We start from the raw sequence: 576,716 nt of genomic DNA on the forward strand, positions 1-576,716 counted from the left end.
TTGTTACATTGACCTAGGACACGGTTACAGTGACTCTGAGAAATGTTCAAATTTTATTAATACAGCCATTCAAGAAGATATTCCTTGTAGATCTGTCCAAGGCCACACAGCCACCAGCTGTTACCTCCTCTACCATCCTCAAGCAATTTTGTGCCTAGAATCCTTACTTATCAAATAAGCAATTGTTTATCTTTACTCTCCTTGCTTTCCTTTTGCTTTAGAGGTAATCATACACATTCTTCCTCTTCATTTATCTCTCAGCATTTTTCTTCCTTATCTGCCATTATCATTATCATCTTCATCATGACAAGACTTGAGTCCTATCTTTGTCAAACCCTATCTTAGATTGATAACTCCAAAATCATGTGGTCATCGAGAGATTAAATAAGATTCATAGCAGATAGTAGGATGTTAATTTCCCACTCTTGCCACCAGAGTATTTGTAGATGAATCCATAAGCATGCAAATTATGGAAATGTGATCATTTCATTTTTGAGATTTAAAGCTCATCTTAAGTTACATTCAAATCAATGACGTTTTTCCATTTGGTAGGAAAAAAAAATCTTTATTCTCTTTTCTTAAGTGTCTGCCACCAAAAGTTTAATGTAAATAGCTGCTCCAAACAGTTCTGCGCTCACTGACCTCCTTTGTCTGATGAAGAGAATAAGGTCTTTTTGAGATAATTGGTGTGGTTTCAGGGGTTAAACAATCTTGCCTATTGAGAAATGCATTAGATAGTGTGAAGACTAAGCTGTTAAACAAAGCAGCCCCAATATCCAGGATTTGAAGGAAACATAAGTTTATTGCTCACTCACTGTTTACTTCAGCAGTAAACAATGTAGATTGGAAGAAGGCTCTGGTCCATGCAGTCTCTTAGTGTCCACGGTTTTCTCATTTTTTTGGTTTTCTCCCTCCTAGTGCATCGTCCTCATCTGAATGTTCAAAGCTATGTTTCTTACAAGGGGCAAAAGAAGGGATATGGAGGAACATATTCCTGATTATCTAACATTCAGATCTAGAATTAGAACTCATCACATCTGCTCATATTTCACTGACAAAAACTTAATTACATGACCCATATGACTACATTAGCTTCAAGAGGACTATGAAATATAGATTTTCCCTGGGCAGGCATGTTTCTAGTTAAGACTTTCATACAGAGGAAGGTGAGAAAGAATTTCAGTGAACAGTAGCAGTCTCTTCCAAAGAGATGTTATCAATATAAACTGAAATATTTGTTTTCTATCAGGAACTTAAATGACTTAACAGTATATGGAGAACCTACAAAAGACATTGAAACAATTTCTAGTTATAGTAATACTGGCATTAAAGATGTCATGTTATCCCTTATCAATATTAGTACCATTTAAGCATTTTTCAAAACAAAATTTGATACACAATTTTAAGATTAAATTAGCTTCCATTTGAAAGGATCCTGAAAAATAATATGGCAAGTAAATTGGGTATCATTTAATAAATTTGTTGAAAGAACAAATCAGGAAAGCAAAGTCTATGGATTTTCCTAGAACATCTCTTCTGAGATCATTAGAGAATATTTAGGATTGCAGGAGAGATTGCAGTGTGTGTCTTCTTGCCCCACACTGGTTAAGTGAGAAAGAGAGAAATGAGAGAGAGAGAGAACCTCACGTAACAAAATAAATTTATTAAGAAGTGGAGAGGTACAAGAGCAACAATGAATCTGGTTTGCTAGAGAAATAAATTTGGAGGTCACAGAAAAATCCTGTTCTTGCATGTGATAATTCTTCTACTCCCTCCCTTCACTCAGTGAATTCCTTTTTTTGTTCCAAAAACTACCACCTTTGATTAGTACATTAATTCTCATCATGAAGTTTCTAGTGTCCATGTTTTTATTCTCTCTTGACTCAATAAAGCAGTTGCTAGCAAGCTTTGCAAATTATATCACGTATTATTTTGGTTTTATTCATTAGACAAACTGCTTCCTAAAAAGTGTTTCATGCTATATCTACATTTTGAAAATCAAATTAAATTTGTATTGATTCAGGTTTTTGTTAGCTGTTGTTTTTATGTGTTGTTTTTCTCCTGAGTAATTTATGGTGTTCCTAAGGGTGCTCTGGAATATCACAAAAATAAGGTTGGAAATCATCACTCTCAAAGGATTAAAATTGCAGTTATGATCAGTGCATTCCTCCAAGCCCTGGCAGAAAAAAGGTAACAGCCATCATTTGGGCTTCTAAATTCTTCCATTGTATTTGCAGAGATCTCATCATGAAATATTTCTCTGAGACATCACACTGTGAAACCATTTTCTCAGGTAGGATGAAAACACTAACTTTCATCATAATAATGGCCATGAGTGATGACAAGAAACTTAATCATCAAAGAGATTCAGTTGTGTCATTTACACTCTATTTACTAAAATAAGAAAGAAGATTGTACTGTTCCAGAAAATAAAATTAATTCTACCAGGAAGGCCAAACTAAAAAACAAATATTTCAGGGTTACTCTTAATCTAAAAACTAAGTTTGTCAGCATACCCTTGTGGAAAATATTCCAGGTATATCCACTTGCTCTTCTCCTTCATTGTGAGCAGGTCTGACTTTGAATAGCCAATGCACCTATGCTTCTTTGCCTGTGTGTTCCCTCTGGTCTCCTGAGCCTATTCTATCTACAGGCAAAACTAAACCAGCCTGGGTAAGTGCTAAGCAAGCCCCTGGGGACAAAAATAAGTGTCCCAGCAGCAACCCTCTTGGTAATAGAACTCCCTAGTTGTATTCTATGCTTTTCTCAGAGTTCCTCTGAAAGACTAAGCAACTTGCTTCCTAATATACCATATGGCCAGTCCACTTCTCCTTTTTACCAGTCCACTTTCCTACTAGTAGGACCTGGGATCACCTCCCAAACTTCTTACATTCTAATCCTTTACCCAAGGTAAGGTTCTGTGGGAATGGAAAACAAGACCAAGCCCAACCACCGAGCATTCTGGTAAATCTATGTTTATTATTCTTTTCCATTCAGAGATCTATTTTCCTTAGCCCTGTGTTAGCCTAGCATAACTGCCACGTGTGATGACTAAACTACAAAGATGACAAAGTCCTAAAAGACCATTTAACTCCTCCTGCTCTCTATTTCATAGATGAGGAAACTGAAGTAGAGAGATAAATTTTTTTTCTTGGGTCATGGACCACCTAGTGGTGAAGAACACAGGGTCAAGTAATTTCTCCACTTGGTTTGAATCTTAGCTCTACCTACTTGTTAGCATTTATTAGCATATCTATTAGGTTTAGACAAATGTGGAAGTGGGAGATGTAATTAAAGTATACAAAATAAGAAAAGAAATGGTCCTTGATCTCAAGTAAAATAAAACTGGATAAGCATGAGATGAACAATTATAGGCAGAGAAGTGTTTTATAGAGAAAGAGACAATATAGAGGTCAATAATAGTATACAAACATAAATCTACACTATAGAACATTACATTCTGAAGAGTACAGGCTCGTGAGTTATACTACTTCACTTGAATCCTGGCTCCTCATTTTATTGGCTAAGTGATTTTGGGGAGATTGCTTAACTTTTTCTTGCTGCCAAATCCTCATCTGAAAAATGTGGATAATAATAAAATGATAGGACCTAGCTCAGAGGATCCAAAGGGGTATAAAGTAACCAGTGCATACTAAACTCCATAAGCATTAATTTCCATTATTATTATTGGCAAGGTAGCCACGGTGGAGAAATCCCAGGTTCAAAACTCTCCCCATCATGCTTCATACACCATCAGTAGTGGTGGAAACTAACATCTAAATCCATATCTAAGGTGTAATTACTACAACAAATTAAAGACTCCCTTCCTTCCATTGGTATAATAACAAATTCATTCTCCTCAAGCATGTTTTTTCTCATTTAATATGTCATAAAGTACAGTTTATTTTGCAGCATTTTTTTTCCTTTCTGACACAGAGTAGAAAAACTATTTTATGTGTTTCCTCTGCTTAATAAACTGAGCTCTTTAATCTTAAGATTATGCTTGATTAGGAGAATCAAAGCTGTAAAACCTGACATATAATATCAAGGTGCAACTTAAAATCTAAATACACCATGTAAGTTCAGGATATGCTCATGGTAAACATTTTTTGATAATTAAAAACATGTCGGGCTTCCCTGGTGGCGCAGTGGTTGAGAGTCCGCCTGCTGATGCAGGGGACACGGGTTCGTGCCCCGGTCTGGGAAGATCCCACATGCCGCGGAGCGGCTGGGCCCGTGAGCCATGGCCGCTGAGCCTGCGCATCCGGAGCCTGTGCTCCGCAACGGGAGAGGCCACAGCAGTGAGAGGCCCGCGTACCGCAAAAAAAAAAAAAAAAAAAAAACATGTCAATAAGTGGACAAGCAGCAGTGAATATAGAGTGAGTTGGCGCAGATATATCTTTCATTCTCTAATGAATGAATTCCTTATTCCTGGAATCTCTATTGCTTATTCAATATTCTTTGTTCCCCATATTCATATATTTTTTAAAGTATCATTTTTTGAAATTTACCTTAATGTTGTAAACACACTTCACATGCAAAAGACTGCAGTTGAGACTAGGTAAGTGTAGAATGCTTCCTCAAATTTATCTTCCATACTCTTTTAATAAGAAGAGGCTCAGGAGAGACATAAAAATAAAATTATTGACTCATCTGAAATTAAAAGATCCTCACTGTGTTTTCTTCAAGAAATGTAGCATGACTCTTATTAAATAATGATTTTCCAATTTTAATTACATTAAATTCTGTCATCCTAAATTCCTGCTGTCATTTTAATTAAAAGGAAATCTCTCATTTTCTGTTCAGAAGGCCTGTTTTGGTGCAGTTAAACTATTTCCATATAATCTGCCAGAGGTGTTTTGCATTTTAAAGTCAGTGAAGTTTTTTTTTTTTAACTGAAAAATTAAAATGCTTAAAATTCCTTGCAGGTGGTATGTAAGATAAGACACATATACTTGCTAGAGCACTTAATCCAATGGAGGGAAAAAAATACCCTCAGATGTACATATTGCTAAAACATAACACAGGCTAGTGCAACCAAGTATTGATATTTTAAAAAAAAATTCTTGTGAACAGATACAAAATCTTAAACATGCTTTTAAGAATATGTAACATCCTGTGTAGGGAGACACTATCAGTGGTGTCCTCATTAATTAAGTGGTGTCCTTAATGAGGAAGTGCCTTCTTCCTCATTAAGACATTACAAACTCTGTTCAACTACTTAGGGTGCTTATTTTTCAAATTTGATGATGACATTCTGTGATGGCAGATTGGACGTTCCATAGGACTGTGACTGCATGGTTCCATTCAATAGATATATTTTAAACAATTAGCATTAACAAAATATGTAAGCAGGAAATAGAATAAAAGGATACAAACTAGGAAAAGAAATGTTCCCTTTTTCTCAGTCAAAATAAAACTGAGTGAACACAGTATAAGATGAATGATCAGAATCAGATGTGTTTTATAGAGAAAGAGAAAATATAGAGATAATGGACAGTACACAGACATACACCTAAACCCCAGATTATGCATTTGTTCATTTATCCCTTCTCAAGTGTACTTAAAAAATACTTTTTGAACACCTGATATAGTTAAATCATAGTGTGCGTGTTGGTAATACAAAGACTAATAAACTTTGATTAGCATAATAGAGATACAGTATGTTTGAAATTACCTTAATATGGTGTAGCACATGATAAGTGGAACTCAAAAACCAGAGGTAAAATTAATTTGTTTTGGGAGCCTGTATGGGAGAGATTATTTCAACCTGGGAAGTCCAGGGATGTTTCATAAAAAATGTATGGTTTGAAAATAATATAATTATTTTCACTAAATAATTATGTTTTTCCTGCCTAATATAAGTCCAACCTAAGTTCCAGCATTAAATAAAAAATATTAACCATGCCCTTCAGGGACTCAACATCAAATAGAGGAAAAGAGGAGGCTGATATATAATTAATAAGAATATGGTGTGTTTAGTAATAAAATTGAGAAGTGTGACCAGATGCACTGAAACTCACCAAGACCATGACTGGCTCCCCAGCTTCATGCCTAAGTGAACAAAGAATGCCCAATTTTGGCATTTCATAGGATCATAGAGGAAAAAGGCAAGTTGTTTTTAAAGAGAGGAAAAGAATATGATTAGAAATTGTTATGGGGAGCTGATATTCAGATAAAGAAGTATACGTAAGGATGACTTTTAAGAAATTTAAATATGTGAAATGCAATGTAACTCCATTCCCCTCTCTTTCCAATGAAACCTCCATTACATCTAAATTGCTTTTTTAAAATTGTTTTTGGATTTGAATCTTTTTCTAGGTTCTGTGAAGTGTGGTGAGAAAGGCCTCGGATATGTGTTAGGTGAAGTTCATAGCCCTCTATTGTACAGTAACAGTTAAGTGACTATGTCCCAAAGAGATTTCAAATCAACATGTCCAAAATCAAACTTTTATCTCTGTTCCCCAAAGCAGATGCTCTTGCAGTGTTCCCCATCTCAGTGAAGTGGGCAGATGCCAACCTGATTACCTAAACCAGAAGCCTGAGTATTACCTTGACATCTCTTCTCTTCTCACTCACCGAATCCAAATCAGTAAAGGTGCATCCAGACAGCTTAACAGCCCATATATCCTCTAACTCCATTCACCTCTGTCTACCCCACATGAAATCATACCCCCATCAATTTACTCAAGTACTACTACCTTCGCCTCTTACCTGTATCTCCCCCAACCTCATACCCTCCAAGCTGTTTCCCACATTGCAACCATAGTGACCTTGGAAACACAAATCTGATCATGTCAGATTTGGAGTAGCTGATGAGGAGAATGAGTGAACTGGCCAAAGATAGAAGAACCTGGAGACTCTGGATAGAAAATTGGGAACACAAGGATCTTAAAGAACATTGATCCCAGATCCTTCATTTAACAGGAGGAGTCTGAGGTCCAGTCAGCCAACAAATGCAATTTGCCCAACAGATACACAGGCACAGAACAAAGGTTTTTCAATCTGTAATCAGTTTTCTTCCTTGTATCCCACATGTCTTGGTGTCTAGAACTGTGCTGTCACCCTTTTCACTGACTCTTGAAAAAAAATTTTTCGCTTATTTTATTATTATTTTTCAAATTAACAAAGCACATATAAGATTGGCTTGAGAAAAACAGGAGGCATAAAAATGACTCAGATATTGTCCAATAAATGGGCAGTTGGTACCCATGGAGGAGAACCACCTTATACATTCTGGAAATAATGTCAGCGCAAAACAATCTTCTAAGTTTTCTGATTACATGCGGCCATGAACCAGTTGATGGACTTCAACCATAGTATAATAAAAGAGGCAGCAATGAAGAATACTTTATATTAATTCCATACAAACTTTCTCTTTCTTAGAGAATGGGCTGATAGACACTAAGGTTGTATTTTTATATGCTACCTTCTGGATATATTATTAGAAAAATTATAGTCACTGAGACAGTAAACCCCATGAAACACAGAATTCACTTGTGCCCCACACTAATGTCACCCATGTCCTTCTTTAGGGAAGGTGGGCTACAAAGTATATGTTCAGTCAATAGTCAGAGCATGAAATAGAATTTTAGTCACTTTGTAATAAAAAAAATCACGTTTCATGTCAGATGGAGAAATGGTACAAGAGAATTCTCCCAATAATAAAGAAATCCAGCAAAAGAGTCAAGGTGTAGAGAGGAATGCAATTCCCAAAAGACAAAATGAGATTTTTGTACACTTTGTTTTCAAAAATCTTTTCTCAGAGGACTTGAGTCAATGTCTTACTTTATCCAAATTGGCTTTCACTTCTGTAACTATTATTAGAGTTGTTGAACTTTGCTTGTACATGTTGTAGATCCTGTGGTTCCCACGTTTTGTCAAAAACAGTCACCTGAAATATTTTTGTGGTTGAGATATGCAATGAATTAGCTGGCTACTTGAAGACTTCCATGATTCCGTGAGCAGTTTTCTCTGTCTTCTTGCTGGTTCTCATCACTCTTCTCTAATTTTGAATGTGGTTAAGGGAAAAAAGGCAAAATAAAAGTCTATTTTGAGCTACATGACACCACCATGACTAAATATATACTGTACTTGTGACTTTGGACAGTTTTATCATTGCCACACTCCAGGGCCCACAAATTGCTGCTACTAAATAAGAAATGTCCATTGTATATTTTTATGGCCTAAATTCACACATTGATGTATATAATATTTGTATTTTACTGAATGTTTGGATCTCTCTCTCTCTCTCTCTCTTTTCTTTTGATGAAGAAAAATGGAGCATAATGGTAATAGAATAACAACAATCTATTTTTAGGGATTTTCATGCTATATCTTCCTAAAGTCAACCATGACCATTTATATAAGTAGAATAAATATGACTAGGAAATCAAACATGAATGAGACAGGCAGGAACATCTGAATTGATAGGGCCATATATGGGTTCAGAAGTGAGAGAGAGAAAAGGGAAACCATGACTGTACTCCCATGAACAAATACAAAGAATAACTTAATTGTTATTTTTGATCCAACTTTGAAGTAAGGCATGTAGTTGATTTAACAAAGCAGCTTATGACCTTAAAATGTTGAGTTCATTTTTGAATTGTATACATCTTCTCAATTCCCCAGAAAAGTCATCATATCTTTTTAAGAATAGAACAAACATTGGTAAATTAATGGATTAATGAATAAAACTGTATGTTTAGAAGTGGCACAATGTAGTTGGTGACATCATGTATAGGAAGACTAAATCTGCTTTGTGATTTAGAACAAAAATACTGGAGCTGCTTAGTGACTCAATTTCCCCTCGTACCAACTAGCAAGAACATAATCCATTTGAAAAATTGTTTTCAATGATGGTTGACGGTTGTCGTGGTACTGTATAGATTTTATATCACTTGTGTAGGGCTGGGTAGAAGAGTAAAGGCACAAATATCTGGTTCTTGTCAATCATTTGTTTTTTACCACTGAAGTGGTGATGTAAGGCTATAAAGAGGAACTGCCCTGATTCCATAGACACGAGCAGAGTTGGACGTAGCATCATCATGGTGACTCCAAAAGAGAAAAGTGAGGCTACAGTGTGCTCTTTCCCCAACATCCTGGATAAATTTCCAACTCTGCTGCTGTCTGAGGTGCAGCAACACGTCATGGAGGATTTTCTGTAAGCCATATTTTGACATTCTGCTCTTGTTCATGGTGTGCACCAGACAGGAACATATGGTTCCAAATGTCTGTGGCAGTTGTGTAGAGGACACAACAGAAATAGTTGTTTTATGTTGAAAATATAAAAAAGAGGAATATGGAATGCAATGAATTGGCCACTGAAGAGCAAAGACCTTCAATATTTCAAGTTGCCTATTATGGTTGTGAGAGGGAAAAAATGTAGAGAGAGTTAAAACATTGATAATGTCTACTGCTGTGAGAAAAAAATGTTCTCACTGATTACTGTAGAACTATTCAATGACAAAAATCAATATTACTCAAAGAAAGTTGGTTCCTTGTCTAAGTAATTTTATAAGAATACAGGTATTTTGTAATAGTACTTTAAAAAGGAGTTTCTCTTTGAGGATTTCAAAAAAATAAACAAAATCAGTTGATAAACTGGTATGGTTCTCCATGTGAATTTTCAGGTCAATAACTTGCACTGTGGTGGGAAGAAATTTGTTTACCTTGCCCTGGGATAAATATCCAGCTAACCAGGCTTTTATCTGTTCTTTCTTCGTTATGCAGTGAGCTTTTAGAGATCACTTCATATGCCCCAAATATCTGAGTTGCACAGAGTAATGCATTTTCTGTTTTCACTCATTTAGGATCTAGTGGCTTTTTTATGACTGTGGTCACCCTGCTCTCTCCTTGCTATTATGCTACAGATGATTCAAAGGCAATTAGTACACAGGCTTGGGGATGCTTTTAAAATTGACTGGTCATGGACAAACTCAGGACACTTTAATCAAGTAATGTCTTACAACATGCCTGCTTCCTACATAAGGAGGTATGTTACCTTCCTGAAGTAGGAAATTGCTTGCCATAAAGAAACAGGCTATCAAATGTGATTCTTGTGACTGTGGTCTACTTTGCTGTGACCAGAACACTAAGGATAAGATTAATCACCCAACTATCAAAAGTAATAAATATCTAGTAATTACAAGCTAACTAAAAAATAACAGGGTAGGTAAAATACACTACAAAGATTGAGAAATAGCTAGGGAGATATACTTCCAGGTCCCCTCAGAAGCAGGCAGAGGCAAGAATTCAATTATTGTAAGTTAACTGGGGAGTTAATTCAAGGAAAAACCAAGGTATGAGGCAGGAAAAGAGAAGAAGCTGATGAAAGATGCATTACCCGCCCATCAAGTGATCACTGCAGGCAACTGGAACAGAATTCCCTTGGTGAACTTTGAGAGAAACTATAGAACACATTTCAGAGTTCTCCCAGTTGAGGGGCTGGTTCCAAGATACTGAACATAGACTTAACTTTCAAACCGTCAAAAAAAAAAAAAAAAAGAAAGAAAGAAAGAAAAGAAAAAGAAAAGGGGGAAAAAAAGCCCTCATGAAGAATCCCAGCTGTTTTCAGGAATCCAGGTTCACAGGCAGAGGTAAATGCTGAGAACATATGGGTGGGGCATTGAAAGCATCTGCTACTGCAATTTATACTAAAATTTATAAAATAAGTGTTTCTGGATAAAGGTGAAGGATTTAATACATTTCCTCCAGAAAACTCACTAAAACTACAGTGCAGGGATTGGGAGAAAATACAATCATTGAGGAGTGGAAACTTACCTGGCCAACTAAAGAACACTAAATATGGAACTATCACTGCTAAAAGGCAAGAGTCAACCTGCTCTTCAGGGTAGAAAAGTCTCATGGCTAGAAGCTAGCAGCCTGGAGTGCTTCCAGGATCTCAGGGACATGGAGAGCTAATGTAGGAAGGATTGCTGGAAAGCTCTTTAAGAAGTGGTTACATCCACACCACGGGATAACTTCCTCTCCCCATGACTTTCACATAAAACTGGGGGCATTTCTCTAGAGATGGTAAAACTCAGGCTCTCTAGATAGGAGGATGCCAGACTTAAAAAGAAGCATAATTAACAGTCTGAACTGGGGATTAAGTAAACACAGATGCAAACGGAAGTTGGAGTTGGTGGCTTTCTTCATTTGCAAGCCTCCCAGTTCACAGACAGTTAGAGCTTGACTCTTAAGGAAGGGCACCATGAGAGTCTTCTCTTGGAAATGTAATCAGCCCAAAAGAAAACTTTTTTTCGTTTCCTTCAAATTTATTTATTAAAGAGAAATACATGTATAGTTGAATTCCCATTCTGCCTGCCCCAAAGGCAACCAACATTGTGATATTTCTTTGCCATGATTTTATATTACCTACATAGTGTCCTTTTGTTTTGTTTTGTTTTTGTATTTGTTTTCTCGTTTGTTTTTTATTGAAGTACAACTGCAGTACAAATGTAAGTTAAAGGTGTATAATACAATGATTCACAATTTTTAAAGGTTATACACCATTTATAGTTATATTATAAAATATTGGCAATATTCCCCATGTTGTAAACTATATCTTATAGCTTATTTTATATCTAATAGTTTGTATCTCTTACCCCCCCATCCCTATATTATCCCTCCCCCTTCCCTCTCCTCACTGGTAACCACTAGTTTGCTCTCTATATCTGTAAGTCTGCTTCTTTTTTGTTATATTCTTTAGTTTGTTGTAGAAATCTCTTAAATATACTCTTAAAAATGCTGACATTAGAGGTTCCCTGATGTCACTCCACATTATTCTCTAGCAAGGTTTAGAACCCACATGCCCTGCCTAATTTGACTCTGTACTTGCAATCAGCTTTCTAGTCCTCCTTCCTTAATGATGAACAGACAACAAAGGGTTGTAGGACATTTGAGAAACTTCCCACTGTGATAACTGGAGATCAAAAACACAGGAAAAAAAAGCATCTTGAAAGCAACAGAAAGTATTTAGGGTAGAAAAGTCCCCCAATAATACCCTCAGAGGGTTAAGGATAGATATTACATCTGTGAAACAAAAACAAGATATTTAACATTGAGAGGGAAAAAATAACTCATAAAATAAAAACATAATAGCATAAATGAAAAAAATCATAAAAGGAAGACTTCCCTGGTGGCGCAGTGGTTGAGAGTCTGCCTGCCGATGCAGGGGATACGGATTCGTGCCCCGGTCCAGGAAGATCCCACATGCCGCGGAGCGGCTGGGCCCATGAGCCATGGCCACTGAGCCTACGCATCTGGAGCCTGTGCTCCACAACGGGAGAGGCCACAACAGTGAGAGGTCTGCGTACCGAAAAAAAAAAAAAAAAAAAGAAAAGAAAAATCATAAAAGGATTAAAAAATAAACTTGAGAAAATGTCTCAAAAAGTTATACAAGTTGACAAAGAGATGGACTCATGCAACAGGTACAATATCTGAGTAAACTGAATTAAAGAAAGATAATTTTTAAAGCACTTTTGCTCAGAAAATTCTCAAGTATGTGTTGAGAGAAATGAAAAGAGAAAGAATGAGCTAGATGGAGATACAGAGACAGAGAGACTTAGAGAAAGAAATAAGAAGGAAGAAGAGGAAGAGGAGCAGAAAAGATAGGATTCAAAACTAAAACAAAACCAAAAAGCACCAGACATTAAATACAGGGAAAAGGAGGAGAATCCCCAAAGTGACAGTGAAAGCAGTATTCCAGGAGGGAAACTGACCTTCGTCTAGAGAGCCACCTGTCCTGATTAAAGGAGCATTAATCCGCGAGATAGACATGTAAAAGCCTATCACTAGCATCACTTCCAATATTCTGTTGTTCTTTTTCTTTTTTTAAAAAATGTGAAAGAGCTTCTGGATTCCTTGTTATAGCAAAACAAGGAGGTAAATCAAGGACCACATGTAAGTAGTAAAGAATTTGGTCTTGTCTAAAGAGACATCTGGGGACTTCCCTGGGGGGTCCAGTGGTTTAGACTCTAAGCTCCCAGTGCAGGGAGTCCGGGTCGATCCCTGGTCGGGGAACTAGATCCTGCATACTGCAGCTAAAAAAAAAAAGATCCTGCATACTGCAAGGAAGACCTTGCACACAGCAACGAAAATCCCACATGCTGTAACTAAGACCCGGCACAGCCAAATAAATAAATATTTTTAAAAAGAGAGATCTGACCTTTACCCTGGGTTTGGGGGAGGTAGTATATGTTATACCTGATAAAAAAAAGTCTTTATTTAGGGCAGGGACTAGCCACACTTGATAGTCTTAGTGTAGAAGATGACCATGGCACAACGACCAGCCATATGATTGGGAGGGAAGTATCACTTGCCCTGGACAGCGAGTCAAATCATTTGGAAACCAATCAATCAATCAATCATGCCTATGGAATGAAGCCCCAATAACAACTCTGGACATTTGGGCTCAGGTGACTTTTCCTGGTTGGCAATATTTCATGATATTGACATATCACAGGTTAAAGCTAGGAGGGTAACATGTCCTAAATGCAGGAGGAGAGAACAACAGAAGCTCTGCACTTGGAACTCTCCCAGATTCTGCCCTATATGTCTCTTGTTTGGCTGATTCTCATCTGTATCCTTTCCTTATAATAAACCATAACCATGAGTATAATAGCTTTTAGTGATAATAATTGAGCTTGAGGGTGATTTTGGAAATTCCCCAAACTTGCAGCTCGTGTCAGAAGTGAGAGAAGTCATGGGGACTGTGCCCTCAAAACTGAGACTTTGGCTAGCTCTGGGCACATGAGATCCAGAAAACAGGAAATGTCTCTGAGGGGAAAGACAGGAATAGCCTAGATAAACAAGGAAGGAAAGTACCAAAATGACAGCTGCTTTGAAGGCCAAGAGTTCCCAGCACAGGGAGTAGGAAAATGAAGGTGTCCATGGAGGATGTCTCCAAGGGGAAATAAATTGATGCAAGCAAATTTGTGAAAATTGTGTAGAGAAGTTATTGGAATCTGTGAAAAGTGGGCAATAAAGAGAAATCAAGCCAATGAAAAAATAAGACAAAAAACAGAAACAAAACAAAAAATCTTCAGGAAAAATGAGTAAGAGAAAAATGTAATCACAGTGCATCCCAGTGCTCAATTGTGCTTCAGAGTCAAATAAAACCCTGAATAATGATTGAATCTGAAGCCTTAGTTTATTAAGAAGAGGAGAAAGGGAAGCCAATGGAATGAAGGTGTTAAAGAGTGAAAATCTCATATACCATGACAGAATGATGGATAATACCTCCAACTCATGAAGCCTACAAGAACTATTTATATATATTATGTAGAAACATGGGATGTGTAAATGCTGGACAAAATAGCTGTAATAGTTGAAGAAACACTGGGCAGCAGAGAGAAGTGGTATTGTTATGTTACATTTTTACTTAGTGCTAACTTCTAAAACTATATGTGTGTATTTCTTTGATAAATAAAAGCAATAGTTTAAAAAATACAGGATACTTCCAGGAAGAGATTATGAAGAAAGAAATTAAACCAAGATGTAATGATTAGAAACTTGGATTAATTTATATGATTTAAATATGAAGAAGCTTAGTGTGTTTTGTTGTCAAGAAACTTAAATTGAAAATCCATAAGGAAGGGTGGGATGAATAAAAATTAGAATGTTGTAATGGTTGTGAGCTTCAGTTTTGGATTTTTAAAGGCAATTACCAGCTCTCTAACACAGGTTCTTTAAGGTTTCTGCTCACTTATTTAATCATTCCAAAACTGAATTAATTTGAGATTATAAGATTGCTGAAAATAATGATTATTAAAATATGTGCAAAAGCAAACTTTGACTACATTACATATGTGTACAAGATATGCCATTTTACACCTCCCTTTCTGAAATGAGATTTCTTGGTTATGTCTTACAGATATCTTGGCATTCCAAGCATTCAAATCCGATCAGTCTACAAAGATACATTGAGTTCCGGCCATGTGTCAGGAGTTGGGAAAGGCTCTGAATGTATCCACAACCTCGACCCCATATAAAAAGACCCTGTCTTCCTGATGCTTGCAGTCTAGAAGGAGAGAGAAACACTAAACTAGTGAACAAATAGTTAAAATTGGTAATAAATGCCAAGAAAGAAAAGTGCAGGGTGCTATGGAAGGGTAAAATTGGGTGGACATATTTTTCATTGTGGATTCAAAGAAAGCCTCTCTGAGTAATGAGGTATGAGGCACAAATAATGCTTCATTAGGAACAGTGTGAGGAAAGGAATATTCAAGATGCTGAGAGCAGCTTGGGGAAATGTCCTGACACACAGAGTTGGACATGATTGAGGACCGGAAGATAACTAGTTCGACAAGATCCAAGTGAGAAGGAGAGTTCCCCGCCATGTGGCTGAAATGTGGAGGAACAAGAGAAGCAAACATGAGGTGAAGATGCTGATATTCTTGTGGCCTTGGTGGTGAGGACTCTGCCTTACGAAGCACATAGCTGAGTGGGTGAATGACTATGAGTTTGAAAGATAGAGCCAGGCTCAAAGGTTTCACATCAGCTTTAGAATCAATTCTCAGATCTTCAGGAAGGCTGGTAAGGACATTCATTGGAGGATCTGGTCTTCTGAGATGCAGATGAGACTCCTCAGGTGCTACTCTCTCTCCAGCTCACATCAACCACTCAGGGGTTACTGCAAATATTTACATAGTTGGAGCCCTCCCTTGCCTGGAATGTTCTTCTTCTTCCCCCTTCAGTAACTCCCAGCTAACCCTTAAGGCAAGGTTTAAAGGCTTCTTCCTCAGAGCACTCTTTCCTAAGCTCCTACCCCAAAGCACGTTCCACTTTTCAAATCTATCACATCCTTCTGCTTCCTTTCATGGAACCTGCATTCTGTCTCTGTGCCTCAATGTGCTCTTCTGAAAAATGAGTGGAGTAATATTAGTGACCACCTCAGGGGGTCATGGTGACTCAAATATAAACCACAAAATATAGTGCCGGGCCTATGGTAAAGGCTCAGTAATGTTAGCTATCATTTGATAGAAGGAAGGCACAAAAGAATATATATTGTATTTATATTGTCTCAAAGCATGCAAAACTAATCCTTGCTGTTGAAAGTCAAGATAATTGTGACATTGGGGCAGGGGGTGTAGCCGAGAGGGACCACAGAGGTTCTGATGGAGTTCTGTTTCTTATCTGGGTGGTTGATTACATGACAGTGTTCATTTTGTGATAATTCATCTTTGAGCTCAAAACTTAGGATTTGTACTTTTGCACTTTAATAAGAGTAGTACTGGGCTTCCCTGGTGGTGCAGTGGTTGAGAGTCTGCCTGCCAATTCAGGGGACACGGGTTCGAGCCCTGATCTGGGAAGATCCCACATGCCGCGGAGCAACTGGGCCCGTGAGCCACAACTACTGAGCCTGCGCGTCTGGAGCCTGTGCTCCGCAACAAGAGAGGCCGCGACAGTGAGAGGCCCGCTTACCGTGATGAAGAGTGGCTCCCGCTTGCCGCAACTAGAGAAAGACCTCGCACAGAAACGAAGACCCAACACAGCCAAATATAAAAATAAATAAATTAGGGCTGCCCTGGTGGCACAGTGGTTGAGAGTCCGCCTGCCGATGCAGGGGACACGGGTTCTTGCCCCGGTACAGGAAGATCCCACATGCCCGCAGAGCGGCTGGGCCCGTGAGCCATGGCCGCTGAGCCTGCGCGTCCGGAGCCTGTGCTCCGTAACAGGAGAAGCCACAGAAGTGAGAGGCCCGTACACCGCAAAAAATAAATAAATAAATAAATAAATTAATTAATTAATTAATTAAAAAAAGAGTAGTACTTACCTCCCAAGGTGGCTATCAGTATTGACTCCATTAATACATGTAACAGCACTAAGAAGAGTGTCTTAGAAGGAATATATAATGAAACACAAAACAAGTACTCATTATTTTAAGGAAAAGCTTATTTATAACCAAAAGAGAACAGAGATGAGTTGTGAGCCCTTCCTTTATGAAAATGACTTTTGGAGCTGGAAGGAGAAATGGAGAACATCAGTCCCCATTGGCTTTTAGACAGCAGTCCAACCATTCATGTCATGGTTGGGCCTCAGGAGGTGATGGGACTTGGCTATGAGCAGTGAGCCACGGTTAGTGATCAGATCAGGGTTGGGACCCAGGTCTCCTGATATCCTGACTGCCCAGCCTGTATCTTTTCTTCTTTACTCTCCTTACTTATACAGTAAGTCCCCTACATATAAAACCTTCACATTGCGAACTTTCAAAGATGTGAACGTGCATCTGGTAACAGCAAGGAACCAGAACCTGTGCCATCAACGTCAGGTGTGAGTGAAACTGCAGCTTGCCCTCCGTCTGCTATTGCTGACGATCCTTCAGCTCTACCATCTCCCACCGCCTCTCCCTCCTCCAGTCAGTAACTCTTCTTGCCTGTGCACTTGATGCCAGCCCCTGTATGCCAGTTGTTGTGCTGTACTGCTGTACTTTTCAAGGTACTGTACTGTAAGATTAAAAATGTTTTCTTTATTTTTTGTTTGCTTTTTATGTATTATTTGTGTGAAAAGTATTATAAACCTATTACAGTACAGTACTATATAGCCGATTGTGTCAGTTGGGTACTTAGGCTAACTTTGTTGGACTTATGAACAAATTGGACTTCTGAACGTGCTCTCAGAATGGAACTCATTCATATGTGGGGGACTTAATGTATATGGAGGTAGCTAAATACCAACTTGGTTCAGACCTTCCACATGATGGATTATTTTTTACACTCTCAGGTTGTAATAATAGGATATAAAGAGTTGAATAAATAAGACATTTTTTCTTTCAAAGATTTTACTACAGTTGTTTTCCATAGTGCTTTCACAAATGGACCAGTGTTAGTATGAAAATTACAGTAAAATTGTTAAGGTGTGTGTGATGGTAGCCATGGTGCTGAAAATTCAAATGTTAGGAGAAACCCCTACTGCATATAGTATTTTGCTCACATTTGACATGTAAGATTATACTCGAGATTTTCTAGATACAGGGCACTATATTAATGTCCTGAGTATGACACTAAATATAAACTGATCTATGTAGGAGCTCTGAAAGAAATCCGGTTCATTATTCAGTTCCGTCCTACAAATGTGCACTTATGAATTGTAGGTTGTATAGATTATGACTTCATTCATAGATTCATTCATTCGATGAGCATTTATGAAGTTTCCCCTAATTGCCAGGCATACTGCTAAAGGCTGAGGTTTCCTGTAAACAGAGCAGTCTGCTATCATTGAGTTTCTAATAAAGTGAACAGACATTTAGAGAGTTGATAATGACAATGAGGGAACTGAGCAGGGCACTATGAGAGAAATTAATGTAACAAATTTAGATCAGACAGACAGAATGGATTGAAAGAGGCAATGGGAGAGTGGAACAATTAAGAATCTATTGTAATAGACTAGATGGAAGATCACGGTGATTTGGGCAAGTGTAGTGGTTCTCATCTAGGGGTGATTTCTACTTCAGAGGACATTTGGCAATGTCTGCAGACATTTTTTGGTTGTTACAGCTTGGGAGGAGGGTACCACTGACATCTAGTGGATAGAGTCCAGGGAAGTTGCTGAACATCCTATAAGGCACACGACAGCCTCTGCAACAAATAATTTTCTGGCCCCAAATGTCAAAAGTTTTGAGGCTGAGAAACCCCAGGCTAGTATGACAGCAGCGGAGCTGCAGAGAAACAAATTAAAGAAATGTCTGGGGCATAAAACCAATAGTGTATGAAAACAGACTGGATGTAGTAGGAAAAGTAAGGATGACGTCCTGAGTTATTCATTTTAATAACTGGATGGAAGGTGGTACATGTACTGAAATGAGGAACTTTGGAAGGGGACTGGGGAGGGAGCAATAATATGGCACAGAATTAAGTGACTGACATGCTTAGTCAGTAGGAAACAGTAACTACAATTGGTTATGTGAATCTGGAGTTCAGAGGCCAGTCTGAATAAAAGAGAAAATTTGGGATCCTTGCTTAAAGATATTCAGTGTCTTAGAAGAAACACGTGACATCACCTAAGGAAAAAAGTATAGATAAAGAAGTTGTCAAGAAGTGAGGATTTTGATCCCAAATCAGCTGCACATTCTTAGGAAGCTCTAAAAGCCACTTGATCTTTTGTTTTCAGTACCCTGGGTAACATCATAAGTAAACTCTAGTATACTCACCACTTGGAAAACACGTTTATAACATTTGGGTTCCTTAGTCTATTCTAAGCCATTTTTCTTTATGTCTAGTTATATTATTAAAATTAAGTAATTTTAAATGGATTGCTATCTAAGTAATGTCACCAGCTCTCACAAGATGCACAATGCTGCACGCTACCGTATTGCTTCATTATTAACCACGGTGTATCAATTTAAGCTTAAGATTTGGGAAATGGGGAAAAGACCGAATGCATTCAATTGGAAACTTTTATTCTTAAGAGGGCACTATGAAAATGTGAATCAAGAGTGACGAACAGTCATTTGGGGCAAAAATATAACTAGATGCATATATACACAAGATACAGTGCTTCTAAAAAGCACAAAACAAATTAACAGCAGCTGCTGATCTCTCATGAGTAACTTACACCATGAGCCTGTGTACATGAGCAGTGGAGGAAAGCATTTTAACAAGGAGATAAATTTCAGTTTTAAGCTTTACAGATTTTACAGATGATACAGAAAAGTAACTTAAGTGTGCATGTGTTCTTTAAGAAGCCTACTTTAGGAAATGCAATCTTTCTCATATTTCTACCAACCAAAAAGAACTTAAGACCAAGGGTCATGCAGGTAAAAGTAATAAAATTTCCTTCAATAGTATTGGACCAAATTACTATTACTACACTATTAACTGAGTCATTTTCTAACAGACAAAATATTTTAGGCTTTGCCATCTGAGTCATATTTAAACTAGAAATGTATGTGTAGATTAATTTAACCAAAAAAGTAAATTATCACAAATGAACTAATATATACTGAGTAATGAAAACCTTGGAAAATACTTTGTATGCAGTAGCTCATATAATCCTCCAATGGTGCTACTGCGTTATTATCATTCTCATTTTACAGATGAAGATATCAAATCCTAGAGAGAGTGTGACAGTCAGTATAGAGTTTCACTGTAATAACAAACAGATCTCAAAATCTTAATGGATTACAACATAAAATTTGTTTTCACTGATTTGTCAATAGTTTGCTGCTGATCTGACAACTATTGAAGGAACTCCTTCCCAAAAGGTGACTCAGGTGTCCAGGCTGCTTCCATCTTGACCGCTAGAACTTGCAGCTTTCAGAATTACTCTGGCAGGAGAAGATAGTGCTGGAGGGAAATGGGAGATCCTTTCACTTCTTTCCTTCTCACCCAGAAATGGCACATACTACTTCTACTCACATTTCATTGGTTAAATATATATTTTTACGCCTAACTGAAAAGATACAGGTTTTAATATGCCCGGAAGAAGAGAAATGGCTTTAGGTAAGCATCAGCAATCTCTCCTATAGGGAGATAAAGTAATTTAACCAAGGCTACAAATCTAGAATTGGATAAAACCAGGATTCAAACAGTTTGTTCAAAAGCTGACCTAATTCTGGAGTTTGGGATCTCAAGATCTAGACGTGCAATATCTATTATCTATTAACCCCATATGTATCAAGAAAAATAGGCCACTGATTATGCTTTACACAAATCTTTAGGTTTAAAAAAATATCCTCTAACAAGCTTTATATTTATTCTTACTTTAAATAATACTTACTAAGGATTTATAAAGTACCCATTATTTGAATTTTGAAGCATCACTTCCTCATCAAGTTCTTCCCAAATTCCTAAAGAGGTTAAATTTCTCCTTTTCATCATGCCCTAAGTACCATTTTGTAAAACTCATCACATTTCTTTACTACCTATGAGTTTCATTATGGCAGCAACCATATTCCCACTGTGTATCCAGGGTTTGGCCCAATGTCTCCCACAAAGTAGGCACTCAAATATGCATTGAATGAGCCAATGAATGAATGAATGACAGGAAAGTTTGTCTCTTTTCTGAAGCAAGTCATATCATATCATATCATACCATCAGACACTTTCCGGACTTAGAAATGTTCCTCGGCCAAATAAATGAAATTTACTCATTTACAACTTCCAGTCAACATTCTATTTTTCTTATTTCTTCTCACTTGCCTAATACTATGACTACATTCTTTTAACACAGAACTCTTCAAATTTCTGAAGATAACCTGCATATGCTCCTAATTTTTCTTGGTTTCATCAATCTATGCATGAGATGCATTCTTAAATCCAAATCAACCCTTCTTCTTATCTGTGGATATGTTCTGTTTTATCAACTATCATACAGAAGTATCCAGAACCAGGCCCAGTATTTGAAGTATGAACTGACTAGCTGCCAACAGTGAGGCTATAACCTCTCTTGGAGGATGCATGGTGCATGTTTCCCACTATAGGGTCTTCGGTAAAAAAATATATATATATATATATGGCGTCTGGCACCACATATAAGGGTGAATGAATGAATGCATCTGAAGTTATATTACATTTCTTTTTGTAATTCTTTCCTATTATAGGTCTATATACCTGTGGACATGTTTTTCAGATGAATTAACTCAGTTTAGGTCAGTTCTCCAAAATCCATACTCAGAGGGGAAAAAAACAAAACAAAACAAAACAAAAACAAAAACTCTATGAGTGTTAACGCAGACCTAGCAAACATTTATACAGAACATTCCTCCACAAGGCTCAGAGGAAATTAAGCCAAAATGATCAAATGATGATGATTTCCCCAGGGAAGTGTCCTTGTCCTTCTACAGAGAAATAGTCTCCAAACTTACAGTGCTAAAATAGCCTCTCTTCCAGCGTTCAAACGTGACAGTCAAAAGAAATCAAGAAAAGGAGCGGCGCTGGAAGCTGCCTCTTTCCCAGTTCTGCACGTGTAAATGGAAGCAATTTACAAGAGATTATCTTGGGTCTGAATAGGAAAGAAGGCACTTTAATCTTAGAGGGCTGAAAGTATCTCATTTTTCTCCTCTTCCTCCTCCTTTTCTTCATCTTTGCCAGAGTTGAAATAAGAGCTCCTCTATTCTCTGAATACTGGCGTCCGAGATGGCGATTTTCCATCAAGTGATGGGAAGAGTCGTAGTTGGCCATCTCTACGACCCCCCCTAACAGGCGCACGGGGACATTACCAAGGAAGTTCCTCTGCCACTCACAGCCCACAACAGAGGCTGCCTTTGCTCTGACCAGCAGGTTAAATTTTCTGTCTTCAGGATGCAATACTCAATAGACTTTCCAGCATCACAGCGCAAAGTTGAGGGAGACGGAGAATGTGCGTGCGTGTGTGCGTGTATGAGTGCCTGGATCAGTGTATTGGAGCGGGCAGTAAATAAAGGCTGGGGCCAGCGAGGGGAAGAGGAAAGCAAGAATTGAGAAGCAAAAGCGTGGCTCGGATCCTAGTGAACCTGCTGGAGCTCCTCCGGCTTTTGCTCAGAGCCCCTGCACCAACTCACCCAGTACCCCCTCTCCTTCCTCCTTCGCCTTCTCTCCCCCTTTCCCCTCCTTGTCTCGTTGCACCCTCCACCTACCCTCCCCCGCCCCCTCCACTTTCTCATCTGACCAGAGGACGAATGAGTGAGGCGTTCCAGCAAATTGGGGCAGCAACTTTCCTCAGCTGGTCTCCCGGCTCCGGGAGCAGTTGCGCCCTGCTTCCCCGCGGTCTGCGGCCCATGGAGGAGGAGGGGGAGCCGCAGCCGTGATGGGCTAGCGGCAAAAACGAGAAGCCAGCCCCGAGCGAGCCCAACGTCGCCAGCCAGCTCCGCGTTCCCACGCCGGTTCCCTCAATCTCTTTCCGGGGGGCTGACGCGGGCGGAGGGGGGGTAGGGTGAGGCGCGCAGGGTGCAAACGGGGAGCATCCCAGGGAGGATGAGGCGGGGACCCGACCTGAGCGGGCTGCCTCTCGAGGGCGTGCGACAGCGGCTGGGTCTGGGCAGGAATTAAGAAGCTGGGAAGATGGAGCGCCGCACACTCCTCGCGCAGCCCGGGCTCTGGACCAGGGACACCAGCTGGGCGCTTCTCTATTTCCTCTGCTACGTCCTCCCCCAGACGGCTCCTCAAGTACTCAGGATCGGTGAGTGAAACCCGGGGAACGCTCCAGGCTGCCGAGAGGCTCGGGGGATGTGCTTTCTCACCACGGCCAGCGCGGGCTCCGCGGATCCCGGGCGAGGCAGTGCGCGTAGGCGCGGGGGCAGGAGCTGGGGGGAGTGGAAGTCAGCTCACCCGGGAGGCTCCAGGAGAGAAGTCTCGTCACAGCTTCTCTCCTGGCGAGTGCCGGGCTTCCCCGCGAGGTACGGTTGGCGGGTTTTTTTAATCTGGGCTCCAGACACGCGGGCAAGAGAACAAGGGTTCGAGACTCTCCTGCACAGGTATCCTACTCTGGGTGTGGGGTCGCGCGTGGCTACAGCCAGTCGGTTGGGGAGCGGAGATGCGCTCTCCCCTTCACCTCGGTGGGCGTCGCGCTGTCCAGATCCGCCGCCCGGGTCCCCGGCAACCGGGTCTCTGGGTACTCGCGGGCATGCCCAGATCTCAGGAGTAGAATTTGGGGACCACGAGGGACGCGAGGACTTCCCTGAGCCTGCTAGCCCCGATCCTCCAAGTTTTTATCCTTAAGTTGGGTTCTTCCACAAGGAGTCTCCAAAGTCTGGAGGATTCCATTAGAGTTGGGCAGAGTCGGGATCTTACTTCTGACTGAGGGTTCCAGGAGTAGGGAGGACCGTCAAGTCAGTGCCGTAAGCCGGCACCTAAGTTTTCCACTTGCTCCCCAATCTGTCCCGCCAGCCTGCCACTGAGCATGATCCAGACCCGTCAAGGTAACTCCCTGGAAGACTCTGGACTTCCGTCTCGAGGGGGGCGGTGGTGGGAATAAAAAGAGACTGGAAAACTAAATGTAGGAATCCCGGGGCAGCCTAAAGCGGGTGAAAGGCAAGCTCAGTAACAAGGGAGAGGGTGGGAATTTTGCTACTCTGTGGATTCAGATACCTAAATGCACCCACCACCAGGGTTTGGTCTCTGGAGGCACCGAGCGATTTCTGAGCAGCATTTTGGGTTGAAAAGCTCTTTGACTACTTTAGTGTTCTCCCTTGCAAACTAAACCCAATTTCTATTCCTTTAGTCTCAGTTTGTCCTTTTCCCCCAACCCACTGTGCTTCTTAAAGACCCAGTGAGCGAGGAGAGCCACAGATGAAGTCTTGACACCACACCACACGGAGCTCCCAGCTTCGCCAGTTTCTCACGTTAGGCACAAGGAGTGAAGTCCTCACGTCTGAGGGCTTCTAACTCATAACATTTCCAGGAACTGACAGAAAGTGCACTCTTTACTGACTCCTCTAAGTGGCTGAAATTTCTCAGTAACTTTGTTAGTTCCGACCTGCAATTGAAGAACCTCTTTCCAAAGATTCAGAACGTAGTTCCTGTCACTGAATATGCCGATTTAAAAAAACAAAAAGAAAAAAACATAGAAGTTTACTACGCTGAAGTGCATTTTCTCTAGGCACGTGGGATCTGATTTTCAAGGAAAGAAAGGTTCTCAAATACTAACTTTTACTGCAGACATCTTTTTCTAGACTAATGATAATGTACATTTTGGTGGTTAATTTAGACTGTTCATTTAAAAGGTCCCAAAGTATTCCTTTTACAAAAAACATACCACTCATAATTAAAATATCCTTCACCTTAGATATGTTCTAACCTTAAAATCCTTTTTTCTTTCTTTTTCTTTTCTTTTTTTTTTTTTTTTTTTTTGGATGCGATCAACCCTACACACTCTGGTAACAAAATTCCTATGGACAACATGAAGTAAACAATCAGTGTGTTAGAGTTTACAATGTTCATTAACTTAATTGGTGCTTTGCATATATTTTATTTTATTTATTATTTTAACCTCTTTATAGGAGTATAACTGCTTTACAATGGTGTGTTACTTTCTGCTTTATAACAGAGTGAATCAGCTATGTGTATACATTTATCCCCATTTCCCCTCCCTCTTACATCTCCCTCCCACCCTCCCTATCCCACCCCTCTAGGTGGTCACAAAGAACTGTGCTATGTGGCTGCTTCCTACTAGCTATCTATTATACATTTGGTAGTGTATATACGTCCATCCTACTCTCTCACTTCGTCCCAGCTTACCCTTCCCTCTCCCTGTGTCCTCAAGTTCATTCTCTAGGTCTGACTCTTTATTCCTGTCCTTCTCCTAGGTTTTTCAGAACCATTTTTCTTTCTTTCCTTTTTTTTTTTTTTAGATACCATATATATGTGTTAGCTTACAGTATTTGTTTTTCTCTTTCTGACTTACTTCACTCTGTATGACAGACTCTAGGTCGATCCAACTCACTACAAATGACCCAGTTTCGTTCCTTTTTATGGCTGAGTAATATTCCATTGTATATATGTGCCACATCATCTTTATCCATGCAACTGTTGATGGACACTTAGGTTGCTTCGATGTCCTGGCTATTGTACATACAGCTGTAATGAACATTTTGGTACATGACTCTTTTTGAATTATGGTTTTCTCAGGGTATATGCCCAGTAGTGGGATTTCTGGGTCATATGGTAGTTCTATTTTTTAGATTTTTAAGGAACCTCCATACTGTTCTCCATAGTGGCTGTACCAATTTAAATTCCCACCAACAGGGCAAGAGGGTTCCCTTTTCTCCACACACTTTCCAGCATTTATTGTGTGTCGATTTTTTGATGACGGCCATTTTGGCTGGTGTGGAGTGATACCTCATTGTAGTTTTGATTTGTATTTCTCTAATGATTAGTGACATTGAGCATCCTTTCATGTGCTTCTTTGCCATCTGTATATCTTCTTTGGAGAAATGTCTATTTAGGTCTTCTGCCCATTTTTTGATTGCATTGTTTGTTTTTTGATATTGAGCTGCATGAGCTGCTTGTAAATTTTGGAGATTAATCATTTGTCTGTTGCTTCATTTGCAAAATTTTCTCCCATTCTGAGGCATGCCTTTTCGTCTTTTTTATAATTTCCTTTGCGGTGTAAAAGCTTTTAATTTTCATTAGGTCCCATTTGTTTATTTTTGTTTTTATTTCCATTTCTCTAAGAGGTGGGTCAAAAAGGATCTTGCTGTGATTCATGTCATAGAGTGCTCTGTCTATGTTTTCCTCTAAGAGATTTCTAGTGTCTGGCCTTACATTTACGTCTTTAATCCATTTTGAGTTTATTTTTGTGCATCGTGTTAGGGAGTGTCCTAATTTCATTCTTTTACATGTAGCCGTCCAGTTTTCCCAGCACGACTTATTGAAGAAGCTGTCTTTTCTCCACTGTATATTCTTGCCTCCTTTAACAAAATAAGTTGACCATATATGCATGGGTTTATCTCTGGGCTTTCTATCCTGTTTCATTGATCTATATTTCTGTTTTTGTGCCAGTACCGTACTGTCTTGATTACTGTAGCTTTGTAATATAGTCTGAAGTCCAGGAGACTTATTCCTCCAGCTCTGTATTTCTTTCTCAAGATTCCTTTGGTTATTTGGGGTCTTTTCCATTTCCATACAAATTGTAAAGTTTTTGGTTCTAGTTCTGTGAAAAATGCCATTGGTGGTTTGTTATCGATTGCAATGGATCTGTAGATTGCTTTGGGTAGTAGAGTCATTTTCCCAATGTTGAGTCTTCAAATCCAAGAACATGGTATATCTCTCCATCTGTTTGGATCATCTTTAATTTCTTTCATCAATGTCTTATAGTTTTCTGCATACAGGTCTTTTGTCTCCTTAGGTAGGGTTATTCCTAGGTATTTTATTCTTTTTGTTGCAATGGCAAATGGGAGTGTTTCCATAATTTCTCTTTCAGATTTTTCATCATTAGTGTATAGGAATGCAAGAGATTTCTGTGCATCAATTTTGTATCCTGCTACTTTACCAAATTCTTGATTAGCTCTAGTAGTTTTCTAGTAGCATCTTTAGGATTCTCTAAGTATAGTATCATGTCAGCTGCAAAGAGTGACAGCTTTACTTCTTCCTTTCCTATTTGGATTCCTTTACCTCTTTCTCTTCTCTGACTGCTGTAGCTAAAACTTCCAATACTAGGTTGAATAATAGTGGTGAGAGTGGACAACCTTGTCTTGTTCCTGATCTTAGAGGAAATGGTTTCAGTTTTTCATTGAACCATTGAGAATGATGTTTGCTGTGGGTTTGCCATATATGGCCTTTATCTGTTGAGGTAAGTTCCCTCTATGCCTACTTTCTGGAGGGCTTTTATCCTAAATGTGTGTTGAATTTTGTCTAAAGCTTTTTCTGCATCTATTGAGATGATCATATGGTTTTTCTCCTTCAGTTTGTTAATATGGTTTATCACATTGATTTGGGTATATTCAAGATTCCTTGCATTCCTGGGAAAAATGATATTTGATCATTGTGTATGATCCTTTTAATGTGCTGTTGGATTCTCTTTGCTCATATTTTGTTGAGGATTTTTGCATCTATATTCATCAGTGATATTGACCTGTAATTTTCTTTCTTTGTGACATCTTTGTCTGGTTTTGATATCAGAGTGATGGTGGCCTCATAGAATGAGTTTGGGAGTGTTTCTACCTCTGCTATATTTTGGAAGAGTTTGAGAAGGATAGGTGTTACTTCTCTAAATTTTTGAAGGAATTTGCCTGTGAAGCCATCTGGTCCTGGGCTTTTGTCTGTTGGAAGGTTTTTAATCACAGTCTCAATTCCATTGCTTGTGATTGGTGTATTTATATTTTCTATTTCTTCCTGGTTCAGTCTCAGAAGTTTGTGCTTTTCTAAGAATTTGTCCATTCCGTCCAGGTTGTCAATTTTTTGGCATATAGTTGCCTGTAGTAATCTCTCATGATCCTTTGTATTTCTCCAGTGTCAGTTGTTACTTCTCCTTTTTCATTTCTAATTCTGTTGATTTGAATCTTCCTACTTTTTTCTTGATGTGTCTGTCTAGTGGTTTATCAATTTTGTTTTTCTTCTCAAAGAACCAGCTTTTAGTTTAATTGATCTTTGCTCTTTTTCCTTCATTTCTTTTTTATTTATTTCTGATCTGATCTTTATGATTACTTTCCTTCTGCTAACTTTGGGGTTTTTTGTTCTTCTTTCTCTAATTGCTTTAGGTGTAAGTTTAGGTTATTTATTTCAGATGTTTCTTGTTTCTTAAGGTAGGACTGTATTGCTATAAACTTCCTTCATTGAACTGCTTATGCTGCATCCCATAAGTTTTGGGTCATCGTGTTTTCATTGTCCTTTGTTTCTAGGTATTTTTTGATTTCCTCTTTGATTTCTTCAGTGATCTCTTTGTTATTAAGGAGTGTATTTTTAGCCTCCATGTGTTTTTATTTTTTACAGATTTTTTTCTGTAATTGCTATCTAGTCTCATAGCATGTGGTCAGAAAAGATACTTGATACAATTTCAATTTTCTTACATGTACCAAGGCTTGATTTGTGACCCAAGATATGACCCCTCCTGGGGAATATTCCATGAGCACTTAAAAAGAATGTGTATTCTGTTGTTTTCGGATGGAATGTCTTATAAAAATCAATTAAATCTATCTTGTTTAACGTATCATTTAAAGCTTGTGTTTCCTTATTTATTTTCATTTTGGATGATCTGTCCATTGGTGAAAGTGGGGTGTTAAAGTCCTGTACTATGATTATGTTAATATTGATTTGCCCTTTTATGGCTGTTAGCATTTGCCTTAAGTATTGAGGTGCTCCTATGTTGGGTACATAAATATTTACAGTTGTTATATTTTCTTCCCGGATTGATCCCTTGATCATTATGTAGTGTCCTTCTTCTTGTCTTGTAATAGTCTTCATTTTAAAGTCTATTTTGTCTGATATGAGAATTGCTACTCCAGCTTTCTTCTGATTTCCATTTGTAATGAATATCTTTTTCCATCCCCTCATTTTCAGTCTGTATGTGTCCCTAGGAAGTGGGTCTCTTGTAGACAGCATATATATGGGTCTGTTTTTGTATCCATTTAACCAGTCTATGTCTTTTGGTTAGAGAATTTAATACATTTATATTTAAGGTACTTATCAATATGTAGGTTCCTATTACCATTTTCTTCTTTGATTTGGGTTTGTTATTGTAATTTTTTGTTATTTGTAATATTTTGTTATTTGTAATTTTTTGTTATTGTAATTTTTTATTTGTATTGTTATTTTCCTTCTCTTGTGTTTCCTACCTAGAGAAGTCCCTTCAGCATTTGTTGTAAAGCTGGTTTTGTGGTGCTGAATTCTCCTACCTTTTGCTTGTCTGTAAAGGTTTTAATTTCTCTGTTAAATCTGAATGAGATCCTTGCTGGGTAGAGTAATCTTGACTGTAGGTTTTTCCCTCTCATCACTTTAAATATGTCCTGCCACTCCAGTCTAGCTTGTACAGTTTCTGCTGAACGATCAGCTGCTAACCTTATGGATATTCCCTTGTATGTCATTTGTTGTTTTTCCCTTGCTGCTTTTAATATTTTTTCTTCGTATTTAATTTTTGATAGTTTGATTAATATGTGTCTTGGCATGTTTCTCCCTGGATTTATCCTGTATGGGACTCTCTGTGCTTCCTGTGCTTGATTGACTGTTTCTTTTCTCATGTTAGGGGAGTTTTCACCTATAATCTCTTCAAATATTTTCTCAGTCCCTTTCTTTTTCTCTTCCTCTTTTGTGACCCCTATAATTCGAATGTTGGTGTGTATAATGTTGTCCTAGATGTCTCTGAGACCATCCTCCATTCTTTTCATTCTTTTTTCTTTATTCTGCTCTGTTTCCCACTATTCCACTATTTCTGCTCAATATTTCCACTATTTTATCTTCCAGTTTACCTATCCGTTCATCTCCCTCAATTATTCTGCTTTTGATTTCTTCTAGAGAATTTTTAATTTCATTTATTGTGTTGTTCATCTTTGTTTATTTGCTCTTTCATTCTTCTAAGTCCTTGTTAAACGTTTCTTGTATTTTCTCCATTCTATTTCCAAGATTTTGGATCATCTTTACTATCATTACTCTGAATTCTTTTTCAGGTAGACTGCCTATTTCCTCTTCATTTGTTTGGTCTGGTGGGTTTTTACCTTGCTCCTTCATCTGCTGTGTGTTTCTCTGTCTTCTCATTTTGCTTAACTTACTGTGTTTGGTGTCTCCTCCTCACAGGCTGCAGCTTCCCAGTTACTGCTATTTTTGGTGTCTGCCTCTAGTGGGTAAGGTTGATTCAGTGGGTTGTGTAGGCTTCCTGGTGGAGGGGACTGGTACCTGTGTTTTGGTGGATGAGGCTGGATCTTGTCTTTCTGGTGGGCAGGAATGCATCTGGTGGTGTGTTTTGGGGTGTCTGTGACCTTATTATGATTTTAGGCAGCCTCTCTGCTAATGGGTGGGGTTTTGTTCCTGTCTTGCTAGTTGTTTGGCATAGGGTGTCCAGCACTGTAGCTTACTGGTCTTTGAGTGGAGCTGGGTCTTAGCATTGATATGGAGATCTCTGGGAGAGCTTTTGCTATTTGATGTTACATGGAGCCGGGAGGTCTCTGGTGAACCAATGTCCTGAACTCGGCTCCCCCACCTCAGAGGCATAGGCCTGACACCGGCCAGGGCACCAAGACCTGTCAGCCACATGGCTCAGAAGAAAAGGGAGGGAAAAAAGAGAAAGGAAGAAAAAAATAATGAAATAAAATGAAGCTATTAAAATAAAAAAGTTATTAAAAATAAAAAAAAAATAAAGTCCTTAGAGAAAGAAAGAAAGAGCAAACAAACCAAAAAACAAATCCACCAATGGTAACAAGTGCTAAAAACTATACTAAAAAAAAAAAAAAAAAACCCAGACAGACAGAACCCAAAGACAAATGGTAAAAGCAAAGCTATACAGACAAAAACACCCAACGAAGCATACACATACACACTCACAAAGAGAGAAAAAGGGAAAAAAAATATATATATATACATATATATATATATATATAAAGGAAGAGAGCAACCAAATCAGTAAACAAATCTACCAATGGTAATAAACTCTAAATACTAAACTAAGATAAACATAAAACCAGAAACAAATTAGATGCAGAAAGCAAACCCCAAGTCTACATTTGCTCCCAAAGTCCACTGCCTCCATTTTGGGGTGATTTGTTGTCTATTCAGGTATTCCACAGATGCATGATACATCAAATTGATTGTGGAGATTTAATCCGCTGCTCCTGAGGCTGCTGAGAGAAATTTCCCTTTCTCTTCTTTGTTCACACAGCTCCCGGGGTTCAGCTTTGGACGTGGCCCTGCTTCTGCATGTAGGTCTCCTGAGGGCATCTGTTCTTTGCTCAGACAGGACAGGGTTAAAGTAGCAGCTGATTAGGGGACTCTGGTTCACTCAGGCCTGGGGGAGGGAGGGGTACGGATGCGGGGCGAGCCTGCAGCGACAGAGGCCAGAGTGACGTTGCACCAGCCTGTGATGCACCATACGTTCTCCTGGGGAAGTTGTTCCTGGATCCCGGGACCCTGGCAGTGGCAGGCTGCACAGGCTCCCGGGAGGGGCGGTGTAGATAGTGACCTGTGTTGGCACACAAGCTTCTTTGTGGTGGCAGCAGCAGCCTTAGCGTCTCATGCCCGTCTCTGGGGTCCGCGCTGATAGCCGCGGCTCACGCCCGTCTCTGGAGCTCGTTTAGGCGTTGCTCTGAATCCTCTCTCCTTGCGCACCAGGAAACAATGGTCTCTTACCTCTTTGGCAGTTGCAGACTTTTTCCTGTACTCCCTACTGGCTAGCCCTGGCACACTAGCCCCGTTTAGGCTGTGTTCACGCCGCCAACCCCAGTCATCTCCCTGCACTCCGACTGAAGCCCGAGCCTCACCTTCCAGCCGCTCGCCCCCGCGGGTGAGCAGACAAGCCTCTCGGGCTGGTGAGTGCTGATCGGCACTGATCCTCTGTGTGGGAATCTTACCGCTTTGCCCTCTGCACCCCTGTTGCTGCGCTCTCCTCCATGGCTCCGAAGCTTCCACCCTCCACCACCCGCAGTCTCCACCCACGAAGGGCCTTCCTAGTGTGTGGAAACCTCACAGCTCCCTCCCACTGGTGCAGGTCCCATCCCTATTCTTTTGTCTCTGTTTTTCCTTTTTTCTTTTGCCCTACCCAGGTACGTGGGGAGTTTCTTTCCTTTTGGGAAGTCTGAGGTCTTCTGCCAGCGTTCAGTAGGTGTTCTGTAGGAGTTGTTCCACGAGTAGATGTATTTCTGATGTATTTGTGGGGAGGAAGGTGATCTCCACGTCTAACTCCTCCACCATCTTGGAGTCCTCTCTATATTTTATATATTAAAAAAAAGACAAATCTATACATACTCGAACAAGGTATGTCAGCCAACAGCCCTCCTTTTTGTACAATAAACTTTAGATAGAATTTTCCTCCCCTACATTACCCAAATCTAAAGGAGTTCCAGGAAAGGGTGAGAAATGATGTTTTAAGACATATCTACGCACAGATCTGAGTACATATCTCCATTGCATGGAGCTCATCCATTTAAAAGTAGTTTTCAAAGTGAAAACAACCCAGCATGATTCACTGACCTTAAAATATATGCTACACTATAATGAGATTTCCTTTTTCTAAATGGGAGCCAAACTGCATAAAGTAAAATTGCAAGGCCTGGTGCTGTTTTTGTGCAGCACAAACATCTTACTCCTTCTGGCTCTTAGTGACCTGTGCTTGGCATGAACACCACCCTGTATATACCTAAGGATTATGCTTACTTTTATTTTATTTTATTTTATTTTTTAAACATTTATTGGAGTATAATTGCTTTACAATGGTGTGTTAGTTTCTGCTATATAACAAAGTGAATCAGTTATACATATACATATGTTCCCATATCTCTTCCCTCTTGCATCTCCCTCCCAACCTCCCTATCCCACCCCTCTAGGTGGTCACAAAGCACCGAGCTGATCTCCCTGTGCTATGTGGCTGCTTCCCACTAGCTATCTATTTTACCTTAGGTAGTGTATATATGTCCGTGTCACTCTCTCATTTTGTCTCAGCTTACCCTTCCCCCTCCCCATGTCCTCATGTCCGTTCTCTTTCAGCACCATGGAAACCAGCTTTAGTTCAGAGGAAACATGCCTCTCTACAGTGAGTTTCTTATGTCAGTCAAGTCTAATATTGAATACGAAATATCAAAGCAGTTGGGGACTGAGCAAGTGTGTGTGTGTGTGTGTGTGTGTGTGTGTGTGTGTGTGTGTGTGTGTGTGTTGAGGGAAGGAAAGAGAATAATTGAAATCCTTTATTTTTCATCTCTTTCTCTTTCTAACAAACCATTAACCAACCAACCAACAAAAAGGGGCTCTTGATTACTAATGTGCATTAATATTACAAGTGTTCCAGTAACTTAAAATAACCCAAGGTAAAGTACAACATAAATCTCTGGCACTTTGCACAGTGCTTACATAGAGAAGGCACTTGAATCTTGAATGAATTAATTACAGGTCTACTTCTCTTGCAAAAGTGGCTGCTTAAACTTCAGCCATTGAGAAAAAAGTGAATCTCTTGCAAAAATGTCTGCTTAAACTTCAACCATTGAGAAAAAAGTGAATGAAAGGTATAAAATTTAAGGTAAAATTAATGCATCCTAAGCATTAGAGAGGTATTTGAACATATGCATGGTTCTCTCACATATTGTGGATGTCTGTTGAAAAGTTTAGAATCTTACACCACAGCTTATAGTCATGAAGGGAGTTCTATAGGATAGAGGGGCCCTAAGCATTATTACTAACTACACTCCAAAGGTCTCCCAGCAGCCAGCATGGAAGAGAAATATGGCTGGCTTCTGGAAAATATCTACAAGATGCTGGGGTTATTCCTGTCTTTCCGTCTCATAGCCTAATATTTGTCAACAACAAATTAATCACACACACTCACACACACACACACACACACACACACACACACACACACACTCTCTTCAGTCACAGACCTCTCTCTCACACAGCCAGACCCACCTAGCTAGGTCTAGGTGACCTGAGTAGATGGCAGTGTATCACCATTAGTGGATTAAAAAAAAAAAAAAGAAACAATTCCATATGCATATACAATTTCTGTGACAGATGTATCATATTTCTAATAATAATAGTAACAGAAAGAGACATTTATATAGTATATTTTTATGCATCATTTTAGCATACACAATCACTGAGATGGTGGTTAAAGCATAGGATTTAAGAGTTAAGTGATGGGTAGCCAGGCTTTCTGACACATGATTTGTTGTCAGAAAGCACAGGCTTGAGTCCCACCTCCAAGACTTACTAGATATATGTCTCAGGGAGACATTCAATCTCACCAGGCTTTTGTTTTGCATCTGAAAAATCAAATTAAAGCAATTGCAACATCACAACGTCATTGGTAAGAGTACAGAAAATACACTATGCAAGGGATTTAAGCAGTCTATGGATTCACGAGCTGCATTATAATTGTTTTGTTGTTCTGTTTTTACTTTTTAAAATTATTATCATTGAAATTTTCTTCCTCAACAGGGACTTAATAGTTAATGTGGTATATTTTATGACCCTTAATATTTCTGAGCCCAGATCTCTTCATCTGTGAATTAGCAGTAATGATATCTGCCTTCCCTATTTCACAGGGGAGGATCAAATAAACTAATTTTTGTTATTTGCAAACAAACCACTAAATAAATACAATGTATTACTATTATGTAAGTAAATATAGTGTGCAAAGAGAAATACTGTGGAAATTTATATGAATAGCATGGAAGTTTAAATGGCAATATAACTGTTCAAATGTTTTTATCTCCTTAAGAGAGATCCGGATGTATTTTATTTCAATCATCAAGTTGGCTGTAGTATCATTTTTTAAATATTTAATCCTAATCACCTCCAAAGTTCCAAGTAACATTTACTACATATTTGTTCATATTTTTGCTTAAGTGTACAAAAGCTCACAGCTTTATTCTTTAATCATTGAATTCTTTTGTCATTTTAATATTCATTCTTCATTCAACAGACAAATATTTATTAAGTGCTTACTCCCCTACCGTGAACCAGACACATGCAGGACATGGCACAGTGAACAAAATGGGCAAACACATCTGCCCCCTTGATTCTTGTATTCTAGGGGTTTACAATCTATGTTACCACTGAAATTTTTCACTAGGCCTTCAATGCAGATACTTTTTATATTTTAATTTCAAATATTATTTGAAGAGAGTTTTCTGTTCATCTTGGAGCGTTTTCCATTCATCTTCTGCCCTCAGTTGATTCTATCAATGGCATGCCAACATGGAATAAGTTCAAGCCTTCAAATGCACAGAGGACAGACAGAGTGGGTTCATGCTGTCAAACCTAGAGCAGGTTTGCCTCTGTTTAGGAAGATCTGTTTGGCATGAGGTAGATTTCACCCTGAGACAGCACGTTGGTCTCAACATTAACTTGAAAACTCCACTGACCCTGGGAGAAAAATCTGGGAGAGAAGCTATCTGATAGATGATGAAAAGAGAGTCTCTGGCTAATGTGAACATATTTCTGCAATGAGCAGATCTTTTGCCTTATTATTTTATATGCATAATTCACCTTTCTCTTTAGTATTGATTTTACACGTCTAATATTTACATTGTGTAGACCTGACCTGTAGCACTTTTCTTATATAGTTTCTAATCTACAGTTTTCATTAAGAAGACCATAACTTGGTGGCTTTGCCTAAATTCAAGTGCTAGTTAGTAGAAATGCTGGGACTTGCAGCTAGACATTCTGATCTCAAGTTTCAAGCTCCTTGCATTAAATTATGCTGTATTGTGTATGGACTTGTGTATGTAGTTATGTAACTGTTTAAACTAAGCTGAAGTCAAATATCAGAGAAATGAACTGTTGCTCTTAGTTATTCAGAGGTAACTACATAAAGCAAAGTTAATGTGATTTATAATTTGAGTATATTTTAGACAATTAGCAAAGAGGAAAGTTGGTATTATCTTTGGACTCTCCAGAATTTCTCTTTAAGAAGGGGTTAAGGAAGATCTAATCTAATCTAGTTGGAGGGGAAACTTTGTTACCTAATACCTAACCAACACACTGTTTGTAATTAGATTGTACACTTAATTCAAATGGTTTTGAAAGAATATTGATAGAGATAGTAGTGGTGGTGAGTTTCTATAGCCTCTTAATCCTCTTTTGTTAACAGACAATTATCCATGTAATATATAAAATATTATCTATGTCCTAAAATTTTCCAGAAGTCATTTCAGTTCAGAGAAAGAATAATTGAGAACTCCAGGTAGAAAGGGATTCACATCTTTTTTTTTTAAGAAGTTTTTTTATTTTTTAATTTATTCTGGCTGGGTTGGGTCTTCATTGCTGGGAGACGGCTTTCTCTAGTTGTGGCGAGCAGGGGCTACTCTTCCTTGCAGTGTGCAGGCTTCTCATTGCAGTGGCTTCTCTTGTTGTGGAGCATGGGCTCTAGGCACACGGGCTTCAGTAGTTGTGGAACGCAGGCTCAGTAGTTGTGGTGCATGGGCTTAGTTGCTCCGCGGCAAGTGGGATCATCCAGGACCAGGGCTGGAACCCGTGTGCCCTGCATTGACAGGCAGATTCTTAACCACTGTGCCACCAGGGAAGTCCAGATTCACATGTTTAACTTCCTTTTTCTAATTGACTGACCTCGAGAAAATTACTAAGTGTGTGTGTTGTTGTTGTTAGGTATAGAAGGAGAAATAATAATAACAAACTCATGGGTTTATTGCAAAGAAGAAATGTGATATCATATGCAAAATGCATGGTCTGTGTTAGGGTTAATGAAGTTACTTCCCAATCTTTTTTTGGTTAATGAACAGGGTAGGAGTTTTGTGCTAAAAAATAATTTATTTGTCTGGTCAAGTAAGTGTGGGAAAATGCTCTCCCTTAGAGACTCATGAGGCAGGTTTGTATATTAAAAGCTCTTTGTAATTCTGAACAAAGAAATCTGTTTTGTTGTTGTTTAATCTGGTATATCTTACATTTTAATTATCAGAGGACCCTTACTTAAATCACAGCTATTAATGTCCCACTGAACTCATGCTGCCCAGTACATATTTAAGGAAACACTGGACAATAAAACCATTGAAATGTCAATACATACACCAAAACTTACATGACCACACATCCTACTGCTTCTTCAGTCTCACCCAAATTCTGCCCACTCCCTATTTCAGAACTTTTTCACAAAGCTTTGAGTAGATTTAAAATGTTTAGTTACCTATTGTTCTCTATTATAAAGAAAACATTCTTAAAACCACATTACCTATTCTGAAGGAATATCATTTTTATTAGTTTAAAATGTGATATGGGCCCATTTTCTTGTTTTTGTTTTTACTAGACTTACTCTTTAACATTGTTTTAAATGGAAAAATATTATATATATAATAATATATATTATAGTATATATTATATTAAAAATAATATAATATTATATTATATTATAGCAGCGAAGACCCAATGCAGCCATAAATTAATTAATATATATGTTATATATATTTTATATATATAAAATATCTATATTATCTAAATATAGATAATATATTTTCCAAGAATATAATTTGTAGTAAGTTAAAGTTCCATTTCTATTTAAAGTTCAAACTACTTATCTTTAAAATGTGTATCTGATTTTTTCAATTATAGATTTTCAAAGAGAAATGGAAACATTTAAATTAAAAGGAATGTACACCTGCTACATGAACTAAATAAATTTCTCATCTTTCTTTTCTACTGAGATCAAGTTGTGATATTAAATTGGAAAAACCTAAACTCTTATTACATCAGCACTCCAATATTAGTAATTGTAAGTCAATTGGAAAAAATGGTTTATCGTGGAGCAGAAAAAAAAAAAAAGTAAAGAGGTAAAAATATTCTATTTTTTATTCATGCCACTTGTAAACTACTAAAAAATAAAAACCTTTCCTATATGACTTGGGCAATATTTTACTCTCTTTTTGTTCTTATTCAAAATTTAGAGGTTTTTAATACATGTAATTTTGTGTAATGTTATGTTAACACATTTATTAAATACAAGGTAAGATTAGTTACAAAGTGGATTTAAGAAACAATGACATTGACTAAATTAAGAGTAAACTCCTAGTAACCAAAAATCAATCTCACAGAAATACCATACAACAGTAAAAACACTTTCTTTTAACTCTTTAAATCCTTTTGATATGTTATTAGGTGCATTAGTTGACTAAATACTTTTGAAAGACTGGCCTATTTTACAGCTTTTGATGAATTACTAGTTTACTGCTATCCTGACTGGGGGAAGCAAAACACAAAATAAAATAAAATACAAAAGTCTATCAACACTAAAATTTCAACTGAATAACGTTTCAAAAGGGCCTCTCCAATGCATATGTTATACTAGAACTTGTTTTTATTTAGAAATCCAATGATTAATTGTCACTATTATCATCAGTTATCAATTTGGAGACTGGAATTTCACTACCACTTATTATTTTTCTTAAAACATGCAAAAAGGAATGTATTAAAATGCATTATTTGTTACACTGAGCAAGTCCAAGATTATAGACTACATTAGGGTAAAACATGTATTTGATTGATTAAGACTCAACCTGTAAATGGGTTGGTACTCACATACTATATTTCCTAGCTCTGTCAGCTGAGAAGACCTAAAAACAATGACACCCCAGTAGCAGTGAACACAGCTAGCACCCAGGCATCCTTGTAGAAATGGACAATGGGGGGGCTAAAGAAAAAATATACAAGATGATTCTAGAGCATCTTGTAATGCCAGAAAACTAAGTGGTCCAAAAAATCTCATTGATGGGGAGTATGTTAAAGGCACACAGGCACCAAGTACTGGCTCCCAGTGGCCAAAGCTGAAATGATGTGAGCAACAAAATTTTTAAAAGTTGTACTGGATTATAACCAAAGTATAAAATAAATACTCATGAGTTCATACTGATATAAATAAATGATTAAATAAATAAATGGGGGAGGAGAGACATATCTCCCAAACAGAAGAGCCAAGTGATGAAGATCAGCATCACCTCGGGTAAATCATATTGATAGTATTTACCTTTGATGTGATGGGATGCAAATGGCACTTTTCTTATCTCGTTTCCATCTCTCAAATCCAGATCCCCACTGTCTAATCATGAGAAACACATCAGATCAATATCAATAGAAAGGCATTCTACAAAATATGTGGCCAATACTTGCTAACATGTTCAAGGTCATAAAAAACAAAGTCTGAGAAACTGTCACCACCAAGAAGAGTTTAAGCAGATATGATAACTAAATGTAATGTGATGTTCTGAATGGGATCCTGGAAGAGAAAAAGAACATTATGTAAAAACTAGGGACATTTGAATAAAGATGGATACTACCTAATAATAGTGTATCAACACTGTCTCATTAATGTTAAATGCACCACACTCCTATAAAGGTGTGAATAACAGGAGAAACTGGATGTAGAGTATATGAGAACTCTCTACACTACCTTCTCAAATTGAATGTAAATCTAAAACTGTTCTAAAAAATAAATACATAGGGCTTCCCTGGTGGCACAGTGGTTGAGAGTCCCTGCCGATGCAGAGGACATGGGTTCGTGCCCCGGTACAGGAAGATCCCACATGCCGCAGAGCGGCTGGGCCCGTGAGCCATGGCCACTGAGCCTGCGCGTCCGGAGCCTGTGCTCTGCAATGGAAGAGGCCACAACAGTGAGAGGCCCGCGTACCGCAAAAAAAAATTAAAAATAATAAATAAATAAATACATAAAGTCTATTTAAAATAAAACAACCCTCAACCCATATCAAGATCTCTTCTGGGGACTTCCCTGGTGGCGCGGTGGTTGGGAATCCGCCTGCCAATTCGAGGAGCACGGGTTTGGGCCCTGGTCCGGGAGGGTCCCACATGCCGCAGAGCGACTGAGCCCGTGCGCCACAGCTGCTGAGCCTGCGCTCTGGAGCCCGTGAGCCACAACTGCTGAAGCCCGCGTGCCTAGAGCCCGTGCTCCACAACAAAAGAGGCCACAACAGTGAGGAACCTGCGCACCGCAACGAGGAGCAGCCCCCGCTTGCTGAGGCCGGAGGGAGCTCGTGCGCAGCAGCGAAGACCCAATGCAGCCATAAATTAATTAATTAATTAATAATAATAAAAAAAGATCTCTTCTGCTGTTACAGTTCCTACCTACTCTGTATTACATAAAAGTCTATAACTAATTGCATCAAGGAAAATAGAAAAAACTATTCCATAAAATATGCTACATAAATAGTTTTCTAGAGTATCATTAAAATAAAGACAACAGCATATAATGTCAGAAAAAATCATTAAAAAATAAACTTTATATAAAAATTGCTATTGATAAAATGCAATGGTTGTATGTCTGCTTTAGAATTCTGCAATGAGTTTGTAGAAAATCAGACATTAACTGTTTCTATCCATTAGTATCTAGGTTTTCAACTACTATATGCTTTTTGTACTTACTTAAACATAATTTAACTTTGAATATTGATTCAAGCATTGTAATATACTCTGCTAGAGGCAGTAAGTGCTGATGTCTTTGAACGAATACTCACAGTAAACTATTTGCACGATTCCTTTTCTTAGCAAAATTGTCTAAATATGCCTTTAAAAAATCAATATTTAATTCCCAGAGCCAATAGAGTACTATATAATTCAAATTGGGGAAAGGATGGTAATAATCAAGTGTTTTTCTCTTTTCATTGTGAAGACTCAATTACAACTTTTGAGGGTTTTCTTTTCTTTTTTTAAAATTTAAACTTCCAAAGTGTTGGATTGCATACTTTGGCAAAACATAAACACAAGTTGCATTCTGATGACCTGTCTATGTTTATATTGTATAAGTTGTTATCATACTTCATCTCCTAAAAATGGATTGTTAGATAGAGCCATCTTTCCAGTCTAAAGGCAATATTTATTTGCCTAAGGCTGTTTCTGTACATGCCCACTGAACTGGCAAAAGCCTTTATAAATGATTGTGGATCATCTAAATGATCAACAGGAGGGAATGGTTAAGAAAATAATAGTTTTAACTCAAGAAAGATCTATTAAATATAAACCTTATGATGAAATGTATGTATTAAAATGAAAAATGTTTAGAAAGTAATATATGGTTTTACATACCTTGAATTGGGAATGTATACAATTCATCCTTGCTTGTAGATAAGACCTAAAAGAATTAATGGGGAAAGAGGAAGCCCATTTGTTTTGTTAATACGGTGGAATTACAGGTGAATTTTCCTTTCATTTAGATTCCTATTACTCTTCTTTGCCCAATTTAAAAATGATTGGTTAAAGTCACCATTCTGTACTTTCTAGATTATTCTAGCAGTCATTTGCATGCAGTTTGGCAGAGTGAGAAGTGCACAGAAATGAGAATACTTCCAGCTCTGGTGATTCTTAGCTTGGCCATGTCACATAACCTTTTAGTAAATCCATTTCCTTGTTTGTCTGAGGCAGCTGGTGGTGAACAGGTATGTGGGTGCAACAGCTAACCCCTTCCTGGTCCTCAATTCCCTCTGCAGTGTTGGTTCTGCTTTATTGTCATTGGTTTGAACTGAGAAACTACATGAAGATGTGCAACACCATTATACTTTGTATTTATAGCCTCAGCATAATGTGTGTGGAAATGGAACTTTGTTCGCTTCCCTGAAATTAAACTTGACTAGGCACATATTCCCCTATTTCCACCAGGACCATATCAAGGTCCTCGCTTTTGATTTAAAATGTAAATGTTTAGAAATTTCCATTCTTCCTTCTCGCTACAGAGATCAAAGACCCCTGTCTTTCAGGGAGAGACCTTTGCTGTCATTCCTCCAAGACATCCACTGTGGTGCAGCTCTCCTGTCTGACCCTGGGTATTGACTCTGTGTCATCTGCTGCCCACGACCCTGACGGGAGAGCCCACCTTGGTTCACTTTCACCCTTTGAAACCCAGCACATTCTCTGTCTGGTTTCTCAAGTGGGCTGTTTACCCAGTACCTCATCAAGGAGGAATCCATGATTCACACAGAAGCAATCAGCATCAGGTTACCTTCAAGCCCCGATTATTATCTCAGGCCCTTTCTGTTCAAGCACATGATGTCTCCATCTCCATTTTCCCTCATGCACCTTGAGCAGCAGTGTGCAGATTGTACTCCCAGAGTACACAACTGTACATTGGTGCAGGACATCTCCAAATCCTAGGGGGTTTACTGACTTTCTATCTCACCTCCAGGTTTCCAAACTGCAAGGAGGGGAAACAGAGCTGGATTCTTACAGTGTCACACATTTATCTGAACTCTGAGGTTCAGGCTTTAAGCACTATGGTGGTATTTAAAGCAAAGCTTTTTAAATTAAGACAACAGAAGCAACAATAAAAACAAACTTCATTCCATTTTCTGAATTTCGCAACAGAAAGTCTAGATTTTTAAGATCTCTCTCTCTCTCTAATTATTGGATGGTACACATTATATCATAATTATATAATTCTTATATATCATATGTATTACATACACATATTATTATATATATTATTATACACATTACTATATGTAATATTACTTATATAAGATACATATATTCATAGATAAATGCCTACATATATATATATATATATATATAAATTCCAATTTATGTTTCTCTCTGTGCCTTATTTATTGTACCTGGAGAAAAATCACATGTCAAACTATTATTGTATTTCACAATAACGAGGAAATGGTAATGGGTATAAACAACCCTTCTGTGACTGGTGATGATAGGAGGCAGACAGAAAGGTAGAGAGGAGGGCATAGGAATCACGTAGACCATGACAAATGTTCTCAGGCTACAAGGGCTTTTAAAACATCTGTTCAGTGACCTATGAGAATATCCCTGTGGTCAGATTGAACAGCAAGGTTCACATGACATCACCTAGGGCCCAAGTAACATGACAGGGTTGATAATATTTTTGCTAGATCTGTGGATCATTTATCAGAAAATAGTATTAAACTACAAAATAAATATCTTAAGGAATAATAGTGGTCAACTAGAAAAATACCCCAAAACTTTATAAATAACTAACTAGTTTAATACATGCAGCATACTCTTCCAGGACTTCTATATAGCCAAAAGGTAAAGAGAGAAGTCAGACCCAGAAGTTCCTTTGAACAAGCTATAGAAAGCATATAAATATAAAAATATTTTTCATGTGACATACATACAAATAAAAATATCATATAAATTTTATATATATATATATATATATATATATATATAAATTTAAAATAATAGTACTTAAGACCAGGCAGGGACTTCAAAGATCTTAACTTCCAACTTAATAGATGAGAACACTGAGACCCCAAAATGAAACCAATGTAGATACTAGGTAGCTGAGCCACAATTCTTAAACTGCATCTCAATGTTATTTTCTTGCAACTTTGTTTTCTCCCACAACTCGTTCAACATTTATTAAAAATCTATATTTGAATGAATAAGATATTGTAATTAACCAGTAAAATACATAAAAGTTCCAAAATAGAGAGATCACAGAACTATCAGTGTGGTTTCTTTAAATCCGGATGCTCTGTAAAGAGGTTATGTTTTGAGGTGTGTCTCAAAGGAGAGGGTTGACATAAGAAATGGAGGTGAAGTACAGTCCAGGTGGTGATAACTACTGAAAGATTAAAATCTAGAGAAATTCTGACATGTAGGAAAAATATCAATAGAGAAATCTTAACAAAAAGGTGTTAAACTGTATATACAGTTTTTATTTTTCAACTTTGTGTGACCTGGGCATTTCTGGTCATCTTGTCTTACAATCACTTGAGTTACAGAACTGTCTTCATATCCGCTAAGACTCTTACAAAAAAACTAAAAAGAACAACTACAAGTGAGTGGGCTCTAGCATAAAAATTTAGAGTAATTAGTATGTACTAACATTATTTTTTATTACCTTAGTTTAATTCAAGTGAGTATTAGCCGCCAGTTAGGTTAAATGCGCAGGCATACAAGGGAAGACTGTTAAAGGTAATATCTATTGCTCACTTTTTGAGAATGTCATCAAAAATCAGAAAGGCAGGCTAAAGTGTGGATCTTTGAGATTCATCTTCCCACCTCTATATCAGATATAGAAGTGAAGTGGAATGAGTAATTAATGTGATGCTTATAAAAAACAAAATCAGTAAACAATTCCTGGAGAGAATACTAAAATAAATTTGTCCTACTATTCCTGAAGTCTAGACTGCCTTTTGTTTCATTTGAAGTATCTTTCAAATTGACTTCTGGCTTCCAAGAGTAACATTTGACCCTTTCTTTTCCCTTCAGAGGATGAAGTTTTAATTTATGTTTTTCCACACTCCCCATCGTTTGCTTATTCATTTATTCATTCTTATATTTATAGCTTGTCTTATAAAATTATTTCAAAGGCTTACAGAAATACATATATTATAACCTGATACAAATACAAAAATGATGGAGATAAAGGTGAAATAAGATAAAGCAGGGACAAAGTCCTTGAGAAGATGTCAAAAGTGGACTGGAACATTTTATCTGAGCTTTCTTGCAGCAGAAGTAAGAAAGGAAACAGGGCAAATCACAAAGTTCAGAGAGTGTAGTAGCTTAGACAAATTATAGGGTTTTACATTAAAAAACATGAAAGAAATGTATCCTATGATCTCAATGAAGGGAAATGATGTGATGTTGTAGATACCATTCTTATGATGAAATATTGTGTTCCATTCATTTGTTTCTTATAAAGTGCTCAATATAACTCTATGATCAGAAAACAAATAATAATAAAAACAATTCTGCAAAACATCTTGGAATGGAAATTTCAAGTAGTTTGGTTTGATCGAAGACTAAAATTTATAATATCTAGGGGAATGGATGGACAGTGTATCACTTCACGATTATTCATCATTATTTATCCTTGAATCTGAGGTTTATTGGAAGGTGAGCAACAGAAAGTTAAATGGGTAAGAGATTGTGATGAAGTATGTATTTCTGGTGAAAGGTGAATCATAAACATCAGAAGGTTTATTTAAATATTTATTAAACCACTTTTTTAAAATTAAGAGAATGCTTAGTAAAATATAAGATTTGAGATCAACATACAAAAATTAGGAGGTTCCTATACACCAGTAATACCTAATCATAATATGTAATGGAAAAAGTGATTTATACATATAGCAGCAGAAGTCATAAAATGCATAAGGATAAATCTAATAAACACTAGGCTTATATGAAGAAAACTACACAATAAATTTTCTTTGTAAGACATAGAAACTTTTTGAAGAAACAGATTTTATTTCAACCAAAACATTATTCAATATTATGTATTTAGTTTCCAAACATATGTGATTTTTAAAGTTATCCATTTGCAATCACTATTATTTTGTTATTGTTGCATTATGGTTGAAGGAACACAGTCTTTTGATATTGATCCTTAATCATCTAATATATTTTTGGGGGGTAAATATTCCATTTGTATTCAGAAACATTGTATTCAAAACATTATTTGTTGTGTATACATATCTCATTGATTAAGCTTATTAATTTTATTTAGATCTTCCATAAAAAAAACAGGAGGTAAAGATGAAGCCCTTCTATGAAATTAAGAAATCTAAAAAGATACATCCTTGAATAGAAGATCACCTCACTTCTGGTAGAGGAAACACCTGGAAGCAGGGCCACAGTTTTGTTCAGAAAACCCTTCTGAGTTTATCACATTGAATGTACAAATGGCTCAGAAGCATTTGTCTGCACTAGAGGACAAGGCTGCAAATATCATCAAATATTGATCAGAGCCATGAAAAAATAATAGACATGCAGAGGAAAAATAAATCTCATTGAGATATCAAATTTAAATATTATGTTTTTCAGGTAAATTCTAATATAGATAAAATGGGAATCATACACACACTGACCTCCTATAAGGTCATCTATAAGCCAATAATATATTCAGTATAATCTGTCCACCATGATGATTTGGGTTTCAGAGCAGTTGATCTTAAGCCCTTTTCTTTTCCTCACAGCAAACGTAAAATAAAACTTGCTGTCTCATGAGGTCAATGCTTCATGACTATATATATGCCGACCGTTCAGAAAATAATTTGCTATTTTTGTACTACCTTGTTTTCTTAGGTTTTGTGTTTTATATTTGTTTATCTGTGCTATTTGTTGTTTTTGTTTTTAATTAGAATCTGCTTGGCATATCCTGGGTAAATCCTCGTCAGGAATAAAGCTTACATCTTGCCTTTCCTCTCCGAAGTTTTCAACTACTCCTTTGTTTTTCAGTGTCCTGAAAGTCAAATTTGTCCAAACTCTTTTTTTTAGTTTCTAATTTCTTTTTTTTAAAATATCTTTATTGGAGTATAATTGCTTTACAATGGTGTGTTAGTTTCTGCTTTATAACAAAGTGAATCAGTTATACATATACATATGTTTCCATATCTATTCCTTCTTGTGTCTCCCTCCCTCCCGCCCTCCCTATCCCACCACTCCAGGCGGTCACAAACCACCTAGCTGATCTCCCTGTGCTATGCGGCTGCTTCCCACTAGCTATCTATTTTACATTTGGTAGTGTATATATGTCCATGCCACTCTCTCACTTTGTCACAGCTTACCCTTCCCCCTCCCCATATCTTCAAGTCCATGCTCTAGTAGGTCTGTGTCTATTCCTGTCTTAACCCTAGGTTCATCATGACCTTTTTTTTTTTTTTTTTTTTTTAGATTCCATATATATGTGTTAGCATATGGTACTTGTCTTTCTCTTTCTGACTTACTTCACTCTGTATGACAGACTCTAGGTCCATCCACCTCACTACAAATAACTCAATTTCATATCTTTTTATGGCTGAGTAATATTCCATTGTATATATGTGCCACATCTTCTTTATCCATTCATCTGTTGATGGACACTTAGGTTGCTTCGATGTCCTGGCTATTGTACCTACAGCTGTAATGAACATTTTGGTACATGACTCTTTTTGAATTATGGTTTTCTCAGGGTATATGCCCAGTAGTGGGATTGCTGGGTCGTATGGTAGTTCTATTTGTAGTTTTTTAAGGAACCTCCATACTGTTCTCCATAGTGGCTGTACCAATTCACATTCTCACCAGCAGTGCAAGAGTATTCCCTGTTCTCCACACCCTCTCCAGCATTTATTCTTTCTAGATTTATTGATGATGGCCATTCTGACCGGAGTGAGGTGATATCATATCTCATTGTAGTTTTGATTTGCATTTCACTAACAATCAGTGATGTTGAGCATCCTTTCATGTGTTGGTTGACAATCTGTATATCTTCTTTGAAGAAATGTCTGTTTAGGTCTTCTGCCCATTTTTGGATTGGGTTGTTTGTTTTTTTGTTATTGAGCTGCATGAGCTGCTTGTAAATTTTGGATACTAATCCTTTGTCAGTTTCTTCATTTGAAAATATTTTCTCTCATTCTGAGGGTTGTCTTTTGGTCTTGTTTATGGCTTCCTTTGCTGTGCAAAAGCTTTTAAGTTTCATTAGTTCCCATTTTTTTATTTTTGTTTTTATTTCCAATTCTCTAAGAGGTGGGTCAAAAAGAATCTTGTGATTTATGTCATAGAGTGTTCTCTTTAGAGTCCCTATTCTGAAGCACTACAATGTTTTTCAGATTTGAAAACAAGCAAACAAAACCTGAAACATTGTGTGTTTTTGGTTTCAGGTTTTCATCTTTCTCTGTGGATCCTGAAGAACAACTTTAAATTTTGTAGAATTTCTCTTTTTTTTTTTCAGGGAGAAAGGAAACTCTCATTAAAACCTCATGATATACTTTATTTCTAAACCCATACCGCTAACTTTGAGCTGAAAAATAATTTGATAAAACTAAAGATTCCTGTCACGTCTGTAAAATGACAAGGTGAGCTACAAATTGAGTTAATGATAATTTCCTTCTATTTCACGTGTTTATTATGGCAAAAGTTTTATTTTTCAAAATCATTATCTAGTTTCCTCTCCATCAAACATTAATGTGAATGCAGTACATACAAAGTTATACAGCACTAGAATCTCCCCATTATAGGTGTCTGAGAAAAGCTAGAAACGGCATTTCCATTAAAAAGTAATATACAGAATGGAGGGGGAGAAAAAGTCTTCAGGGCCTTAGAAAGAGAAAAATTGTTACATTGTAAATCAATGCATGACCACCCAAATCAGCATTATATTTCATAAATCTGTAGACAGCATTAGTTATAGTCAAAAGGAACTGTTGTAAAATTACTTGTGGAACACCCATTCACACACACAAATAAACACACCCAAATGGCACAGAATCATGTAAATTAAAAACACGAAAGTCCAGTGAAGCTGCCAAAATGCGGTCACTTTCTAGTCTGGTCTTATGTACCAAACCCTAAAATTTAAGATTCTTCTTGTTAAAAAAAAAAAATCTGCAATCTTCTCTATGTATTATCCTCAAAAGCTGCTCAAAAAAGTGATTTGTTTAGGAGCATGAAAATGCAGGAGCCAATAATTACAATTAAGTAAAAAAGGAGTGAGGAATACAGCAGCAAAGGCAATGGAGTTGCACTTTAGGGTTTTTTTTTAAACAAAAAGCTGTTTCCACCTATTTTTTAAGGGATAATTTAAGTAAATATAATTTTTAACATTGAGGCATGAAGAAAATTGGTTTAAAAGGGAAGAAAATTAAAACAAGGGTATTTAGGTTGCTCTTAATATATATTGTGGGTGTTTTCTCTAAGATTGCTTTCCCTGAGATTCACAGGATCCATGCAACATTGTTAAAGCAGAACCATTTCTGTATAATGAAAACCAAAGTGTATATTCAAGGATATGAAGAACAATAGAAAGATATGCATTTGTAAGATAATAATTGTGAAATCAGTTTTATTCAGTCATAGATATTATTTTTACACAATGTTTGGCATGTGTTGAAGAAATAAATATATAAGAAACTCACTTCAAAATTAAAATATGTTAGTGGTTTTGTCTATTTATCCTAAAATTTAAATATTTATTGGACACAAATCATATGATGTACATGTTTTTACACCATATCTTTACTGTTACTCCAAAGTAGAAGGTATATTCCTAATATAATCATTTTGTTGACATGGAAATTGAGGCCAGATTTCATGCACAAAGTCAAGTCAATGGAGAAACAGTTTTATATTTAACTCAGCAAGGGAAAATAACTTTTGTGAATACGTTGTCCAATTTATTGCTGGCATAGTCTATATTTGTATAACTGCCAACACTTCCTTCATCTGCTTTTATGTACAGAATAAAAGTATCACCCAGCAGGACTATTTTAGTGTGTCATCGAAAGAAAAGGTAAATCCACTTATTTTCAAAAATCAATCCTAGCCTGCCTTAGGGTAATAGCGTCTGGTACCTGAAGGAATACAAGAACTATGTTGTGAGTAGTAGTTTTTAATTTAAAATCTCAATTTACTACAACTAGGTTTCTCTTAGAACTTTGCCTAATTCTATTTTGCAGGCTTTTCGTGTACATTAATTTGCATAACTGTATTGAAGTGAGCTTTTGTGCTGAGAAACCAAACCAAATTCAAAAGTCTTAATTAAAAGCATAGGGAACCTGAGTGAAATTTTAGATATTAGGAGTCTGACCTATGCTGGTCTATTATTTCCTGATTTATTTGATTTATAAAGACTCAATTTTTGCTTGAAAACCCCTAGGGAGTGATTAAGATATTTTTGAATCTGTAAAATATAACCATTAAGAATGGCAGCAATCTGAATTCATGATGCTCTTAGTGGGCCGTGCCATGAAGACTAACATGCCAACCATTCCTTTTGATTGTGAAGCATATTGGAAAAACTTTATGCTAGTATTCTAATAGCACTTTTCCATTACATGGATATATTCATTTGAATCTGCCAGGTTTTTCTCTATGACAGTGATATTCAACTGAGTACAATTTTTGTTCCCCAGGGGACATTTGTCAATGTCTGGAGATGTTTTTGTTTGTTTCAACTTGGGGGTAGGGGAGCTGCTACTGGCACCTAGTGGGAAGAGGTCAGGAACGTCGCTAAACATCCTACAATGCACAGGACAGCTCCCTGCAACAAACACTAACCAGCCCAGAATATCAACAGTACTAGTTGGGTGGCTCTAATATGGAGATTATGAACACAAATCTAATATAGGTTTACTGTAGATGTTTTGGAAATCTTATTCCAGAAAAAAAATAAAATAAAATAACAGTAAATCACATATTCTCAGTTGGGATAAACAGAGGCAACATACCACAGTAATGTTTTGCCATGAATCAGGGACATAGCTTTTGATAAAACTTCCCTTGCCCAGCATCTATGGTGCTTCTTCTGAGAACATGCCCATCTGAAACACAAGCAGACACTGCAGTAAGTTATCAAATTGTGTATAAGAATTCCACTTCATTCAATGACTCTCCAAGGCAGACCACTGGTTATAGACATTACTAACCAAAGTAGGCAATCAGTCTTCTGGAGCTTACAGTGTAGAAAAGGCATATGGACATGAATGAAATGATTGCACGAATAAATATTTAGCTGTAAATTGAAAAAAAATATGAAGGAGAGGGTCATGGTTTATGAGCTCATTAAATGGGAGAGACTGACAAGGTTTAAGAAGGTCCAGGAAACCTTTATATGAAGGTTTTATATGAATCATTTATATGTAAAAGTAGTCAAAAATCCCAGAAATGATCACATTTCATGATGCAAACTTATTGTAAGTAGATTGCTGGGACATGCATGCTGTGTGCTTTGCAGAAATTCAGGATACTATTTGCTTTGCTTTTAGTTTTTCATCTTTTTTTTTTTTTTTTTTTTTTTTTTTTTTTGCGGTACGCGGGCCTCTCACTGTTGTGGCCTCTCCCGTTGTGGAGCACAGGCTCCGGACGCGCAGGCTCAGAAGCCATGGTTCACGGGCCCAGCCGCTCCGCGGCATGTGGGATCTTCCCGGACTGGGACACAAACCCGTGTCCTCTGCATTGGCAGGTGGACTCTCAACCACTGTGCCACCAAGAAGCCCTATTTTTTCATTCTTAAATCTTCTTTAAAGAAGAAGCAAAGGATTCTCAGGTCTATAATAAATTATTCTTCAGGAATACATCAAATCTTATTCTCTGCTCTATTTTAACTGTAGCAAGCACCATATCATATTGAATATGTTGCAGTCACTTCATGAGGTTAGCCGGTCCTAAAGAAGTTTTTCATCAGAAGTAACAGCTACTCAAATGGAGTACCTGGGAGAAAACAGACGGCACATCCTCCAGATAATTCAGGAGTCTAAGCCTATCCAACATGACACCCAGAGATAAATTAATCTGTAAAGCATAATTTCCTCTAAATATTATTTTAACCCTTTTGCCTGAACCAGTTAAACCACTTTGTCTCTTTATTTTCCCTCTTAAATCATCTTTGTCTTCATCTCTGTCTATTACCTATAAACATTTTTAAACCTTGCAAGCCCATAGCCTGGAGACTATGTGAATAGGTGTAAAATTTAAAACCAAAATGAAATAAAATAAATGTAAGTGAGGAATTGAATATAACTTAGTCCACAGAAAAATTAGCAAGTGTCAATCTACTAAAAACAAAAACAAGTAAATACTGCCCATAGTGGAAAACAAAACAACTTACAAAACATGTTTTTGAAGTAAAGTATTTTATTTCTTAAGTTGTATTATTTTTCTGGAACATTCAGTTACATATACCATAATATATAATAATTTGTGAAGTGTTTTTTAACATTTAATTGGATTTGTACATGTATTCAGTGGAAAATATATAGCTTTCTTAGATTTCTCATAGCCATCTGAGGATTGTATTTCATTAGAACAAAGTCTGATGGCGTAGCACTCAGCAATAAATTGTAGCATTCAAAGAACAAAAATATATAGGATCAGCTAAAATTATTTTCCCTTTCTTACATCTTTGCAATGATATTCCATACATTGATGAAAAATAATTTGCTTTATTTGCTATCTAGTTTTTTTTTCAGTTGATATTCCTCAGATGCACTTTTTCTTAGAGAATCTGATTTTTTTAATCCCCTCCCAAAAAAAAATGAACACAAGAAAAGATATATATATATATATATATATATATATATATATATATATATATTTTAAGATGTTGGGGGTAAGGAGTTTATTAATTAATTAATTAATTTTTGCTGTGTTGGGTCTTCGTTTCTGTGCGAGGGCTTTCTCTAGTTGTGGCAAGCGGGGGCCACTCTTCATCACGGTGTGCGGGCCTCTGACTATCGTGGCCTCTCTTGTTGCGGAGCACAGGCTCCAGACGCGCAGGCTCAGTAGTTGTGGCTCACGGGCCTAGTTGCTCCGCGGCATGTGGGATCCTCCCAGACCAGGACTCGAACACATGTCCCCTGCATTAGCAGGCAGATTCTCAACCACTGCACCACCAGGGAAGCCCAAGAAAAGATATATTTCTTAAAAATTAGTTTCGAAAAGCCCTTTGCATCTGCCATTTTGGCATCTGTTCATTTTCCAGCCCTAGGAGGACCCAGTCCTTCTCATCCTTAGTGAATCTGGGAGAGGACACTGTAATCCAATTTAACTTGCTTTTTAATCCATGAATGGAAACTCTGTGATAATGGATGATTTCAGGTTTGAATTTCCAAATACTTTGTCCTAATCAAGTAAGGAAAGAGCCACAATTTAGTGCCGTTCAGTAAGCAAATCATCCTATTCTAAATTGCCTGGTCCCCTGTCATTGATCTAGGTTTAAAATGAGTTGGTTTAAACCATGGCACTCTGACCCTCTGCTTCTGAATTTCCAACACGTCTCGTACCACCCGGGATGGGGAAGCTGCTGGAAAGCTGAGAGAGGGCCTTGGGCAGCTGCAGCGGCAGTGGCTCCAGTGTGACCCTCTGGAACGCTGCGGCCATCGCGTGTCAGTTAACCCATGGTGTAACTAAGTGAATGATATGGGCGGTGGAGGAATCTTTAGACGCTCTCCCAAGAGAAGTGCCTTGAGGAACAGGAGTCCTGACAGAGCCCTGAAGTGAGAAGGGTTAGTCTGTTAGAACAAAGCTCAGGAATCAGTATACTGGATCAAGCCAACTTTTTCTGGTTCAGACACTCAAAAAGTGTGTCTCGTAGCTATGCCACGTACATCGTGCTTCCAGGAGTTAAGAGGGCCCTTCCAGGTCCCTGTACTAGACGTGTACGATCCAATCGGTGAGACTAATCAATGAAAGGAGAATAGCACGTGTAAAATAATGCCAACCCCATGTAAGTGGACTGTCGTAGTTCTGAGAAGTGTGGATCAGTGAGAACGGATCAATCAGGCAGCACGTGGATCAATCAATCAATTCTTTCCATGAACACTGAGCTGCGCAATGCTCTGTGCTGGATTGTGTTAAACTAGGAACAGAAAAGTCAGCAATAGATTCTCAGTATCTGCTCTTGCCGATTCTGCAAACAGTATTCACTCACCTGCTTATATGCTCAAAGTAGTTCCAATTTCAATTAAAAAAACAAACATACAAACTGAGATTTGTACTTGGGTACCCCCCTTGCTTTTTAGCAAAGAAATGTCCACAATGCTATGAGCTCTCTTAGATAGGGAATGTGTCCTATTAATCTTTGTGTTCCCAGCAACCAGCAGAATGCCTAATATGTAGTAGGTAGTTAAGGAATATTTGCTAAGTAAATGAATCCTATATTCTTGTACTGAGCACATGATAACCATTTAATTAGACATGTGATTTGCACATGAGGGAAGGTAATTCTCCCTTAAAATTGTCCTGCCAATTCCTCTCTAGCCTCAGTCCACCTGAACAAATTTGGCCGTGTCACTTCGTTTTACTTCAGACTGGGGCAGCTTTGCACAAGGAGCATGTAGTATATGCCACCCAGATGTCCCCAAATATTCCCCTTGATTATACCTGAGTATGACACATCTGTAATCAACCCCCTGAGGTTGTTCTCCTTTATCCTAAGAGATTAAAAACTGCCTTAGGCTTACCTGCTCAGGGTATGGTATGTAAATATGTTAACTACAAGTAAAAGCAAAACATACCCCCCCAAAACAAACAAACAAAAACGATAAAGCAATGTGTCTTTTTACTCTGATAGATATTATTCTTCCTTAAATGACAGATACACACTACTGTGTGTCAGGATGGCAGGGCAGGAATGACAAGATGCATGTAAAAGTTTGAGGACTTGATTAAAAACGTAAATTAGGCCAGTCAGACAAACCTGCATAAGCACAGAAAGCTGCTGTAATAGCCAGGCTTGGAAAGGATTACCATACAGAAATGTATCAGGAAATCCTAGGACTCTAGGACTATATACTTAATCAAAGATAAACTTTAGTAGGTCTTAAAAAAAAAAAATCAAGACCTTTATTTTGAGGTAACACAAAGCCATGATTTTCCCCAGACTTAATCATAAATTTAGGTATTGTTAATGCTTAGCCCTTCAGAGTAATTTTAGGACATTTTAAGCAATATTACATGTATTCAGCTGGTTTCAAAATTTAATTCTTATTTCCATTTTTCAAATCATTTCAAAGTGGACCAGCTAGAAATTGCCTTAGAGAGGGCCTAAGTGTGTTTTATCATGGTAAGAATGTGCAAAACCCATTAGATTCTATGAATAAGTAGTTTTCACAATTTATGAAAATAATTTTTCTCATTGATATTATGTTAGTCTCAATATATAAAATCCACTTTTGAATTCCTCTTTGTGTCCCTATCACCTTTGCCTGCTAATGTGTAATTTCATGTGCATTTTTTTGCCCTCACAGGATCCCATAAGATAAGTATGTCATATTTCTTAGTATGCTCAGGCTGCTACTTTTTTTTTTTTTTCATCGTTTTGGAGGCTGGGAAATCCACAGTGAAGGTGCTAGCAGATTTAATTCCTGGCTTGTAGACAGCTTCTTTCTTGCTATGTATTCCCATGAGCTATCCTTGGTGCATGCTCCAGGAGAGAGATCACTCTGTCTTCCTCTTCTTATAAAGGCAATAATCCCAGGATCCCACACTATTCTAAAGCTAATTACCTCTCAAAGACCCCACTTCCAAGTACCATCACACTGGAGGTTAAGCCTTCCATAGATGCATTTTGGGGAGACACAAACATCCAGCCCATAACAGTAATGCATAACTCTACCAATATGATTTCTGAATACACAAAAAATAACATTATGTAAAAGTACAATGAATTTCTCTTTCATTAAGAAACCCAATTATTTCAGAAAACTCATGTGGTTTAATAACCCAGTGAGTATGCCATTTCCTAGGTATTAAACCAAACATACTACTTTTCACAGCAAGAGGGAGGCCCTTCTCCAGGTGGTAGCTTCTACAGTGGTTTCTGGTAACTGGATTATTTTCTTATGCTCCAAGACCAAGCTCATTGGTCTGCATCTTGGAAAGACTTTCTAGACAAATCTGGGTTGAGCCAACCCCCTAGCCCTTCACCATGCCTAAGCCTGCAGAATTCTCCACCTGTTATATCTTCATTCACCTTTTTCTGGTATATGTCGTCACCCACAACATCAAGACAAGAACTTATGTATCTTTAGTTTCTAGACTATATCTGGGATGTAACAGCACTCAAGTATGTTGACTGAATGAATCAAGTCTACCACAATATAAGCTTCATGGGGTAGAGAATTTTGTTCTACTGTTTGCTGCTGGCAGAATACTGCCTAGCACATAGGAGTTACTCCTAAATTATATGATGAATAAGGAGGTTATTAAGTGTGTAGTTAGGCTTTTGGGGGAAAAAAAAGGGCAAAAAAAATTCTATTAGAATACTTATGATCTTCACTCAAGAATAGCCTATTGAAATACAAAGGAGTGGTTGAATGAAGATGAAACAGTAGGCCAGGAATCGGAAGACATGAGTTTTAACCCCGGTTTGGTGTCTAGGGAAAGTTACTTAACCCGTCTGAGCATGTTTCCTCATCTATAAAATCTAACTTCAAACATTTCTCCTCCTGGCTTTACACAGCTGTTTCATCTCATAAGCTAAGATCTGTGACAGTTTTATTCAAACATATGTCAAAATGAATTTTATCCATCTTTTTATATGCCTGACCCAAACACGTATCTTTTTTTATTCTTCAGAACAACTACAGTGAAGTAGAAATCATCATGCTCATGCTTTACAGCTAAAGAACTTAAGGGCAGAAATTAAATAATTTGCCCATAGTTCATGGTTCTCTGTTGTAGAACCTGAATTCTCACCCAGAGCTTTTAGTGTCATATTAATTCACCTCAAGTCCTGGACTGAAGTTCTTTTTTGCAAACTACTTCTGCAACTTTTTTGATTTGTTTTGACTTTAACATGAATTCAGAACTTTCTAATTGTTAAGCTAAATCATTATTGAAACTGATTAAGTGAAGAAGTGAGAAACCAGGGTAACTGATTATGTGCAATATGAGCTTGACCTATACAGAAAAATACACACTTGAAGGAAAGATCACTACCAATTTATTCATTTTCTCCAATGCCCTTTTTTTATATAATTGAATTTTTTATCACGCTTTTCAAGATTTTAAGATAATATTTCAATGTCAGATTTGTTCCATGTCAATTTCATTTTCAGGCATGCTTTACTGTCAGGATCAATAGTTCTTTGTAATTTAAACTTGGAGTTCACTATGCCTCTTGGTACCACCTGCCACCAGACTAGCTAAGCTTGGTTTCGACAGACACACTTCCCACTTTTTAAGTCATTAATAACACTTTGGAAATACCTACAGACTTCTCACAAATCACTGAGACAAAGGCAGGAAAAAAAATTTAATTATCAAGTCAAAATCGTGTGTGTGTGTGTGTGTGTGTGTGTGTGTGTGTATGTGTCTATGTGAAAGAAGTGTTGTGCAATCAGATTGAAATCCATTTCTCATTTTCTGTGAAGACGATTCAATTTAAAAGAAAGTTAAAGAAGTAAAATATTTTACCACTTACCTCAATTTTTGGCCCCCACACACTGAGAGGCTGTGAGAGTTGCAAATAGCCCTTGATAATAACCCAGTCATTAGAAATGAGGGAACTTTTGGGTTGGGGTAAGGTAGGGAGTTACTCAGGGTTACAGAGCCACTCTGCTCCAGCCTATCTCCAGCTCTGAATGTTGCTTCGGAAGCAACACCATATTACCAATAGTGACCCAAGTAACTAACCTTTACATCTGATTGGTTGGTTCTTTCATTCATTCATCCACAAAGTATCTGCGGTAGTAGAATAACTTACTGAACACAGTGTGTTTTATGACTTGTGAAGGTCTTGCCAAATGTTAGCAAAATTTACAATAGCTGCCACTTCATGAGCACTTGGTACATGCTAGATACTATACAAAACAATTACATATATAAATTCATTCATTCCAAATATATATTTTTTGAGTGCTTACTATGTGCCAGGCACTATTCTAGGCACTGGAGATACAGCAGTGAACAAGACAGACCAAAATTTCCATCCTCAAGAAGCTTACTTTCCTGTTTGGTATACAAGCATAAGTAAAATATATAGCATATTAGATTGCAATAAATGCTAAGGAGGCAAAAATAAAGCAGAGAAGGGAGATATGAAGTCTTGCAATGTGAAAGTGAAATTTTACATAAGGGACCTAGGGAAGATCTTGCTGAGGGAATTGAACTTTTAATTGCATTTCAAATGTCAAAATTACATCAAAGGTGATAAGGTACAAGAAGAACATTTTACACAAAATTCTCCCCTCTGCTATAATTTCCTTGGAGGGAATTTTCTTGCCGCTTTTTGGGTATGCATGAATGTGTTCCATAGTAGACTGAGCAGTGGTTTTCTCTCTATTATAGCCATGTGATGGATGATAACTTTTGTGAAAATGTTTGACAAAGTGGGGGAGCTAGCCTGCAGCTAGTTGGGAAATGGCTTGCCTGGGTTATTCCCTGAACAGTGAGGAGGTTGGTGTGGCTGGAATAGAGTGAATGAGGTGAGAATGTCACACTGAGTGTGATGAAAAAGCCAGAGGAGGATTTCAAACCTTCATGGTAAGTGCTGCCCTTTGAATTTTACACATGAGAAAAACTGAGGCTAAGCTAAGGCAAGCTGCTTCCCCCAGATCACTCAGCTAGGTGACAAAGTTGAGATTTTAAAACCTTACCTATCTGTTTCAAAAATCCATGATATTAATCATGACACTCTTGCACGTATTAAAGGAAGCTGAACACAAATGGTTGAATACACTGGTACAAGTGCTAGAGTCAAAGTTAAATGAAATGCGATGTGTGTGTCCATTGTATCTGGAAGGGTGTGACGAGGTTTCTTGAAGGAGTCATTGTTCAACTTGGGCACTCATGACTGAGTATCATTTCCAGAAACAAAGAAGGATTTATGGAATTCCAGACAGATGGTCAAGAAAAATATCCTCTTTGACTTTATAACCACTAAAAAGTCATTATGTATAAATTGTTTTAACATTCTAATAGCTAGTAGTTGACATTCTAGTTAGTAGTTGGTTTGTTTGGCTTTTTTAAAAAAAGCATTTCATAGGAAAGTTACAGTGGGCTCTGAGTTAAAAACACCAATATCTCTCCATCCACCTGCCTCCTAGAGATTACTTCATTTGGTCCTTAAATTAGACCCATAAACTCATTATCTTCCCCTAAGAACCTACTCTTGGATATTCACTTTTAGTGAATGTTACCGTCATCCACTGAGTTAACCAAACACTAAATCTAAAGGTCATTCTAGATAAGTTCTTCTTGCTTCCAATTAAGTCTCTAGCTCCAATACTTGTCAATGTTCTTACTCAAATATCTCTTGAACCTGTCCCCTTTCTGTGTCTCCTGGCACTGACAATATTACATCCTTATCAAGTCACATGAATTAGAGAGAAAAGAGCCTCAGCTGAATTTCTACTTTGTCTTCTTCATTTATTTATTCTTTCATCTATATTTATTAAGTACCTACTTCTTCCAGGCATCATGAGAGATACTGGGAATTGAAAGACAGGTGACTTCCCTCAAGGAACTTACCACCTTGTAGGAGAAAGGAAAGCAGCCAGGTCAACAGGTAATGGTGTTGCAGTACCCACATACTCAGACAGAAGTGAGCCCAGGGGACATCCATCAATATTTGATTAGAACCCTCTGCTTAATATCATCTCATTGTACTTCAATGCCTTCAAGAAAAAGTGCACACCACTTAGCAGTGCACTTAACAATGCCCTTCTTCATCAAGCTTCTGTGTAACATTTTAGCCTCACCTCTCACTGTTCCTCATGTTCAATCTACTATTGACAGTACAGAACGACCACTTGGATTTTCTCTAACCTTAAACTCATGCTTTCTTTCTATCTAACCTATTCACTAGTCCCCAGGCTCTCAATACATACAAACGTGGCTCCAAGATCGCCTGAAAATGACTTGTTTGTCAAGTCTCAACTCAACTAACTCACCTACAGCCACTTGTCCCCCATTCACCTAGGCTGTTCTGAGCTCTAGGAAAGATAGAGTGGGAAACCTACATGGTAGCACTTATCATACTAGATTGTAGTTTTGGTTACTTTATGTCACCTTCCTAGCCTCTTGAGCTCCTTGAGAGAAGAAACTGTGTCTCTCCTTTCTGTATATTCTTCATCTGATGCACTGCCCAAAATATAGTGGATATTAACCAAAAAAAATGAGAATGAGAACAATAACAATCATAGCTATAGCTAACATTTATCCAATGCCATTGGCTGGAGGGGAAGTCTGGTGATACATGTATATATATATATATATATATATATATATATATATATAGAGAGAGAGAGAGAGAGAGAGAGAGAAAGACAGAGAGAGTGAGAGAGAGAGAAACTATGTATATATACATTTTTTTTTCTCATTTAATACTATATAGATATTAATAGACATATTCCATTTCACAGAGGAGGGAACTGGGGAGATTAGGCAGCTGGTCTGAGTTCTCACTGTGTGTGAATGGTTGATTTGGGTGTTAAATCCAAGCAGTTTAGCTCCAGAGCATGTACCATTAACCATCACTCTATAGTGCCTTGAAAAATAATGTGTTATAATGATTATAATGATGATTGCACTGTATCTATCTTTATCTTGTACATGAAGAAACAGGGAAAGTCAAATGCCTTTTCTAAAGTTACCCAGATAATAAATGGAAAGCTTGAAATCAAATTTAAGATGAATCTGACTCCAGAGCTTATGATAAATGAATCAACAAATAAAATCACTTCATCACTGCAAGTCCCAATTTCCTTGTTTGAAAAAAAAAAACAAAAACAGTCAGACAAGATAATCTTTACATTTCCATCCAAATCTAACACATATATTATTTTAGTTTTAGTTTTTAAATCAGTTTTTGTTTGATTTGGAGGAACTTCAATGACAGAACAAAATGTTTTTTAATTTATGTGCAAATTTGATATCCTAAGATAACACTAAACAGACTATGTTTTAAGGAAAAGACAAAATGAGGAGCTTCATCATTCATCAGGGCTTTTTGAAGGGCATAGAGGAGCCTGGAGACATGGCTCAAACTCATGACTTCTGTCTCAATAGCATCTTGGTCTTGGCTCAATCGAGTGCCATCGGCAACTGATCTGGGCTACGTCCTGCTGTGTCAGCCTTCCAGGCAGTCAGGCACCCCAGGCCTGCCAGTCCATTCTTCACCCAGCAGCAGTACTCACCCACCACTGATGTTTTAATCACATCAAGCACTTTCTTAATTCTGCTTTGTACCAAATCCAAGCTCTTAATTGTAGGTTTCAAATCTCTCTACCAATTATTCTTCCCTCCATATAAATAGAAACATCCCTTCTCACTGCCTGCTTGTGACACTTCTCTCATAAACATACTTGTTCCAAGAATTTATGTTATCTCCTTCCCTTCCCTCCTGGCTTCTCAAACATGTTGCTTCTGCTTTCAAAACTCATCAAAAATCATTTCCTCTGGCTAGCTTTTCCAAAGAGATATCCCCTGGCTTTGGTACTTCAAGGCTTTCTAGTATCTATTGAGAAGTTACTAATAGAGAAAACACATTTGAGACCAAGTTTCCCACACTGTCTAAAGGAAAACTATGTGAATAAGAGTCAGAAGGAATTGCTCTGAGTTACAACTTTGCATATTATTTTAGCCTCAGGCTTACCCATCTGTATAATGAAAAATTAATTCATCTGTATAATGAAAATATAACTGCCTTATGAGAATTAAACACACTTTTATTTACTAAGCACATGTATAGTAAGTACCCCACTGTGTGCTGACACTGCTCTGGGAATAAGGTATTTCTTCAGGAAATGATAACAACAGTCCCTTCATGTGTAGGTGATCACAGATATATTTGTGTATTTTCCCCATTTCTACATTTAACTATAGATGTTTCAGTATTAATCAGAGTTTTCAACATTAGTACAGTAACTTTTTCTAACAATAGAGGATGAATAATCAACTGAGAAAATTAATTCATTTATTTGATATTTCCCAATTCAAAGAAAATTGTGAAACCTTCCTTTCCCTATGCCCAGCCTCCCACCCACACTCAGCCATCTGAAAGGTAAAGATCAAACAAGTGTTCCAATGTTTGGACAAGCTCAATGCTTGAAAATTCTGCCAAAATCTACTGTTTTATAATAAGAACAGATGGTCACAGATGAGCATCACTTCAGCTATTGATGATGTTGAGAAAATCTTTATCACAGAAAGGGGAAGGGATGGAATTTTTAAACATAACCATTTTCTAGATGTAGAAGGCATTGTGAAGACCACACAGGCTATCACTGTGATTATAATAGAATGAAATTCAGATTTTAATGAATATTGATAAAATGCTTGGCTACCTTCCTATACCGAGTATAGACCCATTCCCTTCTCCATGTTTGACTCATAAAATGACAATATTTTATGTATATTTGTATGAAACTGAATGATTGGATTCATACTAGAGATATTTCATTTAGAGTGAGTAATTTAAATGCTTGCATTTTCTTTTCTTTTTTAACAAAAGTGATGATCGAAGAGAATGGTGGAAGGACCATTCTTATCAAAATGATCTAAAAATGATTAGTTTCATTCTGGCAGAACTTATTAATGTATTACACAGTCCATTGAGGCATGAACTTTTAGTTAATTTTAGAATTAAATGTCAAAAGAAATGTTATATCTGAAACTTTGTGTGGATCAGTTTAAGATATTCAAGTCACCAGATATTAATGAATAGCTTCTTGATATAGATAAGCACTTTACAGGTAATGGTATCGTGTAAGCTATAGATTGGAAGAAGAGTAGATCAACTGGTCCCTTTTGTGTTATTTTTTTCTGACACGATTATATAAATGAGCTCTCTTTATCTCCACCCTTTTCTTGCCAGTCTGTATAGCAAAGGCATCTTCTTATAGTTTTATGTGTTTATAAGTGATTGTGTGTGTGTGTGTGTGTGTGTGTGTGTGTGAGATCCACCAATATATTATTATACATGATATTGTGTGCCTACTAATTATAGTCTTGGTTGTAGATTTCTGGAGAACCTGATAACTAATACCAGATTGGCACAACTAAGGCTACTTCCTGCTAGAACACTGACATCTTAACTCTGAAGCATTTCAGAAACAACTCACTTTGTACTTCAATTATACTAGTAACACACAATTTGTATGATCATATTTTCTGGATGAAACACAGACCTACAGCTGTGTACTTACACAGAAATCAAGAAATGTGAGCCTGATTTCCTCTGGTTGGGGTAGTAGTTATTGGCTGGCTCCTTGATTCCTTGAGACTGAGTATTGATGAAGAGAATGCACGGTAAGCCTGAGCAGAAAATTAAAAAACTTGAAATCTCAGCAGAAACTCAAGCTCAAGAGCTGAAAGGAAATTTATGGTGAAAATCCTTTAGGACATGAGTCAAAGAATGATTTACTTTACATGTTGATTTCCCGGATTAGGTAATTTCCAAATGCACTGAACAAGATTATGATTTTTAAAGGAGAAATCTACCTTTTAATTTTGGGAACACCAATTTGTAATCAATTGAGAACATACTATGTGGAGGGCACTGAGGAAAATAAAAATATTTTGTGAATTCTTCAGTCTGAATGGACAGATAAAGGAATACAGTAAAATGTTTATGACGTTAGAAATTAAAATATAATTTAGACAAGAGGAGTCACGTGGCTAGTTGTCAAATAAAAGGCAAATATTGAATTTAAACCTGGACACAATTACTCTGGCCCAAGAGGTCCAGATGAGACAGGACTTGTGTTGGTTTAAAAAAAGAAAAAACTCTAAGAAGGCCATAGTTATTCAAAACACACACTATTATTTTCTATAACTATGACTTACATGTATTATGTACTTACATTGAGCTTTTTTTTTTCTTTCTGCGGTGATAATTCTATATATATGCATTTAGACATTTCCTAAAAACAGGGCATCAAAATATAAAGTAAATCAGTCTATAAGTCACTTCTTCTATTTGTTCTTTGATGAAAGAAACTTAATTAAATTAGGGAAAGGGAAACAGCACAAGCCATGGAAAATTAGAGAAGGTTTCTAAAATAGAGGATGATTTTCCCTATTTAGTAGTAATTTAGATCATGTATGTTACAAAATTTTGTGGAATGAGCACAAGATTTATAGAGTGCAATGTCATCTGATAGCCCACAGGGAAATATCTAATATATAGCAGGACATTTGCTGGAATAGGAGAAAAAGGAAGAGGAGGGGAAGAAGGAGAAACAGGAACAAAAGGAAAAGCCCGAGGTTCAGGAACCAGGAAATTTCTATAGAAGAAGGAAGATTTTGCTTACGATTTTGGATTTATCCTGATCAGAGTGTGCCACATTTGATTTAGATATAAAGGTTTCCTCTATACTTTAAGAGAATTTTTTTAATGAGTAAAAAGAGTAAATATCTCTTCTACCCTTTGCAAAGTGAAAATGCATATAAGCCCATCCTAAAAAATATTTCAAAGAAAAAACTCACTCTCATTGCTACCATAACATTTCCACTTTTTATTACCTTGTCCACACATATTTATTCAGTTCAATCATTATCTAAAGTTTATTTTCCTTTACGTGTTCCAAAAGTTCTAATATGTTTTTAAAGAGTTGGTCTACTTCTGATTCACATAAGGAGATTTTAGAAGTCTAGTTGCCTCATGCTAAGAGATCCATGCAAAATTTTCTGTCCTTAAGAAGTCAAACTTCTTCAGAGCTATTTTGAGAAGCAGAAATTTTAACAGATTTGGGACATTTTGGTGAAGACTTCAGGAGAGAATTACAAAAAAATATGATAGGATCATTTGAGTTACCATATATAAAAAAGGAAACCTCTCTATGATGGAAGGTCAGACAATCACCTGTTCTTCAAAGGATAATGGAAAATAAACTCTTTTCATCTAAAACACCACCTCAGTGGTGACCAGATGGTGGTTGTCTTTGGTGAGTACAAATTCCCAGCCTTTGTGACCTGCTTCACTGTGCTTACAAGTGTATGTAAAAGGACTCCAGGCTCTTCAGTGCTACACATCAGTTGTCAATTATTGAATAGTCCTGTTAGTGGATTTAAGAATACTTTTGGTGTTTCTTAGCTGTTGGACAATAGTTTCTCAGAAATAAAGGAGTAGTCTATAATGAAAGCTTAAAAAGGGAGGGGATATTAAATGAAGTCAAGGACGGAAGGTTCCTCATTGGTGTGCCCCTGATTCTTTGAGGCATCTCACTTCTAGTACTTAAAGGGTTGGGTTTCACCTTAGCTCACCTGACACTCCTAGTTTCCAATCCAACCCTATTCTCTTCTTCTTCCCTGCCGACAGAACTCTGATTTTGTTCAGGAAAGCCCTGTACCTACCCCTAGGTATAGTGAGATGCTCATGTCCCCAGTCTTCCTTGGATTGGTCATATTGTACAGTTCTGGACAATGAAACATAAGCAGATATTCTCTGGGAATTTCTTCCACTCCCCCTTCCTCCTCCTGCCACAAACATGGATGTGATATCTGGAGTATAATAGAAAATGTGAACATGCTGAGGAAGTAAGAGAGAATGATGGTAAGAACTTGGGTCCAGGCTGGCATTAGTGAGCAGCTGAGCCCATGCAAGCAACCCCTTCCCTCTGACATTTTTGTTATATGAGAAAAATTGCTCCAAATTTGTTTTTAAACTACTGTTGGTTATGTATTTTGCTATTGACAGCCTAGCACAGCCCTAAATTATACCTCTGGTTTAGTAGAAAAAGCTCTGCTAATATGATTGCTTAATGTCTTGACCTACCAATGTCTAAAGTCCCCAGGTGACTACTTAATGAAAGTGAAGACTTGGATGAGGTCCTTCGGGAAAGTTCAATGTCTGTTCTAGATAACTAAAACTAAATGAAATATGGGTGCCATAGGTATGTGAATAACTTAGATTAACAAATTAGAATTTCCAAATGCCCAAACTCTTCCCAACAAGTAAATTAGTGAAGTTCATTTCCTGGGAAATAAATTGAAAAATACCTAAAGTTTTCTGGAAGAAACAGAGTAAATGTGTGTGAAAGCAATGGCTCCGTGGTCTGAAAACTCATAATTTTCTGACTCTTTCAGTTTCATGAAAGAGTTAATGTAAACTTCAAAGTTGTCCAATTTAGAATCAAAGTACTTTTGACTATTTGGCCAGAAAATCTTGCTCAATATTTATAAAACCACCATACAATTAGCATAAGTTCACATGCCTATGGTGAAAAAAATAAATGAGAGGAAAGACTCAAGGAATTTTAATGAGCTCTGCCTTAATCATAGCCTGAAATAAATCTAATAAAGTATTTCTCTTTAACTTTCACTTACTGTTTTTCCTTCCCCTAACTGCTCCAGCTACACCTGTGTTCTGATACACATACTTATCTTTGAAATAGGATTTGTTATCATTTATCTCATAACTCCCAGTTCTTTCTCTTTGTTTCTGAGTATACATGCACATATAAAGATTTATGTTTATGCAAACACTCCTATATTTGGCTGTCAACCTTGCCTAGACATCTGTTAACGTGGTGATAAGGGAGGGTGTGATAATACGGGAAAAAGTGTAGAAAGGACTCACTGTAAGTAGAAAAGGGAAGCAAAAAGAGGAGAATTTTTAGGTCTTTTGAATTTACGCTTGAAGTTGTTGCATACGAAAAAGGACGTATTTTTAGGACAAACCTGTAGTCCTCTGCAGTGTCTTGGATTCAACAGAAAACAATTGCCTGCCCCCACGCCTCTGTCTTTACAATCCGAACGTTGGAATGCTTCTCTTCCTTACTGGACTGTGACTGTCAGCCTATGCAGTGAAGATACTGAGTTATTAGGCTGATTCTATATCCCCCAAACAGTCCCAGTATTGGTTTCCATGGCAAATATGTACAAACACACAGAACAAAGTCAACCTGAGAAAGTGTTGAAGGGGGTGAGGAAAAAAGAGAATGGACCTTATATTTTTATCTCCAGATAAAAGCAAAATACATTTATATTAAATATGACCCCTTGAAACTTGCAAGCATTTCTTATTTGAATTCAAGTTCCTTTCAGCTAATCTCATGTTGTAACGAACGTTTCAAAACCAAATTTTGTCCATCATGCATATGACCCCTGTCATTAGGGAAGAAACTGCATTGTTTACTGAGTGTTTTGCAGCTCATTCTGAAAACGTGGCAATAACACATTCTATGTCTATAGAAAGAGTGTTTCATAAAAGGAACATTTTAACATCAATAGGCCATGGGGGATTCACACATTGACCTTCTATTGACATTTCCTCCAAATTAGTTAAGACTGCTAGACTAACAATGGTTCTAATGGGAAAAATAAAGAAGACCAAACGGTGGAGAGAGGTAGCAATTTAAAGTTTTAATTTAGGTTTTCCTGTTTATATCACTTAAAAATCTAGATAATTGGTGGTGTTCAAACTGGCAATGGCTTTGAATGCTCTGGATGGATTATGGCCTTTCATTTATCTCCTAAAGTTTAGTGCTTAATATGAGATAGCACAGTGGTCCTCCCTGTCAAAGAGAGGTTGCTGACATGATGGCATATACAGCAGGTCAGCATCAGTACATTAGTTCATGTATTCACTGATGTCAAGTCGAAATTTTGGCAGTATATATCCTTAGCCCTACCTTTTCATTAATATCTTCTTTGAAGCCAGTTTCATAAGGCAAAGAATTTATTCCCTAAAATTCAAAATGGAAAATAGGTATTGCATTTCATCCAGGACTAAATTCTCTCTCTCTGCACCCTCAACTTCAATTCTATATCACAAGATGTTTCAAATCTCTAGGAAGTCATTTATTTTTCTTATGTAAGAAAAAGAAAATAACCCCAACCATCAGAGTCCTACCTAGAATAATCATAGCTTGATCGGTGTTGTGATATGGGGAAATAACATGTAATATGCCTGTGTTTAGTTGGAATACATGTAGCAAAAACTCAGAACAAAAAGTTGAAGTCTCTGTTTAAACCACACAATGCCCATTTCCCTGACAGGGATTTCTTGCATACATGTAGGATTCCATGAAAGCAAATCTATGGTTAAATGCAGTTTATTCTTACTTACTCAATGTAACCCAGAAGAAAGAGATTTTTCCAATAATGTAAATGATAATGAAACTCTTCAGTCAATATTACTCTCTTTTATGGAACAGTTTTGAGAAATATTGAAGCCAAGTGAACTGGGGTCTTCCTGTGATTAGGGGATTTTTCTGGATAGCTCTGTGAATGAAACCTAGGTGTTCAGTTAAGTTTCCCTTCCAGCAATCAATAATCATAACTTTATGGATGTAGCAGTGGGTAGTGGTTAAAAGCAAGGGGGTTAGTGTCAGTTTTAACCAACCAAGTTACTTAATTTCTAAATCTTAGTAGTCTCATCTTTAAGACGGGCATAATTACTATTCTCCTTCTCTTAACTAACTGCTCCAGCTACATTTACACTGGATAACACACTTGTCTTTGAAGTAAGCTTTGTTATCTTTGATCTTATAACTTGCACGCTACCTGGCATTTCATACGCTATGTTTACAGTTATTTCTACTAATGCCACATGACTCAGAACTCCCTAATGATTGGTTCAGGAGTGTGCAAACTTTATCTGGTAAGTTAAAAAAAAATTGACCCCTCCTCTCATGTTTTCTCATCTATTATGTCATCAAATGACAGACAGAGATCAGAATGGCCATCAGGTAATTCTCACCCTGACTCTATCATCAATTTCCCTTCTGCTTCTCTAGCTACAAAAATAAGAATTTGGCGGGGGATGTGGGGGGGTTGCAGGAATCAAAATTAACCTCTCATATGGAAAAAAAATGCCCAAGATACTCTACCTCTCTATCATACTAAGAGAAATGCTAAATGGTTTAAGTAGAAACTGCTTGATCCAAAAACATTTTACAATGGGATAGTAATATAGCATTTGTTTTAAAAGGTGTCCTGGAAATAAATGGACAAACTTATTGTTTAGAAGATGACATCACATGTTGGAATATGGCTTTGTTTGAAAGCATCCGTGTTTGAAAATTCATCCCATCTGTTCAACTTTTATTATAAATAACGTGTTTTATTCATAACAGCTTATAGAGCAGTGATATGGACAGATAATAGAACCATATTATTTACAAAGAAAAATTCCTTTTTAATAGTAGACAATGTGCTTCTCTGTCTGAAATGGAGCAGCATGTGGGAGTCAATAGGATTTTTGTCTGTCTCATTTCTTATCAATAGATTGCAAATGCATTCCCCCTTTTAGGAAGAGTCATGCCTGAAGGAATCTTGTTGAAGCCTGTAGGGGTTGTTTTGATTCGTTTTGGCTTAAATATTTCCTTTTGTAATTATTCTGTGGTCTGCTTGGCATTCACTGCAGAACACAGCTAGGCTAATTTGAGAGCCTTCAAAATGTGTCTGTTCTAACTTTCTTGTAATGAGGCGGGGGAAAAGTGTGCTTTAGGAAGAAATACACAAATATTTAAAAAAATGTCTAAATTATTGTGAACCAACCTTTCTAGTTCCATTCAGTATGTCACAGGATTATACTCTGATTTCTTTATAACTCTAAACCTACTAATGCTAATACCTTCCTGGGTGTCACCCGTGTATCTAAATAAGATCCAGATTTGGACTTTCAAAGAAGTTTTCATGTTTTATTTTTATTTTTTTTTCCATTTGGAGGAAGATGTGCACAGCTTGCCTTTGTGGTAAATCTGGGGCCTTGGAGGCAAGTGTTAAGGACCCTGGTTTTTTAGTTATGACTTTCTTTCCTGAAACAACCATTAGTCAATGCATCACTAAGTAACCTAATGAAGTAGAACCATTGCAAATTTATCTACTTGAGAATTCTTTACTTGCTAAAGATCGGATGTGAAGCTATTATTTTTATTTGACTCACCAGGCTTCTATTTCACTTATTAAGTGTTACACTGTTACATGGAACCTCAGGGGTTATATGAGGTAAATTTAAATGGTTGCTGGAAGTTAGGTAAGTGGAACCACATCCAAAATATACAAACATATTCTTTTACCATCCTCCGTATTTGAAAATAAATCAAGCTACCTCTCATATATATTAAATATTGCTTCTGTGTGGGCATAACATTGCTGAATTAGTATTGAATTGAGTCCCTTAGGTATTAACAACAGACAAGCAGTGATCTAATGAGCCCGGCACCATGTTAGACATAAGGAGATAATTACTGAGGATAAGAAGAGACTTCTGCCTTGAAGGACCCTGTGAGCTGGTTGAGAAGAAAAAAAAAAAAAAAGTAACACACACGAAGTAATTAGACACAAGAAAGTGCAGCAACTTATGTCATTGGTTATTAGTATACAGTTAGGTAAGAAAAAGAAAGAGAATTGTATATAAGTTGCAGTAGATAGAAAAGAACTTCAGGAAGAGGCCAACTTTTAGTTAAATTATAAAGAATAAATAAGAAAGGTGGAGAAATGGGAAGAAACTTTCCAGGTTCATTCAATTACTCATGCATATTAATCTGTACCTATAACTGGCTGGGGAATATGCAGGTAAAATAGTTCTCTGTCCTCAAGGAGCTTCATTTTTGTTCTATGAATCTGACAAGCTCTTTCCCTTCAAAGGATTTTTACACATGCTTCCTTAACTACACATTTCAGGTGTCAGTGCTTAGCAATGCACCCCACTACTCAGTAGCTTAAACAACAACAACAAAAATCATGTGTTCTCTCTCTGATTCTGTACGTTTATGAGTTCAGCTGGGTGCTTCTGCTTCATGTGGTACTGTTGAGACTGCAGTCATCTGACAGCATAGATGGGCTGGAACCCCCAAGATGGCATATTCACATGGCTGGCAGCTGGTGTTGGCTGTCATCTGGGAGCTTACTTGAGGCTGTCCTCCTCACTGTAATCACTCTTTGTGGCTTGGACTTCTCAAAGAATAAGTGTTGGGTCTGAGAGGGACTGTCCCAACTCATGAAAAAGGAAGCTGCCGATCTCTATGGACCAGTCTCAGAAGTTACATGGGGTCATCCACCACATTCTACTGATCAAAGCAAATCACAGGCCAAGCAAAAAGCTTAAGAGAGGAGAAGCAAACAATCTGTGGCCATCTTTAATCCATCATACTGCCTAAAGTGCTTCTCAGGCAGGTCTTTACATAGCTGGCCCCTTCATCATATAAATGTCATCTCTTTTGAAAACTCTTACCCCTCCATTCTCTATATTCTCTCCCCACCTTCACCAAATGTATACTCTCTATATCACTCTGCTTATTTTCTTCATTGCTCATTACACATTGTGATGTGTTATGATCATGTTTACATTTTCTTAAGTTATGCATAGTGAGAATCTTGCCTATATCATTGCTCTGTCTTTAGAGCTAAGAATAACACTTGGCACACAGTAGGTACTTACAGAATATATGTTGGATAAATATGTTGAGAGATACAGATAAGAGCATGGCCAACCCTTATACTCTTGAATAAAACTTTAAGGTTTATTCCAATTTGCAAAATATCATTATAAATACTAAGTATAGATCTTTGTCATGTTCTGTGGATAGGAGTGGAAGGTCATTTGATTCAGATTAGACTATAAGAGGAAGCTTTTCTAGAGGAAGTGACATTTCACCTGGGCCCTTCAAGGCTTGAGCAATGCTTTGATGGACATAAGGACACTTCAGGTGTGCAAACAACTTGAGTAAGGGATGGGGAGGCCTGTAGTAAACTCATTCTTGTGGTGGAGAAACAAGTTGCCGAGGCAGTAATTTTTTTTTCCATTTCTTTTTCTTTTAACTTTGTATTTTATATTGGAGTTGATTAACAATGTTGTGATAGTTTCAGGTGTACAGCAAAGTGATTCAGTTATACATATACATGTATCTATTCCTTTTCAAATTATTTTCCCATTTAGGTTGTTATAAAATATTGAGCAGAGTTCCCTGTGCTGTATATTAGGTCCTTTTTGGTTACCCATTTTAAGTATAGCAGTGTATACATGTCAATCCCAAACTCCCTAACTATCCCTTAATTTATGGAGACAGTTTATAGATGGGATGATGGGATGATAGAGACCTATCATTCCTTTGGAGTCTTCCTCATCATGGGCCTCTCCTCTCAGGAGCCAAACCAAAAATTAGAGTGTCACTGTGAGAGCCTAGAATTGAGAAGGAGATATCATAATACTTACCCAGTATCCGTCTTCTATTTCAACATCCTTCTCAATTAAGAAATATTTCTAACACTAAATTATTTCCTCAATGACAGAGGGGAAGGGCAATGAACAAAGAAGGAAATAGCCAATGAAGGCTTTGATGTTAGTGAATGTTGGGGAAAAACATTAAGAGTGGGCTAGCCCTTCTCAAAAGCCAAAAAATGTACCTATGAATAATATGGTGGTTACCAGGAAAACATGGAATTAATTGAGTGTGGAGAACAGGAATAAAACCAAGAGTGAAATTCATACCAAGTTTGTATGGCAGTCAACCTAGCCTCTTAAATATATTTTACAATAGATCCTCCAAAGTTTTGTCATACATAAGTTCATCCTTTTCCAAACAGTAAAACCACCCAAATATCCCATCTCTTCCTAAACGACCTAGAAGTGGCTGTTAGAGCCTCTTTCTTATTTCACTATTTATCGTTACTATTGTTTATCTTTTTTTTTTTTTTTTTTTTTTTTTTTTTGCGGTACGCGGGCCTCTCACTGCTGTGGCCTCTCCTGTTGCGGAGCACAGGCTCCGGACACGCAGGCTCAGTGACCATGGCTCACGGGCCCAGCTGCTCCGCGGCATGTGGGATCTTCCCGGACTGGGGCACGAACCCGTGTTCCCTGCATCGGCAGGCGGACTCAGCCACTGCGCCACCAGGGAAGCCCTGTTTATCTATTTTTATCCCTAAAGGCTTTCCCCCAAACATCCTCACTCCAACCTTTTTTTCCCCTTTCTGTTCTATAAATCCCATGACACCAAGAGCTAAGTTTTATTAATTTTTGAATTTCCATCATCTCCACTGGTATGTGTGGCTTATCACGGGGGCTCAACAATGAATGGAAGAACTAAATGAATGGATAGTAGTGCAAAGAATATGGAAGATGTACCACCAATAGAGGAGTACAGGTTTTTAGTTTTTCTGAATGAAAAATTACATAGTATTTTGATACCATGTTGGGAAACACCAGATTACCAAAGCTAATTAATATCTGTAGTCCTTTGTATCAATAAATGAGTTCAACTCATGTAACCACTCAAATTCCTGCTCTAGCCAAAGGAGTCATGGTAGAATAGAAAGAGAAATGTATAGGAAATCAGGTGATCCTGATTCAAATTCCAATTTCACCTTCTATTTACGGGGAAATCTACTTGTGCCTTAACCTCTCTGGACATTGGCTTCCTAGTCTATAAAATGAGGAAACTGGTAATTATTAAACACAATTTTGCATGTAAATATTTCCAACAGAGTACCAGACACATACCTTAGATGAAGCTAACCCTCATGTGGAACAAGAAACTCGTCTACTGTGTGGTCCAGAGCAAGCCTCTCAGCCTCTCTGATCCTTAATTCTTCTTTGAAAATTGAGAATCTTCAGACTCTGGTTCTCACTTTCTTTTAACAACTCTGCCTTGTGGTTGAATTCTAGAAAAATAAAATACCACTTTTAATCCAATTTACTTAATCCTCTTAATAAGCACAAATAAATATACACCCCATAGCATTTTAGGATCAGCAAGAAGGTATCTAGCACTCAGATAAGGCAAATAGATTGGCCATTAATTAGAAGAGAAACACAGCAAAGCCATCATAAAGGGGAGAACACCAGCAAAAGGTACAGAAGGTTCAGAGTATTTTAAATCATTTTAATTCACTTCCATTCTTTAAACACATTGATCTTTACAGTGCATCAGAATCTATGCTGGGTTATAAAACAAATCAGGCTTAGATTTGTCTATAGAAATTCAGTCTTGAGATTGTTGTCGACCTGGATGCTTCTCAGAACAAATCACATTGGTATTGCCCAGTGACCCCTGACCCAGGGCACTACCAGACCCCAAAGCCTTGACTCTATATCACCTAACTTTCCTGGACTTCCATCTGCTCATTTATAAGAATGGTGGTCTCCTTTAGCTTCAATGTTTTAAGATTCAGAGCAGGTGACATTTGCTATGTTGCATTACAAGCTCACACATGGGCCTGAGCCCACCTGCTCCCCCTAGATCTACTATCTAGACACTCCTGAGCCCTAGAAGCCTGCAGCATTGCCCTGATTGCCACACATCAGCATTAAATTAGGCATTTATCATATTTGAAAAGACACACCATCTGCAGATCTCCACCATTGTGCAAAGTTGTCATGAACAATATGCTACTTTGCAATCTGCACTTTTAACAACAAATGGGGAAATTCAACAGCAACCGGAAATAAACTCGGGCTTTGGAATTACATTTCTTAGATGTAGTTAGTGCTCGGCCAGTCCCCAGAACATCACCTTCCACTTAGAAGAATGTAGAGCTAAGCAAAATCAAACTGAAAAACATCTTTTAACTTCCTATGTGAACAGGAAGCCAGTGAGAAGATAAAGGTAATAAAGTTCTCTGATCATAAGAAATTGGAATTTGCTATCTTGCTAGACCATTATTCTTAATGCACAGCTGAAGTTGGCTACATTTCCTTGGCAGAGAAATAAAACCATTCTGATTCAAAGTAATAAGAAATGACTTGGTAAAGATTTTTCTAATAATGGCTTTAAAAAAAAATTGCTGACAAAAAATGGTAAATATTTTCTTCTTGTCAGTGCTTAAGGGATATAAATGATATATTCAATAATAAATATGTAAAGTTTATAATTGTATTTAACACAATATTGATTACATTAGAGGTGATGTAGTAAGTAGTGTTATGTTTAAAATACAGTGAAGCATGAGTAATTTTGCTTCCTGATTTGGGTTATTATAAAAATTGTATTGTGAAAATCTAGCCCCACTGCAATATGGAGGCCCCCGAGAGCTTCAGGGAATCATTATTGTAACAATTGCACATGTAAACTCTTTTCACCACTAAATATTAAGAGGTTAAATGTTAATAAGTTTTCAGATTGTTTGCTTGAGGTTTCCTTCATCTCCTATTTAATTTCAAGCATTTATTTTCAAAAAAAATCAAAGAAGTAGAGCTATGTGAAGAGGTTGTTATTACCTCGAATCTAAAGGAAATGAAGACAGTTGCAAGATTGCCTGGCCTTATTATCCTGTTTCTTTTGAATAAAATAACTCTTTAATGAGCTACTGGTTTTTCCTAAAATACCTCTAGATGGAATACTGGGACTGCTCATTCTTCTACTAGTTTTAACTTTTGAGAAAACAAAAAAATCATCACTAGCTCAGGAAGCATGAATCAACATTACAATCATCAGTTTTTAAGAAGATGAATAAAAGTCTGGAGCCAACCCTAAACACACATAATTAAAAGAAAAATAGAGAAAAAAACACTTTCTCTTAAAGCCGTCGGATATGCTTAGGCACATCCAAACACACACGAGGCCATCTGGTAGCTTTCCATGGTGTGTCTTGTATAACTACATGGCTGGTGTAACATAGCGCCTTCTTAATTGCTTTCACTAGCTCTTCTTCCTCTTTGGCAGCTTGCTTTACCCTTAAGCTTCTCCTGGGTACCATATTTTCAGCCTTTGTCTATGTTGATGACTCCGACGTAGATGCCTCCATATCTGTCTTCCCCTGTGAACTCCAGACCACCAATTCCTAGTGTGTTTTGAAAACTTCCAGATAGGGTTTCCTCAAATGTTTCAAACTGATATGTCCCATAGCTGAACGCTCTGTCTTCTATTCAAAGTTGTTCCTTCTATGTTTCCTAATTCTGTTCACAGCATTAGCAGTCTTAGACCCTCCTGTCTCAAATCAAGAACTTCAAGTTCATCATTTTTTAACATGTTTATTGGAGTATAATTGCTTTACAGTTGTGTGTTAGTTTCTGCTTTATAACAAAGTGAATCAGCTATACATATACATATATCCCCATATCTCTTCCCTCTTGTGTCTCCCTCCCATCTTCTCTATCCCACCCCTCTAGGTGGTCACAAAGCACCGAACTGATCTCCCTGTGCTAGCGAATTTTTTTCTGATCTTCCTTCAACTATTCAGTGGCTGAATTCTGTTGCTTCATCTTTGAAGTCTCATCTTTCTCTGACATCCTCCATTTCACTTTGACTGCTTTTTCTATCCCCTTTCCAGGAGAAGAACTCCTCCTAAATGTTTCTGTGGTACCCTATGCTTACATCCATCATAGCCCCATTCACACTAGAGTGTAATTTCCTTTATCTTCCTGTCCCCATCTCCCAGCACTCATGACAGGCTCAATAAGTGCTTGTTGAGCAAACCTTCCCAGTCACTTCTCAAGTTCACTTCCTTCTGGGTTCTTGTTGAGGCTATAGCTCCTCTCTTGCCTGCTGTCTCTTACGACAATCCAAGCAAACATGGACATTTATGTAATCATTAGTCAAGTTGACTTCCCATTCTCCTACTACTTCTACCCTCTAAGTTTTACTTTCCTACCTCTCTGCTTTCACCTGTTCTAAGGATAAAAACCATACTTCCACATATTCTTATGGAAGTGCCCTCTTTGCTTAATACCTTTCTAATGTTTTCTCCAAAAAGCCTTCCCAGAGCATATCTTAGACAGAATTAATCTCACTACATCTCACCTGTATTCAAAAGCATTTTCCTACTGTTTTGATTGTATCTTTAATTGTTCTTTTGTTCAAGATATCTTGCCAGGCTTGATTTTCTTACTTGATCATGGAAGGTACAAAAGGTGACATTCTCATCTCTGTCTCCCATATACTTACTAGGTACAAAGTGCTTTGTGTTCAGTTAAACTGCTCTTGAGTTTGATTTAGTGATTCTCCACTAACTTAGACATAAGTACAAAATAACAAGCTTTAGGTTGAATTGTATAGTGTGTATTCCAATAAACATATTATGGATAAAATCTTGATGTACAAAACAACACTGACCACATAAAATAATAACAGGAAATACACCTGCCACCAAATATTTCTAATATAATTCATTTGAAGCTGTGAAAAGATCTAATTCACAGTCTGCAATGTAGCATGAGATATCACTTGTGGACTGGGTATCATTTAGATTTAATAATTCAACTCTTAGTGATTTATATATTTCATCCTGTAAAATTTAGCTAAGGAACTACTTGATACTGTAACTTTCTTACTGTGAATAATAGTAATATAATCCTTCTCATTTTATCTAGAGCTTATCCAAGATTTTGAGAATTAGTGAGAAAATGCTTTGAAATATTTTCTCATTAATCCTCAAAAGACCCCTCTGCAATAAATTTGTAAAAATGATTAATTAAGAATTAAAATTTCCTTCACAAAGAAGACTACATCTTTGTACTATCTTTAAGCTAACTTCAATGAAAATTTAAAGTTATAAAATGTAAAGGAACTGTAAAACATTTTATTTCTGTAGGCTTCAGAGGAGAAAGTCAATACCGCTTTTATTGTAAATGCATAAACAAATATTGATGCTTGTCATGACACATGGAGATATGTATTTCTAAAAGATACAGTTTAGGAATATTTTAGCAAGTTTTTACTCTAAATATAGTTGAAAGTGTACCTTTTACCATGTATCTTTAGATAAGGTCTCATTTTGTGTTAAAGAAAGCTTTATGTTCAGAGCCTGTTTATTTATATTCCTTTGAGCTAGCTCTTCTTAATTTTCAGCTTATTAAATAGATTGTAATTTATCATGTGGAGTGTATTCTTGGTTCAGTGATTCCTCTAGGAAGCATAGTTGATGAACCATAATTATTTTCCAAAAGCTAAAGAAGTGATTAAACTTTAGTTATTCAATTTATGTATGTGGTAAAAGTGAAGAATTTTCCAAAATGTCATAGATTCTTTAAAAAATAAAGCATGCTTACATGAGTTTCTAATTCTGATTCCAAAATGAACTGCAAAGAAGATATTAGATAAAATGGCAGAGAAGCACATCTATATGATTTAATAGCACTGGGATAATGTTCGTGTAATTCCAAAAGATAACCCTTCCCAGGGCAATGCAAGCATAATAAGATGTGAATTCCAGAAGATATAGAAAAGGCAGCATAAAAAGCACGCATGCTGAATATAATTTTCAAAGAACAAATTGATGAAAAATTCACACTGGTAGGGGGTAGATTCTGATATCGTCAGAGCATCTGTGGAATCAAGATAATTACAGCATTCAAAACTTTGGACAATGAGATGCAAATAAATTGCTGTAGTTTTGGGGGAAATAATGTATTTGATGTAAGGAAAAAGAGAATGGAAGGAGAGATTATTACCAGCTACTGATTACTCAGTGAATGCCAGGTATCACTGAGCACTTTCAATAAGCTATTTTATGAAATGGCTCAATGGTCCTGTAAAGTAGGTATTATTAGCCATGTTTTTATATGTAAAAAACTAAATTCAAATGACTGTGCAAAGCGTCCAAGTACCTAGTAGCAACAGCTGCCAGGAGATATAGATAGATTAGATAGATAGATAGAAAAAAACACAAATATGAAATCATATATATAAAATCATATGTATATCCTATATATATATCATTTTGTCTCATATGTAGCTCATATATATTTGATGATTATTTTGACTAGGATAAAAGATGCCCAGATAGCTGGTAAAACACTTGTTTCTTGGTGTGTCTGTGAGGGCGTTTCTGGAAGAGATTAGCATTTGATGTATTATAATAGGCTGAGAAAAGAAGACCCACCCTCCCCAGTGTGGCATCATCCAATCCATTGGGGGTCTGATTAGGGCAAAAAGGCAAAGGAAGGGTGAATTCTCCCACTTTCTTCTTGAGCTGGGATGTTGGACCTTTCCTGCCCTTGGACATTGGCGCTTCTGGTTCTCAGGCCTTTGTACCCAGAGACTTACACCTGTGACTCCCTGGTTCTCGGCCTTGTGCCTCAGGCTGAATTACACCATCAGCTTTCATGGTTCTTCAGCTTGCAGAGGTCAGATTATGGAACTTCTCAGCCTCCATAATCATGTGAGTCAATTCCTATAATCTCCTCTTATATATATCTGTATACATCCTATTGGTTCTGTTTTTCTGGAGAACCCTGACTAATACTATATATATACCTCCACCTTTCCACCCCTCCCTTTGGGACTGTGTAATAGGAAAAAAGAAAAGGAAAAGATAAAAACCCTCAAGGGTGACCCTGTACCTAATTGACCTTAGGTGACCCTGACCTAATTGACCTACCTAATTAACCTTGAAGGAACCGCTCACCATTTCATGGAGCAGTGGCAGCTCAGGTGGGAGTCTGCACTGAGTGGCTGTCCAGGAGAGCTGCATGCTCTTTAAATGACTGAGAGATCAGACATGTGTCCCAGCTTTTTCCAGCAGGGACCCTCACAACACCTCATGAGGAGGCTATCATGTGCTACAAGGAGCCTCCCATATGAGAAGTTGACCCCACTGTCTTCAGGAGTCAGATATGAGCTTTAGAGTCACCCAGGCTCCAAAATCCAAGTGGATATTTCTGAGATTTTGTTTTCTCATATCCAAAATGGACATAGTAATTCCTGCCTCAAAACATTGTAATTGAATTAAACTGAGATAAATACATACAAGGGCTCAGTATGGTATCTGACTCTAAGTATATGGTGGCTTAAAATAATGAAGAAGAGAAAGAAAAAGAACAGACAAGGAAAAGGAGGACAGAGAAGATGGCGGGGGGGGGCGGGGAGATGAAGGAAAGGGGGAAGGGAAAAAGGAGGAGCAGGGGATGGAGGAGGAAGGGAGAATTAACAGAAGAGGAACTGCTGGGAGTTGCTGTTTCCAGAAGCTACCATAAGTTTCCGCTAATGAGACATGATGGAAATCATGGCAGTTGCTGCAACCCATAGAATGCCACTGCAGTTGAGGGCGAAGGTATTTGGGATCTACCAACATGAGTGACAACTAACAGAAAATGGTGCCATTGAGAGCAGCAGAAAATGATTCAAATCAACGCTATGTTGGAGTCAAATCCGGCTCTCACTTCTATCCTAAAATGAGACTCTCTTGACATTTGGGAAATGTGTAGTGATTATTGATTTCAATGCATCACTGAATGAGGATTGACAGTAATAATCTCTACCATAAAACCTGGTGAAAATGATAGCTCAGAAACTCAAAGTGTTTTCTTGAGCCAATTACAGAGGCACTAAACAGTAATCTGGTCCTCAGATGTCCAGGGAACACAGGCTATAATTAGAAAGGAGTATTGATAAAGCAGTGCTAAGGTAAAAATAAATCTATCATTTGAAAGTTTAATTAATTTGAAGGAAACAAGAATGAATTGACTAATACATACACGCGTGCGTGCACACACACACACTTTGCTTTTATTTTTTAAAAAAAATTTCACATTTTATTTTTTTTTGAATTTTATTTTATTTATTTTTTTATACAGCAGGTTCTTATAAGTTATCCATTTTATACATATTAGTGTATATATGTCAATCCCAATCTCCCAATTCATCACACCACCACCCACCCACCACTGCTTTCCCCCCTTGGTGTCCATACGTTTGCTCTCTACATCTGTGTCTCTATTTCTGTCCTGCAAACTGGTTCATCTGCACCATTTTTCTAGGTTCCACATATATGCATTAATATGCGATATTTGTTTTTCCCTTTCTGACTTACTTCACTCTGTATGACAGTCTCTAGATCCATCCACATCTCTACAAATGACCCAATTTCATTCCTTTTTATGGCTGAGTAATATTCCATTATATCTATGTACCACATCTTCTCTATCCACACTTTTCTCTTAAAAACTGATACTATTATATATGAACTGTACAGGAAAAATACCAAATCAATATCATGACTGTTCAAAATAAACAGTAGTTGTGAAAGTCTTATCTGAAAATTTGAAATAGCAGGCTTTTACAATGTAATCATGAATCAGCATATCTGTTGTGGTTTACAAAGCATGGAAAGCAGACAACCCATGTATAATCAACTGCCAGGTTCTCTGTATCTGTAGCTCTGTGGTGTCTATCACGTTCAACCTCATCACCACTTTCTACCACCCCAGTTCTGACTCTTATCTCTGTATAAGGAACTAGTGCACTTACCTGTTAATTGGTTGCCCATATTCCATTTTCTCCCACCCAGGTTATGCTATACACTTTCTTAAAACTCTGTTTCAGTATACATTCCTCCAGTCAGTTGGAAACTTTCCCTTTTTTTATAAGATAAAGTCTAAACTCCTTGTCCTGACATTTAAGCCTTTTCAAAACTGTCCCCACAATTTCTCACAGGCAATATTTAACTACAGCAATGTCTCCCAAAGATAGTCTGGAATCTTTGAACTGCTAGATGTTTCACAGTTAAAATTTTTTAAAAAAATTTAAAAAAGGCTTCCTGATCAACTAAGAATATGCTGAATTAATGATCACCAAATAGCTCATATCCATTGGGGATTTCCTTTGTGCCAGACACTAAGACTATATATGCTCTGTATTACTTAATCCTCAAAACTCTACATAGTTGATTAATAGAAGAAAAGAACAACCAAGGCCTAGAACGAGGCAAGGGATCTATCCAAGGTTATATACCTGGCAAGTATCAGAGTCAAAATTTGAACCCTGGTATGTCGGGCTCTGGGACCCGCACTCTTAAACACAGGGTTGTAGTATCCTTTTCTTGCAGGGTCTCAGGGGATTTTAGCATATTGAAATCCCTGAAAGTCCTGACAGGCAAAACTCTGTAGAGTTTTGTTTTAACCAGTTAGATCTACTTTGCCATAGGAAGTGCATTTCATGAAATGCCTCTTAACATTTCCATAAACCTGGGTTTCCAAATAGACCTTTTTAGGAAATGCTGATATAGGTGATTTCCAGTCCTCTCTCATCCAAACATGTTTTTTTTCCAGGAGTTGCCTACCAATCTCCATCCAATGACTTTCAGTTCATTTAAACAGTTTAGTTTCAAGTCCCTGTATATGCTGTTTTGTCTAACCTCATCCCTTCTCCTTAGAACTCCCTCTACTCTACTCTTATCTAAATCTTTGGTACCCTCAGTACCCCTGAAATCCCATCTTTTCTCTGAAGCCTTTTCCTAACTTCCCACAGATATATCGAGTTTAGTCTTTCTCAGTTTTTCTGTAACACTGGGCTGAGGGGATCTTGAGTTACACTCGAGTACAAAAGAGCTGTTCTACAATTGTTATGCCAATAATCGGCCTTTGCTAGCAGTCACCTCCCCTCATTTCTTCCCGTGAGCAGATCTTGAGTAAACCCCGAGAGGGATCTTTCAAAATTCTAAGCCTGTGGTCTTTTTCTTTCCTCACAGCAGCATACATTGCCTTGGACCACCAGCAGTACCACCATATGTATGTCTCTCTCCTGATGTACACTGAAAGCTCCTTCATGATGGAGATCAGATGGTTTTTCTGTCCCTGATCCACTTATACGGTGAAAACTTTAGCTCAAAACTCAGTTGCTAACTGGCTATTCCAGTTATAAGCTATATACTTAAACAAGTTGCTTAGTCTCTCTAAGACTCAGTTTCATCACCTGTAAAGTGAGTGGACATAATATCACCTAATTCACTGGATTTGTATGAAATGAAAGGACTTAAAACAGATAAAGGGGGCTTCCCTGGTGGTGCAGCAGTTGAGAGTCTGCCTGCCGATGCAGGGAACACGGGTTCGTGCCCCGGTCCAGGAAGATCCCACATGCCGTGGAGCAGCTGGGCCCATGAGCCATGGCCGCTGAGCCTGCACGTCTGGAGCCCGTGCTCTGCAATGGGAGAGGCCACAACAGTGAGAGGCCCACGTACAGGAAAAAAAAAAAAAAAAAAAAAAAAAAACAGATAAAGGGGGCGTTGCAGAGTACCTCACCATTTTTAAGTGCTCTAAGAATTATGGATTTATTGTCGCTGTTATTGTAAATTGGTTATCTGCCATGTTCCAGGCATTTCACTATATCACAAAACCAACTGAAGATGGTATAGTCCCTACCCTCAGGCAATTTGTGTCTGGGAAGAAAAAGAGTGTAAGCGAGGTAGATGAGTTGGGGCAGCTGTATCCAAGAAGAGCAGGAGAAGGGTCATAAAGAAGGCCAAACCCTGAAGGACAGACTGAAGATAGAGGGCATTGCTGGCAGAGGGAGAAGTATTTGCAGGGGTCCTGGATATGTAGCATGGCTCGGGTACTTGGGGAACTGCAAGTTAGTCCAAGTGTCTAAAATATGGTACGTGATGGCTAGAAAGTGAGCTGGAAAACTACATGAGCAGCTGTTGAAAATCTCACGTCTTAAGGCACTTAAACATAATTCCATTGCTAATGGGGTGAGCGGGAATAGGTCAATGATGCGTTTAAAGCATAGAGAAATACAATCAGATTTATATTATAAATGTAATTTTGGTTATGTTATAGAGATTGGTAGAAGATAAGACTGGACTTAGGGAAGAGATAAGGGAAATATAAGGAGGATCTGAATAGGGATACAGCAGTCTGTTAAATACACATATATTGGAAAAGAAGCACAGGTATGAGTAGCTAAAAAGGAATTACTTTTAATAAAATAGATAACTAATAAGAACCTGCTGTATAGCACAGGGAACTCTACTCAATACTCTGTAATGACTTATATGGGAAAAGAATCTAAAAAAAAAGGAGTGGAGATATATATATATGTATAACCGATTCACTTTGCTGTACATCTGAAAATAACACAACATTGTAAATCAACTCTACTCCAATAAAATTTTTTTAAATGTGAATAAACAGTTTCTTTGAACATAAAATTGTTACATTAAATATATTTTATTTAGTGTAAAATAAGTGTGCTATTGTTTACCTTCTAAATTGGCTAGGATTGTTAAAAATAATTATAATGTTGGCAAAAGAAAGATGAAAGCAAGTATAAGTTGATAATTGCTAGCATGAATTGAAAAGCTTGTTTTTGCCTTTGAGCCCAATAATTTCATTTCTAGGCATCTCTCTTGGGAAATATTGTAAAATTCAGCAACCCTTAGCAGAATAAAGAATTGGAAATACATATTTCCAGCAAAGAGGGAATGGTGAAGTCCTCAGTTATGATATATCAATGTAATCTAATCTTCTGAAGACTTTTAAAATTACAGTCATGATGTGTTTTAAATGAGGTTGCTAGATAAAACAGGATATTCAGTTGCATCTGAATTTCAAATGAACAATTGAATAGTTTGTTTAGTATAAGTATGCCCCAAATATTGCATGGAAGATACTTAACCTAAAAAGTTACTTGTTGTTTATCTGAAATTTAAATGGATCTGGGGGTTTTGTATTTCTATTTGCTAAATCTGGCGACCCTAGTTTTACAGGACCTGCAAAAGTGCAGTTTACACTATTTAGAAATGTAAGATAAAATATATTAATTGTACTCAGTTATGGGGGGGCAACGTGGAGAGGTATGACTTGAGACTGTAAGGAAATACGAAAAAATTAACTCAGTGCTCATTAGCTGTGGTGGGATTTGATTACAATTTTTTTTCAGTTTTTGGTGGTTTTGTTTGCCTTTATATTTTTCTACAGTGAGTTATTTTTATAAGCAGGAAAATGTATATATGCGCTTTTATATGTTTATGTATAATTATATCCCACTTTTAACATTGGCAGTGCTCCACATTTATGAGTGATGCAAGTTAGGATACATACTGATTCCCAAATTACTATCAGGCACAAAGCTTTCTCAAGTAACCCCCAGATCTTATGGCATAAAACCAGGACTACGATTCAGTTTTCAGTGTAAGTGTTATCCCACTGGTAAATTCTTCTCTATGCACCCTCTCTCAAATCTCCTCCAACCCCGCCATCAATCACCTTCCCATTAGTCCAGACCAGACTGCTTGTCTTCCTCCAAACCACTTAGCAGAACTTCAGTATGTACTTGTTGAAAAGTAGAGTAAACGAATAAAAGAGAGAAATAAGAGCGGGAACATTAGCTGGCATTTCTCATTAGGCTTACCCTGGTATATATGTTGGTCCCAGTTTCATAACTTAATGGCTTCGCAGGATTGCTTTGACAAATACTAGAGTAGAAATTACATGCTTCATAAAAATAGAAATAAAGAAAAATAAAGATCAGTAAAAAGATATGTTTGTAGAGAAACTTTAGTGCACTCGGGAGTCTGGAAAGATCTCTGAAAACAACAAAGCTGGATGAAAAGATTGCAAAACATCTTACAGTTTCCAGATTTGTTTCCCAAGTGGACTTCAGTGTTTTTTCTGTAAAGGAGATTTTTGTAGCATCTTATCGCCCACTCAGAGGATGATAGCTATATACTAGACTATCTTGCTTAAAACAGATTTACTTTTTGTGCCACGGTATTTTTAGTTTTTTTAGACACTTACCATAGAATAAGCATTACACAAACCAACAGCAAACAAACAACCCACTGTCTTTTCAGGTTTGATTTTGAGTAGAACTCTGTGAGAAGCCTATTGAAAAGCAGATGTTTCATGAAGGGGTCCCTCAGGCATTCGATTTCCCCACACCTGCTTTTCTTTAAGCCCCTCTCTCTCCCCTTCGTTATTTACTCTAGCTTTTTTTCGAAGTCCTGATAATTGATGATGCTGCTGCAGGAGCACTTTTAAAGGGACAAAATTATGTACATGCCAAGAGCGTCTGTCCTTTCTTCTCTCCAGTCCCCTGCCCACCCCTTCTTATCTTCCCTCTCCTTTCTTTATTTTTCCTCACTTTGTCCTATTTTCTTAAGCTTAGTTTATGTTTCACTTCTTCATCTTTAGTGCATTGCCTCTTTTTCTCTGGTAAGAAACAGCTTTATAGCTTTTGTCCCCAAGGATCTTTTATTCTAACTCACCAAGGCAGCTCCACACAAAGAAGCAAGCAAGGGATCTCGATGTTTCCAAATTCTAACAGATTTAAAAGTCACTCCTTGCCCCAGAAACAAGAAATTGGGAGTATTTTATAAAAGGTTATTGAACATATGTTAACAATGTCATTACACTTTTTGTTCTCAAATGCTTTGTTTGTCATTTATTAATGATGTAAAAGCAAAATACAAATCTATTTACCGTTCGCTGGGTTCACACAGCTGTGTGAAGCTCATGTATGGAATGAATTGGGCAGTTGAAAGAGCCAAAGCGAGCACAGGATTTGAAAGAACGTGTAGATACTCAAGTGCACTTTGAAGAAATTTATTTTTTTACACTCTAGACACACCTCGACTTCTTGTGATAAGACACGTCAGAACTGATTTCAAATACTGACCTCAAACTTTTCTTTTTCAAGATTAATACTTTGAACATCATTTCAATTATATGTGCCATACTCATGCTTGAATTCTTCCTAATGGCATGCCATAATGTTTCATGTCTTCATTCCTTTGTATATATTCTGTCCTTATAAAGTGTGTTCCCCACTGGTTTTGTTTCCACTCCCAAATTTTAGATCCGTAAATCCCCCATGCTTTCTGCACCACCATCATCGCCAAGTTTCCAGACTGTGATTGTCCTTGTTAATAATAAAAAAGAATATTCATTGTGAAAACTGCAAACAGTACCTAAGGGACAAAACTGAAAAGTAAAAATTTTGGCTCCTCCTAACTCGCATTCTCACACCTCAGAGAGAAAAACAGGTAAAATTTCATGAGCTTCCTTTCAAAAAAAAAAAATCTATGCAGTTAAAAGTAATTAAAAATGCAAAAAAAAAAAGTCTCTTCTGGCACTTATGACAACATAGAATGTGCTCCCCTATCAGCACATGTTAATCTTCCTTCTTCTTCTAGATGATTGCAGTGTATGGCATTGCATGCAAGTACCACGATTTGTAAGCTTTATGTAACCAGTTGCCCACTAATGCATATTTTGACTGTTTCTTTCCAGCTTTTGCCATCCATCACAATGGTGAATCTTTATACACATATATTTGCATATGGGGGGGGTCATGCCTATACTACAGATTTGTAAGAGTGGAATAGCTGGATCAAAGAATATGTGCATACTTTATTTTGAAAATCATTATCAAAATATGTTTCAAAATTATGTTGTATTTCTCACCTAATATTATGACACATACTTCCTATATCATTAATTAAAAACTCCATTGTTAATAGCTGAATAACATTTTTTTTGCACATGTGCCCCATAATTTATGCAACAATACCTTCATTTATGTGATTTTTGAGGTTCTCAATGTTTGTAAAATAAGTGTCCTTGCTGGAATCTGTTTCTCTTCATTGTGCTGACATATTTCACTGTGTTTATTGTGATAGAATTAATAAGGCTGATTATTACTTCTCAAGTTTAAGCTAGAATTTTACATATTTATTTTGGAAAATAACATGAAAGTATTTTCAGAAAAAAAGGTTGAATTTAAAGAATTTATGAATATTTTTAGGTAATGTAGAATGGTAGATGAATAGAGGTACAGAGTGTAGTTGTTTTTATTTGGGGGTGGGAAGGGAGAGAAGGGTGGAGAAGAGAAGTCTACAATAAACAATTATATTTGAAATGAATTATAGTATACAGAATTTTAAATGGAAACTTAATATGCTTTATGAATGTTGTACTACTCTCATGGCATTTCTAAAGTATCATTTGACTCAGCTAAGGTAGGCAGGAGTCTGGAGAATTCTTCTTCATAAAAACTGACATGAAGAAAATAAAGTCCTTTGCACACTAATATGTCAGAGTACTCGGCAGAATGCCTGGGACCGTGCCTCCTCAACACTCTACATTAGGGTTTATCAACAGTGACACTGTTGACACTTGGAGGTGGATAATTCTTTGTTGTGGGTTCTGTCCTGTGCACTGTAGGATGTTTAGCAGCATCCCTGGCTTCTGCACACAGATGCCAGTAGCACCCCCTACACAGCCAAGACAATCAAAACTGTCTTCAGATATTGGTAGATGTCCACTTTGGGAAAAAATAAATAAAAATAAAAAAACCTTGAGCTGAGAAGCACTGCCCTGCAAGAAAGTCCACCAAACCTCAGGCTCACAGAGCTGAAGAATAATGGACACAAAGATTAATAGACACTTATGGAAAATTCTACATTAAAGACAAAGAGCAAAATGAACAAAATTGGGAAAACAAATGCAATATAAGGAGCAGGAGAAGGGTTCAAACTATATTGTTATTACTATCTTCAGAGAGACTAGGTTATATATAGCATCTATGAACTAAATGCAGCCTTTTATTTAAAAATACAAGAATAAGAGATAACTTTTGGTTATCAAAATTATGATGTTTGAAATAATAGAATGACTGAAAGGTAATGTTAATAATTCTTTCAGAAAGTCAACAAAAGGGTAAATAAATAGAAAATGGAGCAAAAGGGTAAGATTTGGGGATCAATTTAGAGATAAAACTTCAGAGAAAATAGGATGGAGGAAATTATCAGAAAAAATAATAATACAAGAGAGGTTTTCTGCATGCAATGCTTGACAGTCAAAATAGCATCAGACTTCTTGTGGCAAAGAAAAATTTAAAGAATAATGGAATTCTAGCCTTAAAAATTTGGCAAAAGATGATATTTATCCAGATATTTGTAATAAGCCTAGTTGTCAGTCTAGTGTGATGGCAAAATAAAGACATTATCACAAATACGTGGTCTCAAAAATGTATCTTAAATGCACCCTATCTCAGAAAACTTCTGTTGAATAAACTTTACAAAAATGAGAGAAGATCCAAATAAAAGAGAGTGACAAAGAGAATCTTTAAAATAATGTTGAAGGGAGACTTTATGACATAGCAGACCTAGAGAACAACTCATTCATGTTGGAACAGGAGGATGAACGTGGTATATATATAAATGTGGTATCTCCAAGGGGAAAAAAAAACAGAACCAATAGATTATTTCATGTGCTTGATCTTATTGAAAAAGATTGTGCAATTCTGTGAGAAAGATGGGGAAGAATGTGTGATCACTGTCTATACAAAACTAAACAAATGAAAAAAATTATGACCTGCAGACAAAACAAGGCTGCGAGAGAAATGAAATAGTTTGTTACATGTCTCAGCCATGAGCAGTATTTAAACAAGTATAATAGTGAAAACACTGACTCCTCATTTCTTAAAAATTGTGATAAAACAACCTTAGAAGAATAACAGGGTATAAGAAAAAGTATGTCAGTGGTTTCTAAGTGAGCTACAGCCTCCTTTTTTCACGAGGCAATGTTGATGAAAAAACCAAAACATAGTAGTGTAAATGTATTTAGTAATGTGTGTAACTGCCAAATGAAATAGCTAAGAGTTAAAAGCACTTGATCTGGGGATCAGAATCTAGGAGTCTGGAGAGTGGTTAAGAAACTTCTCTTTTGTACAATAAGTTTATATTTTTTGTTTGTTTAACTCATAAAGCACAACTTGATTTTAGAAAATTCTGAGCGAGCACACAGAAAAAGTCTTTAAGGTACAGTGAAACACAATGTGTGATTTTGGACCTTTATCTCAGACTTACTGAATCAGAATTTCTAGCAATTAAACCCAAGAATCAACATTTTTATAAAGCTCCCCAATTGATGCTTATGGAAATCATTATATATGATGTTCAGGTATTAAAGTTTCAAGATATGATTTATAAAAACAATATCAAAATACTTTTATGGTCCAATATGTGTGGAACATTTCAATACATAGATCCATATATATATTTAGAGAGAGAGAGAGAGGAAAAGAGAGGGAGAAAGACAATGTCTATCATCACTGGCATATATATCTTTATATAGCTGTCCATCATCATTGGAATACTGCCAGCAGACCAAATGTTAAGGTCTATGCTGTCATAAAAAATTTACCTGCTGCGTACTCAGCTTTACTCTGTGCTTAATATAGCACATAAATCTTCAATTCCAGACCCTGGATAGTTGTATCATAAATAAAAACATTCTGCCTAGGGAGCATTTGGCTTATCTGTCTTTAAAAACAAGGGATTTATTAAAACTATATGGCATTCCCTGAATATTCGCTTATTGCTGCCTCTCCATCAGTCAGTTCTTTGTTTCTTACAGTAAACAAAAGAACATAAGCACCTGTACAAAGCAGGTGATTTGGAGTCCAGCTGGTGTCATAGTAAGGAAGGTTGTAGAAGGATGAGCAGTGCTACCCACCCTCCATGACTGATGACTTTGGAGAGCCGGGGCAATCCCTAGATACCTTGGATTTTGATCTTCAAACTTTTTTAGGTCATGGGAAGCTAATAAATTGTATTTTATTGTTCAGTGATGAACAATATATTAGATAATAAATGAAACACTGCTAGAATGCTTTTTAAATTTAAACTTCATAAAAGCCTAGAATTAAAAAGAAAAGATTTTATTATAAAATGTGGGTTACAAAATAGCCTAAAACCAAGATTTTGGAGGGAAAAAAAGCTGAAGAAAATTTTTTCATATAAAAATAAATAATAATTATGAGGCCAGTATTAACCAGACAGCAAAACCAAAGACAGCATAAAATACAAAATAACAATAACAAAAACTACAGAACAATATCTCTCAAAGACTTTGATATGAAAATTCTCAACATAATACCAACAAACTAAATCCAACAATACGCAAAACAAAGTATGTAACATGACCGAGTGAGAATTATTCCAGGTGTGCAAGGCTGGTTCAATACTCAAAGAAATCAAAGTAATCCACCATATCAACAGGTTAAATAAGAAAAGACATACAATCAAATCAATTGATGCAGAAAAAGCATTTGACAAAAACCAACAGTCATTCATGATAACAACTCTCAGCAAGTTAGAAAAAGAGGGGAATGACCTTAACTTGATACAGAACAAGTACAGAAAACCTACAGTTGACATCTTACTTGATGAAGGATTGAAGGCCTTCCCTCTAATATTGAAAACAAGGGAAGAATGGTCTACTCTCATTATTATTATTCAATATATTGCTGGAAGTACTTGCCACTGTAATATGGCAAAGAAAAGAAAGAGGAGGCACACAGATTAGAAAGGAAGAAATAGAACTCTTATCACTGTAGAAAATTCCAAAAAGAAATCTACCCTCTCCCCTCAACCCATCCCCCAAAAGAGCCTTCCTAGAACTAATGAGTGAGTTCAGCAAGGCTACAGGAGAAAGTATCAATAGGTAAATATCTACCACATTTCACTATGCTAACAAGAGACATACAGAACTAAAATTTAAAACAATACCATTTACAATTGCTCCAAAGAAGTAAACTACTTAGGTGTACACTTTAGCAACACATGTACAGGGTATGCTTGCTGACAATGACAAAATGATGATAAAAGAAACCAAAGAGAACCTAACAAATGGGGGAAGATAATGGGTTCATGGATTGGAAGACTCAAAATCATAGTAAATTGGTCAATTCTTCCTAAATTGATCTATAGGTTTAATGCAATTCTTAAGAAAATTTCCTCAAGGTTTTTATTTTTAGACATAGACAAGCTTGTTCTAAATTTCTGTGGGAATGAACAAGCCCTAGAGTAGTTAAAACAATTTGACCGAGAAAAATAGGATGGGGGGGGGAATTACTGTAATTAGTGTTTGGGAAAGACATGGAAGGGCTAGGAGGAGGTTGGTGTGGTTATAAAAGGGCAGCAGGAAGGGTCCTTGTGGTGTTGGAACTGTTCAGTATCTTGACTGTCACAGTGGATACACAACCTACACAGGTAATAAAATGGTAAAAAAAAAATTAACACACACATACACACAAACACATGAAATTAAATACAAGCATAACTGAGGAAACCTGAGTAAGATTGGTATAATGTATCACTGTCAATATCCTGGTTGTGATATTATACTGTAGTTTTGTAAAATGTTACAAAACATTGTAACATTGTAGAGAATTGCATAAAACATACAAGAGAACTCCATATTATTTCCTACAACTTAAGGTAAAACTATAGTGATCTCAATAAAATTTTCAATTAAAAATCAATTACAAGAGTTCAAATTTATGAATAAAAGTTAAAGCAAAAATATAAATTTTCATACTAGTGTCTGAACTTGTAACTTATTAGATGGGAGTGAATGGCATTTTACACACTTCTCAACAATCTTAAGCACAACAGAACACAGATATACACAAAATAAAATAATTACAAAAATATGCAATAACTTAACTAGTTCATAATATACTTGGAGTGGTCATCTAGCCTGGCAGAAAATTTGTAAAACACCATATGATTCCAGATATCACTTCTCTGGGCCTCAGTTTTCTCATCTCTAAAATATGGGCTTGAGTCTAGAACAGCATTTTTCAATATTGTAAGAACCATAAAGCAAGTCACATATGTAATTTTAGATTTTCTAGTAGCCGCCTTGAAAGGAGTAAAAAGGAACAGGTGAAATAAATTTTATAACAAGTTTTATTAACCCATTATATCCAACATACTATCATTTTCAACATATAATTATGTTAAAAATCAACATTTTCCTATTCTTGTACTAAGTCTTCAAAATTCCTATCTTCCACTTATACTGCACTCAATCTGAACTAGCTGCATTTCAACTGCTCAAGAGCCACGTGAGGCTAAGTGGCTACCACATTGAACAGTGCATGTCTAGGTGATCTCTGAGACTCTCTCTCATTCTAAATTTTTTAAATTCTAAAGTATATAAATATTTAATGGTCTGAGGTGCAATTCCTCTCCTCCGGATCACACTCATGTTTCAGCTACACGCTTTACATTAAAAGCAATCCAAAGCTTCAAGTGTTTTGTCAAGGAGTAATTTGAATACCAAAAGTCACACATATTACCTCGTGTTGGACACCGTATCTTTGACACATTTGTGGACATAATTTGTCCCTTGTGGTTTCAGTCATTCAAGAGGGGAGCTCAGGTGAAAGGGCAGGAGCAGGGCTGGTGAGAGGGGCATATGAATTTCTTATGAGCCAGACTCTTTGTCTCCTTGACTCTCTGTCCTCCCTGCAGGTGGGCATCCTCCATCTCTCTTGCCTTGAGCCAAAAGACAGCAAGAGACAGATCCAATTGTGCTGTTGCTTCCCCAGGTTGGCAGTGACGACAGCAGCCTTTAATTGTGCCCAAGGCTCTCAAGCTGCATCTGGGAGGTTTCCAGCAGTCAAAGAACTTGAGTAAACAGCCTATTATTTTCTCTGGGATCCCTGTGCTAACTGGAAGGATTGGTCAGACACCAGTACATCTCACTGGTATTCAACTGGTCTCTTAACAAACCTTCACCTGAAGCAAATATTAGAAGTCCTTGATTCTTATTCTTTGATTTACAACATGTCTTCATGAGACATCAAGTGACTTTCCTTTATGTACCACACTTTTTCCCTTTGTGAATGAAGAAAAATATATGATAATCACTGCTATCTATTGAATAGCCACAGTGCACCATTATGAACAATGGGAGCTTTCTAAATGGTGTCTCATTTACTTCTCACAACAACCCTATGGGTTATGTGTACTTATTTTCAGAGTACATAAAACAGTTGAGATATTCGGAAGTTACTATACCTGGCTGAGCTTTCCCCGTTAGAAAAGAGCAGAGGCAGAATTCAAACTCTGATCTGTATGGTGACAAATTTCAAAATATCATGGAAATTCCATAACTCTAAGGCATGATGAGATAATAGTGTAGTGTCATCAGAGAACTGGGGTCTCAGATGATTCTCCCACAGTGCTGACAAATCTAAGCCATCCTTTTCAGTCTAAGGCCCTGTCTTTGAGGTCAGCTAGCCAAGAGCATCAACATTGAATTTGAAAGAATCCTTCCATTCCACCTTCACAGTGTGAGGGGACAGAAGTGACTTCTACGTTCAAATACTTCCAAGGCAATCTCCTACGTTCTTTTTTATTGAAGTATAATTGATTTACAATGTTGTGTTAGTTTCAGGTGTATAGCATAGTGATTCATTTTTTTCATATTATATATTCCATTGTAGGTTATTACAAGATATGGGGTATAAGTCCCTGTACTATACAGTAAATCCTTGTTGCTTATTTATTTTATATATAATAGCTTGTATCTGTTAGTCCCATACTCCTAATTTGTCCCTCCCCACTCCCTGTCCCATTTGGTAACCACAAGTTTATTTTCTATGTATGTCTGTGAGTCTGTTTCTGTTTTGTATTATTTTTTAGGTTCCACATATAAGTGCTGTCATATAGTATTTGTCTTTCTCTGTTTGACTTATTTCACTAAGCATAATATTCTCTAGGTCCATCTATGTTGCTGCAAGTGGCAATATTTCATTCTTTTATGGCCAAGTAATATTCCACTGTGTGTGTGTGTGTGTGTGTGTGTGTGTGTGTGTGTGTGTGTGTGTACACATATCTATATTTACTATTATCCCTTGAGCCTATAAGAGGGCAGGAGGGCGGTGGGACTGCCAGTGATTTGAAATAAATTCCTCCAACTAATATGATTCTTGGACCCTTTTAGGGTTAACTTTGTATTACTCTTTTGAGCAAGTTTTGGGTAGCCAAAGCTGTGGCTAGCACCTCTTGGTCCCAGGGGAAGTATGCGAAGAAGAAGTTGTGGGTTTGGCCCCCCGATTGCATGAGTTCTGATACTGCTAGGATGGAATAAAGGGCTTTTCCATAGCAGTAAATCTCCCTTAAGGAGAATAAGGTTTTGTACCAACCAAAGGCCAGACTCTGCCTCTGAGAGGAGCTACAGGTACGACTTGGCAGGATGTGGTGTCTCATGAAGCTGGCTGCTTCCCTCCTGCAGCTCTGACTCCTTAAACAAGGTCCTCAAAAGACCTTCATGAAAACTGTTCTGAAGGGCAGTGCTGTGAACTGCACTGATAGTTTAGAACTAAACAGCCTGACTACCACCGGGAGACCTGGGTATTTTTCTAGCAACGAGAGGAAATAACAAATACCTGAGGCCCCATGGGAGCAACCTCTGGGAAGTCACTTTTTACAGGAACCAGAGCTGACAAGGACAATTTCTAAGTGCTACTATTAAAAGGCTCCAGGAGACACTGGGTGCCCCTGATATGGGAGATGCTGCTGTAAAAGACATGTTGCAGAGGAGGAACATGTGCAGAGTATCATGGCCAAAATGTGCCTTGAAGAATATTGCCTTTTCAGGTTGGAATGTGGTCATTCTCCATTATCTGCCTTTTAGGGGTTGCTGAAAGATGGTTATTCTGTTGCCTTTATTTTCTCTAAGAATTGAAAAATTAGTACTTTTACAGGACACAAACAATGATGTACATTTAACAATTTGGTTTTGTGGTTAGGGTCTTGCCAAGATAACTCAAATCTTAAATCTTAGATCCATAAGTGGCCAGGTTAGATCCAAAGAAAAGAAATATGTTACAGTATATAATTGTAGGATTATTATTTATTGGTCAATTTATAATTGAAATACCTTATTTATCATTTTACTATGAACATTAATTCTTTAAGTTTTCAATATAAAATGTACCCTTTTATTAACAAAAAGATAATTTATTGATGGATAGTGTTTTCTAGCAATGGAAGACTTTGTTATGTTTCTTCTAGAAATCTAACAAAAAAATTCATAAATGCCCACCTAAGTCTTTAAGTTGTTCCTACTTGTGTTTTAAGCCACCATTTCTATTGTTGTTTCCCAGATAGATTTGATGTAAGCTCCTTATACAAATGTCAAGCTTGTCACATTTATGTATTGTTGTAAGAGAAATTTCTTGGTGATTTGGCATGCATCTACAGAACGGACTACTGAATTATTGCCAAATTGTGATGGATCACTGGGCTTAAAAGGCAGTGTGAAACAATGGAAAAGAACACAGTTTTGAAGTCAGGTCCACTGTGGAAGTCCCCACTCTGCCATTTACCACTTTCTTCATTTCTATCACCCATTTCAAGCCACCATATTTTTTTGCCTGGACCACTACAGTAGCATCCTAATCCATCTTTCTGCTTCCACACTGCTCACCCTTTATGATCCATTACCTACAGCGGCACTCGTATTTTCTGAAACTGAAACCAGGTTGTATACATATAATCCCCCGGCTTAAACCCCTCCGATGACTTCCAGTTATACTTTGAATGATAAAATTCAAAGTCCTTCCCATGGTTCTGTACCGTCTTCCCCCTGCTGAGCTCTCTGACTTCATCTCATAATACTCTCCCCTTTGTCTCTCTATCGATTACTTTGGCATGGCCAAAATTTTTTTAAAAAAACTACAGTAGCCAAGGGGCATTGCATACCTCTGAGAGGCTATGTAGCTGTCATGTAGTCATATCAAATGTCACTTTTCCATTCTTATTTCCCTTGACTCCTCATAGACTTCAACATAATTGGCTACTCCATTATCTTGAATTCTCTGATGCTATATGCTAATAATTTCCTCTTAAATCACTACCTGCCCTTGTCAGTCCCTTTTGCTGGCTCACCTTCCTCTGTGAAATCTTTGGATGTAGACCATGCATGGGCATAAGGACTTCTTATCTCCAGCAGTATAGTCTCTCTGGGTGACTTTCCCTGTCCCATGATATTAAATACCAGTCACTGCTGCTGACTTTTAATCTGTAACTTAGACACGACCTCTCCCAAGAAAATCCAGACTTGTGTATCATGGCCAACTTGGCATCTCTATTCAACGTCCACACAGGAATCAGAAACTTAACATTTCCAAAATTGAACTCTTCCTTTTCTCCCCAAATGTGTTTCCTCATCTCCAGTCTTCCCCACTTCACTAAATGTGTACCACATCATCTAGTTGCTCAAGCCAAAACTTTAGGAGCTGCTCTTGATTATTTTCTGTTCTTTATCCCTCACATCTAATTCATCAGAAAAGCCTACTGACTCTGTCTCCAAAAATTACCCCCAGTCAATCCACTTCTCGTTACCTTCACTACCACCATTGTCTCTTACTGGTCTCAGTCTCTTTCCTATGCTTGTTCCCCCAGGTGAAACTTTAACCATGATCTTTTTAGAGCACAAACTAGAACATTTAATTTCCCTTCTTAAAAACCCTCCTTCAAGTACCCATTACAGAGAGAGAGAAAAAAAAAACCTTGTCATATACTACCAAGGCCTTCTGGCCTCAGCCTACTTTTCTGACTACATTTTTCTACTGGCTACATAATTTACCATAATTTACTTGGCCTGAGGCACTGGGTTCCTTTTTTTTTTTTTTTCTCATGTCAAGCTTATTTTTACCTTTGGTCTAGTTATTTCCTCTGCTGGGAAGTTTTTTCTCCTGTTCCTTCTCTTCATTCAGATCTCAGCTTAAATATCATTTCTTGGTAGAAGCTTTTCTTAACTGCCCTTCTAAAGTTGTAGGCAGATGGGCTAGTATATCCCTGTATTTTAATTCTCTCAATAGTGCTTACCAGTAACGAATAGTATTCTCTTTTAATTTACCACTTTATTTTGTGTCTCTTTCGTTCTATAAAAAATAGCTTGGTGAAAGTCTGGACTTAACTTTCTCACCAATGCCTCTCCAGCCCTAAAGACAATGACACATCACAGGATTTCAATTAATATTTATTTAGTTGATAATACAAGATGACTCTCAGTGACCTTAGATCCAGAACTAAAGTTCAAGTCTTGAAAAGATCCAGGTACCTTAAGTACTGGGTTGGCCAGAAAGTTTGTTCAGGTTTTTATGTAACATCTTAGTTCATTCCCTGGCCTGTTAAAATGACTTCAGTTCTCAAGCTAGTAATTTACTTTTTTAATTCAAAAATCAATTTAAAGAGTCAATTCTCCAACGAGGCTTTCCTCTAAGATGCAAATATCCCTGAGTGAAGCATTATTAAACCATTAACACCTTCATATGCATTTTTACATCAGTTAAATAAGCAAGTTTCTTATCAAGATCTTTTTAAAGTGTTGACCCCCTAGACTGTTTAATTTGGATCAAAGAAGAGGGAAAGGAATGATCAGGAGTGTGGACATTTCTGGGGAAGGTTGTCTAGATTGATATCTTTCCTGGGGTACTTGAACCATCCTGAACAGTATTCTCAATGCAATTGAAAATGATTATAAAACATTTTTCCACTATTTTATATATGATTTTCCATGACAGTTACTTTTCCACCCTTGATAGTGACCTCCAAGGCCTTATGTGATGGCCATGCATGCTACTATTCTCCAGGAATACACCCCACTTCTCTCCCCATCTCTCAGACCCCTCCAAGAACCCCAAATTTTCTGTTATCCTTCATCACTTCTGGCATGTTCTCTTTTCTGGGCCTCTGCAATTGTTCCCTCCACCTGGAAAGCCATACTGCCAAGTGTTCTAAGGCTCATTCCCTTACCTCCTCCAGGTCTTTTGTTCATCTTCCCAGTGAGGCTGGCCCTGACCATCCTATTTAAAATTATAACCCCAACCTCACCCCCAGGTACTCACTGCTCCAGCAGGGCTGCTTATTCCTTGACTCCTTTTATTACTTCTTTAATTTTCACCTTATTATCATCTACCCCTGATATGCCATATATTTTATGTATTTGTTTATTGTCTTGCTTCATCCACTAGAGTGTGAGTTTCAGGGATTTTTGCCTGATTTTATTACATTTCTTTCTGCAATGCCTAGAAGAATGCATAGAACCCAGTAGAGATTCACTCAATGGACACTCACTGAATACTTACCCCTGGTACTCTAACAGATGAGAAGAATCAGGCATTTCCATGAATGCTATATAGTTGACTAAGGAAAAAGCATAGTGAGGTTATTTTTTTTTCTCTGAAAAAATGGAATGGACAGATTAATTAATAAAAACACAACAAGTAGAAGTACTAAATACTTCTACTACTGCAGTGGTACTCAAGTAGGGGCAATTTTCCCCCAAGGAATATTTGGTGCTGTCTAGAGGCATTTGTGGTTTTCATAGTAGGGGTTCCTACTAAAATCTAGTAAGTAGCTGCTGCTAAACATCCTACAATGCACAGGAGAGCTCCCACAACAAAATATTATTGACTGAAATGTCATTTGTTCTGAGGTTGAGAAACTGTGTATTGCTGTATGAATGTTAAATGTTAAGTCTTTTCTTGTTTTAAGTATTGAGCTTTTACTTACTTGAAAGAAAGATTCATTATGGCACAAATTTCATAGTCACTTCCTTTGAATTGATAGGGTTTTTAAAGATAATGTAAAATATTTGCCAGTGGAGGGATGAGAAAAAGTAGTTTACTTAAACTGTTCAATAAGGCTAGAATTCCTTTAATATTAAAAAAATATATATTTTTACTACTTTTAGAGTGGCACAGAACAGTACTTTAAGAGTGAGAAGATATGTTGATTTTATGCAAATCTTGAAGCTTTAAGATATATGATCAGCATGAATTGTGTTTCCAAAAGGTTTTTATCTAGACACTCAAAATAGTTTATTGATAAATATGGTATATTTATCAGGGAGGCTATATAAATTAAGAAGCACTAAAATAAAAATATAGTCCTACTGCAGTCTCAGATCTACAGCTGAAATATAGTAATTTGACACAAGTGCTAAAATTTAAAAAATATAGTTCTCAAGATGACAAAAGAAAATATTCTTCTATATCATAAGGTGGCTCACACTTTACTTTGTATAAAGCATTCATCAGCTGAGAAATATTTGGCATATGTAAAATTCCCTAAATGACTTGCATAGTTATGTGGTTGTTCCTTCATTCACTTCAACTTCCAGGCCATGTTTATTTAGAGCCTTCTCTGTGCCTACTATGAAGAAGATATGAACTGTGCTCTCAAGTATCCTACAATCTAGTAAGACAGATAAGGTGTATGTACAGAGAACTAAAGTGGACGTGATAAAGGGCAAAAGAGGTTGAGCAAGGGGAGGCAGGATGAGGGAAGTCTGAGGAGGTGGTTTTTAATCCACACTTTGGGGAACGAGTAGAGTTTCCACAGGTAGAAGACCTTCCTTGTAGAAGTAACAGAATGATCAAAGTCTTAATGGATGGAGGTGTCCAAGGTATGGGAACCGTTCAGAAACTGACTATTTGCATTTTTTTTTAGTGCATCAGATATTTTGAAAGTGCTCTTAGGGAGAGAATTGGTTATTTAAGTTGGGTCAGATTCCTGAAGACTTTGAATGTCAAGGTGTTGGCATGCAGAGCAAGATAGATGAGAGAAAAGCACTGACCTGATAAGAGGTGTTAAAGAAAGTCCTTCAAAAGGAAAGGTATAGATGAGATGATGTGAGCAGAGGCTGAAGTCAGTCAGAGCAGTTGGTAGTCCATCAAAAGAGCTCAGAAAAGAAGTAGCCTATCTGAACTGGGATGCTGACAATGGGAATGGACGGATGGGAATAGATCTAAGAAACTTTGTGGAAGGAGAAACAGTAGGACTTGACAACTCTTCCACGTAGGTAGGGAGTTAGGGAGAGGAGTCAAAGATGGCTCTGATAGCTAAGTAAGTAAGGGGGATGGCACTACCTTTAAGAGAAACCAGGATATTAGGAAACAGTGCAAACTTAGGACAACAGAAAATATGTTTGATTTTTTAACATGTTGAATTTGAACATGGGACATTTTATCCAAATGAAGATATCAAAATTGATGCTACAATGGGGGACCAAAGTTCAGGAGAGAGGCTGGCCAGTGCTATAGATGCTGTTTTGGGAAATGTCCTAGTTGCTAAGTTTGCTGAAGCCTCAGGATAGGGTTAGTAAGCCTAACTTAGATTGGGTTCTGTACATATGGTTTCTTTAGTTAAGTTCAAAGCTCAGTAAGTTAGTCATTAGATACCTGTTTTGCAGAAGAGGAAATGTGTCCCAGGAACTTTAATTAATGTGCTTGGTCACAAATGCTTAATCACACATCTGGTAAGAAGCAGAATAAGACTCAAGCTAATGTCAGTCCAACTCTGTGTTATTTGGTTAACGGAGGGAGCAAAAGCAAAGGACAGGTTGAAAGTAGAATCTTAGAGGATGCCAATTATGCAAAGAGGATCCTGTTCACATTTGTTAATTTGTTTACCTTTTGTCTCTTACTGTGTTCACAACCAAGCTGCTTGGCACAAGGAATGCTACTCTCTTGTCTCAGAAAATCATTTGTAGTTGAGCCCTTATGATAGAGTCATCTTTTCATTGATATTAAAATAAGCTAAAGGTTTGTACAAACTGACAGTTATACAAAGTACGATTGTATTATTACCATCTTCTAAATTAGCTTGTGTTGATATCATAAGTCGAAATTTGCTTTCAGGTATGCTGTATTAAAATAATAAATTTCATTTGGGGATACTCTCTGGCTTTTATACAAACATTATTACTTGTTAGTTACCATGTAATATGTATCACTTTTCCTCTTATACTGGTGATTTCCAACTTGGAATGAGCTGGAATATGCTATCCTCAGGATGTGACTGATGAGTTTACACAAAATGAGAACAGTGGTTCAAGTTCTTAATGAAGAGAATTTATGTGCCCGGTACATGGTAAGATCGAAGGACTGTCAGAGTCTGGATGCAGAAAAAAAATACAAGATGTTATAAGAACAAAATGCTGACTCAAAAAATTACATTCATCAATAACCTCCTAGTGCCTGTGACCACATTATCTATTCCTAGGTTTAATTTCTTTTTGTGTTGTGGTTGTCATTGTTGTGTCTGTTAATGTTGCTTTGAACAGTAGTGGTCACAAAAGAGGATGTCAGAGATTGGGTCCAGGGTGTGTGTGTGTGATTAGAATATTAAACTAGTAGAACACCTTAAAATGAGTAACACGCATTGCCACATATCTAAAAAATAGAGATTTAAAAATGTACAACCTGCTTAATTTGTATCCCTAAAGGAAAGTTACATCCATTGAATTATGTTTATATCTGTAGGAATTAAGAAATCTTACTTAAGATCCACATGAATATTCATCCTTATGACAAGTAGTAATTTTGATTATGAAAGAAAGATTATTTAAATATTTGAGATAGTTTTTGAGCATTTCCTATTGGCTAAAGTTAATGAAGAGAGAAAAATATTGTGATCTTTCTGAAGATCGGTGATTGAAAAAGAACCAAAAAGAGCAAACTTAAACTTCATGAGAATACACTCTTTTAGGATTAACACAGATTTTTGCACACTAAAACAATGTTTCTGTTGGGGCCCCTGTTTTCTCATTTCACCCAAGGTAAGAGCTTCTCCAATAGTCGGACAACCTGTTTGGTTCAGTAGTTCTCCCTTCCAGGCACTAGAGGGCACTAGAAGGCATGGAGACCAGAGGCGCATGCCCCTCCGTACTCTCCACCTTTAGAATAGCTTCTACCATAATTAACACCTGCAGAAAACTGGAGTAGCTTTCTCAACATGCACTTGAAATGCACAAGATTTAAAAAATCCTCGTTGGTACTCACCTTGAATTTAATGTGCATTCTCTCATTAGAGGTAGGTTGAGAAACTGAAGTCAAGGAGGTAAGAAAGGAGAAGGAAGCAAAACCACACTGATGAGTCATTTTTGGTCAAGAACATTGCCAAAAACAAACAGCCTATTTTTAATAACCTTTTATCCTTCCTTCCATCACCCCATACCTATATTCTCCACATTGATACATAAGAACTGTGCTTGATGCTCTAAGGATGGGCACACGAGACACGATTTTAATATGACAATGAGGCAACAGTACGACTTTTAAAAAGAGGATTTCGTATTCAGGAGCTTTTCCCATATTGATGCATGCTTGACTGATTTTATCTCATCATCAACCTTGGAAGTTATTAGCAAAGGAGACTGCCTTTTACCATCTGTGATATCCTGGCAGTAACTTAATATTGTTCTGAAGGTTTAATTCAAATCCATTTAACTCAGCAAACATTTATTAATCTCATGGATGCTTGGCATCATGCAAGGGACTAGGGGATACCAAGATGAACAATAAAAAGTTTCTTACTTTAGTGGACCTAAAACCTTATAAAAATAGTAAGGCAAGTATATTAGAAAGTATAATATGGAGTAGAACATGATAAGAAAATTTATGAACAAAGTGCTTAATCATTCAGTCATTCATTTATTTAGGAAATGATGTGTCATTTACATATGTTGTATATACATTGGTTAACAAAACAGATTTGCGTTCTTTTCTGTCTTCATGGACTTGTCAGTCAATTGGGGAACAGATGATAGAGTGATATGACAAAGAATCCTTTGACTTGTGAAGAAGTTCTGAAATTTTTATTTAAAGAAGGTGGGAAAAGAACTCTCTTAAGAGCTGGCACTTAAGAAGGAGCAACACATTCTAAGGAGAAGGGAAAGAGAATTCTAGGTGTACTAAAGAGCTAATGTGAAGACCCTGAAAGAGGAAAGAGCTTGGCAGATTAAAGGAACCCAAAGAAGGCCAAGCAAGCTGGAGTATAATAAATGGTATGCAAAGGACTAGGTCATATAGAGCCTTGCAGATGATGGTAGGGGCTGAAAGAAAGGGCACATCTAGCCACAGGGAAACAAAGGCTCCAGGAAGAAGGTTCCCATTTGAGAAAAAAATGAAGGAGAGTTTGAAAAGCATGATAGTGGAAAGCAGGCCTTCTGGATAAAACAACTATATGAGCTTAGACACAGAAATGACAGTTTGTGTCTGGTTTGTACCCTAACAAGTGGAGGATAGTGCTCTGGAAGTTGAGTGGTACATGTGGAGGCTAGAAGCACAGGTTGGAATACATTATGGAGAATGCAGAGAAATTAACAGTTCATTCCAGGAATGAGGGCAAGTCACAGGCAATATACTACTGCTGAGGAATGATATAGTTATAGTTCCAGTTCAAGAAGTCTAATTTGGCAGCAGCATGTGTTATGCGTTGGAAGAGAAGGGAAGGGAATTTAGAGTGAGTCCCAAGAAATCTACAGTGATAGCCAGTAAACAGGGCATTAGTGTCTTAGGGTGGTGGCAGTGGAATGAGAAACAGGGGACAGATATGATGGTCATTGGCAAGGCAAAGTCTACAAATTTTAGAATCTAATTGGTTGTGAGGATCAAGATAGAAGGAAAAGTTTAAGAAAACTTAAGTTTAACACTGAGTAACTGTGAAAATGTTAATGTTACTGCTAGTTAATTATGTCTAAGTAGGGTGATGGTGAATTCTGTGTCTGAGAGAGAGAGAGAGAGAGAGAGAGAAAGGAAGAAAGAATATTGAGAACTGAATAAACAAAAAACCAAGTAATTAGGCAGACCATAGAATCATGGCAATACTGTTAGGGAAGGTCATATATGCTCTTGAAACCATTATCTAATATCTAGATGGAACTGATGGAAAAATGAAAGTCCAGCTAAAGAGCAAATATAGAAGATAAGATGATAAGTTGTTTTTGAAGATGTTTGATTGGAGGCTAGAAAGACAACCAGCCATTGTAGTGCAGGCATCGAGCTTCGGAGAGATCAAGCTAAAAAATATAAATTTGGGAGTATTCTGCATAGAGCAGTAGCTGGAGTGCTGAGGGAGAGTGTAGAGAAGAAATAGGAGGTGACAGGAGAGAGGAAGACCCCAGAAGACAGAACTGTTGGAAAGAATAATGAAAGGACAATAATAGTGAAAAAGGGAGCAGAGGACTGAGAATTATGCTCTTAGAAATCCCTAACATTACAAAGAAGAGGAAAATGATTAACTAAAGGAGATGGAAATGGGAAGGACAAAGAGTCAGAAAAGCAGAAGGAAGAAGAGCCAGTAAAACCAAAAAGGAGGAGTGTTAAGAAGAGAGTAGGGCTTTGATTAAATGAAATCACACTTTTATGCCACATTTTTATTCAAAAAATCAAAAAAAAAGTAAACACACACACACATACATATAAATGGAAACTGGATGGAGAAAACATGTCATTATGAAAGAAACAAGAAAATACAAGGAAATAATTATAACTCAAATCTAGAAACTGTAAAGAATATTTGCCAAGCACCATCAAATCTGAACTAAAATGAAGGAGGATAACAAGAAGAAAATCGTATCTTCTTGATCTTTAAGCAGGACAAAAATTTGCCCCTAAAAAATATGTCACTGTCCTGAAAAGTCGTGTTCTGATGTTTTGAGTAAAGCAGAGTATACAAGATAGGTCACAGAAAAACAAAAAAAAAAAGAATATTCTCAGTAAATCTGGGTACAACTCTGCAGAATGGGAGAGGACACATATGTGAGGAGGAGGTCTGTCTTCCATGTGGTATTTCAGCCAAGAGGGAAGAGGGGCCCCAGGGGCAAAGGAGATTAAAGAAGGGAAAGAAAAGCAAAGACCATCAAAATTACAACAAAAGGGCCTGTGAATCAAGGGACTTTATTCTAACCAATACCTTTTTGAAAGGCAAAGCCAGAGATGTTCCCCTAAGGCAAAGCACATAACAAGGTTAGAGAGAGGGTTTTCAAAGTTTCAACGTGTCTGCCCACTCACTTCCTATCTTGCTGCCCCTTCCCATACAGTTTTTCAACAAACTACTAACCCTTTAGAAAAAGAAAAAATAATCTAAAAGATCCAACATGGAACATAGGTGTACATAATGTGGAGAAACAAAAAGGGAAGAATGAAAATCAGCAAAAGGCAAATGAGTACAAATACTTCAAGAGGAAACTAAAACAGATATTAGACAACTCTTTGTTTTCTCGAATAAATTGTAGACAAGATGATCTCCTGAGGGAAAGGCAGGGAAGATGTAAAGAGGAGATAAAAGCATGCAAATCAGAGATAGAAGGGAAGGCAGCTAACTTAACTAACAAAGGAATGAAAGAGTAAATAAAACAGGATTAACAAGAATGAGAACAGTACAAATGTAATGAATAGGATTGAGAAATCTCACAAAACAAAATGGAAAAGAACAGGGATTTTTTTTAATGAATACAAAAATGGTGACAGACACAGAAGAGAGAAAAAGATATACCACATATCTTTTGCTTAATTAGTATTCCTGAAAAAGAAATTTTAACAAACAAAGGAGGGTAAACATCCAAGAATACAAAGAAAAAATTTCCTGAAGTAAAGCAAAAATCATTCTAGTCAGTCACCCCAATTCCCTGAAAAAAATTAAAACAATCAATTTTAAAATATTCTAGTGACGTTACTTAATTTTAAAGATAAAAAATATTTACATGAACATAAAGAAGGAATAACATGAGTGTCCTTTGAGTTTTTCTTACTATCACTCTATGTCTGAAGACAGTGTACAGCCTTGAAAGTTTTGAAAGTAAGAGAAAGACTATTATTCACATCTTTGTCCATCAAGTATCAGCAAGTATTCTGGAGCATGCAAGAACTCAGAACCTTCCAGAAAATTTAGAGTTACCATATGATCCAGGGATCCTGTTCCTGGTCATATGTCTGGAGAAAACTCTAATTCAAAAAGATACAGAACCCCAATGGTCATTGCAGCACTATTTACAATAGCCAAGACATAGAAGCAACCTAAATGTCCATCTACAGAAGAATGGATAAAGAAGGTGTGGTTTATGTATAAAATGGAATATTACTTAGCCATAGAAAAGAATGAAATAATACCATTTGCAGCAACATGGATGCACCTAGAGATTATCATACTAAGTAAAGTAAGTCAGACAGAGAAAGACAAATATCATGTGATATCACTTATATGTGGAATGTAAAAAATGATAGAAATGAACATATGTATAAAATGGAAATAGACCCACAGACCTAGAAAACAAACTTGTGTTTACTGAAGAGGAAAGCAGGGGGCAGGGAGGGGAATAAATTGCAAATTCGGTATTAACATGCACACATTACTATATATAAATCAGATTACCAACAAGGACCTACTGTATAGCACAGGGAACTATACTCGAGATTTTGTAATAACCTATAAGGGAAAAGAATCTGAAAAAGAATATATATTTTATATATATATATATATATATATATATATATATATATATATAAAACTTAATTACTTTGCTGTATACCTGAAATTAACACAATACTGTAAATCAACTATACTTCAATTAAAAATGAATATCCAGCTAAAGAATAGGTATATCAAAATAAAGACATAGGGAATAGAAAATCTGTAGTAACAAAACTAGTTATCAGCATTGAATCTTTTAAGAGTAGCAGAGATCTATCAACCTGTCAAAATAATTTGACAGAATACTATGTAAATGTTATGAACTTCAACAACGTAAGCGTGATATAATTCACCAAAATGGACAGGTGGCAAAATACAGGAGGGAGGAATATGTGTAAATACACTTAATATTTCTTCTGGATAGTGACAAGTGATGTTGTTGTTAACGATACTTCTGTAAAGCAGCGAGAGATACTGTCTGAAGTTGAAATCCGTAGTTAAAAATCCATAATGATTCCAAACTTTCTGCTTTTCATTACATTTTTCTTAAATCTAGAGGGATTTTTAGTAATTAACTTGTTTTGAAAAAGCATGTACCTAAAATAAACTAAAGTCATTCTTTTAGTTTCAATTCAGCATCTTTTTCCTTAAATGCATCTAAACTTAATTTAAATCTAAATGATTTATTAAAGTGAATGGCCAAATCATGAGTCAAAAGTTGAGGCCTCAGGTATATCCTTACCACTCTATGCAGACCCCAGCTGAGGGTGTAATTTTGACCTTCAGGTTTTAGTGCTACTAGGTATTAGGTGATGTCAGATATTTGGTAGCATTGACTAAATCGTCTGAGAACTGCAAGATTGTATTACTTTCAGAGGTAAACAAATTAAAGCTTGAGATCCTTCAAGTTAAAAAAAATCATATTTATAGGAAATAAAACAAAATTAAGCAAAAGGAGAAAATGGAATGACAGAGGTATCTATTAGAGCAAACATCAAATTAAGACCCATAAACTGCTAAGTGTTTACTGCTGAGACATTATGCCTTTCAAAACAGCATAATGAGGGTGAGTCCAACTCTCACGGTCACTCTCCTGTCAGAAAACGACAGTTGCCTGTATCCTCTCTACTCCCAGTACACTATCACAGATTGAAAACTTGGACGTGACAGAACCAACTTCCTGCCCTACAACTAGGAGTCTGTGGGGACTGAATCAGTCAAAAGGAAGATTCATCAGTCTAGAAAGAGTGAGCCTATAAATTTAAATCAGCAGAAAAGCAGAGCTTCCTCTAAAGGAAGGGGAGCTGGTTCCAAACCCTCTCCCTTAGCTAGTCACCCTTCCTAACCCCAACAAATGAATTAATTTGTAGGTCTATTCCTGATAAATTAAAATCCATCTATCTTCTCTCTGGATTTTCTCCTCCTATAGACATGGAGGTTCCTCTTGCCCAGCTGTCCTCTAAAGCTTTCAGCAGGAACCAGAATTCTAAAATAAGAAATACTTTAAAATATAAAAATAAAAAAATAAAATGCACATTGGCATTTTGAGAATCTCAAATGGCATGTGTTTATCAATCTCTAACATAAGCCATTCTATTAAATGTTTCAAGATAATAAAGAATAAAAAAATAAACATTAAAAAAAAGAAATCCTTTAAAAAGTCAGGGCCACATCTCTTACACATAAGAAAAATATCTAACGCTTTTCATGTAAAAAAATCTCACTTTCAACAAATTTCAAAATATTGGCACAAATAGTTATGTAAGTATCAAACATCAGTAAAATATCTGTACGACATTTCATATTTTTCAAAGCATCCATTTGATATTCACTATAGATAAGATTTAAGGTTTTATTTTCCAATTGTTACTAGTATGTAAAAACAATTGCTTTTTTTTTATATATTCATTGTGTATCATGCATTCTCATTAAATTCAACTGTTGGTTCTATAAAAAAAATAAAAAAACAAAAATAAGATACTATTGATCTACATTTTTGAGAAAATTGAATTTAAACCCAAAACAAAACCCAAATAATTAAGTCCTTCAAAGGTCAAGTTAAAATGAGAGCAGAATTAGACTGGACTCAGGGGTCCCGATTCAGATTCTGAGTGTCTGCCACTATTTTGAGCTGTAACAGTCTTTACCTTGGGTCCCTCGAGAGCTTCAGTGTCCCCTCCCATGAACCAATACAACAAATCCTTTAAGAGTGATATCTTGACAGCATGAGTGTACTCAGAAGAAACTGTTCAGTGATTTATTTTTATGTTCTGTGGATATTTATTGAGCCTAACTACACATATGCCATCCATGAAGCTAAGGGTTTCAAGAAATAGGGATACAGATGAGAAAAGAGGGAAGTAAACAAGGAATTGGAATGTAGGTCAGAAATATATGAGACATTCTCTTAAATCTCCCTTGCTATACCTTATCCTTGTTCTATTTTTCTAAAATTAGCCATTAAATAAAATATATGATCTCTAGCAAAAGTGCCATCCAAGAAGTCTATGTAGATCTTAAGTTGTGAGTGAAACTGGGAGAGAGCTCTTCATAGAAAGTGAAAAATTATTAGCATCCTGGCTGTATGCAATGTCAAAATATTAAGATGCCTGCAAGGTACATTGCAAAGATAAAGTCTTTAATATAATAATGTTATAAAAACTTGAGGTTGACTTGTCCATCAGATAATTTTCAGATATCACTGCCTAATCTTTGCCCTTTTCTTCTTGATTATAATGATGGGAAGGAATGAACTTTAATTTGGATAGACTCTCCTATCATAATCAGATATATATATGAGTATATACATATATTTTAAAATCTAGGGGCTTCCCTGGTGGCGCAGTGGTTGAGAGTCCGCCTGCCAATGCAGGGGACACAGGTTCGGGAAGACCCCACATGCCGCAGAGTGGCTGGGCCCGTGAGCCATGGCCCCTGAGCCTGCGCGTCCGGAGCCTGTGCTCCGCAACGGGAGAAGCCACAACAGTGAGAGGCCTGCGTACCGCAAAAAAAAAAAAAAAAAAAAAAAAATCTAAGTCCTTCTCTGCTACACACTGAATACAAGATCTTTCTTCTGAAATTAATAGTCTTAAATTGAGCCCCCAAAAATGTGGACAAAACTTTAAAAAATTTCTAGTAAGCAATCAGAATTTGAAATATATTGACCCATATGTAGCAAAGCAATCCTTTCTTTCTTTTGCTTTATATTACCAGTTCTAACTTCACTCTATGTTCCTAAGAAAAAGGAACATAAGTACCCTTTGCAGTAAATATTCTATTTCTCATTCTCAACACACTTTCAAATCATCCTGACAATAAACAGAAATAGGGAGGTAAACTATATTACATTTCTGGTTATGTCCTCTCTGGACCATCAACTGAAACCAAAAGATGTGTAATCTCTTGAATGGTCACTTTGGGAAGCAAACAATGGCCTGGGTGGTTCAAAACGATGGATGAGTCAAGGTTATTTGTAATTGGCTTTGTAATGCGCTACGTGTTTTTGGCAGATCAGACTGTTACGTTTGCTAAGGCAAAGCACATAGAAAATAAAGGGATCCACTAGAGGTTTAGAACATCCTATAATACTTCACCCAGAAATAATAAAATGTTGAGCCTGAGGATGAGTCAAATGTATTTATACAGAGTTGAGTGTTGGTCATCTGTAGCAGAAGTAAAAGTGGACATTTGGCATGAGGCAACAGATCCAAGAAACCATCGGCCTTTATTTCCAGGAAAAGTCTCCAAAAGAAAAGGTCCATAAAAGAAAATAATTGTAGAAGATATAGGAAGTTTGTTGAAACTATAAGTATAAATCAGTGTAGACCTCGTTAATCTTCTTGTGATAATGGAAGCATGATCCTAGTATAGAGAGCCACATGGAGAGGGACCTGCCTTGTCAGAGGTAAGAGATATCAAATCATAGCTTATCTTGGCTTTATCTGTGAATAATTTCAACCCATTTGTGAGTCCTGGCCATATGTGGACCTGTTAACTCTATTATGGCCGTAGACGGAATCGTTCTATTTCAAAGGAGATGGAGCAAAAGAGTGAATACGACAGCTCACGTTTATTATCATTATTGGAAGAATAACTACTTCAGTCATTAGAAGGTGTCAGAAATGTTGTCCTCAAATCAGAAGCAGCTTGCTGGCCTCAGACAGAAATTAAAGTAATTATGAAGCGTTAAAAAAATCTCTGCCACAGAATCTAAATTTGCATCGTTTGTCACAGAAAGAGCAATGGACAAGCTTATATAATTTTGATGAACACTTTACACATTTGGAAGTATTCCATCAGCTAACATGTTCGTTTGGGTTTTTTTTGCTGAATTCAATAAAGGCATTGATTTTCAATTGACAGTGGAAAGTTATTATCACCATCAGAGTCCAGTTAAATATAACTCACTGTCCAATTCATGGTAGTTATGTTATTTCATAAAAATTAAAATGCACTTGCCATAACTTTCTTATTTGCTTATGCAAGTAACTAAAAAAATAAGAGAAGCCAAATATTGTATGTTTTTGCTAGCTAGCTGAACTATGCCAAACCATCCAGATGTAAAGTTAAATTCAGCCAAACAATATAATCAGCCACTTGTTAAGCCATATCCTTTTCCTATTTATTCACCACGTCAAATCTCCCATTATGTTTTTTCCAGCTGGTGTTTGTATTTTATAAAATTGTGGCTATCAGGGTGGTTGTATTTGAGATGTTTTCCATAATTCATTACTGTTGGATTCAGGCTTAAGCTTTCTTGTTCTACATTGAGAATCATCTTGATATTTCAGCAAGACAATACTAGAAAATGTCATTAATACACAGTGTAAAACAAATTATTTTGAGCCAAAACTATCACTGAAGTGATTTCGCATGAAATCATTGTCTCACCGCTCTTAGTCCCTTGTCAAGCCTGATCCATCCTCTGAGTAACTCTTTTGAAATAATGGTTTCTGCTGGGTGGGTAGTGATTCCTCAAATCAACTGTGGAGATCTCCCTAGAAAGTGAATTTCAGGAATTCCAGTTGGTTAAATAGCTGTGGTTATGCCTTATCATTGCTCTATTTCAAAGATGTTCAGAGATGATGTAATATGAAAAAAGTCATACATGAAAGAATGGCTATTTATAGACATGAAACTCAAACAGTCCCTTCTGATGTCTTTCTGGAAGTGACATGGCAAGGGATGGTTTCTTTTAGAAGGATCCGGCTGACAAAAGTATTAATATTTCTGAACACTTTGAGACTTCAATTCCCCTCTCCTAAAAGTCCTGTCTGCATTGCTGGTATGTCTTCTAATCTCTCTTTTTTTTTTTCTTTTCTTCTTTTAAGATGTGACTTAGAGTAAGAAATAGGACAGGAATGAAAATGTGTTTCCTCAAATCATAGAATCATCTAATCTCAAAGCTGAAAAAGGACATTGGTTCATGAAGTTCAACATTCCTGTCTTCAGTTCCCACTCTACAACATTTGGAAGGCTGCCTTGTACTTCCAAGAAAAGCAAACACATCATTTAAGAACTTCTTGATAATGTCAAGAAACTTCTTTAAGTTTCCACCTTTTGTCTTAATTTAAGGCTTTGAGACTATAAAGAAGAGTCTAACATCTCTTTCATGTGAAAAGTTTTCACATAAGTGAGACCAAATATAACCTGCCCTGCCACCAGAGAGATGAATTTTCTACATGCCAGATATTCCCAGTTTCATCAACTGTTCCTTATAAGATACGGTGTTGAGGTCTATCCTTGTTGCCTGTCCTACAAATTTAAATTCTTCCTGAAATGCAAAACCCACAGAGTATTACCTTATTCCAGATATGGTCTGAGCAAATAAAGTTGCTGTGGGACTGTCCCTTCCCACGTACTGGACTGTGTGTCTCCGTAACATCTCACTGGTGATTCATACTAAATTTACTGTCGACTCAGATCCCTAAGGCTTACAACGCTGCCAACAAATCTCATGTTTCCCCTTCTGTAGCTGTCTTCTTGCTTTTTTAATCCAAGAATAGGATCTCACAATTATCACTGAAATTACATTCAGATATAGATCATCTATATAGTCTACCAAAACTTAGGAGATTCAGATCCTTTCACTTCATGTTATCTGCAAGTTGTACAACTATTTTCCATAAATTCACAGAGTCTTGAAGGAAACCACAACCAGAAAATTACCTAGAGTATGATATTGATCCACTAATTTGTGCTCTTCAAGTACAGTGGTTTAACTAGTCTAATGATTTGCCTCAACACATCTTGTCCACGTAATTGTGTCAGATTCCTTTATGCAATCTAAATACTGTCAGCTAAATTTCTATGATCTATGGGCCTCATATTTCTGACAGAAAAGGAGATGAGTCTTATTTTCATATTTTTTTCTCAGGCAAACCATGCTAGATATTTGTAATAATTATTTCATCTCAGGAGATCACAGGGCATTCCTTTAATAATCCATTTTAGAATATTTACTGTAAGCAGCATCAAACTCAATGCTTTGTTTTGTAAAATCCACATTTTGCTGAAAACCAGATAGCAGTTTGCCCTTCACCAGCCTTCTGATACCTCTATTATTTGCTGTGATTTCTCTAAGATTCTAGCAGTTCTGCAATTTCTAATTTAACACAGTTAAGCTAGGAGCCGGAACCCCTTGAGAGCAGTGGAGGGGTGTCTAGGTGTCTCCTGGGAGAGGGTCCACTTGTAATATCTGAACCCATCTTGGATTTCAGTTCCCACTTACTAACAACTGTTCTACCTTTGATTTTTTTTTTTTTTTTTTTTTTTGCGGTACGCGGGCCTCTCACTGATGCGGCCTCTCCTGTTGCGGAGCACAGGCTCCGGACGCGCAGGCTCAGCGGCCATGGCTCATAGGCCCAGCCGCTCCGCGGCATGCGGGATCCTCCCAGACCGGGGCACGAACCCGTGTCCCTTGCATCGGCAGGCGGACTCTCAACCACTGCGCCACCAGGGAAGCCCTGATTTTGTTTTTTAACATAAACCAAAGAGAAGCTAAATGACTATTGAGGAATCCATCTTTATTTCACCATCACCAAATTCTTCAGAGAGCATTGACACTCCTCACACTCTGAAACACAAAACTATCCTTTTGGTTATCTGACTCAGTTTCCACTGCCTCCAGTGGTTGGACGTTCTCTTTGACTTTCTGGCACCCATCCTACAGGCTTATATAAATCTGTGTTCACCCTTGAATCATGTACCTCCTCTTTTCCTAATATGCCTGGGATGAGCTCTTAACATCCGAGTTCTTTGAATGGGTCTTTTGCAAACATGCTTGCTACTTTAAGCAGTTTCCCCTTTTCTCCTTGATTGAGATAATTTAGGAGCATAGAGACAAATTTTCACTTTTTAACTTTCGACTCATCTTCCTTTCCAGAATCTAATAGTATATAATCAAACCTATTCCCTTTCTTAAATGTTTAAATTTGCATTCTTAGTTAGAATACTGGAAGTTAAATTTTGTTGGTCAGAAATATGAGGTTCCTTGGGGTAAAGTATAGAATATTGGGTTTTTTCCATACTCAGGCCATTGGAGGCCATGTTGTATAGAGCTGTTGTATTTTTATTCCAGTTACTACTGATGTGAAGCAGTTAACTTTTCTCTAAACCATAACTTTTGATAGACCCCCATAATGGGTCTGCTTTTAATTTGACTTAATTATAAGCAAGTTGATTTACTTTTTGCTTATTCTTCATGGATTTTGAAATACTTAGATTTAAATGTGAAATACATGTACAGGAGTAAGGCTGACTCAGAAGAAAGTAACAATACATAGGAGGGTTGTCTCTGTCTTCTCAGACCGTCTTATGCTGCAGCCTTCCCCATCTCAGTGGCGGCCTGGCTGCCCTGTTCTTCAGTTTCTCAGTCCTCCCTCCTGTGACTCAAGTAAATACAGTCACAAATTTATTTCTTTATTCATAATGAGGTATAAATAGCCAGATGTTACTTTTCCTTGGATATACCTATGTTAACAAGCATCAGATGTTGTTGAAAGCACTACTAACTAGCAGGAGGGAAGATGGATTGGAAGTTCAGTGTCAATTACTCATTTATTCCTTCACTCCACAAACACTTACTGAGCCTTTTCAGTGGGCCAGGCCTGGGCCAGGCACAGAAACATGAGGTAATTGCAGAACAAGCCCAGGAACTCCAGAAACTCTCCTTCTAGTAAGGGAGAAAGATATCAGAAAATATGAGATGTGCACATGAGGAATATTAAAATCAGAAGGTTAATTTTGAATAATAGTTCCAAGTCAGCTATTTTTAAAAAATGGAGAAAAAAAGCAGTCCATGAATAAAAACATGTGGGAAGAGTATGAAGTAAAATTTCAGGTTTCAAAGATTACAGGTTGTGCTTAGAGCAAACAGTCCCATTTGCTAGAATGGCTAGAGAGAAAACAGGTGCTGGATCATGAAGACCCTTTTGTCCCAGCTATGAGTTTGAACTTTATCTCTAAAACCATGGGCAGTTTTGAAAGTAAAATTTTCTGTGCTCCTTGCAACAAAAATATATAAAGGTCATTTTCATTTCTATTTCCCCCATCTCTCACACACTCCCAATGATCATTCGGCCCCAGGTGAGTCTTAGAAAAAGACAATTAAGCTTCATGTCTACTGCATTACCAATAAAATTATTGCTTTTTTAGCATAAGAAAAATGTATGAACACACGACTAGGAGTTTAGCCTAACATTTGTCTGATTGCTCATAATATGAGATTTGTGAGTTCCTGCTAGTATCAGAGGAAAGATCTCTACATAGATATAGATATAGATACAGATATAGATATAGATGCAGATACAGACACAGATACAGATATAGATACATTTACAGATACAGATATAGATACAGATATAGATATAGGTATGTATGTATTATTTAGCTATTTACATATACTTATCAATTTTCATGTTTATAAACGTGTGATTCATGTGTAATCATGGCAAATCAGAGCAGATCTTATTTTTAATCTGAATCTAGCAGAGACTTTATTGTTTAATATGTATCTTACTACAGTTATCACAATAACTGTTCCACTGTACCTGGAGATTTTTCATAAAGCAGATTAAATTGGTTAGAAAAAAAGAAGTTGGACTGCATAAAAACAGCCCAAAATTAACATCTGCAAATAAACCAGGGGACACCATATGTCATCATCATTTCTGGAGATTGATAATCTGGCTTAGTACTTTTACATAGCTATCCCTTTCCTGGTTGGCCCCAAAAGAATGTTATTTCTCATGATTGGTTCTTTCATTGTATTAAAAATGAAGAAATAATGCAATTCTCTCAAATTTTCCAGTGTTTCAGTTCAATTTTCTGCTGGTTGATATCCACTTCCTACTTTTATTTCTAAGAAATTATACTCTCTACTCTGTAAAGAACAATGTGTTGACTGCATGAAATGAATGTGCATGATAATAGAAGAGAGGGCAGCAGCCTACTGGGGTTGTGAAGGGTGCAACATGCTACTGTCTTCAAGGGGATCAGCTTTTCCTATAGCATTCTTTGACCAAGTGCGCCTGCTCCCATGAAGTGTGTCGGGAACAAACATTCACATAGTTTGGGGAAAACACATCTGCTGTTGAGGAACAGGTTATTTACCCACAATTATAGAACCAAACAGGACTCAAATCATCAGGTAATCACTAGCTCTTGATTGAGCTTTTTAGAAATGATGACAAAACAGCAAGTTAAGAAGTAAAAAGAAAGGAAATAATCATTCTTCTACTTCAAGCTATTTAGAAATATGGCTTATTAAGGGTTAATGTCTTATCCCTAGGGCTAAGGAATATTACCTGTGTTTAAGGGTCCAGGACCATAAGTATTTATGAAATAGAAAATGTAGTTTCAAAATTCTTAAGAGGCCCTGACTCCCAAAATTCCTCTCTGCCCTGGTTGTTTTTTTGTACACCAAAATATCCTCATCAAATGATCAATTTTTTGGAGATGTGCATTGTCCTCATCTAGTTTCTGATTATGGGATTCTGAGTCTCTAGAGAACTCTCAAGAGATAATTGCATTCTCAACAAGGTTTTGATGAATTAGATGCTTGGATTTGATGGACAGTTTCAGAACAGTATGAAAATATGTAGGAAACAAAGAGAAAAGACCAAAAACAAAGACAGAAGCCCTGGTAAGGCATGATTTTACCCACAGCCAGCATCTCCTAAAAGAAGTCCAGTATTTCTCTCCTCTCTCACTTGTCCTGGATAAGGGACCCCAGCAATCAACAGGTGTGTTAAAAAATGAGCATCTGGGTGCTGTAGGTTAGTAGTTTGAGCAAGTACCCACCCTATTTCAGAAAGGCTGCAAGGCAGCTTACAAAGATATACAAAATACAACTACAGTAGCATAAGCTAAAAGCAAGACAACTAAAGAAGAAATATTACATTGAGTTAAGTGAAGATCAAAGTAAGCCTAAGCAGAACATACCAGCATGCATGTCATGTTACCTGAAGCATTTGTGATCAAAAACTGCATAGAAACACGATTGTCACAGGAAGACTGAAAATCAGAAAAGCTAAACCTATAATCAAGACAAGAGGAAATGAAATTAAGACAAGTGTAATAATAATAATATAAAACAAAAAAAACCTCCACTACTATTTATTGAATTCTAACTGGTGCCAAAAACTCACTGGGTGGCACAGTGCTGTGGGCTGTCTTTGCTGGATATGGGAGGGCAGAGTGCAGCAGGGCTCAACTCCGACCTCCGTGCATGTGCCTTCTGCAGCTGCGTGGGCCAGTGGGACTCCGGTCTGGTGCATCTCAGTGGGACAGTGTGTCTGGCACTCTCTGTCACCGCCCAGCCAGAGCCCGAGACCCAAGCATCCTCAATGGTGCAGGAAGCCAGAGGAGAAAACTGAGCTTCTGTTTGGCTTTCACTGGAAAAGAATTTAGCCTATATGTACTGCTTTAACCACTGGAAAAATGACAGATGACAAAGATGTGCTTCGAGATGTGTGGTTTGGTTGCTTCACCCTCTATCAGGATGAGATAACTGAACGGGAGGCAGAAACTTATTATGCATAATCCAACTGGTTTGCTCTTTGATTTTCTTGCATCAAGTTCAGCTCTTCCTTGGAACATCACAGTACATTTTAAGATTCCACATTAATGTTATAATAAACTATACTTAAAGACAAGATGCAGCCTCATCTACCAGGACACAGGCACTAGTCCCCTCCACCAGGAAGCCTACAAAATGCACTGAACCAACCTTACCACAGAGGACAGACACCAAAAACAATGGGAACTACAAACATGCAACCGGTGAAAAGTAGGCCCCAAACACAGTAAGGAAAGCAAAATGACAAGACAGAGAAATACACAGCAGATGAAGGAGCAAGGCAAAACCCCACCAGATCTAACAAATGAAGAGGAAATAGGCAGTCTACCTGAAAAAGAATTCAGAATAACAACAGTAAAGATGATCTTGGAAATAGAAAGAAAAAGAAAATCTTGGAAATAGAGTGGAGAAAATAAAATAAACATTTAACAAGAATCAAGAAGAACTAAAGAGCAAACAAACAGTGATGAACAACACAATAAATGAAATTAAAAATTCTCTAGAAGGGATCAATAGCAGAATAACTGAGGCAGAAGAAAGGAAAAATGGCCTGGAAGATAAATAGTGGAAATAAATACTGCAGAGCAGAATAAAGAAAAAAGAATGAAAAGAATTCAGGACAGTCTCAGAGACCTTTGAGACAATACTAAACGCACCAACATTCGAATTATAGGGGTACCAGAAGAAGAAGAGAAAAAGAAAGGGACTGAGAAAATATTTAAAGAGATTATAGTTGAAAACTTCCCTAATATGGGAAAGGAAATAGTTAATCAAGTCCAGGAAGCACAGAGAATCCCATACAGGATAAATCCAAGGAGAAACATGCCAAGACACATATTAATCAAACTATCAAAAATTAAATACAAAGAAAAAATATTAAAAGCATCAAGGGAAAAACAACAAATAAGACACAAGGGAATCCCCATAAGGTTAACAGCTAATCTTTCAGCAGAAACTCTGCAAGGAGGAAGGGAGTGGCAACATATTCAAAGTGATGAAGGAGAAAAAACTACAAGCAAGATTACTCTACCCAGCAAGGATCTCATTCAGATTTGACAGAGAAATTAAAACCTTTACAGACAAGCAAAAGCTAAGAGAATTCAACACCATCAAACCAGCTTTACAACAAATGCTGAAGGAACTTCTCTTGGTAGGGAACACAAGAGAAGGAAAAGACCTACAATAACAAACCCAAAACAGTTAAGAAAATAGTAATAGGAGCTTACATATTGATAAGTACCTTAAATGTAAATTGATTAAATGCTCCAAACAAAAGACATAGACTGGCTGAATGGATACCAAAACAAGAACCATGTATATGCTGCTACAAGAGACACACTTCAGACTTAGGGACACATACAGACTGAAAGTGAGGGGATGGAAAAATATATTCCATGCAAATGGAAATCAAAAGAAAGCTGGAGGGCTTCCCTGGTGGCACAGTGGTTGAGAATCTGCCTGTCAATGCAGGGGACACGGGTTCGAGCCTTGGTCTGGGAAGATTCCACATGCCATGGAGCAACTAGGTCTGTGAGCCACAACTACTGACCCTGCACGTCTGGAGCCTGTGCTCCGCAACAAGAGAGGCCACAATAGTGAGAGACCTGCGCACCGTGATGAAGAGTGGCCCCCGCTTGCCACAACTTGAGAAAGCCCTCGCACAGAAACGAAGACCCAACACAGCCAAAAATAAATTAATTAATTAATTAATAAAAAAATAGAAAGCTGGAGTAGCAATACTCATATCAGACAAAATAGACTTTAAAACAAAGACTTTTAAAAGAGACAAAGAAGGGTACTACATAATGATCAAGGGACCAATCAAAGAAGAAGATATAACAATTGTAAATATTTATGCACCCAACATAGGAGCAACTCAATACATAAGGCAAATACTAACAACAATAAAAGGGGAAATTGACAGTAACACAATCATAGTAGGGGACTTTAACAGCCCACTTTCACCAATGGACAGATCATCCAAAATGAAAATAAATAAGGAAACACAAGCTTTAAATGATACATCAAACAAGATGGACTTATTTGATATTTATAGGACATTCCATCCAAAAACAACAGAATACACAATCTTCTCAAGTGCTCATGGAACATTCTCCAGGATAGATCATAACTTGGGTCACAGACCAAGCCTTGGAAAATTTACAAAAATTGAAATCGTATCAAGTATCTTTTCAGACAACAACGCTATAAGACTAGATATCAATTAAAGGAAAAAATCTGTAAAAAATACAAACACATGTGTGCTAAACAATACACTACTTAATTACCAAGAGATCACTGAAGAAATCAAAAAATACCTAGAAACAAATGACAATGAAAACACAACAACTCAAAAACTATAGGATACAACAAAAGCAGTTCTAAGAGAGAAGTTTATAGCAATACAATCCTACCTTAAGAAACAAGAAACACCTCAAATAAACAATCTAAACTTACACCTAAAGCAATTACAGAAAGAAGAACAAATAAACCCCAAAGTTAGCAGAAGGAAAGAAATCATAAAGATCAGATGAGAAATAAATGGGAAAAAAATGAAGGAACCATAGCAAAGATCAATAAAACTAAAAGCTAGCTCTTTGAGAGGATAAACAAAATTGATAAACCATTAGCCAGACTCATCAAGAAAAAAAGAGAGAAGACTCAAATCAATAGAATTAGAAATGAAAAAAGAGAAGTAACAACTGACACTGAAGAAATACAAAGGATCATGAGATATTACTACAAGCAACTATATGCTAATATAATGGACAACCTGGAAAAAATGGACACATTCTTAGAAATACACAAACTTCTGAGACTGAACCAGGAAGAAATAGAAAATATGAGCAGACCAGTCACAAGCAATGAAATTGAAACTATTATTAAAAATCTTCCAACAAAAAAAGCCCAGGACCAGATGGCTTCACAGAGGATGTCTATCAAAAATTTAGAGAAGAACTAACACCTATCCTTCTCAAACTCTTCCAAAATATAGCAGAGGGAGGAACACTCCCAAACTCATTCTACGAGGCCACCATCACCCTGATACCAAAACCAGACAAAGATGTCACAAAGAAACAAAACTACAGGCCAATATCACTGATGAACAGAGATGCAAAAATCCTCAACAAAATACTAGCAAACAGAATCCAACAGCACATTAAAAGGATCATACACCATGATCAACTGGGGTTTATCCAGGGAATGCAAGGATGCTTGAATATACCTAAATCAATCAATGTGATACACCATATTAACAAATTGAAGGAGGAAAAATGTATGATCATCTCAGTAGATGCAGAGAAAGCTTTCAACAAAATTCAACACCCATTTATGATAAAAACCCTCCAGAAAGTAGGCATAGAGGTAACTTTCCTCAACATAATAAAGGCCATATATGACAAACCCACAGCCAAAATCGTCCTCAATGGTGAAAAACTGAAACCATTTCCTCCAATATCAGGAACAAGACAAGGTTGCCCACTCTCATCACTATTATTCAACATAGTTTTGGAAGTTTTAGCCACAGCAATCAGAGAAGAAAAAGAAATAAAAGGAATCCAAATTGGTAAAGAAGAGGTGAAGCTGTCACTGTTTGCAGATGACATGATACTATACATAGAGAATATTAAAAATGCTACCAGAAAACTACTAGAGCTAATCAATGAATTTGGTAAAGTAGCAGGATACAAAATTAATGCACAGAATTCTCTTGCATTCCTATACACTAATGGTGAAAAATCTGAAAGTGAAATTAAGAAACCACTCCCATTTACCATTGCAACAAAAAGAATAAGATATCTAGGAATAAACCTACCTAAGGAGACAAAAGACCTGTATGCAGAAAATTATAAGACACTGATGAAAGTAATTAGAATGATACAAATAGATGGAGAGATAAACTACCTTCCTGGATTGAAAAAAATCCACATTGTGAAAATGACTATACTACCCAAAGCAATCTACAGATTCAATACAATCCCTACCAAACTAACACTGGCATTTTTCACAGAATTAGAACAAAAAATTTCAAAATTTGTATGGAAACACAAAAGACCCCAAACAGCCAAAGCAATCTTGAGACAGAAAAACGGAGCTGGAGGAATCAGGCTCTGTGACTTCAGACTATACTACAAAGCTACAAAATCAAGACAGAATGGTACTGGCACAAAAACAGATACATAGCTCGAAGGAACAGGATAGAAAGCCCAGAGATAAACCCATGTACATATGGTCACCTTATCTTTGATAAAGCAGGCAAGAATATACAGTGGAGAAAAGACAGCCTCTTCAATAAGTGGTGCTGGGAAAACTGTACAGCTACATGTAAAAGAATGAAATTAGAACACTCCCTAACACCATACACAAAAGTAAACTCAAAATGGATTATAACCTAAATGTAAGGCCAGACCCTATAAAACTCTTACAGGGAAACTTCAGCAGAACACTCTGTGACATACATCACAGCAAGATCCTTTTTGACCCACCTCCTAGAGAAATGGAAATAAAAACAAAAATAAACAAATGGGACCTAACGAAACTCAAAAGCTTTTGCACAGCAAAGGAAACCATAAACAAGACCAAAAGACAACCCTCAGAATGGGAGAAAATATTTGCAAACGAAGCAACTGACAAAAGATTAATCTCCAAAATTTACAAGCAGCTCATGCAGCTCAATAACAAAAAAACAAACAACCCAATCCAAAAATGGGCAGAAGACATAAATAGACATTTCTTCAAAGAAGATATACAGATTTCCAACAAACACATGGAAGAATACTCAACATCATTATTCATTAGAATAATGCAAATCAAAACTACAATGAGGTATCATCTCACACCGGTCAGAATGGCCATCATGAAAAAATCTAGAAAGAATAAATGCTGGAGAGGGTGTGGAGAAAAGGTAACCCTCTTGCACTATTGGTGGGAATATAAATTGAAACAGCCACTATGGAGAACAGTATGGATGTACCTTAAAAATGAAAAATAGAACTACCATATGAGCCAGCAATCCCACTACTGGGCATATACCATGAGAAATTCATAATTCAGAAAGAATCATGTACCAAAATTTTCATTGCAGCTCTATTTACAATAGCCAGAACATCGAAGCAACCTAAGTGTCCATCAACAGATGAATGGATAAAAAAGATGTGGTACATATATACAATGGAATATTACTCAGCCACAAAAAGAAACAAAATTGAGTTATTTGTATTGAGGTGGATGGACTTAGAGTCTGTCATACAGAGTGAAGTAAGTCAGAAAGAGAAAAACAAATACCGTATGCTAACACATAGATATGGAATCTAAGAAAAAAAAAAAGGTCATGAAGAACGTAGGGGTAAGATAGGAATAAAGACACAGACCTACTAGAGCATGGACTTGATGATAGAGGGAGGGGGAAGGGTAAGCTGTGACAAAGTGAAAGAGTGGCATGTACGTATGTACAATACCAAATGTAAATCTGATAGCTCGTGGGAAGCAGCTGCATAGCACAGGGAAATCAGCTCCATGCTTTGTGACCACCTATTGGGGTGGAATAGGGAGGGTTGGAGGGAGGGAGACGCAAGAGGAAAGAGATATGGGAACATATGTATATGTATAACTGATTCACTTTGTTATAAAGCAGAAACTAACACACCATTGTAAAGCAATTATACTCCAATAAAGATATTAAACAATAATTAATTAATTAATTAATTAAACAAAATGAAGAAAATGGTGATGAAGAACCTAGGGGCAAGACAGGAATAAAGACACAGACCTACTAGAGAATGGACTTGAGGATACGGGGAGGGGGAGGGGCAAGCTGGGACAAAGTGAGGGACTGGCATATACATATATACACTATCAAATGTAAAATAGATAGCTAGTGGGAAGCAGCCGCATAGCACAGGGAGATCAGCTCGGTTCTTTGTGACCACCTAGAGGGGTGGTATAGGGAGGGTGGGAGGGAGGGAGATGCAAGAGGGAAGACATATGGGGATATATGTATAACTGATTCACACTTATAAAGCAGAAACTGACACACCATTGTAAAGCAATTATACTCCAATAAAGATGTTAAAAAAAAAACAACTCTCTAAGCAATTTACGTACATTACCTCATTAAATACAAGAACCTTGAAGCAGGATATTTATTCCTATTTTATATATTAGGATGCTGAGAGGGAGAGAAATTATAGGGTAGACTCTACTGGTAGAACCATCATTCAAACCCAGGTCTGTTACAGTCCCAAGCTCACTATCTTAAGCACTCTTATAAGGTCAAGTGGAAGGTGAAGGGCCGAGTAAACACATGAATTAACCAAGGATTGAAGAACAAAATGAGGGTGAAAAAAGAAAATCTATCACAATTCCTCCAATTGTTATTTATATTGATTGTCAGTAGTGGTAATGGATTGTGCAGAAATTTTTTTTAGAATACTGTCACTTCTATTAAGTAATTTCAAAAAATGTAAATTTTCTTCTGAATACTTCTTTAGACTTTGGTAGAAATTAATATAGTTGTGTAACTTAGGGTTACAAAAATTATCAAATCATTGTTCTAAAAAATATTAAAACTGCAAAATTATTTGGTCTTCAAACTTTATGATAAGGCAATTCTACTTTCCTAATGCTTCATCCTTCCCACTCATTTATTTATTCAATAGACATGTATTAAGAACCTACTATGTGACAAAGCTGCAGTAAATCCTGTATAGTGGGAGAAGCCTATATTATATGTAGATAAAATTATATATAAAATTTTACATAAAATTGTACATCAAATTAATTTTATACAGAACATTGTATTTATGTATATAAAGTTAGGGCTGCCATAAATGCCATGGAGAAGTTCATAGTGTTTTGAGAGTGTATGATGGAGATTCTCCACAATCAACACAGTTGAGGAATGGGTACCAGTGGAAGTAGTGTGTGATATGAGATCTGAAGGGTGGTTGGGAGTTAGCTGGTTGAAGGAGAGTGGGAGAATAGAATGAACATCTCTGCAAGATGGCATAGCATTTGCAAGGGTCCTTTGGTGGGTGGGAGCATAAAGCATTCAGGGGACTGAAAGAAGGCCAATTGGGCTGAAGGGGTGAGATGGTGGGAGGTAAAGCTGGAGAAGCAGAGGAGCCAGAGCAGGTGGCACCAGGTGGTCAGTCAGCATTTCTGCTTTTATCTCACTCCTCATTTACATAGCTTAGGCATAAAATATCTGCCTCTGGCAAATACTGTGTGTTTCCATGAAATCTATAACCACTTCGGTATCCATTACCTTTATCTTTTGTGATAAATTGTGGTACTAGAATATTATAGTACACACATTAAAGGAGCAGATTTTCACCATAAGCACATAATGAGTTTTTTTTTTTAATGCCCGTATAGACAGACCTGTGGCAGCTCCCTTTTCTGTCTGTGTTATAACACATCCCCTCCCAACCAAATGGATATGATTTTCTCTGTGATTTAGCTTCAAATTAATGTCATAAATATCTTTGCACCTCTGTTGCATTATTTATTGACCTTGAATTCTTACATTTGTATCCTTATTGAAATTTCTGTGATCACTGTGCACATCACACAATAACATAAATAATTATCTTCCTAACAGCACTTACAAACTTATTAACATCTAAATTTTAAAAACTGAAATTTTTACTACAGCTTTAAGTTTTCCGAGTTCTTCAGATTCATTCAATGTGTATTTGCTTTGCAATTATTATGTAAAGGATTGTAGCATTTTCTAGAACTGTATGAAAATAAATTGTAAGGAGATATATCAGGTTAACTACAGGCTGTGATCAGGGAGACACTAATCTTCATGGAGCAAGCGTTGTATCTATCTTGTTCACTCCTCTGTTCCCAGTACCTCAAGATGTGTACAGCACATATTAGTTTTTCAATAAATAGTTATTTATTCATATAAACAGAAAGGAAATTAAAATAAGAGGTTGAATGGGTCTACATTTTCTCATCTCTGATTTGATTTGCTTTACTTTGTGTAAGCATGTACGTTTGTGTGTGCGTGGGTGTTTCTAATTCAACAGTCCTGGTTTATTTCCCATGGGAAAGACTAAACAAAACACACACACACACAAATGCACACACACTGTAATTAATTCAGAACAGTGTTCTTAATTTATACATTTCCATGGTTGGAATGATTCTATGTGTAAATTTTCCAAGCCAGTGCTTTCCAACATTGCCAGCAAACTACCCTATTTTGGAACATGTGGTATAAGATTTCACAATTGATTCATAGTTCTTAAGCTTTTTGAAGATAGGTGTTTCTCTTTTGCAATTACTTATTAAACAATGAATATTTTGACAAAAAGCAACACACTGTTTCTTTCTTCCACCACTTCTCTTGCTTAGATGGGAACTGGAGAACCAATTACCAGTGTGGTTACCCTAAGTGTATACTTATGTGTTTTTCTTTTCTGTGAAATGTTTCCAGTCTTTCTGATTATAAATGTTACAGGGTATGATGCGTGAATTAATCCTATCTGTGCAGGCACAGCAGAATGAAAGGTATAATTATATAGGAGTGAAGAGCCAGTGAATAATTCATATCTGACAGCATGCAGTATTGAATTCTATCAGGCAACATTCCACGGCAGAGAGGTCCTCAAAGGCTTCTTAAATTCATCTGCATTAGCTCATTGTGTTTCTGCTTGAGTGGCAGAATCAATCATTTAGAATGAGTGAAATGACATTCAGTGGCACTGCTTGCTAACATACATAGAAAAATATGTAGGTATTCGTCACCACCAAACATTCATTCAACAAATGTTGATTGAGTTCCTTCTTGGCTCCTGCAGTATGTTCAATGTTGAAGGTTCAAAACATAATAGAAAAAAAAAAAGAGAGTATAATACAGTGAGTGTCTGACTCTGTTGGTCGAGATATATGAAATAAGTTAATTACATCTCACTATGATCTATGTTATAAAGAGGCCACAAGTTGGCCGAAATACTCTTGCCTACACTTCAAGAAGGATTTGAGTAAGAGAGTGTATGGAGGATATACCACCACGTAATGGTCCAGAAACAGGTTCTTTTTAAAATTAGTGATTAGAGCAGTCAGGCATACCTCTTACCAGAGTCTCAGTGAGTTCATTGCAACCTGTGGTGAGATGTTTACCAACTTGTACCTTTTTTTCACCCAGGAAACCACTTTCTATGAAACTTACACAGCTATGGAGTTTACTTTAGGTGTCTCTTCTTTATTACAACAAGCCACATTGGAAATGGGGTCAATCTAGGCCTAGAAGAGAGAATCCATCAACCAACTTCATGGTGACAGACCCTGGAATTTTGGAAACCAGACTTCTTACACTAAATTACAGCAAGGGGAACTCGTTTAAATGTTTGCTCTGGAGTAAGACTGTTTAAGTTTGAATACTGGCTCTGCTGTGTGACCTCAGACAAGTTTTTAATATTATTAAGCCCATTCTTCATCTTTAGAATGGGGCTAATAATAAAAATTTATCTTATGAGGTGGTCTAAGAATAAAGAAATTATATAAAGTACTTTGCACAATCCCTGCCTTTTATAAAGTGTCAAATAATGTCAGGGATTCTAGCAACATATCGACTTATTTATAATACTAAATTTAATTTAGCAATATTTAAATCTATCTAAAGCACAGGCTTGCCTATACCCAAATCACTTACTAAGGTTTTCAGGCATAAAAGGCTTTGGGCTTGTGGTGGTCTGTTATGTTGGTGACCTCCAATGAACAAAACCTGCTGGTAATCATGCCCATGTATAGTGAATCTGGGCTGGCTCCTTGACTCACTTTAATCAGTAGAAGTTAGCAGAAAAGACAGTGTGCAATTCCAAAGCTAAGGTTTAAGAAAGCTTGACAGTGTCTGTTTTTACTCTTTTAAAAAGCCCCAAGCCACCAGGTAAGAAATCCTGTTATTTTGCTTGAGGCAAAGTGCAGAGAGAAAGAGGTCCTGATACTATATTATATATAGCAAGAGACAGGTTCAATAATCTCAGTGTCCCAACTGATTCAAGCCCCCAACTTACCCACCAGCTAAACACAACCACACAAGTAACCACTGGCCAGACCAGCAGAAAAAACATCCAACTGAGCCCAGCTCAAATTAGGAATAGTGAGCAAATGAACCAGTTTTTATTTTTAACACTAAGATTTGGGGTGTTTATTTGAACAGCAATAAACTGAAACAGGGTTATTTCCCTTCCTTTCACTCCCTGTCCCATGACATGCACTGTTTAGGTTTCTTCCTGCATGTCCCCCTTTCCCTGATTGCCAGTTGGTCCATCCATAGAAGCCCTTGTAAGCTAATCAAAACTACCATTCTCGAGTCATTTATAGCATTTATGATACATGTTAATTAAAAGACAATAAGATTCAGGAAAACCTGAGAGTTCAACCTACTTGACTGTAGTGGCTGAACATTGCATTGAATACAGGTTTATGAGAGCTTTTCTGTTAAGTCCAGTTTCATGAACATTCAATCACCCCAAACTTTTCATTCTTTTGCAACTTGCTGTAACTCATTATTGATTCATCATGATTTAGGCATTGTAAAATATGATATATATTTGTATTCATAAAATCCCCATTCCCTATTAATCTCTATTTCTGTTGGGTTCTGATATTCTTTAAAGCTGCAAAAAATAACTTTCACCTAGAGCTTGGGTCCAAAGTAAAATCTGCTTTAAAATGTGTGGTGTTTTCAGAATTAGCAACTTCAAACCCTAAATGTAAGAATTTCAAATGTTGAATTTTAGTACATCACTTCAGATTGATTCTCACTGCATTTCTTTGTCAGGCTGTTCTGATTATACTTAACCAGTTAAGCAACCCTAAAGTATTGTCAATTTTTTTCATTTTAATACTTTTTATTTTTTAAATTTTTATTTTATATTGGAGTAGAGTTGATTAACAATATTGTGTTAGTTTCAGGTGTACAAGATGAATTTGAACAATGCAAACGTTTATCAAAGGGGTAATTTTTTAGCCCCATGATCTAGCTGAATCACTTTAGAACAACAAAATGGTTTGGGGCAAAGGCTACTTAATTTGCCCTTGAAATGAAGGCATGAGTTCCCATAAGAATAACTCTAATGTCAAATTTGTTGGTACCATGTAGAAAACTTCAGAAATTGCTTAAGTTAAAATATAAGCAATTAATTATCTCATTGATACTTTGAAAACAATATCTGTTGGGATATGAAGAGTTAAAATTATTCAAGTCCTTCTATTATACTATATTAGTCAGGGTTCTCCAGAGAAACAAAACCAATAGGAGATATCTATGTCTATAGCTATATTTATATTTATATCTACCTATCTAATACACATACATATATATAATGTTAAGGAATTGGCTCAACAACTCTAGAGGCTAACAAATCCAAAATCTGCAGTGTGGACCAGCAGGTTGATGCTACAGTTCAAGTCCATAGGCCATCAGGTTAGCGACCCAGGGAAGAGCCAGTGTTTCAGTTCAAGTATGAAAGACTTCTGCTACAGAATTCTCTCTTGCTTGGGAGAGGTCAGTCTTTTGTTCTATTCAGGCCTTCAACTGATTGGATGAAGCCCACCCACATTAAAGAGGGCCATCTGCTTTACTCAAAGTCCACCAATTTAAATGTTAATCACATCCAAAAACACTCTCACAGAAACATCAGCATCATGTTTGACCACATAGCTGGACACCATGACCCAACCAACTTGACGCATAATATTAACCACTACACTCACCTTGAGATCTGAGCCCATTGAGAGAAAGTCAGGTATCATGGCTTAGGCAAATGGCCAGATGGGCCTCCGACTACTCAAACCTTTCCACATTTGTGACCAATGTACAGACCCATAAGGAAGAGAGAAGATGGTGGGCAGAGTGTGAGAAGGAGATTCAAGCCATGTGCATCACACTTTTCTCAGTCTATCTGAGGCCACTGCCTTCCCGTGGAGAGGAATGATTGAGAAGGCAGAGAGGAGGCTGCAAGTCTCTTATTAAAATTATTCTGAATGAGTGGAATTTCCTATTATATAAGATCATGCAGGTTTGAGTGGGGAAGGAGACGATCATTCCCCCAAATAGTGTACAAATAAAATGTTTCAGAACAATTCTGGTTTCAAATTTAAAGAATCTTGATCCAGGATATGACTGTATGTGCATTCCAAACTTTAAAATGATGTAAAGGATGCTATTGGAAGTAATTTAGAAAACCCAAGCACATTTCTTAAAGTTCTTTTTCTTTAGGCCAACATTTTTTTCTCCAAGAATAATGTGAGATTCTGATCATCTTACAACTTTTATATTTTTCTTTTATGTGATTTCTCAAAATGATTCATGGAAATTTAAAGCCCCACTAGCAAAATATCCCATCACAATTAAGCTTAGCTGCATCATCCTTTTTAGCCAGAAAGCCAATAAACATCATTTGTCATCATTTTGCATATTATTAATATATCCACATAATATCCAAAGATATACTATATCATCTAAAAATTATGCAAATACCAGAATATGTTTTTCTCTCCAAAACCACAGATATCAGAGATTTTGTAAGCACTTTTTTTATAATTTCTTTTTAATTTAAGCTATGTTTTGGGTTGTATGAAGTAAAAAGGTTTTTGCTTTCTTAACATCACTGACTTTCTAATCATCCTAGTGGTACTCTCAATATCATAATTTACTATTGTTTTAACATTTAGAAATATAGCATAAAGTCTTCCCTGGTTTTTAAAGACTTTCTTTTTGCAACTGCAAGCTTAGGAGTTTTACAGAAAATCTGGAACTTTTTAACAAGAACCCAAGAAACACATAGCATTATTTTTGCTTTTTTTTGATGACTCTCCATTTAGGAACTGAAACCGAATTATCTCTTTATAATCATTTAAATAATAAGACTCTCTAGCTTTAACCTTGAATCACTTACTTCAATGATTCCTTCTTCCCACAAATTCATATTAAATATTTGTTCTGTAATTAGAGGTACTAATTTCCAGTTAACTTCAAAATATATCCAGTATCAAACCACTTCTCACCATTTCCACCATCCTCACCCCTCACCTGAGCTACTCCCTGGCTCTATGCTTCTGACCCACTTGATCTATTTTCCACAAAGAAGGCAGTGGGATCCTGTTAAGTAGATTGTTTGTCACTTGCCTTCTCACAACCCTAAACAGTCTTCCCATTAAACTAAAAATAAAGGTCAAACCCTTACCATGCCCTATGAGAACCTTCATGACCTTTCCCCTTTTCATCTGAATTGATGTGCAGTTACTTCTCTCCACATTCACTTTGCTCCATCCCCACTGGCTTACTTGCAGTCTTTTTTAGCATGACTAGTATGCTTCTGTCTCAAGGTCTGTGCTCACACGTAAAGCTCACCCCTTTCTTTATTGAGTTCTTTGTGCATGTGACTAGGGACATTGGGTGAGAGACGCCTTTTCTGAACATTCTACCTGAAAAGCACCTCCTTGCTCACTTCCCATCCACTAACCATGCCTTTCATCCTTATCACCATCTGACATTTTATATATTTAACTTTTGGGGTTTTTTTTTGTCTCCCCCAGTGAAATGTAAGTTTCATGAGGAAAGAGTGTTTGTCTATTTGTACATTACAGTAACCCTTGAATGTAAACAGTGCCTGATGTATGAGAAACACTCAAAAAATATTTTCAGTGAATGAATGATAAATAGAAGAGGTCTTAAAGGTTTTATTCTACTTGGAACAAAAGCATATAAATAAATGGTTATGAAATTCTAAGACAAACATATATATAGCATGTGGAAGAATTACAAGAAGAAATATATTCTGCTTGGGAGAGCTGCCAAAGACCTTAGAAAGGGAAACAAGATATTTGAGTTTAAAGATGAGCAAAAGTTTATTAAGCAGGGAATGTCATACATGTTAGAAAAAACAACACAGGTCAATGTACAGAGAGATAAAAGATGTCTAGCATATTCAGGAAATGGTGAGTCATACAACAAGGTTGGCATATATTCAGGTCAGCCTTGTTTGAAAGAATATTTCTTGGTCAAATTCCCTAACACCTCCCTCCTTCTACTTCCTTTCTTCTACTTTATAAATAATAATAATAGTAATAATAATAATAAATTTGCACAACTGATGGATTTTACACTTTGTCATATTCAGTTTCAACAAAGATGAACCCCATATTTGTCTGGTGTTCTAATGGGCTGTATTTATATATTATGTTTATTATATGTATATGCTATATATATCGATATATACATTATGTATATGTATTCTTTTTGCTTCCATTTATTATTTTAATTTCTAAATAAATATACTTATTGTAATAAATACATAGATGTATAAAGATGAAGCTTAAAATTTCCCTCACAATAGCTTTAATCTCACTGCTAAAGTAACATGTTAATTATATTAGTGTTTGTCCTTGCTCTTCTTAGTATATTATTTCCATGGTAATACAAATTATACACATACACATTTATTATTTCTACAAATATTGGATAAATATTACCCTGTCACTTTCACACAATTTATTTCGTGTTAGCCTCACAACACCCATGTGAATTAGGTGTAGCCAACTCTTCTTTTACAAATGAGGAAGCTGGCAGTGATATTAAAGCAACTTGCCCAGAATCACACAGTAACTTGCAAAGCTAGGTTTCATGACTTCTGGTTCAGATCTCTTTTCTTATGTCACATCACATTCCCATCCTGTCATTTCCCTAGTATCGTGGAATAAGTTCATCTTCTTGATATATATAAGAAAGATACATGACCATTGCACCAGTAGGATTAGATTAGGCTGAATGTGACTGAAATAAGAAGTTAATTAATATAGAGGTTTATTTCTCTTTCATATAAAAGAAGTCTGGATATAGGATGCCTTGGTGTTCCGTGGCTTAAAGAACTTGTTTCTTCTATCTTTCTGCTCCATCAGGCACAGTTTCATTCCAAAGGTGACCTCCTGGTCCAAAATAGCTGCTGGAGCTCCAGATATTTGATCCAAATACCAGCCCACAAGAAAGAGGAGAGTCTCTCCTTTTGCTAGTATTTCCTGGATGATGTACATACCATGTTTGCTTATTTTCCATTGGCCAGAACTTGTCACATGGTCACAGCTTGTTTCAGGTAGTTGGGAATGGGGGTAACTTCTATGCTGGACAGCCATATGCCCAGCTAAAAAAAATACTGATTCTATTTTCAAAAAAGAACATAAGAATGGGTATATTGGCGGCTTCCCTGGTGGCGCAGTGGTTGAGAGTTCGCCTGCCAATGCGGGGGATGCGGGTTCGTGCCCCGGTCCGGGAGGATCCCACATGCTGTGAAACAGCTGGGCCTCTGAGCCATGGCCGCTGGGCCTGTGTGTCCAGAGCCTGTGCTCCGCAACAGGAGAGGCCACAACGGTGAGAGGCCCACGTACAGCAAAAAAAAAAAAAAAAAAAAAGGATATATTGGAATCAAGTAATGATCTCTGCCATGGTCATGAAAGAACTTCGGATTATTTTCATTAAACAGAATATTCAGAATTCAGGAAATTACATGGGCCAAATTCAGTTAACCACCATTTTTTTGTAAATAAAGTTTTATTGAAACACAGCCATGCCTAATTGTTTACATATTGTCTATGGCTGCCTTAGCAGAGCTGTAGTCAGAATAGAACCTGTATGGCCCACAAACCCTACAACATTTACCATTTGACCATTTATAGAAAAAGTTTCCTGATTCTTGCTCTAAATCAGTAGGCTCAAGTTTTTTAAATAGACTCAAAAATTTTTAAATTATCCAACTCTATTAACATAATAAGAGAGCCCCATAATGTAAATTATGTACATGAACAGCAGTAATATAATAGGATATACCTGGGTTTACATCTAGCTCTACACTAGCTAGCTATAAGAACTAGAGCAAATTACTTATGTCTCAATCTCCTCATTTGTAAAATGGGGAGTATAATAGTATATAAGCCTTATACTGTTATTATGTGGATTAAGTTAGCACATTTGAAGTGCTTAGAAAATATAGCACGCTGTCTGGTACAGCAGAAGAACCATATTTTTCAACATCTTCGTGGATCTCAACTTTACAAGATGTTTATCAGAGTGTCCCAGGTAAATGGCCAAGTTGGATGTTCCAAATGCTATGAGCTTAAGAACTATGATTATCCTTCTCTCAATGTCCAAATCCTGGCATATTTAGTCACTAAGTGGATGATCTTGGGTAAGATTTTTGAACTCTCTGTTCCTTGGTTTGTCATTTGTAAAATTGGGATGAGAATCCTTATTGCTTAGGAATAAATCAATTAATGCACGTTAATTAACTTAAAACAGTGCTTGGCACATAAAAACATTCAATAATCTTACCTAGTCCCCCCTACTCAAAAATGTTAATAGCTTTAACTTAATCACCATTAGAGAGAGAACTAAGGCCCTCAGAGTCTATATAACTTTCCAACAAGTGAATGGGATACGTGAATATTACAACAATGCTCATTGCTGTCTTGCGGTGATTGCCTGTAGCCCTCACTCAGCCACATAGCACCTCAAGCCCATGGTTTCTGTACCTCCTTTCTACCATCTAAATAGAATTTCTAAATAGAATTTCTATTCTAAATTCTAAATAGAATTTCTAAATAGAATTTCTCAGGAAACCTCTAAATAGAATTTCTCAGGAAACCTCTCTTCTCTGGCTTTCATACCATTCTTCATCATCATTATGAAAAATAGTACATCAAGTGCTGCTGACTGTTCAATAAAGATACATGCTGAGAAATGACCACTGGAATTGCTAAGACAGATGTTTCTGATGGACTTGATAAAGGAATTAGAGTGAAATGATAGGGTTAAAAATCTTAGTGGATTACAAGTGAGAATAAGAGGAAAAAAATGGAAACAGTGAGTTTAGACAGCTTTTTCAAGAATTAACTGCATAATAAATATTGTGTCCCACAGTGCCCTGCACATGTGTGCCATTGGTTACTATGTAGCCACTGTTCTTCTTTATATCTGGGATGATGTGTTAAAGCACCACAAACAACGTCTATCATGTGGTGAGCACTCTGCATGGCAGCTTGCAGTTGTTTTTAACTTTAAAGAAAGCTCCAGAAAACAAAAAAAAGAAAAAAACAACTTTCTTTTGTCACATCATGTTTCAAAGTCTTGTATATCTAATATTTAAAAAAAAAGATCGGACTCTGTTGCAGGCTCATCCGAGCCTCAATGTGTAAGCTACTATTTGAACACAGATGAGCAGTTAACTACTTGATGGAGTGAAAGTGCAGTGGGGCAGGGGGATGCTGTTGGAGGGTGACCTTGTCATTGGTGTCAGGGTCTCACGAGGAAACTTGAGCCCCTGACCTTGCTTACTCTATTAAAGAATTTCAATTCTTCTCCGAACTTTTATTTCAAGTACTATTGGCTGCTCCCTTCAAGCCTCTATCCTCAAAATTACTGTCAGATTTTCTCTGGGGGAGGAGGGATAATGTTGACCTTACAGACGTTAGTTCTACATCTTCCATTTAAACCTAGAGAACTGTGGCCCATAACCCATATCATCCGTGCTGACAATCTATCCATTGTTCCAGGGTTGAATGCAGTTTGATTGGAAATAACCTCAACAGCGAGCTCCAAATATCATGCTATAAAATAAAAGCAGAAAGAAGAAAATAACCCTCTCACACACACACACATATATATATACAAACACACAAACCATGCTGGACGCCCTAGAATTTGTCCTTTCTTATTTTTAATTTCACTCTATTTTTGAAGTAAGCAAGTATCTACCATAAATACTGTGAACTTTATGGAGCATTTTTCTCCCCTGTGGCTCAAGCCACAAGTGCTTCTAAGCAGCCAATCTTCATGCATAAACTGCTCATTCGAAATGGAAGTGGTGCTTTGTGAGATGAGAAGAAGGGATGCGTTTTAAACTAATAAATAATCATCATCCATGCTTACTTGGAAAACAGCTTTCTTGTGGAATAATATTTCAATATATAATATCTTGAAACGAGCCTGCCATTACTAATTTAAATGTAGTTTGCCATATAAATCCTGCAAGTATGTACATACATGAGGCCTAAATTATTCTCTGGGACCACCTTTTCCTGCTTAAATTACCTTAAGGAGAAACCCATTTAGGAGATATTAGGGCCAGTTAAGGGGAGGAATAATGACCACGGCAGAGCATGAAGCTTTTCCACGTGGTAACATCTCCCTTATGCCAGGTCAGTGAGCAAAAGCTTCCAGTCATAGTCCACATTCATAGGTCAGTTTTCTGAGGACTGGTGAAGATCTAAAATTAAGGTGAAGTCAGGACGTCCCTGGTGGCTGGCACAGTGGTTAAGAATCTGCCTGCCAATAGAAGGGACACAGCTTTGATCCCTGGTCTGGGAAGATCCCACATGCCGCAGAGCAACTAAGCCCATGTGCCACAACTACTGAGCCTGCGTGCTGCAACTCCTGAAGCCCACATGCCTAGAGGCTGTGCTCCACAACAAGAGAAGCCACTGCAATGAGAAGCCCGCACACTGCAACGAAGAGTAGGGCCCACTCACCGCAACTAGAGAAAGCCCGCGCACAGCAATGAAGACCCAACACAGCCAAAAAATAAATAAAATTAAAAAAAAAAGATGAGGTCAGATTCATCCTAACTGTGACCCACACCACATAAGAGGCTCCTAGAGTAATCTACTGTGCCACGGTATCTGAATTTCAAGCAGGAAGAACAAATCTCTCAGAATCCTTGTGTATGCCAGTGGTATTATGCTGACCTTTGAATTACAAATAGATACTGAGAAAGAAATCCCAGGATCAAGCAACATCCATTAAATAACAATTATGAAAATATGTTTGCCTTTTGGAGTGGCTTTTCCCATAATGAGGATATGACCAAGTTGGGAGGCTAAGAACGCTAAGACCATGTGGGGTTCATGTTGTAGACTTTCTAATTATGAATTATTCATTTCTTAAATGGAGAGAAATCTTCAAAGCTCAACTGGGAGAGAAAGTCAAGGAGGCCCAGGGGCCTTTCTTAAGGCCAGGGTTATATAGAAAGGGCCATGGAGACTATGTTAAGAATTTAGAAGAATTAGAATAAAAACCTAGCTTCTTTTCTGCAGGAGAGTTTAAGGCATTTTAGTATAATTCAGTGCGGTTTGGGTTGTGTTGGAGTCACCTAAGTAAATCAAGTGTCATAAAAGTTTTGGTCCTAGAAAATTTTGGTTGTTTCTCAACATTTATTATTTACTTTTGAATCTGTTCAGAAAATACTGTGTGTATTGTTTCTCCTTTTTTTTTTTTTTTAATGTATCAAGAATTCCTAGGTTGAACCCTATGGAAAGGCTGGGATTTGGACAAGTTTTCCTTTTAAAACCAACAATTTTATAGGGTTTTCCCTAATAGTTTCTGTCCCTAGAATACAGCATACCATGTTGCCTATAACTCCAGTCTTTGCAGTTAAACAGCCCTGAGCTGAATCTCACCTTGGTCCCTAGTAAACTACATAGAAAATTATTCAACATTTTTGGACTCTATTCTTTATCTGCTAAACAGGAATAATAATGCCCAGCTCATAGGAATAGGGAGAGGATAAAATAAAAGAATATGTTTAATGCTTACCCAAGCACTGGGCACATAGCAAGTCCTCTATAAATGGTTCTACGTTTAGTATTCAGCTTTTGCTGCAGCAACAAACAACTCTCAAATCCCAGTGAGTTACAAAAACAAATATTTAATTTATTGTTCATATTTCACAATGGCTGCGATCTGCTGTGATTTTGCCAGGTTCTTCTGGGCTTAATTGGGCTGCATATGACTTCTTTGAATGAGCAGCCATTCTCTGGAGTCTGCTGCTGACATAATGGAGGGCAGAAACTCAAGGGAGCAGCAAGAAGCTGAGATGCCACTTAATGTGTCTGTTCAAACCAGTATATCATCACTTTCACCTACTTTTTTGATCCATTTTTGATCAAAAATGACCTATGGACAAACCCAAAATTATCAAGACAGGAAAGTGTGCTCTACCTCTTGGGAGGCAGTGAATAGTTGAGAACAATAGCACAGTATGCATACAATAATTTACTACTATTATGTGATAACAGTGGAGTCATAAAATTTCAGTTTCTTTTCAATTTGGGTGGTAATTAAGACTTAAGAGGTATTTCCCTTTAGTACATTTTAATATCTGTTATTCTTATTCTATAAATATTTGCCAGTGATGGTTGGGTATTTTTAATTGTGCTCACAGCAGTAAGCATCACAATCATTCAACATTACCTCTGATCAAGAGATAAGGACATTCTTTTTATACATACACAATTCTTATATGTAGTCTTTTCATGATAGTATTTAAGCATTGTTGGAGGAGGTAGTCAACAGAACACGACCCACGGTTGACCCTTGAATTGAACATGGGCAATCAGAGGCTCCTCCCCTTCTCCCTGTCCTTGGAATGTATGTACTACCCACTCTTCCCACAGTGAGAGCCATTACAAGGACATAGACTTGAGACAGCAATGTGTCGTTGAGACCATCTGGGCAGTATATGTGACTGAATCCAGTTAAATCCTCTATATAAACCTTTAAGATTCTGGTAGGTGGGTGCAGAGATCTACTGGCCTTGTGGCTGCCCAAGACAAGCCACCTGTGTAAGTTCCCTTGTTTATTAAACTTGCTACCTACCAATCCGGAGTGACCTGCCTCTTTCTTCTGCCTCTCTCTGTCCTCCTGGTAGGGGGCCAGTTTCAGATTCTACCCAGGAAGCTCTGGAGGTTGTAAACCAACAAGAATGGAGAAGGGAAAATTTGTGGATTTAATTTCTTTAGTCAGTGGAAACTCTTATTCTGGTACTGCAAGAAGAACCCTGAATTGTATTATACCACAGTGCTATGGCTGGTACAACTATCCCACCCCACTCCTGGTGTCTTGTCACCTCACTAGTCATAGCTTCCTTAAATAATGATGACAGCTTATATCAATTGAGCATTTATAATCCAATGGGCACTGTTACTTTACAGGGGTTTTCCCATTTATTCTAAAAGTACCTTATGAAATATCTACTACAAGCACCTCCATTTTACAGATGAGAAAGTTGAGGCTTAGAGAGGTTAAGTGATTTGCTCAAAGTCATACAGCAAGCAAGGGATTGAACAAGAACTGAAATCCAGGCAGTTGACTCCACAGCCTTCAGGTTACACATATACTATATAGCCATCCCCTATATAGGGTTTGGTTCCAGGATCCAGCATGGACAACAAAATCCCCAGATGCTCAGTCCCATAACTGACCCTCCTAATGCACAGATTCCATACTGACAGATTCAACAAACCATGGATCATGTACTAAGTTTGCCATCTGTGGTTGGTTGAATCCGGAAATGCTGAAACCCCAACATTAAGGGGGATGAATTTATTGAAACAAATCCATGTATAAGTGAACCTGCACAGTTCAGATTGGTGTTGTGCAGCTCCACAACCACCTGTGAAAATTTGGAATAATTATGACAGTCACACATATTGATCATTTACTATGAGTAAGACATTGTTTTCATGCTTAAGTCATTAATCCTCAAAACACACTTATAAAATGGATGTTATCATCATCCCCACTTTACAGATCCAGAGAGTTAAAGTAACTAAGACAAAGATTGCAGAAGTGGTTACGTAGTGAAGACTAGTTTTGAAACAAGGCTTTCTAATCTCAGAGTTTACTTTCTTAGGCTCCATGCACCATTGCCTTTAGAAAAAACGATGGAAAGCTTCATTAATCTAAAAATGTCCACACACATTCTACATTCTACAGCCCAACTATACTTCCTACAGGCTATCCAATATTTTAAACCTATCTCAGGGGCAAACATTTTAGAGATGAGTTCCTGGCTAAATTATTTTCTTTCTTTGCATCCCAATTTATACCCACTTCCTGTCACCATAACAACCCACAACCTGCAGTATATAGTTGGAATCGTTATTGAGAGAGGCAGAAGGGAGAAGCTTTTGATGTATTTCTTCAAGGGTCCTCTCTGACATCTTTATCTCCTCTTGGTGAACTTTGGGCATCCTGTGATCTATGACACTGCCAAGTAGGTTGTAAATGGTCCATCTGTCTCTGTGCACCCCTGGCTTGTGGGAGCCCAGTAAGACATCTCACATCCATATGTGTGTTCTCCCTCACCCAGAATCCCAAAATCAGAACAGGAGGAGCATCTAAGTTACCTAAAATATTATACAGAGTAAGTAAGGAAAAAACAAAGATGACATCTGCCTATCTCTCCTTTATCACAAAGGCACCACAAACTACCATAGCAAATGGGAGAAATGACCCTTCTCCTTAGTTAAGAAAATGAAGAAACCAGAAATCAGTGCACTGCCCAGAGTGAAAAACAAGGAAGAGAATAATAACATTTAGCAAAGGCAATCTGGCCCTAGGAAGTGTTGCCCCTTAATCAGAGGACCAAAAGTAGCTTTTCCCCCATTTGTATTGAGCACCTTCTTTCATGCTAATTTATGAATTTTCTCCATGACAAAGGGATATGCGTTAACCACTTTTTTTCCTGTGAATAGCTCTGTTTATCAAAAAAGCACATCATAGGCACCAGGTGGAAACACACCAGCATCATTTCCTGAGATGTCACCCATTTATATATCAGATGTTAGGTCTAACCTGTGGCCTCAATGCTCACTATGGGATGGATAGGCAGCCACTTCACTTCTCTGGGTCTCCCTTGATTCATCTGGAATCAGGATTGATCATGAATCTGGTTTGCATTACAGTATCATGTGAGGAGATCAAATCAAATAAGGAAAGCCTATATTAAATCATGAGCCTTGCACTCTGGGAGGGAATTATCGCCTTTCAATATATGGGATATATTGATTTACAGGTTACATTGCTTGTCCCATTCTTTAGACGTAGCTGTTTAAGACACATTCCATATTTGTTTAATGCCACACACCCTTGTTTATCTCAATGTCCATCGTACTTAGCTCTACTGGATTCAGAAGTTTAATTTTGTATATTGATACAAAAAATATGTATGAAACCGGGTTCTTCAACAAAACACACAAGTGTATTGTCACTGTCCATCATAATAACTGGATTTTCTCAGAGATTCTGAACCTCCATAGTCTCTGATGCTCCTCAGCTAAGGGTCCCCACCTATTTAGGCAGTAATTTAACTTACATTCTAACGGTAGAAAGATAAGACTGAACCAACACATTGTTTGGATAAAGTGCAAAGTGCCCTCTTATGGCAAGAATTAATTTTGGGGGTCTGTACTTCAAACTGTTTATTAGCACCACAATCCAAATCATTCTTAGGTTAATACTTATCATGCTTCAAGTATGTGGTATCAGCAATTCCACGATGCTTACTGTCACCAAAGCTTGGCAATACATCATTGAATAATGCTAGGTTTTACATGGATGTGACAAGCATGTAAGAAGAGAAATTACTCTCCTATGCTTCTGAAAGAGCTGACTAGAGAAACTGCAGACCAGGCGGCCACAGATGATCAGAGCACTGTATTAACTTTACTGACACAAAGGCACAGAAAAGACTAGCCTATCTCCTCCACCCAGAATACCTTCCTTTCCTAGGTATAAATTTTTTCTCTGAGAATTTAAAAACCCTTTCCATTATGTCCATGTACTTAGTCACTAAGAATGAAATGCTTAAAGGAGATGTCAAATGCATCAACCAAACATACTGCTAATTTCTTGCCTTTGGAAATGTTAGCACACTGATCTGGGCAGAACCTTCAATGAGACATGAGGGAACAGACTGACAGCATCCCTTCCACGCTGACTTAGCCTGGCCAAGCATGTTTCAAAATCAGCATATTCACTCATCTGTGTGCTTCCTAGTGGCTTCACAAATGAGCTGGTGGTGGATGCTAGATGTTGAATATTTTATTTGTGAGAATCCAAAGGTAAAGTGTTCACAGAGGAAGAGAATACAAATTTGTCACTCTGATCTAGTTACAATTGCATTCATACCATGGGGCTCTTAAGACAGATGTTAGAACATGCTGCTATCACTACTAGAAGAAAATCATTACCAGTGAAACTTAAAAAATAAAGTTTGAAATCAAGGTTGTTTTTAAAAAATTGCAGAGGGTTCAAGGATATTCTTCTATTGCTATCACTTTAATTCGCTTATGTTCTGCTTTGCTTTCTTGAGTGAAAGGATAAAAGTTATTTGGTTAGGAATTTGATAAGCACCACTTTAAATTTCCAGCTGCTGTACCATGCCTCTCTTTCCCTTATCCATTCCTTGAGCTGCTGAATAAATGAAGAACCCTACTATGCATCAGGTGCTATTCCAGAAGCTGGGGTTGTAGCAGTTAATAAGACAGGCAACATCTCATAAAACTCATCTTTTGTTGGGAGAAGTAGAAAATTAAAAAATAATTAAATATTGGGATGCATGTATCTTTTCAAATTCGTTTTTGTCTTTTCCGGATATATGCCCAAGAGTTGGCTTGCTGGATCATATGGTAACTCTATTTCTAGTTTGTTTTTTTTTCTCGGTTTCCTCATCTGTAAAATTATGTAAATAAAAAGTAGCTACATCATTAAGATGTAAAGATTAAATGAGTTCATTGTTGTTAAGCACATAGAATACTACCTGGCATCTAGTAAGTTCTTGGTAGCTGTTAGTTCCTACCATCTTCATCATCATCATTATCAACATTTTAAAGATGAAAACAACAATGTCCAGGTAGGGAAAGTGATTTTTCCAAATCATACAACTAATATTAAGCACACAGAAGAACCTGAGTCTCTTGGCAAGTAGCCTGTGTTCTTACCACCCTGCCATGCTGCCTGTGCTGTTCTATGCTCCACCATTCTATGCTATACTTTCTTCTTCATGAAGTCCTTATCATGAACATAACAAGAAGAAAAGAAGGAGGAAGCCTAGAGGTGCCAGTTCTAGAGGTCTCAAGGCAAAACCACATAGGCCAAAGTAGCTGCTGAAACCAGTCAGGTCAGTGTCATTGTTAAAGGTCCCTTCACCCAAGTATCTATCTGCTGCTATCCCTAAAATTCCTTTTTATTTTATCTTATTTTTTATTTTTTCAGGTACATATATGTTCTTTAATTAATTTATTTTTTAAAATGAAGTATAGTTTTTTTTAACATCTTTATTGGAGTATAATTGCTTTACAATGGTGGGTTAGTTTCTGCTTTATAACAAAGTGAATCAGCTATACATATACATATGTTCCCATATCTCTTTCCTCTTGCATCTCCCTCCCACCCTCCCTATCCCACCCCTCTAGGTAGTCACAAAGCACGGAGCTGATCTCCCTGTGCTATGTGGCTGCTTCCTACTAGCTATGTATTTTACGTTTGGTAGTGTATATGTCCATGCCACTCTCTTACTTTGTCCCAGCTTACTCTTCCCTCTCCCCGTGTCCTCAAGTCCATTCTCTACGTCTGCATTTTTATTCCCATCTTGCCTCTAGGTTCTCTATGACTTTTTTTTTTTTTTTTAGATTCCATATATATGTGTTAGCATATGGTATTTGTTTTTCTTTTTCTGACTTACTTGACTCTGTACGATAGGCTCTGGGTCCATCCACCTCACTACAAATAATTCAATTTCATTTCTTTTTATGGTTGAGTAATATTCCATTGTATATTTTTAGTTTTTTGAGGAACCTCCATAATGTTCTCCATAGTGGCTCCACTAGTTTACATTCCCACCAACAGTGTAGGAGGATTCCCTTTTCTCCACACTCTCTTTAGCATTTATTATTTGTAGACTTTTTTTTTTATTTTGGCTCATTTTTTTTTTATTTTGGATCTTTTTTTATATATATACAGCAGGTTCATATTAGTCATTCATTTTATACACATCAGTGTACACATGTCAATCCCATTCTCCCAATTCATCACCACCACCACCACCCCCTGCTGCTTTCCAGGTTGTCCATTTTATTGTCATATAGCTGTTTGTAGTACTCTCTTATAATCCTTTGTATTTCTGCAGTATCAGTTGTGATTTCTCCTTTTTCGTTTCTAACTTTATTGATTTGAGTCCTCTCCCTCTTTTTTGTGATGAGTCTGGCTAATGGTTTATCAATTTTGTTTAACTTCTCAAAGAACCAGCTTTTAGTTTTATTGATCTTTGCTATTGTTTACTTTGTTTCTATTTCATTTATTTCTGCTCTGATCTTTATGATTTATTTCCTTTTGCTAACTTTGGGTTTTGTTTGTTCTTCTTTCTCTAGTTCATTTAGGTGTAACGTTAGATTGTTTATTTGAGATTTTTCTTGTTTCTTGAGGTAGGCTTGTAAAGCTATAAACTTCCCTCTTGGAACTGCTTTTGCTTAAGCCCATAGGTTTTGGATCATCATGTTTTCATTGTCATTTGTCTCTAGGTATTTTTTTATTTCCTCTTTGATTTCTTCAGTGACCTCTTGGTTATTCAGTAACGTATTGTTTAGTCTCCGTGTGTTTGTACTTTTTACATTTTTTTCCCTGTAATTGATTTCAAATGTCATAGTGTTGTGTTCAGAAAAGATGCTTGATATGATTTCAATTTTCTTAAATTTACTGAGGCTTGATTTGTGACCCAAGATGTGATCTATCCTGGAGAGTGTTCCGTGCACACTTGAGAAGAAAGTGTGATCTGTGGTTTTTGGATGGAATGTCCTATAAATATCAATTAAATCTATCTCTTCTATTGTGTCACTTAAAACTTGTGTTTCCTTATTAATTTTCTGTTTGGATGATCTGACCATTGGTGAAAGTGAGGTGTTAAAGTCCCCCACTATTATTGTGTTACTGTTGATTTCCTCTTTTAGAGCTGTTGGCAGTTGCCTTATGTATTGCGGTGCTTCTATATTGGGTGCATATATATTTATAATTGTTATATCTTCTTCTTGGATTATCCCTTTATCATTATGTAGTTTCCTTCTTTGTCTCTTGTAACATCTTTATTTTAAAGTCTATTTTATCTGATATGAGTATTGCTACTCCAGCTTTCTTTTGATTTCCATTTTTATGGTATATCTTTTTCCATCCCCTCACTTTCAGTCTGAATGTGTCCCTAGGTCTGAAGTGGGTCTCTTGTAGACAGCATATATATGGATCTTGTTTTTGTATCTATTCAGCAAGCCTGTGTCTTTTGGTTGGAGCATTTAATCCATTCACGTTTAAGGTAATTATCGATATGTATGTTCCTATGACCATTTTCTTAATTGTTTTGGGTTTGTTTTTGTAGGTCCTCTTCTTCTCTTGTGTTTCCCACTTAGAGAGGTTCCTTTAGCATTTGTTGTAGAGCTGGTTTGGTGGTGCTGAATTCTCTTAGCTTTTGCTTGTCTGTAAAGCTTTTAATTTCTCCATTGAATCTGAATGAGATCCTTGCCGGATAGAGTAATCTTGGTTGTACGTTCTTCCCTTTCATCACTTTAAGTATATCATGTCACTCCCTTCTGGCTTGTAGAGTTTCTGCTGAGAAATGAGCTTTTAGCCTTATGGGAGTTCCATTGTGTGTTATTCGTCATTTTTCCCTTGCTGCTTTCAATATTTTTTCTTTGTCTTTAATTTTTGCCAGTTTGATTACTATGTGTCTCGGTGTGTTTCTCTTTGGGTTTATCCTGTATGGGACTCTCTGCACTTTCTGAAACTTGGTTGGTATTTCCTTTCCCATGTTAAGGAAGTTTTTGACTATAATCTCTAAAATATTTTCTTGGGTTCTTTCTCTCTCTCTTCTCCTTCTGGGACCCCTCTAATGCAAATATTGTTGCATTTAATGTTGTCCCAGAGGTCTCTTAGGCTGTCTTCATTACTTTTCATTCTTTTTTCTTTAATCTGTTCTGCAGCAGTGAATTCCACCATTCTGTCTTCCAGGTCACTTATCCGTTCTTCTGCTTCAGTTATTCTGCTATTGATTCCTTCTAGTGTATTTTTCATTTCAGTTATTGTGTTGTTCATCTCTGTTGTTTGTTCTCTAATTCTTCTAGATCTTTGTTAAACATTTCTTGCATCTTCTTTGTCTTTGCCTCCATTCTTTTTCTGAGCTCCTGGATCATCTTCACTATCATTATTCTGAATTCTTTTTCTGGAAGGTTGCCTATCTCCGTTTCATTTAGTTGTTTTTCTGGGGTTTTGTCTTGCTCCTTCATCTGGCACATAGCCCACTGCTTTTTTCATCTTGTCTATCTTTCTGTGAATGTGGTTTTTGTTCCACAGGCTGCAGGATTGTAGTTCTTCTTGCTTCTGCTGTCTGTCCTCTGGTGGATGAGGCTATCTAAGAGGCTTGTGCAAGTTTCCTGATGGGAGGGACTGTTATTTGTAGACTTTTTGATGATGGTCATTCTGACTGGTGAGAGGTGGTACCTCACTGTAGTTTTGATTTGTATTTATCTAATAGTTAGCAATGTTGAACATCTTTTCATGTGCCTATTGGCCATCTGTATGTCTTCTTTGGAGAAACGTGTATTTAGGTCTTCCACTCATATTTTGATTGGTTTGTTTGTTTGTTTGTTTTAAATGTTGAGCTGTATAAACTGTTTGCATATTTTGGAATAGCCATGATGTGGAAGCGACCTAAATGTCCATCAACAGAAGAATGGATAAAGAAGAAAGATGTGGCAACAGGGATGGGCCTAGAGATTATCATACTAAGTGAAGTAAGTCAGACAGAGAAAGACAATATCATATGATATCACTTATATGTGGAATCTAAGAAAATGATACAATTGAACTTATTTACAAAACAGAAATAGACTCACAGACATAGAAGACAAACATGGTTACCAAAGGGGAAGGAGAGGAGGGATAAACTGGGAATTTGGGATTAACAGATACACACTATTGTATATAAAAGAGATAAACAACAAGGACCTATTATATAGCACAGGGAACTATATTCAATGTCTTGTAATAACCTATAATGGAAAAGAATCTGGAAAAGAATAGATAGATAAATAGATAGCTAGATAAATAGATAGATATGTGTATAACTGAATCACTTTTCTGTACTCCTGAAACACTGTAAATCAACTATACTTCAAAATAAAAAAAAGTAATTGAAATTAAATATATTATTGTTTCACAAGGAAATAACTGAAACATATAAAATGAATTAGGTGAGCATAAAAAATGACTTGAGTCTGATGAACCATTTTAAATGGGACAGTTTGGGAAGGCATTTCTGCTGAGGTAACATTTCAACCGAGACCTAGTATATGAAGAAAGCAAGCCATCTAGGCTATGGGAAAAGAGTTTTCCTGGTAGGAGGGATGCAAATAGAATGCAAATAGAAAAGTTTATGAAACCTCAATAAAAATAATCAAAATAGAGAGGAGGATCTGGTAAATAGAAAGCAATGTTTTCTTTGGCTCCAGTTAGTATTTGCTAAGCTGTACTTAAAATCTGCTCATATTAATTGGTACAGTCACTAAGAAGAACAGTATAGAGTTTCCTTAAGAAATTAAAAATAGAGCTACCATATTATCCAGCAATCCCACTCCTGGGCATATATCTAGAGAAAACCATATTTGAAAAGATACATGTACCCCAATGTTCATTGCAGCACTATTTACAATAGCTAGGACATGCAAGCAACCTAAATGTCCATCAGCAGAGGAATGGATAGAAGATGTGGTTCATCAACAGAGGAATGGATAAAGAAGATGTATATTCCAATATACAATGGAATATTACTCAGCTGTAAAAAAAGAACATAATAATGCCATTTGTAGCAACATGGATAGGACTAGGGATTGTCATACTGAGTGAAGTAAGTCAGACAGAGAAAGATGAATATATGATATCACTTGTATGTGGAATATAAAAAAAGATTACAAATGAACTTATCTACAAAATAGAAATAGAGTTACAGATGTAGAAAACAAACTTATGGTTACCAGGGGTTAAGGGGGGCAGGGACAAATTGGGAGATTGGAATTGACATAGACACACTACTATATATGAAATAGATACCTAATAAGGACATACTGTATAGCACAGGGAATTCTACCAATACTCTGCAATGGCCTATATGGGAAAATTATCTAAAAAAGAGTGGATATTTGTATATGTATAGCTGATTCACTTTGTTGTACACCTGAAACAAACACAACATTGTAAGTCAACTGTACTCCAATAAAAATTTGAAAAATAAAATAAAATATATTTCAAGTAAAAAGAATAAAGCAATTCATCAACTAGCACTATATTTGTGTACCCACAATTGCACAATTTAATGAAAATGTGCTTTCTAAAAGTAAACAGACATGGTGTAAGTAACAGTATACTCATTAACTAGTTATTATGGACAGAGTGCACACATGAGTGAAAACAGAATATAAACTTTGGTTTTCTAACCTTGTCTAATGCCTTGAAAGCTAAGGATAATTCAGCCAATTTCACATTACTCTCCTCTTGTCCAGCTTCCCCTCCTTGAAAGGCTTGATTTAGTTTCCAAAGAATCTAATTTCACCAAGATTGCTCTGGAATGTCTCTAATAACGCCCTTCACTTACACTTACATTCAGTGCCAGCAAGCAGCATGCCCCACCAAATCATTGTGAAGCTGAATGAAATAGAGTCATTCATCGGAGCTAAGTAAAAATAAACAGTCGAAATTGCCTGTCAGTCTCACGGGGGGAATGAAGGGTCAGCTAAAGATATCTTCCCTTTTAATAAGAAATGTTATTACTTTGGGAGCATGTTGTGTTCCCATTCCCAGAATAAGGCAGCTGCCATATCACCTTTGCTATTGTCAAAGCCTGTAACTCTGGCAATTGGAGTATCCTCATGTGCAGGAATGATAACGGATGCTTAATGAAGACTTCAAGTGGGTGGGGCTGAAACCAAGCATCACAGCAGAATTTTGACTCAGCTGTTGCCACTTCTTTACCTTTTTTCACTCACTCTCTATGCTTTCCTGCTATGACACCAATACTGTGTTAAATTCCTGAGATTTCTAACTTCATGTGTTTCTCTCTCTTGGATTCAATAACTGGAAGAAGAAAGCATGAATTAAGAAGGAATAGGATACTTGTGTTCCCAAAGACTGACATGACTAGCAAAACAAGATCAACTGAATTTAAGAAGGAAAATGGGAACTATATTATCTAATTATGTCTGATTACATTGTCTTATCTGTAACAAAATTGTAGCTTTCAAATATTAGATAAAATTACAATGCTTTTCATAGTGTTTCTTTCCACTTTCCACTATGTTGCTGTAAAGTGCATTGAAAGGGAAGTACTTAAGAAAAAAGTACATTTGATAAATTAGGATAACTAAGAAAAATTGGGGCTGAGGAAAATGATGGTCTGAGAGAGAGGGAAAAAATGGGAACACAATGGAGAGAGCAATCTTTAGCCACTCCTGTGAGATCCAAAGGGTGCATTAGGCTCATTGAACTGGAAGGAGCCTTGAATTTCTCTGTGTGTTTCAAGTATGTACATTGCTTTCCCACATTTTTGTACTAACTCATACAGCACATTGCAGAGGAAGGAGAATGGAGCGTTGAGGAAAATTACGAACTGCACCTTGAATGGCAGAGACCGTTGGAGGTGCTGGCTAACTCTGAAAGCTGAAAATCAGAAAGACACATATTCAAAAGAAACTATGGATAAACACCATGCATTTCAAGCATATAATTCCCTTTAGTGCTTCTGGAAGGAGCCAAAGCATGAATGAGGTACACTGGCATTGAATGTTACTAGAACTTCATAAAGAAATTGGCCTTGCTTATGTGACTCCTATTCATCTGCTACTACAAAAACAACACACCTTCTGTTAACAGGTCCTTTCTTTGCATGTCCTGGTAATTGCTCTTATATATATATATATATATATATATATATATATATATATATATATATATAGCATATCAGATTGGTGGGAGAATAATCTCCCTCAAAGGCTGGCCCACAGTGACAAGTTCCACTCTCAAGACTGCCAATCTGTATGTATTCAGAAACTGTATATTATGCATGTGAGCCAGAGGCATGCCCACTCACTTTTCAGCTCTTGCCAGCTTTTGATTCATTTCCAGCCATTCAGTGTGGGAGGAGATCACTGGAACTCACCAATAGGCTCTGCTCTTACGTCTAAGAGCCAAAACCACAAGGGTTGGGGAGAGAAACCAATCCATCTCTGGCTTCCTCCAGGGCATCATGAATTCTTGTCAGTCACTTCAGCTCTGACTTGAAAACAAAAATTCCCTCCTTTATTCTGGAAATTTCTGTGACAGTGGGAATCCATGCTCTACTTCTTTCCTTTTTTTGAAATTTGTCACTCCCAGTAGGGCAGCATCAAATCCAGTGTGGAAAAGGCCAATTCTGAGTGCCCAGTGACCCTTTTTTCCCCTCATCCTAGGACTTTAATATATTCCCTTTGTAAGGTCACCCTGCCCCTTACCAAGCCCCCAGATGATGAGACCTCAGGTGTACCCAGTGCTTATCACCATGGAAACTGGCTAAGCCTTCTGATGAGGAAACCCACAGACAAAGACAAAGCCATCAGGAATCCATAACTCAACCTAGACACTCACTGCTGTGCCAATACTCCAGCCCTGGCTTGAGAAAGTAATAACAATGACTGTTAGTGCTCTCATCAATTCTAAATGATGAGAGAAAAACAGTGGATGGATCTGGTCCTAGGAAGGATCTGAAGATCTTATGTAATAACAAACTACTTGTTTTGTTGTATATAAATATGTAATGACACATTGGTTCTGGAATTCTCTGCTTCATTGCTATGTTTTGTTGTCACTATAGATTTTTTAAACCTATTTTAAAAAGATAATTTAAAAAGTAAACATCTCCACTTGAAAGTCAATCTATTGCTTCTACTTTTAATCTTTAGATTTTGATCATAATTATAGGTACTAACTCTGTTGGTTAAGATTACACTAGCTGTTGTAACAAACAAATTCCAAAATATTTAAAGACCAAATACAGTCTTTTCTTTCCCAGCTCCCAGAGGTTCAAAGCAGGTGATACTAACTGACATCTACCTCTCCTTCAAATGTGATTTCCAAATCCTGGTCCCTTCTACTGTGTGTCTCCCACCATTGCCATGCTTCATTAAGCTGGTGGATCATGAGTGGAAAGACTTTAATAAGCCAAGGATGGAAGTCATGTACATCACTTCTGAACACAATACATTCTTCCAGAACTCAACCAAATGGTCACACCTAACTAGAAAGGAAACAGGGAAAGTAAGCATAGAGCCTAAATGTCCTGAGATTGTTGACATGAGAAAGGAAATGAGATTGGTGAACAGCTAGCCAGAGTCTGACACAAACTATTAATAATAATTCCACTTTTACATATATTATGCATTTTTCTCAATTCCTTAAACAAAAGTACAATCTCTATCAACCGTTTGAGTACAATAAAGGTCTGGATGAATCTAAATGTCATGGGCAGAAAGGTGAGAATAGCTAATTCATGAATTCATTTGGAGGGAGGGAGGGAGAGAGAGAGAGAGACAGAGAGAGAACAAAGGGAAGTAAGGAGGAATTAATTAATTAATTATTGGATACTTTCCTCATAGAATACTCAAAGTTTGAGCTCAATTTATTAAAAAGAAAAACCTGAGGTTAAGAAAATGTCACCATAGAATAGGTCCTCTACCTTAGAATAAGAACATCACCAGGATCAACTATGCAGGTCACTTGTCTAGCCAAGTGAAGGAACTATTACTATGCAAGCAAGAGAGAGATACTAGCAGCTTGACTCAACAGAAACATCTGCAAGGAGAAGAACGTAGCCTCAGATGTCAGGGCTCCTTCTGGGATAATTTCCTCTCTGGTCTCCACAGTTCCATCACAACAAAAGATACCGCTGCTTAGAAGGATCTGAGAATCAGCTCATAGTTGTGCTGCCATTGGAAAATTGTACACACAGTTACAAATCTTTCTCCCACCCCACGGCTGCCACTGGGAAGTGACACTCTGCTGGCAGTCTATCAGATTACTTCATACATCACTGGATCTCCATAAATACAGTTAATTGCCAGGTCATGAGCAAGAGCTTTTAAAAGAAGCTTGAATTCATCTCTTAAAGAACTGTTGAGACTGTGGACATGTGTTACTCTGCTGTGTTAAAACCCTGCTGAAATGTCCTCCAGAGCAGGAAGGCTGTGAGGACTGGGCTGTGTATCTTAATCTAATGACATGGAAAAGGAGATGAGGAAGCTGCTCAATGAGAAAAGGCGAGAGCTGCTTAAACTATGGTTTGGGATAGTAAAATACATCTCAGTATATCCTTGGTCATGTCCAACAGTAACAGCAAATATTTTTTTCTGAAATCTTCAGAAACTCCAAATGGAGTATGGATAGACATCAGTTATGAAGCTTTGTTGTTATTAACTTTTGTTCCATTGAACAAATATTAGGCTAACTCCCATACTGGAAGGGAGTATGTGTACTTTGTTTATTGTTACATGTCCCCAGTGCCTAAAATAGCACCCAGCCCAAGGTAGGTATGCACATATGAATTAATGCTGGACTGCTATACTGACTTAATGAAGGACTATGGTGTGCTTCCCCAGAAAAATTGTTTAAAAGACATTTAAACAGTGATTTGTCAACATATATGATACTCCTTAGGATTGGTATTTGAATTATGTGGAATAGCTACTTCTATAGTTGATGAGACGAGAGGGTTAAAAGAAATTATGTTTCAAAATTATTTTCAGTGGAAAATATGCCATGACCATTAGCATAAACCTACTAATCTAAGTATTGCTGTAATACCAGGGGAATGATTCTGGATTTGTTTACCTTCTATGGGGTCTTTTTATTGAAAGCTCTGAAATTTAATTGGATAATTACCTTGTTATGGGCTGATTAGTTAGTTGTTGAATGGCCACCCAATCAAACCAAAAAGCCCTATCTAAATGAAAATATCAATGTCAATTAAAAATTCAATTAATATTTATATCATCTTACAGATTCATTTTGTGTAAAATTTATGATGCAACAGAATTATAATTTTATAATCTGAAAGTATTATTCATAGTATATTGAGATGCCTCATAAAATAAATGTATACAGTAAATGTAGGCCCTTTTTAAAGGCTTCAGAACACAATTTTATTATTTATTTTAAATTATTGTAAAGGTTTATAGTTGAGTTGCGTTTTCATGTCACATTTCCCATTATTCTGATTTATAGCATGTTTGCTTCCCTAGGTGAAAATGCAACTCCCAATTATAGTAGTGTTCTTATGGAGTAACGCTGATTTACAGTGAAATGCTTTCACAAAATTGCAAAGTTTATGTTGTAGTAAAAATCAGTGATTACCTAGATCAGTGACCACGAGTTTCCTTTACAAACTCTGATCTCCTGATTGTGGTTAGCTGAAGCACAATGCTGAGAGGAATGCTGGCTCAGTAGAAACACTATGGTGGCTGGTCAGCAATGTCTGCTATAGGTGTCAGGAGGGGAAGGGCTGGCACCCTATGCATTTGCCATCTCAAACCTACATTAACAAACATTTAAAAAGCAAAAATGTATGTTACTGACCATGCTACTGACCTGAATTAACGTGGTTTTATAAAGTATCTAATTCTTACTCCACTCACTTCAGTGGAGTTGTTCATCATCTAGAAGAACACTACTAATTTCTTCTTAATAATCACAAGGAAAAAATCGAATTCACCTGAATTAGACTACATTTGTTCTGCTCAGACTAGCTTTAACTCTTCAAGGTAATTTAATTTCTCACACAAAACTAGAAGCTCTTGGGAGGTCAGACTTCACTGTCAGTTTGATCAGTGGCTCAATGATGTCATGAAGGACATGGTGACTTCTGTCACTTTTCTCTGCCTTCCACGCCATCAGCTTCATGCTAGACCAGTTTCCTCATGATGGCAAAGTGGCTGCAGCAGTGCCAGGCTTCATAGACATATACCACACCATGGCTTTTGACTGGGAGAGTGAGGGTCTGCTCCAGTATTCTGACAACAAGGCTGGGATTTGCCCCTGTGTCTCTTTTAGGTCCCAAGACCACTCCAGAACTAATGGCTGTGGCTGGGAGGATGTTGTGTGCTAACTGGATTTCACCATCCAGTTTTCACTCCTGTAGCATGAAGTAAGCTGAGCTTCCCATAAAGTTCGTGTACTGCATACCCTCAGAAAATCTAGGAACTTGTGAGAAAAACAAAGGGTTTGGGGGGAAATGGAACTCTGGATAAGTAGCCAAAACTGTCTATTCCATGACCTAAGAGCTGCCTTTGAGAGGTAAAATCAGTTAGAAGCACAGGCTCTATAGACTCCCTACATCTGAACATTGCCTCTTGCTCTGACTAGAAGCATACTCTTGGCCAACTTAAACTCCCTCTACCTCAGTTCCTTAGTTGTTTAATCTGTAAAATGGGGATAATAATAGTTTACAAGACAGTTATGAGAATAAAATGAAATTATAATGTGGAAAACTTAGAATACTACCTGGTATGTAGTAAATACTATAAAATTCTTGGCTATTATTATTTTTGATGGCCTCAATGTATAATTAACTTCTCTCAGATGCCTTTATTTTTACACATACAAAATGGAATTTGCATGCTAGGATGATAACATGGGGAAGTTCCCAAACTAGTAGCGATTCATATTCTTAGAACTTATTAGTAGGAATCAGTAATGTAGAATGTGTCATTTCTTTTGTAGAGAAAGACTAACAATTAAACTAAAAGTAATTTGCCTTACTATCATACAGTACTAAACACATTAACCCCATTATCCTGATATTATCATTTGGTGACTCTGTAATTAGATTCAGATTCTATATTCATTCCATTCAAATAATATTACACTTACTGAAGAAAGCTTTGTGTTCTGTTTTTATTATTATTTTTTTAATCAGAGTTGAAAATGGGCCATACTCTCTTGTCTAATTAAAGTTGTCTCCTTGAAGCCCAAATTTTTTTCTCATGAAGCACTTTGGGGCAAGCATTTTTAAGGTAGGTATGGAAACTCAACATGCTGATGGAAAAAGATAAGTAGCAAATCTTTGGAATCTCCTTTTCTCAGGCGGAAATTTAGCTTAAAAAATTTCCCACTGGCTTTTGCTAATGTTTTAGACAATTTCTTTTTTTATTATGAGTGAGATTTAACTAGGGGGAAATTGGATGTTTGAGGGAGTTATTTTCAAGATAAAAGGGGTAGATCCCACATTCAAAAGAAGAGCTGAGTGGCCAGACTTTGGAAAGACTGAAAGTTTTGAGCATCAGGGGCTCTAATGCTATCATAACCTTCTGTGTATCTCCCAATCCTTTGCCTTCATGTATCAGCTTTGTTCTCCCAGACAAGCTTTAGCCACATGATGCTGGACACATGATAGCAATCAGTTCTTTTCCCTCTCCTCACATTCCATGATGGAAGCAGAAAGTATATCTTTCTTGACAAGAAAAAATTCCATGAGAATTAGTCCCTAGGGCCAGCCTCAATCACGTGCACATCCTTGTGGCTGGGAGTGGGGCCTACTGCTTGAATAAAGGGGTGGGGAAGGATGCTGAGTTTAGGAAAATTATAGCCATCGTAGATGGGAAGATAGAAGAGATTTTCCCTTAATTTACCAGTTGTCTGAGACAGTGAGCCAATTGTGGATTTGGAAAGAGCTGAACAACATCTTCATAGAGGTAGGAAGGTAGCTAACACAACCTCCACAGCTCTGCAGAGTACTCATATAACCCAGTGCAGCCAGATATGTACTGCCCCAAGGTCTGTCCCAAAGAAGAGCCACCAAGATCCCTCTGGCCAACCTACAACCAGCACTACCTTCAGGGCTCACAGAACAGCCCAGTCTCAGAAATATCTCTCAACTCAACACAGAGCATTGCCCTGCAGTTTGTTGATACTTTCCTGAATTGTGCCCTGAGGACGGGAACCTGGAAATGGAAAGACTGTAGTTGTGAGATGATCATTTGCTTATGAGGTGCACATAATTGCTAATTAGTTTGGTACTTAGATGTACTCCTTAACATTTACCTTGTGAAAGATGAATATGTTAGCCTTTCAGGAACCATAACTATGGTATTTTCTGACTTGTGAAAATATCGTATATGCATTTCATAAAATCATTTTTTTAAATCAATCAATAAATAAAGGTGGAGTTGTGGACCAACCTCACCTAGAAGACCATGGAACGGCTGGAGGATGGAGTTGTGGTTACTTTACAAGAGGCCCTAGATTCCTGTGCTAGCCTTATCTTACATCTGACAGCAACACTGTCTATTAAGGGGTGGTTTCCATGCATCTATTGGCCTCTTTCCCAAACATCCACATCTCATCCAGTCTTAGGGTCTGAATAAAACTACAGCATTATGTAATAAAATTGTACTGTTTGCTTGAGGTCTTTGATAATCAATTAATAAGCAACCTTCTTATCTTTAAAACTATGCTAAACACTCTGAATGATTTAGTTCCCCCCTTAAGGAGCATTCAACTTATTAGGAGTCACATAAAAATATTAAAGAAAGATAAGGGACTGAATTCTAAGTTGTAACTGAGAAAATAAGTCAGTATGTACTTTAGGTTGGCTAGATTGGTCAAGATCCATTTCTTGGAAGACCCAGAGCTTGAAATGGGTCTCAGATGATGGATAGGCAAACAGGGATGCTTTAGAGTCTCTATTTCCTTTGTTGGTATAGACATGGAGGGTTGAAATTGTATTTCAGACAGTGTGAATAGCTGGAACCAAACCACAAAGATGATCTTAGAAGCCTAGGTGGAGTACAGAGAGCATGACGCACAGTAACTCATGTTGGATAGTGAGTGGAGGATGATGAAATCCTGAGAAAATGATTTTCACTTGATACAATAGTTTGCTGAGCAGGAAAGTAATGAGAGCAATATTATTTGAAGAATGTCATTCCACTGTGTGTGTGTGTGTGAGAGAGAGAGAGAGAGAGAGAGAGAGAGAGAGACATGGGGTAGGGGAATCAAGTCAATTGTCAGGAGACAAAAGGAACCAGCCTGGTGCTTATTGAAGGCATGTAATAATAAAGCCTTAAGTTAAAATGATGACAGAGACATAGTCAGGAAGGAAGGTCATAAAAATATTTTCTAAAAAGACAATGGCAAGGCTTAATGGCACTGAGAAAAAGAGGGAGAGAGCTCTGACTCCACAGTTTTTGGATTGGGAGACAACTGAAAATTCAGATTTTGCTGTTCATGTTAGAGTACCTCTTGGTTCGTTCTAAGTGTCTAACAGTTGAAAGGAGCTGTTTCTGCTCATTATGAATGTGACTGGGAAAAAAAAATCTCAATTTCTGAAACGGCTCCATCCATTGTTCCATCAGAGAGAAACAAATGCCAAGATATATGTGAAGAATCCCTTGCACCTTTGAGTTGCCATGTCCAGTTTCTAACATGATTTATATTTTCTCACAAAGAATGATAATGTGGGACTTGAGGGAATGCTACTTCTAGGGAAAAAAAGGACAAATGAAAAAAAATTTGGTGAAAAATAATGTCTGATAGAATCCTAGGTTGTAATTATTGTTGGGTTATAATTAGTGGAAAAACAACAATTGTTTTCTTTAACTAATAATTTCTGAGTTCAGATTTTTTTCTGAAAAAACAGTGTACCTCTGTCTATATATGAGTAGTTGTAAATATCTCTACGTATATAAGAAAATCAATTGAAAATAGATCCAAACATTTGAAGAACTTTATATCCCCATATATTCATGCAGTCTTATAAAAAGTGGTTAATCTTAATTGTATTGAAAATACAGCCAATTAGTATACATCAGTAGTCAAGCAAAATGACAATCAGATCCAGGTACCATTAACCATGAGTTTGTTCCATTTCAGGCTTCAGCAAATTAGTGAAGTCTGAATTCAATTTGGGTACTTGACCAAGCCCTTGATCAATAGACTAACTAAAAAGTATTGACTGTGACTTTTCCACTCTTTAGACCGGGTCAGCTAAGTTTATAAAAAGATAAGTATCACTTAGAAGAGAGTAAGTAAAAGAACAAGTGTTTGAATTGGAGTGCATTGTGAAGGAAATGGTACACTTAAAAGCAAGAAAGAGTCACTCTGCATGGGTTTCTAAGTCCATTTCTGTCACTAATCAGCTGTGTGATCTTGAATGGGGCACTTCATGCCAGGCTGCTTCAGTTCCCTCACTTGTTAAAGTGGGAGAATTCAAAGTGATGACCGTCACAGTTAATCCCCCATAATATTCATTTTTATTGAGATTATGGGTCTCCTTTTGCAAACCAGCTGTTGGCCTGAGGGTTGTGGTGTGAGGAAACCAAAGCCATCACTGTCCTTTGCCCTGTCACATCAGTAGTTTGACTCTCCAGCATGCTCTCCGAGTAGCCCATTGTTCTTCTCTCCCTCCTTCCTGCATGGAATCCACTTTTCCAGAAGCTCCAGCCATTACTCAGAGCTCCTTCTCCAAACTCCACCAGCCTCTCTACCCTCCTTTGTCTGCATATGGCATGTTATATATTTTTTTGTTTACTACTTTTTTGATAGCCTTTTATCTCCCAATGTATTATAAGATCTCCATGGTATAGACCTTGTCTTATATTTGCCATGTTCTCCACACTATCTGATGTAGTGTTAGGCATACAGCAGGTGTTTAGTAAAAGCTGGGTGGGCAGATTTTTTTGTTTAATTAACAGATACTTTATTTTCACTCAAAGAACTTTTGGTCTGATGGGCTAACAGAAATTCCAACAAGAATCCATCAAATAGAATATATAAGCCATTATTGACTGGGAACATGGTCCCTTTTTTAAGTTGCAACACCTGAGTACATAGTTTCAAGACAGCTCATTCTGTCATATGTATGAGAATACAATGGCACTGACTTGTAATGTTTACCTGATAAAGGTGACTTCTTTTTAAAATCTTTTAAGCTGGAGTGGGGAAGTAGCTGGGTGGACAGGTCTGTATGCACACTCACATATTGGAGAGAGGTTGTCTTCCTTTCTATTTGTACAATCCCTCTCTGCAATTCTCAGAGATCAACTCTGACACATAGGAAAGGAAACAACTGCTAGTATTGAATTATTGCTTGTCTAGAGGGAGCAGCAAAAGAGTCAATGCCTTTGGCTATGTAGGCTTTAAGGAAGCCAGGTCGTGTATTTCACTTTTGTGACCCAGATAACTTATAAGGGATTTGCTTTGACATCCACATAAAAAGGAATTGTTTAAATTCTCATGCCATGACATTAAGAGAGTGATGCACTCTTTTAGCTGGTAGGGAGCTATGAGACTGTCTAGTACAACAACCTTATCTGCAGAAGAAGTTCTACAAGCGCTCTTGTGATTAAACTTATCATTTTCCACTTAACGAAACTGTTTCATACTTCAGTGTAGAACAACCAATGGTTTAACTTTAAAATAACCAGCTTATTATTCCCATAACAGGGATTTCTATTCAAATATAAATATTCAGTATGTTTCCAATAAAAAAGGAGCCCTAAATCTTGAGCTCTGTAATCACATACATCTGGGTTCAAATCCCAAGTCACCTAATGTCTTTAAACACTTGTCCAATTTACCCATTAAATATAAGACACTCTAGTCTCTACCTTAAATGAAATACTGTACATACAGTATAAAATGTGCCTTACTTGTGGTCAGTGCCCATTTCAGCTTCAATATCTTAAGACAGTTGCAGGGTTTATTTTTTCCCTTTTTTTTTAACTGATAATAAAAACAAGACAGAATCTAAAATCTAGTAGTTTGATAGCACATCCCCTGTCCAAAACAGGACAGGGAAAAAATGTAACTATTTCTGTGTAATATAATTGATGTGGGGAAAAGGTTGATAACTTTTATTGTAGATTATGGGGTATACCCTATGGATGGTGTTCTTGGAATACAGCAATGTCTGGCAATGTTCGTAACACTCAAGAATTCTCTGAGTCAGTATTCTCTAGAGATTACCTCCATTTGCTGATTGTCAGAAAGGGACAAATGACATTGACTGATCTTTCTCAACTTCTCTCCAACTCTCATCTCATCTCATCTCCACCAAACACAGGATTGAACTAAACCAGTCAAATAAAGCAAACCAGTCTTATGATGGCCTCAGAATGGATGATGACATTTTTAGCTAATGAATGCTTAAAACAAATGACTACATAGTCTCTAGAACTTGTGAGGAGATCAATATCATTCCAAATGCCAAAAAGACTTTGGAAATGCTGAGTTGTATTAGGGAATTGTAACTGAGAGGAACATGGACTTTAGAAATTGTTTCTGTGGATTGTTTCACTCTAAAATTCTTCCAGAGATTCAAGTAGTGAGTGAAGAATTTCTTTTAATTTATTATAGTTATTGTCCTGCTTTTCCTTCTTCAATTTAATGTATACAACAGTAAGACTGGGTCTCTTGCAGTTTTCATATTTATGTAAATTACAGAACTTTAGGGAAGAAAAAAATCTAAATATCCAAATCATCTTATGGTGCTAATCTATAGAGTTGTAAGAAAAAAAAAACTAGCATAATTAAAATTACACTAAACTACTTAGGTATCACTTACACTGAAGGAATGAAAGATAATCTTGGTATTTTAATAGGGTTAAATATTATCAATGCTATTATTAGCTTTTTCTATGCAGTCATCAGGAAAATCTAAATTGAGAATCTAGTTAAGTCATTTCTTTCTGTTTTTCTCAAATCTTTTAGCAATAGTATCCTTGGATATTCTAAGGGGAAACCTAATAAAGCTTATTATGTGGTTGGATCAATACAAGACAAAGAGCCAAGTATATTATAAAAGACAGTAGATAGAAAGGATATTCAGTAATTGTAGTCAATTTCTTACAGTCTGTGTTCAAGGCTTACCATGGTGTATAGATGCAATCTACCCTCTACAATTTGTTTAAAAAATCATTTGGAAACTCATGAGTACAGAAGCAAAAGAAAACAATGTTTTAGTCATTGGGACTAAAAAGCAACAAACTTAAACACAGATTTTGTTTGAATCACACTGAAGAAAGACCTGGATTTCATGAAGATTACAGGAGACTATATCTTCTCAGAGGAGACAATATTTAAGGGATGGGTGAACATTAAAGATGAAACTTCATCCAATGAGAGAAAACCTTGTACTATTTTGCTAAAAGAGGTCTAGGCAAGACATTGTTAAAGAAAAAGAGAACAAGTTCAAGCAGAGTGTTGCCTTTCATTTAGCATTGCACAGCTTTTAAATGGAACTGTCTTTCCAAACTGATCAAAAAATCGGTGATTAATTTAGCACCCTAGCCTTGAAAATTCAACCATCTACTTTATTAGAGTATTGACAAATGTAACTAATTGCATAGCTGTCATAGGTTAACTAAAAAGAGTTCTGGGACTACATGAAGGAATTACTTTGCCCATGCAGAAATTTATCAATGAGTGAAAAATGAAGGTGTGCATATATAATGCACAGCTTTTTCTGTATAGGGCTTCAATGTCACTCCACCTCTACACTCCAGAAATAGATTTATAATATAATCAATGGAAGGCAGAAGCCAAGTAACACTGCTGGTGGCAGACTGTCAAATCAGAAATTCATTTATAAGTGTGACAAGTCCTCCATCTCAGAACTCCTGGGGGGAAATGTATGATTGACAGCAATTACTCTATGGCCATCAATGCCTTCTGTGTGGCTCCCTCAAGCCCTCCTCCCTTGGACAAAGACATAAAGTCTACTGGAAACATTTTTCACACAGACTTAAGAAAATGATTTCTGCTTTTCCCACACAACACAAAGGGTCAGTATATTCTGGGCTTTATTCCATATTCCTTCTTCATAGGTAACAACACTCACTGCCTTGCTGGCAGCTTGATGATAGGCTACCTGACTTCCTGATATTAGGAAAATTTCCTCTTCTACCCTGGCTATTTGGCATGTTTACCTTTACACTAGTACATTAAGAACAAACTAAATTCTGTTTTAATACTAGTTCAGATGCAGTTTTGTTAACTATGTAATAAACAAAATCAGATAAACTGAATTGATTACAATAGAAATCAGATCAATTGCTGAGTGCCTAAAGTTATAAAATAACTTACAATATATGATATGTATTAGAACATATATCTACAGTATATAGTATTTAATTTTCTCAAGGATGAAAATTAGTGAGTTAAAGTATAAGAATAAAGCTGATCTGTACCCATTATCACCAAGTTGATTGGGGAGATTGAATCTTCCTCCAAATTTTACTTGGTTCTCCGTCATTAAAATAGACATTAATTGGGACCTGCAATCATCTAACCACACTAGATCTTGGAAGTATAGTGAAGAGTAGGAGGTGGTGATTACCTTCAAAGTTAAATTCTTCTAGAGTCTTAAGAATAAATCTGATATTTATTTCCAAATTTCTGAAATTTCTAGATGTGTGGGTATGTGCTTGCATAAAATTTCTTAATAACTAAGACCACAATTACAAAATGCACATATTTATGCCCGAATTTATGTCTGTTGAGCACTTAAAAATGTTCTGGTTGGGATGATAAATTAACTATGTTGTCACCCTTCCAGGAAAGCGAATGCAGAGGAAGTCTTCTTTCAGTAGTTTTCTCTGAGTAGGATACTCGAATGGCATAATTAGCAGTAAACAAGTTAATTAGTTGCATTAGACACAGATTTCTTTTTGTGCAACCTCTTTACTTTCCATGAAAAACATTAAAGAAGAGCCAAAAAGCCCAGTAAATCTACCATATTTCCATGTCTCTGGAAGAATCATGACATTAAAAAAGAAAATGAGTTCCTGATACATAATTATTTTATCCAACTTCCCAGTGGTTCCACTTTCTTTGTTTTTAACATCTTTATTGGAGTATAACTGTTTATAATGGTGTGTTTTAGTTTCTGCTGTATAACAAGGTGAATCAGCTATACATATACATATATCCCCACATATCCTCCCTCTTGTGTCTCCCTCCCCACCTCCCTATCCCACCACTCTAGGTGGTCACAAAGCACCAAGCTGATCTCCCTGTGCTATGCAGCTGCTTCCCACTACCTATTTTACATTTGGTAGTGTATATATGTCCATGCTACTCTCTCACTTCATCCCAGCTTACCCTTCCTCCTCCCCATGTCCTTAAGTCCATTCTCTATGTCTGCATCTTTATCCTGTCCTGCCCCTAGATGTTTCAGAACCTCTCTTTTTTTTAGGTTCCATACATATGTGTTAGCATACGGTATTTGTTTTTCTCTTTCTGACTTACTTCACTCTGTATGGCAGACTCTAGGTACATCCACCTCACTACAAATAACTCAATTTCATTCCTTTTTATGGCTGAGTAATATTACATTGTATATATGTGCCACATCTTCTTTATCCATTCAGCTGTCAATGGACACTTAGGTTGCTTCCATGTCCTGGCTATTGTAAATAGAGCTGCAGTGAACATTGTGGTACCTGACTATTTTTGAATTATTATTTTCTCAGGGTATATGCCCAGTAGTGGGATTGCTGGCTCGTATGGTAGTTCTATTTTCAGTTTTTTAAGGATCCTCCATACTTTTCTCCATAGTGGCTGTATCAGTTTACATGCCCACCAACAGTGCAAGAGGACTCCCTTTTCTCCTCACCCTCTCCAGCATTTATTGTTTGTAGATTTCTTGATGATGACCATTCTGACTGGTGTGAGGTGATACCTCATTGGAGTTTTGATTTGGATTTCTCTAACAATTAGTGATGTTGAGAAGCCTTTCATGTGCTTCTTGGCCATCTGTATATCTTCTTTGAAGAAATGTCTGTTTAGGTCTTCTGCCCATTTTTGGATTGGGTTGTTTGCTTTTTGTTATTGAGCTGCATGAGCTGCTTGTAAATTTTGGAGATTAATCTTTTGTCAGTTGATTCATTTGCAAATATTTTCTCCCATTCTGAGAGTTGTTGTTTCATCTTGTTTATGGTATCCTTTGCTGTGCAAAAGTTTTTAAGTTTCATTAGGTCCCATTTGTTTATGTTTGTTTTTATTGCCATTTCTCTAGGAGGTGGGTCAAAAAGGATCTTGCTATGATTTATGTGTTGCTATGGTAGAGTGTTCTGCCTATGTTTTCCTCTAAGAGTTTTACATAGTCTGGCCTTATGTTTAGGTCTTTAATCCATTTTGAGTTTATTTTTGTGTGTGGTGTTAGGGAGTGTTCTAATTTCATTCTTTTACATGTAGCTGTCCAGTTTTCCCAGCACCACTTATTGAAGAGGCTGTCTTTTCTCCATTGTATATGCTTGCCTCCTTTATCAAAAATAAAGTGACCATATGTGCATGTGTTTATCTCTAGGATTTCTATACTGTTCCATTGATCTATATTTCTGTTTTTGTGTCAGTACCATACTCTCTTCATTATTGTAGCTTTGTAGTAGAGTCCAAAGTCCGGGAGCCTGATTCTTCCAGTTCCGTTTTTCTTTCTCAAGATTGCTTTGGCTCTTCAGGGTCTTTTGTGTTTCCATATGAATTGTGAATTTTTTTGTTCTAGTTCTGTGAAAAATGCCATGGGTAGCTTGATAGGGATTGCATGGAATCTGTAGATTGCTTTGGGTAGTAGAGTCATTTTCACAATGTTGATTCTTCCAATCCAAGAACATGGTATATCTCTCCATCTCTTTGTATAGTCTTTAATTTCTTTCATCAGTGTCTTATAGTTTTCTGTATACAGGTCTTTTGTCTCCTTAGGTAGGTTTATTCCTAGGTATTTTATTCTTTTTGTTGCAATGGTAAATGGGAGTGTTTCCTTAATTGCTCTTTCAGATTTTTCATCATTAGTGTACAGGAATGCAAGAGATTTCTGTGCATTAATTTTGTATCCTGCTACTTTACCTAATTCATTGATTAGCTCTAGTAGTTTTCTGGTAACATCTTTAGGATTCTCTCTGTATAGTATCATGTCAGCTGCGTACAGTGACAGCTTTACTTCTTCATTTTTGATTTGGATTCCTTTTATTTCTTTTTCACCTCTGATTGCTGTGGCTAAACTTCCAAAACTATGTTGAATAATAGTGGTGAGAGTGGAGAACCTTGTCTTGCTCCTGATCTTAGTGGAAATGGTTTCAGTTTTTCACCATTGAGAATGATGTTGGCTGTCAATTTTTCCTCTTTGGCCTTTATTATGTTGAGGTAAATTCCCTTTATGTCTACTTTCTGGAGGGTTTTTATCATAAATGGCTGTTGAATTTTGTCGAAGGTGTTTCTGCATGTATTGAGAAGATCATATGGTTTTTCTCCTTCAATTTGTTAATATGGTGTATCACATTGATTGATTTGCGTATGTTGAAGAATCCTTGCATTCCTGGGATAAACCCCACTTGGTCATGGTGTATAATCCTTTTAATGTGCTGTTGGATTCTGTTTGCTAGTATTTTGTTGAGGATTTTTGCATCTATGTTCAGCAGTGATATTGACTTGTAGTTTTGTTTCTTTGTGACGTCTTTGTCTGGTTTTGGTATCAGGGTGATGGTGGCCTTGTAGAATGAGTTTGGTAGTGTTCCTCCCTCTGCTATATTTTGGAAGAGTTTGAGAAGGATAGGTATTAGCTCTTCTCTAAATGTTTGATAGAATTCACCTGTGAAGCCATCTGGTCCTGGGCTTTTGTTTGTCTAAAGATTTTTAATCACAATCTCAATTTCAGTGCTTGTGATTGGTCTGTTTATATTTTCTATTTCTTCCTGGTTCAGTCTCGGAAGGTTGTGCTTTTCTAAGAATTTGTCCATTTCTTCCAGGTTGTCCATTTGATTGGCATAGAGTTGCTTATAGTAATCTCTCATGATCCTTTGTATTTCTGCAGTGCCAGTTGTTACTTCTCCTTTTAATTTTCTAGCTCTATTGATTTGAGTCTTCACCCTTTTTTTCTTCATGAGTCTGGGGAATGATTTATCAATTTTGTTTATCTTCTCAAAGAACCAGCTTTTAGTTTTATTGATCTTTACTATTCTTTTCTTCATTTCTTTTTCATTTATTTCTGATCTGATCTTTATGACTTCTTTCCTTCTGGTAATTTTGGGTGTTTTTTGTTCTTTCTTTAATTGCTTTAGGTGTAAGGTTAGGTTGTTTATTTGAGACTTTTCTTGTTTCTTGCAGTAGGATAGTATTGCTATAAACTTTCCTCTTAGAACTGCTTTTGCTGAATCCCATAGGTTTTGGGTCATTGTATTTTCACTGTCATTTGTTTCTAGGTATTTTTTGATTTCTTCAGTGATCTCTTGGTTATTAAGTAGTGTATTGTTTAGCCTCCATGTGTTTGTATTTTTTACAGAGTTTTTCCTGTAATTGATATCTAGTCTCATAGCATTGTCGTCAGAAAAGATATTTGATGTGATTTCAATTTTCTTGAATTTACCAAGGCTTGACTTGTGTCCCAAGGTATGATCTATGCTTGAGAATGTTCCATGAGCACTTGACAAGAAAGTGTATTCTGTTGTAAAACTTATTTTTTAATTCAGCTAATTCACTGATGTTAGCTTAGCCCTTTCTGGTTAACCTGAATTATTTATCTAACCACCAAGTGACTAAATTATTAGGATATCTCCCTTCCAGTAGAAGGCTTCTTTCCCTTCTCAATTTGTTTTCCTCTACTACCTTCTGTGTCTAATAGAGAGGGGAAATCAAACAAATAAGAAAAAGGAGGAGGAAGAGAACCCGGAGGAAACATTAGAAGAAATAGAAAGGAAAGAGAGAGAAGAGTCATCACCAATCACTGGTGCATTATCTATATCAGGGCTATCATATACGGCTCCAGGAGATGCACTGTAGAACTCCAGAGGTAACCATTCACATGGATTACACTTTGAGTGGTTGCCCCCTGGGGTTGTCCAAGGCTGTGGCCCTAAGAGTAGTATAATTGTAATTCACATTACACACATGCAAAGATGTGCCTCTCAAGGATATCCATAATCAATAGTCTTGTGCTCATGTCATCTGGCTCAACTTCCTTGATCCCTTATGTTGTATTGCATGCTAGGTCCGAGTACAATGATGTGGTATGTATATATATGAAGGATAGCTGCCCTCTAACATGCTTCTGTGTGTTGCTTTTCTGGGCCATTTACATAGACCAGCTTTCATTTACAACCTGAGTATAAGGGGGAGAATTGGATGTGCTAATAAGCAAAGGAGGTGCATTAATTGATGTAGAATAATAAGACATAGTGACATTAAATAGGTTTGATTACACTAAGTGCTACTGAGACAAAAGTAGAAAGTATTCGACCCATATCCTAAAGAAACATTAAAAATTAAAAAGCACATATTATTTTCTCCACAGTAAAACAATTACTCTTTATGCTACATATTTAAGTTTTGTAACTGCTGCTAATGCAGTTGTTTGCACCTTTACTGTCACTTTCATACCAAGACACACCATGAATAGGAATAGATTTGCTTTGCAATATGCGCAAGAACCTTAGCAGTGAGTCTGCACAATGCCTTGGAAGTCTGTGCATTGTGTTGCATTGAGCCAAGTGAAGGGAACATTTCAGAGTAGGCATATTTAATTAACCATAATGGACATTTTGGTTACAGTTAAATCATAATCATCAGCACCAGCTGCTCAAATTGTAGCCATTCAGAATACATTTGTGGAGTTCCTACTGTGTACCTAGGACAAAACTTGCTTTAGGTGATGCTCTAGGATTTCACATGTTGAGAGGGCTGTGCCTTTTAGAAAATTACTCCATAATGTTGGGGAATGACAAACCAGTGCCCTTAAAGAGTAAATGCACCTTCAGAAAGTATTTCTCTCACCTTTCTCCATAAGAAATTTCAAATAATGGTGGTCATGAGCACTTACCTAACACTGACTTCATAATTCCACTATTTTTCATATAATCATTGCAACCACAAGGATCCTTTCATTCTCTTTCAGATGCAACAAAGGGAAAATGCATCTTATTCCAATAAACTCAAAAGTTGTAGCTACCCAAACCTAAAACTTATACATGTATGTATATATATAAATTTTAGAATTTATAATCAATTTATATTATGTATATATAACGTACATTAAGTTGGTTTCCAATTTACAAATTAATCAAATTCTAAAAAGTATATTAAATTATTTTATTAAAACTTGAAACTTATTTTTCCCTATCAACAATGTTATAAATTAGCAGTTCTAATTTAGGAAGATTATGTTCTTAAATCTGAATATAAAGCAAAAATTGTATATAATCAGTTGAAAAAAATCCCATGAATGACCCAAATATATGGTTTTGCAATATATAATCCAGTCCATTAACATGTGTAAATATTATATTTATAGTATTGTGAGTATGTAGTTCTATGGAGAGAGCTCATAATCAGAAATTAATTTATTTAAGAGTTTTCTGATTAAAACATTTCAACAACACGGGGAGGGGGAGGGGGAAGGGTAAGCTGGGACAAAGTGAGAGAGTGGCATGGACATATATACACTACCAAATGTAAAATAGATAGCTCATGGGAAGCAGCCACATAGCACAGGTAGATCAGCTCCCATGCTTTGTGTCCACCTAGAGAGGTGGGATAGGGAGTGTGGGAGGGAGATGCAAGAGGGAGGAGATATGGGGATGTATGTATATGTAGCTGATTCACCTTGTTATACAGCAGAAGCTAACACAACATTGTAAAGCAATTATACTCCAATAAAGATGTTAAAAAATAATGTTAGAAGACAAACATGAAAGAAATCTGCTATAAAGTAGAAAAAAAATATTTCGACAAATATATCAAAATTTCAACCTGTCAGTTCTTCCTATTTATGGTTATTTTCATCCTCTCCTGTATAGTGTTTTATCAGGCCTCCAACTCTTCATTACTTAATCTTTCTCCAGGGTTTTCAACTGCTTTTACTAGACTAATACAAAACTATCACTAATCAGTTACCTACTCACCTGAAGAATGAATTTCCCTTCTTCACCAAGGCTGAAAACTCATTAACATCCTTGATGCTTCCTTTTCAAAGGGTCAACATCATTCATTTATCCTTTCAACCTTATTGATTTACCTGAACCATGCTATTTAAATTGTTCCCTCTCCCTTCTCTAATTTTCTCTCCCCCAACCTTTCCCTTTCCTTCTCCACCTCTCCCCCATATTTGTGTAGAACTGAATCTGATAGGCCTAGGCTAGAATTCAACAGGAGTTATAACACTCACTGAAGTAACTATTCCATTTGTGTAAGGCAGTGTTCTTTTCCCAGTTGTTGGTACCAAGAAATAACCCCCCAACCCTTTTTTTTTACCATCTCTGCTTCTGGGAGCAGATATAGGCAGGGAAAATTCTAGTAGGAAGAAGAGTCTCCAGCATCAGTGTCTCACAGATTTTTCTGGCTTTCCATCTCACTTAGAATAAAATTTCACCTCCTTACCATGTCTCACAAGGTCCCACAGGATCTGGACCCAGTTCCTCTCTTTGACCGGAGCTCACATCACACTTTCTTCCAGATCCCCACAATGACCTACATCTTATTCCTGGACTGTATTCAATTGTTGGCCTCTCAAGACTTTCACACTAACTATTCCAGCTGCTTCTCAGCTCCAGGGTCCCCTACTCTGAAAGATCTCCTCAGACCAACCAATTTAAATTTGGTCCCCATCCTCCTCAGCTATTATTCTATAACTCTGTTTACTTCCTTCCTACCACGATCTGCACCTCTTTTAAACTGACTAGTTATTTAGAATCCATATCCCCCAACTAGAATACATATCTCCCTAAAGTGTGGGTCTTTTTTGACTGCAGTTTCCTAGAACCTGGGATCTGTAAAAGAGGTATCTACTAAACATTGGTTGAGTAAAAACATATGGTGAATAAGATGACTCTTCTAACTTGGACGTTCATCATGTTGTACATCTTAACTTACATCATTCCCTGGGCCCTCCCACTGAAAACATCAATCTCAAATATGGCAAAAGGAGACTTATGTGAGCATGTCACTCAGCTTGCCTGTTCCACCTAGCAATCTTCATTTATCTATGAGCTCCACAAAAATTTAACTTTTGAGGACCAAACGTAGCCTGTAGGCAGGACAAATTCTTAGCAAACACTGGAGGTTTTATAATTAACCTCGCAAAATTCCTTGGCATGCAAATAAATTGTAATCTCCCCACTAGTTCCCTTGTGCCTCTATACATTTCTACATACTTTCCTCTACTCAGCACCCATGGTGAGCCTTTATTCATAAACCTCCACTGTCCATGTCCCTCCTCTGCTCAAAACCTCTATCAAATAAAAAACAAATCTGGACTTAAGAAAAAACAGTTTTCAAAAAGACGATTGCACTAAAGGAAGGGAGATACTGCTATAGAGGGAGGGGGCTGCTATTGCAACAGGGAGAAAGCCCAGACCATGAGGTATGCAAAGAAATCAAAGTCAAGCAGAAAAGGGCTTTTCTTTTATGAAGAGGAATAAATCAGGCAAGAAAGAGGCAGGCCTGAGAGAGTGGGATGAGCAGATAGTTTGATGGGACAGCTGAGCGGAAGATGTCTTTCCTTGTGAGCAATTTTCAGGAGAGATCATTAAGAAGAGATTGTTCTGAATTCCTATGTTTGTTTCGCCTTAGGGTGAGTCCATGTGATGAAGAGAGAAACTTTAAAGTTTGGTCAACAGACATTTTGTTCCAATTGGTCAGAGGGGACAAATAGTTCAGCAAATCATTTATGAGACAAGGAATGAGAATGGGGAGGGTCAGTATCTGGCCTTTCCCTAAGTAAACAAAGACATCATCCCTGAGTCTTACCTTAGTCATGAGGGGAAGTAAGCCATTCTTTGCAGTAAGCCATTTCCCAGGATACAAAAGAAGAGGGATTTCTTGAACCGTTGCTGATTTCCACGAACACAGGGCTCAGGTTAAGTTTAACATGGTCACTTCCAGTGGCTTTCTAATTCACCCAAAGTAAAACCTAGTATATTTCAGTGGTCTACAAGGCCCTATGTGATCTGACTTGCACCAACTATCTGAGTTATCTCTATCCCATCCCACTTGTGCTCACTGGCCTCCTCAAGCTCCATGCTAGGCATGTTCCCCCTCCAAGACTTCTGGGCTTGCTCACACTCTGCCTGGACCGCTCTTCTCCAAGATATCTACACAGCTTTCTCCCTCATTGCTTTCAGATGTCTACTCAAATGCCATCATTTCACAAAGCCTATCTTGACCACCTTTACATAATAAAACAATTACTCTTCCTCATAACAACTCATCCCTCCAAGCTCCTCATCCTGCTACATTTCACTCCATGACACTTATCACAATTATAGGCCTTGGCTTGAGTTGGCTTCTGCTCCCTTCACTACAATGTAAGCTCAAGTAGGCAGGGACTTTGTCTCTTTTATTCCCTACTGTACTATTATTACCTTTAAATATTTGTTAGATGACTGAATGACCTAACAAAAGACTGAATGAATGAATGAATAAGACTATACAGTATTATCGCAGACTGGGAAACTTTGCTGAAAAAAACAGTAGTGTTTAAGAAGTGGTTTCTCTTAGGAGCCTATGGAAAATTAGAACCAAAGTGAGGAACCCTAAAGTGAAGAGAGTCATCAAGCCCTGCACTCAATTCCTAGCACTAGAAATCACCAAAGAAATCCAATTAAAATTTAAATGAAACTGGTAACAAAATTGATTCAAGTTTCTGATGTTCTACCCATCTGTGGTATCTCATAGGCAGGACCCATGGAATGGACCTGACCTACTGAAAAGGTATAATGCGCATATAGGCTAAAGATGGAAATGTTAAATATATTGAAAACAAAAAGAGGGAATAGTAATTAATTATGTTGTTAGAATAAACACATGGTTTGTGTTCCAAGTCTAAGTAGACTAGATTAATCAAATGTCACACTGACATTTCTAATAATGGTGGCACTGGGCAAATTCCATTAGTGAGCTATACCTGTCAAGAGAAAAGTAACAGAGGATCAATTAAATACACAGGAAATTATCTTCCCCCCAGATAGTCCATGGATCTTCTCATTTGTGGTGGTGCTTGGATCCTTTGAAAATTAGCTAGGTGTTTGCATAAGATTAATAACTACTGTTCTTCCTTGCACCCCTAAATAACTTTATGTTGCTTAACACCCTAGAGTTATCTAATATCTTTGAGAAAGAGAGGCTTTCAATGATAAGAGCAAATTAAAAATTGCTTAATATGTCAGAAAGGATCATGGCATTCTAACACAAAGTCCTCTGTATTAATAAACACACTTGCAATGTTCCCAAGATTAATGAGAAATATCTTGGCAGAATTCACTTGAGCAATGGATTTGCATGGTTATACTTATAGATCATCTTAAAATCGCCTGCTTGAATGCAGACAATGATATCATAAATATGTATTTGAAACAAAATTTAAATTTTAAGGAATCAATATCCATCCATTAAAGAGGAGGAAACAAATGCATTACAATGAATCTCAGGTAAATGAAAAGGGCTGAATCTAGAGCTATGAGTCTCTTTATATTTGTGACTTTGAGGATATTATTATTCAAAGCAAGGCTATACCTCAATTGATTCCTTCGGAGGCACTCTTATATGACAGTTTAGTGGGAGTGAGTTCAATTCCTATATACCAATTCTCCTAGAACTGAGAAATCTCAGGTTAAAATCCCTAGAGCAAATGTAGGATTTTGCTCTAAGATGTGCTAGATAGGAAGGCTGGACTGGCAAGTGCTCTGTAGAAGTTGCCAGATTTTATCATCCACGGACAAACGGAGTCATCACTGCTCTGTTCAGGTCCTTCTGGTCTCACAGGGAACCAGATTAATTGTAGAGATGTTCCAGAAGCATCTTCTGTGAAGATTTCTTTTCTAAAAAGAAAACAGTGAAAGAAGCCAGACACAGAGATGGGTATAAGTATTATTCCATTTTTATAAAGTTCTAGAACATCAAAATAGGAGTGCAGTTGGGTTGAAGGTGTCCTCCCCCCAAAATATGTTCACATTCTAAGCCCCAGAATCTTTAAATGTGACTTTTTAATTTTTTTGGAAAAAGGGTCTTTACAGATATAATTAAAGGTCTTGAAATGAGATTTATCTTGGATTTTCCAAACAGGCTCTAAATCCAATGACAAATGTCCATATAAGAGGCACACAGGGGAGAGACAGAAAGAATAGGCCATGTGACGATGGAGGCAGAGATGGGAGTGATACAGCCATAAGCCAAGGGAAGCCTGGAGCCACCAGAGACAAGACGAGGCCAGGGAGGATCCTCCCCTAATGCCTTCAGAGGGAGTACAGTACTGACAATGCCTTAATTTTGGACTTCACTCTTTGCAGGAGTATGATATGTCTGGAAACCAAAGTAAAATAATACAAAATGAAGTAATTTTCTAAAAGTGAAAATAAATCCTCAAAGTGAATTCTAATCTATTGAACAGGCTGAGTATATTCTGATAGAAGGATTTAGGCCAAGTCTCTCTTTAGAAAATGGTATGCTACCAATGTTTTGTTAAGTAGAATTTTTAAAAATATAATTACACATCTTAAAATGGACTAGAAAAATTTCATGTCAGAGGGAATCATTTCTGAACTGGTTGTGACTTGACCATACATTCCACATTTTTCTTATTGCAATTCGATGATAATTACTAAAACCATAAGCCAAATTATTATTTGTCCTGAGTAGGATTTATTTGAAGACTTGTTTGTTTACTTTTTTCTTACATGACACTTCTCATATTCTGCTCATGAGATAAAAGTACCTTTTGAGATAAAAATCAGACAACTTGGGAAGATCTTTGATTTATAACCTTTTTTCTTCATTTTCTCCTTGGCATTACACTCTAATTTGCTAAAACATATCTAAATTTTAAAGTTGAAACTCACAAAATTTCAAACATTTAAGGCATTGTCAAAAATAATGTATTAGATGTGTGAAAAATAGATGTGTATTAGATAGTATTAATTAAGCAATGGACAGTCCATATTTAATCTTTATATCTGTAAATCATACTAGAAGTAGACAAGATAAACAACTACAGATACTAAAATGAGTGCATACTTAAATTAAAATTAAAATTCAAAAGATTTCCTATGTCTGAAATGTTTCATTAAATAGAAATGTCTCATAGCCCATAAATCTCTGAATTTTCAAAAAAAAATCTGCTATTTAATTATGTAATGGTATTTAAAAGTAACCTAGGTAAAAATACAATGCTACCAAATAACAGACACAGCACATGTATGAGAAGATGGAGGTAGACATTTTTATCCATTATTGATAGAATAAACAACTACAAAACAAAACTACTACTAAACAATTACTACAAAATATAGCAACTACTACATAAGTTAGGGCAACCTTTATGGAGGGCCACTTGTCAATGTCTGCTAGAAATACAAATGCACTGACATAGTAGGATTTATTGTTAAGCTTTAGAAAAGGTAAGATGCATAACAATCCCTATAATATACTATTTTTTCAAAAAGAATGGTCAGGGCCCCAGTTGTTTGCTTATAAGACTTGATTGGTAAGGTAATGGGTAACAGGATAGGAAAAACATTTTCCTGTATACCCTTTGGTGTCTTCTGAATTTTGAACCATATGACTGTGTTATGTATTCAAAGTAAAGAAAATCAAAATTATAAGAAAGATAGCCTAAGTAACAGATTAGTGGAAGTTATTATAGAATTATTAAATAGATCCAGTATGCATAGGAATTTAGTATAATATAACTGTGACCTTATATATAAAAGACAGACTAATCAATAAAAGTGGTTGGAAAAATGTAAACCAAGATCCTATTTCACTAATTTCACCAAGTTCATTCTTCATGAATTGGAAAACTTAATGTTAAAAAATAAAACCACAAAAGTACTAGAATAAAATAGGCCTCAAATATGCTTATACCTTTGGGAATAAAGAAGACTAAAAATACATGACAATGAAATATCATAGGGAAAAAGACAGATTATGTCAAAATATATGTAGTTAGAGATAAGGATATGTAGCAAAAATCAACAAAATAAAATTTAAAAGCAAACAATAAAAACTGCAAAAATATATGACAAACATTAATGTTTATTCAATAAATTGTTTATCAAGCAGCTACTAAGTACTAAAAAATGAGAAACTGAGGTCAGTGATATTCGCTCAGCCTTTGCCCACATGGAGATCTTTCAAATAATAATAATACAAGTACCGACATGTACACACTGCTGTATTTAAAATAGATAACCAAAAAGGACCTACTGTAAAAAAATAAAAAATATAAAAATATTTACACCATGTAGCCTATCGTTGAAATCAGATTGCCCCAAATATATAATGTCATCTAAATTTGGTGAAGATCTATCTAGCTGTTTTTGTGTGATAGAATAATGGAAACTGCATTTTACTATATAAATTTAGATTGTTGCAGTTGATACATTTCTGTTTTTTAATGGTAGTTTAGCCTTAGTTCTGTACCTAAGTGGATTCAGTGGGAACTAAGAATTTCTCTCCTTAGATACCCTATTATTGAGTTCTTTATTTTGAATCTTGTCTTACTTGGTTGGATTTTGTAAAGTCACATTTTTGCCTAAATTTTTAAGTGAGATTATGACATATGTACAGAACAGTGCACAAATAAGGGTGGAATTTGAACTTTAGAAACTGAACATATGCATTTAAGTGTCACCCAAATCAAGATGTGGATCATTGTAAGAACCCCAGAAAACTCTCTCATGCTCCCATCCCAGCCATCACCCTTTCATTAGGAGTAACCAATATTATGACTTCAAACCCCATAGATGAGTTTGGTATTAAAAAAATAATAATAATCGTAGAACCATACGTTTTGTACACTTTTGTGTCTGCCTTTCATTCATTTGTATTTCTTTTCTTTTCTTTTTTTACTTTTTATTTTATTTTGGAGTATAGTTGATTAACAATGTTGTGATATTTTCAGGTGTACAGCAAAGTTACTCAGTTATACATATACATGTATCTATTCTTTTTCTGTTTTTTTAATTTTTATTTTAGTTAAGTATAGTTAAATATTATATTAGTTTCAGGTGTACAGCATAGTGATTTGATATTTTTATAAATTATACTCCACATAAGGTGATTATACAATACTGACTATTTTCTCTGTGCTGTACATTACATCCTTATATCTTACTTGTTTTTTTTTTGTTTTGTTTTTATTCTTATTTTTTCAACATCTTTACTGGAGTATAATTGCTTTACAATGGTGTGTTAGTTTCTGCTTTGTAACAAGGGGAATCAGCTATGCATATACATATATCCCCATATAGCCTCCCTCTTGTGTCTGCCTCCCACCCTCCCTATCGCACCCTTCTATGTGGTCACAAACCACCGAGCTGATCTCCTTGAGTTACGTGGCAGCTTCCCACTAGCTATCTATTTTACATTTGGTAGTGTATATATGTCAATGTCATTCTCTCACTTCGTCCCAGCTTATCCTTCCTCCTCCCCATGTCCTCAAGTCCATTCTCTATGTCTGTGTCTTTATTCCTGTCCTGCCTCTAGGTTCTTCAGAACCATTTTCTTTTTCTTAGATTACATTTATATGTGTTAGCATATGGTATTTGTTTTTTTCTTTCTAGCTCACTTCACTCTGTATGACAGACTCTATGTCTAGTCACCTCACTACAAATAACTCAGTTTTTTCCCTTTTTATGTCTGAGTAATATTCCATTGTGTATATGAGCCACATCTTCTTTATCCATTCATCTGTCAATGGACTCTTCAGTTGCTTCCATGTCCTGGCTATTGCAAATAGCCCTACAATAAACATTGTGATACATCACTGTTTTTGAATTATGGTTTTCTCAGCGAATAAGCCCAGTAGTGGTATTGCTAGGTCGTATGGTAGTTCCATTTTTAGTTTTTTAAGGAACCTCCATAATGTTCTCCATAAAGGTTGTATCAATTTAAATATCCACCAACAGGGCAAGAGGGTACCTTTTTCTCCACACCCTCTCCAGCATTTATTGTTTGTAGACTTTTTGATGCTGGACATTCTGACTGGTGTGAGGTGATACCTCATTGCAGTTTTGGTTTTCATTTCTCTAATGATTAGTGATGTTGAGCATCCTTTCATGTGTTTGTTGGCAATCTGTGTATCTTCTTTGGAGAAATGTCTATTTAGCTCTTCTGCCCATTTTTGGATTGGGGTGTTTGTTTGATATTGAGCTGCATGAGCTGCTTGTAAATTTTGGAGACTAATCCACTGTCAGTTGCTTCATTTGCAAATAATTTCTCCCATTCTGAGAGTTGTTGTTTCGTCTTGTTTATGGTTTCCTTTGCTGTGCAAAAGCTTTTAAGTTTCATTAGGTCCCATTTGTTTATTTTTGTTTTTGTTGCTATTTCTCTAGGAGGTAGGTCAAAAAGGATCTTGCTGTAATTTATGTCATAGAGTGTTCTGCCTAAGTTTCCCTGTAAGAGTTTTATAGTGTCTTGCCTTCCATTTAGGTTTTAATCCATTTTGAGTTTATTATTGTGTATGATGTTAGCGAGTGTCCTAATTTCATTCTTTTACATGTAGCTGTCCAGTTTTCCCAGCACCACTTATTGAAGAGGCTTCCTTTTCTTCATTTTATATTCTTGCCTCCTTTGTCAAAGATAAGGTGACCATATGTGCATGTGTTTATCTCTGGGCTTTCTATACTTTTCCATTGATCTATATTTCTGTTTTTATGTCAGTACAATACTCTTTTCATTACTGTAGCTTTGTAGTAGAGTCCGAAGTCTGGGAGCCTGATTCTTCTAGTTCCGTTTTTCTTTCTCAAGATTGATTTGCCTATTCGGGGTCTTTTGTGTTTCAATATAAATTGAGAAATTTTTTGCTCTAGCTCTGTGAAAAATACCATGGGTAGTTTGATAGGGATTGCATGGAATCTGTAGATTGCTTTGGGTAGTAGAGTCATTTTCATAATGTTGATTCTTCCAATCCAAGAACATGGTATATCTCTCCATCTGTTTGTATCATATTTAATTTCTTTCATCAGTGTCTTATAGTTTTCTGCATACAGGTCTTTTGTCTCCTCAGGTAGGCTTATTTCTAGGTATTTTATTCTTCTTGTTGCAGTGGTAAATGGGAATGTTTCCTTAATTGCTCTTTCAGATTTTTCATTATTAGTGTATAGGAATGCAAGAGATTTCTGTGCATTAACTTTGTATCCTGCTACTTTACCAAATTCATTGATTAGCTCTAGCAGTTTTCTGGTAGCATCTCTAGGATTCTCTATGTATAGTAACATGTCATCTGCAAAGAGTGACAGTTTTACTGCTTCTTTTACAATTTGGATTCCTTTTGTTTCTTTTCCTTCTCTGATTGCTGTGGTTAAGACTTCCAAAACTATGTTGAATAATAGTGGTGAGAGTGGGCAACCTTGTCTCGCTCCTGATCTTAGTGGAAATGCTTTCAGTTTTCACAATTGAGAATTAAGCTGGCTGTGGGTTTGTCATATATGCCCTTTATTATGTTGAGGTAATGTCCTCTGTGCCTACTTTTTGGGGAGTTTTTATCATAAATTGGTATTGAATTTCGTCAATACATTTTTCTGCATCAATTAAGAGGATCATATGGCTTTTCTCCTTCAATTTGTGAATATTGTGTACCGCATTGATTGATCTTCACATATTGAAGGATCCTTGCATTCCTGAGATAAACTCCACTTGATCATGGTGTATGATATTTTTAATGTGCTGTTGGATTCTGTTTGCTTGTATTTTGTTGAGGATTTTTGCATGTATGTTCATCTGTGATATTGGCCTGTACTTTTCTTTTTTTGTGACATCTTTGTCTGGTTTTGATATCAGGGTAATGGTAGCCTTGTAGAATGAGTTTGGAAGTGTTCCTCCCTCTGATATATTTTGGAAGAGTTTGAGAAGGGTAGGTGTTAGCTCTTCTCTAAATGTTTGATAGAATTTGTCTGTGAAGCCATGTGGTCCTGGGCTTTTGTTTGTTGGAAGATTTTTTTTTTTTTTTTTTTTTACGGTACGCGGGCCTCTCACTGTTGTGGCCTCTCCCGTTGTGGAGCACAGGCTCTGGACGCACAGGCTCAGTGGCCATGGCTCATGGGCCCAGCCGCTCCACGGCATGTGGGATCTTCCCGGACTGGGGCATGAACCCACGTCCCCTGCATCAGCAGGCAGACTCTCAACCACTGTGCCACCAGGGAAGCCCTGTTGGAAGATTTTTAATCACAGTTTCAATTTCAGTGCTTGTGATTTGCCTGTTTATATATTCTATTTCTTCCTGATTCAGTCTAAGAAGGTTGTGCATTTCTAAGAATTTGTCCATTTCTTCCAGGTGGTCCATTTTATTGGCATAGAGTTGCCTGTAGTCATCTCTCATGATCCTTTGTATTTCTGCAGTGTCAGTTGTTACTTCTCCTTTTTCATTTCTAATTCTATTGATTTGAGTCTTCTCTCTTTTTTTCTTGCTGAATCTGGCTAATCATTTATCAATTTTGTTTATCTTGTCAAAGAACCAGCTTTTAGTTTTATTGATCTTTGCTATGGTTGCCTTCATTTCTTTTTCATTTATTTCTGATCTGATATTTATGATTTCTTTCCTTCTACTAACTTTGGGGTTTTTTTTTGTTCTTCTTTCTCTTATTGCTTTAGGTGTAAGGTTAGGTTATTTATTTGAGGTGTTTCTTGTTTCTTGAGGTAGAATTGTATTGCTATAAACTTCCCTCTTAGAACTGCTTTTGCTGTGTCCCATTGGTTTTGATTTGTGTTTTCACTGTCATTTGTTTCTAGGTGTTTTTTGATTTCCTCTTTGATTTCTTCAGTGATCTCTTGGTCATAGAGTAGTGTAATGTTGAGCCTCCATGTGTTTATATTTTTTACAGTGTTTTTCCTCTAATTGATACTAGTCTAATAGCATTGTGGTCAGAAAAGATACTTGATAACATTTCAATTTTCCTAAATATACCAAGGCTTGATTTGTAAACAAAGATATGATCTATCCTGGAGAATGTTCCACGAGCACTTAAGAAGAAAGTGTATTCTGTTGTTTTTGGATGGAATGTCCTATAAATATCAATTAAGTCCATCTTCTTTAATGTGTTATTTAAAGCTTCAGTTTCTTATTTATTTTCATTTTGGATGATCTGTCCATTGGTGAAAGTGGCATGTTAAAATCCCCTTCTATTATTGTGTTACTGCCGATTTCCTATTTTACAGCTGTTAGCATTTGCCTTTTGTGGGTGCTTCTATTTTGAGTGCATAAATATTTACAATTGTTATATCTTCTTCTTGGATTGATCCTTGGATCATTATGGAGTGTCCTTCCTTGTCTTTTATAATAGTCTTTATTTTAAAGTCTATTTTGTCTGATATGAGAATTGCTACTCCAGCTTTCTTTTGATTTCCATTTGCTTGGAATATCTTTTTCCATACCCTTGCTTTCAGTCTGTATGTGTCCCTAGGTCTGAAGTGCGTCTCCTGTAGACAGCATATATATGGGTCTTATTTTTTCTCCATTCCGCCAGTCTATGTCTTTTGTTTGAGCATTTAATCCATTTACATTTAAGGTAATTATCACTATGTACTTTCCTATTTTCATTTTCTTAACTGTTTTGGGTTTGATATTGTAGGTCTTTTCCTTCTCCTGTGTTTCCTGCCTAGAGAAGTTCTTTAGCATTTGTTGTAAAGGTGGTTTGGTGGTGCTGAATTCTGTTAGCTTTTGCTTGTCTGTAAAGGTTTTAATTTCTCCGTTGAATCTGAATGAGATCCTTCCTGGGTAGAGTAATCTTGGTTGTAGGATTTTCTCCTTCATCACTTTAAATATGTCCTACCACTCCCTTCTGGCTTGCAGAGTTTCTCCTGAAAGATCAGCTGTTAACCTTTTGGGAATTCCCTTCTATGTTATTTATTACTTTACCCTTGTTGATATTAATATTTTTTCTCTGTATAATTTTTTTGTAGGTTGATTAACATGTGTCTTGATGTGTTTCTCCTTGGATTTATGCTGTATGGGACTCTCTGCACTTCCTGGACCTGATTGACTATTTCTTTTCCCATATTAAGGAAGTTTTCAACTATAATCTCTTCAAATATTTTCTCAGTCCCTTTATCTTTCTTTTCTTCTTCTGGGACCCCTATAATTCGAATGTTTGTGCATTTAATGTTGTCCCAATCATCTTTGATACTGTCCTCAATTCTTTTCATTCTTTTTTCTTTATTCTGCTCTGTGGAGGTTATTTCCACTATCTTATCTTCCAGGTCACTTATCTGTTTTTCTGCCTCAGTTATTCTGCTATTGATTCCTTCTAAAGAATTTTTAATTTCATTTATCATGTTGTTCTTCATTTGTTTTTGCTCTTTAGTTCTTCTAGGTCCTTGTTAAAGGTGTCTTGTATTTTTTCCATTCTATTTCAAAGATTTTGGATCATCTTTACTATCATTACTCTGAATCCTTTTTCAGGTAGACTGCCTATTTCCCCTTCATTTGTTTGGTCTGTTGTGTTTTTAAGTTGCTCCTTCATCTGCTGTGTATTTATCTGTCTTCTCATTTTGCTTAACTTACTGTGTTTGGGGTCTCCTTTTCACAGGCTGCAGGTTCATAGTTCCTGTTGTTTTTCATGTCTCCCCCCAGTGCTTAAGGTTGGTTCAGTGGGTTGTGTAGGCTTCCTGATGGAGGGGACTGGTGCCTGTGTTCTGGTGGATAAGGCTGGATCATGTCTTTCTGGTGGGCAGGGTCACATCCGGTGTTGTGTTCTGGCATGTCTGTGACCTTATTATGACTTTAGGCAGCCTCTCTGCTAACAGGTGAGGTGGTGTTCCTGTCTTACTAGTTGTTTGGCATGGGATGTCCAGCACTGGAGCTTGCTGGTCATTGAATGGTATTGGGTTTTAGCATTGAGATAGATAAGTCTGGGAGAGCCCTCACCAATTGATATTACGTGGTGTCAGGAGGTCTCTGGTGGAGCAATGTTTTGAACTCTGCTCTCCCACCTCAGAGGTTCAGGCCTGACACCCGGCCAGAGCTCCAAGACCTTGTCAGAAACTCAGCTAGGTACATGGGGAGCTTCTTGCCTTTTGAGAAGTCTGAGGTCTTCTTCCAGTGTTCAGTAGGTGTTCTGTAGTTGTTCCAAATGTATATGTATTTTTGATCTATTTGTTGGGAGGCAGGTCATCTCCACATCTTTCTTCTGTGCCTTCTTGAAGGTCCTCTATTCTTTTTCAAATTCTTTTCCCATTTAGGTTGTTACATAATATTAAGCAGAGTTCTCTGTGCTATATAGTAGGTCCTTGTTGGTTATCCATTTTAAATATAGCAGTGTGCACTTGTCAATCCCAAACTCCCTAACCATCTGTATTCTGAATTTCCATGCTGTCCCAAGTAACAAAAGTTTTCTGTTTTTTTCCTATATAGTACTCTATTATATGACTATACCATGGTTCATTTATCCCTTCTGCTGTTGGTGGATATTTGCATTATTTCCAGTTTTTGGTAATTGCAATAATGCTGTTAAAAACACTCTTATAAATTCTTTTAAGAAATGTATATAACTATTTCAAGTTGGGTGTATATATAGTAGAATTATTGGGGTTTAAGGTTTATGTATGCTGAGCTTTAGTAGATACTGTCAAGCACTGTGCCTGGTCTACTCTCCCACCAGCAGCTTATGAGAATTCCACTTGCTTACTGACACTAGCTATTGTGTTATGGTTCATTTTATCTATTTTGTTAGATGTTTACTGGTATTTCTTTATGGTTTTCATTTTATGTCCTTGAGAATATTGATTTTTTTTTAATTGGGGTATATTTGCTTTACAATCTTGTGCTAGTTTCTGCTGTACAATGAAGTGAATCAGCTATACATATACATATATCCCCTCTTTTTTGGATATCCTTCCCATTTAGGTCACCACAGAGCACTCAGTAGAGTTCCCTGTGCTATACAGCAGGTTCTCATTAGTTTATCTATTTTATACATCACATTGTATATATGTCGATCCCAGTCTCCCAATTCCTCCCACCACCCACCCCTGTCCCCACTCGGTGTCCATACATCTGTTCTTTACTTTTGTGTCTCTATTTCTGCTTTGAAAATAGGTTCATCTGTTTGGTGGGAATGTAAATTGATACATCCACTATGGAGAATATTTATTTTGAATAGATTTTCATATGCCCATCAGCTTTGATTATACTCTTTTACTGAGGTGCATCCAAGTCTTTTGTCCATTAAAAAAAAATTTGCATTGTCTGCTTTCCTTTGATTTGCACAGTTATGTACTTTGTATTTATACAATATATGTATGCACATAAAAAATAAAATAATACAAATGGTCTAATAAAAACTATTTGCAAAAGACAAAAATTTATACAAATGTCAGTAAATATATTTATAATATTCATCTTCACTAAAAGAATAACTGTAAAAACAATATCGGATTACCAAGGATAGATAAATCCAGCATTGTCAAGAATGGAGGAAATTGATATTTCCATACATTGTGTGTGAGGCTGTAGAAAAATGTACAGCATTTTTATAGAGAAATTTGATAATGAAAATCAAAAAGTAAAATGTGTATGACTTTTACTGGAGCAATTTCACATCTGGTATCTTTCACTAAGGAGGAAAAAGATCAAGTGCATAAGAATTTATATGGGTGAGGATATTCACTGCAGCTTTGTTTATAAGAGTACAAAACTAAAACTAATCTTCACTGTGTATCACTAAAGAGTTGAGAAAATGAAACAAAGTAAAAGTAAATGCAAAGTAATTCTCTGGAGCCATCAAAAAAGGAGACAATTTAGTTATATTCATTAACTGAAAAGATATCCATTCACTTTTGAAGAAAAAATAGTTTCAAGTCTATGACCTTACCCATGGGGAAGTCTTTGCCCATTTTGTGAGAAATAACTCATTCAAGTCTTCAAATGTATTGAATGGATGACCCAGGTTCTGTCTTCTAGCCTAGAACAAGTATACACTGAACCAGTTAGAGTAACTTGACCACAGTCCCAAGGGGATCACAGAGGGTTGGTGCTCATCTCAGGTGGCTGACCACCTCTTGTCCTTCTGAGAACTCTAGATTCTGTGTAGCAAGGCCAGAGTCTCCATCAACATTAGAATCCCTAGTGTTGACCAAGTGAAACTTGGCACATTTAGTCAGATTAAGCATAAACAACCTCTCCATGACTCAGCAGTTCTGTTCCTTATATACACTCCAAAGAAATTTTCTCACAAACCCATAAGGGAGCATCTAAGAAAACATTTGAAATTGGTGTAGGCACTATGAAGAACAGTATGGAGGTTCCTCAAAAAACTAAAAATAGAGTTATCATATGATCCAGCAATCCCACTTCTGGGCACATGTCAGGACAAAACTATAATTTGAAAACATACATCCACCCCTATGTTCATAGCAGCACTATTTACAATAGCCAAGGCATGGAAGTAACCTAAATGTCCATCGACAGGTGAATGGATAAAGAAGATGTGGTATATATATACAATGGAATATTACTCAGCCATAAAAAAATGAAATAATACCATTTGCAGCAACATGGATAAACCTAGGGATTATCATACTAAGCGAAGTAATTCAGAAAGAGAAAGACAAATAGTATACGATATCACTTATATGTGGAAACTAATATATGACACAAACTTATCTACAAAACAGAAACAGGCTCACAGACACAGAGAATAGACTTGTGGTTGCCAAAAGGCAGGGGAGATGGGGGAGGGATGGACTGGGAGTTTGGGTCTAGCAGATGCAAACTATTATATATAGAATGGATAAACAATGAGGTCCTATTATATAGCACAGGGAACTATATTCAATATCCTGTAATAAACCATAATGGAAAAGAAAAAAAATAAGAAAACTTTTATTGCAGCATTGTGCAAGGGGTAGTGAGTTGGCAATAACCAAATGCCCATCATGGAGGAATGAATAGAGGATGCAATCCATGGCCCAACAGGCAGCTGTTAGAAACAATGGATTAGGCACACAGATAATAGCAAGGATAGTTCTGAGCAAAAAAAGAAACAAGAACATCTGAAAAACAAAGCAACAACATTCATGTAAGTGAAAAATGCATGCAAACATACAACTATACACAACTTTCAGATAGGAACAAAAAGATGTGCATTAAACCTGTAGAACATCAGCTTTGGATGAGGAAGACAGTAACGAGAGTGAGAAGTAGGAATAACAAGGACATAATCAAATATACATACAACTTATGAAGAGGGATATAACATGGACTATAATGATAATTATTAATGATTATAATATGCCATGGATGTATGTATATAATTAACTCAACTTTCTGTTCCTGAACAGAGAAATAAAAGATAGAAAGAGAGGGAGGGTAGGATGGAAGAGAGGACAGAATTTACAGAGGGTGAGAGGAAGGAAGGAAGGAAAGGAGGAAGGAAGGCAAAAAGAAAGGAGCATGTTGCAAAGAAGCATATGTAATATGATCCCATTTATACATAAATTTGCATATATATCAGTGTCCATGTATGTGCATATAGATGCGTGTGTGCATATGTGTACAAAGAGATGTCTGAAACAATGGTCAATAGAAATGTTCATCAGTGTCATGCCCGGGAGTGAGATTGTAGTTTTATTTTTCTTTAATACTTCTTTTGTGTTGCTTGACTATTCCAGATGATGATGTGTTATATCTGTAATTTGATGTGAGGAAGTGGCATAATTTCAAGTGTGGGAAGAAATAATGCATCCAGGCATAGCAGATCCCCTGACATTACTTTCATATAAACATTGTCTCTAATCATTTCTCCCTCACCCTCCAGTGTGTCAAATATAAGACAGATGTGACAGAAGCAATAGTGATTTAGTTATAAAATATTGAAATGCACTATTAAGATGGACAGGAAATCCATAAGATGCCTCTTCTGTAATTAAAAACAATATCAGAAACAAGTTTCCTGGCTTGAAACCAAGCAACAGAATGATGCTAAGTCCACAAGGGATGCTTGCCCAAATGCTTGCCCTGAAGCTACTTGTTCTCCTGCCTGCTTCAATTGAGCAGCTTCTCTTCCTACTCTCTTTTTTAAATTTTTATTTTTTTTTATTTTATATTGGAGCATAGTTGATTAACAATGTTGTATTAGTTTCAGGTGTACAGCAAAATGATTCAGTTATACATATACTCTTGCAGGCCGGGCATCCTAGCAAAGGCTCCACTCTTTCAGGCAGGTGTATCCCTAACAAAGTGAAATGAAGGCTTAGGCAACCTCTGGGACATCTGATCACTGAACAATTGAAGTGAAAGAACCTACTTTCTTTTCTTGAAATGTCTAATGCCCTGAAATTGTCTATTTCACCATGTTTGTAAATATTCCAATAATGTTATTAGAAAATAATGGATAAGCATGCGCAAGATGGGTACATTTAGCTTAAATCCAAAATATATCAATCTTGGAGATTAGAATCTCATGGACATGGTTGAAAAGAGTGGTGTTGCTAAAAAATGGTATTCCCCACAGCTAAGTTTCAGGAAATTCCAAGTAACATTTAATAATTTCAAAGATACTAGCTAGTCCCTAATAAACGTTTTGCATATTCTATCTCATTGCTTCTTCCTAATTAAAGGAAATATCTACTTATGATATAGGTATAATTAGCCTAGTTTTACCAGAGTAAATGAGGTCATAGAAGTTAGATAACAAAGACTACAAAACTAATGAGTTCCAAAGCTGAACTTCAAATTCAATTATTTCTCAGCATTGAGCTCTCTAAGAAGCAAATCCAGGCATGGGGTTTCTTTCTCTTTGCACTTGCCTTGTGCAGGTCACAACCATAGAAGTAATAAATCTTTACCAATTATAGTACCTTTACTTTGTCAGCTGGATATCTGCAGCAAAAGTTATTCCTACACAGATGTAGCTTTTTATGAAATTATATCCTTAAAAAGATATCCAATGAATGGCAAATTAGTGGAACCTCTTCTAAACTTCAGGTTCATCTATTTTTATCAACAGGAAGTCAAAAGGTTTAAAATAGCCTCCTCTTTGTCACTATTTATAAAACATCATCCACTTGTTCCACACTAAGAAATATTATGGTTCCTATCCTTCCAGTTTTTTCTCTTGTTTTAATTGGGTGATACATAGCTGTATAGTTTTAAATTTCAACCCCTTAATCAAATTTTGAGAAATATTCCCTCTCTTGGACATGTTTCCCTAGTAATTTCTTCATTGCATATTTTTTTGTTTTGTTTTGTTTTTGCGGTACGCGGGGCTCTCACTGTTGTGGCCTCTCCCGTTGCGGAGCACAGGTTCCGGATGTGCAGGCCCAGAGGCCATGGCTCACGGGTCTAGCCGCTCTGCGGCATGTGGGATCTTCCCGGACCGGGGCACGAACCCATGTCCCCTGCAGGCAGGCGAACTCTCACCCACTGTGCCACCAGGGAAGCCCTTCATTGCATATATTAACTTTATAGTAAGTCAAATTATATGCCAAGTACAAGTACATAAGCAATGTTTTGATATAAACTATGTTAATACTCATCTTACACAACCCAAATATTTGATCACTCTGTGTTGAGATTTGAGGTAAAATTTCTTGTTAAGTTATGTGATGGGGTAAAGAGAAAAAGTTAAATCATGTACAAATTAATTGTAAAACTATTAAAAAGAACCTTAGTTTCTTTAAATCTAAAAAGCAAGTCTGTTCATCCAGTGAAAGAAGTGAAGCTGGGTTGCCAAGAAGAGCAGTCTTCAAGGAAAAGTTATAAAATGCAAATTTCCTGTTGAAGAAAGGGAAGGTAAAAAATGACTTTGTAGAGAGCAACTCATCACCATGGTAACAGGAGTAAACATGGGACCTATCTGGGAGTAAAATATCACACAACTGGACAGGGCTCACTGCAGAGCAGAGAAGCAGGAGACCTGGTCTTCTCTCTTCTCCTTTTATATGTATATTTTTTTTTTGCCTCCATTCTGGTTTGAAAGAAGGAAAGTTCAAAAGATGAGGCGTGGCAGAGAAATATCACCAAAAGGTGAGAGTCTCCTTGGGCCTTGCCAGGAGCAACAGAAGGCAGCCTCCATAAGCAGACTGGCTGCTGTTATTAACACCTCAGCTGATAGACTGAACTAGTTGATGGCTGGAAAGAAGAGGCAGGAAGAGGTGCCTCTCAGTGAGGTTGCAAGTCCTCCAAAGTGTAGCACCAGGATTCCAAATTTCTCAGTTCCTCCATAGCTTAAGGCTGTCCTTTGTCAGTGAAATTACAGGTTTCAATGGACTGTTTAGCAGCAAAGGCAAAGAAGATACTAACACCAGAACAATATATCAGGGGCAGGACTTGCTATGTAATTCACAGGCCCAGTGCCAAGTGAAAATGTGGGCACATTGTCCAGAAATGATTAAGTTATTCAAGATAGCAACAGTAGAGCTGAACCCAAGTGCAGGGTCCTTCTAAGCATGGGACCCTGTGTGACTACACAATCTAACACCCATGAAAGCAGCCCTGATCAAGGGTTCCAGCTTTGAAAAACAAGGAGATCAAAAACAGCACATTGTTCTATATGTTGACATTCAATAGATGTCTGGTTTCCTTGACTTCTGCTTCAATTGTGATATCTTATTAGAACAAATCTGTATCTAAAATTTATAATGTTCTATTTTGCTAACAGAGTTTGAGTTGCTTAAGATGTTTGATAATATCTTAAAGTTGTACTCATACATTTCAGAAAAGAGAAGCAGGCTGCCTGTTCAGTAACCCAAGAGGACAAAAATGCTTTCTGTTGATAAACCAAGAACCAACTGGGTATAAGAATACTATAATTCACTGCAGAAGACAGAGAGTTGGAGGGGAAAGCAGGGGGAAAAATGAATGTCTTGCTGGTAGAGTTTATATTTAGAAATATGTAAATCCTCTAAGTAGAAGAAAATGTGACATTCTTATTTTTGCATGCCTCATCTAGCACAGAGGCATAGAGTCTGGCTATATATAGCTTACCATGTTAGACTGAATAAATGAATGATTTTTCAGATGGAAAAAAGGATGCACAAGGCTTGAGAAGGTATGTTGCTCTGCTATTATTTCAAGCTGAAGGAAATCAATCCAAAGTGCCTTAGTTTATGACAGAATTCCCCACCAGGTGCGTGCATGCCCCCAGAATATGTTACAAATGTGCTGAGATACTGAACCCATTCTGTCCTTCTTGTTCTGTCTTGGTGCATGCTATACACATTTGTATCATTTTCTAGATGAGCTGTAGTGTGTAAGAGGTTGGAGCACTAGATATGACTTGTAGAGATATATAGGAACCCAAGTGGGATTACCTAGTTTGATGAAGTAGTGCGTGCTCTTTGTAGGGTGTGATGAAGAGGTGGAAGGAAACATTTCATGACTCTACCTTGGCAAAAGACAGATGGACATATATTGAAGAGAATAGCTTGCACAGCTTCATCAGACAAGGAAGACAACTTGGGAATACTAAAGGTGATGATAATTACCTAACACACGTGAAGAAAGACCAGCCCTGTCACATGAAATTTTGCCAGGGCTCATTTTGAAATATTTCCAGGATACACTGCCCCAAGCCAAAATGAGTTGAAACCTAGAAGAATCAGGACTTTCTGTGCCCTGTGCAATTTATCTGTTGCCAGTTCTTTTGCACGCAGAATGTTCAAAAGCAGAACTTACGCAGAGCAAGCAAGAGTCCCATGCTTTACTGCTTTGTCTTAATATAACTAATGCAAAAAGATATTTTTGTAACTGATTACAAAGCATTGACTTCCCAGGCTTCCTAATGAGGAGTTTAACTAAATGCTCCACCTATATTTTATAAGTACTACACTTTATCTATCTTTATCAGCCTCACTCCTAAATGAAGAAATATAGGTTTAAACAAAAGAGCCAGGAATAAAATCACTAGGAAATTTAAATATAAGACATAAATTTTGACCCAGAAGAATATATGAAATATATAGTGGCAAGACTCATATAAACTAAAAAAAAAATCTGGAATATAATATTTATGATACATGTAATTAACAGTGCCAACATAACTCTACACTGGTGAAGCAAGTGGACCCACCTACTGTGCAAGCTTCTTCTGCTTAATTTGTTTGTGTCTCTTTGCACATTTTCAGTACTTGAACCATTTAAGGATCTCTTCCTTGGGTTTCAAATATGAGAATTTACAACCTGGTTTTAACCAGTGCCCTTTTTTAATAAGGAAAATTTTTATGCCTGAAATTAGTTTTCACTCAAAAAGAAAAGAAAAAAAAAGAAGGAGAATGACATGTAGTTAATTGTGTTCCTCTCCAAAAAGATAGGAAAGATAAAACTTTGCCCTTGGTTACATGGAAGACCATGTCCTTGTAGCCTGAAAATTTCAGCATTGATTTTTTACTCTGTTGAAATAAAATGTAAAAAGTTATATACACCAGCTTATTGAAAAATTATAAATAAGCTCCAAGATAATGGCAAGAGAGATTCATTCCTAGGAGTGATAATGTTGTTACGGACTAAGCATATACTTTCAAAAACTAGTTTTAATCAAAATATATTTTTTTCATAATTTAAGTATGAAAGGGCAGCAAGCACTTTTGAACTATGACTTAAGGTCTTTTTCAATAATGAACAAAATTGTATTTGATTGATTTCCTTACCTTATGGACCAAGACATACATTTTGATTAAAAAAAAATCCAGGGTGTTTAAACATTCCCATTTAGAAAGATTCAATGGAGTAAAAGAAATATTCCTGTGAAAAGAAACAGGTCTTCCAAAAAGATTATTTTTTAGACCACAAGACGCCCTCGCCCTTTGAGAATAGGTAAGTCTCAACTAACAAACTAGCAGGCTGATATTATGACTCCAGGAGTAATATTCAAAATATTTGACAACTTGGAGGCTTGGCATCAACTAATAAGCATGCGTCTGTTTGTCCCAGAGCTGAAGCAGGAGGCTATCTGTTCAAGTGTTTAGAACTCAAGGAATGTAAGTGACCTCACAGGAGGGATTTGGGGGCTGGATTAGTGCTGGAGGATGAAGAGAGGGAGCTCCCAGGGGCTTAAATCAGCAGCTGGTACAGAAGTATTTTGATATATTAACTATCGGTAGAGCCAGAAGGTGCTTACTGGTTAATGTCACTTGGTGTGGTTCTCATCAAGGTGATGTCATTTACTCCCCAATGCAGGTGTGACCTCAGGTATATGAACAACTTTTCCATGAATTCCATTACTGGAGTCCATTTGTTATAGAAAAAAAGAAAAAAAAGAAAAATCAAGGCTCCATAATGACACTTCTCTAACCAGCATGACATCTGCTTCAACCAAAACCATGGCTGGTCCTAAATACAAGAGTATCACCCTGCTGATCTTGCAGCAAAAGTCAACCACCATCAAATGAAAATAGGGGTAAATATAATTAGTCCCTTAATAGACTCAGTTTTCCCTCTAAATCTTGTATTTCATATCTTACACCCTGCTAGACACTGAGGTCCTTATATTTATGAATAATAAGAAGGAGTCCATATTCTACCAAATATTTGTATGAAATTCTCTGGGATAAAAATGAATAAGTCACTCTTTGAGGGGAATAACACAGTATGAACTTTGGGTTTTGTGCATACTTTACAGAAGCTACACTAATTCAAATAAAAGAAAATGTTGGCATTTTTTTAATTTAAATACTTTGCTAGAGTAAACCTCAAGTGATTAAAAAATGTTGGCATGATTGTGTGTATATTTTGATGGTTGCATGTGGAAATATGTTAATAAAATATCAGAACAAATTATAATATGAAAGCATATTTAATTAAATTCTTCTAGTACATCCATATTCATTAAATCATCTTTAATGATTTGGTGTCAGTAATTCCCTCCTGACCCATCCTACTTCCTAATTTAGAAGGCTTATTAAAAAGAAAATAACTCTATTTTCTGTTTCATGCTGGAATAAAGTGGTAGTAAGTGTTCAATTTTGCATCAACCACTACCTAGGACTTAGGCATGTAAGTATTTTGCCTTCATGAATTTCTCATGAAAGCATTTTGAGATGATTGTTCCAAAGACGATGTTTACTCAAACCATGAACAAATACTGAAATAAAATACTTCTATTAGTTGTTCTTAATGAGACAAGTTGGAGGAAAGGTGGTAATGAAGATGCTCATCTTACTGTTTGCACAACAGTAAAGAACTAGATATATTTGAATCACATGTTTTAAAAAAGCCTGTTGTTAAGTTATGGGAGTGTGTGTGTATGTCTAAGAAATGAGCAGGTTTCTCTGCTGGCCAGCTGTGCCTGCGGTCAGCTCTCTTTCCAGACTCAGTGATGGCTACATGCACATGTTCTATATAAGTATATATAAATATTAGTAGTCATTTGTCCCAATAACACAAGTGCTGATGAGGGTTATTGTTAGAGCCATCAACACTCCTGGAACCCTATCATTCATCACACTGCTGTTGGAAATGTTACACAGGGAAGAGAGCAGAGTCTCATACCTAGACATGGACACTAGTTGAGAAGCAGATTTGGGCATTTATTAACATTCAGGGCGTTTAGTAAGTACCCTAGATGAAGCTGTGGATGACCAGCATATTTCCAATTCAGGACAAAGACTTGCCTATATACTTGGAACATAAATTTTAAAAGATGAGTTATCTAGACATTCAAGAAAAGTCACAAAACAGTATTTGTATCAAGCAAAATAAGAAGGACTATGTATTTGCTGATAAAAGAGTTTTCTCTTAATATAAATGGTCAGGGAAGGACTATGGAACTCCTGTGAATTTATCTGGATTGTAAAAGATATGTATCAATAGGATGAACAACTACAGAAATGAAATTTACTCAGGTCTTAGCCATTCACCTATCCATTCAAGTTAATTCAAATATTCGTTGAGTGCTGTATCAGTTTCCTAGGGCTGCTGTAACAAAGTACCACAACTGGGAGGTTAGAATAATAGAAATGCATTATCTCACAATCCTGGAGGCTAGAAGCCTAAATCAAGATGTAGGTAGGATTGGTTCTTTCTAAAAATTTTGAGAGGGGATCTGCTCCATGCCTCTCTCCTAGCTTCTCAGTTGTTCCTCGCCTTGATAATGGTACCCTCCCTGTGTCTTCATGTCATCTTTCTTCTATATGTGTCTTTATCTGTGTCCAAAGTTCCTCCTTCTATGAGGACACCAGTTATATCAGATTAGGGCCCACCATAATGATCTTATTTTAACTTGATTACCTCTGTAAAGACCCTGATTTCCCAATAAGGTACATTTTCAAGTACTGGGGGTTAGGACTTCAACATGTCTTTTTGTTGGAGACACAATTCAACTTATAACAAACACCTACTGGCTACCAGGTACTATGTGAGACATTTACAAATGATTAAGACACATTTGTTACCCTTATTGTGTTTAATAATCTAGCAGACATAATAATCACTGAGATAAAAATTTTAATAGAACAATAATTGATTTGTTGCTACCTCTATGCCTGAGACTATTCTAAATGCTTTAAAGTATTTTCTCATGATCCTGCAACAACACAATGAGGTAAGCATGGTTTTCTCCTTCATTTAGGAACAGCTCCAAAGAGAGATTATATTTGACTTGAGCTTGAATAATTGATTAAGAATTCTTCAGTCAAAGGAGAAGACACGTTAGGAAAACCGCATGAGTGAAGTCACAGGGGTGAGGGCAGAAAGGGTGTGTATAGGGAATAGAGAATAAACTAATACGGTTTTAGGAGACAGAGATGGTCAACCAGATAATTCTTCAGTGTGCCATACACCTCTCACTTCCTGCCTGGGTTTCCCTGATCTGCAGCATGGGATTCAGGAGGCATCTGCCCTATACTCATGCCCATACATCCCAGGAGTAGAAGGATGTCAATACCCACTGATATTTTAAACTGATGGTGATAGAACCTATTAAATTATGCTTCCCCCTTTCATCCCCTGGGTGGACAGTTCTGAAACACCATTCACAGGGCTCTTAGAAGGTCCCAAAGAAGTCAAGCACCAGTTAACCATAGTGGTGGCCAACTCAATAATACATCCTATTGTCTTTCCCTTCTTCCTTACTTTACCCTCTTGTCCTATCCTACTGCTTCCCAAAAATCACAATCCCAAGTAAACTATCTGTGTGCAAGCCTTGACCTCAGGCCCTACTTTCAAGGGAATCCAGTCTAAGATATTTGATATCAGATTTTATTTTCCCAGTTCCAGAGATGGAAACAACTGATTTATAAATCACTTTTCCAAAGTCATGCACTTTTAGGCAAACCCAGAATTAGCATATAAGTCTCTTGACTTCCTGAAGATCTTCCCTATAAAAGAGGTCATCCAATTTAAAAATTCTCATTTACCACTTTTCAGGCATAAGTACCTTAAAGTACTTTGCATGCAGGAAAGGAGTTCTGATCCTTTCTATACCCTCACCTCTGGCACAGAGGAGGGGTAGCTGAACCCAGCTGCCAGCACCACAGAACAGTTTTCTCTAAGAGGAACATAAGAATAATTTTATCTGAAGTGAAACTATAAAAGCAAGTTATGGAAGAAAATGCAAACGTTCTGTCTCTTAGGGTCTTCCTATTATATAAAAAACAAGAATTTCAACTGAGGAGAAATTAACTAGAACCAAAAAGAAGGGGAAGAAGAGTAGAGACATCTGACTCAAAGGCAGGCCTGCTTGATTGCCTCTGCCACCACCCAATTAAAAGTTGAAGCACAGGAGCCTTTTGAGATCTCAACAATTGTTCTGTGATTATTGCTGAAGATGTTTCTACTGTAGAAAAATAAGTATATTAATGAGGTGCTTCCTCCCACAAAGTCCAGAGCCCTGTATTTTATATGATTATAATTTATAGAAGATTTTTGTCTTGAAATTCTGCTTTTGCACTTTTCTGCTGAACAAATTCCTTTTCTGTGAAGGTCACCCTAAGGTCCATAATGCAGGGAGGCTGCATTCTCTTAATGGTACTAAAAGCTATACATATGAGTGAATTGCCATCTAGATTAATTATAGAAGATGTTCAAAAGAATTCCATTATCATTGTGTATTCCATTAGGATACTGTAATGTATAGATAATAATCCTGTTTTACCACAGTTGACATCCATAGACATCTTGGAAATATCTAGAATAAAACCTACAATTACAGAATGTTTTAAAAAATGTATCCTATCCTTTTATATGACTATTTCTCTTGATTCATTAATACTCAACAGTTTTGTGACTCTCATACACTTTATAATTCTCTTATGTTCTTCCTCTCTTTCCCATGGGCTAAATTCTATCTCTCTTATGGATAAAGTGTATAAGAATCACTCAGCCCCATGGAGAAAGGTGCTGTCCAGCTACCTTGGAGATTTCTGTAATTCCACAGAAATTGCCATGGAAAGTGCTATGAGAAGGCTGACCCTGCAAAATGTACTCCTAACGTGATGTTAAGCCAATTAAGACTTGAGAATCCTTAGTCATTGGGGAACAATGCAGTAATACAGCCTTTCACACATTTGGGGAGCTTTTTTCATAAAGAGAGACAGATGGAAGTAACTTCGAAGAAAGTACTCTGTGCTGTAGCCTCAAGAAGATTTAGAAGGGGGAAAAAACTATTTTCAAAGAGCCTATTTTCAAAGCACATGCTTCCCTTAGGGATAAAGTAAATTTCATTTTATTCTTTTCTCTTATACAGACAAGTTTTCAGAGGAGTCCCTATGATGAGGATATCCTACCATGCTAATGCATAGCTGCCTTGGTGTATGAGAAAGAGTATTTAGAAGCAGGTAGCTCTTTACTGTACCAATGCTAGTGTCTGCTCTCAAGTCCTTGATGAACTGCTACTTTTGTTTTGCCAGTAAAATAAAATCTAAAACATGATGTTTTCAAAAGCTTTGCATGTCTCTCAACAAGGTCTGATCTAATTTCTGGTTTCAAGAGATGAGAGTCAGACCTGTACGCTATGGTTTTTCAACCTCAGCACTATTGACATTTAGGGTAAGATTATCTCTTGAGGTAGCGAGAACTGTCCTTTGCATTGCAGGGTGTTGAGAAGCATCCCTATTCCCTACCCACTAGATGCCAGTAGCACCCACCCATTTGTGACAATCAAAAACATTTCCAGACTCTGCCAAATATCTCCTGGGGGTAAAATCACCCCTGATTAAGAACCCCTGCTTTATGTTAACAACATCATTCTTGGAAGGATTTTGTTTTAAGGCCTGTTTCTGGACGTAAGATATGCCATGAGAATACTGAGTTCTGTAAAGAATAATTTACCTAGAAGAAATTTAGAGCTAACCAGACCAGTAATAAAGGAATATTGATGGAAAATGGAGAAGCATTCTCCTGGCTCACACATATACGCAAATCTAATATTTTTTATTCGTGACACTTCTGACACCAAATGTGTGGGTGTTTTTTCTTTTTCCCCCACATCAACCTAGTCCCTAAGTCTCTGGATACCACCTGAGTGTCCTACAATTCTATTCTGACACAAACTACCTGGAATGAATGCAGATCCCACACATTAAGGGCTCAGTCCCATTTTATTTTATTTTTTACTTTTGGCTGTGCCACTTGCAGGATCTTAGTTCCTCAACCAGGGATCAAACCCGCACATTTGACAATGAAAGCACAGTTCCTAACCACTGGACCACCAGGGAATTCCCATTTTAGATGCTCAGTCCCATTTTGGATGCCCATCACAACTCTGGGCCTCCCATACTCCTAACCTAGTGGCTATAAATTGGGAGTCACCTCAACCCCCTCTCAGGTTCAGTAATTTGGGCATCAAATTTTGGATCATTTCTCTGGAAGTTAATTAGCTCTTTTAGGTGGTGTTCCCTTTGAATGACATTCAAGGGAAATAGGAAAGCCTGAGCTGACACAAAATTTTAGATGACTTGCAATAAAGAAATTACTTTTTTATGGATATGGAGATGCTGTTAACTAATATTAATTAACTCTGCCTAGAGAGAGTCCCAGCAGCTGATGAAGTTAGCACAGTGTTATCCTACAAAGCCCCTGCTCTCTTGCCACAATGGTCAGGGAAAGAGGTAGTAAACGTTTCTGAACTTCAATCAAAAAACAGTGCCTTCTCTGGGCTATTAAACTAGAAAGGGGTACTTGATCCTAGACCATGTTTTCACCATCCATGTATCTTTCTTTATTCTGACAACCCATAAAAAGATAGGAAGCCCTGGTGCCTTGTTGTCTCAGTTCCCAGACACCCAACATGGTCCTCTCAACCAATTCCCTGCATCGTCTTCAGATCCTAGTTGAGCCCCCAGCCATTCCATATTTCCCTCCATCCTTTCTCCCTCCCAGTTATGCTCCTGAAACTATACACATCTCTTTAAGAGAGCAGAAGAACCTAAAAGTAATTGGTTTAAAAATAATAATAAAAAAAGAAAAATAATTGATGTCTTTCTTGGAAAATTAACCCATTTATTCATTTAACCAACATTTTATTTGGCATCTACCTCATGTTCAGGAAATACATAAATTCTTGAACATCTCATTTCACATTGGCAACTTCCACAATGAGGGATCATTCCAACTGGAAATCTATCAATAGCCAGAAATTAAATTTAAATCAACTTGTGCATACCTTAGCCATACAACTATAAATTCTATTTACTCAATTGTATTAGCAACAGTCATTCAAAGGTAATGATTTAATGTTATGGGAGGCTCAGGCCCAGCCCAGCTCAGCCTTGCTCTGGTCTCCTTATCATACCTTGTTTTACGGGCTTGGAATTCCAATCATGTAAAGGTCACACTTTACTGAAGCTGCAGTATATATTTGGTTCTTATTCCATCATCAGACTCAATTTACCCTCCTGGCTCTGACACTTCTAGGACAGGAGAAAAGGTAGGAAAAGAGTACAAAGACAGAGCTTTAATACTAACCCCAAGCCCACCTTGCACCCACCATAAATAATTTGACCATCACTGAACAGAGAGCCCCAATACTTTGAAGGCTTTATGTTGAAGGCTAGTCAAACCCCTTAGTATATAGGAACCTGACATCAAGTTAGAGGAGGAAAGTCGGTTTACCTTCAGAAGTGAAAGTTCAAGCTAGGAGTCTGGGGGAAATGGGAGAAGAATCTGGTCTTATATTTTCCTTTTAAATCAGAATCTTCGAACTTCAGAAGATAATCTCAGCTATCTCTGTGACACATCACAAACTTACACACCAAGCACTACACCGAACATATTGACGGGGATTGATTCATCTTGAAATGAAATCAAATGACACAGAAAGAAAATTGGGACTGGTTGGTTCTGTGAGAAAAACATTACTGGGCAGTCTAAAGGTGAGTTTGTAGAGACTCCCAAACTGAATGCAGGATGGCCCTGTCCTCCTGGTGCCACTGCAATCAAATTCTCACTGCACAGACAGACTCACGTGTCATCTTCCTGACTCTTAGATAATCAAAGAAGTACAAATATGTTCCCCTGAAAAGTTATTCATCTCTTTTCCAATCATAGTTGTAGTTCTAGTGGAATTATAGTAGCAATTATTACTTAAATAGCTGCAGTAATTGAAGAGTAGAATGGACAACTTGGAAGTGACCTGCTTACATTCAAAAGTAATTCCCAGCAATTTGCCGAATGAGACAGTGGACCCATTGTTTCTTTTATGATAAATTAATAATTGAAAAATGAAAGAAAGGCTGTAATTTTAAAAATTAACTCTAGTACATGTCTGATTTTTCTTTTAAATTAGCCTTTCAGGAGATCTCAGGATATTATGCATAGTGGTACCTTGTAATGATGATGGTCTCTCGGAAAGTTGTGAAGATTGGCATTTAGATTAATAATTTCCAAAGACAAACTATCTGTTAACTGGAGAAATCATATACCCTTAACTAGGATAGAGCATTACATGGAGGAAGCTGTGAACAGATGAAAAAAGAAAAAAGTCTTCACATTTCAAAAATCTCCTTGTGGAAAAATGTTGAACTGCAGTTTTACTTTATTTCATGTAATAGAAACTTTTCTAAAAGTCTAACTGTACTTATAAAGGCATAAGTGCAATCTACCTTAAAAGACTTACTTGAAGTGGTCATGCAGTGAATCAGCTTGAAAAATAAGAAATTTGGGGAAATGAATATATATATATATATATATATATATATATATATATATATATATATATATGTCTTGTTTTGTTTTCTTTTTCATTTCAGGGTTGGTTTTCTTGTTTAAAGTTATACAATAATATTTGATACGTTTTCTCAACACGTGTATTAAATCTTTAATAAGACTAAATGGCAGACCTGGTTTTAGTGCCCCAAAGAAATAAACGATATTTCACTGTATTCACCTTCTCTTTCTGGAACTCTGAACACTGGGACTATGTTCTTTCTAGCAAGCCGGTTGCAGTGGCAAAGAATGCTGAAGATTCTTACACATCTAAGAATGTGGGTTCTGGTTTCGAGGTCCACATCAGAGCATGAGTTAAATGCGAATGGAATGGGTAAGAAGCTAGTGAAAAAGGCCAAATGGGTGATGGAAAGAGGGGTATTGCTCCAAGGGGTACACACCAGCCTGACAAAGTGCTTATGGGGAACTGGGGAGTTTCTGACAACTTAGACAAATCCTAGGGCTCACTGTGGAACTGATCATTGCCTAGCCCATAGTACAGTGGATTCCCCAAGGCATGACATTGCTTTGTACTCACCAAGCATCATACAAGAGCTATAACGGAAGGCTGTGTGTTGCTAAACTAAATCAGTCCATGAAATTGTGGAGTCTCCTCCATTGCAATTTCCAAACACAATCACTTCGAAACTGGAATGTTTCTCCGTCTGAATTATTAGATCCCTTTCAAGAGAAATTTGAATCTTAAGGTTGTATGAAGTGTGAGTCACTGACAGATGTAGCTTTCTGTCTGTGTTTATATCCACAACTTTGAATGCAGAGAATGATTCAATGTATAGCCACTAGGTTTTGAGAAGCCTCCATAAGATTGTACATAAACAAGACCTACTGGAATTACTCCCGATGACTTTCAAATTCAGTAACTGTTTTATTGTTGAAAGCTGTTAGAGAGAATTAAAATCTATGAAGCACCTCAGTACATCATGGTGCCACCCCATGGAGTGCTGATTGCTCTTAAAGACTAATTGGATTATGTGCCACCATTAATGGTGAAATGGGAAAGTTTCTAAACACTGTCAGACTCAAAATAACTTCCTTCCCTATCGTTAAACTCACTTGTATTTAAGTTATAGAAAACACCCAGTGTCTCTTATTTAACGGCCTGGCACTCTCTTGGCTTATACTTTAGGGGGCATGCCTGAGTCACAATTAAGCCACCCAGGGAATTGCCACCTTTACTCACCGGCCACCTTGTCTCCATCAGTGAGAGTTATCCAGGGCATGTCATCTGACAACCAGGCCACAAATGTGAGCGTGTTGGAGGTGAAAAGAAGATGCGCTGGAACAACATCAGGCCTTAACAACACTGCATGTACCTAGGACAGGCAGGAACCATGTTAAAGAGAACAAGGCAGCCTTTTTATATATATATATAAATTTATTTATTTTTGGCTGCGTTGGGTCTTTGTTGCTGCATGCGGGCTTTCTCTAGTTGGGGGAGCAGGGGCCACTCTTCGTTGCCATGCGCCAGTTTCTCATTGCAGTGGCTTCTCTTGTGGTGGAACCTGGGCTCTAGGTGCATGGCCTTAAGTAGTTACAGCGTGTGGTCTCTAGGACGCACGGGCTTCAGTAGTTGTGGCTCACGGACTTAGTTGCTCCACAGCATGTGGGATCTTCCCAGACCAGGGCTCGAACCTGTGTCCCCTGCATTGGCAGGCGGATCCTTAACAACTGCACCACCAGGGAAGTCTTTAAGTCAGAAAATCTAGAATCAAAGATGAATCACTTAATGTCTAGGTTTCCTATTCCACACCCCAAAACAGGAAGGTAATAAATCCCTCTCATGCAGGGAGCTGTAAGAACTGGAATAGATACATAATAAAAATTATTATAGATACATAATGATTATTATAGACACCCAATATATAGGTAGTACCTCTATTACCATTTGAAAAAGTTTGCTTTTTCAAAACTGCTGAAATTTTTGGTTTGGAGCTACACAGAATTTAAAAATTCTATAGAAAAAAAATGTGTTTATTAAAATTGTCCAGGACAAACCAGTCTTAGTATCTGTCCCTGACTGTCTTCCGACGGGGAATATGAGTAAATGAAAGAGGGAATGGGAGCTGACCTCACATAGTGATCACATAGTGAGCAAACCAGGTAAAGCTAATGACCTCTTTCTTTCTCAGGATTTAAGAATGCATCCTACTTACGATTAAGCCCGATATTCCATCTCTGCTAAACTCTCTACTAAAATTGAGTTGACTTCTTCATGTGCATTTCTATGCTCTCTTCCTTTGTTCTGGTTTCTGACTTCTAGCCTCTCTCTGTTTCTTCTTCTCTCTATTCTCCTTCTGATTATTCCTGCATGTCTGTCTGTCAGCCTGTAGGTAATATATCATCTATGGTTGCTGAAAAGCAAGAAGTAAATTTAAAAAATGAGTACTGGTGTGCCAGGCACTATATTCACTGGGTGTTTTATATACATTAATTCAACTTAGCTTAACAACAATATTGAAAGCATAGCATTTTCCATTTTACAAATCAGAAAACTGGAGCTCTTTTTAAGTTAAGAAGATTCTTGAAGGTCTCATAGAGAGTTGTTTCTGAAGCCAGAATCTGAAACAGTTTCATCTATCACCTTCCCAGTGCTAGTGTGGAGAAGCCATCCTAGCAGATGCCCCTAATTTAGAGCCACATGTTTACTATTTTGTTCTGTTTCCTGGTTGTCTGAGCTTCATGTGAATTCAGAGAAAGCAGATCAGAGGCACCACTTTTGATGTAACCCTCTTAGATCTGAGATGGCTTGAAAGACCCAAAGAGAATGTTGGATTAGAAAAGACTCTGGTACCCCACAAAATGCCCACTAATGACCTGAGCAGAGGCCCTGGCTTTGAGGTCATCCATTCATATTTTTACTCGGTGGTTGAGAGCCATATAAGCAAATACTGGTTTCCTTGATTGGAAGTAAACCTTTCTGATGATGTTTTGTGAGAATCCCTTCCAAAGCCGTCACATTAATGTCTGTCTTATTTAAATCTGTCGGCCTCATTTTATTATAATCTGTATGACAGAAACTTCCTATTACTCACTAACCTTTTCCCTTGTCTGCCTTGGCATGCAACTGTTTCCCAGGCTTTGTTGCATTTAGGTGGGTCCACGTGATGAAATTCTGGCCAGTGACCCCAGCAACTGCAAGGTGGAAGGCTTTCTAACAAGGAACATGTTCCCCCTTCCCAGCATAATGACCCTCACTGCACTCTAATTTGAGCAAAAAATAATAATTTTGTTGTTGTGTCAAGCCACTAAGATCTGGGAAGTGTTTGTCACAGATAGCCTGCAATCCATTTCATGTCAAATACCATCTATTTCATGGATTTAAAGCAGTGTTTCTCACTTGGGGGTGATTTTGCCCCCCTTGGGATTATATGGCACCGTCTGAAGATATTTTTGGTGGTCACAGCGGGGGGAGGGGTGATATTGATGTTAATGGGTAGAGGTCAGGAATGCTGCTAAGCATGCAAAATCCCAGGACCACCCTCACAACAAAGAATTATCCAGCCCCAAACTGTCACCAGAGCCAAGGTGGTAAAACCAGGGTTAAAGTTAAGTCCTCTGAAAGAATGATTATCTGGTAGATATTCAATATGTTTTCATTGATTGACTGACTCTTTAAGCAAGAACTTAAGAAAAAATAAGGATGTTATCCTCATACCAACAATCTTTTAAAGAAGAATCTACTAGGGAAAAAAATCAGTGTCGTAGAGTTAGTCACTGTTTCAAATTTTCTATATTTAACAAATTGTGCTAGTTAATCAATTGGCAAATTTTAAAAAAAACATCTTTTATTCACAGAAATAGGGCAATCTGGTTAATTTAAGTCTTAGTATACACTTAAATACTAAGTTTAGCCATCATAATATTAGCCTTGTGTAAATAGATACCAATATAGACAGGTAGATAGACAGATGACAGATAGATGATCGATAGATAGATAGATAGATAGATAGATAGAAAATAGGTAGATGATAATAGATTTAGGATGGAAACTCTCAGGCAGGAACTGTCACTGCAGTCCATAAGCAGAATTTCTCCTTTCTCAGGAAAACCTCTTTTTCTTCTCTACTAGTTGGATCAGACACACACAGATTACAGAAGATAATCCCCTTTACTTAAAACCAACTGATTGTGATGCTAATGATGTCTACTGTCAAGAAGGAAGAAATTTTCCTCTACCCTTCTAGGTTCTCTGGCTGGTCTAAAAATTAAATTGACATGAGACAGACTAATGAGAAAATCAAACTAAGATTTAATAACATGGGAGAAACCCAGGAAAACTGAGTAACTAAAAAAAAAAAAAGGCTGAAGCCCTCACCTTAAATACTATCCTCAGCTAAAGACAAAAGAGGAAGTTGAGCGTCAGTTATGGAAGGTTACCAGGAAAAGCACAGTAAGCAAGGGTAAGGTTGTTTATGCAGATTTAAGTTTGCCTTCTCCATTGATAAGAGTTCCTAGAGATTTGGTCATCCTCTTCTTCCTGGTACAGTCAGGGAGATACCCTTACAAATGGAGATGTTCCATATAAATGTAAATGTGTCTTACAAAATGGTAATTCCTAGCTGATTTTCAGAGTGTTTCCCGTGTTTCTTTAAAAAAATAACAAGCTTAAAATAATTAATATGTCAAAAAGACATATTTTGGGTTGGCAAATTCTGCTCCCCTACTTTATAAAACACCTTCACAGCAACATGGGTTAGTGCTTGATGGAATAACTGAGTACTATAACCTAGCCAAGTCAACATACAAAACTGACCATCACACTATCATGGGTTGGACAAGTGCTTTTGTGTTTATTCCTTGTAGAAATCTCACAGGGTAAGGATTTTCCCCATTTCACAGGTGAGAAAACTACATTCTGTAATCTGAGATACTGTGTAACTGAACTTAGTGGGAAGAACTAGGATTTGAACACTTGCCTGTTTGGCCCTGAAATCTACTTTACATATAATTTCTGTAGGACGTTCAGCTTTTCCTTCCACATTCTTGATCTACCTGCACCTTGGGCTCTTTCAGCAGGTATGACGTATATGTATGATCATCTCTTTCTAGGTACATTCCAAAGCCACACATCAGTTATTTTGGACTTCTCCATTGTTTTGTACTGTCCACATCTCTGTTTAAATTCATTAGAGTGGAGTAATCCATGTGAACAATGTCCATTCATTCAAACTTAAATCTGTCTGAGTTTCCAGTTGATATTTTACTATGCAGGAAAGATGATTAATTGAGACTATTATACTAGGCAGACAAATTTATACATTGGAGATGTCTCCATATCAGAGTCCAGTTCTCAGCACCTAAGACTTATCTGCATAGGACAGTTGTGGTAATGAGTCCGTTTACCCAGCAAAGTAAACTTGATTTTGAAGGATTTTTCTCCTTGGAAAAAAAAAAAGAAAAAGGATCCTAACATCTATTTCTGGTTCATCTGGATTTTTGTATATCCAGATCCAAGTGGATTTTATTCGGTGTACATATGATACTATATTCACCTAGGCATAAGTGCACAGATTATCCTATTACCCAATCATGCACACCATTACCCCTTCTGAGATACATGGAATATTCCCCCAGACCCTCATACTGTTCACCTGAAAAATTCCATACACCTGTACACAAAATCAAAACTTCTGTTTAGTAAAGCAAAGGAGTTATTTTTAAAGGTACTTGTTTTAAAAAAGCCTGACAACTTGCCTTTATACTCTAGAACAGCGTGAGTTATTTGTTTTTTATAACTTATTCCCACTTCTTTTTTTGCCCTGAACCTATATGGGGCTTGGTGAAATACTCTGGTTTTCTCTGGTAGGGACAATTTATGGTTATTGACAGTAATAAGAAGTCCACCTACATCCCAGGACTTCACTAAGCTGGCCCACTGTCTGTGGAGGGTCCAATGTTGATGTCTGTGTGGTCTTCATGTCATGCACATACCGTTTGCCTCTAAGACATTTCAGCGCATGGAGAGTTAAGATGTTTTCTTGACAGGAAGCCGAGGAAACCAAGTATACAACTGATTTTTCTTGAAGGGATAAAAGATCTTCCCCTTAATTACCTTTTACCTTTCTGTGTAAGGCAGATGAAGGATTTGGGTTATTTTAGTTCTTTTTTTCAAAGTATATTTTATTATTAATGAAGAAAAGGGTATCTATTTCTCACACTGAACTAGATAATTTATATCATGAAATTGTTATTAGTTCATATACTGAGCCAATATTTTTTTCCACTAAGAATGGATGAAAGAAGATAGTATGCAAATTCATAAACACACACAAACATACATGCACATACATGCACTCACCAGAGAAAGAGGTCTTGCCTCTGGCATGCTGTCCTCTGACAAGAACATAGCGTGCTATGTTCTTTATTTCCAAGTTCAAATAGGAACTAGAGAAGCCTGTCATCTCAAATATGAACTTCTCCGGCCATCCCGTGCAGAGTCCTCTGCTCCAATCATTTAAGTGACCATCTTCCCTATTATTACTCAGCAACAGATGCATTATACACATGCACTTTTTCTTTGATTTTGCTTTGTAGAATATTTTTAAGTCCCCCTTCTTTTCTGGGTATTTGATCTCCTCCAAGAAAGGATAAGCTTCTCAAAGACAAGGAACAGATTTTCTCTTTTACAAATGTTCACATGTCCTTTGTGCTCACAGCCTACAGCCAAAGATTAAGTACAATTTCCTGATTATCCACCTCAATACAGTAAAGTTCTTTGTTCTTCTAAAGAGTTAAATTAGGGGAAAATTACTAAATGGGGAAAGCTATTGGAAAGGATAAGATTCCAAGGTTAAATGTTTAGACACATGCTAATGAAAGCAAAGTAACAGTCCACTGTAGCCCTGACCTCATCTCAGGGAAGTCACTAGATCACTATTTACTGAAAAGTTAAAAGTCCAAGGAGATCCCAAGGATAATAAAGCCAAATTTCCCTGAAAGAAAGTTCTAGTACAATGAGGTTATCCAATTTATTAGGAGAGAACTGAGCACGTGAGGGCCAGGATCCTTGGTAATTGAAATCCAATTGCAACATAAATCCATAGGAAGAAAAGTTGAAAATTTTTTTCTAGAAATAAAGCCAGAAAAGTGGTTTAAAAAGCAACAAGAATCCATGTTTGAATACAAGGAAACATCATACTAATAGAAATTAATTTGGGTTGGGGTAAATGAGAGCCACAGAGCAAGATGCTGTGATGGAGAAAAATTGAAATATTCTTGAACTCTAAAGATACCTTGGAGTCATTATGGGTTCAGAAGAGCCCTAGCTGTGGTGACTATTATCTATTGCCAGTACTATAAAAGCTTAGCATTTTAATTCAGATTTTCTACAACTGAGACAACCTATGCCAGTCAGTTTGGAAGCAAATAAAATGATGACACCCATTACCATGTACACGTGAGCTCACTAACTTTGTGAACGTGATACCCATAGGTAGGGAGGGCAGTGAAAAACTGGGTTTTCCTCCAGTGAAAACCCCCTTAGGTGGCATTGAAATGTGAAGTAATAAGAATAGCCATATGACAAATGTTCATTAGAAGGTCATTAAATAAACTGGCTCAATTGCGTGTAACCTATGTAAAAATCAGGATGTAGCAGTACCCACCAAGTTACGTGCAAAGATTCCTTCCCACTGCAGTAAAAACCCTCTCACACCTAACATTGACTGGGTGTGTTAAGTTGGCAGGCATTAGCAGAGCTGCTGTGTGCCTAGAAGGAACAAAGAAGGGCTTCTGGAGTGCACAGTTGAGTTTCTCTGGACCCTGGACCATCACATATGCTCATTCCCTGCTCCAGGGGACAGAGATGAAGTCATGGTGAACCTTTAGCCTCAAGGGGAAAGGTGGCACCAAGAGGCAGCTTAAGGGAGAAGAGCTGGAGGAAAGGCCCAACCCCTGGATGAGAGGGAGGTGGCATAAGTACTGGTGACGTGCCAAAGGCTGAGGTTAGGGTCAGGTGGTGGGAGGAAGCTTTCTTGCCAACTGGTCTTATTTGAAATCTGAGTCACCATCAAAAGGTTTTCCTTTTCCACTTTCCACCATCTCTAATTTGTGCTTCTCTCCTTCTACTCTCTCCCTGTTCTCTCACTACTGACTCTGGTCAGAATAGGAAGAGTTTGGACCATACCACCTGGGGTCCTACGTTTAGAAGAAAATTTGTCTCCGTAAGCAGTTGCTCAGAACAGGCTTGGCGCCATATGTTGTCTATACACCCCTGCTAGGTCCCCAAATGTCAGCTCTGGTTCTGAGCCTCAAGTCTTCAAAATTCCAGATAAAATAGCTGCTTCCTTCATCCTTACCAGATGCTTCCTGCAGTCACTCTTGATACAGAGTTCTGGTCCAGGGCAGTGTTTTTACCCTGCAGTCATTTTACCTTTCCCTTAGAGTGCATCAGGGGTTGGAGTTGGTCAATGCAGAGTAGGTGTGTGAGAAAGGAAGGAAGGAAGGAAGGAAGGAAGGAAGGAAGGAAGGAAGGAAGGAAGAAGGAGGGAAGAAACAAAAAAAATGCTCCAGGTATCTAGTTTATACATTATACTAGAAACCGATATACATATTTTAAATATATCAGAAAAGCGCTATCTTCCCCCCAGTTAATTCTTTTAACCTGGTTCCTCATTGTGTATGACATGTCATCATTAAAAAATAGTTTGGAACTGAATCACTTTGCTGTACAGCAGAAACTGACACACACTGTAAATCAACTATACTTTACAAAAATTTTTTAAAAATAAAATATAATTTTGTAGCCCTTATCACTACACCCATTCCTACTAATACTCCTCTATTACTACTACTACCAAAATTCATGAAATCTGTAAATAAATAGTAAAAAATAATAAAATTACAATTTGGATTATGTACTTTATGTAATAAATGTAAATTTACACTTTACATAAATGCTTCACCTTTTTAACGTTATTGCAATGTTATGGACTAGGTTTTATTATATAGATAAAGAATTGAGACTCAGAAAACATAAATGATTTAATTTAATTCACACAAATAATAAACTGCACAGTTGAAATACACAAGCGGGTTTTCTGACTTTAAAATGTGCTTCCCTCTCCACATATATCAGGTATTTTTTCTTTTTCTTTCTTTCTTTCTTTCTTTCTTTCTTTCTTTCTTTCTTTCTTTCTTTCTTTCTTTCTTTCTTTCTTTCTTTCTTTCTTTCTTTCTTTCTTTCCCTTCCTTCCTTCCTTCCTTCCTTCCTTCCTTCCTTCCTTCCTTCCTTCCTTCCTTTCTTTCTTTCTTTCTTTCTTTCTTTCTTTCTTTCTTTCTTTCTTTCTTTCTTTCTTTCTCTCTCTCTCTCTTTCTTTCCTTCCCTCTTTTTCTTTCTATTGCTGCCTTTTTAACAAATACAAATCTTTCTTGTCCAGGTGCTACATACTAATTCACATTGAGATATCTGCTCCTTTCCTGCTGATAGAGACACCAAACTTAGCAGAAAGGGCACAAAAAGAGAAGAAAAGAAAACCAAGGAGAAAGCTCAGTACTCGGCAATCTTACCAAGGTCAATGATGGCTATAAATTTGGGTGTAAGGAATCAATCAAATAGGAGCCTCATTAACAAGGACACTTCAAAGGCGCTGCAGAGAACACGGAGCTCCAGCTTCTAACTCCATTTTACAGATGGGGATACTGAGGCCAAGGCTGTTTGACATGTCCACTAGTCAATGACAAAGCTGAGTGCCCTGACTTGCAGTTTAGAGAGCCTTCCATCACTGAATCCTATCTGTCTCTACATGGTCAGCTGCATAAATTCTGAGTAGAACAGCTGAACATATTGTCAATATCCTCCATGACATGCAACTTACTAATTGGAGAGTTAAAGCTAACTTTTTCCCAGGTGTACAACAGGAAGGGCAGAAACAAATCATTTTTTAGTAATGATGAAATTCTCTCAGAAGTACCACTCATCTTAAAAATGTGCTTAGAAATTATTGATACACTCTCAGCGTTCTGATTTTCCTGTCTTTCTGAAAATAAGATGTTGCAGGAGTGCCTTCACAGCTTTGATCATGAGCAGTCAAAGGGGACTTTGTGTAGCTTCTGGGGAAATGCTGTTGCCGGAAAAGTCACAGCTCTCTGTCATGCAGAAGAAACCATTACAGAACTTTCCAGCATTCCTAACTCCAGATCAAATTAGGATCAGAAGGCTGTTGTCATTGGCACCCAGGAGCCTGTGATTTTCTTATTTTCTTATCTGCATTTTTCTTCCCTGCCTATTCCAGGTAGCTGTCACGACAAATATAAAAAGGGTATTAATTTGTTGATGATTCTTTGCTCCTTCTCGCTTTCACATTCACAGCAAGGAAAAGAACAATTGCCTCCACAGGTTGCTTCAGCATTTTGCACTCGTATGCATGCAAGTATCTTGATAGGCTCCAAACATGCAGTCTTACCCAATTTTTGAAATTTGGATTTTATATAAGGTGGATTCTTTTTGTATTGATTACAAGTGCTTATACCACTCTGCCTAGCAGAGTATGGGTCATAAAAGTCACTAAATGTAAAACATTGTACACAGTTGCACAAGTTGTCGTGTATCTGGACAAATTTATGAAAGTGAAAGGAATCATCCATTTGGGTTATTTCTTACATTTTGGAAACTTCGCATCTTATGTTTTCTTAAGCTTCTTGGGAAAGTTCCAAACTTGAAAATCTAAAAGGATTTGTGCAGACTGACAAAGTTGGCCAAGAAAGGAGACTTCCCTGATAACAAGAGGCGGCAGAACCCTGTGGTGCTGACCCCACCTGGTGATTCTCCCTTCTCTGAGGTTTCACTAATGACGTTGGCCTCCTCCTTAATGAACTCTTTGGGAGCTGGTCCTCCTTAAACAGACTTGGACAAGCTTGGACAAAACACTTCTCTTGAATCTGTGTAACACAACTGAAATAACATCAGGAAATTCAAATAACACTTTTCTCAGTGCTATAGAGAAAAAATAAGTAAATAAATCCAAGTTAAGTGAATAGAGTTAATAAACATATAACTTGCTTTCACAGTATTATCTGGGACTGGGGGTGGGGTGTTGTATAAATGGATGTTTTATGTTTATTTTATTGTTTAAAATGAGAGAGGATTAAACATTAGGTAATCACAGCTTTGACGGTGAAAAGAGTGATCCAAAGTGCAGAGTTAGAAACACTGTCAATAAGTCAAAAAATATTTCTTTGAGAGCTACTGAAATTGTTGTCTACAATCAATGTTCACACTTTTACATCTTTACCCAATTAACTGACAATGCATCTCTTCCTTCCCCTCTTCTCAGGGTCTGCTTCACTAACATTGACCCACCTAGGAAGTCAGAAAGAAATTGGAAATTTCCTTACTGAACTTGAAAAGAGAACACAATAAGAAGTTGGGTGGTTAATCCAATACATAAGAGCTGAATATATCCAATTGAAAAGGATGGCCTTGTTCACTAGCTAGGATAACGCTTATATAGCATGGCCCATATAGCTTCTGGGACTCTGTTCCTTTATTTTCCCATGGTTGCACAACCACCTGTTGAGCATATGTTCTTCTTTAGTGCATTAATACATTCAGGCAGCTCACAATCAAGTCTTGCAGCACTGGGAACTCTTGACTAAGGTAACTGTGATTCTCTACTTTTATTCATCATTTGTTTGATTCATAGTTTAACTCTCAGAGGGCAATTTTATTTCCATTGTTTCTAAGATCTTGAGAGATACCTTATGGTATCCCACATAGGCTGACAAGAAGGAACACTGTAAAATAGTTTATTGAGATGCAGGATGCAAATTCACTATAAGTAAACCTATGAGAAATTAATTTTTGACCTGAATGGGAAGTAGAAGATGGCTAAATGCAAATGATAATTTTTCCTTTTGATTGTTTTGTATGGCAGCATCTTGACATAGGAAAATAAAAAAGAGAGATTTGTGAGTGTGTAAAAACCATTAGAAGTTACTTTGAACTTCAAGAGAACAACACACTTTAAATTGTTTCTCCAGTTGTTCTCCCTGGTTGGCAATTCCCTGGTTTTTATTGGTGTGTCACCTCCTCTGATGTCAAGTCTCTAAACTGTGTTGCTCAGTGATTCACTAAAATCAATAATGCCCTACTTCAGATCAGCCAAGTAGTTTCACTTGAACTTTTTCTCATAATCACTTTATAATTAAAATCATTGAGTAAAATTCTAACTCTCCTGAATGACTATTTATGGTTTTCTGAATCAGCATGTATGTGTATGTGTATATGTATGTGTGTGTAGACAGAGAGAGAGAAATAGACAGAAACACCAATGGATGGTCACCCTACTAAATTATTGGTTTGTCCTTTATTCCCGCAGTTCTTTGTTCAAACCTCAAATAAGTCACTTATCATGTCACACAATAGTGCCACTATTTGCATTTGGTCTTGCCCTTTACATTGCTCTATCCAATTTTGTATTCCAAGAGCTTGGCACAGAGGCAGAAATTCAGAAGGTATTTTAAAAATATTTGATAAAGGAATTAACAACAAATTAAGGCCCATGTGTGCTCCCTGATCCATATTCTATAGTAGAAAGATGTTAAAACTGAGTTTGCTGTTGTTACAGTGAGCATGCAGAGTGCATAAACAAATTCCAAACCAGCATATTATGTTATGTGTACCTCTTCTCCTTACCCAGTTTTAAGAAACACAAAGTTGAAAAAAATTTGCTTTGACTGGCTGGTTCATCATACAAGATGTTTGTTTTCTATAGACCCACTTTTCATTCCATAATTATTGAAGACACACAAAATACAAGGCTAAATGCTAGGAATGAAAATCGGAATATGTTTAAATGAAGAAGCAGTTGGGAAATAACCAAACAGCATGACAAAGATTCATTAGAGAGTTAGAATTGCCAGATTTTAACCCTGTACTGTATATTTCTACCTGTGAGACTTAAATCAAGGGTATTAGTTATCTATTGATAGCAATCTATAGTTATCTGTCTTTACCCCAAAACTTAGCAGCTTAATAGAACACAAATTTATTACCTCATAGTTTCTGTGAGTCAGGAATCCCTCTGTGTCAGAATCTTTCACACCCATGACTGTGGTCTCATCTGCAGTCTCATCTGCAGTTTCAACTGTGGAGGGGGCAGCAGTTGTTGACAGGATTCAATTCCTTGGGGATTGTTGGACTGAGAACCTCAACTGCAGTTAGCTGGAGGCCACCCTCAACTCCTTGCCATGTGGGCCTTTTCAACAAGCTATCTTACTTCATCAAAGTGTGCAAGCCAAGAAGGCAATAAAGATAATCTATTATCAAGGTTAGACATCACAGTCATTTATAATCAAGTCACAGAAGTGACATCCCATCACTTTTTCTATACTCTGATTTTTAGAAACAACTTACTATGTCCAGCCCATATTCAAAGGGAGGGGATTACACAAGACTGTGAATACCAGGAGGTGAGGATTATTGAGGGTGATCTTAAAGGCTGTCTGTTACAGCAAATAACTAAATTTCTCTAAGCCTACTTCCTTTTTCTCTAAAATACAAAACAAAAATCCCTCATGGGATTGATGTGAAAATCAAATAGTACATTTAAGCCCTGAGCATACAGTGAGAACTCAGTAAATGTTAGTTCTCATTAGGTAATCACAACACACCATGACATGTCCTGTGGTCAGGTTATTCAAAGAACTATGGGACCACATGAGAGGAACACTTAACACCATCTTGAAATTTATAGACAAACTTTTCAGAACGGTTGAAGTCTACACTGAGGCTTGGATATAGGACAGAAGTAGCCAGCTAAGGGATAAGAAGAAAGAGAATGGGATTCCAGGGAGAGAGAAAGCCCTAGAAACCAGAAAGAATTACATTGCCAGCTAGACTGAGAACTGTGCAGGACGGATTACCCCTCTCCTCTTTGGCATTCCTGCCTGAAAGGTGGGACACAGAGAGAAGGTAAAATTAAAGTCAGAAGCATGCAAATGTACGTGCACATACACCATCAAGCTCCAACACAATGATACTTCGTGCACATGACCTTTAATTAATGCAGAAATGTCTAGAGAGAGAAGGAGGAGAATAGGAAGAGAAGTTAGAATTGTCATCTCTAGGTCAAAAGGACCTGAGTTTCTGGCAATGCCTCTTCTGTAAGTGAGATGCCATCCTGCTCCTGGTCCTTACAAAACAGTGGTCTCCTGGACCTGGGTGAGCCAGACCACTAGGACAAGCTTCCTTGGCTGGCCCATTCTCAGGGACTTTGGTACTGTTTAAATTTCCCAATGCTAAATACTCATAAAGTTTGAAATCCATTTCACAGCTCCCATATTTATAGGGCATTGTTTTAAATTAGACTTTATTGATGTTTTACTTTGAATTGCTAATATATTTATATTTTTCAAGATAAAACAAAATATTATCTCAAAATACCCACTGAGGATTCTTGTTCCCATTCCCATGTCTTTCTACCCTCCCCTCAAAGGTTAATGGGAAATAATTGATTTTCCCCAAAGTTGTTTCTTTGATTTTCTCTCAACATTTTATTTTGAAAGTTTTCAGACCACAAGGAAAGTTACAATAATCCTATTAAAAACACCCAAATTCCCTTCATCAATATTCACCAGGTGATAACATTTTGCTGCATTAGCTTTATCTCTTTCTCTCTGTATGTGTACATATGCATATGTTCATTTCAGAGTTGGTTACAGAAATTAAAATACTTTACCCCTAAGTCTTTCTAAATAAACATGCAGAAACAGCTAGAAACACCTTGGCAAAGGAGAGCAGGGAGGAGATTGGGAAAAGTATAGCTTTACCCAGGATTAAACCATACAATAAACCCTCTATAAGTAATGCAGTATAGTACTAGAACATGACTGGGCAGACATACCAATGATACAGAATAGAATACCTAGAAATAGACTCAAGTACATACGAAAATTTAGAAGCAAGAAGGGTGACATCTCAAAACAGTAAGGAAAAGATGTACTACTTTTTAATAGTGTGGGGCAAACTAAATAGCTATTTGGAAAATGTAAACTTGGGTTCACTCCATACATAAAAAGACTCTCCAAATGCATCAGATCTCAGTATGCAAACAGTGAAAAAGTATAATACTTAAAAATAATAATAATAAGTGAATTTCTTTATAACCTAAGTGTAAAAAAATAATCCAGGCACAATTTCAAAAACTGACTAATGTGCCTGCAACAAAAATATTAACATTCAATGGGGGCTTCCCTGGTGGCGCAGTGGTTGAGAGTCCGCCTGCCAATGCAGGGGACACAGGTTCGTGCCCCGGTCCGGGAAGATCCCACATGCTGCGGAGTGGCTGGGTCCGTGAGCCATGGCCACTGAGCCTGCATGTCCGGAGCCTGTGCTCTGCAACGGGAGAGGCCGCAACAGTGAGAGGCCCGCACACCGCAAAAAAAAAAAAAAAAATCACATGGCAAAAACTGAAATTTGTTTAAGAAATTCATCCATATACCCACTTGTGTTCCACACTTTTATTGAACCAAGCAGTGAGGTTTATTATTCAGTGGTGACTAAATTTCCATGTGCTCAGGCGGAGGTAAGCTCTTTCCTCTGAGATTTCCATTATACATCTGTTGGGTGACTCATTGACACGTAACATTGTCCTGGTCCCAGGGAACCGATGTTGTACTTGGAAAATCTGCGCATTGCATCTCCAATCCAAGTGTTTGACATCCTTCTAAGTATGTCTGTCAAGTTCTTGCTCTTCCTCTGTCTTCGTTCTTAACTTTTCATTTAATGCATTTCTAATAAAAACACAAGACTCTGTACTGAAGATATTTGGCATGAATTTGGAAATATGAGAAGATAGAAACCTCTTTTATTTCTGATTTCTTTTTTGTTTTGTTTTTGTTTTTGTGGTATGTGGGCCTCTCACTGTTGTGGCCTTTCCCGTTGCGGAGCACAGGCTCCAGACGCACAGGCTCAGCGGCCATGGCTCATGGGCCCAGCCACTCCGCAGCATGTGGGATCTTCCCGGACCGGGGCACGAACCCGTGTCCCCTGCATCGGCAGGTGGACCCTCAACCACTGCGCCACCAGGGAAGCCCTCTAATTTCTTTTTTAATAACAGAAATAAATTAAACTCAATCATGTTTGCATGAATGATTCTATTTTCATTTAAGGGACTCTTAAATGAAAATCCAAAGATTTTGCAGAATTAGGTAAACTCTGTCAGAGTTTTCCTAACTCATTTATTTTAATTTGAGGGCATATGGTAAGATTCTTTCCTTGACAGAATACCATGAAATTAATTTTGACATATCGCTGTAAATGATGCCATTGTACCACCTCCATGATTAAATATTCGCAAAGATCGCCCAGAGCTTTCAAAAGGACTCTTGTTTCCTTCCCATAGCAAAGGCCTGGAAAGTGATGAGCCCATTTCCTGGTGATGGGCAAAAGCAAGAAAATATATGAAGATTCAAGAATTTGTCAAATGATACAACAGCAATAAATTTTCTACCAGTCTACCTGTAGAAACATGTAAAATCCCTAATGAGATTTTGCACTAAAAAAGTTAACTGTTGAATAAGTTAAAATATGACAGTTTAATAAAAATGATCATGTTCTAACAGATCATTCAACCAAGCGAGCTTTGAAAACTTCTGGTGTAAAATTAATATATCAAAATGGCTTCTGTATCCTTCAAGAAATGTGTCTTTTAGGAGAACCATAGCCTGCCAAAATTTTATTTTTTTTCATCAACATGACTTTAAAATGATTCCAAGGATAGAAATAGGAAAGGCTTTTTCCCCTCTAGCAATTTTTTTAAAATTTCTCCCTTGGGTGAAATGATACTTAGCAGCAGCTGCAGCCACAATCTTTCAGTTCTGCCCCCCCACCGTCACTCACTTTTACTCAGTCTGCACCATTTTAAAATGTTACTTCGCTGTTTAACAGGAACAAAAAATGGATCAATACTCCAATAAAACATAAATTAACTGTCAAGGACTGAACGTCGTTAAGAGATCTGATCAACATAATAAAAATCTGGTCTCTAGTCTCAAATCATGGCCAGAGACAGCCACTGAATACCACGGGGACTCATTTTCCTAAATTGTGAAAAGCACATTTTGAAAAGGACAAGAAGTTTCTTATGGACAAGAAAGGCAACAAGAAGAATAGTTTAGAGAAGCATTGAGCATCCCTTCAAGAGGGCCTTGCCAAAGTGGCAAGGGGAGGGAACAGGACTGACTAGGAGAAGCTGGCTTCTAGAGCTTCAGCTTCCATAATAACGTTTCCTAAAACCGATCTGCCTGCGAATGCAGCACAGTCAAGGTGTCCCCTTGGTGAACTGAACCTCTCTGCCTTGAGAAAAGAAAGGTCAACCTCCGGCCTACCCACTGTCTAGTCTTTCTGTAGTGCTTGAGGCTGTAATAACTGCCGTCACTGGTAACTGTGGTCCTGCGAGTTGGCAACAAATCCCTTCCCAGGTGGGTGCTTTCAAATATTTTGCTACTAAAAAATTAGAGGACCTACTTGAATTAACTAATAGATAGCACTCTTTAATAATGGCTCACCATTTAATCTTGGCATGTAATATTGAAGGTGTTCAAAGGATTGAATAATGTTGCTGTTAATGAAAGTCCCTCCATTTCCACACCCTGTTTACCTGAATAAGATGTCTGAGCTACCTTACAGGGTGGTTGTGAAGATCAAATTAATTAAGATAAAATGTGAAGGGCACCAGGAACAGTGGCAGGTACATAACAAGTACTGCATGAGGGACTGCTATTATTACTATTGTATTAACTAAATATATTACTTATGTATAATTATAAATATTCAAAATAAAATATGATTATATACATTATAAAATATATTAGTTATAATGAACTATATTTACTAAAATTAATACGTTATAAATGTTATACTATATACATATGTGTATATGTGTACATGTTCATTGCAGAAAATACAGAAAGATTATGCATAAAACATTTCCAAATCATAAATATAAGTTATTTTAGAGTAAAATTCTGTGGAACAAGTTGAGGAGAAAGTTAAAGATGCTAATGTAAAACTGTTAAGACTAACTTATTATGATTTTACATGAATGATGGTGGGAAGCAAATCACCTCCAAGTTTATATTCTATTGGATACTTTAAATGGAGTGAAATAATTATTTTTAAATGCCAATATTTTGAGTATGCTGACAATTATACTTTTACAAGTATTTAAATGCATTATAAACATATTTATTAAATCACTTACCTCTATCTTGTCCCTCCCCCTTCCCGCTCCCCACTGGTAACCACTAGTTTGTTCTCTATATATGTGTCTGCTTCTTTTTTGTTTTATTCACTAGTTTGTTTTATTTTTTAGATTCCACATATGTGACAGCATGCAATATTTGTCTTTCTCTGTTTCACTTATTTCTGTCTGACTTAGCATAATGCCCTCCAAGTCCATCCATGTTGTTGTGAATGGCAAATTTCATTCTTTTTTAAAGCTGAGTAGTATTCCATTGTATATGTATATTTTATATATATATATATATATATATATATTCACACACCACATCTTCTTTATCCATTCATCTGTTGATGGACACTTAGGTTGCGTCCATATCTTGGCAACTATAAATTATGCTGCTATAAAGATTGGGGTGTTTGTATCTTTTCTAATTAGTGTTGTTGTTTTTTTCTGATATATACCCAGGAGTTGAATTGCTGGGTCATGTGGTAGTTCTATTTTTGTTTTTTTGAGAAACCTCCATACTGTTTTCCACAGTGGTTGCACCAGTTTACATTTCCACCAACAGTGTAGGAAGGTTCCCTTTACTTCACATCCTCATCAAAATTTGTTATTTGTGTTCTTTTTGATGATGGCCATTCTGACAGGTGTGAGGTCATGCCTCACTGTGGTTTTGATTTGCATTTCCCTGATGATTAGCAATATTGAGCTACAGTAATCAAAACAGTATGGTACTGGCACAAAAACAGATATATAGATCAATGGAACAGAATAGAGACCCCAGAAATAAACCTGCACACTTTGATTAATTAATCTATGACAAAGGAAGCAAGAATATACAATGGAGAAAACACAGTCTCTTCAATAAGTGGTGCTAGGAAAACTGGACAGCTACATGTAAAAGAATGAAATTAGAACATTCTCTACCATCATATAAAAAAAAAACTCAAAACTGATTAAAGACCTAAGTGTAAGGCCATAAAACTCCCAGAGGAAAACAGGAAGAATACTCTTTGACATAAATTACAATTATTTTTTGGATATGTCTCCTAAGCAAAGGAAACAAAAGCAAAAATAAACAAATAGGACCTAATTAAACTTAAAAGCTTTTGCACATCAAAATAAACCATCAACAAAACAAAAAGACAGCCTACTGAATGAGAGAAGATATTTGCAAATGATATGATTGATAAGGGGTTAATATCCAACATATATAAACAGTTCATACAACTCAACGTCAACAAAACAAACAACCCAGTTAAAAAATAGGCAGAAGAACTGAATAGACATTTTTCCAAAGAGGAAATGCAGATGGCCAACAGACATGTTATGAACATTTAAAAATATTTTCCAAATTACTTTTTTGGGGAGGGAGGTTGTATTAGTCAGGATTCTCCAGAGAAATAAAACTAATAGAATATATAAAGAGAGGAAAAGATTTGTTATAAGGAATTGACTCACATAATTACAGAGGCTGAGAGGTCCCACAATCTGTCATTTACAAGCTGGAGACCCAGGAAAGCCTGTGGTGTAACTCAGTCCAATTGCAAAGGCCTAAGAATCACATGAGCCCATGGTATATGTTCCAATTCAGGCCTGTAGAGCCTGAGAACCAGGAGCATCCAGGACAGGAGAAGACCTATGTCTGAGCTTAAGAAATCAGGCAAGAATTTTGAAAGGTGAATTTCTCCATCCTACCCCTCTTGTTCTATTCAGGGCCTCAATGGATTGGATGACGTGCACCCACATTAAGGACAGTGATCTACTTTTCTGAATCCACAGATTCAAATGTTAATCTCATCTGGAAACACCCTCACATACTTGATCAGAAACAATGGTTAATCTGGGCACACCATGGCCCAGTTTTATTGACTCACAAAGTTAACCCTCCTGGAGTGAACAGATATATTCAGAGGCCTCTGGTTTATATTGTATAGAATGAATACATCATCTTCCTCCACGCTTCCCAGTCTCCATACCACTGCCAGAAAAACCGGTGAAAACTCAGCTCTGACTTCTTCTTGTCTCTTCTAAAACTTCTTCAGTTCCCTTCTACCTCAAGAAAAATCCAAATCTTTCAGCCCAGTCTACAGTCTCTTCAACTGCAGGCCCCATCCCTTTCCTGCCTCCTCTTCTGCAATTTCTCGACGTTCCATCTACACAGAGCACTGGCCAAAGGAATTATTCTCAGCATACCCTTTTCTCTTACAGTGGTACCTTTGGCATCAGGTTTCTTCTTCCTAGGATGCCATCCTTCTCATTCTCTTCCCATCAGGGACCCCGTTTAAAATGGGACGTTGCCAGAGGGGTCTACCTGGACCATCCTATCTAAAAGAGCACCCTTGTCTCTGTCACCCTTGATCCCTCATCTTGCTTTATGTGTAAGCACAGCACTTTACATTGCCTGTCATTATATTAAATATTTTTAATGCCTTTTTTTCTCCTACTAGGCTATAGTTTCCATGAAAGCAGAAAGTTGGTCTTGCTTATTTTAACACATGTGTATCATTACCTCCAAACAGTGCTGGCACACTCTAGATATCCAATAACAGCTGTAAATGGATGCATACATGAACCAGAAAGTGTCATATTCAATTCTGTATCCCTGGCACAGCTTAGTTTTGCAATGCATATGTATTGACTTGAATATAGTACAAAAGTCTGTGTTATTGTTTACAAAAACAATGTCTAGTCTCTTTATCTGAAGATATTTTAGCAATATCTAAATAGCTTTGTTTCTAAAAGAACTAAAGTTACAAGCATGAATTTTACTAGATGACCAAGTTCCCTTTAAATCCTTGGACTTTATGATAATTTAAGACAGAGACATACATTAAAAATAATCACCTTGTACAATCTATATATTGCTATTCTCTCAAATATAACTTTTCTGCAGACACCACTTGGAGACATAAAATCTAAAAGTAAAAGAAAAAGCCATTGTGTTTTTTTTTTTTCAAATTTAGCATTAATTGTTTCCAATTTTAGAAATTTCTTCAGCACAAAGTATCATTTTTTGCTTTTTAGCAATTCCAGTTTCATTTCTGTGGGTCCTTTAGTAATGCAAGAGACTTGAAAAAGAAATTAACTGTCTCCAAGTGGTTGTAGGAAGATTTGACTGCTGTCCTCTTAGGTATGATGGAGTATCCATGTTTATTTATTCTGAATGTAAATTTGCAATCTCCTCAAAGGTGGAAAGGTGGTACCTGTTTTAATTAATAAAGATGATTTTATAAAACAAACGTGCCTACACACACACACAACGGGGTGAGGGATTAGGAAACAAGACATCACTGGCAAAATTACCAATGCAAGAACCTCTCAGAAATCAATCCGTCCAGGCCTCTGTTTCTGCCCAACACAGCCAACATCTGCTTAGCTCTGTCCTCTTTTCTGATTTGCCCTATGCAACTGGCTTCCTGGGCTGTCTCTGTGACTGCTCTCAGCCATTTCTAAATAAGCCACGCAAGCAGTTTGGGTGGGATTTGCTTCCAATGATCAAATAAACAGTGTTTTTTCAAGAAGCAGAAGAGTTTACAGCAAAATCAATGTAGTATGAATAAAGTTATCCTAGTAGGAGATAAACAAGTAGATATGCTCACCTTCAGAGTCATGTTATGGAACTTAAAATACTTCTCAGAACTGTGTTTCAGAGGATTACTGCTGACAGAAATATTTTTTCAGAACACCTATGTTATTCATTGCATGAAAGCTGAAGTCGTTTTATTTCCAGTGTTGGGGGTAGAAAACTTTCCTGTGATCTCCATCTGTGGCGCCTGCCATTAAATCGTAAACACCAATTTGTATTAAAAGCTTGGATTGCCCAGAAGGGCTCCTGAAGTTTTCTTTAATGTAATAGCCTAGGATTTTAAGTTAGAATATGAGAGGAAAAGCTAAAAAAATGACTAAAGAATTTGTTATTTCCAAGATTCGGGTATGGCTCTGGGACAAGGAGAAGCTAGCCAGTGAGCTAAAAACAGTTTTCTCTTTCACTTCTCCTTCTGGAATGTGCCCCTTTTATTTTGTCATTCTTGGCTTGGCTCACCACTTCCCAAGTCTCCTCTGTCGTTTCATTCTGCCGGAGGATTTCCTTTCCAATATTTTGGCTGAATGTTCAGCTTTGTTAGCAGAAATGCAAAGTGAGCGCTTTGAAGCATTACCCACTAAAATCCAATTTTAAACAGAGCTACAACTTCCCCCATCCTCTGGGAAACGAGCCTTCAGTTTCTTTGTGCTTCAAGGCAGAACAGTGGAGCTGGATTTATCACCCAGGACATAGTCTTGCTGAGACCATCAGATAAGCCACCAGAGTGAGGTTTGGCCGGCCACACTTAAAAGGGGACTTCTTGTAAAGGTGAACTGCTTTTTTTTAAAAAAACTTATTTCATATTGGAGTATAGTGGTTTAACAATGTTGTGTTAGTTTCAGGTGTAGAGCAAAGTGATTCATTTATACATATGCATGCATCTATTCTTTTTCAAGTTCTTTTCTCATTTAGGTTATTACAAAATATTGAGCAGAGTTCCCTGTGCTATACAGTAGGTCCTTGTTGGTTATCCATTTTAAATATAGCAGTGTGTATATGTAAATCCCAAACTCCCAAGATGAACTGCTTTTTGAAAGTGGTAAATATTGATGACTTTTATACAGTTTTGGATAAAACATAAAGAGTACATCTGAAGGTATGAACACCATATCCTTTGAAATAACTCACATTTCTTTAAGTGAAAGATAATAACTATTTTGTGAGCAATGCAAGCATCATTAAAATTTTAAGAAAATATACCCTTTCATAAAAATGCCCATTTAATAAACTCTGAAAGTAATTTATGATACATATCCTTAAGCCTAATAATAACAGTTTTCATGTATTATCTGATTTTTATAACTTTTTTCTCAAGAAATAAATTTACTATGCCCACTTCACAGATAAAAAAAACAAGATCTTGAAGGAAATATCCACAGTCAGCAATTTAAACTTTGGATAAAACTATCCCTTGATATTGTAGTGATGTTGCTATTATGAAACTCTTATGAAATGAATCAGAATGGGGTAGCTTTTCTCTTGCTCTCTTTTTACCCTTCTATGTGATTTTCTGGCCATAGATAAAGTAAGACCATGTTAAAAAAAAAAAATGAGACAACAGTAAAATTCTGAATAGGCTGTTTACATATATTCTATGAGTGCAATCATCACAATGAGTTTTGATTGCTTCCTAGGAACTTAGACTTAATTTCATTTCTGGGCCATAGTAAGAAAAAATATTTGTCTTGATTCCTTGCATATTTAACTTAACCTTCCTAAAATATTGTAAACAATTATGACCTTTCTTTAACTCCTTTCCCTTGTCATCTTTTCTTAGGAACTAGCATTGTAGCAATCTCTTCACAGATGTTTCCAATTTTTAATTATCCACAGACAATGAAAGTGTCTTTCAATAAAAGTGTGATATTCTGGTTGCCTTGTCATATTCATATATCCTCTTTTCTCCCAGAGAGGTGGTTAGCAAATGCAAGTTATCCTAAGTCATTAGAAGATTTGGGGTACAGTGAGGAAAGAAAACATTTTAGTTATGAAATAATTTTTTTAATGTACTGAAGATACATTATGACACCATATGACACCTTTGTGAGAACTAGAAACAGACTCCTCTCTGAGGGTACATAGTCTTACATAACTTGTGGAACTTGGCCCCTTTCTGCCCCCTCGACCCACTGAACAGCTTATCCTGAGAGAAATGGTAGTGGATTTCACCCAAAATAAACAAATTTCCATGTAAACAACAATGAGGATTCACATATGTTTTCAACAAATACTTATCAGTGTTTATCATGTGAAAGTTTTCTAGGCTCCAGGATGCAACAGTGAATAAAACAAGTCCCTTCTTTCATGAAAAACATGTTTTCTTGGGGAGATGGAAAATAAATGAATGAATATGTAATATAGTAGGTTCTAATATATGCTGTGAAAAACAATGAGACATAGGTAACAGAGGAGAAAACAGACATTCTAGGGACTGGGGAAATGCTTGCTACTGTCAGTTGATTGTAACATTGGGTTAGAGACAAGGCGATTTAGGGAGTGTGCAGGGCAGAGGTCTCTACATGTCAAGCTAAGGAAGCAAGGTGTGAGGGTACTAAACTAGGAGCTCTGCGTATGTGGGATCAACTGCAAGGAAGCTGGTGAGGTGGCAGCCAATGGCAGAGTCACTAGAAAACATGACAAAAAGGTCCTCAATGAGGCTAAGTCAAAGAGGCAGTAATGGCTAGAATGTTGGGTTAAATTCTGAGTGAGAGGAGAAGCTATTGGAGAACTTTGAAAAGAGGAACTCTATATTTCCCACAGCCATTGAAAGGATCACTCTGGTTGCAGTGTGAGAAATGGACTGGTAGGCAGGAGGGCAGAGGAAAAGGCAAAGTGAAGGCACGCAGTACTTCTGGGAGGAACATCAGCAGCTTGGAGGGAGTGGCTGTGGTGGCAGAGCTTAGAGGTGGAGTATGTTGCTTTCTTTCATCAATGAAGCCTCTTCAGATTAGGCCAATGATATGCTGCTGAAGCTGGTTTGTACTGGCTCACAAGAGCCAATTGTTCAATATTTGGGAATGTTACAAGCCTATTGTTAAACACAACCACTAAGAAAAAATTAAATTATATAAATTTATAGTTAAATATATTTAAAACAAAGGTAATAAATATTAAAATACACCACATCCTAATTATTTTATTGCTTTACTATTACCTAGTCTTTAGGGCTTTTAAAATATCTATTGTATTCATACGGTAAAAATACTGTAAAATGGTGCACATCTCTTCCCAACAGTTTGTTGAGTGGCATCATATCGGTAGATTAAAATTAGCCATGGTCATAAAAAAATGTGGTATTGGGCTTCCCTGGTGGCGCAGTGGTTGAGAGTCCGCCTGCCGATGCAGGGGACACGGGTTCGTGCCTCGGTCCGGGAAGATCCCACATGCCGCAGAGCGGCTGGGCCCGTGAGCCATGGCTGCTGAGCCTGCGCGTCCGGAGCCTGTGCTCCACAATGGGAGAGGCCACAACAGTGAGAGGCCACGTACAGCAAAAAAATAAAAAATAAATTAAAAATGTGGTATTTACCCACAATGGAATATTATTACCTTGAAAAAGAAGGAAGTCCTGCCATTTGTGACAACATGAATGAACTTAAAAGTGAAAAAAGTGAAATAAACCAGTCACAGAAGGACAAATACTATCTGATATCATTTATAGGAGGAATCTGAAATAGTCAAACTCATAGAAGCAGGGCTGGGGGCAGAAAGAAATGGGGAGGTATTAGTCAAAGTGTACAGAATTTCAGTTATACAAGATGAATAAATCGTAGAGACCTGCACAACATAGAGCTATATAGTTAGCAATACTGTATTGTATACTTAAACATTTACAATGAGGGTAGATCTTATGTTATGTGTTGTTATTAAAAAATTGTTACAAAATTACAAAATAATAATAATAAATAAGGAGTATGGAAAATAACTTTTGAAGGTGATGGATGGTTTATTGCATAGATTGTGGTAATGAGTTCATGTGTGTACACTTATCTCCAAACTCATCAGTTTGTGTATATTAAATATGTACAGGTTTTTGAATGTCAATCATACCTTAATAAAATGCTTCTAAAAATTGGTCATGGAATTCCCTGGAGGTCCAGTGGTTAGGACTCCATGCTTCCACTGCAAGGGGCCTGGGTTCGATCTCTGATCAGGGAACTAAGATCCCGCAAGTCATGGTGCAGCCAAAAATTTTTAAAAAATGGCCATGATGGAAGAAGTATTTACCCCATGTAAATCTGTATATAGAAACACTAATATCATAGGTTGATGTATTGTGTTTTTGATTGTCTAAACTTAAAAAAAAAGTGATGGAGAAATGTTAATAATGTAGACTTAAAATGTGCCAGGTCAAAGTCTGAAGCTGCAAGAAACTTCCATTTAGTGAATTTAATTTGTGCAAGTGTGAGAAATAGTTTAACAGTAAATCACATATTTAATTACAGTATTTTGGGGGAAGGAAACAGTGAATTGGGATGCAACACTTTCGTAAAATCATGGTTAAATTTCAATTCTTGGTTGGCTACAAATATGAGTTTAGCAAAATCAGCAAAAACTGTATAAAAATCCATTGGCCATATGGCATTTACAATAAATATTATTGTGTATTTCATTATTAATTGTAAACTTTTGTGAAAGTTTATGTAAGTAAGATTTATAAGAAACTTGTGTAGATATATACACATATATTTTTTTGAGAACTGGTTGTACCAACAGACCTCTGGATAAGGCTCCTTTATATTGGCATTTAGAGTTTGAAAATCAGGCACATAGATTATACATAATAAATCAAAATTCAGAAAAACCTCAGAATATGGGGCAAATGTTTACTTAGTAATAAACAGCAAGCACCCAAGGAGCGACACTGAGGAATGTCCTCCTCAGCCAAATGTAACCTGCTGTAGGAGTAGAATATGAGCTTCACTCATCTCTTCCACATAAATTAAGTTCAACACCACATGCTTCTTAAATGGAAACACTTCTCAACCTAAACCATGGAACATATTCACAGAGTGCCAACTCCCATGACCATTTTTTATGTATGCCTTGTTTACTAAGAAAATCAGCCACAGATACTGCCTATCAAATTATTATTATTTTGAGCTTCTGTGACCTGCAGTCACACAGAACTAGAATGTGTTTAAAGGAATATATTAACCCCATGGGAAAAGAGACCACATTTTGTTTTGATCCAATACTGAGTGAGGCAAATATACTAGCTCATCTTTCCACTTGCCCTATTCTGTACTTGCATATCCTCAAAGAATTTTCTTTTTTTAAAAAAAATATTTATTTATTTATTTATTTAATTTATTATTTTTTTTGCGGTACGCGGGCCTCACTGCTATGGCCTCTCCTGTTGCAGAGCACAGGCTCCGGACGCTCAGGCTCAGCGGCCATGGCTCGCGGGCCCAGGTGCTCCGCGGCATGTGAGATCTTCCCAGACGGGGGCATGAACCTGTATCCCCTGCATTGGCAGGCGGACTCTCAACCACTGCGCCACCAGGGAAGCCCAAAAATTATTTATTTACTTATGCCTGTGTTAGGTCTAAATTGCTGTGTGAGGGCTTTCTCTAGTTGCTAGGGGGCTACTCTTCATTGTGGTGCATAGGTTTCTCATTGCAGTGGCTTCTCTTGTTGCGAAGCATGGGCTCTAGGTGTGTGGGCTTCAGTAGTTGTGGCACACAGGCTCTAGAGCACAGGCTCAGTAGTTGTGGCACATGGGCTTAGTTGTTCCACGGCATGTGGGATCTTTCTGGACCAGGGCTCGAACCTGTGTCCCGTGCACTGGCAGGCAGATTCTTAACCACTGAGCCACCAGGAAAGTCCCAAAGAATTTTCCAATGGATAGAGGTAATTATCTCCCAATTCTCTGAGAACTGTTTCTTATTTAAATATATTCTTGATATTCATGGGATAACATCACTTATATATCCCTCTAATTATGATGTTTTACATATTTGACCTTTATCAAATTAAAGCTTCTGTTTCTTAATACAAAACACAATAGTTATTCCACTGGCAAAGTCAAATATGGATTATTAATACTCTTAATTGAAATCCACTTAAATTGCCCTCTTAAGACATATCACTTGAAGAGAAACAACAATTAATGATCCATTACTGTGAACTGCAAATCATGGTCACCAACTTCAGTGGTCAGAGAAAAAGTAGTGATAGTAATGGAAGGTAGATAATCTGTGCTGTATCCATGTGACACTGAAAAAAGTGTTGCTTTCAGCCCCTAATTTTGGGAGTGCTATACGGGTTTTGTACCTTTCTCCCAGTCTTCTCCAACTCCCACAACCTGACTCTTCACATCTTGGGGAGGAACTTTCCTAGGATGCCAGATTATTAGTGTTTGAACTAGAAGAGCCCCTGGTAAACTGGTATGGTTCGTTACCTTACTCTTGGTAGAGATCCAAAATGAAGTTAAAGTACAGATCACATAGGAGAAAAGGGGAGGTTAGGATATAGTTAATGGCTGTAAAGTCATGACGGTAAAGGAGATCATCCAAGATTTGTGAACAGGAAAAAGAGAATGGTAAAACAAACAAACAAACATGACACACACCACACAAGACAACCAACGTTACAGAGCACGCTGAGAAGGAGAAGCTAATAAAATAAACTAAAAGTTAGAGAGATAAAAAGAGAGCCAGGGAACAGGTATGTAAAATTATAGCTAAGTTCTCTTACAAATGGCAACTCAAAGTTTTATTCATGAGCAGATGAAATTCCTCTTTGATTGGTGTAATCAGCTATTTGAAATCTTAGATACACTTTATAAGAAATGTTTACTTTCAAGAGCTCATTTACATTGAAAAATATTCATAAGAATTTTATTAATACAAATACTTTTCTTCAAAAAAATTATATATCCTTCCTGAGATATTTTTGGATGGTGCTGAGATTTATGTTCCCTCTGCTTACCCTGTTCTACATGTTATCTTAAAACACCTACTTCTCTGTAAGAAACTCTGCATTACACGATAAAAGTTTCTTCAGAACGGTGGTGGAAAAATACAATAATTATCATAAGTGGTTCATTTGGGCTGTAGAAAGTAGAAAAATAAATTTAAACACCTACTATGTTATCTGTAAAATTGAACATCTCCTTCATATATAGACTGGCTAACTAGGGTTTGGGGCAATGTTTGCAAATTACTGGGTGTACTACCTTACTCTTATAAATTCTACTTTCTTGGAAAAGAAGACCATACTTCAAGTAATGTAATAAAGCCATCATGGAAACATAATGATTACCATATATGCTTGGTATAATAACTTCAAAGCCATGAATCATAGTATTTACCATTTTCTCTCATTTCAAGGGGTGAGTAAAGACTTAAGATGGGTTGTTAAAACATCTTAATTTTTCTTTCTATAGACATCCACAAGCATTTAAAAGCAGCCAAAACTACTCCCCAGAATTCTTAGACACTCAAAGCCATTTCTAAGCTTGTAGTGAAAACTCAATCTTAAATTTACAGAATCACCCTTTATACATAGGTAACACTTCCAGAAACCTCATCTCTCTTGACTGCAGTTATAGACATGAAAAATACCTCCAAGTGGTGAAAACCGAAGAAGCCCAGGTACTTCACTTCATAGATGAGATTCTCAGGCCTTTGCTGTCTTACTATTACTTAACCCACTGATCTCACATAGCCTACATATCTTACGTATTTATTGCATTGATTTTCTATTGTCATATTTACAATTTCTCTTCTATTGCCCTATTAATCTATTGCCTTAAAATGTAAGCTCAATCTTGTGTGTTGTTCATTGATTATCCCAAGATGTACCTGTAGGTGTTCCATGATTATTGTTGCATAAATTATGCTGGATATAACAAATAAACAAATAGTACAGCATGACTGGTGGTCTGGCTTGTTTCCCTCCTACATGAAAGTGTTTTTTTTTTTGGCCATGTGGGGCAGCTTGTGGGATCTTCATTCCCCAACCAGGGATTGAACCCAGGCCCTTGGCAGTGATAGTGCAGAGTCTTAACTACTGGATCCCCAGGGAATTCCCTACATGAAAGTCTTGAGTGGTGGGCTTTGGGAGGGTAGGCAAGTGTGGGCATCCCACACTCTGAACACCAGGCTTCAAAAGGGAGCCACTGCTGCCAAGGTCCTCTCGGGAGTCCTCCCTGTGTCCAGAAGCTCTTTGCAAGATGTCCTTAGGAAGTTGTTTTCAGAGTCTCTGAGCTTCCCTCTAGCTTTGATTCACACCCATGCAGTAACTCAACCAGGGCTCCAAGCACAGGAATCCCCTTCCACCTTCCCTCTTCTCACTTCTCTGTTTCCTCCAAATGTAATGAAATGAGAAATTCCTAGCCTTCTTCATTCACCGGACTCCCTTCTTTCCTCAGCACTCAAGAAACCATCTAGACTTGGGGGGCAGAGAATCTTGAAAGGGCTTAAAGCTCAGGGCTACAAAGGATGGTATTTCCAACACATGATGAGTCAAAGAAAGTTTGGGGAAAAGGGAGGGGTCAGGATCGCCTGGGTCCCCAGTTACAATCACCTCAATTATTTGGAAAAAAGAACTCTGAATTTCAACTAATTAAAATGCTGAGGACAATTTGGAAAGTGACATATTCAACCCATTTATAAGTTGTGTTCCACTTATATGGCCTTGTCTCTTCTTTCACATTCTTCAAATTACTTCTTCCCTGTCCATGCTACTTAAAATTGCAAACTGCCTCTTATCTCAATAATCCCTATTCTCCTCTCCTGCTTCCTTAACAGCATCTGAGATATTTTATGTCACATGCATAATTTATGCTTTTATTCTGTTTATTATTTCCCCTATTCCATTAGAATATCAGCTCCATGAAGCTAAGGATTTTGTTTTGTTACCTCAGGACCTAGAATTGTGCCTGACACATGGTGAATGTTCAGTAATTACTTGTTGACTGAAGGAGTGAATAATCTAATTGACACACTGCACTCTCCATTTATGAGCTATTATAATACACCTCTTCATCCACAGTGTGATGTAATGATTTACAGCATTGAAGTATGATTGACAGGACTAACTCTCACAGCACTTGCTCATGGATCTTGTCTAGCAGTCCACATCTTTTGGAGCTTCCCTCATCTCCAAGCTTATAAGTCATTATACTCTTACTTTCTTCCTTATTCAACCTAGACCCCACTCTCCTTTGTGTCAAATTTCTACTCCCCAGTTCACTAAACCCTACTAATTTGGGCCTTCTATCACACTTGTCCTGCAGTTTCACTTACATCCTTGAATCTATCTTATATCCTTGAGCAGCCAATCACCATGGGAGAAAATATGACTGTGTGGGTACTCTTACAATGTTACAGCTTTGAACTTCAGCTGGGACCTCAATGCTCCTTGGCTGGGTTTGTCACTGATATGTTCTCTGTCCTGTCCTCTATTCCTCTACATGGGCAACTACAGACATTTACATTTCAAGCATCCCAACTATCCCTGACCCCCTTCACTTTTCATTAAGGAAAGACCTCATTTCATATTTTGAAGAGAAAGTAGAAACTATCAGGTGTGAATTTCCTTAACTTTCACCTACCTTCACTTACCAACTTATCTCTCCCCACATCCCCTGCTCATAGGTCTTCTTTGCATTCCCACATTGGGTGGTCTGATACTCAGATATTGACCAAATGATCCATATTGGGCCTAGAGCAAAGATAGTAGTGTCTACTCCAGACGGCATAGATTAGAGAGGATTCTAAATTCACTGTCAACATGTAGTACCATTACATCATGTTTTACAATTAAAGAAAATTATAATATTTTCTATGACTGAAACTTCATTTTCAAAAAAAACAATGTGATAAACAATAACCTCAAAAATTGTCATTATAATTTAGTAAATTATACTAAGACCTAAAAATATGCTCTTATCTTTTGCTGCACTTCTAAAAAGTGATTTCAAAATAATAATTAGAGCAGTAGATAGATTCAGGTAATATGTACACATATATAAATAATGTCAGAAAACTGTAAATAAGCTAAATACTCGTCCATAAGGATTAGATATACTATAATAAATTTATATTATAAAGTTTTTACACAACCATTAAATGGTATATTAGATTTCTAATTCAATGATCACAATGTAATGCTTTTTGAAAAATAAATTATATAAAACTATATATAGAATTTAACAATATTTTGAAAATATATATCCAAAAGATATACTCCAAATTATTAAAGTTTATCTCTCGGTGATGAAATTATAGGGGATTTTAATTTTATTCTTTATGTGTAATATTATTTCAAAAAATAATAAATGGTATAGTTTAAAAGCACATTTTGAAGCATACATATTTTGACTTTTAATTTTAGAAAAAATATACATATGCATATATATATATGTGATTATATATAAAGAGTACTTTGGCTTGTTAATGTCATGTGAATTGTATTATCATCTATATAGTTAAGAAAAATCAGAGTGCTTTAAAGAAATCCTAAAAATGGATCAAGAAAGCTGACAAAAAGTTAAATATTATGACATTGAGAGCTTGCTTATTTTCATAAAATACAATTCTTAAATGTTCACTTTCTTCTGTTTACATAAAGACTAATAAATCTCATTCAGCCCCACTGCATTGGTTTCATGATCCAAACAGACATTTCCCCTTCCTCATGACAGGAGGGAGATTTTTAAGCTGACCAAGCATATAAGATTTTTCCTCCTAATTTCCCCATCTTGACATGAGTGAATAATAACCATCCTTCAGCCTGGAACTAGGTCTCATTCTAAAGGGTATTAAAACCTCTTTTGAAAATGTATTATGCTCCAGTTTGAAGATATCTTAGGGAAAGTGTTATAGTATAAAGTCTGAAAAATCAGAAATCCACCCTTGTTTTGCATGTGGAAATCAGACGAGACAATCATTTACTGTGGAGAAAAAAGGTATGCTCTATTGGGCTGTTACAAAAGCTGTAATTTTATTTTGAAGTTCTCAAGTTTTGTTCTCCTGGTTTACGGTTTTTATGCTAAACTTATGGCTTTATAATGGGTTGTGAGGCATACTTTATGCACTATCATAATTATAAGCTATTACAGTTCATTCTTTGTATCAGGATAGTTTTATGGACATTTAAATGAAGTTTCTGACAATGAAACTAAAGCTCTAATAGTACTGCATTATGGCTACACCTGGTGTATGCATTCTCTCCGTTTTTCCGATTATAAACCATTGGTGGGGGAGGAAGGTGGGGCTTAAAACCCCAGCTGCTTGCCTCACAATGTGCTCCAGCAGGACATGTAGATTTATCAATCCATTTGTATTTAAATAACTTATACGCTTTTTGCTTCACTGAGCCACAAAACCACCAAAGAGAAAATATCACCCTGGTGATTTCAAGTTCTTTTTGCCAAGGAAGACAACTTGAAAGTTTGAAAACATAAACCACAGTGAATCATTCATCCTTTTCCCTTGATGTGGAAAAGCAGCTTTGACCTGTTATTGCTTACTCTCCAATGTTTACTTATTAGAAATGATCTGTTAGCATGTGCTAACATGCAAAAAGGGCCCTTTTTCACAGTATTTATGATATTTACTATACTTTTGGTTTCTTATTTCTGTGTTGAAGGCTGTTGAAAATTGTCAGCTAATTCTCAATCTTCTGCAGCTGAAGCATTTGATGAGAACACATTTTCCAGCTAGGGTGTTGACTGAGTAGACTCTTAAATAAGGTGTAATTAATATTTTTTTCTATTGAAATATAGTTGATTTACAATGTTGCGTTAGTTTCAGGTGTACAGCAAAGAGATTCAGTAATACATACATATATATATATTCTTTTTTCAGATTCTTTTCCATTATAGGTTATTAAAAGATATTGTGCCACACTGTAGGTCCTTGTTGCTTATCTATTTTATATAGAATAGTGAGTATATGTTAAACATCCTATGTGGCAGTAGAGTTTTATCATAAGTGACAAAGTGGCCAAGGTTTCAGTAGCTGTGTAAAGGAATTCCACTGAAGTCAATGAAGAATTATGTAATGATATGAAAACAGAATTAAATACTGAATGCCATATTTCCAATTTAAATGACCTTCAAGAAAACAAGAAAGAAAATCCAATTGAGAAAAAAAAATGCATGGAGAAGACATTATGTGCTCCCACAAAGCAAGAATGTGAGAAGAAGCACTTACTTAGGACTCCTGTAACCCCTTAATTCAGGCCTTATTATGCATAGGAATTAGAGCCCATACGGTCTTCTATCAAATTGTTCCACATCACTGGGAAAGTATTAATTTCATCAATGTGAGTGAAGTATTTTTAAATCATTCCTGAGAAAATGCAGCCTTCTAAAAAAAATACAACGTATTCTTTGAAAAGAAGTCTACGGCATAAAAATATCTCACCCATGTTTGGTTGCAGAATCCATTTGGCTTCCATCTAAAGTACTCTCAGTTCTTGCATATTTTAACACTTCCATAAAAGCTGTCAATGGGGGGGTGCAGTCTGTTTTTACTCGATGCTATAGAATTCACTAATGAAGACAAGAATGAGGAATTCCAAATATATAAACAGTCCCCAGTGGATGAAGAAATGAATCCTGCCATATTGATAATTGCCCAGCAAGACTCAAATCTCAGACACCTGACCTAACTCTTTCCTACAACACAGGAAGTACCAGTAGGCTTTTTTTTATAGGGTATTATTGCATTATAATTATACACATCATAAAAATGATTCAGTTGCAAAATTTTGGACATTTAAGCAACGATTTTGAATGATTTTGTGTTAGAGGAATTATCTGGTTAATTGCTTAGCCATAAGTATTGATTTGGTAGTTGAAGTTATATTCACATTAAAGCTATCTTCTGCTGTATATATAGCTCAAGTGAATCTTAAGAACATTATCTATGTATATCTCTGAAAAAGGGCACAGCCGTTCAAACCAATTAGGCATAATATTTCTGGGCAGTTATTCTTGTTGATTACATTGGTTTGTGTGTGGAAAGTGAAGGATAAGACCTGTGGATCAAACCGTTATTCTAAAGTCTAATTTATACACTAGTGAAACTACATGGCTAAAACTAAGAAAGGGCAGTTTCTTTGCTTACGTAAGCTTAGAAAGTAGATGTTGTAAAACCAATATTGTAGTTAGAACAAAAGAAAAGAGTAAAAATATCAGGAATACAATTATCTAGCCCCAGAAATATTTATAAAGGCTGGTCCATTGTTCCATATGCATTCATTGTGAATATGCTTACAGAATTATCTAATGTTAGGAAACTTGCATTCTAAAATAAAGTTTCCCAACTTATTTGATAAGAATCAACTGGGGAGCTTATTAAAACAAATAAACAAAAAAAAAAGCACATTTCTGGGTGGCCTACTCAGAGATTCTTGGTATGTATGTTTTGTGTTTTAATAAGCTCTTTTTTCCCCAGGCCTCATGATTCTTTTGATCTGAGAAATTTGAGAAAAATTATTCCAAAACTACTGATAAGCAAAATGAAGCCCAATATTTTACCAGATCTGTAAAAAAAAATGAAAAATCAAATGACAATATTTTTCTTAAAAAATAAATAGTTGTAATAAATTTAAGAGTTAAGACTCTATACAGGACACCTGTATAATGAGGATAAATTTTCATTAGCTAATGTTTCAACTTATTTGTTGAAGATTACTTTAGCATTCTCAGATTTCAAAATTAGTTGAATGGATGAATAAGATATATTTTTTCACTTCAAGGAAAATATATCTAACTTATGCATTTACAAGTAAAGATTTTTAAAATATTTTATTACCAAGTAATTGATGTTACTTGAAGAAGAGTCAAGATTAGGATATAAAGGATAAATTAAACATCATCTACAGTCTAATTTCCTAAAATTAACTGTTATTAACACTTCATTGAATATATTTCTAGACAATTTCTAGTCATAGAATCTTAATATAGTTAGGTGGTTTCTCAACATATCTTAATTCAACCTTTCTTTTTTTCTCTCATGCAGTTGGAGGGTAGAAAAGGGCATGTTGGCAAGTAGCAGAATAAGTTGGTGGGAAATAGAGAACTAATATATTTTTGTTGTCTAACTCTCCTTCATATCATTTTCATACAATGTATGTAAGAACATGTAGTTTTAATTCTTTAAACCTTTGTTTCAAATACTAGCTAATCTTAGTTTATCTTTATAATGGCTAAAAAGGAATATGAGAGGATGAGTCTTGCTTTTTTAGTTTAGCTTTCTGATAATACCCTCCAACCAGTCTATTGTTTGGAATGAAGCAGCCACAAAGTTGTCACTGGTCATCTATGCCTTGCTCCATGTCTTACTTCTAATTAGAGCAGTTATTTTCAATGAGGACCACAGAGAGAGCATCACATCCCAGAATATGTTTTTGTGTAAGGGATAAGCACTCCCAAACCCTTCTAAGGTCAGAGATTTATTTTAATTAAACCTAACTATTGACAAGCCTTTTGAGAAACCCAAATTGCCATAATTAGAAACCCAAATTAGAAAATAAGTGTTTTTTACCTTTTCTATGAAAAAAAAGAAATATCTTTACCAATTTTATCACAGAAAGCCCCTTTTTTTAAAACTTTATTGAGGAATAATCGACAAGTATAATTGTATATATTTAAAGTGTGCAGCATGATGATTTCATATACATATATATTGAGAATGATTACCAAGATCAAGCGAATTAAAACATTCATCATCTCACATAGTTAACTGTGTGTGCATGTATGTGGTGAGAATGCTTAAGGTCTACTCTCAGCAACTTTCAAGCGTGCAATACTGTATTATTACATTAGTCGCCGAGCTGTACATTAAATCTTCAGAACTTATACTTCTTATAGTGGAAAATGTGTATGCTTTGAACTACATCAACCCATTTTTAATTCCCCCAGTCCCTGACAGTCACCATTCTATCTTTCAATCGTTCTATGATTTCTATGAAATCAGCTTTTTTCTTTTTGGATTCCACATATAAGTGATACCATACAGTATTTGTCTTTCTCTGTCTGGCTTATTTCACCTAGCATAATGACCTCCACATTCATCCATGTTGTCACAAATGGCAGGATTTCCTTTCTTTAATGCTGAATAATATTTTATTGTATAAATATATACTACTGTTTCTTTACCTATTCATCTGTCAAAGGACATGTAGGTTGTTTCTATGTCTTGGCTATAGTGAATTATGCTGCAATGAACACAGGTGTACAAATATCTCTTTGAGATGCTGATTTCAGTTCCTTCTGACATATACCCAGAATTGGGATTGCTGGATTACGTGGCAGCTTCTTCCACCCTTCCCACTCATACCATGCAGCCCTGAGTTTATCTGCTGTATTCCTTGCAACCAAGCAGGGGAGTCAGGCAGAATGCATGGGCATTTGGAAGGACAATTCAAGGGTAGATGGAAGACATGCCAAATGGCTGCTTGAACACTTGACAATTTCGCTAGTCCTGAGTGAGGAGGGTTTCTTTCTTAGCCCAGTCAGAAGTAGTACAAGTTGTTGAGCCTGGAACACCCTGTTTCTAATGCAGTTTTTGTTTGCTTATTTGCTTGTTTTTATATTTTTCATTCAGGAAACATAATATGTGACTTTTTTCTAGCTCTTCTTCATCTTTCTTTTTTTACATGTATTTTCTGCCATTCTCTTTGATTTGTTTTCTACCATGAACGAATTTCTTTTCAGTCACTTGCATCTCTTGCCCATTTTCAACTCAGCTTTCTAAAGCCCTCTGAGTGGAATAAATACTTAGAGGTCCATCCCACAGCTTGGAACACTGTGTGTGCCACCTGCTGTGAACATTTTAAGAGAAGATGGCAGGTCTCTCTGCCCTTTTCATCAAAAATGTTCCCAAAGACTTAAATTTTATCAAGTGTTCTATCTGGTAGATGGTTATAAATTTATATAAACATCTACTAAGTTAACACGCAATTAGTGAAAATGATGAAATCCTTGTAATATCATTGGGATGTGAATTCTAACAGTCCTGGGATGCTCGTGTTTAATCTGGGAAGCAGTGATTTCTCATGGAGGTGGCTCTGAGCCAAATAAGAATGTTCCAGCAGGGGGATAGACAGTATAACTTTCTGAAGATTAATCTTGCATGTGGGTACCAAATTCTCGTCCTTCAGAGGCACCCCTGACATTCCATGAGCTCACCAGCTGTTCCAGGGGCTGCTTGGGAGTTTCAGTCCATTCTAGTAGAATGAGTTCCATACACCACTGCTGTTTACATGTCCACAGTTGTTCTATCAACCTAAAATGAACAAGCTAAATTCAATTTCTTATAGGAAGAATCTGTAGCCCAGAAACATGTAAGTTAGCAGAGGCATTAAGAGATAGGAGGATTTTTCGGAATCAAAGTTAGGCTGATGTGACATAATTGACACCAATTTATAAACAAGGAAATATGTCCACAGAATACAAATGGCTGAAAGTAAAAGAAACTGTATTTCATACAGAGAAGTAAAATAATTATCTGAGAAATATGTATACACTTTTTTAAAAGCCACAAACCATATTTGAAATTAATGACATAACAATTATGACCAACGTAGCTGGGGGACTGGGTAACCATAGTAAGGGCAGTATTATCTGGATAAATAATTTTCTTTTCTTCTTCTTTTAAAATGTAGAAACATGATCAGCAGAAATCTAATTAGAAATCACACTGTCCAAATTTCAATGAATTCTTGAGTAGCTCAGATTTCTTTTCTACTTACAAGTATTTCTAAATGAAAGAGAAGAAAATTCAGGGATGAATTTCTGATATAATTAGCTTTTAACCTGTATCTGTGAAATAGGCTACAGTTTATGTAATACATTATGTAAGTAAATCAAGATAAATAATCTTTTTTTCTTTAAGAAGGGGAAGAGGAACAGATTGCTTAGAAGTCTTGAAATGTGAATTATGCCAAATGGTCCTATGGGAATTATCTCTCTTAGTTCAAAATGATTCCCTTGGGAAACAGTGAATTTCATTCCTTAATAAGCATAATGAGATTTTTATATAGTACAGAAGCTGTTGTCAAAGGGTGTAGGGACATACTGCAGAGCTTTTTAAGCTAAGATTTATTTTCTTTTTTTTTTTAAACATCTTTATTGGGGTATAATTGCTTTACAATGTTGTGTTAGTTTCTGCTGTATCACGCAGTGAATCAGCTATACATATACATATATCCCCATATCCCCTCCCTCTTGCATCTCCCCCCAACCCTCGCAATCCCACCCCTCTAGGTGGTCACAAAGCATGGAGCTGATCTCCCTGTGCTATGCAGCTGCTTCCCACTAGCTATCTATTTTACATTTGGCAGTATATATAAGTCCATGCCACTCTCTCACTTTGTCCCAGCTTACCCTTTGCCCTCCCTGTCCTCAAGTTCATTCTCTACGTCTGCATCTTTATTCCTGTCCTGTCCCTAGGTTCTTCAGAACCTTTCTTTTTCCTTTTTTTAGATTCCTTATATATGTGTTAGCATACAGCACTTATTTTTCCCTTTCTGACTTACTTCACTCTATATGACAGACTCTAGGCCCATCCACCTCACTACAAATAATTCAGTTTCTTTTTTTTATGGCTGAGTAATATTCCATTGTATATATGTACCACATCTTCTTTATCCATTCATCTGTTGATGGCCACTTAGGTTGCTTCCATGTCCTGGCTATTGTAAATAGTGCTGCAATGAATATTGTGATACATGACTCTTTTTGAATTATGGTTTTCTCAGGGTAAATGCCCAGTAGTGGGATTGCTGGGTCATATGGTAGTTCTATTTTTAGTTTTTTAAGGAACCTCCATACTGTTCTCCATAGTGGCTGTATCATTTTATCTTCCCACCAACAGTGTAAGAGGGTTGGCGTTTCTCCGAAACCTCTATTGTTTGCAGATTTTTTTTTAATGTTTCTCTCTCTTTCTCTCTCTCTCTCTCTCTCTCTCTCTCACTGTTTGTTGCTTTTTTTAATTTTTTTTATTTTTGGCTGTGTTGGGTCTTTGCTTCTGTGCGAGGGCTTTCTCTAGTTGCTGCAAGTGGGGGCCACTTGTCATCGCGGTGCACGGGCCTCTCACTATCGCGGCCTCTCTTGTTGCAGAGCACAGCCTCCAGACACGCAGGCTCAGTAATTGTGGCTCACGGGCCTAGTTGCTCTGCGGCACATGGGATCTTCCCAGACCAGGGCTCGAACCCGTGTCCCCTGCATTGGCAGGCAGATTCTCAACCACTGCGCCACCAGGGAAGCCCTGTTTGCAGATTTTTTGATGATGGCCATTCTGACTGGCGTGAGATGATACCTCATTGTACTTTTGATTTGCATTTCTCTAATGATTAGTGATGTTGAGCATCATTGCAAGTGTTTCTTGGCAATCTGTATATCTTCTTTGGACAAATGTCTATGTAGGTCTTCTATCCATTTTTGGATAGGGTTGTTTGTTTTTTCGTTATTGAGCTGCTTGTATATTTTGGAAATTAATCCTTTGTCACTTGCTTCATTTGCAAATTTTTTTTTTCCCTTTCTGAGGGTTGTCTTTTCGTCTTGTTTATGGTTTCCTTTGTTGTGCAAAAGCTTTTGAGTTTCATTAGGTTCCATTTGTTTGTTTTTATTTCCATTTCTCTAGGTGGTGGATCAAAAAGAACCTTGCTGTGATTTACGTCATAGAGTATTCTACCTATGTTTTCCTCTAAGAGTTTTATAGTGACTAGTCTTGTGTTTAGGTCTTTAATCCATTTTGAGTTTATTTTTGTGTATGGTGTTAGGGAGTGTTCTAATTTCATTCTTTTACATGTAGCTGTCCAGTTTTCCCAGCACCATTTATTGAAGAGGCTATCTTTTCTCCACTGTATATTCTTGCCTCCTTTATGAAAAAAGGTGACCAAATATGCATGGGTTTATCTCTGGACTTTCTATCCTGCTCCATTGATCTATATTTCTGTTTTTGTGCCAGTACCATACTGTCTTGATTACTGTAGCTTTGTAGTATAGTGTGAAATCCGGCAGCCAGATTCCTCCAGCTTCATTTTTCTTTCTCAAGATTGCATTGTCTATTCGGGGTCTTTGGTGTTTCCATACAAATTGTGAAATTCTTTGCTCTAGTTCTGTGAAAAATGCCATTGGTAGTTTGATAGGAATTGCATTGAATCTGTAGATTGCTTTGGGTAGTAGAGTCATTTTCACAATGTTGATTCTTCCAATCCAAGAACATGGTATATCTCTCCATCTGTCTGTATCATCTTTAATTTCTTTCATCAGTGTCTTATAGTTTTCTGCATAAAGGTCTTTTGTCACCATAGGTAGATTTATTCCTAGGTATTTTATTCTTTTTGTTGCAATGGTAAATGGGAGTGTTTCCTTAATTTCTCTTTCAGATTTTTCATCATTTGTGTATAGGACTGCAAGAGATTTCTGCACGTTAATTTTGTATACTGCTACTCTACCAAATTCATTAATTAGCTCTAGTAGTATTTTGGTGGCATATTTAGGATTCTCTATGTATAGCATCATGTCATCTGCAAACAGTGACAATTTTACTTATTCTCTGATTTGGATTCCTTTAATTTCTTTTTCTTCTTTGATTGCTGTGCCTTAAAATTCCAAAACTACGTTGAATAATAGTGGTGACAGTGAGCAACCTTGTCTTGTTCCTTATCTTAGTGAAAATGCTTTCAGGTTTTCACCATAGAGAATGATATTGGCTGTGTGTTTGTCATCCACAGCCTTTATTATGTTTTCATAAGTTCCCTCTATGTCTACATTCTGGAGGGTTTTTATCATACATAGGGGTTGAATTTTGTCAAAAGTATTTTCTGCATCTATAGACATAGTCATATGGTTTTTCTCCTTCAATTTGTTATTATGGTTTATCACATTGATTGATTTACATACACTGAAGAATCCTTGCTTTCCTGGGTAAACCCCACATGATCATGGTGTATGATCCTTTTAATGTGCTGTTGGAGTCTGTTGGCTAGTGTTTTGTTGAGGATTTTTGCCTCTATGTTCAGCAGTGATATTGGCCTGTAGTTTTCTTTTTTTGTGATATCTTTGTCTGTTTTTGGTATCAGGGTGATGGCGGCCTCGTAGAATGAATTTGGGCTTGTTACTCCCTCTGCTATATTTTGGAAGAGTTTGAGAAGGATAGGTGTTAGCTTTTCTCTAAATGTTTGATAGAATTCACCTGTGAAGCCAACTGGTCCTGAGATTTTGTTTGTTGGAAGATTTTTAATTACAGTTTCAAGTTCAGTGCTTGTGTTTAGTCTGTTTGTATTTTCTCTTTCTTCGTGGTTCAGTCTCAGAAGGTGGTGCTTTTCTAAGAATTTGTCCATTTCTTCCAGGTTGTCCATTTTATTGGCATATAGTTGCTTGTAGTACTCTCTAATGATCTTTTGTATTTTTGCTGTGTCAGTTGTTACTTATCCTTTTCCATTTCTAATTCTGTTGATTTGAGTCTTTTCCCTTTTTTTCTTGATGAGTCTGGCTAATGGTTTATCTATTTTGTTTATCTTCTCAAAGATCCAGCTTTTAGTTCTATTGATCTTTGCTATTGTTTCCTTCATTTCTTTACCATTTATTTCTAATCTGATATTTATGATTTCTTTCCTTCTTCTACATTTTGGGTTGTTTTTGTTCTTCTTTCTCTAGTTGCTTTAGGTGTAAGGTTATGTTGTTTATTTGAGATGTTTCTCGTTTCTTGAGGTAGAATTGTATTGCTATAAACTTGCCTCTTAGAACTGCTTTTGCTGCATCCCATAGGTTTTGGGTCATCGTGTTTTCATTGTTATTTGTTTCTAGGTATTTTTAAATTTCCTCTTTGATTTCTTCAGTGATCTCTTGGTTATTTAGTAGTGTATGGTTTAGCCTCCATGTGTTTGTATTTTTTACAGATTTTTTCCTGTAATTGATATCTTGTCTCATAATGTTGTTGTTGGAAATTATACTTGATAAAATTTCAATTATCTTAAATTTACCAAGGCTTGATTTGTGACCCAAGATATGGTCTATCCTGAAGAATGTTCCATGAGCACTTGAGAAGAAAGTGCATTCTGTTGTTTTTGGATGGAATGTCCTATAAATATCAATTAAACCTATCTTCTTGAATGTGCCATTTAAAACTTGTGTTTCCTTATTTATTTTCATTTTGAATGATCTGTCCATTGGTGAAAGTGGGGTGTTAAAGTCCCATACTATGGTTGTGTTACTGTCACTTTCACCTTTTATGGCTGTTAGCATTTGCATTATGTATTGAGGTGCTCCTGTGTTCGTGAGGTGCATAAATATTTACAATTGTTATATATTCTCTTGGATTGATTCCTTGATCATCATGTAGTGCCCTTCTTTGTCTTTTGTAATAGTCTTTATTTTAAAGTATATTTTGTCTGGTATGAGAATTGCTACTCCAACTTTCTTTTGAGTTCCATTTGCATGGAATATTTTTTTCCATCCCCTCACTTTCAGTCTCTATGTGTCCCTAGGTCTGAAGTTGGTCTCTTGTAGACAACATATATACAGGTCTTGTTTTTATATCCATTCAGCCAGTCTATGTCTTTTGGTTGGACCGTTTAATCCATTTACATTCAAGGTAATTATCAATATGTATGTTCCTATTACCATTTTCTTAATTGTTTGGGGTTTGTTATTGTAGGTCTTTTCCTTTTCCTGTGTTTCCTGCCTAGAGAAGTTCCTTTAGCATTTGTTGTAAAGGTGGTTTGGTGGTGTTGAATTCACTTAGCTTTTGCTTGTCTGTAAATGTTTTAATTTCTTTGTTGAACCTGAATGAGATCCTTGCTGGGTAGAGTAATCTTGGTGGTATGTAGTTCCCTTTAATCACTTTCATTATGTCCTGCCACTCCCTTCTGTCTTGCAGAGTTTCTCTGAAAGATCAGCTGTTAACCTTTTGGGGATTCCTTTGTTTGTTATTTGTTTCTTTTCCCTTGCTGCTTTTAATTTTTTTCTTTGTATTTAATTTTTGATAGTTTGATTAATATGTGTCTTGGTGTGTTTCTTCTTGGACTTATCCTGTATGGGACTCTCTCCACTTCTTGGACTTGATTGACTATTTTCTTTCCCATATTAGGGAAGTTTTCAAGTATAATCTCTTCAAATATTTTCTCACTCCCTTTCTTTTTCTCTTCTTCTTCTGGGATCCCTATAATTTGAATGTTGGTGCATTTAATGCTGTCCCAGAAGTCTCTTAGGCTGTTCTCAATTCTTTTCATTCTTTCTTTCTTTATCCTGCTCTGTGGTAGTTATTTCCACTATTTTATTTTCCAGGTCACTTATCTGTTCTTCTGCCTCAGCTATTCTGCTATTGATTCCTTCTAGAGAATTTTGAATTTCATTTATTGTGCTGTTCATCATTGTTTCTTTGCTCTTTAGTTCTTCTAGGTCCTTGTTAAATGTTTCTTGTATTTTCCTCATTCTTTTTCCAAGATTTTGGATCATCTTTACTACCATTACTCTGAATTCTTTTTGAGGTAAACTGCCTATTTCCTCTTCATTTGTTTGGTCTGGTCATTTTTTACTTTGCTCCTTCATCTGCTGCATATTTCTGTCTTCTCATTTTGATTAACTTTCTGTGTTTGGGGTCTCCTTTTCACAGGCTGCAGGGTCGTAGTTCCCATTGTATTTGGTGTCTTCCCCCAGTGGGTAAGGTTGGTTCAGTGAGGTGCGTAAGTTTCCTGGTGGAGGGGACTGGTGCCTGTGTTCTGATGGATGAGGCTGTATCTTGTCTTTCTGGTGGGCAAGACCCCATCTGGTGGTGTGTTTTGGGGTGTCTATGACCTTATTATGATTTTAGGCAGCCTTTTTGCTAATGGCTGGGGTTGTGTTCCTCTCTTCATAGTTGTTTGGCATGGGGTGTCCAGCACTGTACCTTGCTCATCATTGAGTGGAGGTAGGTCCTAGCCTTGAGATGGACATCTTTGGGAGAGCTCTTAGCCCATTGATATTAAATGGGGCCAGGAGATCCTTGGTGGTTCATTGTCCTGAACTCAACTCTTCCACCTCAGAGGCTCAGGTCTGACATCCAGATGGAGGACCAAGACCCTGTCAGCTACATGGCTTATATGTAAATGTGTTAAATTCTCCAATCCAAAGGCACAGTGTGGCTGGCCTTCTGCACTCCACTCAGTCCTCCATACAGGCATTGTCTTCCAGGCCTGGTCGAGAAGACAGGCTGGAGAGCCTGTTTTGGAACCATGTTCAACTGCATTCTCTAGCATCAGAAGAAGCAGCCATTGCCCCCATCCTCCCCTAGCCCTGCTGCAACTTATCACAATCCTGGAGCGCCTGAGCAAAGATAAGATTTCTGACAGGGAATGCAGACCATGCTAGCTGAAGAAAAAGAATCCCTTGAACTCAGTTTCCTATCTTTCTTCTTTGAGACTTAGTTAAATATTTATTGTGTTGGCCAAAAAGTTTTCTTGGGTTTTCCCATAAGATGTTATGGCCTCCTTAATAAAATTTATATATTTTAAGTTTTCCTGAAAGAATGAAGTTCTAATTTTACAAAAATTATACTCTGACAAAGAAACATAAAAACTGATAGAGAGGAAACATAAAAACTGATAGAGAGGAAGGTGTAAACTCTGCTCTGTTAAGCTGAAAACTGTGCCTTTATTGATGAGAAGTCCCAGAAGTTTCAGGATCTTGCCTTGTCAATTGACTCTTAAAATAGACTTAGGGAACAATTCCTCAAGTCTTGAGTGAATGAAGCTGAAAGACTGTAAAATACACTATCGTTAAGAAAAAAATTCCACTTGGATAAAGTAAATGCTTTTATATACCTTCCTGCTATAAATACTGGCCCAAAGGTATGAATTTTGTATCCACTTTTTCCAAAGTAAAATCTATTTTGACTTCAACAGAAGTTGGAGCAAAGTACAAAGGAAAAATAAATGTTGCTGTGAGTTTTGTACATTATAATCTTTTACAGAAACGGGTTTCACAATTTCTCTCTCCCAGCTGCTCCATGCAGAAATTTAAAAAGGGGTCTTTGAGTGACAAGAACTGAGATAAGGATTACTATAGAATCAGAGCACCAGTATGCCCAGTAACAGAGACATTTCAACATGAACTTAGACTATATACTTACTCTCAAAACAGACAACTCACCCACTTCAGGTCTATGTGGTCAATAAACAGCATATGTGATCATGTTTTGCCATTGTCAAGTGCTACTGATATCTGCCACTTTCAAAGCTCTGTCCAAGCCATAATAAAGGTAAAGTTTTTGCAAGATACGTGGTCCATGACATTCCTTTGAGACACTGTTGAGTCAGAAAACTGGCAATAAAGCTGAGACCCTGAGTTATCCAATCTCTCACCATCACTTTATTAACAATCCTGCCTCTTGCTGTCGCTTTCTGAATAATGACTTACACTAACAGAAATTCTTGTTCTTGCCTTTCAATAAATTCTCAGGATACATTTCCTGGGGAACTATGCTTTTGTGTGTGTTTCTTTTCTTATTCAGGAATTCATATTTTAGACACACATGGGCACTTGCTTGTAGGCTTTTAGCTACTTCATTTAATTCTGTGCTTTTTGGAGTAAGTAGATGAGTAATAAATGAAAGCAAAGGCTTTGTAACCATACTGGCCCAATTCCAAGCAAACTCTAATATTTACCAACTATGTGGCAGTGGGATAGCTGTTTATCACCTCTAAGCTTTAGTTTGCTCTTCTAAAAAAATAAGAATGGTAGCATCTATCTCATAAGATAATTAACTGGAGGGATTATGATAACCTAATAATATATATAAAGCACTTACCACAGTAGTTGGCACTTACAGAGCGCTCAGCTTATATATATGTAAAATTTTTTTAGCGCCTAAGCTATTCTCCACTAGAAGAGAGGTACATTGGGAAGTGGTGCTAACTTTACTACTTCAGCACTAAAGTAGACACACTATGCTCCAGGTGGCTGAATCTACAACCATCATCAACACATTGGTGAGAAGGCTACTCTGTAATGTGGCTGTGGCCCACAGCTCTCTCAGTATAGTGCTGAGCAGAGTCAAGGTTAGGAGCAGGTCAGTGAACTAAGGCTTCAGGTATAGTGTAGGATTCTGATTTTTATTGGAAATTCAGATATTTTGTTCATCATAGATATTTTTTGCATTCACTTTAGATTTTTAAGATATTGAATTAAAATATTATTTATCTTGATTCCTATCTTTTTTGGTGTCCCCTCAAATTGTATAGCCTAAATGAATACCTCACTTTCCTCACCCTAGTTCCAAGCTTGGCTCCTGAGTCTTATGGTCCCCTCTCTCCTCACCCTAGCACATTTAGAATGGTGTGAGTTCCTTTTCCCCTCAAGTTAGCTTTCATCAGTTGAATATGATGACCCCCGGCTCATTGCTGACTCATCAGACCCACCATCAGCAGTCATTAGTGATCCTCCCGTGCTCTGAAATTGTGTGCAAGTTTAGCTCAATTTATGGTGGCCAGTATGAGCCAGTGTCTACACCCAGGCATGTATTCCTGAATTCTATCAAGTTATATGACAATGAGAAGGGACTTCTACCCAACTCCATAGAACATTTGTGAGAGATAAGGTTATCAGTGATCTTCAGTCCCCTAGAACAGCTGTCTCCAGCCCTTTTGGAACAAGGGACCAGTTTTGTGGAAGACAATTTTTCCACGTACAGGGTGTGGTAATGCAAGCAAGGGGGAGCAGTGGGGAGCGATGGGGAGTGGCAGATGAAGTTTCACTTTCTCACCTCCTGCTGTGCAGCCTGGATCCTAACAGGCTTCAGACTGCTATCGGTCTGTGGCCCAGGGGTTGAGGACCCCTGCCATAGAACCTTTAAGAGTTCATCTAATCTCAGGTTACAATTACTGTCTTTTGTCCTATGAAAATCTGGGCTCTGAATTCTAATGAAAATAATAAAATGTCTAACTAAATTCCATCCTCAGAGAAGATTAGGCATTGGAAGAAAACTGGCACAATGCTTAGAGAATGCTTTCAATCATTCAGCATTATCATAGCTCTGATTATTGTCACTTTGTGTTATCAGTCCCATTTGATAAGTTAAAAAGTTAAAGGACAGAGAGATTTATTTACAAAGAATCCCAGTGGAAATTAGAATCAAAGATATCAAAAACATTTATAGCTAGAGCTAACTTTTACATCTAAGATTTTTTAGTCCTTTTCCTAGACCTTGCAATTACATTGTTTGAGGTGCTCTCCAATTTCCAGTGTAGGAAGAATAAAAAGTTATCACAATGCTTTCATGTGGCATGAATTATGCTCCCCAGTCCCACCCACAGGTATCCACCTAATTTTGGCAAAGTCAAAGCTGCTCATATTTGTCAGGTTACAGAGTGACCTACTGTCCTGGTCTTAGCTCTGAAGATCCTGCAACCCAGGAAGGCCGGGATGGTTAGTCACCATAGTTGCTAACAAGAAATGTCCTCCACATTGCAAATGCACATTGATTTTTCTTTCCTCACTATTCTTCTTAGTTAATTCACATTTTTAATGATTCACCCAAAAACCACTTGTTTAATTTCAGCATTACGTATTCAGAAATGAATCAATTGTTACTCTTAGCTGATATTTTGAATTTATGATAAGAGATCAGCCTTTGAAATACCAAAGAAAACCATGGGAAAAAGTGTGGAAATAGCTACTTGTACCTGTCTTGTCTGAAAACAACCACAAAAAATAACACAGCAAAATTTGAAGATGTTCTAAATATATATTATGAAATTATAACTATAAAACCACCAGCTTAAAATGCAGGTTATATCATGTTAACATTCCAGGTGAATCTCTGGGCTATCTCCCCAATGCTGCTCTTGTCAGTTAAAACTCATATTCCATTATTCATCCATTTCTCAAATATTCACTGACCATCTTTTTTCTGTGCGGTGCACTGTACAGTTACGGAGACTATAAAGGCAAATAAGAGAGTTCAGGCTTGTAGCTCAAAAAGGGGGATTAAAATTAATGCAATACAGAGTGAGAGGTGCCATAGTTGAAGTCTGTACAGCTGGAGACAAAAAAGCAGGGGAAAAGTTTAACTTATTTCCAGGAACGTTTGTCTCAATTTGGCCAATATTTTCCAAATTTTAAAGTCTTTTCTAATGCCCTGCCTGTGTTTTCTATACATCTCAAAATTCTATACATCCTTCATAGCCAAACCAAAAGTTGTAGGAAACATGTCTTAAACCCTAATCAAGATTAAATATTCATTTGTCTAAAATTCCACAATTAGAATTTATTTTAGTATAGGATATGCATTAATGTAATCATGACTAGTTATATATTACAAAAAATGATGATTACCTCACACCACACACAAAATATATTCTAAATACATTAGAGCACTAAATATTTAAAAATCAACAGAAAAAAATTAGTAGACAATATTTCTCTGGCCTTACAATAGAGAGAATATTTTTAAGCATTACAGCAATAAAACAAAAATCATAAAGATAAAATATCAGTTAGAACTCTGGTTGAATTTAGCAAAAACCCATATAAAATTAGGTTAAGTTAAAAAGGGGAATTTATTATATGTATATTGAGTTGCAGAAGTAAGGATGTGGCTGGACCCCAGAAATAACTAGAAGCAGAGACCTGACCCCATTAAGATATTTTTAATCTCTGCTCTCCTCTGCATATCTCCTTCATTCTAATCACTGCACATCGTCCCTCCGTTTCTCTGTCAATATGGTGAAAGGCAGTCAGTGTGCCGACAGCTGCTGAGCTTCCGGTTTTGTGGGTTGGGTACCAGAAGAGAGATGGACTTACTTTCTCTTGGTCCTCATATAAAAGTCCAGCAAGAGAGATGAGCATATGTTGAAACACTCAGCTGTCACTAGAGCAAAATACGGCCACCTCTGTCTCACCACAAGGATGGTATGGAAGCATGAGTGGGAAAGAGTTTCCAAAAAGAAAAGGAGTAAATATCTTCATTATAAAAAGATAGATAAAATTACATTAAAATATAAAATTTCATGATCAGAAAAAAAAGTTAAATAAAATTAAAAGGCATAGCAAAATAGAAAACGTATCTGAAACAATCATGGGAAGATAATTTCTTTCCTTAATGCATATACGTATAAGATAAATATAGATACTCCACTCCAAATGGATAAGAACCAGGAATTAATGGGAGAAAGAACACTTACAATGAAATACAACAGGACATTGTCAGGGGATGTTCAGGTTCATTAATAGTTAATGAAATGTGAATTTAAATAACCATCACTTACAAGTTTTTGCCAAGGGAATTGATTTTTTTTTAATTTACAACGCTGAGAAATTCAGAGAAATGTGCACTTTTTATACACTCACAGTAGGCACGTGAATTGATTCAATCTTTCTTGAGGGCAATTAGGTAATATGCATCAAGATCTTTTAAAATGAACATAATTGAGGAAATAGATGGGCAAAATTTTTTCACAAGGATGTATTTATTGAAAGATTATTTTTGATAACAAGAATTGTAAATAAAGATATGTCTAACAACAGTTATCTAAATAAACTTTTGTTTCTTGAGATGGAATAGTACACACCATTAAAATTATATTTTACTAAATATTAAATAACATAAAAATGTCATTAAGAGAAAAACACAAAAATCATACATGCAATATGATTCTAGTATTGATTATACATTGAAAAAAAAGATTGGAAGAAAATACACATGAATCTTGATCTTGTTAACTCTGTGAGTGGTAACATTTGAAATTATTATTTTTTCTCCTTTTTTCTAGATTTTCCAGACTTCCAATAATGTACTTGATCTGCTTTCTTTTAAATTAGGAAAACTAAACATTTGAAGACACTTCAAACTTTGAAATTTAAAAATAACTCTGACTAAATTTTGAGTCAATGAGGATATAATGTATGTATTTTAAAACAATCTTTAAAATAACAAAAATGCAAAAAACACATGTTAAAATGTTATGGAATACTGCCAAAGTTATATGGAGAAGTAAATATGCAAACTCAAATGTTTTAATAAATTTAAAAAAGGTGTAGACATATTTATAAATTTTTTTAACAGCCAAAATGACAGTAAGTACAGTTTGGGTATAAAGAGAGATCCACAAAAGTCACACTGAGGCTATTTTTTAATTACTCAGAAAGGCAAACACATTCCTTGGCATTCATTGTGACAGTGGGAGTTACTGCTTCCTACATTAGATATTTATCGTGTTTTTGCCTGAGAAAGTAGTATGAAAATTATTTCATATACATCCTCATGTTTTAAGAACATTTTAGCTCAAAAGAACACTCACATATTATGTAATAGCTTAAGCCTTTAATTCAAGTATAGTCAGTGTAATAAGCAAAACAGAAACAATGGATATTTGAAGACGATTACTTTATGAGAAAACTCAACATAATAAACAGAAAATTAAATAATTTGGTAATAGAGCAGAAAGGCAAGTTAGATGTAGATACAAGAAAATAAAATCAATTATATCATATTTTGTTAATTATTCCGATAAAGTTGGGGCATAAAATAAATAAAAACAAAAAAAGAAAATATTACAAAAGATCAAACTCAACTGTCAAAAAATCTTAACCCCTGAATATACTTAAGAAAAAATATTAATGTGTGACTTGCTTTAGAAAACTATAAAATGAAACTAATAAATATAAACGCCTATGTTCTTAAGAAATATAGGATTTTTTAGTATTTCTGAAAAAATAATTTATACAATTCATGATATTCTCAAAAGAATAAATAGGCAAAAATTTTCAAGAAAAATATTCTATAAGAAGAGTAATTTGGGAAGAAGGGTCATTTCCCTAGCAAGTGTTAAAACTAGTGTTAAGACAGTATGATGTTATCATAGATAAAATCAGAAAGGTCAACCAAACAGAATAGCCTGGAACTTAAATTATATAATAATTCAATATATGATGAATTCAAGGTGATGTAACACATCAGCAAATATATATATATATATATATAATTTATACTTATATGCTTTTCCCCTAATATCATACACCAGAATAAATTGTAAATGGATTAAATAACTAAATTATAAGAAAAAAATTTAATCCCAGCAGTAATTATATATGTGAATATTTATCAATTTGGTGGATAATTGTAAATAATCCAACAGTTTCACAAGGCTCTTCAGTTACTGTTAACAAATGTCTTACCCCCAAAAGAGGGGCTTTAACTAACCAAAGATATTTTCCTGCTGAAATGCCAAAGTGAGTCTGTTGCAGGTTCTGCTCCACATATCCTTCCTCTGGATCCCAGGCTGACGGAGCAGCTGTATTGTCCCAGTCACCAGGACAGAGAAACAAAAGAGAGCTCTGGGGTTGCCTCACTGGCCATTAAGCCCTCTGTCCAGGAAGCGGCACACGTAATTTCTGCTCACAAGTCATTGGACACAGCCCAATGCAATCCCAATTAGGTGTAATCCATTCATACATTCGGAAAGGAAAGAGCCAGAAAATTTAATAACTATTACAAATGTTTCATGTTTGAAGGAAAAAATCAATATATTTGACATTATAAAAACTTAAAATTTCCTTCCTAAAATCTACTCAGCATTAAGAGCTCAATAATAAACTGGGAAATATTTGCAATAAAAATGTCAAATGTTTTGAATCCTTATGAGTAAGAGAGCAACTTACCTCAGTAACAAAAACAATGATATTTCAAAATATAAAAAGACAAAGGACAGGAACAAGTCATTTAAAATTACAGACATACAAATAGGTAGTAAATAAGTTTTAACAATTAAACTCATCCATATTAAAAAGGATGAAAATTAAAGCAATAATAAATACTTTCTGTCACAGTTAGTGTGTGAAAGAAACCATACAGATTTTCAGTGAGGTTGTCATTCAGTTAGGCATTTCTACACAGTGGATGCCAAGTACAAATTGGTTAGCCTTCACATCTGCCTTCTGCATGGCAATGTAGTGTTATGTAACAAAAGCTTGAACTGTTTATAACATATGACCTAATAACTACATTTCAAAGCATTTTCCTTTCTCCCAGCAAAATCATGGAAAGCACAAGTTGTCAACCATAGTAGGATTTATAACAGTGAAGAATTAGCAATAATTTACCAAAAAAGTGAGGTTAATTAAGTAAACCATGTTATAGCCAAACAATAAAATATTAGACAACCATTAAAAATGAAGGCTGTTTTGGGGGAAAGATGTCTATGGTACAGTGTTACGTGAAAATGTTGGGAGGTAATAGGATAGTATCATATTAATTATTTTAAAAGAATTCAGATATGTATAGGAATAAAATGGAAGGAAATTCACCAAAATGTTAATAATAATTGTTTCACAGTGGTGTGATTATACTTTGTTGTTTTTAGCTTTCTTTATACATTTTACCCAATTTATATATCTCTGTTTTTAAAACAAAATTTTTAGAAAAAATAATGATGCTTGCACACATACCAGACAGTGGTGTCCACTGTGGGAATTCACAGAATGCAGCATATTTTAAAATAAATGTAAATGAGCAGCAAAGAGAATTTCCAGGTTTTAGTACTTCTAAAATAAGTAATGCATGTTTTTCCAAAAGTTTCTCTAAGTAACATTCGAAACAGATCCCTCTGTGACATGACATTTAACTGCTTTATTTTTGATCAACTTGTAGCTCTCCTGGATATGCGTATTAGTCAAGTTTATCTCTCTTCATCTGGGACCTAAATGTTTCACAAAGAGATTTTCTCAGAGAAATAACTTCTATAGACCTTATTCATTATTCATGTCAGCAAAAACTGTGCATTTTGTAGTGTTGGACCTTAGAATGGGACTGAGCCAATCTAAGAGGGTATGCTCAACTGAAAATCTTCTAGACTCTGCGAGACTTGAAAAATAACAAATACAGAATTTCAGTTTGAGACTCTTTAATGGAAGGAGGTTGTAGTAAAATATGTGTGTTTAAACTTGAGATTCTGTAACCTTTTCAGGTGTTCTACATGACTATTGTTTCCTAGTATACCATTTTGCACAGTTTTTTAAATCAGTGAATGAAAAGTTTCATTAAAATGATTTTTTTAACATCTTTATTGGAGTATAATTGCTTTACAATGGTGTGTTAGTTTCTGCTTTATAACAAAGTGAATCAGCTATACATATACATATATCCCCATATCTCCTCCCTCTTGAGTCTCCCTCCCACCCTCCCTACCCCACCCCTCTAGGTGGTCACAAAGCATTGAGCTGATCACCCTGTGCTATGCAGCTGCTTCCCACTAGCTATTTTACGTTTGGTAGTGTATATATCTCCATGCTACTCTCTCACTTCATCCCAGCTTAGCCTTTTTTACTGTTTCAAATAAATATGCAGAAATGTTAAAACCTAATGGAAAAGAATAGAAAGAAAAAGAAAATGTAGTAAAGGACTTTGCATTTTAAAATATTCGCATTAAATATCAAGAACTTGCATCCTGTCTACAACATATCTGAGATGATTAATTAAAAGATGCTTTTTTCATAGAAATACAGACCATCTTCATAGTCAGATTATTTTTGTAAATGGAAAAAGAAGGTAAAAATTGATGGTATAAATCAAATATTACTTTTTCAAAAAGCTGTGTCATAATAAGGGGGTTATATTTCTGATCAAGAACTTGTTTAACTTTTCATTAATATGAGCACAAACACAATATTCAAGACTGCAAATTATTTCAGTCAGTCCCAAGGAAAGCAGGTCACTGGATCAAATTTTTCAAAATGTGTTTCTCAAGATAGCAATTCCACTTCATGTCCCAGTTACAAAGAGAACTGTCCTATAATCAAATGAATTTGAGGGACACTGGATTAAACAGAGTCAAATTGCTTTCTTTACTATAGGACTTCTAAGAGACTTTTATATGTTATCATGCAGTGTAAATTTCCAAAAATGTGTGGTACTCAGCAGTGCTTCCCAAACATATTTGACCACTGAACTCTCTTTGTGTGCAGCATCTCATGGGTGACTTCTGTGCATACAGATTGGCAAATACTGCTCTGTCGGAGCTGTGAGCTTCCATTTGTTCTGGCTTCAGACATCAGTTCTCATCTTTAACAGCAATATTTCCTTCTCAGCAAGAAGAAATTTCAGCTTGAAAAACAGCAAAAATAGAAGGGGGAGAAAACTAGAAAATTGTGGTGAAATGTATAACACAGCTTCTCTGGAACCACATGTTGTGAACAGGGAGTATTCCATTCATTTAATTAATAAGTAGATAAATGAAATTTGAGCCCTTCTGTCATTTAAATGAGATGTTAAAAGAGAAAAATGTAACTGCTCTCAAGAGGCATTAGAATGATCACAGACTTTCATAAGAATAAAAGTTTGGTATGAATCCTTTGGCAGTATTCTTGGTTCTCACCTGAAATCAGTAGTTGACTAGGAGATGAGCTGTTCCTCCATGATGTGAAGGTGCTGGCAGCCTGATGAAAGTGATCGTCTAGAGAGGATCAGAGCTCTGAAAGTGCTTGGGGACAATGGGCCATAATGGTTGAGAGGGAGTGAGCAATCACTGCTCAAAAGCAGTAATGGGGAAAGTTGGAGTCTCTAAGTGTCTCAGCAGCACCCTCCTGCCCTGCCTCTTTCATAAGCCTTTTGATCTTGGAAGAACTTACCACTTTATCAGGCAAGATGTTAAAGCACAAAGAGACTCAATTCAATTGAATGGTCATTTGTTGGGGACAATGTACTATGCCCAAATCATTGCATTGAACCCTGGCCAAGAGGGCTAGTATCAACACAGTCCTTACTCCTAAGAAACAGACTCCCAGCTTGCAATTTTATACCAAAATGAATTCCTCAAATATGTGCTAGATTGTATGTTATCAAAAGAGAGGGAAGAGTTCACCTCTGGTAGAAGAATCAGGAAAGAGTCCACACTGGAGAGGACAAAGAGTGGGCTTTTTGTTTTGTTGATAGAATAATCAACTGCTGTACATAGTGGGGTTTTTTGTTGTTGTTTTGTTTTTTTCTATAATCTACCACCAATAGTTCACTCTGTCCCAATAGACTGGAAGCTCTGCTGAGGGCAAGAACCAAGTGCTTTCATCTCTGTATCCCCCACTATGCTAGCATGGTCTTAGACATGAATTAGTGGCCAATAAAATTTGATGCATTGAATTAAATTTAATATTGTCTGTCACTGGAATAAGAGTACCTTTGGCTTTGGATAATTTTTTTTTAATTTTATGTGCAACTGAAATTAAGAAAAATTACTGGCAGCATCTGCTAAACTGTTCATAACCCATAACGTTTCCCTTACCTGGCCTTTCCCATAACTGGCTACCTTTTCAAGAAATTCCTCACCCCATAGCCATATTTTCTTCTTCCTCAAAGGCCATTCCTACTGAATTCATGCAGCTTTCTCTGAGACATCAAGGAGACAGCTTGGGCATGGTTATTGTCTCAGGGGAGGAACATCAAACCCCATTCTCCCTTTACAAAGGACACTGATATCTGAAGAAACTTGTAGCAGATTTGGGCAACAGCCAGATAACTGAGTCTGTGCCCATCCTTATCCACGGCTCTGTCCTCACCCAGGACATCATTAAAGGTAAAAATCCAGGTATCCCTTGTACTCTAATGCTCCATTAGGTCAAGAAACACCTGCTTCTCCTCCAAATTCGACTACCATGAAAACTTCATCAAGACTGTTTTGGTCTCCAAAAGTAAACAAGAAGAGGTAAGCTGAGTGGGAAGAGAATATTTATCTAAGGGAATTTTAGAATCTAAATTTGTAGCCTTGAAACTAAAGGAGCAGTAAATATAGGGTGTAGTAAATTGCTTATGATGTGATAAACTAGAATTATAGATGTGGCAATAAAGGGAGGCAATAAAATATTTTATATTTAAGGAGCAGCTATCAGCAAAGGAATAGATCAAAATGCCATCTTTTGTTTGTTTTTGTTTTTTTTAACATCTTTATTGGAGTATAAGTGCTTTACAATAGTGTGTTAGTTTCTGCTTTATAACAAAGTGAATCAGCTATACATATACATATATCCCCATATCTCCTCCCTCTTGCATCTCCCTGCCACCCTCTTTATCCCACCCCCCTAGGTGATCACAAAGCACCGAGGTGATCTTCCTGTGCTATGTGGCTGCTTCCCACTAGATATTTTACATTTGGTAGTGTATATATGACCATGCCACTCTCTCACTTCATCCCAGCTTACACTTCCCACTCCCTGTGTCCTCAAGTCCATTCTCTAGGCCTGAGTCTTTATTCCTGCCCTACCCCTAGGTTCTTCAGAACCATTTTTTTTTAGATTCCATATATATGTGTTAGCATACGGTATTTGTTTTTCTCTTTCTCAGTAACTTCACTCTGTATGACCGACACGAGGTCCATCCACATCACCACAAATAACTCAATTTCATTTCTTTTTATGGTTGAGTAATATTCCATTGTATATATGTGTCACATCTTCTTTATCCATTCATCTGTCAATGGACACTTAGGTTGCTTCCATGTCCTGGATATTGTAAATAGAGCTGTAATGAATATTGTGGTGCATAACTCTTTTTGAATTATGGTTTTCTCAGGGTAAATGCCCAGTAGTGGGATTGCTGGGTCATATGGTAGCTCTATTTTTAGATTTTTAAAGAACCTCCATACTGTTCTCCATAGTGGCTGTATCAATTTACATTCCCACCAACAATACACGAGGGTTCCCTTTTGTCCACACCCTCTGCAGCATTTATTATTTGTAAATTTTTTGATGATGGCCATTCTGAGTGGTGTGAGGTGATACCTCATTGTAGTTTTGATTTACATTTCTCTAATGATTAGTGATGTTGAGAATCCTATCATGTGTTGGTTGGCAATCTGTATATCTTCTTTGGAGAAATGTCTATTTAGGTCTGCTGCCCAATTTTGGACTGGGTGTTTTGCTTTTCTGATATTGAGCTGCATAAACTGCTTATAAATTCTGGAGATAAATCCTATGTCAGTTGTTTCATTTGCAAATATTTTCTCCCATTCTGAGGGTTGGCTTTTTGTCTTATTTACAGTTTCCTTTGCTGTGCAAAAGCTTTTAAGTTTAATTAAATCCCATTTGTTTATTTTTGTTTTTATTTCCATTTCTCTAGGAGATAGATCAAAAAGGATCTTGCTGTGATTTATGTCATAGAGTGTTCTACTTATGTTTTCCTCTAAGAGTTTTATACTATCTGGACTTATATTTAGGTCTTTAATCCATTTTGAGTGTATTTTTTGTATGGTGATAGGGAGTGCTCTAACTTCTTTCTTTTACAGGTAGCTGTCCACTTTTTCCAGCACCAATTATTGAAGGGGCTGTCTTTTCTCCATTGTATATTCTTGCCTCCTTTATCAAAAATAAGTTGACCATATGTGCATGGATTTAGTTCTGGGCTTTCTATGCTGTTCCATTGATCTATATTTCTGTTTTTGTAACAGTACCATACTGTCTTGATTACTGTAGATTTTTAGTATAGTCTGAAATCCTGGAGGCTGATTCCTCCAGCTCCGTTTTGCTTTCACAAGATTGCTTTCACTATTCCGGGTCTTTGTTGTTTCCATACAAATTGTGAAATTCTTTGTTCTAGTTCTGTGAAAAATGCCAGTGGTAGTTTCATAGGGATTGCATTGAATCTGTAGTTTGCTTTGGGTAGTAGAGTCATTTTCACAATGTTGATTCTTCCAATCCAAGAACATGGTATATCTCTCCATCTGTTTGTATCATCTTTTTTTTTTTTTTTTTTTTTTTGGTGGTATGCGGGCCTCTCACTGTTGTGGCCTCTCCCGTTGCGGAGCACAGGCTCCGGACGCACAGGCTCAGCAGCCATGGCTCACGGGCCCAGCCGCTCTGCGGCATGTGGGATCTTCCCAGACCGGGGCACGAACCCGTGTCCCCTGCATCGGCAGGCGGACTCTCAACCACTTGCGCCACCAGGGAAGCCCTGTATCATCTTTAATTTCTTTCATCAGTGTCTTATAGTTTTCTGCATACAGGTCTTTTGTCTCCTGAGGTAGGTTTACTCCAAGGTATATTATTCTTTTTGTTGCAATGGTAAATGGGAGTGTTTACTTAATTTCTCTGTCAGATATTTCATCATTAGTGTATAGGAATACAAGAGATCTCTGTGCATTAATTTTGTCTCCTGCTACTTTACCAGATTCATTGATTAATTCTAGTAGTTTCCTGGTAGCATCTAAAGGATTCTCTATGTACAGTATCATGTCATCTGCAAACAGTGACAGTTTTACATCTTTTACGATTTGGATTCCTTTTTCTTCTCTCCTATTTCTGTGGCTAAAACTTCCAAACTATGTTGAATAATAGTGGACAGAGTGGAAAACCTGTCTCATTCCTGATCTTAGAAGAAATGGTTTCAGTTTTTCATCATTGAGAATGATGTTGACTGTGGGTTTGTCATATATGGCCTTTATTATTTGAGGAAAGTTCTCTCTATGCCTACTTTCCTGAGGGCTTTTATCATAAATCAGTGTTGACTTTTGTTGAAAGCTTTCTCTACATCTATTGACATGATCATATGGTTTTTATCCTTCAATTTGTTAATATGGTTTATCACATTGATTGATTTGCGTATATTGAAGAATCCTTGCATTCCTGGGACAAACCCCACTTGATCATGGTGTATGATCCTTTTAATGTGCTGTTGGATTCTGTTTGCTAGTATTCTGTTGAGGATTTTTTCATCTATGTTTATCACTGATATTAGCCTGTAGTTTTCTTTCTTTGTGACATCCTTTTCTGGTTTTGATATCAGGGTGATGGTGGCCTCGTAGGATGAGCTTGGGAGTGTTCCTCCCTCTGCTATATTTTGGAAGAGTTTGAGAAGGATAGGTGTTAGCTCTTCTCTAAATGTTTGATAGAATTTGCCCGTGAAGCCAACTGGTCCTGGGCTTTTGTTTGTTGGAAGATTTTTAATCACAGTTTCAATTTCAATGCTTGTGATTGGTGTGTTTATATTTTCTATTTCTTCCTGATTCAGTCTTGGCAGGTTGTGCATTTCTAAGAATTTGTCCATTTCTTGCAGGCTGTCCATTTTATTGGCATATAGTTGCTTGTAGTAATCTCTCATTATCTTTTGTATTTCTGCAGTGTCAGTTGTTACTTCTCCTTTTTCATTCGTAATTCTATTGATTTGAGTCTTCTCTCTTTTTTTCTTGATGAGTCTGGCTAATGGTTTATCAATTGTTTTTTTATCTTCTCAAAGAACCAGCTTTTAGTTTTATTGATCTTTGCTATCATTTCCTTCATTTCTTTTTCATTTATTTCTGATCTGATTTTTATGATTTCTTTCCTTCTGCTAACTTTGGGATATTTTTGTTCTTCTTTCTCTAATTGCTTTAGGTGCAAAGTTAGGTTGTTTATTTGAGATGTTTCTTGTTTCTTAAAGTAGGATTGTATTGCTATAAACTTCCCTCTTAGAACTGCTTTTGCTGCATCCCATAGGTTTTGGATTGTCGTATTTTCTTTTTCTTTTGTTTCTAGGTTTTTTTTTTTTCTTTGATTTCTTCAGTGATATCTTGGTTATTTATTAGTATATTGTGTAGCCTCCATATGTTTGTATTATTTACAGATTTTTTCCTGTAATTGATATCTAGTCTCATAGCACTGTGGTCAGCAAGGATGCTTGATACAATTTCAATTTTCTTAAATTTAACAAGGCTTGATTTGTCCTCCATGATATGATATATCATGGAGAATGTTCCATGAGCACTTGAGAAGAATGTGTATTCTGGTTTTTGGGGTTAGAATGTCCTATAAATATCAATTAAGTCCATCTTGTTTAATGTACCATTTAAAACTTTCATTTCCTTATTTATTTTCATTTTGGATGATCTGTCCATTGATGAAAGTGTGGTGTTTAAGTCCTCTGCTATGATTGTGTTACTGTCAAGTTCACATTTTATGGCTGCTAGCATTTGCCTTATGTATTGAGGTGCTCCTATGTTGGATGCATAAATATTTACAATTTTTATATCTTCTTCTTGGATTGATCCCTTGATCATTATGTACTATCCTTCTTTGTCTCTTGCAATAGTCTTTATTTTAAAATCCCTTTTGTGTGATATGAGAACTGCTACTCCAGCTTTCTTTTGATTTCCATTTGCATGGAATACCTTTTTCCATCCCCTCACTTTCAGTCTGTATGCATCTCTAGTTTTGAAGTGGTTCTCTTGGAGACAGCATATATATGGGTCTTATTTTTGTATCTATTTAGCCAGTCTATGTCTTTTGGTTGGAGCATTTAATCCATTTACATTTAAGGTAATTATCAATATGTATATTCCTATTACCATTTTCTTAATTGTTTTCAGTTTGTTATTGTAGGGTTTCCTTCTCTTTTGTTTCCTGCCTAGAGAAGTTCCTTTAGCATTTGTTGTAAAGGTGGTTTGGTGGTGCCGAACTCTCTTAGCTTTTGATTTTCTGTAAAGGTTTTAGTTTCTCCATTGAATCTGAATGGGATCCTTGCTGGGTAGAGTAACCTTGTTTGTAGGTTTTTCCCTTTCATCACTTTCATTATGTCCTGTTACTCACTTCTGGCTTGCAGTTTCTGCTGAAAGTTCAGCTATTAACCTTATGGGGATTGCCCTGTATGTGATTTGTTGTTTTTTCCTCATTGCTTTTAATATTTTTTCTTTGTATTTAATTTTTGATAGTTTGATTAATGTGTGTTTTGGCATGTTTCTCCTTGGATTTATCCTATATAAGACTCTCTGTGCCTCCTGGACCTGATTGACTATTTCTTTTCCTGTCTTAGGGAAGTTTTCAGCTATAATCTCTTCAAATATTTTCTCAGTCTCTTTCTTTTTCTCTTCTTCTGGGATCCATATAAGTTGAATGTTGGTGCATTTAATATTGTCCCAGATGTCTCTAAGGCTGTCCTCAATTCTTTTCATTCTTTTTTCTTTTCTGTTCTGTGGTAGTTATTGCCACTATTTTATATTCCTTGTCACTTATCTGTTCTTCTGCCTCAGTTATTCTACTCTTGATTCCTTGTGGAGAATTTTAAATTTCATTTATTCTGTTGTTTATCGTTGTTTGTTTGCTCTTTAGTTCTTCTAGGTCCTTGTAAATGTTTCTTATGTTTTCTCCATTCTATGTCCAAGATTTTTGATCATCTTTACTATCATTACTCTAGATTCTTTTTCAGGTAGACTGCCTATTTCCTCTTCATTTTTTTGGTCTGATCAGCTTTTACCTTGCTCCTTCATCTGCTTTATGTTTCTCTGTCTTCTCATTTTTCTTAATTTACTGTGTTTGGGGTCTCCTTTTCACAGGCTGCAAGTTCCTAATTCCTGTTGTTTTTGGTGTCTACCCCCAGTGGCTAAGGTTGGTTCAATGGTTTGTGTAAGTTTCCTGGTGGATGGGACTGGTGCTTGTGTTCTGGTGGATGAGGCTGGACCTTGTCTTTCTGGTGTGCAGGATCATGTCTGGTGGTGTGTTTTGGGGTGCCTGTGATCTTATTATGATTTTAGGCAGCCTCTCTGCTAATGGGTGGGATTTTGCTCCTGTCTTGCTAGTTGTTTGGCATAGCGTGTCCAGCACTGTAGCTTGCTGGTCATTGAGTTGAGCTGGAGATCTCTGCAAGAGCTTTTGCCTTTTGATATTACATTGTGTAGGGAGGTGTCTGGTGGACAAGTGTCCTGAATTTGGCTCTCCCATCTCAGAGGCACAGGCCTGACACCCGGCTTGAGAACCAAAACTATCAGCCACAAGGCTCAGAATAAAAGGGAGAAAAAAAGGAAAGAAAAATTAAATTAAAATAAAATAATTAAAATTTAAATTAAAAATTGAAAAAATTAAAAAGTAATAAGAAAAAGGAAAGAAAGAAAGAAGAGAGCAACCAAAGAACCAAAACAAATCCACCAATGATGCAAGCACTAAAGTCTATACAAAAAGAAAAAAAAAAAGGACAGACAGAGCCCTAGGATAAATGGTAAAAGCAAAGCTGTACAGACAAATCACACAAAGAAGCATACACATACACATTCACAAAAAGGAAAAAAAAGTAAAAAAAAAATATATATATATATATAAATAAAAAAGGAAGAGAGCCACCAAATCAATAATCAAAACTACCAATGATAATAAACTCTAAATACTAAAGTAAGATAACATAAAACCAGAAACAAATTAGATGCAGAAAGCAAACCCCAAGTCTACAGGTGCTCCCAAAGTCCACTGCCTCAATTTTGGGATTATTTTTTTTTCTATTCAGGTATTGCACAGATGCAGGGTACATCAAGTTGATTGTGGAGATTTAATCCACTTCTCCTGAGGCTGCTGGGAATGATTTCTCTTTCTCTTCTTTGTTCGCACAGCTCCTGGGGTTCAGCTTTGGATTTGGCCCCGCCTCTGCACATAGGTCGCTTGAGAGCATCTGTTCCTGCTTAGACAGGAAGGGGTTAAAATAGCAGCTGATTTAGGGGCTCTGGCTCACTCAGGTCCTGGGGAGGGAGGGGTACAGAATGCGGGGAGAGCCTGCAGCGGCAGAGACTGCCATGATGTTGCACCAGCCTGAGACGTGCTGTCTGTTCTCCCAAGGAAGTTGTCCCTGGTTAATGGGACCCTGGCAGTGGCAGGCTGCACAGGCTCCCAGGAGGGGAGGTATGGATAGTGACCTGCACTTGTGCATGGGATTTTTTGTGGCTGCAGCAGCAGCCTTAGCATTTCATGTCAGTCTCTGGTGTCCACGATGATAGCTGTGGCGTGCACTCATCCCTGGAGCTCATTTAGGCGTTGGTCTGAATCTCCTCTACTTGCGCACCCTGAAACAATGGTCTCTTGCCTCTTAGGCGGTCCAGTCTTTTTCCCGGACTCCCTCATGGCTAGCTGTGGTGCAATAGCCCCCTTCAGGCTGTGTTCATGCAACCAACCCCAGTCTTCTCCCTGGGATCTGACCACCGAAGCGAGAACCTCAGCTCCCACCCCCCAGCCATTCCAGCAGGTGAGCAGACAAGCCTCTCAGGCTGGTGAGTGCTCTTTGGCCTGATCCTCTGTGTGGGAATCTCTCCACTTTGCCCTCTGCACCCCTGTTGCTGTGCTCTCCTCTGTGGCTCTGAAGCTGTCTCCCTGTCCACCCCCTGTCTCTGCCAGTGAAGGAGCTTCCTAGTGTGTTGAAACTTTTCCTCCTTCACAGCTCCCTTCCAGAGGTACAGGTCCCATCCCTATTCTTTTGTCTCTTTTTTTTCTTTTTTCTTTTGCCCTACCTAGGTACGTGGGGAGTTTCTTGCCTTTTGGGAAGCCTGAGGTCTTCTGCCAGCACTCAATAGGTGTTCTGTAAGAGTTGTTCCACATGTAGATATATTTCTGATATATTTGTGGGGAGGAAGGCGATCTCCATGTCTTACTCCTCTGCCATCTTGAAGGTCTCCCCCAGCCATCTTGTTTTCTGTTGATGGCTCTGGAATGGCTATTATTCCACTGGAATGCAAAACAGGAGTCAACAATACTGAAGCTTTCCATTTCTCGATTGTCAGCTAATAGTTTTACCCTTCCTTCCTGGATGACCTCACAATCTGTCACCACAGGCACACATGAGCTATTTAAGGCACTAAGCAGAGCTCATGGAAACCCACTTTCCATGTTCATTGCATGTCCAAAGAAAATGTAATAAACAAAGAAACCCAACGTGCTGTGTGGTACAGTTACTTAACTTTATTTGCAAAATCAAGTTAGAAATGTAGAGATTGTTATTTGAAGTACTGAATAAAGTAACGTTTTACAAGGAGGAAAAGAATACAGTAATTAAAAGCAGCCACTATTGAAACTTTCTTAAGACAATTTGGATACTGTATTCATTTCTTGTGGCTACTGTAACAAATTACCACAAACTGGTTGGCTTAAAACAACAGAAATTTGTTCTCTCACAGTTCTGGAGGACATAAGTCCAAAATCAAGGTGTCAGCAGGGTCTCACTTCCTCCAAAGGCTCTAAGGAAGGTTCAATTTCTTGACTCCTCCAGCTTCTGGTGGCTGCAGACATTCCTAGACTTCTGACTGTACCACTCCAATCTCTGCCTCTCTCTGTCTACACTTGCTCCTGAATGATGTAAGCCAGTCTTGTGACTCTGAATACCACCTAAACATCACCTTTGGTGATAACTCCTGAATTTCTCTCTTCAGTCCAGACCTCTCCCATAAAATCCAGATCCATATGTATGACTTCCTGGTTGACACCTCTGCTTGTAATAGGCATCACAAAATCATCCTGCTCCAAATCAAGCACTTGTGCTTCTTTTCATCTTGGTGAATGGAAATTTCAAGCCAAAAACCTGTGACATTCATGACGCTTTTCTTCTCAGTGTTCATCAACAAATCCTGCCAGCTCTTTCTTCAATTTTTATTTAGAACTTAACCACTTTTTGCCACACCTCAATACCTGTATCAAACCATCATCTCTCACCTGGATTATCGTGGTGCCGCTTATTACAATAGCCTATAATTGCACCTGCTCCGGGAGCAGATCTCTCTGCTTTCGTTCTTGCCCTTCTCCTTCCTTCAGTCCATTTTTAATACAGAAACCAAGGTGAGTTGGACAAATCCCATCCCCTGTGTTTCTCCTTAAATCTCACACTACTGTCACAGTCACAACACTTCTGATACTTCTGGTCACCCAATGTGTGGAGGTTTTCCCACTCCAAGCAATTCTCTGTGACAGCAGCTGGGTGTCCCACAATTTAACTCAATTATGAAACAACTGGGAGATAGTGTCAGATCTCATGGGGTAAGGGCTCAGTCCCATGAGACTGCCCTGCCACTTCAGATGCTAATCGCAAATGGTAGATTCCCAGGCTACCCACGACTTTTGTTCTACTTGGCTACAAATCAGAGGTTCCCATGACCTCTTCCCCCATGAATTTGATTATTTGTTAGAGCAGCTCACAAACTCAGGGAAATACTTATGTTTACCAGTTTATTAAAGGATATGATAAAGGATACAGATGAACAGCCAGATGAAGAGATATCTTGGGTGAGGTTGGGGAGGGCCCCTAGCACAGCAGTTTCTGTCCCTATGGAGTTGGTGTGTGTCACTATCCTGTTATATGAATGTGTTCACCAACCTGGAAGCTCTCTGAACCCCATCCTTTAGGCTTCACTACATAAGCATGATTGATGAACCCATTGGCCAGTGATGATTAATTTAACATCTAACCCCTCTCCCCTTCATGGAGGTCAAGGGTAGGACTGAAAATTCCAACTGTCTGATCACTTGATTGGTTCTCCTGGCAACCATCCCCCATCCTTAGATATGGTCCAAAAGTCACCATATTAACATAACAGAAGACACATTTATTGCTCTCATCACTTAGGAAATTCCAAAGGCTTTAGGAGCGTGGTGCCAGAAAAGGCGATGAAGACCAAAGAATACATATTTCTTTTATCATAAATCACAGTATCACACAGGGTGATTTTCTTGATATATGTCCTGTCATTTCACTATTCTGCTCAAAACCCTCCAGTGATTTTTCCATATCACTCAGTGTAAAACCCAGAGTCTTATTATGGCCTGTAAGGCCCTCTGTGATCTGCTCTAATCCATCACCATCATTGTCCTCAGCTCATCTTCTGCTGGTCCAAACCTGGCTCACCCCCATTCATCCTCACTACTTCTCAAAATTAACACCAGCCAGCTCCTACCATAGAACATTCTGTTGCCTCCATCAAGAATGCTCTCCCATTATCTCCAATGCAGTTTCCTTACTTCCTTCAGGTTTTTACTCAGAAGTTGCCCTTTCCATGAGATCCTTCCCGGGCCTCTCACCCTGACATGCCAATGGCCTTCTTCTTGTTCATGATCAGTTCTCCTTCTAGAATGTAAAGCCCTAAAGTCAGATTTTTGTCTATTTTGTTCACTGCTGTATCCCCGGTGTCTAGTACAATGTCTGGCTCACAGTTGGGTAGGCATTTTATAAATGAATGAATAAATGAGTGAATGAATCATTGAATGAATGAATGAGTTCTTCAATAGATTTATAGACATAACATAAGCAATGACCAGTTGAAGTAAAAAACAAACAAACAAATAAATATATGTGGGGTGTAATTTTACTGCATTTCTGAAATGGTTGTTATTGGAATATATTCACCATTACAAAGTAAATAGAATCAAAACAATATATTCCTTTTACAGGAACAAGATTGAGTGTTATTATTTTTGTGTGTTTTTTTTTCTTTCTCATCATCAAATGAGATGGATTCCCTGGAACAATGAAGTATTGTTTTTCTTAAATTCCTTTTGTGAAGAATGGTGTACATTTTATACTTCCACTCATCATCCAGCATAGGCTCCATCTAGAGGGAGCTGGAGTGGAAACAATAGGTAACAGTAGAAATGCTTCTTTATAAAATATGTGTGTGTAACAAGGTCTTAATTCCCACTGCTTTATACTTACACTGACTCGACTGGGATACCTCCCTGCTCCATAGAAAACTAGGAAATGCCCGGTTCTCTTTCATCAAAGCTAAACACAGCTTTCTTCAGGAAAAGCACATATGTATTTAATAAATGTGTGTTGAACTGAATTAAACTACTGTAAGCCATGAAGTTAGAGGAAAGGTCTTTACAGGAAAGCAGTGATTTGAAAGCAGGTTAGGAAGCAGTTTATTAAATATGCTTGGAAACTAAGAAAAAAAAATTTTAATTTAAAAACATTCAATAAATTGGACCTAGAGCAAGGCTGGGTCCTTTTAAGATTTCTGGACCCTATTCCTTGACATTATGATTCTATTTGATTATGTGTGGAATGGGGTCTAGAAAATGTTTGGAAACCATTGCTTTGGGTTTACCTCAGGTATCCTTGTAAAAGCACAGCATTTGGTCTTAGCCTTCTCTAAGTGCTACCTTTTGCCTACAGAGTTTATGCTGTTGACCCAACAGTAGTAGGGCTTATGATTATGAACAATTCTCTTGGAAGTCTAGATCGAACTATGTGATGCAAACCACTAGCTTTGACAAGGCCCACATCTCCCCACCACTATACCCCACTGAAAGCAAACTGCTACCTGTGCAGGATGTAGCCATCTGTGGTTACCAGCTGTGTCCCTGTAGTCACAAAATACTACAGTCTATGACTTAGCTTGAACTCATTGGTGCAGGAGTCTACGCAATAGAGAGAGAAACACTCTCATGGTAATGGAACTCTGCTACCTAAGTTTTACTGCAATTTCAAGCGAGATTTTCTCTGCTTACTGTAAATCACTGTGCCATGAATTCAGAATCCTGTTGCAAGAGAATGGTACATGCATAGATGTGATTTCTGTTAAATTGTCCATTTTCAATTTCAAAGCTCTTGGGGTAAAAAATGAAGATGCTGTATATCTTAGTCAGCAAGGGCTGCTATGACAAACACCATAGACTGGGTGGCTTAAACAGCAAACATTTGTTTCTCACAGTTCTGGTGGCTGGGAAGTCCAAGTCAAGATGATGGCAGATCTGGTGTCTGGTGAGGACAGGCTTCCTGGCTTGTAGACAACTATCTTCTCTCCTATCTTCACATGATAAAGATCTCTCTCTCTCCCTCTTCCGCTTCTTATAAAGACATTGATTCCATCATAAGAGCTCCACTCTAATAATCTAATTACTTCCCAAAGTCCCCACCTCCAAATATTGTCACATTAGGGCTTCAACATATGAATTTGGGGGTACACAAATATTCAGTCCATAGCATTCTGGCCTTGGTCCTTCCAAAATTCATCTCCTTCTCACATAAAAATACATGCATTTCATCCCAACAGCCCCAAAGTTCTTAACATGTTCCAGCATTAGCTCTAAAATCTAGAGCCAAAGTCTCATTTAATTTCATCTAAATCAGATATGGGTGAGGCTCCAGGTAAAATTCTCTCCCAGCTACAAACTTGTGAAACCAAACAAGTTATGTGCAAAATACAACGTTGGGACAGGCATAAGATAGTTATGCCCATTCCAAAAGAGAGAAATCAGAAAGAAGAAGGAGGTGATGGGTCCCAAGCAAGTCTGAAGGCTAGCAATGCAAACTCCAAAAGAGCCTAAGGTTTAAGAATAATCCTCTTTGGCTCAATGCTTTGCCATTTGGACCCACTGGGCTAGCAAAATCACCCCACAGCTCGCTGGAGTGCTCAGTGGCTCACTGTAGAGCCTGGGCCACTTCACAGCTTTTCCCAAGGAGGTCACACCCCAGAGTTTCGCTGGACAGCCCTGCTCCCAGATCTCCAAGTTGTCCCGTACCAAAAAAATGTTGGTTTTGAGTTTCAAAACTACTCCAGAAGGTAAGCCTACACCTTATTTTTTCACACCCCTTTTTGAATGAACATGTGTGGTGCCTTTTCTCAGGTGAGGGATATAGAGTGGAAGGGGACAGAGCCTTTCACATTAGCCTTATTTGTGCCAACATCTATTCTTCCCAGAAGAGTATAATGATAGAAACAAAGACAAGGACCCATAGGCCCTTATAAACCAAGCCTAAATACACACATTCATTAAGAAAAAGTGTTTTTCAGAATGCAACCTAGTTTGCTGTGTATAGGTTATATGATACTACCCTTATCATTTTAAGTGGCACAAATATTCACACAGGAAGTCAGAGCCTGACTCAAAACAACAACAACAACAACAACAAAAACCCTCTTCCACTTTCTGACCTTTTCCTTTTGGTTGGACAATGTGTTCTAAATTATCATTTGCCATAACCTCAGCCTGAAAATTGTGGGGAAGATGGGGAAGAGGCTGGGGGTATACATTGATGATGACCTTTGACCCTCATTCAAGCTTCCTATTGGTGATAAGACAGAGGCTGGTCCCTAACCATATTAAGAGGGTTCTGATTTTAATTCCAACATGTATATTGGGGGAGGAGGGATTTCCCCAACCACCAAGCAAATCTCTGTTGCCAACTGCGTGACCTACAATCCAACTGAATTTTGACACCATCTAGCTAAAGATAGTGTCAGATTCCAGAGGTTAAGGGTTCAGTCATACAAGACTGCTCTTCACTTCAGATATACCCAGATTATCATTTGTGCTCTGACTGACCAGCTGTAGGTTGGAGTTCCAACAGCCCTCTCCTTGGCTTTGATTTATTTGCCACAGCAGCTCACAGAACTCAGAGAAGCACTTGACATACTAGATTACTGGTTTGTTAAAAAGAATATATTTCAGGGACAGCCAGATGGAAGTGATGCATAGGACAAGGTACAGGGAAAGAGTGTGGAGCTTCCATGCCCTCTCCAGGCACCCCACGCTCCCCAAATCTCCATGTGTTCACCAACCCAGAAGCTCTCCAGACTCTGTTCTTTTGAGATTTTATAGAGGCTTCATTACAAAGGCAAGATTGATTAAATCATTAGCCATTGGAAATTGAACTCAATCTCCAGCCCCTCTCCCCTTCCCAAAAGTTGGGGGAGGGGGGACTGAAAGTTCCAACCTTCTAATCATAATCGTTGGTTCTCCTAGCAACCAGCCTCCAGCCTTAGATATTTTCCAAAAGCCATCTCATTAATATAATAAAAAACACCTTAATTGCTCTCAACAGTTAAGAAATTTCGAGGGTTTTAGGAGTTTAGTGCCAGAAATGAGGTCAAAAACCAAATATATACTTCTTTAAAAAATTATATTTACTTATTTGTTTGTTTATATATTTGTTTGTTTGTTTTGGCTGCATTGGGTCTTCATTGCTGCGTGCGGGCTTTCTCTAGTTGCTGCAAGCTGGGGCTACTCTTCATTGTACTGTGTGGGTTTCTCATTGCGGTGGCTTCTCCTGTTGCGGAGCACAGGCACTAGGTGTGGGATTCAGTAGTTATGGCACACAGGCTCAGTAGATGTGGTTCATGGGCTCTAGAAAGCAGGCTCAGTAGTTGTAGTGCATGGGCTTAGTTGCTCCGCGGCATGTGGGATCTTCCCGGACCAGGGTTTGAACATGTGTCCCCTGCAATGGCAGGCGGATTCTTTTTTTTTGGCAGGCAGATCCTAACCACTGCATCACCAGGGAAGCCCTGTACTTCTTATTATTAATTACAATATCACATATGTCAGTCAATATATAAGGACTGATTTATAATTTGTACTTAGTCTGATTCACTTAAGAGAAAACAGAAAATGTTTTTATATAATTCACATAATTAAAAATAGAAAAATAGTTTATGTAAAAAAATACGAACATACTTCTTAACTTTGGGTACATATGACGTGTAACTGTGGGTGGTGAAAGTGAACATGGAAAAGCCAGGCACATGGATTTTGAGGTTTATCACCCTCCTGCACTCCATCTGCCATGCTCTACTTCTCAGGAGTTCAGTTAAAAAGAAAAGAAAAGAAAAAGAAAGTTGGGTCTTCATCTTCATTTGGTTCCTTTCCTTCATTTGAGGAACTCTCAAATTCCTGTTCTCTTCCCTCACGCACTGACTTGGCTGGGACAATTTAGAAAACAATAAGATGGTCAGGGGTGGGAGGGGCCACTTAACTTCTCTCCCTTGAGCCTAGATTAGTTTCTTAGTTTTGCTTTTTCTAACCCTTCCATGGCCCATTGAATTTTTAAGAGAAGTCATGCTCAGCTCAGCTTAACTAATAGAAAGAGAGAGAAGCATTGACCTTAGGAAAAAACGGGAAGTGGGAAGTGGTGAAGGGACAGAAAGAGCAGAGAAGGAAGAGGAACAGAAGAAGGAAAAAAGTAGGGATTCCTCCTCTGTAAACCATGGAACCCAGGCCTCCAGAAGTTGTCTATATGGAGAATCCCAAAGACTTGAAATGTCTCATTGACAAGCTCACACCTACAAAACTAAAATAATAATAATAATACATGTGTCATTATGTATGTGTCGTTCTACTCACCTGTCAGAGACACTGAAACTCAATTTTGTAAAACTGCAGCTATGGGGAGGAGAGAGGAAGTGGCTAATGCTGAAAGAATCTGCTTCTGTGTGAGGTCTGACACTTGTTAATAGCTTTCTCCTGTTTCTATCATATTTCACTTTCTTGGCACTTCCCCAGTCTTGTATATATCTCACTTCACTCACTATAGGTTTTTGGTATTTGTCAGCAACCTTCTCTAAAGAAAAAAAGGAGATAGTGGTAGGGTGTTGAGCTAAGGACACCATTTATAATGCTTGCTTGGTGAAGGAATGAAAGAAAGTAACCCCCAAAATGACAAAACACAGTCTACTTACACACCATCTAAGCACGTAACAACAGCACTTAATATTCTCTTAAACCCAGGTATATGCAGCTTTACGTAAAAGACAACCCTATACCAAAGAAACAATTCTGAGGTGAGCAGGCAGTTCTACCAGTGCCAAATCCCTTTTTTATCCTCATTATCCATGTGTAATAATACTTATTTCTGAGGCATGATTGCATGTTCGGGGAACTTTCACTGCATTATATCATTTCCTTTATAGAGCAGTCCTCCAAGGTAATCAAGGCAGCAGTTTTAACTAATATTTAGAGATGAAGTACATCAGAAATAACCTGGTGAAGTAAATATATTTATATTTATAATGAATCAAATATCTGAGTTTGTTAAAGACAAGGCTTTGTGATTTTGAATAATCTGGTCAAAATATGTGACCTCTCTATTTATTTTTTCATTTATAAAAACAAGAACACTACCTCCTACCTGGATTATTATAAGGCTTAAATGAAATATTAATAGTGAAAGAGCTATTTCATACTAACTTTCTTCCTGGTACTTAAAAATCTTTCTCAAAGAGGAAGTAGGTGGACCAAGATTCAGAACTTCATTTCCAATTGAGATATTTGTTCTAGCCTGCCGTATACAGATTAATGGTGCTCACATCTGAGCCAGTGGTTAACTTTTCCCCTAAACAGCTGCAGGCTTAACATCTTAAGATACTTTGGTCTTCATAAGGATGGTGATTCTGAATACGACACAGTCCATCTTCATGAGGGTTCTCACCACGTTCTTGCAAAGATATACAAGTAAACAAATAATTGCTATTAATTACTGTGGAAGCTGTAACATCAAAGAGTTTCTGGTCTTAAGTAGGGGCTGTTCCAATTGTGGGCCAGCTAGTTTGCGGCAGTAAACCCACCATATGTCGATCTTCTTCTGGTGAAAAAGTGTCTGCTGTGTGAGCTTACCACTTCACTGTTGCACATCTACTAACATTTCTGAGAGAAACTGAAAGTCCCCCTACCCCAGGACCTACTTACCATTGTCTAAAAAAAGAAAAAGACAAAATCAAAAAGCAGAATTCTTCCTAAGGTTAATTTCAGAATAAATATCCAACATGATTCCATAGGAAGTATTAACATGGTCACATAATATTCACCTCTGGTTTCTCAAAGAACAGAGAAATAATCTTCACATGCATCTCATCTCATCAGTCTATAAAAGCCAGAGACATTTCCAAAAGGAGCCGAAATAGTTTAATACACACATCTTAGCTTTCGAAAATTGACACTAGTTGGTTATTTAAGAAAGAAAGTCAGTTTAGAAAGAAATTGCGGGAGCTTCATGATGGTGGAAGAGTAAGACGTGGAGATCACCTTCCTCCTCAAATATACATCAGAAATACAACTGCATGTGGAACAACTCCTACAGAACACTTACTGAACGCTGGCAGAAGATCTCAGACCTCCCAAAAGGCAAGAGTCTCCCCACAAATCCTGGGTAGGGCAAAAGAAAAAAGAAAAAGCAGAGACAAAGAATACGGACGGGACCTGCACCAGTGGGAGGGAGCTGTGAAGGAAGAAATGTTTCCACACACTAGGAAGCCCTTTCGAGGGCGGAGACTGTGGGTGGTGGAGGGGGGGAGCTTCAGAACTGCGGAGGAGAGCACAACAATAGGGGTGCGGAGGGCAAAGCGGACAGATTCACGCACAGAGGATTGGTGCCGACCGGCACTCACCAGCCCGAGAGGTTTGTCTGCTCACCCGCCGGGTCAGGCGGGGGCTGGGAGCTGAGGCTCGGGCTTCGGAGGTTGGATCCCAGGGAGAGGACTGGCGGCATGAACACAGCCTGAAGGGGTTAGTGCGCCACAGCTACACAGGAGGGAGTCCGGGAAAAAGTCTGGAACTGCCGAAGAGGCAAGAGACTTTATCTTGCCTCTTTGTTTCCTGGTGTGCGAGGAGAGGGGATTAGGAGCACTGCTTAAAGGAGCTCCAGAGATGGGCATGAGCTGCGGCTATCAGCGCAGACACCAGAGCTGGGCATGAAATGCTAAGGCTGCTGCTGCCGCCACCAAGACGGCTGTGTGCGAGCACAGGTCACTCTCCACAGGTCCCCTCCCAGGAACTTGTGCAGTCCGCCACTGCCAGGGTCCCGTGATCCAGGGACAACTTCCCCGGGAGAAGGCACGGCGCGCCTCAGGCTGGTACAACGTCATGCTGGCCTCTGCCGCCGCAGGCTCGCCCCACATCCGTGCCCCTCCCTCCCCCTGGCCTGAGTGAGCCAGAGCCCCCGAATCAGCTGCTCCTTTAACCCCGTCCTGTCTGGGCAGGAACAGACACCCTCAGGCGACCTACACACAGGGGCGGGTCCAAATCCAAAGCTGAATCCCAGGAGCTGTGCGAACAAAGAAGAGAAAGGGAAATCTCTCCCAGCAGCATCAACAGCAGCAGACTAAATCTCCACAATCAACTTGATGTACCCTGCATCTGTGGAATACCTGAATAGACAACGAACCATCCCAACTCAAGGAGGTGGACTTTGGGAGCTGCGATATATATATATTTTTTTCACTTTTTCTCTTTTTGTGAGTGTGTATGTGTATACTTCTCTGTGTGATTTTATCTGTATAACTTTGCTTTTACCATTTGTCCTAGAGTTCTGTCTGTCCGTTTTTTTTTTTCTTTCTTTCTTTTCTTGTTTTCTTTAAGTATAGTTTTTAGCACTTGCTATCATTGGTGGAATTGTTTTTTTGTTGGTTGCTCTCTTCTTTCTTTCTTTCTTTCTTTTTTTATTTTTTTATTACATAAAAATTTTTTAATAATTATTTTTTATTTTAATAACTATTTTATTTCACTTTATTTTACTACATTTTCTTCTTTCTTTCTTTCTTTATTTTCCCCCTTTTATTCTGAGCCATGTGGATGACTGACTCTTGGTGCTCAAGCCAGGAATCAGGGCTGTGCCTCTGAGGTGGTAGAGCCAAGTTCAGGACACTGGTCCACAAGAGACTGCCCAGATCCACTCATTGGCGAAATCTCCCAGAGATATCTATCTCAATGCCAAGACCCAGCTCCACTCATTGAGCATCAAGCTAGAGTGCAGGACACCCTATGCCAAACAAGTAGCAAGACAGGAACACAACCGCATCCATTAGCACAGAGGCTGCCTAAAATCATAATATGGCCACAGACAACCCAAAACAAAGCACTAGACGTGGACCTGTACACCAGAAAGACAGGATCCAGCCTAATTCACAAGAACACAGGCACTAGTTCCCTCCACCAGGAACCCTACACAATGCACTGAACTAGCCTTAGGCCCAGAGGACAGACACCACAAACAATGGGAACTACAAACCTGCAGCCTGCAAAAAGGAGTAAGTTAAGCAAAATGAGAAGACAGAGAAATATATGGCAGATGAAGGAGCAAGGCAAAAACCCACCAGATGTAACAAATGAAGAGGAAATAGACAGTTTACCTGAAAAAGAATTCAGAATAATGATAGTAAATATGATACAAAATCTTGCAAATAATAGAATGGAGAAAATACAATAAACGTTTAACAAGTAGCTAGAAGAACTAAAGAGCAAAAAACAGTGATGAACAACACAGTAAATGAAATTAAAATTCTCTAGAAGACATCAATAGCAGAATAACTGAGGCAGAAGAACGGATAACTGACCTGGAAAATAAAATAGTGGAAATAACTACTGCAGAGCAGAATAAAGAAAAAAGAATGAATAGAATTGAGGAAAGTCTCAGAGACCTCTGGGACAACATTAAACACACCAACATTCGAATTACAGGGGTCTCAGAGGAAGAAGAGAAAAACAAAGGGACTAAGAAAATATTTGAAGAGATTATAGTTGAAAATTTCCCGAATATGGGAAAGGAAATAGTTAATCAAGTCCAGGAAGCACAGAGAGGCACACATAGGATAAATCCAAGGAGAAACATGCCAAGACACATATTAATCAAACTATCAAAAATTAAATACAAAGAAAAAATATTAAAAGCAGCAAGAGAAAAATAACACACTAGGGAATCCCCATAAGGATAACAACTGAACTTTCAGCAGAAACGCTGCAATCCAGAAGGGAGTGGCAGGACATATTTAAAGTGATGAGGGAAAAAACCTACAATCAAGATTACTCTACACAACAAGGATCTCATTCAGATTTCATAGATAATAAAACCTTTACAGACAAGCAAAACCTAAGAGAATTCAGAACCACAAAACCAGCTTTACAACAAATGCTAAAGGAACTTCTCTATGTAGAAAACACAAGAGAAGGAAAAGACCTACAATAATAAACGCAAAACAATTAAGAAGATGGTAATAGGAAGTTACATATTGATAAGTACCTTAAATGTAAATGGATTAAATGCTCCAAACAAAAGACATAGACTGGCTGAATGGATACAAAAACAAGACCTGTACATATGCTGTCTACAAGAGACCAACTTCAGACCTAAGGACACATACAGACTGAAAGTGAGTGGATGGATAAAGATATTCCATGCAAATGGAAATCAAAAGAAAGAGGGAGTAGCAATTCTTATATCAGACAAAATAGACTTTAAAACAAAGACTATTACAAGAGAAAAAATAAAGGATACTACATAATGATCAAGGGATCAATCCAAGAAGAAGATATAACAATTGTAAATATTTATGCACCCAAAATAGGAGCACCTCAATACATAAGGCAAATGTTAACAGCCATAAAAGGGGAAATCGAAAGTAACACAATCATAGTAGGAGACTTAAACACCCCACTTTCACCAATGGACAGATCATCCAAAATGAAAATAAATAAGGACACACAAGCTTTAAATGATACATGAAACAAGATGGACTTAATTAATATTTAAAGGACATTCCATACAAAACAACAGAATACACATTCTTCTCAAGTGCTCATGGAACATTTTACAGGATAGATCATATCTTGGGTCAGAAATCAACCCTTGGTAAATTTAAGAAAATAGAAATCATATCAAGTATCTTTTCTGACAACAATGCTATGAGACTAGATATCAATTATAGGAAAAAATCTGTAAAAAATAAAAACACATGAAGGCTAAACAATACACTGCTTAACAACCAAGAGATCAATGAAGAAATCAAAGAGGAAATCAAAAAATACCTAGAAACAAATGACAATGAAAACACAACGACCCAAAATCTATGGGATGCAGCAAAAGCAGTTCTAAGAGGGAAGTTTATAGCAATACAATCCTACCTTAAGAAACAAGAAACATCTCAAATAAACAACCTAAGCTAACACCTAAAGCAATTAGAGAAAGAAGAAGAACAACAACAACAAAAACCCAAAGTTAGCAGAAGAAAAGAAATCATAAGGATCAGATCAGAAAGAAATGAACAAAATGATAGCAAAGATCAATAAAACTAAAAGCTGGTTCTTTGAGAAGATAAAAAAATTGATAAACCATTAGTCAGACTCATCAAGAAAAAAGGGGAGAAAACTCAAAAAAATAGAATTACAAATGAAAAAGGAGAAGTAACAACTGACACTGCAGAAATACAAAGGATCATGAGAGATTACTACAAGCAACTGTATGCCAATAAAATGGACAAACTGGAAGAAATGGACAAATTCTTAGAAATGTACAACCTTCTGAGAATGAACCATGAAGAAATAGAAAATAAAAACAGACCGATGACAAGCACTGAAATTGAAACTGTGATTAAAAATCTTCCAACAAACAAAAGCCCATGACCAGACAGCTTCAAAGGTGAATTCTATCAAACATTTAGAGAAGAGCTAACACCTATTCTCTCAAACTCTTCCAAAATATAGAAGAGGGAGGAACACCCCCAAACTCATTCTACGAGGCTACCATCACCCTGATACCAAAGCAAGACAAAGATGTCACAAAGATAGAAAACTACAGACCAGTATCACTGACGAACATAGATGCAAAAATCCTCAACAGAACATTAGCAAACAGAATCCAATAGCACATTAAAAGAATCATACACCACAATCAAGTGGGGTTTATCCCAGGAATGCAAGGATTCTTTAATATACACAAATCAATCAATGTGATGCACCATATTAACAAATTGAAGGAGAAAAACCATATGATCATCCCAATAGATGCAGAGAAAGCTTTCGACGAAGTCAACACCCATTTATGATAAAAACCCTCAGGAAAGTAGGCATAGAGGGAACTTTTCTCAAAATATTAAACGCCATATATGACAAAATCACAGCCAATATCGTCCTCAATGGTGAAAAGATGAAACCATTTACACTAAGGTCAGGAACAAGACAAGGTTGCCCACTCGCATCACTATTATTCAACAGAGCTTTGCAAGTTTTAGCCACAGCAATCAGAGAAGAAAAAGAAATAAAGGGAATCCAAATCAGAAAAGAAGAAGTAAAGCTGTCACTATTTGCAGATGACATGATACTATACATGGAGAATTCTAAAGATGCTACCAGAAAACTACTAGAGCTAATCAATGAATTTGGTAAAGTAGCAGGATACTAAATTAATGCACAGAAATCTCTTGCATTCTTGTACATTAATGATGAAAAATCTGAAAGTGAAATTAAGAAAACACTCCCACTTACCATTGCAACAAAAAGAATAAAATATCTAGGAATAAACCTACCTAAGGAGACAAAAGACCTGTATGCAGAAAATTATAAGACACTGATGAAAGAAATTAAAGATGATACAAACAGATGGAGAGATATAACATGTTCTTGGAATGGAAGAATCAACATTGTGAAAATGACTCTACTACACAAAGCAATCTACAGATTCAATGCAATCCCTGTCAAACTACCACTGGCATTTTTCACAGAACTGAACCAAAAATGTTCACAATTTGTATGGCAACACAAGAGACTCCGAATATCCAAAACAGTCTTGAGAAAGAAAAACGGAGCTGGAGGTATCAGGCTCCTTGACTTCAAACTATACTACAAAACTACGGTAATGAAGACAGTATGTTACTGGCACAAAAACAGAAATATACATCAGTGGAACAGGATATAAAGCCCAGAGATAAACCCATGCACACATGGGCACCTTAATGTTGATAAAGGAGACAAGAATATACAGTGGAGAAAATACAGCCTCTTCAATTAGTGGTGCTCAGATAACTGGACAGCTGCATGTAAAAGAATGAAATAAGAAGACTCCCTAGCACCATACACAAAAATAAACTCAGAATAGATTAAAGATCTAAATGAAAGGTCAGACACTAGAAAACGCTTAGGGGAACACATAGGCAGAACACTCTATGACATAAATGACAACAAGATCCTTTATTACCCACCTTCTAGAGAAATGGAAATACAAACAAAAATAAACAAATGGGACCTAACGAAACTTAAAACCTTTAGCACAGCAAAGGAAACCAAAAACAAGACAAAAAGGCAACTCTAAGAACAAGAGAAAATATTTGCAAAGGAAGCAACTGACAAAGGATTAATCTGAAAAATATACAAGTAGCACATGCAGCTCAATATCAAAAAAACAAACAACCCAATCCAAAAATGGGCAAAAGGCCTAAATAGACATCTCTCCAAAGAAGCTACACAGGCTGCCAACAAACAAGGGAAAGAATGCTCAATGTCATTAATCATTAGAGAAATGCAAATCAAAACTACAATGAGATATCATCTCACACCAGTCAGAATGGCCATCCTCAAAAAATCTACAAAAAATAAATGCTGAAGAGGGTGTGGAGAAAAGGTAACCCTCTTGCACTATTGGTGGAATTGTAAATTGATACAGCTACTATGGAGAACAGTATGGAGGTTCCTTAAAAAACTAAAAATAGAACTACTATATGACCCAGCAATCCCATTACTGGGCATATACCCTGAAAAAACCAGAATTCAAAAAGAGTCATGTACCACAATGTTCATTGCAGTTCTATTTGCAATAGCCAGAATGGAAGCTATGGAATGGCTAATGGAAGCAACCTAAGTGTCCATCAATAGATGAATGGATAAAGAAGATGTGGCATGTATATACAGTGGAATATTACTCAGCCATAAAAAGAAGCGAAATTGAGTTATTTATATTGAGGTAGATGGACCTAGAGTATGTCATATCAAGTGAAGTAAGTCAGAAAGAGAAAAACCAATACCGTATGCTAACACATATATATGTAATCTACAAAAATAAATAAACAAAGGTCATGGAGAACCAGAGGCAAAATGGGAATAAAGACACAGATTTACTAGAGAGGGGACTTGAGGATATGGGGAGTGGGAAGGGTAAGCTGGGACAAAATGGGACAATGACGTGGACATATATACACTACCAAACATAAAATAGATAGCTAGTGGGAAGTAGCTGCATAGCACAGGGATATCAGCTCGGTGCTTTGTGACCACTTGGAGGGGTGGGATAGGGAGGGAGGGAGGCACAAGAGGGAAGTGATATGGCGACATATGTATATGTATAACTGATTCACTTTGTTATAAATCAGAAAATAAAACACCATTGTAAAGCAATTATACTCCAATAAAGATGTTTAAAATAAATAAATAACCATTTAAAACGTTAGAACTTTGTATATATTTTGACCCAGGAATAAATAATAAATAAATATATAAATAAATAAATAACAAAACTTTAAAAAAAAAAGAAAGAAATTGCCCATCCACCAAATAATTTTAACTTAAAAATTACAGATGAGTATTTATTTACTATTCTTTCAAAATAGGATCAAAGTAAATTTTGTGAATGAGAGTCTGCCAACTCGAGTTTTTTTTCTTAGAAAGAATAATCATAAATCATAACTGTGCCTGTGATATTTGTGACTTTCAGTCTCATTTTTTTTGTTTTTGTCTTTGTTTATTTTTCATTTCACAATGTTAATTCTTCCAATCCAAGAACATGGTATATCTCTCCATTTATTTGTATCATCTTTAATTTTTTTTATCAGTGTCTTATAATTTTCTGCATACAGGTCTTTTGTCTCCTAAGGTACGTTTAATCCTCGATATTTTATTTTTTTTGTTGCAATGATAAATGGGAGTGGTTTCTTAATTTCACTTTCAGAATTTTCATCATTAGTGTATAGGAATGCCAGAGATTTCTGTGCATTAATTTTGTATCTTGCTAGTTTACCAAATTCATTGTTTAGCTCTAGTAGTTTTCTGGTACCATCTTTAGGATTCTCTATGTATAGTATCATGTCATCTGGAAACAGTGAAATCTTTACTTCTTCTTTTCTGATTTGGATTCCTTTTATTTCTTTTTTTTTCTCTGATTGCTGTGGCTAAAACTTGCAAAGCTCTGTTGAATAATAGTGATGCGAGTGGGCAACCTTGTCTTGTTCCTGACCTTAGTGTAAATGGTTTCATCTTTTCACCATTGATATCAATGTTGGCCGTGGGTTTGTCACACCTGGCCTTTATTTTGTTGAGGTAAGTTCCCTCTATGCCTACTTTCTGGAGGGTTTTAATCATAAATGGGTGTTGAATTTTATCAAAAGATTTCTCTGCATCTATTGAGCTGATCATATGTTTTTTCTCCTTCAATTTGTTAATATGGTATATCATATTGATTTGCCTATATTGAAGAATGCTTGCTTTCCTGGGATAAACCTCACGTGATCATGGTGTATGATCCTTTTAATGTGTTGTTGGATTTTGTTTGCTAGTGTTTTGTTGAGGATTTTTGCATCTATGTTCATCAGTGATATTGGCCTGTAGTTTTCTTTCCTGTGACATCTTTGTCTGGTTTTGGTATCAGGGTGATGGTGGCCTCGTAGATTGCGTTTGGCAGTGTTCCTCCCACTGCTATATTTTGGAAGAGTTTGAGAAGGATAGGTGTTAGCTCTTCTCTAAATCTTTGATAGAATTCACCTGTGAAGGTGTCTGGTCCTGGGCTTTTTGTTGGAAGATTTTTAATCACAGTTTCAATTTCAGTGCCTGTGATTGGTCTGTTCATATTTTCTATTTCTTCCTCATTCAGTCTCAGAAGTTTGTGCATTTCTGAGAATTTGTCCGTCTCTTCCAGGTTGTCCATTATATTGGCATACAGTTGCTTGTAGTAATCTCTCATGATCCTTTGTATTTCTGCAGTGTCAGTTGTTACTTCTCCTTTTTCATTTGTAATTCTATTGATTTGAGTCTTCTCTCTTTTTTTCTTGATGAGTCTGGCTAATGGTTTATCAATTTTTTTATCTTCTCAAAGAACCAGCTTTTAGTTTTATTGATGTTTGCTATGGTTTCCTTCATTTCTTTTTCATTTATTTCTGATCTGATCTTTATGTTTTCTTTCCTTCTGTTAACTTTGGGGTTATTTTGTTGTTCTTTTTCTAATTGCTTTAGGTGTAAGGTTTGGTTTTTTATTTGAGATGTTTCTTGTTTCTTAAGGTAGGATTGTATTGCTATAAACTTCCCTCTAGAACTGCTTTTGCTGTGTCCCATAGGTTATGGTCATCATATTTCCATTGTCATTTGTTTCTAGGTATTTTTTTTTCATTTCCTCTTTGATTTCTTCAGGGATGTCTTGGTTATTAAGTATTGTATTGTTTAACCTCCATGTGTTTTTATTTTTTACAGATTTTTTCCTGTAATTGATATCTAGTCTCATAGCATTGTGGTCGGAAAAGACAGTTGATATAATTTCAATTTTCTGGAATTTAGCAAGACTTTGTTTGTGACCCAAGATATGATCTATCCTGGAGAATGTTCCATGAGCACTTGAGAAGAATGTGTATTCTGTTGTTTTTGCATAGAACGTCGTATAAATATCAATTAAGTCCATCTTGTTTAATGTATCATTTAAAGCTTGTGTGTCCTTATTTATTTTCATTTTGGATGATCTGTCCATTGGTGAAAGTGGGGTGTTAATCCCCTACTATGATTGTGCTACTGCTGATGTCCCTTTTTATGGCTGTTTGTATTTGCATTATGTATTGAGGTGCTCCTATGTTGGGCACATAAATATTTAAAACTTTTTATATTCTCTTGGATTGATCCCTTGATCATTATGTAGTGTCCTTCTTTGTCTCTTGTAATAGTCTTTGTTTTAAAGTCTATTTTGTCTGATATGAGAATTGCTACTCCCGCTTTATTTGATTTCCATTTGCATGGAATATATTTCTCCATCCCCTCACTTTCAGTCTGTATGTGTTCCTAGGTCTGACGTGTCTCTTGTAGACAGCATATATACAGGTCTTGTTTTTCTATCCATTCAGCAAGTCTATGGCTTTTGCTTGGAGCATTTAACCCATTTACATTTAAGGTAATTATCGATATGTATGTTCCTATTACCATTTTATTAATTGTTTTAAGTTTGTTATTGTAGGTCTTTTCCTTCTCTTGTGTTTCCAGCCTAGAGAAGTTCCTTTAGCATTTGTTGTAAAGCTCGTTTGGTGGTGCTGAATTCTCTTAGCTTTTGCTTGTCTGTAAAGGTTGTAATTTCTCCATCAAATCTGAATGAGATCCTTGCTGGGTAGAGTAATCTTGGTTATAGGTTATTCCCCTTCATCACTTTAAATATGTCCTGCCACTCCCTTCTGGATTGCAGAATTTCTGCTGAAAGTTCAGCTGGTAACCTTATGGGGATTCCCTTATATGTTATTTTTTGTTTTTCCCTTGCTGCTTTTAATAGATTTTCTTTGTGTTTAGTTTTTGATATTTTGATTAATATGTGTCTTGGTGTGTTTCTCCTTCGATTTATCCTGTATGGGACTCTCTGTCCTTCCTGGACTTGATTAACTATTTCCTTTCCCATATTAGGGAAGTTTTCAACTATAATCTCTTCAAATATTTTCTCAGCCCCTTTCTTTGTCTCTTCTTCTTCTGAGACCCCTATAGTTTGATTGTTAGTGAGTTCAATGTTGGCCCAGAGATCTCTAAGACTGTCCACAATTCTTTTCATTCTTTTTTCTTTATTCTGCTGTGCAGTAATTATTTCTCCTTTTTTCTTCCAGGTCACTTATCTGTTCTGCCTCAGTTATTCTGCTACTGATGTCTTCTAGAGAATTTTTAATTTCATTTATTGTGTTGTTCATCACTGTTTGTTTGTTCTTTAGTTCTTCTAGGTCCTTGTTAAATGTTTCTTGTATTTTCTCCATTCTATTTCCAAGATTTTAGATCATCTTTACTATCATTATTCTGAATTCTTTTTCAGATGTCTGGTCCCATTGGCTTCGGTTGGTTCAGTGGATTGTGTAGGCTTCCTGGTGGTGGGGACTAGTGCCTGTGTTCGGGTGGATGAGGCTGGATCTTGTCTTTCTGTTGGGAAGGTCCATGTCTGGTGGTGTGTTTTGGGGTGTCTGTTGCCTTATTATGATTTTAGGCAGCCTATCTGCTAATGGGTGGCATTGTGCTTCTTTCTTGTTAGTTGTTTGGCATACGGTGTCCACCACTGGAGCTTGCTGGTCTTTGAGTGGAGCTGGGTCTTGGCATTGAGATGGAGATCTCTGGGAGATTTTTGGCATTTGATATTACATGGAGATGGGAGGTCTCTTGTGGACCAGTGTCCTGAATTTTATTCTCCCACCTCAGAGGCAAAGCCCTGACACTTGGCTGGAGCACCAAGAGCCTCTCATCCACACAGCTTAGATAAAAGGGAGATAACAGTGAAAGAAAGAAAGAAGATAAATTTTTTTTAAAAAGTTCTTAAAGTAAAAATAATTCTTAGAAAAAAATTAAAGTAATAAAAAAAAAAGAAAGAAAGAAAGAAGAGAGCAACTAAACCAAAAAACAAATCCACCAATTGTAACAATCGCTAAAAACTATACAGAAAAAAAAATAGAAAAGAAAAAAAAGAAAACGGACAGACAGAACCCTAGGACAAATGGTAAAGGCAAAGCTATACAGACAAAATCACAAATAGAAGCATACACATACATACTCACAGGAAGAGAAAAAGGGAAATAAATAAATATATATATATAGCGTTGCTTCCAAAGTCCACCTCCTCAGTTTGGGATGATTCGTTGTCTATTCTGGTATTCCACAGTTGCAGGGTACATCAAGTTGATTGTGGAGCTTTAATCTGCTGCTCCAGATTCTGCTTGGAGAGATTTCCCTTTCTCTTCTTTGTTCGCACATCTCCTGGGGCTCAGCTTTGAATTTGGCCCCACCTCTGCTTGTAGGTCACCGGTGTGCATCTGTTCTTCACTCAGACAGGATGGGGTTAAAGGAGCAGCTGATTTGAGGGCTCTGGGTCACTCAGGCCGGGGGGAGGGTGGGGTACGGAGTGTGGGCGAGCCTGCAGCAGCAGAGGCCGGCGTGACGTTGCACCAGGCTGAGGCGTGCCGTGCGTTCTCCCGGGGAAGTTGTCCCTGGATCCTGGAACCCTGGCAGTGGTGGGCTGCACAGGCTCCCAGAAGGGGAGGTGTGGATAGTGACCTCTGCTCGCACACAGGCTTGTTGGTGGCTGCGGCAGAAGAGTTAGCATCTCATGCCCGTCTCTGGGGTCTGCACTGATAGCCGCGTCTCACGCCCATCTCTGGAGCTCCTTTAAGCAGCGCTCTTAATCCCCTCTCCTCGCGCACCAGGAAACAAAGAGTCAAGAAAAGGTTTCTTGCCTCTTCAGCAGGTCCAGACTTTTCCCCAGACTCCCTGCCAGCTAGCCGTGGTGTACTAGGCCCCTTTAGGCTGTGTTCACGCTGCCAACCCCAGTCCTCTTCCTGGGGTCTGACCTCCGAAGCCTAAGCCTCAGCTCCCAGGCCCTGCCCGCCCTGGCGGGTGAGCAGACAAGCCTCTCGGGCTGGTGAGTGCTGTTCCGCAGCGATCCACTGTGCGTGAATCTGTCCGCTTTGCCCTCCGCACCCCTGTTACTGCGCTCTCCTCTGCGGCTCCGAAGCTTCCCCCCTCTGCCACCCACAGTCTCCACCCACCAAGGGCCTTCCTAGTGTGTGGAAACCTTTCCTCCTTCACAGCTCCCTCCCCAAGGCGCAGGTCCTGTCCCTATTCTTTTGTCCCTGTTGTTTTCTTTTGCCCTACCCAGGTACGCGGGGGAGTTTCTTGCCTTTTAGGAGGTCTGAGGTCTTCTGCCAGCGTTCAGTAAGTGTTCTGTAGGAGTCGTTCCACATGTAGATGTATTTCTGATGTATTTTTGGGGAGGAAGGTGATCTCTGTGTCTTACTCTTCCAGCATCTTGAAGCTCCCTTATCTTTTTTTTTTTTTTTTTTTTGAGTGGAGGGAAAACTTGAAGCGCTCACAAACCAATCTAACATATATAAGTTTGCTAAAATCCTACAACTGGCCTTAGGTAAGGAATCACTCAGTGGTGATAGTAGATGAAAGTAATCTACTAGTTATAAGTATTCAGCATTCTATGGGCACCAATTCATATGTTTTTTCAAAGAAAATGAGGTTTATTGGTCAATCAAGGAGTAAGTTAAGCAGAGGCCAGCTAAGAGCCTCTACTGTATGTTCTGTTTCTGTTGATAATCCCAAGACAGCTCTTAAAGTACATTAAGAATATGCAGTTAATAATACTTAAATTGCCTCTGTCAACAACAAAGCCAGAGCTGAATTCTCTGATGAGGCTTTAAGTGCTGATACTTTGTATTGTTGCTTGTGATGAGGTCCTCATTTTTAAGATATCAGAGGCTTAATGCATGTGTTTGTTGAGTGGGGGAATTTATTTCTCCAGAGACAGGATACAGGTTTGCTTTGGGGCAGGACCAGTTTCTCAAAACAAAACAAAACAAATGTAGAACATAGTTTTTTGAATCTGCCCATGCACTTTGGAAAGTTCTAGCATATGACCCCAGAATTCTGAGCCACAAAGAAGAAGAGATCTTTTCATTTTGAAAAAAATGCCTATATGACTCATTTTGACTCTACTCAACTCTGCATGATGCTTCTGGAGTCTAGAATGTCTGCTTCTGAATAGCAGGAGTTTCATTCTAAGGAAGGATGATCCTACCAGGATACAACTGAAATTGTGCTTAGGTCAACCACAGAGTGATTCATGTCCAAACTGTAGAAAATCATCCTCCACCATATTATCAGTCATACTTTACATGGTAGTAAATATTTAGAGTTCATTCACCGTCTGATAGGTATTACACAGTCAAGTATTGGATTTGAAATCTTAAGCACATGTATGAAATTTTATCTGCATCTGACACATGCTGATACACTTAACTTTTAACACTGGTTTTGGGATCTGTTCTGACCATTCCTGCTTTTATTCTTTTGGGCCTTTTGTTTGTATCATTTATATTCTTCTTTTTGAAAAATGCACATGAATAATGTAACTAATGCTTCTCATGTATCTCTTTTGCTTCTGCAGGAGGAATTTTTGAAACTGTGGAAAATGAACCTGTTAATGTTGAAGAATTAGCGTTCAAGTTTGCAGTCACCAGCATTAACAGAAATCGAACCCTGATGCCTAACACCACATTAACCTATGACATTCAGAGAATTAACCTTTTTGATAGTTTTGAAGCCTCACGGAGAGGTAACTATTTTCACACTTTTAAAAGCTTCTTTGGGTGATATGTCTGCTCTACAAGTCAACTTCTTTTTGCTACCTGCTCTTTTTCAAAGTGGACATCTCTGTGCAAATGGGTTTGCAGGAACTTTTGGTGCAAGATGTCACTGTCCAGTACAATCTGAACCATCCTAATGGATGTTACCTAGCTCTGTTTTCTGGGCCTTTCTGATTAGCTTAGCCTTCAGTGCCCTCCACTCTATGATTAACTGGTTCAGCTGTGAATGGAAAATGTCAAGCTTGATCTGTTTTTTCCTTCCTGAGGCTGAGACGCCACCATGAAATTGTACAGTGCAGTCAAATAAAACTTTGTGGAAGGTCATACGCAATTAGCATGTGGAAATGCCCACAACACACAGAATTCACAACCTGAATCTTAACAGGTTGTGAGCTACTGGGTTTACCTACCATCCTCTCAAATAATTTTCTAACCCCTTTCCACAAGATCATAGAAATGTGAAGATTATAAACATTGAATCATTATGTTTTACACCTGAAATGTTATAATGTTATGTGTTGATTATATGTCAATTTTAAAAAAGGAAAAAATTAAGAAAAAAATTAATGCAACGATACAAGCAAGCAAGGGACTTGGGGTCAAAGAAAATTAAACCTAGGAGAACAATCTCCACATTTGATTCCCTTTTGCATCTGAAAAGAAGACAAGTTCCTAAAAAGTAATCTAATTTGTACGCAGGCTGCAAGGTTTGTCTCATGGAAAGAGTCATTGGAAGGGTGGGGCTTGTTTACACATCCTTCGGACACTTCCAAGACGACTCTTTGAAGCTACATTTGACATGCTTGAAGGCTGGCCTCTAACTAGGGAGTTGTTGGACCTCCATACAGGAGTTTGTGTGGGTACATCACCCCAGAATAGGAGAGGCTCTTTCTCTCCTAGAGGAAAGCTTTGCCCATCAAACACACACAAGTAAATGGAATACAATGAATGCCATGTTCATGTTGATTTCTAAGTAACTAAATATTGATTGTTTCCACATAGAATTAACCCAGTTTGGATTGCACCTAGTAGACTCTTCTGCAAGATTGTTAGTGTCCTTTACAAAAAAAAATGTGAAACTTGTTCTCCTGGGAGCACAGATGAAAATGGAATAGTATAATGAATTTTTTATTTTTATTTTTTACTGTATGGCATGATCTTAGTATAAGAATATTTTATTTTCAAAGATGGATGGAGTTGTAGGTACTATACAGGTCAGAGTTGTCTATGACAAATAATAAAATGTTATGTTTATACAGCACTTTAAAGTTTACAAGGCATCTTCACATAAATTATCTCTATGTGTTAGATCTCTATCTTCCTCTCTCCATATCTCCCTTTCTGTGTCTCTGTCTGTCTCTGTTTCTCTCTCTCTGTTTCTCTCTGTCTCTCTCTCTCTCTGTCTCTCTCTCTCACACACGCACTCACACAAAACATTGTTGAATAAATACCTCAGAAAGCCAACCACATTTAAAATCCAAAGCGTTTTTGTGACCTGAAGTACCTGCCATACTTGTAAATTAAACACCCCCAAAACTTCTTAAAACTGGTAATTTGCTGGCAAACAGAATTCAAAAGGATTGCTTTTTTGTCAAGTAATATTAGCATCCCAGAGCTAAATATTAGCAGGAATCTCAATCCACTGCCTACTCTAGATGAAGTAATAGTTCATATACTTTCATGCCCTCATTTTTTCTTGCTAACCAATGAAAGCACATCCAGAAAATGAGCTTCTGAGGACAGTTTTCACTTCTAGCACTTAATACAGAAAGTTATGTCTTCATACCTCATGTGATAATTCAGTACCAAAGAGCACAGTGTCAGAAAGTTCCTTGTGAACATTTGCTGTCCCACAGATATTTGAAATATGGCTCTCAAATATTACTTATTAATTTTCTCTCTAAATCAAGTCAGATAATTTTGACAAAGACATATAATTTTTATACTTATTTTTATTTGTGTGATGGCATTATGATAAAAATTGACAATTTCATTTAAATATTTTGCTATTATTTAATTCAAATATTCAACTATTGTTTCTTGGCAGTTCCAAATCCCTTTAAACTAAAATTAAAATGTAAATTTGAAATGTTTTTACATTTATATTTAATGCCAGCATAAATTTATGCCAGCATAAAATGAGTAGGCACTATTTTACATTGTTATAGAAGATAATCTGTCCCAACATTTCTGGAAGGAAATTTGGTTTATATGTATCAAGTGACTTAAAAATATCAATACCCTTTAATTACAGATTTCAATCTACTCAAAGAAAATAATGTGAAATTTAGAGAAAAATATAAGAACTAAGATAAGCACTTATAATATTACTTATAATAACCAAAAATTAGGAGCAGCTTAAATATTCAGTATCATAGGACTAGTTAAATAAGTAATGACATACTCATGGATTAGGCTATTCTATGACACTAAAAATATACTTTTGCAGAATTTGTGATGACTTAGGGGAAAGGGTGTGCTTTTAGCATTAAACTTAGTGTTAAATACAGAAAGCAATGTATCAAACTGTATCTATATCATGTTCAATTTTTTAATAAATTAGAACACCAAACTATGAATAGATATTATCCCAGTGATGGAATTTCAGAGTCTTTTTTCTTCCTTACACTTTTCAATAGTCTAAATTATCTCAATGTGTGTATATAATCTTATAATGCAAAAAATAAATAAATGTTAAAAATTAATTTTTGTGTGCATGTTGGCTGATATTGAAATAGAAAGAAGCCTGTCCTTGAGCTGGATCCCTGGGCTCTGGTCAGTTCTGCCACTGTCCAGTGGCCCTGACTCACTTCATTGCCTATGACATTAGTGGGTTGGAGAAAATGTCTTCTAAGATCCCTTTAAGCTATGCTAATCTATTATTCTATAATTAATTAGCTATCAGTATCACTTAACATTCTTTAGCAATTTTTCAATATCCTGGACCTCCTTTCTCAGTTTTGGGAAGGACTGGAACTAAAGTACTCTGCAGCCACCCAGAGAGTCTTCTGAATTCTCTGACCCATTAATACCTTCATTGCCACATTGCCAGATGACAGAACTTGATTTATATGACATTCACTTGGCAAATGGTTTAAAGAATAGCTCTGAGTGCTTCTGGGTAACACCACACCAAGCAAGAGATTTAGACTCCATCTGATTAAAAGTAATGAAATGAGGACTTCCCCGGCAGTCCAGTGGTTAAGAGTCAATGCTTCCAATGCAGGGGCTGGGGGTTCGATCCCTAGTCGGGGAACTAAGATCCCACATGCCACGTGGCATGACCAAATTAAAAAGAAAAAAAAAAGTAATGAAGTGAGACCAACAGCTCATTTTTGTTTGCAGGGAATTGGCCTTGTGATGTGTTGCTAATCATTTCTCCATTTACATCTCTAATATTTAGTATCTCAGGAATATTGGAAGCTGGATGAAGCATATTTCCTCAGCATACAGATGGAGAGTGGATAATAGTTTCCAATAGCGAAAATAAGGAGGAACCATGAAAGGGAAGATTAAATTCACAGAACTCTCTCTTTCTCTCCCCTCTTCCCTGCTTTCCCTCTCCACCCCCTCCTTGTCTGTGGACATCAGCATGTGACCAGCTGGCTCTTGGTGTGGCTGCTCTCTTTGGCCCTTCCCATAGCTCCTCTGTCAGTGCTGTGCAGTCTATTTGCAATGCTCTCGAAGTTCCACATATACAGACTCGCTGGAAACACCCTTCAGTGGACAACAAAGACCTGTTTTACGTCAACCTCTACCCAGATTATGCAGCTATCAGCAGAGCAGTCCTGGATCTGGTCCTCTACTACAACTGGAAAACAGTGACTGTGGTGTATGAAGACAGCACAGGTATGGGACTCACACAAGCCCTCACATGGCCATGTCTGGTCTGGAAAAAGGGAACCAGAATTTGCTACAGGCCTTGACTCATCAGGCAGAGTGCATGAACATGTTATTTTATATGAAGCTAATTGAGTTTTCTAATTGGGAAATGCCATGTGTAGCTAATTCCTTTTCCTTTTGGTGAGTTGACCCTTTCTGATGACCCATTCATCATCAAACTTAAGGCACTTTTTTAAAAGAAATATCACCTTATTAATATATGTTGTAATCCAATCTGAATATTAAAGATGTAATTTAATGTATCCAACTCTGTTAAGACTGACCACGACTCCATTCTTAAATAATGCAGAGAAAGTTTGAAATTGACCATGAAGTATGATTCCAATTCAATAAGTAGCTGCATTAATGCCTTGAAAAGTTTCTAAAGTACATACACAGAGGAATAATGTTAGAGGTTGTATCAATAAAATCTGACCATTTCATGCGAAAAGGACTATGAACCCCAGTAATGAACCCTTAGTGAAGCTTGCTTTGTTCTGTCTGCTTATTTTAGGATGAAGGACAGACAAGGGGTGCTCAGCGCCTCACTAGACATTTCTCTGACTCTCTCCCATTTCAAGTTTCTCTCACTGGCATCTTCCCCCTTTGCCTCCTGTTTACATTTTGAGGTTTGTTGGAGTTTCAGATCCCTTTTATTCAGTTAAATTCTTCCAGTGACTCTTCATTGTCCACATAGGAAAGTCCAATTCTAATTTAAAGCTCTTCACCATCTAATCATTTTCATCTCCATTAACCCAGGCACCAGCTGCTCTACATCCCTGTACTGTTACATCACTTCTTAAATATCCCCAAGTCCATCCCTACTCTTTCTGAGGCTGGCCCCTAACTTTGCATAATCCTCCACATAACCCCCAAGGTGATAAGCTACCTCATTCTCCATGATCACGCCCAAATATCATTTCTTTTTAAAGCTCACTGAGACGACATTAGGAATTAGTAGCAGGGTGTAAATATAAGCATTATATCACATGCTTCAATTATCTGCTTAAATGTTTTTGAGACTAGGAATTCCAAAAAGTTGGAATTTTATCTTTTTATAATCTGCTACCTAACACAGTACTGTTTACTTTCTGAATATTTTTTCTTCAAGAATTGAAATTAGCTCCTTTCCTTAATCTACACATTTGGTAATAAGACTAATAAAAGTATCAGTGAAAATTAACAAAGCAAAGCACTTTTGAACTTTTTAATAGTATTTCATTTTTCTCACTCATTTCCACCAAGCACTAGCATTTACTGTTCCTCAGAGGATGAATAGTGAGCCTCCTCTATTTGGCACTAAATTCTGCTTCCATTTTAAACTGTCAGGTAAAAGTGACCATTGTGGTTGGAATTATACATTTATGTATTTTCTTATACCTCATCTCATTTGAGAAAGAAGTGAAGGTAGGTGATTGTATATATAATTTATAAATATTATATTCAAAACAGTCCTACTGGGAAGGATAGTCATATTTTTAGAGCTTCACTTGCTTGCTGTGAAGGAAGAAAATATATTATCAAAGGAACTCCATAAGTATATTTAAAGAGCCTTAAGATATAGATATTATATATAGGTATGGTAAGGCCTTCCATGTTGTCTACCTTTGTAAATAGAGAATTCCACGAGTTAATAAAATAATACTATTTCTCATTATGTAGTACACTCTATAGCATAATTTTCTCTCACTATTTCTACCATTTCCAGCAATGCCAGGCCATCTAAAAGGAAAACAAATCAATGAATAATATTGAGGCATCTGGATTTAATTTAAGAAAGAATTCAACTAAAGGTGTGAGCATAATTGTATTTAGAAAAATTATAATTTGCAAAAGGATAACATAAAAGTTGATGTCCTAACCACCCTTTTGATTTTAAGTGAGTACCCATAGTTGACAGCCATTTTGCATAAGAGGAAATTCAAACTATCATTTCTATTACCTTTTACAAGAAACTGAAATCTCCTTTCATCCTTGTTAAGTTCACCTGAACTCAGTTGCTCAATATATACTTGCTGAAATTGACAATCCAAATGAGTCTGTATTTTGCCCATTAAGTTAGAGACGATTGATGTTAAAATGATTTTACTCCCAAAGACATTAAAAATGTAAATGAATAATCAATTGAGCCATTAAATTGGAACCCAGAGAGTAAACAGGTCAACTGAGATCAATAGAAGAAGACATCTTTTGACTATGAGTGGGTTTAATACTGCTTGACTCAGGGTTTTGGTTGCAGTAATTATCAAGTCATAAAAAGAAAACTTACTAAACCTGAAGGATAAAAAAGGACTTAGGTGTGCTCAGCACCTCCTCTTACACCAGAATTAACTACCCATTAAAGAGCACTTTACTGGGATTTGTTTAGGAGTTTGTGAAATAACCTGAAGCCAGTGCAGATGTCTAAGGGACCAAATGGTCCGTGACTCCCATTGAAGTCAATGGGAGCACTGTGCGTGTCTCTAAGGACAAAATCCAAATCACTAAATACTAGCAGGCAGAATTCTGTCCTCTGGAAGAGCAAATGTAGAAAGACCCTAGAGAACTGCTGGAGGGAGTTTTTGTTGTTGTTGTTTGTTTGTTTGTTTTTGCTGTACGCGGGCCTCTCACTGTTGTGGCCTCTCCCGTCGCGGAGCACAGGCTCCGGACGCGCAGGCTCAGCGGCCATGGCTCACAGGCCAAGCCGCTCCGCGGTATGTGGGATCTTCCCGGACCGGGGCACGAACCTGTGTCCCCTGCATCGGCAGGCGGACTCTCAACCACTGCGCCACCAGAGAAGCCCCCGGAGGGAGTTTTGCCTCACATCTCTCTCTCTGGTGCCTGGATATTCTTCCCATCAGTCATCTACTTCTCTCTGACTCCCTCATTAAGAGGTGACCCTAGGCAATGCGAAATCACTGCTCATTGCTCATCCCCTCTGCTTCTTTAGACCCCTGGTGGAAGCCTGGCTTCTATCCCTTCACACACTTCAAAAAGAGCTGAGAAGCTGAGCACCAAATGCAGTGTGGAGAATATTCAACAGTTTCTGCTTTCTCAAGGCTAATCTTAGTGAAATGTAGCCATAGCTGATTTTGTAGGACAGGGACCAGGAAGCTTTTCTCTCAAAAGGGTTACATACTATATAGCTTAAGCTTCATGGGCCATAGTGTCTTGATCACAACTATCCCACTCTGCTGAGGTAGCAAGAACACAGCCACAGGCAAAATATAAATGAACAGGTATGTTGTGTTCCAATAAACCTTTATTTACAACAAACAAGGAAGCCAGTGTGGTTGGATCAGACTGAGATGGGAAGGGTGGTGGGGTCAGAGAGGAGGGTCTTCATGATCATGGAGGGCTTTGTAGATTATTGGAAGAGCTTTTGTTCCTCATGAAATGGGAAGACATTGGAGAGTTTTCAGAAGAGGAGTGACATGATCAGATTTATACCATAAAAAGATCACTCTGGCCCTTGTATTAATAAAATGGCATAGAGAGGGAAGCATAAAATTGGAGGCTACTAGAGAAATCAAGGCAAGAGATGAAGGTGATAGCAACAGAGGAGTAAGAAATGGTCAGATTCTGGAAATACTTTGATGTTGAGCTGGAATAATTCTCTGAGGGGTGGAGGCTGAGTGAGAAAAATAGAGGAGTCAAAGATGACCCTAAGCTTTTTGGCCTGAGCCAAAAGATGGAGTTGCCATTGCCTGAGATGGAGAAACGGATAAATGGACATAGTTTGGAGAAATAAGGCTATCAGGAGTTCAGTCATGAATATGTTAAGTTTGATTTTGCAATGTCTACTAGACATCCAAAAAGAGGCAATGAGTAGGCAGTTAATATATGACTCTAGAGTTCAGGAATGTGGTGTAGGCTGGGGATACAAAATTGAGGGTCCTCAGCATATACATGGGACTAGATGAGGCCATCAGAGAAGTGAGCTGCAGCCAGATGTGTTCATAACACATAGTACTTAAGAGGGATTTTTTCATCCACGGTTGCCTTAAATCATTTTTCTCAACACACCAGAGCCATGAGATTTATAAAATGCAACCTGCCATAAAGAACTATTATTTGTCACTTACTTAAAACATAGTCTCAAAGCTTTACAATGAGGATTCATTTGAGATAAAATTAATATACATAAAAATGTCAGTGATTGAAAGAAACATTAAATCCAGAAAGAAAACCCAAGAAAAATGACAACCACAAAAATCACAATAACTAAATTCTTGAAGTGCTGACTGATTGCCATGCATTGTTATAGTTATTTTATATAATTAACTCATTTAATATGCTCAACCACCCTGTAAATAAGTGCAATAGCTACTCTTTGGGCTATATTTAAATAGTGACTTAGATTTGTTATGCTTATTATATTTTCCTTCATTTCCCCATAGAAAATAGAAAGAATATATTGTTCAGAACCAAGAATCTTGACGAGCCCTAAAATTTAGACTTGAAGAAAATTAAACATTTTGACATAGGTGATTAAGCCAAAATGTAAACAATCAGTGCCAAGTAAAAGAATAAGTGAATCATTTCACCTTAGCAATCACAATTCACACCTCTGTGTTGTTATGATGACTCATGCTAGCCAAAACACTCTACCACATGCCCTCCCAAAATTCCACCTGAAATAGTTGGAGAATGGAAAGTCCTTGGCATTCAGCACCAACAAGATAATATATTATAGTTCCCTTTCTTCTGCCCTTACTCTTTTTTACCCTTCCTATTTACCCACTCCAGTCCCCTGACCAGAACCCTATCAAATTTTCAGAGTTCTGCTCAGTAAATCAATTTTTAGATATTTCATGGTGGTTTATTATTTTTAGCTACCATTGATATTGGCCAGAATTTAGGACCAAAACATACTGATAGAGCTAAATGCAGCATAGTTAATCTAAAATATTTTGACTGGATTCTTCAATGAGGTTCTTTGCGATCAAGGAACACAATTTTTCTTTTGGGAAGTCTTTAGCCTTTTTTGATGCACTTTTGAAAAATCGTATGTATGGAGATCTGCACTTATAAGTGCTGTATTTCCGCAGGTAATTCACTCACTTACCCATCTCCTTTTCTCAGTTCTGAGTTTTTCCTCCCCTCTGGAGGGTATATAGATCCCCTTAAGAATCCTATTAGATTTGGATACATTAATATACCAACAGGTTTGTGAAATGCCATTTTGCATGTTTCCAAGTTCAAATGAAGATGAAATTAACATTTAAAATGTGCGATCTTATCTTTGGGTCCCAATGGTTTATTACATTCATTTTTATGACATCAAATCCACTGTTGTGGTACAATGAAAAGGGAATTGGACTAAGACTCAAGAAAACCTAGGTACTTTTCTTTTGAACTGCTGCTCATTAAATATAACTAAGACTGTCCAGAAATGGATTGAGTTGCAAAAAGTGAGGTAGAGAATTTCTCGAACCAAGAGGTGTTCAGCAACAGCTGTGTAGCGGCAATTCATGCATCAAGTAGGGGCTTGACCTTTAAGGTCTCTTCCAATTTCTGGCTTCTGTAACTCATTTTCAAGGCCAATCCAAACAATTAACCTCACTGTGCCTCACTTTCCTTACTGTAAAACTGCACTGACACCTATCCACCTCAGAGGTATATTCTGAGGTTTACTGAGCTATTTATAAGACAAGCAGGATACTTCATAAAAAGGGGCAATGCAAATAGCAAAGTTTATTATTATTTAAGGAGAAGACAGGGAAAATTTTAAACAGCTACTGGAAATAGCATGTTCTTTTTTTCTCCTCCATATGCTCCACCTGTTCCCAGAGTCTATGTGCATACAATCAGCACTTTTCTGTGTTATATCTGAGTGCACAGAGTAGATAGATGGCCAAAGAAAGAGTTTAGAATTTGAGCACTTTTGAACGTTATCTCTACATGCAGAGCCCAGATCAAACTCATGTGAAATAAACAGACTCCTTGCTCTCAAGCACTTTTCAAACCAAAGGTGCAATTTCCAATTGCATTACTAGAGGTGGGAGTGGATGCAGGAGGCTCATATTTTGTCTTTTTATTAAGAAAGATTTGAACTTACAGAAAAATGGCAAGAAAGGTACAATGAACTTCTGTACATCCTGCATCTAAGTTCAGCAGTTGTCATCATTTGATCACATTTGCTTAATGCTCTATGCTTCTCTCAATATAACAACAGCAACAACAAGTAGTAGTATTGTCGATTTGAAAGTAAGTGACAGACAGCATGACCATTTTACCTCTAAATACATTAGCATATATTTCCTAAGAACAAGGACCTTCCTTTTTATAACCACACTACAGTTATCAAACACAGGAAACTTAACACGGATACAGTTTTTAACATCTATATCGATATTAATGTCTATATAGATATATACGATATTCTAGTTTCCCTAATTGTCCCAATTGCAGTTTTTTTTTTTTAATCCAGGATCACTCACTGCATTTAGCTGTCAGGTCGTTTTAGTCTCCTTTGGTCTAAAACAGTCTGGCCTTCCCTTGTCTTTCATGACCTTGATATTTTTGAAGAGTCCATACCAGTTTTACTGTAGAATGTCTCTCTATTCGGTTTGTTTAGTTATCTCCTTTTCTGCATTTCATTTTTAAAGTGTCTCTCCTGCAATGGACTAGAAAATCCATCACCATTGCCAGGTTTGCATGCACCCTTACCATTCTCTGCAATTGGAGTCCCATCCTAGAAGCACTGGGTCACTCTGGCAGGGCCGGCATCCACACACAGGAGGGCCATTAGCAAAGTTAGGAATTGTGCCTATATCAATTTTCTTTCCCTGAAGTAACGACTTATTTAAAGACAAGTTGTAACTTTTTACAATGAAGTGTAATGGATTGCTGGATTGCTGTAAAATGCAAATAAAAGGGAAAGCTTTCTCTAAATTTTGTCTCCTGTGGACTAAAAAGCCTTTCTAATTGTAAATTGTGTGATGTTTGCTAATGAAGGCAGCAAGGCTTCTTTTAAGCAAACAATTGCTTCGAAAGAGAAATGTAAACCTCCCTGTTTCTTGCTCTTTGTTCTTCCTACATCTTGGGTCTGTAACCTTTAAATCTGCTGATCTTCTCCTTTCCTGAGGCCAGTTCACCTGCATATGGACAAAAAGAGAAAACTAGGGCTTAGTAGTGAGTTTTTCTGAAAGGTAAATTTAGTCCAATTAAAAACTAATCTTTTGTACTGAGTTCCCCTTTCTCCTCTATTGGTATTAAAATAAATTTCTTTTGTGAAACAATTGTGAAAGCTCACAGTTACTTTTTTTGAGGAGGAAACCTGTTTATTAACAGCTTTATTTACTAAATAAAGGCTGAAAGTTTTATGCTGGTCCAAATTTTTTAAATTTTTTTCTCTATTTATCCAGATATTTATTTATATAGTTAGTTAGTCATTCAGCCAGTTAGTTAGTTGATCTTAAATCTCAAAGTCAGGGGGAGCCACTGATTTGATGAAAGAGCCCTAGCTTGGGGAGTCAGAGGTGGAACTAGCTTTAAACCCTAGATCTGCCACATGATAGCCTTACACAACCTTGAGCAAGTTGCTCCAGCCCCTGTCAGCCTCAGGTCATAGTTTATCAAATTAAGTAATAAGTGATGCCCCATGCATAATACAAGATTCAATGGGATGAACTCCTTCTGTGGGCTGTGCGGACCTTAAAGCAAGATGTGTTCATGTTATATTTCCAGCCCTTAACATGGATGGGACTTGGCATGGAGTGAACATCCAGAAAATGTTTTCCCATAAAAATGAATGAATGAAGGGAGAGAATATATTCAACTTTAAATGCCATTAACATGCATCTAAGTCATCATGATAGGAAAATGAACTTCAAGATTGACATTCCATTTAGCAAAGAACAAAAGAGCAGTTCATTGCAGCATATGAAATGTACTTCTTAAAGATTTTTCCCATTTTATTTAAAGGCCATGTTGATCTCCCTTGTGGTCATGCTCAAAAAAAAAAAAAAAAGGAAGCGATTGCAAAGCAGGAAGGCGATAGGAAAAAAACAAACAAATAAACAAACAATAAAAACAAGAGAGACTCACAAGCAGCCTGGAGTAAAGAAGAAAGGAGAATGGGTACCTCTTTCTACTCTTTACCTCTCTTATCAAATAATCCAAAGCTATATCTGGTCCTTCAAGCACCAACAATTTGTATTTGTAAGGCATGATGGTGACATGGAAAGACTGAGTGCTAGACTCACAAGCAATTTGAATCCATAGCTCCTCCTATCTTTGTAACCCTGAGTAAGTTACTTAATTGCTCCAAGCCTTGGTTTTCTTACTTGAAATTATGAAGATGATAACCCTTGCTTCATAAGGTTATTGTTAGGATTAACAAATACACAAATCCATGTGCTCAGTTTTCTTCTATTAAGACTCATCAGTTGCTCAGGACAAGTGATTCTGGAAGTAAGAGGACAAGTGACTCACTGGTGCTTGGGAGCCTTCAGTCACATTGGTTGATTTGAAAAGAATCAAGAACCCAGGAAGCCTATCATTCTAACAATTTCTATTTTTATGTTAAAGAAATTAAAAAGGATAATGAGGGCTTCCCTGGTGGTACAGTGGTTAAGAATCCACCTGCCAATGCAGGGGACACGGGTTCAAGCCCTAGTCCGCGGAGCAACTAAGCCCGTGCACCACAACTACTGAGCCTGCGCTCTAGAGCCTGCATGCCTAGAGCCCGCACGCCTAGAGCCCGTGCTCTGCAACAAGAGAAGCCACCGCAATGAGAAGCCCACGCACCACAATGAAGAGTAGCCCCCGCTCACCTCAACTAGAGAAAAGTCCACATGCAGCAACAAAGACCCAGTGTAGCCAAAAATAAAATAAATACAATTTTTTTTAAAAAAGATAATGAGCACTAAATCTTGATACGGTTCTACAACTCCTTCCTTCCTTGCCCTGGTCCACTTGACTCTGAAGAATAGCTTACAAATTTACTGTACTTCAGGACCACACCTACCCAAGGTACAGAGGAATCTTATAACATCTTAGACACAAAAATGTAGCTTCTAGGGAAAACAAATAACTAAATAAATAAAACAAGAAAATTTAAAAAGTGCATCAAGTCCAGAGGTAGCTGGCATCCATGCTGTGTCTTGCACAGTGCGTGCCACGATTTCTATCTGAATAGTGACAAAGCTTAATATTTCCTATTGATTACTTGAAGCTGACACATCCTGAAGGCACAGACCGTGTAATAAAAAATATTCAATTTTCCAATGGTCGTCCTTGAGTAAGAGCCAACATCATGCAGTGTAGTGAACACCAGTTAATATTAGGGGAAATTAGATGGAGGCTTCATATAGCTATTGGTCTTGCCCTATTAAAGCACTTCTATTAAAAAAATGGTGCAGTTTGGTGGATTCATATTTGTGGTGAATTAAACATTCTTCATCAAGTTAGTTGGCTGTATACACTTTCCTACAATTACCAATGGTGTATTTTTAAAGAATTTGTTTCTGCCCTTATTATCATAATCTTTTAAAATTCTATCATCTTTTCTTTTAAATCAAGAAAGTATTTTCCCATACGATGTTCAATTATATTAGAAAGAAAATACAATAAGCCATTTATAAATAGCTTATATGGCAGGAACTGGAAGATTATATAGAACAGTCAACCAATTAGCTGGTAAACAGTATGTTATATATAAAAACTTGCTGAAAGGTTTACAGAGGTTTATAACCCCAAGAAATTCTAGTGTTCTAAAGTGAATGGGTGTTATCCATTTCAAAAAGCATCTTTGGAAACTTCAAGCAACTTTTTGTTTACAAAAGTTTTACAGTATTGACTTGATTTGTTAAAGATTTGTGGTGAAAGCTGGAGAGGACAGTTGCATTCTAAAAAATTCAGAATCCTCTTGGGAAAATTGTGCTTCCAGCCACACATACCCACAAAAGGAAAATACAGTATAATCCATATAGAAAGAGGAATTTCATAGAAAGAGGAATGACAAATGAGAAGTCAATAACGTAACCTTTAGGTAGATGGCGTCTTGATACATTTTGGGAATTATATGAGTTTGCCTATAAATGGCAATAAACATACTTTGGACAGAACAGTTTGTTGCATGATTGAATGTCATTTTCTAGGTCTCATTCGTCTGCAAGAGCTCATCAAAGCTCCCTCCAGATATAACATTAAAATCAAAATCCGCCAGCTGCCCTCTGGGAATAAAGATGCCAAGCCTTTACTCAAGGAGATGAAGAAAGGCAAGGAGTTCTATGTGATATTTGATTGTTCACATGAAACAGCCGCTGAAATCCTTAAGCAGGTAAGAGGGGTAAGAAGGAGGTGAAAATATTGGGAGATGAGTTTGTTTATCTTTCTCAGACATGCCATCTGCTTTCACTTAGTGCAGCATGATAAAATGCCAGCAGTCCACTTTAGGCTGAAGATTGCAGATTTCAGAACCCTTTTAAAGAGTCATAGGGCTCAGACCTCTTTGAAGCCACCTGTTCGTATGTAGTTGTAGATGTGTGGTCCTGTGTACATACTCGGAGATATATAGATCCTGCCAGCAGAGATTGAGAGGAGAAAAGTATCATTTCAAGTTGATTAAGCATCTCCTCTTTTATGTCTTTGAAAAAAACAAGCTAGATTTCATTTACACAATGCCTTACTTGTCCTAAATACATCTTCCTCATGGCAAGACCTCTTTTGTCAAACATGCAAGATTCCAAGCACAGTGAAAAAGGGACATGGAGAGAGTCATGGAAAAGATGCTTCTCTCTTCTAATTTATTACAGACAATGAGCTGTCATGCATTAATCTCCACGGGTAATGTGGGTGGAAACAATAAATTGTGAAATCTTATATAAATGAAAGATCTTAATAACATTAAGAATGATAACAACAGTGTTAATACTTTCTGGGCACTTCAGGATATAGCACTGGTCTTATGTCTAAGAAAGAAAACTCAGAATCAAAATAAAAAATAGATTAAAAATAAATTTTAAAAAAGATTAAACGTAGACTCGTAGTTCTCAACCCAGCGTGATTTCACCCCCTCGGAAACTTCTGTCAATGTCCAGAGACATTTCTGGTGTCATATTGGGGATGGTGGCACTTTACTGACAGCTAGCAGTTAGAGGTGCTGCTAAACATCCTATAAGACACAGGATCCCCCCCACCACCCCACAACAAAGAACTACGTAGCCTAAAATGCCAATAGACCTGAGGCTGAGAAACTCTAGCATAGACAGAGACAATGGGAAAGGCAAGCCAGATGTTTAAAATAGAAGCACTAATAAAAAATCAGGGGATTAAATTTTGGGGAAAGTAGGAATAAAATAGCCAGGTTATATTTACTTGGCCTAATGGGTGCCTCTCTATATTTAAGTGATTACTGTGGCATGAGGCAATGTTCTTACCTAAAATGGCACAAGGTGTTATTACACTCCCTAGTTTAAAATGTCTGGGGTGTACTGTTGGGTTGACTGGTAATGGGCACTAATTTCACAAGTATACCAACCCCTCCATACAAATGCAGAACTGTGGGTTTCTGAGTCACTTAGAAGAGCTCTCTGGGTGCAGTCACCCAGCCTGACTCTCCAGTGCTATATCTCACACTGGAAGGGCATTTCTCAGAAGCCACTGAGTCATAGAACATATTATAAATTGTGGTTGCAAACAATCGTAGACGTCATCAAGGCTAATCCTCTCACTTTATAGGAGATAAAATAACTTTCCCAGAGTGACACAGCCAGGAACGGGCACTGAGCCTCCTTTATCCCATCTGATGCTTTCTCCACAGTGACACGTTGCTTCTCCAGTTAGGCAGACTATCTGTTGCTTACTTCTAGACTATAGTTGCATTAACAAGTCTTTAGATATTATAAGTACCTCTCAGTAAAGAAAGCAAGCATGCTGCAGTGATGTCAGCAACTAAAGAACTTGAAAGGTGAATAAATATCATCAGCTTCTCTTTATCTTAAGCCTTCATCTGAGAATTTAATACAGTCATTAAAATGTGTAATGGAGTATGGGCCAGAAATGAGAAAAACATCCAGATTTTATGCATAGCCCTCAAAATGCCAAGAAGTATCCCTTCCCAAGAGTCTTTCTTAACAGAATCTAGGGACTTCTGTTACATTTAAGAGAATGATTTGCTGATGAGGATTCTCTTAGTTAGAAATCCACTTGGCTCACATAACTGGTCATATCTCTCCCAAAGGGCAGGCTTGGAATAGGCAAGGGAATATGGGCAGGGGCTGCTAGAGTTTCTCCTGTATTTTGATAAATGTGGATATAAAATTCCTTTGATGTAAGTTGTTCTTTCCTCGTGGCATGGAGATTATATCATTCAAAGGAAAATTAGAAATAAAAAAAAACCAAAAAGACACAGAAAATCATCTAAGAGAAGCCCTCTCAAGAAATGTCTGGCAGGGGCAAAGAGAAGTAGGATTAGTTCCACTTTGCACAAGCCGTTGGCACAAACATTTCTCCATCCTGCCTTACCATGTTTTATCTTGTGTTTGCTTTTCCTAATCACGTGAATGGTACGATTGGCTGTGAAGCTTGGGGGAAGTGACTCAAAGACTGTTCATCCTCTCTTTGTTCTAGACCCATGATCTGAAAAGATTGGGAGGGGTGGAGAACTTTTTTAAAAGCTTCCAGCATGAAACCCTTACCTTACTGCATGTGAAAGAACTGTTGCTCATTGTGAAATCACAGCAAAGGATCCAGGTTGGCTTAATGGGCTTCATTTGGACCTCCAAGAGACTCTTATGGTTTGAAAAGTTATAATGAAGACCATAGGACTTTCTATTCTAGTCAAGATGAGACACTAGTACTCTGTGTGATTCCATTTTAACTTGCTCCATTAGTCCTGGACAACAACATGTAGAAACTCTTTCAGAGACCTTTCCTGAATCTGTCTGCGGAGTGTCTCTAGGGAGTCTGAGGGTTCAGGAGTTCAGGGTCCTGTTGCCAGCCACTGCTCAACCACCCTTTCTCCTGAGAGAAAGAAAGGAAGGAAAGAGACTTATATCTTTTACTGAGGTACCAAAGATGGTGTCTCGCACCCTGTATGTCATCTCAGTTTATCCTGAAGTAAATTTGGTATTCTCACTTCAGAGCTGAGAAAACTGAAGCTCAGATAGGTTAAGTGCCTCATACAAGGTCATTCTCTGAATAGCCAGCCTGCCCTATGATCTCAGATCCTGAATGCCTACTTTACCATAATGGGCCCCCATTTCATAATAGATAACCATTCTGAACTAGGCTTCCAGAAATGTCTGGGGAAAACACCACTCGCTGCTGGTCTCCTTTAGATGAAATTAGTATTAATAGCTTTTACTTCTTTGGTGACTAAAATCACTGCTGAGAAAATTTTCTCTGCCAGGTCAACGTATCTTTCTTCTCATGCACATTTCTCATTATTTCCCTGTACTTCCCTGCACCTTCATCATATTTTACTACTTTTTAATGATTCTTAAGAAAAAATAAATCAAATGTACTTTAAAGAAGATATTTGACATTTATCTAAAAGTAAAAATTGGGGAAAAGTCTATAATTATTCTTGGGCATGATAATCACTTCAGCAAAGTGATTATTTCTATTCATATTTAACAAGTACTATATGATGAGAATCTGAAAATTTATTTCCCCCAAATTAGTTAGAAATTCAAATTTCAAGACTTGATTAGGCTACAGGGGAGCACGGCTCTTATAACAAGAAATGGTCTTCGTGAATTTCTGCAGTCTGAGAGTGGCCCCAAAAACCAGCAGCCCACACATGGGAGCCGTCAGGTCACTGCATGTCTTCTTCTCTCCCTGTCCATGCATCACCTCCCAGCAGGCATCCTGCTGCTTTTAGAGGATGCTGATCTCTCCTTAGCCTGTCTTTAATGTGGAAATCCCAGGTCCCCAGCCCCTCCTCACTCCCACACCCCCCACGTCCCTCTGTCTTCCCACTGATGGCTCACCATCCACCGCACTTGCACCTTCAATCTGAGTATGGTTCTCCCAAGGGAGTGGCTGATGGAAGATGAATTTAAGGCTGAGGCACAGGGGAATTCCCTGGCAGTCCAGTGGTGAGGACTCTGTGCTGCCACTGCAGGGGAACTAAGATTCTGCATGCCACACAGTGCAGCCAAAGAAACGAAAACAAAAACAAAACAAATAAAGGTGAGGCACAGGGTAGGACGACTCTAGGTAGGGAATTCCTAACATGTGCCTAGTGCCATGCTGGGTGATAAGCAACCATCTCCTTGAATTGACATAATAATCATTGATATAATTAGTACTATCTTTTTTTTCTGGAAATGAAAGTTGAAGCTCAGGGACAGCGTTAATTTTATCTACTGAGCATGCTTTTAATGCGAAAATCTGTGGCCTGCATTATGTGACCCATCCGCCCCCTCCAGCCTCCCTGCCAGCCTCCAGCTTCCAATACACTATTTCAAGGGCACTCTGCCTGGTCATGTAACATGCCCTCCTTTCCCTACTTTATGGCCTTTGCACTTGCAGTTGCCAACACCTGGAACATTCTTTTCCAAAGTCTGCCTCACCTAAGCCTTCATGATTAACTCTTGGGAGATAAAGGAGAAGAAACTATTGTCTCATTCCTTATGACCTTGCACTCTACTTAGTTGCTCTGTAACCCTAATAAAAATCTATAATTAATTAAGGACATTGATTCATTTGTTATCTCTATCCCCTACTATACTGTAAACTCCAAAAGGACGGGAGCTTTCTTTGTCTTGTTCTCCCAAATCCCCAACATCTATTACATTATTTGACACACAACGAGTGACCAATACATCTATGTTGAATGAATAGATGAAATGAATGATCCAAGAACTGTGCTTAGAAGCTCTTAATCAGTAATCTCACAAATCACCTTTCTTCCACTCCACTCAGTATGCTGAACTCTCAACTCTTCCAAGCACATTTGAACAAGTCACCCCTCTGTGCCTCAGTTTCCTCAAAAGGAAGGTTTCATTCAACCCTGAAATTCTGTATTATTAAGAACTGTAATGCATTTGAGCTCATGATTCTCCTTCCTGAAAATAAATTTGCCTCTTTGGAGAACTGCAGAGTCGTTTTCAAATCCTGTAATAGGATTGAGAAAGCAGGTCACTACTTCAAGCATAGTGAAACCTAATGGGTCTCTGATAGGGAGGGAAGGGATTCAGTGGTGCTTCATCTAGCAGGGAAGCTGTTTCAGGGCTGGGCCAATTCCCTGAGCTAGAGAGTGGTCAGTGGATGAGCATGAACATACTGTTTCTGACTCAGGAAAACTGCTGTCTTGTTTACATGAACAAGTGCTTCAGAGGGGAGATGTTTTTCCTCCTTCAACACTCGTGGCAATGAGCATTAAGCTATAATTGAGCCATTAGCCTCCATAGAACATTTTAGTACCAAAATATTTTGTAGAATTATATTGCATTTTCTCCTGTCAACATTTGTGTGCTTTTGTTTCTATTTTGTTTTTCTTCTGTTTCAATTAACATAAAAACAAGACCAGGCAGAAAATGTATTTCTTAAATGCTTGACTTCCCTCTGCTAAGAAGTGCAATGGCAATGCTGATTAATCAAATAATTTTGTGCATGGATTTTTGTCCCCATATAAGTTATGCCTAACATCTCTGATCAAGGCAAGCAGAGGTAGTTAGATGGGTTTCATTTCATGTTTTCACAGGACAGAAGTACCATCAGCCTTCATCTCTTAGGACAGAAAACATCAAGTCAAGCAGTACAGCTGTGATGTGCTAAAAGGTTGCAATTCTGTGTTTGGGACCTGCACCAGCTAAGTCAGATCCCCAAGTCTGTTATTTCTAATCATAAACACATAAAATAAGCCAAAGACCTTAGGGCTACATTTTACTCAACACTTATTATGTGCCAGGCACTGTGCTAAGCAAGTGAAATGCATCACTCATTTAATTTTTATGAGAAAATTCTGCATACAAGAAACTGACAGATTTCAGAGAGATTTTGTAACTTGCCCAAAGTCACAGAGCCAGCAAGTGGCTAAGGTGGGATTTGAAACTTATCTCAGGATTTAAAAGGAAAAGAAAGTATCCTATTCTGCTACTGTTACGTACACCAAGAAGTCAACTGATTCTCCAAGTAATGGAACCTGGAACACATTTTAGTTAAGCTTCATACTTCTTGGATGTGTTATTTCCTTGATTCTCAAACATCCAATCATCTCTAGTTTACACAAGTTCTCAAGAAATGTTGTTTATATTGAAGCCAAGTAGTGAATGTGGTGCGGACATAGTAAGGAAATTCATTTTTTCATTCAACACATATTTGTTGAGCACTGATTGAAGGTGATAAAGATACAACAATGAAAACACAACAAAACCCCAAATCTCTGCCACCTTAAGGCAAAAAGAGACCTTGAAAATGCATGTCACAAGAGTTTAGCTATCTAATGCCAATTTACTGGTTGGAGACCATGAAGCTAATTTCTAAAGCAGTAGGGGACAGTGACTAGAGTCTTAGACTGAAAGTTGGGAGATGCAGTTGCAAACTCTGCTCTTCCCCTAATAAGATAAAATAAATGCCATTTATTGGGTAGTCATTGTGTGCCAGAATAGACTATGTATTTGACTGGAGTGTTATCTATTTACTGCCTCAAAATATCCCATGTTACAGATGAGGTTCCAGAGCATACACTCAATAGCAAGGCTGGAATTTCAAACCAGGGTCTAATGTGCCTCTGAACTGAGTTTCTTAGCCCGTCTTAATATGCTACTTTGAGGGAGTCTGTTTGTTTTTCTGAGACCCAGTCACCTCACCTGTAAAATAGGATTGTTGGATTAGATTCTAACTGTTGTTAAGCTTCCCTCCAGCTCTGAGCTTCCATGCATACAAGGAATCAAGAATCCTCTTACTAGCATCTAGACATAAAGAACTTGCACATTGCCTTGTACTTAGTAAGCTTTCAAAGAAATGGGGAAATAATTAAGCAGTTCATTCTTTTGTAAGGTTTTTTAGAGTCCTTTGGTAGTCTTTGAGATACTTAATTGATAAGAAGTTCATTACTTTGGATAAATCCTGACAATGTAATCATGTTGAATCTCAGTTTATACTAACTGGATGATAATTTGCAGTTATATAATTTTTTTGACAACACATTACTATTCTAATTATGTTTCTCTCAGGCTGATATTAAAATCTCTTTACATTTCCTGAGCACATAGTTTGTTTGGATTATAAAGAGCGGTTCATAGATGTGAGTATGTTATTAATATACACAAGAATTAATTGACCTCTATGAATAATCAAAAATTTACTGAAAGGGTTTGCAATTTGTTTGTATTCTTAGTGTACAGGATGCCCTTTTGAGGATGCTCTAAAACCTCCAATGAGTAGATTTTGAAAAAGACTTAGATTTGTTTCAATCCAAATTGAGAGGTAATAAAAATCACATATGTGCCTCAGAAATGCTCTAATGCTTAATTCCAGCTACATCAAAATTTGGCTGTAATAGGCAATAAGAGAAATTATCTTTGCAAGGAAGGTGGGGATAATTTAAAAGGAATCATGCAAGGAATTTGAAGATGTGTATAACAAAAAGTATGTCTTAAGCCTGTAGCAGGATCAGTGATCCTCAGCTCTATTCAAAAGTTTGAGGATGTCTGTGCCCCTCGGCGTGACTTTCTCAGGGGAAAAGATCCATAGCTTCTATCTGATTCCCTAAAGAAGGCTGAAGACTGAAGCAGGTTAAAAATCACTTCATTATGTTAACCATACCTGCTTTTTCAACCCTTCATAGATGCAAGGTTTTACCAAAAATATCCCTCCACCCTACTTTCCCCGTGACTGTTAGCCACATACTTTCTGTTATAAGCATGATTCTGTAAGATCTAAATGTCACCATTTATTCAGTTGACATGTATTGGCTGTTTTCTATGTGCTAAAGACTGTGCCAGGGTAAAGGGAGAATAAAGTGCTGTGAAAAACTTCAATGTATTGAATGAGGTTATTTAGTAGAGGACTTAGTTATTTGTTCTTTGCTGCATCTGTAAAATAGGAATGTCATAGCCCATAGCTCGTGCTGTTTTGAGAAATGTTAAATGTGACAATGCCTATAAGGCACTAAGCAGCCCACTACTGATGCATGAAGTATTCCACATGTTATTAGCATCGCCAGTATTATTAGTGATATGGTATCTAGGCAAAACTACAAGAGTGATACAGTGCTTCCCAATCCTAACTCTATCACTGCATCATCTCCTCTATCATATCACAATAGTGGTTCCCAAACCTCCTTTCAGTCTGAATTACCAAGTCTCACAACCTTATGAGGATCTCATCTGATGTCATTAAATCTCCATGCCAGACTTAACATATTGCATCTTCCTACTCATCCTTTCCCCCGCCAACCAGAAATACCATTCGCTTACTCAAGCCAGAAACCTGGGAATCGCCTTGACTCTCCCTCACCTTTCCTATTTATTAGTTACCAAATGCTGTAGATTCTGCCTTCTAAATATGTTTCAGATTCTACCTCCTTTTCTCCATCACTTTCCTCATCTTCCTCCTGTGCTAGAACAATTAATCTCTCAGTCACAAGTCCCCTCCCTCTCCTTTTCTCTACCCAGCCTCCATGTGACCTCAAAAACTGTTCATTTTAAATAAAATATCTGATCTTACACCTCTCAAGTTTGAAATTCCTGAGTGCCCGCCCCACCCCTTTATTGCCTTAAGTATAAGCCCGCATTGTTTAGCATGCCATGCAAAGCCCTAAGCACCTTGTGTCCACTGCCATTATAACATCAAGCACACAAAAATATCTATTATTATGTGTATCACACAATTTTAACAATTGCATTACAATTTTTTTACAAACTATCCTTTCCTTTTTTTTTAAAGCAGTACTTTTTTTTTTTTTACTTTTCTGAAGATTTAAATTTATTTATCTATTTATTTATTTATTTTTGGCTGTGTTGGGTCTCCGCTGCGGTGCGCCGACCTCTCACTGAGATGCCCCTCCCCTCCCGTTGCGGAGCACGGGCTTCAGGTGCGCCGGCCTCAGCAGCTGCAGCACGCAGGCTCAGCAGTTGTGGTGCAGGCGCCCAGTTGCTCTGCAGCACGTGGGATCCTCCCAGACAAGGGCTCAAACCCGTGTCCCCTGTATTGGCAGGCTGACTCCCAACCACTGTGCCACCAGGGAAGTCCCAAACTATCTTTTCTTCATGAAAGCTGACCCCAATAAAGAGGCCAAAGTTCTTCCTGAAAGATCACTAAAGGGATTTAAAATTGGAATCTAATTAATTCTAATATCTAAAGAGATGTTATAATAGAAGAGCTATGTAGGTCTGAATTCCTGACAGAAGGAGGAAAAGTGAGTGAGTCTCCCCATAATACCTGCAGCATCATCCATGGTACAACCTTTTATAATGGAGGCCAGCTCTCTGAACAAGAATAGAGGGGCAACTTATCAAGCTCTCTTGGCTTGATGGATTCATTCCTTAAGATAAAGATCCAATTCCTGTCCTTCTAACTTTGCTCTCACCAAAGAACCATATGTTTTTATTTGGGTTCTCAAAGTACGGAAGGACTTTGTACAAATTACTGACTTTCCTCCCACATATACCTCCTATTATAAATATAGCACAAAGAGCCCAGGATTGAAATCAAACCTGGGTTCAAGTACTATAACTATGCTCACATCTATAAACTGGGGATAACACTTCCTCCCCAATAGTAGATAAAGAACCTGTTACAGCAGCGGACATGTTGTAGCACTCATCAAATAGTAGTTTTGATCATTATTGTTATCCCTTTAAAATATGAGTTTGGTTAATATAAATCAGTGGTTCTCAGCTCTGGCTGTATGTAAGTATCACCTGGAGAGTCTTGGTGTCACAAACACCAATGCCTAGAACATATGCTAGACCAAATAAATCAGAATATTTAGGGATAGGGTACAGTCATGGGTGTTTTCAAAGAGTTCTTTGGAGATACTAATGCACTGAGAAACACTGATAAAAATAATTGTTTTCTAAGCCTGATAGCTACTGGATAAATTGACAAAATAAAGTCATCTAAAAAGCCAAAAATCTGAGAAACAGGACCAAAATTATGATAACTTTATTGTGCTACAGAGATATCATGAGACCAGCAAGATCACCATTTAGTGACTACATGACTAATCTCTCCCTCCAAAGGTCACCCTCAGGCAAATTTGAGGTATAGTTTTTATTACCACCATTACCGAAGAAGCTTATTGCACAAAGATTACAGTGTATGCAACATATTCTCTGTTAAATTTCCAACTTCAAGATTCGTTCAGTTCTTTGCTGTTAAAACTTTTCTTCTACTGTAGTCTTTCTTATACCTCATATTTCCACCAATTTCCCTTGGATATTGCAGAGAGTTTATTCTTTGGGTTCATGTAATCCTCCAAAAGCTCCACTCTCTCCTATTTGCCACGTTGCCTATTTCATTCTGCTAGGGGAAATCTTTTTTTTTCCTGCTCTGTTGTCAGCAAACTGTACTCCTTAAATAGCATAATCTCTTCTGCTGTGCACCTGGATGATGCCATGTGGCTCTTCTAGTAGGATTATCTTCTGAAGCTAAACTAAACCCCGTTGGGCTCCACTCCATTTATTAATATCTATTAGTATCAGCTTCCCTTCTTCTTCTGACCATACCTCTGGAGAGAAGCTTATAAAGGAATTAAGACTGAAAGATACTCTCAAATAGTGCAGCTATTCCATTCACCTACACTGTGTGGAATACTCTTTGCTTTCCTTTGATTTCACTTGGAGGCATTAAGAAAGTGGCCTGGGTTTGTAAATGGCATAGCACTATCTTCGAATGGAAGGAAAACCCTAGACTCTTTGTGAGTAGCTGTATCTGTGTACATGCATGTGGTTAGTATATGTACATGAATGGAGGGGCACAAGGAAATTTAGAAAGTTTTCAACTTCAAACAAGTCATTTTTCCTCTTGATACATGCTCTTGATATCAAAACACCAAAATTGTGCAATCTCATAGGCCATAATCCCAGAAAGATGAGCAAATGTGGAGTGTTGGTTTCATATTGCTGCTGTAACAAATTATCACAAATGTAGTGGCTTAAACAATAAAAATTTACTCTTTTACAATTCTGGAGGTCAGAAGTCTAAAATCAAGCTGTTGACAGGGCTATTTTCCTTCTGGAGGATTCAGGGAATATCTAATTCCTTGTCTTTTCCAGCTTCTAGAAGCTGTCCTCATCCCTTGGCTTGTGGTCCCACATCACATTGCCTTTCATTCCCTCTGTTTCCATCTTCACATCACCTCTCTGCCTTCTGACCATCTACTTCCATCTTATAAGAACCCTTGTGATTACACTGTGCTCACCTGGATAATCCAGAGTAATTTCCCATAAACTAAGATTCTTAACTTATTCACATCTGCAAAGTTCTTTTGCCATGTAAAGTAACATATTAGCAGATTCTGGAAATTAGGATGTGGACATTTTTAAGGGGCCATTATTCATCCTACTCCATAAGGATATGGGTAGTTTTCTACATGTCAGGATTTTCAGGGATCCAGTGCTATTTTTCCATACACTCCACTGTTACCTTTGTAGATATGTTACAGTCATTCAATGTTGTACGAGTGTCTTTTTTTGCATCAATAAAGATCGATCTAAAGGCCTAATTTACCTAGCTTGTTCTACTGGTGACAAACATTAAAAACTATGTTGCCAAAGAAGTATTCTGCTCAGAGGATAGTGCAGTTGCAGCCTAAAGTATCACAGTTGGCAGGTGAGAAAAATCTACATCCTAGAGCTCAAACTTTCTTCTTAAATCTGCTTCTCTGAGACTTGATATTATTCAACTGGTTTCCTGAAGATTTATTTTATGCTGAAATAACTTATTTCTATCTTGAGGTAAAAACATTATTTTAGCCACATTGTATGTCACATATTTGGAAGTTGTTCACTTGAAATTATTGACTAGAAATCATGTCTGATGGTTTAGAATTTATCCTGATACTGAGAAGGCTATAAAAGGAGCAATACACTTTAGGTTAGTCAATATAAACTTCTAATACACCTATTTTTCAATGGAAAGATGCGGTAATAAAAACCCTTATAAATATTATAAGAATCCCTCAAAAATGCTTAGGAGCACTCCAGGTTCCATTTCAAGTTTCTGCTACGATGATAGCAGCATTATGCCAATTATTTGTGATGTATGAATTGCTTTTAGCAATGGATGCTGAGAGTTTGTGGAGAATTGCTGTCTCCATAGCTCTGCATTGCCTTCAGGAAAATGATCCTGTTGAAATGTGACATAGGCGTCTTTATACCAGGACATGTTATGGGAAGATTTTTCTCAGAGGCTTTCCAAGTGTCTTATAGACCAACTCTGTCACCAACCATAGGAATTAGACTCCACAAACTCTCTTCATCTAGACTTGGAGGAGGGTTCTCAAGACAAACTAAAATATGGTCTTTGTGATGCTCAGGCTGTATGTGATACATTTACTCATCTAAATCCAAAAGACCGTCTTTGCAAAGAACAACAGAGCTCGACCAGGAAGAATCAATACTACTGTGAACAAGGCCATGAGAGTTCTATTGTAAAAACTCCAGAGAACAGCTGGGCAAATGTGGAGCCATGATAGTTAATGAACAACAACTGTGCTTCAGAGAACCTTGATAACAGTGGGGTCATTAGAGTTGTCCTTCCAAGAGTCAACTGCCAATGAGTTCTTTTTTTTTAGCATGCTTATTAGAGTATAATTGCTTTACAATGGTGTGTTAGTTTCTGCTGTACAACAAAGTGAATCAGCTATATGTATACATATATCTCCATATCCCCTCCTTCTAACGTCTCCCTCCCACCCTCCCTATCCCACCCCTCTAGGTGGTCACAAAGCACCAAGCTGATCTCCCTGTGCTATGCAGCTGCTCCCCACTAGCTATCTATTTTACATTTGATAGTGTATATATGTCCATGCCACTCTCTCACTTCGTCCCAGCTTCCCCTTCCCCCTCCCTGTGTCTTCAAGTCCATTCTCAAAACTGAGTTATTTGTAGTGAGGTGGATGGACCTAGAGTCTGTCATACAGAGTGAAGTAAGTCAGAAGGAGAAAAACAAATACCATATGCTAACACATATATATGGAATCTAAAAAAAAAAATGGTTCTGATGAACCTAGGAGGCAGGACAGGAGTAAAGATGCCAATGAGTTTTATTCTGCTTTCTGATGATTCATTTTGACTACAAAAGAAAGAAAACAGTAATTATTTTCTAGCCACTGAAACAATAGAATAGTCTATGGCATTTCCATAATAGCATAATACAGAGAAAGCCTCCACGTAGGTGTCAGCCTCTCTTCCCTTCACTCGTTTAAGGATTGTGTTATCTAGATAGAAAGGAATGTCATACGTATGCAGAGTATGTAGGACTTTCAGTATTTTGGTATTGTTCTCTGTATTAGCCAGGGTTCTCCAGAGAAACAGAACCCATAGGAAATATATATGAAGAGATTTATTATGAAGAATTGATTCACTTAACTATGGAGGCTGAGAAGGCCCACAGCCTGCCATTTGCAAGCTAGAGACCCAGAAATGCTGTGGTGTAATTACAGTCTGAAACTATAGGTCTGAAAATCAGAAGAGTCAGTGGTGAAAATCTCAGTCAAAGGGCAGGAGAAGGCCAAAGTCCCAGCTTAGGCAGTCAGGCAGGAAGGAAAAGGGGTGAATTCCTTCTTCCTCTGCCTCTTTATTCTAATCAAGCTCTCAGTGGATTGGATGATGCCCACCATATTGGGAAGATTCATCTGCTCTCTCAAAAGCTTATTTCATCTGGAAACAGCCTCACAGACACACCCAGAAATAACGTTTAATCTGGGCACCCCCTCGGCCCAGTAAAGTTGACATGTAAAATGAACCACCATCATCTACAAGAACTTTTGAGTTCTTATCATTGATTCTGCAAGGACATAGAATATGATTAACTATGAATGGTACTTTGTTAGAGGCCTTTTTGTTACCCTAACCCAACCCAGCTATATTAGATCTGAATACTTCATCTCTCTTTATGGAAAAAAAAATATTCCGCTTCTCCCAGCCATGATAATTTATTCATGTTATATCTTTATTATACAAAGAACTGAAGCAGCCTAGAAAAATACATTTGAAAAAAGTCATAAATATTTTTTAAGAAAGGGACAGAGTTGGTACCAAGGGAAAAGTTAAAGAAAAACATAAAGCTGAATGGCATTAGCACATAGAATATATACCGTATGTTCCTGTGTAGTTGCTAATGGAGGACTCACAATTTTGACCCTAAAGTCTCTAGTAATCAAAAGAAAGTCATGACATACCTTGAAGTATTCATGAAACAGACAATTGTATTTATTCAGAAAAACAAAACAAAAACAAAAAAATGGCTTGTCTGGCACTGATAATCATGGTAGTCACCTGTCAGGGTGAGTGAGATCTCTGGAGGGTGACATATGTCAGTATCTTTCCCACTTCCTTGGCCAAAACCGGCGCATGGCTCCACCCAAGCACAAGAGGCCAGGAAATACGATCACATCACATTGGAAAATTGGAAATGGCACTAATGAAGTCCACACTATGGATCTTCCAAAATCAAGAAGACTAATAGGTATTAAATACATCCCTACTATAGATATAAAGTGTTATTGAAAGGGCTAGGTTTTTACAGTCTATCAATCTATGTCAATAATAAGGTTTCAAGGGGATATTCAGTAAGAATAATTCTGTTAGGAAACAACCATTATTAAAGTATTGGTGGAAGCAATTAAGGGGAACGTGCCATCAGTACAAATAGTATTGACAGCCACATTTATTACTTATTAGTGTGTGTGATGTGATGTGTTTTGCACCATTAAAAATGATTTAAATAGAGCCAAAACTAGTTCCTAGTAATACTGTCTTGGTAAAGTGTACACTGCCTAAGTCAGTGCCTCCTGGTCAATCCAGCAAAATACAGTAAAAAAAATTCAAACAAGGTAGTGTTTGTTAAGAAAAAGTCAGTTTTGCAAAGAACCATTTAAAAATCCCCATATCATGATTACACTATTTGAAAAACTGACATTTATCTTGATATGACATTTTCGTAAACCGTTAATGACTTTTAGCTGAAATACCAACATGCAGAGAGAAAATCGTGGTGTGAATGCTATAAAGTATACTACCATTTGACAGCAGAGCAGCCAATTCCAACCAGTCTACAAACTATTATAAAGAGCTTTGGTGCTATTGGCTTTATTTCTATCTAAAAATTTCTCATTCACCCATGTCCTAGAGAGTCCATAAAATTGACAGCTCAGTGATCCATGACTATACTTTTTTCTTAATTTTCATTTCTAGGAAATTCAAGGGAAGAACCAGGAAGCACTGACCCAGGCACTAGGTCGGAAAGTCAAGAAGGGGGACTTTTCTAGTATATCAAATAAAAAGTGTATCTGGAAGGCCCAAGGATTCTTTCTGCTACAAAAGCAGGTCCATTAGTTATTTATTCACTGCATCTGCATGACTCTTTTCTAACATTAAGTAACAGACATATCAAATGAATATTTGCTTCCAGAAATTATAAATAATAATAATTAGTTGAATGGTTGCTTTAAAAAAAAGCCTATACTCTCAAATGGTGATCAAATGCCCCCACAATAAAGTTTAAAAAGAAAAATTAGCCCATGTGAAAAGCTGGAAACTCAGGTGCCTTTGTGTTTTTTCAGCAACAATATTTTAAACCTCAGTGTCCAGGTCTATATCTTGACATAAAACTTTCCAGTTCCCTTTCAAGAGATAGTCTTGCCTGCAATTATACTAACAACCTAAATGAAAAATTGAATTCCTAACTGACCTCAGCAGGTTAGCTCTTTATGCTCCAGTGATATAAGAGACCAGCTAATAAGAGCTCACCATGCATGATTTTCAATGTTATTGATGGCCCAAAAGCAATCCTACCCTTTTAAAAATCCTTTTGTGCACCTGGTCTTGTTATCACCATAGGAGTGACTTACATACTGTGGGCTTATGATTCATAGAGAGAGTTTCCTGTCATTTTTCTTGCCTTCATGACATTACAATTTCACCAAATATTCCTCTGGTTTCCATGTTAGCAGAGAGGGCATAAGAAATGTCAGATCTGTGCTCATGTATGTTACATGCCGTCTCCCAATACCCTCTCCATTTTTTATCCCCTTTCATGTAAAATCATTCTAGTTTATATATCTTAGACACCTTATAAGAACTTCAATAACTTGTGCTGCTTTTCTGAAGAACTTTTCAATCCATCTCTTCAACTGAAGTTATGAAAGTCCTTGTTCCTTAATGCAAACGGACATGTTTTCCATAAAGCAGTGATTATCAGCCACTGCTGTGAAATACAGAAGCTCCACTCTCAGAAATTCTAATTCTGGATGTCTCTGGGATGGAGCCTAAGAATATCTGATTTTAAAACCTCCAGAGGGGATTCTCATTTGCATCCAGAATATATCAGAGTTGTGGGGGAAACTGTCTTGAAAGTTTCATTTCTGAGTCTTCTCCATTCATTTCTATGCAAATACCAAAAATACAGCACTCAAACAGTCCTTTGTGACCTGCACCAAGGAAGGTGATACTCTTGATTTAAAAGATTGATGACAATATCTTATCTCCAAAGCATTTGCAACTGTTTCTTCTCAGTGGACACCATTTTCAGGAATCCAAAAGTAAGATCACAGTTTTAAGAAACTACCTCTACCTAGAACCCCTGTCCTTTCTGTCTACCTCCTTCTTGCCCCTCCCCACCAAATAAAGACAATATACACAGGATGTTTGGAACTGTCAGGGTCCCAATTAGGTAACAGACTCAGAATTAAGAGGCAGAGAGACTTGGTATAAAAATAGTCCCCATCCTTCTATCTATAAACAATCCTCTCTTCCCCTACTCACTCTATGGGATAAGATGGAAAAGGGGTAGAGAGAAGGGTTTCCGAGATATACATATTTATAAATCCTCATTTAAATATATCTACATATCAGTATTGCCAATTTAACATTTAATGAGTTTTACTCTGAGGCATTATGATAAGTACTAAAGCTAAGGAGATCAATAAAATATATATCTAAGCATAGGATTACTCAGAAACCCAGGGAGTAGGAAAGGCAAAACTCTCTGCCATTATGGACAACTCCAGATATAAAATTTGTTGAGCATAAACTATTTTTAAATTTGATCGTCAGACCAATTACTTCCATGAAGGTCAAACATAGCATACTGAAAGTGCATTGGATGGAGGTCAGTGGCCTGGATCCTAGCTCCACATCAATCATTGGTTTGTCTCAGGTTTCTGATCTACTTGGTCTATGGATTTCCAAAGCCCCTTCCTATTCTATGCCTCCAAGCTATTGCAGTCAACCTACTAATTATCTATTTCTTATTATAATTCTGTTTCTGATTCTTCTCTTATTTCTCTTTTGCAGATCCTGTTCATGGGCATGATGACTGAGTACTATCATTACTTTTTCACAACCCTGGTAAGCATATCCGGTGGAAATGTATTCCACACTATAAAAAAAACTTCAGTTATTTTTAAGTCAGCCCAACCAGTGTCAAGGCAAGTTATTGTCATGGAGATTTGTTTTACTTTCCTAAGAACCCTCTAAATCCAGAAATGCTGAACAGCAGGTGTCTTCCTTCCTTTCTTTCTTTCTTTCATTCTTTCTTTCCCTTTCTTTCTTTGTTTCTTTGTTTCTTCTTTCTTTCCTTCCTTCCTTCCTTCTTTCCTTCCTTCCTTCTTTCCTTCCTTCTCTTTCTTTCTTTCTTTCTTTCTTTCTTTTTTTCTTTCTTCCTTCCTTCCTTTCTTTCTTTCTTTCTTTCTTTCTTTTTCTTTCTTTCTTTCTTTCTTTTTCCTTTCTTAACTAGCATCAATGCAAGTGCACCCAGAAAGGAATTAAAATCAAGCTTTCATTAAATAGAAACTGCCAAAGTACAAACTATTAATAAAGAAGAATCATCTACATTTTCTATATACATTAGAGGGCACACTGAAGTGTATCTTGGCATTCTTTGATCTGATGTGATTTCCCCACCTGTGTCCAGTGGATAGCTGGATTAGCCAAGGTTCACCTGTCAGGTGTTTTGAAGACCGTCAAGATAAAGAGCTTGGGAGATGCTTTCCACATTGAACATTTTTCATCATAAGAAAAATCATGGCTCTAAGCTGGAGAAATTCAAAAGAAACTATACAACTTTAAATTTTGACAGATTATCAGATCAAGGAGAATGATTTAGGCAGTTAACAAATCAAAATGATGTGATAGCTCTCGCCACACACACACACACACACACACACACACACACACACACACACACAATACACCCCTCCCAACACATACACTCCACTCTTTTACGTGAGAAGAAAATACAGAGCCAACCTCCGTTTCTAACCTATAAAAGTGTGTCGACTAAAATCTACCCAGATTTTGGGAGATTCAGTAAGAGTATCATTTTACCAAATAAAACTGGCAAGGCAGGCTAGTATATTAGGGAAATCAAAGAATTTGGAACAAGGATCAGGCAGCTACCATACACATACTTCTAGAAGTAGTAAATTCCACTCCTAACTCAAGTATTTCTAAGAGCATGAAGAGTTGCAGAGGATGCCATGAGACAAATGCTTTGGGGCAGTTGTCAATATTATCACTGCTCCTGAGCTTGGAGCTAGAGAGTGGGATGCAGGGCAGAAATTCCTGAACTAAAGTTTCTGTGGTCTTCCCTCCTTCATTGATATTCTGATCAGGTCCTCTGTCAGAACAGTTGAGGAAGACCCTGAGAACTGGAAAGTATCTTACTCTGATCACAAATATGGTCCTTTCCCCATCACCATGAACACGTAGGTCTTACTCAAGGTGAGATTGCCATCTGCCTTAGAACTTCCTATCCTTCCCAGGTGTACACACCAGTTGAGTTGGCTTCATTGAAATTTGAGAAAAATATAAACAAAGAAACCTAAGAAGGTTGGTCTTCAATGGAAGGACAAACCAGTTGCCCTCACACTCTTTCTTTCCTCAACCTCCACTAACAAGGGGATGTTGAAAATTGGGCCTCAAATTTTCCATATTGTATATTGCATAGAAACAATTTGGAAACCAAGCTAATTTTGCACATGCTTAATGTATCCATTTTAGCACATTGTATTTTTGTACTGTTGAATTAGTAAGGGATTCAATATGCATCCTGGAAGTTTCTGTCTGAACCCCCTATATCTTGAGTAACTTTCCTTCTATTCATTGAGTGTGCTAAAGGAATCATTCTTCCTTGGGTCTTATTCTTTAAATTTGCTTCTTTAAGCAATTTCCTTTGGTTTTATCTGCATTCTGCCATGCTTTGCTTTTATATTCCTACCACTCTTGCTCATGAGTATTAATGAAACTTAAAGAAAAAAATAGTTAGTGCAAGGGAAATAAATATAACAATTTAAAAGGCAGTATACTTTTTCTTACATAAGTGAGTTCAGAGGTGCATTCTTATAGTTCTACAGTCTAATCCAAAGTTATCTTGGGAAGAACTAGTGATGTAGAAAAGAGTTATTCAAAATAATAAATCTATATGCATCTTCTGCACATATAAATCATGGAGTGTTTCTGAAGCTACTTCTCTTTAGTAACCACTATCATCAGAAATAATGTACTGTTTTGTATTGTTCTTTCATAAAGCAGTTACATTGGTAAGTAATTTTTATGGAAGTTTTTCTCTTTTGTTAACTGTTAAATGCTATTTTGAAAGTTTGGTTTATTCATAAATGTGAGATATTTTAATGATATATTTTAGTGTCTAACATTTCTTTACAGGAAAAAGTTGAAATAATCACTTAAGTCTATTTTAAATATGAGTCAACATAAACTTCTGGTTTAAACTCAGCTTCACCTGTAATGGAAAATACTAGAGTGGGTTCAAGTTTTTTCCTTGCAACATTATCTAAAAGGGAACAAATACTACTGTTAAGATACATCAACACAACCATAAGCTCCAGTTTATTCTCTGAAGAGAACACTTTGGTTCTTATTCTAAGCTTGTGAAAATGCTAACTCTTTCTACTTTTATCATTTTTAATATTGCTCAGGACTTATTTGCCCCAGGCATTCTTTATGCTCTCATTATATGGGACATAGGTTATTTTCAGTGAGCAAGGGAATGGTATTTTTTTTTTTTTTTTTGCTGAGAGTTATCTTTCCATCAAATGTATATGCAATTTCCAAACTTCACCTCCTTTGCAAGATTCAAGGCAGCCTGGGGTAGCAAGTTTTGAGGGAGAAGAGTGGTACTACCACTGACAAGTGGATCATTCTCAGGCCAGTCACATCACAACTCAGAACCACAGTTTCCTCATCTAGAAAATAAAAGCAGTGAATCAAATGGACACAAAGATCACTTTCAATTCCCCAAAGACTATATCCTAGGAACAGAATTCTCTAGCTTCTCAGAATGTCACATCCTGTTCCCAAGGGCATACTAATTATTGGCAGCTAAATTCTTGTTTTTGGTTTATACCAACTTTAACAGTATTGCAAAAAAAAAAAAAAAGAAAAAAGGATGAAAATGAAAACTGATTACTTAGAGTTTGTCAGGCAGCACGCAAGTGAAAAACAAGAGGAAATGTTCTTTTATAGAACCAGTGTGATGATGGCTGCCATTCTTGTTTTAATCATTTGTTGCTTCTACAATCATGAGTTCTCTTTTGCCTAAAGAGCACAGAAAATGTTAACTCTTTCTACTTTTATCATTTTTAATACTGCGCAGGACTTATTTGCTTTAGATCTGGAACTCTATAGGTACAGTGGTGTAAATATGACCGGGTTTCGGCTGCTTAATGTTGACAATCCTCACGTGTCATCCATCATTGAGAAGTGGTCCATGGAGAGACTGCAGGCCCCACCCAGACCTGGGACTGGCCTTTTGGATGGCATGATGACAGTAAGTAGTTTTAAAATAAAATCATTTGAGATGATGTTTGACTTCCTTAGAGGTTAGGTTAAGAATCTCATATGCTTGGGCTTCCCTGGTGGTGCAGTGGTTGAGAGTCCACCTGCCGATGCAGGGGACACGGGTTCGTGCCCCAGTCCGGGAAGATTCCACATGCCGCGGAGCGGCTGTGCCCGTGAGCCATGACCGCTGAGCCTGCGCGTCCGGAGCCTGTGCTCCGCAACGGGAGAGGCCACAACAGTGAGAGGCCCGCGTACCGGAAAAAAAAAGAATCTCATATGCTTTTCATAGTGAGAGGAAAAGTGTTATAACCTGTGCCTTGACTTGTATGAGAAGAGGAGAAAACATTTTATGTACAGTAAGTTCCCTACACATGAACGAGTTCCCTTCCAAGAGCATGTTCGTAAGTCCAATTTGTTCGTAAGTCCAACAAAGTTTGCCTTGGTACCCAGCTAACACAATAGGCTATATAATACTGTACTATAATAGATTTATAATACTTTTCACAGAAATAATACATAGAAAACAAACAAACACAAAAAATAAAGGAAACATTTTTAATCTTACAGTACAGTACCTTGAAAAGTACAGTAGTACAGTCCAACAGCTGGCATACAGAGGCTGGCATCGAGTGAATAGGCAAGAAGAGTTACTGACTGGAGATGGGAGAGGAGATGGGAGATGGTAGAGCTGACAGATCATCAGCAATAGGAGATGGAGGGAAAACTGCAATTTCACTGACGCCTGAAGTTGATGAAACACACATTTGAATCTTTGAAATTTCACAACTTGAAGGTTCATATATAGGGACTACTATTTTGAAAGCCTGTGCATGGCTACTATCAAAAACTGCTATTTTCAGCTTCCTGAGAGTAATGGCTTCAGATAAAAAAGTTAACAGGTGTAGCCACCACTGTCAGCCAAATGGAGACAAAGCATAAACAAAAGCAAGGGTAAGTGGGGAGAGGGTTGCCCCTGGGAATGTGACCTTGGGAAGGAGGGAGGGAAAGAGAGGAGCAAGCTGCCTATAAAGGTTCTGCAGAACCAGCTTGCCTTCCTCGCTTCTGCTACATCTCAGCAAGCAGAAGTGCATGTGGAAAAATCTGGATTTCCATAGAGTTGGTGTGTTCACATTCTTCCCGTCCTGGGTACATGGAGGTACACCTCTGCAGACACTGACAGTGCTTTATACCAGCCATATGTCGCTCTCGAAGCAGATGCCAAGCCTGCCTCCTAAGGAGAGACAGGTACTCTGCTGAACAGATAAATTGCAAACTGCCTCGTCAGAGAGCTTCTCACTAACATCATTTGTCTCTTGTTGTCAAATGCACTTCTCTAATGAAGCTCCCTGTGTGATGGAAGAAAATTGCAGGAAAAAAAAAAAAAAAGATTTCTGTGCCGGAACAGTGTCATCCAAAGGAAAAGATATTGGGAATGTGGGCAGGTAATAGCATTTTAAATTGGCATAGTATTTCATTCTCTGTTCCCATCATCAGGAGAAACACTATTGTTTTTAAGATGCAATTTACTGGTAACTGAAAGGTATCATCGCACATAGAAATAAACTTGAGATTTCTCTTCTTTTTCTACCTTCTTTAAATGAGGTACAAATGACAAAAAAGAATAAATGAATAAATGAAGTGGTTCTGGAGGAGCCCATGTTCAAGGTCTCTGTTTTTTTAAACCTGAAATAACTCAAACTACACAAAGAGATCTGAAAGATAATGATAGAAAGCATTTTGGTACAAATGAGTCTTAGGATGATTTGAAACATTGCTTTGAATAAGAATAAGTAGAGAATACCCAGGGAAATACTAGACTTGTGAAAAGGAAGAAGAAAAGCTAAAGAAAAAGAGAGAAAAGGAGGGAGAGGGAGCGAGTGAGCGAGAGAGAAAGAGGTGCTAATTTTTGGGGTGTTTTTTTTCCTGCTGGATTTATAATTCCAGTGTGTTCAAATATGATTCAAAATCTTCTGCCCATACCCCAACCCCACCTCCCAAACAAGATCTCTATCACAGGATGAGGTTTTTACCTATGCTTGGTATGTATGCCTAAAAGAGTTATAGTTTGGAGCTATATTAACACAGATTGTGGATTCGCGACAAACATTAAATATTCATCACAAGTATGGCTTAATGTAGCAAAGAAGTGCCTGTTCCCTTCAGTTATACTGAACTGACACAACAGTTTGTACATATTGACTGAGATGAGGCAAACCACTGAATGAGGGAGATAGAGCCATTCCATTCTCACCCAATCAGGCCCAGCAGTCCTGTGGACACGAAGCATGGCAGAGCCAAGTTCCCAGTGGATGAGAGATCCCATTCGGTCGAGAGTTTCTCATTGTCTTTTCATCTAACCAGAGGGGTCTCTGTTATTATTGCTGTTATTGTTATTATAATAAACTATAAAAAGGAAATGGGGATTTATTAGGACAGAAGACGGTGGCTCACCAGGTTGCTCTAAAATTGGGTACAGTAGCTATATTAGGGCATGACATTATTAGTCAAAAACAGTGGTAGCACTCAGTTGCTCACTAGTAGTCGGATCCCATTGTCATTTCAAGATAGAGCCTTGAAATTGATCCTGTGAAGCATAGTGTTGACCTTTATTTATCCAAAGAGTCCATTTTGCAGTTCACTGTTTCCTTTTGGCTTCTAGTAGAGGTGGCTAATTTGGGGATATAGAAACAGAGTCACAGAAAGGTTAAAGGACAAGTATAAGGGCATCCAACGGACTGATCATTGAGTCAAGAGAGCAAACCTCAAGTCCCCAAGCCTGGGCCCACTGCTAACAGGTCTTTGTTCTCAAATTGCCTCTGTACTCAAACTCTTTCTTTTCTACCTTAAAGTTAAAAAGTCCTTTGCTTTCAATTCCACTGGGCCTATATATCTCAGGTCCAGCATTCCATTCATTTTTGCACCTCCAGGATTTGCTGCTTCCATCGCCTAGAACCTTCCCTTCTTCAGGTTTGCTCAAATGCTACCTCACCGGAGAGCCCTTCTATGAACCTGCTACCTAATATAGTAGTCCCCTTCCTGTTATTCCCCCTCCCCTAACCTGCTTTACCTTTCTCTGTAGCCCTTATGACAATACGTCATATTTATATTTGTTCGTTGCCATCCCCTATAACAACATAAACTCTATGAAGCTGGAGATTTTGTCTTTTCGTGTTCTGCTCTATTCCCAGCACTAGGAAAGGGCTGGCACAGAGCAGATCTTCAATAAATATGTATTTAATACAGGAATTAATGTGCTAAATAAATATGAATTGAGGTCTACTAAGACTCAAGATATTAAATGAAAAATATTCATGTAGGCCAGAAATAATACTGCAAAAGTTCAAAGAGAGCTTCTATAAATGAGAAATGGACATGATTAGTAAATAGATTATTCTAAAGTAATAATATTATTTGAAAAATTAGCCATAGACTAACCACTATTAATATTTAAGTAATACCCTACTATAATGGAATTTCTTTCTCCTAAATCACACGCATTATCCCACCATTCTCCAAAGTGAATTTCCCTGTAGCCCTTTATAGTCATATTTTTCTGTGTGCCGCATACATACACAGATGCACATATGAATATATAATATAGGAATTTTTCTAACTTATGTATTTTTACTTTCCACCTGCTTATCTATTTTCCTCTTCAAAGTTTTAACTATTAAGAATTTCTTAGAATGTCATACACTAAAAATATCCTCAAAGAATAGTATTATGTCAAAACACATCCAAATCTGAAAATAAGAAGAAGTAGGCCATGTCTAAGCCCAAAAATTTTGACTTCAGATTTAAGAAACATAAATTTCATTAGAGAAAATATATTGACTTTAAGAGACAGGGTTACGGGCTTCCCTGGTGGCTCAGTGGTTGAGAGTCCGCCTGCCGATACAGGGGACAAGGGTTCGTGCCCCAGTCTGGGAAGATCCCACATGCAGCGGAGCGGCTGGGCCCGTGAGCCATGGCTGTTGAGCCTGCGCGTCCAGAGCCTGTACTCCGCAACGGGAGAGGCCAAAACAGTGAGAGGCCCACGTACCGCAAAAAAACAAAACCCAAAAACAGGGTTAAAATTGAGTTAAAACTGTTACCGAGTCAATAGAGTTCAAAAATAGTGAAACTCATTATTTGAAAACATCTTGAGATATTAAAAAAAAGTGTTTTATCAACCAAAATGTTAATTAACTTTCTTGAAGTTTAGAGTGATTTTGTAAAATCTACTTCATTCCTTTTCTATATGTTTAAATTTCTCTCAGCATTTGGGCTAATTTGATCTATTGACTTTTGAGGATAGACTAGAGTAATGGAGTGGCCCATTCTCAGATGGAGCCTTCATCTGATTTTGAACCTAAAATTGAGTATGATTCAATACTGCAGTCATGGGAACAGCAAAACATCGATGTCTTCTGCCTTCCCAGTTCTTCAAATGCACTCACGATGAGTAGTTAAGTCAGTACCCTTATCTTACATCTAAGTCTTTCCTATAATGATCCACAGAGAAGACCACTTTGAGTGTCCAACTTTAGTGTCCACCCTGAGTGTCCACTGTTACACTTGTGATGAAAGACAATAGGCAGTGAGATTCAGTAGAAAAAGCAAGATCTTTCCAGATAAGGAAAACCTAGTTTTTGGTCTTTGTTATATCCCTGAATAACTAAATAACCTAAATTATTTAGTCTTTCTGAACCTCCTAGCTCATCTGTAAATCTCTATAATAATACTTTACAGTGTTACTTTACAAATTAAATCAGATAAAATATATAAAGCCTTTAGGACATAGAATTGAATTTACTTGATGATACCTGCTGTTCTGCCAATTTGTAGTCAATCAAAGAAGAACAAAAGACATTCTGAAATACAGAGGCAGAATTATTATTCTGTCTTATTGAAGCCAGAATTCATTTATTTACAAGAGACACATTCCTCAGTTTGCACATATAGCCCAAGGTGGCTTATTCCCTGGGACATGTGTGACCTTGTATGACCAGTAACATCACTCAGGCCTGTTTTCCAACTCCACATATAGTTCTCTTTCCCCTATTCCTGTCTTTCTCAAAAGCTGGCAAATACTCATTGAGGCTCACAATATGCCAACTTCTGGGCCAGTCCTCACTGGACATGTCAGAACTGCAGTCCTAATTACTGAATTTCTAGACTGTGAGTACATGGTGATATCTTTGCTACCTTCTACAACGTGTTTCTAAACCCCAGCTCTCTCTTGAGTTGCTCTCCCCTACTTCCTGCGTGCTCACCACCTCTCCTAGCACTTTCATTCCCTCAGAAGCATCCACCCCCACCAGCTTTTGCTCCCTAGCAGGGCTCATGTAGGCAAAACACTAGTCCTCCCACCCTTGTCAGAATCCTCATCAGTTCAAGAGGCATGTCTCAGAAAAGAGGGAAACCAGCTAATTCATACTAAGAGGCAAATTTCTGTTAGCTCTATGCTGTGGGTGAGATATTTGCATTGTAATAGAGGAAAATGTTAACACCATGAAAGAAAGGAAATTCAGGAAATGAGGGGGATGAGGTATTATTTTAAAGTATTTCCCTCCTAGAGAACTGACTTGTCTATCCATATCAGGTTAGTGAGAACATTTCTAAATTTGGAAAGAAAATGGGAAATCTATACTTTTTGCTCATTTGCTTTCCAAAGACTAGGTCTCCCTATCTCCTCTAGCTTTCTCCAACAACAGTTACATACCAGGCAGGCAGAAAAATGTGAAGACTCCATAGGGTTATATCATGTTTTTAGTTCTCATCCCTAAGGTGACGTAGCATCTCATTGTTTTGTATTGGGGTTTCCAAGGCCACATTCAGATTTGATGATTTGCTAGGACTCACAGAAATCAGAAAAGATGTTATACTCACAGTTACAGTTTATTACAGTAAAAGGATACAAATTAAAATCAGCAAAGGAAAAAGTCACAAAGGACCAAGTCCAGAAGAAACCATGCATGAGCTTCTAGTGGTCCTCTCCCACGACAGTTGCATTGACAGTGCTTTATTCTCACAGCAAAGATGTGTGACAACATTATGAAGTGTTGCCAACAGGGAAGCTCATCTGAGCCTTGGTGTCCAGGGATTTTATGTGGGGGGAGGGGGGTCAGTCACATAGGCATAGAGCACCTACACAGCTGACTTTAGTTGGTCTCCAGCCACTCCAGAGGTCAAACTGATATGGCATGGTCCAGAGCCCCAAGTGAACAAAAACAGGCATTCACCATAAATCACACCGTTAGCATAAACTATTTGCATTACCCAAGACCCCAGGGATACAACGATACTCTGATCAGGCAGGATATTTTAAGGAGGTAATCTCCCAGAAGCCAGTCAAAGGCCAATCCTTTCTTCGGAATGTGCAGAGATTGAATATCCTGAGCCCTCTGAGTTAATCCTTTATTGCACATCATTGTAATAACCAAAACATTATGCATTGGCAAGAAGCTCACTTTCAATATGTCTGTTTCATGATACATGTTGTTGCAAAAAGATTCTCTTACAGGCGTTGAGCACTGTGGTCTCTTCCAGGCTTTAGATGCAAATAAAATGTGAACACAAACATATTTGAAACACAAGCCAGTTTTTTTTTTTTTTTACATTTACCTAAAATGACTTGAGAGTTGCTGTTTGGTAAGCAGGCCTCCAGCATAAAACTGAAAAGAGGAGGAAATTCAGTGGTAGTTCATTTGTGCTATAAAATACTTAAATATCTCCTCAATTTAAGAAAACATTTTATGACAAGGGGAAGCATAGTTTAAGAATAAATGGGTTTTTTTCCTTGAATTTGGAAAGCACTGGTCAGGCCTATAGTTTTGAACCTTGTTATTACCTGGCCCAGTGTAGAGACAACCTTGACAAAGAAAGTTAAAATCCTAGTCTCTACATTAAGTTTATGAAAAAGTTAAGATCATTGGAATTCCTCTCCTCACACTTCTCTATCAAATCAATCAACCAGTTATTGAATATATATACAAAAGTGTTTCAAAAAGGCATATTGCACTGCTAAAAAGGTCCAGGTCCCCATAGCATAGTGGTTAAGGGTATGAGCTCTGAAATCTAAACTTTCATCCTGAGATGGAATCTTCATTCCTTGCTTTACTGGCTACATAACTTTAGGCAAGTTATTAAAGTTGTTTCCTATATCTCCAAGCCTCAATTTCTCTGTCTGTAAAATGGGGACAATACCTACATCAAAGGTTTAACTTCAGTAATTAAAGGAGACAACTTGTAAAATGCTTATAGTGTCTGGCATGTAGTTAATCATCAATGGATATTGACCACTGTTGACTTATTATTATAATCATTAAATCATCAGACAAATAGTTGGTTTAGAAGCAGTTCAGCTTTGTGGTTGAGAGCATAAACTCTAACACCAACTTCCTGCATTTGAATCTTGGCTTTCCCACCACTAGTTTGGGGGCAACATTTAACCTTGTCAATTCTTCATCCATAAAGGAGTGGAAGTCATGGTGAAGATCAAATGTTTTCAAAATATTTGAAATAGCACCTGACATATGAGTGCTCAATAAATGCCAGCTACTATGATAGATTACATTTTTAACGGTCTCATTCTGTCAATAAATTAGCCTTAGACTAGTCACTTAATTTCCCTTTCTGATCTATAAAATGGATTATATCAGTCTTGAACTGACATGACCAGAATATTTTTAAGCTTTAACAATTATCACCATCACAACTTCTATATATCACTCATATTAAGTATGAGTGAAGCAATTAATCTTAGAAATACATCATAAAACCTTGGGATTATACAGTTTTCACAAAAGTGTATTTTATTTTAAGCATGAAATAATATTAATTCCTTCAGCAAACATTTATTAAACAACTTTTATGTGCCAAGAACTGTGCTAGCCACTAAAAAATGAAGTCGAGCACTTTTATCAAGAAAGAGATGTAAAAACAATAACTATAAGTATAGTATATGGAAAATGCAGTGATAGAGATTGCACAGGATAATAAGTATTCAAAGTAGAGATATTCTCTGGACTCAAAGAGTAATAGAATGCAAGATGTAGTTCCCCTTATTTTCTCTTTCTACCTCCATCAAGACATGTTCAATAAATGATGAATAAATATATGTTGAATAACTCAACTGATTTTGGAAAACTGCATGATATTCTTCATTATAAGACCTAGATTCTTGGTTTAACTACCCAATTACTGGCTATATGTATGACCTTACACAAATCAATATACTGTCTGGAGGTCAATTTCCTACATAATAAATAGTTTAATCCATCTATTCTGCTTATTTTGTGGGGTTGTTGAGAATTTCAAATGAGCTAATATATTTGAAGTTGCTATGAAAATCCTCAAGTAAAATATGAAGGTATTATAAGATTTTATCCTTAAAGAAAACCACAGGGCAGTATATTTTATAAAATGCTGAGAGCATTATGTGAAATTTTGCAAATGAGAGAAATTTCATGAGGAGTTGAAGAATATGTCCAGCTCCCCAAAGGAATGACTACTTATAATCTCTATCAGGAAAGTAAGTGCTAACAAGAGTACATATTTTCTGAGGAAGTTCCACATGTCTGTTCTTCAGAAGGTCTCTTCAAATCTGCCGTTGAATTTCACTCTATGACTACAATCTTCTTGACTCTGGTAAATGGAAGTGTCCTAACATGAGTATCCTTATCTGAAAATCACATGTTAATTTTACTCACAACACTTTCTTTCTACCAAATATAAACAAGTAAATAGACTGATAGATAGGTAAATACTGAGAAACAGAATCCAATATTGAACCTCTAACTCAATGTAGTTGATCTTAACACTGGGCTTACCATAAGACACTCCAAAAATATTTGTTCCCTGAGTCAAGTCTTTTGTGGCTGATCAAAGTTCCATTTCTTTTTTTCTTTTTAAGAACTTAAAACAAAGCAGAGCCATGACTACAATTTTTTCTGGCATTTGAGATATTATTTTAGAGAAAAATAAGTATTGGAGAATGACAGGTGTTCAGCTGGAGAATAAATGGTTGCTGAGTTCAGAAAAATAGAAGATAAGGAAGCAGGCAGAGTGATTACGCAGGTAAAGGAAGCTAAGCAAAGGTGGAATTGAAGATGTGGTGTGTGTCTTCCTCCACAGACTGAAGCGGCTCTGATGTATGATGCTGTGTACATTGTGGCCATTGCCTCCCACCGGGCTTCCCAGCTGACTGTCAGCTCCCTGCAGTGCCATCGACACAAGCCATGGCGCCTTGGACCCAGATTTATGAACCTGATCAAAGAGGCAAGTGATGCTTGTTCACAGTTAAGTTCTTCCTTTGGCTTAGTGCTTCTGGACTTGTCCAAGTGGTGAGGTCCTTCCCATTTGGCTCTGTTGGCATTATGTCTATAAGAGATGAGAAGGCATCATCAACCAGTCTGCTGTGAATTCACTGTTAAAAGTTTGTCTAGAAGAACTGTCAGGAACTTTCCAGTGTGATGCTGAGAAGCTTTAAAAAGCTACCAGATCATAACGTTCACCATCCTTCATTTCAACTATAAGCCCAGCTGCTACTGGCCCTCCACACATGTTCAAAATAGCTCACAGGTGCTTATTCTATGGCCTGTTGAGTCAAGGGGTAGGTTGGTCCATCTCTGAAGAGTACCAGAGATAATTCTCATGTTGTCAGCCTCTAGTGCCTCTAGTCCCAGTGGTTTCCTAAGTCTTGGCTTCTACAGGACTGAACAGAAGGACCTCTTTGTTCTAACGATATACTGATTATTTCTCCATTTGTCAGCTAACTGGAAAAGTCTGGTACCTTTCAAAACCTACCACATGTACTAAAAGATTTTCAAGAGTACAGTGTTTGGGAAAGAAAAGAATTCTCACTGCTATTTCAGGGCAATAGCCCTGAAATCTTGGGCACCCATTCCTTTCCTCTAAGGCTACTTGACATCCCTTCACCAGACCCTGTTATAAGATCCTGAGATGCCTTATAGACATGTATTCTTGGATTATCTTTGACCCCAACACACATTTCAGAGTGTGTCTGGACTTGACAAGATGAAATAAGGTACTTGGGGGCAGCCGGGCCTGACTGAGGATACACCATACGCTGTGATGCTGTTCTAATGCTTTCTCTATGGGATGCAGAGATTTACCTCTCAAGTGAAGAGTATCTTTTTTCCTTTCTGTACTGGAGTAGGATGGGGTGAGACAAAGCCATAAAAGAGAAGAGTGGCAGGGAACATAGTGCAAGAGAAGAATGCCCAACCAAGAGCAAGGGAGAAATCTAAAGAAAGATACCTACTTAGGTCTTTATCTCTGCTAGTCTCTTTAGCACCTACAGACCCCTCTTCAGGCTCTTCAATCTACTTCCTCATTGAAGGCTGGCTCTGATCCGTAAGGGTCAGGCCCAGAGAGACAGGCAGTATGAAGGTTAATACTACCCAGGCTCCAAACCAAGGTTATTTACAAGGCTGGGACTGAAGTATGGCTAACAGCAAAGAAGTGCCTTGGGCACACAAATTAAGGAGGCACTTACTCTCAAGCTTGAATCCTGCACTGCCAAGAGACTGAGAGAGAGTGCTTCCTTAAATTATGTGCCCTGAGTCCCTCTCTTACCTCATCCTATTCCTGGCATGGTTATTTGGGTTTAAATTCCAGCTCCACCAACACTTATGAGCAATGTAACCTGGATAAGTTACTTAAACTCCTTGTGTCTCAGTTTTCTCACCTGTAAAATAGGAATAAAATCTTCTATCTCACAGCATTATTGTGAGGATAAAGAGTAAAGTTAATACTTGTGAAGAACAGTGCAGCAACATAGTAAGAATCATTAGCTATTCTCTTACCATTGGAATGGACCACTCATAACAGCTCTAGTTCTACTGAGGATGATGCCAGGAATTTAAAACTGGCAACAGAAACAACAACAGAGAAATCACAAATAGGCATAAAATGACCCGTTCGGACAGCTACATACATCTGACATACTGTACCTAATAGGAAAACATCACACAGCCTCTCCTCTCCCTGCAGCGATCATAGTTATGTCCTGAATCATCATCCTGATCACCTTGATCTTTAACAAGAAAACAGCTGGATTCCTTTTATCTCATACCAGTGCAAGGAGAGGCATGAGACAACATGAAAGCTTGGGATCAAACACTCTGGAACACCCTAAGCGCCTTTTTTCTTGTACTTAAGTTGCATAAGAAGGTGAAATTACCAAGTGATCTTTAGATACGTTTAAAGAAATAATGAGCTCTAAGATGAGGGACCACATTGAAAGCATTTGACATTCAGTTACTCCAAAGAACAAATTCCCCATTCTCAGGCTCCACAGCTGGAGGTAGAAGGGGAGATGCATTAGAAACCTTGTGTTCATCTTTTCTTTTGTCTCCTGAGTCACGATGCTTTATACTGCCTTTGGCAGGGTGTAGGCATCTGCAGAGAAAATGGGAAAACTGGTTAACCAGGAGTAATGCCCCAGCCTGTTGAAAGACTGGCACTGAGGGAATTCTGAGACAAACTAAAACATGCAGAAGTGAGAAAATGCAGATATTTCTTTCAGTGAGTACCTAATACAACAAAACTTTGAAACTAACAGGTTTTATTAGGAAACATGAAATAAAACACTTGGTCCTAAAACTTCCCCTGGTCCTTTCTTTTAGTAACTATCGTTTTCTAAATGATTTCCAAAACTATAATCAGAAATAATGTAAATAAGCAAGTCAGCAGATTGAATTTATGGGGTGAAGATCAAATTCGTCACAGGAGGTAAGATTGAATTTACGGGGTGAAGATCAAATTCGTCACAGGAGGTAAACTTCCTGAGCAGAGAGGTATTTGTGTGTGCACTAACCCCTGATAATTCCACACATCATTTAGAATCAGTAAGCCTTTCAGACAGATCTCTCAGGCTACCTACTTTTCAGTGTTTTTAGGCTGACCAGAAAGAGAGAAAGACTTAAAGAATATTTCAAACATGATAGGGTGTGTTATAGTGTTATCTCTCTGGGCATTTGCTAAGCAAATACATATTAATAAATTATAAATTCCCATTCAACAAGAATTACTGGGACTCCATTATATAAGTAATATTAACTTGGTGCTCTAGGGGATATTTCCCCAAAATTACAAGATGTGGTTTCTACTGTCTACTAATATAAATTCTATGTAGTGGAGGAATAGCAGGCTTCATCTGAAGATTTCATTTGAACCCACACTCTTCAGCAGGATATGCAAGGCCCCTAGTGATCTGGTTCCTGACCTCCTGTGCCATCTCTCTCATCTCCTGCCTTAATCCCAGCACTTGCTGAACCTATTGTGGCTCCCTGAACTTGTCATATGCTCCTTCCAAATTCTCTTGCCTCTGATTGAAGTGCCTCCCCTGGGTCATCCTTTATAACCCAATTCAAGCACTAGCCCCCGTCTGCTGGCCCTGACTCACAAATTCAGGCTCCTCTCCTTTATTACATCTGTTGTTAGACCATGGTATTTGATTACATGTCTGTCTCCAAGCTGTGCTTTTCTAGTCTCGATTCCCTAGTCCTTGCACAATGCTGAAGGTAGAATGAGCACCCGATAAATAGATGCCAAACAAGTAGATGAATGGATAAGTGAATGAGTGAACAGCAAAGGAACTGAAGACCATATACAATCTATGAGCAAGTATTATAGCTCAAACTCCCCGTATATGAATATCATACTCAGACACAATTCAATAAGACAGAAACAAGGGCCTGGGCTAGACTTGTCCACTGGGGTCCTAGGTTCTAGTGGGAGAGTAAGGCAGGGGTCCTAGGAATAGACCAGCCTATTTAACTGTGAACTGAGAGTGTAGACCCTGAGATTTAATCAGTTTGCTCTCTGTGTAAACCTAGTCATTTAGCCTCTTTTTTTTTTCTCAGTTCCCTCTTCTATAAATTGGGGATAAAATACCTACTTCACATGTCTGTAAGGATTACATTTAATATATGTACAGCCTAGCAAAATGTCTGGCTTACAGTGATTGCTCAAGAAAGGGTAGCTACCATTAAATGGAAGGTCCTTGTTAAAATGTATCTCATATAAGGTGGTGGTCAGGAAGAAATGAGGCAACACGTATAAAACTTTAAGTGTACTGCCTAGCATATGTAAGCAGTGCATTCTTGCTGTTGTTATTTGACAGCATCACTGTTATTATTGAGCCTAAGATGAAGTAGCAGTGCTTATAAAAAGAAGGACAGGACCTGGCAGTGGAAAATCAGTCGTTCAATGGAGACAGTCATGCAGCATACAAGCAGCCAAATGCAATGATGCCAGGGATGGAGGGAGCTTTCAATCATCAAACACACACGACTGTTCAGGAGGGACCCAAAGACATTAGGTAACAATCAGCCATGCTGAGGTAATAGAAAACCCTGGCAAACGACATCTCAGGTCAGTCCGGGAAATGATAGCTGAATGTGGGGTGAAGAAGCTGAAACACTTCTTGTTTGTAGCCAGAGTTACTCTGGACCCAGAGTAAGTTCAAGCTGGCCATGGGGAAATCAGTGGGAATAGCTGGTAAAGGAGCAAAAAGCACATCAGAGCATCTGGGAGGAAGAGAGTCTGAAATCACAGGTGTTGGGAAGAGCAGTAAATGGTGGGTACGGCAAAATAAATCAGATTTTAGGTTAAATCAGGGGTTCTTAACTATTTCCTGGGTTACAGACCCTATATTAAAACTGATTTAAACCATGTACCTGTTATTCCCACAAAAAGATTTGTTTGCAATCTCAGGGGCCTTACAAACATGCTGGTCTCCTTGAAACTCACGTTATACACACACAATGGAATATTACTCAGCCACATAAGAGAATGAAATAATGCCATTTGCAGCAACTTGGATGTATCTAGAGGTTATCATACTAAGTAAGTCAGAAAGAGAAAAACAAATACTGTATGATATCACTTATATGTAGAATCTAAAATATGACACAAATAAACATATCTATGAAACAGAAACAGACTGACAAATACAGAGAACAGACTTGTGGTTGCCAAGGGCGAGAAGAGTGAGAGAGTGAAGGATCGGAAGTTTGGGATTAGCAGATGCAAACTATTACATATGGGATGGATAAGCAACAAGGTCCTACTGTATAGCAACAGGGAACTATATTCAATATCCTCTGATAAACCATAATGGAAAAGAATATGAAAAATATATGAAATATATATATGTATAACTGAATCACTTTGCTGTACAACAGAAATTAACACAACATTGTAAGTCAACTATACGTCAATGAAATGAAAAAAAAAAAGTGTCTGAACTGAGTATTTAAGGCAGAATTTGCTTGAAATCATGTTCCAGTTTGGTGACCAGCAAAAATATAAATGAAACATAAGGAGTTCTGATGGGCTCAGATGGAGTGGTCCCACGTGGAAGTGGCGAGAAATGAGTTTACATAAATATGGAAAGACAATTGGTTTCCACCTGAGAAATTCTGCTAAGAATTTCTAATTTTATTGATGATTTATAAAGAAGTCACTGTTCTTCAGGCAGAAACAAAATGATATTTTAGACAGTTTATATTCGTAGCTATGTGTAAGTTTGATTGAAACAGAAAAACCCACAATGATTATTGAGGAATTGTGGACATCTTTGTTCAGAAGTAATCATCACTCATAAAGAGCTAAAAGAGAAAAAAATGTTCAAGAGAAATAAACAAATGTTTCTTGAATTAGCCTTAATTTCTCTCCAAAATTTAGACCAAAATGAACTTAGGTCTAAATTCATTCATTTTCTTCCCTGTTGGAAAAATCCATCTGGATGTCCTGCTGCCACCCACATATCAACAAATTCCCAAATAGAACCCATCAGTTTTATCTATTAAAATTATTATCACTACTGTAGGCCCAATGTCAATGAATGATGATGTAACCAGTATATCAAACAAACACAACTAGTGGGACAACAAACAGTTTATTTTGTTCCTACTGCCCATTTAAAATTATTTAGTGAAAATTGCATAGAGACTATGATTTTTTGTTTACTAAGGTAATGGCAGTCCTAGAGGTTCTTTAAGTTGAACTTCAACTTATGAATTATACTATGTAGTCTAAGACATTAATCAAAAGTGCAACTTGATATAACATCATATTTCTCCTCTCCCTGAGCTCTGCTGGAAGACTCTAGGGAAATGGAGGGATGGTGGGCTCTCCTCTTTCTCCTTTCCTTGCTGACTTCCTCACCACACCCTTAGCTGCTGGACCTCCTATCAGGCTCAAAAAGTATTAGGACAACGGTCCCCAACCTTTTTGGCACCAGGGACCGGTTTGGAAGACAATTTTTCCACGGATGGTGGAGGAGGGGGATGGTTCAGGCAGTAATGTCAGTGATGGGGAGCGGCAGATGAAGCCTCGATCACTCACCCTCCACTAACCTCCTGCTGTGTGGCCCGGTTCCTAACAGGCCACAGACCTGTCTGCGGCCTGGGAGTTAAGGACCCCTGTGTTAGGACACTTCCTGCTTGGCGGGGCTGCTCAGTGTTCTCTAAGCTTAGCAGGAAATTCCTACATTAAGTGGGTGCCCCCGTAAGCCTGGTAGATTTTTAAAGCTTAGAGTTCCTATTGGGCAGGCTCTCCTGATGTTTCTTTGACTCAGACCAGTGGATCCCTGTTTCAGATGGAAGGGTATGAAGAGTTCTCAGCCCCTTGAAATCCAGTAGTACACCTCTTGCTCTTTCTGCTGAAGTCTCCTCACCCTTCTAGACAGTCCTATTGACTATAACCCAAGCCTATCCCACCCAGGTACCATGGATACAAATCTGGTCCACAGGAGATACCTACTCATTCTAATTCAGGGAATACCTCTAATTGCAATGCAGCAGACTTCTGCTTGGCCCATCATTTCAACTGGTCAACTCTATATAGACTTCTTCTGTCACTTGGGAGTCACACCATAGTCCACCTCCACTTTCTCATGTTTGCATCAGCCATTGATCTTCTGCATCTCCAACTGTAGCCAACCTATTTCAGATTTCTCCAAATGGCTCCCTGGAAGCTCCATTCACCAAGAATGGAATTAGAAAACAGTATCCTAAAGGCAGAGGGGTGTGAACTCACAGAGAGACAACAGCTCTGTCCAGAGAAATCTCTTCAGCAACCACCTCTACCTCACATGTGACGCTTTGTATAAATCCTTGATCTAGAACAGTCTCTGAGGGGGCTTCCTCTGTACGTATGTATAGGAAACTTGGGAGTGTCTAACTACCTACTCTAGTATCCTGATATCCATCATCTGGGCACCTGACTTGACACATCACAGTAAGATAGGACATATCACTCAAACCAGACCTCTACAAGTTTGTCTAAATTTCTTCATCCAACTCAGCACACTCATTGCCTTAAGTCCCATCAGACTTTCTATCCTAAATATTTTTTAACAAACTTCCTTGCCCACTGCCCTCATCATTTCTTCCCTGGACCATTAAAATAGCCTCTAACTAGGCCCCATATCTTGACTGTTAGCCCTTCTACAACTGTCGTCACCATATAAGCAAAGTGATGTACAAGAGTGCATAGTAGGTATTCTACCCTTTAGAAACACAAACTTGCTTATAGTTTCCTGCATTCACCATGCTTTTCTCATACAGTAAAGATAGGTGAGTTCCTCTTTTCCTGGCAAAACTGACCTCACAACACCACTTTTGTCATACTCCTTTCAGTCTGAAAAGCACTGCCTCCCATTTTTCATGTAGCTGACTCTCTCTCAGAGTTAATTCTCCTAGTCCAGTAAGCCTCTCTCTAACCTTTATTTGGGGATGGATTCTCCACTGGACTTCATAGCTCCTGTACATCTCTATGTTAGCATTTCACATGCTTCATTCAGACACTGTAAGATCTTTCCCTTGGACAAGGACAAAATCAATTTATCTTTGTGTCCTCACGTTGCTGTGCAGTACATGGCAGGCATTTAAAAGATGCTTGTTGAACTGAACCCAGGAAGCTAAAATCTAGCAAACTCTTATTAAATTTCACTGAGCTGATACTTTATTTTAAACCATGTAAATAGTTCCTAATTGATCTGGTCCAAAATAAATTTCCTACATAAGAGTGAAACATTATTTACAAATGCCAAAGTATATGGTATATCACTGAGAACTATATAAAATATGGACAGCTTTCTGTCACTGTTTGGTTATGAAAATGTAATTTATTGATTTATTTTGATGGAATGAAGATTAGAAATTTGAATACATAAACAAAATATTCAAAGTCAAGCTTTTAAAAATCAAAGAGTAAAAGTTAAAATTCTCCACTGAGGCACCTATATTTTCTTTGATATTTATTTGGACTTTTACTTAGTATGTCAGTATTGAGAGGATTTTGTGGGGTTTTTTAATGGGATCCAGGTGAAAAAAAAGTCCCTAGAGAAACATAAGCTTTGCCATGATTTTATCCTGCTGTGGCTCCAGTAACACTTCCTGTTATGCATACAATTTGATTTTGATTGCCAGGACAGGCTGTCCCTTGGATTAATTAGATGACATTGGATCTGGCAGCAAACTCAGTCAAATTTCCACTCTTCAGAAAAATTTCCATTTATATTTTTCATTCCACACCTATTGAAAATTACCTGCATTCTGACTCCTAGCTTGCACTGTGTACATGAAACCCATTCATCCCAGCATTCTCTCATATTTAGGACATTTAGACCTAAAGGAAGAGAGAATTCTTCAGGTCCTTGCTTCAGTTCCCTGTACAACTCTGGACAAAGAAATGACATCCGTTCCTAAATGTTCGAAGTTTACAATTTTAACCAATTATATGCATTGTCTCATTTATAACTAAGGTGCTAAGATATCTGCCCCTGAAATATTCAGTCAGTGGCTAGGTGAAAAATCACCTGTCAGAAATGTTGAAAGGGGATGTCAGCATAAAATGGGAGGTCTGCCAAGTTCTCCTTAGTTTATATGATTCTAAATAACATTTTTATTTATGAGAGAGCATTCAAAGACTCATGTCAGTTATCATCTTCCTTCCATTCATCTACTAATGTCCTGGCTCTGCAAGGTTGATTGAAGAATTTGCTTTCTATACTACAGTCTGTTATGTAGGTGTGTACATGTGAATATGTACACATGCACACATGTGTTTAATCTATTTAAATGAATGCCATTTTATAGATGCACATATATGTATATTGTGTGTACGCACATACATATATGTGCATGTATGCACACATTCATATACATGTGTGTATATGCCTATACATATATATGCATGTATACATATCCACACACACATAGAGAGAGATATGGGGATGTGTGGGTGTGTACATTTTTGTATGGATATATATAAATTTTGTGTGTGTGTGCCTACATATATTGTGTGCATATATATTTCATTCATCAATTTTCTTTTCCAGTTAATCTTACTTAACTTTTGCAATATATCTAAGTTGATGCATCTTTATTATTTATCCAGTTCATTCATTTTTGTTGAAATCTAGTATTCCATCATTCATTCATTCAGCAAATATCTCCTAAATACTCAATATGTTGCAACTACTATTCTAGACACCAAGAATGCAATGGTAAGCAAAACAAAGCCCTTGCTCTCATGAAACTGATACTCTAGTGGGGGGATCAGACATATATAAAAGGCAATATTGTACTTCAGATAATGACAAGGATTATCAGAAAAGCAAAACTCAGGAGAGGTAAGCTGTGCAGGAGGAGTCCTTGAAGACAGAAATGGGCATTACTGTGTTATATAGGGTAGTTAGAAAATACTTCATAAAAAATGTGAAACTTGAATAAAATCCTAAAAGAAAAGAGGGAGCAGGACATGTAAATATTAAGAGAGTAAAGGATCCAAGCAGAAGGACAACTTATGTATTAAATATACTTCAGGGTACTTATCCATTTCCCCACGAATGGATATTTTGGCTGTCTGCTTTTCTTTTACACATCCAAACAATGCTGTGATGAACATCTAAGTAATAGCCTCTATGCACAAATGCAAGATTTGCTCTAGAGCAGCACTGTCCAGTAGAAGTACTATGTGAGTCACATAGATTTTCTAGTAACTACATTAAAAACTTAAAATAAACAGGTGCAATTAATTTTAATAATGCATTTTATCTAACCCAATATATCTAAAATATTATTACTTCAACATGTAATCAATATAAAAATTACGATTTTACTTTTTTCATAAGTCTTTTAAATTCAGTTTGCATTTCAAACTTATAGTCCTCAATTTATACTAGCCACATTTCAAGTCCTCAATAAACTTGGTGACTAAATAAATAAATGTTTAATAATACAATATCCCACCCAATCAGGCTAACTAGGGAAAGATGTGAATTCAACCCATGTGGAATCCACATTTTTGTCTTCATAGACAAAGAACATATTGATTAGCTATAATAAGTATATATCCAACAAAGACAAAATTTGATTAACGTGACCAAAGTAATATAAGTAATTCAAGACAGAATGATTTGATTTCCAGATTAAATTGATCACATAATCTAGATAATTAGACAAGTGCCTTATTCCCACCCACTTCACACCCCCTGGGTCTCAGATTTGTATTCCTGCCCATTTAGTTGATTTGCAAGTACAGAAGCTAATTCATTCTATTTTGGAAAACATGCCATCACACAAGCCAATGCCAAAGCAAACTAGTTTATGATAAAAGAAAAGGCAGGTGCACATTCTAAGATAAATCCTTAGGAAATAAAAAAAAATTTACCCAGAGTTCATGGCAAAGATATAAAGTCAGCAGATTTAAAGTTGGAAATCAAATATTGGCAAGAAAAGCCACTATATTTTTAAATTATGCAGTGATCCATGTAAGCTGTTATTGCAAGATAATGGGTTATAAACAATACACATAATAGTTAAAATAATTATATATTGAACAGATGAGAATATGATAAATGCATTATTTCATTTCCTGAAATAGCTGACATCCAAAGAAGTTATGTGGTCTAAAGATTATGTTTATCATTTCTTCCTTTGCTTAATGTTTATTTTCATAACCACTATTATGTATACTTCAGATTTTGTTTTAAATAGCTTTTCTGAGAACTGGCTTAAAATTGCGGGTGACTGGACAGAGATCACATTGCTTAGATAGAGGATGAATTTCAGATATTTGTCATTGTGTTATACTCCAGGGACCTGAGTAAGACAATAATTGTACAGTTAGTCCATCAGGGCTATGTTTATACCATGGATATAGAGTGGGCCTCCTTTAATTAAAAACAAATGAAATAACACCACAATGAATCACATTTGTTAACTTTTCTATTCAGGAAACAGAGTCAGGTGCTGACAAGTTTTTGAAACACATAAAATCTTTTCTCTGTTCTCTTTTCTCTGCACCATCTCCCCCAAGATAACTTTATCTCTTGATCTTACTCTTAGTAATTTCATGATAAAGTGTTAGCGAAAAGAAGGTTTGCTAAATGAATGAATGACTGTATTAATTATGGAGTCAGTAAATGCTTAAAAGTGTCATTCCCTTCATGTCATTCCCTTCAGGCCAATTCTAAACTTGAAAAGCCTTCAAAACTCAAACAAAAATCTCCTTAGAATTGGATTGCTGTATAAGAGCTGATTTTGGTGGTGCAAGTAAACTAAATCTGACTGCCCCTCCAGTCCCACCACCATAGGCACCATGGCCTTGAGAGGGTCACATGATTTCACTTCTTTGACCTGCAGGTCGTACAGTCCACTTGTCCAGATCTTTCTAGAAGAAGAAGAAAGGGGACAGGAGAATGGGGTGAGACATGAAGATATGTTTCTCCTCATTGTAATCCTGTAACTCCTCCTAGGTCTCACAGCCGGTAGGAAGAAAATCCTAATTCCCAGTCTTGCTACATTCCCACTGCATTTCTCCTACTACTTGAAGTGTGTAACGTTTGGAAGTGTGTAACTTTTGGAAGTGTTACTTTATTCAACCATACTTTCTACATATATTTTGGATATCTATAAAATGCAGGTGTTGGACTTCAAAGATGAGTAAACCATTTCCTGCCATCAAGGAATTAACAATCAATTGAAGAAGAGATAGTTAACACAAATAGTTAACATAATATACAAATATTATGTATAAATACCTAAGAAATACACAGTTGACAAAATACAAGTAGTTAACAGTTAACATAATACAAGACCTAATAAAGTATACTAGAGAAGTATCCTTCTACAAGAACAGAGACCATAACCATATTTTTCTCTGTTAAAAGATTTGCATCCCCTAACTCCAAATTTTTCACGATTCCAATTTGAACAGCAGCATATTTTAGAATAACCCCCATAATGACTGCAACACTTCTGAAATGTGACTGGGTAGCCATTTCAATATGCAGCGTTTGTTTTCAAATACTTCATTGCTAATGGAACCCATTCTTCAGGTAATCAAGGCAAAAAGGGAGACTCCTTGCCAAAGGTTAACATTGAAAATGTGCTGAGTGATTCACTTAGTATAATTTATTGATTGTTTTTCAGAATTCCCAGACTAGAAATAGTGTGCTCAACAATGCATAAAAAAATTGATGGTGCTAGACATTGATATCAATCAATAAAATTAAGAACAGGGTATATGAATCAATTAATGAAAACTAGAGAGAGGATTGTCAAACACTACCCTACTAATAAAAATCCTACTGGACTTACAAATAAAAAGAGAGGTAATGCTTTCCAGTTGTGTTCAGGTCTGCCGAGTACTGACACCTACAACTCAGTAATCAGTCTAAAGCAGCCATAGTTTAAAGCTAAGTTTCCAACAATAAAATTTAAATTCAGATTCTTTTTAACACAGATAACCAGTCAGCAGCACTATTTTCCTTTATTAGATTTGCGTGTTTGACTCAGCAAGTCAATTCTTTTCATGACTTTGAAGCAGAATAACCCATTTAAAGAAAGAAAGATTAATAATGTGCATTGTTATATATGTATAACAACTCTCCATTTACTCTTTATCATAATGTGTTAAGGTGCTGTGTTTCTAATATATGTACACACACACACACACACACACACACACACACCAGTACACGTCAGTCTTGGAATTCAAGAGAGTCCAGTGTCAACTTAGTCCTATCATTCATGATCTATGTAACTTTGAGTAAATCACATCAACACTTTGTCTCCATGAGTTCAAAATTCTATTAATATGCCTTTTAAATGTCCTAAAATGTGGGAGATTGATCAACTACTTTTCCACCCGAATAGTTTCACCAACTCCCTGAGTACCTTCCTCTGTGCCTCATGTCAGACAACCCAGGAACATTGTACAGAGAGAAAAACTCACAACCTGTGGGCAGCCCACTGGAATAAAGTCTACATAAACTTGGTGGTCAGATTTACCCTAGAGTATTTACCTGTTCAGTTATAAGAATTGACCTATTAATTCAGCTCACAATTTAGAGTATTAGAATATAAAGTTTCTCTTCTCTATTAACTAAGTGGTTTCAAGTGCTTGTCTTGTGGGGAATGAAAAGATCACTGTGGTCCCTGCCAGCGAGGTGAAGGAGGACAGCCTTGAATGTTTCACAAGAGCCTAGGACAGTGGCAAGGCGAGGATACCTTTGAGGATTGAAAGCCAATTGCACTGGGAGCCCTTTGTCCACCCAGATTGGATTAAATTGAAGTTATCAGGAGCAAAAATAAAAGAAAATAAAATCACAGGCAAGCAATAGGAAGGAAATATGAAGAAAGAAGAAGAGATCTTGCATCAGTGGTGACTCATAGGTGCCTCCAGATGAACCAGGGGTCTTTTTGGTGTCCACTGGTAGAGAATCCTCCTCACTTAACTGCCCACCCAAAGTGCAGGAGGGATGTAGGGCTAATCCTTCCAGGTACCAAAGGCTGACTGTTCTAAGAAATCTCATGCACTGCTCAGAAAAAGGAAACTAACGCCAAAACCTACTGTTGGGTCAAGGTGCAGACCTTTTTCAGTTACTCCCAAGTCAAGTGTTAGAGAGTGTTCAGAAGCTTAACAAGGAAATAATAATTATTGGAAAAGTATAAATAGGAACATACATGGTTTAAATGGTTTATATCTATTTGCTCACTTGATCCTCACAACAGCCCTATGAGTGTTATTTTCATTTTATATAAGGAAACAAGAGACTTAGCAAGGTTGGATAATTGTCCAAAGGTTACAAGCTAGATCATAATCCATCCAGGTAGAACATGAGCAAGCCAATGAGCTCAATCTCTGTACTACACTGCCTCTGTAATCTAAGATTTCAGAATTTTGAGATGGCTAGATAGAGCCTTAATCTCTACCCAGTGATATCCAACTAGCATTCCCTCAAAGCCTTGACTATACTTTATTCATATCTGTGCTTTTGTTTATTTTAAAATATATCTGATAATCCTGTGATATTCAAAGCATTCAGCAAAGTTCCTCAGAATCCTCTGTGGCACAGCTGTGCTTCTACCCCATGAGTGCCTGAAAAGGCACAGATGCCAATGGTCCAGAGCTTTGCTCTGCCCTGAATAATAAAATGATCAGGGGTTTTACTGCATCTGGTTCTCTTTGAACAGTGAGGATTCAGACTTCTTTGATGCAAAATATGACCGTGTCCATTACAATTCTTATTACTCTCATTTACACTTACAGAATACTAAAAAAAAAAAAAAAATTGGAAAAGCTTAGACTGAAAATATAGTAACCCATAACTTCTCTGAAAGTTCAATGATTCAGCAACTTCACCTCTCTGGCAGAATTACTTTATATTCCCTAACTGGCAGTATAGAACGATAGGATGTTCAATTCCCTCATACTGAAGTTGGGGAGATTGAGCTAGAGGGGTAGGCACAGCAGTCTCAGAGCACCAAAAACAGATCAGCAAGAACATTTTGGGTACTTATACACTGGTTATGTGTTCTTTCTTGGATACTATTCTAATACACTGGGTCATCTTCTCAGCTGAGTGCTGTCTTTGGAACCAGAAAGTATGGATCTGAATCCTCACACCCTCATCTCATAAGACAAGGCTAATGATTTTTACACAGTTGCAAGAATGAAAGGAAATAGCATTTGTGAAAGTATCTAGTACATTTGACAAGAGATGGAGAGAGTGTTTCCCAAAGATGAGATATTTTATAGCATTGTCTGTACGCTGATTGGAAAGACCCAGTCAGAGAGGGACAAGTTGCTAATGAAAGAGAGAGAGAAACTGCTGGAACAATGTCATTGTGTAGGTGAGGGGAGAGAGTCTGGTGCACACATGCATATGAACACGAACTGTTCATTTCTAGTAACAGGAGGGAAAGCAGAGAATAAAAGCATAGATGCTGGGACATAGCGGTGAAACTTAGTGCTTCTGCTTCCTCAGTAAGACAGAGAGCAAGATCATCACTGAGACTGAGGATGAACAGTTAGGATTTCTTACAGCAATGAAAGAAGTGGATGTCAGCCACATTACCTATATTTGAGAATTCTTCCAGAGTAGAACCATTTAATAAAATAACAAATACTAATATGTACCATTTACGAAGATTGCTCTAAAACGTTTATTTTATAATCAGTACTGAGAAAGATGTATCAATACTAAGGACTAGGAATTGTGACAAGAACTGTATCCATAAACAGGTGAGACCCGGTCCCTGACTTCAAGAAAAGCAGATTCCAATATAAAGATAGACATGAAAACAAATATATGCCTTAGTCTGGACTGAGTTATAGGTTAGAGGCATCTTTAAGGTGCAGAGGGGGTCACAGGGCAATAGTGTTCTTCCATCTGAGTTGCTTTAAAAGCTTTCTCAGAGGAAATGAAGGTAGGCCTCATTTGGAGGACAGTGGCAGGCAGCATGGTGGGGAAGGGCATTCCATTCTTGGAGACTGGTTGGTGGCTGAGAATGAATTACGGTAGGAGGTCAAATAGTAGATGAGGAGTAGAGACTGGTTCACGAAGTACCTTCTCAGCTGTGCTAATGATTCCTAGCAATTCTGTAGGCTAGAGATTCGCAAAATGTAGTGCACACAAAAATCACCTTGAAGAAATTGCCAAGAAAATAATTATTTCCCTCATTCAACCTCCAGAGACTTAGACACTTCTTATGCCAGCTTGAGAAAGATGGCATTTGAGGTATCAAGATGAAGTTGAACTATGTTGCCCATCCTCTGTCCCCTGTGACTTGTATAATTCATCCCTAACCAATGATGTTAGGTATAGTCATGCTTGTTATACTATACCATTATTCAGAAGTAAACTTTCATCGGTGTTCACAATAAAGAAGAGACTGAAAGAGACATTAGTAGACCAAAGCCAAAATAAGCATAGCCTCTTGCCCTCCAGTTATCAGATCTAAGTGAAGATCTAATAAAGCAACACAGAGCAGCCATGAACTCATGCTGAGGAAGAGAAAGTAGGAGGAAGGGAAGAAGGAAGGCCTGTGTCCAACCTTTCTTTTTCCCTAATTTTCATAACAGCAGGAGAGGTGGGGATATGAGGAAAGGCATGGGTGCTGCAGAGGGGCAGGGCAGGCCCTGTTCAACATCCTTCCACCTTTCCTTCCCAGTCCTATCAGGGCCAAACAGCAAGTTCAGACCATGGCCAGGCTACAGTTGTTGACATTACTGAAATTACAAACCAGTGATTTCAAGGTCAAGCTAATTATCACTGGAAAATAATATGTGAATGCTGGCTCCCTTTGGGTGCAGCCTATGAAAGAACACTCGGAAAAACAGGAGGCAAATGTTCATTTTTGGCTTTTATGTTATTTGATGATCCTAAGGTTTGCCTGGGCAAATCAGGTTTTGACACTAATAACTGGAACTGACCTTTTGGGTATAAATGTTAGAGGTTTTTTTTTACTCATTCATTCCTTTCATTGATTCCATGGTAAATACAGCTTTAAAGTTTATGTGGTATGATAAGTCAGAGTAAAGGCAGTGTCTTTTAAGGGAAACAGTTTTTTAAAAAATTCATTCTAAATATCCTATACCCTTTTAAAGTAGATATTCTGAACCAAAGTCAGACAGGCTGATAACAACATCATCTAATTACCTAAATTCTAGACTTACTCAAATAATCTAGTCATGATTTATGACCAAAAAAATGAAAGAATCTAATCAGGGAGTGGCAGTATTTGTGATTAAAATTCTTCTGAGGCAAGGAACTGAAAAATAAACATTTTTTTCTTAATCAATATATGTGATGAGTGTGGTTACTGTCAAATATTTGAAAAAACAATTCCAACAATTGCAAGGGATTTACTTTTAAAGAAATAATGTGGCAATTGTTGATGTAATTTCGAACCTCAACTAAGTTTGCTCCATTCAACCATTACACATTTTCTTTTCATCTTGCTATTATTAGAAATGGAAATAGAACATCTTTACACAAAGCGACACATCTAGCCAAGAATTGCAATTACCCTCACAGCTCTCACATTTTATCGACAAGATCTGCCAACAAAACATTTTGAAAATAAAGACAATAAATGAAAATCTCCCTATGAAAGGTTACCTGAGCATTAGACAATTATTCTGCATATGTTTAGCTTGATAGAATTCATACTTCAGACTTTTGTGCATAATATGTTGATGATTACATAGGGTCAAACTTACCAACTAAATTATACAAGTGCTTTTTATTCATTCTATTTTTATTATTTCAGATATGAATTTTTAAATTAATCATAGCTTATGAAAAATGCAAGTCCAACCATTTTTACTTTGACTATTGATGAGATTACTGGCTATTAGGGAAATAAATGTACTTCAATCATTTTTAAACTGACATTATAAATTGAGGAACTGAAGAAAAAGGAAAGAGAAGTAAAGGAAGACAGAAGAGTAACAAAAACAAAAAGAATCAAGAAGAGTCTTTGAAATGAGACAAGCTGAATTAAGCTTGGATTCCCCATTAACTAATGATTCTATCTTGACTTAGCTGAGACTCAGTTTCCTGTGGATAACAACGGAGATAAAAATTCCTGCCTTGCAGAGTCTTGATTATGATTAAAGGAGATGATATAAATTAATAGACAGTCAATATGCTAATTCCCATCTTCCTACCCCTCTATGACCTAATGGAAAATTTCTATGTTATCTTGAAGATATGAATGGCCAACTAAATGGTAGCAATCTTTCCAGTTTTAGATAAAATTATAGTAAATTACAGATTGATATAAGTTACAGTAAAGTTCTGTTGCCTTGGAAGCACAGCCTAAGATGGGGACACTTGTATGATTTATTGAGAGAGCATTCTCAGGAGAGGCAGGTAATGGAGTGAGGGTAGGTCAGACAGAGAAAGAAACTAGGAGGAATCTACCTTCATTCTTATCCCACCAGGGGACTTTTGGAGCATGCATTTCACCAGCATGTATGGGCCCTCTAGGAGTCTAACACACCCCAATATTACTCATTCATTGGCTATAGGCCACCACCCTCCTGCGAGTTTGGGGCATATCCTCCCCAGCATTTCCCAGCTAGTAAGCTCCTATAGGACTAGGGCAACCAACACTCCCTGTAACAAGGCACCAGGGGAATTGGGTGGGACACCAATCACAACCACCATAGGAAGGAGGAAAAAGACTGAGTTCAATCACATAGATTTTATTCTAAATCATGCACTCCAACATAGGCAACTTAAACAAGAACTATATGACAATTCAGTTTTTCAAAACCAAATGCGAGAACAATTATGAACTCACATTTAAGAAAAGTTAACTATAGGATTCTTTGAACAGAAAATATTCTCAGAACATCTCACATTGAATTTGATTTATATATATTTGATTTCCCTACACATTTTAGTAATTTTATCATCCCTGAGATCTCCAGCTCTATGATCTTATGAATCCATCAAGTGCACTGTATTGCAGCTATATTGTAGATGCTAAATTTTATTGATTCAGGAATTAGGACAACTTATGTATATATCTATCAAATCATCAAAGTGTACACCTTAAATGTATACAATTTTCAATTGTCATATTACCCCAATATAACTTTAAAAAATAAAATACATTGAAACACATGACTCAGAAAGAACTTTCTCAGTTGAGTTATATAAATAAAGAACATTTTGCAACTTTCAAAAAAAAAAGTAGGATGCCTTGACTGATACCATGAAGCTACTTACTGGGAAAAAAATTCAGTATTGGACTTGTCCTGTAATTAGGCTGAACAGCCGTCCTGGTTTGCCTAAAACTGAAGGTTTCCCCGGGATATGAGACTTTCAGTTTTAAAAGCCAGACAATCTTGAGCAAACTGAGACTGATTGGCCACCCTACCTGAAATTTATAGCAAGAAGTTTCCTTATACCTATGAATTAAGATATTAGAGTATTTGGTTGTTTAGTTTTGGCTTACACCAATAGATACATAATTTGCCCCCTCTCCATTTTTTTCTTTTTTTGCCATGAGATATGTCTTTTTTATTCTTCCAGTTTTATGGAGATATAATTGACATACAGCACTGTATAAGTTTAAGGTGTACAGCATAATGATTTGACTTACATACATCATGAAATGATTATCACAGTAAATTTAATGAACCATCATCATCTAATAAAAATAAAACAATTAAGGAAATTAAAAAAACTGTTTTTTCTTCTGATGAGAACACTGAGGAGTTACTCTCTTAACAACACTCATATGTAACATACAGCAGCGTTCATTATACTTATCATGCTGTGCTCTACACCCCTAGCACTTATTTATCTTGTAACTGGAAGTTTGTGCCTTTTAACTGCCTTCATCTTATTCTGCCTCCCCCCATTCCCACCTCTGGTGACCACAAATCTGATTTACTTTCCTCTCAGTTTTTGTTTGTTTGTTTTTGAAGTATAATTGGCCTACAACACTATGTTGGTTTCTGCTCTACAGCATAGTGATTTGGTATTTCTATACATTTCAAAATGATCACCATGATAAATCTAGTTATAGTCTGTTACCATGCAAAGATGCTACATAGTTATTGACTATGTTCCCCACACTGTACATTTCATACCTGTGACTCACTTATTTTGCAACTGGAATTTTATACCTCTTAATCTCCCTCAACTATGTTTTACTCCTTCCACCCCCCTCGCCTCTGGCAACCACCTGTTTGGTCTCTGTATTTATAACTCTGTTTTGTTAGGTTTGTTCATTTGTTTTTTCAGACTGCACGTGTAAGGGAAACCAGAGAATATTTGTCTTTCTCTGGCATATTTTACTAAGCATAATATCCTCTAGGTCCATCCATGTTGTTGCAAATGGCAAGATTTCATTCTTCTTTGGCTGTGTAATATTCCATTGTAGATCAGATATAGATACACATATACATATACATATACATATACATATACATATACATATACCACATCTTCTTTATCCATTCATCACTCCATGGACACCTAGGTTGCTTCCATATCTTGTCCATTGTAAATAATGCTGCAGTGAACATAGGAGTGCATATGTCTTTTCTAATTAGTATTTCTGTTTCCTTTGGATAACAACCCAGGAGTGAAATTGCTGGATCATATGATAGTTCTACTTTTAGTTTTTTGAGGAATCTCCATACTGCTTTCCATAGTGCCTACACCAATTTACATTCCCACCAAGAGTGCACAAGGATTCCGTGTTTCCCACATCCTTGTCAACACTTGTTATTTGTTGTCTTTTTTTTTATAATAGCCATCCTGACAGGTGTGAGTTAATATCTCATCATGGTTTTGATTTGCATTTCCCTGATGATTAATGATGTTGAACATCTTTTCATGTGTATTTTCTTCAGAAAAATGTCTATACAGATCCTCTGCCCATTTTTTAAATCAGATTATTTTTTTGATGTTGAGGTGTATGAGTTCTTTGTATATTTTGGATATTAATCCCTTATCAGATATATCATTTGCAAGTATCTTCTCCCATTCAGTAGGTGGCTTTTTTGTTTTGTTGATAGTTTCCTTCATTCTGCAAAAGCTTTTTAGTTTGGTATAGTCCCATTTGTTTATTTTTGCTTTTGTTTTTCCTGCCTGAAGAGACATCCAAAAAAATATTATGAGATCAATGTCAAAGAGCTTACTCTCTATGTTTTCTTCTTGTTTTATGGTTTCAGATCTTACATTTAGGGCTTTCATCCATTTTGAATTTTTTGTGTGCATGATGTGAGAGTCCAGTTTGATTCTTTTGCATGTGGCCGTACAGTTTTCCCAACACCATTTATTGAAGAGGTTATCTTATCCCTGTCGTATATTCTTGCCTCCTTTGTCATAGAGATTAATTACCCGTAAACATGTGGGCTCTTTTCTGGGCTTTCTATTCTGTTTCATTGACCTACATGTCTGGTTTTGTGCCAGTACCATAGTGTTTTGATAATTGTAGCTTTATAGTATAGTTTGAAATCAAGGATCTTGATACCTCCAGCTTTGTTCTTCTTTATCAAGATTATTTTGTCTATTCAGGGTATTTTGTGTTTCCATACAGATTTTAGAATTATTTGCTCTAGTTCTGTGAAAAAATGTCATTGGTGTTTTGATAGGGACTGCATTGAATCTGTAGATTGCTTTGGGTAGTATGGTCATTTTAACAATATTAATTCTTCCAATCCATGAACACAGTATATTTCTATCTGTTTGTATTGTCTTTCATTTCTTTCATCAGTATCTTATAGTTTTCTGAATACAGGCTTTTCACCTCCTTAGGTGGATCTATTCCTAGGTATTTTGTTCTTTTTGATGCAATTGTAAATGGGATTGTTTCCTTAATTTTTCTTTCTGATAGTTTGTTGTTAGTGTATAGAAATATAGATTTCTGTATACTAACTTTATATCCTGCAATTTTACAAATTTCATTGATGAGCTCTAGTAGTTTTTTGGTGACATCTTTAGGATTTTCTATGTAGATTATCATGTCATCTGCAAACAGTGACAGTTTTACTTCTTCCTTTCCAATTTGGATTCATTTTATTCCTTTTTCTTTTCTGATTGCTGTGGCTAGCAAATTCCAATACTATGTTGAATAAAATTGGCAAGAGTGTACATCCTTCTCTTTTTCTGATCTTAGAGAAAATGCTTTCAGCTTTCATCATTGAGCATGATGTTAGGTTCACCATATATGGCCTTTATTATGTTGAGATATATTCCCTCTATACCCACTTTGTGGAGAGTTTTTATCATAAATGAATGTTGAACTTTGTCATAAGCTTTTTGTGCATCTATTGAGATGATCATGTGATTTTTATTCTTTAATTTGTTAATATGGTGTATCATATTGATTGATTTGCAGATACTAAACCATTCTTACATCCCTGCAATAAATCCCACTTGATCATGGTGTATTCTCCTTTTAATGCATTGTTGAATTCTATTTGCTAATATTTCATTGAGGATTTTTGCATCTATGTTCATCAGTGAAATTAGCCTGCAATTTCTTTTTTGTTGTTGTTGTGATATCTCTGTCTGGCTTTGTATCAGGGTAATGCTGGCTTTCTCTGCAATTTTTTTGGAATAGTTTAAGAAGAACAGGTGTTAACTCTTCTCTAGATGTTCAGTAGAATTCATTTGTGAAGCCATCAGGTCCTGGACTTTCGTTTGTTGGGAGGTTTTTAATTACTGATTCAATTTCATTACTGGTAATTGGTCTTTTCATATTTTCTGTTTTTTCATGGTTCAGTCTTAGGACATTGTACATTTCTAGGAATTTGTCTATTTCTTCTAGGTTGTCCATTTTATTGATATAATTGTTTGTAGTAATCTCTTATGATTCTTTGTATTTCTGTGGTGTCAGTTGTAATATCTCTTTTTTTTTAATTTCTGATTTTATAGGTTTAGCCTTCTCTTTTTTTCTTGATGAGTATGGCTGAAGCTTTATCAATTTTCTTAATCTTTTCAAAGAAACAGGCTTTTGTTTTTTTTATCTTGTCTATTGTTTCTTAGTGTCTATTTTATTTATTTCTGCTCTGTTGTTTATGATTTCTTTCCTTCTACTAACTTTGGGCTTTGTTTATTCTTCTTTTTCTAGTTCCTTTAGGTGTAAGGTTAGGTTATTCATTTGAGATTTTTCTTATTTTCTGAGGTAGGCTTGTATCTCTATAAACTTTCCTCTTTGAACTGCTTTTGCTGCATCCCATAGATTTTAAATCATTGTGGTTTTGTTTTCATTGGTTTCTAGGTTTTGTTTTTTTATTTCTTCTTTGATTTTTTTCAGTGATCCATTGGTTGTTTAGTCATATATTGTTTAGCCTCCAGTGTTTGTGTTTTTTGTCATTTTTTTTCTTTAGTTGATTTCTTGCCCACAGTGCTGTGGTCAGAAAAGATGCTTGATATGATTCAATCTTTTTAAAGTTACTGAGACATGTTTTGTTGCCCAGTGTGTGATCCACCCTGCAGAATGTTCCATGTACACCAGAAAAAGGATGGAATGTTCTATATAAGTGCATTTGATCTAGTATGTTGTTTAAGGTCAGTGTTTCCTTATTGATCTTTTGTCTGGATAATTGGTCCATTGACCTTAAATGTAAAATGTAAAGTAATTAATGTATTTTGTATTTATTCAGCCCCTCTATGTCTTTTGATTGGAGCATTTAATCCATTTACATTTAAAGTAATTATTGATATGTATGTATTTATTGCCATTTGTTAATTTTGTGTCTGTGCTGGACTGGGTCCTGGGCCCTCTGATGGACAGGGTCGCATCCTGTGCGCCCTCTACATTTAAAATTTGGAATGAAACAAACAGTAGCAGATTTTAGATCTTCTTCACTGCCTCCCCACCCCATACCTAATCCCTGAAAAGTTGGTTTTAGATGAAGTTCCAAATTAAATGACAGGATTTCTGTCAGGTGTCTCACTTGTTTGTTCTTAGGCAGGAAGTAAAATTTCTTACCAGTTTCTACAGGTCATCCCTGATTTCTCTTAATATGTATCTAAGAAAAGCTTTATCTTGATTCAGAAGTAATTTTTTATTCATTCCTGCTTCTTTCTCTTTGTGGCTGTTGTGAGATTAGGATTTAGTCCTCTCCCAATTTGAAAGCTGGTTTTCTACTTTTCAAAATTTAGGAAGGTATGCTGTTGGCTAAGTCAATTTACTATTGGATTTGTCAGTACACCCAAAGCTTGTAGTCATGTGAAGTCAAGAGAGAATATAGGATTGTAAGTGATTTGCTAACTTTCATAACATTTAAGTAACTTATGCTTAGCCTAAAAAAGGAGGTAAGCACCTGGCTTTATCTCAACTTCAGTGTCTTTCCCAAGAACATTGCCAATTTCTGGTCACAGCCTAGGGCCTGGATCATGTTGTGAGGTTCCTGTTTTACTGCTTTTTCTGATCCAAGAAAAACTGCTGACAACGCTCTAGCTAGAGTGTAAAGCACAAGTAAGATTTACGTTCAGAAAAGACTAGACTATCCACAAAAGAATGAAAATAGGTGGTGATCTCTCTGGAGCAAGTCTGACAAAGTGCTTGTCCTCAAAGGCTAGGGCATGTCCTCTATTTCAAGGGAGTTTAAAGAAGGACCATGATAGAAGCAAGTCATCTCTTTCAACAAATTGCTCAATTGTGTTCCAATTCCAATTTTATTCTTACCTTGTAGCACTTTCACATGTGATACACTTGTCCCATTAAAACTGCTGTAATCCTTGCATGAGATCACTTAGTGATTGCCTGCAAGAAAAATTCCACTCAGAGCAGAAGTACCTGCTACATCTCAGTTAATATCCAACACTTGAAAACTACAGAGCTGATGCTTGCTTTTACCTGGTGACCTACTCAATATTATTGGGGCCCCTATCCACATCCAAGCTTGTTGTTTGCAGCTGGACACATCCTAAATTAATTGGAAAATAATTTCATAACATCACATGCTTTCTACATATTTCATAAACGTGTGTCTTTCTAAGGAGATTTACTTTACAGAAACACAGCATCTCTAGAGACAGAGATTGAATTCAATCCCTGCACTTAATGGAAATCTCTGAGGGGTAAAAAGAGCCAGACCCTCTCTGGTCATCCTTTGGTGCTTGGATATGAAAATATTTTAGGTGTCAGGTTAGGTTATTAACCTCTCAACATTCCTGCAAGATATATCTTTGTATTCCCATTTGACAAATGAGGAAAGTGGAACTCAGTTGGTTTGATCAACTTGTCCAACTTGTAGAATGTAGAAAGGATTTGACCCTTGGGTTCTATGATGCCAAAATCCATGCTGCTCCTGTTATACCAAAACTGCCTCCATTAGAGAAATTTCCATTCAACATATTTAACTGACAGATTCACAAATGGCACGGTAAGAACATGTAAGTCTTATGAAGCACTGATACCCTGCCCTCAGTGCATCAGTAGTAAAATAGCAGAGGAAGACAAGTAAGCAATCGATCCAGTCCAATGCATAGTTTCATAGCGAAAATTATGGAACACTATGGGGAAACTTTGGAAGAATTCCTAACCCAGTTTTGAGGTTTCGAGTTTCTTGGAGGAAGGAACATCAAATATAAAATCTAAAGGGCAGTTAGAGATTATCAAGATGACACTGGGGTATTAGGTTATCCCAAGCATTCCAGACAGGGTAAATGATAAACTGTAACTGAGAGGTAAATGAATATATGCAGAATTAAGCCAAATGCCATGGTACAATGAAAAGGAATGAAAATGCAAATGATCATGAAGCAATAAAGAAGAAACGGGTTTGGAATAAAGATATTCTAAAACAAATAAGCCCCTGCAAATTCTCAAACACTAGGCTATGCAATACCAGCCCCAAAGGGTTCTCTGAAGGCATTTTGGTTTGAATTACACAAAGGATACAGGAGGAAATACAGCCATCCCTCAGTATCCATGTGGCATGTGTTCCAGGACCCTCATGGATACCAAAATTCGTGGATACTGAAGTCTATTACATTAAAAGGTGTAACATTTGCATATAACCGATACACAGTCTCATCTATACTTTAAATCATCTTTAGATTACTTAAAGTACCTAATACAAATTAAATAGTATGCAAATCATTGTAAATACAATGTGATGCTATGTGAATAGTTTCCATTACACGGCATATTCAAGTTTTGCTTTTTGGAACTTTCTGGAATTTTTCCTAATATTTTTAATCTGCAGTTGGTTGAATCTGTGGATGTAGAATCCATGGATATGTGAATCTGATGCCACACTTCAAGCCTTTTCCAGTATGTAATTTTTTTCATGCTAAGCAAAATACTGATGGCAGATGTGTGATGATCATTTATTCCCTATGCTCAGTGAATTTACATTAAATGGAAATCAACAGCCTGTCTTAGTAATTGGAGTGTGACCCCTTTGCAAGCAGCTTTCGACAACATGTCTGTCCAGGAGTGTTTCTAAGGCCATTGCCCCAGGGGAACTGTGCACTGGGTGGCATTTGGGTGGAAGCCGTGCAGAGGTGAGACCATTAGTACCTGGTACACATCTTTTAAGAGCATCTTTTTATGAACTATTTGATTGTGTAGATTTTTTCATGTCTCTTCCAAAATCAGTCATGTTTAGTGTCGGTTGCTCGAACTTGCCTGGCGGTACAATCTGACAAAAACTTAAAGTGTACTGATGTTAATGTCACACATGTTGGACAAAACAAAGAAACTGACTTTTGGCAACTGTGTTGTTGAATGATGAGGTTTCACGCTGTAAAAAAACCAAATTTACTTGCTGCATTGTCAGTGCTAAGCAGCAGCGACACTTCCATTGCTCCTGTGTTGCTGTGTTCCCCTTCTCAGAAAGGTGTTTTATGTATTTTTAATGCGGTGGTAATAACATTATTAAAAATTAAACCACAGGTGTACTTTCATTACTATACTTTCAAAGTAGTTTGCTAATTAGAGATCTGGAAAGCCCATCTTTTATAATTGTTTTTTCTTATTTTAAAAGATTTTATTCAGTGATGGCCTATAGTAAATTTTGCTCCATACAAGAAGAGAGAAGGAAACTAAGCTGATCTAAATGAGGCCAAGTCCAACCTGTTCTACTTAACATGATTCAGTTGAACTGTAATGGTATCAAAACAACTGACTTCTACCATTCAAACTTAATTATTCTATAATAGGGTGAGTAATGCGTGTTGCTTCCTGCTTAAAGCAATTTCGGAAATGACATCTTTGAAGTATGGCACCAAGCAATCTTCTCACCCACGATTTGTGAATATTGTTTCAAAACATCGTTAAGTCAAATAACCATAGTCTAATTAAGTCTTTTGTAGTTTTGAGGCAGTTTCATGAAATGCCATGGGATTTATTTGACTCATTTCTTCACTTGACTGAAAGTTCTTGACGCTGAGTGAATCTAAACCCCAGAATCCTCATCCTGAGGAAATAAATGCTGCAAAGCATTTGTGTTGAAATAGTATTGCTTAATGTGATGTTAGAAAAACAAACCTGAAGGACTTACTCAGCAGTTCTGCCAAAATATCATGATATTGCTTTAGGCAAGTCCCACTTACTTCTTTGTGTTCTGATGGGCACAGCCTCAAAAGGGTTAGTTAAGAAGTTGTAGGTAGGTGAGCACTTGGGATTTAAAGTATAAGACCCTGTCACAGAATAAGAAAAAGACTCCTAGAGCTAAAATAAAAATATTTTTTTCTTTTCTTTTTATTAGTGTATACATGTCAATCCCAATCTCCCAATTCATCCCACCACCAGCCCTTCCCCCACCAGCCTCTTTCCCCCCTTGGTGTCCAATACACTTGTTCTCTACATCTGTCTCTCTATTTCTGCCCTGCAAACCAGTTCATCTGTACCATTTTTCTAGGTTCCACATATATGCGTTAATATATGATATTTATTTTTCTCTTTCTGACTTACTTCACTCTGTATGACAGTCTCTAGATCCATCGATGTCTCTACAAATGACCCAATTTCGTTCCTTTTTATGTCTGAGTAATATTCCATCGTATATATGTACCATATCTTCTTTATCCATTTATCTGTCGATGGGCATTTAGGTTGCTTCCATGACCTGGCTATTGTAAATAGTGCTGCAATGAACATTGGGCTGCATATGTGTTTTTGAATTATGGTTTTCTCTGGGTATATGCCCAGTAGTTGGATTGCTGGCTCATATGGCAATTCTATTTTTAGTATTTTAAGGAATCTCCATACTGTTCTCCATAGTGGCTGTATCAATTTACATTCCCACCAACAATGCAAGAGGGTTCCCTTTTCTCCACACCCTCTCCAGCATTTATTGTTTGTAGATTTTCTGATGATGCCCATTCTAACTGGTGTGAGATGATAAAATAAAAAATAATCTTTAAAGAAATAAGTTTATTTCCTCAATGGATAAGAAAGTGGTATGTCTGGCAAGTAAGGAGTAAATTCAGCAAGTCTCCTGGAGCTGAAAGGAGTAGGGTAAGTAGAGAGACAAAAGACAGGACTGGATTTTGTCCCATGTTAGAAGGATTTCTAAGCATTACATTCTGATTGATTAACTAGAGACCTGGATATTCCTCCACAGATTGGCCATCTTCCTTGTTTGACTCTCAAAAGTGCAGTGTTAGTTTTCAAAGAGGTCCGGGATGGATTCCTAAGACTTGTTGCACTCAGGCTTGTGTAAGCATGTGCTGAGAATTTGGGTGAATTTCCAAGCCAGACAGAGGAAGTAACAGAATTGTTGAATCTCAGAGATTGTTCCATTCAACATCTTCTTTTATAGAAGACACAGAAGTCCTGTGAGGTGAAATGATTTTTCCAGAGCAACAGAAATCTTGTTACTTGCAAGGAATCCAAAGTTACAGGGGACTGAGGTTGAGCAAAATAGGGCTATCATATTGTGATCCAAGTAGAACCACAAAAAGTCTCTGACACTGGAAGATTTAACAGAGAGGGGCTCAAGTTGCTTCCAAATAATTTCTAATTAAAGTATTCATTTTTTGCATCTTCTAAAGTTGTAGTATTAAAGATAAGTTTTTATGGAAGATCTTAGTCAGAAATTCAATTTAATTCATAAGCACTAAGTATGTACTAATAATGCAGCACTGCTAGGTATAAGAAGTGTGGTGAGCAATGAAAGTAAATGATGAATACAACACTGCCCCTGACTCTAAAAAAGGTATAATTTGGAGGGAAATACATACACCTGATTGTAATACAAGACTGTTGTGATGTGGGCTGTGATAGAATAATAAGTATAATACCATTAAATCCCAGAGGAAAAGTTATGTGTTCTGACTGAAGGAATTGGGAATGGCTTCAGAGAGGAGATGATATTTGAACTGATCTTGATAGATTCTTTTGCTCATTCAACAAGCATAGAGTGAGTACTACTTACTAGGTGTCAAGCACTATCTTTGGTGATTGGGTTATATCAGTGAACAAAACAGATGCCCATCCCTACCCTTGGGAGGCTTATACTCTAACAATGAACAGTATGTCTAAGTACATGTCAAGGGAGAAAATTCCAAGTAAAGAAAGTAGCAAGAACAAATTCATTATGAATACGCACAGAGTCCACAATTGAAACATAAGTTTCATGGTAACCATTGGGGTAAACATGTCCATAGATGGGGGTGAAAAGGAAAGAGTAGGGAATAGCAGTAAAGAGTATGTTAGAGAGGCAGGGTTTTGTTCTCTAGGCAATTGAAAATATTGTTTCAAGAAAGTGCTCTAATGAGGATTCTGAAACACTTGGGTATGTATATACACCTGCTATGATTGCTGTTTTTCAGTAGCATTGGGAAATGCCTGGAGATCAGTGTAAATGCTTCCAGGACTGGCAGCATGCAGGAGTCCCTGGACCATGGGCAAATGGCTGAAATTTCCAGGTTTAGCTCAGCTCCACATTAATGTATGAGCTTTGGACTGTGTGGCCATGCCAGGAATCTAATCACTAGGATAGTACTCCACTGAGGGAACACTGGCAAAAAATAAACTGGTTTGGGTCCATGCTAAGGATTGATGCTAGATTCTGAAAGCGGATGTATGAGGTCAGTGTGACCCCAAGAACAATTATAACAATCAGGATCTTTGGGGACAAATCTATTTTCTCAGCAAGCACAGACTTTGAAAAGACTCAATGTATCTCTTTTGCCTACAATACACCAAAAAGTCTTGTCCCAGAGAGGTCTGTATAATTTCTAAAAATTTCTTGGAATATAAGGGTATAGGATGCAATCAATACATGCCGAACTGCATGATGACAATATTTTGCTAGATCAATACTGTACTGAGAGACTTAAGAATATGCAGTTTTTCAAATGCTGCTTATCTTCAATGACTAGTTCAATCTCCTTCTTCTTCTAAAACCTGCACTGGCCATACCAGCCACAGCTTATTTTTTCAATTCTGTAAAACTTTTATCAGTGCCACTCATTTACTTTTCAATTATATACTATATACTCCCCCCACATAAATAGATAATAGATAAATACAGGATACATAGATAATAAATAGATATCTTAATCATCAGAGTGTAAAGTCTGTCACTGAAATCAGACTCTGATTGTTTGATAACTGACTGGTAATTGGTGAGATTGTTCAGCAAATACAGGTAGCATTGGGTCTATGGAGTTGACAGGTTTTGAACCCCGTTTCAGTGATTCTCGGAGTATAGTATGAGGACCTTCTTCATCAAAACCAAGTAGAGTGCTTATAAAAAAAAATGCAGATCTCGAACAAGTATCCCAATGATTTTGTGCTCATTAGAATTTGACAGCCACTGCATTAATATAATTAATGATGTAGGAAGGCAGTTAGTTTTTTACTGACAAGCAGCATAAAGGAAGGCTCTGACAAAGAGCGAGGATCATTGCAAAATGGTCTATGAGTGAACTTGCATCTGTGAGGAGAGCTGAGGAGTTTCTACCTAGGTCAAGATAATAAAGAAACTGGATTTTTATTGAGCTTCCCACTGATGGTACTGTTAGAGGCTTTGAAGAATTATCTCTCTTAATCTTTACAACAACTAGTCAAAGACAGTTTTAATTTTTGCAAAAGGACCTTGAAGAAGTTAAGCAACTTGCTCATAGTCACCCAATTAATCCCACATCATTTGATCCCAAAGTCAAGCCCTTCCTAATACACCATGCTCAGACATCAAAACATGCTAGCAATTAAAATTAATATCACTGTGTTGAAAGGCATCTTGTTTACAATGCCAGGCTTATGACAAAAATTTGTTTGTGAACAACACTTGAAAACCAACGAAATGCCTTTTAGCAGTATTTTTTTTTAATTTTTAAATGCAATATGTGATTTGTTGTTGTTGTTGCTTAGGGTGCTAAAAGCACATTAATTTATGATTTTATTAAGTCTTCCTGCTTTACTTAAAAACTTCTCATTTTCCATGTAGCTTTCTGAACCACAAATTGCTTCTGTCATGTGTTGCCATGTGATGTGCTTTATAAAAGTCAAGGCATTATTGATATCTCAGGATAACAGAGAAAGAGGTATTTTTAGCTTGATTAAAAATAAGGAAGACAAGGTACTGAAGAGAAGGGAATCAGAGGGATGTCCAGGAAGAAGGTTCCAAAGGAGGAGACTCACTGTGACTGAAGATAAAGGACTTTAAAACATGTTCCCCAGTCTTTCAATTTTAAGTCAGCAAAAGTTACCAACACTTACAGTAAACAGTCAGTGAACAGCCACACACAAGTAAATCAAAATGGAAATCCTAGGAAGTAGGACCATCCTGGGACCAATTTAATCCACCGTAGACAAGTAGAATGAGGTTCAGAAGAGCAATAAAGGTCAGTGATAGAGGGAAAATTAGGGGCATTTCAACCAAGCTAGCATAAACCCAAGAGTTAGACACTTTCTAGACATTCCTCTTGCCTTGAACCCTGATGGCCATCAGAATTCTGTGTGTAAATTCCAGTTGCCCCAGGACTCCTATGGAGGGAACTGCAAAAAAGAGGCTGACGACTTCTTTTATTTTGACTCAGGCTGACAGCACTCTCCAGCTATGCTATACTGACTTTCAGGAGAGGCTGCTCTGCATAGATGAAGCACAGAAACTGGGAGCTAGGGCAGAGGCTTTTGTCTTTCTAATTAAACCCAGCAGATTCAAGTTGGGTCAGCTGAGCAACTCAGGCTTCTAACATGTCACTGAGTTAGTGGGAAGTCAGGATTTGGGGGCTGATTTAGTTTGCATTTATATTTCATTTTTTATTTTTATATTTTCTTGGTGTAAGAATATCTTCTCCTTTTGACACATGCAAAGTCCATTGTGAGGATTTTAGATGGTAGAGATTAACCGACTCATCTTCATTTTCTTTCTCATGACCTTACCTTGGGGAATACAGAGTGGTGCAGGAGAAAGAATGTGACACACACACCTGGTTTTGAATCCCTCCAGTGCATCTTACTGACTATAGGATCTCTTTCCTCTTTTTTTTTTTTTAACATCTTTATTGGGGTATAATTGCTTTACAATGGTGTGTTAGTTTCTGCTTTATAACAAAGTGAATCAGTCATACATAAACATATGTTCCCATATGTCTTCCCTGTTGCGTCTCCCTCCCTCCCACCCTCCCTATCCCACCCCTCCAGGCTGTCACAAAGCACCGAGCCAATATCCCTGTGCCATGCGGCTGCTTCCCACTAGCTATCTACCTTACTACGTTTGTTAGTGTGTATATGCCCATGACTCTCTCTCGCCCTGTCACAGCTCACCCTTCCCCCTCCCCATAACCTCAAGTCCGTTCTCTAGGAGGTCTGCATCTTTATTCCTGCTTTACCCCTAGGTTCTTCATGACATTTTTTCTCTTAAATTCCATATATATGTGTTAGCATACGGTATTTGTCTTTTTCTTTCTGACTTACTTCACTCTGTATGACAGACTCTAGGTCTATCCACCTCATTACAAATAGCTCAAGTTCGTTTCTTTTTATGGCTGAGTAATATTCCATTGTATATATGTGCCACATCTTCTTTATCCATTCATCCGATGACGGGCACTTAGGTTGTTTCCATCTCCGGGCTATTGTAAATAGAGCTGCAATGAACATTTTGGTACATGACTCTTTTTGAATTTTGGTTTTCTCAGGGTATATGCCCAGTAGTGGGATTGCTGGGTCATATGGTAGTTCTATTTGTAGTTTTTTAAGGAAACTCCATACTGTTCTCCATAGTGGCTGAACCAATTCACATTCCCACCAGCAGTGCAAGAGGGTTCCCTTTTCTCCACACCCTCTCCAGCATTTATTGTTTCTAGATTTTTTGATGATGGCCATTCTGACTGGTGTGAGATGATATCTCATTGTAGTTTTGATTTGCATTTCTCTAATGATTAATGATGTTGAGCATTCTTTCATGTGTTTGTTGGCAGTCTGTATATCTTCTTTGGAGAAATGTCTATTTAGGTCTTCTGCCCATTTTTGGATTGGGTTGTTTGTTTTCTTGTTATTGAGCTGCATGAGCTGCTTGTAAATTTTGGAGATTAATCCTTTGTCGGTTGCTTCATTTGCAAATATTTTCTCCCATTCTGAGGGTTGTCTTTTGGTCCTGTTTATGGTTTCCTTTGTTGTGCAAAAGCTTTGAAGTTTCATTAGGTCCCATTTGTTTATTTTTGTTTTTATTTCCATTACTCTAGGAGGTGGGTCAGAAAGGATCTTGCTGTGATTTATGTCATAGAGTGTTCTGCCTATGTTTTCCTCTAAGAGTTTGATAGTTTCTGGCCTTACATTTAGGTCTTTAATCCATTTTGAGCTTATTTTTGTGTATGGTGTTAGGGAGTGATCTAATCTCATACTTTTACATGTACCTGTCCAGTTTTCCCAGCACCACTTATTGAAGAGGCTGTCCTTTCTTCATTGTACATTACTGCCACCTTTATCAAAGATAAGGTGTCCATATGTGCATGGGTTTATCTCTGGGCTTTCTATCCTGTTCCATTGATCTATCTTTCTGTTTTTGTGCCAGTACCATACTGTCTTGATAACTGTAGCTTTGTAGTATAGTCTGAAGTCAGGGAGCCTGATTCCTCCAGTTCCTTCTTTCGTTCTCAAGATTGCTTTGGCTCTTCGGGGTCTTTTGTGTTTCCATACAAATTGTGAAATTTTTTGTTCTAGTTCTGTAAAAAATGCCAGTGGTAGTTTGATAGGGATTGCATTGAATCTATAGATTGCTTTGGGTAGTAGAGTCATTTTCACAATGTTGATTCTTCCAATCCAAGAACATGGTATATCTCTCCATCTATTTGTATCATCTTTAATTTCTTTCATCAGTGTCTTATAATTTTCTGCATACAGGTCTTTTGTCTCCTTAGGTAGGTTTATTCCTAGATATTTTATTCTTTTTGTTGCAATGGTAAATGGGAGTGTTTTCTTGATTTCACTTTCAGATTTTTCATCATTAGTATATAGGAATGCCAGAGATTTCTGTGCATTAATTTTGTATCCTGCCACTTTACCAAATTCATTGATTAGCTCTAGTAGTTTTCTGGTAGCATCTTTAGGGTTCTCTATGTATAGGATCATGTCATCTGCAAACAGTGACAGCTTTACTTCTTCTTTTCCGATTTGGATTCCTTTTATTTCCTTTTCTTCTCTGATTGCTGTGGTGAAAACTTCCAAAACAATGTTGAATAATAGTGGTGAGAGTGGGCAATCTTGTCTTGTTCCTGATCTTAGTGGAAATGCTTTCAGTTTTTCACCATTGAGGATGATGTTTGCTGTGGGCTTGTCATATATGGCCTTTATTATGTTGAGGAAAGTTCCCTCTATGCCTACTTTCTGCAGGGTTTTTATCATAAATGGGTGTTGAATTTTGTCAAAAGCTTTCTCTGCATCTATTGAGATGATCATATGGTTTTTCTCCTTCAATTTGTTAATATGGTTTATCACATTGATAGATTTGCGTATATTGAAGAATCCTTGCATTCCTGGAATAAACCCCACTTGATCATGGTGTATGATCCTTTTAATGTGCTGTTGGATTCTGTTTGCTAGTATTTTGTTGAGGATTTTTGCATCTATGTTCATCAGTGATATTGGCCTGTAGTTTTCTTTCTTTGTGACATCCTTGTCTGGTTTTGGTATCAAGGTGATGGTGGCCTCGTAGAAGGAGTTTGGGAGTGGTCCTCCCTCTGCTATATTTTGGAAGAGTTTGAGAAGGATAGGTGTTAGCTCTTCTCTAAATGTTTGATAGAATTCGCCTGTAAAGCCATCTGGTCCTGGGCTTTTCTTTGTTGGAAGGTTTTTAATCACAGTTTCAATTTCAGTGCTTGTGATTGGTCTGTTCATATTTTCTATTTCTTCCTGATTCAGTCTTGGCAGGTTGTGCATTTCTAAGAATTTGTCCATTTCTTCCAGATTGTCCATTTTATTGGCATAGAGTTGCTTGTAGTAATCTCTCATGATCTCTTTTATCTCTGCAGTGTCAGTTGTTACCTCTCCTTTTTCATTTCTAATTCTATTGATTTGAGTCTTCTCCCTTTTTTTCTTGATGAGTCTGGCTAGTGGTTTATCTATTTTGTTTATCTTCTCAAAGAACCAGCTTTTAGTTTTATTGATCTTTGCTATTGTTTCCTTCATTTCTTTTTCATTTATTTCTGATCTGATTTTTATGATTTCTTTCCTTCTGCTAGCTTTGGGGTTTTTTTGTTCTTCTTTCTCTAATTGCTTGAGGTGCAAGGTTAGGTTGTTTATTCGAGATGTTTCCTGCTTCTTAAGGTGGGCTTGTATTGCTATAAACTTCCCCCTTAGAACTGCTTTTGCTGCATCCCACAGGTTTTGGGTCGTTGTGTCTCCATTGTCATTTGTTTCTAGGTATTTTTTGATTTCCTCTTTGATTTCTTCAGTGATATCTTCATTATTAAGTAGTGTATTGTTTAGCCTCCATGTGTTTGTATTTTTTACAGATCTTTTCCTGTAATTGATATCTAGTCTCATGGCGTTGTGGTCAGAAAAGATACTTGATACAATTTCAATTTTCTTAAATTTACCAAGGCTTGATTTGTGACCTAAGATATGATCTATCCTGGAGAATGTTCCATGAGCACTTGAGAAAAATGTGTATTCTGTTGTTTTTGGATGGAGTGTCCTATAAATATCAATTAAGTCCATCTTGTTTAATGTATCATTTAAAGCTTGTGTTTCCTTATTTATTTTCATTTTGGATGATCTGTCCATTGGTGAAAGTGGGGTGTTTAAGTCCCCTACTATGAATGTGTTACTGTCGATTTCCCCTTTTATGGCTGTTAGTATTTGCCTTATGTATTGAGGGGCTCCTATGTTGGGTGCATAAATATTTACAATTGTTATATCTTCTTCTTGGATTGATCCCTTGATCATTATGTAGTGTCCTTCTTTGTCTCTTTTAATAGTCCTTATTTTAAAGTCTATTTTGTCTGATATGAGAATTGCTACTCCAGCTTTCTTTTGGCTTCCATTTGCATGGAATATCTTTTTCCATCCCCTTACTTTCAGTCTGTATGTGTCTCTAGGTCTGAAGTGGGTCTCTTGTAGACAGCATATGTAAGGGTCTTGTTTTTGTATCCATTCAGCTAATCTGTGTCTTTTGGTGGGAACATTTAGTCCATTTACATTTAAGGTAATTATCGATATGTATGTTCCTATTCCCATTTTCTAAATTGTTTTGGGTTCGTTATTATAGGTCTTTTCCTTCTCTTGTGTTTCTTGCCTAAAAAAGATCCTTTAGCATTTGTTGTAAAGCTGGTTTGGTGGTGCTGAACTCTCTCAGCTTTTGCTTGTCTGTAAAGGATTTAATTTCTCCATCAAATCTGAATGAGATCCTTGCTGGGTAGAGTAGTCTTGGCTGCATGTTTTTCTCCTTCATCACTTTCAGTATGTCCTGCCACTCCCTTCTGGCTTGTAGGGTTTCTGCTGAGAGATCAGCTGTTAACCTTATGGGGATTCCCTTATGTGTTATTTGTTGTTTTTCCCTTGCTGCTTTTAATATGCTTTCTTTGTATTTAATTTTTGACAGTTTGATTAATATGTGTCTTGGTGTATTTCTCCTTGTATTTATCTTGTATGGGACTCTCTGTGCTTCCTGGACTTGATTAACTATTTCCTTTCCCATGTTAGGGAAGTTTTCAACTATAATCTCTTCAAATATTTTCTCAGTCCCTTTCTTTTTCTCTTCTTCTTCTGGAACCCCTATAATTCGAATGTTGGTGCGTTTAATGTTGTCCCAGAGGTCTCTGAGACTGTCCTCAGTTCTTTTCATTCTTTTTTCTTTATTCTGCTCTGCAGTAGTTATTTCCACTATTTTATCTTCCAGGTCACTTATCCATTCTTCTGCCTCAGTTATTCTGCTATTGATCCCATCTAGAGTACTTTTAATTTCATTTATTGTGTTGTTCATCGTTGCTTGTTTCATCTTTAGTTCTTCTAGGTCCTTGTTAACTGATTCTTGCATTTTGTCCAATCTATTGTCCATTCTATCTCCAAGATTTCGGATCAACCTTACTATCATTATTCTGAATTCTCTTTCAGGTAGACTGCCTATTTCCTCTTCATTTGTTAGGTCTGGTGCATTTTTATCTTGCTCCTTTATCTGCTGTGTGTTTTTCTGTCTTCTCATTTTGCTTATCTTACTGTGTTTGGGGTCTCCTTTTTGCAGGCTGCAGGTTCGTAGTTCCTCCTGTTTTTGATGTCTGTCTCCAGTGGCTAAGGTTGGTTCAGTGGGTTGTGTAGGCTTCCTGGTGGAGGGGACTAGTGCCTGTGTTGTGGTGGATGAGGCTGGATCTTGTCTCTCTAGTGGGCAGGTTCACGTCTGGTGGTGTGTTTGGGGGTGTCTGTGGCCTTATTATGATTTTAGGCAGCCTCTCTGCTAATGGGTGAGGTTGTGTTCCTGTTTTGCTAGTTGTTTGGCATAGGTTTTCCAGCACTGTGGCTTGCTGGTCGTTGAGTGAAGCTGGGTGCTGGTGTTAAGATGGAGGTCTCTGGGAGATTTTCGCCGTTTGATATTATGTGGAGCTGGGAGGTCTCTTGTTGATCAGTGTCCTGAAGTTGGCTCTCCTACCTCAGAGGCAGAGCCCTGCCTCCTGGCTGGAGCACCAAAAGCTTTTCATCCACACGGCTCAGGATAAAAGGGAGAAAAAGTAGAGGGAATTTGTAGAAGTATGAGGAAAGAAAGAAGGAAAGGAGGGTAGGAAGGAAGGAAGAAAGAAAGAAAGAAGCAAAGAAGGAAAGAAGGCAAGAAGGAAAGAAAGGAGGGAGGGAGGAAGGAAGGAAGGAGGGAAAGAAGGAAAAAAGACAGAAAGAAAGAAGATACAGTAAAAATAAAATAAAGTATAATAAAGTTATTGAATTAAAAAATTCTTATTTAGAAAAAAAAAAAAGGGACGGAAAGAACCTTAGGACAAATGTTGGAAGCAAAGCTATACAGACAAAATCTTACACAGAAGCATACAGATACACCCTCACTAAAAGAGGTAAATGGGGAAAAATCCTAAATCTTGCTGTCAGAGACCACCTCCTCAATTTGGGATGATTCGTTGTCTAAAGGAGGGAAGGAAGGACGGAAAGAAAGAAAGAAAGAATGAAGGTAAAGTATAATATTGTTATTAAAATTAATTATTAAGAAAAAAAATTAAAAAAAAACATGGACGGATAGAACCCTAGGACAAATGGTGGAAGCAAGACTATACAGACAAGATCTCACACAGAAGCATACACAGACACATTCACAAAAAGAGGAAAGGGGAAAAAATCATAGATCTTGCTCCTAAAGTCCACTTCCTTAATTTGGGATGATTGGTTGTCTATTCAGGTATTCCATAGATGCAGGGTACATCAAGTTGATTGTGGAGCTTTAATCCGTTGCTTCTGAGGCTGCTGGGAGAGATTTCCCTTTCTCTTCTTTGTTCTCACAGCTCCCAGGGCTAAGCTTTGGATTTGGCCCTGCCACTGCGTGTAGATCGCTGGAGGGCGTCTGTTTTTTGCTCAGACAGGATGGGGTTAAAAGAGCCGCTGACTGGGGCTCTGGCGCACTCAGGCCGGCGGGGACGGAGGGGCACAGAGTGCGGGGCGGGCCTGCGGTGGCAAAGGCCGGCGTGACTTTGCACCAGCCTGAGGCGCGCTGTGCGCTGTCCCGGGGAAGTTGTCCCTGGATCCCGGGAACCTAGCAGTGGCGGGCTGCACAGGTTCCGCGGAAGAGGGGTGTGGAGAGTGACCTGTGCTCGCACACAGGCCCCTCGGTGGCGGCAGCAGCAGCCTTAACGTCTCCCGCCCGCCTCTGGGGTCCGCGCTTTTAGCCGCGGCTTGCGCCCGTCTCTGGATTCCGCGCTTTCAGCCGCGGCTCGCGCCCGTCTGTGGATTCCGCGCTTTCAGCCGCGGCTCGCGCCCGTCTCTGGATTCCGCGCTTTGAGCCGCGGCTCGCGCCCGTCTCTGGGGTCCGCGCTTTCAGCTGCGGCTCGCGCCCGTCTCTGGGGTTCGCGCTTTTAGCCGCGGCTCGCGCCCGTCTCTGGAGTTCCTTTAAGCAGTGTTCTTAAACCCCTCTCCTCACGCCCCAGGAAACAAAGAGGGAAGGAAAAGTCTCCTGCCTCTTCGGCAGGTGTAGGCTTTTCCCCGGACTCCGTCCAGGCTAGCTGTGGTGCACTAACCCCTTCAGGCTATGTTCAAGCCGCCAACCCCAGTCCTCTCCCTGCGCTCCAGCCTCAGCTCGCAGCCCCGCCCGCCCCGGCGGGTGAGCAGACAAGCCTCTCGGGCTGGTGAGTGCCGGTCGGCACCGATCCTCTGTGCGGGAATCTCCCCGCTTTGCCCTCCGCACCCGTTGCTGTGCAGTCCTCCGCAGCTTCGAAGCTCCCCCCTCCACCTCCCGCAGTCTCCGCCCGCGAAGGGGCTTCCTAGTGTGTGGAAACTTTTCCTCCTTCACAGCTCCCTCCCACTGGTGCAGGTGCCGTCCCTATTCTTTTGTCTCTGTTTTTTCTTTTGCCCTACCCATGTACGTGGGGAGTTTCTTGCCTTTTGGGAGGTCTGAGGTCTTCTGCCAGCCTTCAGTAGGTGTTCTGTAGGAGTTGTTCCACGTGTATATGTATTTCTGGTGTATCTGTGGGGAGGAAGGTGATCTCCGCGTCTTACTCTTCCGCCATCTTCCGCCTTCCCCCTCTTTCCTCTTCATTAAAGTAGGAACAATCCTACTTACCTTATCTGGCTCCTGTGAGGATCAAGTAAGATAGTACAAGCATACCACTTAGCAATTGTCAATATATAACTTTGTAAAGTTATTAAATGACTCTCATGCAAATGTAAAGTAAGCATGTGCCATAAATACACTGATGGAATAATAATGATGGAAATAAACTCCTTAATGATGGAACCAACAGGACAGTAAAACTGGTTCAAAGAAGAGTTAAAGGAACAGTGATTATATAGTCCACCCAGAGAGGCTAACTGAAATAAGAATGCTGAATTAGAGATGAAACTGATTTTTGTCCTACAGAACAATAAAACCATAATTTTTGAGGTTGTCTTTTGTACCAGACATAAATTATTTGCATCTCTGTTGGACAAAAAGTCTACAAGTTAACATATAATTTCATAGTCTTGACCCTGAACAATAGGAAATAGTAAAACAAACAAAAGTACAATCTCCTAGAAAGTTAAATCATCCTTGGGTGGGCCAGTTAGACAATGATCCCAAATGACCTTAAAAGCACATGCATTCATCCTCTTGTTTTATTTCCAAATGTTAGATAATTTTCTCAACAGTCTCTCTCGTATCATAAGTAATCTCTGAAGATTATTTATGTTACAGAAAATCTGGTGTCATTGTGTTGGACCTAATTAATGTACATGGGTGAAATAAGAGCTTTGATTAACTGCATAAGTTTCTTTGAGTATGGACAACAAATTCAGAGCTTCTGTTTAGCAGCTACTAAGGTTAGAAAATTAACTTCCATATGGAAATTTCAAAAGGAATCGCTGATTGCATTTTCATAAGCCTCTCTTGTTCCAGAAGTGTTTTTGTGGCTCTTATTGGTGTATTAATTTCCTATTGCTGCTTAAACAAATCACCATAAACTTGGTGGTTTAAAACAACACAAATTTATTCTCTTACAACTCTGAGGTCAGAAGTCTGACAAGGGTCTCACTGGGCTAATGTCAAAGAGTTGGCAGGGCGGGCTCCTGCTGGAAGCTCTCAGGGAAAATCAGTACCCTTGCCTCTTCCAGCTTTGGGAGGCCTCCTGTAATCCTTGGTTTGTGGACCCTTTCCTCCATCTTCAAAGCTGGCAATGAGCATCTTTCAATCTCTTTTGCTCTGTCCCTCTCCTTCTATCTGTCTGACTTCTCCTGGATCTCTCTTATAAAGACCCTTGTGATTATATTGGGCCCACCCAGATAAAGCAATATGATCCCCCCATTTTAAGATACTTAACTTGATCACATCAACAAGTCCATTTTGCTGCATTCTAGGTTCTGGGGATTAGGACGTGCACACTTGCAGTTAGGGAACCATTATTCACCCTACCAAACAAGGGTAAGAAACTAAACACAAGAAACTCATCTGCACAGTATTTTTATACTACTTACACATTTTGATGAATTTCTCTCTCTTTGAGGGGCCCAACCTCTGGTAGATTTCCTGTCCTGCCAGTAAATGACCTTCCTCATGAGATTTATAGAAACCATAGAACAAATAACAGATGAGTTTCCTAAGAGGGCTTTCTAGATCTTGGTTCTAAGTATGAGGAACAACACTTGTTTCTTCGGTGTGGGTTTGCTATACCTGATTAAATGAGATTTATTCTCAGATGTGGCAATCTTGGTATGACCTTATTGACACAACAAATTTGTCCAACTGTGTCCTGGTGAAAACAGAAGACAATTGTTTGTTTATCTTATGCAAATAACCACATTGACATAAAAACTAGTGTGTTGTTACTGAATTTTGAGGAGTCAGGGAAAATAAATTACCATATAAAGAATGTGTCATTTACAGGAGACTACATTGAGGGTTAAAGATAAAGGATAATTTCACTTCCTTAATAGAACATTTACATATCAGCAATACTCAAAACCCAATAACCTCAATTAGATTTCCCCCCACTATTCATTTAATCCTACTTAAGTCGTGTACATCCGGATGTTGGGTCAGCATTCTGCATTCCTAAGGTCTTCTACTCCAGACCTACTAAAAAGAGTCCTGGAAGTCCTGATTCAGTGCTGTGCTACAGTCACAGTTGTCTAAGTGATATCACTGTAGCTCCAAAGTCTATGCCAGTGACTCGATTTCTTAAAGTACCAACAGTAACAGTATCAGGTACTGATCTAGGGTGGCCTTGGCCTGCAGCGGCTTGAAGCAGGGTTTCAGTTTCCGGCCAGTCATTGAGGTCGGGTCTCGGCGGTGAGAACACCAAACCCTAGCCACTAGACCAGCGGTCAGTGCCAGGGCCCTGGTCCTATGGCTTTGCAGAAAAAGAATTCCACAAGGATGGAAAGTAGCGAAACAAAGTATTTATTAAGGGAAAAAAAGAGTACAGGACGTGTGGATAGACACACAGGTGGGCTCAGAGAGAGAGTCGTGCCCTCATGGCAGTTTGAATCACATTTATGGGGTATTTCTTCCGTGTTTCCTTTGACCAATCATTTTGATTTGCTTGGTTCAGAATCCATATTTGGTGTATCAGGATTTTCCCAGGTGTGTGCGTGCATCTCTCAGCAGAGATGGATTCTAGTGAAGAGGCCTATGGGTAGACTTAGCCACTTAGCATCACTCCTCTTTTGACCTCCAGGGAGCCTTTCTGCACATGTGTAGTCGGGGAGGTCTCCTGACTTCGAGAATGAGGAATATGTGGTCTCTTATCGTCTATATGGGCAAGACCCAGCCTCCTCTCTCAATTGTCCTGGACAACATATATACAGGTCTTGTTTTTTAATCCATTCAGCCAGTCTATGTCTTTTGGTTGAAGCATTTAATCCATTTACATTTAAGGTAATTATCGATATGTATGTTCCTATTACTATTTTCTTAATTGTTTTGGGTTTGTTATTGTAGGTTTTTTCCTTCTCTTGTGTTTCCTGCCTAGAGAAGTTCCTTTAGCATTTGTTGTAAGGCTGGTTTGGTGGTGCTGAATTCCCTTAGGTTTTGCTTGTCTGTAAAGGTTTTAATTTCTCCATCGAATCTGAATGTGATCCTTGCTGAGTAATCTTGGTTTTAGGTTTTTTCCTTTCATCACTTTAAATATGTCCCTCCACTCCCTTCTGGCTTTCAGAGTTTCTGCTGAAAGATCAGCTGTTAACCTTACAAGGATCACCTTGTATGTTATTTGTTGATTTCCCCTTGATACTTTTAATATTTTTTCTTTGTATTTAATTTTTGAAAGTTTTATTAATATGTCTTGGCATGTTTCTCCTTGGCTTTATCCTCTATGGGACTCTCTGTGCTTCCTGGACTTCATTGATTATTTCCTTTCCCATATTAAGGAAGTTTTCAACTATAATCTCTTCAAATATTTTCTCAGTCCCTTTCTTTTTCTTTCTTCTTTCTGGACCCCTATAATTCTAATGTTGATGCATTTAATATTGTCCCAGAAGTCTCTGAGACTCTCTTCAATTATTTTCATCCTATTTTCTTTATTCTGCCCTGTGGTAGTTATTTTCACTATTTTATCTTCCAGGTCACTTATCCATTCTTCTGCCTCAGTTATTCTGCTATTGATTCCTTCTAGAGAATTTTTAATTTCATTTATTCTGTTGTTCATCATTGTTTGCTCTTTAGTTCTTCTAGGTCCTTGTTAAAGGTTTCTTGTTTTCTCCATTCTATTTCCAAGATTTTGGGTCATTTTTACTATCATTATTCTGAATTCTTTTTCTGGTAGACTGCCTATTTCCTCTTCATTTTTTTGGTCTGTTGGGTTTTTACCTTGCTCCTTCATCTGCTATGTGATTCTAGGTCTTCTCATTTTGCTTAACTTACTGTGTTTGAGGGTCTCCTATTCACAGGCTGCAAGTTCCTAGTTCCCATTGTTTTTGATATCTGCCCCCACTGGATAAGGTTAGTTCAGTGGGTTGAGTAAGCTTCCTGGTGGAGGGGACAGGTGCCTGTGTTCTGGTATATGAGGCTGGATCTTGTTTTCTGGTGGGCAGGACAGTGTCCTGTTGAGGTGTTTTGGAGTGTCTGTGAACATATTACAAATTTATGCATGCTTTCTGCTAATGAGTGTGGTGGTTTCCTGTTTTGCTAGTTGTTTGGCATAGGATGTCCAGCATTTTACTTGCTGGTCATTGATGGAGCTGGGTCTTAGCATTGAGATAGTGATCTCTGGGAGAGTTTTCACCATTTGATATTACATGGAGCCAGGAGTCTCTGGTGGACCAACGTCCTGATCTCAGCTTTCCCTTCTCAGAGGCTCAGGCCTGACACCCGGCCAAAGCTCCAAGACACTGTCAGCCACATGGCTCAGAAGAAAAGTGAGACAAGAAAAAAGAAAGAAAAAATAAAATAAAGTTATTAAAATAAAAATTTAAAAGATATATTGTTAAAAATTAAAAAATTAAAAACTAATAAAAAGAAAGAAAGAAGAGAGCATCCAAACCAAAAAACATAACAAGTGCTTAAAAACTATACAAAAGAAAAAAAAAAGATGGACAGACAGAACCCTCAGACAAATTGTAAAAGTAAAGCTATACAGACAAAATTACACAAAGAAGCATACACATACACACAAAAAGGGGAAAATATATATATTTTTTTTTTTTTTAAAAGAGGAAGAGAGCAACCAAATCAATAAACAAATCTACCAATGATAACAAGCTCTAACTGGTAAACTAAGATAAACATAAAACCAAAAACCAATTAGATACAGAAAGCAAACCCCAAGGGTACAGTTGCTCCCAACATATACCACCTCAATTTTTGGATGATTCTTTGTCTATTCAAGTATTCCACAGATGCAGGGTACATCAAGTTTATTGTGGAGATTTAATCTGCTGCTCCTGATGCTGCTGGGAGAAATTTCCCTTTCTCTTCTTTGTTTGCACAGCTCCTGGGGTTCAGCTTTGGATTTGGCCCTGCCTCTGCATGTAGGTCACCTTTGGGCATCTTTTCTCCTCCCAGACAGGACAGGGTTAAAGTAGGAGCTAATTAGGGGGCTCTGGCTCACTCAGGCCGTGGGAAGGAAGGGGTATGGAATGCAGGATGAGCCTGTGACAGCAGAAGCCAGCATGACATTGCAACAGCCTGAGGTGTACCATGTGTTCTCCTGGGGAAGTTGTCCCTGTACCACGGCACCCTGGCAGTGGCGGGCTGCACATGTTTCCAGGAAGGAAAGTGTGGATAGTGATGTGTGCTTGCACACAGGCTTCTTGGTGGCTGCAGCAGCCTTACCATTTCATGCCCATCTCTGGTGTCTGCCCTGATAGCCATGGCTTGTGCCCATCTCTGGAGCTCATTTAGGCAGTGCTCTGAATCCCCTCTCCTTCCACACCCAGAAACAATGGTCTTTTGCCTCTTAGGCAGGTCTAGACTTTTTCTCGGACTCTCTCCTGGCTAGCTGTGGTGAACTAGCCCCCTCCAGGCTGTGTTCACGTAGCCCACCCGAGTCCTCTCCCTGGGATCCTACCTCCGAAGCCCGAACCTCAGCTCCCAACCCTCATCCGCCCTAACAGGTGAGCAGACAAGCCTCTCAGGCTGGTGAGTGCTGGTCGGTACTGATCCTCTGTGCAGGAATCTCTCTGCTTTGCTCTGTACCCCTGTTGCTGCACTCTCCTCCATGGCTCCTAAGCTTCCCCTCTGTCCACCCTCCCACCCACCTACAATCCGTCTCCACCAGTGAAGGGTCTTCCTAGTGTGTGGAAACTTTTCCTCCTTCACAGCTCACTCCCAGAGGTGCAGGTCTCATCCCTATTCTTTTGCCTCTGTTTTTTCTTTTTCTTTTGCCCTACCCAGGTACTTGGGGAGTTTCTTGCCTTTTGGGAAGTCTGAGGTCTTCTGCCAGTGTTCAGTAGGTGTTCTGTATAAATTGTTCCACATGTAGATGTATTTCTGATGTATTTGTGGAAGGTGATCTCCAAGTCTTACTCCTCTGCCATCTTGAAGTTCCCTCTAGCCGTCTTTATATATACAAGGTTGTTTTAAGTTGCTGATCTCTTAATTTCAAATGCAATTCCCATTTCCTGCATTTGTACTCTCCTCATGGTTGCTGGTTTTGATATCATATTTGGATGATATGTACAAAGTCATAAGTAGGATGACTTCCTACTTTTACTGTGTATTTCCCTTTACAGGTGAGCTTTCCCATTTGTGATTTTCTAGTTTCTAGTTGTGGTCCCTTCACCCCCCCACCACCCCTGCCTAGAGAAGTTCCTTTAGCATTTGATTCAAAGCTGGCTTGGTGTTGAATTCTCTTAGCTTTTGCTTGCCTGTAAAGATATTAATTTCTCCACTGAATCTGAATGAGAACCTTGCTGGGTAGAGTATTCTTGGTTGTAGATTTTTCCCTTTCATCACTTTAAATATATCATGCCACTCCCTTCTGGCCTGCAGAGTTTCTGCTGAAAAATCAGCTGATAACCTTATGGGGATTCCCTTGTATGTTACTTGTTGCTTTTCCCTTGTTGCTTTTAGTATTTTTTCTCTGTATTTACTTTTGTTAGTTTGATTAATATGTGTCTCAGTGTGTTTCTCCTTGGGTTTATTCTGTATAGGACTCTCTAAACTTCCTGGACTTGGGTGACTATTTCCTTTCCCATGTTAGGAAAGTTTTCAATTATAATCTCTTCAAATATTTTCTCATTCCCTTTCTCTTCTCTTCTTCTTCTGGGACCCTTGTAATGTGAATGTTGATGCATTTCATGCTGTCCAAGAAGTCTCTGATACTGTCCTCATTTCTTTTCATTATTTTTCTTTATTCTGTTCTGCAGCAGTGGTTTCTACCACTCTGTCTTCCAGCTCACTTACTCATTATTCTGTCTCACTTATTCTGCTATTGATTCCTTCTTTTTTTTTTTTCAGTTATTGTGCTCTTCATCTCTGTTTGTTTGTTCTTTAAGTCTTCTATCTCTATGTTAAACATTTCTTGTATCTTCTTGGTCTATGCCTCTATTCTTTTTCTGAGATTTTTGAATTATCTTTACTATCATTACTGTGAATTCTTTTTAGGTAGATTGCCTGGCCCTTCTTCATTTAGTTGTTCTTGTATGTTTTTATCTTGCTTCTTCATCTGCAATACATTTCTCTGTTATCTTATTTTCTCTAATTTACTGTGTTTGTGGTTTCCTTTGTGAAGGCTGCAGGGTCATACTTCCTCTTGCTTCTGGTGTCTACCCCCTGGTGGTTGAGGATGGTCCATGGGCTTGTGCAGGTTTCCTGGTGGGAGGGACTGGTGCCTGCCCTCTGGTGGGTGGAGCTGGGTCTTGTCTCTCTAGTGGGCAGGGCCATGTCAAGGGGTGTGTTTTGGGGTGTCTATGAGTTTAGTACAACTGTAGGCAACCTGTATGCTCATGGGTGGGACTGTGTTCCTGTCTTGCTGGTTTGGCCTAAGGCATTTCAACACTGGAGCTACAGGCTGTTGGGTGGGGTCAGGAATTAGTGCCAATATGTGGACCTCTGGGAGAGCTCATGCATATTAATATTCCCTGGGACTTCAACTACCAGTGTCCTTGCCCTTACAGTGAACTACAGCCAACCGTTGCCACCCCAGGAGAACCTCCAATATCCCTAAGTAAGTCTAGCTCATGTTCTTACAGAGGTAGTGCTTTGAGCTGGGTCCTAGTGTGATGAGACCTTGTGTGCACCTTCCAAGAGTGGAGTTTCTGTTTCTCCCAGCCCTGTGGAGTTCCTGCATTCAAGCCCTGATGGCCTTCAAGGTTAAATGCTCTGGAGGGTTCTTCCTCTCAATGCCAGACCCTCAGACTGTCTTGGAGAGCTATTTTTATGTGGGAAAATTTCTGTGTAGCCTGAGTGGGTTTCTTTTTTTTTTTGGTGTGATGCTGTTTTTAGTATGGATGACTGCCACCTCTTTCCTCAGTGTATGCTGGCCATTATCCCCTTGATAGGGGGTTTGACTATCATTGTGGTGACCAAAACCCTAGATATTGAGCAAGACCTCCCCTTTGTTCTGTCAGGGACAGGGTCTGCTCCCTAGTTGTTGGAGTGGAGGTCCCCATATCTGCTTTTAGCTGTGTTTCTGATCTGTGGTATGAGGTAGGTGGGATTGGAGCACTCCCACTGTGAGAGAAGCCAATGTGTATTCCTCCTCTGGAGGTGTTCACCTGTGATTGTGCTCTGTTGTGTCACATTTCCCCTGTTGTACAGGCTCACAGAGTACACAGTTGTTGGCATTGCTCTTGGCTCCACCTTAACCCTGGGTAGGCCAGCTATTGGCCCTGGGGACTCTCACTCATTGTTTTCACCAGCCCAGCACAGTTCCACTGAAGTCAGGTCCTAGGACTGCAGTAGTTGTGCACCTGGACCTGCTGTGAGAACTATGAAAGCAGCTCAGACTCTGGCTTGGCCCAACCCCCAAGTGTACATGCCCACAAAGCCCACAGCTGCTAAAGCCAGACCTATCTCAGCTGTGGGAGAACTTGTCTGTTTGGTAGTTCCACAGGCTCTGAGTTTATGAAGCCATCACTGGAGATGGAAATCCATGGTTCATGCAGCCGTGAGGAGAGATTTCACCTCTTCTTCCTTAGCCACATGGTCCCTGGGCTCAGCTGTGGTTTCAGCCCCACCTCTATGTGTGGGCCACCTACTGTCTTTTGCTCCTGAGGCTGCCAGAGCACACAAGCCTGCCCAGCAATGCTAGCTTTTCTAATCAGTAAACCTGTGTACAAAGTTTAGAATGCTCAGTTTAACTAACTTCTTCATCAGAAAACAAAACAATCTGTAAAAACAAAATTTCACTTGAACTATAATTTTCAGTGATACAATTAGGGGAAAAACATGAAATGGCCTTTTAGCCTATTTTTAATTCTTTTTAAAATCAAATATGATCAAAGGTGCATTTTTGTTATAGGAACTTAGGTTTTTACATAAAAATGCTTCTGAGCTAGGAATTTCTGTAATTTTTTTAAGGGTAGCACATCAAGTATACAAAAATTTCAGTTTCTCTATATTATGGTAATCCTAGGAATAATAATATAAACAATCAAATATGTAAACAAAAATAAAATGATCCTTTACTTTGTAAGGTTTTATAATTTAAATTGTTAATACTTTCTGGAGCTAGGATTAAATTTCACATTTACAGAATGAGGCGAAGAGCCTTTTCTCATCTCTGGACACAGCACACAGTCACTGAGGGCTGTGGCTTCAGTTCAACAACCTTAGCCATGGGTTGAAAGTAAACACGGAACATAAAAACTCATGGGGACAGAAGTTAAAGGGTAGTTCTGATAAATAATCCTGCTCAAACAAAATAAAAAGGCTAAGAAACCAAATTATTGGTTATCTCTCACCCTAGAGATGAAGAATTAGATGACTTTCATCTACCTGACTGGTCACCATATAATCAGAACAAAAAGTCAGATTCCCAATTGTTGTTGCCACCAATGGAGAACACCTTGTGCAAATCAAATTCACATACACATAGGGCCTTTGAGTATGTTCTTAAGCCCCATTAGTCCCTAGACTTGGTCATGGCTCAAACTGAGAGGTTCTGAGACACAAAAGGCTCCCCTGACTATGCACTGGAGATGGCACTGGGGAGATGGCCCAGTGGTGCGGGACTAGATGTGTATCTACTGGTCCTTGCAGCCAGTTTTGGAAGAGAAATAGCTCAAACTACGAGTTAGGCAAGATATTTTCAGTTTGACATACTGGAGGAAAAATCAGATTCAAAACATAGAATCAGAAGAAAAGAAACTGGAAAAAATAACAAAAACAAAACAGAAACAGAGAAAAGCACAGTCTTTCCAATTCTCAAAAAAGAAATCTCTGGAGAGGAGCTTCAAGATGGCGGAAGAGTAAGATGCAGAGATCACCTTCCTCTCCACATATACATCAGAAATAAATCTACATGTGGAACAGTTCTTACAGAACACCTACTGAATGCTGGCAGAAGACCTCAGCCTTCCCAAAAGGCAACAAACCCCCATGTACCTGAGTAGGGCAAAAGAAAAAACAGAGACAAAAGAATAGGGATGGGGCCTGCACCAGTGGGAGGGAGCTGTGAAGGAGGAAAGGTTTCCACACACTAGGAAGCCCCTTTGTGAGCGGAGACGGCCGGTGGCGGAGGGGAGAGCTTCGGAGCCGCGGAGGAGAGTGCAGCAACAGAGGTGCAGAGGGCAAAGCAGAGAGATTCCCGCACAGAGGATCAGTGCCAACCAGCACTCACCAGCCCGAGAGGCTTGTCTGCTCACACACTGGGGCGGGTGGGGGCTGGAAGCTGAGGCTCGGGCTTCGGTCAGATCCCAGGGAGAGGACTAGGGATGACAGCATGAACACAGCCTGAAGGGGCAAGTGCACCACAGCTAGTCAGAAGGGAGTCGGGGAAAATGCCTGGAGCTGCAAAAGAGGCAAGAGACTTTTTCTTGCTTCTCTGTTTCCTGGTGCATGAGGAGAGGGGATTAACAGTGCCACTTAAAAGAGCTCCAGAGATGGGCGCGAGCCATGGCCATCAGCATAGATCCCAGAGATGGGCATAGGATGCTAAGGCTGCTGCTGCCACCACCAAGAAGCCTGTGTGCAAGCACAGGTCACTCTCCACACCTCCCCTCCTAGGAACCTGTGCAGCCCGCCACTACCAGGGTCCCGTGATCCAGGGACAACTTCCCCGGGATAACACACGGCATGCCTCAGTGGTTGCAATGTCACTCTGGCCTCTGGTGCCGCAGGCTCGCCCCACATCCGTACCCCTCCCTCACGCCCAGCCTGAGTGATCCAGAGCACCCGAATCAGATGCTCCTTTAACCTCCTCCTGTCTGACTGAAGAACAGACGCCCTCAGGCGACCTACATGCAGAGGTGGGTCCAAATCCAAAGCTAAACCCCAGGAGCTGTTCGAACCAAAAGAGAAAGGGAAATCTCTCCCAGCAGCTACAGGAGCAAAGGATTAAATCTCCACAATCAACTTGATGTACCCTGCATCTGTGGAATATCTGAATAGACAACGAAACATCCCAAATTGAGGAGGTGGACTTTGGGAGCAAAGATATATATATTTGCTTCCCTTTTTTGATTCTTGTGAGTGTGTATGTGTATGTTTCTGTGTGTGATTTTGTCTGTATAGCTTGGCTTTTACCATTTGTCCTAGGGTTATATCTGTCCTTATTTTTTTTTAACTTTTTAAAAATTTTTTCTTAATAATTATATTTTATTTTAATAACTATTTTATTTTATCTTCTTTCTTTCTTTCTTTCTTTCCTTCTTTCTTTCTTTCTATTTTTTCTCACTTTTATTCTGAGCTGTGGGGATGAAAGGCTCTTGGTGCTCCAGCCAGGTGTCAGGGTTGTGCCTCTGAAGTGGGCAAGCCAAGTTCAGTACACTGCTCCATGAGAGACCTCCCATCTCCACATAATATCAAATGGCGAAAATCTCCCAGAGATCTCCATCTCAATGCCAAGACCCAGCTTCACTCAATGACCAGCAAGCTACAGTGCTGGACACCCTATACCAAAAAACAGCAAGACAGGAACAAAACACCATCCATTAGCAGAGAGGTGGCCTAAAATCATAATAAGGCCACAGACACCCCAAAACATACCACCAGATGTGTACCTGCCCACCAGAAAGACAAGATGCAGCTTCACCCACCAGAACACAGACACTAGTCCCCTCCACCAAGAAGGCTACACAGTGCACTGAACCAACCTTAGCCACTGGGGACAGACACCAAAAACAATGGGAACTACAAACCAGCAGCCTGCTAAAAGGAGACCCCAAACACAGTAATTTAAGCAAAATGAGAAGACGGACAAACAAACAGCCAAAGAAGGAGCAAAGCCAAAACCCACCAGACATAACAAATGAGGAGGAAATAGACAATTTACCTCAAAAAGAATTCAGAATAATGATAGTAAAGATGATCCAAAATCTTGGAAATAGAATGGAGAAAATACAAGAAATGTTTAACAAGGACCCAGAAGAACTAAAGTACAAACAAACAGTGATGAACAACACAATAAATGAAATTAAAAATTCTCTAGAATGGATCAGTAGCAGAATAACTGAGGTAGAACAACGGATAAGTGACCTGTAAGATAAAATAGTGGAAATAACTACCACAGAACAGAAGTGAAAAAAGAATGAAAAGATTGAGGACAGCCTCAGAGACCTCTGAGACAACATTAAATGCACCAACATTCGAATTATAGGGGTCCCAGAAAAAGAAGAGAAAAAGAAAGAGACTGAGAAAATATTTGAAGTGAAGTTGAAAACTTCCCTAATATAGGAAAGGAAATAGATAATCAAGTCCAGTAAGCACAGAGAGTCCCAAGCAGGATAAATCCTAGGAGAAACACACCAAGATACATATTAATCAAACTATCAAAAATTAAATACAATGAAAAAATATTAAAAGCAGCAAAGGAAAAACAAATAACACATAAGGGAATCCCCATAAGGTTAACAGCTGAGCTTTCAGCAGAAATTGTGCAAGCCAGAAGGGAGTGGCAGGACATATTTAAAGTGATAAAGGAGAAAATCCTACAACCAAATTACTCTACACAGCAGGATCTCATTCAAATTTGGAGAAATTAAAACCTTTACAGACAAGCAAAAGCTAAGAGAATTCAGCACCACAAATGCTAAGGGAACTTCTCTAGGCAGGAAACACAGAGGAGGAAAAGACCTCTAACAACTAACCCAAAACAATTAAGAAAATGGTAATAGGAACATACATATCCATAATTACCTTAAATGTAAATGAATTAAATGCTCCAACCAAAAGACATAGACTGGCTGAATGGATACAATAACAAAACCCATATATATGCTGTCTACAAGAGACCCACTTCAGACCTAGGGACACATACAGACTGAAAGTCACGGGATGGAAAAAGATATTCCATGCAAATGGCAATCAGAAGAAAACTGGAGTAGAAATTCTTATATCAGTATATCTTATACTTTAAAATAAGGACTATTACAAGAGTCAAAGAAGGACACTACATAATGATCAAGGGATTGACCCAAGAAGAAGATATAACAATTGTAAATATGTATGCACCCAATACAAAGGAGCACCTCAATACATAGGACAAATACTAAGAGCCATAAAAGGGGAAATTGACAGTAACACAATCATAGTATAGGACTTTAACCCCCCACTTTCACCAATGGACAGATCATCCAAAATGAAATTAAATAAGGAAACACAAGCTTTAAATGATACACTAAACAAAATGGACTTAGTTGATATTTATAGGACATTCCATCCAAAAACAACAGAATACAAATTCTTCTCAAGTGCTCATGGAACATTCTCCAGGATAGATCCTATCTTGGGTCACAAAACAAACCTTGGTGAATTTAAGAAATTTGAAATCATATCAAGTATCTTTCCGACCAAAACGCTATGAAACTATATATCAATTACAGGAAAAGAGTCTGTAAAAAATACAAACACATGGAGGCTAAAGAATATACTACTTAATAACCAAGAGATAACTGAATAAATCAAAGAGGAAATCAAAATATTCCTAGAAACAAATGACAATAAAAACACGAAAACAAAACCTATGGGATGCAGCAGAAGCAGTTGTAACAGGGAAGTTTATAGCAATACAATCCTACCTTAGGAAACAAGAAACATCTCAAATAAACAACCTAACCTTACACCTAAAACAATTAGAGAAAGAAGAAGAACAACAACAAAAAAAAAACCCAAAGTTAGCAGAAGGAAAGAAATCATAAAGATCAGATCAGAAATAAATGAAAAAGAAGGAAAAAATAGCAAAGATCAATAAAACTAAAAGCTGGTTCTTTGAGAAGATAAACAAAAGTGATAAACCATTAGCCAGACTTATCAAGAAAAAAGGGAGAATACTCAAATTAATAGAATTAGAAATGAGAAAGGAGAAGTAACAACTGACACTGCAGAAATACAAAGGATCATGAGAGATTACTACAAGCAACTTTATGCCAATAAAATGGACAACCTCGAAGAAATGAACAAATCCTTAGAAAAGCACAACCTTCAGATACTGAACCAGGAAGAAATAGAAAATATGAACAGACCAAAAACAAGCACTGAAATTGAAATTGCGATTAAAAATCTTCCAACAAACAAAAGCCCAGGACCAGATGGCTTCACAGGTGAATTCTATCAAACATTTAGAGAAGAGCTAACACCTATCCTTCTCAAACTCTTCCAAAATATAACAGAGGGAGGAACATTCCCAAACTCCTTCTACGAGGCCACCATCACCCTGATACCAAAACCAGACAAGGATGTCACAAAGAAAGAAAACTACAGGCCAATATCACTGATGAACATAGATGCAAAAATCCTCAACAAAATACTAGCAAACAGAATCCAACAGCACATTAAAAGGATCATACACCATGATCAAGAGGGATTTATCCCAGGAATGCAAGGATTCTTCAATATATGCAAATCAATCAATGTGATACACCATGTTAACAAATTGAAGGAGAAAAAGCATATGATCATCTCAATAGATGCAGAAAGCTTTCGACAAAATTCAACACCCATTTATGATAAAAACCCTCCAGAAAGTAGGCATAGAGGGAACTTTCCTAAACATAATAAAGGCCATATATGACAAATCCACAGCCAACATCGTCCTCAATGGTGAAAAACTGAAACCATTGCCACTAACATCAGGAACAAGACAAGGTTGTCCACTCTCACCACTATTATTCAAAATAGTTTTGGAAGTTTTAGCCACAGCAGTCAGAGAAGAAAAAACATAAAGGGAATTCAAAGCGGAAAAGAAGTAAAACTGTCACTGTTTGCAGATGACATGATGCTATACATAGAGAATCCTAAAGATGTTACCAGAAAACTACTAGAACTAATCAATTAATTTGGTAAGGTAGCAGGATACAAAATTAAAGCACAGAAATCTCTAGCATTCCAATACACTAATGATGAAATATCTGAAAGTGAAATTAAGAAAACACTACCATTTACCATTGCAACAAAAAGAATAAAATAAGAATAAACCTACCTAAGGAGACAAAAGACCTGTGCAGAAAATTATAAAACACTGATGAAAGAAATTAAAGATGATACAAATAGATGGAGAGATATACCATGTTCTTGGTTTGGAAGAATCAACATTGTGAAAATGACTCTACTACCCAAAGCAGTTTACAGATTCATTTCAATCCCTGTCAAACTACTACTGGCATTTTTCACAGAACTAGAACAAAAAATTTCACAATTTGTATGAAAACACAAAAGACCCCGAATAGCCAAAGCAATCTTTAGAATAAAAACAGAGCTGGAAGAATCAGCCTCCCTGATTTCAGACTATACTACAAATCTACAGTAGTCAAGAAAGTATGGTACTGGCACAAAAACAGAAATATAGATCAATGGAACAGGATAGAAAGCCCAGAGATAAACCCACGCACATATGGTCACCTTATGTTTGATAAAGGAGGCAAGAATATACAATGGAGAAAAGACAGCCTCTTCAATAAGTGGTGCTGGGAAAACTGGACAGGTACATGTAAAAGTATGAGATTAGATCACTCCCTAACACCATACACAAAAATAAGCTCAAAATGGATTAAAGACCTAAATGTAAGGCCAGAAACTATCAAACTCTTAGAGGAAAACATAGGCAGAACACTCTATGACATAAATCACAGCAAGATCCTTTCTGACCCACCTCCTAGAGTAATGGAAATAAAAACAAAAATAAACAAATGGGACCTAATGAAACTTCAAAGCTTTTGCACAGCAAAGGAAACCATAAACAGGACCAAAAGACAACCCTCAGAATGGGAGAAAATATTTGCAAATGAAGCAACCGACAAAGGATTAATCTCCAAAATTTACAAGCAGCTCATGCACCTCAATAACAAGAAAACAAACAACCCAATCCAAAAATGGGCAGAAGACCTAAATAGACATTTCTCCAAAGAAGATATACAGACTGCCAACAAACACATGAAAGAATGCTCAACATCATTAATCATTAGAGAAATGCAAATCAAAACTACAATGAGATATCATCTCACACCAGTCAGAATGGCCATCATCAAAAAATCTAGAAACAATAAATGCTGGAGAGGGTGTGGAGAAAAGGGAACACTCTTGCACTGCTGGTGGGAATGTGAATTGGTTCAGCCACTATGGAGAACAGTATGGAGTTTCCTTAAAAAACTACAAATAGAACTACCATATGACCCAGCAATCCCACTACTGGGCATATACCCTGAGAAAACCAAAATTCAAAAAGAGTCATGTACCAAAATGTTCATTGCAGCTCTATTTACAATAGCCCGGAGATGGAAACAACCTAAGTGCCCGTCATCGGATGAATGGATAAAGAAGATGTGGCACATATATACAATGGAATATTACTCAGCCATAAAAAGAAACGAACTTGAGCTATTTGTAATGAGGTGGATAGACCTAGAGTCTGTCATACAGAGTGAAGTAAGTCAGAAAGAAAAAGACAAATACCGTATGCTAACACATATATATGGAATTTAAGAGAAAAAATGTCATGAAGAACCTAGGGGTAAAGCAGGAATAAAGATGCAGACCTCCTAGAGAACGGACTTGAGGTTATGGGGAGGGGGAAGGGTGAGCTGTGACAGGGCGAGAGAGAGTCATGGGCATATACACACTAACAAACATAGTAAGGTAGATAGCTAGTGGGAAGCAGCCGCATGGCACAGGGATATTGGCTCGGTGCTTTGTGACAGCCTGGAGGGGTGGGATAGGGAGGGTGGGAGGGAGGGAGACGCAACAGGGAAGACATATGGGAACATATGTTTATGTATGACTGATTCACTTTGTTATAAAGCAGAAACTAACACACCATTGTAAAGCAATTATACCCCAATAAAGATGTTAAAAAAAAAAAAAAAAACGGAGCTGGAAGAATCAGCCTCCCTGACTTCAGACTATACTACAAATCTACAGTAGTCAAGAAAGTATGGTACTGGCACAAAAACAGAAATATAGATCAATGGAACAGGGTAGAAAACCCAGAGATGAACCCACGCACATATGGTCACCTTATGTTTGATAAAGGAGGCAAGAATATACAATGGAGAAAAGACAGCCTCTTCAATAAGTGGTGCTGGGAAAACCAGACAGCTACATGTAAAAGTATGAAATTAGAACACTCCCTAACACCATACACGAAAATAAACTCAAAATGGATTAAAGACCTAAATGTAAGGCCAGACACTAGAAAACTCTTAGAGGAAAACATAGGCAGAACACTCTATGACATAAATCACAGCAAGATCCTTTCTGACCCTGCTCCTAGAGAAATGGAAATTAAAGCAAAAATAAACAAATGGGACCTAATGAAACTTAAAAGCGTTTGCACAGCAAAGGAAACCATAAACAAGATGAAAAGACAATCCTCAGAATGGGAGAAAATATTTTCAAATGAAGCAAGTGAAACAGGAATAATCTCCAAAATTTACAAGCAGCTCATGTAGCTCAATAACAAAAAGACAAACAACCCAATCCAAAAATGGGCAGAAAACCTAAATAGACATTTCTCCAAAGAAGATATACAGATTGCCAACAGACACATGAAAGAATGCTCAACATCATTAATCTTTAGAGAAATGCAAATCAAAACTACAATGAGATATCATCTCACACCGGTCAGAATGGTCATCATCAAAAAATCTGCAAACAATAAATGCTTGAGAGGGTTTGGAGAAAAGGGAACCCTCTTGCCCTCTTGGTGGGAATGTAAAATGATACAGCCACTATGGAGACGTGTATGGAGGTTCCTTAAAAAGCTACAAATAGAACTACCATATGACCCAGCAATCCCACTACTGGGCATATACCCTGAGAAAACCGAAATTCAAAAACAGTCATGTACCAAAATGTTCATTGCAGCTTTATTTACAATAGCCAGGACATGGAAGCCACCTAATCGTCCATCAACAGATGAATGGATAAACAAGATATGGCCCATATATACAATGGAATATTACTCAGCCATAAAAAGAAAGGAAATTGATTTATTTGTAGTGAGGTGCATGGACCTAGAGTCTGTCATACAGAGTGAAGTAAGTCAGAAAGAGAAAAACAAATACCATATGCTAACACATATATATGGAATCTAAGAGAAAAAAAAAAGGTCATGAAGTACCTAGGTGCAAGACGGGAATAAAGACACAGACCTACTTAGAGAATGGACTTGAGGATAAGGGGTGGGGGAAGGTAAGCTGTGATAAAGTGAGAGAGTTGCATGGACATATATGCACTACGAAACTTAAAATAGATAGCTGGTGGGAAGCAGCCACATAGCACAGGGAGATCAGCTTGGTGCTTTGTGACCACCTAGAGGGGTGGGATAGGGAGGGTGGGAGGAAGGGAGATGCAAGAGAGAAGAGATATGGGTACATATGTATATGTATAACTGATTCATTTTTTTATAAAGCAAAAACTAGCACACCATTGTAAGGCAATTATACTCCAATAAAGATGTTAAAAAAATGAAAAAGAAAAGTAGGCTCCTAAAATGGCACAAATGAACTGGTTTGCAGGGCAGAAATAGAGACACAGATGTAGAGAACAAATGTATGGACACCAAGGGGGGAATGTGAGGGGGTGGGGGGGTGGGATGAATTGGGAGATTGGGATTGACATGTATGCACTAATATGTATAAAATAGATAACTAATAAAACCTGCTGTATAAGAAAGAAATAAAATAAAATTCAAAAATTAAAAAAATATACCTGACTATTACTAGAGTTAAATGCTAGCCACTTACTTCCTCAATTCTAAAATATATATATTTTATTTGGACCATAAATATCATCTTGGGAAAAAGCATACAAATGAAGCATTAATGAAAACTTTTATTTTTCTTCTTTTATCTCTTAATTTTTGTCTCTTGGCCATCAAATTATGTGTCTGATAAGAGAGAAGAAAGTCACACCATTTGACTCACTTGCTATTAAGCAGTTGTTGTCAAAAGGTCTAATACAGAGTAGAAATTAAAGCTATTTCCTAAAATAGGGACAATAGTTTAAGTATTGTTTTCAGTTAAGTATACTATAATTGTCCTCTGTGCAAATGCTTCTACATAAGGCAAGCAAATTGTAATTATGACTAATATAATTATATATCATTATCTAAATTGTGTATGCTTCAGCCTTGGCCCAGAAAATGGATTCCTTATGGACCTTATTCATCATATCCAGGAATTAGTCATTGTCTATTCACCCTGATCAATAATGCATTGGTGATTTCATAGAAGCTTATCAACAATTAGTTTCTGAAGAAAGAACATATAAAAAAATGTTCATCTAGGGTTGGGAGGAAGAAAGACAGAGGTAATTGTGTCAGTTAGGGAAACCTGATTTCGAAGGTCAAAAGATATTTCAGTTCAGTAAAGGACCAGGCAGGGTGTCTTTGTAGATATTGAGGCAGGAAAAGAAGCATTGTTAGAGCATGAAAAGGGGACTTTTTACCACTTGGATGAGCAGGGAAGAGAAACGGGAAGTGGGAGTTACTCTGCACCAGTGATTGGCACACTAAATCCAAGAATAAAACTAGCACAACAGGATCCAAACAAAGGGACACAGTAGACACACTTAGTGGAAATAAAATTGGATTTCTGACCTGGGTTTTAAGACCTTGCTATGAGCTATATGCTACATCAAGAGATAAATGCTACCAATTTCTGTACATTTTCAGAGAGCTCCATAAACTCTGGACAATGTATCAAATTGACTCACAGCATGACCCCCACAAAGGAAAAGTTGCCTTTAGGAAAAAGCTTTCTGAAAATCCTATAGAACTTAATGGAGATAACTACTTCTTTCCAAACATATCAGGAAGAGGGTTAGAACTGCACATTTTTAGAAGCATGAAGAAGGGATTTGAAAACTGGCTTAGTCCAAACCCTTAACCCAGTAGAGGTTTCCACTGAACCAAAGTCATAGACAAATTGTTCTCCACTCTCAGGCAAATGCTATAACCTGAATGCAGTAGCTTATTTAGCAACTCTCAGTTAACCCATCAACCTATGAAGCCAGCCTTTGACTTGCAAAATAAAGAGGAGTGACCTGCATACAAAAAGTATGACTGGGGTACGATGAGGAGGAAAAGGAAATTACAATATTAGGAGATGTACCTAAATATACACAAGAGGATGCTCCCTACTTGCCTTTGATATTGATTTGATTTTTTTTTTGTCCCAATACAGAGAATGCAATTACCTATATCTCAGAAAGTGTAACAACAGGTGTTACTATTGACCATAAAAATATGCCATCTCGGGTTTCCCTGATGGTGCAGTGGTCGAGAGTACGCCTGCCGATGCAGGGGACACGGGTTCGTGCCCCGATCTGGGAAGATCCCATATGCCACGGAGCGGCTGGGCCCGTGAGCCATGGCTGCTGAGCCTGCGTGTCCGGAGCCTGTGCTCTGCAAAGGGAGAGGCCACAACAGTGACAGGCCCGCGTACCACAAAAAAAAAAAAAAAATGCCATCTCTTTTTTAAAGGTGGTGCTAATGTTTAACATTATGGCTTCCATTGGCAATAAACTCTGAAGGCAAAGTTCTAGGATTTATAAAAAGCCTTTCTCTACATGTGTCACAACACTTTAACTTACATCTAGTTTGACCATATAAGCTGCTTAGATGAGACTTGTAATGTCATTTCCTGACATTAATTTGATTTAACTTCCAGTATTATCAAGTGATAAAGTGTACTTCTGTCATGATAGCCATTCCATCTGTGTGGTAGTTAGAAAATAGTTAGTTTTGTGCTAATTGTGTTGGTTCCTGACAAATTGGTTCCATAACATATTCTTTATGTGGGAACTTTAATAGCAATGCTTTCATCAAGAAACTCTGTCCATCCTGCTGTGGAACTCATTCTATTAATACTTAATGGTGTACAAGTTGTTGGGACAGGAAGATGAAGGAACTATGCTGTCCCTATGTTCATACATAGACATGAGAATACATTTCCATAAATGTTGTTCTATGAGAACTACCTGCTAACCAACCTTCTGCTTACAATCTTGACTTTCTCTGAGTCATCCTCCTCAATTCTGACAAAATGATCTTCCTGTAATGCACACCTGCCCATGACACTCCTAGGCTTGAAACACTCCAATAATCCCCAAATGTCTATAGAGCAAGGTCCAAGCACATTAGTATGATTCACAACACCATTATGAACAGAAACCTATTCTCCTTCCCAGGCTCATTTCTCATCATTCCTTACCTCACATGATGGATCCATGACAAACATAATTTATTTTGTGTTTCATGCTTTTACTCAGTCTATGAGTCTTTGCTTGGTCAACTAACTTCTCATCCTTTGAGAGTTCAGGCATCCTTTCCTCCAGGAACATGTCACTGGCTCTCTTTTTTTCCTTGCAGTTAGGATAAGTACGATCCATACTTCTTTCTTTAGTTACTATGTGCAAATTTTTATCCTCACACTTGGGTGCTTCATTGAAATACATTAATGTGCTTATTCCTACTAAACTATAAACTACTAGGTGTTGTATTCCCAGATACTTCCTGGCACCAGGAAGATGAGATCCAAGAGCACCAATGGGATAAGTCCCAGTCTTAGCAGTCAGGCAGAGAAAGCAAAGTTTCCCTTCCTCTGCCTCTTTGTTCCTTTTTTTATTCAGGCCCTCATTGCATTAGATAACGCCCACTCACATTGGAGAGGGCAATTGCTTTATTGATTCAAATGGAAACACCCTCACAGACACACCTGGAGATAATGCTTAACCAGAAAACTGAGCATCCCATGACCCAGTCAAGTTGACATATAAAATTAACCATCACAACTGCAAATGTAAAGTCAAGCTTTAGACTCATTTATAGGTGACATAAATTCAGTATGTACTTTATGTGTTGAGGGAAATTGAATGAATATGAAATTACATTTCAGGACAATGAATCTGATATTGCTTTGTAAAATGAAATACAGAAGAGACCAGAAAAAGCTACACATATGAGTACTGATACTGGAGGTAATAAAAGCCAAATTCTAGAGTTATGAATGTGGGGAAGGAAAATAAGAGATAGTTATAAAAATAATCACTGTTAAACTTTTAAATGTATTCAATGTGTTAAGAATTGTGTTAAGTGCCATTTAAATCTCTCAAAAACCCTGCATGGATAAACACTGAAATCTGAGATAAACCAGATTCAGGTTAAATAACCTTCCTGAAGTCATACTTCAGAGATTTAAAAGCAGCTCTGTGATAACCTCATACTCTTTCCACTGCATTGCTTCTGCCTCTTGGCCAAATGGGTAAATATATTCAACATACACACATGATGTGAACACTGTGGATATAGTGTAGCTCTCAGGATCTTTTTCACATCTTACACATATCTGATGAATTTGGTAAAGTCAGGAGAGAGAAAATAGCTAAGTGAATACAAAAGACTGAGTTCTCTTTTATCCTCATTTGTAAGTCAACTCAAATAGGCAAGCTTACCAAGAATCACCTAATGATTGAAGCTCAAGACCCTCTGGGGCCACTATTTTTTATTTAATGAAACTACCAAAGATCTCCAATGTCAGTTCTGTGAAGGGCAGACTACTGTGATTTTTAGTTCCTCAAATGATGTTGATACATGTGGTAGGCTGAACAGTGGTCCCCCTGCAAAGATATACATGTCCCAATCTCTGGAATTTGCAATTGTTACCTTATATAAAAACAACGGCAAAAAGATTGCATATGTGATTAAATGAAGGATTTTTCTTTTTCCTTTTTTTTTTAATTGGGTTATAGTTGCTTTACAATGTTGTATTAGTTTCTACTGTACAACAAACTGAATCAGCTATATGTATACATATATCCCTTCCCTCTTGGACCTCCTTCCCACCCACCTACCCCCCCCAAATCCCACCCATCTAGGTCACCACAGAGCACCAGGTGAGCTCCCTGTGCTACACAGCAGGTTCCCACTAGCTATCTGTTTTACACATGGCAGTGCACATACATCAGTCCCAATCTCCCAATTCATCCCACCCCCTCCCTCTGTCCACACATCCATTCTTTATGTCTGTGTCTGTGTTCCTGCCCTGCAAATAGATTCATCTGTATCATTTTTCTAAATTCCACATATATGCATTAATATACGATATTTGGTTTTCTCTTTCTTACTTCAATCTGTGTGACAGTCTCTAGGCCCATCCACATCTCTAAAAATGGCCCAGTTTGTTCCTTTTTATGGCTGAGTAATATTCCATTGTATATATGTACCACATCTTTCTATCCATTCATCTGTCGATAGACATTTTCTTTAAACAGCAAACATTTATTTCTCACAGTTTTGGATGCTGGAAGTCTAAGATCAGGGTGCCAGAAATGTTGGGTTCTTGGTGAGGCCTCTGTTTCTGGTTTGCAGATGGCTGCCTTCTTGCTCTCACATGGCTGAGAGAGATCACCTCTCTCATATATCTTTTTGCCCTCGTTTTTTGAGAAATAATTGTCATACATCACTGTATAAGCTTAAGAAGAAGAGCATAATGGTTTGATTTACAGATCTTATGAACTGATTACCACAGTAGATTCAGCTAACATCCATCTTTTTATGTTTTTATGATATTTAGCATTCTCTTTTCTCGACTCAAAGAACTCCCTTTAGCATTTCTTGTAAGGCAGTTCTAGTGGTAATGAACTTCCTCAGATTTTGTTTGCTCGGGAAAAGTCTTTATTCCTCTCTTGTTTCTGAAGGACAGCTTCACCAGGAATAGAATTCTTGGTTGACAGTTATTTTCTTTTTTTGTTTTGGGGTTTTATTTGTGGTACACAGGCCTCTCACTGCTGTGGCCTCTCCTGTTGCAGAGCACAGGCTCCGGACGTGCAGGCTCAGTGGCCATGGCTCACGGGCCCAGCCGCTCTGCGGCATGTGGGATCCTCCCAGACCGGGGTATGAACCCGTATCCCCTGCATCGGCAGGCAGACTCCCAACCACTGCGCCACCAGGGAAGCCTGACTGTTATTTTCTTTTAATATTTTGAATATTTCATGTCATTTTCTCTTAGCCTGAAAAGTTTCTCCTGAGAAATCCACCAATAGTCTTACAGGGTTTCCCTTGTGTGTAACTTCTCTCTTTCTCTTGTTGTTCTTAAAATTCTTTGAGAAGAAAAACACTAATTTGAAAAGATACATGCATGTCAATATTCATAGCAGCATTATTTACAGTAGCCAAGATATAGAAACAACGTAACTATCCATCAACAGATGGATGGATAAAGAATATTACTCAGACATAAGAAAGAATGAAATCCTTCCATTTGCAACAGCATGAATGGACCTAGAGGGTGTTATGCTTAGTGAAATAAGTCAGACAGAGAAAGACAAATACTCTACATTATCACTTATACGTGGAATCTAAAAAATAAAACAAATAATGTATATAGCCAAACAGAAAGAGACTCACAGATATAAAGAACAAACTCGTGGTTACCAGTGGGGAAAGGGAAGGGAGAAGGGGTACGATAGGGGAATGGGATTAAGAGATATAAACTACTATGTATAAAATAGATAAGCAGCAAGGATATATTGTACAGCACAGGGAAATATTGCCATTGTTTTGATATTACTTTAAATGGAGTATAATCTGTAAAAATACTGAATCATTTTTGTGCACCAGAAACTAGTATAATATTATAAATCAACTATACTTCAACAAAAAATGAAAAATACAAATTCAACATAGTTATTTAATTCTTAAGTATAACTTGAACATAAGATAATGAAAGTTACCAACAAATAATAAACCATTCTGAAGAGAATCCTATTTCCAGGAGGAAGAAAATGAATATTGTTATTTTTTTGAATTGACAGCCTTATTGATCAAATTAGAGTACATTTATAGTGATTTATATACATCATTATTAAGTTCTTTGTATTGGTTGAGATCATGTTTGAAAAGATTGAATCAGTAAAAATGAGTGTTCTTAGAAAGTGTTTCCATAAGTCATCTGCACTGTGTTTGGCATGAAAACTTTTGTAATTATTCAAATATTATTTTAAATCTTTATGCTTTATGTTATCAGAACCACTAAAAGTATTGTCTTGAATGTATGTGTGTGTATAACCATATTTTATATATATACTATAATATATATACAGACATATAATATAAAAAAACTATATATATTCCATAGTTATGTATCTATAAAATAAAACATTCTCTCTCATAAAAAAAAATCCATTTTTTCTGACTTTTGAGAATTTAATTATAATGAGTCCTATTTGGATTCAACCTATTTGGGATCTTTTCGGCCTCATGGATCTGGATGTCCATTTTTCTCCCCAGGTTCAGGAAGTTTTCAGCCATTATTGCTTTAAATATACTTTCGGTCCCTTTCTCTTTCTCCTTACCTTCCTAGATTCCCGTAATGCAAATATTGTTTCTTTTCACTGTGTCCCATAATTCCCAAAGGATTTCTTCACTTTTAAAAAATGCTTTTTGCTCCTCTGACTGGGTAATTTTGACTGTCCTATCTTGCAGACCTTTCTTCTTCTGCATGGTCAATTCTACTTATGGAACTACTGAATTCTTCAGTCCAGTTATCGCATTTTTCAACTCTAGGATTTCTGTTTGGTTTTTTGTTTTGTTTGGGTTTGTTCTTTTTTTTTTTTTTGATAGTTGCTATTTCTTTATCATATTTCTCATTTTGTTCATGCATTGTTTTCCTAATTTCATTTAGTGTCTGTTCATGTTTTCTTGTAGTTTACTAAACTTGCTTAAGAGGATTATTCTGAATTTTTTGTCTGACAGTTCACAGATCCCCATTTTTTAGTTATTTGTTTCTTTTGGTGGTGTCATATTGACCTGATTTTTTGTGATCCTTGATTCCTTACATTGGCATCTGCACATTTGGGCATTTGGGTTCTTCTTCCAGACTTTACAAGTTTGCTTTGGCAAAGACAGTTTTTGACCAGTCAGCTTAGTTTTAATTTCTGGGTGTGTCTGCTGGTAATGTCCTTGGGCAGGTGGGACCTGCTATTATGGTCTATTCTGAGGCAAAGCAACAATTCAAACTCTAAGGACAAGGATGAGGATTGTGACACTGCCTGGGAACAGTTGGATGGGACTGCTGGCTTGGTTTCCTACCCAAGTAAGGCTATAGGATGGGCTCCATGGTTGCCTGAATTCTCTGGTAAGGCTTACTAGAAGGTTGGGACTAGGTACTACATACAGTAGTAGATGGGGCTACAAATTAGCTTCCTTGTCCTGGCAGGACAGCATGATGAGACCCAGGGCCTGGGTTCACCCTCATTATTTGGGGATTCAAATAGTATGCACTGATTCCTTGGTCAGGTGAGGCCACAAGTTTTGCTCTGCAGACTGGGAAAGCCATAAGCTCTGCTTTCTGTTCCAGTACCACTGTACATAAGGCTGATGGATGGGCCATTTCTCTGTGCTCCAGTTCTGTTCCCTGTCCAGACAAGATGAAGGCTGTATTCAGCAATGAGTAGAGCTATGAATTAGATTCCTTGTCCAGGCACAGCAGGACAAGCAACTCTAAATCCAGTAAAGCTGTTTGTTGTTTTAACTGAAGCTGACCTACATTACAAGTTCCCTAACTGAACAGGGCCACTGGCTTTGCTCTGCAAACTCTTGGCTCTGCTCACCTCTTGGTTCATGTGTCACTGGACCACATAGCTTCCTGGAATTGTCTCCAGCCCTTCTGGTCAGATGGGGTCACAAGACAATCTTCACAGCAGGTGGGGCTGTGATTCAGCTCCCTGCCTGGATGTGGGCAAACCAGGCTCCAACGCTGGCAAAACTCCTCATTTGAGGATCTGAATCAAATAGATCTATAGCCTACCTAGTTCTCTGGTCAGAATGTACCTCCAACTAGGTTTTTCAGATAAGTAAAGCCTCTGGTTAGGATTACTACTTGGGAACTGCAGGAATGAACTTGGTCTGCCAAGATCTGTGTGGTGGTCACTGCTAACACCTCCCTGCATCTCCATCACTGTCAGATTTCCAGTGGTCCAGCCCCACACATCCCCAAGCAATCCCTGAGGGGCGAGATCAGAGTAGGGGCTCCTGAAATGTTACCCACAATGCTGGGAGAGCTGGTTTTCCTCTGGGTTCTCTTTTCCCCCTGGAGGAACCAGAGGCTCAGGAGAGACCTGTCTGTGTGTTGCTGTGCTGGCCTGGGAAAAGGGCAATGCAGTCAACGTGTAGCCACTTCTCTTACCGTCTAATGGAGTTTCTCTTGGTCTCTGTGTTGTGGGGGGCGGGGGCGGGGGGGTGGTGCTTCCGCCTCTCCCCCATGTTCTAGGATTCTCTCAGTAGTGTCTTGTCCTTGAATAGTAGTTAATTTTCTCCTTGTGAAGATGAGGGAAGCCAGGAAATTTCTGTGTCACCGTCTTGGTGATGTCACTCCAAGTGAAGGATTTTTGAGATGGGGAGATTATCCTGGATTATTTGCATGGGCCCTAAATACAATCACAACTGTCTTTATAAGAGAGAAGTAGAGGAGATTACACAGAAGAAGAAGAGGAGAAGGCAGAGTGACCACAGAGGCAGAGACTGGAGTGATGCAACCACAAGACAAGGATTGCTGGCAGCTACCAGAAGCAGGAAGAGACAAGGAACCAAGTCTCCCTTGGGCCCCCAGAGGGAGCATGGCCCCACTGGCACTTTGGTTTCACTCAGTGATAATGAATTTGGACTTCTGCTCTGGCCTCCAGAATTGTGAGAGAATAACTTTCTGTTGTTTTAAGCCACCAGCTTGTAATAATTTGCTACATCAGCCACAGGAAAGTAATATAATACCCAAATGACATTGGAAAGACTAAATCACAAACACACTAAAAATTTGATAATACATCACTGGATTATATCATTTTCACATAGAAAAAAAGGGAGTTACTTCCCTTGAGAAGTACCTTGAAAAGTATTTGGATTGACCTTAGAAAGCTGAATATTATGACTTCCCAGATTTTGTTTACTCCATGTGCAGACAATTTTACAGTCATTCTTTCCAAACTCCCTATTTAAAGTGCCGCTATTACAGATTTGACTGATGTTAAAATTTTAGAACTGACGAAATAAATGAGTGCTAATAAAACAGTGAAGTGTTCTGGTATCAAGTTACTGAACCAACACAATGGTTTATAACACCATGATGAAACCAAATAATTGGATACTGTGATGAATTTGAGGTATTACAGTTTTAATGGTGTTAGGCTTATGATAAGTGTTAAACAGTAATGCCACGTTCCTTTTTTTCATAGGCTCAGTGGGATGGCTTGACTGGGCGTATCACCTTCAATAAAACCGATGGCTTGAGGAAGGATTTTGATCTGGACATTATTAGTCTCAAAGAGGAAGGAACTGAAAAGGTAACCTCCTCAATAATAAATTTGAAAATTAAAAAAAAGCACTGCTCATACATTTTTACTTGCACAAACAAGTAGGGCAATGATAAAGTGATTCTCTCAGCATGTTCATTTATGTCCAGTTTTCTAGATCTCTCTCCCTGATATGCAGATAGATGTTGATGTGCTAGATTCTTAAATTGTGTGTGCTATTAATAGCAGTGCTAATGGTTATATAGTGCTTCGTTTATGTACAAGTATCATTATATTATCACATATATATAACCTTAGGGGTGGATGTCATTAGCCTCATTTCTCAAAGGTTTTAAGAAATTGAGTTTAGACTTGGGAAGTCAGAAGCTGTCGATGATTTATATTTGGAATGGCATCCAAGGGTTACTTAGAAATGAATTTTAATTTTACTCCATTTTGAGACTGGTGACAGAGGGACAAAATTAAGTAGGATAGAAAAGGCTTACTGAAGCAAACTAACTTTGCATCCCTAATTTTAGGAGGACATATGCCAAAAAATGGATTTTAATGTTGAGTTCTTATTTTAGGCTTATTTAGTTATAATTCTCAACCTCTCAATGATTTGAGTTCCATTCTTGTTACTATTTAGAGCAATGCAAATGTAAGCTATTTAATTAATAATAATAAAATAATTTGCCTCCTCTTTATTATACCAATTTTCGTATTCACAGCTATGCATTGGGATAATTAACACTTATAGTGTGAAGACTTTGCCCTTTAGAACCTTAAAAAAAAAGATTTTGAAGCCCCCAGAACAACTATCTGAACACCAAAACTCTATAAGCCAACATTTTTTTCACTATAGGGGACAAAAAGCTTAATGTAAAAGAATGGCTTTGGGAACAATCAGTTTTATTTAGTTGAAATATTTCCATGATTTTTAAAATGAGATAAGGTTTCTATTTCTGTTTTGTTAACTGAGACACATTTTTTTTAAGGTCTTAACTATACCTCACCCCCAAATAGCTTAATTAAAATAAACAAAGATTAATTAGGCTGAATGTAAAAGGTGACCACCAGTGCTGAAATGTCTGAGGAAAATAATTAGTTCACAGCTTTGAGAGTTCACACTAGTCACGCAGATTTCCCCTTTTAAAAATGCCCTCTCTCTTCATCTCCTCTCTTCCTCTCTCTCTCTGTGTCTCTGTCTCTCTGCCTCTCTCTTCCTCTCTCTGTCTCTCTCTCTCTCAGGCTTCTTCACTCTGATTTCCTTGTCTGTTGGGTTAACATGCTCTGACAGAGCACAAGGCATCAACCTAGACTCCATAATGGATGTGGAATTTGGGCTACAGGGGACACAAGGAAAGAAAATAATATTGTTATGGACTAAAAGCCTATAATGATTTTTTTAAAGAAAATGTCTGCTTCTCTATACATGCCTCTCTCTCCCTCTCCACTCCGTTTAATGTACAGGGTGAAGAGGGAACAAAACCTGTTAAAGAAACATCTTTTTGGCTCAGATGTGTGAGGAAATAGATGAAGCTATTGTTATGCTTTTCCAGCTATTTATACACGTCAATATTATGCACATTCTATTGGTGTTTTTCCAACAAAAGCAAAATCGAATTAGATGAAAGTGTTTTCTCAATTTGTTTCTTTATCTCTTTGTTGTTTGCAATAACATTTCTTTCTTCAGGTGACTTGGGCTCAATTCCTGAGAAGGCTGATTGAACCTTAAAGCAATGGGGGAAGCCAACCTATCCTTCTCAGGCGTCAAGGGAGGAAATGGGCAATCTTTTCATGTCAGCCTTTTGCAGGGTCCACAGGGAAAGTTGTTAGAAAAAGCCTATTTTCTCATTGATCGATTGACTAATCTTTAACATGTCCTTTAACATGTCTTCTTAAGGAATGATGAAGACCTTTTAATTCTGCACCATAGATGTGTATATTCAAAAGAACTTTAAGACATTTATTTGGTGTGCAAAAGGAAAAGTGAAAATCAGGTTGCACCACCTAGTAGAAGTAACTTCTGTGGGACCCAGTATTTGGTTCATCGTTTTACTGTACCTATTCTTAGGCTTTATATTGAATTAAGATGCAAGATTCCCAATAATGGGTGGGGAATGCAATGCTGTGAACACTTAATCACCATGATACCTTTTGGCTTCCATGCTCCATTTTAATTAAGTGCTATTTTTATTTTTCCCTCTGAAAACCAAGGTTGCTGGCGAAGTGTCTAAACACTTATATAAAGTATGGAAGAAGGTTTGTACACGGACAAAAACTGCAGGAAATCTGGGGGTGGAGTGGGAAATATCAAAGGAAAAACCTGCATCCTTCCAGTTTTCCCAGACCAGTAGCTCTCCAATTGCAGTTTAGAGGCGATATTCCATATAAAAGGAGAATGGGGATGATTGAATATGTTGTCTCTCAACAACATTGCCTGTGAATTGAAACAGGCTTGAGGTGGATTAAATAATGATGGATTAAATATTTCCCCCGAGATTATTTTTGTTTCTCCCGGGTAGGATCCGTCCCTGTTAGGACTGAAAGCAGGTAACTGCAACAGAAGCAGACACTGGGTCATTGATATTCTTTCTCGAATCACTAAATATTTTTCCCTAAAGGGCATAAAAACAGTAGATTTGATCCATCAGACTAGTCAGATAGGCTAAGGCTCAGAAGGGCTGGGACATCTCCTTCAATGTCACCACCACAAAATACGAGCCATTTTTAGAAATTCCCTTTTCTTATGTACTATCTTTTTTTATGCAGTAAAGCAAAAATTGTCAGTGCATATTGTTTTGCAATGTGTTTTAGTTTCCAGAGGACAAAAACATTAGAGGTTTTGAAAGGGAAATGAGATTATCTTGTAAATTATAACACCTAGTATCATGTTGTCAAAGAATGTGCACAGATTTATTACAGAAGCAAATGTTAGACATTACAAACATTCAGATCAGGAAAATGACCCAGCGATATGCAAACATTGTCTTTCATTCTCTCTCTAAAACCACTTGCTAAACTATTTGTTGATTGACAGATGGACCTTAAATTACTGTTCAACTTCAACAGTTTTGTCAGGTTCCCTTTCATCTTTTGAATTATCAGTTAAGTCATAGAAAGTGTAAACAGTTTCTCCCTGTAGTCAAAAACCTTGTCTCCCTTTTGGTAGTACTCAGATGAGCTCCAAAATGTCCTGCTTTTAAGTTTAAAAAAAAAAGTTTAAAAACGGGTTTAATAACCTTGTTTCAATCTTCAGTGAATCAGGCTACCAAAGGCACAGGGAAGGCAATCCCATCTCTTCTCTGATAATAAGTAGATGAACCTAACTGGCACCCAGAAAGAAGCTTATTAACACTAATCCAGCTTGAGACTCCAGGCACTTTATGCAATGTTGAATTAATTCAAACCAAATATCCTAGGGAATGAAATCTAAGCCCTGAAATTTTACTCAGAGGAGGGGAATGTCCTTTATTTGTCACTAAACTGCAATAATCGCCCCCACTTCCCAGGGTTGCACTTCTTGGCTTTCCTCCTACCTCCATGCCGTTGTGCCTTTTCCTTCCTGCTGACCTATTGTTGCCCACTTTGCAAGTTGTATACACTGTGATGTGGTGTTTTGTGTTATGCCTGCTCATCAACAATTTACAGTAACCTGAGTGCTAGCACATGAGACCTATTGAGACCCAACAAACACATTGGCCTTTCCCTACAAGACTCCATCTTACAAGAGAAGGATTCACCCCCATTGTCTTCAAATTCCAAAAGCTCTTCTCTGCGCTCTGACGTTTTTCAGTAGAGAAGAGTCTGCCTGAAATTCTTTCCAAAAGACGGATACAGTAGTCTTTACAAAACCCATCACTGAAAATATGTGTTCATAAAGCTCATGATACACAAAACAGATACACTTTTTTTCCCCTAGGTGCTCGGTTATTTCACTCCGAAATTTTGGATTTTGAGTTTATGTGAATCACATACCAGGTTTGGGAGATAGATATTAGTCACTCTCTGAGCATCCTTTTGTTGCATTACTTCTTTTAAAAAAGTTTGCTTAATGGCATTTGGGCACTCATTTTAAAATGCTTCCCTCTGTTGTCTGAGATAATAAATGGCTGCTCCCTCATGCCAGTTTACAAAGTGAAAGAAGGCAGGGCCAGACAATTTCGCTTTTGAGCCCTCCTCCCAACAAATAATTGGTCCACCGTCCACTACTTCTCACTGGTGAATTGCCGCTGACTGCTTTTGCTAGTTTGAAAACTGAGGTTCTGCTTCCTGGAAGCCCTCCTCCAAGGTCGGAGAACAGGACTGAAATGCTAAACACCCTGGCATCTGGGTAACTGTGTCCCTCTCCCTAATACACATGAATCATGGAATCTTGCTTTTTCAGAAAGAGACATTCATTCACGTGTTCATTTACTTCAATTAACGGGTAAAGTCAGTGGACAACTTAGGTTTAAAAGACACACGCATGCATGCATGCATGCACACACACACACACACACACACACACACGCACTCTACTGCTTTGGTGATTAAAAGGTTTGAAAATAGAAGGCTGAGGTCATTCAAACTCCATACATACTCCAAACTCCAAACTGTCCACTTCCCAGGAATAGCTTGATCGTTACTATACTTTGAAACTCTTTTAGTCTAGATTTGAGGAAACTTCTGTTACACAGATAGTAGGAAAAAATAATCTCCTTTTTCTTATTTTATGGAGGAAAGTTTACATTGAATGGGACTTTGGGAATCATTTGATTAGAACTACATCAGCAATGATATCTGACCTTCCACACTTTTAGTGAGGTTAATAAAAGAAAAAAAGCCAGATGTTAAGCTGTGGGGTATATTTGTCTACAATTTCAAGTTTGTATTTTAAAAGGGAGTGATGTTGCAAGGCCATTCAACCCTGCCATTTGCAAATATTAGTATAGGTCCTTTTAACACTTGACATTAATAGAAATAAGAGTTACAGAGAACACATTTCATTACTTAACAAATTGGCTAAAAACACAGTTATTTTCTCCACCTTTCAATACTTAATTAAAAATTAGGTTCCATTCTCCCCAGTGCCTAAGTCAAGCTTTAATTAAAAGTACAGCCAGGGCCCAATTTAGACACAGTCTTCATAGAGTTAGAAGTTAACTGTTCACAACCTAAAGCATAGCTTTGGATGAAAACCAATAGATTCCCAGTTGTGGTTAGCCTGAGATATGTTTCCTGGAAGCGAGGGTCCCTGCCCCAGAAAAGTGAGAGTAGGGGTGGAGGTTAGAAGAGAGGAAAGAAAATATTGTTCCCCTTTCTTGGGTTTAAAGTCAGACAAAGAAAAGATTCTTTAATCAGCAGACATGTGTTGTGTGCCTTCTAAGTGATGAACATCGCTCTTGATCCTGGAAAGACTGAATGGTTATTAAAGGTGTTAACCTACAGCTTAATCCTACCTCTAATACCCTCTCTATAGACAGGATGGAATACTTTCAAATGCAAAAAATACCCCAAACCCCCATTTATCTAGACCTGTCTCCTATGTCACCAACCAACTAGCTCTAATTAAGTATAGAAAGAAGACAGTGAAACTGAAATAGTTTGCACTGATGTGTGAATTTGTGATACAGTACTTGCAACTTCCTCAAAGAATTTATATTTCTAAAAAGAATACTTGTCAAGCTAAATAAATTATCAGCTGCTGCATTTAGGCAGTAAATCAAAGTAAATAAATAGAAAAGGAAAGAAGCCTAACATTCCCACAGGTAAAACTTTATTTAAATATTAGGAAAGCTCTAATGTCTCCATTTCGCTGGTGAGGAAATTGAGCCACAGCAGGGTTAATTAACTTGCCCACGGTCACATTGCTGGTAAATTGCAAAATTAGAATCTGGACAAGAGTATATCTGGAAAGCTCATACTCTGTCCAGCTAGCCAGTGTCCTCCCATTGGAAGAGTATATTTAGAGATCAAGCACAGGTCCACCCTGTCCATCCCAGAGTATGTCCAAGTGTTGGTGTTCCTAAACTGACCCTGTTTTTCATAGTTCCTTTACTTTATCAGCTTATAAATTTCAAAAAAAAATTCACTAACAATTCCAAGTTCTTTCATAACAGGACAAGCTTAAAGAAATTACTGAGGCAGTCATTCAGATGTCCTTCGTTAATGTTTGTGCAGCGCTTATACCAACACTTTCACATGCATCTGCTCATTTGATATGCTCAGCATCCCTATAAAATATTTTATAGTTAGAGAACGAAAGCTCAGAAAGTTTAGTATCTTGTCCAATATCACACTGCAACCAGGTTTGCATCCCATCTCAATAGGCTGGCAGTAAACGCCTACAGAAGGCTTCAAAGAGCTCGATTCTCTGAGGCTCTTTTCCTAGGTTGTCCCCAGAGGCAAAACAAATCAATATACTTCTACAAGGTCTTATAACCCAGAAATGACTTTGCCACTGGAGGAAATTTGGCTTATTATTTCTTAAAAGAGCAATGGGCTTCACTGACTGCCAATCACAATGATTGCTTCTGTGATAGATAAAAAGGTCAATAAGCAATAAAAGTGAATACCTTCACTGAAGGCACTCATGGTCAAGTGAACAAACAAGACAGGTAAACAGATGATAATAACAGAAGAAGGTCCAGAACAGAGGTACAAGGAAGGTATGAACAGAGTACTACTAGTTTTCACAAGAGGTACCCCGACCCAGCACTGACTCCTCCAGTAAAATAGGCCTAGAACTTAGTTTACTGCTCATCCACACTTTTTCTTCCATTTACGTTTCCCTTTTAGATGCCTGATCTCTCCACTATCCATCCTGCCTCCTCCATCCTATTTCTTATAAATTTTAAAGGCATTGATAGTAATACTTTGGTAACACAAGGTTTGTATCAATAAAATGTAAGCTCCACAAGACCAGAAATTTTTATCTCTTTTGTTCACTGCTATGTCCTCTAAGGCCTAGAAGAATCCCTGTCATATAAGTAGTTGTTCAACAAATACATATTGGAAGAAAATCCAATACTCATTTAAAAATTCTTAATTTAAAACAGAACATTGAACTTAATAAATTAAAAACAAAAGGACCTCCCCCTACTCCACCCCACATAGCACAAATTTTCTGTTCCATCTACACACTCATTCTTCCATTGTTTTGTTTTCCCACATTTATTAGCTTCCACTGTGATGCCCTGTTGTCTTCTTCCCAGACTATGAGCTTTTGTGCCTATTCCTGGTGTACCAGGGACCTCTCTTTAGCATAAATGCCATCACTGACTGCCAGCAGCCTCTGATGTAATGTGTTCTGTGTAGATTGGGATTTGGAACTCCAACAGTGGGCTTAACATGACAGACGGCAACAAAGACAGGTCCAATAATATCACCGATTCACTCGCCAACCGAACGCTCATCGTCACCACAATTCTGGTAAGTTGACTATGTGGAATTCAGGGCATCTTATCCAGACTCTTACTCTAGACCTTGAAGGATTCCTCAACTATCCTTTTCATGCCAACAACTCTCTCTGTAAATGTCTATGTTTAACTGGGACACTAGAAGCATATGTTTGTGTGTACCTATAATAGATTGAATTATCAGCTTCCAACATTGTTCTGAAGATTTCCTACTTCCAATCCATTCTCATCTCTGTTTTGCTCCACTCTCTAGCCCCACCCAGCTGGTCTCCCTTGCTCTCTGGCTGCTGGTTGGTTTCAACCAAGGAGAGACTAAGACCAGGGAAGTGGAGGAAGAGACCCAAGGAGATTTCTTCCGCTGTTTCCCAACAGTATTGTCAGAACCTCTGTCCTTCACAGCCATAGCTTCTACCCTGTCAATGATCCTGCCTCCATATGCTAACTGCACTGGACTCCTGGAACACTCTTTCCTCCCTCTCTGCCTCAACCCTAGCTTCCTAATTATGTTGCTCCCTGGGTGTCTATATCCCAGTGCAATTCTCACCACCATTCCTGTTGCCTCCCTTTGTCTTGCTCATTCCTCTGTAAATAGCCCCTTTATTAACTGCTCTTCAAAAGCCCAGGTAAAAGTACCTCCTACTCTGTGTTGGAACCCCTGTCATGCCCCCATCTAGCAACTGTGCACTCACAAGTTGTTCGTTCTCCCTCTTTGCTCTATCCTAATCCAAGAAGTAAAGGGAGTGGCCACCTCTAAAATCTTCACTTTTGGACCTTCCTGTTTTGATTTAGTCCATGATGTCAGGTCAATTTATTTCTGAAACAGTTAGCTTCAGAGAATTATTCATCCAAAATGAAAACCATTTTGTTTTCCTGGTGTCTACTTTCTCTGAAACTTTCTCATGGAAATACAGAGTTTTCTACTTCTATCAGTTTGTTTGAGGATAAGCCTAAACACAAAGGACAGATCAGTAATGTAGTAACTATTATGATTGTATAAAATAAAATACATTTTTATTTATTCAAATGAGAATAAATAATAAATAAAAATAAATTTTTATTTATTCAAATTAATTAATAAGATTATAGATACGCAGACTTAAGGAAATGTCCATTATTCATAGGATAGGGGATTTATCACATAAGCATATAAACAAAGAATTTACCAGATGTGAGCTCTAAGATGCATTCAAATAAGAAAGTGGAACCGATGATAAAAGAAGACACTGAAATGGCCTTTGAATAAGATATCCTGAATGAAACCAAGAAAAAATAGGTAAGTAATAAGGGAATAGTGAAGTTGAGATGCAATTTAGCTGAGAAATGAGAAAATTAAAATATTCAGAGTATTTAGTAGACAGGAAGTTTGCAGAACAAGGGAATATATTTGCTGATTTAGATTTCCCTTTTATAAGTAGGTGAAGCTCATAGATAAAAGCCAGGAGGGAGGGTGGGTCTAGCACTAGAAGCTTGGGTGTGGGCACAGCTGCATGCCAGACATCCAGACATCAGATCGTCCCCTGCCTTCTCTGCCAGACCTAAAGTTCAAAAATGATTGTGTCTCTATGACACCATTCACTCACAGCTCTGCCCTCAGCAGTGGAGGGGAAAAACTCTCAATCAAAGAGAGAGGAGGGAGTGAAATAATATATGAAGTGTTCTATATTTGTAGAGGAGGTACAAAAGATGAGTTTAGCAAAGGCAGAAGGGAAAGTGACTTTCTTTAGTATTCTCAAATCTTAAAAATAATTTTCAAATATTTTATATCTTCTGGCTGTTGATAGAGCTTGTGTAAGTAAATTATGCCTTTCATTATAACAGGGTTTCATATGTGATTTGTTTCATATAGGAAGAACCCTATGTGATGTACAGGAAATCTGATAAGCCCCTGTATGGAAATGACAGATTTGAAGGATATTGCCTGGATCTATTGAAGGAATTGTCAAACATCTTGGGTTTCATTTATGATGTTAAACTTGTCCCTGATGGCAAATATGGAGCTCAGAATGACAAAGGAGAGTGGAATGGAATGGTCAAAGAACTTATAGATCATGTAAGCAAAACTATATCTCCTACATAGGGGTCTTAAATGTCAAAAGAAGTGCATAATGAGAAGAAGTAAAAGAAAAGAGAAAAAAATGGTTGAGTCAGTGTCAGAAGACATGTATTATTTATTTATTTTTTTAAATCATAAAAATGGCTTGAAAAGTGGGAGAAAACAACCTACCAATGTAGTTTCCCCACTTAGAAGGGCAAGTAATGAAAAATTGAGGATAAAAATTTATGGGCCCATCCCTCCTACTGAAGAATAAACTTGAATGATTCTTAGATTAGATAAAGAGTTCTGAAGTTTGCAGCTCAGAGCAAAATCTCATCGACTACTTTTATGATCTAGTTGCTCATTTCTTACTTTTCTCACATGCCCTTTTTTAAAGGCATTCTTCTGCAGTTTTCTTTCCCCCATTTAGTTCCAGAATATGTATGTGTATATATATATATATATATCGTGTGTGTGTATGTTTCACACTGTCTGGTTTCTCTTTGCTAATGAATACTATTTTGTAAACATAACTGTGTAAATCAACTGTTTTTATATTAGAGTCAATCAGCACAGAAGGTTTTTGTGTGAGAAGCATTTGGAGTTGAGAATAGGAATCAGGAGAACCAGGAAAAGTCTAGACATTCACCAGGAAGGTAGACAACTAAGGTGACAAGTTCAAACTTGCTTTTGCAGAGGGCTGATCTGGCGGTGGCTCCTCTTACCATCACTTATGTGCGGGAAAAAGTCATAGACTTCTCCAAACCCTTCATGACCCTGGGCATCAGCATTCTCTACCATAAGCCCAATGGCACCAATCCAGGGGTCTTCTCCTTCCTCAACCCTCTATCTCCTGACATTTGGATGTATGTGCTCTTAGCCTGTTTAGGAGTCAGTTGTGTACTCTTTGTGATCGCAAGGTAAGTTAGAGAACTACTAAACTTACAACAGATCTATGTCAGTCTCAGGTTGACCTGTATGCTCTAGAGGTAGACAGAGTTCAAGAACTTCAAAGTATTCTTTTAGTTTTGCCTGGTGTTCTATTCTGTCAAGTTCTCCCTCATAAAAGCCACTCTATAAATGAATATCTTCTAATTATTTATAAAGGTAATTTTAAAAGATAATAGGAAGACAATTTTATATATTATATTAATTTCATTTTATCAGTACTTAAAGCAATGTAAAATGGTTATGTACCCATTTTTCCCTGAATTATATTGCCACAAAAGCAATAGCTCAGCTAATAAATCTAAAATGTTTCAACAGGAAAGAGAAAAGTTGTGTCCAGATTCTTGATCCCTGGAATATTCGCAAATATTAAGCAAAATAGAAAAAGTTAGCTAGGAATTGTTGTAGCAAATAAGAAGCACTGGATTAAACAAGATTTTGAAATCCTCAGGAATAAAAACAAATACTTTGAAAATTTTATAAAATTTATTTTTTTAAAAAATTAGACAGTTAACAAGAGAATTCTGGAAATAACAATAAAAAGAAAGAGTAGTTATATATCCAGTCTGGAGGCATGAAATCTTTATGCTACCCTGATGATTCAGTTTAGATTTTATTTTCTGAGATAACCCTACATTTAACCATTCTGCTCTACACAGTTTTTCAAAGGATTGTTATACCATTCAGTAGATCATATTTTCTAAATACCTTTGATACTGAATTGGAAATACAGCTGCTTTATCTTTCTGTTGGCTTAGACAGTAGATATCCCTAGACAAACCCTGTAAAAAAAATGATTGCTTTGTTATGTCCTCTATTCATTTTCAATCTTTTTCATCCTTCAACAAAACTCAGTGAACTTTTTCTCTAATCAATTTGTGTTTTCCCTCCAGGAATTTCTAAGAGAAATCTTTCTTCATGCTAGTTCTTTGTCATTGTTCACTGTATGGTTTTGATTAATGCCAGGTAACTCTTTCCCTAGCATAATTATAAAGAAAGCTGGGAAAAATAACCTAGTTTGGAAAGGTCTTACAGATCCATAAAGCAGACATAGTAAAAGCGAATAAATGTGTGCTCTCACGTGTGGGTGAGTCACATATGTTCAATATGAAATGAATATTTCGAAGTTCTCTATACTTCATAAAGTGTACCATTACCAAATCCTAGACTGTTTTCCAAATTTTGTCCAGATATTAAATTACTTTTAAATAATGACCAAAGCTTTCTTTCCATGTGTCTTACCTCATAAAATAGTATATTGTCAGTATGTAGAGTCATACTATCCTTTGATACATTAATACTCAATCAGTGGTTCTCAACTAGGAGAGATTTGATCCTCCAGGGAACATTTTATCCTCCAAACATTTCCAGCAATGTCTGGAAATAGCTTTTGATTGTTACAACTGAGGGTGGAGGTTGCTACTGGTATATAGTAGGTAGAGTCCAGGGATGTAGCTAAACATCCTACAGTGTGCAGGACAGCCCTCCCCCTACAACAAAGAATTACCCCAAAATGTCAATAGCACCAAGTTTGAATAACCATGCTCTAAATAATTAAAGATGATAGTGCTTTGAGTATCAAATTTTCAAAGATGAATAACTCACCTTTGGAAGGGCATTTCTCATTACTGGCTCATAAGTGAAATGAATACTGCCCTAGAATGGCCATTGAATAAATGACCACCCTAAAGTGATGTACTCTCTAACAATAAATTAGAAATCTTGTGTTGACTTGTTGTTCCATTCCTCTATTTGGGGCCCACACCTGCTGGGTGATTCTAGGGCTAGTAGAGCAATCCAAGCAGCAGAGGGCAACAGAGAAGTGAGTTTCCATATTCCCCAGCTCACTGCTTTGTCTAAACAGTGATGCTAATGAGTAGAATAGGCAAGACAATGTTGATGAGCAAGTAATTACATCATTTATCACACTGACTTGACCAAAATCACTGAAAGAAAAAAACATGTCAACAGCAACCAGAAATTCTCACAAACCTACAGGTTGAAAGTTCTCTTTTACATTTGACACCAAGTGTGCCTTTAAATGGCCTTATTTTTACCACCAGAATATGTCAAAATAATGTAGCATTCAGTAGTTTTCCCCTCCTCATTTTGTCTGTTCCTCTATAACCTCCTGATGAACCAGAGCCCTACCTTTTCTAACTTCATTCTGTTTCAGTTAAGAAAGTAACCTCCTTTGTCCCCTAGTCAATACTATCCACTCAACATTCCTACTCACCAAGTATCATTTATAAACCAGCTCTTCTTTATTTAGCTTATTCTCCTTGTCACTCCCTTCTCACTGTCTTTCCTCTCACTCTGGGTCTTAGGGAAGTGGAGATGTCATGCATCAAATGCAAACTTGCAAACAGCATGGTGGTAAAACATAGAAAATATAAAAATATAAAAAATAACTCCCTGCAGTGTACAAGTGCACTATCATGGGGATTGTACTCTCAGCTACATTCAGCTTCTCCACACCTTTGAATCCATTCCTGCCTCTACGTCATAAAGCCACTAAATATATTTTGGAGGTGATTCCTAAAGACAAAATCCTGATCGAATAAATGTGCCAATTCACTTTTACTTCCCACCATCATAGCTTGAACTTGGTCACTCTGCATCCATAAGCTAATATGTAAAATGACTTTCTGTTAACACCTTAGTGGTTTGCATTCAAAGTTAGTGAAATAGAAATGAAAAACAGCTAACCTCCTAATCATCTTTAGCTCTAGAGAGGCTTTTGAATTTGCTTTTTGAAATATATCCTTTCTTGTCTTTTTAAAGGGGAAAAATAAAGCCCATCACTGCATTTAGGCTAATGCTCTCACTAGACAGAGACTTACAAACCATTTGCTGAAGTGAATTGAATTTATAAAGTTAGACAAACTAAGGAAAGCCATATAATTTTTTTAGTTACTATGACTTGTTACAAATGTGCATGTCAATGTTTTTGTTTTGTGGTTGACATTTTTTAAATTACTTTTTGTAAAGTATTTAATCCCAAGGAATTATAACCATCATGAACACAAAATTTAGATAGACCAAATATCCAAATATAATATCTGATTACATCTTATAATTTATGCTCATCTTCTTAAAATGAACATTTTTTAAGTTGGCTTCTGGCAAAGAAAAATCAAGAAAACCTTTGACTATAACTCTACAGTTATAATACCAACCCAACAGTTATGCTACAAGGTCGAATAGAGCTTCCTCCATTAAAAGATGAATAGATCTCCCTCTTCTTGATACACCCTAATATCTATTCTCAGCCATAAAAAGAATCTCTTAATTAGAAATCTTCAGTATGACCAGCATTTTATATCTTCCATTCAAGTAAAAGCCTGGCATATATAAACATAAAACCTAAATTAACCTCTGTATTTCAATATAATGCTACTCTTCTATGTGCAAATTTTAACATAAATTCTAAGCATATTTGTCCCTTTCTCTGACATTTCACTAAAAATCAGTATCAGTTGAAGATAGCAGCTTCAGAATATCATTGGTGTGGGTCATGTATTAATTTTTCTCCCAGACTTCCTGGTGCTGACATTACTGTCACACTAGCTATCTTTAAGCAGGCATTAGGAATTTCAAGCTGAAATATACATCCGGTAGGCAACAGGTAGGTCTATTGCATTACAAAAAGTCAGTGTCTTACAACACAGCATCAAATCACTATTTAATATTCCTCAGTCCACACACTCCCCAAGTCACTCAGAATCTCAGAGAGAAAGGATCTAAAATATCTCTGCAGAGCAGGCAGAATCACATTGCTGTTTAGACAGTTTTCTTTTTTGCCATAGAAAATTAGATTAATTGTTCACTTAGAACTGCAAAGTATGAAATACTGAAAAAAGACCAAGTTAGATGCAGCATTCCAAAGAGAAAAGTGGTGATCTCATTCATCAGAGCATATACAGGGGAGAAATGCCAGAATATCAGGGGGCTGGTGGTTGCCAGGTTTTATGATCTGTTTAGAAAAACTCCTTCCTTTGAATGCATAATCTGCCTAATTTATTGCACTTAATATTTTTTAATTATTGTACAAGTGACAATGATATTGTTTAAGTAACGGCATCTTTACTCTGTGTACTGCTTCAATTAGTAGGTTCATTAATATTGGTATTCAGTTCTTCAGCTCAGCAAACTACTATGGTTATAAGAGAGTATAAATTCATAACTTAATTATATTGTTGAAACAGTAATTAAAATGCATTGGCATGGCATTGTCAATTAAAGCTATATTCATAAGCTTCACAGGAACCTGCACTGTGTGCCCTGCAGCTGTGGAGAAGGTGTAGTCACGATTCAGATGCCATTACTGGGGGATAAACTACAAGGCTGTTATCCCAGTCTCCCTAAGACTTGTTGAGGAGATGCTGTATACTTTTCAGAAGGTGTCTGGGGGTTTAGAGAATGGTTTTTCATTAAGAGGAACTGTCTGCCCAGTTCCTTGTGCATGATTCACAGTGTGCCCTGCTTTTCGCTTTAGATAATGTATTCACTTTAATACTAACTCTCCCCAAGTGTCAGCAACCTGCTATTGTTTACTGCTGAAACCTTATGGCTGGAGAGCATTCCATATGTTCTCATTGGCTTTATGGTGTTTTAACATTACTCCTGCTTGCGTTAAAAGACCCAATGGCAAACGGCAAAGCTTCCAGTGCTAAGGACTACTGCATTTAATCATTTCCAGATCACTTTACAGAGCATCTGCTAATGTCTTTTTGGAAAAATAAGTGCCCCTTGGAAAGATAGTCCTAAAATATAACCACAGAGCAGGGAGCTCCTTGGGCTGTAGAGATCAGACAGATGTTTAGAAAACAGAGGAAGAACCAAAACTCTTCAGTTCCTCAAATTTTTATTTTAACACACCCTAGAGATACCTGGATTCCCTCTTCTTTAAAAATAAGGAAACTGAAGCCAGTGAGCTTAAGTTACTTATTCAAGGTTGACTTCCTAACTAACAAGGGTTGGTGATCAGATGACCACAATTCATAGTTCTAGAAACAATTCAAAATGAATCTAGAGTGTCTGAATCTAAAACTCTCCATTGAGACATGCTGTGTCCTTAACACTAATGAACCCCTGTGCCTGGGCCAGGATACTTCTAAGTTTGAACTTTATCTCTTCATTTAAGGATTGTGATTTTTATCTCCATATACAATCATAAAAGCATTAATACATCCCAATCCAGACATTCTTTTTGTTTATTAATTATTTCAAACTTGCAGCTCCTTTGATTCATTATGAAATCACTAGACTACATAGACTCCTTTAAACTTCTATCCATAGATACCTCTTGAAGTCCAGTCACCCCTCTGTTTTTGTGCCTTCCACAGCACCTAGCAACACAGAATCTTGATACTGTAACTGGTATGCAACAGTGTGTGTGTCACTGTCATTGCTACTTTGTGGGGTAAATACTCGGGATGAGTGAACCTCTCTTTAACAGTCCATCTAGTTGTTCAGTAAAATGGAAATGAGTGAAAACTCAGAACAATTTAGTAGACATAGATCTGTGGAGTACAGTTCCAGACAACCAATGGGCTTTGACTACAACTCAGAAGTCTGATAAATATAATGTCTAAAGTCTCCTTTGCACTTTGCCCACCAAAGCTGTAAGTTTATGAATATGCCCTACTGTTTGGTTTGATGCGTCCATTATTAGCTGTTGGGTGTTCTGCATTGTTCAGCGGGTTTTCACTGGTGCCACATATATTTATCTCATGTTTACAGACTGTTTCTGTTAACTACCACAGGTTTACACCCTACGAGTGGTATAACCCCCACCCATGCAATCCTGACTCAGACGTGGTGGAAAACAATTTTACTTTACTAAACAGTTTCTGGTTTGGAGTTGGAGCTCTCATGCAACAAGGTACAAGGTTGTGCATCTTTGTCACACACATCCCACAGTCTGCTGACAGGTTTTCATGCTGGTAAATTCCACCAAGAAGATAGAGGGTAGGCTAAAAACTATCTCAGGAATCAAAAAGATAGAACCCGGCTTCCTAGACAGTTCTAAAAATAAAAAAAAATATGACAGAAATGAAACTCCTTTGCTATATATCTAAAATAAGACTTACTATCAAGCAATGAACACAAATTTTCCTAGAGAGAAGGAAGGGATAAATTATCTTAGAAACTGTTTACAAATTGGCATAGATGGAGATATCAGTCTTTTCCTAACTTCACAAGTTAGAGGTTGAAAAGGATTAAAGTTTGAATCCTTTGAAAATTAGGTTGACTTACATTCTTCCAATAACTCACAGTACCTAAAACTGTCAACTAATTACCACTCTGACAGACCCTACAGGGATTCATCTTAGCTTCCCAGTAACCTTTTACGATCTCCATCAGTTGGTAACCATAGCAACAGTAAACTGGAGAAGTTGGGGGAAATGAAATTCAAACCATAGGAATGTAATATATTTTATACATTTTCTATGATTTGGAAGATTTTGATTTTGGTGGGGAGGGAGGAGTGAGTTGTTTTAACCTTTGGAAGAAATCCAACTCTTTTGTGGATATTCCTCAGCTTTGATTCTAGACGTATGGTATAGAAAACCATTCTCAAGATAAGTGCATTTATTTAAGAAAATCATAAGTCACAGATGCTGTTGTGTTTGGAATATCTGCTCATTTGACAACAAGTTGCAAAATAAATTGGCAAAGGAAATTTCAACTAGGATATATATTAAAAATGTTTGTTACTTAGGTGTGAACCCTAAGGCTTTTCATGAGGGAGTTGTTATCATCTACTCGAAATGTATATAGTCTGTCTCTAAAAATTCCAGGGAGAGAGAGCAAGGGTTTCTAGTGTGGAAATACAAAATAATTGAAGAGAGTGAGTAAAACCTCTCATCATGCAATTAAGTGTGGTTTATTCAGGCATTGCCAAATAGGTGTAGACACAGCACCTGATTTACTAGAAATCACTTGCATGAGTTTAGAGCATAGCACAGAACTATAAATCCTGCAGGAAAACTCATTAGATGACATATACTGCTTTACCACTGCATTTACTTTTTAAGGCATTTATCTTGTGAACAATTACTTTCAAAGAGTGAGAGACTCCCCTCCTTCCCTATAGCTTGCCTTCCTGTGCCATTAGAATACAAAAATACAGACTTGGGTTTCATAGAGCACACGACAAGTCTGTGCATGTACATATGACTGTGACTGCCTTCTGTCATATGAGTGTTCCCGCCCCTAAAATTTCTCTTTTATATTCTACCTGTTTGGAGTTTCCCATCATCCACAGCAAACCGTGGGATGCAGTGTCTGCTAGTTACCACTACCTTGGGTACGTGACAGTCAACCCCAACCAGACTCTGCTTGTTTTTCAAGAAGTTTTAAATATTTGTCAGGTGAAACATATATTGAAATGTAAAAATTTGCAGTACTGGTGACTGTTAGTGCATTTGTCCTTAACATGTGGCATTGGACCAGGTAGCTAACTTATGTATTGACTGTTGTGCTCTTGTTAGCAGAAGCTTATCATTGTACTCACTTGGAAATCATTTTGTTTAATTTCTTTTTTAATGTGATGATCAGGCTTTCTCTTTTCTACAGAGCGTGAGCAAAGTCTGGATCAGGATTGGCTGTCATGTCTGCCATAAAAGGCAGTAAAGAGACTTCAGCAAGTATTGTCTCTCATCCCAAATATTTTCTAATGATGTTTTATTCTACTTTTATTACTTTCATAACTTCATACTCTAGAATTCTGAACTTAGAAAAATCATCTCTACTTGAGCGAAGTCATTTCTAAGTATGTAAATTAATGTTGAGAGTCATGAAAGTCGCAAAATTGTGTGAAATTTTTTAAAAAGATGAAATGTTGAGATATATAATTCATACTGTCTACCAAGGGTTTGAAATGTAACCTGAGTAGGTTTCTACAAATTATTTTTAAGTTCCAAGACCACTTCATCCAAAAGTATAAATATGTATTAGTTTAAAGTGTGATAGATGTGAATTTATCATTACATGTCAACAGCTGGTTATCCGTCTGTCCAGTTTTACTGCCATATAATACATAATTATACAAATAATAAATTAAAATCTGATCTTTTCACAAATGCAGCCAAATAAAATAAGGATAAATTTACAGCAGAAAATCTATACCTATAAACTAAGAAAATATATCTACTAACTATATTACCTATTTCCCACGGCTATTTTATGAAATAAATGGTATTTTAATGACAGCCAACGAAAAATCTAAAATAATATCACACTACCACAAGGCTGCTAGATCAATGAAGTACAAAGATATGAAACAAACTTGGGCATTAAACACACACATACACCCACAGACATATAAATCCCATTAAACTGAAAGATTAAAACAAGAGAGCAACAAACTATTCTACTAAATTCTTAGAGGCAATTTAATGAAAACTGTTATAAATCTGAGTATTATTACACACCCAAATTCAAACAAACAAAAGAAGGAAATAAAAACCACAGTGAAGCCATTAACCTCATTAAAAGACAATAAAGCACAAAGATACCTAATAGCTTTAGAAGAATACATCTAATTCAAAGTCAAGAAACTCTGCCAACATTTATCTGCTTACCATGAGCTGGCTTTGATTTCATGAGCAATATTTGTATCTGTTTATAGATTAAACTTGAGCATAAACTCATGTATTTGTAGATTCGTAAACTCCAATGTCCCTTTCTATCTTAAGCCATTAACTACAAAACTTCAAAACACCCAATCAGAAAAGTGAAAGACTCCTTTAAACCAGGTAATTCACCCACTGAACTTCATACTTTGGATTTTTTAACTTAGGGTTTTTCCCTTTCACTTTTTAACTGGTCCCATAAACTCTAACATTCCTCTGACTTCATGGAGGAAATGCTAAGTACAGAACCAATGGTGAATTTCAAGCAAGCAGATTAACCAAAAATCCATCCATGAATTGATCAAATTGGGGTAAGTGCTGTATATACCCTTCTGTCCCTTTTGATTCTACTGTTGGATTTATGGCCTTCCATAAGTTTGATCAAAAGTTTTGAGCTAGAGAGTTTTCACAGATGTTTGTCCTTTGTGTAGGTTAACTTCACACATGTACCCTTTCTTTGAGAGAGAAAGGTTTTTTTGGTAAATACATTAAATGCCTCTATATTACCTTTTTACAAATAATCAGGAATCATCTGATAACATCTAAAATGTATGTTCTTAGCAGAAAAGGCCCCTTTCCACCTGCAAAACAGCCAGTCTTTGAAGTATAATTAAAAAATAGTACTTTATTTGAGGACAAAATTTGCCTTTTCAGTGAATATATTATTTTCAGTTAAATAAGAATCTACTTTAAAAAAATAATTTTGACTTCAAAAGTAACATAAAGCAATAAAAAATGATTCATCTACTGTCAAATATGGCTGCATCCAATTTCATTTGATTTGTGAAACTCCAGTGTTTTATTAAAGTACATGTGATAAATGACATGATATGTTAATCTTTTGAAAGTCTCTCTCATTCTTTAAGATTAAATAAAAGTAAGTTAGCATTTCAAAGCTTTCACAGTTGTACAACCTAGAACATTTTATTTCAAACAATAAGATGCATATCAGACAGTAAGAAAAGTCCAGAAGTCTGGGATTGACTTTTCAGCAGAAACAAGCAAACAAACTCAAATCTAAGCAACTAAACTATCTATAAATTTTAAACATAGAATATCTTAGGGTTAAAATCATTTAATGCCTTCAAATGTCAATAAATCACATTTTAAACAGCAGCATTGATAAATGATAAAAGATCACTTAGATTTTGCTTCATTTTCTAAAAACATGCATCTATTCACCTACACGCAAGAGAGTAAAATCTTGATAGATTTATAGTTTTGTGTCACAAAAATGCATTACCTCTCTAGGCTAGTGTCAAATCACGGGTCTTCCCTTCTCTCCTAACTGTTTAACTCTCTTACTCTGGCGATACCATCACAGGATCAGAGTTGATGCCCAAAGCTCTATCAACAAGAATAGTTGGAGGGATATGGTGGTTTTTCACGCTAATCATCATTTCATCCTACACTGCCAATCTGGCTGCCTTCTTGACAGTAGAGCGAATGGAATCCCCCATTGATTCAGCAGATGACCTGGCAAAACAAACCAAGATAGAATATGGGGCAGTCAGAGATGGATCAACAATGACCTTCTTCAAGGTAAGGAACTGACAATATATTCTCAGCGGTTATCTCATACTGAGGGGAGGATGTTGTGGAATGAGAGTCTGTCCAAAAAAAAACAAACAAATGTTAGGCACCTTTTTTATAAAATAAAATGTCTAATGTCAAAATCTGATTGCAAGGGACCTAGGTACCCTCAGCTGTCACATAAAACAATTTCTTCAGTGCCCATCTAGGTATCATTCCCTCTATCCCCAAGTGAGTACACTTAGATCCACAGGTCAGTATCTTCAATATCTTTTCTTGTCTTTATACCCATTAATTAATCACTCATGTATAGAAGCCACAAAAGTAAAGATTACTTAACCTGAAATTATGACAATCAGAATGCTTGAATATCTTTGTTTTGTTCTTCCTGTTCTGTACTGGATGAGGCAGGAGCAGATGATAAGTAAATGTGTTGATACTGGTATTTATTTGGAAAATTAAAACCAAAAGTATCCCAGGGGACTCCAGTCTAATATTGCATTTGCACCAATGGGGACAGTGCTCCCAGAGCAGCCTGAAGCCTTCCGATAGCCTGGAGTGTCTCCCGAGGCACCAAAGGTGAGTTAAGTTAGAATCAATATGGTTTTAGTGTCAAGTGCATTTTGTTGTTCAAGTCTTTTTAATTACTTACCCAGAGTAATGAAACTGATTTCCACCTTGCTTACGGAATAAGCTGCAGTACTTTTATTATCAAATCTCAGATACTATATCTCCCATGGTGGGGGGAAATGGATTTTAATAGACCCAGGGACCTTTAGAGATGACAAAAAACCTTAGAGATCAGAAAGTTCAGCCCTTCACCTTACTCATGAAGAGAACAAAACCCACAGAAGCTAAATTATTTGCTCAAAATCACACACTTAGTTTATGACACAGCCAGGTTAGAACCGTCTTGTAAGAGGTACTTGTGCATGTGAAAAAAAGGAAAACAGCAACTGTAACCAAAATAAACTCTAAAAACACCTTTGTCAACGTTTCACATCCAGATTACTGAAAATGAAGTTGTCACCCAAGGTTTGAGAGGACTACTTTGACTTGTGAAGAGTATTTATTTAGAGACAAAAAACTAAAGGTAAAAAAAAAGGGAACACTTCTTTGTATAACAGTATTATTTCATCAAAATATGTATTACTTATGCAGTAAATGCAGTTTAACATTAAAATAATAATAAATAAACAAATAAAAACTTACTTGTTTTAGGAGTAAACTATACCCAGAGGTTTATAAAAAAGAGTAATGTAAAAAGTTAGGATTTTTCTTTTCCTCTATGTTAAAAAAAGATGATTTTTAAACTTTTTTTTAATTTTAAGAAATATGACATTGATTTAATGAAGGTATAAAGTATGGTGATTCTTTCTTCTTTGGACAAGTGTTGTTTTCAGGACAAATTACATTAAATGTATGGCTTTCCAACTTTCTGAAAGCTTGAATTTTCCTAAAATCAGTATTGTAAAGAAACACGTTACCCACAGCTAGTAATTCATCACAACACTTGTCAAAAACTAGGAAAATTACCTGCAAGTCATATAGGACAGAGAGACACCGCCAAAGAGAACTGAGTATATCTGAAAAACATATCTGAAATGATTTACCTCTTTCACCAGTATCAAAAAGTTTTAAAGTATTGGGAAATGGGCGAGTAGAGGTAGAGAAGATTCTACTACTACTAAGATGCACATTATAAATATAAAAGAGGGAGAGGCTACCCTTTGAAAAAGCCATAGATCTGACTTCACCACTGTGAAAACAATCAGTGTATTCACAAAGTATCCTTTAATCTCATTTTGATTTGTCTCTGTTCACATACCTTTGAATATAAAGAGTGCTGGTTCCCACATTTCCTGGCAGGACCCCAGAGTGACTTGGGTGTACTTGGATATTGCATTTCCCTGAAATAATTCTACGCTAATCTCGCAACTGTACTAGCTCATAACTGCACACTCTGTTCCTAAATGCTTTACATACAGTATTTCATTTTATCCTTATAAAAGCCAACTGAGTTAAGAGCTAAGATTATCTCCATTGTATGATGAGGAAAATGAGGTATAGCTCAGTTAAATAACTTGCCACAAATTTATAAAGCTACTGATGAAAGAGTCAGTGCTCAGACAAACTTCAGGGAGTTCTAGAAGTTCTACCCTCCTTGAGGGTAGACAATTGGTCTCTTTTGTTTGTCATTATATCCTCAGAACCTAAAACAGTACCTGGCACATAGTAGGTACATAGTAGAGATAGTAGGCACTCAGAAAACATGTTTTTAATAAATGAACAAATACACTACTGAAATCTAAGAGAGATGGATTCTATCAGAGGAGAAAAAGAGAGAAGGAGGAAAGAAGGGAGGTGAAGAGGTATCTTTGTTCAGGCTGCTATAACGAAACACCACAGACTGGGTACTTTATAAATAACAGAAATTTATTTCTCACAGCTCTGGAGGCTGGAAGTCAAGATCATGGTTGAATGAGGGCTCTCTTCTAGGTCGCAGATTTTATGCTGTGTCCTCACATGGTGGAAGGGGCATGGGTCTCACAGGACCTTCTTTTATAAGGGCACTAATCCCATTCATAAGGGCTCCATTCTCATGACTTAAACACCTCCCCAATGCTTCATCTCTTCATACCATCATTTTTGAGGATCAGGATTTCAACATATGAATCTGGGGGGACACATTCAGACCATAGCAGGAACGATACATAGAGATCCACAGAGGAAGAGACACTGTCCTATGTTCCTTGATTTAAAAGTTATCTTGTAGCCTAGCAACAAGAAGGAATTTATTTGCAAAAAGAGAACAAGGACTAAATCCGATTTAATTTTCCCCTTGAGGGAGGCAAGCTGTCAGAAAGCTTCAGAGGGATACACACTCAGCATTTTTAAGCTGGATTATTCTGCAAGGGAAAGAAATGTTCCAGCCTTTTACCTCTCAGGGTAGTTCTACGCTGTCACTGAGTGACAGCAGTTAAGATCACAAGGACTCAGTTTTGACCTGGCTCTACATTAATGTATCACTGCCATTGAGGCTTCCCTCCCTCCCTTTCTCTCTTAATCAAAGACAGTATCCTCTCTTATGCTGTTGAATCAATAAGGAAAGCTGCCTTTGCCTGGTCTAACCTAGCACATTCTGATCTACTATTGGGGCATAAGCCTTGCTCACATGGGTCCCAGCTGCATTCAGTCACAAGGGAACTTCTAATAAGAAGCACTTTTCCATCACACAGTGTAACTAAAGTGCTTTTGTCCCCCCAGTACCCCAAAAATATCCCTTTGGCACATCCAAATGGTGAACCTCTTTGCTTTCAAGATGACTCTAAGTTGTTTTACAGCTGAAGAATAGGCATTCGCAAGGAGGAAAGGACTATGGAAGTTACCAAAATCCATAAACAAACAAAATACACTAACCCCTCATATGTGGTCTCTTGGTCACAATTGAGGGATGTTTTTAGTGAAAGCTCTGCTAGAAAAGTGTGACCAGACGTTGCTCACTAAAATTTCCATCCAAAGCCATTGACTTTTTTTTTCTAGACTTCGTCATTCTTGCAGAGAACAAGACCTTAGATTTCAGATTTGGATATTTGATTTTCAACATAAAAAAAGTTGTTGTTGTTGTTTTTTAAATAGCTCAGTTGAGGTTTCACTATCCATCATCTGAATTTAGGCAAGGCTGAGGGAATAAACTGATATTTATTAAGCAACTGCTGGGTCAAGGTACTACATGTCTGAGACAAGGGAAGCTGAAACAGTTTTCCTTCATTGAGTCATTTGTATGTAGAACAACACAGTGATCACCAGGGACTGTATTTACGCAAAGAACTGAGATTAAATCGTAAATTCAATTACACATACATTCACAAAGTTTTACAGATGGACACCTCAAGATCCTGGCTGATGCCCATGAAGAAAAGAACAATTTTAAGTTTTGTGGCCAAGGGCACTTAGTCAATGATGCTTATTAAACATTACACTTCCTCAAGGTCATCTGCACCCTATGGATGATAACGTCTATTTGGTGAAAGGGTGTCATTCACCAGTAGACCAATTACTGGGTCAAAGTTAAAGAGAGGCAGAGTGTTTCATCAACTGTCCAAGGACTGTTGAAGATATTTTAGGAGATCCTCCAAATATCAGGGGACCATTTATTTGTCCTTGGCTAACAATTTTAAATAGAATATTTTTATAAATCAGTATACCAATAATTCAGAACTTCAAGAGACTTCATTTAAGAGAATTTTTAACAAACTCCCTTTGATTTTCTACTCAGGATAATACTAATTAATAATATGATATTAATTATATTGGTTTTTCATCTCTCTGCTGCTGAATTGCTTGGTCCTTTCAATTGTTTCAAAATCTTAAATGATAAAGGCTTTTCCTGCCCTCCGCACTGTCTGAGACCACCCTCAGCATCTTAAGAGATACAAAGAATAGTCAGGTCACAGTCAAGTTCTGTGGACACAACTTGGGGACAGATTTCCTAAGGCCATTTCCTCTTTTATACCCAAGAACATTGACAGCAACGGCATCCAACTACAACTTTTGCTTTTAATATGGAGCACTAAAGCACTGATTTTCTCCACGTCTCATAAAAAGTAGGACATGTGCAAAAATTGTTTTTTCTCTTTGTAATTCTATTAATTACACTTATGGATAAATGGAATAGCCCAAACTTTGATCTCACAGTGATAGTTTATCAACTCATTTTTTTTTTCCCAGCTGAAGAAAGGATTATCATGTAAAAGCTTAAGAACCATTTGAGGCCTGAAAAAAGAGATTTCTCAATGTCTCTTGCAAACCATCATCCAAGTGAAATAATGGTTTTTGTTCATTGTTCAGAGATTAGGGATACCAGCCAGTCTTCTCAGGAGTTATGACTATAATAAAATGCTGTGATATAAATTAAAACTTACAGTAAAGTTTTGTTCTAGAACCTGGGTTCAAATTCTGACATTACTGCTTATTAGCTATGTAGACCTTGGTAAGTTATTTAAACCCTTTGTACCTCAATTCTCCTGTCTGTAAACTGAGGATAATATCTAGCTCAAAATATTATTTTAAGAAATAAATAACTTAATAGAGGTAGTGTGTTTATAATACTATATGGCAAATTGCAACAATAAAAATGTTAAATAAAAAAGGGAAAAATGTTAAATATTATTATAATTCTCACCAAAAACATCATCACCATTAACATCCAACCCTTACTCTTAGCTATTAGTCCTACTTTTTTCAACTTTCTGAATTAAGAAAAAAAAAACTCTAGTTTGGTCTTTGTTCAGCTTCCTTACTGATCCTGGGAGGTGTGTCTTCTGCTACTGGACAGAAAAGTCCAGAGAGAGTGCCAGTGCCCAAAATCTCAGAGACTTTCAGAGGCCAACTCAGACAAAGACCTCAGTCCTTGGAAGCTTTGCTGAGCACATATAGGAATTAGCAGAAGAACCACTTCCAGATGGTAGATAAGCAACAGATGGTGAGGCTGCCCTCAGAATTCAGCTGAGAAGCAGAATAAGGCAGTTCAACTCAATTCAGCTTAATTTATATTTTTTCCAGGATCTCCAATTTGACCAGTTTTTGAGGTTGTCACTGTAAGAGATAGGAAGGGGGAGATATAAACTTTTTCAAGGCTTGAAGACCTGAATAGCAATAAAGAAACAAGATGCACACAGACCTGTTAAATACAATGCAACATGTGGTTAAGTAGCATGCCTTGTGCAGACAGGAAGTGGTGTGAACATCAGAAGTCCCTGTGAGCCAGAATGGTAGAAAATACTCATGTAAGAAATGCTTCTCAGTAGAAGCTTGCCCTGTAAAAAATCACTATCCTCTCAGATCCAAGTCAGAGGATTACACAGATTAGATCATGATTCAGTCTAAAATGACTTGAATAAAATAGGTTTAAAAAAATCGTAACAGACTTGTCATTACTGGCTTTCATGGTCTGGGGACTTTGGACCAGCTGTGGGAATGGACTCTCTAACCTTTATAACCTCCTTCCAGAGAGTGGTTAGGTGCTATCATTAACCCAAAAGACATTTCAGGAAAGTTACTGAGCACTGCACCAGTGGATGTGAAGCAATGAGCCATTATGGGGAGACAAGTTTCAGACAAAAATAGTCATATAGTGAAGCACAAAATGAAAGACATTTCACAAACTTCTCTGTATAGGAAGGCACGCTTCACATAAGAGCTATTAGCTGATGTTTGAAAGATCTAGCTAATTTTACATTCAGTGTCCAAAATGTTAAGTCCCTATAGTTTAAAAATGTATTTGTTTAGGGAGAAATCCATGAGGTCAATTAAAGTTAACCTTTTTCAAAGCCTGTTATATTGCCTGTAATAGACCAATCTTTAGACAGGATAAAAACATGAAAAATGTTTTAGCAAAGGTGTTTAAATCCCACTGAGGGAATTTTTTTAAAAGGGAACACATGAATTTATAGCCTAGGAAATTCTGCAAATGTCATAACTTTCTATCAATTCAAGATAAAAGCAAAATCAACTGCAATGATCATATTATCTACATTTGAAAGACCCAGGCCCCTCACTATAGTATAAATGCTTTCATCTGAGAGTCTTCCTTCAAAGTGATTTTTAAAAATTAAATCATATTTTTTTAAATCCATGAGAATTTTTTTAACATCTTTATTGGAGTATAATTGCTTTACAATGGTGTGTTAGTTTCTGCTGTGTAACAAAGTGAATCATTTATACATATATATATATCCCCATATCCCCTCCCTCTTTCATCTCCCTCCCAACCTCCTTATTCCACCCCTCTAGGTGGTCACAAAGCACAGAGCTGATCTCCCTATGCTATGTGGCTGCTTCCCACTAGCTATTTTACATTTGGTAGTGTATATATGTCAATGTCACTCTCTCACTTCGTCCCAGCTTACCCTCCCCTTTCTCCAAGTCCTCAAGTCCATTCTCTATGTCTGTGTCTTTGTTCCTGTCCTGCGCTTAGGTTCTTCAGAGCCTTTTTTTTTTTTAGGTTCCATATATATGTGTTAGCATACAGTATTTGTTTTTCTCTTTCTGAATTACTTGACTCTGTATGACAGACTCTAGGTCCATCCACCTCACTACAGATAACTCAATTTCATTTATTTTTATGGCTGAGTAATATTTCATTGTATATGTGTGCCACATCTTTATCCATTCATCTGTCAATGGACACTTAGGTTATTTCCATGTCCTGGCATGTAGAAATCCAAACTTGTAAAGCAGATATATCAGAGGTGAATAGTTGCCTTAAAAGCAACCATTTCCTCTAACACAAGATCAGATCTATTATTTCATGAAATAATAAATTCTAATGGATACTATTCACAATAGCCAGGACATGGAAACAACCTAAATGTCCATGAGAATTTATTATTTCATGAAATGAGAGATCTGATCTTGTGTTAGAGGAAATGGTTGCTTTTAAGGCAACTATTCACCTCTGATATATCTGCTTTATAAGTTTGTATTTCTACATGGCTGATTTCCATGTCTTTGACTGATTTTTAAGGTGTTGTGTTTTTTTTTTAAATCGGCATTTATGTAAAGTAAAAGTAAATTGGAGATCAGATTTTAAAATGTAATTATATTTGATGTTTTATTTGTTGAATAAGCATATATTTATCATATTTATATGATCATTTTTGACAAGATAACAAAAATCAAATATCAATAATCTATCTTCAGTGTATATGTGTGGGGTATGGATATATGTAAAAATAAACATATAAACAGGTATATATATAAAATCTTTAAGCATGTTGGTCTGAAGTAGAATTGCACAGTTGTTCATTCTACTGAATAATAGGATTATACATCTTTACTGTAGAAGCTCTATAACCTGGTTGAAGAAATAATGTGTTAAATAATGTTTATTTCAGTAAAAATGAAATATTAGAGGGATATGTGTATAAAATGCAGGTTCTATCAGTCTTAAGATTGTATTACACTCCAGAATTTACACATACTTTTCCTGTTATAGCAGAAACCCTGAAACTGAAAACAATGGAACTATATGAAATACAAAATAAGGAAAAATATAAACAATATCTACATTTCCTTCCAGGTTCCAACTGTTGCACTTCCTAAAACACTGTCTAATTTTTTTGTCTAAACAAATATAAGCTGTCTAAATTCATATAAATTGTTTCCATGCATTGTGTCATGACTACAAGATTTTCAGCAGCTCTAGTTATAATAGAAAAGATGCCACAGCTATTTACTGAAATTATTTCTTAAGAAAATGTGTCAGTGATGTTAAAACATTAGCCGAGTCATAAGTTTGATGTTCTGTGTATTAAAACAAACAGTTGATTCCCTATTAGTTAAGAACATAAACCCTGGAGCCAGATTGCTGGGATCAAATCCTGGCTTCATCATTTCTTTATGTGGCATTCTGTTTCTTCATCTGTAAAGGAGAAATAATAATGGTATCTTTCTCATATGAACACTGTGAAGATTAAATAGATTAATACATGCAAAGTGCTTAGAATAGTTTTGGGCACACAGTAAACACTGCACATGCTGGTTATTATTACTATTTTCAATAAATAGTTTTTAACTGCACAGAGACCCGTTGTAAATTATTTCCCATTGAGTGTTTAGCTTGCATGCATTATGGGAGAAAAAAGAGAAATAAACAACAGTCATCAGATGGTGATACAGTAATACTCCCTTATAACAGATTTTAGATGAAAAGAATGCTTATTCTTTGCCAACATTTCATCAGCATCAGAATAGCCACATAATCAGGTTTAACCAGACAAAGTAAATGCATTTAACCTTGACTCCCCTCTAGGATTAAAAAAAAAACCTGGATGATTTCAGATTTAATAAATGAGGACTTTTCAGTTTTTGTGACTTTTGATAAGAAGCTCAGAGTACTTTACAAATATTCTAATTCACGTTTGACATATTCAGTGAAATAAGTTGCAATCACTGTTTCTTCTTTTTAAATATATATCATTTAGAGCAATTTAGCAGGCTGAGACTATAGAAGATTTACAAGTGCAGAAACATCCACACTGTCATTCAGATGGTTTGCTAAGTCTTTTAATATTTATGATAATGTCCCATGAAGTATGCTTCTATTTTTAAGAATTATTAAAATCTGTCTTAAAAATAGTCTATTAAAAAGAAATAAATCTAATTTAACTACTCTTAGAATAGTACTTTTTGACCAAACAAAAAATAAACATTACAGAACATGGTTTGACAGTGGATGGAACTCAAGAATAAGGAGGAAAGAGGCCATGACTCTGTATTGGTTCTTTCACTAACCAATATAACCCCTGGGTGGCACTTAACTGTCCTTGAAGTCAGGACCTGCATAAGTAATATGAAAAGGTTGGTCTAGTGAGTAGAACCTGTGGGTTGAAGGATCCTTAAGTGAAACTCATCCATCCATGAAATTCTTCTTGTACCTTTCCAGTAGTAGAAAACTCACCATATCCTAAGGTGCTTGAGCCATCAACAGATATTTTTAACTGTTAAAAAGGTTATTCCTTAGCCACATTCTGGGTCTTCCTATTTATCTAAGCTCCCCAGCTTGTCAAACAGTCTATAATTTCAAATGTAGAATACAATGGATCCCCACAACAGCAAACTTTCTAAATGATGAAAGAGAACTTTAAATAAAAGCAGAAGGGTGCTATTCTCTGTCCCATTATGTTTACCATTATTAGACTGGAGCAAAAATAATAGGAGGGTGTCAAAGAAATTTAGAATGTTCCCTATGCCTTCAACTTGAGCAAGTCCCCCAAGTGATCATTTTCTTAGAAAAAGTTCTGCTGTTCAATGGTTCAAATTCCATGCCTGCTAGATTTCTCTTCCAGTACCTCAGGCAGTTCAAGCCAAGAACAACCTTCTACTCCAAAAAGGAAGAAGTAAGTGTGGTTGAATTAAATCCATGACCTTCAGCTCCACAGAGCAGTGCTAGTTAATGTGTGGTGGTCAACACAAACGTGTTGACTCAGGGAACATTGTGTTACTAAGCTGTGATGAGATAAAAGAAATTGAGAGTAAGACTTTAGAAGTTCTGTAGCTCTTGGATATTGTGGTGGCACCAAGAACATGATTAATGAGGGACTTTCCTGGTGGTCCAATGGTTAAGAATCCGCCTGCCAATGCAGGGGACATGGGTTTAATCCCTGGCCCTGGAAGACCCCACATGCTGCAGAGCAACTAAGCCCGTGTGCCACAACTACTGAGCCTGTGCTCTAGACCCTGTGAGCCACAACTACTGAAGCCCTCATGCTCTAGGGCCCACATGCCACAACTACAGAGCCCAGGTGCTGCAGCTACTGAAGCCCACGTGCCTAGAGCCTGTGCTCCACAACAAGAGAAGCCACTGCAATGAGAAGCCCGTGCACTACAATGAAGAGTAACCCCCACTCGCCACAACTAGAGAAAGCCCATGCGCAGCAACAAAGGCCCAACACAGCCAAAAATAAAATAATAAAAAAAATTAAAAAGAAAAAGAACATGATTAATGGATACGGTTCCAAGAATGTAGACCACTTTGAGGGCTGTCAAGTGCCAACATGGTGAGCCACGTCTGGTATGAGTGCATACTAATCCCACTTGGTAGCACCACCCAAAATCAGCATAGTACAGTGGAAAGAACATTGAATTAGATGTCAGGGGTCCAGAGGCCCAGTATTAACTCTGATACTAACGAGTTTTGTGATTTTCATGAACTCTCCAAATCTTCTGTACCAAAATTTCCCCCTCTGTGTAAACAGCATGAATGAGCCAATTTCTAAAGTTTCCATCAACCATAAAATTTCATAATTCTAAGAAAATTATTTTCCCTTAAGGTAGTTTCCTGGTAGAAGAATAATTTTCCCAGCAGTGCATTTACTGCCAAAAGACAGACTGACCTCCGTGCACTTGTACAAGTAGCTCTTTATTATAAATTTAACATTAACAGACTCTTCCAGGCTAAAATTACCCAACAAATGAGGCATTGAACCCTACCTCAAAAACATACCTTTTCAATGGAGACATGAACCTCAACTTTCAGATATCTGTGGGGATGAGGAGTAATTCACAGGGGCCTAATCATGACAAAATGGTTTCCATAAAATACCAGTATCTATAAGGTACTGTATATTGAATTGCTATTTGTCTCACAAGACCTTTCTCAAGGGGTTCTTCAAATACCTAACAATCCAAAATAAAGCTATCTGCCCTCCCTTAACTCATAAAGCCTACAGCGTTAACCCAGGTCTTAAATAGAGTTCGGAACTGAATGAGCCTTCAGGAACACTTGACCATGAATAACCACACTGTAGTTTATTCCACAGGTATTCCATTTATTGCTGTGGCCCCAAATCATGTTTTAAACTTCCTTGCACTCCTGAGATGATAAGCTCTGTGCCTTCCAAGGAAGCTCATATGTGTGTGTGTGTGTGTGTGTGTGTGCGTGTGTACCATATACAATGCAAGAGCTGGAGTAGCTTGGAATTATCAGTAATTCTTATAATCTCTTCCATCTTCCAAATAAATGGAGGGGAGTGTTGATGCAAATGAAGACAAATACAGAAAAAAATTGGAACAATATGGAAATTACAGAATTAAATGTAAACTATTTACAGATCACTATTCAAAAGAATAGAAAATTTATACCTAAGCAATATGAAAACTTAGGCAGTATATTTTAACAAAGAAAGTAAGATAATGAGATAGTGGAAGGTATAGATGCATATGTAATATATACCATATATATGGCTTATTACTGAATCAAGAAGCTGAAGAATAAAGGAAAAGACAAAATCATGAACACTTTCAAATGAAAATTCAGTCCTCATTATCTAAAATATAATTGCAATTTAAAATTGAATGTATATATAAAAAGGCTTATAAAAATATAGTAGGAAGAGTTTTCTGATCTGAATTTTAATATTAAAAGAGCATTTGCACTCTAAGTTTTCTAGAAAAGATAAAAGTAATTGGCAGTTCTTTCATAAATAAAGCAGAGAAGGTATGTGATTTATCCCAAGGCTGTCCCCTGCAAAGGAATGTTGGATCAGGTATTAAAACTTACATACAAGAAAAAAGCAAAACAATGCCTACTGAAGTTAAGTCGTTGAAGGCAATGGAAAAAATGAGTAGAGTCTTAGGGTGATCTAGTCACCCCTTGGCCTAGTGGGTCTTGAGGACTTGTTCTTAAGTGGCCAGAGTTCCTTAGGCAAATGTTGTCATTGATACTAATCTTCTTTCTTCCCTACTGAAATCAGCCAAAGGATCTTGAGGCAATGTCTTACATCAGTTGGGTAAGATCTCTTTTTCCTCTACAGCTGCCTCAGTGCCTCCAAAGGTTTTCCTATAGTGAATTGGGCTCCTTTCAACTACCAAACTGAAGCCCCAGGATCATCAATACCGGTTTCCTACCTAAAGAGAAAGAATCCTCCCTATGTTATTTGAACCCCAGGAGTTTTGAATAGCTTTAGGACATATTTTCTCAGCACTCTCTGCTGGTGGGTGTGCTTTCTTTCCCTGCAGAAATCGAAGATATCCACCTATGAGAAGATGTGGGCTTTTATGAGTAGCAGGCAGCAGACTGCCCTGGTCAAAAACAGTGATGAGGGCATCCAACGTGTGCTCACCACTGACTATGCCTTGCTGATGGAGTCCACCAACATTGAGTATGTGACGCAGAGAAACTGCAACCTCACTCAGATCGGGGGCCTCATTGACTCCAAAGGTTATGGAGTGGGAACACCTATAGGTAAGAGAGGCAAGGCAGTAGCAAAGACTGAGATGGGCAATGTCAGTTACAAAGTATAGAAAGGAATGGGCTCAGAGATATCTACTCTACATTCTGAGAAAGTCTACAATGCCTTCAGTGGACTAATAAATAAGGGAAATGACAGTACAGATCATAGGCATGCTCTGAATTGAAGATTCCAAGATATTTAACCTAATAAACTTTTAACTCATTGTTTCTTTCAAGTTCTACCATTGCATATACATTTGAGTACATAGATTTTATTTTACCCCAAATATTGTTAAAAGAATATCTTCCTAATTAACACTCTTCTCATTATTTTCTTCAGTTCCTATATATGCCTGTATAGTTTTTTCTATCTTAAATTATATTAGAATACAACAAAATTAACTATACATATAGATGACAAAGTTAAAGAGCTAGTGTTCTATGTAAATAGAAAAGCAAAACTATATCTGTCAGAAGAAAAAAGATTAAGATTAAATTATAATTTGCTCAGGCAATATGTCAGATTCAATCATTAATAAAATCTCCAAATATTCCTAGTCCTTGATTTTGCATCACTGCTCAATCTAAGGATATTATTACCTTGTAGGCATACAGACCCACATGGCTAGTTCTTCTTGCATGTTTGGGATATAGAACTATATTCTGTATTCAAGGGACAATGACCTCCCTATAGAAAACTCTCTATTTCCCTCATTACAGAAACTGTATTGTATAAGGTTCTGATATGGTAGCAATCTGCTCTTCTCAAGTGAGTCATCAGTAATTTTCTGATAAGCATTCCCAAGGGGAGGAATTGGAAGCCATCTTAGACCACTGGGTTAGTCCAGTAAGAAATCATAGTTACAGTTAAATCAGATAATTTAGGACCCAAGGTATATTATTATTTTTACCTGTTGAAAGGGATTATCCAGTTCCCTCAACACTAGACAGGGATCACAAACTCAAATGCTTACAGAAGCCAAGCAGGTATAATTGAATAAAGCTTGTTGGTTTGAAGAAGCAGTAGGGAATGGTAGCAAGTATGGAGAATCAGAGACAACATACTCATCTAAAGGGGGCAACTGCCTTTCAGGTCAGTAGCTGTGGGAATTAGAGCCCAACATTATCAGATCTTCTATTTTTCATGAAAAAAAATCAGATTTTACGTGAATACTCCTGATGGCTTAATTTGGCAATAAATTTACTTTTTAAAAAAGATTATGTAGCCCATATTCAACTTTTGATCAATACTAATTTGATTAACCAAGTAAAGAAGGTCAACTCTCTCCACCTTTGAACATGAATACATAACCAATTTGACTCCATGTAATCTATCTGATGCTAGAAATATATGCTATAAAGAAATTAACTTATATCAATTGGGTAAGATCTCCTTTTCCTTTAAATAAGTTGTTATGTATGTCCTCTAAATAAATCTTCAGAATGATTGGGCTAGGCAACCTGTAACTACCTTCTTGCCCCTTTATTTCCAATAATTTTTCCTGATGACAATGCCAGTATTGCAAATGAAGTGTACATTTTTTCTCAAGTGGTAAGCTCTCCTAAAACTAAGTCGGTGTGCTCTGCAGAGAACTCAGTGGGACTGTTAGACACTAACTAAAAGGTTACTATGCTTCTTTTTGATTTGAGAAAAAATGTCCTATCTCCCTAACCAGGCTTTATCACCTCATTTTATTTTTTTATTTTTTTTATAACCCTCCTTCCACCACTTCACAATAGCTCACAAGCAACAACCCTTCTTCTTTTTTTTTTTTTAAGACTGGAGAAAGAAGCTAGACATGTTATTTTTTAATATCCCATCACTGCTGATTTTAGTTAAATGAACCATGTGTCAGACAAGAACACCAGGATTGGGTGCCTTTTCCTGAATCTTTTCCAAATCAAGACCTTATGATTGATTGTAATATATTCTGTGTCTTCTTAGAAAAAGCAACTATAGTTTCTTAATGGAACCATCTTTAGATTAAATTATAAAGTTGAAAACTGTACTTTTACCATTCCATCCTCAGCTCCATCTCCACCACCTTTTAATTCCCCTCTTTGCCCACCAAATTTCCAGTCTGGTAGTAATGATAGAAAATAACAATGTGTACCACTTCTTCTGAGAATATTTACACTATAATATGAGACTTTTAATAGGCATTTCTTCTACTGAATGAAATACAACTCTAAAGTTAAAATATTGGAATATTGGTGAGGAATGGGGAAACATCAAGGGGTCCTTTCAGAAACACTCCTAAATTAATGCAGCACTTTAAAAATGACTCTCCCTCCATGTGAGTGAGGCTGACCCTGTGATGAGTATCACTATATTTTATATAATATGATATAAAGAGGTTTGAATATTCCAGTTCAGTCTATATTTTGCCAACCTCATGCATTCTCTGACATACAAATTCCAAAGTTGAAGAGTTTTTCCCCCTCCCTAGATGAAAAGAAATACACTCCAGGAATTTTTCATAGTGGTTATAAACCTGTCATCCTTTTAAAACTAAAACAATGAAGGAATAATTGGAACAGATGGCAGACCTCAGAGAGAATACATCCATTGGGAATACAGCTGTTGGATAAATTTGTGAGATGTTTCTTCTATGATGAATTGACTCTTTAAGAAAGATCAGCTGCTATTCAGGAAGATCCGTGATATACATATGTATTTTTTTCAAGTGACTTGTAATAAATCACTTCCAATGTCATTCAGTCCATTTAAGCAACAACAACAAAAAAAATTGAAGCTAAAATATATTCAGATATAAACAATTCTCCACATACTTCTGGTCTTGCCCTGACTCCCTTAAGGCTTAAAATTCCTTCTCACAGTCAAAGATTGGCAAAGTTGCTCAGTCACAACACAAAATCGAAGACTTTGTTTCTTAGAGACTCTCAGGACAGAAGCTCTGGAAATGTGCCTCCTGAGGGACTTAAAATAAAACTTGAAGAGAACGAGAGCAGTTAAGGCTTAAACAGGTTACCAGGAGGCTGGAAATTACCTTCCTTAGAGATCCACATTAAACAGAGAACCAATCCCCATCTGCCTGAAATATTTTAGGTATTGTACAGCCTGAAGGCAAAAGGAAAGCATCAGTCAGCATTTACTGAGTACCCACTGTGTATACTGCTATGATTATTGCTGCAATTGTTACCCTATGGATCATTCTCACACTCTTCAAAGCACTTTCACGTACATTAAAGCAAAGCTCTCTTGATTCACTTAACTGTTCACATATTATTGTTAATGGTGCTAATTTTGACACTAACCATTATTCTGAAGTTGTTTAAGCAAGCAGCCAATATCTTTTAATTTGGCTGTTGAGAGCCATTTTCTCACCAAAAATCTATACTCTTAATTGATAAGCCACAATCTAACTCCAAAACATTTTGCTCTTCTTTTACACTTGATCTTGAGGGACTGACAATGACTTTAGGAAGTCTTGGGAGGAATAGGGAAAATGACACATGTCACAATATTAATCTTCTGCTTTTCTAACCATGCCCTAGAACATAAGGTATACCGGGGAGGGGGGAGATGACATAGGGGTGAAGGGAGAAACTTTAATGAAAATAACACTAAGAGAGAAGTTAGGAGAATTGAGTTAAATTCTTGGCTCTACCAGCAACTATTACTTTCACCCATATCTTCACATCCTCAATTTCTTCAACTGTAAAAATAAGTAGACTGGGACTATATGGTTCCTAAGATCTCTTCTGGTTCTAAGATGCCACATTTTTCTATTTGCTACTTTTTTTGCATTTTTCTATTTCCACCAAGAAGAACGTTAAAGTTTACAAACAGAAAGAGCTAGAATGTACTACTTTCCTACTAAGTAGAAGAAACACTTACAAAAATCCTTAGTGTCCAAGGAGAAATTAGGGAAAGAAATCTTACCATCTTTTTTTTTTTAAATTTCTTCCTTTGCTTTAATTAACATAGGAATCCAGTGTTGGACAAGCTGTGGCTGCAGGACCATGTTGATGCTCTTTAGCCCTAACATAATTAAAAGTTCAAAGGCATTACTAGAAAATAGAGTATAAATAATATCATTAAAGTGCTTGCAAATTTTCTAAACCTAGCTGAATGTTGTTTAAATTATTCAAAACCTACTCATAAGAGTATCTTAATAGGTGTATTAGTCAGTATGGACAAATTACTATAACCAACATCTGCAAATTTTTAGTGGCCAACACAATACATATTTATTTCTTGAACTTGTCATGGTCCAACAGTGGGTTGAAACAGAGATTCTGCTTCATGCAGTCATCCTTGGACCTAATCCCTTTCTAATTGGTGGTTCCAGTATTCCTAGTGACTTAAAATCCTTTCCCCCATGCTAAGTATTTGAGGAAAGAGAGGGAAAGAGTAGAGGATCATGTTGGGAGGATTTATGAGACAGGACTGGAAATAGTCATACATCACTTTAGCTCCCAATGGCTAGCAATCGGTCAATCACCACAATGAATTGTAAAGGAGACTAGGAAATGTCTAGCTACTCCCATAGGAAGAAGAGGAAATGGTACTGGTGATCATTTAGCCAGGCTGTCAAAATATTAGACATCCAAAAACCTAGAAAAAGTGGAATCTAAACAATGAAATTCCCTAATGTGGGAAAAGATTCATAAAAAACTCACCAGAAGCAGCAGGATGTCATGGAATTCCCAGCTCAGCTTTCCCTTGTTTAAAAGGAACAGACAGTGTGGCTAAGAGTTAATCTCAACATGTCAGCCTTTTGCTGTCCAATTATTTAGATCCTTCAAAATATAGGATCGCCCTTTGCTAGTCAACTTATGGATTGGGGTTTTCCAACAGCCATAAAGTAGTTACCCCTAAGACAGTAATCCTTCTTCACATCTTCTTCAGCCTTTGGGTGACCAATATCCAAATTACCTCACTTACAGGCTCTCCTTACCGGGATAAAATTACTATTGCTATTCTTCAATTACAAGAAGAGGGGAAACTGCATATGATGAAAGAGAAATGGTGGCGGGGAAATGGCTGCCCTGAGGAAGATAACAAAGAGGCCAGTGCTCTGGGAGTAGAAAATATTGGGGGTATCTTCATTGTTCTGGCTGCTGGACTGGTCCTTTCTGTATTTGTAGCCATTGGAGAATTTATATACAAATCACGGAAAAACAACGATATTGAGCAGGTGAGTCATCTCTTTCTAGGACCGGGTGGTTTTTGGTTTGTATTATCTGTCTTAAGTTTGGGAGTTTAAAGGATGCTTGCCCTTTTTTTATAACAGTCTATTGAACTAGATGCCCAGAATGGCCATTTTTGAGTTAGAGCTAAGAGCTATTGAATCCCTGCCAGGTGCTGCTGGTACTGTAGCTGCATCATTTATTAATGAGAAGAAGGATGCACCTTATACACTAAATTCAATTATCACTATTTGGAATGACAGTGCAAAAATTCCAAACTCAGTTAATTTCTTTAACAGTTATTTACCCTTAAGATAGAAACCCTAGATAGAGCAGGAAGAAGTAAATCCAAAATTGGAAAATATATAAAAAGATCTTTGAGAGAAATGTTACATCTCCTAAGTGTAGGTACTAAGCACATGTACTAATGCAAAGCAATTTATATAAAGATATAAATGTAATATTTTGAAACTGAGCATTTACCTCTATCAAAGTACATTTTGTAAAAGAATAATTCACAAAAATATTTGCCAGAAAAATGATGAACAGTACAGAATGATGATAAAATATATTAATCTATTTTTCCAAATTTTAGGATTATCGTTGATTTCAACAGTCAACCATTTTTTGCCGTTACTTTTAGTTTTGATGAAAATCACATCAAGAGCTTACACTATTCTGAATAAGATGACGGTGATTAAAGATAATTCCTTCATAGGCATGTGAGAATAAACAAAACACAAAGCTCATGCCCATTATAGAGTATTTGGTTACCCAAACAATTTAAAAGTATTGTTAGAATTTTGAAACTACGAACTATTAATAACAGGCCTACTTTAATGCTCAGCTATCAATGTCTTAAAATTCTTAATAATTTTAGAAAAAGGGGCTCTACATTTCCATTTTGTTCTGGACCCCACAAATAATGTAGTCAGTTTTCATTAATAATCTCATACGAGTCCCACTTCCTTTAAGTGGAAACTCTCCTTAAGTTCCCAGAGATGGGGATGATTGATTATAACCTGGCTTCATCCTGAAATTTTTCCCAAAATTACAAGGCAATTGTGAGAACATTAAGCACCATTTTCAGAGACCTTGTTAGAGAAAACTGTCTAAGTAAAAGGGAGAATGGACTGATCTGCTTTAACTTTCGATTTGCTCTTGAGGTGTCTTGTTTTATGCAAATAATTTGAAAACTAAAAGCTTGTATATGTTATGCTTTAATGTGCTTCTCATAATTGCCAGCTTCATTTGATTTAAATTTTCATTTAAACGCCCATTTTTGCTTCTGATTTATTCATTTTTTCTATATTTTTCTCATTTCTTTTGCATGCAAGGCTTTTTGTTTCTTTTATGGACTGCAGTGTAAGCAAACACATCCAACCAACTCCACTTCCGGAACCACTTTATCTACGGATTTAGAATGTGGCAAATTAATTCGAGAGGAGAGAGGGATTCGGACACAGTCCTCAATTCACACTGTGTAATCATTAAAAAAAAATAAGTTGTGCCAAGTAGAAACTGCTTCTGCTAATTGGTGGTGTTGATGATGTCTGTATCTACTAAGCATAAATAGCCATAATCCCTATCCTTGTTTTAAGATAGCAAAACTCATGTACTCTGAACATTGAATTCAATGCACTGGAGACACATGTGCATTTCATATTGAAACAGCAGCATATTAGGCGTATACAGATTCCAAGATATGTGTGTTTACAGGAATTGTCTATACCATCAAGAGAATGGTTATCTTAGTTGTATTTTCATGTATTAAAAATAAGCAACCCTTGCCTCATGCAAAAGTAGATTCAGACTTTCAACAGTGCAAAGCATGAAAACAAAACGATATTTGGAGGAATTCTTTTCATCTTTGTGAACCTTTTTTTCTCCTCTTTTCTTCTCCCTGTACCATACACTCTGTAGATCCACACTTTCCAAGTACCCAAAGCCCCATCTTTTTATAATAACTCCTTAACAATGTTAATTTTTCATTCAAATTGAGTCTACTATTTGAAATGTACTATTTACACTGAGATTCCAAGAAGTCTTAGATTTTAAAGATTCAAAAAAGTGACCCAGAAAATGAAAACTAAACTTGAAACCTCTGGTGTCATGGAAGAAGAGCATTAGCTAAGGTGAACACACTCAGGAAGACACAACAGAGTCAAAAATGATCCCTGCAGAGAAATTCATTACCATCAAGCTCTCAAGTAACATTTACTTGTAGAGCTTAACAATCTTCTGTAGGTTCAGATAGGTAGTATGCTCAGAATCTTTAAGGAACTGTGATATTTTTTTCAAGTTATAGATTATATTTTGCAAGCTCCAAGCACAGTCCTAAGGTAGAAATTAATGCCTAGCATCTTCTATTTTCCACTCACTTGCCCTCATTCTTTGCACTGAAGAACATCTTTTCACAAGATGTTATTTCATTCCTGTCCTAAGAGAGTGGTTGTTTTTGTAGCAATCTTTTCTGAGCCTCGACACTTTCACACTCATTCCTCTGGATCCTTTGCCATTTTCAATTCATTCCAAGTATACTGGGGAGAAGGACAAGGAGGAAAAAGTAAATAGAGGAAAGAATTTCCACACACATTAGTTACGGATCTTTGTAGATTTATTTCCCACCTGCATTCAAAATGCTGTAAATAATTTTCACTCTACCTGAGTTTGTGACATAGAAAGCCAACTACATACTTAATTTGTTGTGACAGGATGTCTGCTGTCCCTCTGAGTTCTTTCCCTCTTCACAGTGAACAGGGGAATTGAAGATGCCCTTCATCTTCCCTCAATATGGGATAAGTTGATCTTTGTTCTCCTTAATGGGGTTACCTTTTGACATGTGAAGTGATCCCCAAAAATATATTTCTCAGAAGTAGAGATAGGCCATCTGTGCAATCATGTAGCATTTTGCCTTCTCTTTGCTTAGCTTTAAATGGGTTCCAATTTCTGAATCACGAGTCTCTTCAATCAACTCTAGATTTCTCCAGTAAAACATGTTCAGGAGAGTTGACTCTTGCCCTGATTGTTTCTCAGTCTTGGTTTCTTCTTTAAATAAATATACTTTTAAGGAAATGTCTATAAATTACACTGACATTTATTAGCTGTTATTGGGGTAAAAGCAACATACTGTTTGCCCTAGATCAGAGTTCACATCCTCATAATCAAAAACATCAGATGGGGCTTCCCTGGTGGCACAGTGGTTGAGAGTCCGCCTGACGATGCAGGGGACACGGGTTCGTGCCCCGGTCCAGGAAGATATCACATGCTGCGGAGCGGCTGGGCCCATGAGCCTTGGCCACTGAGCCTGCAAGTCCGGAGCCTGTGCCCTGCAATGGGAGAGGCCACAACAGTAAGAGGTCCACGTACCACAAAAAAAAAAAAAAAAAAAAAAAAACCATCAGATGTTGAAATAAATATTACATAATTCATTGATTCTATATATAGAAACCACAAATTATATAAATTTATATTCCCAAGGACTCTCTAATAAATCAAAAATGCTACCCAAAAAGTTCAATGGTGATTGATGTGGTATAGATGATCAGGGTTAATGGTAGCAAAACTTGTCTCTCTATAGAGAGTATCCTTTAAAAGTGTCATTCAGAGGTTTGGGTAAAATTAATATTTATGGACTACTTTAAACTGTATACTACCTAATTCTGATAGTTACATATTATTTTATGGTTTCAAAGTGTTTTAACATACAGTACAGTAAGTCCCCTACATACGAACCTTCAATTTGAGAACTTTCAAAGATGCAAACATGCGTTCTCATGTCCAGTCATGTAAGTTAACTCCCGTATCCGGCGTACATTGTCACGTGCATACATTCTGTACAAGTGGTTGTGCTTTTGTGGACTTTGCTGTACAGTACTGTATACAGTACAGTAGTATAGTGTCTTTATTTCAAGCCCAGGATGTCCAGAAGCAAGCATAAAAGCAGCGGTGATGTAGTTGGTACTACTGTACTTTTCAAGGTACTGTACTGTAAGATTAAAAACGTTTATTTTCTGTGTTTGTTTGTTTTTTATGTATTATTTGTGTGAAAAGTAAACCTATTACAGTACAGTACTATATAGCCGATTGGATACATAGGCTAACTTTTTTGGACTTATGAACAAATTGGACTTTTGAACACGATCTCGGAAGGAACTCCTTTGTATGTAGGGGACTTACTGTATTACATTTAATCCTTTCCACAATTTTATTTCAGCCTTACTAACAGGTGACTCCAAAATAGATATCAGAGTCAATGACCCAGAGTCCTAGACTTAGAATCAAAAGAGAATTTTCTAAATCAGCCAAATTTAGGTTCAAGTTCTAGTGGAGTCACTTGCTGAATGTCTGTAGACAAATAACTGAATTTCTCAGAGCTTAGTTTTTTAATATGTTATGGGGGATATAGTTTCTAGGTCATAACGTTGCGTTGAAGGAGTATTTTTCAAACTGGTTTTCATTGGCAAGTGTTACTCAAATAAGATTTTGGGCTTCCCTGGTGGCGCAGTGGTTGAGAATCCGCCTGCCGATGCAGTGGACACGGTTTTGTGCCCCCGTCCGGGAGGATCCCACATGCCGCCGAGCGGCTGGGCCCGTGAGCCATGGCCACTGAGCTTGCGTGTCCGGAGCCTGTGCTGCACAGCGGGAGAGGCCACAGCAGTGAGAGGCCCGTATACCGCCAAAAAAATAAAATAAAATAAAATAAGATTTTCATGGTCGAGTAACCCATGGAGCACCAGGACAAACGCCCCTTTACTGCATGACATTTCAGTATGTTTAATATGTTACAATACATTGAGAATTTTCAACAAGAAGGAAAAGTATCCAGTACTTCCCAAACCTGTTAGATCACAGAATCTTTTTTCCTCCAAAGCATATTGACAGACCAATTTTCTACAGGGAACACTTGTATGATAATGTGTATCTTATCCAGTGATAATGAACAAAACACCTAATACCATGCCTAGCACAGAGTTGCCATTCAATAAACAATAACATTTATCATCGGGGATGTTTTTTTTCTGAAACTTCTCTGAACCTCAATTTCCTCATTTGAAAAATGAAGGTAATATACTGACTTACATTTGCTTTGATAATTAAATAAAATAATGGCATAGAAAATTAAATCATTTATAAGAGGCCTGTTAATAAATATTGGTTAACAGACGTTAGTTCCTTATAGAGAAATTAAGTATTGCTCTCTGGTAACATGAGCAATAAATACAATTTATCACATACCTTAAAAGAGAGTTGGTTTGGAAAACAGGTTTTTCAATTTAGAGGTTCAAACTATCTCTAAGACCATTTTCCCTCTCACAAGCATTAAAAATCAATGGCAAGTTCATTGCACCCAAGAGAAGGATCCAAAATGACAATCTATGAAGACATACAGTGGAAGGTATGAACCTCAACTCTAGAAATTTTAATTTCATTCATCTGGAGTGGGGGCAGAACAATATTAGTTTTTAAGGTACTCTGTTGATTCTAGTGGGTAGTAATGACCTAGAGCATACTCTTCTGTGTATAATTGGCACTCAATGAGTTGTTGCTATTTACTGATTGATTCTAGAGGCAGGATCATTAATTTCAAGCAAGATATACAGCATATATTTAGCATCAAATATTTAATAAACCCTCTCTAAAGAGAATTCAAGAAGAATCTGTGAACATCTTTGAGATGGAAATGTCATTATATTCAATTGATAATCTTCCTGTTCAGCCATAAGTGGTAGGCCTACTCAAGATACTCAAGTAGGTAGTTTTCTGCTCTCTCTCTCTGTGCTTTCTTCCTCCCGTGAGAAATCCGCCATTCATTTCAGACCCTGAGTTTCTTATACTTTCCTCTTTCTCCTTTTATATAATATATGCTCTCAGACAACCAATTCTTGCCATCAAGTAAATGACCACTAAGACCACAGTGACCCCAAGAGGAGCCATTGCACTTTAAGTGAATTTAGGAAAAAAAAAGTGTCTTGAACATAAAAGAAAAAATTTCAAACTCTATTTTTTTATGTCACTGTTTTTTGGACTTCAGTGTACATCTGAATTACCTGGGGAAATTATTTAAAATACAGATTATTGGCTATAACTCCAGAGGTCCCTCCTCAGTAAGTGTAGTCCAGGAATTGGAATTTTTTTTTTTTTTTTTTTTTTTTTGCGATACGCGGGCCTCTCACTGTTGTGGCCTCTCCCGTTGCGGAGCACAGGCTCCGGACGCGCAGGCTCAGCAGCCATGGCTCACGGGCCCAGCCGCTCCGCGGCATGTGGGATCTTCCCGGACCGGGGCACGAACCCGTGTCCCCTGCGTCGGCAGGCGGACTCTCAACCACTGCGCCACCAGGGAAGCCCCAGGAATTGGAATTTTTAACTAAACCTGAATATGAATGTTTAAAACTAGTTGTGCACATTGATTTGCATAAAAATTAGCTTAAATATAGCAGGTTTTTTTTTCTAAAATTAGGTCATGTACATGACTTTTCATTAAAATTATCTTCAATACAGGATTTTTTTAAAATAGTTTTTCTTACATGAGTTTTCTCCCTACAATCCTAAATACCATTGTTTTACTGAAAAGTAGTTGGTAAGCATGAGTTTTTATTAAAATTAACTTGAATACAACAGTGTGACTTCAAATTAGGTGGTAAGTGTGAGTTTTTATTAACACTGGCAGATTATCTGTGGATTATACTCTGAGAAATATTGTTTAAATTTAGGAAGAGAGCAGAGAGGTATGAAAAGATTGAAAAATACATCAACAACTATGGAGCATGTAATGTCTAATTTGTTTCTTAACAATGCTGTATAACCTAATGTAGTAAGGGAAAAACTATAGCTTATTTTGTTTTAGACTAAAATTATAAATTGAATTATTTTAAAGTTTTTCCAGCAAAATTAGAACTACCTAAAGAATACATGTTGGATAGAGATTGTGCCCTTAGGAAAATCAACTGGATTATATGATTATAAACCTATCCAAGGAAAGTTATTTCTAAATACCTCACTGCATTTGCCTAGCACTATATTATGTTCTATATGAGCCATCTGTGGCAAAGCAGAACAATAATGGATCCCAATTAGTTTCAAAGCCCATGACCCTTATACCCTAAGGTCTACTTCCTAGTAAGCAATTTAAAAGTAGCCTGAACAGCCTTGAAAAGCAAAAGGAAAGCAAAGCATTCTTACTTCCTACACTATTTTCTGCTCACCTCACTGTACCAAGTGGCATTATTAATTAATTCTTATTGATAATGAAAAAATTCTGCTCGATGCTGCAGTTTTAACTTGCCTTTAGGAACCATCTCATTATGCTTCTCACAGTTATGGAATTTTATGTCCAGATGCACAAGCATATTAAAATCATTTTTGCTTTCAAAATCCTTTCCACAGAGACTGGTATCATGGAAAATGGGATTCTCCTTTAAATTTTCAAAGAAATTTTCTTTGCAAAGAGAAAGGCATTCTTGTGATAGAAAACCAACATTACAAATGTTTTATGTGGTTTCAGCACCCTGCAGAATCTAAGCTTCATAGTTGTCAGCCCAAACATGGCTAATTGGCCGTACTGCGCAGCAATGATTTTCCACATTACAATGTATACATCCAAATACACACAAAAATAATGAGTAAAACCAGAGTGATGTAAAGAAGTTACTGTAGTTCTCCTTAGTGATTAAAATTTTTAATTTAGCTTAGCCAGAATTTTTTGTCTTTTTTCAACTGGAGGGTTCTGACTTAAAATATTAAAATATTCCAATTTTCCAACTTCAAAAACGAATGTTCTCTTGATCACTTAGACTTTACCAACCATAAGAACTAAAAAACTACTGTCTATAGATAGCCTGCTCTCATTTAGTATTTATCTTTCCTCACGGTCACTTGGCACATTATCAAATATCCAAGTGTCCTTGGCTTTATTTCTTCTGTAGTCTGATTAACTTATTTAGCAAATGATTTGGAAAAGTCTCTCTAATCAGGTTATTTCTGTAATTGTGCAAAGAGGCTTTTCTTTGCCTGGAAACCCAAACATTCATTAATTAACAGAGAGCCCAGAAAGCAATTAACATCCATTTAGAAATAACTTTTCAAATGTTCAAGTTGGCACCACCATGTAAACCAAACTCTGAAAGATGTTTGTGGCCCAATGGAAAGGTGACTTGGGAATCACAAGCCAAGAATCCAAGTCTCTGTACTGCTGCCGAATGGCTATGTGTCTTTAGGCAAGTCATTGTACTTCCCTCATCCTCAGTTCTGTCATCTGTGGAAAGAGGGGGTTGCAGTTAAAATTCTTTTCCAACCACGGTATTTTTTAATTCTAGTAGAAAGTGGGAAGAAAGTTAAAATGTAGAAGCCATGAAAAAAAACTTGGAGAATTTATGTGTATATATATATATATATATATATATATATATACACACACACACAAACACTTAAGCATATATGTATATACATTAACATATTTGTATATATTATATTATATATATATATATTTATTAAGATTGTGTGGTTATGTTGAACACATTAATTTCTTATGGTAATAAACAGAATTACCTTGCCCTGCCAATACTTAGGATAGAATGCCTGGCTCTGGATATAGAGAAAAACAGCTATCATGGCATCAAAGACTGAGAGGGCTCCCATCCAATAAATCATAACCAAATCATTACAAACACAGTGAAGATTTCTGAAGTAGAATAATTTTTGACTTTGGTGAGCCTATAGACTAGGTATAAAAAAGTGGGGGGATAAACTTAGGAGCTAGTCGAAGCTATGAAACCAATTAATCACAATTCCAGAACGAGGGAGATCAACGGGGCTGGAGTGCTCTGGAAACTATTCTGTAAGTGGAACTTAAATAATTCTGCTAAAGAGAGACAAAGGGAAACAAAGGAAAAGGATGATGTGCTTTTATTCTCCATTGATTTTACCCCTACCTTCCTCCACCATCAAGCATCAAGATTTTTATATGCATTGCTTCCAAGCTAGAGATGACTCAAACTCCTAGCTTTTCAGTTTTAAGTGGATTTTACAAACTTGTAGCACAGACAAAAATCTTAAAAACCATGGCTTTCAATCTCAACAGCTAAGTGCTTTGTTAAATAAGTTAGTTGTTTTCATTCAAAAAGTTTATCTCTAATTAGCAAAAGCTAAAACCCAGAGGGTCAAGGTTGAGGAAATATACATAATAATGTTCTCCTACCTCTTTTTCCAATCCCTGACCCATTTTTGACCACTAGGAAAGAAAGAAAATATTAAAGGGAAATCATTAAGCTTAAATGCTAGCCGAATCCCTGAGAAGGCCTAAAGACCATCCCTGAGCCAAGTCCTAATTTAGAGGGACAGGAAAATAGAAACCTCAGAAAATTTCAGGGTGGATCCTGAACAGAAAGTGCCATTGTTGTGTTCACAGTGTGTAACCCAGGAGATGGCAAGACTTGTAGAGATATCATACATCCAACTGTCTCCTGAATGGTAGAATATCAATGTCTAGGCAGTGATCCTTTGAACAGCTTCATAGAGTCTTGCTTAACCCCAGAGCATTCCAGGGAAAGCATCTAGAAATTCATGGCCTTTCCCAACAAAGAGCTTTGTGGAAGGGCTGAGAGAACCAGTGGATTGGAAGACTTGAGGCTGGAAGGGAAACGATTCAAAGTGTAGACCTGACATGGAGACCATGATGAGACCACAGGCATCTCAGAGGATGCAGCAGAGATAGCAGCATCCATGGCCTGGCAGGATGTCACACCCCAGGGGGAATCAAAAGGATAGAGGGTGGCCATGGACAAGCTGCTCCCACTATCACCAATGCCAAGACCCTCTATCAACCTCTCCTAAGCCCAGACACCCCTGGAAAAGAAAAAAGGAGAAGAGAGATGAGAAGAGGCATGTATTAACTGAGCCATTAACCAAATGAAAACTTAGTTTTAAACCAAAAGTGAGTTACCTTGAGTTGACAAGATCCACTAGCAGATGGGGACCGATAAGCTATGGTGAATTCTGTTATTTTTTTAACGGCATCACATAGTTTTTTTTGTTTTCTGTATACCTGGGTTTGTAGCTTGAGAAAAAAGTGTATCCACTACACGTGGGTATAAGCTGGTACCCCAAGGACTCCCTGTGCTATGTCCACAGGTACTATGGGGATCTGAAAACCTACATCAGAGTCAATTTACCTCAAAGGCAGGGCCATTCTCTGCATGAAACGAGGCATGCAAAGAATTTATTGGAATTTTATTTTTATGGCCCTAACTCAGCCTCTGAGTTGCCAGAAGGACCAGGCCCTCTCCTCTGTGAAGTGAGGGAATGCCAGTCCCCATGGTACTAACTCAGGCTATCAGAACAGAGCCTGGTCGCGTTCATATGAGACCAAATCCAGAGGAAGCATGCAGGCTCCTAGCTTCAAGAGGGGCTGATGCAGGCTTTGGAGATGTAAGGAAGACAAAGAAAAGCTAGAGGGCTGGAGAAGAAAGTTACATTGGTCTCTGGCTATGACTCCAGAGAGGAGAAGACACTGTGGGCACTTTGGTTTTGCATGCAGACCAACATTTCTGCCACTTTTAGGCAAAGAGAGTTGCTTACCCTTGGGTATGTGAGCCCACCTGAAGTTTATCCTCACTGCAGAAACAACTGTCTGTTCTTTGGCCATCAGGCTTGAATGGGATACCCGTCTGCCACTTCTGTGCCCTTTCTGGGACAGCTGCTCTTGAGACTATTCAGAGGCCATGGGAGACAGAGGACAGTTCTCCACTCAAGTGACTGCTTCCTTCCTCTGAGAGTCTAGAACAGAGAGTGGGCACAATTTCCCTGTGTTCTTAGGTCCCCTCACCTACCGGGCTATTTTCCTTGTCCCACCTCTTGGGAGTTTAACCCCAGAAGTGGCAAGTGAGGGAGCCCTTCTCAGGTATTCCTCAGCATCTAGGATGTGTCATCACCTGGTTGGACATTTCTCCTTGAAAGCAGACACTGAACAGTCCTATCTTCACCACTATGCCCAGTCCTATATGCTGGATCCTGAAGGCTCTAAGGCAAATTTACAATTCAAAACACTATCTTTTTTCTTCTTTCAAACACCTGGCTGTTGTAATTAATTGCTTCAAAGATGGCAATAGCTTCCATAGGTCTATACAGGTTTATTTAAAAACTCAAAGCTGCAAATTTACCTCTTTTTTTTTTCTCTGTGTCATCCTACCCTGTGGGCAATGCATATAAAAGCTCCTGTTGTAACTGTAAAAATAGAAAAAAAAGAGTTGAGATTCAGAAGAATTGGAAAAAGTACATAGATCAATATCAAAATGTTCTGCCTCAGTGTTAACTTCACATTTCAAAGTTTTCTATGAAATTATCACTAATGTTAGAAGAGAATAAATTTTCCTATACCCTAAGAGCTTGGGGGTATAGCGCTGGACAGCCACCCCAAGTGAAAAATGTAAGAATTCTTTAAAACATATGTGTATATATATATATATATATATATAGAGAGAGAGAGAGAGAGAGAGAGAGAGAGAGAGAGAATAACATTCAACATTATAGTTACATTTAATTTAATGGAAGAAAAAGTTTTCTAAATAAAATCTTTAAATAAAAATGAACCCAAGAAAGATGATCCTTGTGTATCTGGCCCCATCAAGTAAACTTGTGCCCCCCATAGATATATTTTTTGGTTTAAAGACTTCAGATAGGAAAACAAAGAATTCTAAGGCATGCCTTCATGCAAAGAATTAGAAGCTTAAATATAGAATCTGAGAGAGCTAAAATGTCAGCATCAAGCCTTAGGTGTGGGAACAAAAATGAAATAGGGAAGAAAAGAGGTGAAAGGACATAAAGATGGTGAAAACACGGCATTAAAAGGAGCCAGGAAAAATCAGTTAGGGATGTCTATGTGCTATAGCCAAAGGAAGGCAAGACAGGGCTGTAGGGAGTGGTTACCAATGAAGAGCCAGTTTAAAGCATCAGCAGGGAAATGGTCTGTGAAAGGAAGACCATTGGGTCTGGGTCACAGGTGAGGATAAGCGTGGGAAACACACTTTGACATTTTTGTTCAGTGTCAAAATTTCCTCCACCTGAGATTTTTAGCAGACTTAGGAGATGAGAATCAGCTTACTCATTAGCTACTGGGTACAATTCATCATAACCACTATTCTGAAAGCTAATACGGTGACTAACTCTCAACCTCTCAGATCCATTTTTTAAAAATCCTAAGGATGGTTACATGAAAGATGACCAGGGATTCTGAATAAACCCAGAAAGTTGGTAAAACCAGAGTAAATGATGCCTAAATTCTGAGTTCTGGAACACGAGAACTGCACACAACGATGGTGCCTGTATAGTTACTCCAAGACTCCCCTTCCTTATTCCTTCCTGTAATTAATGCAGTATGATTAAAGTCTGATCTCTGTTCTTAGATTATCAATTATCCTGTGAAGAAGTAAAACACTTGTGCAGATAGGTGACCAGACTGTCCAAAGCCTTCAGGTAGCAAACATACGAGTAGGATTCTTCATTGAGACAGTCTCCGCACAGCTACGGCAATAATTTGACAAAACCAAGGAAATAATAGTAATAGTAGTAATAATCGCGTTATTTCTCAGCAACCTAACCCCTCTGTATTTACTGATATTCTATATTTTACTGAGAATGGTCTTTACAAAGACTTTAAATCACAGCCTGCCTTTAAGTTAAAGCAGATCTATACATAAAATGAAAGATTTTTATACCTATAAAATGACATTAATGTTATCTATATCCTTCTTTTCTTCTAAGCATAAGGTGAAAATTTACTAGACAATGTCACAGATCACTTCAAATGTCTTTGAATAGGGAGCCTAATAAATTAAAGGGAGAAAACTGTAAAATCTGTATTATATTCTTGGCTAAGCCAGACCTTCTAAAAAATAATTTGTCAGCAAAACCCTTAAAATTACGTATTCAAAGTAGTTCTCCTAAATTTACCAGTGAATGAAAGCTCTGAATGCATAAATGTTAAATATACAACGAGAATCAATCTGATACTCACATCTTGATGCCAAGTTTGCAACCAGTATGAAAGCTTAGCCTCGGTTCTTTCAATATTGTAAACTACAATCAAATTCTAGCACACAACTTTTCCTACAACATAAAAAAAAAACATTCTCCACCCTAGACTTCTTTTTCCCTAAGGCAGCTTATTTTAAAACAAGAAGAACTTGATTAGCTCCCCCCAACATTTCCAGGGCAGTATTTGCAATAAAAGGATGAAGGTGTCAGGAGAGGAGAATAATTTATGTTCAGGTTCACTCTAGTACCAAGAAATCAAATATTTGGGGTTAATCCAAAGGAGATGTCATGCAGTCAGCAATTATAAAGAGAAACAAGCCAAAGAGGGATGTAAAACAAGGCAGGAAAAAGGAAAGAAAGGGGGCCTTGTGAGGGACACACCACAGGCACTGAAGAAGTGGAGAAGAGGGATGACATTCTGCAGAATAGAGTAGCAGGTCCTTCTCCTTTTAAAGCCAAGAGAGCTACAGTGTTAGTTGAAGTTTCAGCCACAGTCTCTAATAGACTAACTTCTATTTCTCAGTTTCCTTTCTTCTATGAGAGAAGTCACACACACACACACACACACACACACACACACACACACACACCTCACTTTATCTTTGGATAGTGCCAGGAACAGCAAAACTGGCAGTCACATTGTTTACTACTGTAAATTCATTTATAAGTGAATTTTCCTATCAAACTTATCATCATGGGGATTCACTGCAAATGGGTCCTTATGCACAAAGATGATAATACTTTTAAATGGCAAGGAACTGCAGTTAGTTTCCATTCTCTTCTTATACATGACCACCTATCATGCACAAGATACAAGCTGTCATATAGCCTATTATTACATAAACACCAAAACATGTTATGGGCTGTGTAAAACAAATAATAATAGACACTGAAAATTCTATGTTTTAAACATGTATAGAGCCTACTTGAACTACAACACTGGTATAAAAAGTTCAAAGGAATTGGTGCAGAGAAGGGCATGCAAAGGTTAAAATTAAAGAAGCATCAAATTGTCACTGTTTTTCCACTTCACTAAAAAAAATAGATAATGACAGATAAATAGATAGATGATAGATAGATAGATAGATGATAGATCAGCGAGTGCTGTAGACTTAAAATATTTCTAGTGATGTATAACATTTTATTTTAAAGAAAGAGAGTACTTACTATGTGCCAGGTATTATGCTAAGTGTTTTATGTATGTCAACTTGATGATTCTCGTAATAGCTCTACGAAAAGGACTCTACTATTGTTTCCATTTTACAGATAAGAAAACTTGAGTCAAAGAGAAAATAAACACCTTGTTCAGTGTAACACAGCTACTAAGCAGCATAGCTGAAACTTCAACTCCAGCATTCTGACACCAGGAGCCAACTCATAACTATAATTCATGGTTATATATGTAGATCCACTAAAAATATGAATTCCATCCACCAGAGAAAAATGGGAGGACCTAGGATCCAAGCTACCAGGGGACTTTAGAGTTTGCAAAGCACTGGAGGATACTGCTGCAGTATCCTACCCCTAGTTTCCCTGCCTCTAGAGCAAAGCAGCTAGGTCGACATCATTATGCTTGATACTCTCTAATGAAGGAGTTTAGAAATTTAAACCTTCATGCTTTAAATATAGCTTTTCTGTGGCTGTATGAACATGAAGGGGTTCACGAAAACCAAGTCCAGAAGTGAAAATTGTGGAAAGCAACTATAATTTTGATCCTAGTTCAGAAGCTCTATCTTTATATGTTATATGTAGTTTTAGTTCTTAGATTATAATAGGCAAATTGATTAATGAATATGAGCCCTTCCCATGCCACTCTGTGCTGAAAGATGACCTTCACAGTTTCATTTCCTGTGGATATGAGAGTGTGTTACTTGCTCAAGTTCATGGCTTGTAGGGGCCTTAAAGGTCATCTTTCTTTGTGACTACAGCAAAAACTTGGAAGCAGAAAGGTCAGCCCCCATATCTTGCCATTTTCTTTTTGACAGTTGGAGACAAAGCAAGAATCAAAAAGAAATCACAGTTTGTGACCAAAGACAGAGAAACCAGACCACTGATAAAACTATATTTATATTCACTCTCACACAGGCAGCAAGAAATAAATACCCAGGGTTAATCAAAAAAAAGAAAGAAAAGAAGAAGAAGTTTGTTGTATTTTAAGGCAATAAAAAATTTGGAGGAGGATTTTGTTTTTAAAGAAAAAAACGATACATATTGTCAAGATAAGATCTATGACTGCCCCTTTACCCAAAAGAGGTTAAGGAAGGATTTCAAGTTGTGTTGTAAAACTGGTTGTGTCTTCCACATGAGTCACATCTAGAGACCCATTTTTGTCATTTCAGTGCAAAACAAAGTGAAGAGTCTAAAATCAAACATTTGAGAGTTCAAATAAAATAAAAAGATTATAATTTCTTAACATATTTTATGGGGAAAGAATCCACAGAAAGCACTTTATAATAATTTAATAAAAAGAATTAATGATGGTGTAGCAGATTTCAAGTGAAAGCAATTAAGTCTGGGGAGTCAGACAGGCTGAGTTCAAATGCAAGCTCTTTATCTTATGAGTCATATTTCTTAAGCAAGTTACCTAAATCTCTAATAGTAAATTTCCCCATCTATATAATGGGCATAATAACTCTTTCTTTATAAGGCTGTTGTGAAGTTTATGTGTAACAGCGTATGTAAAATCCTTGACACTCCTTCCTTCCCTCTCTCCTCTCCTTCCACTTTAATGAACTTTCTGAAACCAGAAATGTCCTGTGCAAAAACATTTTCTTCCATTCAGATAAATTTCTGAACAAAGTTTGCAAAACCCCAATACAACACTGTCTACCACAGTGACACTATAAAATATCCATTCCATCTTAGCAGCAACACAAATTTCACATCACATAATGTTACAAAAATTATATCTCATTTGTGACATACTTGCTGTAGCATTTTTTGAAGTATAATTCATGGAAAACATTTCCGAATTTTCCTTTGCGTGGCCTGACACCCTCTCAATTCACTGAAGTTACAACTTACAATTTGAAAGAAAATTAACATGCATGACCTGAATTTTCATTTTTTCATACCATAGGAAAGTGGAAATTAAATTCAAATCCTATAAACACTTAGGTGCAAAAGAGACAAGAACTCATACGCAAACAGCTAGGTGTTTTTTAGAGGTGTATGTCTGGTAAGTGGATAATTTATACCTAGAATCTAAATTTGTAAGTCTGGTTTTCAAATCAAGTAGATAAATTAAAAATACTACTTATATCAAATACATCAACTCTTTTATAGAACAAAATGGAGTGTAAATTTTCAAAAAAGAATGTTGCACATTGATACCCAAGGACCACAGAAGACATTCCATACTCTGCACACATGGGGCACCAATTTCTTCCTATCAGGCACTCACATCCTAAAGAAATCACCTGGTGACATGTTATCATTTGGTTTTCAACTATGTCTGTTTTGTGAGTTAATGGTAAAGGAATAATGCTTGCACTTCCATAAACTTTACCAAAGCCTTTGGGTTTTTACAGAAAGTTTTAGGAGCAATCTCATCAAAAACAACACTACTTTGTAGAAATCTCTATACAAGCAGAAATTTGTCACTCAAAGATCTTATCTTGGCTGGAAGAAATGACAGCAAATTATGTCTTATTACACCATTTATATATTGTGCATGTGAACAGACATAGTGTAATTGTAATAGATATGTATGCATATATATGCCATCTGCATATGCATAACATTTTATAATCATAATTCCATTTTTGTTTTGTATTATGCCATCATCTTTGCTGTGCAGTTCAGTACCATATTATTTTCATTTCAACCACAGCTGCATCATTGCTGCTGCCAGATCTCTCTGTTTTTTTGGAGAAAATATACAATTTAAAATTGTTTTTTTTTTCTTTTTTTTTATCAGAAAGGAAAGTCATCAAGAATTAGATTTTATTTTAGGAACAAAGTAAGGTTTCATGGGAGAAAAAAACAAAGCCTTGGTGTAGAGAAGGTTTGTTCATTTTCTATAGCATTACTGAAGTGTCCGTATGCCTTGATAATCCTATCAATGTTTGGATCATCTCACTGGGGGAAATGACTTAATTTAACTCTATTTTGGTGTCTCCGCAAAGGTAAGTTGTCTATTTTGAGAGCCTACCTGGGTAGTTTTATGCTACTTCATTTGTGAATAAAACCCCAAAGTTTGCCCAGCTCACTTGTCGAATCAGTTTCCACAAGTAGAAAAGGTGGGGGTGGGGGGCAGTGGGTGGAGGAGGTGGTGTGGGAACCAGCTGGGGATTTACCTGTGGCACAGTTGTCTTAGACCAATATCTCATAATCATAAAAACCTAGGCAAGAGACAGATCAACGAACCACGGAGATAGTGGGTTAAACTGATGCTCTATTATTTCATGTTCTCTAGTGTCTCTCTTTCAATGCCATCATGGAAGAACTGGGAATCTCACTCAAAAATCAGAAAAAGCTAAAGAAAAAGTCAAGAACTAAGGGGAAATCTTCCTTCACAAGTATCCTCACTTGTCATCAAAGACGAACTCAGAGAAAAGAGAGTGTGGCTTGAGCCAGGAAAACACCTGTAGGAAGCTTTCAGGAAGAAAAACACATGCTCACTACAGGTTTTTGGAGAAAGGATTTCTGACACCTGTGCTATGTGTTTCCATATATCTATATACATAACTCGATTATGCATACAGATATAAGAAATACAAAAGTTTCAAAAGCTCACATAGACCGAGATTACTTGGGAAGCAGCACGGATTCTTTTGAAATTAATTTGTATGTTCACTTATTTCACCTTTTCTCTTTCATCCCAATAAATTGCTGTGTGTTCTTTCTAAATAATAATAAAACAACAGGGGTTTTTTCCAGAATAATTTTGAGTGTTGGTTTGTTCCCCATTACTTGCTCTTATTCACAATGTTTGGTTTCCAAGTGTCATCAGCTGTCTACTTTGCTATTTTGATGAATCCTCTTACCTTTTCAGCCTGATAAAACAATTTCTGACTGAGTTCAAAAAATTCTTTTAGTTTATACCAAATACCTAGTGATTATAGTAAAATGAAACCATTCATTTTTGTGTTATAAAATCTAATTTTATAAATAGTTTAACTGGTACTTGGAACATCTGTGAATATAAAAGGATACTAAAGAGGGAAAATTCATTCAAAAAAATAAAAGTGTCCACCACATTTGAGGCACCATTCTAGGTTCTGGGGATACCACAGTAAGGAAGAGGGATGTGGTCCCTGCCCTCGCATATATTATAATAAAATGAAAAAAAAAACATTCTATTACCCAAAGGAGGATTAAGCACTTCCTCAATGGAGGTCAGAAGCTGCGAGAACATGCAGTAGTACTGAACCTGGGATGGGACAAGGAAGTCTTCCTGGAGGAAGGTACAGCTAAGATCTGAAGGAGGGTGAGTTAATCTAGTGCAGAGAGAGACATCAGATGGAGAAGGTAAGCATTCCAGTTGAGGAAGTAGTTATTCTAAGGCACTGCAATAAGAGAGAAATAGGGACAGAATGACGGAGGAAAAAGGAGTTTGGTAGCTAAAATGCATGGAGGTACAATGGGGCTAAGCAGTAACAACCACTCTGGCTGAAAATAAAGAACTGAGAGAAAGAAGACTGAGAGGAGGAGAAGAGAGAGGTTCCCTTGCTCAGTAACCCAGAGGAAGGATATTATAGCCTGGGCCAGTGGAGTACCAGAGAGACCGTTACATGACAGAGGTAACTTAGAGGCACAAGTCACACAGCCAGAGATTCAGAAAGTGGTCATGAGGGAAAGAAGAGGGGGTTCAAGGAAAACACCAGGATTTGGGTGTGGAGGAGTGGGTGTGGAGGAAGGGATGCTTAGCTGGGGAGCTGAGGTATTGGGAAAAAACAATGGGAAAGGAGCAGGCATTGGATCAATATTTCATATAATTAAATCCCATTGGTTTCTGTAGGATTATTTTACAACTAAAAGAAACTTTTAATCTAGTCTCTCTAGAGTTTAAGTACAAAAATAGTTCCAGACCTAAAAAGGAAAAAAAAAAAGACCTTTAAAATAGCAATAACAGATACTGGACAGATATTTTTCAGTGATTGTAATCAACACTCAGATTTCGGATCAATTCGAGTTTTATTAACAACAAATAGAAGACAATGTAGCTCATAAAACTGCATTAAGATGCTTATATTTAAAAATTACAAATAGAAATATGATGAATCCAACTAGCTGAAAATGAACTAGAATGGTATGAAAATATGACAGGGCAAATATGCAGTTTATTTAGTTCATTAAAAATTATACCAAAGGAATTCTATTTTACATTTTCTAATTTAACAGTACAATATTTTCTCTCATTTCAGAAAATATTACAGTGCTGTATCCTTTCACATACAGTTATAGTAATTTGTGGGGAAAAAAAGTATATCAACTTCTAATATGTAAAGTGTGTGTGTCAATCTGGCTTCTAGGTATTTTAAAGCCCGTTAACCATATTCCTCTTCACTTATCAGTAACTGAATTTTTATTCAAGGCATAATATATTGAACTAGGCAAAACTGCAGAACAGGGCTTTTTTATATTAACTACTAAATGTAATATATAATCACCTTCCTTTCCCCCCAATATTTTTATTCTGAAAACTCATTTGATGTGTACACATGGGCATACGTTTCTGTGTGTGTCTGTGTGTGGTGGGGTGAAGAACAGAGTAAGCTAATGAGTTCAGAGGAGAGAATAAGAAGAAACTACAGAATATCTGGAACCTGGTCCAGAAAAAATTCCCTGAGATCAACTATTAATCTTTGAGATTTTCATCCCTTCCTCTGAAGAACAGTGACTCATACACAGTTATGTAGAAATCAATGGCAAAGTTAATTAAAAACTGGATCTAACATTTCTTCCTTCAGCAATTTCTTGATGTTAATAGGAAAAGATGGCTCAGGTGAAATATTCAAGAAAAGAAAGGGAAGTCAGTGTTGATTGAAATACGATGTTCACAGTTAAGATTTATTTTCCTTTCAAGTTTCAAATCTGAGCCTTTCTTGCCTTCAGTGTAGAGAAAATGGAAGAGAAACTATTAACTACTTGCATTGGCCGCATGGGGTTGCTGATACATATGGGGCTCAGAGTTTTCCATTCTTAGTCTAGAAGATGCTGGAGAGAAACAGAAATAAGAAGGAAGTAGGTTAAAGAAAACTAGATGAAGATAAACTATTTTTGACCAGCATTCTTTTCTCTATCTCAGCAGTTACTGCTTTAGTTTACCTCTTTGCCTGACCTAAAAGGACTAAATAGTTTCTTAATTAAGAAGCTCCTGCGATTGTTGTTTTAAAGGAGGAATACAATTAAGAGTGTCTATTCTGAGAAAGGTATCCCTAAGAGCTATATATGCAGTGTGATTTTTACAGAAACATAAAGTCTATCAGTTCCAAAATGTAAAGCCCACCAGAGTCTCTCGAACATCAGAGGATCCAATGCATCAAGTAACAAACTGGCTCAAATTATAGTCTACTTGCTCAAGTCATTTATTATTTGGATCCTTCAGCTTACAGCAAGGAGAGGACAGGCATTCACTGATGAAGGAGAGGACAGGCATTCACTGTCAGAAGTGCACAGGGCTAGGGCGAGTAAGCCATTCCACCTAAGGTAATGGAGTGCTTAGAGAAGGTGCCTACTGGGGTGGGGAAGAGGTGATAAAAGGTGAGGCTGGGACTTTAAAGGCACCCTCAGTTCTCAGGTTTGTTCAGGTCTAGTCCTGTATATGGAGGGAAACTTTTTTTCAGTCATATTTTTTAAAATAATGACCATGTAGAAGGAAGAAGCAGGACAAAATAGGAACAGTAAATCCTCCAGAGTGGAGACATATATATTACATTTACAAGTAGTAACTCGAAGTCCCATAAGCCTTGGGAGTGAAATGACCATCTTGACGTGCTGATGTTTAGAAATCCAGAAACAGGCTGGCTTTGCAGGTGAGTGTCCTCATAGTAAGTCACAGGCTCACCAGAGAGACTTGCTTTTAAGCTTTGTCCATAAGATACCCAATTAAAGAAGTTACTCCATTTTTACACAGCCTAGTAGGTTAACTGAGACTCCAAAATGGATTTGTGGACATGTATTGTCTGGTTTGTTTGTTTATTTACATTCATATCCTTCTTCCTTCCTTTCACCCCTCATTTACTATCCCTTTTTCTTCATTAATAGAGTGCCTAGACATCCTAGTTTGCCCTGAATGGTTCTGCATTAAGCCTGAAATTGTGAAGTCCTGTAGTTTAGTCTCCCCCCACCCTTCACATGCATATCTTAATTTGGACAATAAGTCCTAGGACATTTTGCCCATTGGTCTCAAGCTTCCTCTTCTTGACAGCCACACAGTTTCACTAACAAAGCTGAAACCTCCACTGATGTTAAAAAGGAGCCTCATCCAAAGGAGCCAACAGAAGGCAAGGGACCACTACCCTCCATCAAAGTAATCCAGGATGACCTGGAGGGAGTCAGATTGACTTTGACATTTCATTTGGATATTATGAGAAAAATTTTACACATATAGATATATGGCAATATAGATATAGATAGATGGTGATAGATGATAGATACATAAATACATAGATAGATGATAGATAGATAGATAGGTAGATAGATTAGATAGATAGATAGATAGATAGATAGATAGATAGATAGATAAAGATAGATAGATCCCATTGTTTTAGTCTGACCTGGGCTATGCTCTCAGTAAATGTCAAGGTCATGTCATCAGATGTTAATGATTGTTATAGGCAGCTATTATTTAACAAGGATAAGCTAAATCCAGGTACATTGTATGTACTTCACAATATTTGCTCATGTAATAGTCATAGTAAACCCTAAAGGAAATATTTTTTACCAAGTTAAAAACAGAAATTCAGAGAGGTTAAATATCTTGCCCAAAGTCACTTAACCATGAAGTGGCAAACGGTGCAGCATAACCCTGCTCCATCATCGCAACAACAGTGGTTCTTTCCAAATTTTTGGAGGCTAAGTACCATTGACCAAATTCAGGCTTTGTCCCAAGCGTACATGATCTCATAGCATCCTCTCAACAGCCTTACAAAGTTAGTACTCTCCCATCACAAAAAAAGGAAACTGTAAGAAAACATGTTAAGTAGCTCCCCAAACTCAGACTGCCTGCTGTTTAAAGAACTAAGATTCTAACTTCAATCTCTCAGAGTCCAGAGGCTCTTAACCACGGCACTATACAATCTTGTCTTTTTGTTTTAATGCAAACCTTGACTGAATTTTTAAAGAACTATCCATGGAGCAATTTTTAAAGAACCATCATTTAATAGAGCAGATAAAGAATTTCCTCTACTTATCGATGTTTGCTATTGTTGTTTCCTAGAAGCAATATTTAAGCATTCTAACCCTTAATACATAACAAAATGAACTCCCACCGAATCTGTGAATTAGTTGTATTACAGATTTAAAATTACTCTTTGAACACTTCTCATTCATAAGGCAAGTCATTCAAATCATAGTGAAAACATGTGAATGGCATGATATGATAATTACTGTATCTCAAGGCTCATCATGTTTCCAGTAATCTCAAAGGACACCATTAGATTGTAAATTCCCAGCTGATTGTAAACTTCTAGAATGAATGAGCATATTTCTTTGAAATATCAATCACTCTTTAGAGGATTTTTAGCCTCTTGCATATAGCAAGTAATAAACAAAGTCTTCCTGAAAAATGAATGACAATCTTTGGAGCAAGTTTTGAGGAAGATATAGTCCTTGCCTTTGAGAATATTGGAATTGAATAGGTCAAATTTCAGAGGTGAAATTTTGTTGGGACACTTGATTTTTAAAGACTATGATTGCAAATGCCATTGAGTTTTCTAGGATTTGAATTCCTATCTACCCACAAGGAGCACATTCTGACAACTTCTTCAGTAAGAGACCAAAAAATATAACAATCTCAGAAAACACACACACACACAAGATAAAGATTTTCAAGTAACCAACATAAGAGAGAATTTTAAATGTGTCGATAATGTCTTCAGTACTTTTATATCTGTCATTAAGCTACTTCCAGACTGTCTCTGAAGTTGCAGGCTGCTTTTTCTTGTCTTCATGATGAATTCTGTACCTAGAGCAGCAAATTTAAATGAGACCATTTTTAATAAAGCCATGCCAAGATTTAAAAGTAATTTAGTGGCATGAAGCATAATAAGCCAAATTATAGTGATGAAAGAAACATTTTCATTAAAGCTTTAAAAAATGACACTCTGAACTCCAATGTAGGGATGGAATTGAGTCTACATTGTCTCAAGGGAAACAAGGTAACAAATGACAGCTAGAATTTTAAGCTCATCATAATATATGTATAATTAGTTTTGACCTTTTCACAACATTCCAACAAATAGAGTGATTCATAAGCATGCAGGTTGCAAATGAAATAAATTGCAAGGGTATCTTTCCCTGAAATGTTTAATGATCTCATCATAGATTTCCAGGATGATTTCCTTCTGACTTCCTCTGGAAAATAATGCTGTTAGGAGACACACACCAGGTTAATTTCATCAACCCAGAACCAACCAACATCTACAACTTGCGTGTGGATCATGTCTTCCTGTTTATGTGGAAAATTTTTATTTCCTCCTCTCTCTCACCACTTCCGTCTCTCCAAATCCAAACCTGACTTAAAGACTCAAGTCAGATGCCACTGATTACAGCAGTTCTTTGGTATCGCCAAGAGATTGTTTCCAGGAGCTGCAGCAGGTACCAAAATCCACAGATGCTCAAGTCCCTTCTGCAAAATGGCAAAGTACAATGAACAGAGTTGACCCTCCATATCCATTGGTTTCACAACCGCAGATTCAACCAACCACAGAGTGAAATTTCCAGATGCAAAACCCACATATACAGAGGGCCGGACTAATTCTGTACTTGAAACTTTCCCTAATTTCTTTCTGTCTCTCTCCAGTGACCTTTATCTGCACTCAATCACTTTGACCTTAAAATTATTTCATCCATGTTGGTAACTTGTGCAGCATTTTATTTTCCCCTTATTATCAGCCTCTCCACCACTGCTCCCAAGGACTGGCTCACACAGTTTAGGATGTTAGCCCTATTAAATGTGTAAATGAATCCAACTGAGGCCATAAAATTACCCCCAAAATATAAAACTTTACTCATCTCCTCCATTCTTAAACTTTCTTGGAAAGAACTTGGATTAATACTTTCCCTCCTTACCTCCCCCTTTCTGTTTTCCAGATATTATTTTTCTCCCCAAAGATATAACAAAATATTGCAAGTTCCCAGAAACTCACAAAGTACATTAGATCTTTCAAACAAGTGTCCATATTGAAGAGATTCTTCCTGGATATAAATGTTTGCATTTGCCTTGGCAATCTCAGAAGTCATTTGTAATTTAAAAGACACAAGTGTAACCCAGACCCTAAAAAAATATAACATGCTAGCAAAGAAGATTATACACCCACAAAATATATTAATTCAAAAATTTAGGACTAATAGACTAAAAGGAAGGAAGGGAAGAAGGAAGGGAGGGGAGGAGGAAGGGTTCCAGGGTTCAGCTAAACAGCAACTGCGTTCGCATTTATAAGAATGCTAGACTGGGGATGTGGAGATGGGAGGTTCTATTCCTCTACAGAGGAAGTAGGAAAGAGGGCCTTATGCTATAACCTAAGAGAGGTAGGTTGTAACTGAGTTGGACACTCCTGACAGTAATAGTAAAATGCTAGCATCAATTATCAAAGGATTACAGGGGTTCTAATTTGTCTGAGATAGTTGATATTGTGCTTATTTAAAGTAGAAAGATGGGCTATAAGATGGACCAAACACCTAGCCAGTTTTATTGCTCTATGTGGCATTAAAAGCCATTTAAATTTTATCAAATGTGATTGTTCTTTTTACCCCTGAATTAGCAATGCGTGCTGAAAACTTCTAACCAATGCCACAGAATATGCAACCAGGTACACCATTCAGGTCTCATTAACAATCACTCCAATCATGCTCTCACTGACCTTTCCTACTCTTCAACCTATGAAAACAGAGGTCTACAAAGGGTAAAGTGTGAGAGACTTTTCAGATTCTCCTACTTTTTCCTTATGAGGGAGAGGTGTGCTCCCATCACCAACCGCATAAAGACAGGCATTTCACCCCCTCACCAAATACTTCTGCAGGTGACTTCCTCAGATGACCTTGTGACCATCTGAACAGATGAAGTAGATTACAGAGGAGATGGTCTTTGAACTTGCTACTCTTTAGTATGAGGACACACCAGAGCAGTTTTGTGATTTACACAGAATGAACAGCTGAATCAGAGAAAGAGCTGGTCCTCATCATGAGTATTTTCTCTCAAACTATCATTTTTAAGACAACATTATTCTTCACTTCAGATCTTTCAAAGGATACCTTGTTACCTCTAATCACAGCATCAATAGAATCCACAGTGGCATTTTCTACCTCACATTTGTTCCAGGGTCTAGAATATGGCCCTAAGACAATGGGTTGGGCTTTCTTGAGCTGTGTCCTAAAATTTTCATTCCAAATCACATTGCTTTTGTAGTTTAAAATTATTTATTTAGCTATGAATCATGAAAAGATGGTGATGTTAAGTCGAAATAAAAGGATTTCTTTATACTGACAGTATATTTAGGACATTGGAGAGTTTTAGTGATAACAGGGGGAAAGGTGGAATCAATTTATGATCAGAATATTAAAACTCTGCTTTTCTACAGGTAAGATTTGGTGTCAGTTTTATGGGTGACTATCTAAAAGAGGTCCAAGATCATCAGCTCAGGTTTATTGGTGGTTCTCTGAGCATCTTTAGAGGAACTGGATAGAAGATGATTCAGAAGCTGGTTGGTGAACCACAGAAGGGCTTTTGGTGCTTAGGTGGGATTTTTGCCTTTATTCCTCCCAACAGAATTTTTACTTTAAGTTTGGATAGATCCCTCCAGTTTCCTTTTAAGGACCCAAGATGATTCTTGAATCTTGATTTTATTCTTTCATTTACTCATTGTTTACCTTTGGGTAAATCATAAACTTTTCTCACCTAAGGGTCAAGGCAGGAACACCCTGGCACTGTCCATTGGGGCAATGAAGGCAGTTTCATGAGGGCCTATTTCCTGAGTAGTGGGCAGAGCTAGAGGTGGCAACAATGGGGAGCTGTTACCACCCCCAAGTCTAAAGGACCAGTTACCAGAATCTGTAGATCCCCTTAAAAGGTCATCCAACAGGAGCTGTGGCCTTCAGGGTAGAAATGCATTCATTGTAAACCTGAGGTCCAGATGGAGTGGAGCCAGTGGAACCACGATTACACTTTTTCAAGATTCTGATTTTCTGATGGCCTCATATTGGCTCAATCCAGCCAGAACCCATGTTTGATCCATGAGTCACGAGAGTCCACTGATTGTGACTCCAAAGGTCACTTCCTAAACTAGGGAGCAAGCTGAAAAATGGGCATGGAGGTGCCAAGAGAGACTTCCCAGCACAATATTTTTCTTCTATATTAAGATTTATATGGATCAATAAGTAATAATTACCTTTCAAAGCTAGAGGATTATTAGGCATTTCAAAGTGAAATCCAAGGTCTCCTGAAATATACTTTAACTCATGAAGACACCTGATATTATAAGTTGCTTCTGGGAGAGGAAAAAAGAGTGGAATAAGATCAGTATAGGGAATTCTAGAAGGTGAAGGAGGCAACCATATTCAAGGTGCAGAACTGGAGTTAGACTGACCTGGGGTGAGTCTCTCCTGGGCCACTTACTACATGTGTAAACTTGAGTAAATTACTTCACTTCTCCCTAGACCTCAGTTTTCCTAATATCAACAGTGTGACTCTTAAGAGTATGTACATAATGCTTGACTGAAAGTATTATTATTATTGGTGTTATTATTATTATTAAAGTCTGAAGTTAAGATGGAGAGACTGAAACTCTACTAGGGAGTCATTACGTGGTTTCAAAACAAAATCATGGGGAAACACATGGGCAGCCATGGGTTCCATGTGCAGCTATAAGTTAAATTGTGGTATTCACTGGCCAAAGGACCTGCACACCTCCAGAATCATAAAGTGGTGCTTCTGGTTTACACTGTTGTGTTAGCTTCTACTGCACAGCAAAATGAATCAGCCATGCATATACATATACATATATCCCCTCCCTTTTGTATTTCCTCCCATTTAGAACAACACAGTGCATTGAGTAGAGTTCCCTGTGCTATACAGTATGTTCTCCTCAGTTGTCTATTTTATACTTAGTATCAATAGTGTATGTGTGTCAGTCCCAATCTCCCAATTCCTCCCAGCCCACCTCTTTTCTGCTTTGCATCATACATTTGTTCTTTATGTCTGTATCTCTATTTCTGCTTTGCAAATCTATACCATTTTTCTAGATTCCACATATATGCATTAATATACAATATTTGTTTTTCTCTTTATGACTTACTTCACTCTGTATGACACTGTCTAGGTCCATCCATGTCTCTACAAATGACCCAATTTCGTTCCTTTTTATGGCTGAGTAATATTCCATTGTATATATGTACCACATCTTCTTTATCCATTCCTCTGTTGATGGACATTTAACATTGTCATCTTTAAATTGCAACATTCATTTCTGGGGCACATCAAAGCCAAACAGGCTGTAACTTGGCTCCAAAAGACAGGAAGGTTTTGTCCTAAGCTTATAGTATCCCCCAAACTCCAAGATATACTAGTCTGTGAGACATGACTAGGCCTTTCTACAAGTGTCTCAGTCAGGGTCCAAATATTTTTAAAATGTCACACTCAAGGAATTAATAAAAGAGGAATTATGGAAGGGACTGTTTATAGAAGTGAGGGCAAGAAGGAGAAAAGCCAATAAGGACTGACATTGTCACGCTTAAGCCAGAAAGGGCATTGGGAATGAATAAGTTATTAGAACTGACCTTTAGCCATAGGAGAGGAACCACCTAATAGGAGCTGTGGCTGTAGGTAAAAGAACACAGCCTCCGTTGACACCATAAGCCACTGTGAGTTGGGGAGTGAGGGTATTATGGGATATGGTGCAACATGACCTCCCATTGGACAAGCCCAACTAGAAGCCACATGGCCAGGGAATCTGAGTGAGTGATACACTCTGAGAGGTCAGCCTCCTTCCAGTACACAGAGCAGGGCAGAGAAGTGTACAGAATAGATCTGCAGGGATGACAGAGAATAACCAGCACAAGTTTTGTGAATTCAAATTAAAACTAAGACCAGATGTAAAATTATCCTTAAGAAAAGACGGATTCCATATTCAGACCAGAGAATTATTGCCAGTTCTTGAGAGAACACAAGGAAATGAAAGCTACCCATCACGTTTTAACAGAGCTGGTTGAAGCACACAGCCAAGCAACAGAAACACTTCATAATATTCTGCCTTTTTAGAAGATATTTAAAAATATTCGGGGCCTAGCTTCAATGCCCATTCCAGAGCCCCAGCTCACTGCAGGCCTCACCAGCTGGTCTATGTCTCTTTTATTCTCTACTAGAGTACTTGAGAGATATGTGACTTGAAGCTGAGCCTAAACCCTCTCTGGCTACTTGGCACCATAACTAGAAGGATTGTTCTCTGCTTGTATCATCACAAAGGTAATACCCACAGCTTCTGCAGGATTTCAGCAAACAGCCCCTTACCTGAAGTGCTCATAGATGCGGTGAGTATTGGAGTCTGGCAGGTTTTCCATATTTAGTCATCCTTCTGGAAAGGCATTTCATGCTGTAGCAACCTGAGCTCAAATGTTAGGAGAGGTTATCTCTAGATAACAGTGGTTTAAGTGATTGTTTCTCTTCCTACTTCTCTATATTTTCCAAAATCTCTGATATTCAATATTTTTTTTATGTCAGAAAGTGCTCTGCCTATGTTTTCCTCTAAGAGTTTTATAGGGTCTAGTCTCACATTTAGGTCTTTAATCCATTTTGAGCTTATTTTTAAGTATGGTGTTAAAGAATGTTCTAATTTTATATTTTTACATGTAGCATTGAAGAGATTGTCTTTCCCCCATTGTATAGTCTTGCTCCTTTGTCAAGATTAATTGACCATAGGTGTGTGGGTTTATTTCTGGGCCTTCTATCCTATTCCATTGACCTATATTTCTATTTTTGTGCCAGTACAATACTGTTTTGATGACTATAACTTTGTAGTATAGTCTGAAGTCAGGGAGCCTGATTCCTCCAGCTCTGTTTTTCTTTCTCAAGATTGCTTTGGCTATTCAGGGTCTTTTGTGTCTCCATACAAATTTTAAGATTTTTTAAAGCCACTATGGGGAACAGTATGGATGGTCCTTAAAAAACTAAAACTAGGGCTTCCCTGGTGGCACACTGTTGACAATCCACCTGCCAATACAGGGGACGTGGGTTCATGCCCCGGTCCAGGAGGATCCCACATGCCATGGAGCGTCTGGGCCCATGGGCCATGGCCACTAAGCCTGCGCGTCTGGAGCCTGTGCTCTGCAACAGGAGAGGCTACAACAGTGAGAGGCCCCCGTACCGCAAAAAACAAAACAAAAAAAACTAAAAATAGGGCTTTCCTGGTGGCGCAGTGGTTGAGAGTCCGCCTGCCAATTCAGGGGACATGGGTTCGTGCCCTGGTCCGGGAAGATCCCACATGCCACAGAGCTGCTGAGCCCGTTAGCCATGGCCGCTGAGCCTGTGCGTCCAGAGCCTGTGCTCCGCAACGGGAGAGGCCACAACAGTGAGAGGCCCGTGTACCACAAAAAAAAAAAAAAAACTAAACTAAAAATAGAGCTACCATATGATCCTGCAATCCCACTCCTGGGCATATATCCAGAGGAAAGCATGGTCCAAAAGGATACATGCACCCAATGCTCATTGCAGCACTGTTTAATATAGTCAAGACATGGAAGCAACCTAAATGTTTATCAACAGAGAAATGGATAAAGAAGATGTGGTACATATATAAAATGGAATATTTCCCAGCCATTAAAAAGAATGGAATAATGTCATTTGCAGCAACATGGATTGACCTAGGGATTGTCATACTAAGTGAAGTAAATCAGACAGAGAAAGAGAAATATAGTATGATATCGCTTATATGTGGAATCTAAAAAGAAATGATACAAATGAACTTATTTACAAAACAGAAACAGACTCATAGACTTAGTGAATGAACTTATGGTTACCAGGGGGAAGGGTGGGGGAAGGGATAGTTAGAAATTTAATACTGACATGTACACACTGCTATATTTAAAATGGATAACCAACAAGGGCTTACTGTATAGCACATGGAACACAGTTCAATATTATGTAACAATCTAAATGGGAAATGAATTTGCAAAAGAATAGATACATGTATATGTATAACTGAATCATTTTGCTGTACACCTGAAACTATCACAACATTGTTAATTAGCTATACTCCAATATAAAATAAAATGTTTTATAAAATAGATTTTTTTTTAAAAAATAATCTTTTTAACTGAGTCTTAGTTTTTTAAAAAGTTTCTTAATGGCAAAAAAACATAACTTTGTATGCAGAGAAAGATGGAGGATAAAACAAAAGATTGGATAAACTGAGGCCTTCTTTTTATAGGCTTGATTTTCAGTAGTCCTGCATCCAGCAGCAATACCACTTGTTTTATCTTTGAAGTTCATAATATATCATGAACAAGCTGGGTTTATCTAAGGAATACAAGGAGTTTTCAAATATAAAATAAATCAATATAACTTACCATATTAATAGACTAGTGAAAAAATATATATATTAACAACCTAAGTAATGCAAAATAAAAGCAATGAATAAGATTCTATTTTAGTATTTTTGTTTGTTTGTTTGTTTTGTTTTGTTTTTGTTTTGCGGTACGCGGGCCTCTCACTGTTGTGGCCTCTCCCATTGCGGAGCACAGGCTCCAGATGCGCAGGCTCAGCGGCCACGGCTCACAGGCCCAGCTGCTCCGCAGCACGTGGGATCCTCCCAGACCGGGTCACGAACCCACGTCCCCTGCATCGGCAGGCGGACCCTCAACCACTGCGCCACCAGGGAAGCCCTATTTTAGTATATTTTTAAAAAGCCTCTTATATGAGAAAAATAGGAATAAACTCTATGTTTAATAAAGATTAAATGCCAAGGCTACAGATGTCAAACATTATGCTTAATGAGAAACTTTACGTGTATTTCCTATAAGAATGAGAACAAACAAGGCTATTCACTAATAGAATTACTATTTAATCTAGTATTAAACAGCAAAAAATATAGAAAAAGTGAGAGAGAGATAAAGAGCTTATAAGTGTTATGGAAAGAAATAAAATGTTATTTGTAAATACTGTAATCATCTACCTAGGAAAACCATCAATCTCAATAGACAAACTATTAAAGTAATTAGAGTGAATTTATCATGACCACCAGATATGTGGGCAAACTACAAAAATCAGTAGTATTGTTCTACACCAACAATAATTACTTAGAACATGTAATACAGATAAGATTTATTCATAATAACAATAAAATTATAAACTATCTTGAAACTAAGTTAACCAAAAATTCACAAGAAAATAGATAAAATTTTTAAATGCTAATAAAGGACATAGAAGGTAAGTTCTTTGGAGAGAGAGTTCAGGCTCCTAAGTAGGAAGACTTAATATTATAAAGCTGTTCATGGTCTACAATTTAATCTACAAATATAATAGCATCCCAACCAAAATTAGATTTCTTTGAAGAATTGAATAGACACATGCCTATTTATGTGGGAGAATAAAAGCCCACATGTAGCTAAGTCAACCTTTAAAAAGAAGAGGAAAGAGGAAACTCAATGTACCTGATGGCGACATACCTGAAAGTCACAGTTAGAAAAATCAGGATGATATTGGCAAAACAGAACAAAACAAAACAAAAATAAAGCAGGAAAAGAGAAAGATGCACATTTATATGAGAAGTTAATATATGATAAGGCCGGAACCATAAATTGATGGCTAAGGATAAAGGAAAGATTGTTCCGTAGATGATGTAGTCAAAACTTATTCACTATGTGGAGAAAATAAAAGTGAATCTCTGCACACCAACACTTGAAGGGTGGACTCTAAATGTTAAAAGTGTGATCTTGAAGAGAAGAAAGACTCCTTAATAGCAGTTTTTTAAAAAGGAATAGGGACTTCCCTGGTGGTCCAGTGGCTAAGACTCTATGCTCCCACTTCAGGGGCACGGGTTCAATCCCTGATTGGGGAAATAAGATCCAGCATGCCATATAGTGTGGCCAAAAAAAAAGAGAGAGAGAGAGAGAGAGAGAGAGAATAAATAAACAAATTTAAATCAAAAATATTTTTCAAGCCAAAAAAGGGACAAGAACCACAATGGAAAGAAAAAATAAGCAAAGAATACAGCTAGGCAATTTACAGAGGTGGAAACCCAAGGGTTAACAAGCATGTGAAGAGATGTCCAAAATCATTAGACATTGGAAAAATTTAAATTACAATGATATATTTCTGTATACATATTAGTCTACCAAAAAGGAAAGCTGAAACAAGAAATATTGACGGAGATGTGGGGATAGAGTCATCCTTATTCACTGCTGATGAGAGCAGACTGGTGTTGATTGTCCAGAGTACAAAATGACACTTCTTGGTCAAAAGGAGCATAGACATGTCCAATGACCTAGCCATTCCATCCCTGGGTTTATGAATTAAAAATATTTTCGCACAGAGTATAAGAAAGGGGATGTTAACTGCAGCATTATTTTTGGAGGCAATTGGCTGTCAATCCTTTAGGAAGGAGATACATGTATAAGAAACTGCTGGCTTATCACCAAGCCTTTTTCTTCATCTTCCAGTAGAAAAGAAGCACATTTCTTAGCATCCCCTTGAGATTAGGTGTAAACCCATGGCTGAATTCCAGAAAAAGGAATACTTGGCCAGAATTTAATAGACCACTTTCAGACCCGGCCATAAAAACCTCCTCAGTGCAACCTTTCCTGCTCCTTCCTCCAGCCAGCTGGCTGGAATGAGGAAAATCCCTAGAGCAGGATGGGATCCATGTGTTGAATATTGTGGAGCTACAAGATGGAAGGAGCCTAGGTCCCTGAATCACCCCTTGGAGAAAAACCACATGACTAAGAGCACCAACTTTGGACTATTAATTCAGTTTCAACTTCATTAACTAATCTGATATTTTGTTAAGCCCCTGAAATGGGAAGAGTTTACTGGTTACATGAGTAGTGTTACCTTAACTAATATAATAGATAAAATGTGATAGATGCACACCACTGAGTATGCAATAGACTAAATGCATGTGTCTCGCCAAAATTCATGTGTGAAACCTAATCTCCAATGGGATAGTATTTAAAGGAGGGGCTTTAGGGAGGTAATTAGGCCATGAGGGCAAACCCCTCCTGAATGGGATTAGTGACCATGGAAAAGAGATCTCAGTGAGCTTCTTCATCTCTTCCATTGTATGAGGACACAACAAGAAGATGGCTGTCTATGAACCACGTGCCTTAAACATTAAACATTTTATAATGTGAGGCTGTAGAGGAACGAGCAGAAGAATGAGACTGTGTATGGGGTAAAAGGAAATAGATAAATATGTGACTGAATAAGTAAATTAATAAATTTAGAGAGTTTCATGCATAGGCTAATAGTAATAATTGTAACATGTATCAACAGATATTTATTTCTTATAGTTCTGGGGGTTGGAAGTCTAGATCAGGGTCCAGCGTTGCTGGGTTCTAATGAGGGCTCTGTTCCTTGCTTGTAGATGGCCACTTTCTCACTGTGATCTCAGATGGTCAGGCGGGGGGAGAGAGAGAGAGCAAGCTTTCTGCTGTTTCTTTTTTTATCCTCAGCTTTATTGAGCTATAATCGACATATAACATTGTGTACGTTTAAGGTGTACAACTTGGGGTTTAATACACTTAAATATTGGGAAATGATTACTGTGGTAGCATTAGCTATCATCTCCATCACATCACATAATTTCCATTTCTTTTCTGTGATGAGTACATTTAAGATCTACTCTCATAGCAACTTTCAAATATATAAAACTGTATTGTTAACTATAATCAACTTGCTGTACATTAGATTCTCAAAATGTATTCATCTTATAACTGAAAATTTGTACCCTTTGACAAACATCTCCCCATTTCTTCCTCCCAGACCCCAGGAACCCCCATTCTACTCTCTGTTTCTGTGAGTTTGGTCTTTTTAGATTCCACATATAAGTGATACCATGCAGTATTTATCTTTCTCTGTCTGACTGAGTTCACTTAGCATAGTGCTCTCAAGGTACATCCACATTGTTACAAATGGCAGGATTTCCTTCTTTCTCATGACCGGGTGATATTCCATTGTATATATACCATATCTTCTTTATCTATTCATCTGTATACAGGCATGGGTTTTTTCCATATATTGGCTATTGAGAATAATGCTGTAATGAAGATGGAAGTGCAGCTATCTCTTTGAGCTCCTGATTTCATTTCCTTTGGAAAAATACCCAGAAGTGGAATTGCTATCATATGATAGCTCTATTTTTAATTTTTTGAGGAAACTCCACACCATTTTCCACAGTGGCTATACCAATTTACATTTCCACAAAAGTACCTAAGGTTCCCTTTTCTCCACATTCTCACCTACACTAATCACTTGTCTTGTTGATAATAGCCATTCCAAAAGGTATGAGATGGCATCTCATTGTGGTTTTGATTTGCATTTCCCTGATGGTTAGTAGTGCTGAACACTTTTTCACGTGCTTGTTGGCCATTTGTATGTCTTCTCTGAAAAAACATCTATTCGGTACATCTGCTCATTTTAAAATCAGATTATTTGTTTTTTTGGCTATTGAGTTGCATGTGTTCTTTATGTATTTTTAATATTAAGCCCAATTTCTCCCATTCCATAGGTTGCCTTTTCATTTTGTTGATTGTTTCTTTTTCTGTGCAGAAGCTTTTTAATTTGATGTAGCCCCACTTGTTGATTTTTCCTTTTGCCTTTCATGTCATATCCAAAAAATCATTGCCAAGGCCAATATGAAGATGCATTCCCCCTGTTTTCTTCTAGTTTATTGATTTCAGGTTTTACGTTTAAGTTAATTCATTTTGAGTTCATTTGTGTGAGTAGTATAAGATAGAGGACCAATTTCATTCTTCTGCCTATGGTTATTTAGTTTTTCCACTACCATTTACTGAAGCAACTATCCTTTTCCCTTGAGTATTCTTGGCTCTTCTGTCAAATATTAGTTCATCCTATATTCAGGGTTTATTTCTGGACTCTAGATTCTGTTCCTTTAGACTATGTGCTTTATTTTATGATAGTACAATACCATTTTGATTACTATAGCTTTATAGTATTGCTTGAAATCAGGAAATGTGATGTTCCAGCTTTGTTCTTTTTTTCTCAGGGTTGCTTTGGCTATTGGATTCTTTCATGGTTCCATACAAATTTCAGGATTATTTTTTCTATTTCCATGAAAAATGCCATTGGAATTTTGATAAGAATTGCATTGAGTCTGTAGATGGTTCTGGGTAGTATGGACGCTTTAATAATATTAATTCTTCTGATCCATGAACATGAGACATCTTTTCATTTATTTGTGTTTTCTTCAATTTCTTTCATCTAAGTCTTATAATTTTCAGAGTACAGATCTTTCACATCCTTGGTTAAATTAATTCCTAAGTATTTTATTGTTTTTTGATGCTATTGTGAATGGGATTGTTTTCTTTACCTCTTTTTCATATACTTCATAGTATATAGAAATGAAACATTTTTCTCTATATATTGATTTTGTATCCTGCAACTTTACTGAATTTGCTAATTGGTTTTAACAGATTTTTTTTGAGGGGAGTCTTTAAGATTTTCTACATATAAAATTATATCATCTGCAAACAAAGACAATTTAACTTCTTCCTTTCTGACTTGTATGCCTTTTATTTCTTTTCCTTGCCTGATTTTTCTGGCTAGGACTTCCAGCGCTATGTTGAAAAGGAGTCATGAAAGTGGGACCCTTGTTGTGTTTCTGATCTTAGAGGAAAAGTTTTCAACCTTTCACCATTGAGTATGATGTTGGCTGTGGGTTTGTCACATGTGGTCTATGTTGTGTTGAGTTATGTTATTTCTATAGCCAACTTGTTGAGTTTTTATCATGAAAGGATGTTATATTTTGTCAAATGATTGTTTTGCATATATTAGGATGATAATATAATTTTATCTCTCATTCTATTAATGTGGTATAGCACATTTATTGATGTATGGTGAAACATCTTTGCAGCCCAAAGATATATTCCTCTTGATCATGGTTTATGATCCTTTTAATGTGCTGTTGAATTTGGTTTGCTAGTATTTATCAAGAATTTTTACATTCATATTCATCAGGGATACTTAGGTGCTCCAACATTGGGTACATATGTATTTATGATTGCTATATCCTCTTCATCATTAAATAACAACATTCTTTGTCTCCTGTTACCATTTTGTGCTTAAAGTCTATTTTGCCTAATATAAATATAGCTACTCTTGCTCTCTTTTGGTTTCCACTTGCAGGAAATATCCTTTTTTCATCCCATCACTTTCGGCCTATGTATGTCTTTAAAGCTGAAGTGAGTCTCTTGTAGACAGAATGTAGCTGGGTCTTACCATTTTATCATTTAGAGTAATTATTGATAGGTAAGGACTTATAATGCCATCTATTGTTTTCTGGCTGTTTTACAGTTCCCTTTTTCCTTTCTTTCTCTCTTATTGCCTTCCTTTATGAACTGATGATTTTCCCTTGTGGAATCTTTGATTCCTTTCTCTTTGTCTTTTGTAGATCTACTATAGGTTTTTCCTTTGTGGTTACCATGAAGCTTACATAAAACATCTTATAGATATCACGGTCTATTTTATGCTGACAACAACTTAACTTCGATCACATGAAAAATTCTATCCTTTTGCTCCCCGTTTTAGGTTTTTGATGTTACAATTTACCTCTTTTGATATTGTGTATTCAATCACACATTATTGTAGCTATAATTATTTTTAATGCTCTTGTCCTTTAACCTTTATACTAGAGTTAAGTGGTTAACACACCACCATATTGCAGTATTAGAGTATTCTGAATCTGACTATGTAGTCACCTTTAACAGTGGTGTTGTATATTTTTATATATTTTCATGTTATTAATTACCTTCCTTTTATTTCATCTTGAAGAACTCCTCTTAGCATTTCTTGTAAGGCTGACCTAGCAGTGATGAATTCCCTCAGCTTTTGTTTTTCTGGTATAGTCTTTATCTTGCCTTCATTTCTGAAGGATAATTTTGCCAAGTAGATTGTTTTTGGTTGGCAGTTCTTTCTTTTCTTTGTCTTTCAGCTCTTTAAATACATCATCTCATTCTTTCCTGACCTGTAAGTTTTCTGCTGAGAAATCACAAGATAGCCTTGTGAGGGGTTCCCTTGTAAGTTACAAGTTTCTTTTCTCTTGCTGTTTTTAAGATTTTCTCATCATCTTTGACTTTTGACAGTTTTACTATAATGTAGAGAGAATCTCTTTAAATTGATTTTGTTTGATGACCTTTATGAACTTGGATATCCCAATTTCCCTCCAGATTTGGAAATTTCTCAGCCATTATTTCTTTAAATAAGCTTTCTGCCCCTTTCTCCCTTTTTTTCTCTTTCTGGAACTCAAATAACTTGCAAATTGGTTCTTTTATGGTGTTCTATAGATCGTGGAGTCTTTCTTCACTCTTTTATTCTTTTTTCCCTTTTTCTCTTCTTAATGGATAATTTCAAAAGTCTTACCTTCTAATTCACAAATTTTTCATCTGCTTTATCCGTTCTTCTGTAGATGTTCTACATTACATTTTTATTTATTTCATTTATTGTATTCTTCAGCTCCAGAATTTCCATTTGGTTCTTTTTTATGACTTCTATTTTGTTTCCGTATTGTTTTCCTGATTTTGCTGAATTGTCTTTCTGTGTTATAGCTCATTGAGTTTCCTTAAAACAGCTACTTTGAATTCTTTATCAGGTAAATCAAAGCTCTCCATGCCTTTCTCATCAGTTACAGAAAGATTACTGTGATCATTTGGTGGTAACATGTATCCTCGATTTTTCATGTTCCTTGAAGTTTTGCATTGTTGTCTTCACATTTGAAATAGCAGTTACCTCTTCTAGTCTTTACTATGTGCCCTCTCCAATGTGTCTAAACTTGTAAATTTTTGCTCCAACAGTGTGCTGAAACTTCTCTGGAAACCTGGGTTTCCACCAAGTGTCCCTCATTCATGTGTGATTGTCTAAAAGAGTGTTTTCCAGGGTCTCCTGGACCACAGCCAAGAGAGGCTAGAGCCAGATCAAGGGCCAATGAGGGATCCTCAACAGGGATCAAGATCTGTATGCCTATTACCAGCTACATAGGAGGGTGAGATTCCTCCTGGATCCTCCTGGATAGTTCTGATCTCACAGTTCTCACAGAGGCACTATTGTCTATTGATAGATGCTGAATTAGTGTTGTTGTGGGGAAGACAAAAATGAGTGATGTCTTCTTGACATCAAAGACGAGTGATGATGTCACTCCTGATGTCCCTTATAAAGGACACTACTTCCATCATGAGGACTCTACCCTCATGACCTTATCTAAACCTAATAACCTCCTAAAGTCTCCATCTCCAAATACTATCACATTAAGGGTTAAGTCTTCAATATATGAATTTTGGGGGACATAATTCAATCCATAGCATCTGGTAAAAATTATTCTCAAATTCTGCTCAACCCCACAAAAGTTAGATCAACCTACAGAATTTTGTATAATGTCACAGCAGGAAGGCCACTCAGAAGCAAAGGAGGAACAAAACTCAAAGAGTGGAAAGGAAATCTCATCTAATGCCTGCAAAAACCCCTGAAACTAGTTACAAAGGAAATGCTAATTAGTCCATAATAGTACCCAGAAATGGGCCGAAATACCAGTTCCAATTGTTGAAAGGAGCATGGCAGTTCTTTGCAAAATGTCTAATCTCTTTTGTTTTTTGAATAGGGATGAGTACCTGGGACAGTGCTGAACTGATGTATGCTGTTGTCTGAGTCCTGCACACCTTACTATAGAAAAACAAACAAACTGCATCAGAAAAGCCATAGGCACATATACACTCACATACACATAGTCTCAAGCAGCACTAAATTACCTGAAAGTGTCTCAATTAAAGAGAATTACTCCCTCCTTTAAGCTGCAATCATAGCCATTATGTATCATCGGGCCTAAATCAGTTCCCTGGGAGATGTCCTGATTAAGCGGATTTCCCAATTAAACCTGTCCCAGTTAAGTGGAGCATACCATTCTGATTAGATTCCTAATTTATATGGGAGGCTATATACTTTATATAAAGGGGAAAAGGGAGCTGAAGGAAGTTGTCAGCCTCTGAAATTTCTCCTTGTGCCTTTTTTCTTCCAATAACAAACCTTCCCCCTTCTCTGACAAACAGAGGCACTTACTACGCAAAGTAGTTCTAAACCTCTTAAATAAAACGTGAAATATTGCTTATGGAGTCAAAACTGCCCTTCAAGAACTGTCAGAAACATCACAGTCATCCCCAGTGGGGCAGACCCTTTGATGGGTCAGCAGCAGAGACAGAAACATAGAGGAAAAGAGTTACTGTAATGTCCATGATGGGACACACATAGTCTTTTGTACTTTTAAAAAATATATTTTGCCGTGTTCTTTGTCACAAACACAAGTTAATAAATAAATGCATGAATAAGTGAATGGCACACCTGACCATGGGGGCAGGATGAAAAGTTAAAGCATATCACTGTTGTACTTGCTGACATTCCAAGCCACAAAATAAGGGGAAATTTTGGCCTTGAAACTACACTGAAATTCTGAAAATATATTTGGCTTCACTATCAGCCAAATCACAGTGGACACAGTGTCAAATGAAATGACAAACCCATGAATGCCCCATTGGAATAGTGTCATGCAGGACTTTCTGGAGAGGTTCAAATATAGTTCTATGAGGAGACAGTGACTGGTATGAGCTTGAAATTGTCACCTAATGTCTTCAACTTTCAGTTTCCTCATCTACCATATGTATTATTGAGCTTAAGCTGTTCTCTGGGAGATGTTTGGACCAAATAATTTCATAGGTCATAGCCAAACTTTACATTCTGTAGAATTCAAGTATCTACTAGAAGGAGTCACAGAACTTGGCAGAATTGTTATACCCATAATTATGGTATATTACAGCAGAAGGATACAGATTAAAATCAGCAATGGACGAAAGGTGTATAGGAAAGAATCCAGAAGGTGCTAGGGACAAGGTTCCAGTTGTCTTCTCCCAGTGGAGTCATGTGGACAACACTTAATTCCAGCAATGTTTGGCAATACTCATGAAGTATTGCCAACCTGGGGAGCTCACCTAAGCCTTGGTGTCTGGTATTTTTATTAAGGATCAGTCATGTTGGCATGAGTGACCATCTGCATGGATGACCTTAGCTCTCCAGAGCTGAGACTGCAGCCCAAGGTCCCCAGCATAAATCACATTACTGGCATTAACTACCTGGCATAGCCCAAGACCCAGGTAAACAAATGTAATCTTTATAGGCAGGATAGCCCAAAGACTTAGAGGTTACCTCCCAAGAGGTAAGCAGAGGCCAACTTTTCTTTCCAGTGTTCAGAGTTTGGAAAACTGGACCTGCTGAGTTAATCTTTTACTACGCAATGTCTCTTCACATTGTCTCAAAATAGCTGAAGACTCCCATAGCAACTGTCCCCAAAAGAAACCACAAAAGCCACATGGCATTATCCTAGGCTTGGAATTCACACAGCATAACTCTGTTCTATTCAGCAAGTCAGTCATGAAGCTCTGCCGATGTTCAAGGGTTCAGACAGAGACTCCACTTCCTGATAAGAAGAATATCAAAGCAATTCTAGGTGGATTTTTAAAACCACTCAGTCACAAAGGCACAGAGGAACATCTTCCTGTCTCTCCTGACTACTATGAAGTATTTTTTTTTCTTTTTGCCTCAGCCTAAGGAGAAAGCACTGTCAAGTCAAAAGAAATAAGCACATAGAATTCTTTCAAAGCAAAAATGCAAAGTCTAGGCTCAACACAGAAACTTCTGTTGGCCTGAGGAGACGATTTATCTGAGTGACTTAGCCCTGCTGCCTGATGTGGGCAAGGCATCCTAGAGACCCCAGTGCTCCCCAGGTGGCCCTGAAGCAGCCGTGGTCCCTTTCACCAGATTTGCCTGAAGGAACTGCATCTGTTCATAAAACCTGCCGACTAGACTTCCTTTTTTTCACCTTTTCCTGTTTTTTCCTCTTACTAATTCTGTGTATAGAATTCTGTATGAATATCTTTCTTAAATGCTATCAGTTGTTTCTGTTAAAGAAGCATCTATATAACACACATGATAGATGTTTATACAAGAAAGTATTTATTTTTGTGTGGATTATGGGGGAAGAGAGACTTGAGACCTTTACTTCACAGCCCATAATATTTATGACCCGGTTATGTCCCCCATGAAAACATGACTTTTTACTTATTCCATTCAGCGTTTTACATTTAGCTCACTCCCTTAATTTCAAACTTTTCGAAATTGAATTTTCCTTTGGGGAATGACCCTAAAACTTTCAGAAGACAGAAGGATTCTTGGCCTCGGAGGGAAAGCATGGAATTTCCAGACCAATGAGCTTCTCGCCAATGTAAGTCCCAACCTCCCTCCATAGAGGAGAATTTTTACAGGTGGTCTCTGACTCAATGGATAAAAGCTCAATTGTTCAGAGAAACATCCTGCCCATTTACATCCATCCCCTGACTGGAAATCAGTTACACAACTGTGCCAAGGAAAAACAGTCTACAGAAATGTTTATTGAACACGTAAAGCCAGAAAACAGTGAAGAGGAATCCTAATGATTCCCTTGCAGATGTCTGTTTTGCAAGACAGTTCTCAATGCAGCCACCTAACAAGTGAAAGCACAGCAATCTTGGCTTGAAATCTTTCTGCAAACAAGATCTCATTTTGGAGAAGGCCGTCATTGGCAATGGTCACCATGGTTTAGAAACTAAACTCTTCCTAGGTAGTTACATCATGTTCCTTTGGATCTTGGTCAAACTTTTATTTCAAAGTGAACATGTGCAGAGCACGTAAAGGAAGAAGATGAAGTCAGGGGAGCTTTTTGTATTGGATTATTTTTCTAGGCTTCCAAAGAAAGTAGACTTATTTGTAGTGCTAAGAACATCATAGATGGTTAAAACACAAAATGATTTTGAAGCTTAATTTAAATTTTACCTGTCTGGCTATTTGTGTTTGCATTTCATTTCACTTAAACAATAAAGTAGCTTGGACAGTTTTGGGTGTGTGGTTAAGCCTTTTAATTTCCTGGCCCTCATGCACTACTGTTCACAGAGCAAGGTGACTGCCCTTTGCACAGCAGCTGAATTTTTTAACTGTTCATTGATATCTTTGGCTTAACATGAACAAACTATTTTGTGTACATGTGCTATTGCTACCTCCATCCAAACCAAATTTTTATGACATATGGGTCCCCTCACTATGGTAGCAACTGCTCTTATATACTGTTAACCACCCCATGACAACCTATAGATAACAATTCTTCAAAGACATGACCCACATCTTAAACAGAATGAGAGGAGAACTGAAGAAATTCTAAATCCTTTTATACTTCTGAATAAATTCTTTCTTTGCTGATGCTAGGACTCAGACATTGCAGAAGAATATTTTCCAAATAACAAGGAAGTCATTTTAAGTATTTGGAAAAGTCTTTTTCTTTTCCGTGGACTGAAGATCTTTTAGCATCAAGAGTAGTTTCTCTGGAAGTAGATCTTTGTAATCAGAATGCAATGGCACCATAAACTGACCACTGTATGAATTAGCCTGAGTGTGTTTCACCCTTTCTTTACCATCTGATTGTGTGTTCTTTCATACTCTGGTTTGTCTCAGGACCAGCTGTTTTTTTTTTTGTTTGTTTGTTTTATTTTCAGATTAGCAGAGTGTAGAGCCAGTATGATGAATGACTCAAGGCTGAGAGAATGAAGTCTTGTTTCCCGAAAGCAGTATGTTCAAGTGCAGATATACCCATTCTTGCTTTTTATTATGAATTGGGTCAAAAGTGTGTGACATATGAAAACAAAACAGAGGGAATAGTATCTCTATTTATTTTTGTTGGGTCTCAACTTCAACATGTCATTTTGGAGGAGAATTTATATGTAAGTAACATTCATGGATCTCCAACTATCACTGTGATAAGTGCACACAAGGGGCAAAGATTACTGATTCCTTGCTCTCACTTTTCAAGGACCTTACATTCGAGTGGGAGAGAGCAAAGAGGCAAAAATGTACAGAAACAATATAGGTGCATACAGGAGAAGAAGTGGGGAGAAGCCCGGGAGCAGGGTGGATGTCAGAGTTGAACAATGATATGGAGGCAGAAGAATAAACCAAATGGAAAAAGGGCTGTTTTAAAATCTCAACAGGGAGACCTTCAAGATGACAGAGGAGTGAGAAGTGGAGATCGCCTTCCTCCTCACAAAGATATCAGAAGTACATCTACATGTGGAACAACTCCTACAGAACACCTACTGAACACTGGCAGAGGACCTCAGACCTCCCAAAAGGCAGGAAACGCCCCCATGTAATTGGTAGGGCACAAGAAAAAAGAAAAAACAGAGACAAAAGAATAGGGACAGGACCTGCACCAGTGGGAGGAAGTTGTGAAGGACGAAAGGTTTCCACACACTAGAAGCCCCTTCTAGGGCGGAGACTGCGGGTGGAAGAGGGGGAAGTTTGGGAGCCGCGGAGGAGAGCGCAGCCACAGGGGTGCGGAGGGCAAAGCGGAGAGGTTCCCGCACAGAGGATTGGTGCCGACCAGCACTCACCAGCCCGAGAGGCTTGTCTGCTCCCCCGCCGGGGCGGGGTGGGGCTGGGAGCTGAGGCTCGGGCTTTGGTCGGATGCAGGGAGAGGACTGGGGCTGCTGCGTGAACACAGCCTGAAGGGGTTAGTGCACCACGGCTAGCCGGGAGGGAGTCCGGGAAAATGTCTGGACCTGCCTAAGAGGCAAGAGACCATTGTTTCGGGTTGTGCGAGGAGAGGGGATTCAGAGCACCGCCTAAATGAGCTCCAGAGACGGGCAAGAGCCACGGTTATCAGTGTAGACATGAGAGACGGGCATGAGACGCTAAGGCTGCTGCTGGAGCCACCAAGGAGCCTGTGTGCAAGCACAGGTCACTCTCCACACCTCCCCTCCCAGGAACCTGTGCAGCCCGCCACTGCCAGGGTCCCAGGATCCAGGGACAACTTCCCTGGGAGAACGCACGGCGCGCCTCAGGCTGGTGCAACGTCACGCCGACCTCTGCCGCTGCAGGCTCGCGCGCATCCGCACCCCTCCCTCCCCCCGGCCTGAGTGAGCCAGAGCCCCCGACGCAGCTGCTCCTTTAACCCCGTCCTCTGTGAGCGAAGAACAGACGACCTCAGGCGACCTACACGCAGAGGCAGGTCCAAATCCAAAGCTGAACCCCGGGAGCTGTGCGAACAAAGAAGAGAAAGGGAATCTCTCCCAGCAACCTCAGAAGCAGTGGATTAAATCTCCACAGTGAATTTGATGTACCCTGCATCTGTGGAATACCTGAATAGACAATGCATCATGCCAAAGTTGAGGCAGTGGATTTGGGGAGCAACGATATACATATTTATTTCCTTTTTCTCTTTTTGACAGTGTGTATGTGTATGCTTCTTTGTGTGATTTTGTCTGTATATCTATGTTTTTACCATTTATCCTAGGGTTCTGTCTGTCCATTTTTTGTTGGTTTGTTTTCATTTTTTTTAGTATAGTTTTTAGTGATTGTTATCATTGGTGGATTTGTTTTTTGGTATGGCTGCTCTCTTCTTTCTTTCTTTCATTTTTTATTACTTTTAACTGTTTTTATTTTTAATATTTTTTTTATTTAATAACCTTATTTTATTTTATTTTCTTCTTTCTTTCTTTCTTTTTTCTCCCTTTTATTCTGAGTGATGTGGCTGACAAGGTCTTGGCACTCTGGCCGAGTGTCAGACCTGTGTCTCTGAGGTGGGAAAGCTAAATTAAGAGCACTGGTCCACCAAAGACCTCCTGGCTCCACGTAATATTAAATGGTGAAAGCTCTCCCAGAGATCTCGATCTTAGGGCAAAGACCCAGCTCCACTCAATGTCCAGCAAGCTATAGTGCTGGACACACTATGCCAAACAACTAGCAAGACAGGAACACAACCCCATCCATTACCAGAGATTTTAGGCAGCAGAGGCTACCAATAATCATAATAAGGTCACAGACACCCCAAAACACACCAACGGATGTGGTCCTGCTCACCAGAAAGACAAGTTCCAGCCTAATCCTCCAGAACACAGGCACCAGTCCCCTCCACCAGGAAGCCTCCACAACCCACTGAACCAACTGTAGCCTCTGGGGGCAGACACCAAAAACAAAGGGAACTAAGAACCTGCAGGCTGCAAAAAGGAGACCCCAAGTACAGTAAGTTAAGCAAAATGAGAAGACAGAGAAACACACAGCAGATGAAGGAGGAAGGTAAAAACCCACGAGACCAAACAAATGAAGAGGAAATGGGCAGTCTACATGAAAAAGAATTCAGAGTAATGATAGTAAAATTGAACCGAAGTATTGGAAAAAGAATGGAGAAAATAAAAGAAACCTTGAAAAAGGACCTAGAAGAACTAAAGTGCAAACAAACAATGATGAAAAACACAATAAATGAAATTAAAAATTCTCTAAAAGGAATTGATAGCAGAATAACTGAGGCAGAAGAAAGGATAAGTGACCTGGAAGATAAAACAGTAGAGATAACTACTGCAGAGCAGAATAAAGAAAAGGGAATTAAAAGAATAGAGGACAGTCTCAGAGACTTCTGGGACAGCATTAAACACACCAACATTTGAATTATAGGAGTCCCAGAAGAAAAAGAGAAAAAGAAAGGGATTGAGAAAATATTTGAAGAGATTATATCTGAAAACTTCCCTAATATGAGAAAGAAAATAGTTAATCAAGTCCAGAAAGTGCAGAGAGTCCTATATAGGATAATTCCAAGGAGAAGCACACAAAGACACATATTAATCAAACTATCAAAAATTAAATACAAAATATATTAAAAGCAGCAAGGGAAAAACAACAAATATTATACAAGGGAATCTCTATAAGGTTAACAGCTGAACTTTCAGCAGAAACTCAGCAAGCCAGAAGGGAATGGCAGGACATATTTAAAGTTCTGAAAGGGAAAAACCTACAACTAAAATTACTCTAACCAGCAAGGATCTCATTCAGATTCAAAGGAAAAATTAAAACCTTTACAGACAAGCAAAAGCTAAGAGAATTCATCACCAACAAATCACCTTTGCAACAAATGCTAAAGGAACTTCTCTAAGCAGGAAACACAAGAGAAGGAAAAGACCTACAATAACAAACACAAATCAATTAAGAAAATGGTAATAAGAACATACATAGCAATAATTACCTTAAATGTAAATGGATTAATGCTCCAACAAAAAGACATAGACTGGATGAATGGAAACAAAAATGAGACCCTTACATATGCTGTCTACAACGGGCCCACTTCAGACCTAGGGACACATACAGACTGAAAGTGAGGGGATGGAAAAAGGTATTCCATGTAAGTGGAAATCAAAAGAAAGCTAGAGTAGCAATGCTCATATCAGAAGAAATAGACTTTAAAATAAAGACTATTACAAGGGACAAAGAAGAACACTACATAATGATCAAGGGATCAATCCAAGAAGAATATATAACAATTGTAAATATTTATGCACCCAACATAGAAGTACATCAATGCATAAGGCAAATGCTAACAGCCATAAAAGGGGAAATCGTCAGTAACACAATCATAATAGGGGAATTTAATACCACACTTTCACCAATGAACAGATCATCCAAAATGAAAATAAATAAGGAAACACAAGCTTTAAATGACACATTAAACAACATTGACTTAATTGATATTTATAGGACATTCCATCCAAAAACAACAAAATACACATTCTTCTCAAGTGCTCATGGAACATTCTGCAGCATAGATCATATCTTGGGTCACAAATCAAACCTTGGTAAATCTAAGAAAATTGAAATCATATTGAGTATCTTTTCTGACAACAATGCTATGAGACTAGATAACAATTACATGAAAAAATCTGTAAAAATACAAACACATATAGGCTAAACAACACACTACTTAATAACCAAGAAATCACTGAAGAAATCAAAGAGGATATCAAAAAATACCTAGAAAGAAATGACAATGAAAACACGACAACCCAAAACCTATAGGATGCATCAAAAGCCGTTCTAAGAAGGAAGTTTATAGCCATACAATCCTACCTCAAGAAACATCTCAAATAAACAACTTAACCTTACACCTAAAGCAATTAGAGAAAGAACAACAACAACAAAAAAAACCCCCACAAATTTGGCAGAAGGAAAGAAAGCATAATGATCAAATCAGAAATAAATGAAAAAGAAATGAAGGAAATGATAGCAAAGATCAATAAAACTAAAAGCTTGTTCTTTGAGAAGACAAACAAAATTGATAAACCATTAGCCAGACTCATCAAGAAAAAAGGGAGAAAACTCAAATCAATAGAATTAGAAATGAAGAAGAAGTAACAACTGACACTGCAGAAATATAAAGGATCATGAGAGATGACTACAAGCAACTATATGCCAATAAAATGGACAACCTGGAAAAAATGGACACATTCTTAGAAAAGCACAATCTTCTGAGACAGACCCAGGAAGAAATAGAAAAAATAAACAAACCAATCAAAAGCACTGAAATTTCGACTGTGATTTAAAATCTTCCAAACGAACAAAAGCCAATAACCAGATGGCTTCACAGGCAAATTCTATGAAACATTTAGAGAAGAGCTAACACCTATCCTTCTCAAACTCTTCCAAAATATAGCAGAGGAAGAAACACTCCCAAACTAATTCTACAAGGCCACCATACCCCTGGTACCAAAACCAAAGATGTCACAAAGAAAGAATACTACAGGCCAATATCACTGATGAACATAGATGCAAAAATCCTCAGCAAAATACTAGCAAACAGAATCCAACAGCACATTAAGAGGATCATACACCATGATCAAGAGGGGTTTATTCCAGGAATGCAAGGATTCTTCAATATACGAAAATCAATCAATGTGATAAACCATATTAACAAATTTAAGGAGAAAAACCATATGATTATCTCAATAGATGCAGAGAAAGCTTTCAACAAAATTCAACACCGATTTATGATGAAACCCTGCAGAAAGTAGGCATAGAGGGAACTTTCCTCAACATAATAAAGGCCATATATGACAAACCCACAGTCAAAATCGTTCTCAATGGTGAAAAACTGAAACCACTTCCACTAAGATCAGGAACAAGACAAGGTCGCCCACTCTCACCACTATTATTCAACATAGTTTTGGAAGTCTTAACCACAGCAATCAGAGAAGGAAAAGAAACAAAGGGAATCCAAATCAGAACAACAGAAATAAAGCTGTCACTGTTTGCATATAACATCATACTATACATAGAAAATCCTAAAGACACTACCAGAAAACTACTAGAGCTAATCAATGAATTTGGTAATGTAGCAGGATACAAAATTAACACAGAAATCTCCTGCATTCCTGTACACTAATGATGAAAAATCTCAAAGAGAAATTAAGGAAACACTCCCATTTACCATTGCAACAAAATGAATAAAATACCTAGGAATAAACCTACCTAAGGACACAAAAGACCTGTATGCAGAAAAATATAAGACACTGCAGAGGGACGAGGGGAAGATGGCAGAAGAGTAAGATGCAAATATCACCTTCCTCCCCACAGATACACCAGAAATACATCTACACGTGGAACAACTCCTACAGAACACCTACTGAACGCTGGCAGAAGACCTCCCAAAAGGCAAGAAACTCCCCACGTACCTGGGTAGGGCAAAAGAAAAAAAAAAAAAAAGAATAGGGACGGGACCTGCACCAGTGGGAAGGAGCTGTGAAGGAGGAAAGGTTTCCACACACTAGAAGCCCCTTCACGGGCGGAGACTGCGGGTGGCGGAGCGAGGAACTTCGGTGCCGTGGAGGACAGCACAGCAACAGGGGGGCGGAGGGCAAAGCAGGGAGATTCCCGCACAGAGGATCAGTGCCGAGCGGCACTCACCAGCCCGAGAGGCTTGTCTGCTCACCTGCTGGGGCAGGTGGGGCTGCGAGCTGAGGCTCGGGCTTTGATCGGAGCGCAGGGAGAGCTGGGGTTGGCGGCGTGAACACAGCCTGAAGGGGTTAGTACACCACGGCTGGCCCGAGGGAGTCCGGGAAAAGGTCTGGAGCTGCCGAATAGGCAATTGACTTTCTCTTCCCTCTTTGTTTCCTGGTGCGTGAAGAGAGGGGATTGAGAGCGCTACTTTAAAGGAGCTCCAGAGACGGGCGCAAGCCGTGGCTAGAAGCGTGGACCCCAGAGACAGGCAGGAGACACTAAGGCTGTTGCTGCCACCACCAAGAAGCTTGTGTACGAGCACAGGTCACTATCCACACCCCCCTTCCGGGGAGCCTGTGCAGCCCGCCACTGCCAGGTTCCCGGGATCCAGGGACAACTTCCCCGGGAGAACGCACGGCACGCCTCAGGCTGATGCAACGTCACAACGGCCTCTGCCGCCGCAAGCTCGCCCCGCACTCCGTGTCCCTCCCTCCCCCCAGCCTGAGTGAGCCAGAGCCCCCGAATCAGAGGCTCCTTTAACCCCGTCCTGTCTGAGTGAAAAACAGACGCCCTCCAGTGACCTACACGCAGAGGCTGGGCCAAATACAAAGCTGAGCCCCTGGGAGCTGCGAGAACAAAGAAGAGAAAGGGAAATCTCTCCCAGCAGCCTCAGAAGCAGCGGATTAAAGCCCAACAATCAACTTGATGTACCCTGCATCTGTGGAATACCTGAATAGACAATGAATCATCCCAAACTGAGGAGGTGGACTTTGAGAGCAAGATTTATGTTTTTTTCCCCTTTTCCTCTTTTTGTGAGTGTGTATGTATATGCTTCTGTGTGAGATTTTGTCTGTTTAGCTTTGCTTCCACCATTTGTCCTAGGGTTCTATCCATTTTTTTTGTTTTATTTCTTAATAATTATTTTTTAATTTAATAACTTTATTAAATTTTCTTTATTTTATTTTACTTTATCTTCCTTCTTTCTAACTTTTTTCCTTCCTCCCCTCCTTCCTTCCTTCGTTCCTTCCTCCTACCACCCCTCCCTCTTTCCCTCCCTCCCTCCTTTCTTTCTTTCCTTTTCTTCTTTCTTCCTTCCTTCCTTCCTTCCTTCCTCCCTTTTTTCTTTCTTTCTTTCTTTCTTTCTTTCTTTCTTTCTTTCTTTCTTTCTTTCTTTCTTTCTTTCTTCCTACTTCTACTAATTCTTTCTCTCTACATTGTCTCCCTTTTATTCTGAGCCATGTATATGAAAGGTTCTTGGTGCTGCAGCCAGGAGTCAGTGCCTTGCCTCTAAGGTAGGAGGGCCAACTTCAGGACACTGGTCACCAAGAGACCTCCCAGCTCCACATAATATCAAACGGCAAAAATCTCCGAGAGATCTCCATCTCAACGCTAGCACCCAGCTTCACTCAACGACCAGCAACCTATAGTGCGGAACACCCTATGCCAAACAACTAGCAAAACAGGAACACAACCCCACCCATTAGCAGAGAGGATGCCTAAACTAATAATAATTCCACAGGCACCCCAAAACACACCACCACACGTGGATCCGCCCACCAGAGAGACAAGAGACAGCCTCATCCACCAGAACACAGGCACTAGTCCCTTCCACCAGGAAGCCTACACAACCCACAGAACCAACCTTAGCCACTGGGGACAGACACTAAAAACAAAGGGAACTACAAACCAGGAGCCTGCAAAAAGGAGACCCCAAACACAGTAAGATAAGCAAAATGCGAAGACAGAAAAACACACCGCAGATGAAGGAGCAAGATAAAAACCCACCAGACCTAACAATGAAGACGAAATAGGCAGTCTACCTGAAAAAGAATTCAGAATAATGATAGTAAAGATGATCCAGAACCTTGGAAATAGAATAGACAAAATGCAAGAAACATTTAAAAAGGAACTAGAAGAACTAAAGATGAAACAAACAATGATGAACAATGCAATAAATGAAATGAAAAATACTCTAGATGGGATCAATAGCAGAATAACTGAGGCAGTAGAACAGATAAGTGACCTGGAAGATAAAATAGTGGAAATAACTACTGCAGAGCAGAATAAAGAAAAAAGAATGAAAAGAACTGAGGACAGTCTCAGAGACTTCTGGGACAACATTAAACACACCAACATTCGAATTATAGGGGTTACAGAAGAAGAAGAGGAAAAAAAAGGGATTGAGAAAATATTTGAAGAGATTATAGTTGAAAACTTCCCTAATATGGGAAATTAAATAGTTAATCAAATCCAGGAAGCACAGAGAGTCCCATACAGGATAAATCCAAGGAGAAATATGCCAAGACACATATTAATCAAACTGTCAAAAATTAAATACAAAGAAGCATATTAAAAGCAGCAAGGGAAAAATAACAAACAAGGGAATCCCCATAAGGTTAACAGCTGATCTTTCAGCAGAAACTCTGAAAGCCAGAAGGGAGTGGCAGGACATATTTAAAGTGATGAAGGAGAAAAAACTGCAACCAAGATTACTCTACCCAGCAAGGGTCTCATTCAGATTTGATGGAGAAATTAAAACCTTTACAAACAAGCAAAAGCTGAGAGTTCAGCACCACCGAAACAGCTTTACAACAAATGCTAAGGGAACTTCTTTAGGCAAGAAACACAAGAGAAGGAAAAGACCTGTAATAACAAACCCAAAATAATTTAGAAAATGGGAATAGGAACATACATATCGATAATTACCTTAAATGTAAATGGACTAAATGCTCCCACCAAAAGACACAGATTGGCTGAATGGATACAAAAACAAGACCCATATATATGCTGTCTACAAAAGACCCACTTCAGACCTAGAGACACATACAAACTGAAAGTAAGGGCATGGAAAAAGATATTCCATGCAAATGGAAACCAAAAGAAATCTGGAGTAGCACTTCTCCTATCAGAAAAAATAGACTTTAAAATAAAGACTATTAGAAGAGACAAAGAAGGACACTACATAATAAACAAGGGATTGATCCAAGAAGAAGATATAACAATTGTAAATATTTATGCACCCAACATAGGAGCACCTCAATACATAAGGCAAATACTAACAGCCATAAAAGGGGAAATCGACAGTAACACATTCATAGTAGGGGACTTTAACACCCAACTTTCACCATTGGACAGATCATCCAAAATGAAAATAAATAAGGAAACACAAGCTTTAAATGATACATTAAACAAGATGGACTTAATTGAAATTTATAGGACACTCCATCCAGAAACAACAGAATACACATTTTTTCAAGTGCTCATGGAACATTCTCCAGGAAAGATCATATCTTGGGTCACAAATCAAGCCTTGGTATGTTTAAGAAAATTGAAAATGTATCAAGTATCTTTTCCAACCACACGCTATGAGACTAGATATCAATTACAGGAAAAGATCTGTAAAAAATACAAACACATGGAGCCTAAACAATACACTACTTAATAACGAAGTGATCACTGAAGAAATCAAAGAGGAAGTAAAAACCATACCTAGAAACAAATGACAATGGAGGCACGATGACCCAAAACCTATGGAATGCAGCAAAACCAGTTCTAAGAGGGAAGTTTATAGCAATACAAGCCCACCTTAAGAAACAGGAAACATCTCGAATAAACAACCTAACCTTGCACCTAAAGCAATTAGAGAAAGAAGAACAAGAAAACCCACGAAGTTAGAAGAAGGAAAGAAATCATAAAAATCAGATCAGAAGTAAATAAAAAAGGAATGAAGGAAACGATAGCAAAGATCAATAGAACTAAAAGCTGGTTATTAGAGAAGATAAACAAGATAGATAAACCATTAGCCAGACTCATCAAGAAAAAAAGGGAGAAGACTCAAATCAATAGAGTTAGAAATGAAAAAGGAGAAGTAACAACTGACACTGCAGAAATACAAAAGATCACGAGAGATTACTACAAGCAACTCTATGCCAATAAAATGAACAATCTGGAAGAAATGGACAAATTCTTAGAAATGCACAACCTGCCAAGACTGAATCAGGAAGAAATAGAAAATATGAACCGAACAATCACAAACACTGAAGTTGAAACTGTGATTAAAAATCTTCCAACAAACAAAAGCCCAGGACCAGATGGCTTCACAGGCAAATTCTATCAAACATTTAGAGAAGAGCTAACACCTATCCTTCTCAAACTCTTCCAAAATATAGCAGAGGAAGAAATACTCCCAAACTCATTCTACGAGGCCACCATCACCTTGATACCAAAACCAGACAAGGATGTCACAAAGAAAGAAAACTACAGGCCAATATCACTGATGAACATAGATGCAAATATCCTCAACAAAATTCTAGCAAACAGAATCCAACAGCACATTAAAAGGATCATACACCATGATCAAGTGGGGTTTATTCCAGGAATGCAAGCACTCTTCAATATACGAAAATCAATCAATGTGATAAACCATATTAACAAATTTAAGGAGAAAAACCATATAATCATCTCAATAGATGCAGAGAAAACTTTCAACAAAATTCAACACGCATTTATGATAAATACCCTGCAGAAAGTAGGCATAGAGGAAACTTTCCTCAACATAATAAAGGCCATATATGAAAAACCCACAGCCAACATCATCCTCAATGGTGAAAAACTGAAAGCATTTCCACCAAGATCAGGAAAAAGACAAGGTTGCCCACTCTCAGCACTATTATTCAACATAGCTTTGGAAGTTTTAGCCACAGGAATCAGAGAAGAAAAAGAAATAAAAGTTATCCAAATCGGAAAAGAAGAAGTAAAGCTGTCACTGTTTGCAGATGACATGATACTATACATAGAGAATCCTAAAGATGTTACCAGAAAACTACTAGAGCTAATCAATGAATCTGGTAAAGTTGCAGGATACAAAATTAATGCACAGAAATCTCTGGCTTTCCTATAAACTAAACATGAAAAATCTCAAAGAGAAATTAAGAAAACACTCCCATTTACCATTGCAACAAAAAGAACAAAATATCTAGGAATAAACCTACCTAAGGAGACAAAAGACCTGTATGCAGAAATTATAAGACACTGATGAAATAAATTAAAGATGATACAAATAGATGGAGAGATATACCATGTTCTTGGATTGGAAGAATCAACATTGTGAAAATGACTCTACTACCCAAAGCAATCTATAGATTCAATGCAATCTCTATCAGACTACCACTGGCAATTTTCACAGAACTAGAACAGAAACTTTCAGAATTTGTATGGAAACAAAAAGACCCCGAATAGCCAAAGCAATCTTGAGAACAAAAAACGGAGCTGGAGGAATCAGGCTCCCTGACTTCAGACTATACTACAAAGCTACAGTAATCAAGACAGTATGGTACTGGTACAGAAACAGAAAGATAGATCAATGGAACAGGATAGAAAGCCCAGAGATAAACCAACACACATATGGTCACCTTATCTTTGATAAAGGAGGCAAGAATGCACAGTAGAGAAAGGACAACCTCTTCATTAACTGGTGCTGGGAAACCTGGACAGATACATGTAAAAGTATGAGATTAGATCACTCCCTCACAACATACACAAAAATAAGCTCAAAATGGATTAAAGACCTAAATATAAGGCCAGAAACTAGAAAACTCTTAGAGGAAAACATAGGCAGAACACTCTATGACATAAATACCAGCAAGATCCTTTTTGACCCAACTCCTAGAGAAATGGAAATAAAAACAAAAATAAACAAATGACACCTAATGAAACTTCAAAGCTTTTGCACAGCAAAGGAAACATAAACAAGACTAAAAGACAACCGTCAGAATGGGAGAAAATATTTGCAAATGAAGCCACCGTCAAAGGATTAATTTCCAAAATCTACAAGAAGCTCATGAAGCTCAATAACAAAAAAGCAAAAACCCCAATCCAAAAATGGGCAGAAGACCTAAATAGACATTTTTCCAAGGAAGATATAAAGACTGCCAACAAACACATGAAAGAATGCTCAACGTCATTAATCATTAGAGAAATACAAATCATAACTACAATGAGATATCATCTCACGCCAGTGAAAATGGCCATCATCAAAAAATCTAGAAACAATAAATGTTGGAGAGGGTGTGGATAAAAGGGAACACTGTTGCACTGCTGGTGGGAATGTGAATTGGTACAGACACTATGGAGAACAGTATGGAGGTGCCTTGAAAAACTACAAATAGAACTACCATATGACCCAGCAATCCCACTATTGGGCATATATCCTGAGAAAACCATAATTCAAAAAGAGTCATGTACCAAAATGTTCATTGCAGCTCTATTTACAATAGCCCGGAGATGGAAACAACCTAAGTGCCAATCATCGATGAATGGATAAAGAAGATGTGGCACATATATAAAATGGAATATTACTCAGCCAAAGAAAGAAACGAAATTGAGCTATTTGTAATGAGGTGGATAGATCTAGAGTCTGTCATACAGAGTGAGATAAGTCAGAAAGAGAAAGACAAATACCATATGCTAACACATATATATGGAATTTAAGAAAATAAAAATGTCATGAAGAACCTAGAGGTAAGACAGGAATAAAGACACAGACCTACTAGAGAACAGACTTGAGGATATGGGGAGGGGGAAGGGTGAGTTGTGACAAAGCGAGAGAGAGGCATGGACATATATACGCTACCAAACGTAAGGTAGATAGCTAGTGGGAAGCAGCCGCATAGCACAGGGAGATCAGCTCGGTGCTTTGTGACAGCCTGGATTGGTGGGATAGGGAGGATGGGAGGGAGGGAGATGCAAGAGGAAACAGATATGGGAACATATGTATATGTATAACTGATTCACTTTTTTATAAAGCAGAAACTAACACACCATTGTAAAACAATTATATCCCAATAAAGATGTTAAAAAAAAAAGACACTGCTGAAATAAATTAAAGATGATACAGCAAATGGAGAGATATACCATGGTCTTGGATTGGAAGAATCAACACTGTGAAAATGACTATACCACCCAAGGCAATCTACAGATTCAGTGCAATCCTTATCAAACTGCCAATGGCATTTTTCACAGAACTAGAACAAAAAATTGCACAATTTGTATGGAAACACCAAAGACCCCGAATAGCCAAATCAATCCTGAGAAAGAAAAATGGAGCTGGAGTAATCAGGCTCGAGGATTTCAAACTATACTACCAAGCTACAGTAATGAAGACAGTATGGTACTGGCACAAAAACAGAAAGATAGATCAATGGAACAGGATAGAAAGCCCAGAGATCAACCCACGCACATATGGTTACCTTATTTTTGTTAAAGGAGGGAAGAATATACAATGGAGAAAAGACAGCCTCTTCAATAAGTGGTGCTGGGCAAACTGGACAGCTACATGTAAAAGAATGAAATTAGAAAACTCCCTAACACTATACACAAAAATAAACTCAAATTGGATTAAAGACCCAAATATAAGGCCAGACACTAGAAAACTCTTAGAGAAAACATAGGCAGAACACTCTTTGACATATATCACAGCAAGATCCTTTTGGACTCACCTCCTTGAGAAATGGAAATAACAACAAAAATAGACAAATCTGACCTAATGAAACTTAAAAGCTTTTGCACAGTGATGGAAACTATAAACAAGATGAAAAGACAACCCTCAGAATGGGAGAAAATATTTGCAAATGAAGCAACTGACAAGGGATTAATCTCCAAAATTTACAAGCAGCCCATGCAGCTCAATATCAAAGAACAAAAAATCAAATCCAAAAATGGAAAGAAGACCTAAATAGACATTTCTCCAAAGATATACAGATAGCCAACAAACACATGAAAGAATGCTCAATATTACTAATCAATAGAGAAATACAAATCAAAACTACAATGAGGTATCACCTCACACCAGTCAGAATGGCCATCATTAAAAAATCTACGAACAATAGTTGTTGGAGAGAGTGTGGAGAAAAGGGAACCCTCTTGCAATGTTGGTGGGAATGTAAATTGCTACAGCTACTATGGAGAACAGTATAGAGTTTCCTTAAAAAACTAAAACTAGAACTACCTTACAACCCAGCAATCCCAGTACTGGGCGTATACCCTGATAAAATCATAATTCTAAAAGAGTCATGTACCACAATGTTCATTGCAGCTCTATTTACAATAGCCAGGACATGGAAGAAACCTAAGTGTCCATTGACAGATGAATGGATAAAGAAGATGTGACACATATATACAATGGAATATTAGTCAGCCATAAAAAGAAACAAGGGCTTCCCTGGTGGTGCAGTGGTTGAGAGTCCGCCTGCCGATGCAGGGGCCGCTGGTTCATGCCCCAGTCCGGGAAGATCCCACATGCCGTGGAGCGGCTGGGTCTGTGAGCCATGGCTGCTGAGCCTGCGCGTCCGGAGCCTGTGCTCCACAATGGGAGAGGCCACAACAGTGAGAGGCCCACGTACCGAAAAAATAATAATAATAAAACAGAAACGAAATTGAGTTATTTGTAGTGAAGTGGATGGACCTAGAGTCTGTTATACATAGTGAAGTAAGAAAGAGAAAAAAAATACCGTATGCTAACATATATATGTGGGATCTTAAAAAAAAATGGTTATGAAGAACCTAGGGGCAGGACAGGAATAAAGACACAGATGTAGAGAATGGACTTGAGGACACTGTGAGCGGGAAGGCTAAGCTGGGCCGAAGTGAGAGAGTGGCATGGACATATATACACTACCAAATGTAAAATAGATAGGTAGTGGGAAGCAGCCGCATAGCACAGGGAGATCAGCTCAGTGCTTTGTGACCACCTGGAGGTGTGGGATAGGGAGGGTGGGAGGGAGACAAAAGTGGAGGAGATAAGAGGATATATGTATACATATAGCTGATTCACTTTGTTATAAACAGAAACTAACACACCATTGTAAAGCAATTATACTCCAATAAAGATGTTTAAAATAAATAAATAAATAATAAATAAAATAAAATCTCAACAGTTTATGTTAGAGTCATTGATGGATTTTAGGATAGGAGATTAGACAAGATCGAGGGTGAGACACTACACACACCTGGCCCTTCAATTATGATAATATCATACCAGCCTATTTCACCTTATCATCAAGATATAATCCAGGAATAAGTTACAGAATATGAGGGTTGCCACGTCTGGGATCAGCAAACTACAGCCTACCACATGTTTTTGTATGGCCCATGTGTTAAGAATGGTTTATAAATGTCAGAAGTATCAAGACACTATTTCAGGGTTTCCCTGGTGGCGCAGTGGTTGAGAGTCTGCCTGCCGATGCAGGGGACACGGGTTCGTGCCCTGGTCCGGGAAGATCCCACATGCCACAGAACGGCTAGGCCCATGAGCCATGGCCACTGAGTCTGCACGTCCGGAGCCTGTGCTCTGCAACAGGAGAGGCGACAACAGTGAGAGGCCTGCGTACCGCCAAAAAAAAAAAAAAAGAATATTTCATGTCACAAATTACATGAAGTTCAAAGTTCATAAACAAAGTTTTATTAGAACACAGCCACACATCTATTTATTTACATATTGTTTATAACTGCTTCTGTGATACAACAGAGCTGAGTAGTCGTAACAGGACTACATGGCCTGCAAAACCTAAGATATTCACAACCTTACCCTTTAGAGAAGTTTGCCTAAACCAGCCCTAAATGGTTGGCTCCTCAGATGTCCATGCAAAGAGTTGCTGGCAGAAAATAAAGATTATCCTCACTATATATGTTGAGATCCAACAGCCAATAAATCACAGAGTTTTTCCCAGATATTCACTACAATATCTGTACAATATTTGTGTACAATAAGCAAAATTGGCCAAAATTTCTCTAGTCACTGAAATCATAAATGCTATCATTTAGATAGTAGAAGGTGATTATTTTCCATCTTCCCAACAAAAGAACTAAAGAAAATGGACTCAAGGCAGTAAGTATTTCAGATATATCCAAAGAGAAATTTCCTGGCAAATGGAAGAAGGTTAAACACACATATGAAAGAAAGATGGGCATCTATTTTCTCTTGTTACTAGAACCTCCTGCCTTTCTACCTCAGGGAATAAAATAAGATCTTGTAACCTGGAAAAGTCAAATAAATATGGCTCCAAACACTGTACCTGTCTTCCAAGTAGGATTCTGTATGTAGGACAAGGAGGAAGAGGACTCCCAGTATCTTGCCCCTGATGCTGACTACAGTATAAAGTAGGACACTTCCTGCAGTCTCCTTACCAAACCCTTGGGCCTAAGGAAGGATACATCCACTGCCTCCAGCAAAAGGGCACAGAAGCCAGTCTGCCTCAGTCTGATGTGAACATTGCCACTTACCATCCAGTTGATGGGAGGCTGATTAATGTCCCTCAAAGAGGTCCACATCCTAATCATCAGAATCTGTGAACATCACACTATATGTCAAAAGGGACTTTGCAGTTGTGACTAAAGGGGCAGACCTTGAGATGCTGGAAGTTATCCTGGATTATCTGGGTGAGTCCTCAATGTAATCACAAGTGTCCTCATAAGAGGGAGATCTGACTACAACAGAAGAAGAAGACCATGTGTCAACTGAGGCAAGATGCTATGCCCTTGGCTTTGAAGCTGAAAGAAGGGGTACAGAGCCCAAGCACGCAAAGAATACAGCTCTAGAAACTAGAAAAGCAAAGAAAGGGCTTCTCCCTTAGAGGCTCCCGATGTATCGTGACCCTGCCAGCACCTTGATTTTAGTCTAGTGAAACTGATATTGGACTTCTGACCTCCAGAACCGTAATAGAATAAATGTGTGTTGCTTTAAGTCACCAAGTTTGTGGTAATTTGTTACAGCAGCCATTGGAAACTAGTACGTACCTTCCCTATGCTTCAGGTTTTTTCACATGTGAAAACATGGCTAACAAAGGACCTGCCACAGTGGGTTTAAGAGGGGTTAAACAAATTCCTATACACAGAAGTGGCGGGAAGAGAGGGCAAAAAATAAGGCACTCTCCTTAGACACAAAATTGGCAGGGATGCCAAAAATTCGGTAATTGAGATAAATAATATTTGGGTGCCTTATATTTTTAAAAATCACAATTAGGGCTTCCCTGGTGGCGCAGTGGTTGAGAGTCTGCCTGCTGATGCAGGGGACGTGGGTTCGTGCCCCGGTCTGGGAAGATCCCGCATGCCGCGGAGCGGCTGGGCCCGTGAGCCATGGCCGCTGGGCCTGCGCATTCGGAGACTGTGCTCCACAACGGGAGAGGCCGCAGCAGTGAGAGGCCCGCGTATCATACACACACACAAAAAAAATCACAATTAATGTAAAAAATCCTTAACTAACAAAATATAAAAATTTAAATAAATAGCAGATCAGTGTTACTAAATTTTCCTTTTGCCTCAGGCTCCAACATGGCTCAGCATGGCACTTTTAGTGATGCTATCACTACTTAAAATTTTGGCATTTAGTTCATCATGGGTTTTTTTGGTATTAATTTTAGTATTAATTCACCCAAGCCCACACTAAGTACAAAGTACTTAGAATAGTGCCTGGTACCTACCAAGTACATCAACAAACTTTAGTTATTATTACTACTTACTTCTTCCAATACCTCCACCAACTTATTCAAGAAATCTAGCTGACAATCACCTGATAAGAACAGACTTCTCTCTAAACACATGAGCTCACCCCAGTCTATCCTATTTTTATAATGGAGAGTTTAATTCTCTATCTAGCACCACTGAGCAGCAAGTCCCTTCTATTCCCTTCCTCTACACCGTGACATCAATCCTAGGGGCTAGATCCTTACAGTAGTTAGAAGGTTCTCAACAGAGGCAATAAGGAGAGAGGAAAGACCACTTTAATCCCCATCTCCTTCATTATCTTATATTTTTCAGTGAAAAGCACAGCTAACATTTATTGAATGCTTAGTGCAATGTTAAATGCTTTACGTGAATCCAAAATTCTGAGAGGTTGGTACTACTATTAACCCCATTATATAGATAATAAAAGTGAGACTTAAGTTAAATAATTCACAGCTAGAGAATGAAACACGAAAACTCATCTTTCTCTGTGTCTACACCCTCCTCCCATGTTCCCACTCACCCCACTTTTATAAGAATGAATATTTTGGCTTTTCTCCACTCATTCCCTTTGCCCAGGAGAAAAATGGCTCTTTCATCTGGCTCTTTTGTCAGTTCCTGCAGGGCAAGACATTCAGTTTTTCACCAAAATCTTAATTTATACTAAGCCCCAAATATGTTGCTGTCAACTCAGTGACACTTTCTCATTAATCCAAGCCACCACCTCCCTTTATCAGACTCAATAACTGGTAGAATCTAGAAAACTTGGGCTCCATCAGAAGCATTCCTCTTAGCATGTCCCCACTTTTCACCTGTTGTAGGGGTAATCAATGTTTCCTCTACTTACTGATCCATTTTCTCCCATATTCAGCGACAGCATCTCTATCCTTGATCTAAATACAGACACTTTGGCTCCTACTTGATGAAATAGCAAGAAAGGAGGAGCTTCAAGATGGTGGAAGAGTAAGATGCAGAGATCACCTTCCTCCCCACAAATACATCAGAAATACATCTACATGTGGAACAATCTATACAGAACACCTACTGAACGCTGGCAGAAGACCTCAGACCTCCCAAAAGGCAAGAAACTCCCCACATACCTGGGTAGGGCAAAAGAAAAAACAGAGACAAAAGAATAGGGACAGGACCTGCACCAGTGGGAGGGAGCTGTGAAGGAGGAAAGGTTTCCACACACTAGGAAGCCCCTTCACGGGCGGAGACTGTGGGTGGCGGAGCGGGGGAGCTTCGGAGCTGCGGAGGAGAATGCAGCAACAGGGGTGCGGAGGGCAAAGCAGAGAGATTCCTGGACAGATGATCGGTACCGACCAGCACTCACCAGCCCGAGAGGCTTGTCTGTTCACCCGCCGGGGCAGGCGGGGCTGGGAGCTGAGGCTCGGGCTTCGGTCGGATCGCAGGGAGAGGACTGGGGTTGGCGGCGTGAACACAGCCTGAAGTGGGATAGTGCGCCACGGCTAGCCGGGAGGGAGTCCGGGAAAAAGTTTGGAGCTGCCGAAGAGGCAAAGACTTTTTCTTGCCTCTCTGTTTCCTGGTGCGCGAGGAGAAGGGCTTAAGAGCACCGCTTAAAGGAGCTCCAGAGACGGGCGCGAGCCGTGGCTATCAGCGCGGACCCCAAAGACGGACGTGAGATGCTAAGGCTGCTGCTGCTGCCACCAAAAAGTCTGTGTGCAAGCACAGGTCACTCTCCACACTTCCCATCCCGGGAGCCTGTGCAGCCCGCCACCGCCAGGGTTCCGCGATCCAGGGACAACTTCCCCGGGAGAACGCACGGCACGCCTCAGACTATTGCAACGTCACAGTGGCCTCTGCCACCACAGGCTCACCCCGCATCCATACCCCTCCCTCCCCCCAGCCTGAGTGAGCCACAGCCCCCTAATCAGTGACTCCTTTAACCTCGTCCTGCCTGAGCGAAGAACAGATGCCCTCAGGCGACCTACAAGCAGAGGCGGGTCCGAATCTGAAGCTGAACCCCAGAAGCTGTTCGAACAAAGAAGAGAAAGGGAAATCTCTCTCAGCAGCCTCAGGAGCAGTGGATTAAATCTCCACAATCAACTAGATGTACCCTGCATCTCTGGAATACCTGAATAGACAATGAATCATCCCAAATTGAGTAGGTAGAATTTGGGAGCAACAATATTTTTTTTCCTTTTTCTCTTTTTGTGAGTGTGTATGTGTATGCTTCTGTGTGTGATTTTGTCTGTATAGCTTTGCTTTTACCATTTATCCTAGGGTTCTGTCTGTCCATTTTTTGTTTTATTTTTTATTACTTAAAAAATATTGTAGTGAGGTGGATTGACCTACAGTCTGTCATACGGAGTGAAGTAAGTCAGAAAGAGAAAAACAGGGCTTCCCTGGTGGCGCAGTGGTTGGGAATCTGCCTGCCAATGCAGGGGATGCGGGTTCATGCCCCAGTCCATGAAGATCCCACATGCCACAGAGCGGCTGGGCCTGTGGGCCACGGCTGGCAGAGGGGAAGCTTCAGAGCCACAGAGGAGAATGCAGCAACAGAGGTGCAGAGGGCAAAGCAGAGAGATTCCTGCACAGAGGATAGGTGCCGATGAGCACTCACCAGCCGGAGATGCTTGTCTGCTCAGCTGCTGGGCGGGTCGGGGCTGGGAGCTGAGGCTCCGGATTCAGAGGTCGGTTCCCAGGGAGAGGACTGGAGTTGGCTGCGTGAACACAGCCTGAAGGGGGCTGGTGCACCACAGCTAGCCGGGCGGGAGTATAGGAAAATGTCTGGAACTGCCTAAGTGGCAAGAGACCATTGTTTCGGGGTGCGCGAGGAGAGGTAATTCAGAGCACCACCTAAATGAGCTCCAAAGACGGGCGCAAACCACTGCTATCAGCGGGGACACCAGAGACTAGCATGAAATGCTAAGCCTGCTGCTGCAGCCACCAAGAAGCCTGTGTGCAAGCACAGGTCACTATCCACACCCCCCTGGGAGCCTGTGCAGCCCACCACTGCCAGGGGCCCGTGATCCAGGGACAACTTCCTGGGAGAACACACAGCATGCCTCAGGCTGGTGCAACGTCATGCTGGCCTCTGCTGCCGCAGGCTCACCCCTCATTCCGTACCCTTCCCTCCCCCCCAGCATCAGTGAGCCAGAGCTCCCTAATCAACAGCAACTTTAACCTCATCCTGTCTGGGTGGTGAACAGACAACCTCAGGCAACCTACAAGCAGAGGTGGGGCCAAATCCAAAGCTGAACCCCAGGAGCTGTGCGAACAAAGAAGAGAAAGGGAAATCTCTCCCAGCAGCCTCAGGAGCAGTGGATTAAACCTCCACAATCAACTTGATGTACCCTGCATCTGTGAGATACCTGAAGAGACAAGGAATCATCACAAAATTGAGGCAGTGGACTTTGGGAGCAACTGATTGGGGTTTGCTTTCTGCATCTAATTTGTTTCTGGTTTTATGTTTATCTTAGTTTACTATTTAGAGTTTATTATCATTAGTAGATTTGTTTATTGATTTGGTTGCTCTATTCCTTTTTCTTTATATTATATATATATATATATATATATATATATATATATATATATACACACACACATACTTTTTTCCTTTTTCTATTTCTGTGATTGTGTATGTGTGTGCTTCTTTCTGTGGTTTTGTCTCTATAGCTTTGCTTTTACCATTTGCCCTAGGGTTCTGTTTGTCTGATTTTTGTTTTTTGTTTCTGGGGGTTTTTGTATAGTTTTAGTGCTTGTAATCATTGGTGGATTTGTTTTTTGGCTTGGTTGCTCTCTTCTATCTTTTTTCTTTATTATTGCTTTTTAAAAAAATTTTAATAATATATTTTGTATTTTTAATTGAAATAAATTAATTTATTTTACTTTTTTGTTCCTTCTTTGTTTCTTTTTCTCGCTTTTCTTCTGAGCAATGTGGTTAACAAGGTCTTGCTGCTCCTGCCGTGTGCCAGACCAGAGCCTCTGAGGTGGGAGAGCCGAGTTCAGGATATTGGTCCACCAGAGACTTCCGGCTCCATGTAATATCAAATGACAAAAGCTCTCCCAGAGATCTCCATCTCAATGCTAAGACCCAGCTTCACCCAATGACCAGCAAACTACAGTGCTGGACACCCTATGCCAAACAACTAGCAAGACAGGAACAAAACCTCACCCATTAGCAGAGAGGCTGCCTAAAATCATAATAAGTTCACAGACATACCAGAACACACCACCAGCTGTGGTCCTGCCCACCAGAAAGACAATACACAGCCACATTCACCAGAACACAAGCACCACTCCCTCCCAAAAGGAAGCCTACACAATCCACTAAGCCAACCTTACCCACTGGGGTCAGACAAAAAAAAACAATGGGAACTACGAGCCTGCAGTCTGTGAAAAGCAGATCCCAAACACAGTATGTTAAACAAAATGAGAAGACAGAGAAATACACAGCAAATGAAGGAGGAATGTAAAAACAAACCAGACCAAAAAAATGAAGAGGAAATAGGTAGTCTACCTGAAAAAGATTTCAGAGTAATGATAGTGAAGATGATCCAAAATCTTGGAAATAGAATGGAGAAACTACAGGAAGCATTTAACAATGATCTAGAAGAACTAAAGAGCAAACAAACAATGATGAACAACTCAATAAATGCAATTAAAAATTCTCTAGAAGGAGGCAATAGCAGAATAACTGAAGCAGAAGAATGGATAAGCGACCTGGAAGATAAATAGTGGAAATAACTACCACAAGGCAGAATAAAGGAAAAAGAATGAAAAGAATTGAAAACAGTCTCAGAGACATCTGGGACAACAATAAACACACCAACATTAGAATTATAGGGGTCCCAGAAGAAGAAGAAGAAAAAAAAAAAAGGACAGAGAAAATATTTAAACAGATTATAGTTGAAAATTTCCCTAATATGGGAAAGGAAATAATCAAGTCCAGGAAGCACAGAGAGTCCCATACAGGATAAATGTAAGGAGAAAAATGTCAAGACACATATTAACCAAACTATCAAAAATTAAATACTAAGAAAAAATATTAAAAGCAGCAAGGGAAAAACAACAAATAACACTCAAGGGAATTCCCATAACGTTACCAGCTGGTGCTTCAGCAGAAACTCTGCAAGCCAGAAGGCAGTGGCAGGGCATATTTAAAGTGATGAAAGGGAAAACGCTAAAACCAAGATTACTCTACCCAGAAAGATCAGATTCAATGGAGAAATTAATACCTTTACAAACAAGCAAAATCTAAGAGAATTCAGCACACCAAACCAGATTTACAAAAAATGCTAAAGGAACTTCTCTAAGCAAGAAACACAAGAGAAGGAAAAGACCTATAATAACAAACTCAAAACAGTTAAGAAAATGGTAATAGGAACATACATACCTATAATTACCTTAAATGTAAATGGATTAAATGCTCTAACCAAAAGACATAGACTGGCTGAATAGATACAAAAATAAGACCTGTATATATGCTGTCTAGAAGAGACCCAGTTCGTACCTAGGGACACATACAGACTGAAAGTGAGGGGATAGAAAAAGATATTCCATGTAAATGAAAATCAAAAGAAAGCTGGAGTAGCAATTCTCATATCAGACCAAATAGACTTTAAAATAAAGACTATTACAAGAGACAAAGAACACTAAGGACACATAACACTACATAAGGATCAAGGACACTATATAATGATCAAGGTATCAATCCAAGAAGAAGATATAAAAATTGTAAATATTTATGCACCAAACATTGGAACACCTCAATATATAAGGCAAATGCTAATAGTCATAAAAGGGGAAATCGTCAGTAACACAATCATAGTAGGGGACTTTAATACCCCACTTTCACCAATGGACAGATCATCCAAAATGAAAATCAATAAGGAAACAAAAGCTTTAAATGATATATTAAACAAGATGGACTTAATTAATATTTGCAGGACATTCCATCCCAAAACAACAGAAGACACTTTCTTCTCAAATGCTCATAGAACATTCTCCAGAATAGATCATATCTTGGGTCACAAATCAAGCCTTGGTGAATTTAAGAAAACTGAAATCATATCAAGTACCTTTCCCAACCACAACACTATGAGACTAGATATCGATTACAGGAAAAAAAAACTGTAAAAGATACAAACACATAGAGGAGAAACCTACTGAATAACCAAAAGATCACTGAAGAAATCAAAGAGGAAATGAAGATATACCTAGAAACAAATGACAATGAAAACACAACGACCCAAAACCTATGGGAAGCAGCAAAAGCAGATCTAAGAGAGAAGTTTATAGCAATACAATCCTACCTCAAGAAACAAGGAACACCTCAAATAAACAACCTAACCTTACACCTAAAGCAATTAGAGAAAGAAGAACAAAAAAAACCCAAAGTTAGCGGAAGGAAAGAATTCATAAAGGTCAGATCAGAAATAAATGACAAAGAAATGAAGCAAACGACACCAAAGACCAATAAAACGAAAAGCTGGTTCTTTGAGAAGAAAAACAAAATTGATAAACCATTAGCCATACTCATCAAGAAAAAAAGGGAGAAGACTCAAATCAATAGAATTAGAAATGAAAAAGGAGAAGTAACTAATGACACTGCAGAAATACAAAGAATCATGAGAGATTACTACAAGCAACTATATGCCAATAAAATGGACAACCTGGAAGAAATGGACAAATTCTTAGAAAAGTGCAAACTTCCAAGACTGCACAAGGAAGAAATAGAAAATATAAACTGACCAATCACAAGCACTGAAATTGAAATTGTGATTAAAATTTCTTCCAACAAACAAAAGCACAAGACCGGGGGACTTCACAGGTGAATTCTATCAAACATTTAGAGAAGAGCTAACACCTATCTTTCTCAAACTCTTCCAAAATATAGTAGAGGGAAGAACACTCCCAAACTCAAAATTCAACACATATTTATGATCAAAACTCTCCAGAAGTAGGCATAGAGGGAACTTACCTCAACCTAATAAAGGTCATAGATGACAAAGCCACAGCCAACATTGTTCTCAATGGTGAAAAACTGAAACCACTTCCACTAAGATCAGGAGCAAGACAAGGTTGCCCACTCTCACCACTATTATTCAACATAGTTTTTGAAGCTTTAGCCACAGCAATCAGAGAAGAATAAGAAATGAAAGGAATCCAAGTCAGAAAATAAGAAGTAAAACTGTCACTGTTTGCAAAGGACATGATACTATACATAGAGAATCCTAAAAATGCTGCCAGAAAACTACTAGAGTTAATCAATTAATTTGGTAAAGTAACAGGATACAAAATTAATGCACAGAAATCTCTTGCATTCCTACACACTAATGATGAAAAATCTGAAAGAGAAATTAAGGAAACACTCCCATTTACCACTGCAACAAAAATAATAAAATATCTAGGAATAAATCTACCTAAGCACACAAAAGACCTGTATGAAGAAAACTATAAGGCACTGATGAAAGATTAAAGATGATACAAACAGATGGAGAGATATACCATGGTCTAGGATTGGAAGAATCAACATTGTGCAAATGACTATACTACCCAAAGCCATCTACAGCTTCAGTGAAATCCTTATCAAACTACCCCTGGCATTTTTCACAGAACTAGGACAATTTGTATGGAAACACAAAAGATCCCAAATTGTCAAAGCAATCCTGAGAAAGGAAAACGGAGCTGGAGGAATTAGGCTCCTGGACTTCAGACTACACTACAAAGCTACAGTAAATAAGACAGTATGGTACTGGTACAAAAACAGAAATATAGATCAATGAAACAGTATAGAAAGCCCAGAGATAAACCCATGCTCATTTGCTCACCTTCTTTTTGATAAAGGAGGCAAGAATATACAATGGAGAAAAGTCAGCCTCTTCATTAACTAGTGCTGGGAAAACTGGACAGTTACATGTAAAAGAATGAAATTAGAATACTCCCTAACACCATACACAAAAATAAACTCAAAATGGATTAAAGACCTAAATGTAATGCCAGACACTAGAAAACTCTAAGAGGAAAACATGCAGAACAGTCTGTGACATAAATTACAGCAAGATCCTTTTTGACCCTCCTTCTAGAGAAATGGAAATAAAAACAAAAACAAACAAATGGGACCTAATGAAACTTGAAAGTTTTTGCATAGCAAAGGAATCCATAAACAAGATGAAAAGACAACCATCAGAATGGGAGAAAATATTTGCAAATGAAGCAACTGCCAAAGGATTAATCTTCAAAATTTACAAGAAGCTCATGCATCTCAATATCAAAAAACAAACAACCCTGGCTTCCCTGGTGGCACAGTGGTTGAGAGTCCGCCTGCCGATGCAGGAGGCATGGGTTCTTGCCGCGGTTCAGGAAGATCCCACATGCCGCGGAGTGGCTAGGCCCGTGAGCTATGGCCGCTGAGCCTGCACGTCCAGAACCTGTGCTCCACAACGGGAGAGGCCACAACAGTGAGAGGCCTGCGGACCACAAAAAGAATTAATTAATTAATTAATTAAAAATAAAAACAATGCAAAAATGGGCAGAAGATCTAAATAGACATTTCTCCAGAGAAGATATACAGATTGCCAACAAACACATGCAAGAATGCTCAACATTAATAATCATCTGAGAAATGAAAATCAAAACTCCAATGAGGTATCACCTCATACCAGGCAGAACGGCCATCATCAAAAAATTTACAAACAATAAATGCTGGAGAGGGTGTGCAGAAAAGGGAATCCTCTTTCACTGTTGGTGGGAATGTAAATTCATACAGCCACTATGGAGAACAGTAGAGAGGTTCCTTAAAAAACTAAAAATAACACTACCATACGACCTAGCAATCCCACTACTAGACATATACACTGAGAAAACCATACTTCGAAAAGAGTCATGTACCACAGCGTTCATTGCAGCTCTATTTACAATAGACAGGACATGGAAGCAACCTAAGTGTCCATTGACAGATGAATGGATAAAGAAGATGTGGCACATATATACAATGGAATATTACTCAGTCATGAAAAGAAACGAAATTGAGTTATTTGTAGTGAGGTGGATGGACTTAGAGACTGTCATACAGAGGGAAGTAAGTCAGAAAGAGAAAAAAAATACTGTATGTTAACACATATACATGGAATCCAAAAAAAAAAAAAGGTTTTGGAAGAACCTAGGGCTAGGACAGAAATAAAGATGCAGATGTAGGGAACGGACTTGACAACATGGGGATGGGGAAATGTAAGCTGAGACGAAGTAAGACAGTGGCATGGACATATATACACTACCAAATGTAAAATAGATAGCTAATGGGAAGCAGCTGCATAGCACAGGGAGATCAGCTTGGTGCTTTGTGTCCACCTAGAGGTGTGGGATAGGGAGGGTGGGAGGGAGATACAAGAGTGAGAGATATGGGGATATATGTATACATACATCTGATTCAATTTGTTATACAGCAGCAAATAACAACATTGTAAAGCAATTATACTGCAATAAAGATGTTAAAAAAATAAATAAAAAATTAAAAGGCAGTTTTCTGCCTAAAATTTTTTTTAACATCTTTATTGCAGTGTAATTGTTTTACAATGGTGTGTTAGTTTCTGCTTTATAACAAAGTGAATCAGCTATACATATACATATATCCCCATATATCCCCATGCCACTCTCTCACTTCGTCCCAGCTTACCCTCCCCCTCCTCATGTCCTCAAGTCCATTCTCTATGCCTGTGTCTTTATTCCTGTCCTGCCCCTATATTCTTCAGAACCTTTTTTTTTTTTAAGATTCCATATATATGTGTTAGCATACAGTATTTGTTTTTCTCTTCATTCTTACTTCCCTCTGTATGACAGACTCTAGGTCCATCCACCTCACTAAAAATAACTCAATTTCATTTCTTTTTATGGCTGAGTAATATTCCATTGTATATATGTGCCACATCTTCTTTATCCATTCATCTGTCGATGGACACTTAGGTTGCTTCCATGTCCTGGCTATTGTAAATAGAGCTGCAATGAACATTGTGGTAAATGACTCTTTTTGAATTATGGTTTTCTCAAGGTATATGCCCAGGAGCGGGATTGCTAGGTCATATGGTAGCTCTATTTTTAGTTTTTTAAGGAACCTCCGTACTGTTCTCCATAGTGGCTGTACGAATTTACATTCCCACCAACAGTGCAAGAGGGTTCCCTATTCTCCATACCCTCTCCAGCATTTATTGTTTGTAGATTTTTGATGATGATGGCCATTCTGACTGGTACGAGGCGATAGCTCATTGTAGTTTTGATTTGTATTTCTCTAATGATTAGTGATGTTGAGTATTCTTTCATGTGTTTGTTGTCTTCCTAAAAGTTTTTAAATGTCATTCCTTCTTTGGACACCCCACTATGACTTTTACTTTCTCTTAATCTTTAAATATAGATGTAGCTTTTTGTCTGAGCTGGTTGAAGTATTATTCTGCCTTTGAGCTTTATATTAATTACATTATTCTCTGGTTCCATGATTCTGGCCACATGTAGAATACTGTCAGAATGGATTTTCTATTGAAAAGGCAAGTACTACAATCCTACTCTTTAAAGAGAAAAGTATATTTCTGGTATCCTCACCTCTCAGTTTCTTCATGGAGGAGCAGAGAGTCAGAAGTATTTTCTGAAAAGTCCTCTAGGGTCAGTTTGGGACAGACTCAGGCCTCCAGAATGATACCACTGTTGTCCTTTACCGACTAAACAAAGTTGCCTTCTTCCTTTGAAAATGAAAGAGATTAAGAACAAGACAAATCTTCAGGAAGTTTACCATATCTTCTGATCTCTTGAGAACATACCCCTACACTTGTCCCTATCCTCAATCCTCAATGTACACTACTATATATGAAGTAGATGGCTGGTGAGGGCCTACTGTATAGCACCGAAGGAAAAAAAAAAAAAGAAGGTACAATCTGTTTGCAGAACATATATTGTTAACCTTAAAAATGCCTTCCAATATACATTAGGTGCAGAAAAATACTGTTTGATTCCACTTATATGAGCTAGCTAGAATAGCCAAATTCATAGAGTCAAAAAGTACATTGGTAGATGCCAGGGGCCAGGGGCTGGGGAGAGTGGGGAGGGGGAAAGGGGAGTTAGTGTTTAATGGGGACAGAGTTTCAGTTTAGGAAGGTTAAAAAGTTGGGGAGATGGATGATGGTGAGAGTTGTACAACAATGTGAATGTATTTAGTGTCACTGAACTATAGAGTTAAATATGGTTAAAATAGTATGTTTTATATTATGTCACTTTTACCACAATAAAAAAAATTTTTTAAATAAACAAATAGGTAAAAAATTTTTAAAAGTGATTGTGAACAATTTACCCCATCACAAATTACTATTTGGAAAACTTGATTTTCAAATTTAGACAGTTTCTGCAAAGCAGGAGGGCACACTTCTATGCTAGATGTCTTATCTCCCAGAACACTATGCCCATTTATTAGAAAAGAAACCCAGCTGGTGTTCTGAAGAGGAGAATCTTTGGTGGTTCCTTTTGCCAAATTACAGAGCAAAAAAATAAAAGATCTATACAAATAAACATTATAAATAACTAATGAAGAAAGCCTAAAGGCAAGATATGTCAACCACTTGGGAAATGCCCAAGTCTCTCCTTTTTCAGCACTGTTGGAAAGCTGTTAAAAACATTACATCTAATTTTGTTTTCACCATTTGCTTAACAAAAATGGCAGCATTGTATAACATCCATTATTTTTCTACTTCGAGTACAGTAAGTCAAAAACATCTCCAGTTTCACCCATCACCTAAGGAGTTAGTTGTCTGTGATTTTTAAATATGGTAGTATATGTTTTTATCTAATATAGCATCTTTCCTACAAAATTCATTTAAAAATATGACTAGGTTAAATAAATAATAATACTGATCAGAGAAAAATGAACTGGTGTTAGACAAGAAGGGAAAAGATAATCTCAAGCTGAGTTCTCAAAAGAAATGTGGAGTTAATGAGGCAGATATGTGCAGGAGGATGATTGCAAATGACAAGTGTGACAGAAAATACTTCTGTGCCAACAGATTTTCTCAGGGAAAGAAAACTACAAGAAAATAGGAAAAGTTTAAAACTAACAGCCACATCCTTTCATGCACAAGGAAGACCCAAAGAACTTATTTTCATGGGAGAAATATTGATGATGAAATAAAAATTAAAAATGGATAGAGTGGGAAAGATAGGATTCCAAGTCAATGTTATCCTGGACACACAGAATATTTCAAGTAATCTGTTCCCATTCTCTCCCAAACATACACAATGTTTGTTCCCCATAAGGTGGCACAGAGAGAAAACTCAGTAGAAGCCTCGTTGGTGCCAGAAGGAATGTGAACTTCACTCTGAGGTGCAGTTGACAGTTTCTTATTGTTCTTCCCCAAACCGGCCTTCATTGTAGCTATTTTCAAGCCTTCTTTGCAAAAAGAATCCTTTGCCATCTTTGCCTGTGATGTCTCCTCATATGTGAAAATGTGTGATGGGTGAATATCATTCCATCCACCATGAAAGCATCTTCCATTCCTCTCCATGAGGAAAAATGGGATTGGTAACTTCACAGATGACCCTTTATGACACAGATATATTAAGTGCCACATATTTTAAATTGGCAGAAATTGACCAATTATTACCTAATGGGCTAGCAAAGTTTATGAGTTATTATTATTATATCTTCTTCCTATTTACCACACTGAAGTCTTCCCTGCTCAATAGTATATCAGAATATGACACCATTGCACGGCTGTCTAGATGTAAGGAGGCACTGAAGTGCTTAGGTCTAACTCATCTCTTTTTAAGAATATCTATAGTTAGTCAGTTTTATTCTTTCTATCCAACTTGATCAAGATGTATCATGGATATCTGAAAGAACTTCTGATCATAAATGTTAGAGAAATACTGTGAAATCTAAAATTGATTACCAGTTCATTCATCCTTTTTTTCACTTCACAAATATTTATTGAGCACTTCTTATGTTCCAGGAATAGTGTTTGAGGCTAGAAACATAAAGATGGGTACTAAGGCCCTGCCCTTGAGCAGCTCCAGTCAGGTGGAGGAGACATCCTGTATATTAATTATTGTGATAGCAATGTGTTGAGTGCTTTTGGACATGGGGACTTTTCAGAGCCTTCAGAAGGCAGCAGGAGTGGCTAGAAACATAGCAGGATCACAGATTCTCTGCTTATCCAAACTCCCTTGCTCTGCCGTCTTGTCCTCTTTGGAGGGCGTCCAGGCTCCCTTCATCTGGAGCAGGGATGGGGATGCAATGTTTCAGAGCTGCCTAAGCAGCCCTGCCTGACACCTGCTCTCTGCTGCTCCCTGAAGGACTCATGGTGAACTGACTCATTTATTCCCAGGGAAATTTTCTTGGCCCTAACAAGGTCCCATCTGCCATCATTTAAAAGGCAATTCCTGAATTCAACCAACTGCCATAGGAAGCAGAGACTGTACCCCCAAGTCAGGATCTGTAGGAGCCCTAAGTGGCTCACTGAACCAGTCATAGATGAACTCTGACCTCTGCCTAGGTGTGAGCAGGGAGTGATTAACAAGTGACCAACTCTATTTTACTTGTCTCTACAGGAAGACATTTTTCTGAACCACACTAGCATCCTATCTCAAGACCCACAGATCTTTTGTTCACCTCTTCTGAAAAGTGACAGCAGAGGTTTAAAAATAAAAGAAAAAATGCTGTGCTGATGCTTCTTATTTTTTCTCCTGAAAAAGTCAATTACGTCTTCATCTCTTTCCTGCTTGAAAGAATAAGGAAAACAACCAGGAGTGTGGACACTGGGGCAGTGAAGGGGATCAGCCTTTGGGGAGGGAATGAGGCCCTGGTGGGGGACATTAGTGTCCAGTTAGGGAAGGTTTTCCCTCAATCATCACCCTTAGTCACAGTCTTGAGAAGAGCTGTACAAAAGCCACACTTGCTGGTCAGCCATAGACTGTGGCTCCTTCTTTTTCTCATGGCTGGTACCAGCCCAAGGAAGTCAGATCCCACAGTGTTTCCTTCCAAATGTGCCCCCCACATTCCCTGTCAATCCATTAACATATTCATTTACAGAAATGTGTGTTTCTTTTAAATCACATAATATTACTATTTCTAAAATTATTTCTACTTTTAATTTTTTTCATTCCTTTTTTTTATTTTTCTCTTCCCTCAGTCAACCCCTCAACTTCTCCTACAAATTCCTCCAAGGATCCCATCAGCTCTGCTTGGACCTCTTCTCACCACAGGCTTCAGAAGCTGTTTACTCCTGATTTTCCAAATGAGCCACAATGAAGCTTCAAGCTCACAACCAGCAGCAGCCCAATGCTTGCTTCCCCACATACTATTCATATGTGATTGAAATCTTTCTTTTACCTTTAGAAGCTGACCCTCCAAGGCTTCTGTAGCATGGGAGAGCAAATGTGGCTTTATGAAAATTCATATCTAAATCGCAATAACTCTTAGTTCCCACTTGCTTAATGGAAGAACCAAAGGGAGTTCTGCAAAGCTTCCTCAGTTGTTTCAGAAATTCCAGAATTGCCTCACATGACAGCAGGAAACGAATCTGCTTGTGGACTTTGATTTCAGCCACATGTGCCATCCACTGCCTGTACTGAAGGAGGCATCTTGAAGAGTCCCCTCCATGGCTTACAGACTTTCTCAGAGACCAGGGGTTGAGGATATTCCCACTGCAACTCTGGGTACCACATTGCTCACCCAGTGACCATCCTGAGGTCCCAGTCTGCCTAATTTACTAGGGTGATGGTCTCACTCACTTTTGCTACCTGAGTCCCAACGTTGCTCTGCTTTTGCTCCAATTCACAAAAAAACCCTTAAGCTTCTGGCTTAAACTCCTCCCTCATTAGGCTTGAGAACTGGCTCTGCCAAACTCTGGAGAAGGGGTGGGACATATATGCCACCCCTCCCTTACATACTCCTCTGATCTTTCTTTGCTCCTTGCCAAATGACTTAGCCCACATTAGGATGAATGGTGTCCCAAAAAAATATATGTCCAGGTCTCAACCTCTGCTACCTATGAATATGATCTTATCTGGACATAGAACATTTGTGGATCTTTGCAGATGTAGGAGAGAAGACCATGTGAAGACGGAGGCAGAGATTGGAGTGATGCTTCCATAGCAGGAGCCACCAGAAGCTGGAAGAGGTGAGGAAGGATCCACCCCTAGAGACTTTGAAGGGAGTGCAGCCCTGCAGACACCTTGAGTTAGGACTTCTGGCCTTTAGAACTGTGAGAGAATAAGCTTCTGTTGTTTTAAGCTGCCAAATTTGTGGTAATTTGTGGCAGCCCTAGGAAATGAATACAGTTCTCGTTCCTGAATCCTCAACCTATTCTTTCCCTTACTTCAGCCAAAAATTTTTAAAAAGCTCAGGCAAATAAAAAATGGGGAGGAAAGTTGTAACTTGTAATCACAAATAGCTGAGCACTATCTGAGCACAGTCCCAGGTTTCAACTGGTTTCTCTTGACAGACCACTTTGTTTACAGTTAAAGACTGTATTTCTTACAATTCTGCTTGCTAATATTATAGATACTTGTTAAACTGCCTATGATTATACTTAAAATTAATAGATTTTCTTTCACTCTACCACTCATTTTGCAGCTCAATCCACTCTACCCTGACTAGCAACATGCAAAACAACCATCTGTAAGGTGAAAAGAGTAGGGCACATTGTTCTAGTTTATGTCTGAATTCTCAAAGTAAGGATTATTAGGTCTTTCCAGAGTTTTAGAATTCCAAACGCTCTCAGCATTCTGACACCAAGCCTCAGTTCTCAGGCTCTACTCTGGAACAAAAACATATTTGAATTCCTTCCAGCCTAAAAAAACACCACCAAAAACAAAAGTCTCTCCCTCTTCCAGGTTCCCCCTTAGTCATCAAGAGACATAATCTTCTGGGGCTGTAGTTAAAAGCATATATTTTGGCATCAGAAAGACCTGAGTAGAATGCCAGCTCCATGACTTAACAGGCTACCCTCTCCCGGTCTTGCTTTTCTTCAATTGTAAGATGAGAGTCAGAGAGTTTATAACCCAAGAACACAATGAGATGAGACAGAGTAGAGGACTGAGTAGTGGACAGAAGGGCCTTTAAGGGACACATGGGGACTAGAAAGGAGCCTCTGTGAAGCCTGCAAAAAGGAAAAGAAGGATTTGGAGTCCAAGGAAACACCTGAAGGACTCCTGGTCCTCTAGCGGGGCCAGCAAGGGATTGCTTGGTCATCAGCCGTAGGCAGGAGTTGACTGAGTAGCCACTGATCCTGGCCCTATGTGTAACAGATCACAGTACAAGCACCCAGAATCCAGTTGGCAGTCCCAGAGACATAGCAGGTCCCCAGAGACAGCTTTCTTCCTGCATCCAGAAAGCAGAGGATACAATGTCCAAGGGCAAGAAAGACAGATCCATGAATATAAATGCTCTGAGCACATTCAGGAGAGAAGCCAAGGTAGCACATCCAGGTTACTTGACAATAATAGAAAGATCACTCCATAAAGCAGACACACCCTGAGGTTTCCTGGGTTTGTAAACAAAGGTTCCCTGGGAATTCTCAATGGTCATAATATAGTCCACATTTATATTTGTGTAATTGTGTGCCCTATATGAGATTACTCTTCTTCTTCAGCAAAAGCAGTTTCAGCATCTTTTTATGTGGACTGCGACAGAAGGTCACCTTGGGCCAGATCTCAGGAGGGACCTTTAAGATTCATAGATGAATATCAGGTAACACTGGATCATATTATTTGTCCCCCAGAGAGACAAGAGAGACCCCTAATTGTACTTAATGCACATAATATACACTCTTTTATATTAATTAAACTTATAATACAGAATTGTTAAAAGACTTGTGTTTTTATACCTGTTCTTTCTATTTCTAGGCAGGCACAGAAAAGGAGAGATGGTATTGGCAGTATGTTAGGAAGTGAATCACCTGGGAGAAATTTTGAATGACAGCATGGATGATGGTTCTACCTGAGGACAGTTATTCTTGCTTACTTGCTCCATGGAAGTGTTATGAGGATTAAAATCAAAAGATGTGGTACATATATACAATGGAATATTACTCAACCATAAAAAAGGACGAAATAATGCCATTTGCTGCAACATGGATGGACCTAGAGATTGTTATACTGCGTGAAGTCAAACAGAGAAAGACAAATATCATATGATATCGCTTATATATGGAATCTAAAAAAAGGCTACAAATGAACTTATCTACAAAACAGAAATAGAGTCACAGATGTAGAAAATAAACTTATGGTTACCAGGAGGTAAGGTGGGGGAGGGATAAATTGGAAGACTGAGATTGACAAATACACACTACTATTGGGTTGGCCCAAAAGTTCATTCAGGTTTTTCTGTAAGATGTTATGGAAAATCCCGAACGGACTTTTTGGCCAACCCAATATATATGATAGATAACTAATAATAGATAACCTACTGTATAGCACAGGTAACTTTATTCAATGCTCTGTAATGGCCTATATGGGAAGAGAATCTAAAAAAGAGTGGATATATGTATAAGTGATTCACTTTGCTGTACACCTGAAACTAATGCAACATTGTAAATCCACCATACCCCAATAAAAATTATTTTTAAAATGAGATCAGAAAAACGAAAATATGACCAAGATTCACAAATTGAAGATAACACAATTATTATTTTATTTTAATTCAAAGTCATTTACATGGGAACTACATACTTAGGTCGCCAATTCTGTGACCAGGCTCTCAGGTACACAGAAGATTTCTGATTAAAATTTTAATAACCATCTCACTGTTTGTAGGAGGTTTCTCAACAGCAAATTAACAAATGGCTATGACTGTTGGATTCTGCTGATTCCCAGTTTTTCTCATTCCAGCTTCCTCTAAGCCCTTTCAATACACACACACACACACACACACACACACACACACACACACACACTTTACAGGAGTCCCTGGGTATTCATCTGTTTTACTAGAGCAGCCCTAAACAGAACACTTTGGTAAATTTTAGTACCTTTAAAACAAGAAAAGACTTTTTGTCCTCTTCTTATAATCCCTTCTGAATAGGTTTTTGCAAGAATGCTACTACTTGTGTCTCAAGGCAGTATACATCCTATTTTACCTTTTCTTTCAATATGCTTTTTAAAAAAATCAACGAGGGGCTTCCCTGGTGGTGCAGTGGTTGAGAGTCCGCCTGTCGATGCAGGGGACATGGGTTCGTGCCCCAGTCTGGGAAGATCCCACATGCAGCAGAGCGGCTGGGCCCATGAGCCATGGCCACTGAGCCTGCGCGTCCAGAGCCTGTGCTCTGCCACGGGAGAGGCCACAACAGTGAGAGGCCCATGTACCGCAAAAAAAATCAATGCAAAGAAAAAATAAATCATGACTGATGAAGAAATACACCTGACATGGTTGTTGCACATGGCCCAGCATGTCAGAAATGACCAATTCTCCTGAAAGTAAGATTACAAAATCACAGCCAGAAAATGACTTTTGTAATTAGTCTCTAAAACTAATACCCAACACGTGGCACCTTCTACTAAAGCTCCTGGAAATCTTCCTACATACTATAAATCTGCATTTGTAGACCCTCCATCAGGAGCTAAATTTGTGTTCTATCTACTGTTTTTGGTAGATTTGTGAAGAGCTAAGCAGGAAGTTTTAAGTATAGTGTGGCTGTCTAATGAAATGCCAGTGTAAACAGGACAGTAGCAGAGAGAAGAAAAGACAAGAGAAATTCACAGATTCTCCATCCACTCAAAGGTCTCTCTCCCAGGCTTCTCACTCCAAATTTTGCGCACCTACTCTGAGCTCAACATTTGCCAGATACTGGAGGGCATATGGAATAAGCCAGATTTCTGCACTTAAGGGAAGTTAAAATCTATTTGAAGGAATAAGACTAGCACAGGAACAATTACTTTGCAAAACATATCAGTATAAATTTGTTGAATTTTAAATGTCTTAAAATATCATCAAAAAGAAGTTCAGTGAGAACACCTGGAGTAATCTGAGAAAGCTTTAAGGTAAAGTGAGTGACTTAGGATGAGTCTTGAAAGATGTGAAGCCTATAGGTTGGAGACAAACATAGAACTTCCCAATTGAGGGGAACCACATCAAGGAAGGCAAACAGTGGTCCTCAGATTTTAATATATGCCTACATATGTGGGAGTTTTTTATAGAGATAGTAGATAATGGATAAGTAATTAGGTAGGTAAGAAAAAGATAGATACATAGATAGATAGGGATAGATAGATAGAGACAGATGATAGATGGATAGCTAGATAAGAGAAACAAACAAAGAAGAAAGGAAATAGATAGATGCTAGATAGATAGATAGATAGATAGATAGATAGATAATAGATAGACAAACAGATGATAGATAGGAGAGAGAGAGAGAGGGAGGGAGGGAGGGAAAATGGGAGGGAAGAAAGAAGGAAGGAAGGAAGGGAGGAAGGGAAAAAGGAATGGAGAGACAGATTTCCCTGGGATCCACTACCAAAGACTCTAATTCAGAAAATCTTCACAGGAGTTCCAGTAATATGGGTTTCTAATTATCTCCCATACACCCAAATGAAGAGGTGGCCACAAGCCACACTCTGAAAAGCACTGACTATGAGCAAGACTGACAGCTCCCACTTGCTTTACAACAGGGATGAAAAGAGACACTGTGAGTTGAGATAGGCTTGCCCCAAGATAATTTTATTAATATAGTGCCTTTCCAGTATTTAAGTACTGTCATAATTGTAATTTTACTTCAGAGAGGAAGATGGTAAACATTTTATTTCCATTTTAAATGTTGGATACCAAGGGGTGAAAATGTTCTGTGACTTAACCAAGATCAGAGCTAGTTAGTGGTAACAAAACCCAGGTCTTGTGATAACTAGACAAACACTCATTCCAGTAGATATAACTGACTTGCCATAATTTCCTTGCCCGAAATGGAAATTTTTATTTTGGCATTCATTAAATTGAAGAAATATATAGATATATAGATGACCTTATATCTAATCAGAATGTTCAATTGCCTTTCCCAAAACCCACTTTATATTTCTTCTTTCTGTTATGCATTCATTCATTCCTTCATTCATTTCACAAAGTTACAGAGCATGCCTGACCAGATTCTAAGTTTGGGGGATAGAAATGGTCTCTCCCCACATAGAGATGATATTAAACAAATAATTACAATTCTGATTACAAGTCTGACAAGTGGGGAAATACAGCTTACTATAGGGAGTAAACAAAGGAAGTTCAAAGAAGTCCACCAGGCAAGTCAAGATATTAAAGTTAAGAGTTAATTAAGATATGAAAGGTGACCAGTAGCTTCAATGAGAACATCTATGTTTGAGCAAAACAACAAAGCATCTTCAGGAAACAGAAAGAGAGTTAATGGCTGCAGCATGTGAACAAAGAAGAAAAGAGAATTTGGTGAAGGTAGACCATTTGGCTGAGGTAGGACTACTGGGCATTCCACACTGCTGTGTCACAGATGGTATCCATTCCAGGCTCCACGGGAAGTGAGTCTAGTAAGCTAGAAGGTTCTCATAAGCTCTGGCAAGAACTTGTTCTTTTTCCTAAGAGTAATAAGAAGCCATTAAAGTTCTTTAGTCATGAAATGATGTGATCAGAACCAGGCTTTGAAAAAAAATCAGGATTTCAGCATGGTTTCCTTTACAGAGAAGTTGAGTGAAAAGGGTAACCAAGAGTCCAGTTATGAGGCCATTGCAATGATCTAGGAAAAAATCAGTGGTAGCATGGAATAGGATTGTGGCAGTGTGGAAAAAAGCCAAGTGGATGAACAGTGGAGATGTCTAGAAGGCAGAGCCTACAACCCAGCAGTGATGTTTGGATTCAGGGAGAGCGAATAGTCAAGGTTGACTTCCAATTGTCTGACAAATAGAAGGATGGTGTCCGCCATTCCCTGAGACAGGAATGACTGGGAAAAGAGCAGTTTTGAAGGGGGAAAGGAAGAAGGAAGATAATTAATCAAGTTTAAACTGGGTTAAATTTTTTTTGTATGGAAACTTTCTAAATGGAGATGTTAAGTGAACAATTGGATATTCCAGTTGGGACTCCAGAGATCTGGACTAGAGGTGAAGTTTCAGGAGCCATAAGTATGAGAGTAAGTGAGACCTCAGAGGAAAACATATGGAGTGAGAGGAGAAGAGACCTTAGAAAAAACCCTCAGGCAATCCAGTATCCAAATGTTATGTAGAGATGAGTGGTAGCAAAGGATGAAGAGAAGCCATGAGAAGGGAAGAGAAAATCAAAGCCAATGTGGTTCATGGTTGCTATAGCAACATGGTCTCATTAACGACAGTCTTTTAAAATCATCTTTAAAGTATCTAAATTCCTATACCTCTGATAAGATAGAACCTAATATGGCATGACAGAAAGTATTCACTCACTGGTGGTGGTTAGGGAATCTCATCTTGCATTAAACCATAATATTCTGATCTCTTTATTTTTCAACCACTGGCCAAATGTACAAGGTTCATTGTAAGACATTGAAAGCAAATATAACTCCTGATTTTTAAAAAATAGACTATTGCATATAACCCTGCATTCCTCGGAAGTTGATCCCGAATTTGATCATCGATATTCTTTGTTTCTTCACTTACTAATTTTTGGCAATTTCATTCAATAAAATAAAGCGTGTCACTATGATTCCAATGAGATAATTTTCCTCCAAGGAACTAGTTCTGGCTAAAACTTCAGCAAAAGAAAAGAGTAAAACTGTTTGAATTAAGGTTTTTGTTTTTTGTTTTTTTGAATTATCCCTGGGTTTTGTTTTTTTATATGAACCCAGGTAGAGATTTGTCTTCTTTCCAAGGAGATGACTTACAGTTCAATGTGAGGACAATTTACCACCAAGGTTGATTTGCCTGGTCAGTTTCATTGATCCTTTTTGCCTTTCCATGTGTGTTTTCACAGAAATAGTGGGTGTAAATGAACAACCTTTCCAGAAAGAGGACAGTTTTTCCAAGAAGAAGGAAAAAGGAACTAAACCTCCAGACAACTTGTACATTTTGCAGCAGTTAACAGAGAAGGCTCTGCCCAAAGATGAGATATCATAGGAATATTCTCCTCCTTCCGTCTGTCGCAATCATGCAATCATGGGTTTAAATTCAAAATCTCAGAATGCTAGTATTTCTGTAGAGTGTTTTTCTAACGTACTCCAGTGCTCTTCCCCACGTTGCCCTAGAGCTTGTGAGGCAGCGCTGTGTCCTGAGTACCTTGTTTCAAATGTTCTCTCACTCTGGGTTACTTCATTTCAGCAAGCATTTAATGAGCACCCTCTGTACAAAGCACCGGGCAGAGGGTCATCGATGATATAAAGATATACAAAGATTAAAGGATAGGGTGAGGCTTCAGAAAGATGTATAAACACCATGAGCTCTGGAATCAAAACATCAACCTCTTTGAATCTTTCAAAACTCCAGAATAATTATGAAAACCATGGCCGAGGTATGAAAAATCTTGGCCATGACCCCAAAGGCACAGAAAGCTGGAAGTTACTCCAAAAGGTGTGTGTTTTGGAGGAGGCAGGGGCGGGCGGGGAATGGGAGTAAAGTCGAGAGGAGACACGCTTAAAATACACTAAGGCATAAGCTAAAAATAAGATAGCTCACATTTATTGAATGTTCACTGTGAACCAGCAACCATGTTAAGTGCTTTATATGAATAATCTCATTTTCCTTACAAGCAATCCTATGAGTATTTTATAGGATTTTATACCCCGTTTTATAAATGAGTAAGATAAAGTTTAGAGACATTAAATAAATTATGCAAAATCACTCAGATGGTAAATGGCAGAGCCTAGGATTTAAGCCAGAACCTGGGTTCTACAGCTCTCTCTAACAACCGCACTGCCAGCCTGACTCTAATCCTCAGGACCCTTTTATCTGATAGGTACACAATGCCCAGGGCCCATGAAACCTTTAGGGGCCCACAAAAATGTTTTAATTTTATTTCTTTTAAATCAGAAGACAATATGAATATAATAATAATAATAACTTTATAATAATAATTAACCCAGCCTTGATTGCGTTCCTCTTTATACTAACATAATCATAAAACATATATATTTTTTTAATGCAGGAAGGGATTCTCCAAGGCAAAAATGTCCAGGACCCAGGAAAATCAATAAAGGGGGTACCATCTCCTGCTCAGTGAGAACTGTACGTCCTCCCTTTCTAAGCCCCTTCAGGCTGAACCCTTAGGTAAGTTTTTCCCTTCACTGTAATAAAATAATAATAACCAACACTTATATAGCTTCTACCATGTGCCAAGTATGGTTTTAAGATCTTTATATACATTATTCACAAGACACTGTGAAGGAGATGCTATTATTAGCTTCATTTTAAAGAGACAATTTATGTTGCTTTGACTCATATCCCACCCACATAAATAGACTAAGGCTCATTTTGAGATGTGTCTCCATGCCTAGAATCCTCCCAGAATGTCTTCACTCATGCAGTCATGCAGTCATTCATGTATTCCTTTAGCATGCCTGTCTTAAGAAAGATACTCTACTAGGCTCTGTAAATATGAGAAGAGAAAAAAAGCATCTCTGTTCATAAGTTGCTAACAGTCTGATGCTAAGCTCATGAGGAGTATTTAAAACATACCTCTTGTTGATTCACCTACTTGGATCCTTAAAAAAAAAATCTCTGTTATCTGTGAGATATTTGGGACTTGGTTTTGGTTTGCTGGTGTTTGGTTGGTGGTTTTTAGGTGTCCATGTGTTTATTTGTCTGGAAAGGTATTAAAGATTGTGCAGGAATTTACTTCACTTTTGCCATTGCATAAATAGAGCATAAATAGCTCTCTTCCAGAAGTTTCTACTCTGTTTAATACAGAGTTAATAAGAACTTTCTGCACAGGATTACCTTCAGTACAAGTCAGTGAAATTTTTAGGTGTAACTCATATATATAATTATACAAAGTATTATTTCAGTCTTTTGCAAGATGTAAAAATCACCCAGTTTTCTGTCATGAAAGTGGTCCCTCTGTCACTGCAGGCATTTAGGATTAAATCAGTTTGATTGTTCTACTGTTTTTACTTTTCAAGCATGGAAAAACTGCACACTCGCCTGATATCATTAAGATAACTTGAGGATGACTAGCCATTCGTTGACAAAAGGAGAGATTCGTTATTGTGATTAAATAAAGCAACCACGCTATTGTTAAAATTCCAACCACTTCTCTCACAGTTCACTGCTATTAAAACATTCTTTCACAGAAATGAATACATTGCCATAAATCTCATTTCTTTTTTAAACTCTTTTTACTTTGCTGTTGAAACCTTGAAGCTCTTCTTTGGGTATATAAAGGAGCTCAATAAGTGGGTCCTTCATTATTATTATTAATATCAAGAGTTTCAACCTGGTTTCCATTTGCCCCCAGCTTTTGCAATCATTTTTATGCAGTCTTTAGTTAAATACGACTAGACTAAATGATAGTGGATTCTTTTTCCACAATAATACTTATTTAAAATGTTTAAATATAATTTGCAGGAAACTTTTACCTTCACAACTGACTAATTATCATATTTAACAAAGCCTTTTTTTTGGTGAAAGTAAAAGAGTGAAGCAATTACCATCATTTGCATGCACACTAAAACTAGCACAGGGAATGTGACCTTCATTTAGGCGTTGAATAATGTTCTAAGCTTTATCCATCCTGCCTGCTAATCACCACAGCGCAAGACAGTCCTGTGTTGGGCAACTGAATTGTTTTTGTAAAGAAAAAGTAAGTTTTCTATTAACTTTACACATTTTCTGGCAACAGATGACTAACATAAGGAAAGGTCATTGAATGACACTGAGTTCCAGCTAGATGTTATTGGAGGGAGGGAAGACAGAGTCTAGTGATAAGAAAAACTACTAAAGCTTTCTCTCTTTGTGTCTTATTTGGAAAATAGAATCTTAAAATGGCTTCGTTAAAACTCTCCAGCAAACGAAAAGCAAGAGCCTGCTAGATACATTTTTATTTAAAAAAAAAAAAAAAGAGATCTACACTACTATTACCATTGAAAAAAATGAAAAGATATTCAGATTATAATGCATAAATTTTTACTTATTATCACCAGTCCAGATGGAGTATTGTAAACTTTCTAAGGAGCCCCTGAAAGAAGCAGGAAAGAGATTTGAAATTTCTGATAATTGAAATAAATCCTTTTGTGTACCTCTAAGGCAGATGGTAGGCTACTCTCAAGAAATAAAACTTGACAGGGAGGGTTGGGGTGTGAAGGTGATTTTGGTCTATTGAACTCAGAAAGTATGTGTCTTGCAGCAGCTGCTATTAAATAAATATTCTGAATCTATGACCACTCCATCTCTGGTGACCATTTGCATGGTAAACTTAGGAAAGCACAGTTTTAGAATCTCTTATTTATGTAGATTAGAAGGAAAATAATAATCCAAGATTCTTTCCTGCCCAGAGGTTTACATTCTCTACTCCAGAAAGGAAAATTTTATATCATAGCAAATATATAATGAAGAGCCACTTAAAATTCTGGGGTCATTAATCATCACATGCATTTGCTTTTCTTTTCCAGTTTTTTGCAAACTCCAGTGTATGCACACGCATTGAAAACATAAACAGATAGATAATATAGATATAGATATTTACACAGAATATGTGTATTTATCCTGTGGCTGGTGGGCTCAGCTGATTAGAGCCTGTTCTAAAGCTTCCAAGGTCCAGACTTTGGCTTTGCTCTGGCAGGAATTGCACTCTGTGATGCTGTGATTTCTGATAAGAAATCTCTATTTGGCATTCAACCTTTTTCTGGCACAGAGCTCCTAAAACCCTTGGAATTTCCTAAATGATGAGCGTGATCAAGCTGCCTTTTGTTATGTTAATGAGGAGAATTGGGGAAAGCCTCTAGGTAACCTAAGCACAGGGGCTTAGGTTGCCAGGAGAAGCAACCCTGTGATTTGAGAACTGTCAGTCTCACTCCCCACCATCCTCACCTCAGAAAAGGGGAGAGGGGCTAGGGATTGAGTTCAATCACCAATGGTCAATTGTCCCTATGCAATGAAGCCTCTATAAGAACTGAGAAGGACAGGTTTGCAGAACTTCTGGATTGGTGGCCATGTGGAGGTGCTGGGAGGGTGGTGCTCTGAGAGGGCATGGAAGTCTCCTGCCCTTTCCCTATATCTCATTCGATGGGTCTGTTTCACCTGGCTGTTCCTGAATTATAGCTTTTCATAATAAACCAATCATCTAGTAAGTAAAATGTTTCTCTGAGTTCCGTGAGCCACTCTGGCAAATTAATTGAACCTGAGGAGACATTCATGGGAACCTCCAATCTATAGCCATGTGGGTCAGAAACTCAGGTGACAAAGGGCATCTGAAGTGGGGAGGGGCTTAATTTGTGGAAAGTCCTGGTAGATAGTATCAGAGTTGAATTGTAGGACACAAGCTGGTATTCTGAGAATTGCTTCCCGTTGATGTGGGCAACTTCCCCCCCCCACACACATACACATACACATACACACTGGAATTTTTCTCAGAACACCTTTGGACACCCCCATCTCTAGTTAGCCAAGTTCTAAAGGTGCACAGTGAGTCGCAAGATGAAGCAGGTGAGAAACTGCCCATCAGCACAAACAATCCTCATGACTGAGAGAAAAAGATCCAATCACAAGCCTTGCTGAAGGTTAAAAGATCTGTCTAGACAAGTAATATTTTTATTTGCAAGCGTGTCTATCCAAGACATACAGTGTGACTTAAACAACTAACTTGCAGCTTTGGTAACTAAAGAACAACCAGAAGAAAATGTCCTGGGTGTGGGTCTTAAAGAAGGATAAATTGCATTTCTGAAATCTTTCTTATGTCATCTCTTCTGGGGTTTTAGAAAGTAGGTTGCTTAGATTTTCAGATTACAAAGTCCTTAGCTCAGAAAGGTCAAAGAGTCCCAGAGAGAAAAGAGAACGGGCCAGGCTGGGCTCTGTCTGGGCTTTAAGGGACGAGATCTTAGAGAGATGGTTTGTACCTGTGCATGGTGTGGTCGAGCTTACTAGGGAAGAGAGCTAGAGGAATCTGAGGGAAGAAATCTTATCCAAGAACAAAAAGTGTCCCTTACATCAAATTTCTCTAGAACCCTAGAATAGCTACAGGACCAGGTGAATGTCCAGCAGAGGAAGCAAGGGAAAGCCATCCATGTCAGGGATGCACCACTAACAATATCTTAGTGAAGGTGTGGATAGGTATGGTTCACCCTGGAAATCTCTGGAGACCACAGAGGACTGCATCCCCTTCGGTGAGGTCTTCAGAGATGAAGGGCTAGGAGTACCTGAGAGCTGACCATGGCAGGCCAAAGTAACTAAGCGAGAGAAGTTGTTCCCAAAGGCGCACAAGACAAGAAGTGCTTGTGGGATAGCAGGAACTGGAAGCCAAGGAGGCAGTTTGTATTCAAAGACCCAGTTGTACAGACGCAGAGAACAGATGTTTGGATACCTGTGGGGGGGAAGGGGAGGTGGGATGAATTGGGAGATTGGGATTGACACATATACACTACCATGTGTAAAATAGATAACTAATGAGAACCTGCTGTATAGCACAGGTAACTCTACTGAAGGCTCTGTGGTGACTTAATGGGAAGGAAATCCAAAAAAGAGGGGATATATGCACACGTATAGCTGACTCACTTTGCTGTACAGCAGAAACTAACACAACATGGTAAAGCAAATATACTCCAATAAAAATTAATTTAAGAAAAAAAAACTTTGCTGGCAAATCATAGGTAACTTGTTAAAAGTGTAAAAATAAAAGGTCCAGTTGTGGCTAAAGAGGGTGTCACTGTTCCCAACAATACTCTACACAAAAGTCTATTAAGAAAACTAGCCCTCCATTGCTTGTAGAGCCAGTGGTAACATAGGGGAACTCAAAGCATTCTGATAAGGATCGTAATAACTAAGGAGAACAGCAGAATATCATTTAGGAACTTGCATTCCACAACGGCCTCAAATAACTGGCGAACTTCTGAGAGGCAGAGATATTTTAGCTTCCCTGCTGTCCTGAAAAAGGAAAGACTCATACTGATGGCAAAAGCTCTTGTACAGTCTGGGCAAACACATCAAGGCCAAGAGATTTGCCTTCATGTCCATCCTGCTTGGGTCTACACGTTAAGAAGGTCATTAGCGGACTGTTAGCATCAGCCAAGGAGTTCGCCACCACCAGTCACACGAGTACTTTCATCCACAAGCTGGCTTGAGTCAGTGCCAGGGCAACAGGTTCAATAAAACTGGCTGAGGCGATAGCTAACAGATAGCATGACGGGTGCAGACCCCTAAACACACCAGAAGCTTGTCCCAGAAGCCTCAACAGCTGGCCAGTTGTGAGCTGCCAAGAAAGGGACAGAAGAGGAGTACGTAGTGGTTAAGATTCTGATGCTACAAAACAAGACAGCAAGAGGAAGCAGGCTTGGAACTTGAATTCCAGTTCTGACTATAGAAGACCTGGCCATAAAATTGGGGAGAGTTGTTCTTCCCTGAAAGGGAAATCCAAATAACTGAATAAGGCAACTGAAGAAAGCAATTAAATGCAATGCTTCAGGATAGATATCAAGGCCATTAATAGCAATTAATGCCTTCTGTTCGCAGTCTTATGTATGGAGTATTGTAATTTCTGCAGAGTAAAAAGATCTATTTTTCACTTCATTAATCAGAAAACATTATCATTGTGATCAAAAAAAGTGGCCTCATTTTACTTCCCAACCAAGATTTAACTGCAAGTGCTTACAATGAGGCCTCATTTTCTTAGGACTTTATCTCAGTTAAAAGACATAATACAGCCCATTAGTCCATAGACTCTGGAATATTATAATAAATACTTAAAACCACTTATCAAAATAAAGAGCCAAAGCACCCTCTGCCATGCACTGGGCCTGATTGTTTAATCAGAGTCTCTCACTCACTAATTGGAAGTACTCAGGACTCCAAATGATTCATCTTGTTGAATTAAAAAGGTTTTACACTGGAGAACTTTAGCACTTCTCCCAGCTAGGTCACCCTCATTATACTAGCTTTAAATCTTCCATTACATTTTCCTTTTTATATGTCAATGCGAAAAAAGGACAATAAATCTGGCCTTTGAAGCCAATGACGTACAAAGTGGCTATTCCACATGAAGGCCCCTGTACATATAGCCACGTGCCAAAGGGAGAGAAAATCAATTTCTTCCAGAAGATTACTAAAATCATTTGATTTTATTTATTTTACAATCTACAAATTCCTGCCTGAAAAGCAGGTTGGTTTATTTTATCTGTTTAGGAACTTATTTATAGGATATTAAAGAGCTATTAGACACAATAGAAAGATTGTCAGCAAATGTGTTTGCTTTATGTTTTTTCCCGTAGAATTTTGCTGGAATGATAATCAGGCTGGCGAAACACCATCCTACCCAGAGGACCAGACCTTGCTTTCTGCACAGGATCTTTCTCTGAGTCTCACAAAGCAACAGCAGCCAAGAATGAATACATGAAGGGCCTGTGGTCAGAAGAGGAAGTGGACAGGGTTCACTGGGAGGTGAGAGGAAAATATTAATTTCCTCTGAGGGCGAAGGAGCAGAACTGTGAACATTAGCAGCATCCGATGGTCGAGTAAGTCTCTATAAACCAGGTAATCGAAGAGCAAGCCTATTCCCTCCAACACAGCGCCTTCTGTTGCCTTGGACTGCCACTTCTCTGAGTGACCTGTGAAGATGGCTAGATGGTTACGTGTGCAGTGATAGACATTTAAAGCTAACCCTTTACTTTCAGTAAACATTCTCTTTGAAACTCCGAAGAAAATCAGCTTCAACCCACCATCTGCCAGTCCTTTAAATGAGGGCAAAGGTAGCCCACTCTGTGGGCTCAGATAATTAGTTCTTAAGGCTTAGTTAATTAGGACAGTTGTCTCATTATCAACTAAGTGTCTTTCATACAGCTCAGATGAACTGAGTAGGAAGATTCATCTCAGAAATGAGGCCAGGGCTAGAAAACCCAAATACTGCTCGTCAACGTTTCCATTTTTAGAAATGCTTATGAATGAAAGGCAAAGTCCTGATGTTTACTATAGACACAGCATACTCATAGAGCCAAAGGAAGAGAGTAAATAAAGAAAAATTCAGTGAAAAATAGTGCTAGTCTTTGGCAACGTTTCTGTTCTCCTATTTGAGCCTAAGATGTATATACATTCCTTCTCGTTGACTCATCTGAGGCTGCTACATTCCTGATCACCTCCACTGCAATTGCCCATTTGTGGACCTCCTACTAACACTTCCCCATGGAGCACGGCAGTTACAAAAGGGACAAATAAAAGGGGCAGCATTTGTTGTCTCTGCAGAATCAAAATGGAAGTAGAAATTGTCAACAGAACACTGCCTATGGTAGTGAGAAATATACAGCCTTCTGTCCTTTTTGTCTCTATCCCTTGACTATTCTCGTCTGTAATTCTGCCTTGGTTTTATGTGTTAGGTTTCATTATAGGGTTTTGCCATGATTCCACGTCAATTGTGTCTTAAGAGACCCAGAAGAGAGAGCCAATACCAACATCAAACTCTGATCCAACGTAGTAAGGACTCTCACTCATCTCCTGTCTTCCTTTCCTCTTAAAATTGTCTTTCTCTTTATTCTTCTCAGCCAGATGCTTGTTCCTCTATTTTATTGCTAAAAATTTGCTTGCCCCCCTTATCCACCTATACTTTCTCATACTTCTCACCACTGTTGACTCATATTTTTATCCTAATGAGGCTTCACTACACATAGATTCTCTCTGTTCCCATAATGTATTTATATATCCCTAATAAAAACCTTTGTTATCCATGTGCTTAAAAAGTCTTTTTCCTACATCCCTCCTCCATGAAGCTGAAGCATCTTGAAGACAGGGATTCTGATATGATAACACAGTACAGTGCCTGGACCATAGGAGGTACTTAATGTGTTTATATTGAATGAAAAAATAAAGGGCAGCATATGGAAGGTGGAATCTGTTCTGTCTTCTTTCATTTAGATGTCTTTCCCACTCCTTGTGACCAACCATCAGACAGTGATTTGACTGTACAACTACGTTTATCACCTCTATCGTTATTGACTTCTTTGAATTCATCCATTTCTTTATGCATAGAATTATGGAAACTCAGGATTACGTGTGCCCTTAAAGATCGTTTCAAGCAACACCTTCTCTGGTTCTTCAAGCAAGTACCTTCTCTGGTTAAACTCTCCTCTTTTAAAGTAAAGGAAAAAAAGACTGCATGATTGTTTTCTTCTTAAAGAAAGTGCAAACTTTTGGACATTTGGGAAAATCTTAGGAGTGGAAACGTAACTGGGGAAATGGAGGTTGTTCATATAAGTTTGGCTCTAAAGCGACAATGTCTGGATTCAAACCCAGCTTTGCCACTTAATCAATGTAACCTTGATTATAGTATATAATCTCTGTTTTCTCATTGCTGAGATGGACACGAAAATAGATCTGACCTCTTAGGACTCTCATGGGGTTCAATGAGATAAAGCGTGTAAAGGACAGTGATGGCCTACTTCCACCTTGTAAGCACAATGGAAGTACTCAACCTTGGTTCTTATTACTATTATTAAGCTGTAGCAACATTCCTCATGTCACTAAGGAAGGCCCATCCAAAGAGACACAAAGGGGTATAAACATTTTTTGTTTTTTGGGTTTTTTTTGGCTGCGCCATGCGTCTTGTGGGATCTCTGTTCCCTGACCAGGGGTTGAATCCGGGCCACAGCCGTGAAAGCCCAGAGTCCTAACCACTAGGCCACCAGGGAACTCCCAAAACTCATTTATTCTTCCACCTCACCATACAAGCATTAACACCCGTACCCTCCTCTCCACTCACTACAGAAAAATTTCCTTTGTGTGATGCAAAGTGCATCTTTAGGAAACACTGGCTTTCACCTCCCAGTACCTTAAACATACTTATAACTTCCATTGCTTCAGTTCTAGCTGTATCTCTGGGTCCCACAGTCTGTTACTCTTCCCCATCCCATAATAATAGCTAATAATCATAGCTAATGTTTCTTGCATGCTGATAATGCACTTTACAAGTTTTTAACTTATTTAATTCTCAAACCAACCCATTAGAAAGGCACAATTATTATATCATTGGATTATTAAACTATTTTTCAAATTAAGAAACTGAAACAAACAGGTTAAGTAATTTGCAAGAAATCATGCTATAAATTATTTAAAGTTAAAGGATGCAGTGGAATACAAAAATGTAGAGTGAAAGATGCATTAAAATAAAAATATTTTAAAGTTGTGGCAAATTACTAGGAGAGCCAGGGAGCTTATCTTTCAGAAAAATTACTGAATTATACCAAAATATGTACAAACGCTTTCCAAAAATTCTGGAAAGGATCATAGAGATTCAAAACGTAGAAAAATTTGAGACTTTCTGTAATTAAACTTGAGCAAGTTTAGATAAAATTCTGCAAAGGGAGGAAGGAAAAAAAATTAAAAAGAAGGAAGGAAGAGATGAGAAAACGAGAGAAAGCAGGTCAGGGAAGGAAAATAACCATTGTGGGCAAGGCACCTTTTCCGGAATAGTTTAATCTTGTGATTTACTGGTATCCTACACTCCTTTGTCTTTCTGTCTCTTTCCATTGCACCCTTCTGGTGAGATCCCAATCTTTCTCTATTCCTGTGTTATAGGTATCTGAGTCATGTTTCACCCTGGAATCTGTCTTCATCCTCTGTTCCTTCATTTATTGAAGAGATTACCAAACATTTGGTACTCAAGTCAGACGGACCTGTGGCTTCCCTGTTCCTGAATATCCCCTCCCCATTCAGTTCACCTCAACGTTCAGACCCATTTACATTCCACCCATCTCCTGAATCCAGTCTCTTGCCTACTGGTCCTCTCTCTTCTGGTCCACACTCCCCTTTCTTGTGTCAGGATTCACACAGCTGCACTTCTGCTCTATCGGAGTCCTGGGCACCCTTCACTTCCATGCTCCACTGCTACAGCCAGCAGGCTATTTTCATGTTTACACACATCATGGCCACCGCCATCTCCAACAGTTCTTCCACCCCTGCCATGTGTCTCAGGGTCCACCCATACTTTCCTCTCCCAGCCTCATTTCGCAACTCTCTCCCTTTCACTCTGTGCTCCAACTTCCAGAACCTTCCTTCCATGGCTCAGACACATAATGCTCATTCCCACTTCTGGCATCTGCAGGTGCTCATTCTTTTTCATCCACACTGCCCCCTCTCCACTCCACTGCCCTTTCTTCTGGTCAACGTCGACTACCTTTCAGATTTCACTGACGTTTAACATCTTAGGGAGGCCTTGCCTGACCTTCCAGCCTAGATTGGGCTCTGTTGTTAGTTGTCTGTTCCATTTCTACAACACATTCTTTTCCTTCTGAGCACTAACCTGAGTCTGTGATTATATATTCACTTCTTTGAGTGTTTCCTTTGAAGTCATGCCTGTTCCATCCACTAATTGTAGGCACTGTGAACGCAGGGAACACATCTGGCTGTGCTCATTATGTCACTCAACTCTGTACCTGCCACATATGCAGCGTTCACTGCCTGAATGAATGGGTTCATCTCAAATGCACAGCAAACCTAATTGTTCCTGTGCCTGAGGACACACAGCAAGTGTAGCCACAAACACTGGGTCCAGCTTTAGAAACCAGCTTGCTCAAACCCAAACTGGCATGGTTTACTATACTCACCATACCACCACCTCCATCTAGACTATAGCCGACTTTCATTTCTACAGAGTCATAGAAAGGTAACTAGTTTGCAAAATCAAAATTTCTTCTGCATACTAAAGACACACTTGGCTACTGGGTCCTTGTAAATGAACTTTTGTTATTAAAGAAGTGAGCCAATTAGAAAAGATTCATTTTTGATACATTTTAATGAAGGAAATTTCTACGTCCCTTCAAAAAAAAAAATCCACCATCTGGTACAAATATAAAGAAAACTCACCCTGCTAATGCCATGTGCAAACATGAATAATACAACCTAAAGGGCAACAGAAAGTCTTCTGTCTCTGATGTGTGTAAGGATTTTTAGGAAGTCTGCGTTATTTGAGGAAAGTTTTCCAGGAAAAAGTAAGAGCAGCTTTTCATTCTCAGTGCCTCAATCAGCATTTGAATTAAACAAGAAGACAAAAGAAGATCCTCTAAACCAATAGAGATTTCAAGCTGCTAAATTTCCTCCAAGCTGCATTAACATAAACAGAACCAGAATATATGATATTCAGAAAGCATCACAAACGTTGGCCTCGCTGAGCCAAAGAATACGCCATTAAAAAGCAAACATTGTCGGGGAAAACAGAGCTTCCACCAAAAGCAAGAATAGACACCGTTCTGGAGGTTCTGAGACAAAAAATGCTATTCACACAGAAGCACAGTGTTTCTAGGGGCAGCGAGCTGGACGCAGCTTTCGTGGACGGCTGCCACCAGGCGGCCACTCTGGGTATTACAGCTACTTGAAATGTTTTAATTCCAAAGATTCCCCCGGAGAAAACTACCTGTGAAAATTCTCAAATATAGAGATCACGTCCTGGTATTTTTCATCACTCTACCTATCAAACCATTATTCTGAGAAATTATAGTTTCCCCTTAAAATGGATTGGGAGGCAAAATAGAGCTTATAACTAAGTTGAACAAGCATGCCGCATAAAATGTAACTCTATTTATGTCACCCGCCCCCCGCCGACTGTCCCTTGGAATTTATTCAATGAGGTTGGTTTTTATTTCCTCGCTTCAGGATGAAAATGCATGCAGCCTCTCATACTGTTGGTGGGAATGTAAATTGGTGCAGTCACTATGGAAAACAGTATGGAGGTTCCTTAATAAACTAAAACTGGAACTACCATATGATCCAGCAATCCCAGTCCTGGGAATATATCTGGAAAATATGAAAACTCTAATTCAAAAAGATACATGCACCCCAATGTTCATAACAGCACTATTTACAATAGCCAAGACATGGAAGCAAATTCAATGTCCATCAACAGATAAATGGATAAAGAAGATGTGAGATTTTATATATATATATATATATATATATATATATATATATATATATACAATGGATATAGCCATATAAAAGAATGAAGTAATGCCATTTGCAGCAACATGGATGGACCTAGAGATTATCATACTAAGTGAAGTAAGTCAGACAGAGAAAGACAAATATCATATGATATCACTTTCATGTGGAATTAAAATACGGTACAAATGAACTTATACAAAACAGAAACAGACTCACAGACACAGAAAACAAACTTATGGTTACCAAAGGGGATAGTGGGGGGCAGGGGTGGCAAAGATAAATTAGGAGTTTGGGTTGAACATATACACACTACTATATATGAAATCAGTAACCAACAAGGACCTACTGTATAGTGCAGGGAACTATTCTCAACATCTTGTAATAAACTATAATGGAAAAGAAATTGAAAAAGAATATATATCATATATAGACTATATTCATATATATAATATACATATATATATATACACACACAAAAGAAAATGAATCATTTTGCTGTATACCAGAAGCTAACACAACATTGTAAATCAACTATACTTCAATTAAAAAAAAAAAAATTTCGGGCAGCCCAAGTCTTTTTTTTTTTTTTTTTGCGGTACGCGGGTCTCTCACTGTTGTGGCCTCTCCCATTGCTGAGCACAGGCTCCGGACACGCAGGCTCAGCAGCCATGGCTCACGGGCCCAGCAGCTCCACGGCATGTGGGATCTTCCCGGACCGGGGCACGAACACGTGTCCTCTGCATCGGCAGGCGGACTCAACCACTGCGCCACCAGGGAAGCCCCCAAGTCTTTTTTGATTATAAGAAATATTGTTGCAACTTGGTGATCAAATAGTTGGTCCCTGGTATTGGTCAGAATTTCAATCTAGCATTAAAGGTGAGTCAACTCCAGTTTAGGACAGAATCTAGCAGAAAGCTGATGTTAGGGAAGCAGAGGAGGTGAGTTGTCTCTTTTCTAGCTTAGTATTTCTAACCCCTAAATGAAGATATTTGGAGATGGAGCCTTTGGGAGGTAATGAGGGTTAGGTGAGACCATGAGGGTGAGGTCCTTACAATGGGATTAGAGCCCTTCTAGGAAAAGACACCAGAGAGCTTGCTCACTCTCTTTCCATGAGCAGGCTCTGAGTAGAGGCCACATGGGAACATAGCAAGAAGGTGGCCGTCTGCAAACCAGAAAGAGGGTCCTCACCAGAACTTAACCATGCTGGTACCCTGATATCAGATTTCCAGCCTCCAGAAGTATGAGAAAACAAATTTCTGTTGTTTAAGCCACCCAGTCTACAGTACTTTGTTATGGCAGCCTGAGCCACTAAGACACAGGGTGAGTGGCAAGCCCCTTGGCATGTAGCAGCTGTCAAAGTAGCACAAGGGACCCAGTTCACCCCTGCGGGTGGAGAGCAAGCTGCTCTGACAAACAGCACAGCAGGCATGCAGAACTCTAATGATGCATAATCAAAGTCCAATGTAATTGGTTAGGCCAGCCATGACTGTCTTATTTCCTTCGTTCATATACTCCCTTTTCCAGCCTCTCTTGCAGTTTTCAGAAACAGGTGGCCAGGTCACAATGTTCTAGCTGTAGAAGTAAAGAGGGGAATCTTTTTGGAGTAATGTTTCTTCCCTAATGAATAAAGAGCCACAGGAGGATTTCTCTCCCTCCCCCTTTCTTATCCTCAAGTCCCATCTTGATGCCTAGAATACTGCAGTAGGATAGCAGGCATCTTGCAACAAATAAGTGCTAAGTCAAAAAGCTTATAGACTGAGGATGGAGAACTAAAAGGATAGAAATCGTCTCTGCCCTTACTGACATTTCTGAGCAGCTGTCCCACATCTGAATGCACCTGTGTCTAGATTAATTGTTGTGGGAGATAACTACATATCCTTATTGATCAGATTTTCAGTTGCTTACAGGGGAATGCATTTTCATCCACGTTGGAAAGGACAAGCAACAATGTGCACACAACAAAAATACATCACTAAGTACCTCCAAGCTCCATTTTGCATGAAGCTAAAGAAAGAGAGACACATGCAGGCCCCATTGTTTGGTAGTAAATCTGACCACTCTTCTTGGCATCCCCCAGCCCATCTTGACTTCTGGTGGAAAGACAGTAAACAACTTAGTAAATACTTCAAATAACTTTTAATGTAGATGTTCCTACCTTACAGGAAAGAGTTGCTAAGTTATCATTTGCACCTCATAACATACCTGCTGGTATGCAAATATCCAAAAGAAAGGGAAAGTGTAGCAAAATACCAAATAACAACACTGATAATAACAGTGAGAAAAATACTACTAGCTCATGAGTTGCAAAGATCCCCAAAGTACAGAAAGTACTTAGGACCTTATTTCTATCATCACACTATATCACATTGAATCAGGTTTTGCTAGGGTTGAGGTTTCATATATTGGCAGCTCCTGACTTTTATGCATTGGACTTAACCTTCACTTTCATGCACTGTGTATTGATCTGACTAGATAAGCTTTTATATGACACATAGGGACTCTCCTACTTCTACTGATCAGTGAGCACATGGCTTGAGCCTGTCTGCCAACAGGTCAGTCTACCAATAGCACCCTCTTGATCAGAACTACAAAGGTCATCAGAGTAGCTTGAATTCTACTTTATTGCATTTGTTACATCATGAATTGAATAGAAAACATAAAAAAATAAAAGTTCCAACACTAAAGACAAAAAGTGCAGTTCTCCTCAATGCAAAGACGAATGAAACAAAGATGAGACTCACTTCATATGGAAGAAGTAGCATATATTTAGCCCCAATCCACCTCATATTGGATGCAAACCAGTTAACAGCATCCTTAATGTTATATAAAAAGAAAAGAATTAAATAATTTGTACAAAGTACTAGAAACATATTGTCAAATACTGAGGCTAAAAAGCTAGGGGAAAATCATGGTTTTATAATATTTTCTTTATCCTGGCAAATAAACCACACCACCTACCCTCCACTCATAATATCTGAATCTATTGTTCTGACTCTATACATAGATCCTAATACACATCTTTATCAATACATTCCATAAAGTAGGAGACTGCTTATACTATGCATTGTGCTCATCAAAGCCTTCAGTAAAGGAATAATATACCATCTCATTAGCTCTTCCAAATATTTGCAGTTAAACTAAGTTCTACTCCAATATTTGCTGTCCTTTAGAAACCAGACTACAAAGGAGACACAGGGTCTTTCAATCATTTCTCCCTGCTTCCCTAAAAAACAGAACTTCTACAAGTATTGAAATAGGATATCTGATCCCATAAGCAATTAATGAGCCCCGCATGAGTCAGTGTCTGGCCTTGGCAGTGTTTTCCTCCTAACAATCTCCCAGGAGAATTACATACAGAGACCAACCTCTGATTGATTCTAGACCGATGATGGGAACATTACCACACTGTCCATGTTATTTCCTAATAAGTGCCCTCAGCCTTGCACTCCACCATAAATTCAGCTCATTATAGAGATACTTGAGAGTGTCCACTTTTGCCAGTCTTTCCCTTCCTGCATCCAAGAGATGGATCATTCACTCATGGGCTGCTTGTAGTTTTGCTTTCTGCCTCTACATATTCCTCTACTCACAAGGGTCAAAACTGCCTTCATTTTTGAGTGAAGTCCACTTCCCCTTGTGAATGATGATGATCTTGAAATGTTTTTTGCTTCACTTTAGTCCCTTCCATCCAATTACCTCTTTACTTATCTCTTCTGTGTCAATGACTCACCTTCCTCCTCCTTTTAATAGAGCCATCCGTAGTCTTTCCTCAACCCAGCCCCACAGAAATTCCCTTCAACCAGACTCTGCTGTAAAAGTTCCTTCTATCAAAATTCTACATTCATATCTTTGAACAGCATCAGTCTAAATATTTTATAAATAATTGTAATGAAATATTTATAAATATGGCCCTGACTCTAAAACTTAAGTAATAAAGGATCAGTTTAAAGACACTGACTTTTTAAAATGAAAAAAGGCAACCTTTGTTTGATGAGTTTAGTAAAAGACTCATAATTTGAAACACATGATTTTACTATAAACTCATGATTTTATGAAGAATTGTAACCAATTATTTACCTTTTTCCTTAAGGTTTGAAAGAGCAAAAAATGACAAAAAGTATTTCAGTTGTATTATTTGTGAGAAAAATATCCTGACATAAAATGTTGTTAGACATTAAAGTCAGTTATCAAAGGAGATTTTGAAGTCCCTAGCCTTGAGTAGATGAAATTTCAACATGAATTCTTATTTGCCTGAAAGGAAGCTGGGATGATTTTGATGACCTCTGCAAGTCTAATTCTATCCAATATTATGCCCAAGTTGTATACAAGTTGTTTTTTTTTTTAAGAATCAAAATATGTAGTAGAAACACAGATGTGACAGAATACAAATGTTAACTATCTTCAGGAAAATATACCTCTTGATAAAATGCTGCAAGAAACTCACATAATCCTCTTTACATGTCAGTAATGATTTCTGTTTGAGATTCATTCTGGTTATACATCCATGAGGAATGGTACAGTTTATTTAGGGGAGTGATAAAAAATTAACAATCACTTCTCATTTTATTAGAGGAAAAGAATCAGTCAAACATTTTAATGTACGTGATTGCAAAGACTTAGAAGCAAATTAATGAAATATTCCCTTGTTGTTCATTCAGAAGTATATTCTACTCTGTTGGGGATGTATTTATTTCACTTAATGAAATAGCCAATGAAGATTCAAAACTGCTTATAATCAAAAAGCAGCAATTTGGGATTAAGGAAGGATGCTGTGTGAATATGCGGAAAGAGTAGGACAAAAAAATCAGAGAGTAATTTATAGGTGAAACAAAAATGAAGAGAAGTTGAAGGAATCAGAACTTGCTACATTGCCAGCTGTTTCTCTCTTAATCACTGATGGGTTCCAAAAGCTCATTTTGAAAACCCTCCTTTAGAATTTAGAGCACATGTATATTCCCACACAATCATAGCATCTATGGGTTGTAAAGAGCCTCACAGATCACTTAAATCAAGTGCTGCTCTGAGACTTAATCACCTCTTACATCATCCCTGCCAAACAAATAAGGTTATAAATGGCAACTAAGCCTTCAGATTACATAACAAAATTGTGTTTATATCATAAAGTACCCTAACATATGCAATAAACACATAGTAAACACATACTTCATCATTCCACTTCATATTATAACGTCTTTATTTAGAAAATGGGATCAAATCTTAGTTCCAATTTTGGGTGTCAGCTACACAGACACATCTCCTGTAGGCCCAAGACCCAAGCAGGAACATTCCCTGTCTCCACCCCATGTGCAGGCACCGGAGGGTTGAGGACTAGACCCTAGAGCGGGGCTGTGAGAGAAGGGTCAGGATTTATGTTGAAGGGCAAGAGAAGAATGGGCTATTTGCAGCTCTTGCTGTTCACCATTGAGCCAAGAGTCCCTGGAGCTCAGATGCCACTATATTGCACATTTCTGGATACCCAATGCCTATCCATGACTGGCTCACAGAATGTGCTAAAATATGTGTTTATGGGATAGGTATTTTTAAATAAAGGGATAAGAAAGAGGAGAAATAACTGAGGTCTTTTAAAGGCAGTAGAATGGAACTCTCTCTCTTATCTTTAATCTCCTTCCCACTTACAACAATCAGCCAGAACTGGGCTGTGAGCGATGGAGATGGGAACCAGCAGTAGAGATATGAGAAGTGACCGTTGAAGGAATGTCCCCTCACTTTTCTCTCCACTTCCTACTTTTCCTCCTCTTCATCCACCCTCCTAGACACCTCCTCTAGTCTGAAATGAGTGCTTGAAAGGGGGGAATCTGGAATCATAAGGGTATTGTTTCATGGAACAAGAGGTCTGAAGGAGTAAGAAGAAAGATAGGAGGAGAGAAATTCCCAGAAGCAAGCACTTATTCCTTATGTGGCACAGATGGTCAGTGCTCACTAAATATCCATGTGTTTCTCCATCAGAGTAGTGGCAGGTGACTAATTCTTACCAATAGAACATGAGCAGAAACAGTATACCAGTTCCCATCTGAGAAAAGTAAGAACAGCTGTTCCTTCTCTGAGATTGCTCTTTTCCCCTGCTACACTGACCTTGAAGGCCATTTGCTCCAGGGGACATAACTACAAGATGGAAGAGCTGTCAGACACAAATGGACTTTATATGAGGGTAAATAAGAATTTTTTGTACAAAGCCACTGCAGTTCAGGGAGTTATATGTTATATGTAACATATGTTATATGTTACAGCATAGCATTACCTAACTGAAACACCTTTTCTCACCCAACTGGTGCAGCCTTTAATTGGAAAAGAAAGTTTACTAGTCATGCTTACAGGTCAAGGGCTGCCAAACTTAGGCATTGGTATCTCAACCACAGTTTCCAATCCAAAGTTTGAAACAGTATCAAAGTCAACACTTCCTAGTTCTACCTGTCATTTAGTTAGAAGATGCACCATTTTTAAAGAATTCTCTACAGGATATTCAAACAGTGTGTTCTTCCTGATACTCCTAAATCCACCCCTGAGTGAAGCCTTGACAGAAGAGCTTTATTTATTGCATTGTCCACCTTGTAGAATCATTCTGAGCTCAGCAAGAGGCCTTTAGATCAAGGGATGCTACAAAAGACAGATGTGACAGATGTGAAACTGTCTACTGCTGGTCCACAGAAAGGGTGAGATAATAAATGTGTATTGTGTTAAGCCACTAAGTTTGTGGTAATTTGTTATGCAGCAATAGGAAACCATTGCATTCATCAATCATGTTGACCAAAATACAAGAGTGCAATACTGTGTGTTGCTAAGTTATGCCCACAGGCCAACTTATACATTGACAGTGGGACACCAAATGGTTCAATGTCTGTGGGGGGAAATCTGGCAATCTCTAACAAAGTCACATTTACACTTGCCATTTGTCCCAGCAATCTCACTTCTGGAAATCTATCCTACACTTGCATACCTATGAAATGATATACGTACAAAAGTTTTCATTAAAATATTATGTATAGGGCTTCCCTGGTGGCGCAGTGGTTGAGAGTCCGCCTGCCGATGCAGGGGATACGGGTTTGTGACCCGGTCCGGGAAGATCCCACATGCCGCGGAGCAGCTGGGCCCGTAAGCCATGGCCTCTGGGCCTGTGCATCCGGAGCCTGTGCTCCGCAACGGGAGAGGCCACAACAGTGAGAGGCCCGCATAGTGCAAAACAAACAAAAAAAAAATATATTATGTATAATAATAAAAAATGGAAACAAACCAAGGGTCCAACAATTTGGGGTTGGTTAAATTATCCAAGGTCATCTACTTAGTGGAACATTATGTATCCATAAAAAAGAGGAATGATGAAGATTTCTATACAGTGATATGGAAAAAAATCTCTAGGATATGTTACTAAGTGGAAAAAAGTAAGTTTCAGAACAATATATGTAGTGTGCTGCGTTTTGATAAGGAAAACTTATGCATAAAGAAACAATTTATTTTAAAACAATTACCTGTAGGGAATGGGGAGAAACAAGATGGATGGGGATAAGAATAGGAGCAAGTTTTCTCCATGAATCCTTCTTAATTATTTTTATTTTTGAAACATACACATGTATTACCTATTAAAATTAATTTAATTTTTTTAAATTATTGAATGGATAGATGTAAAAAAGCACTATGTTATATGGGTGTATATTCAAGATGCAGAGGTGACAATGGATAAGGAGGGAGTGACAGAGTAACATCAGTCTCATAGTTGCATGGGGACAGGGATTCTAAGATTTTTTTTTTTTTTAAAGAAGATGTTGGGTATAGGAGTTTATTAATTTATTTTCGCTGTGTTGGGTCTTCGTTTCTGTGTGAGGGCTTTCTCTAGTTGTGGCAAGTGGGGGCCACTCTTCATCGCGGTGTGCAGGCCTCTCACTATCGTGGCCTCTCTCACTGCGGGGCACAGGCTCCAGACCCGCAGGCTCAGTAGTTGTGGCTCACGGGCCTAGTTGCTCCGCGGCATGTGGGATCCTCCCAGACCAGGGTTCGAACCCGTGTCCCCTGCATTAGCAGGCAGATTCTCAACCACTGCGCCACCAGGGAAGCCCTAAGATTTTTGAAAGATGGTCAAGAGTTACAACAGATGGACAAGCCTTAGAAGGACATTACAAATAACAAGAACTGTGTTCAAACGTACAGTGGGATGAAACTGACAGTACATCTAGGGAACAAAGGAATCTGATCTCATTAAATGTAACAGGGGTACCGAGAGCTACCTAGGGAGAAAGACAGGCAGAGACCATATCAAGGGGTCCTTGGAAGCTCCTCTAAGGAAGTTGAACTTTACACTTTGCATAAGGTTTATGTCTTAAATAAGATCATTCTAATAACGGTTTGGAGGATGTTTCAGAGGAGATCTGAATTTGTTTCCTGTGGCTGCCATCAAAAATTGTTACAAACCTGGTGGCTCAAAACAACAGAAATGTATTCTCTCACAGTTCTGGAAACCTGAAATCTGAGCCAGAAGTCTGAAATCAAAGTGTTGACAGGGCCACACTCCCACTGGAAGCTCTAGGGGAGAATCCATCCTTTGCTTCTTCCAGGTTCTGGTGGTTGCTTGGCTGTGGCACTCCAACCTTTGCCTTCATCTTCATGTGGACTTCTCTGTGTGCCTGTGCCCTCTCTTCCGTCTCTTCTAAGAAAACTTGCCATTGGATTTAGGGTACACCTGGGTAATCCAGGACGATCTCATCTCAAGATCTTAATTATATCTTCAAAGACCTTGTTTTCCAAATAAATTCACATTCACAGGTCCCAGGGATTAGGACATGGTCATTTTTGGGCAGCCACTATGGTCAGTGCTAAGGACAGGAGACTATTTAGAAGTGATTGTAATTGACCAGATAAGAGATGTTTAACAAGTATTCAGCCTTTTTGATTAAAAAGTTCTAAGGGCAAATATCCCACAAGCCATTTAAGTTTTCCAGAAATCCATTCCACATATTTCTTTCTAAGCCCACCCCTCTTGCCTTGATTTTTATTTAAGTAGTTGAATGTATGTTTGCAGCTGTCTCCTTATCTCTTCTAAGTCTCCTTATATCATAACCACTGCGTAGCATTTTCTACTATAGGGACAATTCTGGGCTTCCTAATCTGGAGTGGCAGATCTCAGGGAAATTCTCTCCCTGATAAATACAGTTAGCTAGAGGCAAGAAAGCCTGAGGCATATAGCATTAAAGTTTCTGATAAGGCCTATGTGGAAACATACCAACCTTCATAAAATCTAGATATGAGAATTTCTAGAGTAGGTAGTAGCATATTAAAATAGGATGCGGAAGAAGAAACAAATCTTTAAACTTCACAACTTTCTCCTTCCAAATGAAGGGGGAAGACGAGAAGTCAAAGCTCCCATCTCCCCCTCCAAAAATGTCACTTTCTGCCAGCTTTAGGTCAAGAATTAAGCAGAAAAGAGCGATCCTCCAGAACATGAGCTGGTCGCTCCCTCCTTTTGCCTCATTTTAGTTATTGACCCTTGACCTAATTAACCAATGCACCAAGTGATCCCTTACTTTCTAATCAGAAATTATCACTTTCCAACAGTGAAGGCTCTGACTCTAAACCACTCCTGTCCAAAAGAATTTTCTGTGATGATAGAAGTTTCTATATCTGCGCTATCCAATATGGTGTCCACTAGCCAGATATGGCTACTGACCACTTGAACTGTGGATGGTATGAGGGAGGAACTAATTTTCCAATTATCATTCATTTTTATTAGTTTATATTGAATTAGCCATGTGTGGCTATTGGCTACCATATTGGACAGCACAACTGTGAACGCCGCTGGACGCAGGACCTGGCCCATCTTCCTTTTAGGAAGTCAAGTTCTACCTTGGTATCAACCTTAGTCTTGGCCTATTTTTATACTTACTCCCTGTTCCCAGAAAAGCATCTAGCAAACCTACTGGCACTCATGGCCATCAATTATATTTCAATGACACAAGTTAGGAGGTTTTCTTCTCCCTTATATTGGTTCAGGATGTTGAAAGAAAAGACCTAAAGATGCTGACTAGATATTTTCAAAGACATGATCATAACTGTGGGACCCTTTAATAGCCAGAGCCTCACTTTGTGGTTGTTTTTGTATGTGTGTGTGATAAACTCACCCTTTCCTTCTAGCCTCTCTTTCTAGACAAATTAACAAAGACTTCTTCAGCTCTTGGGTTTAATTGCACACGTTTCAATCACGTGTGATTGAAACATATACGTTTACATACATTATCATTGTAAGTATAAAGTTGCAGTAGTTTTCTTTTTTTTTAAACATCTTTATTGGAGTATAATTGCTTTACAATGGTGTGTTAGTTTCTGCTTTATAACAAAGTGAATCAGTTATACATATACATACGTCCCCCTATCTCTTCTCTCTTGCATCTCCCTCTCTCCCAACCTCCCTATCCCACCCCTCTAGGTGGTCACAAAGCACCAAGCTGATCTCCCTGTGCTATGCAGCTGCTTCCCACTAGCTATCTATTTTACATTTGGTAGTGTATATATGTCCATGCCATTCTCTCACTTTGTCACAGCTTACCCTTCCCCTTCCCTGTATCCTCAAGTCCATTCTCTCGTAGGTCTGTGTCTCTATTCCCATCTTGCCCCTAGGTTCTTCATGACCTTTTTTTTTTTTTTTTTTTAGATTCCATATATATTTGTTTGCATACGGTATTTGTTTTTCTCTTTCTGATTTACTTCACTCTGTATGACAGACTCTAGGTCCATCCACCTCACTACAAATAGCTCAATTTCGTTTCATTTTATGGCTGAGTAATATTCCATTGTACATATTTGTATATATGTGTCACATCTTCTTTATCCATTCATCTGTTGATGGACACTTTGGTTGCTTCCATATCCTGGCTATTGTAAATAAAGCTGCAATGAACATTTTGGTACATGACTCTTTTTAAATTATAGATTTCTCAGGGTATATGCCCAGTAGTGGGATTGCAGTAGTTTCTTACACTGTTTTCCTGTTCCCAACTACCAGTGTCTATGTGGAGTAAAATTGGCAATTCATTGAAAGGGTGTGTTTAAGGCGTTTAGGTCCAGACTCATTCTCTTTCTCAGAAATCCTACAGATGTCTCCAAGAAAACCAACAGGAAATCATTTTTTCAGTGGATGATTTTTACCACATCTAACTATAAAGCGTTAAAAGAACACTGAAGTTTTCAGTAAGTAAACTAGGCTGAATAAACCTGAACTCTTCATTCTCGAAGAAGGGAAAACATTTTAACAAATCCTCTGTCCCTTTATTCAGTGTTAAAGGAAACTTTCAACTCTGAGATGCTGAAGCAACAGAGATGGTTGTGACAGTGAATCCACTGGTAGGGAAATCTCATATACAAGATATCACTAGATTACACGATGGTAAGCCTACAATTAAGAGAACGTAAGAAAGAACAAGACCAAATCTATAAATAATCTATAAATAATAAAGATAACATAAGAAGGAATAAGATCAAATTTCTACAGCTCTCAGAGTCTCTCAGAGAAAACAGTTTCAAAACTACATGATATTATTACACATCATTAGTGTTTTAATGGAGCTGATTGCCCTGCCATTCTTTTTGATGTTGTTGTTTTCTCTTCTTAAATAAAAGTTATTTTTGTGACACCAACAGCCATTAGAGGAAAAATGATTCAGTGGAATACATCTCAGTGGTGGTTAGCAACAGGCTATAATTATTCATTTCTATTAAGAACCATCATTTAGGTACTAGAATTTTGAGAGCAGCTTGAGCAAATTGATTCCAAGTTATCTTAAAATAGATGGTAGATAGACAATAGATAATTAGATGATATAGACAGGTATTTTTGAAACACAAAATATTTATTTATGATTGTGTTTATTAAATAGCCTTTAAGCTCATTGGAATACATTGGATCACCTATTTTTTCACAGATGTGAGATTTCTACAAAATAGAATCCTAGACTTTAAAGGAAGTTTAGCCATTGTCAAGAGCAAGAGCCCCAGGGCAGGTCTACATGGTTCTAACATTGTCTTTGATGTGTGAACTTAAGAAATAAAAATATATGCACCCTTTTTATGTCTCAGTTTCTTCATCTGCAAAATGATTTAAATAAAAAGTAGCTACTTCATTAAGGTGCTGTAAAGGTTAAATGAGTTCATTGTTATTAAGCACATAGAATACGACCTGGCATCTAGTAAGTGCTTGGTGGCTGTTAGCTCCTATCATCTTCATCATCTTCATTTTAAAGATGAAGACAACAATGTCCAGGGAGGGAAAGTGATTTTTCCAAATCATACAACTAATATTAAGCACACAGAAGAACCTGAGTCTCTTGGCAAGTAGCCTGTGTTCTTACCACCCTGCCATGCTGCCTGTGCTGTTCTGTGCTCCACCATTCTATGCTATACTTTCTTCTTCATGAAGTCATTATCATGAACATAACAAGAAGAAAAGAAGGAAGAAGAGAGGAGGAAGCCTAGAGGTGCCAGTTCTAGAGGTCTCAAGGCAAAACCACATAGGCCAAAGTAGCTGCTGAAACCAGTCAGGTCAGTGTCATTGTTAAAGGTCCCTTCACCCAAGTATCTATCTGCTGCTATCCCTAAAATTCCTTTTTATTTTATTTTATTTATTTATTTTGCACGTACATACATATTCTTTAATTAATTTATTTTTGAGCTGAAATATAGGGGTTTTTTTTAACGTTTATTGGAATATAATTGCTTTACAATGGTGTGTTAGTTTCTGCTTTATAACAAAGTAAATCAGCTATACATATGCATATATCCCCATATCTCCTTCCTCCTGCGTCTCCCTCCCACCATCCCTATCCCACCCCTCTAGGTGGTCACAAAGCACCAAGCTGATCTCCCTGTGCTTTGCGATTGCTTCCCACTAGCTAGCTATTTTACATTTGGTAGTGTATATATGTCAATGCCACTCTCTCACTTCGTCCCAGCTTACCCTTTGCCCTCCCTGTCCTCAAGTCCATTCTCATCATCTGCATCTTTATTCCTGTCCTGCCCCTATGTTCTTCAGAACCTTTTTTTTTTTTTTAGATTCCATATATATGTGCTGGCATACGGTATTTACTTTTCTCTTTCTGACTTACTTCACTCTGTATGACCGTCTCTAAGTCCATCCACCTCACTACAAATAACTCAATTTCACTTCTTTTTATGGCTGAGTAATATTCCATTGTATATATGTGCCACATCTTCTTTATCCATTCATCCATTCATCTGTTGATGGACATTTTGGTTGCTTCCATGTCCTGACTATTGTAAATACAGCTGCAGTGAACATTGTGGTACATGACTCTTTTTGAATTATGGTTTTCTCAGGGTATATATGCCCAGTAGTGGGATTGCTGGGTCATATGGTAATTCTAATTTTAATTTTATGAGGAACCTCCATAATGTTCTCCATAGTGGCTGTATCAATTTACATCCCTACCAACAGTGCAAGAGGGTTCCCTTTTCTCCATACCCTCTCCAGCATTTATCGTTTGCAGATTTTTTGATGATGGCCATTCTGACTGGTGTGAGGTGGTACCTCATTGTATTTTTTGTGTGTGTGTGGTATGCGGGCCTCTCACTGTTGTGGCCTCTCCTGTTGCAGAACACAGGCTCCGGACACGCAGGTTCAGTGGCCATGGCTCACAGGCCCAGCCACTCCACGGCATGTGGGATCTTCCCAGACCAGGGCACTAACCCGCATCCCTTGCATCAGCAGGCGGACTCTCAACCACTTTGCCACCAGGGAAGCCCCTCATTGTAGTTTTGATTTGCATTTCTCTAATGATTAGTGATGTTGAGCATCCTTTCATGTGTTTGTTGGCAATCTGTATTACCTTCTTTGCAGAAATGTCTATTTAGGTCTTCTGCCCATTTTTGGATTGTGTTTTTCTTTTTTTTTGATATTGAGCTGTATGAGCTGATTGTAAATTTTGGAGATTAATCCTTTGTCAGTTGTTTCATTTGTAAATATTTTCTCCCATTCTGAGGGTGGTCTTTTCACCTTGTTTATGGTTCCCTTTGCTGTGCAAAAGCTTTTAAGTTTCATTAGGTCCCATTTGTTTATTTTTGTTTTTATTTCCATTTCTCTAGGAGGTGGGTCAAAAAGGATCTTGCTGTGATTTATGTCATAGAGTGTTCTGATTATGTTTTCCTCTAAGAGTTTTCTAGTTTCTGGCCTTACATTTAAATCTTTAATCCACTTTGAGTTTATTTTTGTGTATGGTGTTACAGGGTGTTCTAATTTCATTGTTTTACATGTAGCTGTCCAGTTTTCCCAGCACCACTTATTGAAGAGGCTGACTTTTCTCCACTGAATATTCTTACCTCCTTTATCAAAAATAAGGTGACCATATGTGTGTGGATTTATCTCTGGGCTTTCTATCTTGTTCCATTAATCTATATGTCTGTTTTTGTGCCAGTACCATACTTAAAATTCCTTTTTATGATGAACAACTTTTCACTGCATAATTTAAATACATAATAAATAGTATTCTTTTAATTATAAAAAACACACATTGACTTATATTTACGTTATTCATATCAAAATGTTACTTTTAAGAACTTTTAAAAATTTACTTACTCTTAATACTTTTAATAATTGTAAGAGAAAAGATACTAATATATAATAATAATATTAACATAGTAAATAACATAAGAGCATTAACCATAGAGCAGGAGATGTTGAGGCATGAGATGAAATGGAACATATTGGACGCTCTGCATATGGAAATCAAACTTCACTTTCTTCACCATTTTCTGAGAGCTAGGAGTGGAGCACAGCTCCATCATGAGCCATTTCATAACCAATGAACAAGGACGCATGAAAGGCAAGAACTTCTCTGCTCCTTCCACAAAACACTAATGCCACTCCAGATGCAAGTCAAAGTAGGTCTATTGCCATGAAGAAAATGATTATCATGGGGACCCTAAAGGAGAGCCAGCAAAACATTTGGTGTCACATTTCCTGATCCCTGTGGACATTCGGGGAAAAAAACAGGCTCCTATTATGTGTGTTATATTGTTATATGTGTTATAATCCAAATTTTTACATAGCATGAAAAAGAAAAAAAAGAAGCCATCAACAAACTTGCCATTATCCCTATATTCCACAGGAATAATACTTTGCTCTACCCAAAATGCTTTAAACATAATTCCTCTTTGTATTAGAGGCTTAAAGTGTAAAGGTCAACTTGACTATAAAAGCTTCAGGAAAATCCATATATTTAAGTTCAGAATGGCTTTTCTTTCATTCCCGTGTAGTGTCTGCAAACCACATTGATGCATTTTATCAGGAGTCATACTGGCTCAAAGTAGAGCGATAAAAACCCTAAGAACATAAAATCTTATTTTTTAAGTTCTTAGCTTTAAATATGCATCAGCAGGATGGAAGCCATTATTTTCTCCACATTAGCCTTAATGACTGTGCAAAGGATTTGAAGATCACTATTCTTGAAAAGTGGATTTGGCCATTGTCATACTGTCTCTGTCACCAAAACTCTGTTATTAAAGCTTTCTCTCTTTTGTAAAAACAAATTTTTATCTGCTTAGCACTTTTCCCACATGCCACTCTATGGAACATTCCAAATCATTGATTAATTAGGGCAGTTGTTTTAATGAAAAAGATTGATTTTTTTCTATTTGCATGTTCTTCTCTTTTCTTGACCTCATTCTCCTTTGGGACATCAGTTATTATTCAAAGTCTCTACAGCTGGCTTGAAACTCCCCTGGGAACGCCAGTTTAACAAACTGCCTCATGGAAAATTATTGCTATCTGCTTTACCTCAGATATATATATACACACACATAAGGGGTGTCAGTCCATTTGGGCTACTGTAACAAAATAGCTTATAAACAACAGAAATTTATTTTTCACAGTCTGTAGGCTGGATCATGGTGTCAGCATGGTTGAATGAGAGCCCTCTTCCAGCTTGTATACTTTCTGTTGCATTCTCACATGGCAGAAAGGGGAAAGGATCTCTCTGTAGCTTCTTTTAAAAGGTAGTTTTGTAAGGGCTTCACCCTCCTGACTTAAGCACCTCCCAAAGGCTCTACCTACTAGTACCATCACCTGTGGGGATCAGGATTTCAATATACGAATTTGGGGGGAACACAAAGATTCAAACCATAGCAGGGTGTATGCATATACACGTATATAAGATGGCAATTTGCTCTACTCTAAATGTATCCCTTCCTTCTTGCCTTCCTCACAGTCCATCAAAGCACCCACTTCTTGAATGATATGTAATTTTCTAGATGGAAGGAAAAACCCTGATGATTAAATAGGCACTATTTCATTTGCCCACAGGATAGCCAATTAATACACGAGAAGTAGCAGCGAGGTTAAAGAAACATGAAGCATAGATAAGGACCACAGAGTAAACCAAGTAAAGTGTCAACTCAGAAGGATAGCAAAGGACTAAACATAGAGTAGATAGTCAATAAATGGTTACTGGTCAGCTAATTCATTTTGTTCTTCACCCAGGAGCAATTTTAATTTTCTAAGAGGACTTATAATAAATTCCTACTGGTAGAATTTAAGATATTGCAGGAGACAATAAGGATTTTGTTTTAGTTTTGTACCCATTAAACTGTATCATGTAGTTGATCACTTAATTTTATCTAAATGCAAATTTGACCTTATGTTTGTCTTTTTGTACCATATAATTTTTAAAAATATTAATATGAAATGAAGTGGATTCTCAGATGTGGTCCCTGATTTAGTATTGTTCTGGTCGATGCTGGAATAAAAAGCATTCTTGGACGGATGTGGAGAGTGAAAATCTTTAACTTTCTCATTGTTTCATCTAAACTTGAACTGGGTGGAGACAGAAATTAAGACTAACCCCAGCTAGTTTGTGAAAGGCCAATAGATTTCTTTACAAGCCTTAGTTTCTCTTACTATTATCAACCAAGGGAAGGATAAATGAGGTTAAAAATTTTAAGAATAAAGGAAGAACTAATGAACAAACAAGCAAAAAATAGTAGGATCTCTGGGGGGAAATAGTTTTTTATAAAGATGTTCAGAAGTACAGTATAAATATCTGAGTTTTGATGCACTGATCTGATGTGTATATGCACCTACACACTGAGATTAAGATGCATGTTTCAATAAACATCAAGATTTATTATGCATTTTGAAAGTATTGACTGAGGTGAAAGTCAATACATCTTGATGTTCACCACAACAAAATCAATAGTTGCTTAATAATTTACCAAGATTCAGTGGATTTAATGTATCTGATGGCTATGAAGTAAAGTAAAACCACTACACTTCTTTCAGGAACACTTGGTAAAGGATATAATAACAGCATCAAACATTTGGAGCCAAAATTTATACCCTCTCCTTTTTGAATGAAGGTAAGTGAAACATCACCTTTCCCAGAACAGCAGGTGTGAACTCTGAAATTAGAGCAAGGAGAAAGGAGTAACAGGAAGGATCCTCAGAAAAGACAACACTCATTAGAAAACAGATTCAGTGTCACAGATGAATGCGGGCATCTGTGCCTGTGAATTAAACAGCAGCATCCTCCTGTTAAATATAATTCGATCCACTTTGTTAGGCCCCAAACTTGCTTTATGTTGATTGCGCATTTGTCTTTTCCTAGTTTCCCACTTATCTCCAGAGATTAATATATGCAGTTAATTCAAATGCCTTGACAATCTAACCCCAATTCAAAAGGGTCTTAGTGACAGACCTAGAAAAACAAAGTGATGGCACATTTGATCACCTTAATATTTGTTTCCACTTCAGGAATGTGGAAATTAGAAGATGGCCAATCCTCTGCAGAGCTGATATAATGATACATCTATAATCAGAAGCCAGACCAATATGACCAGTCATTAACATCATTCAAGTTAAGTCCAAAACAGGGAAACTCTATACACTGAACTGTGGGAAGGCATGAATAGTCTGATACACATGCAGAATGGAGGTTTCCTAGTGCTTCTAGATGGTATTAATAAGTCGAGTTTGGGAAATAAAAATGAATGTCAAAGAACCAGCAGATTAAGCAAAATCTGGGCTCCCTCCAGAATAAATTTTTAATGATGAATTTCTTTAGAAAATTGTCATACTACCTTTAGCTGAAAGCACAGAAAAGAGATCTGGCAGCCATTTTGTAAGGACCACCAAAGGAAATAATAAACAAGTGTGGGCTACAGAAAATAATGGCTAAAAACATTCCCCTGACGAGAACAGAAATGTGAGTTGCTCTTTGCAGGCATTGTCAATAGATAAGGCAGGACATGTAATAAATGAGTGAAGCGGGGGGAACAGATACAGGTACAAAGATTAAAGATTGCAAGTAACCCCAACTTATCAATCTTTGAAATGGTTCTAAGAGCGAAATTGTCACACATGTCTTGCATTCTTGGCAGGGAACATCAGTGATGGGTGAACACCTCTAATGTATCACAATTTATGTTTTTCAGAGAACTTGTTCATGAACTATCATGAATTACCATAACTGAGCCTCACAAAAAAACTTTTAAATGACCTGGAAAGGTGTTCTAATCCCCTCTTAACAGACAAGGGAACCTACAACAAGAAACATGTAACTAGTCTCAGATCACACAATCATTAAGGGGCAGAACTGAATTTGAATCCATATCTTCTAATTCCAAACCCAGGGCATTTCTTTAGATGTCAAGAAGAAGCTTTTATAGAACAATAATAAAATTTGTTACTACTTGTGTTAGTTAGCAATCTCCAGAAAAACAGAAGCAATAGGGGATATGTTTGCGTATGTGTGTGTGTGTGTGTGTGGAGAGAGAGAAAGATTTTAAGAAATTGACTCACAAATGTGGGAGATGACAAGTCTAAAATCTGCAAGGCAGTTGAGGCTGGGAACTCAAGCAGTTTCTATGATGCAGTTTTAAGACAGAATTTCAGGCTTCCATGGTGGCTCAGTGGATAAGAATCCACCTGCCAATGCAGGGGACATGGGTTCAATCCCTGGCCCGGGAAGATCCCACATGCCATGGAGTAACTAAGCCCGTGTGCCACAACTACTGAGCCCGTGTGCCACAACTACTGAAGCCCATGTGCCACAACTACTGAAGCCCATGTGCCTAGAGCCCATGCTCCACAACAAGAGAAGCCACTGCAATGAGAAGCCCACACACCAGAACGAAGAGTAGCCCCCGCTTGCCACAACTAGAGAAAGCCTGCGCATAGCAACGAAGATTCAATGCAGCCAAAAATAACTTAAAAATTAAATCTTTAAAAAAAAAAAAGACAGAAGTTCTTCTTCAGGAAACCTCAGTCTTTGCTCTTAAGGTCTTCAACTGATTGGATGAGCCCCACCCACATTATGGACAGTAATCTGCTTTACTTAAAGTCAATTAATTATAAATGTTAATCAAAACTAAAAAATACCTTCACAACATCAGATCTAGTGTTTGACCAAACAACCAGGTACCACGGCCTAGCCATGTGTGACACATAAAAGTAACCATCACGCCACCATTTCTAGGGAAAAAAATTAAAATTTTTGTTTTCAATAATATTCTTATATCTGCCTTTGCACATTTTCCAGAACAAGCTAGTGAAATTAAGAGCTAATTAGATAAAATTATTCATTCAAATGTCTACCTCTAACATTACTATCTTAAATCTCACATTCTCCTTTTATGCAACTTACAGCCCCATTTTGTATCAGGTTTCTATTCATTACAGCAATTGTGAAACATGAAGAATAGCTACTTCTCTAGTAACCAAACTGGGAGAAGAGCTCCTTGGTTGACCAAATTCTAACTATTACGTGATCTAAAGTGGTGTTTCTAAAACTGTGGGTGATGGACTATCTTCCTTAGAAGCATCTGGGAACCTTGTTAAAAGGCAGATTCTTAAGTCCTACTCTAGTGCTTTTGAATCAGAATTTCTAATGGTGGGTCCACACTATATTTTAGCAAGCATCCTAGGCAACATTTGGGTCCCTTGTAGTATAAGAACCACTGAACCAGAAGATTAAAGCAGTGAGTATACAAATAAGACTCAGGCACTAACACAGAACCCTCTACACATTATACAAAGGAACAGCCAAGTAGAGATCAAGAGAAGAAACAAAAACAAAACTTCCCAGCTTTGGCAAAATAAAAACATTGTTTTTGTCATATTCTCACAAAAAAATGTACCAGTGCTCAGTAAAAGTGGGAAGAAAACACATAACTGCCTGTAGAAAATGACTTTGGGAAAATAGGAATAGATCCAAAACATAGAATGATCACCACGGGCTGTAAACAGAGAAAGAGAATTGTGCCGTGAGTGGTACACACTGTGTGAATCAGAAGGTACTTCATCAACACAAGGCACAATTTCAGGTGGTCAAGTGCCCTGAAATTTGTGGAGCTTTTGAACTAGAATCTGTATAAGTGAATAAATGTGGAGAAACAAAAAGCAGTGTCACTCTGAGAAGTGAAAATCTAAAATCTTGAGAAGTCTCCTTTTAAAGGAATTATAGACCTAGGACAAATCAGTATTATTAAGTCCATTTCTTTGGCCTTCAGTTTCCCATAAACCATTACAGCAAGATGAAATTTCATCCTGGTTTAAATTCTCTCAAGGGAGGTTTTGCAAAGCCTTTTCATAACTTCTGATATAGGTGTGCTTCATTCTATAAATAAAACACATGGCATATTTTAAAAATCAACTTCCCAAAACTTTATCAATTTATCAAATATTTTCTACAGGATTATTTTAAATAGTGAGCACATGGTAAGGGTGTAGGGAAAAGGGAAACTTAGTGCTCTGTTGGTGGGAATGTAAATCCATAAAAATCATTATGAAAAACAGTATGAAGTTTCCTCAAAAAATTAAAAATAGAGCTACCACACAATCCAGCAATTCCACATCTGGGTATTTATCCAAAGGAATTAAAAACATGTTAGCATAGAGATACCTGCACTTCTATGCTCATTGCAGCATTATTCACAATAGGCAAGATATGGAAGCAACCTAAGCATCCATTAACTGATGAATGAATGAAGAATCTATAGTATATATATGCAATGGAATATTATTCAGCCATGAGAAAGGAGGAAATCCTGTCCTTTACAACAACTTGTATGAAACGTGAGGGCATTATGCTTAGTGAAGTAAGTCAGACAGAGAAAGACAAATGTATCACTTATGTGTAGAATCTAAAAAGCAGAGTAGAGTGGTGGTTACAAGGGCTGGGGAATGTGGGGAATGGGGAGATACTGGTCACAGGGTACAAACATTCAGTTATAAAATCAGCAAGTTCTGGGGATGGTGATGATAGGTAATACTGCATCAGATAAGTGAATGTTGCTAAGTATTCTTTTCACAAGAAAGAAATGGTAACTTTTTGATGGGATGGAGGTGGTAGCTAATGTTACCATGGTAATCATTTTGCAATATATAAATGTGTCAAATCAACAAGTTGTACAGTTTAAATTTTTCTTTTTTTGGTTTCTTTTTTTTTTTCGGTACGCGGGCCTCTCACTGTTGTGGCCTCTCCCGTTCCGCACGCTCAGGCTCAGCGGCCATGGCTCATGGGCCCAGCCGCTCCGCGGCATGTGGGATCTTCCCGGACCGGGGCACGAACCCGCGTCCCCTGCATTGGCAGGCGGACTCCCAACCACTGCGCCACCAGGGAAGCCCCGTACAGTTTAAATTTATACAGCGTTATGTGTCAATTATATCCCAATAAAGCTGGGGAGAAATAAATATGTAAATAAGTAAATAGTGACAACAGTGTGCGTTTTAAATATACCATCTAGAAGAGTTAATTTTACACACAGCTGTTTGGTAATGTGTCTATTGAACAGATAGAAATAATCCTGTAGTTCTTTTCCAAAGGACCCTTCATCCTGTAATTGAAATCTTTTAAAAACACGTCAAGCATAGTAAAACAATGTGTAAATATTTATATTTTAATTATATATATATATATTTGTTTAAATAATTAACAAATTAACTTGATGTTTAGGGGACACATATAAAAAACAATGGTCTGGAATGGAAAGAAATGGGTTTGATGTTGGTCCTTCCACTTATTAATTTATATGTTCACAAGCATATTATTAACAACTCTGGGTCGCTCTGCAGGCTGGGTATGTCAATACCCTCTTCCCAGCATCACGATTAGCATGTTTAGCAGGACTTTTGGGTCAACGCAACAAATTTAAACTGCAACACAAAACTTCCCTCCACTGATATCTAAGCAACTGAGCAAAAAGAACTGCATCAACCAAAAAAAAAAAAAAAGAAAAAAAAAAGAATTAAACTAGGAATGTACATTTTTTAAAGTAATGGAAGGAAAGTTACAGCTGACTCTAGAGTAGAGAGCGGGACACAGGACAGTTTCATTCCTAACCACACCCCTCCTACCAGACTCCACCGTATCCCAGGAGTTCAGTGAGTTTACAAAGTCCTGAAATATTTCACTAATACCCCCAAACCTGAACAGAAGCAGACTGAACACACATTTTTATCCTTTTCCTCTTTTAACAAAGGAGTAATGGAATGTTTCATGGGGTGAAGCAGGTTAAATGAAGAAAAAAGTCAATGTGGGTGAAACTCTCTGATGAAAACGAAGGTTCCAGAGCTACATACTGAATTGAAGAACAAGCTGAAGTTCAAGGATACCCCCGCCCCATGAAAATGTGAATGCCTCCTAGCTAGTTGTATTGAACATACATGGTTAAAAAAAACTGTGGAAGCAGAGCAGATCCTAGGTATCCTAAAACAGAGCTCCTCAGCTGACCAAATATAATGTCAACATAGAACTGCCAAAGCATAAGCAAGGTGAAAAGAAACAGCATGGCAACTCTGCAAACACATGACAGCAAAAAGGGTGGGAGTAGTAAAAGGAGCAGAATATCAAAAGGACAAAGAACCAAGCCCAGGAGGGAAAAATTACTCAGTGAACAGAAGGAAATTCCTCTATAAATTGTGTTATGCTATAAAACAGGTTAATTATTTAATGGATGCAGTGAGATGATAAAAGGATAGAATGAGATGAAAGGGGAGATTGCATAGTTAAGGCAATAAATTGATACCCAAATTAAAATCATTCCTGAACTAAGAAATATATTAGAACTAGCAAGGAATTGAATAGACATAGGTAAAGAGCAAATTACCGGCATGTGAAAAGTTGAAAGTAAAGGCAATGAATGTAGATAAAAAAGACAAAAACATTCTAACAACTAGAAAGGAACTAAAAAAGCAATCCATCCTACAAACTGCTGCCTCTGAGGTAGAGAATCCAACAAATTAACCCAAAAACTATGTTGTGTTACAGTACAAGAAAAAATAAACCCTGAGATTCCAAGAAAAAAACTGATGTGGGGCTTCCCTGGTGGCGCAGTGGTTGAGAGTCCGCCTGCCGATGCAGGGGACGCTAGTTCGTTCCCCGGTCCGGGAAGATCCCACATGCCGCGGAGCGGCTGGACCCGTGAGCCATGGCCGCTGAGCCTGCGCGTCCGGAGCCTGTGCTCCACAACGGGAGAGGCCACGACAGTGAGAGGCCCGCGTACCGCAAAAAAAAAAAAAAAAACTGATGTATTAGAGTAAAAGAGCATATCATGATTGGGCATATCAAATGTGATAGAGGACCTTCAACACTGACAGACTATCAAACATCAAGAATAAAGAAATAAACAGGAATCCAGGCAAATTGTGAAAATCACCCACAGCAGTTAAAATATCACGCTGGCCTTCTATTTATCCACCGCGTCAATGAATGACAGATGATGATGGAATAATGTCTATTATGTTCTAAGAGAAGGAAAATGGTTTCCCAAGAGTACTATCTCCAGCTAAGAGGTTGTTCACATTTAAAAGCATCAGGCAGACTTTCTTGAACATAAAAGAAATGAGGCAATAGAAAAACCATGAAGTCTTTAATCTGGCCAATAGATAGATGAATCAAATTTTTAAACTTGAGAAAGAAGAAGCCATGGCAAAAATACAGTGGTATTAAGCCTTAAATCTATCTTACCATTCTTCCAGTGTCCCAATATGTTAGAAAATGTTCATATTAAAAGTTTGGAGAAAAATAAACTGAGCTATCACATGTGATAATGTACGTTTTAATTACCATGTTTTGTAAAGATGGTTGAGCTGTCAGTGTCATTGCAAAGGTGTCCAAGCCCACTTCCTTGGCAGTAATACAGAGCATCAGGCGGTGGCGAGAGGACCATTCAGCAGGTCTGCACACCACCAGGCTGCAGGCAGATATTTATCTGAAATATATGTCTGAATCACAAGCTTTGATAAGAGAGAAAGTTGAGAATCCATGACAGAATCAGGACCTTGGCATCGGATGGGATCATCAAAGGGACCATTAGGTTACTCAGTGATACTAAGTAGCATAAAAATAATTATTAGATACATCATAACAAATTTATAATTCTCTTCTCCCCTAGGAAAAATAAGAAAGACATTGTCTCTGTTCTTTGAAATATTGTACAGCTTGCATTGTATGGTGTGATGAAAAGATCATTTAACCAAATGCCAGGAAAATTTAATTTACAGTTCAACATATTTGATTATCTATAGATGTAATAGATGACATATAGATTAAATAAGAAAAAAAATGCATGTGTGTTGAGAGTTTAGCTGAGCTATTCCATGATATTGCTGTCTCAGCATCCATTTGGTTCAGCCTGCAGGGACTTAAATGGACACCATCCCCTCATGCAAGTACATGCCCTATATGGCCACCCAGTGGGTGAGACACGAGTGAATGTAAGCTCGTGAAATAATTCCCCACTAGCCCTTGTTCAACAGCCTCCCCTGTCTCTCACGTGGATTTCCTCTTGTGCACCCCTTAGATAAGACCCCCGTGGAGCTTAACAAAATGCTGCTTTTTCCTTTTTCATTGACCAATTTGGCCTTAGCCTAGGAACCCCAAAGCACTTCACCCACGGACCCTAATAAAGGCACATGCCCCAGGTCCTCTGTCTCCCTCTGTTCTGCACTCTGCCTTGACCTCTCCCCCACCCCATTGGATGCTGGAGGCGCATAGGGTATTTCCTCCAGGACAGTGAGTAATAAACTTCTCTATTTCAATTTCTCTTGAGATCTGTTGTTGAACTAGGGTTCACCATCCAACACCCTGTGCTCCACTTAACAAATGTTCATTTAACTAAGTCAAAACGATATGACAATTTCAACAGAAGTCCCCACATCTAATAAAAAATATTTTTAAAGTAACAAAAGGAATACACCTTACTATAAATGTTTATCTGAAATCAAAAGTTGAAACATGTGGCATTCATTTTAAAAATAGGGAAATAATAAAGATATCCATTATCAGCAATGTCTTAAAGGATTTGGGGTTGTGAGAAACAGAAACCCACTAGAAACAGACCACAAAAAGGAGGGTTTGTTATAGTAGAATCTAAAGTCTAAAGGGGAAACTGCTCCCCACAATAGGTTGAAAGATAATGAGCAGCATCTGTTTCTGTCTTTCTGATGCTAGATGTCATGTTGGATTGCTTTCAGTGGGTTGAGGGGTTTGTGTGTGTGTGTGCGCGCATGCATGTGCGAACTCCCTGCAGCCTGACTTTCTACAGGGTGGCCAGTTCCTGCTCCTGGGGTTTACAGGAGGCTTGGGGTTGCCATAGTGTCAACTCTAGCCTCCTCTGTACTTACTTCATGGCTCCCGTGGAACACCATCTAACTCCCAGTCTTGCTGATCGCTGACTGTCCAATGAACTACCTTTCTCTGAATCATGTGCCCATTTTTTTAAGCAATCAACCATGACTGGGCTGTACTCAAGTAGTGCTCAACTGTCAAGCAGAACTAAATCTACAAACAGAACAGTTAGGAAAGGGAGGTTGAACAGACAAGGAAACTAATCAATGTCTCTTCTACAGTTGTTTTTGTAATAAAATTATAAAAATAAGTATTAAGATTTAAATAAGAAATAAAAATTATATTGGGAACTGAAAAATCATTATGCACAATTAGAATAATAACATAAAGAAAGGACCAAATAAATCTGCTATTAAAAATAAATTATCAATTAGAAATAATAGAACAGTGAAATGGAAAGATAGAACATCTAAAAAGTTTATAGAAGTTTTATATTCCATAACAGGTAGCTAAAACATAATGGTAAAGGAGATCATTTCTCAATAACAATAAAATTATAAAATGTTAATGAAAGAGTTTAATGAAAGCTACACAGAACTTTCACAATGAAAAAATGTTGAGTAGGAAATATAAAGAAAACCTTTAGTAAAGGAAGAGTTACAATTTAGACCTCAATAAAGAGATTAATATTTTCTCAAAGTTAATTTATATAGGTATTATATAGGTATTATAATCTCATTCAAATTCTCAATTGGAAAGATAAGAAGATACTTCTAAAATTGATTCTGGAAAAACGTTTTAAATAATTGGAATATTAAAGAAATATTTTAAAAAAGAATTATCACAGATTTTTTAGATATAAGAAAAGGAAAGTGTACTTTAGGAGAACTGAGTTTTATCAGATATTAAAACCTTATAAAACATCAAAATTAAAGGTTTAGTTCTGCAATAAAAATAGATAAAAGGAAAAATAGAACAAAATAGGTCAATCAGAAATTGCACCAGCATTATATTAAAACTTCAATGGTTAAAAATAAAGATTATGAATAAATTATATGGATAAAAGATATTAACTTTAAAAGAAATTAAATTAGATATTTACTTTACATTATCCACTAAAATAAATTCCAGGTCTATAAAATAATCATTTTTAACAAATTCATAAATATTAGAATAATTAAGATATCTATTATATCTGCAGAAAAATGATAACTTTCTTAAGGTTAAAGTACCAAGTAAAATCACAAAAGAAAGATTAACAAATTTATGTATGCAAAATTCTAAACTTTTATTTAAAAAGATTTACCAAAAATCTCCTCAATTGAAAAGGAAAAAGAAACAAGTAGATAGGAGTAATATTTGATATCAAATGTTTTGTCCTATAGCATATAAACTCTCACTAAAATGTACAAGAATAGCAACAAAACCATTAAAATTGAAATAGACAGCAGTTTGTACAAGAAAAAACACAAATACATTTAAACAAATGGAAAAATGTTCATTCTCTCTAAATATAAAAGATATGCACACTGAAGCAAACTTGAATACTCTCATGTAGCTACAAAACAAGAAAATATTTCTGGTAACAGTGGACAAATCTAATGAAGATGTTATCACACTAGAACTTTTCAGCACATTGCAAACTGGTAAAACTGATCTGGATGGCAATATCACAAAATGAACACCAAGGGAAATAAAACTTTTTTTTCCATTTTTACCACACCCAAGAGACAAAAGAATGAGCATAAGCTTTGAGGCCAAGCAGACATGGGCTCCATTTCTGATATCACATCTCAGCTTCACTTTCTTCATTGATTAAAAGAAGATAACAAAAGTCCAGGACCAGATGGTTTCACAGGTGAATTCTATCAAACATTTAGAGAAGAGCTAACACCTATCCTTCTCAAATTCTTCCCCAAACTTGTAGAGGGTGGAACACTCCCAAATTCATTCTATGAGGCTACCATCACCCTGATACCAAAACCAGACCAAAATATCACACAAAAAAGAAAATTACAGGCCAATATCACTGATGAACAAAGATGCAAAAAACGTAAACAAAATGCTAGCAAACAGAATGCAACAACACATTAAAAGGATCATACACCTTGATCAAGTGGGATTTATTCCAGGGATGCAAAAATTCTTCAATATATGCAAATCAATCAATGTGATACACCATATTAATAATTAAAGAATAAAAACCACATGATCATCTCAATAGATGAAGAAAAAGCTTTGACAAAATTCAACACCCATTTATGATAAAAACTCTCCAGAAAGTGGGCATAGAGGGAACCTATCTCAACATAATAAAGGTCATATATGACAAACTCATAGCAAACATTATTCTCAATTGTGAAAACTGAAAGCATTTCCTCTAAGATAAGGAACAAGACAAAGTATCCACTCTCACCACTATTATTCAACATAGTTTTGGAAGTCCTAGCCATGGCAGTCAGAGGAGAAAAAGAAATAAAAGGAATACAAATTGGAAAAGAAGTAAAACTGTCACTGTTTGCAGATGACATGATACTATACATAGAAAATCCTAAAGATGCTACCAGAAAACTACTAGAGCTAATCAATGAATTTGGTAAAGTAGCAGGATACAAAACTATTGCACAGAAATCTCTGGCATTCCTATACACTAATGATGAAAAATCTGAAAGTGAAATCAAGAAAACACTCCCTTTTACCACTGCAACAAAAAGAATAAAATACATAGGCATAAGACCTGTATGCAGAAAACTATAAGACACTGATGAAAGAAATTAAAGATGATGCAAACAGATGGAGTGATATACCATGTTCTTGGATGGGAAGAATCAACATTGTAAAAATGACTCTACTACCCAAAACAATCTACAGATTCAATGCAATTCCTATCAAATTACCAATGGCATTTTTCTCAGAACTAGAACAAAAAATTTTACAGTTTATATGGAAACACAAAAGACCGCAAATAACCAAAGCAATCTCGAGAAAGAAAAACGGAGCTGGAGGAATCAGGTTCCCTGACTTCAGATTATACTACAAAGCTACAGTAATCAAGACAGTATGGTACTGGCACAAAAACAGAAATATAGATCAATGAAACAGGATAGAAAGCCCAGAGATAAACTCACACACATATGGTCACCTTATGTTTGATACAGGAGGCCAGAGTATGCAGTGGAGAAAAGACAGCCTCTTTAATAAGTTGTGCTGGGAAAACTGGACAGCTACATGTAAAAGAATGAATTTAGAACACTCCCTAACACCATAGACAAAAATAAACTCAAAATGGAATAAAGAGCTAAATGTAAGACCAGACACTATAAAACTCATAGAGGAAAATATAGGCAGAACACTCTATGACATAAATCACAGCAAGATCTTTTTTGACCCACTTCCTAGAGTAGTGAAAATTAAAACAAAATTAAACAAGTAGGACCTACTTACACTTCAAAGTTTTGCACAGCAAAGGAAACCATAAACAAGATGAAAAGACCACCCTCAGAATGGGAGGAAATATTTACAAATGAAGTAACTGACAGGGGATTAATCTCCAAAATACACAGACAGCTCATACAGCTCAATATTAAAAAAACAAACAACCCAATCAAAAAATGGGCAGAAGACCTAAATAGACATTTCTCCAAAGACATATGGATTGCCAACAAACACATGAAAAGATGCTCAACATCACTAATTATTAGAGAAATGCAAATCAAAACTACAATGAGGTAACACCTCACACCAGTTAGAATGGCCATCAAAAGAAATCTACAAACAATAAATTCTGGAGAGGGTGTGGAGAGAAGGGAACCCTCATACACTGTTAGGGGGAATGTAAATTGATACAGCCACTATGGAAATTAGTATGGAGGTTCCTTAAACTAAAAATAAAACTACTATATGAGCCAACAATCCCACTACTGGGCATATACCCAGAGAAAACCATAATTCAAATTATACATGCACCCCAATGTTCATAGTGGCACTATTTACAATAGTCAGAACATGGAAGCAATCTAAATGTCCATCAACAGAGAAATGGATAAAGAAGATGTGGTACATATATACAATGGAATATTACTCAGCCATAAAAAGGAATGAAATTGGGTCATTTGTAGAGACATGGATGGACCTAGAGAGTGTCATACAGAATGAAGTAAGTCAGAAAGAGAAAAGCAAACATTGTATAATAATGCATATATGTGGAATCTAGAAAAATGTTATAGATGATCTTATTTGCAGAACAGAAATAGAGACACAGACGTAAAGAACAAATGTATGGGAACAAGGGAGAAAGGGGTGGGGTGGGTAGAATTGGGAGACTGGGATTGACACATATATATTATTGATACTAAATAGACAACTGATGGAAACATACTGTATAGCACAGGGAACTGTACCTAATGCACTGTGGTAACCTAAATGGGAGGGAAATCCAAAAGGAGGGGATATCTGTATGTGTATGGCTGATTCATTTTGTTGTGCAGTGGAGGCTAACACAACATTGTAAAGCAACCATACTCCAATAAAATTTAATTTTAAAAGAGAGGAAAAGAAATAAAAGATGATAACAGCAACTATCACTAAGATTTCCATGAAAATTAAAGATGATAACAATGCCCATAAATGCCTAAGACTTTATAGACACAAAATAGCTTTTACTAACTATGTTTCCTTCCTGCTGTCCCCACAAAGCACATACATGAACAGATACACACATAAAAATGAACACACTTGATGGAAATGTAAATTGGTGCAGCCACTGTGGAAAACAGTGTGGCAGTTCCTTAAAAAACTAAAATTAGAATCACCATATGATCCAGCAATTCCACTCCTGGGTGTATGTCCAAAGAAAATAAAAACACTAGTTCGAAAAGATACCTGCAACTTAATGTTCATAGCAATATTACTTACAATTGCCAAGATGCGGAAGCAACCTACGTGTCCATCAACAGATGAATTAATAAATAAGACATGGTATATTTGTGTGTGAGTGCGTGTGTGCACACAATGCAATACTACTCAGCCATAAAAAAGAATAAAATTTTGCCATTTGCAGCAATGTGGATGGACCTAGAGAATACTACGCTTAATGAAATGTCAGACAGAGAAAAGCAAATACTGTATGTTATCACTTACATGTGGAATCTAAAAGCTAAAACAAACCAGTAAATATAACAAAAAAGAAACAGACTCACAGATATAGAGACAAACTAGTGTTTACCAGTGGGCAGAGGGAAGGGAGGAGGAGAAAAATAGGGGTGGGAGATTGAGATATAAACTACTATGTATAAAATAAATAAGCTACAAGGATATATTGTACATCACAGGAAATACAGCCAATATTTTATAGTAACTATAAATGGAGTATAATTGTTAAAAATTGTAAATCACTATCTTATATACCTGAAACTTATTTAATACTGTAAATCAACTATACCTCAATAAAAAACAGACACACACACACACGCAGATACATACATAAACCTGAATGCACATACACAAATATACACATACATGAAATTTTAGTTTAGGGAAATATTTTAATCAAAGCCTAGTACCATTGAGATCTGAAGGGAAATGGCAAGTCATTTCTAAACCATTAAAAGGGCTTGGGAGTTCTCCAGCTACAAACTTGTCAGTATGAGGAAGGCAGGATCCAAAGGGACCAAAAAGAAAAAGACAGCATTCAGGACAGAATCAAGGACCAGCCCAAACGAGCCCTCACCCATTGCCAAGGGCAAATGGCCTCCCTCCATACACCTGAATTCCATCTTAGGAAGAGAAGCGTCTCTTAAAATGCTGAAAACCACCACACAACAGTGTCTGAGTGTTGCTTGGAAGGGCTGTTTAATTTATCCACTTGGTCTTAGCTTTAAACTGCCTTGCACATTTAGGTAATTTTTTCCCCACTAACCAAAAGATGAGCTCTCCAGAAGAGGAACAGATCAGTTGCAGAAAAAAATAATTACTTTCCTCTGCACTTCACAATTGCAATGTGAACTAAAATTTGTAGATGTTGCATGTGAAAACTCAAAAAAAAAAAAAAAACTCGTGGACAAGCTAATTTCATATATTCTTATTATTAGACTTATAAATTCTTACTGCTAATAGCTATTTATGTCATTATTCTTGAAACGGCAGCAAAAGATTATTTCTAGAGGTCCTAACTTATAATCTATTATAGTACGTGAAACAAGATGTCTACAAGTCACATGGATCCATACATTATGGAGGGTCTCTTTTCTCTCTGCTTACACAGACCATTAGTAAATACTTAAAGATCCCAGTTTTGAATCTACTGCTGATGTTTTTCCAGCCTCTATTGTTGCCTTCAGTTTGTTCCTCCATTTCCTAATTGCTCACTTGTTTCTTCATCCTATTTATAGCTCTATGTTTTCCCCACACTGTCGGAATGATTTCCAGCTGCAACAGTCTTTCAAATATTTCTGGGGGAAAAGAAATCTCATCTTGTACAGAAATAACCAACCTCAAAGGGATTCATTTTATTGTCCAGGCCTTTTTATGATTAGAAAACCTTTTCATATTATTCATGAGTCTAAAATGACTCATCCATATAATTTAGATTTTTAAGCTTTTAGTTTAAGGACTACAATTTCCTAATGACATCTTCAGTGCTAGGTAGACAGTCTGCACTGAAATTTATGTTCTTTCTTAAAAAAAGAAATGTTAGCACTTACCCCATCTTTTAACTTAGGCTGCAGAACTAAAGAAATAGGTTTATATTCTTTAAGGTGGGAAAGATTCTTAATAACTGCCTGAAGTGACACACTATAATAGAAAGTGAGTTTTGGTGCTAATGGATTTCTGCTTAATGAAATCACACGTTTACATAAATTTAATACAGGGAAACCATTATGTGTGGGTGTATTACTTTTGAAAACTTTCTTGTTTTGTCCATCTAAAACGAATATATGCTCATTGTGGAAAATAGAAAAAAAGGGGAGAAAAAGTCAACCATACTCCCACTATACAAAATAATATCAAGGTTAACTCTTGGTGACTTGATTTTCTTTTTTGTGTGGATCTAAACAGAATTTGGGGTTTTGTTTTATTCTTTTTTTTTTCTTTTTGGTTTCATGTAATTATGTTCATTCTAAATATGAAACTTCATAAATATATGTCTATACATATATGTATGTATATATAAATATATTTATACATAAAGTACCTTGCCTTTTTACTATGGCATTAATATTTCTCCTATTATAAATTTTTACAAAAGTACCTTAAAACAATTACATAGTATCCCATTGAACGGTAATACCTGACTTTATTCAACATTTATATTATGTGGCATGTTAAAGTGGTTTCCAACTTTATTACATAACGCATGAAAAGAACATCTTTAAACAGAAAGCTTTTTAATTATTTGGGCTTAGTGCCTTAGGACTGATTCTCAGAAATGGAGTTATTAGTTCAGAGAAGAAATATGTCAAGGTACATGTTACCAATTTTTTTTCCAAAAGATTTGCAAGTTTGCACTCCCTCTTACAATGTATGGATATACCCATTCCATTGTACCCCTACTTTACTAGCAATTAAGTATTCTCATTGAAAACAAATTATGTTTGTTAATTTGCTGGGAAGAAATGACATTTTATTGTCATCTTAATTTGTAAATAAACTCATTATCTACACTTTTATAAAATTTAATAGTTTTTCATTTGAGTTTATTAGGGGTTTCTAATAATATAATATAATCCACATATAATTATAAATAAACATTTCATATAAGTACATTAATATAACAATCTCAATATATTTAAAGTTTCTAATACTATCACTTGCTTCATCCTTTCATTATTCATAACCCTTTATGTATATTTAATATTTCACAGTATTAATTAGCTATTCCAGATTGCTAGATTTATAGTCCTGAGGTTACAAGTTAATCCAATAGAAACTGAATTATTTAAGGTTCTCAAAAAGCAAGTTATTCCAAATAAAATCAATGATAAATCTCCATTAAGATGCAAAATATCTTGGAGTAGAGCAAAAAATTATTTTGTAATTCATAAGTCCCATATTTAAATAGTGCTTAAAATGAACGCCATTTGTGATACATGTAAAATGCCATTTATCAAAACCATAAATAAATTCTTAAAATCAAAAGTACAGTTTCAAAGTCTTTCTTGAGCACTTTGATTCTAGCTGGTTAGCATCTTTACTATGTATTAGATTATGAAAATTGACAGTGGTAGGAGCTTGGGAAAATACCCCTGTTTTAACTTATTATGAATTGTAACATATACAAAATGTACAGAGCAATAACCTATTATGTCAAACTTGGTTTTAATGTTCTTGAAATCAGGTGTAATTTATAAGAGGAAGCAAATACTCTGGCAACTCCAGGGTATAGGCCAAAAATAAAGTAGATTTTTGAAAAAGAACACATTTTTAAATAAACCAGAAAACAGATATATTTGGTAAATGTTGGAAGTGCTGCAGAAGGTTGGCACTAGAAAATAATTGTAAAGACACAAAAAGTCACAGAAGGGAATTAGTCTAGCCAGATAGAAGAATTTGCAGAATACAGACTTAATAAGGAAGCTTTTGGTAGGAAAGGCTGTGTGGCAGAATATTAAAACACAACCCTCCTGTCTTACATTTTCACCTGAGACCCCAAATGGAGAACATTCCCTGCCAAGCATCCTCATAATTTTTAAGTGACATCTATGTAAGGTTTGCAAAGGGGTGGCTAAAACCAGTTCTAAGAGCTTTTGTCAAACAGCACATCCCCCGTAGAGTGTATAAAAGAAAGCAAGAAGGAGAGAGATAAAAAGAACACGTTTGAGCAGAAAGCTTTTTCATCATTTGAGCTTTCTTTCATTAGGATTGATTACCAGGAATGGAATTATTAGTTCAAAAGGAAAAACTATTGGAAAGATGAACCTCATGAGGACCTTAGAGAGACCAGAGATGGAGGAAAGCACCACATGTTCTGTGCTGTGGCACTTATCTTCCCACCCACAGAGGAGCGAGGGGTACCTCCTTAAGCCAAGTGAAGAGAACATGGTATAAGAAAGCCACTCTGAGGACATATGTCCCTAAAACTCATGGGGACCCTAAAGGAGAGAGAGGCTGCTCTACCTGCCAGGAGGCAGAACCAAAAGGCAGTATCTTATTGGAAGTAGCCTGTATGTCTAGAGTAGAATGGGACAAAAGTGAATCAAGAAGCTAGATACAGGGGCTTCCCTGGTGGTGCAGTGGTTAAGAATCCACCTGCCAATGCAAGGGACATGGGTTCGAGCCCTGGTCCGCGAAGATCCCACATGCCGTGGAGCAACTAAGCCTGTGTGCCGCAACTACTGAGCCTGTGCTCTAGAGCCCGCGAGCCGCAACTACTGAAGCCCACATGCCTAGAGCCCGTGCTCCGCAACAAGAGAAGTCACCGCAATGAGAAGCCCGCACACCGCACCGAAGAGTAACCCCCGCTCGCCGCAAGTAGATAAAGCCCATGGGCAGCAACAAAGACCCAATGCAGCCAAAAATTTATGAATTAATTTTTTAAAAAGGAAGCTAGATACAGACAGTCAAACTCTAGGATCTGAGGGAAAATAGGAAGCAACCACCTGGAAAAGGTATCTCCAGAAAACTGGAATTGGAGGACTTTAAGGGGAATGTCCAAGGAAGCCATAAAAATACCCCCCAAGAGAAAGAGTCTGCTATGGACATCTGTCATCTCTACCTCTACCAACCATACCAGTGAAATAAGACCTGCTTTCCCCCTTACCAGCACCCTCCACCACTACAGTCTTTAATCCTGGAGGAACTAGAAGCAGCATGGTGGTCACAGGTGTGGAGTAAAAGAAAAGTAAGAACTAGTAATGAAACTGACTACAGGGCTCTTCTCCATGGCAGGACTCCAGAATGGCAAAAGCCCAAACTGGAAGTTGGAACAGATATTTTCATCTCCATCATTTTTGGATAGTGATAATAATAATAGCTAACACATATATAGTACCTACCACTTGTCATCGCCGCTGTAAATCCTTTATACATAATAACCCTTTAATCTTAAAAAGACTATGAAATAGGTGCTCTATTAATTTCTCCATTTTTCAGATGAGAAAACAGAGGCATGGAAAGGTCAAAGTCACATGGCTAAGTAAATGGCAAAGCCAAGATTCAAAACCAGGAAATCTAGTTCCAGAGTCCATAAGCTCTTTGCTAGGTCAGATTAAAAATTATCCAAAACAACAGAGAAATTCAACATCCCTTACAGCCTGACCAGATTGTAGACTATTGGCTCACATCAATAAAGTCAAGTTACAATGGACTGTGAACAAATATTTCTGATTTTCCCAGCATGCTAATTCTGAAAGGACCCCCTGATGTCACCTGGACCTGGGGTAGAAAATGGGCAGCAGACCCCAAGCACCAGGCCAACCAGCAGCCTCTTTTACATGAGCAGTACACTGAATAGATATTTTAATACTAAGATTTACCAGAGAAGTTGTGGGGTCTGCCTGAGATTTCTTCCCAGGAGGGGGAAAAATGACAAAAGTTTGGTTTGTTTTTTTTTTCCTTTAAGATGCAGCGGTGAGTAAGAATAAATTTCTTTTCTCCGTGCACCATGCCAACCACCGTTCTCAATAAATTAGTTAGAGGGAGAACCAGTGGGATACTGGAGCCAGCTAGCAAGAGCCAGTTCTGTGCATCTCTTCCCAAATCTGAGTTCAGTGGCACCCCATAGGTAGTTTGAAATCAGCCACAGTGGGAGTATTTACACCATGGAAATTGCAAATGCTACAAGTCAGATTTTTCTTCTGCTTCTAAGAGCTGGCTGTTAAACATTTACCAGCACACCAATGGAAAGAACCTCTCATTTGGAATTCAGATGGGATGTAAAGAAGTTTTGACCCGGACCAAGGAGTGGAACTCAGGACAGGAGTCAGCAAGAAAGCAGTGGCATCCCCAAGGATACCCAAAGATCAAGACTAAGAGAGGAAATAATAACCTGAAAATAAACCCAAGCATGATAATGTTATAAAGGCCACCTCACCTCTGGATACACCATTTGGACTAAAGGTCAGTTTTAAAAAATAGCCTAAAGGTTAAGGAAGGAATATCACAAAGAAATACAGGAAGGCAGGAGCAGCACAATGCAGGGACCAACAGTGCCAGAGCTACCGGACCTTAGGCTGACTTCTGAGCATCCTGGGCTAGAACCCAATGTAGACAGGACTGGTAGTCTGCAAAAGAGGCTGCCAGAATGTATATGTAGCCCTATTTACATTTCAACGAATTCTAGAGACTTTGTATATTATGAGAGTCTTTCTCTAAGATTTGTTACCGCTTTTGATCCCACAGTCCTTAGCAATATAAACAAATAGCAGTAAAAAAAAAAAAAAACACACACACAAAAGTTATTAGGCTTGCCTCAAATACAGCAGGGCAGGGGAAAGTTAAGGGAAATATGTGCATAAGAGCATCCTGGGGAGAAAGCTTGACAGAGGAATGTAAAAATAAAGAAGCAGAAACAAGTATCTGAGGAATCTGTCAGCTAGTCTTCTGGTAGATTAGCCAGCAGGAAGGTTGCAAGACACTCATTGTTTCTCTGAGATTCAGATGAACATCATTCACAGAGACGGTGTTTCTTAGAAAATATATATTTATGCATCAGGCATCTCGTTAGGTTGAGGATTTGCTGCAGGTTCCCTTCTCTGATCTTATGGTGATTTTTGAGCCTCTGACCGTTCTCTTATTGTTAATTATGATTTGATGTGGAATTATAAACCCCACTAAAATGATTTAAATCCCTTAGAAAAGATCAAAAGCTACAGCGATGATACCATTTGAAGGTAATAACCAAAATTGTCCAGAATGACTAAATAGTCCTTTGCTTATGCATAAATAAATCTTGGTATAATTGATCTTTCAGGGATCAATTTATTGCTAATCATTCTGTCAGAACCATTTTGGTTTTGCATTCCCCAGCAAAGATAAACCATCCAACTTAGATCTTATGTCCCATAGATGTTGTATCTTGTACCATGTTGAACTGGAAGATCATCATAGAAGTGTACTGTTGGAAGATGATCTAATTTAACCTGTCTATTCTATAAGAAAGTAACCCAATAGTCAGAGAAATTAAGTGACTTATCTCAAGATCATACAGTTCAGTAAAAGAATTCCATTGACCTATGCATCAGTTAAACACTTAACATTTGGTTACTTCAAAAGGTGATAAACTGAGAGGCACTGAATGTTGGAGTAAATGCTATTCTATTTTTCTATTCCTGAATTCATCTAATACCTCTTTGTAATGATCAATAAATGTCCCTATTGAGGCACAGATAGTAGATAGTTGCATGTTTATGTGATTTAAGATATAAGAGAAAGGGCCCCAGCTGTTACAGTACCAATCTTGTGCCCCACTGCCCACAGCCCGCAAGGAGCTATTAATTACTGAAAATGAAGTTGCCATACCTCTAAGCGGTATTATATTAAAACCCTCAAGATTGTGTGATCCTGGGAAACAGCCATAACTTATCTGAGCCTTCGTTTTATTATCATTTTTTTAAATATTGGAAAATAGAACTTTAAGCTATCTCCCAATTATAAATGTAATGGGAATGAAACTCAGCTGTGCAAAAAAAAAATACTATCCATCCATTCTAGGCTACACATTTTTAATTTACATCTTTACATCTCTGAAATTGGAACGCTTCTTACAAATCAAAGGTGTCTTAGCATCACTGTCTCCATGGAGCAGTTATGGTGGAGCTGTCACTTCCTGACCAAAAGAAGTGGAAAGTGGCTTGGAAGAATGTCCCAGAGAAAATGGTGGACATGCATTCTTTTCCTCTCATTCCTACCTATTTCTTTTTTTAATCAAATTTTAATTGACATGAAATATTATATTAATTTCAAGGAACATGTTTTTAATAAATGCTGCATGTCCAGTGCTTTCACAGCACAGAGGAAGATACTGAAAAGAAACCATGAACATTGACAAGTCTGAATCAAAAAGGAGATTCAGAAGAGCATGACTCCAAATGGGAAAAACTATTATGAATATGGGTTAAAATAGATTTTTCTTATATTTTTCCTTTTTATTTGTGTACTGGGGTAGTACATGACAGAAGTCTATGTCTAGAGAAATCTAGAAAAACAGTTTCATCAGTATAAAATAAAAACACCGAGAGAAATGATAGCAGTATGTCACAATTTAACGGCAATTTGTTTTCTTGGTGGAACATAACATGATTCAACATCTTAGAGTCAATGGCATCTTAGAGTTCATAAAATATGATATCCCATTCCTCAGTTGTCTATAGATCAAGTGCATTTCAATTCCAAGCCCCTATTCTGACAGCCTGATGGTAAACTCAACTTCAGTTAGACGACCACCTCTAGCCCATGTTTTCATGTGTGTTGATCTTTGGAAAGCGGATAAGTCAGGTGCTTGGGGTTCTGCCTCTTTAAACATACACAAATAGCCATTTCTTTCTCAGTTCTTCCAGAAGTGCAGCCAGGAGCTGAGCACAGATCTCCTCTGTTCAAACAACCATAGATCTCTCCTTCTGCCTCCATGCGAATCTTCTCAAAATCATTCTTTCTCATGAAGAGATTAATTCCTCCCCCTAGAAAGGGAGTCCAATAGATAACACTTCTGGCTATTTCCTGTGATCTACCTATTCAACTTTTCATCAAATGCCCCAAGACCAAAGGGCAGGCAACCTTCCTTTGCAGGCTCATACTTCTCACCTGTGGCTCTAAGGCTGCTTTACTGACTGACTGAGACATTAAAGCTTTTCTTCAGTATCTTGCATGCTAGGTTGGTAATAAATATTTCCATCCAGTACAAATTACCATCCAGGACAATACTGCAATTCCACTTCTCTAGAGGTGATAGCTGACTTTCCTTTTAAAGGTGAGCCAGTTCCTAGTTCCTGAAAACAAGCATTTCTCTTCACATTCAGCTTTCTTTTCACACATTTTCAGAAACAATTTTTGAGTTTTTTTGTCTTTCTTTCCAAGTCCATTAGGTGACAATTTCCAAATGCAGAGCACACCCAAAACTGAGAAGTGGGGAAGATTTGTATTCTTGGCCCTCAAAACCACCATTTAACCCTTCCTGCACTCTCCCTCTCAAATCAGTCCATGCACTCTGTAGTGGCTTTTTTGATGTCTCAACTTGGCTGAGCTATAGTTCCTAGTTATTCAATCAAACACGAATCTAGGCATTGCTATGAGAAGATTTGTGCAGATTTAATTAAAATCCCTACTCAGTTGACTTTAATTAAGGGAAATTATCCTGGATAATCTGGTAGGCCCAGCTTAATCAGTTGGAAGGCCTTAAAAAGCAGGGCTGAATAAAAAAGAATGGAATAATGCCATTTGCAGCAACATGGATGGACCTAGACATTATCATACTAAGTGAAGTAAGTCAGACAGAGAAAGACAAATGTCAAATGATATCACTTATATATGAAACCAAAAAAAAGATATAAATGAACTTATTTACAAAACAGAAACAGACTCACAGACATAGAAAACAAACTTATGGTTTTCAAAGGGGATGAAGAGAGGGCAGATAAATTAGGAGTTTGGGATTAACACATACATACTACTACATACAAATAAGATAAACAACAAGGACCTACTGTATAGCACAGGGAATGATATCCAATATTTTGTAATAATCTATAAGGGAAAAGAATCTGAAAAAGAATATATATATATAGATAGATACATAGAAACAGGTATATATAGAGAAATATAGATATATAGATATGCTGAGGTAGATATAGATATAGACATAGGTATAGACATAGATATAGATATAGATAGATAGATAGGCTGAGGCTTCCCTGAAAGAAGAAATTCCACCTGTGGACACCAGTTTTGGCCAGTGCCATTGAGATCCATCCTGCCCATGTCCCTCCTTTCCTACTGGTCCCAATTCTCTGGCTGAATTCCAACAGATACACCCTCCCCCCCCCACCATACTTGTACCCACCTGGGACTGTCTTTCTGGAGGCCCCCTGCTTTGGACCTCCCTTTCCCTCTTCCTTTACTCAAGTTTTACTTGTGTGCCATAGTCATGGTGTCCCTTGAACAAAAATATTGGGACTTGTTGTCTTATAATAGATTTTTTTATTCTATGAACATTTTTAAATGAAATATCTTAAGAGAACAAATATTAAATTCCACTTAATTATGCACATAATGACCCACATTATTGACAAGAATTTTAAAAGTTCCTTGAAATTGGTGTATCTGAGATATCCAGAGCATATGATCACCACACCTATACCCAAACTAGCTCTCTTCCAATTGGAAATGAATATTATTCCATTTATACTAAGGTGTTAGGTGTTTGGGCATTGGATGTTTTTGCCATAGAAGCATAAACTATTAAGTGTAATGCATCTCTCGATGTATTTTGTTTTTACAGAATTCTTCCAAAGTTATTACTTCATAAATCAGTGGTTCTGAAAGTGTGGTTCCCTGACCAGCAGCGTAAGCATTATTTGGGAACTTGTTAGAAATAGAAATGCAAATTCTTATCCCCATCCCAGACCTGCTGAATAAAAACCTCTGCAGAGAGAAGTCCCAGAAATTTGTGTTTTAATAAATCCTTCAGGGGTTCTCATGTGATCTAAAGTTTGAGAACCACTTCCTTAATCTAAGAGAAAGAAGCACAGTCACAGTATTGGTAACACATGGGATATTTTTGACAGGCAAATTTTTTGACAGGGGAGTTAATTAGCTAAAGTATAAAAGAAAACAACTGGAAATTGTAAAATGACCATCAAAAACAAATTTATTAGGAAAACACTGGCATATACAAGCATACCTCACTTTATTGCACTTCACAGATATTACATTTTTTACAAATTTAAGGTTTATGGGAAACCCTTGTCAAGCAATTCTATTGAAACCATTTTTCCAACAGTATACGCTAACTTTGTGTCTCTATGTCACTTTTTGGTAATTCTTGCAATATTTCAAACTTTTCATTATTATTATATTTGTTATGGTGATCTGTGATCAGTGATCTTTGATGCTACTATTGTAATTGTTTTAGGGCACCATGAACCACACTCACATAAGATGGCAAAATTATCGGTAAATGTTGAATGTGTTCTGACTGCTCCACCTACTGGATGTTCCCCTTTCCTAGGACTTCCCTATATCCTGAAACACAACAATATTGAAATTAGGCCAATTAATAACCCTACAGTGGCCTCTAAGTGTTCAAGTGAAAGGAAGAGTCATATGTCTCTCACTTTAAATCAAAAGCTAGAAATGATTAAGCTTAGTGAGGAAGGCCAAAAGCTGAAAAAGGCTGAAAGCTAGGCCTCTTGGAGCAAACAGTTAGCCAAGTTGTGAACTCAAACAAAAGTTCTTGAAAAAAATTGAAAGTGCTACTCCAGTGAACACAAGAATGATTTAAAAAAATGAAATAGTCTTAATGCTGATATGGAGAAAGTTGTAGTGGTCTGGATAGAGGATTAAACCAGCCACAACATTCCCTTATGCCAAAACCTAATCCAGAGCAAGGCCCCATCTCTGTTCAATTCTATGAAGGCTGGGAGAGTTTAGGAAGCTGCAGTAGAAAAATTTGAAGCTAGCAGAGGTTGACTCATGAGGTTTAAGGAAAGAAGCCATCTCCAAAACATAAAAGTGCAAGGTAAAGCAGCAAGGGCCAATGCAGAAGCTGCAGCAAATTATCCAGAAGATCCAGCTAAGGTCATTAATGGCGGTGGCTACACAGGTGTTTACAACAGACTTTCAATGTAGGTAAAACAGCAGTATACTGGAAGAAGATGTCATCTAAGAGTTTCATAGCTGGAGAGGAGAAGTCAATGCCTGGCTTCAAAGGACAGGCTAACTCTCTCATTAGGGTGTAATTCAGCTGGTGACTTTAAGACATTTACCATTCCAAAAATCCTAGGCCTTTACAATTTATGCTAAATCTACTCTGCCTATACTCTGTAAATGGAACAACGAAGTCTGGATGGCAGCACATCTGTTTACAACATGGTTTACTATTTTAAGCCCATTGTTGAGACCTACTGCTCAAAAAAAAAATTCCTTTCAAAGTATTACTGCTCATTGACAATGCAAATGGTTATCCAAGAGATCTGATGGAGATGCACAGGACACTATTGTTTACATGCCTGTGTCAGGAAGGAAGAAATTTTCCTCTACACTTCTAGGTTCTTCTGGCTGGTCTAAGAATTAAATTGGCATAAAACAGATTAACAGGAGAAAATCAAACATAAGTTTAATAACACATATACATAGGAGAGATGCAGAAAAACTGAGTAACTCACCAAAATGGCTGAAACCCTCACCTTAAATACTGTCTTCAGTTAAAGACAAAGTGGTTTGGGACTTCAAAGGAAAGTATGTAATTCACATGGAGATGGAAAAGCAAATGTTTGGTAAACAAATATTTGGTAGGCCATGTAGAGACAATGGGACACAGAGAGGAATTTTAATAAACAGACTTTGCTAGGTTCCCTGTCTACCATACTTAGTTCATACTATAGTTATCTATGATGATAGCTCTCTTCCTGGAAGAGGTCCGCTATCTACATTCTTTCAGGTAGTTAGGGGAATGTCAAAGTTTCTTCTTGTGTCCTTTGGACCTTGATTGTTGTCAGCTCAAAATAATCTACATGCCAAAGAGACATGCTGGGGTAGAAAATTTTGCTCCCCTACACCTGCTAACACAACATCCATTCTGAAGCCCAAAGAACAAGGAGTCATTTTGACTTTCAAATCTTATTTAATAAATATATTTGGTAAGACTATAGCTGCCATAGATAGTGATTCTTCTGATGGATCTGGGCAAAAATCAATAGAAAACCTTCTGGAAATGATTCACCATTCTAGATGCCATTAAGAACACTTGTGATTCATGGGAAGAGGTTAAAATATTGACACTAACAAGAGTTTGGAAGAAGTTGATTCCAATGCTCAAGGATGATTTTCAGGGCCACAAGACCTCAGTGGAGGGAGTAACTGTAGATGTGGTGGCAATAACAAGAGAACTAGAATTAGAAGTGGAACCTAAAGATGTGACTACATTGCTGCAATCTCATGATAAAACTTTAACAGAGGAGGAGAAGAGCAAAGAAAGTGGTTTCTCCAGATGGAATCTACTCTTGGTGAAGATGCTATGAAGACTATTGAAATGACAACAAAGAATTGAGACTATTACATAAACTTCATTGACAAAACTGTGGTAGGTTTTGAGAGGATTGACTCCAAGTTTGAAAGAAGTTCTACTATGAGTAAAATGGTATCAAACAGCATTGCATAGTATAGAGAAATCATTCATGAAAGTAAGAGTCAGTTGATCCAGCAAATTTCATTGTCTTATTTTTTTTTAATTGCCATGTCCACCCCAACCTTCAGCAACCACCATCCTGGTCAATCAGCAGCCTTCAAGATCAAGGCAAGACCCTTCATCAGCAAAAAGATTACCACTCTCTGAAGGCTCATATAATGGTTAGCATTTCTTAGCAATAAAGTATTTTAAATTAAGGTATATACATTTTTTGTCATAATGTTATTATTGTACACTTAACAGACTACGGTATAGTGTAAACATAAATTTTATATGCACTGGGAAATCAAAAAATGTGTGTCTTGCTTTATTGTAATATTCACTTTACTGCAGTGGTCTGGAACTAAACATGCAGTATCTCCAAGGTATGATGGTACCACCAAGTCCAAGGGTTTAACAGCCAATCCCCAGGATATAGAGAACAGGAGCTCAAACAGCTTCCAGCCCAGGGTTTGTGAAACTTCCTTCTAAAGCATAGCCACAGGAAATGCAGTTCCCATCTTCTGCAGTTATCGTGTCTTAGTTCAAACTATGAAATTCCAGGTATTCAGGACCAGGAAAGCACAGTCTGAGTCAGGGTTTCACCCTGTAGCCAGGCAGGGTCGTAGAGTAGGAATACTATCCTGAAAACCTTTCATCCCTGGGTCATAACCTTCATCTGAGAGAAAGGAGAAAGCTTGAGAGAAAGGAGAAAGCTTGTCAGCTGAGAGTCACCCTAAGCTACACCTGCTACAAGACATCCTTAAATTACCTTGATTCTCATACTATATGGACTACAGGTATAGTTAACCTCCCTCAGCATGACAGCAGATTATAATACTCCGAGTCATCTTCCACAGCTCATTTCAAATGTCCTCTCTAGGAAGCCCTCCATGGCCCTTTGAGTTGGAATTGGTGCTCATATCACTGGTCCTGAGTTCACATCAGCTCTTTTTCCTCCACACTCTGCCTCTGCCTCCAATCTCTTGCCATACCATCCCACTGGATGCTGTTTCGGAGTTTCTAACAGAGATAAATTCATTTACAATATGGGGTTGAAAGTCGGGAAAAGGAGATCGTGTCAATATATTCCAACTGAAAATTGAATATATAAGTAAACACAATAGATAAAGGAATTATATAAGCTTCCACTCTCCGGACAAAATTGAAATGGGCAAAGTATTTGGAAAACAGTGTGAAATTCAGTGTTGAATACGTTTACCATTTTATTTGGATATTAAGTCCAATGTATATATGCTG

At 37.6% G+C, this 576,716-nt stretch overlaps 1 protein-coding gene across 12 annotated transcripts; it reads left to right on the top strand.

Moving 5' to 3' along the window:
* Window positions 1-22,979: 22,979 nt before the first annotated feature.
* Window positions 22,980-453,455, top strand: GRIK1 (glutamate ionotropic receptor kainate type subunit 1; the record flags this gene model as incomplete). 12 transcript variants are annotated; one of them, XM_082839549.1, is made up of 18 exons in its annotated part: window positions 22,980-23,097; window positions 285,218-285,385; window positions 289,008-289,265; window positions 299,384-299,565; window positions 316,703-316,756; window positions 320,022-320,195; window positions 329,324-329,467; window positions 397,343-397,450; window positions 399,620-399,664; window positions 404,702-404,815; window positions 406,649-406,852; window positions 407,534-407,757; window positions 413,554-413,672; window positions 417,752-417,969; window positions 430,483-430,708; window positions 435,611-435,861; window positions 452,802-452,888; window positions 453,300-453,455. In XM_082839549.1, 18 exons carry the CDS (start codon window positions 22,980-22,982, stop codon window positions 453,453-453,455), a joined length of 2,850 nt encoding a protein of 949 aa, XP_082695675.1. The 12 variants fall into 12 exon arrangements, with proteins under 12 accessions (XP_082695675.1, XP_082695680.1, XP_082695679.1 ...); XM_082839554.1 differs by lacking the exon at window positions 452,802-452,888; XM_082839553.1 differs by lacking the exon at window positions 399,620-399,664.
* Window positions 453,456-576,716: the final 123,261 nt, after the last annotated feature.

The sequence above is a fragment of the Leucopleurus acutus genome (assembly GCF_964270905.1).
Source record: "Leucopleurus acutus genome assembly, chromosome: 5".
NCBI lineage: Eukaryota > Metazoa > Chordata > Mammalia > Artiodactyla > Delphinidae > Leucopleurus > Leucopleurus acutus.